Source organism: Schistocerca gregaria, unplaced genomic scaffold, assembly GCF_023897955.1.
Source record: "Schistocerca gregaria isolate iqSchGreg1 unplaced genomic scaffold, iqSchGreg1.2 ptg000285l, whole genome shotgun sequence".
In the NCBI taxonomy this organism is placed as follows: domain Eukaryota; kingdom Metazoa; phylum Arthropoda; class Insecta; order Orthoptera; family Acrididae; genus Schistocerca; species Schistocerca gregaria.
In genome coordinates this window covers 61,610-638,325 of record NW_026061775.1, presented here as the reverse complement: position 1 = coordinate 638,325, position 576,716 = coordinate 61,610, and positions in this window count along the sequence as shown.

Here is a 576,716-nt window from a genome sequence, read left to right as displayed (position 1 = left end):
ATTACATCGGGATTGAATACAACAGTCACCATGAGCACTTTCCTCCATGGGAGTAATGTCTCAAACAGTCTTTTTTTTATCCTTCCATGGAAGACCAGTAGTAGTTTCGGATGCACATCTTGAGGCATTCTGTAATCTGTGGACTATCAGAGTGTTGATGAAACTCATAAATAGCATCGGGATTGAATACAACAGTCACCATGCGCACTTTCCTCCATGGGAGTAATGTCTCGGACAGTCTACGCTTTGATCGTTCCCAGGAAGACCAGTAGTAGTTACCGATGCACATCTAAATGCATTCTGTAATCTGTGGACTATCAGAGTGTGGATGAAACACAGAAAATTCATCGCGATTGAATACAGCAGTCACCATGCACACTTTCCTCCATGGGAGTAATGTCTTAAAGAGTTCACGCATTGATCGTTCCCTGGAAGACCAGTAGTAGCTTCCGATGCACATCTGGCGGCATTCTGTAATCTGTGGACAATCAGACTGTTGATGAAACACAGAAATTGCATCGGGATTGATTACAACAGTCACCATGCGCACTTTTCTCCATGGGAGTAATGTCTCAGACAGTCTACGATTTGATCGTTCCCAGGAAGACCAGTAGTAGTTTCCGATGCACATCTGGAGGCATTCTGTAATCTGTGGACTATCAGAGTGTTGATGAAACATAGAAATTGCATCGGGATTGAATACAACAGTCACCATGCGCACTTTCCTCCATGGGAGTAATGACTCAAACAGTCTACGATTTGATCGTTCCCTGGAAGACCAGTAGTAGTTTCCGATGCACATCTGGAGGCATTCTGTAATCTGTGGACTATCAGACAGTTGATGAAACACAGAAATTGCATCGGGATTGAACATAACAGTCACCATGCGCACTTTCCTCCATGGGAGTAATGTCTCAGACAGTCTAAGCTTTGATCGTTCCCAGGAAGACCATTAGTAGTTACCGATGCACATCTGGAGGGATTCTGTAATCTGTGGACTATCAGAGTGTTGATGAAACACAGAAAATGCATCGGGATTGAATACAGCAGTCACCATGCACACTTTCCTCCATGGGAGTAATGTCTTGAAGAGTTTACGCATTGATCGTTCCCTGGAAGACCAGTAGTAGTTTCCGATGCACATCTGGAGGCATTCTTTGATCTGTGGACTATCAGAGTGTTGATGAAACACAGAAAATGCATCGGGATTGAGTACAGCAGTCACCATGCGCACTTTCCTCCATGGGAGTAATGTCTTAAAGAGTTTACGCTTTGATCGTTCCCTGGAAGAACAGTAGTAGTTTCCGATGCACATCTGGAGTCATTTAGTAATCTGAGAACCTACAAAGTGTTGATGAAACACAGAAATTTCATCTGGACCTAATAAAACAGTCACCATCCGCTCTTTCCTCCATGGGAGTAATTCTCAAACAGTCTACTCTTTGATCGTTCCCTGGAAGACCAGTAGTAGTTTCCAATGGATATCTGGGGTCATTCTGTATTCTGTGGACTATCAGAGTGTTGTTGAAACACAGAAATTGCATCGGGATTGAATACAACAGTCACCATGCGCACTTACCTCCATGGGAGTAATGTCTGAAACAGTCTACGCTTTAATCGTTCCCTGGAAGACCAGTAGTAGTTTCCGATGCACATCTGGATGCATTCTGTAATCTGTGGACCTTCAAAATGTTGATTAAACACTGAAATTGCATCGGGTGTGAATACAACAGTCACCATCCGCACTTTCCTCCATAGGAGTAATTCTCAAACAGGCTACGCTTTGATCGTTTCCTGGAAGACCAGTAGTAGTTTCCGATGCACATCTGGTGGCATTCTGAAATCTGTGGTCCTTCAAAGTGTTGATGAATCACAGAAATTGCATCGGGATTGAATTTAACAGTCACCATGACCAAATTTCTCCATGGGAATAACGTCTGAAACAGTCTACGCTTTGATCGTTCCCAGGAAGACCAGTAGAAGTTTCCGATGCACATCTGGAGGCATTCTGTAATCTGAGGACTATCAGAGTGTTGATGAAACATAGAAATTGCATCGGGATTGAATACAACAGTCACCATGAGCACTTTCCTCCATGGGAGTAATGACTCAAACAGTCTACGATTTGATCGTTCCCTGGAAGACCAGTAGTAGTTTCCGATGCACATCTGGAGGCATTCTGTAATCTGTGGACTATCCGACAGTTGATGAAACACAGAAATTGCATCGGGATTGAATATAACAGTCACCATGCGCACTTTCTTCCATGGGAGTAATGTCTCAGACAGTCTACGCTTTGATAGTTCCCAGGAAGACCACTAGTAGTTACCGATGCACATCTGGAGGGATTCTGTAATCTGAGGACTATCAGAGTGTTGATGAAAAACAGAAAATGCATCGGGATTGAATACAGCAGTCACCATGCACACTTTCCTCCATGGGAGTAAAGTCTTAAAGAGTTTACGCATTGATCGTTCCCTGGAAGACCAGTAGTAGTTTCCGATGCACATCTGGAGGCATTCTTTGATCTGTGGATTATCAGAGTGTTGATGAAACACAGAAAATGCATCGGGATTGAGTACAGCAGTCACAATGCGCACTTTCCTCCTTGGGAGAAATGTCTTAAAGATTTTACGCTTTGATCGTTCCCTGGAAGAACAGTAGTAGTTTCCGATGCACATATGGAGTCATTTAGTAATCTGAGAACCTACAAAGTGTTGATGAAACACAGAAATTTCGTCTCGACCTAATACAACAGTCACCATCCGCTCTTTCCTCCATGGGAGTAATTCTCAAACAGTCTACTCTTTGATCGTTCCCTGGAAGACCAGTAGTAGTTTCCAATGGATATCTGGGGTCATTCTGTATTCTGTGGACTATCAGAGTGTTGTTGAAACACAGAAATTGCATCGGGATTGAATACAACAGTCACCATGCGCACTTACCTCCATGGGAGTAATGTCTCAAACAGTGTACGCTTTGATCGTTCCCTGTTAAACCAGTAGTAGTTTCAGATGCACATCTGGAGGCATTCTGTATTTTGTGGACTATCAGAGTGTTGATGAAACACAGAAATAGCATCGGGATTGAATACAACAGTCACCATGCGCACTTTCCTCCATGGGAGTAATGTCTCAAACAGTCTACGCTTTGATCGTTCCCTGGAAGACCAGTAGTAGTTTCCGATGCACATCTGGAGTCAGTCTGTAATCTGTGGACAATCAGAGTGTTGATGAAATACAGAAATTACATCGGGATTGAATACAGCAGTCACCATGAGCACTTTCCTCCATGGGAGTAATGTCTCAGACAGTCTACGCTTTGATCGTTCCCTGGAAGACCAGTGGTAGTTTCCGATGCACATCTGGAGTCATTCTGTACTCTGTGGACTATCAGAGTGTCGATGAAATACAGAAATTACATCGGGATTGAATACAACAGTCACCATGAGCACTTTCCTCCATGGGAGTAATGTCTCAAACAGTCTTTTTTTTATCCTTCCATGGAAGACCAGTAGTAGTTTCGGATGCACATCTTGAGGCATTCTGTAATCTGTGGACTATCAGAGTGTTGATGAAACTCATAAATAGCATCGGGATTGAATACAACAGTCACCATGCGCACTTTCCTCCATGGGAGTAATGTCTCGGACAGTCTACGCTTTGATCGTTCCCAGGAAGACCAGTAGTAGTTACCGATGCACATCTAAATGCATTCTGTAATCTGTGGACTATCAGAGTGTGGATGAAACACAGAAAATTCATCGCGATTGAATACAGCAGTCACCATGCACACTTTCCTCCATGGGAGTAATGTCTTAAAGAGTTCACGCATTGATCGTTCCCTGGAAGACCAGTAGTAGCTTCCGATGCACATCTGGCGGCATTCTGTAATCTGTGGACAATCAGACTGTTGATGAAACACAGAAATTGCATCGGGATTGATTACAACAGTCACCATGCGCACTTTTCTCCATGGGAGTAATGTCTCAGACAGTCTACGATTTGATCGTTCCCAGGAAGACCAGTAGTAGTTTCCGATGCACATCTGGAGGCATTCTGTAATCTGTGGACTATCAGAGTGTTGATGAAACATAGAAATTGCATCGGGATTGAATACAACAGTCACCATGCGCACTTTCCTCCATGGGAGTAATGACTCAAACAGTCTACGATTTGATCGTTCCCTGGAAGACCAGTAGTAGTTTCCGATGCACATCTGGAGGCATTCTGTAATCTGTGGACTATCAGACAGTTGATGAAACACAGAAATTGCATCGGGATTGAATATAACAGTCACCATGCGCACTTTCCTCCATGGGAGTAATGTCTCAGACAGTCTAAGCTTTGATCGTTCCCAGGAAGACCATTAGTAGTTACCGATGCACATCTGGAGGGATTCTGTAATCTGTGGACTATCAGAGTGTTGATGAAACACAGAAAATGCATCGGGATTGAATACAGCAGTCACCATGCACACTTTCCTCCATGGGAGTAACGTCTTGAAGAGTTTACGCATTGATCGTTCCCTGGAAGACCAGTAGTAGTTTCCGATGCACATCTGGAGGCATTCTTTGATCTGTGGACTATCAGAGTGTTGATGAAACACAGAAAATGCATCGGGATTGAGTACAGCAGTCACCATGCGCACTTTCCTCCATGGGAGTAATGTCTTAAAGAGTTTACGCTTTGATCGTTCCCTGGAAGAATAGTAGTAGTTTCCGATGCACATCTGGAGTCATTTAGTAATCTGAGAACCTACAAAGTGTTGATGAAACACAGAAATTTCATCTGGACCTAATACAACAGTCACCATCCGCTCTTTCCTCCATGGGAGTAATTCTCAAACAGTCTACTCTTTGATCGTTCCCTGGAAGACCAGTAGTAGTTTCCAATGGATATCTGGGGTCATTCTGTATTCTGTGGACTATCAGAGTGTTGTTGAAACACAGAAATTGCATTGGGATTGAATACAACAGTCACCATGCGCACTTACCTCCATGGGAGTAATGTCTGAAACAGTCTACGCTTTAATCGTTCCCTGGAAGACCAGTAGTAGTTTCCGATGCACATCTGGATGCATTCTGTAATCTGTGGACCTTCAAAATGTTGATTAAACACTGAAATTGCATCGGGTGTGAATACAACAGTCACCATCCGCACTTTCCTCCATAGGAGTAATTCTCAAACAGGCTACGCTTTGATCGTTTCCTGGAAGACCAGTAGTAGTTTCCGATGCACATCTGGTGGCATTCTGAAATCTGTGGTCCTTCAAAGTGTTGATGAATCACAGAAATTGCATCGGGATTGAATTTAACAGTCACCATGACCAAATTTCTCCATGGGAATAACGTCTGAAACAGTCTACGCTTTGATCGTTCCCAGGAAGACCAGTAGAAGTTTCCGATGCACATCTGGAGACAATCTGTAATCTGTGGACTATGAGAGTGTTGATGAAACACAGATATTGCATCGGGATTTAATACAACAGTCACCACGGGCACTTTCCTCCATGGGAGTAATGTCTCAAACAGTCTACGCTTTGATCGTTAACTGAAAGACCAGTAGTAGTTTCCGATGCATATCTGGAGGCATTCTGTAATCTGTGGAGAATCAGACTTTTGATGAAACACAGAAATTGCATCTGGATTGAGTAACAACAGTCACCATGCGCACTTTTCTCCATGGGAGTAATGTCTCAGACAGTCTACGCTTTGATCGTTCCCAGGAAGACCAGTAGTAGTTTCCGATGCACATCTGGAGGCATTCTGTATTCTGTGGACTATCAGAGTGTTGATGAAACACAGAAATAGCATCGGGATTGAATACAACAGTCACCATGCGCACTTTCCTCCATGGGAGTAATGTCTCAAACAGTCTACGCTTTGATCGTTCCCTGGAAGACCAGTGGAAGTTTCCGATGCACATCTGGAGTCATTCTGTACTCTGTGGACTATCTGAGTGTTGATGAAATACAGAAATTACATCGGGATTGAATACAACAGTCACCATGAGCACTTTCCTCCATGGGAGTAATGTCTCAAACAGTCTTTTTTTTATCCTTCCATGGAAGACCAGTAGTAGTTTCGGATGCACATCTGGAGGCATTCTGTAATCTGTGGACTATCAGACAGTTGATGAAACACAGAAATTGCATCGGGATTGAATACAACAGTCACCATGCGCACTTTCCTCCATGGGAGTAATGTCTTAAAGAGTTAACGCATTGTTCGTTCCCTGGAAGACCAGTAGTAGCTTCCGATGCACATCTGGAGGCATTCTGTAATCTGGGACAATCAGACTGTTGATGAAACACAGATATTGCATCGGGATTGATTACAACAGTCACCATGCGCACTTTTCTCCATGGGAGTAATGTCTCAGACAGTCTACGATTTGATCGTTCCCAGGAAGACCAGTAGTAGTTTCCGATGCACATCTGGAGGCATTCTGTAATCTGTGGACTATCAGAGTGTTGATGAAACATAGAAATTGCATCGGGATTGAATACAGCAGTCACCATGCGCACTTTCCTCCATGGGAGTAATGACTCAAACATTCTATGCTTTGATCGTTCCCTGGAAACCAGTAGTAGTTTCCGATGCACATCTGGAGGCATTCTGTAATCTGTGGACTATCAGACAGTTGATGAAACACAGAAATTGCATCGGGATTGAATACAACAGTCACCATGCGCACTTTCCTCCATGGGAGTAATGTCTTAAAGAGTTTACGCTTTGATCGTTCCCTGGAAGACCAGTAGTAGTTTCCGATGCACATCTGGATGCATTCTGTAATCTGTGGACCTTCAAAGTGTTGATTAAACACTGAAATTGCATCGGGTGTGAATACAACAGTCACCATCCGCACTTTCCTCCATAGGAGTAATTCTCAAACAGGCTACGCTTTGATCGTTCCCTGGAAGACCAGTAGTAGTTTCCAATGGACATCTGGGGTCATTCTGTATTCTGTGGTCCTTCAAAGTGTTGATGAATCACAGAAATTGCATCGGGACTGAATTTAACAGTCACCATGCCCAATTTCCTCCATGGGAATAACGTCTGAAACAGTCTACGCTTTGATCGTTCCCAGGAAGACCAGTAGAAGTTTCCGATGCACATCTGGAGACAATCTCTAATCTGTGGACTATGAGAGTGTTGATGAAACACAGAAATTGCATCGGGATTTAATACAACAGTCACCACGGGCACTTTCATCCATGGGAGTAATGTCTCAAACAGTCTACGGTTTGATCGTTAACTGAAAGACCAGTAGTAGTTTCCGATACACATCTGGAGGCATTCTGTAATCTGTGGACTATCAGAGTGTTGATGAAACACAGAAATTACATCGGGATTGTATACAATTGTCACCATGAGCACTTTCCTCCATGGGAGTAATGTCTCAAATAGTCTTTATTTTATCGTTCCCTGGAAGACCAGTAGTAGTTTCAGATGCACATGTGGAGGCATTCTGTAATCTGTGGACTGTCAGAGTGTTGATGAAACACAGAAATAGCATCGGGATTGAATACAACAGTCACCATGCGCACATTCCTGCATGGGAGGAATGTCTCAAACAGTCTACGCTTTGATCGTTCCCTGGAAGACCAGTAGTAGTTTCGGATGCACATCTGGAGGCATTCTGTAATCTGTGGAATATCAGATTGTTGATGAAGCACAGAAATTGCATCGGGATTGATTACAAAAGTCACCATACGCACTTTCCACCATGGGAGTAATGTCTCTAACAGTCTGCGCTTTGATCGTTCCCTGGAAGAACAGTAGCAGTTTCCGATGCATATCTGGAGGCATTCTGTAATCTGTGGACAATCAGACTTTTGATGAAACACAGAAATTGCTTCGGGATTGAGTAACAACAGTCTCCATGCGCACTTTTCTCCATGGGAGTAATGTCTCAGACAGTCTACGCTTTGATCGTTCCCTGGAAGAACAGTAGTAGTTTCCGATGCACATCTGGGGTCATTTAGTAATCTGAGAACCTACAAAGTGTTGATGAAACACAGAAATTTCATCTGGACCTAATACAACAGTCACCATCCGCTCTTTCCTCCATGGGAGTAATTCTCAAACAGTCTACTCTTTGATCGTTCCCTGGAAGACCAGTAGTAGTTTCCAATGGACATCTGGGGTCATTCTGTATTCTGTGGACTATCAGAGTGTTGTTGAAACACAGAAATTGCATCGGGATTGAATACAACAGTCACCATGCGCACTTACCCCCATGGGAGTAATGTCTGAAACAGTCTACGCTTTAATCGTTCCCTGGAAGACCAGTAGTAGTTTCCGATGCACATCTGGATGCATTCTGTAATCTGTGGACCTTCAAAATGTTGATTAAACACTGAAATTGCATCGGGTGTGAATACAACAGTCACCATCCGCACTTTCCTCCATAGGAGTAATTCTCAAACAGGCTACGCTTTGATCGTTTCCTGGAAGACCAGTGGTAGTTTCCGATGCACATCTGGTGGCATTCTGAAATCTGTGGTCCTTCAAAGTGTTGATGAATCACAGAAATTGCATCGGGATTGAATTTAACAGTCACCATGCCCAATTTTCTCCATGGGAATAACGTCTGAAACAGTCTACGCTTTGATCGTTCCCAGGAAGACCAGTAGAAGTTTCCGATGCACATCTGGAGACAATCTGTAATCTGTGGACTATGAGAGTGTTGATGAAACACAGATATGGCATCGGGATTTAATACAACAGTCACCACGGGCACTTTCCTCCATGGGAGTAATGTCTCGAACAGTCTACGCTTTGATCGTTAACTGAAAGACCAGTAGTAGTTTCCGATGCATATCTGGAGGCTTTCTGTAATCTGTGGAGAATCAGACTTTTGATGAAACACAGAAATTGAATCGGGATTGAGTAACAACAGTCACCATGCGCACTTTTCTCCATGGGAGTAATGTCTCAGACAGTCTACGCTTTGATCGTTCCCAGGAAGACCTGTAGTAGTTTCCGATGCACATCTGGAGGCATTCTGTATATTGTGGACTATCAGAGTGTTGATGAAACACAGATATAGCATCGGGATTGAATACAACAGTCACCATGCGCACTTTCCTCCATAGGAGTAATGTCTCAAACAGTCTACGCTTTGATCGTTCCCTGGAAGACCAGTGGAAGTTTCCGATGCACATCTGGAGTCATTCTGTACTCTGTGGACTATCAGAGTGTTGATGAAATACAGAAATTACATCGGGATTTAATACAACAGTCACTATGAGCACTTTCCTCCATTTGAGTAATGTCTCAAACAGTCTTTTTTTTATCCTTCCATGGAAGACCAGTAGTAGTTTCGGATGCACATCTGGAGGCATTCTGTAATCTGTGGACTATCAGACAGTTGATGAAACACAGAAATTGCATCGGGATTGAATACAACAGTAACCATGCGCACTTTCCTCCATGGGAGTAATGTCTTAAAGAGTTCACGCATTGTTCGTTCAGTGGAAGACCAGTAGTAGCTTCCGATGCACATCTGGAGGCATTCTGTAATCTGTGGACTATCAGAGTGTTGATGAAACATAGAAATTGCATCGGGATTGAATACAGCAGTCACCATGCGCACTTTCCTCCATGGGAGTAATGACTCAAACAGTCTATGCTTTGATCGTTCCCTGGAAACCAGTAGTATTTTTCGATGCACATCTGGAGGCATTCTGTAATCTGTGGACTATCAGACAGTTGATGAAACACAGAAATTGCATCGGGATTGAATACAACAGTCACCATGCGCACTTTCCTCCATGGGAGTAATGTCTCAGACAGTCTACGCTTTGATCGTTCCCAGGAAGACCATTAGTAGTTACCGATGCACTTCTGGAGGCATTCTGTAATCTGTGGACTATCAGAGTGTTGATGAAACACAGAAAATGCATCGGGATTGAATACAGCAGTCACCATGCACATTTTCCCCCATGGGAGTAATGTCTTAAAGAGTTTACGCATTGATCGATCCCTGGAAGACCAGTAGTAGTTTCCGATGCACATCTGGAGGCATTCTTTGATCTGTGGACTATCAGAGTGTTGATGAAACACAGAAAATGCATCGGGATTGAGTACAGCAGTCGCCATGCGCACTTTCCTCCATGGGAGTAATGTCTTAAAGAGTTTACGCTTTGATCGTTCCCTGGCAGACCAGTAGTAGTTTCCGATGCACATCTGGATGCATTCTGTAATATGTGGACCTTCAAAGTGTTGATTAAACACTGAAATTGCATCGGGGGTGAATACAACAGTCACCATCCGCACTTTCCTCCATAGGAGTAATTCTCAAACAGGCTACGCTTTGATCGTTCCCTGGAAGACCAGTAGTAGTTTCCAATGGACATCTGGGGTCATTCTGTATTCTGTGGTCCTTCAAAGTGTTGATGAATCACAGAAATTGCATCAGGATTGAATTTAACAGTCACCATGCCCAATTTCCTTCATGGGAATAACGTCTGAAACAGTCTACGCTTTGATCGTTCCCAGGAAGACCAGTAGAAGTTTCCGATGCACATCTGGAGACAATCTCTAATCTGTGGACTATGAGAGTGTTGATGAAACACAGAAATTGCATCGGGATTTAATGCAACAGTCACCACGGGCACTTTCATCCATGGGAGTAATGTCTCAAACAGTCTACGCTTTGATCGTAAACTGAAAGACCATTAGTAATTTCCGATACACATCTGGAGGCATTCTGTAAACTGTGGACTATCAGAGTGTTGATGAAACACAGAAATTACATCGGGATTGAATACAATTGTCACCATGAGCACTTTCCTCCATGGGAGTAATGTCTCAAATAGTCTTTATTTTATCGTTCCCTGGAAGACCAGTAGTAGTTTCGGATGCACATGTGGAGGCATTCTGTAATCTGTGGACTGTCAGAGTGTTGATGAAACACAGAAATAGCATCGGGATTGAATACAACAGTCACCATGCGCACATTCCTGCATGGGTGGAATGTCTCAAACAGTCTACGCTTTGATCGTTCCCTGGAAGACCATTAGTAGTTTCGGATGCACATCTGGAGGCATTCTGTAATCTGTGGAATATCAGATGGTTGATGAAACACAGAAATTGCATCGGGATTGAATACAAAAGTCACCATACGCACTTTCCTCCATGGGAGTAATGTCTCTAACAGTCTGCGCTTTGATCGTTCCCTGGAAGAACAGTAGCAGTTTCCGATGCATATCTGGAGGCATTCTGTAATCTGTGGACAATCAGACTTTTGATGAAACACAGAAATTGCATCGGGATTGAGTAACAACAGTCTCCATGCGCACTTTTCTCCATGGGAGTAATGTCTCAGACAGTCTACGCTTTGATCGTACCCAGGAACACCAGTAGTAGTTTCCGATGCACATCAGGAGGCATTCTGTAATCTGTGGACTATCAGAGTGTTGATGAAACATAGAAATTGCATCGGGGTTGAATACAGCAGTCACCATACGCACTTTCCTCCTTGGGAGTAATGTCTTAAAGAGTTTACGCTTTCATCGTTCCCTGGAAGACCAGTAGTAGTTTCCGATGCACATCTTTAGACAATCTGTAATCTGTGGACTATCAGACAGTTGATCAAACACAGAAATTGCATCGGGATTGAATACAACAGTCACCATGCGCACTTTCCTCCATGGGAGAAATGTCTCAGACAGTCTACGATTTGACCGTTCCCAGGAAGACCAGTAGTAGTTTCCGACGCACATCTGGAGGCATTCTGTATTCTGTGGACTATCAGAGTGTTGATGAAACACAGAAATAGCATCGGGATTGATTACAACAGTCACCATGCGCACTTTCCTCCATGGGAGTAATGTCTCAGACAGTCTACGCTTTGATCGATCCCAGGAAGACCAGTAGTTGTTTCCGATGCACATCTGGAGGCATTCTGTAATCTGTGGACTATCATAGTGTTGATGAAACACAGAAAGTGCATCGGGATTGAGTACAGCAGTCACCATTCGCACTTTACTCCATGGGAGTAATGTCTTAAAGAGTTCACGATTTGATCGTTCCCTGGAAGACCAGTAATAGTTTCCGATGCACATCTGGAGTCATTTAGTAATCTGTGGACCTACAAAGTGTTGATGAAACACGGAAATTGCATCTGGAGTGAATACAAGAGTCACCATCCGCTCTTTCCTCCATGGGAGTAATTCTCAAACAGTCTACTCTTTGATCGTTCCCTGGAAGACCAGTAGTAGTTTCCAATGCACAACTGGGGTCATTCTGAATTCTGTGGACTATCAGAGTGTTGATGAAACACAGAAATTGCATCGGGATTGAATACAGCAGTCACCATGGGCACTTTCCTCCACGGGAGTAATGTCTCAAACAGTGTACGTATTGATCGTTCCCTGGAAGACCAGTAGTAGTTTCCGATGCACATGTGGAGGCATTCTGTAATCTGTGGACCTTCAAAGTGTTGATGAAACACTGAAATTGCATCGGGTGTGAATACAAAAGTCACCATCCGCACTCTCCTCCATGGGAGTAATTCTCAAATATGATACGCTTTCATCGTTCCCTGGAAGACCAGTAGTAGTTTCCGATGCACATCTGGAGGCATTCTGTAATCTGTGGACTATCAGAGTGTTGATGAAACACAGAAATTACATCGGGATTGCATACAATTGTCACCATGAGCACTTTCCTCCATGGGAGTAATGCCTCTAACAGTCTTCGACTTGATCGTTCCCTGGAAGACCAGTAATAGTTTCCGATGCACATTTGGAGGCATTCTGTAATCTGTGGCCTATCAGAGTGTTGATGAAACACAGAAATTGCATCGGGATTTAATACAACAGTCACCATGCGCACTTACCTCCATGGGAGTAATGTCTCAGACACTCTTAGCTATGATCGTTCCGAGGAAGCCCAGTAGTAGTTTCCAATGCACATCTGGAATCGTATTGTAATCTGTGGACTATCAGAGTGTTGATGAACACAGAAATGGCATCGGGATTGGATACAACAGCCACCATGCGCACATTCCTCCATGGGAGTAATGTCTCAAACAGTCTACGCTTTGATCGTTCCCTGGAAGACTAGTAGTAGTTTCCGATGCACATCTGGAGGCATTCTGTAATCTGTGCACTATCCGAGTGTTGATGAAACACAGAAAATGCGTCGGGATTGAATACAGCAGTCAACATGCGCACTTTCCTCCATGGGAGTAATGTCTTAAAGAGTGTACGCTTTGAACGTTCCCTATAAGACCAGTAGTAGTTTCCGATGCACATCTGGGGGCATTCTGTAATCTGTGGACTTTCAGACAGTTGATCAAACACAGAAATTGCATCGGGATTGAATACAACAGTCGCTATTCGCACTTTCCTCCATAAAAGTAATGTCTCAAACAGACTACGCTTTGATCATTCCCTTGAAGACAAGTAATATTTTCCGATGCACATCTGGAGCCATTCTGTAATCAGGGGACTTTCAAAGTGTTGATGAAACACAGATATTGAATCGGGATTGAATACAACAGTCACCATCCGCACTTTCTTCCACGTTAGTAATGTCTCAAACAGTCTAAGCTTTGATCGTTCCCTGGAAGACCAGTGTCAGTTTCCGATGCAAATCAGGAGGCATTCTGTAATCTGTGGACTATCAGAGTGTTGATGAAACACAGAAATAGCATCGGGATTGATTACAACAGTCACCATGCGCACTTTCCTCCATGGGAGTAATGTCTCAGACAGTCTACGCTCTGATCGTTCCCTGGAAGACCAGTAGTAGTTTCTGATGCACATCTAGAGGCATTCTGTAATCTGTGGACTATCAGAGTGTTGATGAAACACTAAAATTTCATCGGGATTGAGTACAACAGTCACCATGCGTACTTTCCTCCATGGCAGTAATGTCTCAAACAGTCTACGCTTTGATCGTTCCCTGGAAGTCCAGTAGTAGTTTCCGATGCACACCTGGAAGAATTCTGTAATCTGTGGACTATCAGACTGTTGATGAAACACAGGAATTGCATCGGGATTGAATACAGCAGTCACCATGGGCACTTTCCTCCATGGGAGTAATGTCTCAAACAGTGTACGTATTGATCGTTCCCTGGAAGACCAGTAGTAGTTTCCGATGCACATGTGGAGGCATTCTGTAATCTGTGGACCTTCAAAGTGTTGATGAAACACTGAAATTACATCGGGATTGAATACAACAGTCACCATGAGCACTGTCCTAAATGGGAGTAATGTCGCAAACAGTCTACGTTTTGATCGTTCCCAGGACGACCAGTATTAGCTTCCGTTGCACATCTGGAGGCATTCTATAATTTGCGGAGTATCAGAGTGTTGATGCAACACAGAAATAGCATCGGGAATGAATACAACAGTCACCATGCGCACTTTCCTCCATGGGAGCTATATCTCAAAGCGTTTACGCTATGATCGCTCCCGTGAAGACCAGTAGTAGTTTCCGATGCACATCTGGAGGCATTCTGTAATCTGTGGACTATCAGGGTGTTGATGAAACACAGAAATTGCATCGGGATTGAATACATCAGTCACCATGCGCACTTTCCTCAATGGGAGTAGTGTCTCAAACAGTCTACGCTTTGACCGTTCCCTGGAAGACCAGTGGTAGTTTCCGATGCACATTTGGAGGCATTCTGTAATCTGTGGACTATCAGAGTGTTGATGAAACACAGAATCTGCATCGGGTTTGAATACAATAGTCACCATGCGCACTTTCCTCCATAGGAGTAATGCCTCTAACAGTCTTCGCTTTGATCGTTCCCTGGAAGACCAGTAGTAGTTTCCGATGCATATTTGGAGGCATTCTGTAATCTGTGGACTATCAGAGTGTTGATGAAACACAGAATCTGCATCGGGTTTGAATACAACAGTCACCATGCGCACTTTCCTCCATAGGAGTAATGCCTCTAACAGTCTTCGCTTTGATCGTTCCCAGGAAGACCAGTAGTAGTTTCCAATGCACAACTGAAGGCATTCTGTAATCTGTGGACTATCAGAGTGTTGATGAAACACAGAAATGGCATCGGGATTGAATACAACAGTCACCATGCGCACATTCCTCCATGGGAGTAATGTCTCAAACAATCTACGCTTTGATCGTTCCCTGGAAGACTAGTAGTAGTTTCCGATGCACATCTGGAAGCATTCTGTAATCTGTGCACTATCCGAGTGTTGATGAAACACAGAAAATGCATCGGGATTGAATACAGCAGTCAACATGCGCACTTTCCTCCATGGGACTAATGTCTTAAAGAGTGTACGGTTTGAACGTTCCCTATAAGACCAGTAGTAGTTTCCGATGCACATCTTGGGGCATTCTGTAATCTGTGGACTATCAGACAGTTGATCAAACACAGAAATTGCATCGGGATTGAATACAACAGTCACCATGCACACTTTCCTCCATAAAAGTAATGTCTCAAACAAACTACACTTTGATCATTCCCTTGAAGACAAGTAATATTTTCCGATGCACATCTGGAGGCATTCTGTAATCAGTGGACTATCAGAGTGTTGATGAAACACAAAAATTTCATCGGGATTGAATACAACAGTCACAATGCGCACTTTCCTCCATGGGAGTAATTTCTCTAAAAGTCTACGTTTTGACCATCCCTGGATGACTAGTAGTAGTTTCCGATGCACATCTGGAGGCATTCTGTAATCTGTGGACCTTCAAAGTGTTGATGAAACACAGAAAGTGCATCGGGATTGAATATAACAGTCACCATCCGCACTTTCTTCCACGTTAGTAATGTCTCAAACAGTCTACGTTTTGATCGTTCCCTGGAAGACCAGTAGTAGTTTCCGATGCATATCTGGAGGCAAACTGTTACATGTTGACTATCAGAGTGTGGATAAAACACAGAAACTGCATCGGGATTGAATACAACAGTCACCATTCGCACTTTCCTCCACGGGAGTAATGTCTAAAACAGTCTACGCTTTGATCGTTCCCTGGAAGTCCAGTAGTAGTTTCCGATGCACATCTGGAGGCATTCTGTAATCTGTGGACTATCAGAGTGTGAATGAAACACAGAAATTGCTTCGGGATTGAATACAACAATCACCATACGCTCTTTCCTCCATGGGAGTAATGTCTCAAACAGCCTACGCTTTGATCGTTCCCAGAAAGACCAGTAGTAGTTTCCGATGCACATCTGGAGGCAAACTGTTACATGTTGACTATCAGAGTGTGGATTAAACACAGAAACTGCATCGGGATTGAATACAACAGTCACCATTCGCACTTTCCTCCACGGGAGTAATGTCTCAAACAGTCTACGCTTTGATCGTTCCGTGGAAGACCAGTAGTAGTTACCGATGCAAATATGGAGGCATTCTGTAATCTGTGGACCTTCGAAGTGTTGATGAAACACAGAAATTGCATCGGGATTTAATACAACAGTCACCATGACCACTTTCCACCATGGCTGTAATTTTTAAACAGTCTACGCCTTGATCGTTCCCTGGAAGACCAGTAGTAGTTTCCGATGCACATTTGGAGGCATTCTGTAATCTGTGGACTATCAGAGTGTTGAAGAAACGCAGAAATTACATCGGGATTGAATACAACAGTAACCAAGCGCACTCTCCTCCTCGGGAGTAATGTCTCATACAGCCTATGCTTCGATCGTTCCCTGGAAGACCAGTAGTAGTTTCCGATGCACATCCGGAGGCATTCTGCAATCTGTGGACTATCAGAGTGTTGATGAAACACAGAAATTGCATCGGGATTGAAAACAACAGTCACCATGAGCACTTTCCTCCATGCGAGTAATGTCTCAAACAGTCTATGCTTTGATCGTTCCTAGGAAGAACAGTAGTAGTTTCCGATGCACATCTGGTGGCAATCTGTAATCTTTGGACAAACTGAGTGTTGATGAAACAGAGAAATTGCATCGGGATTGAATACAACAGTCACCATACGCACTTTCCCCCATGGGAGTAATGTCACAAACATTCTACGCTTTGATCGTTCCCTGTTAGACCAGTAGTAGTTCCCGATGCACATCTGGAGGCATTCTGTAATCTGTGGGCTATCAGGGTGTTGATGAAACACATAAATTGCTTCGGGATTGAATACAACAGTCACCATGCGCCTTTCCTCCACGGGAGTAATGCCTCAAACAGTCTACGCTTTGATAGTTCCCTGGAAACCCAGTAGTAGTTTCCGATGCACATCTGGAGGCATTCTGTAATCTGTGGACTATCAGAGTATTGATGAAACACAGAAATTCCATCGTGATTCAATACAACAGTCACCATGCGCAGTTTCCTCCATGTTAGTAATGTCTAAAACAGTCTACGGTTTGATCGTTCCCTGGAAGACCAGAGGAAGTTTCCGATGCAGATGTGGAGGCATTCTGTAATCTGCGGTCCTTCAAAGTGTTGTTAAAACACAGAAATTTCATCGGGATTTAGTACAACAGTCACCATGCGCACATTCCTCCATGGGAGTAATGTCTCAAACAGTCTAGGCTTTGATCGTTCCCTGGAATACCAGTGGTTGTTTCCGATGCACATCTGGTGGCGTTCTGTAATCTGATGTGTATCTGAGTGTTGATGAAACACAGAAATTGCATCGCGATTCAATACAACAGTCACCATGCGCACTTTCTTCCATGGGAGTAATGACTCAAACAGTCTACGCTTTGATCGTTCCCTGAAAGACCAATAGTAGTTTCCGATGCACATCTTGAGGCATTCTGTAATCTTTGGACTTGCAATGTGTTGATGAAACACAGAAACTGCATCGGCATTGAATACAACAGTCACCATGCGAACTTTCCTCCATGGGAGTAATGTCTTAAACAGTCTAAGACTTAATCGTTCCCTGGAGGACCAGTTGTAGTTTCCGATGCACATCTGGAGGCATTCTGTAATCTAGGGACTATCAGAGTGTTGTTGAAACACAGAAATTGCATCGCGATTTAATACAACAGTCACCATGCGCACTTTCCTCCATGGGAGTAATGACTCTAACAGTCTACGCTTTGATCGTTCCCTGGAAGACCAGTAGTAGTTTCCGATGCACATCTGGAAGCATTCTGTAATCTGATGTGTATCTGAGTGTTGATGAAACACAGAAATTGCATCGGGATTCAATACGACAGTCACCATGCGCACTTTCTTCCATGGGAGTAATGACTCAAACAGTCTACGCTTTGATCGTTCCCTGGAAGACCAGTAGTAGTTTAAGATGCACATCTGGAGGCATTCAGTAATCTTTTTACCTTCAAAGTGTTGATGAAACACAGAAATTGCATCGGGATTGAATACAACAGTCACCATGACCCCTTTCCTCCATGGGAGTAATTCTCAAACAGTCTACGCCTTGATCGTTCCCTGTTAGACCAGTAGTAGTTTTCGATGCACATCTGGAGGCATTCTGTAATCTTTGTACCTTCAAAGTGTTGATGAAACACAGAAATTGCATCGGGATTGAATACAACAGTCACCATGCGCACTTTCCCCCATGGGGGTAATGTCTCAAACAGTCTACGACTTGATCGTTCCCTGGAAGACCAGTAGTAGTTTAAGATGCACATCTGGAAGCATTCTGTAATCTGTGGCCTATCTGAGTGTTGATGAAACACATAAATTGCTTCGGGATTGAATACAACAGTCACCATGCGCTCTTTCCACCACGGGAGTAATGTCTCAAACAGTCTCCGATTTGATCGTTCCCTGGAAGACCAGTAGTAGTTTCCGATGCAAATCTGGAGGCTTTCTGTAATCTGTGGACCTTCGAAGTGTTGATGAAATACAGAAATTGCATCGGGATTTAATACAACAGTCACCATGACCACTTTCCTCCATGGCAGTAAATCTTAAACAGTCTACGCCTTGATCGTTCCCTGGAAGACCAGTAGTAGTTTCCGATGCACATCTGGAGGCATTCTGTAATCTGTGGACTAACTGAGTGTTGACGAAACACAGAAATGGCATCGGGATTGAATACAACAGTCACCAAGAGCACTTTCAACCATGGGAATAATGTCTCAAACATTCTACGCTTTGATCGTTCCCTGTTAGACCTGTAGTAGTTTCCGATGCACATCTGGAATCATTCTGTAATCTGTGGAGTAGCAGAGTGTTAATGAAACACAGAATTTGCTTCGGGATTGAATACAACAGTCACCATACGCTTTTTCCTCCATGGGAGTAATGTCTAAAACAGCCTACGCTTTGATCGTTCCCTGGAAGACCAGTAGTAGTTTCCGTTGCACATCTGGAGGCATTCTGTAATCTGTGGACTATCAGAGTGTTGATGAAACACAGAAATTACATCGGGATTGAATAAAACAGTCACCATGCGCACTCTCCTCCACAGGAGTAATGTCTCAAACAGTCTATGCTTTGATCGTTCCCCGGAAGACCAGTAGTAGTTTCCGATGCACATCTGGAGGCATTCTGTAATCTATGGACCTTCAAAGTGTTGATGAAACACAGAAATTGCATCGGCATTGAATACAACAGTCACCATGCGCACTTTCCTCCATGTGAGTAATGTCTCAAACAGTCTATGCATTGATCGTTTCCAGGAAGACTAGTAGTAGTTTCCGATGCACATCTGGATTCAATCTGTAATCTGTAGACTATCAGAGTGTTGACGAAACAGAAATTGCATCGGGATTGAATACAACATTCACCATTCACACTTTCCTCCTTGGGAGTAATGTCTCAAACAGTCTACGCTTTGATCGTTCCCTGGAAGCCCAGTAGTAGTTTCCGATGCACATCTGAAGGCATTCTGTGATCTGTGGACCTTCAAAGTGTTGATGAAACACAGAAATTGCATCGGAATTGAATACAACAGTAACCATGCGCCCTTTCCCCCATGGGAGTAATGTCTCAAACATTCTACGCTTTGACCGTTCCCTGTTAGACCAGTAGTAGTTTCCGATGCATATCTGGAGGCATTCTGTAATCTGTGGACTATCAGAGTGTTGATGAAACACAGAAATTGCTTCGGGATTGAATACAACAGTCACGATGCTCACTTTCCACCATGGGACTAATGTCTCAAGTAGTCTAAGCTTTGATCGTTCCCTGGAAGACCAGTAGTAGTTTCCGATGCACATCTGGAGGCATTCTGTAATCTGTGGACTATCAGAGTGTTAATGAAACACAGAAATTGCTTCAGGATTGAATACAACAGTCACCATACGCTCTTTCCTTTATGGGAGTAATGACTCAAACAGCCTACGCTTTGATCGTTCCCAGGAAGACCATTAGTAGTTTCCGATGCACATCTGGAGGCAATCTGTAATCTGTTGACTAAAAGAGTGTTGATAAAACACAGAAATTGCATCGGGATTGAATACAACAGTCACCATTCGGACATTCCTCCATGGGAGTAGTGTCTCAAACAGTCTACGCTTCGATCGTTCCCTGGAAGACCAGTAGTAGTTTCCGATACATATCTGGAGGCATTTTGTAATCTGTGGACCTTCGAAGTGTTGATGAAACACAGAAATTGCATCGGGATTTAATACAACAGTCACCATGACCACTTTACTCCATGGCAGTAATTTTTAAACAGTCTACGCCTTGATCGTTCCCTGGAAGACCAGTAGCAGTTTCGGATGCACATCTGGAGGCATTCTGTAATCTGTGGACTATCAGAGTGTTGATGAAACACAGAAATTACATCGGGATTGAATACAACAGTCACGATGCTCACTTTCCACCATGGGACTAATGTCTCAAGTAGTCTAAGCTTTGATCGTTCCCTGGAAGACCAGTAGTAGTTTCCGATGCACATCTGGAGGCATTCTGTAATCTGTGGACTATCAGAGTGTTAATGAAACACAGAAATTGCTTCAGGATTGAATACAACAGTCACCATACGCTCTTTCCTCTATGGGAGTAATGTCTCAAACTGCCTACGCTTTGACCGTTCCCAGGAAGACCATTAGTAGTTTCCGATGCACATCTGGAGGCAATCTGTTATCTGTTGACTAACAGAGTGTTGAAAAAACACAGAAATTGCATCGGGATTGAATACAACAGTCACCATTCGGACATTCCTCCATGGGAGTAGTGTCTCAAACAGTCTACGCTTCGATCGTTCCCTGGAAGACCAGTAGTAGTTTCCGATACAAATCTGGAGGCATTCTGTAATCTGTGGACCTTCGAAGTGTTGAAGAAACACAGAAATTGCATCGGGATTTAATACAACAGTCACCATGACCACTTTCCGCCATGGCAGTAATTTTTAAACAGTCTACGCCTTGATCGTTCCCTGGAAGACCACTAACAGTTTCGGATGCACATCTGGAGGCTTTCTGTAATCTGTGGACTATCTGAGTGTTGATGAAATACAGAAATTGCATCGGGATTGAATACAACAGACCCCATGCGCTCTTTCCTCCATGGGAGTAATGTCCCAAACAGTTTACGCATTGATCGTTCCCTGGAAGACCAGTAGTAGTTTCCGATGCACATCTGGTGGCATTCTGTAATCTGTGGACTATCAGAGTGTTGATGAAACACAGAAATTACATCGGGATTGGTTAAAACAGTCACCATGCGCACTTTCCTACATAGGAGTACTGTCTCAATGGGTCTACGCTTTGATCGTTCCCAGTTAGACCAGTAGTAGTTTCCGATGCACATCTGGTGGCATTCTGTAATCTGTGGAATATCAGAGTGTTGATGAAACCTACAAATAGCATCGGAATTGAACACAACAGTCACTATGCGCACTTTCCTCCATGAGATTAATGTCTCACAGAGTCTACGTTTTGATCGATCCCTGGAAGACCAGTAGTAGTTTCCGATGCACATCTGGAGGCTTTCTGTAATCTGTGGACTAACTGAGTGTTGATAAAACACAGAAATTGCATCGGCATTGAATACAACAGTCTCCATGCGCACTCTCCTCCACGGGAGTAATGTCTCAAGCAGACTATGCATTGATCGTTCCCCGGAAGACCAGTAGTAGTTTCCGATGCACATCTGGAGGCATTCTGTAATCTGTGGACCTTCAAAGTGTTGATGAAACAAAGAAATTGCATCGTGATTGAAACAACAGTAACCATGCGCACTTTCCACCATGGGAGTAATGTCTCAAATATTCTACGCTTTGATCGTTAACTGTTAGACCAGTAGTAGATTCCGATGCAGATCTGGAGGCATTCTGTAATCTGTGGACTATCAGAGTGTTGATGAAACACAGAAATTGCTTCGGGATTGAATACAACAGTCACCATGCGCACTTTCCACCATGGGACTAATGTCTCAAACAGTCTACGATTTGCTCGATCCCTGGAAGACCAGTAGTAGTTTCCCATGCACATCTGGAGGCATTCTGTAATCTGTGGACTATCAGAGTGTTGATGAAACACAGAAATTGCATCGGGATTGAATACAACAGTCACCATGCACTCTCCTCCACGGGAGTGATATCCCAAAGTGTCTATGGTTTGATCGTTCCCTGGAAGACCAGTAGTAGTTTCCGATGCACATCTGGAGGCATTCTGTAATCTGTGGACCTTCAAAGTCTTGATGAAACACAGAAATTGCATCTTGATTGAATACAACTATCACCATGCGCACTTTCCTCCATGGGAGTAATGTCTCAAACAGTCTATGCTTTGATCGTTCCCAGGAAGACCAGTAGTAGTTTCCGATGCCCAACTGGAGGCAATCTGTTATCTGTTGACTAACAGAGTATTGAGGAAACACAGAAATTGCATCGGGATTGAATACAACAGTCACCATTCGCACTTTCCTCCATGGGAGTAATGTCGCAAACAGTCTACGCTTTAATCGTTCCCTGGAAGACCAGTAGTAGTTTCCGTTGCACATCTGGAGGCATTCTGTAATCTGTGGACTATCAGAGTGTTGATGAAACACAGAAATTACATCGGGATTGAATAAAACAGTCACCATGCGCACTCTCCTCCACAGGAGTAATGTCTCAAACAGTCTATGCTTTGATCGTCCCCCGGAAGACCAGTAGTAGTTTCCGATGCACATCTGGAGGCATTCTGTAATCTATGGACCTTCAAAGTGTTGATGAAACACAGAAATTGCATCGTGATTGAATACAACAGTCACCATGCGCACTTTCCTCCATGTGAGTAATGTCTCAAACAGTCTATGCATTGATCGTTCCCAAGAAGACTAGTAGTAGTTTCCGATGCACATCTGGATTCAATCTGTAATCTGTAGACTATCAGAGTGTTGATGAAACAGAAATTGCATCGGGAGTGAATACAACATTCACCATTCACACTTTCCTCCTTGGGAGTAATGTCTCAAACAGTCTACGCTTTGATCGTTCCCTGGAAGCCCAGTAGTAGTTTCCGATGCACATCTGAAGGCATTCTGTGATCTGTGGACCTTCAAAGTGTTGATGAAACACAGAAATTGCATCAGGATTGAATACAACAGTAACCATGCGCCCTTTCCCCCATGGGAGTAATGTCTCAAACATTCTACGCTTTGACCGTTCCCTGTTAGACCAGTAGTAGTTTCCGATGCAGATCTGGAGGCATTCTGTAATCTGTGGACCATCGGAGTGTTGATGAAACACAGAAATTGCTTCGGGATTGAATACAACAATCACGATGCTCACTTTCCACCATGGGACTAATGTCTCAAGTAGTCTAAGCTTTGATCGTTCCCTGGAAGACCAGTAGTAGTTTCCGATGCACATCTGGAGGCATTCTGTAATCTGTGGACTATCAGAGCGTTAATGAAACACAGAAATTGCTTCAGGATTGAATACAACAGTCACCATACGCTCTTTCCTCTATAGGAGTAATGTCTCAAACAGCCTACGCTTTGATCGTTCCCAGGAAGACCATTAGTAGTTTCCGATGCCGATCTGGAGGCAATCTGTTATCTGTTGACTAACAGAGTGTTGATAAAACACAGAAATTGCATCGGGATTAAATACAACAGTCACCATTCGGACATTCCTCCATGGGAGTAGTGTCTCAAACAGTCTACGCTTCGATCGTTCCCTGGAAGACCAGTAGTAGTTTCCGATACTAATCTGGAGGCATTCTGTAATCTGTGGACCTTCGAAGTGTTTATGAAACACAGAGATTGCATCGGGATTTAATACAACAGTCACCATGACCACTTTCCTCCATGGCAGTAATTTTTAAATAGTCTACGCCTTGATCGTTCCCTGGAAGACCAGTAGCAGTTTCGGATGCACATCTGGAGGCATTCTGTAATCTGTGGACTATCTGAGTGTTGATGAAATACAGAAATTGCATTGGGATTGAATACAACAGTCCCCATGCGCTCTTTCCTCCATGGGAGTAATGTCCAAAACAGTTTACGCATTGATCGTTCCCTGGAAGACCAGTAGTAGTTTCCGATGCACATCTGGAGGCATTCTGTAATCTGTGGACTATCAGAGTGTTGATGAAACACAGAAATTACATCGGGATTGATTAAAACAGTCACCTTGCACCTTTTCCTACATAGGAGTACTGTCTCAAAGGGTCTACGCTTTGATCGTTCCCAGGAAGACCAGTAGTAGTTTCCGATTCACATCTGGTGGCATTCTGTAATCTGTGGACTATCAGAGTGTTGATGAAACCTAGAAATAGCATCGGAATTGAACACAACAGTCACTATGCGCACTTTCCTCCATGAGATTAATGTCTCAAAGAGTCTACGTTTTGATCGATCCCTGAAAGACCAGTAGTAGTTTCCGATGCACATCTAGAGGCTTTCTGTAATCTGTGGACTAACTGAGTGTTGATAAAACACAGGAATTGCATCGGCATTGAATACAACAGTCTCCATGCGCACTCTCCTCCACGGGAGTAATGTCTCAAGCAGTCTATGCTTTGATCGTTCCCCAGAAGACCAGTAGTAGTTTCCGATGCACATCTGGAGGCATTCTGTAATCTGTGGAACTTCAAAGTGTTGATGAAACAAAGAAATTGCATCGTAATTGAAACAGCAGTAACCATGCGCACTTTCCCCCATGGGAGTAATGTCTCAATTATTCTACGCTTTGATCGTTAACTGTTAGACCAGTAGTAGTTTCCGATGCAGATCTGGAGGCATTCGTAATCTGTGGACTATCAGAGTGTTGATGAAACACAGAAATTGCTTCGGGATTGAATACAACAGTCACCATGCGCATTTTCCACCATGGGACTAATGTCTCAAATAGTCTACGCTTTGATCGTTCCCAGGAAGACCAGTAGTAGTTTCCGATGCACATCTGGTGGCAATCTGTAATCTGTGGACACACTGAGTGTTGATGAAACACAGAAATTGCATCGGGATTGAATACAACAGTCACCATGCGCACTTTAGTCCATGGAAGTAATGTCGCAAACAGCCTACGCTTTGATCGTTCCCTGGAAGACCAGTAGTAGGTTCCGATGCACATCTGGAGGCATTCTGTAATCTGTGGACTATCAGAGTATTGATGAAACACAGAAATTTCATCGGGATTGTATACAACAGTCCCCATGCGCACTTTCCTCCAGGGGATTAATGTCTCAAACTGTTTACGCTTTGATCGTTCCCTGGAAGTAAAGTAGTAGTTCCCGATGCACATCTGAAGGCATTCGGTAATCTGTGGACTATCAGAGTGTTGATGAAACACAGAAATTACATAGGATTGAATAAAACAGTCACCATGCGCACTTCCCTACATAGTAGTAATGTCTCGAAGGGTCTACGCTTTGATCGTTCAAAGGAAGACCAGTAGTAGTTTCCGATGCACATCTGGTGGCATTCTGTAATCTGTGGAATATCAGAGTGTTGATGAAACCTACAAATAGCATCGGAATTGAACACAACAGTCACTATGCGCACTTTCCTCCATGAGATTAATGTCTCACAGAGTCTACGTTTTGATCGATCCCTGGAAGACCAGTAGTAGTTTCCGATGCACATCTGGAGGCTTTCTGTAATCTGTGGACTAACTGAGTGTTGATAAAACACAGAAATTGCATCGGCATTGAATACAACAGTCTCCATGCGCACTCTCCTCCACGGGAGTAATGTCTCAAGCAGACTATGCATTGATCGTTCCCCGGAAGACCAGTAGTAGTTTCCGATGCACATCTGGAGGCATTCTGTAATCTGTGGACCTTCAAAGTGTTGATGAAACAAAGAAATTGCATCGTGATTGAAACAACAGTAACCATGCGCACTTTCCACCATGGGAGTAATGTCTCAAATATTCTACGCTTTGATCGTTAACTGTTAGACCAGTAGTAGATTCCGATGCAGATCTGGAGGCATTCTGTAATCTGTGGACTATCAGAGTGTTGATGAAACACAGAAATTGCATCGGGATTGAATACAACAGTCACCATGCACTCTCCTCCACGGGAGTGATATCCCAAAGTGTCTATGGTTTGATCGTTCCCTGGAAGACCAGTAGTAGTTTCCGATGCACATCTGGAGGCATTCTGTAATCTGTGGACCTTCAAAGTCTTGATGAAACACAGAAATTGCATCTTGATTGAATACAACTATCACCATGCGCACTTTCCTCCATGGGAGTAATGTCTCAAACAGTCTATGCTTTGATCGTTCCCAGGAAGACCAGTAGTAGTTTCCGATGCCCAACTGGAGGCAATCTGTTATCTGTTGACTAACAGAGTATTGAGGAAACACAGAAATTGCATCGGGATTGAATACAACAGTCACCATTCGCACTTTCCTCCATGGGAGTAATGTCGCAAACAGTCTACGCTTTAATCGTTCCCTGGAAGACCAGTAGTAGTTTCCGTTGCACATCTGGAGGCATTCTGTAATCTGTGGACTATCAGAGTGTTGATGAAACACAGAAATTACATCGGGATTGAATAAAACAGTCACCATGCGCACTCTCCTCCACAGGAGTAATGTCTCAAACAGTCTATGCTTTGATCGTCCCCCGGAAGACCAGTAGTAGTTTCCGATGCACATCTGGAGGCATTCTGTAATCTATGGACCTTCAAAGTGTTGATGAAACACAGAAATTGCATCGTGATTGAATACAACAGTCACCATGCGCACTTTCCTCCATGTGAGTAATGTCTCAAACAGTCTATGCATTGATCGTTCCCAAGAAGACTAGTAGTAGTTTCCGATGCACATCTGGATTCAATCTGTAATCTGTAGACTATCAGAGTGTTGATGAAACAGAAATTGCATCGGGAGTGAATACAACATTCACCATTCACACTTTCCTCCTTGGGAGTAATGTCTCAAACAGTCTACGCTTTGATCGTTCCCTGGAAGCCCAGTAGTAGTTTCCGATGCACATCTGAAGGCATTCTGTGATCTGTGGACCTTCAAAGTGTTGATGAAACACAGAAATTGCATCAGGATTGAATACAACAGTAACCATGCGCCCTTTCCCCCATGGGAGTAATGTCTCAAACATTCTACGCTTTGACCGTTCCCTGTTAGACCAGTAGTAGTTTCCGATGCAGATCTGGAGGCATTCTGTAATCTGTGGACCATCGGAGTGTTGATGAAACACAGAAATTGCTTCGGGATTGAATACAACAATCACGATGCTCACTTTCCACCATGGGACTAATGTCTCAAGTAGTCTAAGCTTTGATCGTTCCCTGGAAGACCAGTAGTAGTTTCCGATGCACATCTGGAGGCATTCTGTAATCTGTGGACTATCAGAGCGTTAATGAAACACAGAAATTGCTTCAGGATTGAATACAACAGTCACCATACGCTCTTTCCTCTATAGGAGTAATGTCTCAAACAGCCTACGCTTTGATCGTTCCCAGGAAGACCATTAGTAGTTTCCGATGCAGATCTGGAGGCAATCTGTTATCTGTTGACTAACAGAGTGTTGATAAAACACAGAAATTGCATCGGGATTAAATACAACAGTCACCATTCGGACATTCCTCCATGGGAGTAGTGTCTCAAACAGTCTACGCTTCGATCGTTCCCTGGAAGACCAGTAGTAGTTTCCGATACTAATCTGGAGGCATTCTGTAATCTGTGGACCTTCGAAGTGTTGATGAAACACAGAGATTGCGTCGGGATTTAATACAACAGTCACCATGACCACTTTCCTCCATGGCAGTAATTTTTAAATAGTCTACGCCTTGATCGTTCCCTGGAAGACCAGTAGCAGTTTCGGATGCACATCTGGAGGCATTCTGTAATCTGTGGACTATCTGAGTGTTGATGAAATACAGAAATTGCATTGGGATTGAATACAACAGTCCCCATGCGCTCTTTCCTCCATGGGAGTAATGTCCAAAACAGTTTACGCATTGATCGTTCCCTGGAAGACCAGTAGTAGTTTCCGATGCACATCTGGAGGCATTCTGTAATCTGTGGACTATCAGAGTGTTGATGAAACACAGAAATTACATCGGGATTGATTAAAACAGTCACCTTGCACCTTTTCCTACATAGGAGTACTGTCTCAAAGGGTCTACGCTTTGATCGTTCCCAGGAAGACCAGTAGTAGTTTCCGATTCACATCTGGTGGCATTCTGTAATCTGTGGACTATCAGAGTGTTGATGAAACCTAGAAATAGCATCGGAATTGAACACAACAGTCACTATGCGCACTTTCCTCCATGAGATTAATGTCTCAAAGAGTCTACGTTTTGATCGATCCCTGGAAGACCAGTAGTAGTTTCCGATGCACATCTAGAGGCTTTCTGTAATCTGTGGACTAACTGAGTGTTGATAAAACACAGGAATTGCATCGGCATTGAATACAACAGTCTCCATGCGCACTCTCCTCCACGGGAGTAATGTCTCAAGCAGTCTATGCTTTGATCGTTCCCCAGAAGACCAGTAGTAGTTTCCGATGCACATCTGGAGGCATTCTGTAATCTGTGGAACTTCAAAGTGTTGATGAAACAAAGAAATTGCATCGTAATTGAAACAGCAGTAACCATGCGCACTTTCCCCCATGGGAGTAATGTCTCAATTATTCTACGCTTTGATCGTTAACTGTTAGACCAGTAGTAGTTTCCGATGCAGATCTGGAGGCATTCGTAATCTGTGGACTATCAGAGTGTTGATGAAACACAGAAATTGCTTCGGGATTGAATACAACAGTCACCATGCGCATTTTCCACCATGGGACTAATGTCTCAAATAGTCTACGCTTTGATCGTTCCCAGGAAGACCAGTAGTAGTTTCCGATGCACATCTGGTGGCAATCTGTAATCTGTGGACACACTGAGTGTTGATGAAACACAGAAATTGCATCGGGATTGAATACAACAGTCACCATGCGCACTTTAGTCCATGGAAGTAATGTCGCAAACAGCCTACGCTTTGATCGTTCCCTGGAAGACCAGTAGTAGGTTCCGATGCACATCTGGAGGCATTCTGTAATCTGTGGACTATCAGAGTATTGATGAAACACAGAAATTTCATCGGGATTGTATACAACAGTCCCCATGCGCACTTTCTTCCAGGGGATTAATGTCTCAAACTGTTTACGCTTTGATCGTTCCCTGGAAGTAAAGTAGTAGTTCCCGATGCACATCTGAAGGCATTCGGTAATCTGTGGACTATCAGAGTGTTGATGAAACACAGAAATTACATAGGATTGAATAAAACAGTCACCATGCGCACTTCCCTACATAGTAGTAATGTCTCGAAGGGTCTACGCTTTGATCGTTCAAAGGAAGACCAGTAGTAGTTTCCGATGCACATCTGGTGGCATTCTGTAATCTGGGGACTATCAGAGTGTTGATGAAACACAAAAATTGCATCGGAATTGAATACAACAGTCAAAATGCGTACTTTCCTCCATGAGAGTAATGTCTCAAAGAGTCTACGCTTTGATCGATCCCTGGAAGACCAGTAGTAGTTTCCGATGCACATCTGGAGGCATCCTGTAATCTGCGGACTAACTGAGTGTTAATGAAACACAGAAATTGCATCGGGATTGAATACAACAGTCACCATGACCACTTTCCCCCATGGGAGTAAGGTCTCAAACATTCTACGCTTTGATCGTTCCCTGTTAGACCAGTAGTAGTTTCCGATGCACATCTGGAGGCATTCTGTAATCTGTGGACTATCAGAGTGTTGATGAAACATATAAATTGCTTTGGGATTGAATACAACAGTCACCATGCGCTCTTTCCTCCATGGAAGTAATGCCTCAAACAGTCTACAGTTTGATAGATCCCTGGAAACCCAGTATTAGTTTCCGATGCACATCTTGAGGAATTCTGTAATCTGTGGACTTTCAATGTGTTGATGAAACACAGAAATTGCATCGGCATAAAATACAACAGTCACCATGCGAACTTTCCTCCATGGGAGTAATGTCTCAAACAGTCTACGCCTTAATCGTTCCCTGGAGCACCAGTTGTAGTTTCCGATGCACATCTGGAGGCATTCTGTAATCTGTGGACTATCAGAGTGTTGATGAAACACAAAAATTGCATCGGAATTGAATACAACAGTCACCATGCGCACTTTCCTCCATGAGAGTAATGTCTCAAAGAGTCTACGCTTTGATCGAACCCTGGAAGACCAGAAGTAGTTTCCGATGCACATCTGGAGGCATTCTGTAATCTGCGGACTAACTGAGTGTTGATGAAACACAGAAATTGCATCGGCATTGAATACAACAGTCTCCATGCGAACTCTCCTACACGGGAGTAATATCTCAAACAGACTATGCTTTGATCGTTCCCCGGAAGACCAGTAGTAGTTTTCGATGCACATCTGGAGGCATTCTGTAATCTGTGGACATTTAAAGTTTTGGTTAAACACAGAAATTGCATCGTGATTGAATACAACAGTCACCATGCGCACTTTCCTCCATGGGAGTAACGTCTCAAACAGTCTCGCGTTAATCGTTCCCTGGAAGACCAGTAGTAGTTTCCGATGCACATCTGGAGGCATTCTGTAATCTGTGGACTAACTGAGTGTTGATGAAACACAGAAATTGCATCGGGATTGAATACAACAGTCACCATGACCACTTTCCCCCATGGGAGTAATGTCTCAAACATTCTACGCTTTGATCGTTCCCTGTTAGACCAGTAGTAGTTTCCGATGCACATCTGGAGGCATTCTGTAAACTGTGGACTATCAGATTGTTGATGAAACATATAAATTGCTTTGGGATTGAATACAACAGTCACCATGCGCTCTTTCCTCCATTGAAGTAATGCCTCAAACAGTCTACAATTTGATAGATCCCTGGAAACCCAGTAGTAGTTTCCGATGCACATCTTGAGGAATTCTGTAATCTGTGGACTTTCAATGTGTTGATGAAACACAGAAATTGCATCGGCATAAAATACAACAGTCACCATGCGAACTTTCCTCCATGGGAGTAATGTCTCAAACAGTCTACGCCTTAATCGTTCCCTGGAGCACCAGTTGTAGTTTCCGATGCACATCTGGAGGCATTCTGTAATCTGCGGACTAACTGAGTGTTGATGAAACACAGAAATTGCATCGGCATTGAATACAACAGTCTCCATGCGAATTCTCCTACACGGGAGTAATATCTCAAACAGACTATGCTTTGATCGTTCCCCGGAAGACCAGTAGTAGTTTTCGATGCACATCTGGAGGCATTCTGTAATCTGTGGACATTTAAAGTTTTGATTAAACACAGAAATTGCATCGTGATTGAATACAACAGTCACCATGCGCACTTTCCTCCATGGGAGTAACGTCTCAAACAGTCTCGCGTTCATCGTTCCCTGGAAGACCAGTAGTAGTTTCCGATGCACATCTGGAGGCATTCTGTAATCTGTGGACTAACTGAGTGTTGATGAAACACAGAAATTGCATCGGGATTGAATACAACAGTCACCATGACCACTTTCCCCCATGGGAGTAATGTCTCAAACATTCTACGCTTTGATCGTTCCCTGTTAGACCAGTAGTAGTTTCCGATGCACATCTGGAGGCATTCTGTAATCTGTGGACTATCAGATTGTTGATGAAACATATAAATTGCTTTGGGATTGAATACAACAGTCACCATGCGCTCTTTCCTCCATTGAAGTAATGCCTCAAACAGTCTACAATTTGATAGATCCCTGGAAACCCAGTAGTAGTTTCCGATGCACATCTTGAGGAATTCTGTAATCTGTGGACTTTCAATGTGTTGATGAAACACAGAAATTGCATCGGCATAAAATACAACAGTCACCATGCGAACTTTCCTCCATGGGAGTAATGTCTCAAACAGTCTACGCCTTAATCGTTCCCTGGAGCACCAGTTGTAGTTTCCGATGCACATCTGGAGGCATTCTGTAATCTGCGGACTAACTGAGTGTTGATGAAACACAGAAATTGCATCGGCATTTAATACAACAGTCTCCATGCGCACTCTCCTCCACGGGAGTAATATCTCAAACAGTCTATGCTTTGATCGTTCCCCTAAGACGAGTAGTTGTTTTCGATGCACATGTGGAGGCATACTGTAATCTGTGGACCTTTAAAGAGTTGATTAAACACAGAAATTGCATCGTGATTGAATACAACAGTCACCATGCGCACTTTCCTCCATGGGAGTAACGTCTCAAACAGTCTCGCGTTCATCGTCCCCTGGAAGACCAGTAGTAGTTTCCGATGCACATCTGGAGGCATTCTGTAATCTGTGGACCTTCAAAGTGTTGATGAAACACAGAAATTGCATCGGGATTGAATACAACAGTCACCATGACCACTTGCCTCCATGGGAGTAATTCTCAAACAGTCTACGACTTGATCGTTCCCTGGAAGACCAGTAGTAGTTTAAGATGCACATCTGGAGGCATTCTGTAATCTGTGGACTATCTGAGTGTTGATGAAACACAGAAATTGCATCGGGATTGAATACAACAGTCACCATGACCACTTTCCCGCATGGGAGTAATGTCTCAAACATTCTACGCTTTGATCGTTCCCTGTTAGACCAGTAGTAGTTTCCGATGCACATCTGGAGGCATTCTGTAATCTGTGGACTATCAGAGTGTTGATGAAACAGATAAATTGCTTTGGGATTGAATACAACAGTCACCATGCGCTCTTTCCTCATCGGGAGTAATGCCTCAAACAGTCTACGATTTGATAGATCCCTGGAAACCCAGTAGTAGTTTCCGATGCACATCTTGAGGAATTCTGTAATCTGTGGACTTTCAATGTGTTGATGAAACACAGAAATTGCATCGGCATAGAATACAACAGTCACAATGCGAACTTTCCTCCATGGGAGTAATGTCTCAAACAGTCTACGCCTTAATCGTTCCCTGGAGCACCAGTTGTAGTTTCCGATGCACATCTGGAGGCATTCTGTAATCTATGGACAATCAGAGTGTTGTTGAAACACAGAAATTGCAGCGCGATTTAATACAACAGTCACCATTCGCACCTTCCTCCATGGGAGTAATGACTCAAACAGTCTACGCTTTGATCGTTCCCTGGAAGACCAGTAGTATTTTCAGATGCACATCTGGAAGCATTCTGTAATCTGATGTGTATCTGAGTGTTGATGAAACACAGAAATTGCATCGGGATTCAATACAACAGTCACCATGCGCACTTTCCTCCATGGGAGTAATGACTCAAACAGTCTACGCTTTGATCGTTCCCTGGAAGACCAGTAAGAGTTTCCGATGCACATCTGGGGGCATTCTGTAATCTGAGGACTATCAGAGTGTTGATGAAACACAGAAATTGCATCGGGATTGAATACAACAGTAACCATGATCACTTTCCTCCATGGGAGTAACGTCTCAAACAGTCTACGCTTTGATCGTTCACTGGAAGTCCAGTAGTACTTTCCGATGCACATCTGGAGGCATTCTGTAATCTGTGGACCTTCAAAGTGTTGATGAAACACAGAAATTGCATCGGGATTGAATACAACAGTCACCATGACCACTTGCCTCCATGGGAGTAATTCTCAAACAGTCTACGACTTGATCGTTCCCTGGAAGACCAGTAGTATTTTAAGATACACATCTGGAGGCATTCTGTAATCTGTGGACTATCTGAGTGTTGATGAAACATAGAAATTGCATCGGGATTGAATACAACAGTCACCATGCGCACTTTCCCCCATGGGAGTAATGTCTCAAATATTCTACGCTTTGATCGTTCCCTGTTAGAGCAGTAGTAGTTTCCGATGACATCTGGGGGCATTCTGTAATCTGTGGACTATCAGGGTGTTGATAAAACACATATATTGCTTCGGGATTGAATACAACAGTCACCATGCGCTCTTTCCTCCACGGGAGTAATGTCTCAAACAGTCTATGCTTTGATCTTCCCAGGAAGACCAGTAGTAGTTTCCGATGCACATCTGGAGGCAATCTGTTATCTGTTGACAATCAGAGTGTTGATAAAACACAGAAATTGTATCGGGATTGAATACAACAGTCTCCATTCGCACTTTCCTCCACGGGAGTAATGTCTCAAACAGTCTATGCTTTGATCTTTCCCTGGAAGACCAGTAGTAGTTTCCGATACACATCTGGAGGCATTCTGAAATCTGTGGACCTTCGAAGTGTTGATGAAACACAGAAATTGCATCGGGATTTAATACAACAGTCAATATGACCACTTTCCTCAATGGCAGTAATTCTTAAACAGTCTACGCCTTGATAGTTCCCTGGACGACCAGTAGTAGTTTCCGATGCTTATCTGGAGGCATTCTGTAATCTGTGGACTAACTGAGTGTTGACGAAACACAGAAATTGCATCGGGATTGAATACAACAGTCACCATGCGCACTTTCCTCCATGAGAGTAATGTCTCTAAGAGTCTACGCTTTGATCGATCCCTGAAAGACTAGTAGTAGTTTACGATGCACATCTGGAGGCATTCTGTAATATGCGGACTAACTGAGTGTAGATGAAACACAGAAATTTCATCGGGATTGAATACAACAGTCTCCATGCGCACTCTCCTCCACAGGAGTAATGTCTTAAACAGTCTGTGCTTTGATCGTTCCCCAGAAGACTAGTAGTAGTTTCCGATGCACATCTGGAGGCATTCTGTAATCTGTGGACCTTCAAAGTGTTGATGAAACACAGAAATTGCATCGTGATTGAATACAACAGTCACCATGCGCACCATCCTCCACGGGAGTAATGTCTCAAACAGTCTACGTTTTGATCGTTCCCTGGAAGACCAGTAGTAGTTTCCGATGCACATCTTGAGGCATTCTGTAATCTGTGGACCTTCAAAGTGTTGATGAAACACAGAAATTGTATCGGGATTGAATACAACAGTCACCATGCGCACTTTCCCCCATTGGAGTAATGTCACAAACATTCTACGCTTTGATCGTTCCCTGTTAGACCAGCAGTAGTTCCCGATGCACATCTGGAGGCATTCTGTAATCTGTGGACGATCAGAGTGTTGATGAAACACATAAATTGCTTCGGGATTGAATACAACAGTCACCATGCGCTCTTTCCTCCACGGGAGTAATGCCTCAAACAGTCTACGCTTTGATAGTTCCCTGGAAACCCAGTAGTAATTTCCGATGCACATCTGGAGGCATTCTGTAATCTGTGGACTATCAGAGTATTGATGAAACACAGAAATTCCATCGTGATTCAATGCAAAAGTCACCATGCGCAGTTTCCTCCATGGGAGTAATGTCTGAAACAGTCTACGCCTTGATCGTTCCCTGGAAGACCAGTAGAAGATTCCGATGCACATGTGGAGGCATTCTGTAATCTACGGACCTTCAAAGTGTTGATGAAATACAGATATTGCATCGGGATATAGTAAACAGTCACCATGCGCACATTCCTCCATGGGAGTAATGTCTCAAACAGTCTAGGCTTTGATCGTTCCCTGGAATACCAGTGGTTGTTTCCGATGCACATCTGGTGGCGTTCTGTAATCTGTGTACTATCAGAGTGTTGTTGAAACACAGAAGTTGCATCGGGATTGAATACAACAGTAACCATGCGCACTTTCCTCCATGGGAATAATATCTCAAACAGTCTACGATTTGATCGTTCCCTAGAAGACCAATAGTAGTTTCCGATGCACATCTTCAGGCATTCTGTAATCTTTGGACATTCAATGTGTTGATGAAACACAGAAATTGCATCGGCATTGAATACAACAGTCACAATGCGAACTTTCCTCCATGGGAGTAATGTCTCAAACAGTCTACGCCTTAATCGTTCATTGGAGGACCAGTTGTAGTTTCCGATGCACATCTGGAGGCATTCTTTAATCTATGGACTATCAGAGTGTTGTTGAAACACAGAAATTGCATCGCGATTTAATACAACAGTTACCATGCGCACTTTCCTCCATGTGAGAAATGACTCAAACAGTCTACGCTTTGATCGTTCCCTGGAAGACCAGTAGTAGTTTCCGATGCACATCTGGAAGCATTCTGTAATCTGATGTGTATCTGAGTGTTGATGAAACACAGAAAATGCATCGGGATTCAATGCAACAGTCACCATGCGCACTTTCCTCCATGGGAGTAATGACTCAAACAGTCTACGCTTTGATCGTTCCCTGGAAGACCAGTAGTAGTTTCCGACGCACATCTGGAGGCATTCTGTAATCTGTGGACCTTCAAAGTGTTGATGAAACACAGAAATTGCTTCGGGATTGAATACAACATTCACCATGTCCACCTGCTTCCATGGGAGTAATTCTCAAACAGTCTACGCCTTGATCGTTCCCTGGAAGACCAGTAGTAGTTTAAGAAGCACATCTGGAGGCATTCTGTAATCTGTGGACTATCTGAGTGTTGATGAAACACAGAAATTGCATCGGGATTGAATACAACAGTCACCATGCGCACTTTCCCCCATGGGAGTAATGTCTCAAACATTCTACGCTTTGATCGTTCCCTGTTAGACCAGTAGTAGTTTCCGATGCACATCTGGAGGCATTCTGTAATCTGTGGACTATGAGAGTGTTGATGAAACTCTTAAATTGCTTCTGGATTGAATACAACAGTCACCATGCGCTCTTTCCTCCAGGGGAGTAATGTCTCAAACAGTCTACGCTTTGATCGTTCCCTGGAAGACCAGTAGTAGTTTCCGATGCACATCTGGAATCATTCTGTAATCTGTGGACTATCAGAGTGTTGATGAAACACAGAAATTACATCGGGATTGAATAAAACAGTCACCATGCGCACTTTCCTACATAGGAGTAATGTCTTAAAGGGTCTACGCTTTGATCATTCCCAGGAAGACCAGTAGTAGTTTCCGATGCACATCTGGATTCATTCTGTAATCTGTGGACTATCAGAGTGTTGATGAAACACAGAAATTACATCGGAATTGAATACAACAGTCACCATTCACGCTATCCTCCATGGGAGTAATGTCTCAAACAGTCTACGCTTTGATCGTTCCCTGGAAGACCAGTAGTAGTTTCCGATGCATATCTGAAGGCATTCTGTGATCTGTGGACCTTCAAACTGTGGATGAAACACAGAAATTGCATCGGGATTGAATACATCAGTCACCATGCGCACTTTCCTCCATGGGAGTAATTCTCAAACAGTGTACGCCTTGATCGTTCACTGGAAGACCAATAGTAGTTTCCGATGCACCTGTGGAATCATTCTGTAATCTGTGGACTATCTGAGTGTTGATGAAACACAGAAATTGCATCGTGATTGAATACAACAGTAACCATGCGCACTTTCCCCCATGGGAGTAATGTCTCAAACATTCTACGCTTTGATCGTTCCCTGTTAGACCAGTAGTAGTTTCCGATGCAGATCTGGAGGCATTCTGTAATCTGTGGACTATCAGAGTGTTGATGAAACACAGAAATTGCTTCGGGATTGAATACAACAGCCACGATGCGCACTTTCCACCATGGGACTAATGTCTCAAATAGTCTACGCTTTGATCGTTCCCTGGAAGACCAGTAGTAGTTTCCGATGCACATCTGGAGGCATTCTGTAATCTGTGGACTACCAGAGTGTTAATGAAACACAGAAATTGCTTCAGGGTTGAATACAACAGTCACCATACGCTCTTTCCTCTATGGGAGTAATGTCTCAAACAGCATACGCTTTGATCGTTCCCAGGAAGACCATTACCAGTTTCCGATGCACATCTGGAAGTAATCTGTTACCTGTTGACTAACAGAGTGTTGATAAAGCACAGAAATTGCATCGGGATTGAATACAACAGTCACCATTCGGACATTCCTCCACGGGAGTAGTGTCTCAAACAGTCTACGCTTTGATAGTTCCCTGGAAGACCAGTAGTAGTTTCCGATGCAAATCTGGAGGCATTCTGTAATCTGTGGACCTTCGAAGTGATGATGACACACATAAATTGCATCGGGATTTAATACAACAGTCACCATGACCACTTTCTTCCATGGCAGTAGTTTTTAAACAGTCTACGCCTTGATCGTACCCTGGAAGACCAGTAGCAGTTTCGGATGCACATCTGGAGGCGTTCTGTAATCTGTGGACTATCTGAGTGTTGATGAAACACAGAAATTGCATCGGGATTGAATACAACAGTCCCCATGCGCACTTTCCTCATTGGGAGTAAAGTCTCAAACAGTTTACGCTTTGATCGTTCCCTGGAAGACCAGTAGTACTTTCCGATGCACATCTGGAGGCATTCTGTAATCTGTGGACTATCAGAGTGTTGATGAAACACAGAAATTACATCGGGATTGAATAAAACAGTCACCATGCCCACTTTCCTACATAGGAGTAATGTCTCAAAGGGTCGACGCTTTGATCGTTCCCAGGAAGACCAGTAGTAGTTTCCGATGCACATCTGGTGGCATACTGTAATCTGTGGACTATCAGAGTGTTGATGAAACACAGAAAATGCATCGGAATTGAATACAACAGTCACCATGCACACTTTCCCCCATGAGAGTAATGTCTCAAAGAGTCTACGCTTTGATCGATCCCTGGAAGACCAGTAGTAGTTTCCGATGCATATCTGGAGGCTTTCTGTAATCTGTGGACTAACTGAGTGTGGATGAAACATATAAATTGCATCGGCATTGAATACAACATTCACCATTCGCACTTTCCTCCATGTGAGTAATGTCTCAAACAGTCTATGCTTTGATTGTTCCCAGGAAGACCAATAGTAGTTTCCGATGCACATCTGGAGGTAATTTGTAATCTGTAGATATCAGAGTGTTGATGAAACACAGAAATTGCATCGGGATTGAATACAACAGTCACCATTCACACTTTCCTCCATGGGAGTAATGTCTCAAACACTCTACGACTTGATCGTTCACTGGAAGACCAATAGTAGTTTCCGATGCACATGTGGAGACATTCTGTAATCTGTGGACTATCTGAGTGTTGATGAAACACAGAAATTCCGTCGAGATTGAATTCAACAGTCACCATGCGCACTTTAATCCATGGGAGTAATGTCTCAAACAGTTTACAATTTGATCGATACCTGGAAGACCAGTAGTAGTTTCCCATGCACATCTGGAGGCATTCTGTAATCTGTGGACTATCTGAGTGTTGATGAAACACAGAAATTGCATCGGGATTGAATATAACAGTCACCATGCGCACTTTCCCCCATGGGACTAATGTCTCAAACATTCTACGTTTTGATCGTTCCCTGTTAGACCAGTAGTAGTTTCCGATGCACATCTAGAGGCATTCTGTAATCTGTGGACTATCAGAGTGTTAATGAAACTCAGAAATTGCTTCGGGATTCAATACAACAGTCACCATGCGCTCTTACCTCCATGGGAGTAATGTCTCAAACAGTCTACGATTTGATCGTTCCCTGGAAGACCAGTAGTAGTTTCCGATGCACATCTGGAGGCTTTCTGTAATCTGTGGACTAACTGAGTGTTGATAAAACACAGAAATTGCATCGGCATTGAATGCAACAGTCTCCATGCGCACTCTCCTCCACGGGAGTAATGTCTCAAACAGTCTATGCTTTGATCGTTCCCCGGAAGACCAGTAGTAGTTTCCGATGCACATCTGGAGGCATTCTGTAATCTGTGGACCTTCAAAGTGTTGATGAAACAAAGAAATTGCATCGTGATTGAATACAACAGTCTCCATGCGCACTTTACTCCATGTGAGTCATGTCTCAAACAGTCTATGCTTTGATCGTTCCCAGGAAGACCAGTAGTAGTTTCCGATGCACATCTGGAAAGAATCTGTAATCTGTAGACTATCAGAGTGTTGATGAAACACAGAAATTGCATCGGGATTGAATACAACAGTAACCATGCGCACTTTCCCCCATAGGAGTAATGTCTCAAACATTCTACGCTTTGATCATTAACTGTTAGACCAGTAGTAGTTTCCGATGCAGAACCGGAGGCATTCTGTAATCTGTGGACTATCAGAGTGTTGATTAAACACAGAAATTGCTTCGGGATTGAATACAACAGTCACCATGCGCACTTTCCACCGTTGGACTAATGACTCAAACAGTCTACATTTGATCGTTCCCTGGAAGACCAGTAGTAGTTTCCGATGCACATCTGGAGGCATTCTGTAATCTGTGGACTATCAGAGTGTTGATGAAACAGAAATTGCATCGGAATTGAATACAACAGTCACCATTCACACTATCCTCCATGGGAGTAATGTCTCAAACAGTCTACGCTTTGATCGTTCCCTGGAAGACCAGTAGTAGTTTCCGATGCACATCTGAAGGCATTCTGTGATCTGTGGACCTTCAAACTGTGGATGAAACACAGAAATTGCATCGGGATTGAATACAACAGTCACCATCCGCACTTTCCTCCATGGGAGTAATTCTCAAACAGTGTACGGCTTGATCGTTCACTGGAAGACCAATAGTAGTTTCCGATGCACCTGTGGAATCATTCTGTAATCTGTGGACTATCTGAGTGTTGATGAAACACAGAAATTGCATCGGGATTGAATACAACAGTAACCATGCGCACTTTCCCCCATGGGAGTAATGTCTCAAACATTCTACGCTTTGATCGTTCCCTGTTAGACCAGTAGTAGTTTCCGATGCAGATCTGGAGGCATTCTGTAATCTGTGGACTATCAGAGTGTTGATGAAAGACAGAAATTGCTTCGGGATTGAATACAACAGTCACGATGCGCACTTTCCACCATGGGACTAATGTCTCAAATAGTCTACGCTTTGATCGTTCCCTGGAAGACCAGTAGTAGTTTCCGATGCACATCTGGAGGCATTCTGTAATCTGTGGACTACCACAGTGTTAATGAAACACAGAAATTGCTTTAGGATTGAATACAACAGTCACCATACGCTCTTTCCTCAATGGGAGTAATGTCTCAAACAGCATACGCTTTGATCGTTCCCAGGAAGACCATTAGCAGTTTCCGATGCACATCTGGAAGTAATCTGTCATCTGTTGACTAACAGAGTGTTGATAAAGCACAGAAATTGCATCGGGATTGAATACAACAGTCACCATTCGGACATTCCTCCACGGGAGTAGTGTCTCAAACAGTCTACGCTTTGATAGTTCCCTGGAAGACCAGTAGTAGTTTCCGATGCAAATCTGGAGGCATTCTGTAATCTGTGGACATTCGAAGTGATGATGAAACACAGAAATTGCATCGGGATTTAATACAACAGTCACCATGACCACTTTCTTCCATGGCAGTAGTTTTTAAACAGTCTACGCCTTGATCGTTCCCTGGAAGACCAGTAGCAGTTTCGGATGCACATCTGGAGGCGTTCTGTAATCTGTGGACTATCTGAGTGTTGATGAAACACAGAAATTGCATCGGGATTGAATACAACAGTCCCCATGCGCACTTTCCTCATTGGGAGTAAAGTCTCAAACAGTTTACGCTTTGATCGTTCCCTGGAAGACCAGTAGTAGTTTCCGATGCACATCTGGAAGCATTCTGTAATCTGTGGACTATCAGAGTGTTGATGAAACACAGAAATTACATCGGGATTGATTAAAACAGTCACCATGCGCACTTTCCTACATAGTAGTAATGTCTCAAAGGGTCTACGCTTTGATCGTTCCCAGGAAGAACAGTAGTAGTTTCCGATGCACATCTGGTGGCATTCTGCAATCTGTGGACTATCAGAGTGTTGATGAAACACAGAAATAGCATCGGAATTGAACACAACAGTCACAATGTCCACTTTCCTCCATGAGAGTAATGTCTCAAAGAGTCTACGCTTTGATCGATCCCTGGAAGACCAGTAGTAGTTTCCGATGCACATCTGAAGGCATTCTGTGATCTGTGGACCTTCAAACTGTGGATGAAACACAGAAATTGCATCGGGATTGAATACAACAGTCACCATGCGCACTTTCCTCCATGGGAGTAATTCTCAAACAGTGTACGGCTTGATCGTTCACTGGAAGACCAATAGTAGTTTCCGATGCACCTGTGGAATCATTCTGTAATCTGTGGACTATCTGAGTGTTGATGAAACACAGAAATTGCATCGGGATTGAATACAACAGTAACCATGCGCACTTTCCCCCATGGGAGTAATGTCTCAAACATTCTACGCTTTGATCGTTCCCTGTTAGACCAGTAGTAGTTTCCGATGCAGATCTGGAGGCATTCTGTAATCTGTGGACTATCAGAGTGTTGATGAAAGACAGAAATTGCTTCGGGATTGAATACAACAGTCACGATGCGCACTTTCCACCATGGGACTAATGTCTCAAATAGTCTACGCTTTGATCGTTCCCTGGAAGACCAGTAGTAGTTTCCGATGCACATCTGGAGGCATTCTGTAATCTGTGGACTACCAGAGTGTTAATGAAACACAGTAATTGCTTCAGGATTGAATACAACAGTCACCATACGCTCTTTCCTCTATGGGAGTAATGTCTCAAACAGCATACGCTTTGATCGTTCCCAGGAAGACCATTAGCAGTTTCCGATGCACATCTGGAAGTAATCTGTCATCTGTTGACTAACAGAGTGTTGATAAAGCACAGAAATTGCATCGGGGTTGAATACAACAGTCACCATTCGGACATTCCTCCACGGGAGTAGTGCCTCAAACAGTCTACGCTTTGATAGTTCCCTGGAAGACCAGTAGTAGTTTCCGATGCAAATCTGGAGGCATTCTGTAATCTGTGGACATTCGAAGTGATGATGAAACACAGAAATTGCATCGGGATTTAATACAACAGTCACCATGACCACTTTCTTCCATGGCAGTAGTTTTTAAACAGTCTACGCCTTGATCGTTCCCTGGAAGACCAGTAGCAGTTTCGGATGCACATCTGGAGGCGTTCTGTAATCTGTGGACTATCTGAGTGTTGATGAAACACAGAAATTGCATCGGGATTGAATACAACAGTCCCCATGCGCACTTTCCTCATTGGGAGTAAAGCCTCAAACAGTTTACGCTTTGATCGTTCCCTGGAAGACCAGTAGTAGTTTCCGATGCACATCTGGAAGCATTCTGTAATCTGTGGACTATCAGAGTGTTGATGAAACACAGAAATTACATCGGGATTGATTAAAACAGTCACCATGCGCACTTTCCTACATAGCAGTAATGTCTCAAAGGGTCTACGCTTTGATCGTTCCCAGGAAGAACAGTAGTAGTTTCCGATGCACATCTGGTGGCATTCTGTAATCTGTGGACTATCAGAGTGTTGATGAAACACAGAAATAGCATCGGAATTGAACACAACAGTCACAATGCCCACTTTCCTCCATGAGAGTAATGTCTCAAAGAGTCTACGCTTTGATCGATCCCTGGAAGACCAGTAGTAGTTTCCGATGCACATCTGGAGGCTTTCTGTAATCTGTGGACTAACTGAGTGTTGATAAAACACAGAAATTGCTTCGGCATTGAATACAACAGTCTCCATGCGCACTCTCCTCCACGCGAGTAATGTCTCAAACAGTCTATGCTTTGATCGTTCCCCGGAAAACCAGTAGTAGTTTCCGATGCACATCTGGAGGCATTCTGTAATCTGTGGACCTTCAAAGTGTTGATGAAACAAAGAAATTGCATCGTGATTGAATACAACAGTCTCCATGCGCACTTTACTCCATGTGAGTCATGTCTCAAACAGTCTATGCTTTGATCGTTCCCAGGAAGACCAGTAGTAGTTTCCGATGCACATCTGGAAAGAATCTGTAATCTGTAGACTATCAGAGTGTTGATGAAACACAGAAATTGCATCGGGATTGAATACAACAGTAACCATGCGCACTTTCCCCCATGGGAGAAATGTCTCAAACATTCTACGCTTTGATCATTAACTGTTAGACCAGTAGTAGTTTCCGATGCAGAACCGGAGGCATTCTGTAATCTGTGGACTATCAGAGTGTTGATTAAACACAGATATTGCTTCGGGATTGAATACAACAGTCACCATGCGCACTTTCCACCGTGGGACTAATGACTCAAACAGTCTACATTTGATCGTTCCGTGGAAGACCAGTAGTAATTTCCGATGCACATCTGGAGGCATTCTGTAATCTGTGGACCTTCAAAGTGTTGATGAAACACAGAAACTGCATCGGGATTTAATACAACAGTCACCATGACCACTTTCCTAGATTGGAAGTAATTCTTAAACAGTCTACGCATTGATCGTTCCCTGGAAGACGAGTAGTAGTTTCCGATGGACATCTGGAGGCATTCTGCAATCCGTGGACTATCAGAGTGTTAACGAAACACAGAAATTGCTTCGGGATTGAATACAACAGTCACCATACGCTCTTTCCTCCATGGGAGTAATGTCTCAAACAGCCTACGCTTTGATCGTTCCCAGGAAGACCAGTAGTAGTTTCCGAGGCACATCTGGATTCAATCTGTTATCTGTTGACTATCAGAGTGTTGATAAAACACAGAAATTGCATCGTGATTGAATACAACAGTCACCATTCGCACTTTCCTCCATGGGAGTAATGTCTCAAACAGACTACGCTTTGATCGTTCAGTGGAAGACCAGTAGTAGTTACCGATGCACATCTGGAGGCATTCTGTAATCGGTGGACTATCAGAGTATTGATGAAACACAGAAATTTCATCGGGATTGGATACAACAGTACCCATGCGCACTTTCCTCCATGGGAGTAATGCCTCAAACAGTCTACGCTTTGATCGTACCCTGGAAGACCAGTAGTACTTTCCGATGTACATCTGGAGGCATTCTGTAATCTGTGGACCATCAGAGTGTTGATGAAACACAGAAATTACATCGGGATTGAATAAAACAGTCACCATGCCCCCTTTCCTACATAGGAGTAATGTCTCAAAGGGTCGACGCTTTGATCGTTCCCAGGAAGACCAGTAGTAGTTTCCGATGCACATCTGGTGGCATACTGTAATCTGTGGACTATCAGAGTGTTGATGAAACACAGAAAATGCATCGGAATTGAATACAACAGTCACCATGCACACTTTCCTCCATGAGAGTAATGTCTCAAAGAGTCTACGCTTTGATCGATCCCTGGAAGACCAGTAGTAGTTTCCGATGCATATCTGGAGGCTTTCTGTAATCTGTGGACTAACTGAGTGTGGATGAAACATATAAATTGCATCGGCATTGAATACAACATTCACCATTCGCACTTTCCTCCATGTGAGTAATGTCTCAAACAGTCTATGCTTTGATTGTTCCCAGGAAGACCAGTAGTAGTTTCCGATGCACATCTGGAGGTAATCTGTAATCTGTAGATATCAGAGTGTTGATGAAACACAGAAATTGCATCGGGATTGAATACAACAGTCACCATTCACACTTTCCTCCATGGGAGTAATGTCTCAAACAGTCTACGACTTGATCGTTCACTGGAAGACCAATAGTAGTTTCCGATGCACATGTGGAGGCATTCTGTAATCTGTGGACTATCTGAGTGTTGATGACACACAGAAATTGCATCGGGATTGAATACAACAATCACCATGCACTCTCCCCAACGGGAGTGATATCTCAAACTGTCTATGGTTTGAACATTCCCTGGAATACCAGTAGTAGTTTCCGATGCACATCTGGAGGCATTCTGTAATCTGTGGACTATCTGAGTGTTGATGAAAGACAGAAATTCCGTCGAGATTGAATTCAACAGTCACCATGCGCACTTTAATCCATGGGAGTAATGTCTCAAACAGTTTACAATTTGATCGATACCTGGAAGACCAGTAGTAGTTTCCCATGCACATCTGGAGGCATTCTGTAATCTGTGGACTATCTGAGTGTTGATGAAACACAGAAATGTCATCGGGATTGAATACAACAGTCACCATCCGATCTTTCCTCCATGGGAGTAATGTCTCAAACAGTCCATGCGTTAATCGTTCCCAGGAAGACCAGTAGTAGTTTCCGATGCCCATCTGGATTCAATCTGTTATCTGTTGACTATCAGAGTATTGATGAAACACAGAAATTGCATCGGGATTGAATACAACAGTCACCATGACCACTTTCCTCCATGGCAGTAATTCTTAAACAGTCTACGCCTTGATCGTTCCTTGGAAGACCAGTAGTAGTTTCCGATGCACATCTGGAGGCATTCTGTAATCTGTGGACTATCTGAGTGTTGATGACACACAGATATTGCATCGGGATTGAATACAACAGTCACCATGCGCACTTTCCCCCATGGGAGTAATGTCTCCAACATTCTACGCTTTGATCGTTCCCTGTTAGACCAGTAGTACTTTCGGATGCACATCTGGAGGCATTCTGTAAGCGGTGGACTATCAGAGTATTGATGAAACACAGAAAATGCATCGGGATTGGATACAACAGTACCCATGCGCACTTTCCTACATGGGAGTAATGTCTCAAACAGTTTACGCTTTGATCGTTCCCTGGAAGACCAGTAGTACTTTCCGATGCACATCTGGAGGCATTCTGTAATCTGTGGACTATCAGAGTGTTGATGAAACACAGAAATTACATCGGGATTGAATAAAACAGTCACCATGCCCACTTTCCTACATAGGAGTAATGTCTCAAAGGGTCGACGCTTTGATCGTTCCCAGGAAGACCAGTAGTAGTTTCCGATGCACATCTGGTGGCATACTGTAATCTGTGGACTATCAGAGTGTTGATGAAACACAGAAAATGCATCGGAATTGAATACAACAGTCACCATGCACACTTTCCCCCATGAGAGTAATGTCTCAAAGAGTCTACGCTTTGATCGATCCCTGGAAGACCAGTAGTAGTTTCCGATGCATATCTGGAGGCTTTCTGTAATCTGTGGACTAACTGAGTGTGGATGAAACATATAAATTGCATCGGCATTGAATACAACATTCACCATTCGCACTTTCCTCCATGTGAGTAATGTCTCAAACAGTCTATGCTTTGATTGTTCCCAGGAAGACCAATAGTAGTTTCCGATGCACATCTGGAGGTAATTTGTAATCTGTAGATATCAGAGTGTTGATGAAACACAGAAATTGCATCGGGATTGAATACAACAGTCACCATTCACACTTTCCTCCATGGGAGTAATGTCTCAAACAGTCTACGACTTGATCGTTCACTGGAAGACCAATAGTAGTTTCCGATGCACATGTGGAGACATTCTGTATTCTGTGGACTATCTGAGTGTTGATGAAACACAGAAATTCCGTCGAGATTGAATTCAACAGTCACCATGCGCACTTTAATCCATGGGAGTAATGTCTCAAACAGTTTACAATTTGATCGATACCTGGAAGACCAGTAGTAGTTTCCCATGCACATCTGGAGGCATTCTGTAATCTGTGGACTATCTGAGTGTTGATGAAACACAGAAATTGCATCGGGATTGAATATAACAGTCACCATGCGCACTTTCCCCCATGGGACTAATGTCTCAAACATTCTACGCTTTGATCGTTCCCTGTTAGACCAGTAGTAGTTTCCGATGCACATCTAGAGGCATTCTGTAATCTGTGGACTATCAGAGTGTTAATGAAACTCAGAAATTGCTTCGGGATTCAATACAACAGTCACCATGCGCTCTTACCTCCATGGGAGTAATGTCTCAAACAGTCTACGATTTGATCGTTCCCTGGAAGACCAGTAGTAGTTTCCGATGCACATCTGGAGGCATTCTGTAATCTGTGGACTATCAGAGTATTGATGAAACACAGAAATTTCATCGGGATTGAATACAACAGTCCCCATGCGCTCTTTCCTCCATGGGAGTTATGTCTCAAACAGTTTACGCTTTGATCGTTCCCTGGAATACCAGTAGTAGTTTCCCTTGCACATCTGGAGGCATTCTGTAATCTGTTGACTTTCAGAGTGTTGATGAAACACAGAAATTGCATCGGGATTGAATACAACAGTCACCATGCACACTCTCCTCCACGGGAGTGATATCTCAAACTGTCTATGGTTTGATCGTTCCCTAGAAGACCAGTAGTTGTTTCCGATGCACATCTGGAGGCATTCTGTAATATGTGGACCTTCAAAGTGATGATGAAACACAGAAATTGCATCGTGATTGAATACAACAGTCACCATGCGCACTTTCCTCCATGGGAGTAATGTCTCAAACAGTCTATGCGTTAATCGTTCCCAGGAAGACCAGTAGTAGTTTCCGATGCCCATCTGGATTCAATCTGTTATCTGTTGACTATCAGAGTATTGATGAAACACAGAAATTGCTTCGGGATTGAATACAACAGTCACGATTCGCACTTTCCTCCACGGGAGTAATGTCTCAAACAGTCTACGCTTTGATCGTTCCCTGGTAGACCAGTAGTAGTTTCCGATGCACATCTGGAGTTATTCTGTAATCTGTGGAACTTCAAAGTGTTGATGAAACACAGAAATTGCATCGGGATTGAATACAACAGTCACCATGACCACTTTCCTCCATGGCAGTAATTCTTAAACAGTCTACGCCTTGATCGTTCCTTGGAAGACCAGTAGTAGTTTCCGATGCACATCTGGAGGCATTCTGTAATCTGTGGACTATCTGAGTGTTGATGACACACAGATATTGCATCGGGATTGAATACAACAGTCACCATGCGCACTTTCCCCCATGGGAGTAATGTCTCCAACATTCTACGCTTTGATCGTTCCCTGTTAGACCAGTAGTAGTTTCGGATGCACATCTGGAGGCATTCTGTAATCTGTGGACTATCAGAGTGTTAATGAAACACAGAAATTGCTTCGGTATTGAATACAACAGCCACCATGCGCTCTTTCCTCCATGGGAGTAACGTCTCAAACAGTCTACGCTTTGATCGTTAACTGGAAGACCAATAGTAGTTTCCGATGCACATCTGGAGGCATTCTGTAATCTGTGGACTCTCAGAGTGTTGATGCAACACAGAAATTTCATCGGGATTGAATACAACAGTCCCCATGCGCACTTTCCTCCATGGGAGGAATGTCTCAAACAGTTTACGCTTTGATCGTTCCCTGGAAGACCAGTAGTAGTTTCCGATGCACATCTGGAGGCATTCTGTAATCTGTGGACTATCAGAGTGTTGATGAAACACAGAAATTACATCGGGATTGAATAAAACAGTCACCATGCGCTCTTTCCACCATGGGACTAATGTCTCAAACAGTCTACGCTTTGATCGTTCCCTGGAAGTCCAGTAGTAGTTTCCGATGCACATCTGGAGGCATTCTGTAATCTGTGGACTATCAGAGTGTTAATGAAACACAGAAATTGCTTCGGGATTGAATACAACAGTCACCATACGCTCTTTCCTCCATGGGAGTAATGTCTCAAACAGCCTACGCTTTGATCGTTAACAGGAAGACCAGTAGTAGTTTCCGATGCACATCTGGAGGCAAACTGTTACATGTTGACTATCATAGTGTTGATTAAACATAGAAACTGCATCGGGATTGAATACAACAGTCACCATTCGCACTTTCCTCCACGGGAGTAATGTCTCAAACAGTCTACGCTTTGATCGTTCCCTGGAAGACCAGTAGTAGTTACCGATGCAAATATGGAGGCATTCTGTAATCTGTGGACCTTCGAAGTGTTGATGAAACACAGATATTGCATCGGGATTTAATACAACAGTCACCATGACCACTTTCCTCCATGGCTGTAATTTTTAAACAGTCTACGCCTTGATCGTTCCCTGGAAGACCAGTAGTAGTTTCCGATGCATATTTGGAGGCATTCTGTAATCTGCGGACTATCAGAGTGTTGAAGAAACGCAGAAATTACATCGGGATTGAATACAACAGTAACCAAGCGCACTCTCCTCCACGGGAGTAATGTCTCAAACAGCCTATGCTTCGATCGTTCCCTGGAAGACCAGTAGTAGTTTCCGATGCACATCCGGAGGCATTCTGCAATCTGTGGACTATCAGAGTGTTGATGAAACACAGAAATTGCATCGGTATTGAAAACAACAGTCACCATGAGCACTTTCCTCCATGCGAGTAATGTCTCAAACAGTCTATGCTTTGATCGTTCCCAGGAAGAACAGTAGTAGTTTCCGATGCACATCTGGTTTCAATCTGTAATCTTTGGACAAACTGAGTGTTGATGAAACACAGAAATTGCATCGGGATTGAATACAACAGTCACCATGCGCACTTTCCCCCATGGGAGTAATGTCACAAACATTCTACGCTTTGATCGTTCCCTGTTAGACCAGTAGTAGTTCCCGATGCACATCTGGAGGCATTCTGTAATCTGTGGGCTATCAGAGTGTTGATGAAACACATAAATTGCTTCGGGATTGAATACAACAGTCACCATGCGACTTTCCTCCACGGGAGTAATGCCTCAATAAGTCTACGCTTTGATAGTTCCCTGGAAACCCAGTAGTAGTTTCCGATGCACATCTGGAGGCATTCTGTGATCTGTGGACTATCAGAGTATTGATGAAACACAGAAATTCCATCGTGATTCAATACAACAGTCACCATGCGCAGTTTCCTCCATGTTAGTAATGTCTAAAACAGTCTACGGTTTGATCGTTCCCTGGAAGACCAGTGGAAGATTCCGATGCACATGTTGAGGCATTCTCTAATCTGCGGACCTTCAAAGTGTTGATGAAACACAGAAATTGCATCGGGATTTAGTACAACAGTCACCATGCGCACATTCCTCCATGGGAGTAATGTCTCAAACAGACTAGGCTTTGATCATTCCCTGGAATACCAGTGGTTGTTTCCGATGCACATCTGGTGGCGTTCTGTAATCTGTGGACTATCTGAGTGTTGATGAAACACAGAAATTGCATCGGGATTGAATACAACAATCACCATGCACTCTCCTCCACGGGAGTGATATCTCAAACTGTCTATGGTTTGATCATTCCCTGGAAGACCAGTAGTAGTTTCCGATGCACATCTGGAGGCATTCTGTAATCTGTGGACTATCAGAGTGTTGATGAAACACAGAAATTCCGTCGAGATTGAATTCAACAGTCACCATGCGCACTTTAATCCATGGGAGTAATGTCTCAAACAGTTTACAATTTGATCGATCCCTGGAAGACCAGTAGTAGTTTCCCATGCACATCTGGAGGCATTCAGTAATCTGTGGACTATCTGAGTGTTGATGAAACACAGAAATTGCATCGGGATTGAATATAACAGTCACCATGCGCACTTTCCCCCATGGGACTAATGTCTCAAACATTCTACGCTTTGATCGTTCCCTGTTAGACCAGTAGTAGTTTCGGATGCACATGTGGAGGCATTCTGTAATCTGTGGACTATCAGAGTATTGATGAAACACAGAAATTGCATCGTGATTGAATACAACAGTCACCATGCGCACTTTCCTCCATGGGAGTAATGTCTCAAACAGTCTATGCGTTAATCGTACCCAGGAAGACCAGTAGTAGTTTCCGATGCCCATCTGGATTCAATCTGTTATCTGTTGACTCTCAGAGTATTGATGAAACACAGAAATTGCTTCGGGATTGAATACAACAGTCACGATTCGCACTTTCCTCCACGGGAGTAATGTCTCAAACAGTCTACGCTTTGAACGTTCCCTGGAAGACCAGTAGTAGTTTCCGATGCACATCTGGAGTTATTCTGTAATCTGTGGAACTTCAAAGTGTTGATGAAACACAGAAATTGCATCGGGATTGAATACAACAGTCAGCATGACCACTTTCCTCCATGGCAGTAATTCTTAAACAGTCTACGCCTTGATCGTTCCTTGGAAGACCAGTAGTAGTTTCCGATGCTCATCTGGAGGCATTCTGTAATCTGTGGACTATCTGAGTGTTGATGACACACAGATATTGCATCGGGATTGAATACAACAGTCACCATGCGCACTTTCCCCCATGGGAGTAATGTCTCCAACATTCTACGCTTTGATCGTTCCCTGTTAGACCAGTAGTAGTTTCGGATGCACATGTGGAGGCATTCTGTAATCTGTGGACTATCAGAGTGTTAATGAAACACAGAAATTGCTTCGGGATTGAATACAACAGTCACCATGCGCTCTTTCCTCCATGGGAGTAACGTCTCAAACTGTCTACGCTTTGATCGTTCCCTGGAAGACCAGTAGTAGTTTCCGATGCACATCTGGAGGCATTCTGTAATCTGTGGACTATCAGAGTGTTGGTGAAACACAGAAATTACATCGGGATTGAATAAAACAGTCACCATGCGCTCTTTCCACCATGGGACTAATGTCTCAAACAGTCTACGTTTTGATCGTTCCCTGGAAGTCCAGTAGTAGTTTCCGATGCACATCTGGAGGCATTCTGTAATCTGTGGACTATCAGAGTGTTAATGAAACACAGAAATTGCTTCGGGATTGAATACAACAGTCACCATACGCTCTTTCCTCCATGGGAGTAATGTCTCAAACAGCCTACGCTTTGATCGTTAACAGGAAGACCAGTAGTAGTTTCCGATGCACATCTGGAGGCAAACTGTTACATGTTGACTATCAGAGTGTTGATAAAACACAGAAACTGCATCGGGATTGAATACAACAGTCACCATTCGCACTTTCCTCCACGGGAGTAATGTCTCAAACAGTCTACGCTTTGATCGTTTCCTGGAAGACCAGTAGTAGTTACCGATGCAAATATGGAGGCATTCTGTAATCTGTGGACCTTCGAAGTGTTGATGAAACACAGAAATTGCATCGGGATTTAATACAACAGTCACCATGACCACTTTCCTCCATGGCTGTAATTTTTAAACAGTCTACGCCTTGATCGTTCCCTGGAAGACCAGTAGTAGTTTCCGATGCACATTTGGAGGCATTCTGTAATCTGTGGACTAACAGAGTGTTGAAGAAACGCAGAAATTACATCGGGATTGAATACAACAGTCACCATGCACACTCTCCTCCACGGGAGTGATATCTCAAACAGTCTATGGTTTGATCGTTCCCTAGAAGACCAGTAGTTGTTTCCGATGCACATCTGGAGGCATTCTGTAATCTGTGGACTTTCAGAGTGTTGATGAAACACAGAAATTGCATCGGGATTGAATACAACAGTACCATGCACACTCTCCTCCACGGGAGTGATATCTCAAATTGTCTATGGTTTGATCGTTCCCTAGAAGACCAGTAGTTGTTTCCGATGCACATCTGGAGGCATTCTGCAATATGTGGACCTTCAAAGTGTTGATGAAACACAGAAATTGCATCGTGATGAATACAACAGTCACCATGCGCACTTTCCTCCATGGGAGTAATGTCTCAAACAGTCTATGCGTTAATCGTAACCAGGAAGACCAGTAGTAGTTTCCGATGCCCATCTGGATTCAATCTGTTATCTGTTGACTCTCAGAGTATTGATGAAACACAGAAATTGCTTCGGGATTGAATACAACAGTCACGATTCGCACTTTCCTCCACGGGAGTAATGTCTCAAACAGTCTACGCTTTGATCGTTCCCTGGAAGACCAGTAGTAGTTTCCGATGCACATCTGGAGTTATTCTGTAATCTGTGGAACTTCAAAGTGTTGATGAAACACAGAAATTGCATCGGGATTGAATACAACAGTCACCATGACCACTTTCCTCCATGGCAGTAATTCTTAAACAGTCTACGCCTTGATCGTTCCTTGGAAGACCAGTAGTAGTTTCCGATGCACATCTGGAGGCATTCTGTAATCTGTGGACTATCTGAGTGTTGATGACACACAGATATTGCATCGGGATTGAATACAACAGTCACCATGCGCACTTTCCCCCATGGGAGTAATGTCTCCAACATTCTACGCTTTGATCGTTCCCTGTTAGACCAGTAGTAGTTTCGGATGCACATGTGGAGGCATTCTGTAATCTGTGGACTATCAGAGTGTTAATGAAACACAGAAATTGCTTCGGGATTGAATACAACAGTCACCATGCGCTCTTTCCTCCATGGGAGTAACGTCTCAAACAGTCTACGCTTTGATCGTTCCCTGGAAGACCAGTAGTAGTTTCCGATGCACATCTGGAGGCATTCTGTAATCTGTGGACTATCAGAGTGTTGGTGAAACACAGAAATTACATCGGGATTGAATAAAACAGTCACCATGCGCTCTTTCCACCATGGGACTAATGTCTCAAACAGTCTACGCTTTGATCGTTCCCTGGAAGTCCAGTTGTAGTTTCCGATGCACATCTGGAGGCATTCTGTAATCTGTGGACTATCAGAGTGTTAATGAAACACAGAAATTGCTTCGGGATTGAATACAACAGTCACCATACGCTCTTTCCTCCATGGGAGTAATGTCTCAAACAGCCTACGCTTTGATCGTTAACAGGAAGACCAGTAGTAGTTTCCGATGCACATCTGGAGGCAAACTGTTACATGTAGACTATCAGAGTGTTGATAAAACACAGAAACTGCATCGGGATTGAATACAACTGTCACCATTCGCACTTTCCTCCACGGGAGTAATGTCTCAAACAGTCTACGCTTTGATCGTTCCCTGGAAGACCAGTAGTAGTTACCGATGCAAATATGGAGGCATTCTGTAATCTGTGGACATTCGAAGTGTTGATGAAACACAGAAATTGCATCGGGATTTAATACAACAGTCACCATGACCACTTTCCTCCATGGCTGTAATTTTTAAACAGTCTACGCCTTGATCGTTCCCTGGAAGACCAGTAGTAGTTTCCGATGCACATTTGGAGGCATTCTGTAATCTGTGGACTATCAGAGTGTTGAAGAAACGCAGAAATTACATCGGGATTGAATACAACAGTAACCAAGCGCACTCTCCTCCACGGGAGTGATATCCCAAACTGTCTATGGTTTGATCGTTCCCTGGAAGACCAGTAGTAGTGTCCGATGCACATCTGGAGGCATTCTGTAATCTGTGGACTATCAGAGTGTTGATGAAACACAGAAATTACATCGGGATTGAATAAAACAGTCACCATGCGCACTCTCCTCCACAGGAGTAATGTCTCAAACAGTCTATGCTTTGATCGTCCCCCGGAAGACCAGTAGTAGTTTCCGAAGCACATCTGGAGGCATTCTGTAATCTATGGACCTTCAAAGTGTTGATGAAACACAGAAATTGCTTCGGGATTGAATACAACAGTCACGATGCTCACTTTCCACCATGGGACTAATGTCTCAAGTAGTCTAAGCTTTGATCGTTCCCTGGATGACCAGTAGTAGTTCCCGATGCACATCTGGAGGCATTCTGTAATCTGTGGACTATCAGAGTGTTAATGAAACACAGAAATTGCTTCAGGATTGAATACAACAGTCACGATACGCTCTTTCCTCTATGGGAGTAATGTCTCAAACAGCCTACGCTTTGATCGTTCCCAGGAAGACCATTAGTAGTTTCCGATGCACATCTACAGGCAATCTGTTATCTGTTGACTAACAGAGTGTTGATAAAACACAGGAATTGCATCGGGATTGAATACAACAGTCACCATTCGGACATTCCTCCATGGGAGTAGTGTCTCAAACAGTCTACGCTTCGATCGTTCCCTGGAAGACCAGTAGTAGTTTCCGATACAAATCTGGAGGCATTCTGTAATCTGTGGACCTTCGAAGTGTTGATGAAACACAGAAACTGCATCGGGATTTAATACAACAGTCACCATGGCCACTTTCCTCCATGGCAGTAATTTTTAAACAGTCTGCGCCTTGATCGTTCCCTGGAAGACCACTAGCAGTTTCGGATACACATCTGGAGGCATTCTGTAATCTGTGGACTATCTGAGTGTTGATGAAATACAGAAATTGCATCGGGATTGAATACAACAGTCCCCATGCGCTCTTTCCCCCATGGGAGTAATGTCCCCAACAGTTTACGCATTGATCGTTCCCTGGAAGACCAGTAGTAGTTTCCGATGCACATCTGGAGGCATTCTGTAATCTGTGGACTATCAGAGTGTTGATGAAACACAGAAATTACATCGGGATTGATTAAAACAGTCACCATGCGCACTTTCCTACATAGGAGTACTGTCTCAAAGAGTCTACGCTTTGATCGTTCCCAGGAAGACCAGTAGTAGTTTCCGATGCACATCTGGTGGCATTCCGTAATCTGTGGACTATCAGAGTGTTGATGAAACCTAGAAATAGTCTCGGAATTGAACACAACAGTCACCATGCGCACTTTCCTCCATGAGATTAATGTCTCAAAGAGTCTACGTTTTGATCGATCCCTGGAAGACCAGTAGTAGTTTCCGATGCACATCTGGAGGCTTTCTGTAATCTGTGGACTAACTGAGTGTTGATAAAACACAGAAATTGCATCGGCATTGAATACAACAGTCTCCATGCGCACTCTCCTCCACGGGAGTAATGTCTCAAGCAGTCCATGCTTTGATCGTTCCCAGGAAGACCAGTAGTAGTTTCCGATGCCCAACTGGAGGCAATCTGTTATCTGTTGACTAACAGAGTATTGAGGAAACACAGAAATTGCATCGGGATTGAATACAACAGTCACCATTCGCACTTTCCTCCACGGGAGTAATGTCTCAAACAGTCTACGCTTTGATCGTTCCCTGGAAGACCAGTAGTAGTTTCCGATGCACATCTGAAGTTATTCTGTAATCTTTGGACCTTCAAAGTGTTGATGAAACACAGAAATTGCATCGGGAGTTAATACAACAGTCACCATGACCGCTTTCCTCCACGGCAGTAATTCTTAAACAGTCTACGCCTTGATCGTTCCCTGGAAGGTCAGTTGTAGTTTACGATGGACATCTTGAGGCTTTCTGGAATTCGTGGACTATCAGAGTGTTAATGAAACACAGAAATTGCTTCGGGATTGAATACAACAGTCACCATACGCTCTTTCCTCTATGGGAGTAATGTCTCAAGCAGCCTACGCTTTGATCGTTCCCAGGAAGACCAGTAGTAGTTTCCGATGCACATTTGGATTCAATCTGTTATCTGTTGACTATCAGATTGTTGATAAAACACAGAAGTTGCATCGTGATTGAATACAACATTCACCATTCGCACTTTCCTCCATGGGAGTAATGTCTCAAACAGTCTACGCTTTGATCGTTCCCTGGAAGACCAGTAGTAGTTACCGATGCACATCTGGATTCATTCTGTAATCGGTGGACTATCAGAGTATTGATGAAACACAGAAATTTCATCGGGATTGGATACAACAGTACCTATGCGCACTTTCCTCCATGGGAGTAATGTCTCAAACAGTTTACACTTTGATCGTTCCCTGGAAGACCAGTAGTAGTTTCCGATGCACATCTGGAGGCTTTCTGTAATCCGTGGACCTTCAAAGTGTTGATGAAACAAAGAAATTGCATCGTGATTGAATACAACAGTCACCATTCGCACTTTCCTCCATGTGAGTAATGTCTCAAACAGTCTATGCTTTGAACGTTCCCAGGAAGACCAGTAGTAGTTTCCGATGCACATCTGGAGGCATTCTGTAATCTGTAGACTATCAGAGTGTTGATGAAACACAGAAATTGCATCGGGATTGAATACAACAGTCACCATTCAAACTTTCCTCCATGGGAGTAATGACTCAAACAGTCTACGACTTGATCCTTCACTGGAAGACCAATAGTAGTTTCCGATGCACATGTGGAGGCATTCTGTAATCTGTGGACTATATGAGTGTTGATGGAGCACAGAAATAGATTCGGGATTGAATACAACAATCACCATGCACTCTCCTCCACGGGAGTGATATCTCAAACTGTCTATGGTTTGATCGTTCCCTTTAAGACCAGTAGTAGTTTCCGATGCACATCTGGAGGCATTCTGTAATCTGTGGACTATCAGAGTATTGATGAAACACAGAAATTGCTTCGGGATTGAATACAACAGTCACGATGCGCACTTTCCACCATGGGACTAATGTATCAAACAGTCTACGCATTGATCGTTCCCTGGAAGACCAGTAGTAGTTTCCGATGCACATCTGGGGGCATTCTGTAATCTGTGGACTATCAGAGTATTGATGAAACACAGAAATTGCGTCGAGATTGAATTCAACAGTCACCATGCGCACTTTAATCCATGGGAGTAATGTCTCAAACAGTTTACGATTTGATCGATACCTGGAAGACCAGTAGCAGTTTCCCATGCACATCTGGAGGCATTCTGTAATCTGTGGACTATCTGAGTGTTGATGAAACACAGAAATTGCATCGGAATTGAATACAACTATCACCATGCGCACTTTCCTCCATGGGAGTAATGTCTCAAACAGTCTATGCTTTGATCGTTCCCAGGAAGACCAGTAGTAGTTTCCGATGCCCAACGTGAGGCAATCAGTTATCTGTTGACTATCAGAGTATTGACGAAACACAGAAATTGCATCGGGATTGAATACAACAGTCACCATTCGCACTTTCCTCCACGGGAGTAATGTCTCAAACAGTCTACGCTTTGATCGTTCCCTGGAAGACCAGTAGTAGTTTCCGATGCACATCTGAAGTTATTCTGTAATCTGTGGACCTTCAAAGTATTGATGAAACACAGAAATTGCATCGGGATTTAATACAACAGTCACCATGACCACTTTCCTCCATGGCAGTAATTCTTAAACAGTCTATGCCTTGATCGTTCCCTATAAGACCAGTAGTAGTTTCCGATGGACATCTTGAGGCATTCTGTAATCCGTGGACTATCAGAGTGTTAATGAAACACAGAAATTGCTTCGGGATTGAATACAACAGTCACCGTACGCTCTTTCCTCTAGGGAGTAATGTCTCAAACGGCCTACGCTTTGATCGTTCCCAGGAAGACCAGTAGTAGTTTCCGATGCACATCTGGATTCAATCTGTTATCTGTTGACTATCAGAGTGTTGATAAAACACAGAAATTGCATCGTGATTGAATACAACAGTCACCATTCGCACTTTCCTCCATGGGAGTAATGTCTCAAACAGTCTACGCTTTGATCGTTCCCTGGAAGACCAGTAGTAGTTACCGATGCACATCTGGATTCATTCTGTAATCGGTGGACTATCAGAGTATTGATGAAACACAGAAATTTCATCGGGATTGGATACAACAGTACCTATGCGCACTTTCCTCCATGGGAGTAATGTCTCAAACAGTTTACACTTTGATCGTTCCCTGGAAGACCAGTAGTAGTTTCCGATGCACATCTGGAGGCTTTCTGTAATCCGTGGACCTTCAAAGTGTTGATGAAACAAAGAAATTGCATCGTGATTGAATACAACAGTCACCATTCGCACTTTCCTCCATGTGAGTAATGTCTCAAACAGTCTATGCTTTGAACGTTCCCAGGAAGACCAGTAGTAGTTTCCGATGCACATCTGGAGGCATTCTGTAATCTGTAGACTATCAGAGTGTTGATGAAACACAGAAATTGCATCGGGATTGAATACAACAGTCACCATTCAAACTTTCCTCCATGGGAGTAATGACTCAAACAGTCTACGACTTGATCCTTCACTGGAAGACCAATAGTAGTTTCCGATGCACATGTGGAGGCATTCTGTAATCTGTGGACTATATGAGTGTTGATGGAGCACAGAAATAGATTCGGGATTGAATACAACAATCACCATGCACTCTCCTCCACGGGAGTGATATCTCAAACTGTCTATGGTTTGATCGTTCCCTTTAAGACCAGTAGTAGTTTCCGATGCACATCTGGAGGCATTCTGTAATCTGTGGACTATCAGAGTATTGATGAAACACAGAAATTGCTTCGGGATTGAATACAACAGTCACGATGCGCACTTTCCACCATGGGACTAATGTATCAAACAGTCTACGCATTGATCGTTCCCTGGAAGACCAGTAGTAGTTTCCGATGCACATCTGGGGGCATTCTGTAATCTGTGGACTATCAGAGTATTGATGAAACACAGAAATTGCGTCGAGATTGAATTCAACAGTCACCATGCGCACTTTAATCCATGGGAGTAATGTCTCAAACAGTTTACGATTTGATCGATACCTGGAAGACCAGTAGCAGTTTCCCATGCACATCTGGAGGCATTCTGTAATCTGTGGACTATCTGAGTGTTGATGAAACACAGAAATTGCATCGGAATTGAATACAACTATCACCATGCGCACTTTCCTCCATGGGAGTAATGTCTCAAACAGTCTATGCTTTGATCGTTCCCAGGAAGACCAGTAGTAGTTTCCGATGCCCAACGTGAGGCAATCAGTTATCTGTTGACTATCAGAGTATTGACGAAACACAGAAATTGCATCGGGATTGAATACAACAGTCACCATTCGCACTTTCCTCCACGGGAGTAATGTCTCAAACAGTCTACGCTTTGATCGTTCCCTGGAAGACCAGTAGTAGTTTCCGATGCACATCTGAAGTTATTCTGTAATCTGTGGACCTTCAAAGTATTGATGAAACACAGAAATTGCATCGGGATTTAATACAACAGTCACCATGACCACTTTCCTCCATGGCAGTAATTCTTAAACAGTCTATGCCTTGATCGTTCCCTATAAGACCAGTAGTAGTTTCCGATGGACATCTTGAGGCATTCTGTAATCCGTGGACTATCAGAGTGTTAATGAAACACAGAAATTGCTTCGGGATTGAATACAACAGTCACCGTACGCTCTTTCCTCTAGGGAGTAATGTCTCAAACGGCCTACGCTTTGATCGTTCCCAGGAAGACCAGTAGTAGTTTCCGATGCACATCTGGATTCAATCTGTTATCTGTTGACTATCAGAGTGTTGATAAAACACAGAAATTGCATCGTGATTGAATACAACAGTCACCATTCGCACTTTCCTCCATGGGAGTAATGTCTCAAACAGTCTACGCTTTGATCGTTCCCTGGAAGACCAGTAGTAGTTACCGATGCACATCTGGAGGCATTCTGTAATCGGTGGACTATCAGAGTATTGATGAAACACAGAAATGTCATCGGGATTGGATACAACAGTACCTATGCGCACTTTCCTCCATGGGAGTAATGTCTCAAACAGTTTACGCTTTGATCGTTCCCTGGAAGACCAGTAGTAGTTTCCGATGCACATCTGGAGGCTTTCTGTAATCCGTGGACTAACTGAGTGTTGATGAAACACAGAAATTGCATCGGCATTGAATACAACAGTCTCCATGCGCACTCTCCTCCACGGGAGTAATGTCTCAAACAGTCTATGCTTTGATCGTTCCCTGGAAGACCAGTAGTAGTTTCCGATGCACATCTGGAGGCATTCTGTAATCTGTGGACTTTCAAAGTGTTGATGAAACACAGAAATTGCATCGGGATTGAATACAACAGTCACCATTCACACTTTCCTCCATGGGAGTAATGTCTCAAACAGTCTACGACTTGATCGTTCACTGGAAGACCAATAGTAGTTTCCGATGCACATGTGGAGGCATTCTGTAATCTGTGGACTATATGAGTGTTGATGGAACACAGAAATTGAATCGGGATTGAATACAACAATCACCATGCACACTCCTCCACGGGAGTGATATCTCAAACTGTCTATGGTTTGATCGTTCCCTGGAAGACCAGTAGTAGTTTCCGATGCACATCTGGAGGCATTCTGTAATCTGTGGACTATCAGAGTATTGATGAAACACAGAAATTGCTTCGGGATTGAATACAACAGTCACGATGCGCACTTTCCACCATGGGACTAATGTATCAAACAGTCCACGCATTGATCGTTCCCTGGAAGACCAGTAGTAGTTTCCGATGCACATCTGGGGGCATTCTGTAATCTGTGGACTATCAGTGTATTGATGAAACACAGAAATTGCATCGAGATTGAATTCAACAGTCACCATGCGCACTTTAATCCATGGGAGTAATGTCTCAAACAGTTTACGATTTGATCGATCCCTGGAAGACCAGTAGTAGTTTCCCATGCACATCTGGAGGCATTCTGTAATCTGTGGACTATCTGAGTGTTGATGAAACACAGAAATTGCATCGGGATTGAATACAACTATCACCATGCGCACTTTCCTCCATGGGAGTAATGTCTCAAACAGTCTATGCTTTGATCGTTCCCAGGAAGACCAGTAGTAGTTTCCGATGCCCAACGTGAGGCAATCTGTTATCTGTTGACTATCACAGTATTGATGAAACACAGAAATTGCATCGGGATTGAATACAACAGTCACCATTCGCACTTTCCTCCACGGGAGTAATTTCTCGAACAGTCTACGCTTTGATCGTTCCCTGGAAGACCAGTAGTAGTTTCCGATGCACATCTGAAGTTATTCTGTAATCTGTGGACCTTCAAAGTATTTATGAAACACAGAAATTGCATCGGGATTTAATACATCAGTCACCATGACCACTTTCCTCCATGGCAGTAATTCTTAAACAGTCTATGCCTTGATCGTTCCCTATAAGACCAGTAGTAGTTTCCGATGGACATCTTGAGGCATTCTGTAATCCGTGGACTATCAGAGTGTTAATGAAACACAGAAATTGCTTCGGGATTGAATACAACAGTCAACGTACGCTCTTTCCTCTAGGGAGTAATGTCTCAAACAGCCTACGCTTTGATCGTTCCCAGGAAGACCAGTAGTAGTTTCCGATGCACATCTGGATTCAATCTGTTATCTGTTGACTATCAGAGTGTTGATAAAACACAGAAATTGCATCGTGATTGAATACAACAGTCACCATTCGCACTTTCCTCCATGGGAGTAATGTCTCAAACAGTCTACGCTTTGATCGTTCCCTGGAAGACCAGTAGTAGTTACCGATGCACATCTGGAGGCATTCTGTAATCGGTGGACTATCAGAGTATTGATGAAACACAGAAATTTCATCGGGATTGGATACAACAGTACCTATGCGCACTTTCCTCCATGGGAGTAATGTCTCAAACAGTTTACGCTTTGATCGTTCCCTGGAAGACCAGTAGTAGTTTCCGATGCACATCTGGAGGCATTCTGTAATCTGTGGACTATCAGAGTGTTGATGAAACACAGAAATTACATCGGGATTGAATAAAACAGTCACAATGCCCACTTTACTGCGTAGGAGTAATGTCTCAAAGGGTCGACGCTTTGATCGTTCCCAGGAAGACCAGTAGTAGTTTCCGATGCACATCTGGTGGCATAATGTAATCTGTGGACTATCAGAGTGTTGATGAAACACAGAAATTACATCGGAATTAAATACAACAGTCACCATGCACAGTTTCCCCCATGAGAGTAATGTCTCAAAGAGTCTACGCTTTGATCGATCCCTGGAAGGCCAGTAGTAGTTTCCGATGCACATCTGGAGGCTTTCTGTAATCCGTGGTCTAACTGAGTGTTGATGAAACATAGAAATTGCATCGGCATTGAATACAACAGTCTCCATGCGCACTCTCCTCCACGGGAGTAATGTCTCAAACAGTCTATGCTTTGATCGTTCCCCGGAAGACCAGTAGTAGTTTCCGATGCACATCTGGCGGCATTCTGTAATGTGTGGACCTTGAAAGTGTTGATGAAACAAAGAAATTGCATCGTTATTGAATACAACAGTCACCATTCGCACTTTCCTCAATGTGAGTAATGTCTCAAACAGTCTATGCTTTGATCGTTACCAGGAAGACCAGTATTAGTTTCCGATGCACATCTGGAGGCATTCTGTAATCTGTGGACTATCAGAGTGTTGATGAAACACAGAAATTGCATCGGGATTGAATACAACAGTCACCATTCACACTTTCCTCCATGGGAGTAATGTCTCAAACAGTCTACGACTTGATCGTTCACTGGAAGACCAATAGTAGTTTCCGATGCACATGTGGAGGCATTCTGTAATCTGTGGACTATCTGAGAGTTGATGAAACACAGAAATTGAATCGGGATTGAATACAACAAACACCATGCACTCTCCTCCACAGGAGTGATATCTCAAACTGTCTATGGTTTGATCGTTCCCTGGAAGACCAGTAGTAGTTTCCGATGCACATCTGGAGGCATTCTGTAATCTGTGGACTATCAGAGTATTGATGAAACACAGAAATTTCTTCGGGATTGAATACAACAGTCACGATGCCCACATTCCACCATGGGATTAATGTCTCAAACAGTCTACGCTTTGATCGTTCCCTGGAAGACCAGTAGTAGTTTCCGATGCACATCTGGGGGCACTTTGTAATCTGTGGACTATCAGAGTATTGATGAAACACAGAAATTCCGTCGAGATTGAATTCACCAGTCACCATGCGCACTTTAATCCATGGGAGTAATGTCTCAAACAGTTTACGATTTGATCGATCCCTGGAAGACAAGTAGCAGTTTCCCATGCACATCTGGAGGCATTCTGTAATCTGTGGACTTTCAGAGTGTTAATGAAACACAGAAATTGCAGTGGGATTGAATACAACAGTCACGATTCGCACTTTCCTCCACGGGAGTAATGTGTCAAACAGTCTACGCTTTGATCGTTCCCTGGAAGACAAGTAGTAGTTTCCGATGCACATCTGGAGTTATTCTGTAATCTGTGGAACTTCAAAGTGTTGATGAAACACAGAAATTGCATCGGGATGTAATACAACAGTCACCATGACCACTTTGCTCCATGGCAGTAATTCTTAAACAGTCTACGCCTTGATCGTTCCCTGGAAGACCAGTAGTAGTTTCCGATGTACATCTGGAGGCATTCTGTAATCTGTGGACTATCTGAGTGTTGATGAAACACAGATGTTGCATCGGGATTTAATACAACAGTCACCATGCGCACTTTCCCCCATGGGAGTAACGTCTCAAACAGTCTACGCTTTGATCGTTAACTGGAAGACCAGTAGTAGTTTCCGATGCACATCTGGAGGCATTCTGTAATCTGTGGACTATCAGAGTGTTGATGAAACACAGAAATTTCATCGGGATTGACTACAATAGTCCTCATGCGCACTTTCCTCCATGGGAGGAATGTCTTAAACAGTTTACGCTTTGATCGTTCCCTGGGAGACCAGTAGTAGTTTCCGATGCACATCTGGAGGCATTCTGTAATCTGTTGACTATCAGAGTGTTGATGAAACACAGAAATTACATCGGGATTGAATATCAGTCACCATGCGCCCTTTCCACCATGGGACTAATCTCTCAAACAGTCTACGCTTTGATCGTTCCCTGGAAGACCAGTAGTAGTTTCCGATGCACATCTGGAGGCATTCTGTAATCTGTGGACTTTCAGAGTGTTAATGAAACACAGAAATTGCTTCGGGATTGAATACAACAGTCACCATACGCTCTTTCCTCCATGGGAGTAATGTCTCAAAGAGCCTAAGCTTTGTTCGTTCCCTGGAAGACCAGTAGTAGTTTCCGATGCACATCTGGAGGCAATCTGTTATATGTTAACTATCAGAGTGTTGATAAAACGCAGAATCTGCATCGGGATTGAATACACCAGTCACCATTCGCACTTTCCTCCACGAGAGTAATGTCTCAAAAATTCTACGCTTTGATCGTTCCCTGGAAGACCAGTAGTAGTTTCCGATGCACATCTGGAGGCATTCTGTAATCTGTGGACTATCAGAGTGTTGATGAAACACAGAAATTACATCGGGATTGAATAAAACAGTCACCATGCGCACTTTCCTACATAGGAGTAATGCCTCAAAGGGTCTACGCTTTGATCGTTCCCAGGAAGACCAGTAGTAGTTTCCGATGCACATCTGGTTGCATTCTGTAATCTGTGGACTATCAGAGTGTGATGAAACACAGAAATTGCATCGGAATTGAATACAACAGTCACCATGCGCACTTTCCTCCATGAGAGTAATGTCTCAAAGAGTCTACGCTTTGATCGTTCCCTGGAAGACCAGTAGTAGTTTCCGACGCACATCTGGAGGCTTTCTGTAATCTGTGTACTAACTGAGTGTTGATGAAACATAGAAATTTCATCGGCATTGAGTACAACAGTCTCCATGCGCACTCTCCTCCACGGGAGTAATGTCTCAAACAATCTATGCTTTGTTCGTTCCCCAGAAGACCAGTAGTAGTTTCCGATGCACATCTGGAGGCATTCTGTAATCTGTGGACCTTCAAAGTGTTGATGAAATAAAGAAATTGCATTGTGATTGAATACAACAGTCACCATGCGCACTTTCCTCCATGTGAGTAATGTCTCAAACAGTCTATGCTTTGATCTTTCCCAGGAAGACCAGTAGTAGTTTCCGATGCACATCCGGAGGCAATCTGTAATCTGTAGACTATCAGAGTGTTGCTGAAACACAGATATTGCATCTGGATTGAATACAACAGTCATCATTTACACTTTCCTCCATGGGAGTAACGTCTCAAACAGTCTACGCCTTGATCGTTCACTGGAAGATCAATAGTAGTTTCCGATGCACATGTGGAGGCATTCTGTAATCTGTGCACTATCTGAGTGTTGATGAAACACAGAAATTGCATCGGGATTGAATACAACATTAACCATGCGCACTTTCCCCCATGGGATTAATGTCTCAAACTTTCTACGCTTTGATCGTTCCCAGTTAGACCAGTAGTAGATTCCGATGCAGATCTGGAGGCATTCCGTAATCTGTGGACTATCAGAGTGTTGATGAAACACAGAAATTGCTTCGGGATTGAATACAACAGTCACCATGCGCACTTTCCACCATGGGACTAATGTCTCAAACAGTCTACGCTTTGATCGTTCCCTGGAAGACCAGTAGTAGTTTCCGATGCACATCTGGAGGCATTCTGTAATCTGTGGACTATCAGAGTACTGATGAAACACAGAAATTCCGTCGAGATTGAATTCAACAGTCACCATGCGCACTTTCATCCATGGGAGTAATGTCTCAAACAGTTTACGATTTGATCGATCCCTGGAAGACCAGTAGTAGTTTCCCATGCACATCTGGAGGCATTCTGTAACCTGTGGACTATCACAGTGTCGATGAAACACAGAAATTCCATCGGGATTGAATACAACAGTCACCATGCACAGTCTCCTCCACGGGAGTGATATCTCAAACTGTCTAAGGTTTGATCGTTCCCTGGAAGACCAGTAGTAGTTTCCGATGCACATCTGGAGGCAATCTGTAATCTGTGGACCTTCAAAGTGTTGATGAAACACAGAAATTGCATCGTGATTGAATACAACAGTCACCATCCACACTTTTCTCCGCGGGAGTAATGTCTCAAACAGTCTACGATTTGATCGTTCCCTGGAAGACCAGTAGTAGTTTCCGATGCACATCTGGAGTTATTCTGTTGTCTGTGGACCTTCAAAGTATTGATGAAACACAGAAATTGCATCGGGATTTAATACAACAGTCACCATGACCACTTTCCTCCATGGCAGTAATTCTTAAACAGTCTACGACTTGATCGTTCCCTGGAGGACCAGTAGTAGTTTCCGATGCACATCTGGAGGCATTCTGTAATCTGTGGACAATCAGAGTATTGATGAAACACAGAAATTTCATCGGGATTGAATACAACACTCCCCATGCGCACTTTCCTCCATGGGAGTAATGTCTCAAACAGTTTACGCTTTGATCGTTCCCTGGAAGACCAGTAGTAGTTTCCGATGCACATCTGGAGGCATTCTGTAATCTGTGGACTATCAGAGTGATGATGAGACACAGAAATTGCTTCGGGATTAAATACAACTGTCACCATGCGGACTTTCCACCATGGGAGTAATGTCTCAAACAGTCTACGTTTTGATCATTCCCTTGAAGACCAGTAGTAGTTTCCGATGCACATCTAAAAGCATTCTGTGATCTGTGGACCTTCAAAGTGTTGATGAAACACAGAAGTTGCATCGGGATTGAATACAATAGTCATCATGACCACTTTCCTCCATGGGAGTAATTTTCAAACAGTCTACGCCTTGATCGTTCACTGGAAGCCCAGTAGTAGTTTCGGATACACATCTGGAGTCATTCTGTAATCTGTTTACTATCTGAGTGTTGATGAAACACAGAAATTGCATCGGGATTGAATACAACAGTAACCATTCGCACTTTCCCCCATGGGAGTACTGTTTCAAACATTCTACGATTTTATCGTTCCCTGTTAGACCAGTAGTAGTTTCCGATGCACATCTGGAGGCATTCTGTGATCTGTGGACTATCAGAGTGTTGATGAAACACTGAAATTGCTTCGGGATTGTATACAACAGTCACCATGCGCACTTTCCACCATGGGACTAATGTCTCAAACAGTCTACGCTTCGATCGTTCCCTGGAAGACCAGTAGTAGTTTCCGATGCACATCTGGACTCATTCAGTAATCTGTGGACTATCAGGATATTGATGAAACACAGAAACTCCATCGAGATTGAATACAACAGTCACCATGCGTACTTTCCTCCATGGGAGTAATGTCTCAAACAGTCTATGCTTTGATCGTTCACTGGAAGAGCAGTAGCAGTTTCCGATGCACATCTGGAGGTATTCTGTAATCTGTGGACTATCAGAGTATTGATGAAACACAGAAATACCGTCGAGATTGAATACAACATTAACCATGCGCACTTTCCCCCATGGGATTAATGTCTCAAACATTCTACGCTTTGATCGCTCCCTGGAAGACCATTATAGTTTCCCATGCACATCTGGAGGCATTCTGTAATCTGTGGACTATCAGAGTGTTGATGAAACACAGAAATCGCATCGGGATTGAATACAACAGTCCCCATGCGCACTTTCCTACATAGGAGTAATGTCACAAACAGTCTACGCTTTGATCGTTCACTGGAAGACCAGTAGCAGTTTCCGATGCACATATGGAAGCATTCTGTAATCTGTGGACTATCAGAGTGTTGATGAAACACAGAAATTACATCGGGATCGAATACAACAGTCACCATGCGCACTTCCCTACATAGGAGTAATGTCTTAAACAGTCTACGATTTGATAGTTCCCAGGAAGAACAGTAGTAGTTTCCGATGCACATCTGGTGGCATTCTGTAATCTGTGGACTATGAGAGTGTTGATGAAACACAGAAATTGCATCGGGAATGAATACAACAGTCACCATGCGCACTTTCCTCCATGGGAGTAATGTCTCAAACAGTTTACGCTCTGATCGTTCCCTGGAAGACCAGTAGTAGTTTCAAATGCACATCTGGAGGCATTCTGTAATCTGTGGACTATCCGAGTGTTGATGAAACACAGAAATAGCATCGGGATTGAATACGACAGTCTCCATGCGCACTCTCCTCCAAGGGAGTAATGTCTCAAACAGTCTATGCTTTGTTCGTTCCCTGGAAGACCAGTAGTTGTTTCCGTTGCACATCTGGAGGTATTCTGTAATCTGTTGACCTTCAAAGTGTTGATGAAACGATGAAATTGCATCGGGATTGAATACAACAGTCACCATTCGCACTTTCCTCCATGGGAGTAATGTCTCAAAGAGTCAACGATTTGATCGTTCCCTGGAATACCAGTAGTAGTTTCCGATGCACATCCGGAGTTATTCTGTAATCTGTGGACCTTCAAATTATTGATGAAACACAGAAATTGCATCGGGATTTAATTCAACAGTCACCATGACCACTTTCCTCCATGGCAGTAATTCTTAAACAGTCTACGACTTGATCGTTCCCTGGAAGACCAGTAGTAGTTTCCGATGCACATGTGGAGGCAATCTGTTATATGTTGACTATCAGAGTGTTGATAAAACACAGAAACTGCATCGGGATTGAATACAACAGTCTCCATGCGCACTCTCCTCCAAGGGAGTAATGTCTCAAACAGTCTATGCTTTGATCGTTCCCTGGAAGACCAGTTGTAGTTTCCGATGCACATCCGGAGGCAATCTGTAATCTGTAGACTATCAGAGTGTTGATGAAACAAAGATATTGCATCTGGATTGAAAACAACAGTCACCATTTACACTTTCCTCCATGGAAGTAATGTCTCAAACAGTCTACGCCTTGATCGTTCACTGGAAGACCAATAGTAGTGTCCGATGCACATGTGGAGGCATTCTGTAATCTGTGGACCTTCAAAGTGTTGATGAAACACAGAAATTGCATCGTGATTGAATACAACAGTCACCATGCGCACTTTCCTCCACGGGAGTAATGTATCAAACAGTCTACGATTTGATCGTTCCCTGGAAGACCAGTAGTAGTTTCCGATGCACATCTGGAGTTATGCTGTAATCTGTGGACCTTCAAAGTATTGATGAAACACAGAAATTGCATCGGGATTTAATACAACAGTCACCATGACCACTTTCCTCCATGGCAGTAATTCTTAAACTGTGTACGACTTGATCGTTCCCTGGAAGACCAGTAGTAGTTTCCGATGCACATCTGGAGGCATTCTGTAATCTGTGGACCTTCAAAGTGTTGATGAAACACAGAAATTGCATCGTGATTGAATACAACAGTCACCATGCGCACTTTCCTCCATGGGAGTAATGTCTCAAACAGTCTATGCTTTGATCGTTCCCAGGAAGACCAGTAGTAGTTTCCGATGCCCATCTGGAGGCAATCTGTTATCTGTTGACTATCAGAGTATTGATGAAACACAGAAATTGCATCGGGATTGAATACAACAGTCACCATTCACACTTTCCTCCACGGGAGTAATGTATCAAACAGTCTACGATTTGATCGTTCCCTGGAAGACCAGTAGTAGTTTCCGATGCACATCTGGAGTTATGCTGTAATCTGTGGACCTTCAAAGTATTGATGAAACACAGAAATTGCATCGGGATTTAATACAACAGTCACCATGACCACTTTCCTCCATGGCAGTAATTCTTAAACTGTGTACGACTTGATCGTTCCCTGGAAGACCAGTAGTAGTTTCCGATGCACATCTGGAGGCATTCTGTAATCTGTGTACTATCTGAGTGTTGATGAAACACAGAAATTGCATCGGGATTGAATACAACATTCACCTTCACACTTTCCCCCATGGGAGTAATGTCTCAAACATTCTACGTTTTGATCGTTCCCTGTTAGACCAGTAGTAGTTTCCGATCCACATCTGGAGGCATTCTGTAATCTGTGGACCTTCAAAGTGTTGATGAAACAAAGAAATTACATCGGGATAGAATAAAACAGTCACCATGCGAACTTTTTTACATAGGAGTAATGTCTCAAACAGTCTACGCTTTGATCGTTCCCAGGAAGACCAGTGGTAGTTTCCGATGCACATCTGGAGGCATTCTGTAATCTGTGGACTATCTGAGTGTTGATGAGACACAGAAATTGCATCGGGATTGAATACAACAGTAGCCATGCGCATTTTCCCCCATGGGAGTAATGTCTCAAACATTCTACGCTTTAATCGTTCCCTGTTTGACCAGTAGTGGTTTCCGATGCACATCTGGAGGCATTCTGTAATATGTGGACCAACTGAGTGTTGATGAAACACAGAAATTGCATCGGGATTGATACAACAGTCACTATGCGCACTTTCCTCCATGCGAGTAATGTCTCAAACAGTCAATTATTTGATCGTTCCCAGGAAGACCAGTAGTAGTTTCCGATGCACATCTGGTGTCAATCTGTAACCTGTGGACAAACTGAGTGTTGATGAAACACAGAAATTGCATCGGGATTCAATACAACAGTCACCATGCGCACTTTCCTCCACGGGAGTAATGTCTCAAACAGTCTACGCTTTGATCGTTCCCTGGAAGACCAGTAGTAGTTTCCGATGCACATCTGGAGGCAATCTGCATTCTGTGGACTAACTGAGTGATGACGAAACACAGAAATTGCATCGTAATTGAATACAACAGTAACCAAGCGCACTCTCCTCCACGGGAGTAATGTCTCAAACAGTCTATGCTTTGATAGTTCCCTGGAAGACCAGTAGTAGTTTTCGATGCACATCTGGAGGCATTCTGCAATCTGTGGACTATCAGAGTGTTGATGAAACACAGAAATTGCATTGGAATTGAATACAACAGTCACCATGCGCACTCTCCTCCACGGGAGTAATATCTCAAACAGTCTATGCTTTGATCGTTCCCAGGAAGACCAGTAGTAGTTTCCGATGCACATCTGGTGTCAATCTGTAATCTGTGAACAAACTGAGTGTTGATGAAACACAGAAATTGCATCGGGATTGAATACAACAGTCACCATGCGCACTTTCCTCCACGGGAGTAATGTCTCAAAGAGTCTACGCTTTGATCGTTCCCTGGAAGACCAGTAGTAGTTTCAGATGCACTTCTGCAGGCATTCTGTAATCTTTGGACCTTCAAAGTGTTGATGAAACACAGAAATTGCATCGGGATTGAATACAACGGTCACCATGACCACTTCCCTCCATGGGAGTAATTCTCAAACAGTCTACGCCTTCATCGTTCCCTGGAAGACCAGTAATAGTTTAAGATGCACATCTGGAGGCATTCTGTAATCTGTGGACTATCTGAGTGTTGATGAAACACAGAAATTTCATCGGGATTGAATACAACAGTCACCATGCGCACTTTCCCCCATGGGAGTAATGTCTCAAACATTCTACGCTTTAATCGTTCCCTGTTAGACCACTAGTGGTTCCCGATGCACATCTGAAGGCATTCTTTAATCTGATGTGTATCTGAGTGTTGACGAAACACAGAAATTGCATCGGGATTCAATACAACGGTCACCATGCGCACTTTTCTCCATGGGAGTAATGACTCAAACAGTCTACGCTTTGAATGTTCCCTGGAAGACCAGTAAGAGTTTCCGATGCACATCTGGAGGCATTCTGTAATCTGAGGACTATCAGAGTGTTGATGAAACACAGAAACTGCATAGGGATTGAATACAACAGTCACAATTCGCACTTTCCTCCATGGGAGTAACGTCTCAAACTGTCTACGCTTTGATCATTCCCTCGAAGACCAGTAGTAGTTTCCGATGCACATCTGGAGGCAATCTGCATTCTGTGGACTAACTGAGTGATGACGAAACACAGAACTTGCATCGTAATTGAATACAACAGTAACCAAGCGCACTCTCCTCCATGGGAGTAATTCTGAAACAGTCTACGCCTTGATCGTTTCCTGGAAGACCAGTAATAGTTTAAGATGCACATCTGGAGGCATTCTGTAATCTGTGGACTATCTGAGTGTTGATGAAAAACAGAAATTTCATCGGGATTGAATACAACAGTCACCATGCGCACTTTCCCCCATGGGAGTAATGTCTCAAACATTCTACGCTTTGATCGTTCCCTGTTAGACCAGTAGTAGTTTCCGATGCACATCTGGAGGCATTCTGTAATCTGTGGATTATCAGAGTGTTGATGAAACACATAAATTGCTTCGGGATTGAATACAACAGTCACCATGCGCACTTTCCTCCATGGGAGTAATGTCTCAAACAGTCTATGCTTTGATCGTTCCCAGGAAGACCAGTAGTAGTTTCCGATGCCCATCTGGAGGCAATCTGTTATCTGTTGACTATCAGAGTATTGATGAAACACAGAAATTGCATCGGGATTGAATACAACAGTCACCATTCACACTTTCCTCCACGGGAGTAATGTATCAAACAGTCTACGATTTGATCGTTCCCTGGAAGACCAGTAGTAGTTTCCGATGCACATCTGGAGTTATTCTGTAATCTGTGGACCTTCAAAGTATTGATGAAACACAGAAATTGCATCGGGATTTAATACAACAGTCACCATGACAACTTTCCTCCATGGCAGTAATTCTTAAACTGTGTACGACTTGATCGTTCCCTGGAAGACCAGTAGTAGTTTCCGATGCACATCTGGAGGCATTCTGTAATCTGTGTACTATCTGAGTGTTGATGAAACACAGAAATTGCATCGGGATTGAATACAACATTCACCATGCTCACTTTCCCCCATGGGAGTAATGTCTCAAACATTCTACGTTTTGATCGTTCCCTGTTAGACCAGTAGTAGTTCCCGATCCACATCTGGAGGCATTCTGTAATCTGTGGACTGTCAGAGTGTTAATGAAACACAGAAATTGCTTCGGGATTGAATACAACAGTCACCATGCGCTATTTCCTCCTTGGGAGTAATGTCTCAAACAGTCTACGCTTTGATCGTTCCCTGGAAGACCAGTAGTTGTTTCCGATCCACATCTGGAGGAATTCTGTAATCTGTGGACTATCAGAGTGTTGATGAAACAAAGAAATTACATCGGGATAGAATAAAACCTTCACCATGCGAACTTTTTTACATAGGAGTAATTTCTCAAACAGTCTACGCTTTGATCGTTCCCAGGAAGACCAGTGGTAGTTTCCGATGCACATCTGGAGGCATTCTGTAATCTGTGGACTATCTGAGTGTTGATGAGACACAGAAATTGCATCGGGATTGAATACAACAGTAGCCATGCGCACTTTCCCCCATGGGAGTAATGTCTCAAACATTCTACGCTTTAATCGTTCCCTGTTTGACCAGTAGTGGTTTCCGATGCACATCTGGAGGCATTCTGTAATATGTGGACCAACTGAGTGTTGATGAAACACAGAAATTGCATCGGGATTGATACAACAGTCACTATGCGCACTTTCCTCCATGCGAGTAATGTCTCAAACAGTCAATTATTTGATCGTTCCCAGGAAGACCAGTAGTAGTTTCCGATGCACATCTGGAGGCAATCTGCATTCTGTGGACTAACCGAGTGATGACGAAACACAGAAATTGCATCGTAATTGAATACAACAGTAACCAAGCGCACTCTCCTCCACGGGAGTAATGTCTCAAACAGTCTATGCTTTGATAGTTCCCTGGAAGACCAGTAGTAGTTTTCGATGCACATCTGGAGGCATTCTGCAATCTGTGGACTATCAGAGTGTTGATGAAACACAGAAATTGCATCTTAATTGAATACAACAGTCACCATGCGCACTTCCCTCCATGAGAGTAATGTCTCAAAGAGTCTAAGCTTTGATCGATCCCTGGAAGACCAGTAGTAGTTTCCGATGCACATCTGGAGGCATTCTGTAATCTGCGGACTAACTGTGTGTTGATGAAACACAGAAATTGCTTCGGCATTGAATACAACAGTCTCCATGCGCACTCTCCTCAACGGGAGTAGTGTCTCAAACAGTCTATGTTTTGATGGTTCCCCGGAAGACCAGTAGTAGTTTACGATGCACATCTGGAGGCAATCTGTAATCTGTGGACCTTCAAAGTGTTGATGAAACACAGAAATTGCATCGTGATTGAATACAACAGTAACTATGCGCACTTTCTTCCATGTGAGTAATTCCTCAAACAGTCTATGCTTTGACCGTTCCCAGGAAGACCAGTAGTAGTTTCCGATGCACATCTGGAGGCAATCTGTAATCTGTAGACTATCTGAGTGCTGATGAAACACAGAAATTGCATCGGAATTGAATACAACAGTAGCCATGCGCACTTTCCCCCATGGGAGTAATGTCTTAAACATTCTACGCTTTGTTCGTTCCCTGTTAGATGAGTAGTAGTTTCCGATGCACATCTGGAGGCATTCTGTAATCTGTGGACAATCAGAGTGTTGAAGAAACACAGAAATTGATTCGGGATTGAATACAACAGTCACCATGCGCACTTTCCACCATCGGACTAATGTCTCAAACAGTCTACGCTTTGATCGTTCCCTGTTAGACAAGTAGTAGTTTCCGATGCACATCTGGAGGCATTATGTAATCTGTGGACTATCAGAGTATTGATGAAACACGGAAATTCCATCGAGATTGAATACAACAGTCACCATGCGCACTTTCCTCCATGGTAGTAATGTCTCAAACGGTTTACGCTTTGATCGTTCCGTGGAAGACCAGTAGTAGTTTCCGATGGACATCTGGAGGCATTTTGTAATCTCATGTGTATCAGAGTGTTGTTGAGACACAGAAATTGCATCGGGATTGAATACAACAGTCACCATGCGCACTTTCCTCCATGGGAGTATTGTCTCAAACAGTCTACGCTTTGATCGTTCCCTGGAAGTCCAGTAGCAGTTTCCGATGCACATCTGGAGGCATTCTGCAATCTGTGGACTAACTGAGTGTTGATGAAACACAGAAATTGCATCGGGATTGAATATAACAGTAACCAAGCGCACTCTCCTCCACGGGAGTAATGTCTCAAACAGTCTATGCTTTGATCGTTCACTGGAAGAGCAGTAGTAGTTTCCGATGCACATCTCGAGGCATTCTGCAATCTGTGGACTATCAGAGTGTTGATGAAACACAGAAATCGCATCGGGATTGAATACAACAGCCACCATGCGCACTTTCCTCCATGCGACTAATGTCTCAAACAGTCTATGCTTTGATCGTTCCCAGGAAGACCAGTAGTAGATTCCGATGCACATCTGGAGGCATTCTGTAATCTGTGGACTAACTGAGTGTTGATGAAACACAGAAATTGCATCGGGATTGAATACAACAGTAACCAAGCGCACTCTCCTCCACGGGAGTAATGTCTCAAACAGTCTATGCTTTGATCGTTCCCTGGAAGAGCAGTAGTAGTTTCCGATGCACATCTCGAGGCATTCTGCAATCTGTGGACTATCAGAGTGTTGATGAAGCACAGAAATTGCATCGGGATGGAATACAACAGCCACCATGCGCACTTTCCTCCATGCGACTAATGTCTCAAACAGTCTATGCTTTGATCGTTCCCAGGAAGACCAGTAGTAGTTTCCGATGCACATCTGGTGGCAATCTGTAATCTGTGGACACACTGAGTGTTGATGAAACACAGAAATTGCATCGGGATTGAATACAACAGTCACCATGCGCACTTTAGTCCATGGGAGTAATGTCTCAAACAGCCTACGCTCTGATCGTTCCCTGGAAGACCAGTAGTAGGTTCCGATGCACATCTGGAGGCATTCTGTAATCTGTGGACTATCAGAGTATTGATGAAACACAGAAATTTCATCGGGATTGTATACAACAGTCCCCATGCGCACTTTCCTCCAGGGGATTAATGTCTCAAACTGTTTACGCTTTGATCGTTCCCTGGAAGAAAAGTAGTAGTTCCCGATGCACATCTGAAGGCATTCGGTAATCTGTGGACTATCAGAGTGTTGATGAAACACAGAAATTACATAGGATTGAATAAAACAGTCACCATGCGCACTTCCCTACATAGGAGTAATGTCTCAAAGGGTCTACGCTTTGATCGTTCCCAGGAAGACCAGTAGTAGTTTCCGATGCACATCTGGTGGCATTCTGTAATCTGTGGACTATCAGAGTGTTGATGAAACACAAAAATTGCATCGGAATTGAATACAACGGTCACCATGCGCACTTTCCTCCATGAGAGTAATGTCTCAAAGAGTCTACGCTTTGATCGATCCCTGGAAGACCAGTAGTAGTTTCCGATGCACATCTGGAGGCATTCTGTAATCTGTGGACTAACTGAGTGTTGATGAAACACAGAAATTGCATAGGGATTGAATACAACAGTCACCATGACCACTTTCCCCCATGGGAGTAATGTCTCAAACATTCTACGGATTGATCGTTCCCTGTTATACCAGTAGTAGTTTCCGATGCACATCTGGAGGCATTCTGTAATCTGTGGACTATCAGAGTGTTGATGAAAATTAAAAATTGCTTTGGGATTGAATACAACAGTCACCATGCGCCCTTTCCTCCATGGAAGTAATGCCTCAAACAGTCTACAATTTGATAGATCCCTGGAAACCCAGTAGTAGTTTCCGATGCACATCTTGAGGAATTCTGTAATCTGTGGACTTTCAATGTGTTGATGAAACACAGAAATTGCATCGGCATAAAATACAACAGTCACCATGCGAACTTTCCTCCATGGGAGTTATGTCTCAAACAGTCTACGCCTTAATCGTTCCCTGGAGCACCCGTTGTAGTTTCCGATGCACATCTGGAGGCATTCTGTAATCTATGGACTATCAGAGTGTTGTTGAAACACAGAAATTGCATCGCGATTTAATACAACAGTCACCATGCGCACTTTCCTCCATGGGAGTAATGACTCAAACAGTCTACGCTTTGATCGTTCCCTGGAAGACCAGTAGTAGTTCCCGATGCACATCTGGAAGCATTCTGTAATCTGATGTGTATCTGAGTGTTGATGAAACACAGAAATTGCATCGGGATTCAATACAACAGTCACCATGCGCACTTTCCTCCATGGGAGTAATGACTCAAACAGTCTACGCTTTCATCGTTCCGTGGAAGACCAGTAAGAGTTTCCGATGCACATCTGGTGGCATTCTGTAATCTGAGGCCTATCAGAGTGTTGATGAAACACAGAAATTGCATCGGGATTGAATACAACAGTCACCATGATCACTTTCCTCCATGGGAGTAACGTCTCAAACAGTCTACGCTTTGATCGTTCCCTGTAAGACCAGTAGTACTTTCCGATGCACATCTGGAGGCATTCTGTAATCTGTGGACCTTCAAAGTGTTGATGAAACACAGAAATTGCATCGGGATTGAATACAACAGTCACCATGACCACTTGCCTCCATGGGAGTAATTCTCAAACAGTCTACGACTTGATCGTTCCCTGGAAGACCAGTAGTAGTTTAAGATGCACATCTGGAGGCATTCTGTAATCTGTGGACTATCTGAGGGTTGATGAAACACAGAAATTGCATCGGGATTGAATACAACAGTCACCATGCGCACTTTCCTCTACGGGAGTAATGTCTCAAACAGTCTATGCTTTGATCGTTCCCCGGAAGACCAGTAGTAGTTTTCGATGCACATCTGGAGGCATTCTGTAATCTGTGGACCTTCAAAGTGTTGATTAAACACAGAAATTGCATCGTGATTGAATACAACAGTCACCATGCGCACTTTCCTCCATGGGAGTAACGTCTCAAACAGTCTCGCGTTCATCGTTCCCTGGAAGACCAGTAGTAGTTTCCGATGCACATCTGGAGGCATTCTGTAATCTGTGGACTAACTGAGTGTTGATGAAACACAGAAATTGCATCGGGATTGAATACAACAGTAACCAAGCGCACTCTCCTCCACGGGAGTAATGTCTCAAACAGCCTATGCTTTGATCGTTCCCTGGAAGACCAGTATGAGTTTCCGATGCACATCTGGAGGCATTCTGCAATCTGTGGACTATCAGAGTGTTGATGAAACACAGAAATTGCATCGCGATTTAATACAACAGTCACCATGCGCACTTTCCTCCATGGGAGTAATGACTCAAACAGTCTACGCTTTGATCGTTCCCTGGAAGACCAGTAGTAGTTCCCGATGCACTTCTGGAAGCATTCTGTAATCTGATGTGTATCTGAGTGTTGATGAAACACAGAAATTGCATCGGGATTCAATACAACAGTCACCATGCGCACTTTCCTCCATGGGAGTAATGACTCAAACAGTCTACGCTTTGATCGTTCCCTGGAAGACCAGTAAGAGTTTCCGATGCACATCTGGGGGCATTCTGTAATCTGAGGACTATCAGAGTGTTGATGAAACACAGAAATTGCATCGGGATTGAATACAACAGTCACCATGATCACTTTCGTCCATGGGAGTAACGTCTCAAACAGTCTACGCTTTGATCGTTCACTGGAAGTCCAGTAGTACTTTCCGATGCACATCTGGAGGCATTCTGTAATCTGTGGACCTTCAAAGTGTTGATGAAACACAGAAATTGCATCGGGATTGAATACAACAGTCACCATGACCACTTGCCTCCATGGGAGTAATTTTCAAACAGTCTACGACTTGATCGTTCCCTGGAAGACCAGTAGTAGTTTAAGATACACATCTGGAGGCATTCTGTAATCTGTGGACTATCTGAGTGTTGATGAAACACAGAAATTGCATCGGGATTGAATACAACAGTCACCATGCGCACTTTCCCCCATGGGAGTAATGTCTCAAATATTCTACGCTTTGATCGTTCCCTGTTAGAGCAGTAGTAGTTTCCGATGACATCTGGGGGCATTCTGTAATCTGTGGACTATCGGGGTGTTGATGAAACACATATATTGCTTCGGGATTGAATACAACAGTCACCATGCGCTCTTTCCTCCACGGGAGTAATGTCTCAAACAGTCTATGCTTTGATCTTCCCAGGAAGACCAGTAGTAGTTTCCGATGAACATCTGGAGGCAATCTGTTTTCTGTTGACAATCAGAGTGTTGATAAAACACAGAAATTGTTTCGGGATTGAATACAACAGTCTCCATTCGCACTTTCCTCCACGGGAGTAATGTCTCAAACAGTCTATGCTTTGATCGTTCCCTGGATGACCAGTAGTAGTTTCCGATGCACATCTGGAGGCATTCTGTAATCTGTGGACCTTCGAAGTGTTGATGAAACACAGAAATTGCATCGGGATTTAATACAACAGTCAATATGACCACTTTCCTCAATGGCAGTAATTCTTAAACAGTCTACGCCCTGATAGTTCCCTGGAAGACCAGTAGTAGTTTCCGATGCTTATCTGGAGGCAGTCTGTAATCTGTGGACTAACTGAGTGTTGACGAAACACAGAAATTGCATCGGGATTGAATACAACAGTCACCATGCGCACTTTCCTCCATGAGAGTAATGTCTCAAAGAGTCTACGCTTTGATCGATCCCTGAAAGACCAGTAGTAGTTTCCGATGCACATCTGGAGGCATTCTGTAATATGCGGACTAACTGAGTGTAGATGAAACACAGAAATTGCATCGGGATTGAATACAACAGTCTCCATGCGCACTCTCCTCCACAGGAATAATGTCTTAAACAGTCTATGCTTTGATCGTTCCCCAGAAGACTAGTAGTAGTTTCCAATGCACATCTGGAGGCATTCTGTAATCTGTGGACCTTCAAAGTGTTGATGAAACACAGAAATTGCATCGTGATTGAATACAACAGTCACCATGCGCACTTTCCCCCATTGGAGTAATGTCACAAACATTCTACGCTTTGATCGTTCCCTGTTAGACCAGCAGTAGTTCCCGATGCACATCTGCAGGCATTCTGTAATCTGTGGACGATCAGAGTGTTGATGAAACACATAAATTGCTTTGGGATTGAATACAACAGTCACCATGCGCTCTTTCCTCCACGGGAGTAATGCCTCAAACAGTCTACGCTTTGATAGTTCCCTGGAAACCCAGTAGTAATTTCTGATGCACATCTGGAGGCATTCTGTAATCTGTGGACTATCAGAGTATTGATGAAACACAGAAATTCCATCGTGATTCAATGCAAAAGTCACCATGCGCAGTTTCCTCCATGGGAGTAATGTCTGAAACAGTCTACGCCTTGATCGTTCCCTGGAAGACCAGTAGAAGATTCCGATGCACATGTGGAGGCATTCTGTAATCTACAGACCTTCAAAGTGTTGATGAAATACAGAAATTGCATCGGGATTTAGTAAACAGTCACCATGCGCACATTCCTCCATGGGAGTAATGTCTCAAACAGTCTAGGCTTTGATCGTTCCCTGGAATACCAGTGGTTGTTTCCGATGCACATCTGGTGGCGTTCTTAATCTGTGTACTATCAGAGTGTTGTTGAAACACAGAAGTTGCATCGGGATTGAATACAACAGTAACCATGCGCACTTTCCTCCATGGGAGTAATATCTCAAACAGTCTACTATTTGATCGTTCCCTGGAAGACCAATACTAGTTTCCGATGCACATCTTCAGGCATTCTATAATCTTTGGACATTCAATGTGTTGATGAAACACAGAAATTGCATCGGCATTGAATACAACAGTCACAATGCGAACTTAACTCCATAAGAGTAATGTCTCGAACAGTCTACGCCTTAATCGTTCATTGGAGGACCAGTTGTAGTTTCCGATGCACATCTGGAGGCATTCTGTAATCTATGGACTATCAGAGTGTTGTTGAAACACAGAAATTGCATCGCGATTTAATACAACAGTTACCATGCGCACTTTCCTCCATGTGAGTAATGACTCAAACAGTCTACGCTTTGATCGTTCCCTGAAAGACCAGTAGTAGTTTCCGATGCACTTCTGGAAGCATTCTGTAATCTGATGTGTATCTGAGTGTTGATGAAACACAGAAAATGCATCGGGATTCAATGCAACAGTCACCATGCGCACTTTCCTCCATGGGAGTAATGACTCAAACAGTCTACGCTTTGATCGTTCCCTGGAAGACCAGTAAGAGTTTCCGATGCACATCTGGAGGCATTCTGTAATCTGTGGACCTTCAAAGTGTTGATGAAACACAGAAATTGCATCGGGATTGAATACAACAGTCACCATGACCACTTGCCTCCATGGGAGTAATTCTCAAACAGTCTACGACTTGATCGTTCCCTGGAAGACCAGTAGTAGTTTAAGATGCACATCTGGAGGCATTCTGTAATCTGTGGACTATCTGAGGGTTGATGAAACACAGAAATTGCATCGGGATTGAATACAACAGTCACCATGCGCACTTTCCTCTACGGGAGTAATGTCTCAAACAGTCTATGCTTTGATCGTTCCCCGGAAGACCAGTAGTAGTTTTCGATGCACATCTGGAGGCATTCTGTAATCTGTGGACCTTCAAAGTGTTGATTAAACACAGAAATTGCATCGTGATTGAATACAACAGTCACCATGCGCACTTTCCTCCATGGGAGTAACGTCTCAAACAGTCTCGCGTTCATCGTTCCCTGGAAGACCAGTAGTAGTTTCCGATGCACATCTGGAGGCATTCTGTAATCTGTGGACTAACTGAGTGTTGATGAAACACAGAAATTGCATCGGGATTGAATACAACAGTAACCAAGCGCACTCTCCTCCACGGGAGTAATGTCTCAAACAGCCTATGCTTTGATCGTTCCCTGGAAGACCAGTATGAGTTTCCGATGCACATCTGGAGGCATTCTGCAATCTGTGGACTATCAGAGTGTTGATGAAACACAGAAATTGCATCGCGATTTAATACAACAGTCACCATGCGCACTTTCCTCCATGGGAGTAATGACTCAAACAGTCTACGCTTTGATCGTTCCCTGGAAGACCAGTAGTAGTTCCCGATGCACTTCTGGAAGCATTCTGTAATCTGATGTGTATCTGAGTGTTGATGAAACACAGAAATTGCATCGGGATTCAATACAACAGTCACCATGCGCACTTTCCTCCATGGGAGTAATGACTCAAACAGTCTACGCTTTGATCGTTCCCTGGAAGACCAGTAAGAGTTTCCGATGCACATCTGGGGGCATTCTGTAATCTGAGGACTATCAGAGTGTTGATGAAACACAGAAATTGCATCGGGATTGAATACAACAGTCACCATGATCACTTTCGTCCATGGGAGTAACGTCTCAAACAGTCTACGCTTTGATCGTTCACTGGAAGTCCAGTAGTACTTTCCGATGCACATCTGGAGGCATTCTGTAATCTGTGGACCTTCAAAGTGTTGATGAAACACAGAAATTGCATCGGGATTGAATACAACAGTCACCATGACCACTTGCCTCCATGGGAGTAATTTTCAAACAGTCTACGACTTGATCGTTCCCTGGAAGACCAGTAGTAGTTTAAGATACACATCTGGAGGCATTCTGTAATCTGTGGACTATCTGAGTGTTGATGAAACACAGAAATTGCATCGGGATTGAATACAACAGTCACCATGCGCACTTTCCCCCATGGGAGTAATGTCTCAAATATTCTACGCTTTGATCGTTCCCTGTTAGAGCAGTAGTAGTTTCCGATGACATCTGGGGGCATTCTGTAATCTGTGGACTATCGGGGTGTTGATGAAACACATATATTGCTTCGGGATTGAATACAACAGTCACCATGCGCTCTTTCCTCCACGGGAGTAATGTCTCAAACAGTCTATGCTTTGATCTTCCCAGGAAGACCAGTAGTAGTTTCCGATGAACATCTGGAGGCAATCTGTTTTCTGTTGACAATCAGAGTGTTGATAAAACACAGAAATTGTTTCGGGATTGAATACAACAGTCTCCATTCGCACTTTCCTCCACGGGAGTAATGTCTCAAACAGTCTATGCTTTGATCGTTCCCTGGATGACCAGTAGTAGTTTCCGATGCACATCTGGAGGCATTCTGTAATCTGTGGACCTTCGAAGTGTTGATGAAACACAGAAATTGCATCGGGATTTAATACAACAGTCAATATGACCACTTTCCTCAATGGCAGTAATTCTTAAACAGTCTACGCCCTGATAGTTCCCTGGAAGACCAGTAGTAGTTTCCGATGCTTATCTGGAGGCAGTCTGTAATCTGTGGACTAACTGAGTGTTGACGAAACACAGAAATTGCATCGGGATTGAATACAACAGTCACCATGCGCACTTTCCTCCATGAGAGTAATGTCTCAAAGAGTCTACGCTTTGATCGATCCCTGAAAGACCAGTAGTAGTTTCCGATGCACATCTGGAGGCATTCTGTAATATGCGGACTAACTGAGTGTAGATGAAACACAGAAATTGCATCGGGATTGAATACAACAGTCTCCATGCGCACTCTCCTCCACAGGAATAATGTCTTAAACAGTCTATGCTTTGATCGTTCCCCAGAAGACTAGTAGTAGTTTCCAATGCACATCTGGAGGCATTCTGTAATCTGTGGACCTTCAAAGTGTTGATGAAACACAGAAATTGCATCGTGATTGAATACAACAGTCACCATGCGCACTTTCCCCCATTGGAGTAATGTCACAAACATTCTACGCTTTGATCGTTCCCTGTTAGACCAGCAGTAGTTCCCGATGCACATCTGCAGGCATTCTGTAATCTGTGGACGATCAGAGTGTTGATGAAACACATAAATTGCTTTGGGATTGAATACAACAGTCACCATGCGCTCTTTCCTCCACGGGAGTAATGCCTCAAACAGTCTACGCTTTGATAGTTCCCTGGAAACCCAGTAGTAATTTCTGATGCACATCTGGAGGCATTCTGTAATCTGTGGACTATCAGAGTATTGATGAAACACAGAAATTCCATCGTGATTCAATGCAAAAGTCACCATGCGCAGTTTCCTCCATGGGAGTAATGTCTGAAACAGTCTACGCCTTGATCGTTCCCTGGAAGACCAGTAGAAGATTCCGATGCACATGTGGAGGCATTCTGTAATCTACAGACCTTCAAAGTGTTGATGAAATACAGAAATTGCATCGGGATTTAGTAAACAGTCACCATGCGCACATTCCTCCATGGGAGTAATGTCTCAAACAGTCTAGGCTTTGATCGTTCCCTGGAATACCAGTGGTTGTTTCCGATGCACATCTGGTGGCGTTCTTAATCTGTGTACTATCAGAGTGTTGTTGAAACACAGAAGTTGCATCGGGATTGAATACAACAGTAACCATGCGCACTTTCCTCCATGGGAGTAATATCTCAAACAGTCTACTATTTGATCGTTCCCTGGAAGACCAATACTAGTTTCCGATGCACATCTTCAGGCATTCTATAATCTTTGGACATTCAATGTGTTGATGAAACACAGAAATTGCATCGGCATTGAATACAACAGTCACAATGCGAACTTAACTCCATAAGAGTAATGTCTCGAACAGTCTACGCCTTAATCGTTCATTGGAGGACCAGTTGTAGTTTCCGATGCACATCTGGAGGCATTCTGTAATCTATGGACTATCAGAGTGTTGTTGAAACACAGAAATTGCATCGCGATTTAATACAACAGTTACCATGCGCACTTTCCTCCATGTGAGTAATGACTCAAACAGTCTACGCTTTGATCGTTCCCTGAAAGACCAGTAGTAGTTTCCGATGCACTTCTGGAAGCATTCTGTAATCTGATGTGTATCTGAGTGTTGATGAAACACAGAAAATGCATCGGGATTCAATGCAACAGTCACCATGCGCACTTTCCTCCATGGGAGTAATGACTCAAACAGTCTACGCTTTGATCGTTCCCTGGAAGACCAGTAAGAGTTTCCGATGCATATCTGGAGGCATTCTGTAATCTGAGGACCATCAGAGTGTTGATGAAACACAGAAATTGCATCGGGATTGAATACAACAGTCACCATGCGCACTTTCCTCCATGGGACAAACGTCTCAAACAGTATACGCTTTGATCGTTCCCTGGAAGACCAGTAGTAGTTTCCGATGCACATCTGGAGGCATTCTGTAATCTGTGGACCTTCAAAGTGTTGATGAAACACAGAAATTGCATCGGGATTGAATACAACATTCACCATGTCCACCTGCTTCCATGGGAGTAATTCTCAAACAGTCTACGCCTTGATCGTTCCCTGGAAGACCAGTAGTAGTTTAAGAAGCACATCTGGAGGCATTCTGTAATCTGTGGACTATCTGAGTGTTGATGAAGCACAGAAATTGCATCGGCATTGAATACAACAGTCACCATGCGCACTTTCCCCCATGGGAGTAATGTCTCAAACATTCTACGCTTTGATCGTTCCCTGTTAGACCAGTAGTAGTTTCCGATGCACATCTGGAGGCATTCTGTAATCTGTGGACTATGAGAGTGTTGATGAAACACATAAATTGCTTCTGGATTGAATACAACAGTCACCATGCGCTCTTTCCTCCAGGGGAGTAATGTCTCAAACAGTCTACGCTTTGATCGTTCCCTGGAAGACCAGTAGTAGTTTCCGATGCCACTCTGGAGGCATTCTGTAATCTGTGGACCCTCGAAGTGTTGATGAAACACAGAAATTGCATCGGGATTTAATACAACAGTCACCATGACCACTTTCCTCTATGGCAGTAATTCTTAAACAGTCTACTCCTTGATCGTTCCCTGGAAGACCAGTAGTAGTTTCCGATGCACATCTGGAGGCATTCTGTAATCTGTGGACTAACTGAGTGTTGACGAAACACAGAAATTGCATCGGGATTGAATACAACAGTCACCATGAGCACTTTCCCCCATGGGAATAATGTCTCAAACATTCTACGCTTTGATCATTCCCTGTTAGACCTGTAGTAGTTTCCGATGCACATCTGGAGGCATTCTGTAATCTGTGGAGTATCAGAGTGTTAATTAAACACAGAATTCGCTTCGGGATTGAATACAACAGTCACCATACGCTTTTTCCTCCATGGGAGTAGTGTCTCAAACAGCCTACGCTTTGATCGTTCCCTGGAAGACCAGTAGTAGTTTCCGATGCACATCTGGAATCATTCTGTAATCTGTGGACTATCAGAGTGTTGATGAAACACAGAAATTACATCGGGATTGAATAAAACAGTCACCATGCGCACTTTCCTACATAGGAGTAATGTCTCAAAGGGTCTACGCTTTGATCATTCACAGGAAGACCAGTAGTAGTTTCCGATGCACATCTGGATTCATTCTGTAATCTGTAGACTATCAGAGTGTTGATGAAACAGAAATTGCATCGGGATTGAATACAACAGTCACCATTCACACTATCCACCATGGGACTAATGTCTCAAATAGTCTACGCTTTGATCTTTCCCTGGAAGACCAGTAGTAGTTTCCGATGCACATCTTGAGGCATTCTGTAAACTGTGGACTATCTGAGTGTTGATGAAACACAGAAATTGCTTCGAGATTGAATACAACAGTCACCAGTCGCTCTTTCCTCCACGGGAGTAATGCCTCAAACAGTCTACGCTTTGATAGTTCCCTGGAAACCCAGTAGTAATTTCCGATGCACATCTGGAGGCATTCTGTAATCTGTGGACTATCAGAGTATTGATGAAACACAGAAATTCCATCGTGATTCAATACAAAAGTCACCATGCGCAGTTACCTCCATGGGAGTAATGTCTGAAACAGTCTACGGTTTGATCGTTCCCTGGAAGACCAGTAGAAGATTCCGATGCACATGTGGAGGCATTCTGTAATCTACGGACCTTCAAAGTGTTGATGCAATACAGAAATTGCATCGGGATTTAGTAAACAGTCACCATGCGCACATTCCTCCGTGGGAGTAATGTCTCAAACAGTCTAGGCTTTGATCGTTCCCTGGAATACCAGTGTTTGTTTCCGATGCACATCTGGTGGCGTTCTGTAATCTGTGGACTATCAGAGTGTTGTTGAAACACAGAAGTTGCATCGGGATTGAATACAACAGTAACCATGCGCACTTTCCTCCATGGGAGTAATATCTCAAACAGTCTACGATTTGATCGTTCCCTGGAAGACCAATAGTAGTTTCCGATGCACATCTTCAGGCATTCTGTAATCTTTGGACATTCAATGTGTTGATGAAACACAGAAATTGCATCGGCATTGAATACAACAGTCACAATGCGAACTTTCCTCCATGGGAGTAATGTCTCAAACAGTCTACGCCTTAATCGTTCATTGGAGGACCAGTTGTAGTTTCCGATGCACATCTGGAGGCATTCTGTAATCTATGGACTATCAGAATGTTGATGAAACACAGAAATTACATCGGGATTGAATAAAACAGTCACCATGCGCACTTTCCTACATAGGAGTAATGTCTTAAAGGGTCTACGCTTTGATCATTCCCAGGAAGACCAGTAGTAGTTTCCGATGCACATCTGGATTCTTTCTGTAATCTGTAGACTATCAGAGTGTTGATGAAACAGAAATTGCATCGGAATTGAATACAACAGTCACCATTCACACTATCCTCCATGGGAGTAATGTCTCAAACAGTCTACGCTTTGATCGTTCCCTGGAAGACCAGTAGTAGTTTCCGATGCACATCTGAAGGCATTCTGTGATCTGTGGACCTTCAAACTGTGGATGAAACACAGAAATTGCATCGGGATTGAATACAACAGTCACCATGCGCACTTTCCTCCATGGGAGTAATTCTCAAACAGTGTACGACTTGATCGTTCACTGGAAGACCAATGGTAGTTTCCGATGCACCTGTGGAATCATTCTGTAATCTGTGGACTATTAGAGTGTTGATGAAACACAGAAATTGCTTCGGGATTGAATACAACAGTCACAATGCGCACTTTCCACCATGGGACTAATGTCTCAAATAGTCTACGCTTTGATCGTTCCCTGGAAGACCAGTAGTAGTTTCCGATGCACATCTGGAGGAATTCTGTAATCTGTGGACTACCAGAGTGTTAATGAAACACAGAAATTGCTTCAGGATTGAATACAACAGTCACCATACGCTCTTTCCTCTATGGGAGTAATGTCTCAAACAGCATACGCTTTGATCGTTCCCAGGAAGACCATTAGCAGTTTCCGATGCACATCTGGAAGTAATCTGTTATCTGTTGACTAACAGAGTGTTGATAAAGCACAGAAATTGCATCGGGATTGAATACAACAGTCACCATTCGGACATTCCTCCACGGGAGTAGTGTCTCAAACAGTCTACGCTTTGATCGTTCCCTGGAAGACCAGTAGTAGTTTCCGATGCAAATCTGGAGGCATTCTGTAATCTGTGGACCTTCGAAGTGATGATGAAACACAGAAATTGCATCGGGATTTAATACAACAGTCACCATGACCACTTTCTTGCATGGCAGTAGTTTTTAAACAGTCTACGCCTTGATCGTTCCCTGGAAGACCAGTAGCAGTTTCGGATGCACATCTGGAGGCGTTCTGTAATCTGTGGACTATCAGAGTATTGATGAAACACAGAAATTCCATCGTGATTCAATAGAACAGTCAGCATGCGCAGTTTCCTCCATGTTAGTAATGTCTAAAACAGTCTACGGTTTGATCGTTCCCTGGAAGACCATTGGAAGATTCCGATGCACAAGTGCAGGCATTCTGTAATCTGCGGACCTTCAAAGTGTTGATGAAACACAGATATTGCATCGGGATTTAGTACAACAGTCACCATGCGCACATTCCTCCATGGGGGTAATGTCTCAAACAGTCTAGGCTTTGATCGTTCCCTGGAATACCAGTGGTTGTTTCCGATGCACATCTGGTGGCGTTCTGTAATCTGTGGACTATCAGAGTGTTGTTGAAACACAGAAGTTGCATCGGGATTGAATACAACAGTAACCATGCGCACATTCCTCCATGGGAGTAATATCTCAAACAGTCTACGATTTGATCGTTCCCCGAAAGACCAATAGTAGTTTCCGATGCACATCTTGAGGCATTCTGTAATCTTTGGACTTGCAATGTGTTGATGAAACACAGAAATTGCATCGGCATCGAATACAACAGTCACCATGCGAACTTTCCTTTATGGGAGTAATGTCTCAAACAGTCTAAGCCTTAATCGTTCCCTGGAGGACCAGTTGTAGTTTCCGATGCACATCTGGAGGCATTCTGTAATCTATGGACTATTAGAGTGTTGTTGAAACACAGAAATTGCATCGCGATTTAATACAACAGTCACCATGCGCACTTTCCTCCATGGGAGTAATGACTCAAACAGTCTACGCTTTGATCGTTCCCTGGAAGACTAGTAGTAGTTTCCGATGCACATCTGGAAGCATTCTGTAATCTGATGTGTATCTGAGTGTTGATGAAACACAGAAATTGCATCGGGATTCAATACGACAGTCACCATGCGCACTTTCCTCCATGGGAGTAATGACTCAAACAGTCTACGCTTTGATCGTTCCCTGGAAGACCAGTAGTAGATTAAGATGCACATCTGGAGGCATTCAGTAATCTTTGGACCTTCAAAGTGTTGATGAAACACAGAAATTGCATCGGGATTGAATACAACAGTCACCATGACCACTTTCCTCCATGGGAGTAATTCTCAAACAGTCTACGACTTGATCGTTCCCTGGAAGACCAGTAGTAGTTTAAGATGCACATCTGGTGGCATTCTGTAATCTGTGGACTATCTGAGTGTTGATGAAACACAGAAATTGCTTCGGGATTGAATACAACAGTCACCATGCGCACTTTCCTCCATGGGACTAATGTCTCAAATAGTCTACGCTTTGATCGTTCCCTGGAAGACCAGTAGTAGTTTCCGATGCACATCTGGAGGCTTTCTGTAATCTGTGGACTACCAGAGTGTTAATGAAACACAGATATTGCTTCAGGATTGAATACAACAGTCCCCATGCGCACTTTCCTCATTGGGAGTAATGTCTCAAACAGTTTACGCTTTGATCGTTCCCTGGAAGACCAGTGGTAGTTTCCGATGCACATCTGGAAGCATTCTGTAATCTGTGGACTATCAGAGTGTTGATGAAACACAGAAATTACATCGGGATTGATTAAAACAGTCACCATGCGCACTTTCCTACATAGGAGTAATGTCTCAAAGGGTCTACGCTTTGATCGTTCCCAGGAAGACCAGTAGTAGTTTCCGATGTACATCTGGTGGCATTCTGTAATCTGTGGACTATCAGAGTGTTGATGAAACACAGAAATAGCAGCGGAATTGAACACAACAGTCACAATGCCCACTTTCCTCCATGAGAGTAATGTCTCAAAGAGTCTACGCTTTGATTGATCCCTGGAAGACCAGTAGTAGTTTCCGATGCACATCTGGAGGCTTTCTGTAATCTGTGGACTAACTGAGAGTTGATAAAACACAGAAATTGCATCGGCATTGAATACAACAGTCTCCATGCGCACTCTCCTCCACGGTAGTAATGTCTCAAACAGTCTATGCTTTGATCGTTCCCCGGAAAACCAGTAGTAGTTTCCGATGCACATCTGGAGGCATTCTGTAATCTGTGGACCTTCAAAGTGTTGATGAAACAAAGAAATTGCATCGTGATTGAATACAACAGTCTCCATGCGCACTTTACTCCATATGAGTCATGTCTCAAACAGTCTATGCTTTGATCGTTCCCAGGAAGACCAGTAGTAGTTTCCGATGCACATCTGGAAAGAATCTGTAATCTGTAGACTATCAGAGTGTTGATGAAACACAGAAATAGCATCGGGATTGAATACAACAGTAACCATGCGCACTTTCCCCCATGGGAGTAATGTCTCAAACATTCTACGCTTTGATCATTAACTGTTAGACCAGTAGTAGTTTCCGATGCAGATCTGGAGGCATTCTGTAATCTGTGGACTATCAGAGTGTTGATTAAACACAGAAATAGCTTCGGGATTGAATACAACAGTCACCATGCGCACTTTCCGCCATGGGACTAAAGTCTCAAACAGTCTACATTTGATCGTTCCCTGGAAGACCAGTAGTAGTTTCCGATGCACATCTGGAGGAATTCTGTAATCTGTGGACTATCAGAGTATTCATGAAACACAGAAATTCCATCGAGATTGAATTCAACAGTCACCATACGCACTTACATCCATGGGAGTAATGTCTCAAACAGTTTACGATTTGATCGATACCTGGAAGACCAGTAGTAGTTTCGCATGCACATCAGGAGGCATTCTGTAATCTGTGGACTATCTGAGTGTTGATGAAACACAGAAATTGCATCGGGATTGAATATAACAGTCACCATGCGCACTTCCCCCATGGGACTAATGTCTCAAACATTCTACGCTTTGATCGTTCCCTGTTAGACCAGTAGTAGTTTCCGATGCACATCTAGAGGCATTCTGTAATCTGTGGACTATCAGAGTGTTAATGAAACACAGAAATTGCTTCGGGATTCAATACAACAGTTACCATGCGCTCTTTCCTCCATGGGAGTAATGTCTCAAACAGTCTACGCTTTGATCGTTCCCTGGAAGACCAGTAGTAGTTTCCGATGCACATCTGGAGGCATTCTGTAATCTGTGGACTATCAGAGTATTGATGAAACACAGAAATTGCATCGGGATTGAATACAACAGTCCCCATGCGCTCTTTCCTCCATGGGAGTAATGTCTCAAACAGGTTACGTTTTGATCGTTCCCTGGAATACCAGTAGTAGTTTCCCTTGCACATCTGGGGGCATTCTGTAATCTGTGGACTTTCAGAGTGTTGATGAAACACAGAAATTGCATCGGGATTGAATACAACAGTCACCATGCACACTCTCCTCCACGGGAGAGATATCTCAATCTGTCTTTCGTTTGATCGTTCCCTAGAAGACCAGTAGTAGTTTCCGATGCACATCTGGAGGCATTCTGTAATATGTGGACCTTCAAAGTGTTGATGAAGCACAGAAATTGCATCGTGATTGAATACAACAGTCACCATGCGCACTTTCCTCCATGGGAGTAATGTCTCAAACAGTCTATGCGTTAATCGTTCCCAGGAAGTCCAGTAATAGTTTCCGATGCCCATCTGGATTCAATCTGTTATCTGTTGACTATCAGAGTATTGATGAAACACAGAAATTGCTTCGGGATTGAATACAACAGTCACGATTCGCACTTTCCTCCACAGGAGTAATGTCTCAAACAGTCTACGCTTTGATCGATCCCTGGAAGACCAGTAGTAGTTTCCGATGCACATCTGGAGTTATTCTGTAATCTGTGGAACTTCAAAGTGTTGATGAAACACAGAAATTGCATCGGGATTGAATACAACAGTCACCATTACCACTTTCCTCCATGGCAGTAATTCTTAAACAGTCTACGCCTTGATCGTTCCTTGGAAGACCAGTAGTAGTTTCCGATGCACATCTGGAGGCATTCTGTAATCTGTTGACTATCTGAGTGTTGATGACACACAGAAATTGCATCGGGATTGAATACAACAGTCACCATGCCCACTTTCCCCCATGGGAGTAATGTCTCCAACATTCTACGCTTTGATCGTTCCCTGTTAGACCAGTAGTAGTTTCGGATGCACATCTGGAGGCATTCTGTAATCTGTGGACTATCAGAGTGTTAATGAAACACAGAAATTGCTTCGGGATTGAATACAACAGTCACCATGCGCTCTTTCCTCCATGGGAGTAACGTCTCAAACAGTCTACGCTTTGATCGTTAACTGAAAGACCAATAGTAGTTTCCGATGCACATCTGGAGGCATTCTGTAATCTGTGGACTATCAGAGTGTTGATGAAACACAGAAATTTCATCGGGATTGAATACAACAGTCCCCATGCGCACCTTCCACCATGGGACTAAAGTCTCAAACAGTCTACATTTGATCGTTCCCTGGAAGACCAGTAGTAGTTTCCGATGCACATCTGGAGGAATTCTGTAATCTGTGGACTATCAGAGTATTCATGAAACACAGAAATTCCATCGAGATTGAATTCAACAGTCACCATACGCACTTACATCCATGGGAGTAATGTCTCAAACAGTTTACGATTTGATCGATACCTGGAAGACCAGTAGTAGTTTCCCATGCACATCAGGAGGCATTCTGTAATCTGTGGACTATCTGAGTGTTGATGAAACACAGAAATTCGGTCGAGATTGAATTCAACAGTCACCATGCGCACTTTAATCCATGGGAGTAATGTCTCAAACAGTTTACAATTTGATCGATCCCTGGAAGACCAGTAGTAGTTTCCCATGCACATCTGGAGGCATTCTGTAATCTGTGGACTATCTGAGTGTTGATGAAACACAGAAATTGCATCGGGATTGAATATAACAGTCACCATGCGCACTTCCCCCATGGGACTAATGTCTCAAACATTCTACGCTTTGATCGTTCCCTGTTAGACCAGTAGTAGTTTCCGATGCACATCTAGAGGCATTCTGTAATCTGTGGACTTTCAGAGTGTTGATGAAACACAGAAATTGCATCGGGATTGAATACAACAGTCACCATGCACACTCTCCTCCACGGGAGAGATATCTCAATCTGTCTTTCGTTTGATCGTTCCCTAGAAGACCAGTAGTAGTTTCCGATGCACATCTGGAGGCATTCTGTAATATGTGGACCTTCAAAGTGTTGATGAAGCACAGAAATTGGATCGTGATTGAATACAACAGTCACCATGCGCACTTTCCTCCATGGGAGTAATGTCTCAAACAGTCTATGCGTTAATCGTTCCCAGGAAGTAAAGTAATAGTTTCCGATGCCCATCTGGATTCAATCTGTTATCTGTTGACTATCAGAGTATTGATGAAACACAGAAATTGCTTCGGGATTGAATACAACAGTCACGATTCGCACTTTCCTCCACGGGAGTAATGTCTCAAACAGTCTACGCTTTGATCGTTCCCTGGAAGACCAGTAGTAGTTTCCGATGCACATCTGGAGTTATTCTGTAATCTGTGGAACTTCAAAGTGTTGATGAAACACAGAAATTGCATCGGGATTGAATACAACAGTCACCATGACCACTTTCCTCCATGGCAGTAATTCTTAAACAGTCTACGCCTTGATCGTTCCTTGGAAGACCAGTAGTAGTTTCCGATGCACATCTGGAGGCATTCTGTAATCTGTTGACTATCTGAGTGTTGATGACACACAGAAATTGCATCGGGATTGAATACAACAGTCACCATGCCCACTTTCCCCCATGGGAGTAATGTCTCCAACATTCTACGCTTTGATCGTTCCCTGTTAGACCAGTAGTAGTTTCGGATGCACATCTGGAGGCATTCTGTAATCTGTGGACTATCAGAGTGTTAATGAAACACAGAAATTGCTTCGGGATTGAATACAACAGTCACCATGCGCTCTTTCCTCCATGGGAGTAACGTCTCAAACAGTCTACGCTTTGATCGTTAACTGAAAGACCAATAGTAGTTTCCGATGCACATCTGGAGGCATTCTGTAATCTGTGGACTATCAGAGTGTTGATGAAACACAGAAATTTCATCGGGATTGAATACAACAGTCCCCATGCGCACCTTCCTCCATGGGAGGAATGTCTCAAACAGTTTACGCTTTGATCGTTCCCTGGAAGACCAGTAGTAGTTTCCGATGCACATCTGGAGGCATTCTGTAATCTGTGGACTATCAGAGTGTTGAGGAAACACAGAAATTACATCGGGATTGAATAAAACAGTCACCATGCGCTCTTTCCACGATGGGACTAATGTCTCAAACAGTCTACGCTTTGATCGTTCCCTGGAAGTCCAGTAGTAGTTTCCGATGCACATCTGGAGGCATTCTGTAATCTGTGGACTAACAGAGTGTTAATGAAACACAGAAATTGCTTCGGGATTGAATACAACAGTCACCATACGCTCTTGCCTCCATGGGAGTAATGTCTCAAACAGCCTACGCTTTGATCGTTAACAGGAAGACCAGTAGAAGTTTCCGATGCACATCTGGAGGCAAACTGTTACATGTTGACTATCAGAGTGTTGATAAAACACAGAAACTGCATCGGGATTGAATACAACAGTCACCATTCGCACTTTCCTCCACGGGAGTAATGTCTCAAACAGTCTACGCTTTGATCGTTCCCTGGAAGACCAGTAGTAGTTACCGATGCAAATATGGAGGCATTCTGTAATCTGTGGACCTTCGAAGTGTTGATGAAACACAGAAATTGCATAGGGATTTAATACAACAGTCACCATGACCACTTTCCTCCATGGCTGTAATTTTTAAACAGTCTACGCCTTGATCGTTCCCTGGAAGTCCAGTAGTAGTTTCCGATGCACATCTGGTGGCTTTCTTTAATCTGTGGACTATCTGAGTGTTGATGAAACACAGAAATTGCATCGGGATTGAATACAACAGTCCCCATGCGCACTTTCCTCATTGGGAGTAATGTCTCAAACATTTTACGCTTTGATCGTTCCCTGGAAGACCAGTAGTAGTTTCCGATGCACATCTGGAAGCATTCTGTAATCTGTGGACTATCAGAGTGTTGACGAAACACAGAAATTACATCGGGATTGATTAAAACAGTCACCATGCGCAACTTTCCTACATAGGAGTAATGTCTCAAAGCGTCTACGCTTTGATCGTTCCCAGGAAGACCAGTAGTAGTTTCCGATGCACATCTGGTGGCATTCTGTAATCTGTGGACTATCAGAGTGTTGATGAAACACAGAAATAGCATCGGAATTGAACACAACAGTCACAATGCCCACTTTCCTCCATGAGAGTAATGTCTCAAAGAGTCTACGCTTTGATCGATCCCTGGAAGACCAGTAGTAGTTTCCGATGCACATCTGTAGGCTTTCTGTAATCTTTGGACTAACTGAGTGTTGATAAAACACAGAAATTGCATCGGCATTGAATACAACAGTCTCCATGCGCACTCTCCTCCACGGGAGTAATGTCTCAAACAGTCTATGCTTTGATCGTTTCCCGGAAGACCAGTAGTAGTTTCCGATGCACATCTGGAGGCATTCTGTAATCTGTGGACCTTCAAAGTGTTGATGAAAGAAAGAAATTGCATCGTGATTGTATAAAACAGTCTCCATGCGCACTTTACTCCATGTGAGTCATGTCTCAAACAGTCTATGCTTTGATCGTTCCCAGGAAGACCAGTAGTAGTTTCCGATGCACATCTGGAAAGAATCTGTAATCTGTAGACTATCAGAGTGTTGATGAAACACAGAAATAGCATCGGGATTGAATACAACAGTAACCATGCGCACTTTCCCCCATGGGAGTAATGTCTCAAACATTCTACGCTTTGATCATTAACTGTTAGACCAGTAGTAGTTTCCGATGCAGATCTGGAGGCATTCTGTAATCTGTGGACTATCAGAGTGTTGATTAAACACAGAAATTGCTTCGGGATTGAATACAACAGTCACCATGCGCACTTTCCACCATGGGACTAATGTCTCAAACAGTCTATATTTGATCGATACCTGGAAGACCAGTAGTAGTTTCCCATGCACATCTGGAGGCATTCTGTAATCTGTGGACTATCTGAGTGTTGATGAAACACAGAAATTGCATCGGGATTGAATGCAACAGTGACCATGTGCACTTTCCCCCATGGGAGTAATGTCTCAAACATTCTACGCTTTGATCGTTCCCTGTTAGACCAGTAGTAGTTTCCGATGCACATCTGGAGGCATTCTGTAATCTTTGGACCTTCAAAGTGTTGATGAAACACAGAAATTGCATAGGGATTTAATACAACAGTCACCATGACCACTTTCCTCCATGGCTGTAATTTTTAAACAGTCTACGCCTTGATCGTTCCCTGGAAGACCAGTAGTAGTTTCCGATGCACATTTGGAGGCATTCTGTAATCTGTGGACTATCAGATTGTGAAGAAACGCAGAAATTACATCGGGATTGAATACAACAGTAACCAAGCGCACTCTCCTCCACGGGAGTAATGTCTCAAACAGCCTATGCTTCGATCGTTCCCTGGAAGACCAGTAGTAGTTTCCGATGCACATCCGAAGGCATTCTGCAATCTGTGGACTATCAGAGTGTTGATGAAACACAGAAATTGCTTCGGGATTGAATACAACAGTCACCATGCGCACTTTCCTCCACGGGAATAATGCCTCAAACAGTCTACGCTTTGATAGTTCCCTGGAAATCCAGTAGTAGTTTCCGATGCAAATCTGGAGGCATTCTGTAATCTGTGGACTATCAGAGTATTGATGAAACACATAAATTCCATCGTGATTCAATACAACAGTCACCATGCGCAGTTTCCTCCATGTTAGTAATGTCTAAAACAGTCTAGGGTTTGATCGTTCCCTGGAAGACCAGTGGAAGGTTCGATGCACATGTGGAGGCATTCTGTAATCTGCGGACCTTCAAAGTGTTGATGAAACACAGAAATTGCATCGGGATTTAGTACAACAGTCACCATGCGCACATTCCTCCATGGGAGTAATGTCTCAAACAGTCTAGGCTTTGATCGTTCCCTGGAATACCAGTGGTTGTTTCCGATGCACATCTGGTGGCGTTCTGTAATCTGTGGACTATCAGAGTGTTGTTGAAACACAGAAGTTGCATCGGGATTGAATACAACAGTAACCATGCGCACTTTCCTCCATGGGAGTAATATCTCAAACAGTCTACGATTTGATCGTTCCCTGAAAGACCAATAGTAGTTTCCGATGCACATCTTGAGGCATTCTGTAATCTTTGGACTTGCAATGTGTTGATGAAACACAGAAATTGCATCGGCATTGAATACAACAGTCACCATGCGAACTTTCCTCCATGGGAGTAATGTCTCAAACAGTCTAAGCCTTAATCGTTCCCTGGAGGACCAGTTGTACTTTCCGATGCACATCTGGAGGCATTCTGTAATCTATGGACTATCAGAGTGTTGTTGAAACACAGAAATTGCATCGCGATTTAATACAACAGTCACCATGCGCACTTTCCTCCATGGGAGTAATGACTCAAACAGTCTACGCTTTGATCGTTCCCTGGAAGACCAGTAGTAGTTTCCGATGCACATCTGGAAGCATTCTGTAATCTGATGTGTATCTGAGTGTTGATGAAACACAGAAATTGCATCGGGATTCAATACGACAGTCACCATGCGCACTTTCCTCCATGGGAGTAATGACTCAAACAGTCTACGCTTTGATCGTTCCCTGGAAGACCAGTAGTAGTTTAAGATGCCAATCTGGAGGCATTCTGTAATCTTTGGACCTTCAAAGTGTTGATGAAACACAGAAATTGCATCGGGATTGAATACATCAGTCACCATGACCACTTTCCTCCATGGGAGTAATTCTCAAACAGTCTACGCCTTGATCGTTCCCTGGAAGACCAGTAGTAGTTTAAGATGAACATCTGGAGGCATTCTGTAATCTGTGGACTATCTGAGTGTTGATGAAACACAGAAATTGCATCGGGATTAAATGCAACAGTGACCATGTGCACTTTCCCCCATGGGAGTAATGTCTCAAACATTCTACGCTTTGATCGTTCCCTGTTAGACCAGTAGTAGTTCCCGATGCACATCTGGAGGCATTCTGTAATCTTTGGACCGTCAAAGTGTTGATGAAACACAGAAATTGCATCGGGATTGAATACAACAGTCACCATGACCACTTACCTCCATGGGAGTAATTCTCAAACAGTCTACGACTTGATCGTTCCCTGGAAGACCAGTAGTCGTTTAAGATGCACATCTGGAGGCATTCTGTAATCTGTGGACTATCTGAGTGTTGATGAAACACAGAAATTGCATCGGGATTGAATACAACAGTCACCATGCGCACTTTCCCCCATGGGAGTAATGTCTCAAACAGTCTACGCCTTGATCGTTCCCTGGAAGACCAGTAGTAGTTTAAGAAGCACATCTGGGGGCATTCTGTAATCTGTGGAATATCTGAGTGTTGATGAAACACATAAATTGCTTCGGGATTGAATACAACAGTCACCATGCGCTCTTTCCACCACGGGAGTAATGTCTCAAACAGTCTACGATTTGATCGTTCCCTGGAAGACCAGTAGTAGTTTCCGATGCAAATCCGGAGGCTTTCTGTAATCTGTGGACCTTCGAAATGTTGATGAAATACAGAAATTGCATCGGGATTTAATACAACAGTCACCATGACCACTTTCCTCCATGGCAGTAATTCTTAAACAGTCTACGCCTTGATCGTTCCCTGGAAGACCAGTAGTAGTTTCCGATGCACATCTGGAGGCATTCTGTAATCTGTGGACTAACTGAGTGTTGACGAAACACAGAAATTGCATCGGGATTGAATAAAACAGTCACCATGCGCACTCTCCTCCACGGGAGTAATGTCGAAGCAGTCTATGCTTTGATCGTTCCCCGGAAGACCAGTAGTAGTTTCCGATGCACATCTGGAGGCATTCTGTAATCTGTGGACCTTCAAAGTGTTGATGAAACAAAGAAATTGCATCGTGATGGAAACAACAGTAACCATGCGCACTTTCCCCCATGGGAGTAATGTCTCAAATATTCTACGCTTTGATCGTTAACTGTTAGACCAGTAGTAGTTTCCGATGCAGATCTGGAGGCATTCTGTAATCTGTGGACTATCAGAGTGTTGATGAAACACAGAAATTGCTTCGGGATTGAATACAACAGTCACCATGCGCACTTTCCACCATGGGACTAATGTCTCAAACAGTCTACATTTGATCGTTCCCTGGAAGACCAGTAGTAGTTTCCGATGCACATCTGGAGGCATTCTGTAATCTATGGACCTTCAAAGTGTTGATGAAACGCAGAAATTGCATCGTGATTGAATACAATAGTCACCATGCGCACTTTCCTCCATGTGAGTAATGTCTCAAACAGTCTATGCATTGATCGTTCCCAGGAAGACTAGTAGTAGTTTCCGATGCACATCTGGATTCAATCTGTAATCTGTAGACTATCAGAGTGTTGATGAAACAGAAATTGCATCGGTATTGAATACAACATTCACCATTCACACTTTCCTCCTTGGGAGTAATGTCTCAAACAGTCTACGCTTTGATCGTTCCCTGGAAGAACAGTAGTAGTTTCCGATGCACATCTGAAGGCATTCTGTGATCTGTGGACCTTAAAAGTGCTGATGAAATACAGAAATTGCATCGGGATTGAATACAACAGTAACCATGCGCACTTTCCCCCATGGGAGTAATGTCTCAAACATTCTACGCTTTGACCGTTCCCTGTTAGACCAGTAGTAGTTTCCGATGCAGATCTGGAGTCATTCTGCAATCTGTGGACTATCAGAGTGTTGATGAAACACAGAAATTGCTTCGGGATTGAATACAACTGTCACGATGCTCACTTTCCACCATGGGACTAATGCTTCAAGTAGTCTAAGCTCTGATCGTTCCCTGGAAGACCAGTAGTAGTTTCCGATACACATCTGGAGGCATTCTGTAATCTGTGGACTATAGAGTGTTAATGAAACACAGAAATTGCTTCAGGATTGAATACAACAGTCACCATACGCTCTTTCCTCTATGGGAGTAATGTCTCAAACAGCCTACGCTTTGATCGTTCCCAGGAAGACCATTAGTAGTTTCCGATGCACATCTGGAGGCAATCTGTTATCTGTTGACTAACAGAGTGTTGATAAAACACAGAAATTGCATCGGGATTGAATACAACAGACACCATTCGGACATTCCTCCATGGGAGTAGTGTCTCAAACAGTCTACGCTTCGATCGTTCCCTGGAAGACCAGTAGTAGTTTCCGATACAAATCTGGAGGCATTCTGTAATCTGTGGACCTTCGAAGTGTTGATGAAACACAGAAATTGCATCGGGATTTAATACAACAGTCACCATGATTACTTTTTTCCATGGCAGTAATTTTTAAACAGTCTACGCCCTGTTTGTTCCCTGGAAGACCACTAGCAGTTTCGGATGCACATCTGGAGGCATTCTGTAATCTGTGGACTATCTGAGTGTTGATGAAATACAGAAATTGCATCGGGATTGAATACAACAGTCCCCATGCGCTCTTTCCTCCATGGGAGTAATGTCCCAAACAGTTTACGCATTGATCGTTCCCTGGAAGACCAGTAGTAGTTTCCGATGCACATCTGGAGGCATTCTGTAATCTGTGGACTATCAGAGTGTTGAGGAAACACAGAAATTACATCGGGATTGATTAAAACAGTCACCATGCGCACTTTCCTACATAGGAGTACTGTCTCAAAGGGTCTACGCTTTGATCGTTCCCAGAAAGACCAGTAGTAGTTTCCGATGCACATCTGGTGGCATCCTGTAATCTGTGGACTATCAGAGTGTTGATGAAACCTAGAAATAGCATCGGAATTGAACACAACAGTCACCATTCACACTTTCCTCCATGGGAGTAATATCTCAAACAGTCTACGACTTGATCGTTCACTAGAAGACCAATAGTAGTTTCCGATGCACATGTGTAGGCATTCTGTAATCTGTGGACTATCTGAGTGTTGATGAAACACAGAAATTGCTTCGGGATTGAATACAACTGTCACGATGCTCACTTTCCACCATGGGACTAATGTCTCAAGTAGTCTAAGCTCTGATCGTTCCCTGGAAGACCAGTAGTAGTTTCCGATGCACATCTGGAGGCTTTCTGTAATCTGTGGACTAACTGAGTGTTGATAAAACACAGAAATTGCATCGGCATTGAAAACAACAGTCTCCATGCGCACTCTCCTCCACGGGAGTAATGTCTCAAGCAGTCTATGCTTTGATCGTTCCCCGGAAGACCAGTAGTAGTTTCCGATGCACATCTGGAGGCATTCTGTAATCTGTGGACCTTCAAAGTGTTGATGAAACAAAGAAATAGCATCGTGATTGAAACAACAGTAACCATGCGTACTTTCCCCCATGGGAGTAATGTCTCAAATATTCTACGCTTTGATCGTTAACTGTTAGACCAGTAGTAGATTCCGATGCAGATCTGGAGGCATTCTGTAATCTGTGGACTATTAGAGTGTTGATGAAACACAGATATTGCTTCGGGATTGAATACAAGAGTCACCATGCGCACTTTCCACCATGGGACTAATGTCTCAAACAGCCTACATTTGATCGTTCCCTGGAAGACCAGTAGTAGTTTCCGATGCACATCTGGAGGCATTCTGTAATCTGTGGACTATCAGAGTGTTGATGAAACACAGAAATTGCATCGGGATTGAATACAACAGTCACCATGCACTCTCCTCCACGGGAGTGATATCTCAAACTGTCTATGGTTTGATCGTTCCCTGGAAGACCAGTAGTAGTTTCCGATGCACATCTGGTGGCATTCTATAATCTGTGGACCTTCAAAGTGTTGATGAAACACAGAAATTGCATCTTGATTGAATACAACTATCACCATGCGCACTTTCCTCCACGGGAGTAATGTCTCAAAGAGTCTATGCTTTGATCGTTCCCAGGAAGACCAGTAGTAGTTTCCGATGCCCAACTGGAGGCAATCTGTTATCTGTTGACTAACAGAGTATTGAGGAAACACAGAAATTGCATCGGGATTGAATACAACAGTCACCATTCACACTTTCCTCCACGGAAGTAATGTCTCAAACAGTCTACGCTTTGATCGTTCCCTGGAAGACCAGTAGTAGTTTCCGATGCACATCTGAAGTTATTCTGTAATCTTTGGACCTTCAAAGTGTTGATGAAACACAGAAATTGCATCGGGAGTTAATACAACAGTCACCATGACCACTTTCCTCCATGGCAGTAATTCTTAAACAGTCCACGCCTTGATCGTTCCCTGGAAGATCAGTAGTAGTTTCCGATGGACATCTTGAGGCATTCTGTAATCCGTGGACTATGAGAGTGTTAATGAAACACAGAAATTAATTCGGGATTGAATACAACAGTCACCATACGCTCTTTCCTCTATGGGAGTAATGTCTCAAACAGCCTACGCTTTGATCGTTCCCAGGAAGACCAGTAGTAGTTTCCGATGCACATCTGGAGGCATTCTGTAATCTGTGGACTATCAGAGTGTTGAGGAAACACAGAAATTACATCGGGATTGAATAAAACAGTCACCATGCGCTCTTTCCACCATGGGACTAATGTCTCAAACAGTCTACGCTTTGATCGTTCCCTGGAAGTCCAGTAGTAGTTTCCGATGCACGTCTGGGGGCATTCTGTAATCTGTGGACTATCAGAGAATTGATGAAACACAGAAATTGCGTCGAGATTGAATTCAACAGTCACCATGCGCACTCTCCTCCACGGGAGTAATGTCTCAAACAGTCTATGCTTTGATCGTTTCCCGGAAGACCAGTAGTAGTTTCCGATGCACATCTGGAGGCATTCTGTAATCTGTGGACCTTCAAAGTGTTGATGAAAGAAAGAAATTGCATCGTGATTGTATAAAACAGTCTCCATGCGCACTTTACTCCATGTGAGTCATGTCTCAAACAGTCTATGCTTTGATCGTTCCCAGGAAGACCAGTAGTAGTTTCCGATGCACATCTGGAAAGAATCTGTAATCTGTAGACTATCAGAGTGTTGATGAAACACAGAAATAGCATCGGGATTGAATACAACAGTAACCATGCGCACTTTCCCCCATGGGAGTAATGTCTCAAACATTCTACGCTTTGATCATTAACTGTTAGACCAGTAGTAGTTTCCGATGCAGATCTGGAGGCATTCTGTAATCTGTGGACTATCAGAGTGTTGATTAAACACAGAAATTGCATCGGGATTGAATACAACAGTCACCATGCGCACTTTCCACCATGGGACTAATGTCTTAAACAGTCTATATTTGATCGATACCTGGAAGACCAGTAGTAGTTTCCCATGCACATCTGGAGGCATTCTGTAATCTGTGGACTATCTGAGTGTTGATGAAACACAGAAATTGCATCGGGATTGAATGCAACAGTGACCATGTGCACTTTCCCCCATGGGAGTAATGTCTCAAACATTCTACGCTTTGATCGTTCCCTGTTAGACCAGTAGTAGTTTCCGATGCACATCTGGAGGCATTCTGTAATCTTTGGACCTTCAAAGTGTTGATGAAACACAGAAATTGCATAGGGATTTAATACAACAGTCACCATGACCACTTTCCTCCATGGCTGTAATTTTTAAACAGTCTACGCCTTGATCGTTCCCTGGAAGACCAGTAGTAGTTTCCGATGCACATTTGGAGGCATTCTGTAATCTGTGGACTATCAGATTGTGAAGAAACGCAGAAATTACATCGGGATTGAATACAACAGTAACCAAGCGCACTCTCCTCCACGGGAGTAATGTCTCAAACAGCCTATGCTTCGATCGTTCCCTGGAAGACCAGTAGTAGTTTCCGATGCACATCCGAAGGCATTCTGCAATCTGTGGACTATCAGAGTGTTGATGAAACACAGAAATTGCTTCGGGATTGAATACAACAGTCACCATGCGCACTTTCCTCCACGGGAATAATGCCTCAAACAGTCTTCGCTTTGATAGTTCCCTGGAAATCCAGTAGTAGTTTCCGATGCAAATCTGGAGGCATTCTGTAATCTGTGGACTATCAGAGTATTGATGAAACACAGAAATTCCATCGTGATTCAATACAACAGTCACCATGCGCAGTTTCCTCCATGTTAGTAATGTCTAAAACAGTCTACGGTTTGATCGTTCCCTGGAAGACCAGTGGAAGGTTCGATGCACATGTGGAGGCATTCTGTAATCTGCGGACCTTCAAAGTGTTGATGAAACACAGAAATTGCATCGGGATTTAGTACAACAGTCACCATGCGCACATTCCTCCATGGGAGTAATGTCTCAAACAGTCTAGGCTTTGATCGTTCCCTGGAATACCAGTGGTTGTTTCCGATGCACATCTGGTGGCGTTCTGTAATCTGTGGACTATCAGAGTGTTGTTGAAACACAGAAGTTGCATCGGGATTGAATACAACAGTAACCATGCGCACTTTCCTCCATGGGAGTAATATCTCAAACAGTCTACGATTTGATCGTTCCCTGAAAGACCAATAGTAGTTTCCGATGCACATCTTGAGGCATTCTGTAATCTTTGGACTTGCAATGTGTTGATGAAACACGGAAATTGCATCGGCATTGAATACAACAGTCACCATGCGAACTTTCCTCCATGGGAGTAATGTCTCAAACAGTCTAAGCCTTAATCGTTCCCTGGAGGACCAGTTGTACTTTCCGATGCACATCTGGAGGCATTCTGTAATCTATGGACTATCAGAGTGTTGTTGAAACACAGAAATTGCATCGCAATTTAATACAACAGTCACCATGCGCACTTTCCTCCATGGGAGTAATGACTCAAACAGTCTACGCTTTGATCGTTCCCTGGAAGACCAGTAGTAGTTTCCGATGCACATCTGGAAGCATTCTGTAATCTGATGTGTATCTGAGTGTTGATGAAACACAGAAATTGCATCGGGATTCAATACGACAGTCACCATGCGCACTTTCCTCCATGGGAGTAATGACTCAAACAGTCTACGCTTTGATCGTTCCCTGGAAGACCAGTAGTAGTTTAAGATGCCAATCTGGAGGCATTCTGTAATCTTGGGACCTTCAAAGTGTTGATGAAACACAGAAATTGCATCGGGATTGAATACAACAGTCACCATGACCACTTACGTCCATGGGAGTAATTCTCAAACAGTCTACGCCTTGATCGTTCCCTGGAAGACCAGTAGTAGTTTAAGATGAACATCTGGAGGCATTCTGTAATCTGTGGACTAACTGAGTGTTGACGAAACACAGAAATTGCATCGGGATTGAATAAAACAGTCACCATGCGCACTCTCCTCCACGGGAGTAATGTCGAAGCAGTCTATGCTTTGATCGTTCCCCGGAAGACCAGTAGTAGTTTCCGATGCACATCTGGAAGCATTCTGTAATCTGATGTGTATCTGAGTGTTGATGAAACACAGAAATTGCATCGGGATTGAATGCAACAGTGACCATGTGCACTTTCCCCCATGGGAGTAATGTCTCAAACGTTCTACGCTTTGATCGTTCCCTGTTAGACCAGTAGTAGTTCCCGATGCACATCTGGAGGCATTCTGTAATCTTTGGACCGTCAAAGTGTTGATGAAACACAGAAATTGCATCGGGATTGAATACAACAGTCACCATGACCACTTACCTCCATGGGAGTAATTCTCAAACAGTCTACGACTTGATCGTTCCCTGGAAGACCAGTAGTCGTTTAAGATGCACATCTGGAGGCATTCTGTAATCTGTGGACTATCTGAGTGTTGATGAAACACATAAATTGCTTCGGGATTGAATACAACAGTCACCATGCGCTCTTTCCACCACGGGAGTAATGTCTCAAACAGTCTACGATTTGATCGTTCCCTTGAAGACCAGTAGTAGTTTCCGATGCAAATCCGGAGGCTTTCTGTAATCTGTGGACCTTCGAAATGTTGATGAAATACAGAAATTGCATCGGGATTTAATACAACAGTCACCATGACCACTTTCCTCCATGGCAGTAATTCTTAAACAGTCTACGCCTTGATCGTTCCCTGGAAGACCAGTAGTAGTTTCCGATGCACATCTGGAGGCATTCTGTAATCTGTGGACTAACTGAGTGTTGACGAAACACAGAAATTGCATCGGGATTGAATAAAACAGTCACCATGCGCACTCTCCTCCACGGGAGTAATGTCGAAGCAGTCTATGCTTTGATCGTTCCCCGGAAGACCAGTAGTAGTTTCCGATGCACATCTGGAGGCATTCTGTAATCTGTGGACCTTCAAAGTGTTGATGAAACAAAGAAATTGCATCGTGATGGAAACAACAGTAACCATGCGCACTTTCCCCCATGGGAGTAATGTCTCAAATATTCTACGCTTTGATCGTTAACTGTTAGACCAGTAGTAGTTTCCGATGCAGATCTGGAGGCATTCTGTAATCTGTGGACTATCAGAGTGTTGATGAAACACAGAAATTGCTTCGGGATTGAATACAACAGTCACCATGCGCACTTTCCACCATGGGACTAATGTCTCAAACAGTCTACATTTGATCGTTCCCTGGAAGACCAGTAGTAGTTTCCGATGCACATCTGGAGGCATTCTGTAATCTATGGACCTTCAAAGTGTTGATGAAACACAGAAATTGCATCGTGATTGAATACAATAGTCACCATGCGCACTTTCCTCCATGTGAGTAATGTCTCAAACAGTCTATGCATTGATCGTTCCCAGGAAGACTAGTAGTAGTTTCCGATGCACATCTGGATTCAATCTGTAATCTGTAGACTATCAGAGTGTTGATGAAACAGAAATTGCATCGGTATTGAATACAACATTCACCATTCACACTTTCCTCCTTGGGAGTAATGTCTCAAACAGTCTACGCTTTGATCGTTCCCTGGAAGAACAGTAGTAGTTTCCGATGCACATCTGAAGGCATTCTGTGATCTGTGGACCTTAAAAGTGCTGATGAAATACAGAAATTGCATCGGGATTGAATACAACAGTAACCATGCGCACTTTCCCCCATGGGAGTAATGTCTCAAACATTCTACGCTTTGACCGTTCCCTGTTAGACCAGTAGTAGTTTCCGATGCAGATCTGGAGTCATTCTGCAATCTGTGGACTATCAGAGTGTTGATGAAACACAGAAATTGCTTCGGGATTGAATACAACTGTCACGATGCTCACTTTCCACCATGGGACTAATGCTTCAAGTAGTCTAAGCTCTGATCGTTCCCTGGAAGACCAGTAGTAGTTTCCGATACACATCTGGAGGCATTCTGTAATCTGTGGACTATAGAGTGTTAATGAAACACAGAAATTGCTTCAGGATTGAATACAACAGTCACCATACGCTCTTTCCTCTATGGGAGTAATGTCTCAAACAGCCTACGCTTTGATCGTTCCCAGGAAGACCATTAGTAGTTTCCGATGCACATCTGGAGGCAATCTGTTATCTGTTGACTAACAGAGTGTTGATAAAACACAGAAATTGCATCGGGATTGAATACAACAGACACCATTCGGACATTCCTCCATGGGAGTAGTGTCTCAAACAGTCTACGCTTCGATCGTTCCCTGGAAGACCAGTAGTAGTTTCCGATACAAATCTGGAGGCATTCTGTAATCTGTGGACCTTCGAAGTGTTGATGAAACACAGAAATTGCATCGGGATTTAATACAACAGTCACCATGATTACTTTTTTCCATGGCAGTAATTTTTAAACAGTCTACGCCCTGTTTGTTCCCTGGAAGACAACTAGCAGTTTCGGATGCACATCTGGAGGCATTCTGTAATCTGTGGACTATCTGAGTGTTGATGAAATACAGAAATTGCATCGGGATTGAATACAACAGTCCCCATGCGCTCTTTCCTCCATGGGAGGAATGTCCCAAACAGTTTACGCATTGATCGTTCCCTGGAAGACCAGTAGTAGTTTCCGATGCACATCTGGAGGCATTCTGTAATCTGTGGACTATCAGAGTGTTGAGGAAACACAGAAATTACATCGGGATTGATTAAAACAGTCACCATGCGCACTTTCCTACATAGGAGTACTGTCTCAAAGGGTCTACGCTTTGATCGTTCCCAGGAAGACCAGTAGTAGTTTCCGATGCACATCTGGTGGCATCCTGTAATCTGTGGACTATCAGAGTGTTGATGAAACCTAGAAATAGCATCGGAATTGAACACAACAGTCACCATTCACACTTTCCTCCATGGGAGTAATATCTCAAACAGTCTACGACTTGATCGTTCACTAGAAGACCAATAGTAGTTTCCGATGCACATGTGTAGGCATTCTGTAATCTGTGGACTATCTGAGTGTTGATGAAACACAGAAATTGCTTCGGGATTGAATACAACTGTCACGATGCTCACTTTCCACCATGGGACTAATGTCTCAAGTAGTCTAAGCTCTGATCGTTCCCTGGAAGACCAGTAGTAGTTTCCGATGCACATCTGGAGGCTTTCTGTAATCTGTGGACTAACTGAGTGTTGATAAAACACAGAAATTGCATCGGCATTGAATACAACAGTCTCCATGCGCACTCTCCTCCACGGGAGTAATGTCTCAAGCAGTCTATGCTTTGATCGTTCCCCGGAAGACCAGTAGTAGTTTCCGATGCACATCTGGAGGCATTCTGTAATCTGTGGACCTTCAAAGTGTTGATGAAACAAAGAAATAGCATCGTGATTGAAACAACAGTAACCATGCGTACTTTCCCCCATGGGAGTAATGTCTCAAATATTCTACGCTTTGATCGTTAACTGTTAGACCAGTAGTAGATTCCGATGCAGATCTGGAGGCATTCTGTAATCTGTGGACTATTAGAGTGTTGATGAAACACAGATATTGCTTCGGGATTGAATACAACAGTCACCATGCGCACTTTCCACCATGGGACTAATGTCTCAAACAGCCTACATTTGATCGTTCCCTGGAAGACCAGTAGTAGTTTCCGATGCACATCTGGAGGCATTCTGTAATCTGTGGACTATCAGAGTGTTGATGAAACACAGAAATTGCATCGGGATTGAATACAACAGTCACCATGCACTCTCCTCCACGGGAGTGATATCTCAAACTGTCTATGGTTTGATCGTTCCCTGGAAGACCAGTAGTAGTTTCCGATGCACATCTGGTGGCATTCTATAATCTGTGGACCTTCAAAGTGTTGATGAAACACAGAAATTGCATCTTGATTGAATACAACTATCACCATGCGCACTTTCCTCCACGGGAGTAATGTCTCAAAGAGTCTATGCTTTGATCGTTCCCAGGAAGACCAGTAGTAGTTTCCGATGCCCAACTGGAGGCAATCTGTTATCTGTTGACTAACAGAGTATTGAGGAAACACAGAAATTGCATCGGGATTGAATACAACAGTCACCATTCACACTTTCCTCCACGGAAGTAATGTCTCAAACAGTCTACGCTTTGATCGTTCCCTGGAAGACCAGTAGTAGTTTCCGATGCACATCTGAAGTTATTCTGTAATCTTTGGACCTTCAAAGTGTTGATGAAACACAGAAATTGCATCGGGAGTTAATACAACAGTCACCATGACCACTTTCCTCCATGGCAGTAATTCTTAAACAGTCCACGCCTTGATCGTTCCCTGGAAGATCAGTAGTAGTTTCCGATGGACATCTTGAGGCATTCTGTAATCCGTGGACTATGAGAGTGTTAATGAAACACAGAAATTAATTCGGGATTGAATACAACAGTCACCATACGCTCTTTCCTCTATGGGAGTAATGTCTCAAACAGCCTACGCTTTGATCGTTCCCAGGAAGACCAGTAGTAGTTTCCGATGCACATTTGGATTCAATCTGTTATCTGTTGACTATCAGAGTGTTGATAAAACACAGAAATTGCATCGTAATTGAATACAACAGTCACCATTCGCACTTTCCTCCATGGGAGTAATGTCTCAAACAGTTTACGCTTTGATCGTTCCCTGGAAGACCAGTAGTAGTTTCCGATGCACATCTGGAGGCATTCTGTAATCTGTGGACTATCAGAGTGTTGAGGAAACACAGAAATTACATCGGGATTGAATAAAACAGTCACCATGCGCTCTTTCCACCATGGGACTAATGTCTCAAACAGTCTACGCTTTGATCGTTCCCTGGAAGTCCAGTAGTAGTTTCCGATGCACGTCTGGGGGCATTCTGTAATCTGTGGACTATCAGAGAATTGATGAAACACAGAAATTGCGTCGAGATTGAATTCAACAGTCACCATGCGCACTTTAATCCATGGGAGTAATGTCTCAAACAGTTTACGATTTGATCGATCCCTGGAAGACCAGTAGTAGTTTCCCATGCACATCTGGGGGCATTCTGTAATCTGTGGACTATCTGAGTGTTGATGAAACACATAAATTGCATCGGGATTGAATACAACTATCACCATGCGCACTTTCCTCCATAGGAGTAATGTCTCAAACAGTCTATGCTTTGATCGTTCCCAGGAAGACCAGTAGTAGTTTCCGATGCCCAACGTGAGGCAACCTGTTATCTGTTGACTATCAGAGTATTGATGAAACACTGAAATTGCATCGGGATTGAATACAACAGTCACCATTCGCACTTTCCTCCACGGGAGTAATGTCTCAAACAGTCTACGCTTTGATCGTTCCCTGGAAGACCAGTAGTAGTTTCCGATGCACATCTGAAGTTATTCTGTAATCTGTGGACCTTCAAAGTATTGATGAAACACAGAAATTGCATCGGGATTTAATACAACAGTCACCATCACCACTTTCCTCCATGGCAGTAATTCTTAAACAGTCTATGCCTTGATCGTTCCCTATAAGACCAGTAGTAGTTTCCGATGGACATCTTGAGGCATTCTGTAATCCGTGGACTATCAGAGTGTTAATGAAACACAGAAATTGCTTCGGGATTGAATACAACAGTCACCGTACGCTCTTTCCTCTATGGGAGTAATGTCTCTAACAGCCTACGCTTTGATCGTTCCCAGGAAGGCCAGTAGTAGTTTCCGATGCACATCTGGATTCAATCTGTTATCTGTTGACTATCAGAGTGTTGATAAAACACAGAAATTGCATCGTGATTGAATACAACAGTCACCATTCGCACTTTCCTCCATGGGAGTAATGTCTCAAATAGTCTACGCTTTGATCGTTCCCTGGAAGACCAGTAGTAGTTACCGATGCACATCTGGAGGCATTCTGTAATCGGTGGACAATCAGAGTATTGATGAAACACAGAAATTTCATCGGGATTGGATACAACAGTACCTATGCGCACTTTCCTCCATGGGAGTAATGTCTCAAACAGTTTACGCTTTGATCGTTCCCAGGAAGATCAGTAGTAGTTTCCGATGCACATCTGGAGGCATTCTGTAATCTGTGGACCTTCAAAGTGTTGATGAAACACAGAAATTGCATCGGGATTGAATACAACAGTCACCATTCACACTTTCCTCAATGGGAGTAATGTCTCAAACAGTCTACGACTTGATCGTTCACTGGAAGACCAATAGTAGTTTCCGATGCACATGTGGAGGCATTCTGTAATCTGTGGACTATATGAGTGTTGATGGAACACTGAAATTGAATCGGGATTGAATACAACAATCACCATGCACTCTCCTCCACGGGAGTTATATCTCAAACTGTCTATGGTTTGATCGTTCCCTGGAAGACCAGTAGTAGTTTCCGATGCACATCTGGAGGCATTCTGTAATCTGTGGACTATCAGAGTATTGATGAAACACAGAAATTGCTTCGGGATTGAATACAACAGTCACGATGCGCACTTTCCACCATGGGACTAATGTCTCAAACAGTCTATGCTTTGATCGTTCCCCGGAAGACCAGTAGTAGTTTCCGATGCACATCTGGAGGCATTCTGTAATCCGTGGACCTTCAAAGTGTTGATGAAACAAAGAAATTGCATCGTGATTGAATACAACAGTCACCATTCGCACTTTCCTCCATGTGAGTAATGTCTCAAACAGTCTATGCTTTGATCGTTCCCAGGAAGACCAGTAGTAGTTTCCGATGCACATCTGGAGGCATTCTGTAATCTGTGGACTATCAGAGTGTTGATGAAACACAGAAATTGCATCGGGATTGAATACAACAGTCACCATTCACACATTCCTCCATGGGAGTAATATCTCAAACAGTCTACGACTTGATCGTTCACTAGAAGACCAATAGTAGTTTCCGATGCACATGTGGAGGCATTCTGTAATCGTGGACTATCTGAGTGTTGATGAAACACAGAAGTTGAATCGGGATTGAATACAACAATCACCATGCACTCTCCTCCACGGGAGTGATATCTCAAACTGTCTATGGTTTGATCGTTCCCTGGAAGACCAGTAGTAGTTTCCGATGCACATCTGGAGGCATTCTGTAATCTGTGGACTATCAGAGTATTGATGAAACACAGAAATTGCTTCGGGATTGAATACAACAGTCACGATGCGCACTTTCCACCATGGGATTAATGTCTCAAACAGTCTACGCTTTGATCGTTCCCTGGAAGACCAGTAGTAGTTTCTGATGCACATCTGGGTGCACTCTGTAGTCTGTGGACTATCAGAGTATTGATGAAACACAGAAATTCCGTCGAGATTGAATTCAACAGTCACCATGCGCACTTTAATCCATGGGAGTAATGTCTCAAACAGTTTACGATTTGATCGATCCCTGGAAGACCAGTAGTAGTTTCCCATGCATATCTGGAGGCAATCTGTAATCTGTGGACTATCTGAGTGTTGATGAAACACAGAAATTGCATCGGGATTGAATACAACAGTCACCATGCGCACTTTCCTCCATGGCAGTAATTCTTAAACAGTCTACGACTTTATCGTTCCCTGGAAGACCAGTAGTAGTTTCTGATGCACATCTGGAGGCATTCTGTAATCTGTGGACTATCTGAGTGTTGATGAAACACAGATATTGCATCGGGATTGAATACAACAGTCACCATGCGCACATTCCCCCATGGGAGTAACGTCTCTAACAGTCTACGCTTTGATCGTTCCCCGGAAGACCAGTAGTAGTTTCCGATGCACATCTGGAGGCATTCCGTAATCTGTGGACTATCAGAGTGTTGATGAAACACAGAAATTTCATCGGGATTTACTACAACAGTCCTCATGCGCACTTTCCCCCATGGGAGGAATGTCTGAAACAGTTTACGCTTTGATCGTTCCCTGGAAGACCAGTAGTAGTTTCCGATGCACATCTGGAGGCATTCTGTAATCTGTGGACTATCAGAGTATTGATGAAACACAGAAATTCCGTCGAGATTGAATTCAACAGTCACCATGCGCACTTTAATCCATGGGAGTAATGTCTCAAACAGTTTACGATTTGATCGATCCCTGGAAGACCAGTAGTAGTTTCCCATGCACATCTGGAGGCATTCTGTAATCTGTGGACTATCTGAGTGTTGATGAAACACAGAAATTGCATCGGGATTGAATACAACAGTCACCATGCGCACTTTCCTCCATGGCAGTAACTCTTAAACAGTCTACGCTTTGATCGTTCCCTGGAAGATCAGTAGTAGTTTCCAATGCACATCTGAAGTTATTCTGTAATCTTTGGACCTTCAAAGTGTTGATGAAACACAGAAATTGCATCGGGAGTTAATACAACAGTCACCATGACCACTTTCCTCCATGGCAGTAATTCTTAAACAGTCTACGCCTTGATCGTTCCCTGGAAGATCAGTAGTAGTTTCCGATGCACATTTGGATTCAATCTGTTATCTGTTGACTATCAGAGTGTTGATAAAACACAGAAATTGCATCGTGATTGAATACAACAGTCACCATTCGCACTTTCCTCCATGGGAGTAATGTCTCAAACAGTCTACGCTTTGATCGTTCCCTGGAAGACCAGTAGTAGTTTCCGATGCACATCTGGAGGCTTTCTGTAATCCGTGGACTAACTGAGTGTTGATGAAACATAGAAATTGCATCGGCATTGAATAAAACACTGTCTCCATGCGCACTCTCCTCCACGGGAGTAATGTCTCAAACAGTCTACGCTTTGATCGTTCCCAGGAAGACCAGTAGTAGTTTCCGATGCACATCTGGTGGCATACTGTAATCTGTGCACTATCAGAGTGTTGATGAAACACAGAAATTGCATCGGAATTAAATACAACAGTCACCATGCACAGTTTCCCCCATGAGAGTAATGTCTCAAAGAGTCTACGCTTTGATCGATCCCTGGAAGGCCAGTAGTAGTTTCCGATGCACATCTGGAGGCTTTCTGTAAGCCGTGGACTAACTGAGTGTTGATGAAACATAGAAATTGCATCGGCATTGAATACAACAGTCTCCATGCGCACTCTCCTCCACGGGAGTAATGTCTCAAACAGTCTATGCTTTGATCGTTCCCCGGAAGACCAGTAGTAGTTTCCGATGCACATCTGGAGGCATTCTGTAATCTGTGGACCTTCAAAGTGTTGATGAAACAAAGAAATTGCATCGTGATTGAATACAACAGTCACCATTCGCACTTTCCTCCATGTGAGTAATGTCTCAAACAGTCTATGCTTTGATCGTTCCCAGGAAGACCAATAGTAGTTTCCGATGCACATGTGGAGGCATTCTGTAATCTGTGGACTATCTGAGTGTTGATGAAACACAGAAATTGAATCGGGATTGAATACAACAATCACCATGCACTCTCCTCCACGGGAGTGATATCTCAAACTGTCTATGGTTTGATCGTTCCCTGGAAGACCAGTAGTAGTTTCCGATGCACATCTGGAGGCATTCTGTAATCTGTGGACTATCAGAGTATTGATGAAACACAGAAATTGCTTCGGGATTGAATACAACAGGCATGATGCGCACTTTCCACCATGGGATTAATGTCTCAAACAGTCTACGCTTTGATCGTTCCCTGGAAGACCAGTAGTAGTTTCCGATGCACATCTGGGGGCACTCTGTAATCTGTGGACTATCAGAGTATTGATGAAACACAGAAATTCCGTCGAGATTGAATTCAACAGTCAACATGCGCACTTTAATCCATGGGAGTAATGTCTCAAACAGTTTACGATTAGATCGATCCCTGGAAGACCAGTAGTAGTTTCCCATGCACATCTGGAGGCATTCTTTAATCTGTGGACTATCTGAGTGTTGATGAAACACAGAAATTGCATCGGGATTGAATACAACAGTCACCATGCGCACTTTCCTCCATGGCAGTAATTCTTAAACAGTCTACGCCTTGATCGTTCCCTGGAAGACCAGTAGTAGTTTCCCATGCACATCTGGAGGCATTCTGTAATCTGTGGACTATCAGAGTGTTGATGAAACACAGAAATTTCATCGGGATTTACTACAACAGTCCTCATGCGCACTTTCCTCCATGGGAGGAATGTCTGAAACAGTTTACGCTTTGATCGTTCCCTGGAAGACCAGTAGTAGTTTCCGATGCACATCTGGAGGCATTCTGTAATCTGTGGACTATCAGAGTGTTGATGAAACACAGAAATTACATCGGGATTGAATAAAACAGTCACCATGCGCTCTTTCCACCATGGGAGTAATCTCTCAAACAGTCTACGCTTTGATCGTTCCCTGGAAGACCAGTAGTAGTTACCGATGCACATCTGGAGGCATTCTGTGATCGGTGGACTATCTGAGTATTGATGAAACACAGAAATTTCATCGGGATTGGATACAACAGTACCTATGCGCACTTTCCTCCATGGGAGTAATGTGTCAAACAGTTTACGCTTTGATCGTTCCCTGGAAGACCAGTAGTAGTTTCCGATGCACATCTGGTGGCTTTCTGTAATCCGTGGACTAACTGAGTGTTGATGAAACATACAAATTGCATCGGCATTGAATACAACAGTCTCCATGCGCACTCTCCTCCACGGGAGTAATGTCTAAAACAGTCTATGCTTTGATCGTTCCCTGGAAGACCAGTAGTAGTTTCCGATGCACATCTGGAGGCATTCTGTAATCTGTGGACCTTCAAAGTGTTGATGAAACACAGAAATTGCATCGGGATTGAATACAACAGTCACCATTCACACTTTCCTTAATGGGAGTAATGTCTCAAACAGTCTACGACTTGATCGTTCACTGGAAGACCAATAGTAGTTTCCGATGCACATGTGGAGGCATTCTGTAATCTGTGGACTATATGAGTGTTGATGGAACACAGAAATTGAATCGGGATTGAATACAACAATCACCATGCACTCTCCTCAACGGGAGTTATATCTCAAACTGTCTATGGTTTGATCGTTCCCTGGAAGACCAGTAGTAGTTTCCGATGCACATCTGGAGGCATTCTGTAATCTGTGGACTATCAGAGTATTGATGAAACACATAAATTGCTTCGGGATTGAATACAACAGTCACGATGCGCACGTTCCACCATGGGACTAATGTCTCAAACAGTCTACGCATTGATCGTTCCCTGGAATACCAGTAGTAGTTTCCGATGCACGTCTGGGGGCATTCTGTAATCTGTGGACTATCAGAGAATTGATGAAACACAGAAATTGCGTCGAGATTGAATTCAACAATCACCATGCGCACTTTAATCCATGGGAGTAATGTCTCAAACAGTTTACGATTTGATCGATCCCTGGAAGACCAGTAGTAGTTTCCCATGCACATCTGGGGAAATTCTGTAATCTGTGGACTATCTGAGTGTTGATGAATCACATAAATTGCATCGGGATTGAATACAACTATGACCATGCGCACTTTCCTCCATGGGAGTAATGTCTCAAACAGTCTATGCTTTGATCGTTCCCAGGAAGACCAGTAGTAGTTTCCGATGCCCAACGTGAGGCAATCTGTTATCTGTTGACTATCAGAGTATTGATGAAACACAGAAATTGTATCGGGATTGAATACAACAGTCACCATTCGCACTTTCCTCCACGGGAGTAATGTCTCAAACAGTCTACGCTTTGATCGTTCCCTGGAAGACCAGTAGTAGTTTCCGATGCACATCTGAAGTTATTCTGTAATCTGTGGACCTTCAAAGTATTGATGAAACACAGAAATTGCATCGGGATTTAATACAACAGTCACCATGACCACTTTCCTCCATGGCAGTAATTCTTAAACAGTCTATGCCTTGATCGTTCCCTATAAGACCAGTAGTAGTTTCCGATGGACATCTTGAGGCATTCTGTAATCCGTGGACTATCAGAGTGTTAATGAAACACAGAAATTGCTTCGGGATTGAATACAACAGTCACCGTCCGCTCTTTCCTCTATGGGAGTAATGTCTCAAACAGCCTACGCTTTGATCGTTCCCAGGAAGGCCAGTAGTAGTTTCCGATGCACATCTTGATTCAATCTGTTATCTGTTGACTATCAGAGTGTTGATAAAACACAGAAATTGCATCGTGATTGAATACAACAGTCCTCATGCGCACTTTCCTCCATGGGAGGAATGTCTGAAACAGTTTACGCTTTGATCGTTCCCTGGAAGACCAGTAGTAGTTTCCGATGCACATCTGGTGGCATACAGTAATCTGTGGACTATCAGAGTGTTGATGAAGCACAGAAATTGCATCGGAATTAAATACAACAGTCACCATGCACAGGTTCCCCCATGAGAGTAATGTCTCAAAGAGTCTACGCTTTGATCGAACCCTGGAAGGCCAGTAGTAGTTTCCGATGCACATCTGGAGGCTTTCTGTAAACCGTGGACTAACTGAGTGTTGATGAAACATAGAAATTGCATCGGCATTGAATACAACAGTCTCCATGCGCACTCCCCTCCACGGGAGTAATGTCTCAAACAGTCTATGCTTTAATCGTTCCCCGGAAGACCAGTAGTAGTTTCTGATGCACATCTGGAGGCATTCTGTAATCTGTGGACTATCAGAGTGTTGATGAAACACAGAAATTGCATCGGGATTGAATACAACAGTCACCATTCACACTTTCCTCCATGGGAGTAATGTCTCAAACAGTCTACGACTTGATCGTTCACTGGAAGACCAATAGTAGTTTCCGATGCACATGTGGAGGCATTCTGTAATCTGTGGACTATATGAGTGTTGATGGAACACAGAAATTGAATCGGGATTGAATACAACAATCACCATGCACTCTCCTCAACGGGAGTTATATCTCAAACTGTCTATGGTTTGATCGTTCCCTGGAAGACCAGTAGTAGTTTCCGATGCACATCTGGAGGCATTCTGTAATCTGTGGACTATCAGAGTATTGACGAAACACATAAATTGCTTCGGGATTGAATACAACAGTCACGATGCGCACGTTCCACCATGGGACTAATGTCTCAAACAGTCTACGCATTGATCGTTCCCTGGAATACCAGTAGTAGTTTCCGATGCACGTCTGGGGGCATTCTGTAATCTGTGGACTATCAGAGAATTGATGAAACACAGAAATTGCGTCGAGATTGAATTCAACAATCACCATGCGCACTTTAATCCATGGGAGTAATGTCTCAAACAGTTTACGATTTGATCGATCCCTGGAAGACCAGTAGTAGTTTCCCATGCACATCTGGGGAAATTCTGTAATCTGTGGACTATCTGAGTGTTGATGAATCACATAAATTGCATCGGGATTGAATACAACTATGACCATGCGCACTTTCCTCCATGGGAGTAATGTCTCAAACAGTCTATGCTTTGATCGTTCCCAGGAAGACCAGTAGTAGTTTCCGATGCCCAACGTGAGGCAATCTGTTATCTGTTGACTATCAGAGTATTGATGAAACACAGAAATTGTATCGGGATTGAATACAACAGTCACCATTCGCACTTTCCTCCACGGGAGTAATGTCTCAAACAGTCTACGCTTTGATCGTTCCCTGGAAGACCAGTAGTAGTTTCCGATGCACATCTGAAGTTATTCTGTAATCTGTGGACCTTCAAAGTATTGATGAAACACAGAAATTGCATCGGGATTTAATACAACAGTCACCATGACCACTTTCCTCCATGGCAGTAATTCTTAAACAGTCTATGCCTTGATCGTTCCCTATAAGACCAGTAGTAGTTTCCGATTTACATCTTGAGGCATTCTGTAATCCGTGGACTATCAGAGTGTTAATGAAACACAGAAATTGCTTCGGGATTGAATACAACAGTCACCGTCCGCTCTTTCCTCTATGGGAGTAATGTCTCAAACAGCCTACGCTTTGATCGTTCCCAGGAAGGCCAGTAGTAGTTTCCGATGCACATCTTGATTCAATCTGTTATCTGTTGACTATCAGAGTGTTGATAAAACACAGAAATTGCATCGTGATTGTATACAACAGTCCTCATGCGCACTTTCCTCCATGGGAGGAATGTCTGAAACAGTTTACGCTTTGATCGTTCCCTGGAAGACCAGTAGTAGTTTCCGATGCACATCTGGTGGCATACAGTAATCTGTGGACTATCAGAGTGTTGATGAAGCACAGAAATTGCATCGGAATTAAATACAACAGTCACCATGCACAGGTTCCCCCATGAGAGTAATGTCTCAAAGAGTCTACGCTTTGATCGAACCCTGGAAGGCCAGTAGTAGTTTCCGATGCACATCTGGAGGCTTTCTGTAAACCGTGGACTAACTGAGTGTTGATGAAACATAGAAATTGCATCGGCATTGAATACAACAGCCTCCATGCGCACTCCCCTCCACGGGAGTAATGTCTCAAACAGTCTATGCTTTGATCGTTTCCCGGAAGACCAGTAGTAGTTTCTGATGCACATCTGGAGGCATTCTGTAATCTGTGGACCTTCAAAAAGTTGATGAAACAAAGAAATTGCATCGTGATTGAATACAACAGTCACCATTCGTACTTTCCTCCATGTGAGTAATGTCTCAAACAGTCTATGCTTTGATCGTTCCCTGGAAGACCAGTAGTAGTTCCCGATGCACATCTGGAGGCATTCTGTAATCTGTGGACTATCAGAGTGTTGATGAAACACAGAAATTGCATCGGGATTGAATACAACAGTCACCATTCACACTTTCCTCCATGGGAGTAATGCCTCAAACAGTCTACGACTTGATCGTTCACTGGAAGACCAATAGTAGTTTCCGATGCACATGTGGAGGCATTCTGTAATCTGTGGACTATCTGAGTGTTGATGAAACACAGAAATTGAATCGGGATTGAATACAACAATCACCATGCACTCTCCTCCACGGGAGTGATATCTCAAACTGTCTATGGTTTGATCGTTCCCTGGAAGACCAGTAGTAGTTTCCGATGCACATCTGGAGGCATTCTGTAATCTGTGGACTATCAGAGTATTGATGAAACACAGAAATTGCTTCGGGATTGAATACAACAGTCACGATGCGCACTTTCCACCATGGGATTAATGTCTCAAACAGTCTACGCTTTGATCGTACCCTGGAACACCAGTAGTAGTTTCCGATGCACATCTGGGGGCACTCTGTAATCTGTGGACTATCAGAGTATTGATAAAACACAGAAATTCCGTCGAGATTGAATTCAACAGTCACCATGCGCACTTTAATCCATGGGAGTAATGTCTCAAACAGTTTACGATTTGATCGATCCCTGGAAGACCAGTAGTAGTTTCCCATGCACATCTGGAGGCATTCTGTAATCTGTGGACTATCTGAGTGTTGATGAAACACAGAAATTGCATCGGGATTGAGTTCAACAGTCACCATGCGCACTTTCCTCCATGGCAGTAATTCTTAAACAGTCTACGCCTTGATCGTTCCCTGGAAGACCAGTAGTAGTTTCCGATGCACATCTGGAGGCATTCTGTAATCTGTGGACTATCTGAGTGTTGATGAAACACAGATATTGCATCGGTATTGAGTACAACAGTCACCATGCGCACTTTCCCCCATGGGAGTAACGTCTCAAACAGTCTACGCTTTGATCGTTAACTGGAAGACCAGTAGTAGTTTCCGATGCATATCTGGAGGCATTCTGTAGTCTGTGGACTATCAGAGTGTTGATGAAACACAGAAATTTCATCGGGATTTACTACAACAGTCCTCATGCGCACTCTCCTCCATGGGAGGAATGTCTGAAACAGTTTACGCTTTGATCGTTCCCTGGAAGACCAGTAGTAGTTTCCGGTGCACATCTGGAGGCATTCTGTATTCTGTGGACTATCAGAGTGTTGATGAAACACAGAAATTACATCGGGATTGAATAAAACAGTCACCATGCGCTTTTTCCACCATGGGACTAATCTCTCAAACAGTCTACGCTTTGATCGTTCCCTGGAAGACCAGTAGTAGTTTCCGATGCACATCTGGAGGCATTCTGTAATCTGTGGACTTTCAGAGTGTTAATGAAACACAGAAATTGCTTCGATATTGAATACAACAGTCACCATACGCTCTTTCCTCCATGGGAGTAATGTCTCAAACAGCCTACGCTTTGATCGTTCCATGAAAGACCAGTAGTAGTTTCCGATGCACATCTGGAGGCATTCTGTAATCTGTGGACTATCAGAGTGTTGATGAAACACAGAAATTGCATCGGAATTAAATACAACAGTCACCATGCACAGTTTCCCCCATGAGAGTAATGTCTCAAAGAGTCTACGCTTTGATCGATCCCTGGAAGGCCAGTAGTAGTTTCCGATGCACATCTGGGGGCACTCTGTAATCTGTGGACTATCAGAGTATTGATAAAACACAGAAATTCCGTCGAGATTGAATTCAACAGTCACCATGCGCACTTTAATCCATGGGAGTAATGTCTCAAACAGTTTACGATTTGATCGATCCCTGGAAGACCAGTAGTAGTTTCCCATGCACATCTGGAGGCATTCTGTAATCTGTGGACTATCTGAGTGTTGATGAAACATAGAAATTGCATCGGCATTGAGTACAACAGTCTCCATGAGCACTCTCCTCCACGGGAGTAATGTCTCAAACAGTCTATGCTTTCATCGTTCCCCGGAAGACCAGTAGTAGTTTCCGATGCACATCTGGAGGCATTCTGTAATCTGTGGACCTTCAAAGTGTTGATGAAACCAAGAAATTGCATCGTGATTGAATACAACAGTCACCATTCGCACTTTCCCCCATGTGAGTAATGTCTCAAACAGTCTATGCTTTGATCGTTCCCAGGAAGACCAGTAGTAGTTTCCGATGCACATCTGGAGGCATTCTGTAATCTGTGGACTATCAGAGTGTTGATGAAACACAGAAATTGCATCGGGATTGAATACAACAGTCACCATTCACACTTTCCTCCGTGGGAGTAATGTCTCAAACAGTCTACGACTTGATCGTTCACTGGAAGACCAATAGTAGTTTCCGATGCACATGTGGAGGCATTCTGTAATCTGTGGACTATCTGAGTGTTGATGAAACACAGAAATTGAATCGGGATTGAATACAACAGTCACCATGCACTCTCCTCCACGGGAGTGATATCTCAAACTGTCTATGGTTTGATCGTTCCCTGGAAGACCAGTAGTAGTTTCCGATGCACATCTGGAGGCATTCTGTAATCTGTGGACTATCAGAGTATTGATGAAACACAGAAATTGCTTCGGGATTGAATACAACAGTCACGATGCGCACTTTCCACCATGGCAGTAATTCTTAAACAGTCTACGCCTTGATCGTTCCCTGGAAGACCAGTAGTAGTTTCTGATGCACATCTGGAGGCATTCTGTAATCTGTGAACTATCTGAGTGTTGATGAAACACAGATATTGCATCGGGATTGAATACAACAGTCACCATGCGCACTTTCCCCCATGGGAGTAACGTCTCTAACAGTCTACGCTTTGATCGTTCCCCAGAAGACCAGTAGTAGTTTCCGATGCACATCTGGAGGCATTCCGTAATCTGTGGACTATGAGAGTGTTGATGAAACACAGAAATTTCATCGGGATTTACTACAACAGTCCTCATGCGCACTTTCCTCCATGGGAGGAATGTCTGAAACAGTTTACGCTTTGATCGTTCCCTGGAAGACCAGTAGTAGCTTCCGATGCACATCTGGAGGCATTCTGTAATCTGTGGACTATCAGAGTATTGATGAAACACAGAAATTCCGTCGAGATTCAATTCAACAGTCACCATGCGCACTTTAATCCATGGGAGTAATGTCTCAAACAGTTTACGATTTGATCGATCCCTGGAAGACCAGTAGTAGTTTCCCATGCACATCTGGAGGCATTCTGTAATCTGTGGACTATCTGAGTGTTGATGAAACACAGAAATTGCATCGGGATTGAATACAACAGTCACCATGCGCACTTTCCTCCATGGCAGTAATTCTTAAACAGTCTACGCTTTGATCGTTCCCTGGAAGACCAGTAGTAGTTTCCGATGCACATCTGAAGTTATTCTGTAATCTTTGGACCTTCAAAGTGTTGATGAAACACAGAAATTGCATCGGGAGTTAATACAACAGTCACCATGACCACTTTCCTCCATGGCAGTAATTCTTAAACAGTCTACGCCTTGATCGTTCTCTGGAAGATCAGTAGTAGTTTCCGATGCACATTTGGATTCAATCTGTTATCTGTTGACTATCAGAGTGTTGATAAAACACAGAATTTGCATCGTGATTGAATACAACAGTCACCATTCGCACTTTCCTCCATGGGAGTAATGTCTCAAACAGTCTACGCTTTGATCGTTCCCTGGAAGACCAGTAGTAGTTACCGATGCACATCTGGAGGCATTCTGTAATCGGTGGACTGTCAGAGTATTGATGAAACACAGAAATTTCATCGGGATTGGATACAACAGTACCTATGCGCACTTTCCTCCATGGGAGTAATGTCTCAAACAGTTTACGCTTTGATCGTTCCCTGGAAGATCAGTAGTAGTTTCCGATGCACATCTGGGGGCTTTCTGTAATCCGTGGACTAACTGAGTGTTGATGAAACATAGAAATTGCATCGGCATTGGATACAACAGTCTCCATGCGCACTCTCCTCCACGGGAGTAATGTCTGAAACAGTCTATGCTTTGATCGTTCCCTGGAAGACCAGTAGTAGTTTCCGATGCACATCTGGAGGCATTCTGTAATCTGTGGACCTTCAAAGTGTTGATGAAACACAGAAATTGCATCGGGATTGAATACAACAGTCACCATTCACACTTTCCTCAATGGGAGTAATGTCTCAAACAGTCTACGACTTGATCGTTCCCTGGAAGACCAGTAGAAGTTTCCGATGCACATCTGGAGGCATTCTGTAACCTGTGGACTATCAGAGTGTTGATGAAACACAGAAATTGCTTCGGGATTGAATACAACAGTCACCATGCGCACTTTCCACCATGGGATTAATGTCTCAAACAGTCTACGCTTTGATCGTTCCCTGGAAGACCAGTAGTAGTTTCCGATGCACATCTGGGGGCACTCTGTAATCTGTGGACTATCAGAGTTTTGGTGAAACACAGATATTCCGTCGAGATTGAATTCAACAGTCAACATGCGCACTTTAATCCATGGGAGTAATGTCTCAAACAGTTTACGATTTGATCGATCCCTGGAAGACCAGTAGTAGTTTCCCATGCACATCTGGAGGCATTCTTTAATCTGTGGACTATCTGAGTGTTGATGAAACACAGAAATTGCATCGGGATTGAATACAACAGTCACCATGCGCACTTTCCTCCATGGCAGTAATTCTTAAACAGTCTACGCCTTGATCGTTCCCTGGAAGACCAGTAGTAGTTTCTGATGCACATCTGGAGGCATTCTGTAATCTGTGGACTATCTGAGTGTTGATGAAACACAGATATTGCATCGGGATTGAATACAACAGTCACCATGCGCACTTTCCCCCATGGGAGTAACGTCTCTAACAGTCTACGCTTTGATCGTTCCCCGGAAGACCAGTAGTACTTTCCGATGCACATCTGGAGGCATTCCGTAATCTGTGGACTATCAGAGTGTTGATGAAACACAGAAATTTCATCGGGATTTACTACAACAGTCCTCATGCGCACTTTCCTCCATGGGAGGAATGTCTGAAACAGTTTACGCTTTGATCGTTCCCTGGAAGACCAGTAGTAGTTTCCGATGCACATCTGGAGGCATTCTGTAATCTGTGGAATATCAGAGTATTGATGAAACACAGAAATTCCGTCGAGATTGAATTCAACAGTCACCATGCGCACTTTAATCCATGGGAGTAATGTCTCAAACAGTTTACGATTTGATCGATCCCTGGAAGACCAGTAGTAGTTTCCCATGCACATCTGGAGGCATTCTGTAATCTGTGGACTATCTGAGTGTTGATGAAACACAGAAATTGCATCGGGATTGAATACAACAGTCACCATGCGCACTTTCCTCCATGGCAGTAATTCTTAAACAGTCTACGATTTGATAGTTCCCTGGAAGACCAGTAGTAGTTTCCGATGCACATCTGAAGTTATTCTGTAATCTTTGGATTTTCAAAGTGTTGATGAAACACAGAAATTGCATCGGGAGTTAATACAACAGTCACCATGACCACTTTCCTCCATGGCAGTAATTCTTAAACAGTCTACGCCTTGATCGTTCCCTGGAAGATCAGTAGTAGTTTCCGATGCACATTTGGATTCAATCTGTTATCTGTTGACTATCAGAGTGTTGATAAAACACAGAAATTACATCGTGATTGAATACAACAGTCACCATTCGCACTTTCCTCCATGGGAGTAATGTCTCAAACAGTCTACGCTTTGATCGTTCCCTGGAAGACCAGTAGTAGTTACCGATGCACATCTGGAGGCATTCTGTAATCGGTGGACTATCAGAGTATTGAGGAAACACAGAAATTTCATCGGGATTGGATACAACAGTACCTATGCGCACTTTCCTCCATGGGAGTAATGTGTCAAACAGTTTACGCTTTGATCGTTCCCTGGAAGACCAGTAGTAGTTTTCGATGAACATCTGGAGGCTTTCTGTAATCCGTGGACTAACTGAGTGTTGATGAAACATAGAAATTGCATCGGCATTGGATACAACAGTCTCCATGCGCACTCTCCTCCACGGGAGTAATGTCTGAAACAGTCTATGCTTTGATCGTTCCCTGGAAGACCAGTAGTAGTTTCCGATGCACATCTGGAGGCATTCTGTAATCTGTGGACCTTCAAAGTGTTGATGAAACACAGAAATTGCATCGGGATTGAATACAACAGTCACCATTCACACTTTCCTCAATGGGAGTAATGTCTCAAACAGTCTACGACTTGATCGTTCCCTGGAAGACCAGTAGAAGTTTCCGATGCACATCTGGAGGCATTCTGTAACCTGTGGACTATCAGAGTGTTGATGAAACACAGAAATTGCTTCGGGATTGAATACAACAGTCACCATGCGCACTTTCCACCATGGGATTAATGTCTCAAACAGTCTACGCTTTGATCGTTCCCTGGAAGACCAGTAGTAGTTTCCGATGCACATCTGGGGGCACTCTGTAATCTGTGGACTATCAGAGTTTTGATGAAACACAGATATTCCGTCGAGATTGAATTCAACAGTCAACATGCGCACTTTAATCCATGGGAGTAATGTCTCAAACAGTTTACGATTTGATCGATCCCTGGAAGACCAGTAGTAGTTTCCCATGCACATCTGGAGGCATTCTTTAATCTGTGGACTATCTGAGTGTTGATGAAACACAGAAATTGCATCGGGATTGAATACAACAGTCACCTTGCGCACTTTCCTCCATGGCAGTAATTCTTAAACAGTCTACGCCTTGATCGTTCCCTGGAAGACCAGTAGTAGTTTCTGATGCACATCTGGAGGCATTCTGTAATCTGTGGACTATCAGAGTGTTGATGAAACACAGAAATTTCATCGGGATTTACTACAACAGTCCTCATGCGCACTTTCCTCCATGGGAGGAATGTCTGAAACAGTTTACGCTTTGATCGTTCCCTGGAAGACCAGTAGTAGTTTCCGATGCACATCTGGAGGCATTCTGTAATCTGTGGACTTTCAGAGTGTTAATGAAACACAGAAATTGCTTCGGGATTGAATACAACAGTCACCATACGCTCTTTCCTCCATGGGAGTAATGTCTCAAACAGCCTACGGTTTGATCGTTCCCTGGAAGACCAGTAGTAGTTTCCGATGCACATCTGGAGGCTTTCTGTGATCCGTGGACTAACTGAGTGTTGATGAAACATAGAAATTGCATCGGCATTGAATACAACAGTCTCCATGCGCACTCTCCTCCACGGGAGTAATGTCTCAAACAGTTTACGCTTTGATCGTTCCCTGGAAGACCAGTAGTAGTTTCCGATGCACATCTGGAGGCTCTCTGTAATCCGTGGACTAACTGAGTGTTGATGAAACATAGAAATTGCATCGGCATTGAATAAAACACTGTCTCCATGCGCACTCTCCTCCATGGGAGTAATGTCTTAAACAGTCTACGCTTTGATCGTTCCCTGGAAGATCAGTAGTAGTTACCGATACACATCTGGAGGCATTCTGTAATCGGTGGACTATCAGAGTATTGATGAAACACAGAAATTTCATCGGGATTGGATACAACAGTACCTATGCGCACTTTCCTCCATGGGAGTAATGTCTCAAACAGTTTACGCTTTGATCGTTCCCTGGAAGACCAGTAGTAGTTTCCGATGCACATCTGGAGGCATTCTGTAATCTGTGGACTATCAGAGTCTTGATGAAACACAGAAATTACATCGGGATTGAATAAAACAGTCACAATGCCCACTTTCCTGCATAGGAGTAATGTCTCAAAGGGTCGACGCTTTGATCGTTCCCAGGAAGACCAGTAGTAGTTTCCGATGCACATCTGGTGGCATACTGTAATCTGTGGACTATCAGAGTGTTGATGAAACACAGAAATTGCATCGGAATTAAATACAACAGCACCATGCACAGTTTCCCCCATGAGAGTAATGTCTCAAAGAGTCTACGCTTTGATCGATCCCTGGAAGGCCAGTAGTAGTTTCCGATGCACATCTGGAAGCTTTCTGTAAACCGTGGACTAACTGAGTGTTGATGAAACATAGAAATTGCATCGGCATTGAATACAACAGTCTCCATGCGCACTCTCCTCCACGGGAGTAATGTCTCAAACAGTCTATGCTTTGATCGTTCCCCGGAAGACCAGTAGTAGTTTCCGATGCACATCTGGAGGCATTCTGTAATCTGTGGACTATCAGAGTGTTGATGAAACACAGAAATTGCATCGGGATTGAATACAACAGTCACCATTCACACTTTCCTCCATGGGAGTAATGTCTCAAACAGTCTACGACTTGATCGTTCACTAGAAGACCAATAGTAGTTTACGATGCACATGTGGAGGCATTCTGTAATCTGTGGACTATCTGAGTGTTGATGAAACACAGAAATTGAATCGGGATTGAATACAACAATCACCATGCACTCTCCTCCACGGGAGTGATATCTCAAACTGTCTATGGTTTGATCGTTCACTGGAAGACCAGCAGTAGTTTCCGATGCACATCTGGAGGCATTCTGTAATCTGTGGACTATCAGAGTATTGATGAAACACAGAAATTGCTTCGGGATTGAATACAACAGTCACGATGCGCACTTTCCACCATGGGATTAATGTCTCAAACAGTCTACGCTTTGATCGTTCCCTGGAAGACCAGTAGTAGTTTCCGATGCACATCTGGGGGCACTCTGTAATCTGTGGACTATCAGAGTATTGATGAAACACAGAAATTCCGTCGAGATTGAATTCAACAGTCACCATGCGCACTTTAATCCATGGGAGTAATGTCTCAAACAGTTTACGACTTGATCGATCCCTGGAAGACCAGTAGTAGTTTCCCATGCACATCTGGAGGCATTCTGTAATCTGTGGACTATCTGAGTGTTGATGAAACACAGAAATTGCATCGGGATTGAATACAACAGTCACCATGCGCACTTTCCTCCATGATAGTAATTCTTAAACAGTCTACGCCTTGATCGTTCCCTGGAAGACCAGTAGTAGTTTCTGATGCACATCTGGAGGCATTCTGTAATCTGTGGACTAACTGAGTGTTGATGAAACACAGATATTGCATCGGGATTGAATACAACAGTCACCATGCGCACTTTCCCCCATGGGAGTAACGTCTCTAACAGTCTACGCTTTGATCGTTCCCCGGAAGACCAGTAGTACTTTCCGATGCACATCTGGAGGCATTCCGTAATCTGTGGACTATCAGAGTGTTGATGAAACACAGAAATTTCATCGGGATTTACTACAACAGTCCTCATGCGCACTTTCCTCCATGGGAGGAATGTCTGAAACAGTTTACCCTTTGATCGTTCCCTGGAAGACCAGTAGTAGTTTCCGATGCACATCTGGAGGCATTCTGTAATCTGTGGAATATCAGGGTATTGATGAAACACAGAAATTCCGTCGAGATTGAATTCAACAGTCACCATGCGCACTTTCATCCATGGGAGTAATGTCTCAAACAGTTTACGATTTGATCGATCCCTGGAAGACCAGTAGTAGTTTCCCATGCACATCTGGAGGCATTCTGTAATCTGTGGACTATCTGAGTGTTGATGAAACACAGAAATTGCATCGGGATTGAATACAACAGTCACCATGCGCACTTTCCTCCATGGCAGTAATTCTTAAACAGTCTACGCTTTGATAGTTCCCTGGAAGACCAGTAGTAGTTTCCGATGCACATCTGAAGTTATTCTGTAATCTTTGGACCTTCAAAGTGTTGATGAAACACAGAAATTGCATCGGGAGTTAATACAACAGTCACCATGACCACTTTCCTCCATGGCAGTAATTCTTAAACAGTCTACGCCTTGATCGTTCCCTGGAAGATCAGTAGTAGTTTCCGATGCACATTTGGATTCAATCTGTTATCTGTTGACTATCAGAGTGTTGATAAAACACAGAAATTACATCGTGATTGAATACAACAGTCACCATTCGCACTTTCCTCAATGGGAGTAATGTCTCAAACAGTCTACGACTTGATCGTTCCCTGGAAGACCAGTAGTAGTTTCCGATGCACATCTGGAGGCATTCTGTAATCTGTGGACTATCAGAGTGTTGATGAAACACAGAAATTACATCGGGATTGAATTAAACAGTCACAATGCCCAGTTTCCTGCATAGGAGTAATGTCTCAAAGGGTCGACGCTTTGATCGTTCCCAGGAAGACCAGTAGTAGTTTCCGATGCACATCTGGTGGCATACTGTAATCTGTGGACTATCAGAGTGTTGATGAAACACAGAAATTGCATCGGAATTAAATACAACAGTCACCATGCACAGTTTCCCCCATGAGAGTAATGTCTCAAAGAGTCTACGCTTTGATCGATCCCTGGAAGGCCAGTAGTAGTTTCCGATGCACATCTGGAGGCTTTCTGTAAACCGTGGACTAACTGAGTGTTGATGAAACATAGAAATTGCATCGGCATTGAATACAACAGTCTCCATGCGCACTCTCCTCCACGGGAGTAATGTCTCAAACAGTCTATGCTTTGATCGTTCCCCGGAAGACCAGTTGTAGTTTCCGATGCACATCAGGAGGCATTCTGTAATCTGTGGACCTTCAAAGTGTTGATGAAACAAAGAAATTGCATCGTGATTGAATACAACAGTCACCATTCGCACTTTCCTCCATGTGAGTAATGTCTCAAACAGTCTATGCTTTGATCGTTCCCAGGAAGACCAGTAGTAGTTTCCGATGCACATCTGGAGGCATTCTGTAATCTGTGGACTATCAGAGTGTTGATGAAACACAGAAATTGCATCGGGATTGAATACAACAGTCACCATTCACACTTTCCTCCATGGGAGTAATGTCTCAAACAGTCTACGACTTGATCGTTCACTAGAAGACCAATAGTAGTTTCCGATGCACATGTGGAGGCATTCTGTAATCTGTGGACTATCTGAGTGTTGATGAAACACAGAAATTGAATCGGGATTGAATACAACAATCACCATGCACTCTCCTCCACAGGAGTGATATCTCAAACTGTCTATGGTTTGATCGTTCCCTGGAAGACCAGTAGTAGTTTCCGATGCACATCTGGAGGCATTCTGTAATCTGTGGACTATCAGAGTATTGATGAAACACAGAAATTGCTTCGGGATTGAATACAACAGTCACCATGTGCACTTTCCACCATGGGATTAATGTCTCAAACAGTCTACGCTTTGATCGTTCCCTGGAAGACCAGTAGTAGTTTCCGATGCACATCTGGGGGCACTCTTTAATCTGTGGACGATCTGAGTGTTGATGAAACACAGAAATTGCATCGGGATTGAATACAACAGTCACCATGCGCACTTTCCTCCATGGCAGTAATTCTTAAACAGTCTACGCCTTGATCGTTCCCTGGAAGACCAGTAGTAGTTTCTGATTCACATCTGGAGGCATTCTGTAATCTGTGGACTATCAGAGTGTTGATGAAACACAGAATTTCATCGGGATTTACTACAACAGTCCTCATGCGCACTTTCCTCCATGGGAGGAATGTCTGAAACAGTTTACGCTTTGATCGTTCCCTGGAAGACCAGTAGTAGTTTCCGATGCACATCTGGAGGCATTCTGTAATCTGTGGACTATCAGAGTGTTGATGAAACACAGAAATTACATCGGGATTGAATAAAACAGTCACCATGCGCTCTTTCCACCATGGGACTAATCTCTCAAACAGTCTACGCTTTGATCGTTCCCTGGAAGACCAGTAGTAGTTTCCGATGCACATCTGGAGGCATTCTGTAATCTGTGGACTTTCAGAGTGTTAATGAAACACAGAAATTGCTTCGGGATTGAATACAACAGTCACCATACGCCCTTTCCTCCATGGGAGTAATGTCTCAAACAGCCTACGCTTTGATCGTTCCCTGGAAGACCAGTAGTAGTTTCCGATGCACATCTGGAGGCAATCTGTTATATGTTGACTATCAGAGTGTTGATAAAACACAGAATCTGCATCGGGATTGAATACAACAGTCACCATTCGCACTTTCCTCCACGGGAGTAATGTCTCAAAAATTCTACGCTTTGATCGTTCCCTGGAAGACCAGTAGTAGTTTCCGATGCACATCTAAAGGCATTCTGTAATCTGTGGACTATCAGAGTGTTGATGAAACACAGAAATTGCATCGGAATTAAATACAACAGTCACCATGCACAGTTTCCCCCATGAGAGTAATGTCTCAAAGAGTCTACGCTTTGATCGATCCCTGGAAGGCCAGTAGTAGTTTCCGATGCACATCTGGAGGCTTTCTGTAAACCGTGGACTAACTGAGTGTTGATGAAACATAGAAATTGCATCTGCATTGAATACAACAGTCTCCATGCGCACTCTCCTCCACAGGAGTAATGTCTCAAACAGTCTATGCTTTGATCGTTCCCCGGAAGACCAGTTGTAGTTTCCGATGCACATCAGGAGGCATTCTGTAATCTGTGGACCTTCAAAGTGTTGATGAAACAAAGAAATTGCATCGTGATTGAATACAACAGTCACCATTCGCACTTTCCTCCATGTGAGTAATGTCTCAAACAGTCTATGCTTTGATCGTTCCGATGCACATCTGGAGGCATTCTGTAATCTGTGGACTATCAGAGTGTTGATGAAACACCGAAATTGCATCGGGATTGAATACAACAGTCACCATTCACACTTTCCTCCATGGGAGTAATGTCTCAAACAGTCTACGACTTGATCGTTCACTAGAAGACCAATAGTAGTTTCCGATGCACATGTGGAGGCATTCTGTAATCTGTGGACTATCTGAGTGTTGATGAAACACAGAAATTGAATCGGGATTGAATACAACAATCACCATGCACTCTCCTCCACAGGAGTGATATCTCAAACTGTCTATGGTTTGATCGTTCCCTGGAAGACCAGTAGTAGTTTCCGATGCACATCTGGAGGCATTCTGTAATCTGTGGACTATCAGAGTATTGATGAAACACAGAAATTGCTTCGGGATTGAATACAACAGTCACCATGTGCACTTTCCACCATGGGATTAATGTCTCAAACAGTCTACGCTTTGATCGTTCCCTGGAAGACCAGTAGTAGTTTCCGATGCACATCTGGGGGCACTCTTTAATCTGTGGACGATCTGAGTGTTGATGAAACACAGAAATTGCATCGGGATTGAATACAACAGTCACCATGCGCACTTTCCTCCATGGCAGTAATTCTTAAACAGTCTACGCCTTGAACGTTCCCTGGAAGACCAGTAGTAGTTTCTGATTCACATCTGGAGGCATTCTGTAATCTGTGGACTATCAGAGTGTTGATGAAACACAGAATTTCATCGGGATTTACTACAACAGTCCTCATGCGCACTTTCCTCCATGGGAGGAATGTCTGAAACAGTTTACGCTTTGATCGTTCCCTGGAAGACCAGTAGTAGTTTCCGATGCACATCTGGAGGCATTCTGTAATCTGTGGACTATCAGAGTGTTGATGAAACACAGAAATTACATCGGGATTGAATAAAACAGTCACCATGCGCTCTTTCCACCATGGGACTAATCTCTCAAACAGTCTACGCTTTGATCGTTCCCTGGAAGACCAGTAGTAGTTTCCGATGCACATCTGGAGGCATTCTGTAATCTGTGGACTCTCAGAGTGTTAATGAAACACAGAAATTGCTTCGGGATTGGATACAACAGTCACCATACGCTCTTTCCTCCATGGGAGTAATGTCTCAAACAGCCTACGCTTTGATCGTTCCCTGGAAGACCAGTAGTAGTTTCCGATGCACATGCAATCTGTTATATGTTGACTATCAGAGTGTTGATAAAACACAGAATCTGCATCGGGATTGAATACAACAGTCACCATTCGCACTTTCCTCCACGGGAGTAATGTCTCAAAAATTCTACGCTTTGATCGTTCCCTGGAAGACCAGTAGTAGTTTCCGATGCACATCTAAAGGCATTCTGTAATCTGTGGACTATCAGAGTGTTGATGAAACACAGAAATTGCATCGGAATTAAATACAACAGTCACCATGCACAGTTTCCCCCATGAGAGTAATGTCTCAAAGAGTCTACGCTTTGATCGATCCCTGGAAGGCCAGTAGTAGTTTCCGATTGCACATCTGGAGGCTTTCTGTAATCCGTGGACTAACTGAGTGTTGATGAAACATAGAAAATGCATCGGCATTGAATACAACAGTCTCCATGCGCACTCTCCTCCACGGGAGTAATGTCTCAAACAGTCTATGCTTTGATCGTTCCCCGGAAGACCAGTAGTAGTTTCCGATGCACATCTGGAGGCATTCTGTAATCTGTGGACCTTCAAAGTGTTGATGAAACAAAGAAATTGCATCGTGATTGAATACAACAGTCACCATTCGCACTTTCCTCCATGTGAGTAATGTCTCAAACAGTCTATGCTTTGATCGTTCCCAGGAAGACCAGTAGTAGTTTCCGATGCACATCTGGAGGCATTCTGTAATCTGTGGACTATTAGAGTGTTGATGAAACACAGAAATTGCATCGGGATTGAATACAACAGTCACCATTCACACTTTCCTCCATGGGAGTAATGTCTCAAACAGTCTACGACTTGATCGTTCACTGGAAGACCAATAGTAGTTTCCGATGCAAATGTGGAGGCATTCTGTAATCTGTGGACTATCTGAGTGTTGATGAAACACAGAAATTGAATCGGGATTGAATACAACAATTACCATGCACTCTCCTCCCCGGGAGTGATATCTCAAACTGTCTATGGCTTGATCGTTCCCTGGAAGACCAGTAGTAGTTTCCGATGCACATCTGGAGGCATTCTGTAATCTGTGGACTATCAGAGTATTGATGAAACACAGAAATTGTTTCGGGATTGAATACAACAGTCACGATGCGCACTTTCCACCATGGGATTAATGTCTCAAACAGTCTACGCTTTGATCGTTCCCTGGAAGACCAGTAGTAGTTTCCGATGAACATCTGGGGGCACTCTGTAATCTGTGGACTATCAGAGTATTGATGAAACACAGAAATTGCGTCGAGATTGAATTCAACAGTCACCATGCGCACTTTAATCCATGGGAGTAATGTCTCAAACAGTTTACGATTTGATCGATCCCTGGAAGACCAGTAGTAGTTTCCCATGCACATCTGGAGGCATTCTGTAATCTGTGGACTATCTGAGTGTTGATGAAACACAGAAATTGCATCGGGATTGAATACAACAGTCACCATGCGCACTTTCCTCCATGGCAGTAATTCTTAAACAGTCTACGCCTTTATCGTTCCCTGGAAGACCAGTAGTAGTTTCCGATGCACATCTGGAAGCATTCTGTAATCTGTGGACTATCTGAGTGTTGATGAAATACAGATATTGCATCGGGATTGAATACAACAGTCACCATGCGCACTTTCCCCCATGGGAGTAACGTCTCAAACAGTCTACGCTTTGATCGTTAACTGGAAGACCAGTAGTTGTTTCCGATGCACATCTGGAGGCATTCTGTAATCTGTGGACTATCAGAGTGTTGATGAAACACAGAAATTTCATCGGGATTTACTACAACAGTCCTCATGCGCACTTTCCTCCATGGGAGGAATGTCTGAAACAGTTTACGCTTTGATCGTTCCCTGGAATACCAGTAGTAGTTTCCGATGCACATCTGGAGGCATTCTGTAATCTGTGGACTATCAGAGTGTTGATGAAACACAGAAAATGCTTCGGGATTGAATACAACAGTCACCATACGCTCTTTCCTCCATGGGAGTAATGTCTCAAACAGCCTACGCTTTGATCGTTCCCTGGAAGACCAGTAGTAGTTTCCGATGCACATCTGGAGGCAATCTGTTATATGTTGACTATCAGAGTGTTGATAAAACACAGAATCTGCATCGGGATTGAATACAACAGTCACCATTCGCACTTTCCTCCATGGGAGTAATGTCTCAAAAATTCTACGCTTTGATCGTTCCCTGGAAGACCAGTAGTAGTTTCCGATGCACATCTGGAGGCATTCTGTAATCTGTGGACTATCAGAGTGTTGATGAAACACAGAAATTGCATCGGAATTAAATACAACAGTCACCATGCACAGTTTCCCCCATGAGAGTAATGTCTCAAAGAGTCTACGCTTTGATCGATCCCTGGAAGGCCAGTAGTAGTTTCCGATGCACATCTGGAGGCTTTCTGTAATCCGTGGACTAACTGAGTGTTGATGAAACATAGAAATTGCATCGGCATTGAATACAACAGTCTCCATGCGCACTCTCCTCCACGGGAGTAATGTCTCAAACAGTCTATGCTTTGATCGTTCCCCGGAAGACCAGTAGTAGTTTCCGATGCACATCTGGAGGCATTCTGTAATCTGTGGACCTTCAAAGTGTTGATGAAACAAAGAAATTGCATCGTGATTGAATACAACAGTCACCATTCGCACTTTCCTCCATGTGAGTAATGTCTCAAACAGTCTATGCTTTGATCGTTCCCAGGAAGACCAGTAGTAGTTTCCGATGCACATCTGGAGGCATTCTGTAATCTGTGGACTATCAGAGTGTTGATGAAACACAGAAATTGCATCGGGATTGAATACAACAGTCACCATTCACACTTTCCTCCATGGGAGTAATGTCTCAAACAGTCTACGACTTGATCGTTCACTGGAAGACCAATAGTAGTTTCCGATGCACATGTGGAGGCATTCTGTAATCTGTGGACTATCTGAGTGTTGATGAAACACAGAAATTGAATCGGGATTGAATACAACAATCACCATGCACTCTCCCCCAAGGGAGTGATATCTCAAACTGTCTATGGTTTGATCGTTCCCTGGAAGACCAGTAGTAGTTTCCGATGCACATCTGGAGGCATTCTGTAATCTGTGGACTATCAGAGTATTGATGAAACACAGAAATTGCTTCGGGATTGAATACAACAGTCACGATGCGCACTTTCCACCATGGGATTAATGTCTCAAACAGTCTACGCTTTGATCGTTCCCTGGAAGACCAGTAGTAGTTACCGATGCACATCTGGGGGCACTCTGTAATCTGTGGACTATCAGAGTATTGATGAAACACAGAAATTCGGTCGAGATTGAATTCAACAGTCACCATGCGCACTTTAATCCTTGGGAGTAATGTCTCAAACAGTTTACGATTTGATCGATACTTGGAAGACCAGTAGTAGATTCCGATGCACATCTGGAGGCATTCTGTAATCTTTGGACTGTCTGAGTGTTGATGAAACACAGAAATTGCATCGGGATTGAATACAACAGTCACCATGCGCACTTTCCTCCATGGCAGTAATTCTTAAACAGTCTACGCCTTTATCGTTCCATGGAAGACCAGTAGTAGTTTCCGATGCACATCTGGAGGCATTCTGTAATCTGTGGACCATCTGCGTGTTGATGAAACACAGATATTGCATCGGGATTGAATACAACAGTCACCATGCGCACTTTCCCCCATGGGAAGAACGTCTCAAACAGTCTACGCTTTGATCGTTAACTGGAAGACCAGTAGTAGTTTCCGATGCACATCTGGAGGCATTCTGTAATCTGTGGACTATCAGAGTGTTGATGAAACACAGAAATTTCATCGGGATTTACTACAACAGTCCTCATGCGCACTTTCCTCCATGGGAGGAATGTCTGAAACAGTTTACGCTTTGATCGTTCCCTGGAAGACCAGTAGTAGTTTCCGATGCACATCTGGAGGCAATCTGTAATCTGTGGACTATCAGAGTGTTGATGAAACACAGAAATTACATCGGGATTGATTAAAACAGTCACCATGCGCTCTTTCCACCATGGGACTAATCTCTCAAACAGTCTACGCTCTGATCGTTCCCTGGAAGACCAGTAGTAGTTTCCGAAGCACATCTGGAGGCATTCTGTAATCTGTGGACTTTCAGAGTGTTAATGAAACACAGAAATTGCTTCGGGATTGAATACAACAGTCACCATACGCTCTTTCCTCCATGGGAGTAATGTTTAAAACAGCCTACGCTTTGATCGTTCCCTGGAAGACCAGTAGTAGTTTCCGATGCACATCTGGAGGCAATCTGTTATATGTTGACTATCAGAGTGTTGATAAAACACAGAATCTGCATCGGGATTGAATACAACAGTCACCATTCGCACTTTCCTCCACGGGAGTAATGTCTCAAAAATTCTACGCTTTGATCGTTCCCTGCAAGACCAGTAGTAGTTTCCGATGCACATCTGGAGGCATTCTGTAATCTGTGAATTATCAGAGTGTTGATGAAACACAGAAATTACATCGGGATTGAATAAAACAGTCACCATGCGCACTTTCCTACATAGGAGTAATGCCTCAAAGGGTCTACGCTTTGATCGTTCGCAGGAAGACCAGTAGTAGTTTCCGATGCACATCTGGTGGCATTCTGTAATCTGTGGACTATCAGAGTGTTGATGAAACACGGAAATTGCATCGGAATTGAATACAACAGTCACCATGCGCACTTTCCTCCATGAGAGTAATGTCTCAAAGAGTCTACGCTTTGATCGTTCCCTGGAAGACCAGTAGTAGTTTCCGACGCACATCTGGAGGCTTTCTGTAATCTGTGTACTAACTGAGTGTTGATGAAACATAGAAATTGCATCGGCATTGAGTACAACAGTCTCCATGAACATTCTCCTCCACGGGAGTAATGTCTCAAACAATCTATGCTTTGTTCGTTCCCCAGAAGACCAGTAGTAGTTTCCGATGCACATCTGGAGGCATTCTGTAATCTGTGGACCTTCAAAGTGTTGATGAAACAAAGAAATTGCATTGTGATTGAATACAACAGTCACCATGCGCACTTTCCTCCATGTGAGTAATGTCTCAAACAGTCTATGCTTTGATCTTTCCCAGGAAGACCAGTAGTAGTTTCCGATGCACATCCGGAGGCAATCTGTAATCTGTAGACTATCAGAGTGTTGATGATACACAGATATTGCATCTGGATTGAATACAACAGTTACCATTTACACTTTCCTCCATGGGAGTAATGTCTCAAACAGTCTACGCCTTGATCGTTCACTGGAAGACCAATAGTAGTTTCCGATGCACATGTGGAGGCATTCTGTAATCTGTGGACTATCTGAGTGTTGATAAAACACAGAAATTGCATCGGGATTGAATACAACATTAACCATGCGCACTTTCCCCCATGGGATTAATGTCTAAAACATTCTACGCTTTGATCGTTCCCAGTTAGACCAGTAGTAGTTTCCGAAGCAGATCTGGAGGCATTCCGTAATCTGTGGACTATCAGAGTGTTGATGAAACACAGAAATTGCTTCGGGATTGAATACAACAGTCACCATGCGCACTTTCCTCCATGTGAGTAATGTCTCAAACAGTCTACGCTTTGATCGTTCCCTGGAAGACCAGTAGTAGTTTCCGATGCACATCTGGAGGCATTCTGTAATCTGTGGACTATCAGAGTATTGATGAAACACAGAAATTCCGTCGAGATTGAATTCAACAGTCACCATGCGCACTTTCATCCATGGGAGTAATGTCTCAAACAGTTTACGATTTGATCGATCCCTGGAAGACCAGTAGTAGTTTCCCATGCACATCTGGAGATATTCTGTAATCTGTGGACTATCTGAGTGTTGATGAAACACAGAAATTGCATCGGGATTGAATACAACTATCACCATGCGCACTTTCCTCCATGGGAGTACTGTCTCAAACAGTCTATGCTTTGATCGTTCCCAGGAAGACCAGTAGCAGTTTCCGATGCCCAACGTGAGGCAATCTGTTATCTGTTGACTATCAGAGTATTGATGAAACACAGAAATTGCATTGGGATTGAATACAACAGTCACCATTCGCACTTTCCTCCACGGGAGTAATGTCTCAAACAGTCTACGCTTTGACCGTTCCCTGGAAGACCAGTAGTAGTTTCCGATGCACATCTGAAATTATTCTGTAATCTGTGGACCTTCAAAGTATTGATGAAACACAGAAATTGCATCGGGATTTAATACAACAGTCACCATGACCACTTTCCTCCATGGCAGTAATTCTTAAACAGTCTATGCCTTGATCGTTCCCTATAAGACCAGTAGTAGTTTCCGATGGACATCTGGATTCAATCTGTTATCTGTTGACTATCAGAGTGTTGATAAAACACAGAAATTGCATCGGCATTGAATACAACAGTCTCCATGCGCACATCTCCTCCACGGGAGTAATGTCTCAAACAGTCTATGCTTTGATCGTTCCCCGGAAGACCAGTAGTAGTTTCCGATGCACATCTGGAGGCATTCTGTAATCTGTGGACCTTCAAAGTGTTGATGAAACAAAGAAATTGCATCGTGATTGAATACAACAGTCACCATTCGCACTTTCCTCCATGTGAGTAATGTCTCAAACATTCTATGCTTTGATCGTTCCCAGGAAGACCAGTAGTAGTTTCCGATGCACATCTGGAGGCATTCTGTAATCTGTGGACTATCAGAGTGTTGATGAAACACAGAAATTGCATCGGGATTGAATACAACAGTCACCATTCACACTTTCCTCCTTGGGAGTAATGTCTCAATCAGTCTACGACTTGATCGTTCACTGGAAGACCAATAGTAGTTTCCGATGCACATGTGGAGGCATTCTGTAATCTGTGGACTATCTGAGTGTTGGTGAAACAGAAATTGAATCGGGATTGAATACAACAATCACCAAGCACTCTCCTCCACGGGAGTGATATCTCAAACTGTCTATGGTTTGATCGTTCCCTGGAAGACCAGTAGTAGTTTCCGATGCACATCTGGAGGCATTCTGTAATCTGTGGACTATCAGAGTATTGATGAAACACAGAAATTGCTTCGGGATTGAATACAACAGTCACGATGCGCAGTTTCCACCATGGGATTATTGTCTCAAACAGTCTACGCTTTGATCGTTCCCTGGAAGACCAGTAGTAGTTTCCGATGCACATCTGGGGGCACTCTGTAATCTGTGGCCTATCTGAGTATTGATGAAACACAGAAATTCAGTCGAGATTGAATTCAACAGTCACCATGCGCACTTTAATCCATGGGAGTAATGTCTCAAACAGTTTACGATTTGATCGATCCCTGGAAGACCAGTAGTAGTTTCCCATGCACATCTGGAGGCATTCTTTAATCTGTGGATTATCTGAGTGTTGATGAAACACAGAAATTGCATCGGGATTGAATACAACAGTCACCATGCGCACTTTCCTCCATGGCAGTAATTCTTAAACAGTCTACGACTTGATCGTTCCCTGGAAGACCAGTAGTAGTTTCCGATGCACATCTGGAGGCATTCTGTAATCTGTGGACTATCTGAGTGTTGATGAAACACAGATATTGCATCGGGATTGAATACAACAGTCACCATGCGCACTTTCCCCCATGGGAGTAACGTCTCAAACAGTCTACGCTTTGATCGTTAACTGGAAGACTTGTAGTAGTTTCCGATGCACATCTGGAGGCATTCTGTAATCTGTGGACTATCAGAGTGTTGATGAAACACAGAAATTACATCGGGATTGAATAAAAAAGTCACCATGCGCACTTTCCTACATAGGAGTAATGCCTCAAAGGGTCTACGCTTTGATCGTTCCCAGGAAGACCAGTAGTAGTTTCCGATGCACATCTGGTGGCATTCTGTAATCTGTGGACTATCAGAGTGTTGATGAAACACAGAAATTGCATCGGAATTGAATACAACAGTCACCATGCGCACTTTCCTCCATGAGAGTAATGTCTCAAAGAGTCTACGCTTTGAGCATTCCCTGGAAGACCAGTAGTAGTTTCCGACGCACATCTGGAGGCTTTCTGTAATCTGTGTACTGACTGAGTGTTGATGAAACATAGAAATTGCATCGGCATTGAGTACAACAGTCTCCATGAACACTCTCCTCCACGGGAGTAATGTCTCAAACAATCTATGATTTGTTCGTTCCCCAGAAGACCAGTAGTAGTTTCCGATGCACATCTAGAGGCATTATGTAATCTGTGGACCTTCAAAGTGTTGATGAAACAAAGAAATTGCATTGTGATTGAATACAACAGTCACCATGCGCACTTTCCTCCATGTGAGTAATGTCTCAAACAGTCTATGCTTTGATCTTTCCCAGGAAGACCAGTAGTAGTTTCCGATGCACATCCGGAGGCAATCTGTAATCTGTAGACTATCAGAGTGTTGATGAAACACAGATATTGCATCTGGATTGAATACAACAGTTACCATTTACACTTTCCTCCATGGGAGTAATGTCTCTAACAGTCTACGCCTTGATCGTTCACTGGAAGACCAATAGTAGTTTCCGATGCACATGTGGAGGCATTCTGTAATCTGTGGACTATCTGAGTGTTGATGAAACACAGAAATTGCATCGGGATTGAATACAACATTAACCATGCGCACTTTCCCCCATGGGATTAATGTCTCAAACATTCTACGCTTTGATCGTTCCCAGTTAGACCAGTAGTAGTTTCCGAAGCAGATCTGGAGGCATTCCGTAATCTGTGGACTATCAGAGTGTTGATGAAACACAGAAATTGCTTCGGGATTGGATACAACAGTCCCCATGCGCTCTTTCCTCCATGGGAGTAATGTCTCAAAGAGGTTACGCTTTGATCGTTCCCTGGAATACCAGTAGTAGTTTCCGAAGCAGATCTGGAGGCATTCCGTAATCTGTGGACTATCAGAGTGTTGATGAAACACAGAAATTGCTTCGGGATTGGATACAACAGTCACCATGCGCACTTTCCACCATGGGACTAATGTCTCAAACAGTCTACGCTTTGATCGTTCCCTGGAAGACCAGTAGTAGTTTCCGATGCACATCTGGAGGCATTCTGTAATCTGTGGACTATCAGAGTATTGATGAAACACAGAAATTCCGTCGAGATTGAATTCAACAGTCACCATGCCCACTTTCATCCATGGGAGTAATGTCTCAAACAGTTTACGATTTGATCGATCCCTGGAAGACCAGTAGTAGTTTCCCATGCACATCTGGAGGTATTCTGTAATCTGTGGACTATCTGAGTGTTGATGAAACACAGAAATTGCATCGGGATTGAATACAACTATCACCATGCGCACTTTCCTCCATGGGAGTAATGTCTCAAACAGTCTATGCTTTGATCGTTCCCAGGAAGACCAGTAGCAGTTTCCGATGCCCAACGTGAGGCAATCTGTTATCTGTTGACTATCAGAGTATTGATGAAACACAGAAATTGCATCGGGATTGAATACAACAGTCACCATTCGCACTTTCCTCCACGGGGGTAATGTCTCAAACAGTCTACGCTTTGACCGTTCACTGAAAGACCAGTAGTAGTTTCCGATGCACATCTGAAGTTATTCCGTAATCTGTGGACCTTTAAAGTATTGATGAAACACAGAAATTGCATCGGGATTTAATACAACAGTCACCATGACCACTTTCCTCCATGGCAGTAATTCTTAAACAGTCTATGCCTTGATCGTTCCCTATAAGACCAGTAGTAGTTTCCGATTCACATCTGGATTCAATCTGTTATCTGTTGACTATCAGAGTGTTGATAAAACACAGAAATTGCATCGTGATTGAATACAACAGTCACCCTTCGCACTTTCCTCCATGGGAGTAATGTCTCAAACAGTCTACGCTTTGATCGTTCCCTGGAAGACCAGTAGTAGTTACCGATGCACATCTGGAGGCATTCTGTAATCGGTGGACTATCAGAGTATTGATGAAACACAGAAATTTGATCGGGATTGGATACAACAGTACCTATGCGCACTTTCCTCCATGGGAGTAATGTCTCAAACAGTTTACGCTTTGATCGTTCCCTGGAATACCAGTAGTAGTTTCCGATGCACATCTGGAGGCATTCTGTAATCTGTGGACTATCAGAGTGTTGATGAAACACAGAAATTGCATCGGAATTAAATACAACAGTCACCATGCACAGTTTCCCCCATGAGAGTAATGTCTCAAAGAGTCTACGCTTTGATCGATCCCTGGAAGGCCAGTAGTAGTTTCCGATGCACATCTAGAGGCTTTCTGTAAACCGTGGACTAACTGAGTGTTGATGAAACATAGAAATTGCATCGGCATTGAATACAACAGTCTCCATGCGCACTCTCCTCCACGGGAGTAATGTCTCAAACAGTCTATGCTTTGATCGTTCCCCGGAAGACAAGTAGTAGTTTCCGATGCACATCTGGAGGCATTCTGTAATCTGTGGACCTTCAAAGTGTTGATGAAACAAAGGAATTGCATCGTGATTGAATACAACAGTCGCCATTCGCACTTTCCTCCATGTGAGTAATGTCTTAAACAGTCTATGCTTTGATCGTTCCCAGGAAGACCAGTAGTAGTTTCCGATGCACATCTGGAGGCATTCTGTAATCTGTGGACTATCAGAGTGTTGATGAAACACAGAAATTGCATCGGGATTGAATACAACAGTCACCATTCACACTTTCCTCCATGGGAGTAATGTCTCAAACAGTCTACGACTTGATCGTTCACTGGAAGACCAATAGTAGTTTCCGATGCACATGTGGAAGCATTCTGTAATCTGTGGACTATCAGAGTGTTGATGAAACACAGAAATTGAATCGGGATTGAATACAACAATCACCATGCACTCTCCTCCACGGGAGTGATATCTCAAACTGTCTATGGTTTGATCGTTCCCTGGAAGACCAGTAGTAGTTTCCGATGCACATCTGGGGGCACTCTGTAATCTGTGGACTATCAGGGTATTGATGAAACACAGAAATTGCTTCGGGATTGAATACTACAGTCACGATGCGCACTTTCCACCATGGGATTAATGTCTCTAACAGTTTACGATTTGATCGATCCCTGGAAGACCAGTAGTAGTTTCCCATGCACATCTGGAGGCATTCTTTAATCTGTGGATTATCTGAGTGTTGATGAAACACAGAAATTGCATCGGGATTGAATACAACAGTCACCATGCGCACTTTCCTCCATGGCAGTAATTCTTAAACAGTCTACGCCTTGATCGTTCCCTGGAAGACCAGTAGTAGTTTCCGATGCACATCTGGAGGCATTCTGTAATCTGTGGACTATCTGAGTGTTGATGAAACACAGATATTGCATCGGGATTGAATACAACAGTCACCATGCGCACTTTCCCCCATGGAAGTAACGTCTCAAACAGTCTACGCTTTGATCGTTAACTGGAAGACCAGTAGTAGTTTCCGATGCACATCTGGAGGCATTCTGTAATCTGTGGACTATCAGAGTGTTGATGAAACACAGAAATTTCATCGGGATTTACTACAACAGTCCTCATGCGCACTTTCCTCCATGGGAGGAATGTCTGAAACAGTTTACGCTTTGATCGTTCCCTGGAAGACCAGTAGTAGTTTCCGATGCACATCTGGAGGCATTCTGTAATCTGTGGACTATCAGAGTGTTGATGAAACACAGAAATTACATCGGGATTGAATAAAACAGTCACCATGCGCTCTTTCCACCATGGGACTAATCTCTCAAACAGTCTACGCTTCGATCGTTCCCTGGAAGACCAGTAGTAGTTTCCGATGCACATCTGGAGGCATTCTGTAATCTGTGGACTTTCAGAGTGTTAATGAAACACAGAAATTGTTTCGGGATTGAATACAACAGTCACCATACGCTCTTTCCTCCATGGGAGTAATGTCTCAAACAGCCTACGCTTTGATCGTTCCCTGGAAGACCAGTAGTAGTTTCCGATGCACATCTGGAGGCAATCTGTTATATGTTGACTATCAGAGTGTTGATAAAACACAGAATCTGCATCGGGATTGAATACAACAGTCACCATTCGCACTTTCCTCCACGGGAGTAATGTCTCAAAAATTCTACGCTTTGATCGTTCCCTGGAAGACCAGTAGTAGTTTCCGATGCACATCTGGAGGCATTCTGTAATCTGTGGACTGTCAGAGTGTTGATGAAACACAGAAATTGCATCGGAATTAAATACAACAGTCACTATGCACAGTTTCCCCCATGAGAATAATGTCTCAAAGAGTCTACGCTTTGATCGATCCCTGAAAGGCCAGTAGTAGTTTCCGATGCACATCTGGAGGCTTTCTGTAATCCGTGGACTAACTGAGTGTTGATGAAACATAGAAATTGCATCGGCATTGAATACAACAGTCTCCATGCGCACTCTCCTCCACGGGAGTAATGTCTCAAACAGTCTATGCTTTGATCGTTCCCCGGAAGACCAGTAGTAGTTTCCGATGCACATCTGGAGGCATTCTGTAATCTGTGGACCTTCAAAGTGTTAATGAAACAAAGAAATTGCATCGTTATTGAATACAACAGTCACCATTCGCACATTCCTCCATGTGAGTAATGTCTCAAACAGTCTATGCTTTGATCGTTCCCAGGAAGACCAGTAGTAGATTCCGATGCACATCTGGAGGCATTCTGTAATCTGTGGACTATCAGAGTGTTGATGAAACACAGAAATTGCATCGTGATTGAATACAACAGTCACCATTCACACTTTCCTCCATGGGAGTAATGTCTCAAACAGTCTACGACTTGATCGTTCACTGGATGACCAATAGTAGTTTCCGATGCACATGTGGAGGCATTCTGTAATCTGTGGACTATCTCAGTGTTGATGAAACACAGAAATTGAATCGGGATTGAATACAACAATCACCATGCACTCTCCTCCACGGGAGTGATATCTCAAACTGTCTATGGTTTGATCGTTCCCTGGAAGACCAGTAGTAGTTTCCGATGCACATCTGGAGGCATTCTGGAATCTGTGGACTATCAGAGTATTGATGAAACACAGAAATTGCTTCGGGATTGAATACAACAGTCACGATGCGCACTTTCCACCATGGGATTAATGTCTCAAACAGTCTACGCTTTGATCGTTCCCTGGAAGACCAGTAGTAGTTTCCGATGCACATCTGGGGGCACTCTGTAATCTGTGGACTATCAGAGTATTGATGAAACACAGAAATTCCGTCGAGATTGAATTCAACAGTCACCATGCGCACTTTAATCCATGGGAGTAATGTCTCAAACAGTTTACGATTTGATCGATCCCTGGAAGACCAGTAGTAGTTTCCCATGCACATCTGGAGGCATTCTGTAATCTGTGGACTATCTGAGTGTTGATGAAACACAGAAATTGCATCGGGATTGAATACACCAGTCACGATGCGCACTTTCCTCCATGGCAGTAATTCTTAAACAGTCTACGCCTTTATCGTTCCCTGGAAGACCAGTAGTAGTTTCCGATGCACATGTGGAGGCATTCTGTAATCTGTGGACTATCTGAGTGTTGATGAAACACAGATATTGCATCGGGATTGAATACAACAGTCACCATGCGCACTTTCCCCCATGGGAGTAACGTCTCAAACAGTCTACGCTTTGATCGTTAACTGGAAGACCAGTAGTAGTTTCCGATGCACATCTGGAGGCATTCTGTAATCTGTGGACTATCAGAGTGTTGATGAAACACAGAAATTTCATCGGGATTTACTACAACAGTCCTCATGCGCACTTTCCTCCATGGGAGGAATGTCTGAAACAGTTTACGCTTTGATCGTTCCCTGGAAGACCAGTAGTAGTTTCCGATGCACATCTGGAGGCATTCTGTAATCTGTGGACTATCAGAGTGTTGAAGAAACACAGAAATTACATCGGGATTGAATTAAACAGTCACCTTGCGCTCTTTCCACCATGGGACTAATCTCTCAAACAGTCTTCGCTTTGATCGTTCCCTGGAAGACCAGTAGTAGTTTCCGATGCACATCTGGAAGCAATCTGTTATATGTTGACTATCAGAGTGTTGATAAAACACAGAATCTGCATCGGGATTGAATACAACAGTCACCATTCGCACTTTCCTCCACGGGAGTAATGTCTCAAAAATTCTACGCTTTGATCGTTCCCTGGAAGACCAGTAGTAGATTCCGATGCACATCTGGAGGCATTCTGTAATCTGTGGACTATCAGAGTGTTGATGAAACACAGAAATTGCATCGTGATTGAATACAACAGTCACCATTCACACTTTCCTCCATGGGAGTAATGTCTCAAACAGTCTACGACTTGATCGTTCACTGGATGACCAATAGTAGTTTCCGATGCACATGTGGAGGCATTCTGTAATCTGTGGACTATCTCAGTGTTGATGAAACACAGAAATTGAATCGGGATTGAATACAACAATCACCATGCACTCTCCTCCACGGGAGTGATATCTCAAACTGTCTATGGTTTGATCGTTCCCTGGAAGACCAGTAGTAGTTTCCGATGCACATCTGGAGGCATTCTGGAATCTGTGGACTATCAGAGTATTGATGAAACACAGAAATTGCTTCGGGATTGAATACAACAGTCACGATGCGCACTTTCCACCATGGGATTAATATCTCAAACAGTCTACGCTTTGATCGTTCCCTGGAAGACCAGTAGTAGTTTCCGATGCACATCTGGGGGCACTCTGTAATCTGTGGACTATCAGAGTATTGATGAAACACAGAAATTCCGTCGAGATTGAATTCAACAGTCACCATGCGCACTTTCCTCCATGGCAGTAATTCTTAAACAGTCTACGCCTTGATCGTTCCCTGGAAGACCAGTAGTAGTTTCCGATGCACATCTGGAGGCATTCTGTAATCTGTGGACTATCTGAGTGTTGATGAAACACAGATATTGCATCGGGATTGAATACAACAGTCACCATGCGCACTTTCCCCCATGGAAGTAACGTCTCAAACAGTCTACGCTTTGATCGTTAACTGGAAGACCAGTAGTAGTTTCCGATGCACATCTGGAGGCATTCTGTAATCTGTGGACTATCAGAGTGTTGATGAAACACAGAAATTTCATCGGGATTTACTACAACAGTCCTCATGCGCACTTTCCTCCATGGGAGGAATGTCTGAAACAGTTTACGCTTTGATCGTTCCCTGGAAGACCAGTAGTAGTTTCCGATGCACATCTGGAGGCATTCTGTAATCTGTGGACCTTCAAAGTGTTGATGAAACAAAGGAATTGCATCGTGATTGAATACAACAGTCGCCATTCGCACTTTCCTCCATGTGAGTAATGTCTTAAACAGTCTATGCTTTGATCGTTCCCAGGAAGACCAGTAGTAGTTTCCGATGCACATCTGGAGGCATTCTGTAATCTGTGGACTATCAGAGTGTTGATGAAACACAGAAATTGCATCGGGATTGAATACAACAGTCACCATTCACACTTTCCTCCATGGGAGTAATGTCTCAAACAGTCTACGACTTGATCGTACACTGGAAGACCAATAGTAGTTTCCGATGCACATGTGGAAGCATTCTGTAATCTGTGGACTATCAGAGTGTTGATGAAACACAGAAATTGAATCGGGATTGAATACAACAATCACCATGCACTCTCCTCCACGGGAGTGATATCTCAAACTGTCTATGGTTTGATCGTTCCCTGGAAGACCAGTAGTAGTTTCCGATGCACATCTGGGGGCACTCTGTAATCTGTGGACTATCAGGGTATTGATGAAACACAGAAATTGCTTCGGGATTGAATACTACAGTCACGATGCGCACTTTCCACCATGGGATTAATGTCTCTAACAGTTTACGATTTGATCGATCCCTGGAAGACCAGTAGTAGTTTCCCATGCACATCTGGAGGCATTCTTTAATCTGTGGATTATCTGAGTGTTGATGAAACACAGAAATTGCATCGGGATTGAATACAACAGTCACCATGCGCACTTTCCTCCATGGCAGTAATTCTTAAACAGTCTACGCCTTGATCGTTCCCTGGAAGACCAGTAGTAGTTTCCGATGCACATCTGGAGGCATTCTGTAATCTGTGGACTATCTGAGTGTTGATGAAACACAGATATTGCATCGGGATTGAATACAACAGTCACCATGCGCACTTTCCCCCATGGAAGTAACGTCTCAAACAGTCTACGCTTTGATCGTTAACTGGAAGACCAGTAGTAGTTTCCGATGCACATCTGGAGGCATTCTGTAATCTGTGGACTATCAGAGTGTTGATGAAACACAGAAATTTCATCGGGATTTACTACAACAGTCCTCATGCGCACTTTCCTCCATGGGAGGAATGTCTGAAACAGTTTACGCTTTGATCGTTCCCTGGAAGACCAGTAGTAGTTTCCGATGCACATCTGGAGGCATTCTGTAATCTGTGGACTATCAGAGTGTTGATGAAACACAGAAATTACATCGGGATTGAATAAAACAGTCACCATGCGCTCTTTCCACCATGGGACTAATCTCTCAAACAGTCTACGCTTCGATCGTTCCCTGGAAGACCAGTAGTAGTTTCCGATGCACATCTGGAGGCATTCTGTAATCTGTGGACTTTCAGAGTGTTAATGAAACACAGAAATTGTTTCGGGGTTGAATACAACAGTCACCATACGCTCTTTCCTCCATGGGAGTAATGTCTCAAACAGCCTACGCTTTGATCGTTCCCTGGAAGACCAGTAGTAGTTTCCGATGCACATCTGGAGGCAATCTGTTATATGTTGACTATCAGAGTGTTGATAAAACACAGAATCTGCATCGGGATTGAATACAACAGTCACCATTCGCACTTTCCTCCACGGGAGTAATGTCTCAAAAATTCTACGCTTTGATCGTTCCCTGGAAGACCAGTAGTAGTTTCCGATGCACATCTGGAGGCATTCTGTAATCTGTGGACTGTCAGAGTGTTGATGAAACACAGAAATTGCATCGGAATTAAATACAACAGTCACTATGCACAGTTTCCCCCATGAGAATAATGTCTCAAAGAGTCTACGCTTTGATCGATCCCTGAAAGGCCAGTAGTAGTTTCCGATGCACATCTGGAGGCTTTCTGTAATCCGTGGACTAACTGAGTGTTGATGAAACATAGAAATTGCATCGGCATTGAATACAACAGTCTCCATGCGCACTCTCCTCCACGGGAGTAATGTCTCAAACAGTCTATGCTTTGATCGTTCCCCGGAAGACCAGTAGTAGTTTCCGATGCACATCTGGAGGCATTCTGTAATCTGTGGACCTTCAAAGTGTTAATGAAACAAAGAAATTGCATCGTTATTGAATACAACAGTCACCATTCGCACATTCCTCCATGTGAGTAATGTCTCAAACAGTCTATGCTTTGATCGTTCCCAGGAAGACCAGTAGTAGATTCCGATGCACATCTGGAGGCATTCTGTAATCTGTGGACTATCAGAGTGTTGATGAAACACAGAAATTGCATCGTGATTGAATACAACAGTCACCATTCACACTTTCCTCCATGGGAGTAATGTCTCAAACAGTCTACGACTTGATCGTTCACTGGATGACCAATAGTAGTTTCCGATGCACATGTGGAGGCATTCTGTAATCTGTGGACTATCTCAGTGTTGATGAAACACAAAAATTGAATCGGGATTGAATACAACAATCACCATGCACTCTCCTCCACGGGAGTGGTATCTCAAACTGTCTATGGTTTGATCGTTCCCTGGAAGACCAGTAGTAGTTTCCGATGCACATCTGGAGGCATTCTGGAATCTGTGGACTATCAGAGTATTGATGAAACACAGAAATTGCTTCGGGATAGAATACAACAGTCACGATGCGCACTTTCCACCATGGGATTAATGTCTCAAACAGTCTACGCTTTGATCGTTCCCTGGAAGACCAGTAGTAGTTTCCGATGCACATCTGGGGGCACTCTGTAATCTGTGGACTATCAGAGTATTGATGAAACACAGAAATTCCGTCGAGATTGAATTCAACAGTCACCATGCGCACTTTAATCCATGGGAGTAATGTCTCAAACAGTTTACGATTTGATCGATCCCTGGAAGACCAGTAGTAGTTTCCCATGCACATCTGGAGGCATTCTGTAATCTGTGGACTATCTGAGTGTTGATGAAACACAGAAATTGCATCGGGATTGAATACAACAGTCACGATGCGCACTTTCCTCCATGGCAGTAATTCTTAAACAGTCTGCGCCTTTATCGTTCCCTGGAAGACCAGTAGTAGTTTCCGATGCACATGTGGAGGCATTCTGTAAACTGTGGACTATCTGAGTGTTGATGAAACACAGATATTGCATCGGGATTGAATACAACAGTCACCATGCGCACTTTCCCCCATGGGAGTTACGTCTCAAACAGTCTACGCTTTGATCGTTAACTGGAAGACCAGTAGTAGTTTCCGATGCACATCTGGAGGCATTCTGTAATCTGTGGACTATCAGAGTGTTGATGAAACACAGAAATTTCATCGGGATTTACTACAACAGTCCTCATGCGCACTTTCCTCCATGGGAGGAATGTCTGAAACAGTTTACGCTTTGATCGTTCCCTGGAAGACCAGTAGTAGTTTCCGATGCACATCTGGAGGCATTCTGTAATCTGTGGACTATCAGAGTGTTGAAGAAACACAGAAATTACATCGGGATTGAATTAAACAGTCACCTTGCGCTCTTTCCACCATGGGACTAATCTCTCAAACAGTCTTCGCTTTGATCGTTCCCTGGAAGACCAGTAGTAGTTTCCGATGCACATCTGGAAGCAATCTGTTATATGTTGACTATCAGAGTGTTGATAAAACACAGAATCTGCATCGGGATTGAATACAACAGTCACCATTCGCACTTTCCTCCACGGGAGTAATGTCTCAAAAATTCTACGCTTTGATCGTTCCCTGGAAGACCAGTAGTAGATTCCGATGCACATCTGGAGGCATTCTGTAATCTGTGGACTATCAGAGTGTTGATGAAACACAGAAATTGCATCGTGATTGAATACAACAGTCACCATTCACACTTTCCTCCATGGGAGTAATGTCTCAAACAGTCTACGACTTGATCGTTCACTGGATGACCAATAGTAGTTTCCGATGCACATGTGGAGGCATTCTGTAATCTGTGGACTATCTCAGTGTTGATGAAACACAGAAATTGAATCGGGATTGAATACAACAATCACCATGCACTCTCCTCCACGGGAGTGATATCTCAAACTGTCTATGGTTTGATCGTTCCCTGGAAGACCAGTAGTAGTTTCCGATGCACATCTGGAGGCATTCTGGAATCTGTGGACTATCAGAGTATTGATGAAACACAGAAATTGCTTCGGGATTGAATACAACAGTCACGATGCGCACTTTCCACCATGGGATTAATATCTCAAACAGTCTACGCTTTGATCGTTCCCTGGAAGACCAGTAGTAGTTTCCGATGCACATCTGGGGGCACTCTGTAATCTGTGGACTATCAGAGTATTGATGAAACACAGAAATTCCGTCGAGATTGAATTCAACAGTCACCATGCGCACTTTAATCCATGGGAGTAATGTCTCAAACAGTTTACGATTTGATCGATCCCTGGAAGACCAGTAGTAGTTTCCCATGCACATCTGGAGGCATTCTGTAATCTGTGGACTATCTGAGTGTTGATGAAACACAGAAATTGCATCGGGATTGAATACAACAGTCACGATGCGCACTTTCCTCCATGGCAGTAATTCTTAAACAGTCTACGCCTTTATCGTTCCCTGGAAGACCAGTAGTAGTTTCCGATGCACATGTGGAGGCATTCTGTAATCTGTGGACTATCTGAGTGTTGATGAAACACAGATATTGCATCGGGATTGAATACAACAGTCACCATGCGCACTTTCCCCCATGGGAGTAACGTCTCAAACAGTCTACGCTTTGATCGTTAACTGGAAGACCAGTAGTAGTTTCCGATGCACATCTGGAGGCATTCTGTAATCTGTGGACTGTCAGAGTGTTGATGAAACACAGAAATTGCATCGGAATCAAATACAACAGTCACTATGCACAGTTTCCCCCATGAGAATAATGTCTCAAAGAGTCTACGCTTTGATCGATCCCTGGAAGGCCAGTAGTAGTTTCTGATGCACATCTAGAGGCTTTCTGTAATCCGTGGACTAACTGAGTGTTGATGAAACATAGAAATTGCATCGGCATTGAATACAACAGTCTCCATGCGCACTCTCCTCCACGGGAGTAATGTCTCAAACAGTCTATGCTTTGATCGTTCCCCGGAAGACCAGTAGTAGTTTCCGATGCACATCTGGAGGCAATCTGTTATATGTTGACTATCAGAGTGTTGATCAAACACAGAATCTGCATCGGGATTGAATACAACAGCCACCATTCGCACTTTCCTCCACGGGAGTAATGTCTCAAAAATTCTACGCTTTGATCGTTCCCTGGAAGACCAGTAGTAGTTTCCGATGCACATCTGGAGGCATTCTGTAATCTGTGGACTATCAGAGTGTTGATGAAACACAGAAATTACATCGGGATTGAATAAAACAGTCACCATGCGCACTTTCCTACATAGGAGTAATGCCTCAAAGGGTCTACGCTTTGATCGTTCCCAGGAAGACCAGTAGTAGTTTCCGATGCACATCTGGTGGCATTCTGTAATCTGTGGACTATCAGAGTGTTGATGAAACACAGAAATTGCATCGGAATTGAATACAACAGTCACCATGCGCACTTTCCTCCATGAGAGTAATGTCTCAAAGAGTGTAAGCTTTGATCGTTCCCTGGAAGACCAGTAGTAGTTTCCGACGCACATATGGAGGCTTTCTGTAATCTGTGTACTAACTGAGTGTTGATGAAACAAAGAAATTGCATCGGCATTGAGTACAACAGTCTCCATGCGCACTCTCCTCCACGGGAGTAATGTCTCAAACAATCTGTGCTTTGTTCGTTCCCCAGAAGACCAGTAGTAGTTTCCGATGCACATCTGGAGGCATTCTGTAATCTGTGGACCTTCAAAGTGTTGATGAAACAAAGAAATTGCATTGTGATTGAATACAACAGTCACCATGCGCACTTTCCTCCATGTGAGTGATGTCTCAAACTGTCTATGCTTTGATCTTTCCCAGGAAGACCAGTAGTAGTTTCCGATGCACATCCAGAGGCAATCTGTAATCTGTAGACTATCAGAGTGTTGATGAAACACAGATATTGCATCTGGATTGAATACAACGGTCACCATTTACACTTTCCTCCATGGGAGTAATGTCTCAAACAGTCTACGCCTTGATCGTTCACTGGAAGACCAATAGTAGTTTCCGATGCACATGTGGAGGCATTCTGTAATCTGTGGACTATCTGAGTGTTGATGAAACACAGAAATTGCATCGGGATTGAATACAACATTAACCATGCTCACTTTCCCCCATGGGATTAATGTCTCAAACATTCTACGCTTTGATCGTTCCCAGTTAGACCAGTAGTAGTTTCCGATGCAGATCTGGAGGCATTCTGTAATCTGTGGACTATCAGAGTGTTGATGAAACACAGAAATTGCTTCGGGATTGAATACAACAGTCACCATGCGCACTTTCCACCATGGGAGTAATGTCTCAAACAGTCTACGCTTTGAACGTTCCCTGGAAGACCAGTAGTAGTTTCCGATGCACATCTGGAGGCATTCTGTAATCTGTGGACTATCAGAGTATTGATGAAACACAGAAATTCCGTCGAGATTGAATTCAACAGTCACCATGCGCACTTTCATCCATGGGAGTAATGTCTCAAACAGTTTACGATTTGATCGATCCCTGGAAGACCAGTAGTAGTTTCCCATGCACATCTGGAGGCATTCCGTAATCTGTGGACTATCACGGTGTTGATTAAACACAGAAATTGCATCGGGATTGAATACAACAGTTACCATGCGCACTTTCCTCCATGGGAGTAATGTCTCAAACAATCTATGCTTTGATCGTTCCCAGGAAGACCAGTAGTAGTTTCCGATGCCCATCTGGAGGCAATCTGTTATCTGTTGACTATCAGAGTATTGATGAAACACAGAAATTGCATCGGGATTGAATACAACAGTCACCATTCACACTTTCCTCCACGGGAGTAATGTCTCAAACAGTCTACGATTTGATCGTTCCCTGGAAGACCAGTAGTAGTTTACGATGCACATCTGGAGTTATTCTGTAATCTGTGGACCTTCAAAGTATTGATGAAACACAGATATCGCATCGGGATTTGATACAACAGTCACCATGACCACTTTCCTCCATGGCAGTAATTCTTAAACAGTCTACGACCTGATCGTTCCCAGGAAGACCAGTAGTAGTTTCCGAAGCCCATCTGGAGGCAATCTGTTATCTGTTGACTATCAGAGTATTGATGAAACACAGAAATTGCATCGGGATTGAATACAACAGTCACCATTCACACTTTCCACCACGGGAGTAATGTCTCAAACAGTCTACGATTTGATCGTTCCCTGGAAGACCAGTAGTAGTTTCCGATGCACATCTGGAGGCATTCTGTAATCTGTGGACTATCAGAGTATTGATGAAACACAGAAATTTCATCGGGATTGAATACAACACTCCCCATGCGCACTTTCCTCCATGGGGGTAATGTCTCAAACAGTTTACGCTTTGATCGTTCCCTGGAAGACCAGTAGTAGTTTCCGATGCACATCTGGAGGCATTCTGTAATCTGTGGACTATCAGAGTGTTGATGAAACACAGAAATTACATCGGGATTGAATAAAACAGTCACCATGCGCACTCTCCTACATAGGAGTAATGTCTCAAACAGTCTACGCTTTGATCGTTCCCAGGAAGACCAGTAGTAGTTTCCGATGCACATCTGGAGGCATTCTGTAATCTGTGGACTAACTGAGTGTTGATGAAACACAGAAATTGCATCGGCATTGAATACAACAATCTCCATGCGCACTCTCCTCCACGGGAGTAATGTCTCAAACAGTCTATGCTTTGATCGTTCCCCGGAAGACCAGTAGTAGTTTCCGATGCACATCTGGAGGCATTCTGTAATCTGTGGACCTTCAAAGTGTTGATGAAACACAGAAATTGCATCGTGATATAATACAACAGTCACCATGCGCACTTTCCTCCTTGTGAGTAATGTCTCAAACAGTCTATGATTGATCGTTCCCAGGAAGACCAGTAGTAGTTTCCGATGCACATCTGGAGGCAATCCGTAATCTGTAGACTATCAGAGTGTTGATGAAACACAGAAATGGCATCGGGATTGAATAAAACAGTCACCATTCACACTTTGCACCATGGGAGTAATGTCTCAAACAGTCTACGATTTGTAAGTTCCCTGGAAGACCAGTAGTAGTTTCCGATGCACATCTGAAGGCATTCTGCGATATGTGGAACTTCAAAGTGTTGATGAAACATAGAAATTGCATCGGGATTGAATACAACAGTCAGCATGACCACTTTCTTCCATGGGAGTAATTCTCAAACAGTATACGCCTTGATCGTTCACTGGAAGACCAGTAGTAATTTCGGATGCACATCTGGAGGCATTCAGTAATCTGTTTACTATCTGAGTGTTGATGAAACACAGAAATTGCATCGATATTGAATGCAACAGTAACCATTCGCACTTTCCCCCATGGGAGTACTGTGTCAAACATTCTACGCTTTTATCGTTCCCTGTTAGACCAGTAGTAGTTTCCGATGCACATCTGGAGGCATTCTGTGATCTGTGGCACTATCAGAGTGTTGATGAAACACTGAAATTGCTTCGGGATTGAATACAACAGTCACCATGCGCACTTTCCACAAGGTGACTAATGTCTCAAACAGTCTACGCTTCGATCGTTCCCTGGAAGACCAGTAGTAGTTTCCGATGCACATCTGGACTCATCCAGTAATCTGTGGACTATCAGGATATTGATGAAACACAGAAACTCCATCGAGATTGAATACAACAGTCACCATGCGTACTTTCCTCCATGGGAGTAATGTCTCAAACAGTCTTCGCTTTGATCGCTCCCTGGAAGACCAGTATAGTCTCCCATGCACATCTGGAGGCATTCTGTATTCTGTGGACTATCAGTGTTGATGAAACACAGAAATCGCATCGGGATTGAATACAACAGTCCCCATGCGCACTTTCCTCAATGGGAGCAATGTCTCAAAGAGTCTACGCTTTGATCGTTCCCTGGAAGACCAGTAGTAGTTTCCCTTGCACATCTGGAGGCATTCTGTAATCTGTGGACAATCAGAGTGTTGATGAAACACAGAAATTACTTCGGGATTGAATACCACAGTCACCATGCGCACTTTCCTACATTGGAGTAATGTCACAAACAGTCTACGCTTTGATCGTTCACTGGAAGACCAGTAGCAGTTTCCGATGCACATATGGAAGCATTCTGTAATCTGTGGACTTTCAGAGTGTTGATGAAACACAGAAATTAGATCGGCATCGAATAATACAGTCTCCATGCGTACTCTCCTCCAAGGGAGTAATGTCTCAAACAGTCTATGCTTTGATCGTTCCCTCGAAGACCAGTAGTAGTTTCCGTTGCACATCTGGAGGTATTCTGTAATCTGTTGACCTTCAAAGTGTTGATGAAACAATGAAATTGCATCGGGATTGAATACAACAGTCACCATTCGCACTTTCCTCCATGGGAGTAATGTCTCTAACAGACTACGTTTTGATCGTTCAATTGAAGATCAGTAGTAGTTTCCAATGCACATCTGAAAGCATTCTGTGATCTGTGGACCTTCAAAGTGTTGATGAAACACAGAAAATGCATCGGGATTTGATACAACAGTCACCATGCGCACTTTTCACAAGGGGACTAATGTCTCAAACAGTCTACGCTTCGATCGTTCCCTGGAAGACCAGTAGTAGTTTCCGATGCACATCTGGACTCATCCAGTAATCTGTGGACTATCAGGATATTGATGAAACACAGAAACTCCATCGAGATTGAATACAAAAGTCACCATGCGTACTTTCCTCCATGGGAGTAATGTCTCAAACAGTCTTCGCTTTGATCGTTCCCTGGAAGACCAGTAGTAGTTTCCGATGCACATCTGGAGGCAATCTGTTATATGTTGACTATCAGAGTGTTGATAAAACACAGAAACTGCATCGGGATTGAACACAACAGTCTCCATGCGCACTCTCCTCCACGGGAGTAATGTCTCAAAAATTCTACGCTTTGATCGTTCCCTGGAAGGCAAGTAGTACTTTCCGATGCACATCTGGAGGCATTCTGTAATCTGTGGACTATCAGAGTGTTGATGAAACACAGAAATTACATCGGGATTGAATAAATCAGTCACCATGCGCACTTTCCTACATAGGAGTAATGCCTCAAAGGGTCTACGCTTTGATCGTTCCCAGGAAGACCAGTAGTAGTTTCCGATGCACATCTGGAGGCATTTTGTAATCTGTGGACCTTCAAAGTGTTGATGAAACAAAGAAATTGCATTGTGATTGAATACAACAGTCGCCATGCGCACTTTCCTCCATGTGAGTAATGTCTCAAACAGTCTATGCTTTGATCTATCCCAGGAAGACCAGTAGCAGTTTCCGATGCCCATCCGGAGGCAATCTGTAATCTGTAGACTATCAGAGTGTTGATGAAACACAGATATTGCATCTGGATTGAATACAACAGTCACCATTTACACTTTCCTCCATGGGAGTAATGTCTCAAACAGTCTACGCCTTGATCGTTCACTGGAAGAGCAATAGTAGTTTCCGACGCACATGTGGAGGCATTCTGTAATCTGTGGACTATCTGAGTGTTGATGAAACACAGAAATTGCTTCGGGATTGAATACAACAGTCACCATGCGCACTTTCCACCATGGGACTAATGTCTCAAACAGTTTACGATTTGATCGATCCCTGGAAGACCAGTAGTAGTTTCCCATGCACATCAGGAGGCATTCTGTAATGTGTGGACTATCACAGTGTTGATGAAACACAGAAATTGCATCGGGATTGAATACAACAGTTACCATGCGCCCTTTCCTCCATGGGAGTAATTTCTCAAACAGTCTATGCTTTGATCGTTCCCTGCAAAACCGGTAGTAGTTTCCCTTGCACATCTGGAGGCATTCTGTAATCTGTGGACTTTCAGAGTGTTGATGAAACACAGAAATTGCATCGGGATTGAATACAACTGTCACCATGCACACTCTCCTCCACGGGAGTGATATCTCAAACTGTCTATGGTTTGATCGTTCCCTGGAAGACCAGTAGTAGTTTCCGATGCACATCTGGAGGCATTCTGTAATCTGTGGACTATCAGAGTACTGATGAAACACAGAAATTTCATCGCGATTGAATACAACACACCCCATGCGCACTTTCCTCCATGGGAGTAATGTCTCAAACAGTTTACGCTTTGATCGTTCCCTGGAAGACCAGTAGTAGTTTCCGATGCACATCTGGAGGCATTCTGTAATCTGTGGACTATCAGAGTGTTGATGAAACACAGAAATTACATCGGGATTGAATAAAACAGTCACCATGAACACTTTTCTACATAGGAGTAATGTCTCAAACAGTCTACGGTTTGATCTTTCCCAGGAAGACCAGTAGTAGTTTCCGATGCACATCTGGAGGCATTCTGTAATCTGTGGACTAACTGAGTGTTGATGAAACACAGAAATTGCATCGGCATTGAATACAACAATCTCCATGCTCACTCTCCTCCACGGGAGTAATGTCTCAAACAGTCTATGCTTTGATCGTTCCCCGGAAGACCAGTAGTAGTTTCCGATGCACATCTGGAGGCATTCTGTAATCTGTGGACCTTCAAAGTGTTGATGAAACACAGAAATTGCATCGTGATATAATACAACAGTCACCATCCGCACTTTCCTCCATGTGAGTAATGTCTCAAACAGTCTATGATTGATCGTTCCCAGGAAGAGCAGTAGTAGTTTCCGATGCACATCTGAAGGCATTCTGTTATCTGTGGAACTTCAAAGTGTTGATGAAACATAGAAATTGCATCGGGATTGAATACAACAGTCAGCATGACCACTTTCTTCCATGGGAGTAATTCTCAAACAGTCTACGCCTTGATCATTCACTGGAAGACCAGTAGTAGTTTCGGATGCACATCTGGAGGCATTCTGTAATCTGTGGACTATCTGAGTGTTGATGAAATACAGAAATTGCATCGGAATTGAATACAACAGTAACCATTCGCACTTTCCCCCATGGGAGTAATGTCTCAAACACTCTACGCTTTGATCGTTCCCTGTTAGACCTGTAGTAGATTCCGATGCACATCTGGAGGCATTCTGTAATCTGTGGACTATCAGAGTGATGATGTAACACAGAAATTGCTTCTGGATTGAATACAACTGTCACCATGCGCACTTTCCACCATGGGAGTAATGTCTCAAACAGTCTACGTTATGGTCGTTCCCTTGAAGACCAGTAGTAGTTTCCGATGCACATCTAAAAGCATTCTGTGATCTGTGGACCTTCAAAGTGTTGATGAAACACAGAAATTGCATCGGGATTGAATACAACAGTCACCATGACCACTTTCCTCCGTGTTAGTAATTCTCAAACAGTCTACGCCTTGATCGTTCACTGGTAGCCCAGTAGTTGTTTCGGATGCACATCTGGAGGCATTCTGTAATCTGTTTACTATCTGAGTGTTGATGAAACACAGAAATTGCATCGGGATTGAATACAACAGTAACCATTCGCACTTTCCCCCATGGGAGTACTGTCTCAAACATTCTACGCTTTTATCATTCCCTGTTAGACCAGTAGTAGTTTCCGATGCACATCTGGAGGCATTCTGTGATCTGTGGACTATCAGAGTGTTGATGAAACACTGAAATTGCTTTGGGATTGAATACAACAGTCACCATGCGCACTTTCCACCATGGGACTAATGTCTCAAACAGTCTACGCTTCGATCGTTCCCTGGAAGACCAGTAGTAGTTTCCGATGCACATCTGGACTCATTCAGTAATCTGTGGACTATCAGGATATTGATGAAACACAGAAACTCCATCGAGATTGAATACAACAGTCACCATGCGTACTTTCCTCCATGGGAGTAATGTCTCAAACAGTCTACGCTTTGATCGCTCCCTGGAAGACCAGTATAGTTTCCCATGCACATCTGGAGGCATTCTGTAATCTGTGGACTATCAGAGTGTTGATGAAACACAGAAATCGCATCGGGATTGAATACAACAGTCCCCATGCGCACTTTCCTCCATGGGAGTAATGTCTCAAAGAGTCTACGCTTTGATCGTTACCTAGAAGACCAGTAGTAGTTTCCCTTGCACATCTGGAGGCATTCTGTAATCTGTGGACTATCAGAGTGTTGATGAAACACAGAAATTACTTCGGGATTGAATACCAAAGTCACCATGCGCACTTTCCTACATAGGAGTAATGTCACAAACAGTCTACCCTTTGATCGTTCACTGGAAGACCAGTAGTAGTTTCCGATGCACATATGGAAGCATTCTGTAATCTGTGGAACTTCAAAGTGTTGATGAAACACAGAAATTACATCGGGATCGAATACAACAGTCACCATGCGCACTTGCCTACATAGGAGTAATGTCTCAAACAGTCTACGATTTGATCGTTCCCAGGAAGACCAGTAGTAGTTTCCGATGCACATCTGGTGGAATTCTGTAATGTGTGGACTATGAGAGTGTTGATGAAACAAAGAAATTGCATCGGGAATGAATACAACAGTCACCATACGCACTTTCCTCCATGGGAGTAATGTCTCAAACAGTTTACGATTTGATCGATCCCTGGAAGACCAGTAGTAGTTTTCGAAGCACATGTGGAGGCATTCTGTTATCTCTGGACTAACTGAGTGTTGATGAAACACAGAAAATGCATTGGCATTAAATACAACAGTCTCCATGCGCACTCTCCTCCAAGGGAGTAATGTCTCAAACAGTCTATGCTTTGATCGTTCCCTGGAAGACCAGTAGTAGTTTCCGTTGCACATCTGGAGGTATTCTGTAATCTGTTGACCTTCAAAGTGTTGTTGAAACAAAGAAATTGCATCGGGATTGAATACAACAGTCACCATTCGCACTTTCCTCCATGGGAGTAATGTCTCTAACAGTCTACGTTTTGATCGTTCAATTAAAGATCAGTAGTAGTTTCCAATGCACATCTGAAAGCATTCTGTGATCCATGGACCTTCAAAGTGTTGATGAAACACAGAAATTGCATCGGGATTGAATACTACAGTCACCATGACCACTTTCCTCCACGGGCGTAATTCTCAAACAGTCTACGACTTGATCGTTCCCTGGAAGAGCAGTAGTAGTTTCCGATGCACATCAGGAGGCATTCTGTGATCTGTGGACTATCAGAGTGTTGATGAAACACTGAAATTGCTTCGGGATTGAATACAACAGTCACCATGCGCACTTTCCACAATGGGACTAATGTCTGAAACAGTCTACGCTTCGATCGTTCCCTGGAAGACCAGTAGTAGTTTCCGATGCACATCTGGACTCATTCAGTAATCTGTGGACTATCAGGATATTGATGAAAGACAGAAACTCCATCGAGATTGAATACAACAGTCACCATGCGTACTTTCCTCCATGGGAGTAATGTCTCAAACAGTCTACGCTTTGATCGCTCCCTGGAAGACCAGTATAGTTTCCCATGCACATCTGGAGGCATTCTGTAATCTGTGGACTATCAGAGTGTTGATGAAACACAGAAATCGCATCGGGATTGAATACAACAGTCCCCATGCGCACTTTCCTCCATGGGAGTAATGTCTCAAAGAGTCTACGCTTTGATCGTTACCTAGAAGACCAGTAGTAGTTTCCCTTGCACATCTGGAGGCATTCTGTAATCTGTGGACTAACAGAGTGTTGATGAAACACAGAAATTACTTCGGGATTGAATACCAAAGTCACCATGCGCACTTTCCTACATAGGAGTAATGTCACAAACAGTCTACCCTTTGATCGTTCACTGGAAGACCAGTAGTAGTTTCCGATGCACATATGGAAGCATTCTGTAATCTGTGGAACTTCAAAGTGTTGATGAAACACAGAAATTACATCGGGATCGAATACAACAGTCACCATGCGCACTTGCCTACATAGGAGTAATGTCTCAAACAGTCTACGATTTGATCGTTCCCAGGAAGACCAGTAGTAGTTTCCGATGCACATCTGGTGGAATTCTGTAATGTGTGGACTATGAGAGTGTTGATGAAACAAAGAAATTGCATCGGAAATGAATACAACAGTCACCATGCGCACTTCCTCCATGGGAGTAATGTCTCAAACAGTTTACGATTTGATCGATCCCTGGAAGACCAGTAGTAGTTTTCGAAGCACATGTGGAGGCATTCTGTTATCTCTGGACTAACTGAGTGTTGATGAAACACAGAAAATGCATTGGCATTAAATACAACAGTCTCCATGCGCACTCTCCTCCAAGGGAGTAATGTCTCAAACAGTCTATGCTTTGATCGTTCCCTGGAAAACCAGTAGTAGTTTCCGTTGCACATCTGGAGGTATTCTGTAATCTGTTGACCTTCAAAGTGTTGTTGAAACAAAGAAATTGCATCGGGATTGAATACAACAGTCACCATTCGCACTTTCCTCCATGGGAGTAATGTCTCTAACAGTCTACGTTTTGATCGTTCAATTGAAGATCAGTAGTAGTTTCCAATGCACATCTGAAAGCATTCTGTGATCCATGGACCTTCAAAGTGTTGATGAAACACAGAAATTGCATCGGGATTCAATACAACGGTCACCATGACCACTTTCCTCCACGGGCGTAATTCTCAAACAGTCTACGCCTTGATCGTTCCCTGGAAGACCAGTAGTAGTTTCCGATGCACATCAGGAGGCATTCTGTGATCTGTGGACTATCAGAGTGATGATGAAACACTGAAATTGCTTCGGGATTGAATACAACAGTCACCATGCGCACTTTCCACAATGGGACAAATGTCTGAAACAGTCTACGCTTCGATCGTTCCCTGGAAGACCAGTAGTAGTTTCAGATGCACATCTGGACTCATTCAGTAATCTGTGGACTATCAGGATATTGATGAAACACAGAAACTCCATCGAGATTGAATACAACAGTCACCATGCGCACTTTCCCCCATGGGAGTAACGTCTCAAACAGTCTACGCTTTGATCGTTAACTGGAAGACCAGTAGTAGTTTCCGATGCACATCTGGAGGCATTCTGTAATCTGTGGACTATCAGAGTGTTGATGAAACACAGAAATTTCATCGGGATTGACTACAACAGTCCCCATGCACACTTTTCTCCATGGGAGGAATGTCTCAAACAGTTTACGCTTTGATCGTTCCCTGGAAGACCAGTAGTAGTTTGCGATGCACATCTGGAGGCATTCTGTAATCTGTGGACTATCAGAGTATGGATGAAACACAGAAATTACTTCGGGATTGAATACAACAGTCACCATGCGCACTTTCCTACATAAGAGTAATGTCACAAACAGTCTACGCTTTGATCGTTCACTGGAAGACCAGTAGTAGTTTCCGATGCACATATGGAAGCATTCTGTAATCTGTGGACTATCAGAGTGTTGATGAAACACAGAAAATGCATCGGCATTGAATACAACAGTCTCCATGCGCACTCTCCTCCACAGGAGTAATGTCTTAAACAGTCTAAGCTTTGATCGTTCCCTGGAAGACCAGTAGTAGCTTCCGATGCACATCTGGAGGCATTCTGTAATCTGTGGACCTTCAAAGTGTTGATGAAACACAGAAATTGCATCGTGATTGAATACAACATTCACCATGCGGGCTTTCCTCCATGGGAGTAATGTCTCAAACATTCTACGCTTTGATCGTTTCCAGTTAGACCAGTAGTAGTTCCCGATGCACATCTGGTTTCATTCTGTAATCTGTGGACTATCAGAGTATTGATGAAACACAGAAATTCCATCGGGATTGAATACAACAGTCACCATGCGCTCTTTCCTTCATGGGAGTACTTTCTCAAACAGTTCACGCTTTGATTGTTCCATGGAAGACCAGTAGTAGTTTCCGATGCACATCTGGAGGCATTCTGTAACCTGTGGACCTTCAAAGTGTTGATGAAACACAGAAATTGCATCGTGATTGAATACAACATTCACCATGCGGACTTTCCTCAATGGGAGTAATGTCTCAAACATTCTACGCTTTGATCGTTCCCTGGAAGACCAGTAGTAGTTTCCGATGCACATCTGAAGGCATTCTGTATTCTGTGGACCTTCAAAGTGTTGATGAAACACAGAAATTGCATCGGGATTGAATACAACAGTCACCATGACCACGTTCCTGCATGGGAGTAATTCTCAAACAGTCTACGCCTTGATCGTTTCATGGAAGACCAGTAGTAGTTTCGATGCACATCTGGAGGCATTCTGTAATCTGTGGACTATCATGGTGTTGATGAAACACAGAAATTGCAACGGGATTGAATACAACAGGCACCATGCGCACTTTCCTCCATGGGAGTAATGTCTCAAACATTCTACGCTTTGATCGTTCCCAGTTAGACCAGTAGTAGTTTCAGATGCATATCTGGTTTGATTCTGTAATCTGTGGACTATCAGAGTGTTGATGAAACACAGAAATTGCATCGTGATTGAATACAACAATCACCATGCGCACTTTCCTCCATGTGAGTAATGTCTCAAAGAGTTTACGATTTGATCGATCCCTGGAAGACCAGTAGTAGTTTCCGATGCACATCTGGAGGCAATCTGTAATCTGTGGACTATCAGAGTGTTGATGAAACACAGAAATTGCATCCAGAATGAATACAACTGTCACCATTCGCACTTTCCTCTATGGGAGTGATGTCTCAAACAGTCTACGCCTTGATCGTTCCCTGGAAGACCAGTAGTAGTTTCCGATGCACATCTGGAGGCATTCTGTAATATGTGGACTATCTGAGTGTTGATGAAAAACAGAAATTGCTTCGGGATTGAATACAACAGTCACCATTCGCACTTTTCCCCATGGGAGTACTGTCTCAAACATTCTACGCTTTTATCATTCCCTGTTAGACCAGTAGTAGTTTCCGATGCACATCTGGAGGCATTCTGTGATCTGTGGACTATCAGAGTGTTGATGAAACTCTGAAATTGCTTCGGGATTGAATACAACAGTCACCATGCGCACTTTCCACCATGGGACTAATGTCTCAAACAGTCTACGCTTCGATCGTTCCCTGGAAGACCAGTAGTAGTTTCCGATGCACATCTGGACTCATTCAGTAATCTGTGGACTATCAGGATATTGATGAAACACAGAAACTCCATCGAGATTGAATACAACAGTCACCATGTGTACTTTCCTCCATGGGTGTAATGTCTCAAACAGTCTACGCTTTGATCGCTCCCTGGAAGACCAGTATAGTTTCCCATGCACATCTGGAGGCATTCTGTAATCTGTGGACTATCAGAGTGTTGATGAAACACAGAAATCGCATCGGGATTGAATACAACAGTCCCCATGCGCACTTTCCTCCATGGGAGTAATGTCTCAAAGAGTCTACGCTTTGATCGTTCCCTGGAAGACCAGTAGTAGTTTCCCTTGCACATCTGGAGGCATTCTGTAATCTGTGGACTATCAGAGTGTTGATGAAACACAGAAATTACTTCGGGATTGAATACCAAAGTCACCATGCGCACTTTCCTACATAGGAGTAATGTCACAAACAGTCTACCCCTTGATCGTTCACTGGAAGACCAGTAGTAGTTTCCGATGCACATATGGAAGCATTCTGTAATCTGTGGAACTTCAAAGTGTTGATGAAACACAGAAATTACATCGGGATCGAATACAACAGTCACCATGCGCACTTGCCTACATAGGAGTAATGTCTCAAACAGTCTACGATTTGATCGTTCCCAGGAAGACCAGTAGTAGTTTCCGATGCACATCTGGTGGAATTCTGTAATGTGTGGACTATGAGAGTGTTGATGAAACAAAGAAATTGCATCGGAATGAATACAACAATCACCATGCGCACTTTCCTCCATGGGAGTAATGTCTCAAACAGTTTACGATTTGATCGATCCCTGGAAGACCAGTAGTAGTTTCCGAAGCACATGTGGAGGCATTCTGTTATCTGTGGACTAACTGAGTGTTGATGAAACACAGAAAATGCATTGGCATTAAATACAACAGTCTCCATGCGCAATCTTCTCCAAGGGAGTAATGTCTCCAACAGTCTATGCTTTGATCGTTCCCTATAAGACCAGTAGTAGTTTCCGTTGCACATCTGGAGGTATTCTGTAATCTGTTGACCTTCAAAGTGTTGATGAAACAAAGAAATTGCATCGGGATTGAATACAACAGTCACCATTCGCACTTTCCTCCATGGGAGTAATGTCTCTAACACTCTACGTTTTGATCGTTCAATTGAAGATCAGTAGTAGTTTCCAATGCACATCTGAAAGCATTCTGTGATCCATGGACCTTCAAAGTGTTGATGAAACACAGAAATTGCATCGGGATTGAATACAACAGTCACCATGCGCTCTTTCCTTCATGGGAGTACTTTCTCAAACAGTTCACGCTTTGATCGTTCCATGGAAGACCAGTAGTAGTTTCCGATGCACATCTGGAGGCATTCTGTAATCTGTAGACCTTCAAAGTGTTGATGAAACACAGAAATTGCATCGTGATTGAATACTACAGTCACCATGCGCACTTTCCTACATAGGAGTAATGTCACAAACAGTCTACGCTTTGATCGTTCACTGGAAGACCAGTAGTAGTTTCCGATGCACATATGGAAGCATTCTGTAATCTGTGGACTATCAGAGTGTTGATGAAACACAGAAAATGCATCGGCATTGAATACAACAGTCTCCATGCGGACTTTCCTCCATGGGAGTAATGTCTCAAACATTCTACGCTTTGATCGTTTCCAGTTACACCAGTAGTAGTTCCCGATGCACATCTGGTTTCATTCTGTAATCTGTGGACTATCAGAGTGTTGATGAAACACAGAAATTGCTTCGGGATTGAATACAACAGTCACCATGCGCACTTTCCTCCATGGGAGTAATGTCTCAAACATTCTACGCTTCGATCGTTCCCTTTAATACCAGTAGTAGTTTCCGATGCACATCTGGAGGCATTCTGTAATCTGTGGACTATCAGAGTATTGATGAAACACAGAAATTCCATCGTGATTGAATACAACAGTCACCATGCGCTCTTTCCTTCATGGGAGTACTTTCTCAAACAGTTCACGATTTGATCGTTCCATGGAAGACCAGTAGTAGTTTCCGATGCACATCTGGAGGTATTCTGTAACCTGTGGACCTTCAAAGTGTTGATGAAACACAGAAATTGCATCGTGATTGAATACAACATTCACCATGCGGACTTTCCTCAATGGGAGTAATGTCTCAAACATTCTACGCTTTGATCGTTCCCTGGAAGACCAGTAGTAGTTTCCGATGCACATCTGAAGGCATTCTGTATTCTGTGGACCTTCAAAGTGTTGATGAAACACAGAAATTGCGTCGGGATTGAATACAACAGTCACCATGACCACGTTCCTGCATGGGAGTAATTCTCAAACAGTCTACGCCTTGATCGTTTCATGGAAGACCAGTAGTAGTTTCGATGCACATCTGGAGGCATTCTGTAATCTGTGGACTATCATGGTGTTGATGAAACACAGAAATTGCAACGGGATTGAATACAACAGGCACCATGCGCACTTTCCTCCATGGGAGTAATGTCTCAAACATTCTACGCTTTGATCGTTCCCAGTTAGACCAGTAGTAGTTTCCGATGCATATCTGGTTTGATTCTGTAATCTGTGGACTATCAGAGTGTTGATGAAACACAGAAATTGCATCGTGATAGAATACAACAATCTCCATGCGCACTTTCCTCCATGTGAGTAATGTCTCAAAAGAGTCTATGCTTTTATCGTTCCCAGGAAGACCAGTAGTAGTTTCCGATGCACATCTGGAGGCAATCTGTAATCTGTGGACTATCAGAGTGTTGATGAAACACGGAAATTGCATCCGGAATGAATACAATAGTCACCATGCGCACTTTCCTCCATGGAAGTAATGTCTCAAACAGTTTACGCTTTGATCGTTCCCTGGAAAACCAGTAGTAGTTTCCCATGCTCACCTGGAGGCATTCTGTAATCTGTGGACTTTCAGAGTGTTGATGATACACAGAAATTGCATCGGGATTGAATACAACAGTCACCATGCGCACTTTCCTCCATGGGAGTTATGTCTCAAACAGTCTACGCTTTGATCGTTCCTTGGAAGATCAGTGGTAGTTTCCCTTGCACACTGGAGGCATTCTGCAATCTGTGGTCTATCAGAGTGTTGATGATACACAGAAATTGCATCGGGATTGAATACAATAGTCACCATGCGCACTTTCCTACATAGGAGTAATGTCTCAAACAGTCTACGCTTTGATCGTTCACTGGAGGACCAGTAGTAGTTTCTGATGCACATCTGGAAGCATTCTGTAATCTGTGGACTATCTGAGTGTTGATGAAACACAGAAATTGCATCGGCATTGAATACAAGAGTCTCCATGCGCACTCTACTCCATAGGAGTAATGTCTCAAACAGTCTATGCTTTGATCGTTCCCTGGAAGACCAGTAGTAATTTCCGATGCACATCTGGAGGCATTCTGTAATCTGTGGACCTTCAAAGTGTTGATGAAACACAGAAATTGCATCGTGATTTAATTCAACACTCACCATGCGCCCTTTCCTCCATGTGAGTAATGTCTCAAACAGTCTATGCTTTGATCGTTCCCAGGAAGACTAGTAGTAGTTTCCGTTGCACATCTAGAGGCATTCTGTAATCTGTTGACTATCTGAGTGTTGATGAAATGCAGAAATTGAATAGGGATTGAATACAACAGTCGCCATGCGCACTTTCTTGCATGGGAGTCATGTCTAAAACAATCTACGCTTTGATCGCTCCCTTGAAGACCAGTAGTAGTTTCCGATGCACATCTGGAGGTATTCTGTAATCTGTGGACATTTAGAGTGTTGATGAAACACAGAAATTGCATCCGGATTGAATACAACAGTAACCATGCGCACTTTCCCCCATGGGAGTAATGTCTCAAACATTCTACGTTTTGATCGTTCCCTGTTAGACCAGCAGTAGTTTCCGATGCACATCTGGTGGCATTCTGTAATCTGTGGACTTTTAGCGTGTTGATGAAACACAGAAATAGGCTTCGGGATTGAATACAACAGTCACCATGAGCACTTTCCTCCATGGGAGTAATGTCTCAAACAGTCTACGCTTTGATCGTTCCCTGGAAGACCAGTAGTAGTTTCCCATCCACATCTGGAGGCATTCTGTAATCTGTGGACTATCGGAGTGTTGTGATACACAGAAATCCCTTCGGGATTGAATACAACAGTCACCATGCGCACATTCCTCCATGGGAGTAATGTCTCCAACAGTCTACGCTTTGATCGTCCCTGGGAGACCAGTAGTAGTTTCCCTTGCACATCTGGATGCATTCTGTAATCTGTGGAGCTTCAAAGTGTTGATGAAACACAGAAATTGCATCGCGATTTAATTCAACACTCACCATGCGCCCTTTTCTCCATGTGAGTAATGTCTCAAACAGTCTATGCTTTGATCGTTCCCAGGAAGACTAGTAGTAGTTTCCGTTGCACATCTGGAGGTATTCTGTAATCTGTGGACTATCTGAGTGTTGATGAAATGCAGAAATTGCATCGGGATTGAATACAACAGTCGCCATGCGCACTTTCTTGCATGGGAATAATGTCTCAAACAATCTACGCTTTGATCGCTCCCTGGAAGACCAGTAGTAGTTTCCGATGCACATCTGGAGGTATTCTGTAATCTGTGGACTTTTAGAGTGTTGATGAAACACAGAAATTGCATCCGGATTGAATACAACAGTAAACATGCGCACTTTCCCCCATGGGAGTAATGTCTCAAACATTCTACGTTTTGATCGTTCCCTGTTAGACCAGCAGTAGTTTCCGATGCACATCTGGTGGCATTCTGTAATCTGTGGACTTTTAGAGTGTTGATGAAACACAGAAATTGCTTCGGGATTGAATACAACAGTCACCATGAGCACTTTCCTCCATGGGAGTAATGTCTCAACAGTCTACGCCTTGATCGTTCCCTGGAAGACCAGTAGTAGTTTCCCATCCACATCTGGAGGCATTCTGTAATCTGTGGACTATCAGAGTGTTGATGATACACAGAAATTCCTTCGGGATTGAATACAACAGTCACCATGCGCACATTCCTCCATGGGAGTAATGTCTCCAACAGTCTACGCTTTGATCATTCCCTGGGAGACCAGTAGTAGTTTCCCTTGCACATCTTAATGCATTCTGTAACCTGTGGACTATCAGAGTGTTGATGAAACACAGAAATTGCATCGGGATTGAATACAACAGTCACCATGCGCACTTTCCTCAATGGGAGTAATGTCTCAAACAGTCTACGCTTTGATCGATCCCCGGAAGTCCAGTAGTAGTTTCCCTTACATATCTGGAGGCATTCTGTAATCTGTGGACTATCAGAGTGTTGATGAATTACAGAAATTACATCGGGATTGAATACAACAATCAAAATGCGCACTTTCCTACATAGGAGTAATGTCTCAAACATTCTACGATTTGATCGTTCCCTGGAAGACCAGTAGTAGTTTCCGTTGCACATTTGGAGGCATTCTGTAATCTGTTGACCTTCAAAGTGTTGGTGAAACAAAGAAATTGCATCGCGATTGAATACAACAATCACCATTTGCACTTTCCTCCATGGGAGTAATGTCTCAAACAGTCTACGTTTTGATCGTTCCCTTGAAGACCACTAGTAGTTTCCGATGCACATCTGAAGGCATTCTGTAATCTGTGGACTATCAGAGTGTTGATGAAACACAGAAATTGCATTGGGATTGAATACAACAGTCACCATGACCACTTTCCTCCATGGGAGTAATTCTCAAAGAGTCTACGCCTTGATCGTTCCCTGGAAGACCAGTAGTAGTTTCGGATGCACATCTGGAGGCATTCTGTAATCTGTGGACTATCTGAGTGTTGATGAAACACAGAAATTGCATCGGGATTGAATACAACAGTAACCATTCGCACTTTCCCCCATGGGAGTAATGTCTCAAACACTCTACGCTTTGATCGTTCCCTGTTAGACCAGTAGTAGTTTCTGATGCATATCTGGAGGCATTCTGTAATCTGTGGACTATCAGAGTGTTGATGAAACACAGATATTGCTTCGGGATTGAATACAACAGTCACCATGCGCACTTTCCACCATGGGACAATGTCTCAAACAGTCTACGCTTTGATCGTTCCCTGGAAGACCAGTAGTAGTTTCCGATGCACATCTGGAGGCATTCTGTAATCTGTGGACTATCAGAGTATTGATGAAACACAGAAATTCCATCGAGAATGAATACAACAGTCACCATGCGCACTTTCCTCCATGGGAGAAATGTCTCAATCAGTATACGCTTTGATCGTTCCCTGGAAGACTAGTATAGTTTCCGATGCACATCTGGCAGCATTCTGTAATCTGTGGACTATCAGAGTGTTGATGAAACACAGAAATTGCATCGGGATTATATACAACAGTCACCATGCGCACTTTCCTCCATGGGAGTAATGTCTCAAACAGTTTTTTGCTCTGATCGTACCCTGGAGACCAGTAGTAGTTTCCAATGCACATCTGGAGGCATTCTGTAATCTGTGGACTATCCGAGTGTTGATAGTACACAGAAGTAGCATCGGGATTGAATACAACAGTCACCATGCGAACTTTCCTCCATGGGAGTAATGTCTCAAACAGTCTACGCTTTGATCGATCCCTGGAAGACCAGTAGTAGTTTCCGATGCACATCTGGAGGCATTCTGTAATCTGTGGACCAACTGAGTGTTGATGAAACACAGAAATTGCATCGGCATTGAATACCACAGTCTCCATGCGCACTCTCCTCCACGGGAGTAATAACTTAAACAGTCTATGATTTGATCGTTCCCTGGAATACCAGTAGTAGTTTCCGATGCACATCTGGAGGCATTCTGTAATCTGTGGACCTTCAAAGTGTTGATGAAACACTGAAATTGCATCGTGATTGAATACAACATTCACCATGCGGACTTTCCTCCATGTGAGTAACGTCTCAAACAGTCTATGCTTTGATCGTTCCCAGGAAGACCAGTAGTAGTTTCCGATGCACATCTGGAGGCAATCTGTAATCTGTGGACTATCTGAGTGTTGATGAAACACAGAAATTTCATCGGGATTGAATACAACAGTCACCATTCGCACTTTGCTCCATGGGAGTAATGTCTCAAACAGTCTACGCTTTGATCGCTCCCTGGAAGACCAGTAGTAGTTTCTGATGCACATCTGGAGGTATTCTGTAATCTGTGGACTTTTAGAATGTTGATGAAACACAGAAATTGCAACGTGATTGAATACAACATTCACCATGCGGACTTTCCTCCATGGGAGTAATGTCTCAAACATTCTACGCTTTGATCGTTCCCAGTTAGACCAGTAGTAGTTTCCGATGCATATCTGGTTTGATTCTGTAATCTGTGGACTATCAGAGTGTTGATGAAACACAGAAATTGCATCGTGATTGAATACAACAATCACCATGCGCACTTTCCTCCATGTGAGTAATGTCTCAAAAGAGTCTATGCTTTGATCGTTCCCAGGAAGACCAGTAGTAGTTTCCGATGCACATCTGGAGGCAATCTGTAATCTGTGGACTATCAGAGTGTTTATGAAACACAGAAAATGCATCCAGAATGAATACAACTGTCACCATTCGCACTTTCCTCCATGGGAGTGATGTCTCAAACAGTCTACGCTTTGATCGTTCCCTGGAAGACCTGTAGTAGTTTCCGATGCACATCTGAGGGCATCCTGTGATCTGTGGATCTTCAAAGTGTTGATGAAACCCAGAAATTGCATCGGGATTGAATACAACAGTCACCATGACCACTTCCCTCCATGGGAGTAATTCTCAAACAGTCTACGCCTTGATCGTTCCCTGGAAGACCAGTAGTAGTTTCCGATGCACATCTGGAGGCATTCTGTAATATGTGGACTATCTGAGTGTTGATGAAAAACAGAAATTGCTTCGGGATTGAATACAGCAGTCACCATTCGCACTTTCCTCCATGTTAGAATTATCTCAAACAGTCTACGTTTTGATCGTTCCCCTGAAGACTAGTAGTAATTTCCGATGCACATCTGGAGGCATTCTGTAATCTGTGGACTATCAGAGTATTGATGAAACACAAAAATTCCTTCAGGATTGAATACAACAGTCACCATGCGCACTTTCCTCCATGGAAGTAATGTCTCAAACAGTTTACGCTTTGATCGTTCCCTGGAAAACCAGTAGTAGTTTCCCATGCACACCTGGAGGCATTCTGTAATCTGTGGACTATCAGAGTGTTGATGATACACAGAAATTGCATCGGGATTGAATACAACACTCACCATGCGCACTTTCCTCCATGGGAGTTATGTCTCAAACAGTCTACGCTTTGATCGTTCCTTGGAAGACCAGTAGTAGTTTCCCTTGCACACTGGAGGCATTCTGCAATCTGTGGACTATCAGAGTGTTGATGCAACACAGAAATTACATCGGTATTGAAAACAGTCACTATGCGCACTTTCCTACATAGGAGTAATGTCTCAAACAGTCTACGCTTTGATCGTTCCCTGGAAGACCAGTAGTAGTTTCTGATGCACATCTGGAAGCATTCTGTAATCTGTGGACTATCTGAGTGTTGATGAAACACAGAAATTGCATCGGCACTGAATACAACAGTCTCCATGCGCACTATACTCCATGGGAGTAATGTTTCAAACAGTCTATGCTTTGATCGTTCCCTGGAAGACCAGTAGTAGTTTCCGATGCACATCTGGAGGCATTCTGTAATCTGTGGACCTTCAAAGTATTGATGAAACACAGAAATTGCATCGCGATTTAATTCGACACTCACCATGCGCACTTTCCTCCATGTGAGTAATGTCTCAAACAGTCTATGCTTTGATCGTTCCCGGGAAGACCAGTAGTAGTTTCGGATGCACATCGGGAGGCAATCTGTAATCTGTGGACTATCAGAGTGTTGATGAAATGCAGAAATTGCATCGGGATTGAATACAACAGTTACCATGCGCACTTTCTTGCATGGGAGTAATGTCTAAAACAATCTACGCTTTGATCGCTCCCTGGAAGACCAGTAGTAGTTTCCGATGCACATCTGGAGGTATTCTGTAATCTGTGGACTATCCGAGTGTTGATAGTACACAGAAGTAGCATCGGGATTGAGTACAACAGTCACCATGCGCACATTCCTCCATGGGAGTAATGTCTCCAACAGTCTACGCTTTGATCGTTCCCTGGGAGACCAGTAGTAGTTTCCCTTGCTCATCTGGATGCATTCTGTAATCTGTGGACTATCAGAGTGTTGATGAAACACAGAAATTGCATCGGGATTGAATACAACATTCACCATGCGGACTTTCCTCCATGGGAGTAATGTCTCCAACATTCTACGCTTTGATCGTTCCCAGTTAGACCAGTAGTAGTTTCCGATGCATATCTGGTTTGATTCTGTAATCTGTGGACTATCAGAGTGTTGATGAAACACAGAAATTGCATCGGGATTGAATACAACAGTCACCATGACCACTTTCCTCCATGGGAGTAATTCTCAAAGAGTCTACGCCTTGATCGTTCCCTGGAAGACCAGTAGTAGTTTCGGATGCACATCTGGAGGCATTCTGTAATCTGTGGACTATCTGAGTGTTGATGAAACACAGAAATTGCATCGGGACTGAATACAACAGTAACCATTCGCACTTTCCCCCATGGGAGTAATGTCTCAAACACTCTACACTTTGATCGTTCCCTGTTAGACCAGTAGTAGTTTCTGATGCATATCTGGAGGCATTCTGTAATCTGTGGACTATCAGAGTGTTGATGAAACACAGATATTGCTTCGGGATTGAATACAACAGTCACCATGCGCACTTTCCACCATGGGACAATGTCTCAAACAGTCTACGCTTTGATCGTTCCCTGGAAGACCAGTAGTAGTTTCCGATGCACATCTGGAGGCATTCTGTAATCTGTGGACTATCAGAGTATTGATGAAACACAGAAATTCCATCGAGAATGAATACAACAGTCACCATGCGCACTTTCCTCCATGGGAGAAATGTCTCAATCAGTATACGCTTTGATCGTTCCCTGGAAGACTAGTATAGTTTCCGATGCACATCTGGCAGCATTCTGTAATCTGTGGACTATCAGAGAGTTGATGAAACACAGAAATTGCATCGGGATTATATACAACAGTCACCATGCGCACTTTCCTCCATGGGAGTAATGTCTCAAACAGTTTTTTGCTCTGATCGTACCCTGGAGACCAGTAGTAGTTTCCAATGCACATCTGGAGGCATTCTGTAATCTGTAGACTATCCGAGTGTTGATAGTACACAGAAGTAGCATCGGGATTGAATACAACAGTCACCATGCGAACTTTCCTCCATGGGAGTAATGTCTCAAACAGTCTACGCTTTGATCGATCCCTGGAAGACCAGTAGTAGTTTCCGATGCACATCTGGAGGCATTCTGTAATCTGTGGACCAACTGAGTGTTGATGAAACACAGAAATTGCATCGGCATTGAATACAACAGTCTCCATGCGCACTCTCCTCCACGGGAGTAATAACTTAAACAGTCTATGATTTGATCGTTCCCTGGAATGCCAGTAGTAGTTTCCGATGCACATCTGGAGGCATTCTGTAATCTGTGGACCTTCAAAGTGTTGATGAAACACTGAAATTGCATCGTGATTGAATACAACATTCACCATGCGGACTTTCCTCCATGTGAGTAACGTCTCAAACAGTCTATGCTTTGATCGTTCCCAGGAAGACCAGTAGTAGTTTCCGATGCACATCTGGAGGCAATCTGTAATCTGTGGACTATCTGAGTGTTGATGAAACACAGAAATTTCATCGGGATTGAATACAACAGTCACCATTCGCACTTTGCTCCATGGGAGTAATGTCTCAAACAGTCTACGCTTTGATCGCTCCCTGGAAGACTAGTAGTAGTTTCTGATGCACATCTGGAGGTATTCTGTAATCTGTGGACTTTTAGAATGTTGATGAAACACAGAAATTGCAACGTGATTGAATACAACATTCACCATGCGGACTTTCCTCCATGGGAGTAATGTCTCAAACATTCTACGCTTTGATCGTTCCCAGTTAGACCAGTAGTAGTTTCCGATGCATATCTGGTTTGATTCTGTAATCTGTGGACTATCAGAGTGTTGATGAAACACAGAAATTGCATCGTGATTGAATACAACAATCACCATGCGCACTTTCCTCCATGTGAGTAATGTCTCAAAAGAGTCTATGCTTTGATCGTTCCCAGGAAGACCAGTAGTAGTTTCCGATGCACATCTGGAGGCAATCTGTAATCTGTGGACTATCAGAGTGTTTATGAAACACAGAAAATGCATCCGGAATGAATACAACTGTCACCATTCGCACTTTCCTCCATGGGAGTGATGTCTCAAACAGTCTACGCTTTGATCGTTCCCTGGAAGACCTGTAGTAGTTTCCGATGCACATCTGAGGGCATCCTGTGATCTGTGGATCTTCAAAGTGTTGATGAAACCCAGAAATTGCATCGGGATTGAATACAACAGTCACCATGACCACTTCCCTCCATGGGAGTAATTCTCAAACAGTCTACGCCTTGATCGTTCCCTGGAAGACCAGTAGTAGTTTCCGATGCACATCTGGAGGCATTCTGTAATATGTGGACTATCTGAGTGTTGATGAAAAACAGAAATTGCTTCGGGATTGAATACAGCAGTCACCATTCGCACTTTCCTCCATGTTAGAATTATCTCAAACAGTCTACGTTTTGATCGTTCCCCTGAAGACTAGTAGTAATTTCCGATGCACATCTGGAGGCATTCTGTAATCTGTGGACTATCAGAGTATTGATGAAACACAAAAATTCCTTCAGGATTGAATACAACAGTCACCATGCGCACTTTCCTCCATGGAAGTAATGTCTCAAACAGTTTACGCTTTGATCGTTCCCTGGAAAACCAGTAGTAGTTTCCCATGCACACCTGGAGGCATTCTGTAATCTGTGGACTATCAGAGTGTTGATGATACACAGAAATTGCATCGGGATTGAATACAACACTCACCATGCGCACTTTCCTCCATGGGAGTTATGTCTCAAACAGTCTACGCTTTGATCGTTCCTTGGAAGACCAGTAGTAGTTTCCCTTGCACACTGGAGGCATTCTGCAATCTGTGGACTATCAGAGTGTTGATGCAACACAGAAATTACATCGGTATTGAAAACAGTCACTATGCGCACTTTCCTACATAGGAGTAATGTCTCAAACAGTCTACGCTTTGATCGTTCCCTGGAAGACCAGTAGTAGTTTCTGATGCACATCTGGAAGCATTCTGTAATCTGTGGACTATCTGAGTGTTGATGAAACACAGAAATTGCATCGGCACTGAATACAACAGTCTCCATGCGCACTATACTCCATGGGAGTAATGTTTCAAACAGTCTATGCTTTGATCGTTCCCTGGAAGACCAGTAGTAGTTTCCGATGCACATCTGGAGGCATTCTGTAATCTGTGGACCTTCAAAGTATTGATGAAACACAGAAATTGCATCGCGATTTAATTCGACACTCACCATGCGCACTTTCCTCCATGTGAGTAATGTCTCAAACAGTCTATGCTTTGATCGTTCCCGGGAAGACCAGTAGTAGTTTCGGATGCACATCGGGAGGCAATCTGTAATCTGTGGACTATCAGAGTGTTGATGAAATGCAGAAATTGCATCGGGATTGAATACAACAGTCACCATGCGCACTTTCCTGCATGGGAGTAATGTCTCAAACAATCTACGCTTTGATCGCTCCCTGGAAGACCAGTAGTAGTTTCCGATGCACATCTGGAGGCATTCTGTAATCTGTAGACTATCTGAGTGTTGATGAAACACAGAAATTGCATTGGGATTGAATACAACAGTCACCATGCGCATTTTCCTCCATGGGAGTAATATCTCAAACAGTCTACGATTTGGTCGTTCACAGGAAGACCAGTAGTAGTTTCCGTTGCACCTCTGGAGGCATTCTGTAATCTGTGGACTATCTGAGTGTTGATGAAACACAGAAATTGCATCGGCATTGAATACAACAGTCTCCATGCGCACTCTCCTCCACGTTTGTAATGTCTCAAACAGTCTATGCTTTGATCGTTCCCTGGAAGACCAGTAGTAGTTTCCGATGCATATCTGGAGGCATTCTGTAATCTGTGGACCTTCAAAGTGTTGATGAAACACAGAATTTGCATCGCGATTTAATTCAACACTCACCATGCGCCCTTTCCTCCATGTGAGTAATGTCTCAAACAGTCTATGCTTTGATCGTTCCCAGGAAGACTAGTAGTAGTTTCCGTTGCACATCTGGAGGCATTCTGTAATCTGTGGACTATCTGAGTGTTGATGAAATGCAGAAATTGAATCGGGATTGAATACAACAGTCGCCATGCGCACTTTCTTGCATGGGAGTAATGTCTAAAACAATCTACGCTTTGATCGCTCCCTGGAAGACCACTAGTAGTTTCCGATGCACATCTGAAGGCATTCTGTGATCTGTGGACCATCAAAGTGTTGATGAAACACAGAAATTGCATCGGGATTGAATACAACAGTCACCATGACCACTTTCCTCCATGGGAGTAATTCTCAAAGAGTCTACGCCTTGATCGTTCACAGGAAGACCAGTAGTAGTTTCGGATGCACATCTGGAGGCATTCTGTAATCTGTGGACTATCTGAGTGTTGATGAAACACAGAAATTGCATCGGGATTGAATACAACAGTAACCATTCGCACTTTCCCCCATGGGAGTAATGTCTCAAACACTCTACGCTTTGATCGTTCCCTGTTAGACCAGTAGTAGTTTCCGATGCATATCTGGAGGCATTCTGTAATCTGTGGACTATCAGAGTGTTGATGAAACACAGAAATTGCTTCGGGATTGAATACAACAGTCACCATGCGCACTTTCCACCATGGGATTAATGTCTCAAACAGTCTACGCTTTGATCGTTCCCTGGAAGACCAGTAGTAGTTTCCGATGCACATCTGGAGGCATTCTGTAATCTGTGGACTATCAGAGTATTGATGAAACACAGAAATTCCATCGAGAATGAATACAACTGTCACCATGCGCACTTTCCTCCATGGGAGAAATATCTCAATCAGTATACGCTTTGATCGTTCCCTGGAAGTCTAGTATAGTTTCCGATGCACATCTGGTGGCATTCTGTAATCTGTGGACTATCAGAGTGTTGATGAAACACAGAAAATGCATCGGCATTGAATACAACAGTCTCCATGCGCACTCTCCTCCACGGGAGTAATAACTTAAACAGTCTATGATTTGATCGTTCCCTGGAAGACCAGTAGTAGTTTCCGATGCACATCTGGAGGCATTCTGTAATCTGTGGACCTTCAAAGTGTTGATGAAACACAGAAATTGCATCGTGATTGAATACAACATTCACCATGCGGACTTTCCTCCATGTGAGTAATGTCTCAAACAGTCTATGCTTTGATCGTTCCCAGGAAGACCAGTAGTAGTTTCCGATGCACATCTGGAGGCAATCTGTAATCTGTGGACTATCTGAGTGTTGATGAAACACAGAAATTGCATCGGGATTGAATACAACAGTCACCATTCGCACTTTGCACCATGGGAGTAATGTCTCAAACAGTCTACGCTTTGATCGTTCCCTGGAATACCAGTAGTAGTTTCTGATGCACATCTGAAGGCATTCTGTAATCTGTGGACCTTCAAAGTGTTGATGAAACACAGAAATTGTACCGGGATTGAATACAACAGACACCATGACCACTTTCCTCCATGGGAGTAATTCTCAAACAGTCTACGACTTCATCGTTCCCTGGAAGACCACTAGTAGTTTCCGATGCAAATCTGGAAGCTTTCTGTAATCTGTGGACTAACTGAGTGTTGATGAAACACAGAATTTGCATCGGGACTGAATACAACAGAAAACACGTGCACTTTCCCCATGGGAGTAATGTCTCAAACATTCTACGCTTTGATCGTTCCCTGGGAGACCAGTAGTAGTTTCCCTTGCACATCTGGATGCATTCTGTAATCTGTGGACTATCAGAGTGTTGATGAAACACAGAGATTGCATCGGGATTGAATACAACAGTTACCATGCGCACTTTCTTGCATGGGAGTAATGTCTAAAACAATCTACGCTTTGATCGCTCCCTGGAAGACCAGTAGTAGTTTCCGATGCACATCTGGAGGTATTCTGTAATCTGTGGACTATCCGAGTGTTGATAGTACACAGAAGTAGCATCGGGATTGAGTACAACAGTCACCATGCGCACATTCCTCCATGGGAGTAATGTCTCCAACAGTCTACGCTTTGATCGTTCCCTGGGAGACCAGTAGTAGTTTCCCTTGCTCATCTGGATGCATTCTGTAATCTGTGGAATATCAGAGTGTTGATGAAACACAGAAATTGCATCGGGATTGAATACAACATTCACCATGCGGACTTTCCTCCATGTGAGTAATGTCTCAAAATAGTCTATGCTTTGATCGTTCCCAGGAAGACCAGTAGTAGTTTCCGATGCACATCTGGAGGCAATCTGTAATCTGTGGACTATCAGAGTGTTGATGAAACACAGAAATTGCATCCGGAATGAATACAACTGTCACCATTCGCACTTTCCTGAATGGGACTGATGTCTCAAACAGTCTACGCTTTGATCGTTCCCTGGAAGACCAGTAGTAGTTTCCGATGCACATCTGAGGGCATCCTGTGATCTGTGGATCTTCAAAGTCTGGATGAAACCCAGAAAGTGCATCGGGATTGAATACAACAGTCACCATGACCACTTCCCTCCATGGGAGTAATTCTCAAACAGTCTACGCCTTGATCGTTCCCTGGAAGACCAGTAGTAGTTTCCGATGCACATCTGGAGGCATTCTGTAATATGTGGACTATCTGAGTGTTGATGAAAAACAGAAATTGCTTCGGGATTGAATACAACAGTCACCATTCGCACTTTCCTCCATGTTAGAATTATCTCAAACAGTCTACGTTTTGATCGTTCCCCTGAAGACTAGTAGTAATTTCCGATGCACATCTGGAGGCATTCTGTAATCTGTGGACTATCAGAGTATTGATGAAACACAAAAATTCCATCAGGATTGAATACAACAGTCACCATGCGCACTTTCCTCCATGGAAGTAATGTCTCAAACAGTTTACGCTTTGATCGTTCCCTGGAAAACCAGTAGTAGTTTCCCATGCAAACCTGGAGGCATTCTGTAATCTGTGGACTATCAGAGTGTTGATGATACACAGAAATTGCATCGGGATTGAATACAACAGTCACCATGCGCACTTCCCTCCATGGGAGTTATGTCTCAAACAGTCTACGCTTTGATCGTTCCTTGGAAGACCAGTAGTAGTTTCCCTTGCACACTGGAGCCATTCTGCAATCTGTGGACTATCAGAGTGTTGATGCAACACAGAAATTACATCGGGATTGAAAACAGTCACTATGCGCACTTTTCTACATAGGAGTAATGTCTCAAACAGTCTACGCTTTGATCGTTCCCTGGAAGACCAGTAGTAGTTTCTGATGCACATCTGGAAGCATTCTGTAATCTGTGGACTATCTGAGTGTTGATGAAACACAGAAATTGCATCGGCATTGAATACAACAGTCTCCATGCGCACTGTACTCCATGGGAGTAATGTCTCAAACAGTCTAAGCTTTGATCGTTCCCAGGAAGACCAGTAGTAGTTTCCGATGCACATCTGGAGGCATTCTGTAATCTGTGGACCTTCAAAGTATTGATGAAACACAGAAATTGCATCGCGATTTAATTCAACACTCACCATGCGCACTTTCCTCCATGTGAGTAATGTCTCAAACAGTCTATGCTTTGATCGTTCCCAGAAAGACCAGTAGTAGTTTCCGATGCACATCGGGAGGCAATCTGTAATCTGTGGACTATCAGAGTGTTGATGAAATGCAGAAATTGCATCGGGATTGAATACAACAGTCACCATGCGCACTTTCCTGCATGGGAGTAATGTCTCAAACAATCTACGCTTTGATCGCTCCCTGGAAGACCAGTAGTAGTTTCCGATGCACATCTGGAGGCATTCTGTAATCTGTGGACTATCCGAGTGTTGATAGTACACAGAAGTAGCATCGGGATTGAATACAACAGTCACCATGCGAACTTTCCTCCATGGGAGTAATGTCTCAAACCGTCTAGTCTTTGATCGATCCCTGGAAGACCAGTAGTAGTTTCCGATGCACATCTGGAGGCATTCTGTAATCCGTGGACCAACTGAGTGTTGATGAAACACAGAAAATGCATCGGCATTGAATACAACAGTCTCCATGCGCACTCTCCTCCACGGGAGTAATAACTTAAACAGTCTATGATTTGATCGTTCCCTGGAAGACCAGTAGTAGTTTCCGATGCACATCTGGAGGCATTCTGTAATCTGTGGACCTTCAAAGTGTTGATGAAACACAGAAATTGCATCGTGATTGAATACAACATTCACCATGCGGACTTTCCTCCATGTGAGTAATGTCTCAAACAGTCTATGCTTTGATCGTTCCCAGGAAGACCAGTGGTAGTTTCCGATGCACATCTGGAGGCAATCTGTAATCTGTGGACTATCTGAGTGTTCATGAAACACAGAAATTGCATCGGGATTGAATACAACAGTCACCATTCGCACTTTGCACCATGGGAGTAATGTCTCAAACAGTCTACGCTTTGATCGTTCCCTGGAAGACCAGTAGTAGTTTCTGATGCACATCTGAAGGCATTCTGTAATCTGTGGACCTTCAAAGTGTTGATGAAACACAGAAATTGTATCGGGATTGAATACAACAGACACCATGACCACTTTCCTCCATGGGAGTAATTCTTAAACAGTCTACGACTTCATCGTTCCCTGGAAGACCAGTTGTAGTTTCCGATGCAAATCTGGAAGCTTTCTGTAATCTGTGGACTAACTGAGTGTTGATGAAACACAGAATTTGCATCAGGACTGAATACAACAGAAAACACGCGCACTTTCCCCATGGGAGTAATGTCTCAAACATTCTACGCTTTGATCGTTCCCTGGGAGACCAATAGTAGTTTCCCTTGCACATCTGGATGCATTCTGTAATCTGTGGACTATCAGAGTGTTGATGAAACACAGAAATTGCATCGGGATTGAATACAACAGTCACCATGCGCACTTTCTTGCATGGGAGTAATGTCTAAAACAATCTACGCTTTGATCGCTCCCTGGAAGACCAGTAGTAGTTTCCGATGCACATCTGGAGGTATTCTGTAATCTGTGGACTATCCGAGTGTTGATAGTACACAGAAGTAGCATCGGGATTGAATACAACAGTCACCATGCGCACATTCCTCCATGGGAGTAATGTCTCCAACAGTCTACGCTTTGATCGTTCCCTGGGAGACCAGTAGTAGTTTCCCTTGCTCATCTGGATGCATTCTGTAATCTGTGGACTATCAGAGTGTTGATGAAACACAGAAATTCATCGGGATTGAATACAACAGTCACCATGCGCACTTTCTTGCATGGGAGTAATGTCTAAAACAATCTACGCTTTGATCGCTCCCTGGAAGACCAGTAGTAGTTTCCGATGCACATCTGGAGGTATTCTGTAATCTGTGGACTTTTAGAGTGTTGATGAAACACAGAAATTGCAACGTGATTGAATACAACATTCACCATGCGGACTTTCCTCCATGGGTGTAATGTCTCAAACATTCTACGCTTTGATCGTTCCCAGTTAGACCAGTAGTAGTTTCCGATGCATATCTGGTTTGATTCTGTAATCTGTGGACTATCAGAGTGTTGATGAAACACTGAAATTGCATCGTGATTGAATACAACAATCACCATGCGCACTTTCCTCCATGTGAGTAATGTCTCAAAATAGTCTATGCTTTGATCGTTCCCAGGAAGACCAGTAGTAGTTTCCGATGCACATCTGGAGGCAATCTGTAATCTGTGGACTATCAGAGTGTTGATGAAACACAGAAATTGCATCCGGAATGAATACAACTGTCACCATTCGCACTTTCCTCTATGGGAGTGATGTCTCAAACAGTCTACGCTTTGATCGTTCCCTGGAAGACCAGTAGTAGTTTCCGATGCACATCTGAGGGCATCCTGTGATCTGTGGATCTTCAAAGTCTGGATGAAACCCAGAAAGTGCATCGGGATTGAATACAACAGTCACCATGACCACTTCCCTCCATGGGAGTAATTCTCAAACAGTCTACGCCTTGATCGTTCCCTGGAAGACCAGTAGTAGTTTCCGATGCACATCTGGAGGCATTCTGTAATATGTGGACTATCTGAGTGTTGATGAAAAAAAGAAATTGCTTCGGGATTGAATACAACAGTCACCATTCGCACTTTCCTCCATGTTAGAATTATCTCAAACAGTCTACGTTTTGATCGTTCCCCTGAAGACTAGTAGTAATTTCCGATGCACATCTGGAGGCATTCTGTAATCTGTGGACTATCAGAGTATTGATGAAACACAAAAATTCCATCAGGATTGAATACAACAGTCACCATGCGCACTTTCCTCCATGGAAGTAATGTCTCAAACAGTTTACGCTTTGATCGTTCCCTGGAAAACCAGTAGTAGTTTCCCATGCACACCTGGAGGCATTCTGTAATCTGTGGGCTATCAGAGTGTTGATGATACACAGAAATTGCATCGGGATTGAATACAACAGTCACCATGCGCACTTCCCTCCATGGGAGTTATGTCTCAAACAGTCTACGCTTTGATCGTTCCTTGGAAGACCAGTAGTAGTTTCCCTTGCACACTGGAGCCATTCTGCAATCTGTGGACTATCAGAGTGTTGATGCAACACAGAAATTACATCGGGATTGAAAACAGTCACTATGCGCACTTTCCTACATAGGAGTAATGTCTCAAACAGTCTACGCTTTGATCGTTCCCTGGAAGACCAGTAGTAGTTTCTGATGCACGTCTGGAAGCATTCTGTAATCTGTGGACTATCTGAGTGTTGATGAAACACAGAAATTGCATCGGCATTGAATACAACAGTCTCCATGCGCACTGAACTCCATGGGAGTAATGTCTCAAACAGTCTAAGCTTTGATCGTTCCCAGGAAGACCAGTAGTAGTTTCCGATGCACATCTGGAGGCATTCTGTAATCTGTGGACCTTCAAAGTATTGATGAAACACAGAAATTGCATCGCGATTTAATTCAACACTCACCATGCGCACTTTCCTCCATGTGAGTAATGTCTCAAAGAGTCTATGCTTTGATCGTTCCCAGAAAGACCAGTAGTAGTTTCCGATGCACATCGGGAGGCAATCTGTAATCTGTGGACTATCAGAGTGTTGATGAAATGCAGAAATTGCATCGGGATTGAATACAACAGTCACCATGCGCACTTTCCTGCATGGGAGTAATGTCTCAAACAATCTACGCTTTGATCGCTCCCTGGAAGACCAGTAGTAGTTTCCGATGCACATCTGGAGGCATTCTGTAATCTGTGGACTATCTGAGTGTTGATGAAACACAGAAATTGCATTGGGATTGAATACAACAGTCACCATGCGCATTTTCCTCCATGGGAGTAATGTCTCAAACAGTCTACGATTTGGTCGTTCACAGGAAGACCAGTAGTAGTTTCCGTTGCACATCTGGAGGCATTCTGTAATCTGTGGACTATCTGAGTGTTGATGAAACACAGAAATTGCATCGGCAGTGAATACAACAGTCTCCATGCGCACTCTCCTCCACGTTAGTAATGTCTCAAACAGTCTATGCTTTGATCGTTACCTAGAAGACCAGTAGTAGTTTCCGATGCATATCTGGAGGCATTCTGTAAACTGTGGACCTTCAAAGTGTTGATGAAACACAGAAATTGCATTGGGATTGAATACAACAGTCACCATGCGCACATTCCTCCATGGGAGTAATGTCTCCAACAGTCTACGCTTTGATCGTTCCCTGGGAGACCAGTAGTAGTTTCCCTTGCACATCTGGATGCATTCTGTAACCTGTGGACTATCAGAGTGTTGATGAAACACAGAAATTGCATCGGGATTGAATACAACAGTCACCATGCGCACTTTCTTGCATGGGAGTAATGTCTAAAACAATCTACGCTTTGATCGCTCCCTGGAAGACCAGTAGTAGTTTCCGATGCACATCTGGAGGTATTCTGTAATCTGTGGACTTTTAGAGTGTTGATGAAACACAGAAATTGCAACGTGATTGAATACAACATTCACCATGCGGACTTTCCTCCATGGGAGTAATGTCTCAAACATTCTACGCTTTGATCGTTCCCAGTTAGACCAGTAGTAGTTTCCGATGCATATCTGGTTTGATTCTGCAATCTGTGGACTATCAGAGTGTTGATGAAACACAGAAATTGCATCGTGATTGAATACAACAATCACCATGCGCACTTTCCTCCATGTGAGTAATGTCTCAAAATAGTCTACGCCTTGATCATTCCCTGGAAGACCAGTAGTAGTTTCCGATGAACATCTGGAGGCATTCTGTAATATGTGGACTATCTGAGTGTTGATGAAACACAGAAATTGCATCCGGAATGAATACAACTGTCACCATTCGCACTTTCCTGAATGGGACTGATGTCTCAAAGAGTCTATGCTTTGATCGTTCCCTGGAAGACCAGTAGTAGTTTCCGATGCACATCTGAGGGCATCCTGTGATCTGTGGATCTTCAAAGTGTTGATGAAACCCAGAAATTGCATCGGGATTGAATACAACAGTCACCATGACCACATCCCTCCATGGGAGTAATTCTCAAACAGTCTACGCCTTGATCGTTCCCTGGAAGACCAGTAGTAGTTTCCGATGCACATCTGGAGGCATTCTGTAATATGTGGACTATCTGAGTGTTGATGACAAACAGAAATTGCTTCGGGATTGAATACAACAGTCACCATTCGCACTTTCCTCCATGTTAGAATTATCTCAAACAGTCTACGTTTTGATCGTTCCCCTGAAGACTAGTAGTAATTTCCGATGCACATCTGGAGGCATTCTGTAATCTGTGGACTATCAGAGTATTGATGAAACACAAAAATTCCATCAGGATTGAATACAACAGTCACCATGCGCACTTTCCTCCATGGAAGTAATGTCTCAAACAGTTTACGCTTTGATCGTTCCCTGGAAAACCAGTAGTAGTTTCCCATGCACACCTGGAGGCATTCTGTAATCTGTGGACTATCAGAGTGTTGATGATACACAGAAATTGCATCGGGATTGAATACAACAGTCACCATGAGCACTTCCCTCCATGGGAGTTATGTCTCAAACAGTCTACGCTTTGATCGTTCCTTGGAAGACCAGTAGTAGTTTCCCTTGCACACTGGAGCCATTCTGCAATCTGTGGACTATCAGAGTGTTGATGCAACACAGAAATTACATCGGGATTGAAAACAGTCACTATGCGCACTTTCCTACATAGGAGTAATGTCTCAAACAGTCTACGCTTTGATCGTTCCCTGGAAGACCAGTAGTAGTTTCTGATGCACATCTGGAAGCATTCTGTAATCTGTGAACTATCTGAGTGTTGATGAAACACAGAAATTGCATCGGCATTGAATACAACAGTCTCCATGCACACTGTACTCCATGGGAGTAATGTCTCAAACAGCCTAAGCTTTGATCGTTCCCAGGAAGACCAGTAGTAGTTTCCGATGCACATCTGGAGGCATTCTGTAATCTGTGGACCTTCAAAGTATTGATGAAACACAGAAATTGCATCGCGATTTAAATCAACACTCACCATGCGCACTTTCCTCCATGTGAGTAATGTCTCAAACAGTCTATGCTTTGATCGTTCCCAGAAAGACCAGTAGTAGTTTCCGATGCACATCGGGAGGCAATCTGTAATCTGTGGACTATCAGAGTGTTGATGAAATGCAGAAATTGCATCGGGATTGAATACAACAGTCACCATGCGCACTTTCCTGCATGGGAGTAATGTCTCAAACAATCTACGCTTTGATCGCTCCCTGGAAGACCAGTAGTAGTTTCCGATGCACATCTGGAGGCATTCTGTAATCTGTGGACTATCTGAGTGTTGATGAAACACAGAAATTGCATTGGGATTGAATACAACAGTCACCATGCGCATTTTCCTCCATGGGAGTAATGTCTCAAACAGTCTACGATTTGGTCGTTCACAGGAAGACCAGTAGTAGTTTCCGTTGCACATCTGGAGGCATTCTGTAATCTGTGGACTATCTGAGTGTTGATGAAACACAGAAATTGCATCGGCATTGAATACAACAGTCTCCATGCGCACTCTCCTCCACGTTAGTAATGTCTCAAACAGTCTATGCTTTGATCGTTACCTAGAAGACCAGTAGTAGTTTCCGATGCATATCTGGAGGCATTCTGTAAACTGTGGACCTTCAAAGTGTTGATGAAACACAGAAATTGCATTGGGATTGAATACAACAGTCACCATGCGCACATTCCTCCATGGGAGTAATGTCTCCAACAGTCTACGCTTTGATCGTTCCCTGGGAGACCAGTAGTAGTTTCCCTTGCACATCTGGATGCATTCTGTAACCTGTGGACTATCAGAGTGTTGATGAAACACAGAAATTGCATCGGGATTGAATACAACAGTCGCCATGCGCACTTTCTTGCATGGGAGTAATGTCTAAAACAATCTACGCTTTGATCGCTCTCTGGAAGACCAGTAGTAGTTTCCGATGCACATCTGGAGGTATTCTGTAATCTGTGGACTTTTAGAGTGTTGATGAAACACAGAAATTGCAACGTGATTGAATACAACATTCACCATGCGGACTTTCCTCCATGGGAGTAATGTCTCAAACATTCTACGCTTTGATCGTTCCCAGTTAGACCAGTAGTAGTTTCCGATGCATATCTGGTTTGATTCTGCAATCTGTGGACTATCAGAGTGTTGATGAAACACAGAAATTGCATCGTGATTGAATACAACAATCACCATGCGCACTTTCCTCCATGTGAGTAATGTCTCAAAATAGTCTACGCCTTGATCATTCCCTGGAAGACCAGTAGTAGTTTCCGATGAACATCTGGAGGCATTCTGTAATATGTGGACTATCTGAGTGTTGATGAAACACAGAAATTGCATCCGGAATGAATACAACTGTCACCATTCGCACTTTCCTGAATGGGACTGATGTCTCAAAGAGTCTACGCTTTGATCGTTCCCTGGAAGACCAGTAGTAGTTTCCGATGCACATCTGAGGGCATCCTGTGATCTGTGGATCGTCAAAGTGTTGATGAAACCCAGAAATTGCATCGGGATTGAATACAACAGTCACCATGACCACTTCCCTCCATGGGAGTAATTCCCAAACAGTCTACGCCTTGATCATTCCCTGGAAGACCAGTAGTAGTTTCCGATGAACATCTGGAGGCATTCTGTAATATGTGGACTATCTGAGTGTTGATGAAAAACAGAAATTGCTTCGGGATTGAATACAACAGTCACCATTCGCACTTTCCTCCATGTTAGAATTATCCCAAACAGTCTACGTTTTGATCGTTCCCCTGAAGACTAGTAGTAATTTCCGATGCACATCTGGAGGCATTCTGTAATCTGTGGACTATCAGAGTATTGATGAAACACAAAAATTCCATCAGGATTGAATACAACAGTCACCATGCGCACTTTCCTCCATGGAAGTAGTGTCTCAAACAGTTTACGCTTTGATCGTTCCCTGGAAAACCAGTAGTAGTTTCCCATGCACACCTGGAGGCATTCTGTAATCTGTGGACTATCAGAGTGTTGATGATACACAGAAATTGCATCGGGATTGAATACAACAGTCAACATGCGCACTTTCCTCCATGTGAGTTATGTCTCAAACAGTCTACGCTTATCGTTCCTTGGAAGACCAGTAGTAGTTTCCCTTGCACACTGGAGGCATTCTGCAATCTGTGGACTATCAGAGTGTTGATGCAACACAGAAATTACATCGGGATTGAAAACAGTCACTATGCGCACTTTCCTACATAGGAGTAATGTCTCAAACAGTCTACGCTTTGATCGTTCCCTGGAAGACCAGTAGTAGTTTCTGATGCACATCTGGAAGCATTCTGTAATCTGTGGACTATCTGAGTGTTGATGAAACACAGAAATTGCATCGGCATTGAATACAACAGTCTCCATGCGCACTCTACTCCATGGGAGTAATGTCTCAAACAGTCTATGATATGATCGTTCCCTGGAAGACCAGTAGTAGTTTCCTATGCACATCTGGAGGCATTCTGTAATCTGTGGACTATCTGAGTTTTGATGAAACACAGAAATTGCATTGGGGTTGAATACAACAGTCACCATGCGCATTTTCCTCCATGGGAGTAATGTCTCAAACAGTCTACGATTTGGTCGTTCACAGGAAGACCAGTAGTAGTTTCCGTTGCACATCTGGAGGCATTCTGTAATCTGTGGACTATCTGAGTGTTGATGAAACACAGAAATTGCATCGGCATTGAATACAACAGTCTCCATGCGCACTCTCCTCCACGTTAGTAATGTCTCAAACAGTCTATGTTTTGATCGTTACCTAGAAGACCAGTAGTAGTTTCCGATGCATATCTGGAGGCATTCTGTAAACTGTGGACCTTCAAAGTGTTGATGAAACACAGAAATTGCATCGCGATTTAATTCAACACTCACCACGCGCCCTTACCTCCATGTGAGTAATGTCTCAAACAGTCTATGCTTTGATTTTTCCCAGGAAGACTAGTAGTAGTTTCCGTTGCACATCTGGAGGCATTCTGTAATCTGTGGACTATCTGAGTGTTGATGAAATGCAGAAATTGAATCGGGATTGAATACAACAGTCGCCATGCGCACTTTCTTGCATGGGAGTAATGTCTAAAACAATCTACGCTTTGATCGCTCCCTGGAAGACCAGTAGTAGTTTCCGATGCACATCTGGAGGTATTCTGTAATCTGTGGACTTTTAGAGTGTTGATGAAACACAGAAATTGCATCCTGATTGAATACAACAGTAACCATGCGCACTTTCCCCCATGGGAGTAATGTCTCAAACATTCTACGTTTTGATCGTTCCCTGTTAGACCAGCAGTAGTTTCCGATGCACATCTGGTGGCATTCTGTAATCTGTGGACTTTTAGAGTGTTGATGAAACACAGAAATTGCTTCGGGATTGAATACAACAGTCACCATGAGCACTTTCCTCCATGGGAGTAATGTCTCAAACAGTCTACGCTTTGATCGTTCCCTGGAAGACCAGTGGTAGTTTCCCATCCACATCTGGAGGCATTCTGTAATCTGTGGACTATCATAGTGTTGATGAAACACAGAAATTGCTTCGGGATTGAATAAAACTGTCACCATGCGCACATTTTCTCCATGGGAGTAATGTCTGAAACATTCTACGCTTTGATCGTTTCCTGGAAGACCAGTAGTAGTTTCCGATGCACATCTGGAGGCAATCTGTAATCTGTGGACTATCAGAGTGTTGATGAAACACAGAAATTGCATCCGGAATGAATACAACTGTCACCATTCGCACTTTCCTGAATGGGACTGATGTCTCAAACAGTCTATGCTTTGATCGTTCCCAGGAAGACCAGTAGTAGTTTCCGATGCACATCGGGAGGCAATCTGAAATCTGTGGACTATCAGAGTGTTGATGAAATGCTGAAATTGCATCGGGATTGAATACAACAGTCACCATGCGCACTTTCCTGCATGGGAGTAATGTCTCAAACAATCTACGCTTTGATCGCTCCCTGGAAGACCAGTAGTAGTTTCCGATGCACATCTGGAGGCATTCTGTAATCTGTGGACTATCTGAGTGTTGATGAAACACAGAAATTGCATTGGGATTGAATACAACAGTCACCATGCGCATTTTCCTCCATGGGAGTAATGTCTCAAACAGTCTACGATTTGGTCGTTCACAGGAAGACCAGTAGTAGTTTCCGTTGCACATCTGGAGGCATTCTGTAATCTGTGGACTATCTGAGTGTTGATGAAACACAGAAATTGCATCGGCATTGAATACAACAGTCTCCATGCGCACTCTCCTCCACGTTAGTAATGTCTCAAACAGTCTATGCTTTGATCGTTACCTAGAAGACCAGTAGTAGTTTCCGATGCATATCTGGAGGCATTGTGTAAACTGTGGACCTTCAAAGTGTTGATGAAACACAGAAATTGCATCGCGATTTAATTCAACACTCACAATGCGCCCTTCCCTCCATGTGAGTAATGTCTCAAACAGTCTATGCTTTGATTGTTCCCAGGAAGACTAGTAGTAGTTTCCGTTGCACATCTGGAGGCATTCTGTAATCTGTGGACTATCTGAGTGTTGATGAAATGCAGAAATTGAATCGGGATTGAATACAACAGTCGCCATGCGCACTTTCTTGCATGGGAGTAATGTCTAAAACAATCTACGCTTTGATCGCTCCCTGGAAGACCAGTAGTAGTTTCCGATGCACATCTGGAGGTATTCTGTAATCTGTGGACTTTTAGAGTGTTGATGAAACACAGAAATTGCATCCTGATTGAATACAACAGTAACCATGCGCACTTTCCCCCATGGGAGTAATGTCTCAAACATTCTACGTTTTGATCGTTCCCTGTTAGACCAGCAGTAATTTCCGATGCACATCTGGTGGCATTCTGTAATCTGTGGACTTTTAGAGTGTTGATGAAACACAGAAATTGCTTCGGGATTGAATACAACAGTCACCATGAGCACTTTCCTCCATGGGAGTAATGTGTCAAACAGTCTACGCTTTGATCGTTCCCTGGAAGACCAGTAGTAGTTTCCCATCCACATCTGGAGGCATTCTGTAATCTGTGGACTATCAGAGTGTTGATGAAACACAGAAATTGCTTCGGGATTGAATAAAACTGTCACCATGCGCACTTTCCTCCATGGGAGTAATGTCTCAAACATTCTACGCTTTGATCGTTCCCTGGAAGACCAGTAGTAGTTTCCGATGCACATCTGGAGGCATTCTGTAATCTGTGGACTATCAGAGTGTTGATGATACACAGAAATTGCTTCGGGATTGAATACAACAGTCACCATGCGCACATTCCTCCATGGAAGTATGTCTCCAACAGTCTACGCTTTGATCGTTCCCTGGGAGACCAGTAGTAGTTTCCCTTGCACATCTGGATGCATTCTGTAATCTGTGGACTATCAGAGAGTTGATGAAACACAGAAATTGCTTCGGGATTGAATAAAACTGTCACCATGCGCACTTTCCTCCATGGGAGTAATGTCTCAAACATTCTACGCTTTGATCGTTCCCTGGAAGACCAGTAGTAGTTTCCGATGCACATCTGGAGGCATTCTGTAATCTGTGGACTATCTGAGTGTTGATGAAACACAGAAATTGCATTGGGATTGAATACAACAGTCACAATGCGCATTTTCCTCCATGGGAGTAATGTCTCAAACAGTCTACGATTTGGTCGTTCACAGGAAGACCAGTAGTAGTTTCCGTTGCACATCTGGAGGCATTCTGTAATCTGTGGACTATCTGAGTGTTGATGAAACACAGAAATTGCATCGGCATTGAATACAACAGTCTCCATGCGCACTCTCCTCCACGTTAGTAATGTCTCAAACAGTCTATGCTTTGATCGTTACCTAGAAGACCAGTAGTAGTTTCCGATGCATATCTGGAGGCATTGTGTAAACTGTGGACCTTCAAAGTGTTGATGAAACACAGAAATTGCATCGCGATTTAATTCAACACTCACAATGCGCCCTTCCCTCCATGTGAGTAATGTCTCAAACAGTGTATGCTTTGATTGTTCCCAGGAAGACTAGTAGTAGTTTCCGTTGCACATCTGGAGGCATTCTGTAATCTGTGGACTATCTGAGTGTTGATGAAATGCAGAAATTGAATCGGGATTGAATACAACAGTCGCCATGCGCACTTTCTTGCATGGGAGTAATGTCTAAAACAATCTACGCTTTGATCGCTCCCTGGAAGACCAGTAGTAGTTTCCGATGCACATCTGGAGGTATTCTGTAATATGTGGACTTTTAGAGTGTTGATGAAACACAGAAATTGCATCCTGATTGATTACAACAGTAACCATGCGCACTTTCCCCCATGGGAGTAATGTCTCAAACATTCTACGTTTTGATCGTTCCCTGTTAGACCAGCAGTAATTTCCGATGCACATCTGGTGGCATTCTGTAATCTGTGGACTTTTAGAGTGTTGATGAAACACAGAAATTGCTTCGGGATTGAATACAACAGTCACCATGAGCACTTTCCTCCATGGGAGTAATGTGTCAAACAGTCTACGCTTTGATCGTTCCCTGGAAGACCAGTAGTAGTTTCCCATCCACATCTGGAGGCATTCTGTAATCTGTGGACTATCAGAGTGTTGATGAAACACAGAAATTGCTTCGGGATTGAATAAAACTGTCACCATGCGCACTTTCCTCCATGGGAGTAATGTCTCAAACATTCTACGCTTTGATCGTTCCCTGGAAGACCAGTAGTAGTTTCCGATGCACATCTGGAGGCATTCTGTAATCTGTGGACTATCAGAGTGTTGATGATACACAGAAATTGCTTCGGGATTGAATACAACAGTCACCATGCGCACATTCCTCCATGGGAGTAATGTCTCCAACAGTCTACGCTTTGATCGTTCCCTGGGAGACCAGTAGTAGTTTCCCTTGCACACTGGAGGCATTCTGCAATCTGTGGACTATCAGAGTGTTGATGCAACACAGAAATTACATCGGGATTGAAAACAGTCACTAAGCGCACTTTCCTACCTAGGAGTAATGTCTCAAACAGTCTACGCTTTGATCGTGCCCTGGAAGACCAGTAGTAGTTTCTGATGCACATCTGGAAGCATTCTGTAATCTGTGGACTATCTGAGTGTTGATGAAACACAGAAATTGCATCGGCATTGAATACAACAGTCTCCATGCGCACTCTACTCCATGGGAGTAATGTCTCAAACAGTCTATGCTTTGATCGTTCCCTGGAAGACCAGTAGTAGTTTCCGATGCACATCTGGAGGCATTCTGTAATCTGTGGACTATCTGAGTGTTGATGAAACACAGAAATTGCATTGGGATTGAATACAACAGTCACCATGCGCATTTTCCTCCATGGGAGTAATGTCTCAAACAGTCTACGATTTGGTCGTTCACAGGAAGACCAGTAGTAGTTTCCGTTGCACATCTGGAGGCATTCTGTAATCTGTGGACTATCTGAGTGTTGATGAAACACAGAAATTGCATCGGCATTGAATACAACAGTCTCCATGCGCACTCTCCTCCACGTTAGTAATGTCTCAAACAGTCTATGCTTTGATCGTTACCTAGAAGACCAATAGTAGTTTCCGATGCATATCTGGAGGCATTGTGTAAACTGTGGACCTTCAAAGCGTTGATGAAACACAGAAATTGCATCGCGATTTAATTCAACACTCACCATGCGCCCTTCCCTCCATGTGAGTAATGTCTCAAACAGTCTATGCTTTGATTGTTCCCAGGAAGACTAGTAGTAGTTTCCGTTGCACATCTGGAGGCATTCTGTAATCTGTGGACTATCTGAGTGTTGATGAAATGCAGAAATTGAATCGGGATTGAATACAACAGTCGCCATGCGCACTTTCTTGCATGGGAGTAATGTCTAAAACAATCTACGCTTTGATCGCTCCCTGGAAGACCAGTAGTAGTTTCCGATGCACATCTGGAGGTATTCTGTAATCTGTGGACTTTTAGAGTGTTGATGAAACACAGAAATTGCATCCTGATTGAATACAACAGTAACCATGCGCACTTTCCCCCATGGGAGTAATGTCTCAAACATTCTACGTTTTGAGCGTTCCCTGTTAGACCAGCAGTAGTTTCCGATGCACATCTGGTGGCATTCTGTAATCTGTGGACTTTTAGAGTGTTGATGAAACACAGAAATTGCTTCGGGATTGAATACAACAGTCACCATGAGCACTTTCCTCCATGGGAGTAATGTGTCAAACAGTCTACGCTTTGATCGTTCCCTGGAAGACCAGTAGTAGTTTCCCATCCACATCTGGAGGCATTCTGTAATCTGTGGACTATCAGAGTGTTGATGAAACACAGAAATTGCTTCGGGATTGAATAAAACTGTCACCATGCGCACTTTCCTCCATGGGAGTAATGTCTCAAACATTCTACGCTTTGATCGTTCCCTGGAAGACCAGTAGTAGTTTCCGATGCACATCTGGAGGCATTCTGTAATCTGTGGACTATCAGAGTGTTGATGATACACAGAAATTGCTTCGGGATTGAATACAACAGTCACCATGCGCACATTCCTCCATTTGAGTAATGTCTCCAACAGTCTACGCTTTGATCGTTCCCTGGGAGACCAGTAGTAGTTTCCCTTGCACATCTGGATGCATTCTGTAATCTGTGGACTATCAGAGAGTTGATGAAACACAGAAATTGCATCGGGATTGAATACAACAGTCACCATGCGCACTTTCTTGCATGGGAGTAATGTCTAAAACAATCTACGCTTTGATCGCTCCCTGGAAGACCAGTAGTAGTTTCCGATGCACATCTGGAGGTATTCTGTAATCTGTGGACTTTTAGAGTGTTGATGAAACACAGAAATTGCAACGTGATTGAATACAACATTCACCATGCGGACTTTCCTCCATGGGAGTAATGTCTCAAACATTCTACGCTTTGATCGTTCCCAGTTAGACCAGTAGTAGTTTCCGATGCATATCTGGTTTGATTCTGTAATCTGTGGACTATCAGAGTGTTGATGAATCACAGAAATTGCATCGTGATTGAATACAACAATCACAATGCGCACTTTCCTCCATGTGAGTAATGTCTCAAAATAGTCTATGCTTTGATCGTTCCCAGGAAGACCAGTAGTAGTTTCCGATGCACATCTGGAGGCAATCTGTAATCTGTGGACTATCAGAGTGTTGATGAAACACAGAAATTGCATCCGGAATGAATACAACTGTCACCATTCGCACTTTCCTGAATGGGACTGATGTCTCAAACAGTCTACGCTTTGATCGTTCCCTGGAAGACCAGTAGTAGTTTCCGATGCACATCTGAGGGCATCCTGTGATCTGTGGATCTTCAAAGTGTTGATGAAACCCAGAAATTGCATCGGGATTGAATACAACAGTCACCATGACCACTTCCCTCCATGGGAGTAATTCTCAAACAGTCTACGCATTGATCGTTCCCTGGAAGACCAGTAGTAGTTTCCGATGCACATCTGGAGGCATTCTGTAATATGTGGACTATCTGAGTGTTGATGAAAAACAGAAATTTCTTCGGGATTGAATACAACAGTCACCATTCGCACTTTCCTCCATGTTAGAATTATCTCAAACAGTCTACGTTTTGATCGTTCCCCTGAAGACTAGTAGTAATTTCCGATGCACATCTGGAGGCATTCTGTAATCTGTGGACTATCAGAGTATTGATGAAACACAAAAATTCCATCAGGATCGAATACAACAGTCACCATGCGCACTTTCCTCCATGGAAGTAATGTCTCAAACAGTTTACGCTTTGATCGTTCCCTGGAAAACCAGTAGTAGTTTCCCATGCACACCTGGAGGCATTCTGTAATCTGTGGACTATCAGAGTGTTGATGATACACAGAAATTGCATCGGGATTGAATACAACAGTCACCATGCGCACTTTCCTCCATGGGAGTTATGTCTCAAACAGTCTACGCTTTGATCGTTCCTTGGAAGACCAGTAGTAGTTTCCCTTGCACACTGGAGGCATTCTGCAATCTGTGGACTATCAGAGTGTTGATGCAACACAGAAATTACATCGGGATTGAAAACAGTCACTATGCGCACTTTCCTACCTAGGAGTAATGTCTCAAACAGTCTACGATTTGATCGTTCCCTGGAAGACCAGTAGTAGTTTCTGATGCACATCTGGAAGCGTTCTGTAATCTGTGGACTATCTGAGTGTTGATGAAACACAGAAATTGCATCGGCATTGAATACAACAGTCTCCATGCGCACTCTACTCCATGGGAGTAATGTCTCAAACTGTCTATGCTTTGATCGTTCCCTGGAAGACCAGTAGTAGTTTCCGATGCACATCTGGAGGCATTCTGTAATCTGTGGACTATCTGAGTGTTGATGAAACACAGAAATTGCATCGGCATTGAATACAACAGTCTCCATGCGCACTCTCCTCCACGTTAGTAATGTCTCAAACAGTCTATGCTTTGATCGTTACCTAGAAGACCAGTAGTAGTTTCCGATGCATATCTGGAGGCATTCTGTAAACTGTGGACCTTCAAAGTGTTGATGAAACACAGAAATTGCATCGCGATTTAATTCAACACTCACCATGCGCCCTTCCCTCCATGTGAGTAATGTCTCAAACAGTCTATGCTTTGATTGTTCCCAGGAAGACCAGTAGTAGTTTCCGTTGCACATCTGGAGGCATTCTGTAATCTGTGGACTATCTGAGTGTTGATGAAATGCAGAAATTTCATCGGGATTTAATACAACAGTCGCCATGCGCACTTTCTTGCAGGGGAGTAATGTCTAAAACAATCTACGCTTTGATCGCTCCCTGGAAGACCAGTAGTAGTTTCCGATGCACATCTGGAGGTATTCTGTAATCTGTGGACTTTTAGAGTGTTGATGAAACACCGAAATTGCTTCGGGATTGAATACAACAGTCACCATGAGCACTTTCCTCCATGGGAGTAAAGTCTCAAACAGTCTACGATTTGATCGTTCCCTGGAAGACCAGTAGTAGTTTCCCATCCACATCTGGAGGCATTCTGTAATCTGTGGACTATCAGAGTGTTGATGATACACAGAAATTCCTTCGGGATTGAATACAACAGTCACCATGCGCACATTCCTCCATGGGAGTAATGTCTCCAACAGTCTACGCTTTGATCGTTCCCTGGGAGACCAGTAGTAGTTACCCTTGCACATCTGGATGCATTCTGTAATCTGTGGACCTTCAAAGTGTTGATGAAACACAGAAATTGCATCGCGATTTAATTCAACACTCACCATGCGCCCTTTCCTCCATGTGAGTAATGCCTCAAACAGTCTATGCTTTGATCGTTCCCAGGAAGACTAGTAGTAGTTTCCGTTGCACATCTGGAGGCATTCTGTAATCTGTGGACTATCTGAGTGTTGATGAAATGCAGAAATTGCATCGGGATTGAATACAACGGTCGCCATGCGCACTTTCTTGCAGGGGAATAATGTCTCAAACAATCTACGGTTTGATCGCTCCCTGGAAGACCAGTAGTAGTTTCCGATGCACATCTGGAGGTATTCTGTAATCTGTGGACTTTTAGAGTGTTGATGAAACACAGAAAATGCATCCGGATTGAATACAACAGTAACCATGCGCACTTTCCCCCATGGGAGTAATGTCTCAAACATTCTACGTTTTGATCGTTCCCTGTTAGACCAGCAGTAGTTTCCGATGCACATCTGGTGGCATTCTGTAATCTGTGGTCTTTTAGAGTGTTGATGAAACACAGAAATTGCTTCGGGATTGAATACAACAGTCACAATGAGCACTTTCCTCCATGGGAGTAATGTCTCAAACAGTCTACGGTTTGATCGTTCCCTGGAAGACCAGTAGTAGTTTCCCATCCACATCTGGAGGCATTCTGTAATCTGTGGACTATCAGAGTGTTGATGATACACAGAAATTCCTTCGGGATTGAATACAACAGTCACCATGCGCACATTCCTCCATGGGAGTAATGTCTCCAACAGTCTACGCTTTGATCGTTCCCTGGGAGACGAGTAGTAGTTTCCCTTGCACATCTGGATGCATTCTGTAATCTGTGGACTATAAGAGTGTTGATGAAGCACAGAAATTGCATCGGGATTGAATACAACAGTCACCATGCGCACTTTCCTCCATGGGAGTAATGTCTCAAACAGTCTACGCTTTGATCGATCCCCGGAAGACCAGTAGTAGTTTCCCTTACACATCTGGAGGCATTCTGTAATCTGTGGACTATCAGAGTGTTGATGAATTACAGAAATTACATCGGGATTGAATACAACAGTAACCATTCGCACTTTCCTACATAGGAGTAATGTCTCAAACAGTCTACGCTTTGATCGTTCCCTGGAAGACCAGTAGTAGTTTCCGTTGCACATTTGGAGGCATTCTGTAATCTGTTGACCTTCAAAGTGTTGGTGAAACAAAGAAATTGCATCGGGATTGAATACAACAGTCACCATTCGCACTTTCCTCCATGGGAGTAATGTCTCAAACAGTGTACGTTTTGATCGTTCCCTTGAAGACCACTAGTAGTTTGCGATGCACATCTGAAGGCATTCTGTGATCTGTGGACCTTCAAAGTGTTGATAAAACACAGAAATTGCATCGGGATTGAATACAACAGTCACCATGACCACTTTCCTCCATGGCAGTAATTCTCAAACAGTCTACGCCTTGATCGTTATCTGGAAGACCAGTAGTAGTTTCCGATGCACATCTGGAGGCATTCTGTAATCTGTGGACTATCTGAGTGTTGATGAAATGCAGAAATTGCATCGGGATTGAATACAACAGTCGCCATGCGCACTTTCCTGCATGGGAGTAATGTCTCAAACAATCTACGCTTTGATCGCTCCCTGGAAGACCAGTAGTAGTTTCCGATGCACATCTGGAGGTATTCTGTAACCTGTGGACTTTTCGAGTGTTGATGAAACACAGAAATTGCATCCGGATTGAATTCAACAGTAACCATGCGCACTTTCCCCCATGGAAGTAATGTCTCAAACATTCTACGTTTTGATCGTTCCCTGTTAGACCAGCAGTAGTTTCCAATGCACATCTGGAGGCATTCTGTAATCTGTGGACTTTTAGAGTGTTGTTGAAACACAGAAATTGCTTCGGGATTGAATACAACAGTCACCATGCGCACTTTCCACCATGGGACTAATGTCTCAAACAGGCTACGCCTTGATCGTTCCCTGGAAGACCAGTAGTAGTTTCCGATGCACATCTGGAGGCATTCTGTAATCTGTGGACTATCAGAGTATTGATGAAACACAGAAATTCCATCGAGAATGAATACAACAGTCACCATGCGCACTTTCCTCCATGGGAGTAATGTCTCAAACAGTTTACGCTCTGATCGTACCCTGGAAGACCAGTAGTAGTTTCCAATGCACATCTGGAGGCATTCTGTAATCTGTGGACTATCCGAGTGTTGATAGTACACAGAAGTAGCATCGGGATTGAATACAACAGTCACCATGCGAACTTTCCTCCATGGGAGTAATGTCTCAAACAGTCTACGCTTTGATAGATCCCTGGAAGACCAGTAGTAGTTTCCGATGCACATCTGGAGGCATTCTGTAATCTGTGGACCAACTGAGTGTTGATGAAACACAAAAAATGCATCGGCATTGAATACAACAGTCTGCATGCGCACTCTCCTCCACGGGAGTAATAACTTAAACAGTCTATGATTTGATCGTTCCCTGGAAGACCAGTAGTAGTTTCCGATGCACATCTGGAGGCATTCTGTAATCTGTGGACCTTCAAAGTGTTGATGAAACACAGAAATTGCATCGTGATTGAATACAACATTCACCATGCGGACTTCCCTCCATGTGAGTAATGTCTCAAACAGTCTACGTTTTGATCGTTCCCTGTTACACTAGTAGTAGTTTCCGATGCACATCTGGTTTCATTCTGCAATCTGTGGACTATCAGAGTATTGATGAAACACAGAAATTCCATCGGGATTGAATACAACAGTCACCATGCGCTCTTTCCTCCATGGGAGTATTTTCTCAAACAGTTTACGCTTTGATCGTTCCCTGGAAGACCAGTAGTAGTTTCCGATGCACATCTGAAGGCATTCTGTAATCTGTGGACCTTCAAAGTGTTGATGAAACACAGAAATTGCATCGGGATTCAATACAACAGTCACCATGACCACTTTCCTCCATGGGAGTAATTCTCAAACAGTCTACGCCTTGATCGTTATCTGGAAGACCAGTAGTAGTTTCCGATGCACATCTGGAGGCATTCTGTAATCTGTGGACTATCTGAGTGTTGATGAAATGCAGAAATTGCATCGGGATTGAATACAACAGTCGCCATGCGCACTTTCCTGCATGGGAGTAATGTCTCAAACAATCTACGCTTTGATCGCTCCCTGGAAGACCAGTAGTAGTTTCCGATGCACATCTGGAGCTATTCTGTAATCTGTGGACTTTTCGAGTGTTGATGAAACACAGAAATTGCATCCGGATTGAATTCAACAGTAACCATGCGCACTTTCCCCCATGGAAGTAATGTCTCAAACATTCTACGTTTTGATCGTTCCCTGTTAGACCAGCAGTAGTTTCCGATGCACATCTGGAGGCATTCTGTAATCTGTGGACTTTTAGAGTGTTGTTGAAACACAGAAATTGCTTCGGGATTGAATACAACAGTCACCATGAGCACTTTCCTCCATGGGAGTAATGTCTCAAACAGTCTACGCTTTGATCGTTCCCTGGAAGACCAGTAGTAGTTTCCCATCCACATCTGGAGGCATTCTGTAATCTGTGGACTATCAGAGTGTTGATGATACACAGAGATTTCTTCGGGATTGAATACAACAGTCACCATGCGCACATTCCTCCATGGGAGTAATGTCTCCAACAGTCTACGCTTTGATCGTTCCCTGGGAGACCAGTAGTAGTTTCCCTTGCTCAATTGGATGCATTCTGTAATCTGTGGACTATCAGAGTGTTGATGAAACACAGAAATTGCATCGGGATTGAATACAACAGTCACCATGCGCACTTTCCTCCATGGGAGTAATGTCTCAAACAGTCTACGCTTTGATCGTTCCCCGGAAGACCAGTAGTAGTTTCCCTTACACATCTGGAGGAATTCTGTAATCTGTGGACTATCAGAGTTTTGATGAATTACAGAAATTACATCGGGAATGAATACAACAGTCACCATGCGCACTTTCCTACATAGGAGTAATGTCTCAAACAGTCTACGCTTTGATCGTTCCCTGGAAGACCAGTAGTAGTTTCCGTTGCACATTTGGAGGCATTCTGTAATCTGTTGACCTTCAAAGTGTTGGTGAAACAAAGAAATTGCATCGGGATTGAATACAACAGTCACCATTCGCACTTTCCTCCATGGGAGTAATGTCTCAAACAGTGTACGTTTTGATCGTTCCCTTGAAGACCACTAGTAGTTTCCGATGCACATCTGAAGGCATTCTGTGATCTGTGGACCTTCAAAGTGTTGATGAAACACAGAAATTGAATACAACAGTCACCATGACCACTTTCCTCCATGGGAGTAATTCTTAAAGAGTCTACGTTTTGATCGTTCACAGGAAGACCAGTAGTAGTTTCGGATGCACATCTGGAAGCATTCTGTAATCTGTGGATTATCTGAGTGTTGATGAAACACAGAAATTGCATCGGGATTGAATACAACAGTAACCATTCGCACTTTCCCCCATGGGAGTAATGTCTCAAACACTCTACGCTTTGATCGTTCCCTGTTAGACCAGTAGTGGTTTCCGATGCATATCTGTAGGCATTCTGTAATCTGTGGACTATCAGAGTGTTGATGAAACACAGAAATTGTATCGGGATTGAATACAACAGTCACCATGCGCACTTTCCATCATGGGACTAATGTCTCAAACAGTCTACGCTTTGATCGTTCCCTGGAAGACCAGTAGTAGTTTCCGATGCACATCCTGAAGCATTCTGTAATCTGTGGACTATCAGAGTATTGATGAAACACAGAAATTCCATCGAGAATGAATACCACAGTCACCATGCGCACTTTCCTCCATGGGAGAAATGTCTCAATCAGTATACGCTTTGATCGTTCTCTGGGAGACTAGTATAGTTTCCGATGCACATCTGGTGGCATTCTGTAATCTGTGGACTATCAGAGTGTTGATGAAACACAGAAATTGCATCTGGATTATATACAACAGTCACCATGCGCACTTTCCTCCATGGGAGTAATGTCTCAAACAGTTTACGCTCTGATCGTTCCCTGGAAGACCAGTAGTAGTTTCCAATGCACATCTGGAGGCATTCTGTAATCTGTGGACTATCCGAGTGTTGATAGTACACAGAAGTAGCATCGGGATTGAATACAACAGTCACCATGCGAACTTTCCTCCACGGGAGTAATAACTTAAACAGTCTATGATGTGATCGGTCCCTGGAAGACCAGTAGTAGTTTCCGATGCACATCTGGAGGCATTCTGCAATCTGTGGACCTTCAAAGTGTTGATGAAACACAGAAATTGCATCGTGATTGAATACAACATTCATCATGCGGACTTTCCTCCATGTGAGTAATGTCTCAAACAGTCTATGCTTTTATCGTTCCCAGGAATACCAGTAGTAGTTTCCGATGCACATCTGGAGGCAATCAGTAATCTGTGGACTATCTGAGTGTTGATGAAACACAGAAATTGCATCGGGATTGAATACAACAGTCGCCATTAGCACTTTGCTCCATGGGAGTAATGTCTCAAACAGTCTACGCTTTGATCGTTCCCTGGAAGACCAGTAGTAGTTTCCGATGCACATCTGAAGGCATTCTGTAATCTGTGGACCTTCAAAGTGTTGATGAAACACAGAAATTGTATCGGGATTGAATACAACAGTCACCATGACCACTTTCCTCCATGGGAGTAATTCTCAAACAGTATACGACTTCATCGTTCCCTGGAAGACCAGTAGTAGTTTCCGATGCACATCTGGAAGCATTCTGTAATCTGTGGACTATCTGAGTGTTGATGAAACACAGAAATTGCATCGGGACTGAATACAACAGAAAACACGCGCACTTTCTCCCATGGGAGTAATGTCTCAAACATTCTACGCTTTGATCGTTCCCTGTTAGACCAGTAGTAGTTTCCGATGCACATCTGGTTTCATTCTGCAATCTGTGGACTATTAGAGTGTTGATGAATCACAGAAATTGCTTCGGGATTGAATAAAAATATCACCATGCGCACTTTCCTCCATTGGAGTAATGTCTCAAACACTCTACGTTTTGATCGTTCCCTGGAAGACCAGTAGTAGTTTCCGATGAACATCTGGAGGCATTCTGTAATCTGTGGACTATCAGAGTATTGATGAAACACAGACATTCCTTCGGGATTGAATACAACAGTCCACATGCGCTCTTTCCTCCATGGGAGTAATTTCTCAAATAGTTTACGCTTTGAGCGTTCCCTGGAAGACCAGTAGTAGTTTCCGATGCACATCTGAAGGCATTCTGTAATCTGTGGACCTTCAAAGTGTTGATGAAACACAGAGATTGCATCGGGATTGAATACAACAGTCACCATGACCACTTTCCTCGATGGGAGTAACTCTCAAACAGTCTACGACTTGATCGTTCCCTGGAAGACCAGTAGTAGTTTCCGATGCACATCTGGAGGCATTCTGTATTCTGTGAACTATCATGGTGTTGATGAAACACAGAAATTGCATCGGGATTGAATACAACAGTCACCATGCGCACTTTCCTCCATGGGAGTAATGTCTCAAACAGTGTACGCTTTGATCGTTCCCTGGAAGAGCAGTAGTAGTTTCCCTTGCACATCTGGAGGCATTCTGTAATCTGTGGACTATCAGAGTGTTGATGAAACACAGAAATTACTCGGGATTGAATACAACAGTCACCATGCACACTTTCCTCCATGGGAGTAATGTCTCAAAAAGTCTACGCTTTGATCGTTCCCTGGAAGACCAGTAGTAGTTTCCGATGCACATCTGGAGGCCTTCTGTAAGCTGTGGACTATCAGATTGTTATGAAACACAGAAATTGCATCGGGATTGAATACAACAGTCACTATGCGCACTTTCCTCCATGGGAGTAATGTCTCAAAATGTCTACGCTTTGATCGATTCCTGGAAGACCAGTCGTAGTTTCCGATGCACATCGGGAGTCAATCTGTAATCTGTGGACTATCAGAGTGTTGATGAAACACAGATATTGCATCGGGATTGAATACAACAGTCACTATTCGCACTTTCCTCCACGGGAGTAATGTCTCAAACAGTCTACGATTTGATCGTTCCCTGAAAGACCAGTAGTAGTTTTCGATGCACATCTGAAGGCATTCTGTGATCTGTGGACCTTCAAAGTGTTGATGAAACACAGAAATTGCTTCGCGATTTAATACAAAAGTCACCATGACAACTTTCCTCCATGGGAATAATTCTCAAACAGCCTACGCCTTGATCGTTCCCTGCAAGACCAGTAGTAGTTTCCGATGCACATCTAGAGGCAAAGTGTAATCTGTGGATTATCTGAGTGTTGATGAAACACAGAAATTGTATCCGGATTGAATACAACAGTAACCATGCGCACTTTCCCCCATGGGAGTAGTGTCTCACACATTCTACGCTTTGATCGTTCCCTGTTAGACCAGTAGTAGTTTCCGATGCACATCTGGAGGCATTCTGTAATCTGTGGACTATCAGAGTGTTGATGAAACACAGAAATTGCTTTGGGATTGAATACAACAGTCACCATGAGCACTTTCCTCCATGGGAGTAATGTCTCAAACAGTCTACGCTTTGATCGTTCCCTGGAAGACCAGTAGTAGTTTCCCATGCACATCTGGAGGCATTCTCTAATCTGTGGACTATCAGAGTGTTGATGAAACACAGAAATTGCATCGGGATTGAATACAACAGTCACCATGCGAGCTATCCTCCATGGGAGTAATGTCTCAAACAGTCTACGCTTTGATCGTTCCTGGAAGACCAGTAGTAGTTTCCGTTGCACATTTGGAGGCATTCTGTAATCTGTTGACCTTCAAAGTGTTGGTGAAACAAAGAAATTGCATCGGGATTGAATACAACAGTCACCATTCGCACTTTCCTCCATGGGAGTAATGTCTCAAACAGTGTACGTTTTGATCGTTCCCTTGAAGACCACTAGTAGTTTCCGATGCACATCTGAAGGCATTCTGTGATCTGTGGACCTTCAAAGTGTTGATGAAACACAGAAATTGAATACAACAGTCACCATGACCACTTTCCTCCATGGGAGTAATTCTTAAAGAGTCTACGTTTTGATCGTTCACAGGAAGACCAGTAGTAGTTTCGGATGCACATCTGGAGGCATTCTGTAATCTGTGGATTATCTGAGTGTTGATGAAACACAGAAATTGCATCTGGATTGAATACAACAGTAACCATTCGCACTTTCCCCCATGGGAGTAATGTCTCAAACACTCTACGCTTTGATCGTTCCCTGTTAGACCAGTAGTAGTTTCCGATGCATATCTGGAGGCATTCTGTAATCTGTGGACTATCAGAGTGTTGATGAAACACAGAAATTGTATCGGGATTGAATACAACAGTCACCATGCGCACTTTCCATCATGGGACTAATGTCTCAAACAGTCTACGCTTTGATCGTTCCCTGGAAGACCAGTAGTAGTTTCCTATGCACATCCTGAGGCATTCTGTAATCTGTGGACTATCAGAGTATTGATGAAACACAGAAATTCCATCGAGAATGAATACCACAGTCACCATGCGCACTTTCCTCCATGGGAGAAATATCTCAATCAGTATACGCTTTGATCGTTCCCTGGAAGACTAGTATAGTTTCTGATGCACATCTGGTGGCATTCTGTAATCTGTGGACTATCAGAGTGTTGATGAAACTCAGAAATTGCATCTGGATTATATACAACAGTCACCATGCGCACTTTCCTCCATGGGAGTAATGTCTCAAACAGTTTACGCTCTGATCGTTCCCTGGAAGACCAGTAGTAGTTTCCAATGCACATCTGGAGGCACTCAGTAATCTGTGGACTATCCGAGTGTTGATAGTACACAGAAGTAGCATCGGGATTGAATACAACAGTCACCATGCGAACTTTCCTCCATGGGAGTAATGTCTCAAACAGTCTACGCTTTGATCGATCCCTGGAAGACCAGTAGTAGTTTCCGATGCACATCTGGAGGCATTCTGTAATCTGTGGACCAACTGAGTGTTGATGAAACACTGAAAATGCATCGGCAATGAATACAACAGTCACCATGCGCACTCTCCTCCACGGCAGTAATAACTTAAAAAGTCTATGATGTGATCGTTCCCTGGAAGACCAGTAGTAGTTTCCGATGCACATCTGGAGGCATTCTGTAATCTGTGGATCTTCAAAGTGTTGATGAAACACAGAAATTGCATCGTGATTGAATACAACATTCACCATGCGGACTTTCCTCCATGTGAGTAATGTCTCAAACAGTCTATGCTTTGATCGTTCCCAGGAAGACCAGTAGTAGTTTCCGATGCACATCTGGTTTCATTCTGCAATCTGTGGACTATCAGAGTGTTGATGAAACACAGAAATTGCTTCGGGATTGAATAAAACTGTCACCATGCGCCCTTTCCTCCATGGGAGTAATGTCTCAAACATTCTACGCTTTGATCGTTCCCTGGAAGAGCAGTAGTAGTTTCCGATGCACATCTGGAGGCATTCTGTAATCTGTGGACTATCAGAGTATTGATGAAACACAGAAATTCCATCGGGATTGAATACAACAGTCACCATGCGCTCTTTCCTCCATGGGAGTAATTTCTCAAACAGTTTACGCTTTGATCGTTCCCTGGAAGACCAGTAGTAGTTTCCGATGCACATCTGAAGGCATTCTGTAATCTGTGGACCTTCTAAGTGTTGATGAAACACAGAACTTGCATCGGGATTGAATACAACAGTCACCATGACCACTTTCCTCCATGGGAGTAATTCTCAAACAGTCTACGCCTTGATCGTTCCCTGGAAGACCAGTAGTAGTTTCCGATGCACATCTGGAGGCATTCTGTATTCTGTGAACTATCATGGTGTTGATGAAACACAGAAATTGCATCGGGATTGAATACAACAGTCACCATGCGCACTTTCCTCCATGGGAGTAATGTCTCAAACAGTGTACGCTTTGATCGTTCCCTGGAAGAGCAGTAGTAGTTTCCCTTGCACATCTGGAGGCATTCTGTAATCTGTGGACTATCAGAGTATTGATGAAACACAGAAATTCCATCGAGAATGAATACAACAGTCACCATGCGCACTTTCCTCCATGGGAGAAATGTCTCAATCAGTATACGCTTTGATCGTTCCCTGGAAGACTAGTATAGTTTCCGATGCACATCTGGTGGCATTCTGTAATCTGTGGACTATCAGAGTGTTGATGAAACAGAAATTGCATCGGGATTATATACAACAGTCACCATGCGCACTTTCCTCCATGGGAGTAATGTCTCAAACAGTTTAGCTCTGATCGTTCCCTGGAAGACCAGTAGTAGTTTCCGATGCACATCTGGAGGCCTTCTGTAAGCTGTGGACTATCAGATTGTTATGAAACACAGAAATTGCATCGGGATTGAATACAACAGTCACTATGCGCACTTTCCTCCATGGGAGTAATGTCTCAAAATGTCTACGCTTTGATCGATTCCTGGAAGACCAGTCGTAGTTTCCGATGCACATCGGGAGTCAATCTGTAATCTGTGGACTATCAGAGTGTTGATGAAACACAGAAATAGCATCGGGATTGAATACAACAGTCACCATGACAACTTTCCTCCATGGGAATAATTCTCAAACAGTCTACGCCTTGATCGTTCCCTGCAAGACCAGTAGTAGTTTCCGATGCACATCTAGAGGCATTGTGTAATCTGTGGATTATCTGAGTGTTGATGAAACACAGAAATTGTATCCGGATTGAATACAACAGTAACCATGCGCACTTTCACCCATGGGAGTAGTGTCTCAAACATTCTACGCTTTGATCGTTCCCTGTTAGACCAGTAGTAGTTTCCGATGCACATCTGGAGGCATTCTGTAATCTGTGGACTATCAGAGTGTTGATGAAACACAGAAATTGATTCGGGATTGAATACAACAGTCACCATGAGCACTTTCCTCCATGGGAGTAATGTCTCAAACAGTCTACGCTTTGATCGTTCCCTGGAAGACCAGTAGTAGTTTCCCATGCACATCTGGAGGCATTCTCTAATCTGTGGACTATCAGAGTGTTGATGATACACAGAAATTGCATCGGGATTGAAAACAACAGTCACCATGCGCACTTTCCTCCATGGGAGTAATGTCTCCAACAGTCTACGCTTTGATCGTTCCCTGGAAGACCAGAGGTAGTTTCCCTTGCACATCTGGAGGCATTCTGTAATCTGTGGATTATCAGAATGTTGATGAAACACAGAAATTACATCGGGATTGAATACAACAGTCTCCATGCGCACTCTCCTAAAAGGGTGTTATAACTGAAACACTCTATGCTTTGATCCTTCCCTGGAAGACCAGTAGTAGTTTCCGATGCACATCTGGAGGCATTCTGTAATCTGTGGACCTTCAAAGTGTTGATGAAACACAGAAATTGCATCATGATTGAATACAACATTCACCATGCGGACTATCCTCAATGTGAGTAATGTCTCAAACAGTCTATGCTTTGATCGTTCCCAGGAATACCAGTAGCAGTTTCCGATGCACATCTGAAGGCAATCTGTAATCTGTGGACTATCTGAGTGTAGATGAAACACAGAAATTGCTTCGGGATTGAATACAACAGTCACCATTCGCACTTTGCTCCATGGGAGTAATGTCTCAAACAGTCAACGTTTTGATCGTTCCCTGGAAGACCAATAGTAGTTTCCGATGCACATCTGAAGGCATTCTGTAATCTCTGGACCTTCAAAGTGTTGATGAAACACCGAAATTGCATCGGGATTGAATACAACAGTCACCATGCGCACTTTCCTCCATGGGAGGAATATCTCAAACAGTCTACGCTTTGATCGTTCAAGGGAAGACCAGTAGTATTTTCCGATGCACATCTGGAGGCATTCTGTAATCTGTGGACTATCAGAGTGTTGATGAAACACAGAAATTACATCGGGATTGAATACAACAATCACCATGCGCACTTTCCTACATAGGAGTAATGTCTCAAACAGTCTACGCTTTGATGGTTCCCTGGAAGACCAGTATTAGTTTTCGATGCACATCTGGAAGCATTCTGTAATCTGTGGACTATCAGAGTGTTGATGAAACACAGAAATTGCATCGGGATTGAATACAACAGTCACCATTCGCACTTTCCTCCATGGGAGCAATGTCTCAAACAGTCTACGCTTTTATTGTTTATGGGAAGACCAGTAGTAGTTTCCGATGCACATCTGAGGCATTCTGTAATCTGATGAGGATCTGAGTGTTGATGAAACACAGAAATTGCATCGGGAGTGAATACAACAGTCACCATGCGCACTTTCCTCCATGGGAGTAATGTCTCAAACAGTCTACGCTTTGATCGTTCCCTGGAAGACCAGTAGTCGTTTCCCTTGCACATCTGGAGGCATTCTGTATTCTGTGGACTATCAGAGTATTGATGAAACACAGAAATTAAATCGGGATTGAATACAACAGTCACCATGCGCACTTTCCTCCGAGGGAGTAATGTCACAAACAGTCTACGCTTTGATCGTTCCCAGGAAGACCAGTAGTAGTTTCCGATGCACATCTGAAGGCATTCTGTAATCTGTGGACTTTCAAAGTGTTGATGAAACACAGAAATTGCAACGGGATTGAATACAACAGTCACCATGACCACTTTCCTCCATGGGAGTAATTCTCAAACAGTCTACGCCTTGATCGTTCCCTGGAAGACCAGTAGTAGTTTCCGATGCACATCTCGAGGCATTCTGTAATCTGTGGACTATCTGAGTGTTGATGAAACACAGAAATTGCATTGGGACTGAATACAACAGTAAACATGCGCACTTTCCCCCATGGGAGTAATGTCTCAAACAGTCTACGCTTTGATCGTTCCCTGGAAGACCAGTAGTAGTTTCCGATGCACATCTGGAGGCAATCTGTAATCTGTGGACTATCTGAGTGTTGATGAAACACAGATATTGCATCGGGATTGAATACAACAGGCACCATGACCACTTTCCTCCATGGGAGTAATTCTCAAACAGTTTACGCCTTGATCGTTCCCTGGAAGACCAGTAGTAGTTTCCGATGCACATCTGGAGGCATTCTGTAGTCTGTGGACTATCTGAGTGTTGATGAAACTCAGAAATTGCATCGGGACTGAATACAACAGTAAACATGCGCACTTTCCCCCATGGGAGTAATGTCTCAAACATTCTACGATTAGATCGTTCCCTGTTAGACCAGTAGTCGTTTCCGATGCACATCTGGTTTCATTCTTTAATCTGTGGACTATTAGAGTGTTGATGAAACACAGAAATTGCTTCGGGATTGAATACAACCGTCACCATACGCACTTTCCTCCATGGGAGTAATGTCTCAAACATTCTACGCTTTAATCGTTCCCTGGAAGACCAGTAGTAGTATCCGATGCACATCTGGTGGCATTCTGTAATCTGTGGACTATCAGAGTATTGATGAAACACAGAAATTTCATCGGGATCGAATACAACAGTCACCATGCGCTCTTTCCTCCATGGGAGTAATTTCTCAAACAGTTTACGCTTTGATCGTTCCCTGGAAGACCAGTAGTAGTATCCGATGCACATCTGGAGGCATTCTGTAATCTGTGGACTATCAGTGTTGATGAAACACAGAAATTACATCGGGATTGGATACAACAGTCACCATGCTCACTTTCCTCCATGGGAGCAATGTCTCAAACAGTCTACGCTTTGATCGTTCCCTGGAAGACCAGTAGTAGATTCCGATGCACATCTGAGGCATTCTGTAATCTGATGAGTATCTGAGTGTTGATGAAACACAGAAATTGCATCGGGATTGAATACAACAGTCAACATGCGGACTTTCCTCCATGGGTGTAATGTCTCAAACAGTCTATTCTTTGATCGTTTCCAGGAAGACCAGTAGTAGTTTCCGATGCACATCTGGAGGCATTCTGTAATCTGTTGACCTTCAAAGTGTTAATGAAACAAAGTAATTGCATCGGGATTGAATACAACAGTCACCATTCGCACTTTCCTCCATGGCAGTAATGTCTCAAACAGTCTACGTTTTGATCGTTCCCTTGAAGACCAGTAGTAGTTTCCGATGCACATCTGAAGCCATTCTGCGATTTGTGGACCTTCAAAGTGTTGATGGAACACAGAAATTGCATCGGGATTGAATAAAACAGTCGCCATGACCACTTTCCTCCATGGGAGTAATTCTCAAACAGTCTACGCCTTGATCGTTCACTGGAAGACCAGTAGTAGTTTCGGATGCACATCTAGAGGCATTCTGTAATCTGTGGACTATCTGAGTGTTGATGAAACACAGAAATTGCATCGGGATTGAATACAACAGTAACCATTCGCACTTTCCCCCATGGGAGTAATGTCTCAAACACTCTACGCTTTTATCGTTCCCTGTTAGACCAGTAGTAGTTTCTGATGCACATCTGGAGGCATTCTGTAATCTGTGGACTATCAGAGTGTTGATGAAACACAGAAATTGCTTCTGGATTGAATACAGCAGTCACCATGCGCACATTCCACCATGGGACTAATGTCTCAAACAGTCTACGTTTTGATCGTTCTTTGGAAGACCAGTAGTAGTTTCCGATGCACATCTGGAGGCATTCTGTAATCTGTGGACTAACTGAGTGTTGATGAAACACAGAAAATGCATCGGCATTGAATACAACAGTCTCCATGCGCACTCTCCTCCATGGGAGTAATAACTTAAACAGTCTATGCTTTGATCGTTCCCTGGAAGACCAGTAGTAGTTTCCGATGCACATCTGGAGGCATTCTGCAATCTGTGGACCTTCAAACTGTTGATGAAACACAGAAATTGCATCGTGATTGAATACAACATTCACCATGCGGACTTTCCTCCATGTAAGTAATGTCTCAAACAGTCTATGCTTTGATCGTTCCCAGGAAGACCAGTAGTAGTTTCCGATGCACATCTGGAGGCAATCTGTAATCTGTGGACTATCTGAGTATTGATGAAACACAGAAATTGCATCGGGATTGAATACAACAGTCACATTTCTCACTTTGCTCTATGGGAGTAATGTCTCAAACAGTCTACGCTTTGATCGTTCCCTCGAAGACCAGTAGTAATTTCCGATGCACATCTGAAGGCATTCTGCAATCTGTGGACCTTCAAAGTGTTGATGAAACACAGAAATTGCATCGGGATTGAATACAACAGTCACCATGACCACTTTCCTCCATGGGAGTAATTCTCAAACAGTCTACGCCTTGATCGTTCCCTGGAAGACCAGTAGTAGTTTCCGATGCACATCTGGAGGCATTCTGTAATCTGCGGACTATCTGAGTGTTGATGAAACACAGAAATTGCATCGGGATTGAATACAACAGTCACTATTCTCACTTTGCTCCATGGGAGTAATGTCTCAAACAGTCTACGCTTTGATCGTTCCCTGCAAGACCAGTAGTAGTTTCCGATGCACATCTGAGGCATTCTGTAATCTGATGAGTATCAGAGTGTTGATGAAACACAGAAATTGCATCGGGATTGAATACAACAGTCACCATGCGCACTTTCCTCCATGGGTGTAATGTCTCAAACAGTCTATTCTTTGATCGTTTCCAGGAACACCAGTAGTAGTTTCCGATGCACATCTGGAGGCAATCCGTAATCAGTGGACTATCAGAGGTTTGATGAAACACAGAAATTGCATCGGGATTGAATGCAACTGTCACCATGCGTACTTTCCTCCGAGGGAGTAATGTCACAAACAGTCTACGCTTTGATCGTTCCCAGGAAGACCAGTTGTAGTTTCCGATGCACATCTGGAGGCATTCTGTAATTTGTGGACTATCAGAGTGTTGATGAAACACAGAAATTGCATCGGGATTGAATACAACAGTCACCATGCGCACTTTCCTCCATGGGAGTAATGTCTCAAACAGTGTACGCTTTGATCGTTCCCTGGAAGACCACTAGTAGTTTCCGTTACACATCTGGAGGCATTCTCTAATCTGTTGACCTTCAAAGTGTTGATGAAACAAAGAAATTGCATCGGGATTGAATACAACAGTCACCATTCGCACTTTCCTCCATGGGAGTAATGTCTCAAACAGTCTACGTTTTGATCGTTCCCTTGAAGACCAGTAGTAGTTTCTGATGCACATCTGGAGGCATTCTGTAATCTGTGGACTATCAGAGTGTTGATGAAACACAGAAATTGCATCGGGATTGAATGCAACAGTCAGCATGCGCACATTAATCCATGAGAGTAATGTCTCAAACAGTCTACGCTTTGATCGTTCCCTGGAAGACCAGTTAGTTTCCCATGCACATCTGGAGGCATTCTGTAATCTGTGGACTATATGAGTGTTGATGAAACACAGAAATTGCATCGGGATTGAATACAACAGTCACCATGCGCACTCTCCTCCACAGGAGTAATGTCTTAAACAGTCTATGCTTTGATCGTTCCCCAGAAGACCAGTAGTTGTTTCCAATGCACATCTGGAGGCATTCTGTAATCTGTGGACTATCTGAGTGTTGATGAAACACAGAAATAGCTTCGTGATTGAATACAACAGTCACCATGCGAACTTTCCTCCATGGGAGTAATGTCTCAAACAGTCCACGCTTTGATCGATCCCTGGAAGACCAGTAGTAGTTCCCGTTGCACATCTGGAGGCATTCTGTAATCTGCGGACTAACTGAGTGTTGATGAAACACAGAAAATGCATCGGCATTGAATACAACAGTCTCCATGCGCACTCTCCTCCATGGGAGTAATAACTTAAACAGTCTATGCTTTGATCGTTCCCTGGAAGACCAGTAGTAGTTTCCGATGCACATCTGGAGGCATTCTGTAATCTGTGGACCTTCAAACTGTTGATGAAACACAGAAATTGCATCGTGATTGAATACAACATTCATTATGCGGACTTTCCTCCATGTGAGTAATGTCTCAAACAGTCTATGCTTTGATCGTTCCCAGGAAGACCAGTAGTAGTTTCCAATGCACATCTGGAGGCAATCTGTAATTTGTGGACTATCTGAGTGTTGATCAAACACAGAAATTGCATCGGGATTGAATACAACAGTCACCATTCTCACTTTGCTCCATGGGAGTAATGTCTCAGACAGTCTACGCTTTGATCGTTCCCTGGAAGACCAGTAGTAGTTTCCGATGCACATCTGAAGGCATTCTGTAATCTGTGGACCTTCAAGGTGTTGATGAAACACAGAAATTGCATCGGATTGAATACAACAGTCACCACGACCACTTTCCTCCATGGGAGAAATTCTCAAAGAGTCTACGCCTTAATAGTTCATTGGAAGACCAGAAGTAGTTTACGATGCACATCTGGAGGCATTCTGTAATCTGTGGACTATCTGAGTGTTGATGAAACACAGAAAGTGCATCGGGATTAAATACAACAGTCACCATGCGCACTTTCCTCCATGGGAGTAATGTCTCAAACAGTTTACGCTCTGATCGTTCCCTGGAAGAGCAGTAGTACTCTCCGATGCACATCTGGAGGCATTCTGTAATCTGTGGACTATCAGAGTGTTGATGAAACACAGAAATTACTCGGGATTGAATACAACAGACACCATGCGCACTTTCCTTCATGGGAGTAATGTCTCAAACAGTCTACGATTTGATCGTTCCCTGGAAGACCAGTATAGTTTCCCATGCACATCTGGAGGCATTCTGTAACCTGTGGACTATCAGAGTGTTGATGAAACACAGAAATTGCATCGAGATTAAATACAACAGTCACCATGCGCACTTTCCTCCATGGGAGTAATGTCTCAAACAGTTTACGCTCTGATCGTTCCCTGGAAGACCAGTAGTAGTTTCCAATGCACATTTGGAGGCATTCTGTAATCTGTGGACTATTCGAGAGTTGATGAAACACAGAAATAGATTCGGGATTGAATACAACAGTCACCATGACCACTTTCCTCCATGGGAGAAATTCTCAAACAGTCTACGCCTTAATAGTTGCCTGGGAGACCAGTAGTAGTTTCCGACGCACATCTGGAGGCATTCTGTAATCTGTGGACTAACTGAGTGTTGATGAAACACAGAAAATGTATCGGCATTGAATACAACAGTCACCATGCGCACTCTCCTCCACGGGAGTAATAACTTTATCAGTCTATGCTTTGATCGTTCCCTGGAAGAGCAGTAGTAGTTTCCGATGCACATCTGGAGGCATTCTGTAATCTGTGGACCTTCAAAGTGTTGATGAAACACAGAAATTGCATCGTGATTGAATACAACATTCACCATGCGGACTTTCCTCCATGTGATTAATGTCTCAAACAGTCTATGCTTTGATCGTTCCCAGGAAGACCAGTAGTAGTTTCCGATGCACATCTGAATTCATTCTGTGATCTGTGGACCTTCAAAGTGTTGATGAAACACAGAAATTGCTTCGGGGTTGAATACAACAGTCACCATGACCACCTTCCTCCATGGGAATAATTCTCAAGCATTCTACGCCTTGATCGTTCCCTGGAAGACCAGTAGTAGTTTTCGATGCACATCTGGAGGCATTCTGTATGCTGTGGACTATCTGAGAGTTGATGAAACACAGAAATTGCATCCGGATTGAATACAAAAGTAACCATGCGCACTTTCCCCCATGGGAGTAATGTCTCAAACATTCTACGGTTTGATCGTTCCCTGTTAGACCAGCAGTAGTTTCCGATGCGCATCTGGAGGCATTCTGTAATCTGTGGACTATCATGGTGTTGATGAAACACAGAAATTGCATCGGGATTGCATACAACAGTCACCATGCGCACTTTCCTCCATGGGAGTAATGTCTCAAACAGTGTACGCTTTGATCGTTCCCTGGAAGAGCAGTAATAGTTTCCGATTCACATCTTGAGGCATTCTGTAATCTGTGGATTATCAGAGTGTTGATGAAACACAGAAATTACTCGGGATTGAATACAACAGTCACCATGCGCACTTTCCTCCATGGGCGTAATGTCTCCAACAGTCTACGCTTTGATCGTTCCCTAGAAGACCAGTAGTAGTTTCCCTTGCAAAACTGGAGGCATTCTGTAATCTGTGGACTATCAGATTGTTGATGAAACACAGAAACTACATCGGGATTGAATACAACAGTAACCATGCGCACTTTCCTACATAGGATTAATGTCTCAAACAGTCTACGCTTTGATCGTACCCTGGAAGACCAGTAGTAGTTTCCGATGCACATCTGGAAGCATTCTGTAATCTGTGGACTATCAGAGTGATGATGAAACACAGAAATTGCTACGGGATTGAATACAACAGTCACCATGCGAACTTTCCACCATGGGACTAATGTCTCAAACAGTCTACGTTTTGATCGTTCCCTGGAAGACCAGTAGTAGTTTCCGATGCATATCTGAGACATTCTGTAATCTGATGAGTATCTGAGTGTTGATGAAACACAGAAATTGCATCGGGATTGAATACAACAGTAACCATGCGCACTTTCCTCCATGGGTGTAATGTCTCAAACAGTCTATTCTTTGATCGTTTCCAGGAAGACCAGTAGTAGTTTCCGACGCACATCTGGAGGCAATCCGTAATCTGTGGACAATCAGAGGTTTGATGTAACACAGAAATTGCATCGGGATTGAATGCAACTGTCACCATGCGCACTTTCCTCCGAGGGAGTAATGTCACAAACCGTCTACGCTTTGATCGTTAACTGGAAGACCAGTATAGTTTCCCATGCACATCTGGAGGCATTCTGTAATCTGTGGACTATCAGAGTGTTGATGAAACACTGAAATTGCATCGGGATTAAGTACAACATTCACCATGCGCACTTTCCTCCATGGGAGTAATGTTTCAAACAGTTTACGCTCTGATCGTTCCCTGGAAGACCAGTAGTAGTTTACAATGCACATCTGGAGGCTTTCTGTGATCTGTGGACTTTCAAAGTGTTGATGGAACACAGAAATTGCATCGCGATTGAATACAACATTGACCATTCGCACTTTCCCCCGTGGGAGTAATGTCTCAAACACTCTACGCTTAGATCGTTCCCTGTTAGACCAGTAGTAGTTTCCGATGCACATCTGGAGGCATTCTGTAATCTGTGGACTATCAGAGTGTTGATGAAACACAGAAATTGCTTCGGGATTGAATACAACAGTCACCATGCGCACTTTCCTCCATGGAAGTAATGTCTCAAACAGTCTACGCTTTGATCGTTCCCTGGAAGACCAGTATAGTTTCCCATGCACATCTGGAGGCATTCTGTTATCTGTGGACTATCAGAGTGTTGATGAAACACTGAAATTGCATCGGGATTAAATACAACATTCACCATGCGCACTTTCCTCCATGGGAGTAATGTCTCAAACAGTTTACGCTCTGATCGTTCCCTGGAAGACCAGTAGTAGTTTACAATGCACATCTGGAGGCATTCTGTAATCTGTGGACTATCCGAGTGTTGATGAAACACAGAAATTACATCGGGATTGGATACAACAGTCACCATGCGCACTTTCCTACATAGAAGTAATGTCTCAAACAGTCTATGGTTTGATGGTTCCCTGGAAGAGCAGTATTAGATTTCGATGCACATCTGGAAGCATTCTGTAATCTGTGGACTATCAGAGTGTTGATGAAACATCGAAATTGCATCGGGATTGAATACAACAGTCACCATGCGCACTTTCCTCCATGGGAGCAATGTCTCAAACTGTCTACGCTTTGATCGTTCCCTGGAAGACCAGTAGTAGTTTCCGATGCACATCTGAGGCATTCTGTAATCTGATGAGTATCTGAGTGTTGATGAAGCAAAGAAATTGCATCGGGATTGAATACAACAGTCACCATGCGCACTTTCCTCCACGGGTGTAATGTCTCAAACAATCTATTCTTTGATCGTTTCCAGGAAGACCAGTAGTAGTTTCCGATGCACATCTGGAGGCAATCCGTAATCTGTGGACTATCAGAGGTTTGATGAAACACAGAAATTGCATCGGGATTGAATGCAACTGTCACCATGCGCACTTTCCTCCGAGGGAGAAATGTCACAAACAGTCTACGCTTTGATCGTTCCCAGGAAGACCAGTAGTAGTTTCCGACGCACATCTTTAGGCATTCTGTAATCTGTCGACTATCAGAGTGTTGATGAAACACAGAAATTGCATCGGGATTGAATACAACAGTCACCATGCGCACTTTCCTCCATGGGAGTAATGTCTCAAACAGTCTACGTTTTGATCGTTCCCTTGAAGACCAGTAGTAGTTTCCCATGCACATCTGAAGGCATTCTGTGATCTGTGGACCTTCAAAGTGTTGATGGAACACAGAAATTGCATCAGGATTGAATACAACAGTAACCATTCGCACTATCCCCCGTGGGAGTAATGTCTCAAACACTCTACGCTTTGATCTTTCCCTGTTAGACCAGTGGTAGTTTCCGATGCACATCTGGAGGCATTCTGTAATCTGTGGACTATCAGAGTATTGATGAAACAAAGAAATTGCTTCGGGATTGAATACAACAGTCACCATGCGCACTTTCCACCATGGGACTAATGTCTCAAACAGTCTACGTTTTGATCGTTTCCTGGAAGACCAGTAGTAGTTTAATTTGCACATCTGGAGGCATTCTGTAATCTGTGGACCTTCAAAGTGTTGATGAAACACAGAAATTGCATCGGGATTGAATACAACAGTCACCATGACCACTTTCCTCCATGGGAGTAATTCTCAAACAGTCTACGCCTTGATCGTTCCCTGGAAGACCAGTAGTAGTTTCCGATGCACATCTGGAGCCATGCTGTAATCTGTGGACTATCTGAGTGTTGATGAAACACAGAAATTGCATCGGGATTGAATACAACAGTCACCATTCTCACTTTGCTCCATGGGAGTAATGTCTCAAAAAGTCTACGCTTTGATCGTTCCCTGGAAGACCAGTAGTAGTTTCCAAAGCACATCAGGAGGCATTCTGTAATCTGTGGACTATCAGAGTGTTGATGAAACACAGAAATTGCTTCGGGATTGAATACAACAGTCACCATGCGCACTTTCCACCATGGGAGTAATGTCTCAAACAGTTTACCCTCTGATCGTTCCCTGGAAGACCAGTAGTAGTTTCCGATGCATATCTGGAGGTATTCTGTAATCTGTGGACTATCGGAGTATTGATGAAACACAGAAATTCCATCGAGATTGAATCCAACAGTCACCATGCGCACTTTCCTCCATGGGAGTAATGTCTCAAACTGTCTACGCTTTGATCGTTCCCTGGAAGACCAGTATAGTTTCCCATGCACATCTGGAGGCATTCTGTAATCTGTGGACTATCAGAGTGTTGATGAAACACAGAAATTACATCGGGATTGGATACAACAGTCACCATGCGCACTATCCTACATAGAAGTAATGTCTCAAACAGTCTATGCTTTGATGGTTCCCTGGAAGACCAGTATTTGATTTCGATGCACATCTGGAAGCATTTTGTAATCTGTGGACTACCAGAGTGTTGATGAAACATCGAAATTGCATCGGGATTGAATACAACAGTCACCATGCGCACTTTCCTCCATGGGAGCAATGTCTCAAACTGTCTACGCTTTGATCGTTCCCTGGAAGACCAGTAGTAGTTTCCGATGCACATCTGAGGCATTCTGTAATCTGATGAGTATCTGAGTGTTGATGAAACAAAGAAATTGCATCGGGGTGAATACAACAGTCACCATGCGCACTTTCCTCCATGGGTGTAATGTCTCAAACAGTTTATCCTTTGATCGTTTCCAGGAAGACCAGTAGTAGTTTCCGATGCACATCTGGAGGCAATCCGTAATCTGTGGACTATCAGAGTTTTGATGAAACACAGAAATTGAATCGGGATTGAATGCAACTGTCACCATCCGCACTTTCCTCCGAGGGAGTAATGTCACAAACAGTCTACGCTTTGATCGTTCACAGGAACACCAGTAGTAGTTTCCGATGCACATCTGAAGGCATTCTGTGATCTGTGGACCTTCAAAGTGTTGATGGAACACAAAAATTGCATCGGGATTGAATACAACAGTAACCATTCGCACTTTCCCCCATGGGAGTATTGTCTCAAACACTCTACGCTTTGATCGTTCCCTGTTAGACCAGTAGTAGTTTCCGATGCACATCTGGAGCCATTCTGTAATCTGTGGACTATCTGAGTGTTGATGAAACACAGAAATTGCATCGGGATTGAATACAACAGTCACCATTCTCACTTTGGTCCATGTGAGTAATGTCTCAAATAGTCTATGCTTTGATCGTTCCCAGGAAGACCAGTAGTAGTTTCCGATGCACATCTGGAGGCAATCTATAATCTGTGGACTAACTTAGTGTTGATGAAACACAGAAATTGCATCGGGATTGAATACAACAGTCACCATTCGCACTTTGCTCATTGGGATAAATGTCTCAAACAGTCTACGCTTTGATCGTTCACTGGAAAACCAGTAGTAGTTTCCGATGCACATCTGAAGGCATTCTGTAATCTGTGGACCTTCAAAGTGTTGATGAAACACAGAAATTGCATCGGGATTGAATACAACAGTCACCATGACCACTTTCCTCCATGGGAGTAATTCTCAAAGAGTCTACGCCTTGATCGTTCCCTGGAAGACCAGTAGTAGTTTCCGATGCACATCTGAAGGCATTCTGTAATCTGTGGACCTTCAAAGTGTTGTGAAACGCAGAAATTGCATCGGGATTGAATACAACAGTCACCATGACCACTTTCCTCCATGGGAGTAATTCTCAAACAGTCTACGCCTTGATCGTTCCCTGGAAGACCAGTAGTAGTTTCCGATGCACATCTGGAGGCATTCTGTAATCTGTGGACTATCTGAGTGTTGATGAAACACAGAAATTGCATCGGGATTGAATACAACAGTCACCATTCTCACTTTGCTCCTTGGGAGTAATGTCTCAAACAGTCTACGCTTTGATCGTTCCCTGGAAGACCAGTAGTAGTTTCCGATGCACATCAGAAGGCATTCTGTAATCTGTGGGCTATCAGAGTGTTGATGAAACACAGAAATTGCTTCGGGATTGAATACAACAGTCACCATGCGCACTTTCCACCGTAGGACTAATGTCTCAAACAGTCTACGTTTTGATCGTTCCCTGGAAGACCAGTAGTAGTTTCCGATGCACATCTGGAGGTATTCTGTAATCTGTGGACTTTCAAAGTGTTGAGGAAACACAGAAATTGCCTCGAGATTGAATACAACAGTCATCATGCGCATTTTCCTACATGGGAGTAATGTCTCAAACAGTCTACGCTTTGATCATTCCCTGGAAGACCATTAGTAGTTTACGATGCACATGTGGAGGCATTCTGTAATCTGTGGACTATCAGAGTATTGATGAAACACAGAAATTTCATCGGGATTGAATACAACAGTCCCCATGCGCTCTTTCCCCCATGGGAGTAACGTCTCAAACAGTCTACGCTTTGATCGTTAACTGGAAGACCAATAGTAGTTTCCGATGCACATCTGGAGGCATTCTGTAATCTGTGGACTATCAGAGTGTTGATGAAACACAGAAATTTCATCGGGATTGAATACAACAGTCCCCATGCGCACTTTCCTCCATGGGAGGAATGTCTCAAACAGTTTACGCTTTGATCGTTCCCTGGAAGACCAGTAGTAGTTTCTGATGCACATCTGGAGGCATTCTGTAATCTGTGGACTATCAGAGTGTTGATGAAACACAGAAATTGCATCGGGATTGAATAAAACAGTCACCATGCGCTCTTTCCACCATGGGACTAATGTCTCAAACAGTTTACGCTCTGATCGTTCCCTAGAAGACCAGTAGTAGTTTCCGATGCACATCTGGATTCAATCTGTAATCTGTGGACAATCCGAGTGTTGATGAAACACAGAAATAGCATCGGGATTGAATACAACAGTCACCATGCGAACGTTCCTCCATGGGAGTAATGTCTCAAACAGTCTACGCTTTGATCGTTCCCCGCAAGACCAGTAGTAGGTTCCGATGCACATCTGGAGGCATTCTGTAACCTGTGGACTTTCAAAGTGTTGATGAAACACAGAAATTGCCTCGAGATTGAAAACAACAGTCATCATGCGCATTTTCCTACATGGGAGTAATGTCTCAAACAGTCTACGCTTTGATCGTTCCCTGGAAGACCATTAGTAGTTTACGATGCACATGTGGAGGCATTCTGTAATCTGGGGACTATCAGAGCGTTATGAAACACAGACATTGCATCGGGATTGAATACAACAGTCACCATGATCACGTTCCTACATGGGAGTAATTCTCAAACAGTCTACGCCTTGATCGTTCCCTGGAAGACCAGTAGTAGTTTCCGATGCACATCTGGAGGCATTCTGTAATCTGTGGACTATCTGAGTGTTGATGAAACACAGAAATTGCACCGGGATTGAATACAACAGTCACCATTCTCACTTTGCTCCATGGGAGTAATGTCTCAAAGAGTCTACGCTTTGATCGTTCCCCGGAAGACCAGTAGTAGTTTCCGATGCACATCTGGAGGCATTCTGTAATCTGTGGACTATCAGAGTGTTGATGAAACACAGAAAATGCATCGGAATTAAATGCAACAGTCTCCATGCGCACTCTCCTCCATGGGAGTAATAACTTGAACAGTCTATGCTTTGATCGTTCCCTGGAAGACCAGTAGTAGTTTCCGATGCACATCTGGAGGCATTCTGTAATCTGTGGACCTTCAAAGTGTTGATGAAACACAGAAATTGCATCGTGATTGAATATAACATTCACCATGCGGACTTTCCTCCATGTGAGTAATGTCTCAAACAGTCTATGCTTTGATCGTTCCCAGGAAGACCAGTAGTAGTTTCCGATGCACATCTGGAGGCAATCTGTAATCTGTGGACTATCTGAGTGTTGATGAAACACAGAAATGGCATCGGGATTGAATACAACAGTAACCATTCGCACTTTGCTCCACGGGAGTAATGTCTCAAACAGTCTACGATTTGATCGTTCCCTGGAAGACCAGTAGTAGTTTCCGATGCACATCTAAAGGCATTCTGTAATCTGTGGACCTTCAAAGTGTTGGTGAAACACAGAAATAGCATCGGGATTGAATACAACAGTCACCATGACCACTTTCCTCCATGGGAGTAATTTTCAAACACTCTACGCCTTGATCGTTCCCTGGAAGACCAGTAGTAGTTTCCGTTGCACATCTGGAGGCATTCTGTAATCTGTGGACTATCTGAGTGTTGATGAAACACAAAAATTGCATCGGGATTGAATACAACAGTCACCATTCGCACTTTGCTCCATAGGAGTAATGTCTCAAACAGTCTACGCTTTGATCGTTCCCTGGACGACCAGTAGTGGTTTCCGATGCACATCTGGAGGCATTCTGTAATCTGTGGACTATCATGGTGTTGATGAAACACAGAAATTGCATCGGGATTGAATACAACAGTCACCATGCGCACTTTCCTCCATGGGAGTAATGTCTCAAACAGTGTACGCTTTGATCGCTCCCTGGAAGAGCAGTAGTAGTTTCCGATGCACATCTGGAGGCATTCTGTAATCTGTGGACTATCACAGTGTTGATGAAACACAGAAATTGCATCCGGATTGAATACAACAGTAACCATGCGCACTATCCCCCATGGGAGTAATGTCTCAAACATTCTACGCTTTGATCGTTCCCTGGAAGACAAGTAGTAGTTTTCCATGCACATTTGGAGGCATTCTGAAATCTGTGGACTATCAGAGTGTTGATGATACACAGAAATAGCATTGAGATTGAATACAACAGTCACCATGTGCACTTTCCTCCATGGGAGTAATGTCTCCAACAGTCTTCGCTTTGTTCGTTCCCTGGAAGACCAGTAGTAGTTTCCCTTGCACATCTGGAGGCATTCCGTAATCTGTGGACTATCAGAGTGTTGATGAAACACAGAATTTGCATCGGGATTAAATACAACAGTCACCATGCGCACTTTCCTCCATGGGAGTAATGTCTCAAACAGTTTACGCTCTGATCGTTCCCTAGAAGACCAGTAGTAGTTTTGGATGCACATCTGGATTCAATCTGTAATCTGTGGACAATCCGAGTGTTGATGAAACACAGAAATAGCATCGGGATTGAGTACAACAGTCACCATGCGCACTTTCCACCATGGGACTAATGTCTCAAACAGTCTACGTTTTGATCGTTATCTGGAAGACCAGTAGTAGTTTCCGATGCACATCTGGAGGTATTCTGTAATCTGTGGACTATCAGAGTATTGATGAAACACAGAAATTGCCTCGAGATTGAATACAACAGTCATCATGCGCATTTTCCTACATGGGAGTAATGTCTCAAACAGTCTACGCTTTGATCGTTCCCTGGAAGACCATTAGTAGTTTACGATGCACATGTGGAGGCATTCTGTAATCTGTGGACTATCAGAGTGTTGATGAAACACAGAAATTTCATCGGGATTGAATACAACAGTCCACATGCGCACTTTCCTCCATGGGAGGAATGTCTCAAACAGTTTACGCTTTGATCGTTCCCTGGAAGACCAGTAGTAGTTTCCGATGCACATCTGGAGGCATTCTGTAATCTGTGGACTATCAGAGTGTTGATGAAACACAGAAATTACATCGGGATTGAATAAAACAGTCACCATGCGCTCTTTCCACCATGGGACTAATGTCTCAAACAGTTTACGCTCTGATCGTTCCCTAGAAGACCAGTAGTAGTTTCCGATGCACATCTGGATTCAATCTGTAATCTGTGGACAATCCGAGTGTTGATGAAACACAGAAATAGCATCGGGATTGAATACAACAGTCACCATGCGAACGTTCCTCCATGGGAGTAATGTCTCAAACAGTCTACGCTTTGATCGTTCCCCGCGAGACCAGTAGTAGGTTCCGATGCACATCTGGAGGCATTCTGTAACCTGTGGACTTTCAAAGTGTTGATGAAACACAGAAATTGCCTCGAGATTGAAAACAACAGTCACCATGCATATTTTCCTACATGGGAGTAATGTCTCAAACAGTCTACGCTTTGATCGTTCCCTGGAAGACCATTAGTAGTTTACGATGCACATGTGGAGGCATTCTGTAATCTGTGGACTATCAGAGCGTTATGAAACACAGAAATTGCATCGGGATTGAATACAACAGTCACCATGATCACGTTCCTACATGGGAGTAATTCTCAAACAGTCTACGCCTTGATCGTTCCCTGGAAGACCAGTAGTAGTTTCCGATGCACATCTGGAGGCATTCTGTAATCTGTGGACTATCTGAGTGTTGATGAAACACAGAAATTGCACCGGGATTGAATACAACAGTCACCATTCTCACTTTGCTCCATGGGAGTAATGTCTCAAAGAGTCTACGCTTTGATCGTTCCCTGGAAGACCAGTAGTAGTTTCCGATGCACATCTGGAGGCATTCTGTAATCTGTGGACTATCAGAGTGTTGATGAAACACAGAAAACGCATCGGAATTAAATGCAACAGTCTCCATGCGCACTCTCCTCCATGGGAGTAATAACTTGAACAGTCTATGCTTTGATCGTTCCCTGGAAGACCAGTAGTAGTTTCCGATGCACATCTGGAGGCATTCTGTAATCTGTGGACCTGCAAAGTGTTGATGAAACACAGAAATTGCATCGTGATTGAATATAACATTCACCATGCGGACTTTCCTCCATGTGAGTAATGTCTCAAACAGTCTATGCTTTGATCGTTCCCAGGAAGACCAGTAGTAGTTTCCGATGCACATCTGGAGGCAATCTGTAATCTGTGGACAATCTGAGTGTTGATGAAACACAGAAATTGCATCGGGATTGAATACAACAGTAACCATTCGCACTTTGCTCCACGGGAGTAATGTCTCAAACAGTCTACGATTTGATCGTTCCCTGGAAGACCAGTAGTAGTTTCCGATGCACATCTAAAGGCATTCTGTAATCTGTGGACCTTCAAAGTGTTGGTGAAACACAGAAATAGCATCGGGATTGAATACAACAGTCACCATGACCACTTTCCTCCATGGGAGTAATTTTCAAACACTCTACGCCTTGATCGATCCCTGGAAGACCAGTAGTAGTTTCCGATGCACATCTGGAGGCATTCTGTAATCTGTGGACTATCTGAGTGTTGATGAAACACAAAAATTGCATCGGGATTGAATACAACAGTCACCATTCGCACTTTGCTCCATAGGAGTAATGTCTCAAACAGTCTACGCTTTGATCGTTCCCTGGACGACCAGTAGTGGTTTCCGATGCACATCTGGAGGCATTCTGTAATCTGTGGACTATCATGGTGTTGATGAAACACAGAAATTGCATCGGGATTGAATACAACAGTCACCATGCGCACTTTCCTCCATGGGAGTAATGTCTCAAACAGTGTACGCTTTGATCGCTCCCTGGAAGAGCAGTAGTAGTTTCCGATGCACATCTGGAGGCATTCTGTAATCTGTGGACTATCAGAGTGTTGATGAAACACAGAAATTGCATCCGGATTGAATACAACAGTAACCATGCGCACTATCCCCCATGGGAGTAATGTCTCAAACATTCTACGCTTTGATCGTTCCCTGGAAGACAAGTAGTAGTTTTCCATGCACATTTGGAGGCATTCTGTAATCTGTGGACTATCAGAGTGTTGATGATACACAGAAATAGCATCGAGATTGAATACAACAGTCACCATGTGCACTTTCCTCCATGGGAGTAATGTCTCCAACAGTCTTCGCTTTGTTCGTTTCCTGGAAGACCAGTAGTAGTTTCCCTTGCACATCTGGAGGCATTCCGTAATCTGTGGACTATCAGAGTGTTGATGAAACACAGAATTTGCATCGGGATTAAATACAACAGTCACCATGCGCACTTTCCTCCATGGGAGTAATGTCTCAAACAGTTTACGCTCTGATCGTTCCCTAGAAGACCAGTAGTAGTTTTCGATGCACATCTGGATTCAATCTGTAATCTGTGGACAATCCGAGTGTTGATGAAACACAGAAATAGCATCGGGATTGAGTACAACAGTCACCATGCGCACTTTCCACCATGGGACTAATGTCTCAAACAGTCTACGTTTTGATCGTTATCTGGAAGACCAGTAGTAGTTTCCGATGCACATCTGGAGGTATTCTGTAATCTGTGGACTATCAGAGTATTGATGAAACACAGAAATTGCCTCGAGATTGAATACAACAGTCATCATGCGCATTTTCCTACATGGGAGTAATGTCTCAAACAGTCTACGCTTTGATCGTTCCCTGGAAGACCATTAGTAGTTTACGATGCACATGTGGAGGCATTCTGTAATCTGTGGACTATCAGAGTGTTGATGAAACACAGAAATTTCATCGGGATTGAATACAACAGTCCACATGCGCACTTTCCTCCATGGGAGGAATGTCTCAAACAGTTTACGCTTTGATCGTTCCCTGGAAGACCAGTAGTAGTTTCCGATGCACATCTGGAGGCATTCTGTAATCTGTGGACTATCAGAGTGTTGATGAAACACAGAAATTACATCGGGATTGAATAAAACAGTCACCATGCGCACTTTCCACCATGGGACTAATGTCTCAAACAGTTTACGCTCTGATCGTTCCCTAGAAGACCAGTAGTAGTTTCCGATGCACATCTGGATTCAATCTGTAATCTGTGGACAATCCGAGTGTTGATGAAACACAGAAATAGCATCGGGATTGAATACAACAGTCACCATGCGAACGTTCCTCCATGGGAGTAATGTCTCAAACAGTCTACGCTTTGATCGTTCCCTGCAAGACCAGTAGTAGGTTCCGATGCACATCTGGAGGCATTCTGTAACCTGTGGACTTTCAAAGTGTTGATGAAACACAGAAATTGCCTCGAGATTTAATACAACAGTCATCATGCGCATTTTCCTACATGCGAGTAATGTCTCAAACAGTCTACGCTTTGATGGTTCCCTGGAAGACCATTAGTAGTTTACGATGCACATGTGGAGGCATTCTGTAATCTGTGGACTATCAGAGCGTTATGAAACACAGAAATTGCATGGGGATTGAATGCAACAGTCACCATGATCACGTTCCTCCATGGGAGTAATTCTCAAACAGTCTACGCCTTGATCGTCGCCTGGCAGACCAGTAGTAGTTTCCGATGCACATCTGGAGGCATTCTGTAATCTGTGGACTATCTGAGTGTTGATGAAACACAGAAATTGCACCGGGATTGAATACAACAGTCACCATTCTCACTTTGCTCCATGGGAGTAATGTCTCAAACAGTCTACGCTTTTATCGTTCCCTGGAAGACCAGTAGTAGTTTCCGATGCACATCTGGAGGCATTCTGTAATCTGTGGACTATCAGAGTGTTGATGAAACACAGAAATTGTTTCGGGATTGAATACAACAGTCACCAAGCGCACTTTCCATCATGGAACTAATGTCTCAAACAGTCTACGTTTTGATCGTTCCCTGGAAGACCAGTAGTAGTTTCCGATGCACATCTGGAGGCATTCTGTAATCTGTGGACTATCAGAGTATTGATGAAACACAGAAATTCCATCGAGATTGAATACAACAGTCACCATGCGCACTTTCCTAAATGGGAGTAATGTCTCAAACAGTCTACGCTTTGATCGTTCCCTGGAAGACCAGTATAGTTTCCCATGCACATCTGGAGGCATTCTGTAATCTGTGGACTATCAGAGTGTTGATGAAACACAGAAATTGCATCGGGATTAAATACAACAGTCACCATGCGCACTTTCCTCCATGGGAGTAATGTCTCAAACAGTTTACGCTCTGATCGTTCCCTGGAAGACCAGTAGTAGTTTCCAATGCACATCTGGAGGCATTCTGTAATCTGTGGACTATCCGAGTGTTGATGAAACACAGAAATAGCATCGGGATTGAATACAACAGTCACAATGCGAACTTTCCTCCATGGAAGTAATGTCGCAAACAGTCTACGCTTTGATCGATCCCTGGAATACCAGTTGTAGTTTCCGATGCACGTCTGGAGGCATTCTGTAATCTGTGGACTAACTGAGTGTTGATGAAACACAGAAAATGCATCGGAATTAAATGCAACAGTCTCCATGCGCACTCTCTTCCATGGGAGTAATAACTTGAACAGTCTATGCTTTGATCGTTCCCTGGAAGACCAGTAGTAGTTTCCGATGCACATCTGGAGGCATTCTGTAATCTGTGGACCTTCAAAGTGTTGATGAAACACAGAAATTGCATCGTGATTGAATATAACATTCACCATGCGGACTTTCCTCCATGTGAGTAATGTCTCAAACAGTCTATGCTTTGATCGTTCCCAGGAAGACCAGTAGTAGTTTCCGATGCACATCTGGAGGCAATCTGTAATCTGTGGACTATCTGAGTGTTGATGAAACACAGAAATTGCATCGGGATTGAATACAACAGTAACCATTCGCACTTTGCTCCATGGGAGTAATGTCTCAAACAGTATACGCTTTGATCGTTCCCTGGAAGACCAGTAGTAGTTTCCGATGCACATCTGAAGGCATTCTGTAATCTGTGGACCTTCAAAGTGTTGATGAAACACAGAAATTGCTTCGGGATTGAATACAACAGTCACCATGACCACTTTCCTCCATGGGAGTAATTTTCAAACAGTCTACGCCTTGATCGTTCCCTGGAAGACCAGTAGTAGTTTCCGATGCACATCTGGAGGCATTCTGTAATCTGTGGACTATCTGAGTGTTGATGAAACACAAAAATTGCATCGGGATTGAATACAACAGTCACCATTCGCACTTTGCTCCATAGGAGTAATGTCTCAAACAGTCTACGCTTTGATCGTTCACTGGACGACCAGTAGTGGTTTCCGATGCACATCTGGAGGCATTCTGTAATCTGTGGACTATCATGCTGTTGATGAAACACAGAATTTGATCGGGATTGAATACAACAGTCACCATGCGCACTTTCCTCCATGGGAGTAATGTCTCAAACAGTGTACGCTTTGATCGTTCCCTGGAAGAGCAGTTGTAGTTTCCGATGCACATCTGGAGGCATTCTGTAATCTGTGGACTATCAGAGTGTTGATGAAACACAGAAATTGCATCCGGATTGAATACAACAGTAACCATGCGCACTATCCCCCATGGGAGTAATGTCTCAAACATTCTACGCTTTGATCGTTCCCTGGATGACCATTAGTAGTTTACGATGCACATGTGGAGGCATTCTGTAATCTGTGGACTATCAGAGTGTTGATGATACACAGAAATAGCATCGAGATTGAATACAACAGTCACCATGCGCACTTTCCTCCGTGGGAGTAATGTCTCCAACAGTCTTCGCTTTGATCGTTCCCTGGAAGACCAGTAGTAGTTTCCCTTGCACATCTGGAGGCATTCCGTAATCTGTGGACTATCAGAGTGTTGATGAAACACAGAATTTGCATCGGGATTAAATACAACAGTCACCATGCGCACTTTCCTCCAGGGGAGTAAAGTCTCAAACAGTTTACGCTCTGATCGTTCCCTAGAAGACCAGTAGTAGTTTCCGATGCACATCTGGATTCAATCTGTAATCTGTGGACAATCCGTGTGTTGATGAAACACAGAAAGAGCATCGGGATTGAATACAACAGTCACCATGAGCACTCTCCTCCATGGGAGTAATGTCTCAAACAGTCTACGCTTTGATCGTTCCCTGGAAGACAAGTGGTAGTTTTCCATGCACATTTGGAGGCATTCTGTAATCTGTGGACTATCAGAGTGTCGATGATACACAGAAATAGCATCGAGATTGAATACAACAGTCACCATGCGCACTTTCCTCCATGGGAGTAATGTCTCCAACAGTCTTCGCTTTGATCGTTCCCTGGAAGACCAGTAGTAGTTTCCCTTGCACATCTGGAGGCATTCCGTAATCTGTGGACTATCAGAGTGTTGATGAAACACAGAAATTACATCGGGATTGAATACAACAGTCACCATGCGCACTTTCCTACAAAGGAGTCATGTCTCAAGCAGTCTACGCTTTGATCGTTCCCTGGAAGACCAGTAGTAGTTTCCGATGCACATCTGTAAGCATTCTGTAATCTGTGAACTATCAGAGTGTTAATGAAACACAGAAATTCCATCGAGATTGAATACAACAGTCCCCACGCGCACTTTCCTCCATGGGAGGAATGTCTCAAACACTTTACGCTCTGATCGTTCCCTGGAAGACCAGTAGTAGTTTCCAATGCACATCTGGAGGCATTCTGTAATCTGTGGACTATCCGAGTGTTGATGAAACACAGAAATAGCATCGGGATTGAATACATCAGTCACCATGCGAACTTTCCTCCATGGAAGTAATGTCTCAAACAGTCTACGCTTTGATCGATCCCTGGAATACCAGTAGTAGTTTCCGATGCACATCTGGAGGCATTCTGTAATCTGTGGACTAACTGAGTGTTGATGAAACACAGAAAATGCATCGGAATTAAATGCAACATTCTCCATGCGCACTCTCCTCCATGGGAGTAATAACTTGAACAGTCTATGCTTTGATCGTTCTCTGGAAGACCAGTAGTAGTTTCCGATGCACATCTGGAGGCATTCTGTAATCCGTGGACCTTCAAAGTGTTGATGAAACACAGAAATTGCATCGTGATTGAATATAACATTCACCATGCGGACTTTCCTCCATGTGAGTAATGTCTCAAAGAGTCTATGCTTTGATCGTTCCCAGGAAGACCTGCAGTAGTATCCGATGCACATTTGGAGACAATCTGTAATCTGTGGAATATCAGAGTGTTGATGAAACACTAAAATTGAATCGGGATTGAATTCAACAGTTACCGTGCGCACTTTCCTCCATAGGAGTAATGTCTCAAACAGTTTACGCTTTGATCGTTCCCTGGACGACCAGTAGTGGTTTCCGATGCACATCTGGAGGCATTCTGTAATCTGTGGACTATCATGGTGTTGATGAAACACAGAAATTGATCGGGATTGAATACAACAGTCACCATGCGCACTTTCCTCCATGGGAGTAATGTCTCAAACAGTGTACGCTATGATCGTTAACTGAAAGAGCAGTAGTAGTTTCCGATGCACATCTGGAGGCATTCTGTAATCTGTCGACTATCAGAGTGTTGATGAAACACAGAAATTGCATCCGGATGGAATACAACAGTAACCATGCGCACTATCCCCCATGGGAGTAATGTCTCAAACATTCTACGCTTTGATCGTTCCCTGGAAGATCATTAGTAGTTTACGATGCACATGTGGAGGCATTCTGTAATCTGTGGACTATCAGAGTGTTGATGATACACAGAAACAGCATCGAGATTGAATACAACAGTCACCATGCGCACTTTCCTCCATGGGAGTAATGTCTCCAACAGTCTTCGCTTTGATCGTTCCCTGGAAGACCAGTAGTAGTTTCCCTTGCACATCTGGAGGCATTCCGTAATCTGTGGACTATCAGAGTGTTGATGAAACACAGAATTTGCATCGGGATTAAATACAACAGTCACCATGCGCACTTTCCTCCATGGGAGTAAAGTCTCAAACAGTTTACGCTCTGATCGTTCCCTAGAAGACCAGTAGTAGTTTCCGATGCACATCTGGAATCAATCTGTAATCTGTGGACAATCCGAGTGTTGATGAAACACAGAAATAGCATCGGGATTGAATACAACAGTCACCATGAGCACTTTCCTCCATGGGAGTAATATCTCAAACAGTCTACGCTTTGATCGTTCCCTTGAAGACAAGTAGTAGTTTCCCTTGCACATCTGGAGGCATTCCGTAATCTGTGGACTATCAGAGTGTTGATGAAACACAGAAATTACATCGGGATTGAATACAACAGTCACCATGCGCACTTTCCTGCATAGGAGTCATGTCTCATGCAGTCTACGCTTTGATCGTTCCCTGGAAGACCAGTAGTAGTTTCCGATGCACATCTGTAAGCATTCTGTAATCTGTGAACTATCACAGTGTTAATGAAACACAGAAATTTCATCGAGATTGAATACAACAATCACCATGACCACTTTCCTCCATGGGAGTAATTCTCAAACAGTCTACGCCTTGATCGTTCCCTGGAAGACCAGTAGTAGTTTCCGATGCACATCTGGAGGCATTCTGTAATCGGTGGACCTTAAAAGTGTTGATGAAACACAGAAATTGCATCGGGATTGAATACAACAGTCACCATGACCACTTTCCTTCATGGGAGTAATTCTCAAACAGTCTACGCCTTGATCGTTCCCTGGAAGACCAGTAGTAGTTTCCGATGCACATCTGGAGGCACTCTGTAATCTGTGGACTATCATGGTGTTGATAAAACACAGAAATTGCATCGGGATTGAATACAACAGTCACCATGCGCTCTTTCCTCCATGGGAGTAATGTCTCAAACTGTGTACGCTTTGATCGTTCCCTGGAAGAGCAGTAGTAGTTTCCGTTGCACATCTGGCGGCACTCTGTAATCTGTGGACTATCAGAGTGTTGATGAAACACAGAAATTACTCGGGATTGAATACAACAGTCACCATACGCACTTTCCTCCATGGGAGTAATGTCTCAAAATGTCTACGCTTTGATCGTTCCCTGGAAGACCAGTAGTAGTTTCCGATGTACATCTGGAGGCATTCTGTAATCTGTGGACTATCAGAGTGTTGATGAAACACAGAAATTACTCGGGATTGAATACAACAGTCACCATACGCACTTTCCTGCATGGGAGCAATGTCTCAAAAAGTCTACGCTTTGATCGTTCCCTGGAAGACCAGTAGTAGTTTCCGATGCACATCTGGAAGCATTCTGTTATCTGTGGACTATCAGTGTGTTAATGAAACACAGAAATTCCATCGAGATTGAATACAACAGTCCCCACGCGCACTTTCCTCCATGGGAGGAATGTCTCAAACAGTTTACGCTTTGATCGTTCCCTGGAAGACCATTAGTAGTTTCCAATGCACATCTGGAGGCATTCTGTAATCTGTGGACTATCAGAGTGTTGATGAAACACAGAAATTGCATCGGGATGGAATACAACAATCACCAATCGCACTTTCCTCCACAGGAGTAACGTCTCAAACAGTCTACGTTTTGATCGTTCCCTGAAAAACCAGTAGTAGTTTCCGAAGCACATCTGATGGCATTCTGTGATCTGTGGACCTTCAAAGTGTTGATGAAACACAGAAATTGCTTCGGGATTGAATACAACAGTCACCATGACCACTTTCCTCCATGGGAATAATTCTCAAACAGTCTACGCTTTGATCGTTCCCTGGAAGACCAGTAGTAGTTTCCGATGCACATCTGGAAGCATTCTGTTATCTGTGGACTATCAGTGTGTTAATGAAACACAGAAATTCCATCGAGATTGAATACAACAGTCCCCACGCGCACTTTCCTCCATGGGAGGAATGTCTCAAACAGTTTACGCTTTGATCGTTCCCTGGAAGACCATTAGTAGTTTCCAATGCACATCTGGAGGCATTCTGTAATCTGTGGACTATCAGAGTGTTGATGAAACACAGAAATTGCATCGGGATTAAATACAACAGTCACCATGCGCACTTTCCTCCATGGGAGTAATGTCTCAAACAGTTTACGCTCTGATCGTTCACTGGAAGACCAGAAGTAGTTTCCAATGCACATCTGGAGGCATTCTGTAATCTGTGGACCTTTAAAGTGTTGATGAATCACAGAAATGGCATCGGGTTTGAATACAACAGTCAACATGGCCACTTACGTCCATGGGAGTAATTCACAAACAGTCTACGCCTTGATCGTTCCCTGGAAGACCAGTAGTAGTTTCCGATGCACATCTGGAGGCATTCTGTAATCTGTGGACTATCAGAGTGTTGATGAACCACAGAAATAGCATCGGGATTAAATACAACAGTCACCATGCGCACTTTCCTCCATGGGAGTAATGTCTCATACAGTTTACGCTCTGATCGTTCCCTGGAAGACCAGTAGTAGTATCCAATGCACAGCTGGAGGCATTCTGTAATCTGTGGACTATCCGAGTGTTGATGAAACACAGAAATAGCATCGGGATTGAATACAACAGTCACCATGCGAACTTTCCTCCATGAGAGTAATGTCTCAAAATGTCTACGCTTTGATCGTTCCCTGGAAGACCAGTAGTAGTTTCCGATGCACATCTGGAGGCATTCTGTAATCTGTGGACTATCAGATTGTTGATAAAACACAAAAATTGCATCGGGATTGAATACAACAGTCACCATGCGCACTTTCCTCCATGGGAGTAATGTCTCAAACTGTCTACGCTTTGATTGATTCCTGGAAGACCAGTAGTAGTTTCCGATGCACATCGGGAGGCAATCTGTAATCTGTGGACTATCAGAGTGTTGATGAAACACAGAAATTGCTTCGGGATTGAATACAACAGTCACCATTCGCACTTTCCTCCACGGGAGTAATGTCTCAAACAGTCTACGTTGTGATCGTTCCCTGAAAGACCAGTAGTAGTTTCCGATGCACATCTCAAGGCATTCTGTGATCTGTGGACCTTCAAAGTGTTGATGAAACACAGAAATTGCTTGGGGATTGAATACAACAGTCACCATGAGCACTTTCCTCCATGGGAGTAATGTCTCAAACAGTCTACGCTGTGATCGTTCCCTGGAAGACCAGTAGTAGTTTCCCATGCACATCTGGAGGCATTCTGTAATCTGTGGACTATCAGAGTGTTGATGATACACAGAAATTGCGTCGGGATTGAAGACAACAGTCACCATGCGCACTTTCCTCCATGGGAGTAATGTCTCCAACAGTCTACGCTTTGATCGTTCCCTGGAAGACCAATAGTAGTTTCCCTTGCACATCTGGAGGCATTCTGTAGTCTGTGGACTCTCAGAGTGTTGATGAAACACAGAAATTACATCGGGATTGAATACAACAGTCACCATGCGCACTTCCCTCCATGGGAGGAATGTCTCAAACAGTTAACGCTTTGATCGTTCCCTGGAAGACCAGTAGTAGTTTCCGGTGCACATCTGGAGGCATTCTGTAATCTGTGGACTATCAGAGTGTTAATGAAACACAGAAATTGCATCGGGATTGAATATAACAGTCACCATGCGCACTTTCCTCTATGGGAGTAATGTCTCAAACAGTCTACGCTTTGATCGTTCCTTGGAAGACGAGTAGTAGTTTCCGTTGCACATCTTGAGGCATTCTGTAATCTGTTGACCTTCAAAGTGTTGATGAAACAAAGAAATTGCATCGGGATTGAATACAACAGTCACCATGCGCACTTTCCCCCATGTTAGTAATGTCTCAAACATTCTACGCTTTGATCGTTCCCTGTTAGACCAGTAGTATTTTTCGATGGACATCTGGTTTCATTCTGTAATCTGTGGACTATTAGAGTGTTGATGAAACACCGAAATTGCTTCGGGATTGAATACAACAGTCACCATGAGCACTTTTCTCCATGGGAGTAATGTCTCAAACAGTCTACACTTTGATCGTTCCCTGGAAGACCAAGAGTAGTTTCCGATGCACAACTGGAGGCAATCTGTAATCTGTGGACTATCAGAGTGTTGATGAAACACAGAAATTGCATCGGGATTGAATACAACAATTACCATTCGCACTTTCCTCCACGGGAGTAATGTCTCAAACAATCTACGTTTTGATCGTTCCCTGAAGGACCAGTAGTAGTTTCCGATGTACATCTGAATGCATTCTGTGATCTGTGGAACTTCAAAGTGTTGATGAAACTCAGAAATTGCTTCGGGATTGAATACAACAGTCACCATGTGCACTTTCCTCCATGGGAGTAATTTCTCCAACAGTCTACCCTTTGATCGTTCCCTGGAAGACCAGTAGTAGTTTCCGATGCACATCTGGAAACATTCTGTAATCTGTGGACTAACTGAGTGTTGATGAAACACAGAAAATGCATCGGCATTGAATACAACAGTCTCCATGCGCACTCTCCTCCACAGGAGTAATAACTTAAACAGTCTATGCTTTGATCGTTCCCTGGAAGACCAGTAGTAGTTTCCGATGCATATCTGAGGCATTCTGTAACCTGATGAGTATCTGAGTGTTGATGAAACACAGAAATTGCATCGGGATTGGATACAACAGTCAAAATGCGCACTTTCCTCGATGGGAGTAATTCTCAAACAGTCTACGGTTTGATCGTCACCTGGAAGACCAGTAGTAGTTTGCGATGCACATCTGAAGGCATTCTGTAATCTGTGGACTATCAGAGAGTTGATGAAACACAGAAATTACTCGGGATTGAATACAACAGTCACCATGCGCACTTTCCACCATGGGAGTAATGTCTCAAACAGTCTATTCTTTGATCGTTGCCAGGAAGACCAGTAGTTGCTTCCGATGCACATCTGGAGGCAATCTCTAATCTGTGGACTATCAGAGTGTTGATGAAACACAGAAATTGCATCGGGATTGAATGCAACTGCCACCATGCGCACTTTCCTCCGAGAGAGTAATGTCTCAAACAGTCTACGCTTTGATCGTTCCCTGGAAGACCAGTAGTAGTTTCCCATGCACATCTGAAGGCATTCTGTAATCTGTAGACTATCAGAGTGTTGATGATACACAGAAATTGCGTCGGGATTGAATACAACAGTCACCATGCGCACTTTCCCCCATGTTAGTAATGTCTCAAACATTCTACGCTTTGATCGTTCCCTGTTAGACCAGTAGTATTTTCCGATGGACATCTGGTTTCATTCTGTAATCTGTGGACTATTAGAGTGTCGATGAAACACCGAAATTGCTTCGGGATTGAATACAACAGTCACCATGAGCACTTTTCTCCATGGGAGTAATGTCTCAAACTGTCTACACTTTGATCGTTCCCTGGAAGACCAGTAGTAGTTTCCGATGCACAACTGGAGGCAATCTGTAATCTGTGGACTATCAGAGTGTTGATGAGACACAGAAATTGCATCGGGATTGAATACAACAATCACCATTCGCACTTTCCTCCACGGGAGTAATGTCTCAAACAGTCTACGTTTTGATCGTTCCCTGAAGGACCAGTAGTAGTTTCCGATGTACATCTGAATGCATTCTGTGATCTGTGGACCTTCAAAGTGTTGATGAAACTCAGAAATTGCTTCGGGATTGAATACAACAGTCACCATGTGCACTTTCCTCCATGGGAGTAATTTCTCCAACAGTCTACGCTTTGATCGTTCCCTGGAAGACCAGTAGTAGTTTCCGATGCACATCTGGAAACATTCTGTAATCTGTGGACTAACTGAGTGTTGATGAAACACAGAAAATGCATCGGCATTGAATACAACAGTCTCCATGCGCACTCTCCTCCACAGGAGTAATAACTTAAACAGTCTATGCTTTGATCGTTCCCTGGAAGACCAGTAGTAGTTTCCGATGCATATCTGAGGCATTCTGTAACCTGATGAGTATCTGAGTGTTGATGAAACACAGAAATTGCATCGGGATTGGATACAACAGTCAAAATGCGCACTTTCCTCGATGGGAGTAATTCTCAAACAGTCTACGGTTTGATCGTTACCTGGAAGACCAGTAGTAGTTTGAGATGCACATCTGAAGGCATTCTGTAATCTGTGGACTATCAGAGAGTTGATGAAACACAGAAATTACTCGGGATTGAATACAACAGTCACCATGCGCACTTTCCACCATGGGAGTAATGTCTCAAACAGTCTATTCTTTGATCGTTGCCAGGAAGACCAGTAGTTGCTTCCGATGCACATCTGGAGGCAATCTCTAATCTGTGGACTATCAGAGTGTTGATGAAACACAGAAATTGCATCGGGATTGAATGCAACTGCCACCATGCGCACTTTCCTCCGAGAGAGTAATGTCTCAAACAGTCTACGCTTTGATCGTTCCCTGGAAGACCAGTAGTAGTTTCCCATGCACATCTGAAGGCATTCTGTAATCTGTAGACTATCAGAGTGTTGATGATACACAGAAATTGCGTCGGGATTGAATACAACAGTCACTATGCGCACTTTCCTCCATGGGAGTAATGTCTCCAACAGTCTACGCTTTGATCATTCCCTGGAAGACCAATAGTAGTTTCCCTTGCACATCTGGAGGCATTCTGTAATATGTGGACTCTCAGAGTGTTGATGAAACACAGAAATTACATCGGGATTGAATACAACAGTCACCATGCGCACTTCCCTCCATGGGAGTAATGTCTCCAACAGTCTACGCTTTGATCATTCCCTGGAAGACCAATAGTAGTTTCCCTTGCACATCTGGAGGCATTCTGTAATATGTGGACTCTCAGAGTGTTGATGAAACACAGAAATTACATCGGGATTGAATACAACAGTCACCATGCGCACTTCCCTCCATGGGAGGAATGTCTCAAACAGTCTACGCTTTGATCGTTCCCTGGAAGACCAGAAGTAGTTTCCCTTGCACATCTGGAGGCATTCTGTAATCTGTGGACTATCAGAGTGTTGATGAAACACAGATATTACATCGGGATTGAATACAACAGTCACGATGCGCAATTTCCTATATAAGAGTAATGTGTCAAACAGTCTACGCTTTGATCGTTCCCTGGAAGATCAGAAGTAATTTCCGTTGCACATCTGGAGGCATTCTGTAATCTGTTGACCATCAAAGTGTTGATGAAACAAAGAAATTGCATCGGGATTGAATACAACAGTCACCATTCGCACTTTCCTCCATAGGAGTAATGTCTCAAACAGTCTACGTTTTGATCGTTCCCTTGAAGACCAGTAGTAGTTTCCGATGCACATCTGAAGGCATTCTGTGATCTGTGGACTATCCGAGTGTTGATGAAACACAGAAATATCATAGGGATTGAATACAACAGTCACCACGCGAACTTTCCTCCATGGGACTAATGTCTAAAACAGTCTACGCTTTGATCGATCCCTGGAAGACCAGTAGTAGTTTCCGATGCACATCTGGAGGCATTCTGTAATCTGTGAACTAACTGAGTGTTGATGAAACGCAGAAAATGCATCGGCATTGAATACAACAGTAACCATTCGCACTTTCCCCCATGGGAGTAATGTCTCAAGCTGTCTACGCTTTGATCGATTCCTGGAAGACCAGTAGTAGTTTCCGATACAGATCGGGAGGCAATCTGTAATCTGTAGACTCTCAGTGTGTTGATGAAACACAGAAATTACATTGGGATTGAATACAACACTCACCATGCGCACTTTCCTAAATGGGAGGAATGTCTCAAACAGTTAACCCTTTGATCGTTCCCTGGAAGACCAGTAGTAGTTTCCGATGCACATCTGGAGGCATTCTGTAATCTGTGGACTATCAGAGTGTTAATGAAACACAGAAATTGCATCGGGATTGAATACAACAGTCACCATGCGCACTTTCCTCCATGGGAGTAATGTCTCAAACAGTCTACGCTTTGATCGTTCCCTGGAAGACCAGTAGTAGTTTCCCTTGCACATCTGGAGGCATTCTGTAATCTGTGGACTATCAGAGTGTTGATGAAAAACAGTAATTACATCGGGATTGAATACAACAGTCACCATGCGCACTTTCCTCCATGGGAGTAATGTCTCAAACAGTCTACGCTTTGATCGTTCCCTGGAAGACCAGTAGTAGTTTCCGATGCACAACTGGAGGCAATCTGTAATCTGTGGACTATCAGAGTGTTGATGAAACAAAGAAATTGCATCGGGATTGAATACAACAGTCACCATTCGCACTTTCCTCCATGGGAGTAATGTCTCAAACAGTCTACGCTTTGATCGTTCCCTTGAAGACCAGTAGTAGTTCCCGATGTACATCTGAAGGCATTCTGTGATCTGTGGACTATCCGAGTTTTGATGAAACACGGAAATAGCATCGGGATTGAATACAACAGTCACCATGCGAACTTTCCTCCATGGGAGTAATGTCTCAAACAGTCTACGCTTTGATCGATCCCTGGAAGACCAGTAGTAGTTTTCGATGCACATCTCGAGGCATTCTGTAATCTGTGGACTAACTGAGTGTTGATGAAACACAGAAAATGCATCGGCATTAAATACAACAGTAACCATTCGCACTTTCAGCCATGGGAGTAATGTCTCAAACATTCTACACTTTGATCGTTCCCTGTTAGACCAGTAATAGTTTCCGATGCACATCTGTGGGCATTCTGTAATCTGTGGACTATCAGAGTGTTGATGAAACAAAGAAATTGCTTCGGGATTGAATACAACAGTGACCATGCGCACTTTCCACCATGGGACTAATGTCTCAAACAGTCTACGCTTTGATCGTTCCCTGGAAGACCAGTAGTAGTTTCCGATGCACATCTGAAGGCATTCTGTAATCTGTGGACTATCAGAGAGTTGATGAAACTCAGAAATTACTCGGGATTGAATACAACAGTCACCATGCGCACTTTCCCCCATGGGAGTAATGTCTCAAACAGTCTATTCTTTGATCGTTGCCAGGAAGACCAGTAGTAGCTTCCGATGCACATCTGGAGGCAATCTCTAATCTGTGGACTGTCAGAGTGTTGATGAAACACAGAAATTGCATCGGGATTGAATGCAACTGCCACCATGCGCACTTTCCTCCGAGAGAGTAAAGTCTCAAACAGTCTACGCTTTAATCGTTCCCTGGAAGACCAGTAGTAGTTTCCCATGCACATCTGAAGGCATTCTGTAATCTGTGGACTATCAGAGTGTTGATGATACACAGAAATTGCGTCGGGATTGAATACAACAGTCACCATGCGCACTTTCCTCCATGGGAGTAATGTCTCCAACAGTCTACGCTTTGATCATTCCCTGGAAGACCAATAGTAGTTTCCCTTGCACATCTGGAGGCATTCTGTAATATGTGGACTCTCAGAGTGTTGATGAAACACAGAAATTACATCGGGATTGAATACAACAGTCACCATGCGCACTTCCCTCCATGGGAGGAATGTCTCAAACAGTTAACGCTTTGATCGTTCCCTGGAAGACCAGTAGTAGTTTCCGATGCATATCTGGAGGCATTCTGTAATCTGTGGACTATCAGAGTGTTAATGAAACACAGAAATTGCATCGGGATTGAATACAACAGTCACCATGCGCACTTTCCTCTATGGGAGTAATGTCTCAAACAGTCTACGCTTTGATCGTTCCCTGGAAGACCAGAAGTAGTTTCCCTTGCACATCTGGAGGCATTCTGTAATCTGTGGACTATCAGAGTGTTGATGAAACACAGATATTACATCGGGATTGAATACAACAGTCACGATGCGCAATTTCCTATATAAGAGTAATGTCTCAAACAGTCTACGCTTTGATCGTTCCCTGGAAGATCAGAAGTAATTTCCGTTGCACATCTGGAGGCATTCTGTAATCTGTTGACCATCAAAGTGTTGATGAAACAAAGAAATTGCATCGGGATTGAATACAACAGTCACCATTCGCACTTTCCTCCATGGGAGTAATGTCTCAAACAGTCTACGTTTTGATCGTTCCCTTGAAGACCAGTAGTAGTTTCCGATGCACATCTGAAGGCATTCTGTGATCTGTGGACTATCCGAGTGTTGATGAAACACAGAAATAGCATCGGGATTGAATACAACAGTCACCATGCGAACTTTCCTCAATGGGAGTAATGTCTCAAACACTCTACGCTTTGATCGATCCCTGGGAGACCAGTAGTAGTTTCCGATGCACATCTGGAGGCATTCTGTAATCTGTGGACTAACTGAGTGTTGATGAAACGCAGAAAATGCATCGGCATTGAATACAACAGTAACCATTCGCACTTTCCCCCATGGGAGTAATGTCTCAAACTGTCTACGCTTTGATCGATTCCTGGAAGACCAGTTGTAGTTTCCGATACAGATCGGGAGGCAATCTGTAATATGTGGACTATCAGAGTGTTGATGAAACACAGAAATTGCATCGGGATTGAATACAACAGTCACCATGCGCACTTTCCTCCATGAGAGTAATGTCTCCAACAGTCTACGCTTTGATCGTTCCCTGGAAGACCAATAGTAGTTTCCCTTGCACATCTGGAGGCATTCTGTAATCTGTGGACTCTCAGAGTGTTGATGAAACACAGAAATTACATCGGGATTGAATACAACAGTCACCATGCGCACTTTCCTAAATGGGAGGAATGTCTCAAACAATTAACGCTTTGATCGTTCCCTGGAAGACCAGTAGTAGTTTCCGATGCACATCTGGAGGTATTCTGTAATCTGTGGACTATCAGAGTGTTAATGAAACACAGAAATTGCATCGGGATTGAATACAACAGTCACCATGCGCACTTTCCTCCATGGGAGTAATGTCTCAAACAGTCTACGCTTTGATCGTTCCCTGGAAGACCAGTAGTAGTTTCCCTTGCGCATCTGGAGGCATTCTGTAATCTGTGGACTATCAGAGTGTTGATGAAAAACAGTAATTACATCGGGATTGAATACAACAGTCACCATGCGCAATTTTCTACATAGGAGTAATGTCTGAAACAGTCTACGCTTTGATCGTTCCCTGGAAGATCAGTAGTAGTTTCCATTGCACATCTGGAGGCATTCTGTAATCTGTTGACCTTCAAAGTGTTGATGAAACAAAGAAATTGCATCGGGATTGAATACAACAGTCACCATTCGCACTTTCCTCCATGGGAGTAATGTCTCAAGCAGTCTACGTTTTGATCGTTCCCTTGAAGACCAGTAGTAGTTTCCGATGTACATCTGAAGGCATTCTGTGATCTGTGGACTATCCGAGGGTTGATGAAACACGGAAATAGCATCGGGATTGAATACAACAGTCACCATGCGAACTTTCCTCCATGGGAGTAATGTCTCAAACAGTCTACGCTTTGATCGATCCCTGGAAGACCAGTAGTAGTTTCCGATGCACATCTCGAGGCATTCTGTAATCTGTGGACTAACTGAGTGTTGATGAAACACAGAAAATGCATCGGCATTAAATACAACAGTAACCATTCGCACTTTCAGCCATGGGAGTAATGTCTCAAACATTCTACGCTTTGATCGTTCCCTGGAAGACCAGTAGTAGTTTCCGATGCACATCTGGAGGCATTCTGTAATCTGTGGACTATCAGAGTATTGATGAAACACAGAAATTAAATCGAGAATGAATACAACAGTCACCATGCGCACTTTCCTCCATGGGAGTAATGTCTCAAACAGTCTACGCTTTGATCGTTCCCTGGAAGACCAGTAGCAGTTTCCCTTGCACATCTATAGGCATTCTGTAATCTGTGGACTATCAGAGTGTTGATCAAACACAGAAATTGCATCGGGATTAAATACAACAGTCTCCATGCGCACTCTCCTCCTCTGGAGTAATAACTTAAACAGTCTATGCTTTGATCGTTCCCTGGAAGACCAGTAGTAGTTTCCGATGCACATCTGGAGGCATTCTGTAATCTGTGGACTATCAGAGTGTTAATGAAACACAGAAATTGCATCGGGATTGAATATAACAGTCACCATGCGCACTTTCCTCCATGGGAGTAATGTCTCAAACAGTATACGATTTGATCGTTCTCTGGAAGACCAGTAGTAGTTTCCGTTGCACATCTGGAATCATTCTGTAATCTGTTGACATTCAAAGTGTTGATGAAACAAAGAAATTGCATCGGGATTAAATACAACAGTCTAAATTCGCACTTTCCTCCATAGGAGTAATGTCTCAAACAGTCTACGTTTTGATCGTTCCCTTGAAGACCAGTAGTAGTTTCCGATGCACATGTGAAGGCATTCTGTGATTTGTGGACTATCCGATTGTTGATGAAACACAGAAATAGCATCGGGATTGAATACAACAGTCACCATGCGAACTTTCTTCCATGGGAGTAATGTCTCAAACAGTCTACGCTTTGATCGATCCCTGGAAGACCAGTAGTAGTTTATGATGCACATCTGGAGGCATTCTGTAATCTGTGGACTAACTGAGTGTTGATGAAACACAGAAAATGCATCGGCATTGAATACAACATTAACCATTCGCACTTTCCCCCATGGGAGTAATGTGTCAAACATTCTACGCTTTGATCGTTCCCTGTTAGACCAGTAGTAGTTTCCGATGCACATCTGGAGGCATTCTGTAATCTGTGGACTATCAGAGTGTTGATGTAACACAGAAATTGCTTCGGGATTGAATACAACAGTCACCATGCGCACTTTCCACCATGGGACTAATGTCTCAAACAGTCTACGCTTTGATCGTTCCCTGGAAGACCAGTAGTAGATTCCGATGCACATCTGGAGTCACTCTGTAATCTGTGGACTATCAGAGTATTGATGAAACACAGAAATTAAATCGAGATTGAATACAACAGTCACCATGCGCACTTTCCTCCATGGGAGTAATGTCTCAAACAGTCTACGCTTTGATCGTTCCCTGGAAAACCAGTATAGTTTCCCATGCACATCTGGAGGCATTCTGTAATCTGTGGACTTTCAGAGTGTTGATGAAACACAGAAATTGCATTGGGGTTAAATACAACAGTCACCATGCGCACTTTCCTGCATGGGAGTAATGTCTCAAACATTCTACGCTTTGATCGATCCCTGGAAGACCAGTAGTAGTTTCCGCTGCACATCTGGAGGCATTCTGTAATCTGTGGAGTATCAGAGTGTTGATGAAACACAGAAAATGCATCGGCATTGAATACAACAATCTCCATGCGCACTCTCTTCCACAGGAGTAATAACTTAAACAGTCTATGCTTTGATCGTTCCCTAGAAGACCAGTAGTAGTTTCCGATGCACATCCAGAGGCATTCAGTAATCTGTGGACTATCAGAGTATTGATGAAACACAGAAATTAAATCGAGATTGAATACAACAGTCACCTTGCGCACTTTCCTCCATGGGAGTAATGTCTCAAACAGTCTACGCTTTGATCGTTCCCTGGAAGACCAGTATAGTTTCCCAAGCACATCTGGAGGCATTCTGTAATCTGTGGACTATCAGAGTGTTGATGAAACACAGAAATTGCATCGGAATTATATACAACAGTCACCATGCGCACTTTCCTCCATGGGAGTAACGTCTCAAACAGTTTACGCACTGATCGTTCCCTGGAACACCAGTAGTAGTTTCCAATGCACATCTGGAGGCATTCTGTAATCTGTGGACTATCCGAGTGTTGATGAAACACGGAAATAGCATCGGGATTGAATACAACAGTCACCATGCGAACTTTCCTCCATGGGAGTAATGTCTCAAACAGTCTACGCTTTGATCGATCCCTGGAAGACCAGTAGTAGTTTCCGATGCACATCTGGAGTCATTCTGTAATCTGTGGACTAACAGAGTGTTGATGAAACACAGAAAATGCATCGGCATTGAATACAACAGTCTCCATGCGCACTCTCCTCCACAGGAGTAATAACTTAAACAGTCCATGCTTTGATCGTTCCCTGGAAGACCAGTAGTAGTTTCCTATGCATATCTGAGGCATTCTGTAATCTGATGAGTATCTGAGTGTTGATGAAACACAGAAATTGCCTCGGGATTGAATACAACAGTCACCATGCGCACTTTCCACCATGGGAGTAATGTCTCAAAAAGTCTACGCTTTGATCGTTCCCTGGAACACCAGTAGTAGTTTCCGATGCACATCTGGAGGCATTCTGTAATCTGTGGACTATCAGTTGGTGATGAAACACAGAAAATGCATCGGGATTGAATACAACGGTCACCATGCGCACTTTCCTCCATGGTAGTAATGTCTCAAACTTTCTAAGCTTTGATCGATTCCTGGAAGTCCAGTAGTAGATTCCGATGCACATCTGGAGGCATTCTGTAATCTGTGGACTAACTGAGTGTTGATGAAACACCGAAATTGTATCGGCATTGAATACAACAGTCTCCATGCGCACTCTCCTCCGCGCGAGTAATGTCTCAAACATTCTATGCTTTGATCGTACCCTCGAAGACCAGTAGTAGTTTCCGATGCACATCTGGAGGCATTCTGTAATCTGTGGACCTTCAAAGTGTTGATGAAACACAGAAATTGCATCGTGATTGAATACGACAATCACCATGCACACTTTCCTCCATGTGAGTAATGTCTCAAAAGAGTCTATGCTTTGATCGTTCTCAGGAAGACCAGTAGTAGTTTCCGATGCACATCTGGAGGCAATCTGTAGTCTGTGGACTATCAGAGTGTTGATGAAACACAGAAATTGCATCCGGAATTAATACAACAGTCACGATTCGCACTTTCCTCCATGGGAGTAATGTCTCAAACAGTCTACGCTTTGATCGTTCCCTGGAAGACCAGTAGTAGTTTCCGTTGCACATCTGAAGGCATTCTGTGATCTGTGGACCTTCAAAGTGTTGATGAATCACAGAAATTGCATCGGGATTGAATACAACAATCACCATGACCACTTTCCTCCATGGGAGTAATTCTCAAACAGTCTACGCCTTGATCATTCCCTGGAAGACCAGTAGTAGTTTCCGATGCACATCTGGAGGCATTCTGTAATCTGTGGACTATCAGAGTGTTGATGAAACACAGAAATTGCTTCGGGATTGAATACAACAGTCACAATGCGCACTTTCCTCCATGGGACTAATGTCTCAAACAGTCTACGCTTTGATCGTTCCCTGGAAGACCAGTAGTAGTTTCCGATGCACATCTGGAGGCATTCTGTAATCTGTGGACTATCAGAGTATTGATGAAACACAGATATTAAATCGAGAATGAATACAACAGTCACCATGCGCACTTTCCTCCATGGGAGTAATGTCTCAAACAGTCTACGCTTTGATCGTTCCCTGGAAGACCAGTATAGATCCCCACGCACATCTGGAGGCATTTTGTAATCTGTGGACTATCAGAGTGTTGATGAAACACAGAAATTGCATCGGGATTGAATACAACAGTCACCTTGCGCACTTTCCTCCATGGGAGTAATGTCTCAAACAGTTTGCGCTCTGATCGTTCCCTGGAAGACCAGTAGTAGTTTCCAATGCACATCTGGAGGCATTCTGTAATCTGTGGACTATCCGAGTGTTGATGAAACACAGAAATAGCAACGGTACTGAATACAACAGTCACCATGCGAACTTTCCTCCATGGGAGTAATGTCTCAAACAGTCTACGCTTTGATCGATCCCTGGAAGACCAGTAGTAGTTTCCGATGCACATCTGGAGGCATTCTGTAATCAGTGGACTAACTGAGTGTTTATGAAACACAGAAAATGCATCGGCATTGAATACAACAGTCTCCATGCGCACTCTCCTCCTCTGGAGTAATAACTTAAACAGTCTATGCTTTGATCGTTCCCTGGAAGACCGGTAGTAGTTTCCGATGCACATCTGGAGGCATTCTGTAATCTGTGGACTATCAGAGTGTTGATGAAACACAGAAATTGCATCGGGATTGAATGCAACTGCCACCATGCGCACTTTCCTCCGAGAGAGTAAAGTCTCAAACAGTCTACGCTTTAATCGTTCCCTGGAAGACCAGTAGTAGTTTCCCATGCACATCTGAAGGCATTCTGTAATCTGTGGACTATCAGAGTGTTGATGATACACAGAAATTGCGTCGGGATTGAATACAACAGTCACCATGCGCACTTTCCTCCATGGGAGTAATGTCTCCAACAGTCTACGCTTTGATCATTCCCTGGAAGACCAATAGTAGTTTCCCTTGCACATCTGGAGGCATTCTGTAATATGTGGACTCTCAGAGTGTTGATGAAACACAGAAATTACATCGGGATTGAATACAACAGTCACCATGCGCACTTCCCTCCATGGGAGGAATGTCTCAAACAGTTAACGCTTTGATCGTTCCCTGGAAGACCAGTAGTAGTTTCCGATGCATATCTGGAGGCATTCTGTAATCTGTGGACTATCAGAGTGTTAATGAAACACAGAAATTGCATCGGGATTGAATACAACAGTCACCATGCGCACTTTCCTCTATGGGAGTAATGTCTCAAACAGTCTACGCTTTGATCGTTCCCTGGAAGACCAGAAGTAGTTTCCCTTGCACATCTGGAGGCATTCTGTAATCTGTGGACTATCAGAGTGTTGATGAAACACAGATATTACATCGGGATTGAATACAACAGTCACGATGCGCAATTTCCTATATAAGAGTAATGTCTCAAACAGTCTACGCTTTGATCGTTCCCTGGAAGATCAGAAGTAATTTCCGTTGCACATCTGGAGGCATTCTGTAATCTGTTGACCATCAAAGTGTTGATGAAACAAAGAAATTGCATCGGGATTGAATACAACAGTCACCATTCGCACTTTCCTCCATGGGAGTAATGTCTCAAACAGTCTACGTTTTGATCGTTCCCTTGAAGACCAGTAGTAGTTTCCGATGCACATCTGAAGGCATTCTGTGATCTGTGGACTATCCGAGTGTTGATGAAACACAGAAATAGCATCGGGATTGAATACAACAGTCACCATGCGAACTTTCCTCAATGGGAGTAATGTCTCAAACACTCTACGCTTTGATCGATCCCTGGGAGACCAGTAGTAGTTTCCGATGCACATCTGGAGGCATTCTGTAATCTGTGGACTAACTGAGTGTTGATGAAACGCAGAAAATGCATCGGCATTGAATACAACAGTAACCATTCGCACTTTCCCCCATGGGAGTAATGTCTCAAACTGTCTACGCTTTGATCGATTCCTGGAAGACCAGTTGTAGTTTCCGATACAGATCGGGAGGCAATCTGTAATATGTGGACTATCAGAGTGTTGATGAAACACAGAAATTGCATCGGGATTGAATACAACAGTCACCATGCGCACTTTCCTCCATGAGAGTAATGTCTCCAACAGTCTACGCTTTGATCGTTCCCTGGAAGACCAATAGTAGTTTCCCTTGCACATCTGGAGGCATTCTGTAATCTGTGGACTCTCAGAGTGTTGATGAAACACAGAAATTACATCGGGATTGAATACAACAGTCACCATGCGCACTTTCCTAAATGGGAGGAATGTCTCAAACAATTAACGCTTTGATCGTTCCCTGGAAGACCAGTAGTAGTTTCCGATGCACATCTGGAGGTATTCTGTAATCTGTGGACTATCAGAGTGTTAATGAAACACAGAAATTGCATCGGGATTGAATACAACAGTCACCATGCGCACTTTCCTCCATGGGAGTAATGTCTCAAACAGTCTACGCTTTGATCGTTCCCTGGAAGACCAGTAGTAGTTTCCCTTGCGCATCTGGAGGCATTCTGTAATCTGTGGACTATCAGAGTGTTGATGAAAAACAGTAATTACATCGGGATTGAATACAACAGTCACCATGCGCAATTTTCTACATAGGAGTAATGTCTGAAACAGTCTACGCTTTGATCGTTCCCTGGAAGATCAGTAGTAGTTTCCATTGCACATCTGGAGGCATTCTGTAATCTGTTGACCTTCAAAGTGTTGATGAAACAAAGAAATTGCATCGGGATTGAATACAACAGTCACCATTCGCACTTTCCTCCATGGGAGTAATGTCTCAAGCAGTCTACGTTTTGATCGTTCCCTTGAAGACCAGTAGTAGTTTCCGATGTACATCTGAAGGCATTCTGTGATCTGTGGACTATCCGAGGGTTGATGAAACACGGAAATAGCATCGGGATTGAATACAACAGTCACCATGCGAACTTTCCTCCATGGGAGTAATGTCTCAAACAGTCTACGCTTTGATCGATCCCTGGAAGACCAGTAGTAGTTTCCGATGCACATCTCGAGGCATTCTGTAATCTGTGGACTAACTGAGTGTTGATGAAACACAGAAAATGCATCGGCATTAAATACAACAGTAACCATTCGCACTTTCAGCCATGGGAGTAATGTCTCAAACATTCTACGCTTTGATCGTTCCCTGGAAGACCAGTAGTAGTTTCCGATGCACATCTGGAGGCATTCTGTAATCTGTGGACTATCAGAGTATTGATGAAACACAGAAATTAAATCGAGAATGAATACAACAGTCACCATGCGCACTTTCCTCCATGGGAGTAATGTCTCAAACAGTCTACGCTTTGATCGTTCCCTGGAAGACCAGTAGCAGTTTCCCTTGCACATCTATAGGCATTCTGTAATCTGTGGACTATCAGAGTGTTGATCAAACACAGAAATTGCATCGGGATTAAATACAACAGTCTCCATGCGCACTCTCCTCCTCTGGAGTAATAACTTAAACAGTCTATGCTTTGATCGTTCCCTGGAAGACCAGTAGTAGTTTCCGATGCACATCTGGAGGCATTCTGTAATCTGTGGACTATCAGAGTGTTAATGAAACACAGAAATTGCATCGGGATTGAATATAACAGTCACCATGCGCACTTTCCTCCATGGGAGTAATGTCTCAAACAGTATACGATTTGATCGTTCTCTGGAAGACCAGTAGTAGTTTCCGTTGCACATCTGGAATCATTCTGTAATCTGTTGACATTCAAAGTGTTGATGAAACAAAGAAATTGCATCGGGATTAAATACAACAGTCTAAATTCGCACTTTCCTCCATAGGAGTAATGTCTCAAACAGTCTACGTTTTGATCGTTCCCTTGAAGACCAGTAGTAGTTTCCGATGCACATGTGAAGGCATTCTGTGATTTGTGGACTATCCGATTGTTGATGAAACACAGAAATAGCATCGGGATTGAATACAACAGTCACCATGCGAACTTTCTTCCATGGGAGTAATGTCTCAAACAGTCTACGCTTTGATCGATCCCTGGAAGACCAGTAGTAGTTTATGATGCACATCTGGAGGCATTCTGTAATCTGTGGACTAACTGAGTGTTGATGAAACACAGAAAATGCATCGGCATTGAATACAACATTAACCATTCGCACTTTCCCCCATGGGAGTAATGTGTCAAACATTCTACGCTTTGATCGTTCCCTGTTAGACCAGTAGTAGTTTCCGATGCACATCTGGAGGCATTCTGTAATCTGTGGACTATCAGAGTGTTGATGTAACACAGAAATTGCTTCGGGATTGAATACAACAGTCACCATGCGCACTTTCCACCATGGGACTAATGTCTCAAACAGTCTACGCTTTGATCGTTCCCTGGAAGACCAGTAGTAGATTCCGATGCACATCTGGAGTCACTCTGTAATCTGTGGACTATCAGAGTATTGATGAAACACAGAAATTAAATCGAGATTGAATACAACAGTCACCATGCGCACTTTCCTCCATGGGAGTAATGTCTCAAACAGTCTACGCTTTGATCGTTCCCTGGAAAACCAGTATAGTTTCCCATGCACATCTGGAGGCATTCTGTAATCTGTGGACTTTCAGAGTGTTGATGAAACACAGAAATTGCATTGGGGTTAAATACAACAGTCACCATGCGCACTTTCCTGCATGGGAGTAATGTCTCAAACATTCTACGCTTTGATCGATCCCTGGAAGACCAGTAGTAGTTTCCGCTGCACATCTGGAGGCATTCTGTAATCTGTGGAGTATCAGAGTGTTGATGAAACACAGAAAATGCATCGGCATTGAATACAACAATCTCCATGCGCACTCTCTTCCACAGGAGTAATAACTTAAACAGTCTATGCTTTGATCGTTCCCTAGAAGACCAGTAGTAGTTTCCGATGCACATCCAGAGGCATTCAGTAATCTGTGGACTATCAGAGTATTGATGAAACACAGAAATTAAATCGAGATTGAATACAACAGTCACCTTGCGCACTTTCCTCCATGGGAGTAATGTCTCAAACAGTCTACGCTTTGATCGTTCCCTGGAAGACCAGTATAGTTTCCCAAGCACATCTGGAGGCATTCTGTAATCTGTGGACTATCAGAGTGTTGATGAAACACAGAAATTGCATCGGAATTATATACAACAGTCACCATGCGCACTTTCCTCCATGGGAGTAACGTCTCAAACAGTTTACGCACTGATCGTTCCCTGGAACACCAGTAGTAGTTTCCAATGCACATCTGGAGGCATTCTGTAATCTGTGGACTATCCGAGTGTTGATGAAACACGGAAATAGCATCGGGATTGAATACAACAGTCACCATGCGAACTTTCCTCCATGGGAGTAATGTCTCAAACAGTCTACGCTTTGATCGATCCCTGGAAGACCAGTAGTAGTTTCCGATGCACATCTGGAGTCATTCTGTAATCTGTGGACTAACAGAGTGTTGATGAAACACAGAAAATGCATCGGCATTGAATACAACAGTCTCCATGCGCACTCTCCTCCACAGGAGTAATAACTTAAACAGTCCATGCTTTGATCGTTCCCTGGAAGACCAGTAGTAGTTTCCTATGCATATCTGAGGCATTCTGTAATCTGATGAGTATCTGAGTGTTGATGAAACACAGAAATTGCCTCGGGATTGAATACAACAGTCACCATGCGCACTTTCCACCATGGGAGTAATGTCTCAAAAAGTCTACGCTTTGATCGTTCCCTGGAACACCAGTAGTAGTTTCCGATGCACATCTGGAGGCATTCTGTAATCTGTGGACTATCAGTTGGTGATGAAACACAGAAAATGCATCGGGATTGAATACAACGGTCACCATGCGCACTTTCCTCCATGGTAGTAATGTCTCAAACTTTCTAAGCTTTGATCGATTCCTGGAAGTCCAGTAGTAGATTCCGATGCACATCTGGAGGCATTCTGTAATCTGTGGACTAACTGAGTGTTGATGAAACACCGAAATTGTATCGGCATTGAATACAACAGTCTCCATGCGCACTCTCCTCCGCGCGAGTAATGTCTCAAACATTCTATGCTTTGATCGTACCCTCGAAGACCAGTAGTAGTTTCCGATGCACATCTGGAGGCATTCTGTAATCTGTGGACCTTCAAAGTGTTGATGAAACACAGAAATTGCATCGTGATTGAATACGACAATCACCATGCACACTTTCCTCCATGTGAGTAATGTCTCAAAAGAGTCTATGCTTTGATCGTTCTCAGGAAGACCAGTAGTAGTTTCCGATGCACATCTGGAGGCAATCTGTAGTCTGTGGACTATCAGAGTGTTGATGAAACACAGAAATTGCATCCGGAATTAATACAACAGTCACGATTCGCACTTTCCTCCATGGGAGTAATGTCTCAAACAGTCTACGCTTTGATCGTTCCCTGGAAGACCAGTAGTAGTTTCCGTTGCACATCTGAAGGCATTCTGTGATCTGTGGACCTTCAAAGTGTTGATGAATCACAGAAATTGCATCGGGATTGAATACAACAATCACCATGACCACTTTCCTCCATGGGAGTAATTCTCAAACAGTCTACGCCTTGATCATTCCCTGGAAGACCAGTAGTAGTTTCCGATGCACATCTGGAGGCATTCTGTAATCTGTGGACTATCAGAGTGTTGATGAAACACAGAAATTGCTTCGGGATTGAATACAACAGTCACAATGCGCACTTTCCTCCATGGGACTAATGTCTCAAACAGTCTACGCTTTGATCGTTCCCTGGAAGACCAGTAGTAGTTTCCGATGCACATCTGGAGGCATTCTGTAATCTGTGGACTATCAGAGTATTGATGAAACACAGATATTAAATCGAGAATGAATACAACAGTCACCATGCGCACTTTCCTCCATGGGAGTAATGTCTCAAACAGTCTACGCTTTGATCGTTCCCTGGAAGACCAGTATAGATCCCCACGCACATCTGGAGGCATTTTGTAATCTGTGGACTATCAGAGTGTTGATGAAACACAGAAATTGCATCGGGATTGAATACAACAGTCACCTTGCGCACTTTCCTCCATGGGAGTAATGTCTCAAACAGTTTGCGCTCTGATCGTTCCCTGGAAGACCAGTAGTAGTTTCCAATGCACATCTGGAGGCATTCTGTAATCTGTGGACTATCCGAGTGTTGATGAAACACAGAAATAGCAACGGTACTGAATACAACAGTCACCATGCGAACTTTCCTCCATGGGAGTAATGTCTCAAACAGTCTACGCTTTGATCGATCCCTGGAAGACCAGTAGTAGTTTCCGATGCACATCTGGAGGCATTCTGTAATCAGTGGACTAACTGAGTGTTTATGAAACACAGAAAATGCATCGGCATTGAATACAACAGTCTCCATGCGCACTCTCCTCCTCTGGAGTAATAACTTAAACAGTCTATGCTTTGATCGTTCCCTGGAAGACCGGTAGTAGTTTCCGATGCACATCTGGAGGCATTCTGTAATCTGTGGACTATCAGAGTGTTAATGACACACTGAAATTGCATCGGGATTGAATACAACAGTCACCATGCGCACTTTCCTCCATGGGAGTAATGTCTCAAACAGTCTACGCTTTGATCGTTCCCTGAAAGACCAGTATCAGTTTCCCTTGCACATCTATAGGCATTCTGTAATCTGTGGACTATCAGAGTGTTGATGAAACACAGAAATTACATCGGGATTGAATACAACAGTCACCATGCGCACTTTCCTACATAGGAGTATTGTCTCAAACAGTCTACGATTTGATCGTTCTCTGGAAGACCAGTAGTAGTTTCCGATGCACATCTGGAGGCATTCTGTAATCTGTGGACCTTCAAAGTGTTGATAAAACACAGAAATTGCATCGGGATTGAATACAACAGTCACCATGACCACTTTCCTAAATGGGAGTAATTCTCAAACAGTCTACGCCTTGATCGTTCCCTGTAAGACCAGTAATAGTTTCCGTTGCACATCTCTTTTCATTCTGTAATCTGTGGACTATCAGAGTGTTCATGAAACACAGAAATTGATTCGGGATTGAATACAACAGTCACCATACGCACTCTCCTCCATGGGAGTAATGTCTAAAACAGTCTACGCTTTGATCGATTCCTGCAAGACCAAAAGTAGTTTCCGATGCACATCTGGAGGCATTCTTTAATCTGTGGACTAACTGAGGGTTGATGAAACACCGAAATTGTATCGGCATTGAATACAACAGTCTCCATGCGCACTCTCCTCCGCGGGAGTAATGTCTCAAACAGTCTATGATTTGATCGTTCCCTCGAAGACCAGTAGTAGTTTCCGATGCACATTTGGAGGCATTCTGTAAGCTGTGGACCTTCAAAGTGTTGATGAAACACAGAAATTGCATCGGGATTGAATACAACAATCACCATGACCACTTTCCTCCATGGGAGTAATTCTCAAACAGTCGACGCCTTGATCATTCCCTGGAAGACCAGTAGTAGTTTCCGATGCACATCTGGAGACATTCTGTAATCTGTGGACTAACAGAGTGTTGATGGAAACAGAAATTGCTTCGGGATTGAATACAAAAGTCACCATTCGAACATTCCTCCATGGGAGAATTGTCTCAAACAGTATACGCTTTGATCGTTCCCTGGAAGACTAGTAGTAGTTTCCGATGCACATCTGGAGGCATTCTGTGATCTGTGGACTATCAGAGTGTTGATGATACACAGAAATTGCATCGGGATTGAATACAACAGTCACCATGCGCACTTTCCTCCATGGGAGTAATGTCTCAAACAGTCTACGCATTGATCGTTCCCTGGAAGACCAGTAGTAGCTTCCCTTGCACACTGGAGGCATTCTGTAATCTGTGGACTATCAGAGTGTTGATGAAACACAGAAAATGCATCGGCATTGAATACAACAGTCTCCATGCGCACTCTCCTCCTCTGGAGTAATAACTTAAACAGTCTATGCTTTGATCGTTCCCTGGAAGACCAGTAGTAGTTTCCGATGCACATCTTGAGGCATTCTGTAATCTGTGGACTATCAGAGTGTTAATGAAACACAGAAATTGCATCGGGATTGAATACAACAGTCACCATGCGCACTTTCCTCCATGGGAGTAATGTCTCAAACAGTCTACGCTTTGATCGTTCCCTGGAAGACCAGTAGCAGTTTCCCTTGCACATCTATAGGCATTCTGTAATCTGTGGACTATCAGAGTGTTGATGAAACACAGAAATTACATCGGGATTAAATACAACAGTCACCATGCGCACTTTCCTACATAGGAGTAATGTCTCAAACAGTCTACGATTTGATCGTTCTCTGGAAGACCAGTAGTAGTTTCCGTTGCACATCTGGAGGCATTCTGTAATCTGTTGACATTCAAAGTGTTGATGAAACAAAGAAATTGCATCGGGATTAAATACAACAGTCTAAATTCGCACTTTCCTCCATGGGAGTAATGTCTCAAACAGTCTACGTTTTGATCGTTCCCTTGAAGACCAGTAGTAGTTTCCGATGCACATGTGAAGGCATTCTGTGATTTGTGGACTATCCGAGTGTTGATGAAACACAGAAATAGGATCGGGATTGAATACAACAGTCACCATGCGAACTTTCTGCCATGGGAGTAATGTCTCAAACAGTCTACGCTTTGATCGTTCCCTGTTAGACCAGTAGTAGTTTCCGATGCACATCTGGAGGCATTCTGTAATCTGTGGACTATCAGAGTGTTGATGAAACACAGAAATTGCTTCGGGATTGAATACAACAGTCACCATGCGCACTTTCCTCCATGGGAGTAATGTCTCAAACAGTTTACGCACTCATCGTTCCCTGGAACACCAGTAGTAGTTTCCAATGCACATCTGGAGGCATTCTGTAATCTGTGGACTATCCTAATGTTGATGAAACACGGAAATAGCATCGGGATTGAATACAACAGTCACCATGCGAACTTTCCTCCATGGGAGTAATGTCTCAAACAGTCTACGCTTTGATCGATCCCTGGAAGACCAGTAGTAGTTTCCGATGCACATCTGGAGGCATTCTGTAATCTGTGGACTAACAGAGTGTTGATGAAACACAGAAAATGCATCGGCGTTGAATACAACAGTCTCCATGCGCACTCTCCTCCACAGGAGTAATAACTTAAACAGTCTATGCTTTGATCGTTCCCTGGAAGACCAGTAGTAGTTTCCGATGCATATCTGAGGCATTCTGTAATCTGATGAGTATCTGAGTGTTGATGAAACACAGAAATTGCCTCGGGATTGAATACAACAGTCACCATGCGCACTTTCCACCATGGGAGTAATGTCTCAAAAAGTCTACGCTTTGATCGTTCCCTGGAAGACCAGTAGTAGTTTCCGATGCACATCTGGAGGCATTCTGTAATCTGTGGACTATCAGTTGGTGATGAAACACAGAAAATGCATCGGGATTGAATACAACAGTCACCATGCGCACTTTCCTCCATGGTAGTAATGTCTCAAACTTTCTAAGCTTTGATCGATTCCTGGAAGTCCAGTAGTAGATTCCGATGCACATCTGGAGGCATTCTGTAATCTGTGGACTAACTGAGTGTTGATGAAACACCGAAATTGTATCGGCATTGAATACAACAGTCTCCATGCGCACTCTCCTCCGCGCGAGTAATGTCTCAAACATTCTATGCTTTGATCGTACCCTCGAAGACCAGTAGTAGTTTCCGATGCACATCTGGAGGCATTCTGTAATCTGTGGACCTTCAAAGTGTTGATGAAACACAGAAATTGCATCGTGATTGAATACGACAATCACCATGCACACTTTCCTCCATGTGAGTAATGTCTCAAAAGAGTCTATGCTTTGATCGTTCTCAGGAAGACCAGTAGTAGTTTCCGATGCACATCTGGAGGCAATCTGTAGTCTGTGGACTATCAGAGTGTTGATGAAACACAGAAATTGCATCCGGAATTAATACAACAGTCACGATTCGCACTTTCCTCCATGGGAGTAATGTCTCAAACAGTCTACGCTTTGATCGTTCCCTGGAAGACCAGTAGTAGTTTCCGTTGCACATCTGAAGGCATTCTGTGATCTGTGGACCTTCAAAGTGTTGATGAATCACAGAAATTGCATCGGGATTGAATACAACAATCACCATGACCACTTTCCTCCATGGGAGTAATTCTCAAACAGTCTACGCCTTGATCATTCTCTGGAAGACCAGTAGTACTTTCCGATGCACATCTGGAGGCATTCTGTAATCTGTGGACTATCAGAGTGTTGATGAAACACAGAAATTGCTTCGGGATTGAATACAACAGTCACAATGCGCACTTTCCACCATGGGACTAATGTCTCAAACAGTCTACGCTTTGATCGTTCCCTGGAAGACCAGTAGTAGTTTCCGATGCACATCTGGAGGCATTCTGTAATCTGTGGACTATCAGAGTATTGATGAAACACAGAAATTAAATCGACAATGAATACAACAGTCACCATGCGCACTTTCCTCCATGGGAGTAATGTCTCAAACAGTCTACGCTTTGATCGTTCCCTGGAAGACCAGTATAGATCCCCACGCACATCTGGAGGCATTTTGTAATCTGTGGACTATCAGAGTGTTGATGAAACACAGAAATTGCATCGGGATTGAATACAACAGTCACCATGCGCACTTTCCTCCATGGGAGTAATGTCTCAAACAGTTTGCGCTCTGATCGTTCCCTGGAAGACCAGTAGTAGTTTCCAATGCACATCTGGAGGCATTCTGTAATCTGTGGACTATCCGAGTGTTGATGAAACACAGATATATCAACGGTAATGAATACAACAGTCACCATGCGAACTTTCCTCCATGGGAGTAATGTCTCAAACAGTCTACGCTTTGATCGATCCCTGGAAGACCAGTAGTAGTTTCCGATGCACATCTGGAGGCATTCTGTAATCAGTGGACTAACTGAGTGTTTATGAAACACAGAAAATGCATCGGCATTGAATACAACAGTCTCCATGCGCACTCTCCTCCTCTGGAGTAATAACTTAAACAGTCTATGCTTTGATCGTTCCCTGGAAGACCAGTAGTAGTTTCCGATGCACATCTGGAGGCATTCTGTAATCTGTGGACTATCAGAGTGTTAATGAAACACTGAAATTGCATCGGGATTGAATACAACAGTCACCATGCGCACTTTCCTCCATGGGAGTAATGTCTCAAACAGTCTACGCTTTGATCGTTCCCTGAAAGACCAGTATCAGTTTCCCTTGCACATCTATAGGCATTCTGTAATCTGTGGACTATCAGAGTGTTGATGAAACACAGAAATTACATCGGGATTGAATACAACAGTCACCATGCGCACTTTCCTACATAGGAGTATTGTCTCAAACAGTCTACGATTTGATCGTTCTCTGGAAGACCAGTAGTAGTTTCCGATGCACATCTGGAGGCATTCTGTAATCTGTGGACCTTCAAAGTGTTGATAAAACACAGAAATTGCATCGGGATTGAATACAACAGTCACCATGACCACTTTCCTAAATGGGAGTAATTCTCAAACAGTCTACGCCTTGATCGTTCCCTGTAAGACCAGTAATAGTTTCCGTTGCACATCTCTTTTCATTCTGTAATCTGTGGACTATCAGAGTGTTCATGAAACACAGAAATTGATTCGGGATTGAATACAACAGTCACCATACGCACTTTCCTCCATGGGAGTAATGTCTCAAACAGTCTACGCTTTGATCGATTCCTGCAAGACCAGTAGTAGTTTCCGATGCACATCTGGAGGCATTCTTTAATCTGTGGACTAACTGAGGGTTCATGAAACACCGAAATTGTATCGGCATTGAATACAACAGTCTCCATGCGCACTCTCCTCCGCGGGAGTAATGTCTCAAACAGTCTATGCTTTGATCGTTCCCTCGAGGAACAGTAGTAGTTTCCGATGCACATTTGGAGGCATTCTGTAAGCTGTGGACCTTCAAAGTGTTGATGAAACACAGAAATTGCATCGGGATTGAATACAACAATCACCATGACCACTTTCCTCCATGGGAGTAATTCTCGAACAGTCGACGCCTTGATCATTCCCTGGAAGACCAGTAGTAGTTTCCGATGCACATCTGGAGGCATTCTGTAATCTGTGGACTAACAGAGTGTTGATGGAAACAGAAATTGCTTCGGGATTGAATACAATAGTCACCATTCGCACATTCCTGCATGGGAGAATTGTCTCAAACAGTATACGCTTTGATCGTTCCCTGGAAGACTAGTAGTAGTTTCCGATGCACATCTGGAGGCATTCTGTGATCTGTGGACTATCAGAGTGTTGATGATACACAGAAATTGCATCGGGATTGAATACAACAGTCACCATGCGCACTTTCCTCCATGGGAGTAATGTCTCAAACAGTCTACGCATTGATCGTTCCCTGGAAGACCAGTAGTAGCTTCCCTTGCACACTGGAGGCATTCTGTAATCTGTGGACTATCAGAGTGTTGATGAAACACAGAAAATGCATCGGCATTGAATACAACAGTCTCCATGCGCACTCTCCTCCTCTGGAGTAATAACTTAAACAGTCTATGCTTTGATCGTTCTCTGGAAGACCAGTAGTAGTTTCCGTTGCACATCTGGAGGCATTCTGTAATCTGTTGACATTCAAAGTGTTGATGAAACAAAGAAATTGCATCGGGATTAAATACAACAGTCTAAATTCGCACTTTCCTCCATGGGAGTAATGTCTCAAACAGTCTACGTTTTGATCGTTCCCTTGAAGACCAGTAGTAGTTTCCGATGCACATGTGAAGGCATTCTGTGATTTGTGGACTATCCGAGTGTTGATGAAACACAGAAATAGGATCGGGATTGAATACAACAGTCACCATGCGAACTTTCTGCCATGGGAGTAATGTCTCAAACAGTCTACGCTTTGATCGTTCCCTGTTAGACCAGTAGTAGTTTCCGATGCACATCTGGAGGCATTCTGTAATCTGTGGACTATCAGAGTGTTGATGAAACACAGAAATTGCTTCGGGATTGAATACAACAGTCACCATGCGCACTTTCCACCATGGGACTAATGTCTCAAACAGTCTACGCTTTGATCGTTCCCTGGAAGACCATTAGTAGTTTCCGATGCACATCTGGAGGCACTCTGTAATCTGTGGACTATCAGAGTATTGATGAAACACAGAAATTAAATCGAGATTGAATACAACAGTCACCATGCGCACTTTCCTCCATGGGAGTAATGTCTCAAACAGTCTACGCTTTGATCGTTCCCTGGAAAACCAGTATAGTTTCCCATGCACATCTGGAGGCATTCTGTAATCTGTGGACTATCAGAGTGTTGATATATCACAGAAAATGCATCGGCATTGAATACAACAATCTCCTTGCGCACTCTCCTCCACAGGAGTAATAACTTAAACAGTCTATTCTTTGATCGTTCCCTGGAAGACCAGTAGTAGTTTCCGATTCACATCTGGAGGCATTCTGTAATCTGTGGACCATCAAAGTGTTGATGAAACACAGAAATTGCATCGGGATTGAATACAACAGTCACCATGACCACTTTCCTAAATGGGAGTAATTCTCAAACAGTCTACGGATTGATCGTTCCCTGTAAGACCAGTAATAGTTTCCGATGCACATCTGGTTTCATTCTGTAATCTGTGGACTATCAGAGTGTTCATGAAACACAGAAATTGATTCGGGATTGAATACAACGGTCACCATACGCACTTTCCTCCATGGGAGTAATGTCTCAAACATTCTACGCTTTGATCGTTCCCTGGAAGACCAGTAGTAGTTTCCGATGCACATCAGGAGGCATTCTGTAATCTGTGGACTATCAGAGTAATGATGAAACACAGAAATTCCATCGGGATTGAATACTACAGTCACCATTCGCACTTTCCTCCATGGGAGAATTGTCTCAAACAGTATACGCTTTGATCGATCCCTGGAAGACTAGTAGTAGTTTCAGATGCACATCTGGAGGCATTCTGTAAGCTTTGGACCTTCAAAGTGTTGATGAAACACAGAAATTACATCGGGATTGAATACAACAGTCACTATGCACACTTTTATACATATTAGTAATGTCTCAAACAGTCTACGGTTTGATCGTTCCCTTGAAGTCCAGTAGTGGTTTCCGATGCACATCTGAGGCATTCTGTAATCTGATGAGTGTCTGAGTGTTGATGAAACACAGAAATTGCATCGGGAATGAATACAACAGTCACCATGCGCACTTTCCTCCATGGGAGTAATGTCTCAAACAATTTGCGCTCTGATCGTTCCCTGGAAGACCAGTAGTAGTTTCCAATGCACATCTGGAGGCATTCTGTAATCTGTGGACTATCCGAGTGTTGATGAAACACAGAAATAGCAACGGTATTGAATACAACAGTCACCATGCGAACTTTCGTCCATGGGAGTAATGTCTCAAACAGTCTACGCTTTGATCGATCCCTGGAAGACCAGTAGTAGTTTCCGATGCACATCTGGAGGCATTCTGTAATCAGTGGACTAACTGAGTGTTTATGAAACACAGAAAATGCATCGGCATTGAATACAACAGTCTCCATGCGCACTCTCCTCCTCTGGAGTAATAACTTAAACAGTCTATGCTTTGATCGTTCCCTGGAAGACCAGTAGTAGTTTCTGATGCACATCTGGAGGCATTCTGTAATCTGTGGACTATCAGAGTGTTAATGAAACACTGAAATTGCATCGGGATTGAATACAACAGTCACCATGCGCACTTTCCTCCATGGGAGTAATGTCTCAAACAGTCTACGCTTTGATCGTTCCCTGAAAGACCAGTATCAGTTTCCCTTGCACATCTATAGGCATTCTGTAATCTGTGGACTATCAGAGTGTTGATGAAACACAGAAATTACATCGGGATTGAATACAACAGTCACCATGCGCACTTTCTTACATAGGAGTATTGTCTCAAACAGTCTACGATTTGATCGTTCTCTGGAAGACCAGTAGTAGTTTCCGATGCACATCTGGAGGCATTCTGTAATCTGTGGACCTTCAAAGTGTTGATAAAACACAGAAATTGCATCGGGATTGAATACAACAGTCACCATGACCACTTTCCTAAATGGGAGTAATTCTCAAACAGTCTACGCCTTGATCGTTTTCTGTAAGACCAGTAATAGTTTCCGTTGCACATCTCTTTTCATTCTGTAATCTGTGGACTATCAGAGTGTTCATGAAACACAGAAATTGATTCGGGATTGAATACAACAGTCACCATACGCACTTTCCTCCATGGGAGTAATGTCTCAAACAGTCTACGCTTTGATCGATTCCTGCAAGACCAGTAGTAGTTTCCGATGCACATCTGGAGGCATTCTTTAATCTGTGGACTAACTGAGGGTTGATGAAACACCGAAATTGTATCGGCATTGAATACAACAGTCTCCATGCGCACTCTCCTCCGCGGGAGTAATGTCTCAACAGTCTATGCTTTGATCGTTCCCTCGAAGACCAGTAGTAGTTTCCGATGCACATTTGGAGGCATTCTGTAAGCTGTGGACCTTCAAAGTGTTGATGAAACACAGAAATTGCATCGGGATTGAATACAACAATCACCATGACCACTTTCCTCCATGGGAGTAATTCTCAAACAGTCGACGCCTTGATCATTCCCTGGAAGACCAGTAGTAGTTTCCGATGCACATCTGGAGGCATTCTGTAATCTGTGGACTAACAGAGTGTTGATGGAAACAGAAATTGCTTCGGGATTGAATACAATAGTCACCATTCGCACATTCCTCCATGGGAGAATTGTCTCAAACAGTATACGCTTTGATCGTTCCCTGGAAGACTAGTAGTAGTTTCCGATGCACATCTGGAGGCATTCTGTGATCTGTGGACTATCAGAGTGTTGATGATACACAGAAATTGCATCGGGATTGAATACAACAGTCACCATGCGCACTTTCCTCCATGGGAGTAATGTCTCAAACAGTTTACGCATTGATCGTTCCCTGGAAGACCAGTAGTAGTTTCCCTTGCACACTGGAGGCATTCTGTAATCTGTGGACTATCAGAGTGTTGATGAAACACAGATAATGCATCGGCATTGAATACAACAGTCTCCATGCGCACTCTCCTCCTCTGGAGTAATAACTTAAACAGTCCATGTTTTGATCGTTCCCTGGAAGACCAGTAGTAGTTTCCGATGCACATCTTGAGGCATTCTGTAATCTGTGGCCTATCAGAGTGTTAATGAAACACAGAAATTGCATCGGGATTGAATACAACAGTCACCATGCGCACTTTCCTCCATGGGAGTAATGTCTCAAACAGTCTACGCTTTGATCGTTCCCTGGAAGACCAGTAGTAGTTTCCGTTGCACATCTGGAGCATTCTGTAATCTGTTGACATTCAAAGTGTTGATGAAACAAAGAAATTGCATCGGGATTAAATACAACAGTCTAAATTCGCACTTTCCTCCATGGGAGTAATGTCTCAAACAGTCTACGTTTTGATCGTTCCCTTGAAGACCAGTAGTAGTTTCCGATGCACATGTGAAGGCATTCTGTGATTTGTGGACTATCCGAGTGTTGATGAAACACAGAAATAGGATCGGGATTGAATACAACAGTCACCATGCGAACTTTCTGCCATGGGAGTAATGTCTCAAACAGTCTACGCTTTGATCGTTCCCTGTTAGACCAGTAGTAGTTTCCGATGCACATCTGGAGGCATTCTGTAATCTGTGGACTATCAGAGTGTTTGATGAAACACAGAAATTGCTTCAGGATTGAATACAACAGTCACCATGAGCACATTCCTCCATGGGAGTAATGTCTCAAACAGTCTACGCTTTGATCGTTCTCTGGAAGACCAGTAGTAGTTTCCCATGCACATCTGGAGGCATTCTGTAATCTGTGGACTATCAGAGTGTTTATGATACACAGAAATCGCATCGGGATTGAATACAACAGTCACCATCCGCACTTTCCTCAAAGTGAGTAATGTCTCAAACAGTTTACGCTTTGATCGCTCCCTGAAAGACCAGTACTAGTTTCCGATGCACATCTGGTGGCATTCTGTAATCTGTGGACTATCAGAGTGTTGATGAAACACAGAAATTGCTTCGGGATTGAATACAATGGGCACCATGCGGACATTACTCCATGGGAGTAATGTCCAAAGAGTTTACGTTTTGATCGTTCCCTGGAATACCAGTAGTAGTTTCCGCTGCACATCTGGTGGCATTCTGTAATCTGTGGACTATGAGAGTGTTGATGAAACACAGAAATTGCATCGTTAAGGAATACAAGAGTCACCATACGCATTTTCCTCCATGGGAGTAATTTCTCAAACAGTTTACGCCTGGATCGTTCCCTTGAAGACCAGTAATAGTTTCCGATGCACATCTGGAGGAATTCTGTAACCTCTGGACTATCAGAGTGTTGAAGATACACAGAAATCGCATCGGCATTGAATACAACAGTCTCCGTGCGAACTCTCCTCCACGGGAGTAATGTCTCAAACAGTCTATGCTTTGATCGTTCCCTGGAAGACCAGTAGTAGTTTCCGATGCACTTCTGGAGGCATTCTGTAATCTGTGGACCTTCAAAGTGTTGATGAAACACAGAAATTGCATCGTGATTGAATACAACATTCACCATGCGCACTTTCCTCCATGTGAGTAATGTCTCAAACAGTCTACGCTTTGATCGTTCCCTGGAAGACCAGTAGTAGTTTCCGATGCACATCTGAAGGCATTCTGTAATCTGTTTACCTTCAAAGTGTTGATGAAGCACAGAAATTGTATCGGGATTGAATACAACAGTCACCATGATCACTTTCCTCCATGGGAGTAATGTCTCAAACTGTCTACGCCTTGATCGTTCCCTGGAATACCAGTACTAGTTTCCGACGCACATCTGGAGGCATTCTGTAATCTGTGGACTATCTGAGTGTTGATGAAACACAGAAATTGCATCGGGATTGAATACAACAGTAACGATGCCCACTTTGCCCATGGGAGTAATGTCTCATACATTCTACGCTTTGATCGTTCCCTGTTAGACCAGTAGTTGTTTCCGATGCACATCTGGAGGCATTCTGTAATCTGTGAACCTTCAAAGTGTTGATGAAACACAGAAATTGCATCGTGATTGAATACAACATTCACCATTACAACTTTCCTCCATGGGAGTAATGTCTCAAACAGTCTACGCCTTGATCGTTCCCTGGAAGACTTGTAGTAGTTTCCGATGCACATCTGGAGGCATTTTGTAATCTGTGGACTATCTGAGTGTTGATGAAACACAGAAATTGCATTTGGATTGAATACAACAGTAACCAGGCGCACTTTCCCCCATGGGAGTAATGTCTCAAACATTCTACGCTTTGATCGTTCCCTGTTAGACCAGTAGTAGTTTCCGATGCACATCTGGAGGCATCTGTAATCTGTGGACTATCAGAGTGTTGATGAAACACAGAAATTGCTTCGGGATTGAATACAATAGGCACCATGCGGACATTACTCCATGGGAGTAATGTCCAAAGAGTTTATGTTTTGATCGTTCCCTGGAAGACCAGTAGTAGTTTCCGCTGCACATCTGGTGGCATTCTGTAATCTGTGGACTATGAGAGTGTTGATGAAACACAGAATTTGCATCGGGAATGAATACAACAGTCACCATACGCATTTTCTTCCATGGGAGTAATGTCTCAAACAGTTTACGCTTGGATCGTTCCCTTGAAGACCAGTAATAGTTTCCGATGCACATCTGGAGGCATTCTGTAATCTGTGGACTATCAGAGTGTTGATGAAACACAGAAATTGCATCGGGATTGAATACAACAGTCACCATGCTCACTTTCAACCATGGGTGTAATGTCTCAAACAGTCTACGCTTTGATCGATCTCTGGAAGACCAGTAGTAGTTTCCGATGCACATCTGGAGGCATTCTGTAATCTGTGGACTAACTGAGTGTTGATGAAACACAGAAATTTCATCGGCATTGAATACAACAGACTCCATGCGCACTCTCCTCCACGGGAGTAATGTCTCAGACAGTCTATGCTTTGATCGTTCCCTGGAAGACCAGTAGTAGTTTCCGATGCACATCTGGAGGCATTCTGTAATCTGTGGACCTTCAAAGTGTTGATGAAACACAGAAATTGCATCGTGATTGAATACAACATTCACCATGACCACTTTCCTCCATGGGAGTAATGTCTCAAACAGTGTACGCTTTGATCGTTCCCTGGAAGACCAGTAGTAGTTTCCCTTGTAAATCTTCAGGCATTCTGTAATCTGTGGACTATCAGAGTGTTGATGAAACACAGAAATTGCTTCGGGATTGAATACAATAGGCACCATGCGGACATTACTCCATGGGAGTAATGTCTCAAACAGTCCACTCTTTGATCGATCCCTGGAAGAACAGTAGTAGTTTCCGATGCACATCTGGAAGCATTCTGTAATCTGTGGACTGTCAGAGTGTTGATGAAACACAGATATTGCATGGGGATTGAATAAAACAGTCACCATGCGCATTTTCCTCCATGGGAGTAATATCTCAAACAGTCTACGATTTGATCGTTCGCAGGAGGACTAGTAGTAGTTTCCGTTGCACATCTGGAGGTATTCTGTAATCTGTGGACTAACTGAGTGTTGATGGAACACAGAAATTGCATCGGCATTGAATACAACAGTCTCCATGCGCACTCTCCTCCACGGAAGTAATGTCTCAAACAGTCTATGACTTGATCGTTCCCTGGAAGACCAGTAGTAGTTTCCGATGCACATCTGGAGGCATTCTGTAATCTGTGGACCTTCAAAGTGTTGATGAAACACAGAAATTGCATCGCGATTTAATTCAACAGTCACCATGCGCACTTTCCTCCATGTGCGTAATGTCTCAAACAGTCTATGCTTTGATCGTTCCCAGGAAGACCAGTAGTAGTTTCCGATGCACATCGGGAGGCAATCTGTAATCTGTGGACTATCAGAGTGTTGATGATACACAGAAATTGCATCGGGATTGAATACAACAGTCACCATGACCACTTTCCTCCATGGGAATAATTCTCAAAGAGTCTACGCCTTGATCGTTCCCTGGAAGACCAGTAGTAGTTTCCGATGCACATCTGGAGGCATTTTGTAATCTGTGGACTATCTGAGTGTTGATGAAACACAGAAATTGCATTGGGAATGAATACAACAGTAACCATGCGCACTTTCCTCCATGGGAGTAATGTCTCAAACAGTCTACGCTTTGATCGTTCTCTGGAAGACCAGAAGTAGTTTCCCATGCACATCTGGAGGCATTCTGTAATCTGTGGACTATCAGAGTGTTTATGATACACAGAAATCGCATCGGGATTGAATACAACAGTCACCATCCGCACTTTCCTCAAAGTGAGTAATGTCTCAAACAGTTTACGCTTTGATCGCTCCCTGAAAGACCAGTACTAGTTTCCGATGCACATCTGGTGGCATTCTGTAATCTGTGGACTATCAGAGTGTTGATGAAACACAGAAATTGCTTCGGGATTGAATACAATGGGCACCATGCGGACATTACTCCATGGGAGTAATGTCCAAAGAGTTTACGTTTTGATCGTTCCCTGGAAGACCAGTAGTAGTTTCCGCTGCACATCTGGTGGCATTCTGTAATCTGTGGACTATGAGAGTGTTGATGAAACACAGAAATTGCATTGTTAAGGAATACAAGAGTCACCATACGCATTTTCCTCCATGGGAGTAATTTCTCAAACAGTTTACGCCTGGATCGTTCCCTTGAAGACCAGTAATAGTTTCCGATGCACATCTGGAGGAATTCTGTAATCTCTGGACTATCAGAGTGTTGATGATACACAGAAATCGCATCGGCATTGAATACAACAGTCTCCGTGCGAACTCTCCTCCACGGGAGTAATGTCTCAAACAGTCTATGCTTTGATCGTTCCCTGAAAGACCAGTAGTAGTTTCCGATGCACTTCTGGAGGCATTCTGTAATCTGTGGACCTTCAAAGTGTTGATGAAACACAGAAATTGCATCGTGATTGAATACAACATTCACCATGCGCACTTTCCTCCATGTGAATAATGTCTCAAACAGTCTACGCTTTGATCGTTCCCTGGAAGACCAGTAGTAGTTTCCGATGCACATCTGAAGGCATTCTGTAATCTGCTTACCTTCAAAGTGTTGATGAAGCACAGAAATTGTATCGGGATTGAATATAACAGTCACCATGATCACTTTCCTCCATGGGAGTAATGTCTCAAACTGTCTACGCCTTGATCGTTCCCTGGAAGACCAGTACTAGTTTCCGACGCACATCTGGAGGCATTCTGTAATCTGTGGACTATCTGAGTGTTGATGAAACACAGAAATTGCATCGGGATTGAATACAACAGTAACGATGCACACTTTGCCCATTGGAGTAATGTCTCATACATTCTACGCTTTGATCGTTCCCTGTTAGACCAGTAGTTGTTTCCGATGCACATCTGGAGGCATTCTGTAATCTGTGGACTATCAGAGTGTTGATGAAACACAGAAATTGCTTCGGGATTGAATACAACAGTCACCATGCGCACATTGCTCCTTGGGAGTAATGTATCAAACAGTCTACGCTTTGATCGTTCCCTGGAAGACCAGTAGTAGTTAACGATGCACATCTGGAGGCATTCTGTAATTTGTGGACTATCAGAGTGTTGATGAAACACAGAATTTACATTGAGATTGAATACAACAGTCTCCATGCGCACTCTCCTCCACGGGAGTAATGTCTCAAACAGTCTATGCTTTGATCGTTCCCTGGAAGACAAGTAGTAGTTTCCGATGCACATCTGGAGGCATTCTGTAATCTGTGAACCTTCAAAGTGTTGATGAAACACAGAAATTGCATCGTGATTGAATACAACATTCACCATTACAACTTTCCTCCATGGGAGTAATGTCTCAAACAGTCTACGCCTTGATCGTTCCCTGGAAGACCAGTACTAGTTTCCGACGCACATCTGGAGGCATTCTGTAATCTGTGGACTAACTGAGTGTTGATGAAACACAGAAATTACATCGGCATTGAATACAACAGTCTCCATGCGCACTCTCCTCCACGGGAGTAATGTCTCAAACAGTCTACGCTTTGATCGCTCCCTGGAAGAACAGTAGTAGTTTCTGATGCACATCTGAAGGCAATCTGTGATCTGTGGACCTTCAAAGTGTTGATGAAACACAGAAATTGCTTCGGGATTGAATACAACAGTCACTATGCGCACTTTCCTCCATGGGAATAATTCTCAAACAGTCTTCGCCCTGATCGTTTCCTGGAAGACTTGTAGTAGTTTCCGATGCACATCTGGAGGCATTTTGTAATCTGTGGACTATCTGAGTGTTGATGAAACACAGAAATTGCATTTGGATTGAATACAACAGTAACCAGGCGCACTTTCCCCCATGGGAGTAATGTCTCAAACATTCTACGCTTTGATCGTTCCCTGTTAGACCAGTAGTAGTTTCCGATGCACATCTGGAGGCATCTGTAATCTGTGGACTATCAGAGTGTTGATGAAACACAGAATTTGCATCGGGAATGAATACAACAGTCACCATACGCATTTTCTTCAATGGGAGTAATGTCTCAAACAGTTTACGCTTGGATCGTTCCCTTGAAGACCAGTAATAGTTTCCGATGCACATCTGGAGGCAGTCTGTAATCTGTGGACTAACTGAGTGTTGATGAAACAGAGAAATTTCATCGGCATTGAATACAACAGACTCCATGCGCACTCTCCTCCACGGGAGTAATGTCTCAGACAGTCTATGCTTTGATCGTTCCCTGGAAGACCAGTAGTAGTTTCCGATGCACATCTGGAGGCATTCTGTAATCTGTGGACCTTCAAAGTGTTGATGAAACACAGAAATTGCATCGTGATTGAATACAACATTCACCATGACCACTTTCCTCCATGGGAGTAATGTCTCAAACAGTGTACGCTTTGATCGTTCCCTGGAAGACCAGTAGTAGTTTCCCTTGTAAATCTTCAGGCATTCTGTAATCGGTGGACTATCTGAGTGTTGATGAAACACAGAAATTACATCGGGATTGAATACATCTGTCACCATGCGCACTTTCCTACATAGGAGTAATGTCTCAAACAGTCTACGATTTGATCGTTCCCTGGAAGACAAGTAGTAGTTTCCCATGCACATCTGGAGGCATTCTGTAATCTGTGGACTATCAGAGTGTTGATGATACACAGAAATTGCATCGGGATTGAATACAACAGTCACCATCCGCACTTTCCTCCAAGTGAGTAATGTCTCAAACAGTTTACGCTTTGATCGCTCCCTGAAAGACCAGTACTAGTTTCCGATGCACATCTGGAGGCATTCTGTAATCTGTGGACTATCAGAGTGTTGATGAAACACAGAAATTGCTTCGGGATTGTATACAATAGTCACCATGCGGACATTACTCCATGGGAGTAATGTCCAAAGAGTTTACGTATTGATCGTTCCCTGGAAGACCAGTAGTAGTTTCCGCTGCACATCTGGTGGCATTCTGTAATCTCTGGACTATGAGAGGGTTGATGAAACACAGAAATTGCATCGGGAATGAATACAACAGTCACCATACGCATTTTCTTCCATGGGAGTAATGTCTCAAACAGTTTACGCTTGGATCGTTCCCTTGAAGACCAGTAATAGTTTCCGATGCACATCTGGAGGCATTCTGTAATCTGTGGACTATCAGAGTGTTGATGAACACAGAAATTGCATCGGGATTGAATACAACAGTCACCATGCTCACTTTCATCCATTGGTGTAATGTCTCAAACAGTCTACGCTTTGATCGATCCCTGGAAGACCAGTAGTAGTTTCCGATGCACATCTGGAGGCATTCTGTAATCTGTGGACTAACTGAGTGTTGATGAAACCCAGAAATTTCATCGGCATTGAATACAACAGTCTCCATGCGCACTCTCCTCCACGGGAGTAATGTCTCAAACAGTCTATGCTTTGATCGTTCCCTGGAAGACCAGTAGTAGTTTCCGATGCACATCTGGAGGCATTCTGTAATCTGTGGACCTTCAAAGTGTTGATGAAACACAGAAATTGCATCGTGATTGAATACAACATTCACCATGACCACTTTCCTCCATGGGAGTAATGTCTCAAACAGTCTACGCCTTGATCGTTCCCTGGAAGACCAGTACTAGTTCCCGATGCACATCTGGAGGCATTCTGTAATCTGTGGACTATCAGAGTATTGATGAAACACAAAAATTCCATCGGGTTTGAATAAATCAGTCACCATTCGCACATTCCTCCATGGGAGTAATGTCTCAAACAGTTTATGCTTTGATCGTTCCCTGGAAGACCAGTAGTAGTTTCAAATATACATCTGGAGGCATTCTGTAATCTGTGGACTATCACAGTGTTGATGAAACACTGAAATTGCATCGGAATTGAATACAACAGTCACCATGCGCACTTTCCTCCATAGGAGTAATGTCTCAAACAGTCTACGCTTTGATTGTTCCCTGGAAGACAAGTAGTAGTTTCCGTTGCACATCTGGAGGCATTCTGTAATCTGTGGACTATAAGAGTGTTGATGAAACACAGAAATTAAATCGGGATTGAATACAGCAGTCACTATGCGCACTTTCCTTCATGGGAGTAATGTCTCAAACAGTCTACACTTTGATCGTTCCCTGAAAGACCAGTAGTAGTTTCCCTCGCAAATCTGGAGGCATTCTGTAATCTGTGGACTATCAGACTGTTGATGAAACACAGAAATTACATCGGGATTGAATACAACTCTCACCATACTCACTTTCCTACATAGGAGTAATGTCTCAAACAGTCTACGATTTGATCGTTCCCTGGAAGACAAGTAGTAGTTTCCCATGCACATCTGGAGGCATTCTGTAATCTGTGGACTATCAGAGTGTTGATGTTACACAGAAATTGCATCGGGATTGAATACAACAGTCACCATCCGCACTTTCCTCCAAGTGAGTAATGTCTCAAACAGTTTACGCTTTGATCGCTCCCTGAAAGACCAGTACTAGTTTCCGATGCACATCTGGAGGCATTCTGTAATCTGTGGACTATCAGAGTGTTGATGAAACACAGAAATTGCTTCGGGATTGAATACAATAGGCACCATGCGGACATTACTCCATGGGAGTAATGTCCAAAGACTTTACGTTTTGATCGTTCCCTGGAAGACCAGTAGTAGTTTCCGCTGCACATCTGGTGGCATTCTGTAATCTGTGGACTATGAGAGTGTTGATGAAACACAGAAATTGCATCGGGATTGAATACAACAGTCACCATGCTCACTTTCGTCCATGGGTGTAATGTCTCAAACAGTCTACGCTTTGATCGATCCCTGGAAAACCAGTAGTAGTTTCCGATGCACATCTGGAGGCATTCTGTAATCTGTGGGCTAACTGAGTGTTGATGAAACACAGAAATTTCATCGGCATTGAATACTACAGTCTCCATGCCCACTCTACTCCACGGGAGTAATGTCTCAAACAGTCTATGCTTTGATCGTTCCCTGGAAGACCAGTAGTAGTTTTCGATGCACATCTGGAGGCATTCTATAATCTGTGGACCTTCAAAGTGTTGATGAAACACAGAAATTGCTTCGTGATGGAATACAACATTCACCATGACCACTTTCCTCCATGGGAGTTATGTCTCATACATTCTACGCTTTGATCGTTCCCTGTTAGACCAGTAGTTGTTCCGATGCACATCTGGAGGCATTCTGTAATCTATGGACTATCAGAGTGTTGATGAAACACAGAAATTGCTTCGGGATTGAATACAACAGTCACCATGCGCACATTACTCCTTGGGAGTAATGTCTCAAACAGTCTACGCTTTGATCGTTCCCTGGAAGACCAGTAGTAGTTTCCGATGCACATCTGGAGGCATTCTGTAATCTGTGGACTATCAGAGTATTGATGAAACACAAAAATTCCATCGGGTTTGAATAAATCAGTCACCACTCGCACATTCCTCCATGGGAGTAATGTCTCAAACAGTTTATGCTTTGATCGTTCCCTGGAAGACCAGTAGTAGTTTCAAATGCACATCTGGAGGCATTCTGTAATCTGTGGACTATCAGAGTGTTGATGAAACACAGAAATTGAATCGGAATTGAATACAACAGTCACCATGCGCACTTTCCTCCATAGGAGTAATGTCTCAAACAGTCTACGCTTTGATCGTTCCCTGGAAGACCAGTAGTAGTTTCCGTTGCACATCTGGTGGCATTCTGTAATCTGTTTACTATAAGAGTGTTGATGAAACACAGAAATTAAATCGGCATTGAATACAACAGTCACTATGCGCACTTTCCTTCATGGGAGTAATGTCTCAAACAGTCTACACTTTGATCGTTCCCTGGAAGACCAGTAGTAGTTTCCCTCGCAAATCTGGAGGCATTCTCTAATTTGAGGACTATCAGACTGTTGATGAAACACAGAAATTAAATCGGGATCGAATACAACAGTCACCATGCGCACTTTCGTATATAGGAAAAATGTCTCAAACAGTCTACGCTTTGATCGCTCCCTGGAAGGCCAGTAGTGGTTTCCGATGCACATCTGGAAGCATTCTGTAATCTGTCGACTATCAGAGTGTTGATGAAATACAGAAATTGTATCGGGATTAAATACAACAGTCACCATGCGCACTTTCCTCCATGGGAGTAATGTCTCAAACAGTCTACGCTTTGATCGCTCCCTGGAAGACCAGTAGTAGTTTCTGATGCACATCCAGAGGCATTCTGTAATCTGTGGACTATCAGAGTGTTGATGAAACACAGAAATTGCATCGGGATAGAATACAACAGTCACCATGCGGACTTCCCTCCATGGGAGTAATGTCCCAAATAGTCTACGCTTTGATCGTTCCCTGGATGACCAGTAGTAGTTTCGGATGCACATCTGGAGGCATTCTGTAGTCTTGGACTGTCAGAGTGTTGTTGAAACACTGAAATTGCATCATGATTGAATACAACAGTCACCATGCGCACTTTCATCCATAAGAGTAATGTCTCAAACAGTTTACGCTTTGATCCCTCCCTGGACGACCAGTAGTAGTTTCCGTTGCACATCTGGAGGCATTCTGTAATCTGTGGTCTATCAGAGTGTTGATGAAACACAGAAATTACATCGGGATTGAATACATCAGTCACCATGCGCAGTTTCCTCAATGGGAGTAATGTCTCAAACAGTGTACGCTTTGATCGTTCCCTGGAAGACCAGTAGTAGTTTCCCTTGTAAATCTGGAGGCATTCTGTAATCGGTGGACTATCTGAGTGTTGATGAAACACGGAAATTACATCGGGATTGAATACATCAGTCACCATGATCACTTTCCTCCATGGGAGTAATGTCTCAAACAGTGTACGCTTTGATCGTTCCCTGGAAGACCAGTAGTAGTTTCCGATGCACATCTGGAGGCATTCTGTAATCTGTGGACTATCAGAGTGTTGATGAAACAAAGAATTTGCTTCGGGAGTGAATACAATAGTCACCATGAGCACTTTCCTCCATGGGAGTAATGTCTCAAAGAGTCTACGCTTTGGTCGTTCCCTGGAAGACCAGTAGTAGTTTCCCATGCACATCTGGAGGCATTCTGTAATCTGTGGACTATCAGAGTGATGATGATACACAGAAATTGCATCGGGATTGAATACAACAGTCAATATTCGCACTTTCCTCCATGGGAGTAATTTCTCAAAGAGTATACGCTTTGATCGTTCCCTGGAAGACCAGTACTAGTTTCCCTTGCACATCTGGAGGCATTCTGTAATCTGTGGACTATCAGAGTGTTGATGAAACACAGAAATTGCTTCGGGAATGAATACAACAGTCACCATGCGGACTTCCCTCCATGGGAGTAATGTCTCAAATAGTCTACGCTTTGATCATTCCCTGGACGACCAGTAGTAGTTTCCGATGCACATCTGGAGGCATTCTGTAATCCTGGACTGTCAGAGTGTTGTTGAAACACTGAAATTGCATCATAATTGAATACAACAGTCACCATGCGCACTTTCATCCATAAGAGTAATGTCTCAAACAGTTTACGCTGATGATCCCTCCCTGGACGACCAGTAGTAGTTTCCGATGCACGTCTGGAGGCATTGTGTAATCTGTGGACTATCAGAGTGTTGATGTACACCGAAATTGCATCGGGATTGTATACACCAGTCACCATGCGCACTTTCCTCCATGGGAGTAATGTATCAAACAGTTTACGCTTTGATCGCTCCCTGGAAGACCAGTACCAGTTTCCGATGCACATCTGGAAGCATTCTGTAATCTGTGGACTATCAGAGTGTTGATGAAACACAGAAATTGCATCGGGATTGAATACAATAGGCACCATGCGGACATTACTCCATGGGAGTAATGTCCAATGAGTTTACGATTTGATCGTTCCCTGGAAGACATGTAGTAGTTTCCGTTGCACATCTGGAGGCATTCTGTAATCTGTTTACTATAAGAGTGTTGATGAAACACAGAAATTAAATCGGCATTGATTACAACAGTCACTATGCGCACTTTCCTTCATGGGAGTAATGTCTCAAACAGTCTACACTTTGATCGTTCCCTGGAAGACCAGTAGTAGTTTCCCTCGCAAATCTGGAGGCATTCTCTAATCTGTGGACTATCAGACTGTTGATGAAACACAGAAATTACATCGGGATTGAATACAAAAGTCACCATGCGCACTTTCGTATACAGGAGTAATGTCTCAAACAGTCTACGCTTTGATCGCTCCCTGGAAGGCCAGTAGTGGTTTCCGATGCACATCTGGAAGCATTCTGTAATCTGTCGACTATCAGAGTGTTGATGAAATACAGAAATTACATCGGGATTAAATACAACAGTCACCATGCGCACTTTCCTCCATGGGAGTAATGTCTCAAACAGTCTACGCTTTGATCGCTCCCTGAAAGACCAGTAGTAGTTTCTGATGCACATCTGGAGGCATTCTGTAACCTGTGGACTATCAGAGTGTTGATGAAACACAGAAATTTCTTCGGGATAGAATACAACTGTCACCATGCGGACTTCCCTCCATGGGAGTAATGTCTCAAATAGTCTACGCTTTGATCGCTCCCTGGAAGGCCAGTAGTAGTTTCCGATGCACGTCTGGAGGCATTGTGTAATCTGTGGACTATCAGAGTGTTGATGTACACCGAAATTGCATCGGGATTGTATACAGCAGTCACCATGCGCACTTTCCTCCATGGGAGTAATGTCTCAAACAGTTTACGCTTTGATCGCTCCCTGGAAGACCAGTACTAGTTTCCGATGCACATCTGGAAGCATTCTGTAATCTGTGGACTATCAGAGTGTTGATGAAACACAGAAATTGCATCGGGATTGAATACAATAGGCACCATGCGGACATTACTCCATGGGAGTAATGTGCAAAGAGTTTACGTTTTGATCGTTCCCTGGAAGACCAGTAGTACTTTCCGATGCATATTTGGTGGTGGCATCCTTTAATCTGTGGACTATGAGAGTGGTGATGAAACACAGAAATTGCATCGGGAATGAATACAACAGTCACCATGCGCATTTTCCTCCATGGGAGTAATGTCTCAAACAGTTTACGCTTGGATCGTTCCCTTGAGGACCAGTAGTAGTTTCCGATGCACATCTGGAAGCATTCTGTAATCTGTGGACTATCAGAGTGTTGATGAAACACAGAAATCGCATTGAGATTGAATACAATAGGCACCATGCGGACATTACACCATGGGAGTAATGTCCAAAGAGTTTACGTTTTGATCGGTCCCTGGAAGACCAGTAGTACTTTCCGATGCACATCTGGTGGCATTCTGTAATCTGTGGACTATCAGAGTGTTGATGAAACACAGAAATCGCATCGAGATTGAATACAACAGTCACCATGCGCACTTTCCTCCATGGGTGTAATGTCTCAAACAGTTTGCGCTTTGATCGATCCGTGGAAGACCAATAGTAGTTTCCGATGCACATCCGGAGGCATTCTGTAATCTGTGGACTAACTGAGTGTTGATGAAACACAGAAATTGCATCGGCATTGAATACAACAGTCTCCATGCGCACTCTCCTCCACGGGAGTAATGTGTCAAACAGTCTTTGCTTTGATCGTTCCCTGGAAGACCAGTAGTGGTTTCCGATGCACATCTGGAGGCATTCTGTAATCTGTGGAACTTCAAAGTGTTGATGAAACACAGAAATTGCATCGTGATTGAATACAACATTCACCATGCGCACTTTCCTCCATGTGAGTAATGTCTCAAACAGTCTACGCTTTGATCGTTCCCTGGAAGACCAGTAGTAGTTTCCGATGCACATCTGAAGGCATTCTGTAATGTGTTTACTTTCAAAGTGTTGATGAAACACGGAAATTGTATCGGGATTGAATACATCAGTCACCATGACCACTTTCCTCCATGGGAGTAATTCTCAAACAGTCTACGCCTTGATCGTTCCCTGGAAGACCAGTAGTAGTTTTCGATGCACATCTGGAGGCATTCTGTAAACTGTGGACTATTGAGTGTTGATGAAACACAGAAATTAAATCGGATTGAATACAATAGGCACCATGCGGACATTACACCATGGGAGTAATGTCCGAAGAGTTTACGTTTTGAACGTTCCCTGGAAGACCAGTAGTACTTTCCGATGCACATCTGGTGGCATTCTGTAATCTGTGGACTATGAGAGTTTTGATGAAACACAGAAATTGCATCGGGAATGAATACAACAGCCACCATGCGCATTTTCCTCCATGGGAGTAATGTCTCAAACAGTTTACGTTTGGATCGTTCCCTTGAAGAACAGTAGTAGTTTCCGATGCACATCTGGAGGCATTCTGAAATCTGTGGACAATCAGAGTGTTGATGAAACACAGAAATTGCATCGGGATTGAATACATCAGTCACCATGCGCACTTTCCTCCATGGGAGTAATGTCTCAAACAGTCTACGCTTTGATCACTCCCTGGAAGACCAGTAGTAGTTTCCGATGCACATCTGGAGGCATTCTGTAATCTGTGGACTATCAGAGTGTTGATGAAACACAGAAATTGCATCGGGATTGAATACAATAGGCACTCCATGGGAGTAATGTCCAAAGAGTATACGTTTTAGTCGTTCCCTGGAAGACCAGTAGTACTTTCCGATGCATATCTTGTGGCATTCTGTAATCTGTGGACTATGAGAGTGTTGATGAAACACAGAAATTGCATCGGGAATGAATACAACAGTCACCATGCGCATTTTCCTCCATGGGAGTAATTTCTCAAACAGTTTACGCTTGGATCGTTCCCTTGAGGACCAGTAGTAGTTTCCGATGCACATCTGGAGGCATTCTATAATCTGTGGACTATCAGAGTGTTGATGAAACACAGAAATTGCATTGGAATTGAATACAACAGTCACCATGCGCACTTTCCTCCATGGGTGTAATGTCTCAAAAAGTCTATGCTTTGATCGATCCCTGGAAGACCAGTAGTAGTTTCCGATGCACATCTGGAGGCATTCTGTAATCTGTATACTTTCAAAGTGTTGATTAAACACAGATATTGTATCGGGATTGAATACAACAGTCACCATGACCACTTTCCTCCATGGGAGAAATTCTCAAAAAGTCTACGCCTTGATCGTTCCTTGGAAGACCAGTAGTAGATTCCGATGCACATCTGGAGGCATTCTGTAATCTGTGGACTATCTGAGTGTTGATGAAACACAGAAATTGCATCGGGTTTGAATACAACACTAACCATGCCCACTTTGCCCCATGGGAGTAATGTCTCATACATTCTACGCTTTGATCGTTCCCTGTTAGACCAGTAGTAGTTTCCGATGCACATCTGGAGGCTTTCTGTAATCTGTGGACTCTCAGAGTGTTGATGAAACACAGAAATTACATCGGGATTGAATACAACAGTCACCATGCGCACATTCCTCCATGGGAGTAAGGTCCCAAAGAGTCTACGTTTTGATCGTTCCCTGGAAGACCAGTAGTAGTTTCCGATGCACATCTGGAGGCATTCTGTAATCTGTGGACTATCAGAGTTTTGATGAAACAAAGAAATTGCATCGGGATTGAATACAACAGTCACCATTCGCACTTTCCTCCATGGGTGTAATGTCTCAAACAGACTACGCTTTGATCGATACCTGGAAGACCAGTAGTAGTTTCCGATGCACATCTGGAGGCGTTCTGTAATCTGTTTACTTTCAAAGTGTTGATTAAACACAGAAATTGTTTCGGGATTGATTACAACAGTCACCATGACCACTTTCCTCCATAGGAGTAACTCTCAAACAGTCTACGAGTTGATCGTTCCCTGGAAGACCAGTAGTAGATTCCGATGCACATCTGGAGGCATTCTGTAATCTGTGGACAATCTGAGTGTTGATGAAACACAGAAATTGCATCGGGATTGAATACAACAGTAACCATGCCCACTTTGCCCCATGGGAGTAATGTCTCATACGTTCTACGATTTGATCGCTCCCTGGAAGACCAGTTCTAGTTTCCGATGCACATCTGGAGGCATTCTGTAATCTGTGGACTATCAGAGTGTTGATGAAACACAGAAATTGCAGCATGATTGAATACAATAGGCACCATGCGGACATTACACCATGGGAGTAATGTCCAAAGAGTTTACGTTTTGATCGGTCCCTGGAAGACCAGTAGTACTTTCCGATGCACATCTGGTGGCATTCTGTAATCTGTGGACTATCTGAGTGTTGATGAAACACAGAAATTGCATCGGGAATGAATACGACAGTAACCATGCCCAACTTTGCCCCATAGGAGTAATGTCTCATACATTCTAAGCTTTGATCGTTCCCTGTTAGACCCGTAGGTGTTTCCGCAGCACATCCGGAGGCATTCTGTAATCTGTGGACTATCAGAGTGTTGATGAAACACAGAAATTGCTTCGGGATTGAATACAACAGTCACCATGCGCACATTCCTCCATGGGAGTAATGTCCCAAACAGTCTACGCTTTGATCGTTCCCTGGAAGACCAGTAGTAGTTTCCGATGCACATCTGGAGGAATTCTGTAATCTGTGGACTATCAGAGAGTTGATGAAACACAGAAATTGCATCGGGATTGATACAACAGTCACCATGCGCATTTTCCTCCATGGGTGTAATGTCTCAAACAGTCTACGCTTTGATCGATCCCTGGAAGACCAGTAGTAGTTTCCGATGCACATCTGGAGGCATTCTGTAATCTGTGGACTAACTGAGTGTAGATGAAACACAGAAATTGCATCGGCATTGAATACAACAGTCTCCATGCGCACTCTCCTCCATGGGAGTAATGTGTCAAACAGTCTTTGCTTTGATCGTTCCCTGGAAGACCAGTAGTGGTTTCCGATGCACATCTGGAGGCATTCTGTAATCTGAGGAACTTCAAAGTGTTGATGAAACACAGAAATTGCATCGTGATTGAATACAACATTCACCATGCGCACTTTCCTCCATGGGAGTAATGTCTCAAACAGTCTACGCTTTGATCACTCCCTGGAAGACCAGTAGTAGTTTCCGATGCACATCTGGAGGCATTCTGTAATCTGTGGACTATCAGAGTGTTGATGAAACACAGAAATTGCATCGGGATTGAATACAATAGGCACTCCATGGGAGTAATGTCCAAAGAGTATACGTTTTAGTCGTTCCCTGGAAGACCAGTAGTACTTTCCGATGCATATCTTGTGGCATTCTGTAATCTGTGGACTATGAGAGTGTTGATGAAACACAGAAATTGCATCGGGAATGAATACAACAGTCACCATGCGCATTTTCCTCCATGGGAGTAATTTCTCAAACAGTTTACGCTTGGATCGTTCCCTTGAGGACCAGTAGTAGTTTCCGATGCACATCTGGAGGCATTCTATAATCTGTGGACTATCAGAGTGTTGATGAAACACAGAAATTGCATTGGAATTGAATACAACAGTCACCATGCGCACTTTCCTCCATGGGTGTAATGTCTCAAAAAGTCTATGCTTTGATCGATCCCTGGAAGACCAGTAGTAGTTTCCGATGCACATCTGGAGGCATTCTGTAATCTGTATACTTTCAAAGTGTTGATTAAACACAGATATTGTATCGGGATTGAATACAACAGTCACCATGACCACTTTCCTCCATGGGAGAAATTCTCAAAAAGTCTACGCCTTGATCGTTCCTTGGAAGACCAGTAGTAGATTCCGATGCACATCTGGAGGCATTCTGTAATCTGTGGACTATCTGAGTGTTGATGAAACACAGAAATTGCATCGGGTTTGAATACAACACTAACCATGCCCACTTTGCCCCATGGGAGTAATGTCTCATACATTCTACGCTTTGATCGTTCCCTGTTAGACCAGTAGTAGTTTCCGATGCACATCTGGAGGCTTTCTGTAATCTGTGGACTCTCAGAGTGTTGATGAAACACAGAAATTACATCGGGATTGAATACAACAGTCACCATGCGCACATTCCTCCATGGGAGTAAGGTCCCAAAGAGTCTACGTTTTGATCGTTCCCTGGAAGACCAGTAGTAGTTTCCGATGCACATCTGGAGGCATTCTGTAATCTGTGGACTATCAGAGTTTTGATGAAACAAAGAAATTGCATCGGGATTGAATACAACAGTCACCATTCGCACTTTCCTCCATGGGTGTAATGTCTCAAACAGACTACGCTTTGATCGATACCTGGAAGACCAGTAGTAGTTTCCGATGCACATCTGGAGGCGTTCTGTAATCTGTTTACTTTCAAAGTGTTGATTAAACACAGAAATTGTTTCGGGATTGATTACAACAGTCACCATGACCACTTTCCTCCATAGGAGTAACTCTCAAACAGTCTACGAGTTGATCGTTCCCTGGAAGACCAGTAGTAGATTCCGATGCACATCTGGAGGCATTCTGTAATCTGTGGACAATCTGAGTGTTGATGAAACACAGAAATTGCATCGGGATTGAATACAACAGTAACCATGCCCACTTTGCCCCATGGGAGTAATGTCTCATACGTTCTACGATTTGATCGCTCCCTGGAAGACCAGTTCTAGTTTCCGATGCACATCTGGAGGCATTCTGTAATCTGTGGACAATCTGAGTGTTGATGAAACACAGAAATTGCAGCATGATTGAATACAATAGGCACCATGCGCACTTTCCTCCATGGGAGTAATGTCTCAAAAAGCCTACGCTTTGATCGCTTCCTAGAAGACCAGTAGTAGTTTCCGATGCACATCTGGAGGCATTCTGTAATCTGTGGACTATCAGAGTGTTGATGAAACACAGAAATTGCATCGGGATTGAATACAATAGGCACGATGCGGACATTACTCCATGGGAGTAATGTCCAAAGAGTATACGTTTTAGTCGTTCCCTGGAAGACCAGTAGTACTTTCCGATGCATATCTTGTGGCATTCTGTAATCTGTGGACTATGAGAGTGTTGATGAAACACAGAAATTGCATCGGGAATGAATACAACAGTCACCATGCGCATTTTCCTCCATGGGAGTAATTTCTCAAACAGTTTACGCTTGGATCGTTCCCTTGAGGACCAGTAGTAGTTTCCGATGCACATCTGGAGGCATTCTATAATCTGTGGACTATCAGAGTGTTGATGAAACACAGAAATTGCATTGGAATTGAATACAACAGTCACCATGCGCACTTTCCTCCATGGGAGTAATGTCTCAAAAAGTCTACGCTTTGATCGCTTCCTAGAAGACCAGTAGTAGTTTCCGATGCACATCTGGAGGCGTTCTGTAATCTGTTTACTTTCAAAGTGTTGATTATACACAGAAATTGTTTCGGGATTGATTACAACAGTCACCATGACCACTTTCCTCCATAGGAGTAACTCTCAAACAGTTTACGACTTGATCGTTCCCTGGAAGACCAGTAGTAGATTCCGATGCACATCTGGAGGCATTCTGTAATCTGTGGACAATCTGAGTGTTGATGAAACACAGAAATTGCATCGGGATTGAATACAACAGTAACCATGCCCACTTTGCCCCATGGGAGTAATGTCTCATACGTTCTACGATTTGATCGCTCCCTGGAAGACCAGTTCTAGTTTCCGATGCACATCTGGAGGCATTCTGTAATCTGTGGACTATCAGAGTGTTGATGAAACACAGAAATTGCAGCATGATTGAATACAATAGGCACCATGCGGACATTACACCATGGGAGTAATGTCCAAAGAGTTTACGTTTTGATCGGTCCCTGGAAGACCAGTAGTACTTTCCGATGCACATCTGGTGGCATTCTGTAATCTGTGGACTATCAGAGTGTTGATGAAACACAGAAATCGTATCGAGATTGAATACAACAGTCACCATGCGCACTTTCCTCCATGGGTGTAATGTCTCAAACAGTTTACGCTTTGATCGATCCGTGGAAGACCAATAGTAGTTTCCGATGCACATCCGGAGGCATTCTGTAATCTGTGGACTAACTGAGTGTTGATGAAACACAGAAATTGCATCGGCATTGAATACAACAGTCTCCATGCGCACTCTCCTCCACGGGAGTAATGTCTCAAACAATCTATGCTTTGATCGTTCCCTGGAAGACCAGTAGTAGTTTCCGATGCACATCTGGAGGCATTCTGTAATCTGTGGACCTTCAAAGTGTTGATGAAACACAGAAATTGCATCGTGATTGAATACAACATTCATCATGCGCACTTTCCTACATGTGAGTAATGTCTCAAACAGTCTACGCTTTGATAGTTCCCTGGAAGACCAGTAGTAGTTTCCGATGCACATCTGAAGGCATTCTGTAATCTGTTTACTTTCAAAGTGTTGATGAAACACAGAAATTGTATCGGGATTGAATATTACAGTCACCATGACCACTTTCCTCCATGGGAGTAAGTCACAAACAGTCAACGCCTTGATCGTTCCCTGGAAGACCAGTAGTAGTGTCCGATGCACATCTGGAGGCATTCTGTAATCTGTGGACTATCTGAGTGTTGATGAAACACAGAAATTGCATCGGGAATGAATACGACAGTAACCATGCCCAACTTTGCCCCATAGGAGTAATGTCTCATACATTCTAAGCTTTGATCGTTCCCTGTTAGACCCGTAGGTGTTTCCGCAGCACATCTGGAGGCATTCTGTAATCTGTGGACTATCAGAGTGTTGATGAAACACAGAAATTGCATCGGGGTTGAATACAACAGTCACCATTCGCACTTTCTTCCATGGGTGCAATGTCTCAAACAGTCTACGCTTTGATCGCTCCCTGGAAGACCAGTACTAGTTTCCGATGCACATCTGGAGGCATTCTGTAATCTGTGGACTATCAGAGTGTTGATGAAACATAGAAATTGCATCATGATTGAATACAACATTCATCATGCGCACTTTCCTACATGTGCGTAATGTCTCAAACAGTCTACGCTTTGATAGTTCCCTGGAAGACCAGTAGTAGTTTCCGATGCACATCTGAAGGCATTCTGTAATCTGTGGACTATCAGAGTGTTGATGAAACACAGAAATCGCATCGGGATTGAATACAACAGTCACCATGCGCATTTTCCTCCATGGGTGTAATGTCTCAAACAGTCTACGCTTTGATCGATCCCTGGAAGACCAGTAGTAGTTTCCGATGCACATCTGGAGGCATTCTGTAATCTGTGGACTAACTGGGTGTTGATGAAACACAGAAATTGCATCGGCATTGAATACAACAGTCTCCATGCGCACTCTCCTCCACGGGAGTAATGTCCCAGTCTATGCTTTGATCGTTCCCTGGAAGACCAGTAGTAGTTTCCGATGCACATCTGGAGGCATTCTGTAATCTGTGGACCTTTAAAGTTTTGATGAAACAAAGAAATTGCATCGTGATTGAATACAACATTCACCATGCGCACTTTCCACCATGTGAGTAATGTCTCAAACAGTTTACGTTTTGATCGCTCCCTGGAAGACCAGTACTAGTTTCTGATGCACAAATGGAGGCATTCTGTAATCTGTGGACTATCAGAGTGTTGATGAAACAAAGAAATTGCATCGGGATTGAATACAACAGTCACCATTCGCACTTTCCTCCATGGGTGTAATGTCTCAAACAGACTACGCTTTGATCGATACCTGGAAGACCAGTAGTAGTTTCCGATGCACATCTGGAGGCGTTCTGTAATCTGTTTACTTTCAAAGTGTTGATTAAACACAGAAATTGTTTCGGGATTGAATACAACAGTCACCATGACCACTTTCCTCCATAGGAGTAACTCTCAAACAGTCTACGACTTGATCGTTCCCTGGAGGACCAGTAGTAGATTCCGATGCACATCTGGAGGTATTCTGTAATCTGTGGACAATCTGAGTGTTGATGAAACACAGAAATTGCATCGGGATTGAATACAACAGTAACCATGCCCACTTTGCCCCATGGGAGTAATGTCTCATACATTCTACGATTTGATCGCTCCCTGGAAGACCAGTTCTAGTTTCCGATGCACATCTGGAGGCATTCTGTAATCTGTGGACTATCAGAGTGTTGATGAAACACAGAAATTGTAGCATGATTCAATACAATAGGCACCATGCTTACATGACACCATGGGAGTAATGTCCAAAGAGTTTACGTTTTGATCGGTCCCTGGAAGGCCAGTAGTACTTTCCGATGCACATCTGGAGGCATTCTGTAATCTGTGGACTATCAGAGTGTTGATGAAACACAGAAATTGCTTCGGGATTGAATACAACAGTCACCATGCGCACATTCCTCCATGGGAGTAATGTCCCAAACAGTCTACGCTTTGATCGTTCCCTGGAAGACCAGTAGTAGTTTCCGATGCACATCTGGAGGCATTCTGTAATCTGTGGACTAACTGAGTGTTGATGATACACAGAAATTGCATCGGCATTGAATACAACAGTCTACATGCGCACTCTCCTCCACGGGAGTAATGTGTCAAACAGTCTTTGCTTTGATCGTTCCCTGGAAGGCCAGTAGTGGTTTCCGATGCACATCTGGAGGCATTCTGTAATCTGTGGAACTTCAAAGTGTTGATGAAACACAGAAATTGCATCGTGATTGAATACAACATTCACATTGCGCACTTTCCTCCATGTGAGTAATGTCTCAAACAGTTTACGCTTTGATCGGTCCCTGGAAGACCAGTACTAGTTTCTGATGCACATCTGGAGGCATTCTGTAATCTGTTTACTATCAGAGTGTTGATGAAACACAGAAATTGCATCGGGATTGAATACAACAGTCACCATTCGCACTTTCTTCCATGGGTGCAATGTCTCAAACAGTCTACGCTTTGATCGCTCCCTGGAAGACCAGTACTAGTTTCCGATGCACATCTGGAGGCATTCTGTAATCTGTGGACTATCAGAGTGTTGATGAAACACAGAAATTGCATTATGATTGAATACAATAGGCACCATGCGGACATTACACCATGGGAGTAATGTCCAAAAGTTTACGTTTTGATCGGTCCCTGGAAGACCAGTAGTACTTTCCGATGCACATCTGGTGGCATTCTGTAATCTGTGGACTATCAGAGTGTTGATGAAACACAGAAATTGCATCGGGATTGAATACAACAGTCACCATTCGCACTTTCTTCCATGGGTGCAATGTCTCAAACAGTCTACGCTTTGATCGCTCCCTGGAAGACCAGTACTAGTTTCCGATGCACATCTGGAGGCATTCTGTAATCTGTGGACTATCAGAGTGTTGAAGAAACATAGAAATTGCATCATGATTCAATACAATAGGCACCATGCGGACATTACACCATGGGAGTAATGTCCAAAGAGTTTACGTTTTGATCGGTCCCTGGAAGACCAGTAGTACTTTCCGATGCACATCTGGTGGCATTCTGTAATCTGTGGACTATCAGAGTGTTGATGAAACACAGAAATTGCTTCGGGATTGAATACAACAGTCACCATGCGCACATTCCTCCATGGGAGTAATGTCCCAAACAGTCTACGCTTTGATCGTTCCCTGGAAGACCAGTAGTAGTTTCCGATGCACATCTGGAGGCATTCTGTAATCTGTGGACTATCAGAGAGTTGATGAAACACAGAAATTGCATCGGGATTGAATACAACAGTCACCATGCGCATTTTCCTCCATGGGTGTAATGTCTCAAACAGTCTACGCTTTGATCGATCCCTGGAAGATCAGTAGTAGTTTCCGATGCACATCTGGAGGCATTCTGTAATCTGCGGAACTTCAAAGTGTTGATGAAACACAGAAATTGCATCGTGATTGAATACAACATTCACCATGCGCACTTTCCTCCATGGGAGTAATGTCCCAAACAGTCTACGCTTTGATCGTTCCCTGGAAGACCAGTACTAGTTTCTGATGCACAAATGGAGGCATTCTGTAATCTGTGGACTATCAGAGTGTTGATGAAACAAAGAAATTGCATCGGGATTGAATACAACAGTCACCATTCGCACTCTCCTCCATGTTTGTAATGTCTCAAACAGTCTACGCTTTGATCGATACCTGGAAGACCAGTAGTAGTTTCCGATGCACATCTGGAGGCGTTCTGTAATCTGTTTACTTTCAAAGTGTTGATTAAACACAGAAATTGTTTCGGGATTGAATACAACAGTCACCATGACCACTTTCCTCCATAGGAGTAACTCTCAAACAGTCAACGTCTTGATCGTTCCCTGGAAGACCAGTAGTAGTTTCCGATGCACATCTGGAGTCACTCTGTAATCTGTGGACCTTCAAATTGTTGATGAAACACAGAAATTGTATAGGGATTGTATACAACATTCACCTTGCGCACTTTCCTACATAGGAGTAATGTCTCAAACAGTCTACGCTTCGATCGCTCCCTGGAAGACCAGTAGTAGTTTCCGATGCACATCTGGAAGCATTCTGTAATCTGTGGACTATCAGAGTGTTGATGAAACACAGAAATTGCACCGGGATTGAATACAACATTCACCATTCGCACTTTCTTATATGGGTGCAATGTCTCAAACAGTCTACGCTTTGATCGCTCCCTGGAAGACCAGTACTAGTTTCCGATGCACATCTGGAGGCATTCTGTAATCTGTGGACCATCAGAGTGTTGATGAAACACAGAAATTGCATCGGGATTGAATACAAAAGTCTCCATTCGCACTTTCTTCCATGAGTGCAATGTCTCAAACAGTCTACGCTTTGATCGCTCCCTGGAAGACCAGTACTAGTTTCCGATGCACATCTGGAGGCATTCTGTAATCTGTGGACTATCAGAGTGTTGATGAAACACAGAAATTGCATCATGATTGAATACAATAGGCACCATGCGGACATTACACCATGGGAGTAATGTCCAAAGGGTTTACGTTTTGATCGGTCCCTGGAAGACCAGTAGTACTTTCCGATGCACATCTGGAGGCATCCTGTAATCTGTGGACTATCAGAGTGTTGATGAAACACAGAAATTGCATCGGGATTGAATACAACAGTCACCATGCGCACTTTCCTCCATGGGTGTAACGTCTCAAACAGTTTACGCTTTGATTGATCCGTGGAAGACCAATAGTAGTTTCCGATGCACATCTTGAGGCATTCTGAAATCTGAGGACTAACTGAGTGTTGATGAAACACAGAAATTGCATCGGCATTGAATACAACAGTCTCCATGCGCACTCTCCTCCACGGGAGTAATGTGTCAAACAGTCTATGCTTTTGTCGTTCCCTGGAAGACCAGTAGTGGTTTCCGATGCACATCTGAAGGCATTCTGTAATCTGTTTACTTTCAAAGTGTTGATGAAACACAGAAATTGTATGGGGATTGAATACAACAGTCACCATGACCACTTTCCTCCATGGGAGTAATTCACATACAGTCTACGCCTTGATCGTTCCCTGGAAGACCAGTAGTAGTGTCCGACGCACATCTGGAGGCATTCTGTAATCTGTGGACTATCTGAGTGTTGATGAAACACAGAAATTGCATCGGGAATGAATACAACAGTAACCATGCCCACTTTGCCCCATGGGAGTAATGTCTCATACATTCTACGCTTTGATCGTTCCCTGTTACAACCGTAGGTGTTTCCGCAGCACATCTGGAGGCATTCTGTAATCTGTGGACTATCAGAGTGTTGATGAAACACAGAAATTTCTTCGGGATTGAATACAACAGTCACCATGCGCACATTCCTCCATGGGAGTAATGTCCCAAACAGTCTACGCTTTGATCGTTCCCTGGAAGACCAGTAGTAGTTTCCGATGCACATCTGGAGGCATTCTGTAATCTGTGGACTATCAGAGTGTTGATGAAATACAGAAATTGCATCGGGATTGAATACAACAGTCACCATGCGCACTTTCCTCCATGGGAGTAATGTCTCAAACAGTCTACGCTTTGATCGATCCCTGGAAGACCCATAGTAGTTTCCGATGCACATCTGGAGGCATTCTGTAATCTGTGGACTAACTGAGTGTTGATGAAACGCAGAATTTGCATCGGCATTGAATACAACAGTCTCCATGCGCACTCTCCTCCACGGGAGTAATGTGTCAAACAGTCTATGCTTTGATCGTTCCCTGAAAGACCAGTAGTGGTTTCTGATGCACATCTGGAGGCATTCTGTAATCTGTTTACTTTCAAAGTGTTGATTAAACACAGAAATTGTTTCGGGATTGAATACAACAGTCACCATGACCACTTTCCTCCATAGGAGTAATGTCTCAAACAGTTTACGCTTGGATCGTTCCCTTGAAGACCAGTAGTAGTTTCCGATGCACATCTGGAGGCATTCTGTAATCTGTGGACCATCAGAGTGTTCAAGAAACACAGAAATTGCATCGGGATTGAATACAACAGTCACAATGCACACTTTCCTCCATGGGTGTAATGTCTCAATCAGTCTAAGCTTTGATCGATCCCTGGAAGACCAGTAGTAGCTTCCGATGCACATCTGGAGGCGTTCTGTAATCTGTGGACCTTCAAAGTGTTGATGAAACACAGAAATTGCATCGTGAATGAATACAACATTCACCATGCGCACTTTCCTACATGTGAGTAATGTCTCAAACAGTCTACGCTTTGATCGTTAACTGGAAGACCAGTAGTAGTTTCCGATGCACATCTGAAGGGATTCTGAAATCTGTTTACCTTCAAAGTGTTGATGAAACACAGAAATTGTATCGGGATTGAATACAACAGTCACCATGACCACTTTCCTCCATGGGAGTAATTCTCAAACAGTCTACGCATTGATCGTTCCCTGGAAGACCAGTAGTAGTTTCCGATGCACATCTGGAGGCATTCTGTAATCTGTGGACTACCTGAGTGTTGATGAAACACAGAAATTGCATCGGGATTGAATACAACAGTAACCATGCCCACTTTGCCCCATGGGAGTAATGTCTCATACATTCTACTCTTTGATCGTTCCCTGTTAGACCAGTAGTTGTTTCCGGTGCACATCTGGAGGCATTCTGTAATCTGTGGACTATGAGAATGTTGATGAAACACAGAAATTGCATCGGGAATGAATACAACAGTCACTATGGGCATTTTCCTCCATGGGAGTAATGTCTCAAACAGTTTACGCTTGGATCGTTCCCTTGAATACCAGTAGTAGTTTCCGATGCACATCTGGAGGCATTTTGTAATCTGTGGACTATCAGAGTGTTGATGAAACACAGAAATTTCATAGGGATTGAATACAACAGTTCACCATGCACACTTTCCTCCATGGGTGTAATTTCTCAAACAGTCTACGCATTGATCGATCCCTGGGAGACCAGTAGTACTTTCCGATGCACACCTGGAGGCATTCTGTAATCTGTGGACTAACTGAGTGTTGATGAAACACAGAAATTGCATCGGCATTGAATACAACAGTGTCCATGCGCACTCTCCTCCACGGGAGTAATGTCTCAAACAGTCTATGCTATGATCGTTCCCTGGAAGACCAGTAGTAGTTTCCAATGCACATCTGGAGGCATTCTGTAATCTGTGGACCTTCAAAGTGTTGATGAAACACAGAAATTGCATCGTGATTGAATACAACATTCACCATGCGCACTTTCATCCATGTGACTAATTTATCAAACAGTCTACGCTTCGATCGTTCCCTGGAAGACCAGTAGTAGTTTCCGATGCACATCTGAAGGCATTCTGTAATCTGTTTACCTGCAAAGTGATGATGAAACACAGAAATTGTTTCGGGATTGAATACAACAGTCACCATGACCACTTTCCACCATGGGAGTAATTCTCAAACAGTCTACGCATTGATCGTTCCCTGGAAGACCAGTAGTAGTTTCCCTTGCAAATATGGAGGCATTCTGTAATCTGTGGACTATCAGAGTGTTGATGAAACACAGAAATTACATTGGGATTGAATACAACAGTCACCATGCGCACTTTCCTACATAGGAGTAATGTCTCAAACAGTCTACGCTTTGATCGCTCCCTGGAATACCAGTAGTAGTTTCCGATGCACATCTGGAGGCATTCTGTAATCTGTGGACTATCAGAGTGTTGATGAAACACAGAATTTGCATCGGGATTGAATACAATAGGCACCATGCGGACATTACTCCATGGGAGTAATGTCCAAAGAGTTTACGATTTGATCGTTCCCTGGAAGACCAGTAGTAGTTTCCGATGCACATCTGGTGGTATTCTGTAATCTGTGGAATATGAGAGTGTTGATGAAACACAGAAATATCATCGGGAATGAATACAACAGTCACCATGCGCATTTTCCTCCATGGGAGTAATGTCTCAAACAGTTAACTCTTGGATCGTTCCCTTGAAGACCAGTAGTAGTTTCTGATGCACATCTGGAGGCATTCTGTAATCTGTGGACTATCAGAGTGTTGATGAAACACAGAAATTGCATCGTGATTGTATACAACATTCACCATGCGCACATTCCTCCATGTGAGTAATGTCTCAAACAGTCTACGCTTTGATCGTTCCCTGGAAGACCAGTAGTAGTTTCCGATGCACATCTGAAGGCATTCTGTAATCTGTTTACCTTCAAAGTGTTGATGAAACACATTAATTGTATCGGGATTGAATACAACACTCACCATGACCACTTTCCTCCATGGGAGTAATTCTGAAACAGTCTACGCATTGATCGTTCCCTGGAAGACCAGTAGTAGTTTCCGACGCACATCTTGAGGCGTTCTGCAATCTGTGGACTATCTGAGTGTTGATGAAACACAGAAATTGCATCGGGATTGAATACAACAGTAACCATGCCCACTTTGCCCATGGGAGTAATGTCTCACACATTCTACGCTTTGATCGTTCCCTGTTAGACCAGTAGTTCTTTCCGATGCACATCTGGAGGCATTCTGTAATCTGTTGTCTATGAGAGTGTTGATGAAACACAGAAATTGCATCGGGAATGAATACAACAGTCACCATGCGCATTTTCCTCCATGGGAGTAAGGTCTGAAACAGTTTACGCTTGGATCGTTCCCTGGAAGACCAGTAGTAGTTTCCGATGCACATCTTTAGGCATTCTGTAATCTGTGTACTAACTGAGTGTTGATGAAACAAAGAAATTGCATCTTCATTGATACAACAGTCTCCATGCGCACTCTCCTCCACGGGAGTAATGTCTCAAACAGCCTATGCTTTGATCGTTTCCTGGAAGACCAGTAGTAGTTTCCGATGCACATCTGGAGGCATTCTGTAATCTGCGGAACTTCAAAGTGTTGATGAAACACAGAAATTGCATCGTGATTGAATACAACATTCACCATGCGCACTTTCCTCCATGGGAGTAATGTCCCAAACAGTCTACGCTTTGATCGTTCCCTGGAAGACCAGTACTAGTTTCTGATGCACAAATGGAGGCATTCTGTAATCTGTGGACTATCAGAGTGTTGATGAAACAAAGAAATTGCATCGGGATTGAATACAACAGTCACCATTCGCACTCTCCTCCATGTTTGTAATGTCTCAAACAGTCTACGCTTTGATCGATACCTGGAAGACCAGTAGTAGTTTCCGATGCACATCTGGAGGCGTTCTGTAATCTGTTTACTTTCAAAGTGTTGATTAAACACAGAAATTGTTTCGGGATTGAATACAACAGTCACCATGACCACTTTCCTCCATAGGAGTAACTCTCAAACAGTCAACGTCTTGATCGTTCCCTGGAAGACCAGTAGTAGTTTCCGATGCACATCTGGAGTCACTCTGTAATCTGTGGACCTTCAAATTGTTGATGAAACACAGAAATTGTATAGGGATTGTATACAACATTCACCTTGCGCACTTTCCTACATAGGAGTAATGTCTCAAACAGTCTACGCTTCGATCGCTCCCTGGAAGACCAGTAGTAGTTTCCGATGCACATCTGGAAGCATTCTGTAATCTGTGGACTATCAGAGTGTTGATGAAACACAGAAATTGCACCGGGATTGAATACAACATTCACCATTCGCACTTTCTTATATGGGTGCAATGTCTCAAACAGTCTACGCTTTGATCGCTCCCTGGAAGACCAGTACTAGTTTCCGATGCACATCTGGAGGCATTCTGTAATCTGTGGACCATCAGAGTGTTGATGAAACACAGAAATTGCATCGGGATTGAATACAAAAGTCTCCATTCGCACTTTCTTCCATGAGTGCAATGTCTCAAACAGTCTACGCTTTGATCGCTCCCTGGAAGACCAGTACTAGTTTCCGATGCACATCTGGAGGCATTCTGTAATCTGTGGACTATCAGAGTGTTGATGAAACACAGAAATTGCATCATGATTGAATACAATAGGCACCATGCGGACATTACACCATGGGAGTAATGTCCAAAGGGTTTACGTTTTGATCGGTCCCTGGAAGACCAGTAGTACTTTCCGATGCACATCTGGAGGCATCCTGTAATCTGTGGACTATCAGAGTGTTGATGAAACACAGAAATTGCATCGGGATTGAATACAACAGTCACCATGCGCACTTTCCTCCATGGGTGTAACGTCTCCAACAGTTTACGCTTTGATTGATCCGTGGAAGACCAATAGTAGTTTCCGATGCACATCTTGAGGCATTCTGAAATCTGAGGACTAACTGAGTGTTGATGAAACACAGAAATTGCATCGGCATTGAATACAACAGTCTCCATGCGCACTCTCCTCCACGGGAGTAATGTGTCAAACAGTCTATGCTTTTGTCGTTCCCTGGAAGACCAGTAGTGGTTTCCGATGCACATCTGAAGGCATTCTGTAATCTGTTTACTTTCAAAGTGTTGATGAAACACAGAAATTGTATGGGGATTGAATACAACAGTCACCATGACCACTTTCCTCCATGGGAGTAATTCACATACAGTCTACGCCTTGATCGTTCCCTGGAAGACCAGTAGTAGTGTCCGACGCACATCTGGAGGCATTCTGTAATCTGTGGACTATCTGAGTGTTGATGAAACACAGAAATTGCATCGGGAATGAATACAACAGTAACCATGCCCACTTTGCCCCATGGGAGTAATGTCTCATACATTCTACGCTTTGATCGTTCCCTGTTACAACCGTAGGTGTTTCCGCAGCACATCTGGAGGCATTCTGTAATCTGTGGACTATCAGAGTGTTGATGAAACACAGAAATTTCTTCGGGATTGAATACAACAGTCACCATGCGCACATTCCTCCATGGGAGTAATGTCCCAAACAGTCTACGCTTTGATCGTTCCCTGGAAGACCAGTAGTAGTTTCCGATGCACATCTGGAGGCATTCTGTAATCTGTGGACTATCAGAGTGTTGATGAAATACAGAAATTGCATCGGGATTGAATACAACAGTCACCATGCGCACTTTCCTCCATGGGAGTAATGTCTCAAACAGTCTACGCTTTGATCGATCCCTGGAAGACCCATAGTAGTTTCCGATGCACATCTGGAGGCATTCTGTAATCTGTGGACTAACTGAGTGTTGATGAAACGCAGAATTTGCATCGGCATTGAATACAACAGTCTCCATGCGCACTCTCCTCCACGGGAGTAATGTGTCAAACAGTCTATGCTTTGATCGTTCCCTGAAAGACCAGTAGTGGTTTCTGATGCACATCTGGAGGCATTCTGTAATCTGTTTACTTTCAAAGTGTTGATTAAACACAGAAATTGTTTCGGGATTGAATACAACAGTCACCATGACCACTTTCCTCCATAGGAGTAATGTCTCAAACAGTTTACGCTTGGATCGTTCCCTTGAAGACCAGTAGTAGTTTCCGATGCACATCTGGAGGCATTCTGTAATCTGTGGACCATCAGAGTGTTCAAGAAACACAGAAATTGCATCGGGATTGAATACAACAGTCACAATGCACACTTTCCTCCATGGGTGTAATGTCTCAATCAGTCTAAGCTTTGATCGATCCCTGGAAGACCAGTAGTAGCTTCCGATGCACATCTGGAGGCGTTCTGTAATCTGTGGACCTTCAAAGTGTTGATGAAACACAGAAATTGCATCGTGAATGAATACAACATTCACCATGCGCACTTTCCTACATGTGAGTAATGTCTCAAACAGTCTACGCTTTGATCGTTAACTGGAAGACCAGTAGTAGTTTCCGATGCACATCTGAAGGGATTCTGAAATCTGTTTACCTTCAAAGTGTTGATGAAACACAGAAATTGTATCGGGATTGAATACAACAGTCACCATGACCACTTTCCTCCATGGGAGTAATTCTCAAACAGTCTACGCATTGATCGTTCCCTGGAAGACCAGTAGTAGTTTCCGATGCACATCTGGAGGCATTCTGTAATCTGTGGACTACCTGAGTGTTGATGAAACACAGAAATTGCATCGGGATTGAATACAACAGTAACCATGCCCACTTTGCCCCATGGGAGTAATGTCTCATACATTCTACTCTTTGATCGTTCCCTGTTAGACCAGTAGTTGTTTCCGGTGCACATCTGGAGGCATTCTGTAATCTGTGGACTATGAGAATGTTGATGAAACACAGAAATTGCATCGGGAATGAATACAACAGTCACTATGGGCATTTTCCTCCATGGGAGTAATGTCTCAAACAGTTTACGCTTGGATCGTTCCCTTGAATACCAGTAGTAGTTTCCGATGCACATCTGGAGGCATTTTGTAATCTGTGGACTATCAGAGTGTTGATGAAACACAGAAATTTCATAGGGATTGAATACAACAGTTCACCATGCACACTTTCCTCCATGGGTGTAATTTCTCAAACAGTCTACGCATTGATCGATCCCTGGGAGACCAGTAGTACTTTCCGATGCACACCTGGAGGCATTCTGTAATCTGTGGACTAACTGAGTGTTGATGAAACACAGAAATTGCATCGGCATTGAATACAACAGTGTCCATGCGCACTCTCCTCCACGGGAGTAATGTCTCAAACAGTCTATGCTATGATCGTTCCCTGGAAGACCAGTAGTAGTTTCCAATGCACATCTGGAGGCATTCTGTAATCTGTGGACCTTCAAAGTGTTGATGAAACACAGAAATTGCATCGTGATTGAATACAACATTCACCATGCGCACTTTCATCCATGTGACTAATTTATCAAACAGTCTACGCTTCGATCGTTCCCTGGAAGACCAGTAGTAGTTTCCGATGCACATCTGAAGGCATTCTGTAATCTGTTTACCTGCAAAGTGATGATGAAACACAGAAATTGTTTCGGGATTGAATACAACAGTCACCATGACCACTTTCCACCATGGGAGTAATTCTCAAACAGTCTACGCATTGATCGTTCCCTGGAAGACCAGTAGTAGTTTCCCTTGCAAATATGGAGGCATTCTGTAATCTGTGGACTATCAGAGTGTTGATGAAACACAGAAATTACATTGGGATTGAATACAACAGTCACCATGCGCACTTTCCTACATAGGAGTAATGTCTCAAACAGTCTACGCTTTGATCGCTCCCTGGAATACCAGTAGTAGTTTCCGATGCACATCTGGAGGCATTCTGTAATCTGTGGACTATCAGAGTGTTGATGAAACACAGAATTTGCATCGGGATTGAATACAATAGGCACCATGCGGACATTACTCCATGGGAGTAATGTCCAAAGAGTTTACGATTTGATCGTTCCCTGGAAGACCAGTAGTAGTTTCCGATGCACATCTGGTGGTATTCTGTAATCTGTGGAATATGAGAGTGTTGATGAAACACAGAAATATCATCGGGAATGAATACAACAGTCACCATGCGCATTTTCCTCCATGGGAGTAATGTCTCAAACAGTTAACTCTTGGATCGTTCCCTTGAAGACCAGTAGTAGTTTCTGATGCACATCTGGAGGCATTCTGTAATCTGTGGACTATCAGAGTGTTGATGAAACACAGAAATTGCATCGTGATTGTATACAACATTCACCATGCGCACATTCCTCCATGTGAGTAATGTCTCAAACAGTCTACGCTTTGATCGTTCCCTGGAAGACCAGTAGTAGTTTCCGATGCACATCTGAAGGCATTCTGTAATCTGTTTACCTTCAAAGTGTTGATGAAACACATTAATTGTATCGGGATTGAATACAACACTCACCATGACCACTTTCCTCCATGGGAGTAATTCTGAAACAGTCTACGCATTGATCGTTCCCTGGAAGACCAGTAGTAGTTTCCGACGCACATCTTGAGGCGTTCTGCAATCTGTGGACTATCTGAGTGTTGATGAAACACAGAAATTGCATCGGGATTGAATACAACAGTAACCATGCCCACTTTGCCCATGGGAGTAATGTCTCACACATTCTACGCTTTGATCGTTCCCTGTTAGACCAGTAGTTCTTTCCGATGCACATCTGGAGGCATTCTGTAATCTGTTGTCTATGAGAGTGTTGATGAAACACAGAAATTGCATCGGGAATGAATACAACAGTCACCATGCGCATTTTCCTCCATGGGAGTAATGTCTGAAACAGTTTACGCTTGGATCGTTCCCTGGAAGACCAGTAGTAGTTTCCGATGCACATCTTTAGGCATTCTGTAATCTGTGTACTAACTGAGTGTTGATGAAACAAAGAAATTGCATCTTCATTGATACAACAGTCTCCATGCGCACTCTCCTCCACGGGAGTAATGTCTCAAACAGCCTATGCTTTGATCGTTTCCTGGAAGACCAGTAGTAGTTTCCGATGCACATCTGGAGGCATTCTGTAATCTGCGGAACTTCAAAGTGTTGATGAAACACAGAAATTGCATCGTGATTGAATACAACATTCACCATGCGCACTTTCCTCCATGGGAGTAATGTCCCAAACAGTCTACGCTTTGATCGTTCCCTGGAAGACCAGTACTAGTTTCTGATGCACAAATGGAGGCATTCTGTAATCTGTGGACTATCAGAGTGTTGATGAAACAAAGAAATTGCATCGGGATTGAATACAACAGTCACCATTCGCACTCTCCTCCATGTTTGTAATGTCTCAAACAGTCTACGCTTTGATCGATACCTGGAAGACCAGTAGTAGTTTCCGATGCACATCTGGAGGCGTTCTGTAATCTGTTTACTTTCAAAGTGTTGATTAAACACAGAAATTGTTTCGGGATTGAATACAACAGTCACCATGACCACTTTCCTCCATAGGAGTAACTCTCAAACAGTCAACGTCTTGATCGTTCCCTGGAAGACCAGTAGTAGTTTCCGATGCACATCTGGAGTCACTCTGTAATCTGTGGACCTTCAAATTGTTGATGAAACACAGAAATTGTATAGGGATTGTATACAACATTCACCTTGCGCACTTTCCTACATAGGAGTAATGTCTCAAACAGTCTACGCTTCGATCGCTCCCTGGAAGACCAGTAGTAGTTTCCGATGCACATCTGGAAGCATTCTGTAATCTGTGGACTATCAGAGTGTTGATGAAACACAGAAATTGCACCGGGATTGAATACAACATTCACCATACGCACTTTCTTCCATGGGTGCAATGTCTCAAACAGTCTACGCTTTGATCGCTCCCTGGAAGACCAGTACTAGTTTCCGATGCACATCTGGAGGCATTCTGTAATCTGTGGACCATCAGAGTGTTGATGAAACACAGAAATTGCATCGGGATTGAATACAAAAGTCTCCATTCGCACTTTCTTCCATGAGTGCAATGTCTCAAACAGTCTACGCTTTGATCGCTCCCTGGAAGACCAGTACTAGTTTCCGATGCACATCTGGAGGCATTCTGTAATCTGTGGACTATCAGAGTGTTGATGAAACACAGAAATTGCATCATGATTGAATACAATAGGCACCATGCGGACATTACACCATGGGAGTAATGTCCAAAGGGTTTACGTTTTGATCGGTCCCTGGAAGACCAGTAGTACTTTCCGATGCACATCTGGAGGCATCCTGTAATCTGTGGACTATCAGAGTGTTGATGAAACACAGAAATTGCATCGGGATTGAATACAACAGTCACCATGCGCACTTTCCTCCATGGGTGTAACGTCTCCAACAGTTTACGCTTTGATTGATCCGTGGAAGACCAATAGTAGTTTCCGATGCACATCTTGAGGCATTCTGAAATCTGAGGACTAACTGAGTGTTGATGAAACACAGAAATTGCATCGGCATTGAATACAACAGTCTCCATGCGCACTCTCCTCCACGGGAGTAATGTGTCAAACAGTCTATGCTTTTGTCGTTCCCTGGAAGACCAGTAGTGGTTTCCGATGCACATCTGAAGGCATTCTGTAATCTGTTTACTTTCAAAGTGTTGATGAAACACAGAAATTGTATGGGGATTGAATACAACAGTCACCATGACCACTTTCCTCCATGGGAGTAATTCACAAACAGTCTACGCCTTGATCGTTCCCTGGAAGACCAGTAGTAGTGTCCGACGCACATCTGGAGGCATTCTGTAATCTGTGGACTATCTGAGTGTTGATGAAACACAGAAATTGCATCGGGAATGAATACAACAGTAACCATGCCCACTTTGCCCCATGGGAGTAATGTCTCATACATTCTACGCTTTGATCGTTCCCTGTTACAACCGTAGGTGTTTCCGCAGCACATCTGGAGGCATTCTGTAATCTGTGGACTATCAGAGTGTTGATGAAACACAGAAATTTCTTCGGGATTGAATACAACAGTCACCATGCGCACATTCCTCCATGGGAGTAATGTCCCAAACAGTCTACGCTTTGATCGTTCCCTGGAAGACCAGTAGTAGTTTCCGATGCACATCTGGAGGCATTCTGTAATCTGTGGACTATCAGAGTGTTGATGAAATACAGAAATTGCATCGGGATTGAATACAACAGTCACCATGCGCACTTTCCTCCATGGGAGTAATGTCTCAAACAGTCTACGCTTTGATCGATCCCTGGAAGACCCATAGTAGTTTCCGATGCACATCTGGAGGCATTCTGTAATCTGTGGACTAACTGAGTGTTGATGAAACGCAGAATTTGCATCGGCATTGAATACAACAGTCTCCATGCGCACTCTCCTCCACGGGAGTAATGTGTCAAACAGTCTATGCTTTGATCGTTCCCTGAAAGACCAGTAGTGGTTTCTGATGCACATCTGGAGGCATTCTGTAATCTGTTTACTTTCAAAGTGTTGATTAAACACAGAAATTGTTTCGGGATTGAATACAACAGTCACCATGACCACTTTCCTCCATAGGAGTAATGTCTCAAACAGTTTACGCTTGGATCGTTCCCTTGAAGACCAGTAGTAGTTTCCGATGCACATCTGGAGGCATTCTGTAATCTGTGGACCATCAGAGTGTTCAAGAAACACAGAAATTGCATCGGGATTGAATACAACAGTCACAATGCACACTTTCCTCCATGGGTGTAATGTCTCAATCAGTCTAAGCTTTGATCGATCCCTGGAAGACCAGTAGTAGCTTCCGATGCACATCTGGAGGCGTTCTGTAATCTGTGGACCTTCAAAGTGTTGATGAAACACAGAAATTGCATCGTGAATGAATACAACATTCACCATGCGCACTTTCCTACATGTGAGTAATGTCTCAAACAGTCTACGCTTTGATCGTTAACTGGAAGACCAGTAGTAGTTTCCGATGCACATCTGAAGGGATTCTGAAATCTGTTTACCTTCAAAGTGTTGATGAAACACAGAAATTGTATCGGGATTGAATACAACAGTCACCATGACCACTTTCCTCCATGGGAGTAATTCTCAAACAGTCTACGCATTGATCGTTCCCTGGAAGACCAGTAGTAGTTTCCGATGCACATCTGGAGGCATTCTGTAATCTGTGGACTACCTGAGTGTTGATGAAACACAGAAATTGCATCGGGATTGAATACAACAGTAACCATGCCCACTTTGCCCCATGGGAGTAATGTCTCATACATTCTACTCTTTGATCGTTCCCTGTTAGACCAGTAGTTGTTTCCGGTGCACATCTGGAGGCATTCTGTAATCTGTGGACTATGAGAATGTTGATGAAACACAGAAATTGCATCGGGAATGAATACAACAGTCACTATGGGCATTTTCCTCCATGGGAGTAATGTCTCAAACAGTTTACGCTTGGATCGTTCCCTTGAATACCAGTAGTAGTTTCCGATGCACATCTGGAGGCATTTTGTAATCTGTGGACTATCAGAGTGTTGATGAAACACAGAAATTTCATAGGGATTGAATACAACAGTTCACCATGCACACTTTCCTCCATGGGTGTAGTTTCTCAAACAGTCTACGCATTGATCGATCCCTGGGAGACCAGTAGTACTTTCCGATGCACACCTGGAGGCATTCTGTAATCTGTGGACTAACTGAGTGTTGATGAAACACAGAAATTGCATCGGCATTGAATACAACAGTGTCCATGCGCACTCTCCTCCACGGGAGTAATGTCTCAAACAGTCTATGCTATGATCGTTCCCTGGAAGACCAGTAGTAGTTTCCAATGCACATCTGGAGGCATTCTGTAATCTGTGGACCTTCAAAGTGTTGATGAAACACAGAAATTGCATCGTGATTGAATACAACATTCACCATGCGCACTTTCATCCATGTGACTAATTTATCAAACAGTCTACGCTTCGATCGTTCCCTGGAAGACCAGTAGTAGTTTCCGATGCACATCTGAAGGCATTCTGTAATCTGTTTACCTGCAAAGTGATGATGAAACACAGAAATTGTTTCGGGATTGAATACAACAGTCACCATGACCACTTTCCACCATGGGAGTAATTCTCAAACAGTCTACGCATTGATCGTTCCCTGGAAGACCAGTAGTAGTTTCCCTTGCAAATATGGAGGCATTCTGTAATCTGTGGACTATCAGAGTGTTGATGAAACACAGAAATTACATTGGGATTGAATACAACAGTCACCATGCGCACTTTCCTACATAGGAGTAATGTCTCAAACAGTCTACGCTTTGATCGCTCCCTGGAATACCAGTAGTAGTTTCCGATGCACATCTGGAGGCATTCTGTAATCTGTGGACTATCAGAGTGTTGATGAAACACAGAATTTGCATCGGGATTGAATACAATAGGCACCATGCGGACATTACTCCATGGGAGTAATGTCCAAAGAGTTTACGATTTGATCGTTCCCTGGAAGACCAGTAGTAGTTTCCGATGCACATCTGGTGGTATTCTGTAATCTGTGGAATATGAGAGTGTTGATGAAACACAGAAATATCATCGGGAATGAATACAACAGTCACCATGCGCATTTTCCTCCATGGGAGTAATGTCTCAAACAGTTAACTCTTGGATCGTTCCCTTGAAGACCAGTAGTAGTTTCCGATGCACATCCGAAGGCATTCTGTAATCTGTTTACCTTCAAAGTGTTGATGAAACACAGAAATTGTATCGGGATTGAATACAACAGTCACCATGACCACTTTCCTCCATGGGAGTAATTTTCAAACAGTCTACGCAATGATCGTTCCCTGGAAGACCAGTATTAGTTTCCGATGCACATCTGGAGGCATTCTGTAATCTGTGGACTATCAGTGTGTTGATGAAACACAGAAATTGCATCGGGATTGAATACAACAGTCACCATGCGCACATTCCTACATAGGAGTAATGTCTGAAACATTCTATGCTTTGATCGTTCCCTGGAAGACCAGTAGTAGTTTCCGATGCACATCTGAAGGCATTCTGTAGTCTGTGGACTATCAGAGTGTTGATGAAACACAGAAATTACATCGGGATTGAATACAACAGTCACCATGCGCACTTTCCTCCATGTGAGTAATGTCTCAAACAGTCTACGCTTTGATCGTTCCCTGGAAAGCCAGTAGTAGTTTTTCTTGCAAATCTGGAGGCATTCTGTAATCTGTGGACTATCAAAGTGTTGATGAAACACAGAAATTACATCGGGATTGAATACAACAGTCACCATGCGCACTTTCCTACATAGGAGCAATGTCTCAAACAGTCTACGCTTTGATCGCTCCCTGGAAGACCAGTAGTAGTTTCCGATGCACACCTGGAAGCATTCTGTAATCTGTGGACTATTAGAGCGTTGATGAAATACAGAAATTGCATCGGGATTGAATAAAACAGTCACCATGCGCACTTTCCTCCATGGGAGTAATGTCTCAAACAGTCTACGCTTTGATCGATCCCTGGAAGACGAGTAGTAGTTTCTGATGCACATCTGGAGGCATTCTGTAATCTGTGGACTATCAGAGTGTTGATGAAATACAGAAATTGCATCGGGATTGAATACAACAGTCACCATGCGCACTTTCCTCCATGGGAGTAATGTCTCAAACAGTGTACGCTTTGATCGATCCCTGGAAGACGAGTAGTCGTTTCTGATGCACATCTGGAGGCATTCTGTAATCTGTGGACTATCAGAGTGTTGATGAAACACAGAAATTGCATCGGGTTTGAATACAACAGTCACCATGCGGACTTCCCTCCATGGGAGTAATGTCTTAATTTGTCTACGCTTTGATCGATCCCTGGAAGACCAGTAGTAGTTTCCGATGCACATCTGGAGGCATTCTGTAATCTGTGGACCTTCAAAGTGTTGATGAAACACAGAAATTGCATCGGCATTGAATACAACAGTAACCATGCCCACTTTGCCCCATGGGAGTAATGTCTCATACATTCTACGCTTTGATCGTTCCCTGTTAGACCAGTTGTTGTTTCCGATGCACATCTGGAGGCATTCTGTAATCTGTTGACTATGAGAGTGTTGATGAAACACAGAAATTGCATCGGGAATGAATACAACAGTCACCATGCGCATTTTCCTCCATGGGAGTAGTGTCCCAAACAGTTTACGCTTTGATCGTTCCCTGGAAGACCAGTAGTAGTTTCCGATGCACATCTGGAGGCATTCTGTAATCTGTGGACTATCAGATTGTTGATGAAACGCAGAAATTGCATCGGGATTGAATACAACAGTCACCATGCACACTTTCCTCCATGTGTGTAATGTCTCAAACAGTCAACGCATTGATCGTTCCCTGGAAGACAAGTAGTAGTTTCCGTTGCACATCTGGAGGCATTCTGTAATCTGTGGACTATCAGAGTGTTGATGAAACACAGAAATTGCAATGGGATTGAATACAACAGTCACCATGCGGACTTTCCTCCATGGGAGTAATGTCTCAAATAGTCTACCTTTTGATCGTTCCCTGGAAGGCCAGTAGTAGCTTCCGATGCACATCCGGAGGCGTTCTGTAATCTGTGGACTGTCAGAGTGTTGTTGAAACACTGAAATTGCATCATGATTGAATACAACAGTCACCATGCGCACTCTCATCCATAAGAGTAATGTCTCAAACAGTTTACGCTTTGATCCCTCCCTGGACGACCAGTAGTAGTTTCCGATGTACATCTGGAGGCATTCTGTAATCTGTGGACTATCAGAGTGTTGATGAAACACAGAAATTGCATCGGGATTGAATACAACAGTAACTATGCGCACTTTCCTCCATGGGAGTAATGTCTCAAACAGTCTACGCTTTGATCGTTCCCTGGGAGACCAGTAGTAGTTTCCGATGCACATATGGAGGCATTCTGTAATCTGTGGACTATGAGAGTGTTGATGAAACACAGAAATTGCATCTGTAATGAATACAACAGTCACCATGCGCATTTTCCTCCATTGGAGTAATGTCTCAAACAGATTACGCTTGGATCGTTCCCTGGAAGACCAGTAGTTGTTTCCGATGCACATCTGGAGGCATTCTGTAATCTGTGGACTACCAGATTGTTGATGAAACACAGAAATTGCATCGGGATTGAATACAACAGTCACCATGCACACATTCCTCCATGTGTGTAATGTCTCAAACAGTCTAAGCTTTGATCGATCCCTGGAAGACCAGTAGTAGTTTCCGATGCACATCTGGAGGCATTCTGTAATCTGTGGACTAACTGAGTGTTGATGAAACAAAGAAATTGCATCGGCATTGAATACAACAGTCTCCATGCGCACTCTCCTCCATGGGAGTAATGTCTCAAACAGCCTATGTTTTGATCGTTCCCTGGAAGACCAGTAGTTGTTTCCGATGCACATCTGGAGGCATTCTGTAATCTGTGGACCTTCAAAGTGTTGATGAAACACAGAAATTGCATCGTGATTGAATACAACATTCACCATGCGCACTTTCCTCCATGTGAGTAATGTCTCAAACAGTCTACGCTTTGATCGTTCCCTGGAAGACCAGTAGTATTTTCCGATGCACATCCGAAGGCATTCTGTAATCTGTTTACCTTCAAAGTGTTGATGAAACACAGAAATTGTATCGGGATTGAATACAACAGTCACCATGACCACTTTCCTCCATGGGAGTAATTCTCAAACTGTCTAAGCATTGATCATTCCCTGGAAGACCAGTAGTATTTTCCGATGCACATCTGGAGGCATTTTGTAATCTGTGGACTATCAGAGTGTTGATGAAACACGTAAATTACATCGGGATTGAATACAACAGTCACCATGCGCACTATCCTACATAGAGTAATGTCTCAAACAGTCTACGCTTTGATCGCTCCCTGGAAGACCAGTAGTAGTCTCCGATGCACATCTGGAAGCATTCTGTAATCTGTGGACTATCAGAGTGTTGATGAAATACAGAAATTGCATCGGGAATCAATACAACAGTCACCATGCACACTTTCCTCCATGGGAGTAATGTCTCAAACAGTCTCCGCTTTGATCGCTCCATGGAAGACGAGTAGTAGTTTCTGATGCACATCTGGAGGCATTCTGTAATCTGTGGACTATGAGTGTTGATGAAACACAGAAATTGCATCGGGATTGAATACAGCAGTCACCATGCGAACTTTCCTCCATGGGAGTAATGACTCAAATAGTCTACCCTTTGATCGTTCCCTGGAAGGCCAGTAGTAGCTTCCGATGCACATCCGGAGGCGTTCTGTAATCTGTGGACTGTCAGAGTGTTGTTGAAACACTGAAATTGCATCATGATTGAATACAACAGTCACCATGCGCACTTTCATCCATAAGAGTAATGTCTCAAACAGTTTACGTTTTGATCCCTCCCTGGACGACCAGTAGTAGTTTCCGATGCATATCTGGAGGCATTCTGTAATCTGTGGACTATCAGAGTGTTGATGAAACACAGAAATTGCATCGGGATTGAATACAATAGACACCATGCGGACATTACTCCATGGGAGTAATGTCCAAAGAGTTTACGTTTTGATCGTTTCCTGGAAGACCAGTAGTAGTTTCCGATGCACATCTGGTGGCATTCTGTAATCTGTGGACTATGAGAGTGTTGATGAAACACAGAAGTTGCATCGGGAATGAATATAACAGTCACCATGCGCACTTTCATCCATAAGAGTAATGTCTCAAACAGTTTATTCTTTGATCCCTCCCTGGATGACCAGTAGTAGTTTCCGATGCACATCTGCAGGCATTGTGTAATCTCTGGACTATCAGAGTGTTGATGAACACAGAAATTGCATCGGGATTGAATACACCAGTCACCATGCGCACTTTCCTCCATGGGAGTAATGTCTCAATCAGTCTACGGCATGATCGCTCCCTAAGACCAGTACTAGTTTCCGATGCACATCTGGAGGCATTCTGTAGTCTGTGGACTATCAGAGTGTTGATGAAACACAGAAATTGCATCGGGATTGAATACAATAGGCACCATGCGGACATTATTCCATGGGAGTAATGTTCAAAGAGTTTACGTTTTGATCATTCAATGGAAGACCAGTAGTAGTTTCCGATGCACACCTGGTGGCATTCTGTAATCTTTCGACTATGAGAGTGTTGATGAAACACAGAAATTGCATCGGGAATGAATACAACAGTGACCATGCGCATTTTCCTCCATGAGAGTAATGTCTCAAACAGTTTACTCTTGGATCGTTCCCTGGAAGACCAGTAGTAGTTTCCGATGCACATCTGGTGGCATTCTGTAATCTGTGGAGTATCAGAGTGTTGATGAAACACAGAAATTGCATCGGGATTGAATACAACAGTCACCATGCGCACTTTCCTCCATGGGTGTAATGTCTCAAAAAATTCTACGCTTTGATCGATCCCTGGAAGTCCAGTAGTAGTTTCCGATGCACATCTGGAGGCATTCTGTAATCTGTGGAATAACTGAGTGTTGATGAAACTCAGAAATCGCATCGGCATTGAATACAACAGTCTCCATGCGCACTCTCCTCCATGGGAGTAATGTCTCATACAGTCTATGCTTTGATCGTTCCCTCGAAGACCGGTAGTAGTTTCCGATGCACATCTGGAGGCACTCTGTAATCTGTTTACCTTCAAAGTGTTGATGAAACACAGAAATTGTATCGGGATTGAATACAACAGTCACCATGCGCACTTTCCTCCATGGGTGTAATGTCTCAAAAAATATTACGCTTTGATCGATCCCTGGAAGACCAGTAGTAGTTTCCGATGCACATCTGAAGGCATTCTGTAATCTGTTTACCTTCAAAGTGTTGATGAAACACAGAAATTGTATCGAGATTGAATACAACAGTCACCATGACCACTTTGCCCCATGGGAGTAATGTCTCATACATTCTACTCTTTGATCGTTCCCTGTCAGACCAGTAGTTGTTTCCGATGCACATCTGGAGGCATTCTGTAATCTGTTGACTATGAGAGTGTTGATGAAACACAGATATTGCATTGGGAATGAATACAACAGTCACCATGCGCATTTTCCTCCATGTGAGTAGTGTCTCAAACAGGTTACGCTTTGATCGTTCCCTGGAAGACCAGTAGTAGTTTCCGACGCACATCTGGAAGCATTCTGTAATCTGTGGACTATCAGATTGTTGATGAAACGCAGAAATTGCATCGGGATTGAATACAACAGTCACCATGCACACTTTCCTCCATGTGTGTAATGTCTCAAACCGTCTACGCATTGATCGTTCCCTGGAAGACAAGTAGTAGTTTCCGTTGCACATCTGGAGGCATTCTGTAATCTGTGGACTATCAGAGTGTTGAAGATACACAGAAATTACATCGGGATTGAATACAACAGTCACCATGCGCACTTTCTTCCATGGGAGTAATGTCTCAAACAGTCTACGCTTTGGTCGTTCCCTGGAAGACCAGTAGTAGTTTTCCTTGCAAATCTGGAGGCATTCTGTAATCTGTGGACTATCAGAGTGTTGATGAAACACGGAAATTACATCGGGATTGAATACAACAGTCTCCATGCGCACTTTCCTACATAGGAGTAATGTTTCAAACAGTCTACGTTTTGATCGATCCCTGGAAGACCAGTAGTAGTTTCCGATGCACATCTGGAAGCATTCTGTAATCTGTGGACTATCAGAGTGTTGATGAAATACAGAAATTGCGTCGGGATTGAATACAACAGTCACCATGCGCACTTTCCTCCATGGGAGTAATGTCTCAAACAGTCTACGCTTTGATCGCTTCCTGGAAGACGAGTAGTAGTTTCTGATGCACATCTGGAGGCATTCTGTAATCTGATGACTATCAGAGTGTTGATGAAACACAGAAATTGCATCGGGATCGAATACAACAGTCACCATGCGGACTTCCCTCCATGGGAGTAATGTCTCAAATAGTCTACCCACTGATCGTTCCCTGGAAGGCCAGTAGTAGTTTCCGATGCACATCTGGAGGTATTCTGTAATCTGTGGACTATCAGAGTGTTGATGAAACACAGAAATTGCATCGGGATTGAATACAACAGTCACCATGCGCACTTTCCTCCATGGGAGTAATGTCTCAAACAGCCTACGTTTTGATCGTTCCCTGGAAGACCAGTAGCAGTTTCCGATGCACATCTGGAGGCATTCTGTAATCTGTGGACTAACTGAGTGTTGATGAAACACAGAAATTGCTTCGGGATTGAATACAACAGTCACCATGCGGACTTCCCTCCATGGGAGTAATGTCTCAAATAGTCTACCCATTGATCATTCCCTGAAAGGCCAGGAGTAGCTTCCGATGCACATCCGGAGGCATTCTGTAATCTGTGGACTGTCAGAGTGTTGTTGAAACACAGAAATTGCATCATGATTGAATACAACAGTCACCATGCGCACTTTCATCCATAAGAGTAATGTCTCAAACAGTTTACGCTTTGATCCCTCCCTGGACGACCAGTAGTAGTTTCCGATGCACATCTGGTGGCATTCTGTAATCTGTGGACTATGAGAGTGTTGATGAAACACAGAAATTGCATCGGGATTGAATACAATAGGCACCATGCGGACATTACTCCATGGGAGTAATCCCCAAAGAGTTTACGTTTTGATCGTTCCCTGGAAGACCGGTAGTAGTTTCCTATGCACATCTGGTGGCATTCTGTAATCTGTGGACTATGAGAGTGTTGATGAAACACAGAAATTGCATCGGGAATGAATACAACAGTCACCATCCGCCTTTTCCTCCATGTGAGTAATGTCTCAAACAGTTTACGCTTTGATCCCTCCCTTGACGACCAGTAGTAGTTTCCGATGCACATCTGGTGGCATTGTGTAATCTGTGGACTATCAGAGTGTTGATGATCACAGAAATTGCATCGGGATTGAATACACCAGTCACCATGCACACTTTCCTCCATGTGAGTTATGTCTCAAACAGTCTACGTTTTGATCGTTCCCTGGAAGACCAGTAGTAGTTTCCGATGCATATCTGAAGGCATTCTGTAATCTGTTTACCTTCAAAGTGTTGATGAAACACAGAAATTGTATCGGGATTGAATACAACAGTCACCATGACCACTTTCCATCATGGGAGTAATTTTCAAACAGTCTACGCATTGATCGTTATCTGGAAGACCAGTAGTACTTTCCGATGCACATCTGGAGGCATTCTGTAATCTGTGGACCTTCAAAGTGTTGATGAAACACAGAAATTGCATCGGGATTGAATACAACAGTAACCATGCCCACTTTGCCCCATGGGAGTAATGTCTCATACATTCTACTCTTTGATCGTTCCCTGTTAGACCAGTAGTTGTTTCCGATGCACATCTGGAGGCATTCTATAATCTGTTGACTATGAGAGTGTTGATGAAACACAGAAATTGCATCGGGAATGAATAAAACAGTCACCATGCGCACTTTCCTCCATGGGAGTAATGTCTCAAACAGCCTAGGCTTTGGTCGTTCCCTGGAAGACCAGTAGTAGTTTCCGATACACATCTGGAGGCATTCTGTAATCTGTGGACTAACTGAGTGTTGATGAGACACAGAAATTGCATCGGCATTGAATACAACAGTCTCCATGCGCACTCTCCTCCACGGGAGTAGTGTCTCAAACAGCCTACGCTTTGGTCGTTCCCTGGAAGACCAGTAGTAGTTTCCGATGCACATCTGGAGGCATTCTGTAATCTGTGGACTAACTGAGTGTTGATGAAACACAGAAATTGCATCGGCATTGAATACAACAGTCTCCATGCGCACTCTCCTCCACGGGAGTAGTGTCTCAAACAGCCTACGCTTTGATCGTTCCCTGGAAGACCAGTAGTAGTTTTCCTTGCAAATCTGGAGGCATTCTGTAATCTGTGAACTATCAGAGTGTTGATGAAACAGAGAAATTACATCGGGATTGAATGCAACAGTCACCATGCGCACTTTCCTACATACAAGTAATGTCTCAAACAGTCTACGCTTTGATCGCTCCCTGGAAGACCAGTAGTAGTTTCCGATGCACATCTGGAAGCATTCTGTAATCTGTGGACTATCAGAGTGTTGATGAAATACAGAAATTGTATCCGGATTGAATACAACAGTCACCATGCGCACTTTCCTCCATGAGAGTAATGTCTCAAACAGTCTACGCTTTGATCGCTCCCTTTAAGACGAGTAGTAGTTTCTGATGCACATCTGGAGGCATTCTGTAATCTGTGGACTATCAGAGTGTTGATGAAACACAGAAATTGCTTCGGGATTGAATACAAATGTCACCATGCGGACTTCCCTCCATGGGAGTAATGTCTCAAATAGTCTACCCATTGATCGTTCCCTGAAAGGCCAGTAGTAGCTTCCGATGCACATCCGGAGGCATTCTGTAATCTGTGGACTGTCAGAGTGTTGTTGAAACACTGAAATTGCATCATGATTGAATACAACAGTCACCATGCGCACTTTCATCCATAGGAGTAATGTCTCAAACTGTTTACGCTTTGATCCCTCCCTGGACGACCAGTAGTAGTTTCCGATGCACATTTGGAGGCATTCTGTAATCTGAGAACTAACAGAGTTTTGATGAAACACAGAAATTGCATCGGGATTGAATACAATAGGCACCATGCGGACATTACTCCATGGGAGTAATGTCCAAAGAGTTTACGTTTTGATCGTTCCCTGGAAGACCAGTAGTAGTTTCCGATGCACATCTGGTGGCATTCTGTAATCAGTGGACTATGAGAGTGTTGATGAAACACAGAAATTGCATCGGGATTGAATACTATAGGCACCATGCGGACATTACTCCATGGGAGTAATCTCCAAAGAGTTTACGTTTTGATCGTTCCCTGGAAGACCGGTAGTAGTTTCCTATGCACATCTGGTGGCATTCTGTAATCTGTGGACTGTGAGAGTGTTGATGAAACACAGAAATTGCATCGGGAATGAATACAACAGTCACCATGCGCCTTTACCTCCATGTGAGTAATGTCTCAAACAGTTTACGCTTTGATCCCTCCCTGGACGACCAGTAGTAGTTTCCGATGCACATCTGGTGGCATTGTGTAATCTGTGGACTATCAGAGTGTTGATGAACACAGAAATTGCATCGGGATTGAATACACCAGTCACCATGCGCACTTTCCTCCATGTGAGTTATGTCTCAAACAGTCTACGTTTTGATCGTTCCCTGGAAGACCAGTAGTAGTTTCCGATGCATATCTGAAGGCATTCTGTAATCTGTTTACCTTCAAATTGTTGATGAAACACAGAAATTGTATCGGGATTGAATACAACAGTCACCATGACCACTTTCCTCCATGGGAGTAATTCTCAAACAGTCTACGCATTGATCGTTCCCTGGAAGACCAGTAGTAGTTTCCGATGCACATCTGGAGGCATTCTGTAATCTGTGGACCTTAAAAGAGTTGATGAAACACAGAAATTGCATCGGGAATGAATACAACAGTCACCATGCGCATTTTCCTCCATGTGAGTAATGTCTCAAACAGTCTACGCTTTGATCGTTGCCTGGAAGACCAGTAGTGGTTTCCGATGCACATCAGAAGGCATTCTGTAATCGGTTTACCTTCAAAGTGTTGATGAAACACAGATATTGTATCGGGATTGAATACAACAGTCACCATGACCACATTCCTCCATGGGAGTAATTCTCAAACAGTCTACGCATTGATCGTTCCCTGGAAGACGAGTAGTAGTTTCCGATGCACATCTGGAGGCATTCTGTAATCTGTGGACTATCAGAGTGTTGATGAAACACAGAAATTGCATCGGGATTGAATACAACAGTCACCATGCGCACATTCCTCCATAGGACTAATGTCTCAAACAGTCTACGCTTTGATCGTTCCCTGGAAGACAAGTAGTAGTTTCCGTTGCACATCTGGAGGCATTCTGTAATCTGTGGACTATCAGAGTGTTGATGAAACACAGAAATTGCATCGGGAATGAATACAACACTCACCATGCGCATTTTCCTCCATGTGATTAGTGTCTCAAACAGGTTACGCTTTGATCGTTCCCTGGAAGACTAGTAGTAGTTTCCGATGCACTTCTGGAGGCATTCTGTAATCTGTGGACTATCAGATTGTTGATGAAACGCAGAAATTGCATCGGGATTGAATACAACAGTTACCATGCACACTTTCCTGTATGTGTGTAATGTCTCAAACAGTCTACGCATTGATCGTTCCCTGAGAGACAAGTAGTAGTTTCCGTTGCACATCTGGAGGCATCCTGCAATCTGTGGACTATCAGAGTGTTGATGAAACACAGAAATTGCATCGGGATTGAATACAATAGGCACCATGCTGACATTACTCCATGGGAGTAATGTCCAAAGAGTTTACGTTTTGATCGTTTCCTGGAAGACCAGTAGTAGTTTCCGATGCACATCTGGTGGCATTCTGTAATCTGTGGACTAAGAGAGTGTTGATCAAACACAGAAATTGCATCGGGATTGAATACAACAGTCACCATGCGCACTTTCCTCCATGGGAGTAATGTCTCAAACAGCCTAGGCTTTGATCGTTCCCTGGAAGACCAAAAGTAGTTTCCGATGCACATCTGGAGGCATTCTGTAATCTGTGGACTAACTGAGTGTTGATGAAACACAGAAATTGCATCGGCATTGAATACAACAGTCTCCATGCGCACTCTCCTCCACGGGAGTAGTGTCTCAAACAGCCTACGCTTTGATCGTTCCCTGGAAGACCAGTAGTAGATTTCCTTGCAAATCTGGAGGCATTCTGTAATCTGTGGACTATCAGAGTGTTGATGAAACACAGAAATTACATCGGGATTGAATGCAACAGTCACCATGCGCACTTTCCTACATACAAGTAATGTCTCAAACAGTCTACGCTTGGATCGCTCCCTGGAAGACCAGTAGTAGTTTCCGATGCACATCTGGAAGCATTCTGTAATCTGTGGACTATCAGAGTGTTGATGAAATACAGAAATTGCATCCGGATTGAATACAACAGTCACCATGCGCACTTTCATCCATAGGAGTAATGTCTCAAACTGTTTACGCTTTGATCCCTCCCTGGACGACCAGTAGTAGTTTCCGATGCACATTTGGAGGCATTCTGTAATCTGAGAACTATCAGAGTGTTGATGAAACACAGAAATTGCATCGGGATTGAATACAATAGGCACCATGCGGACATTACTCCGTGGGAGTAATGTCCAAAGAGTTTACGTTTTGATCGTTCCCTGGAAGACCAGTAGTAGTTTCCGATGCACATCTGGTGGCATTCTGTAATCAGTGGACTATGAGAGTGTTGATGAAACACAGAAATTGCATCGGGATTGAATACTATAGGCACCATGCGGACATTACTCCATGGGAGTAATCTCCAAAGAGTTTACGTTTTGATCGTTCCCTGGAAGACCGGTAGTAGTTTCCTATGCACATCTGGTGGCATTCTGTAATCTGTGGACTGTGAGAGTGTTGATGAAACACAGAAATTGCATCGGGAATGAATACAACAGTCACCATGCGCCTTTACCTCCATGTGAGTAATGTCTCAAACAGTTTACGCTTTGATCCCTCCCTGGACGACCAGTAGTAGTTTCCGATGCACATCTGGTGGCATTGTGTAATCTGTGGACTATCAGAGTGTTGATGAACACAGAAATTGCATCGGGATTGAATACACCAGTCACCATGCGCACTTTCCTCCATGTGAGTTATGTCTCAAACAGTCTACGTTTTGATCGTTCCCTGGAAGACCAGTACTAGTTTCCGATGCATATCTGAAGGCATTCTGTAATCTGTTTACCTTCAAATTGTTGATGAAACACAGAAATTGTATCGGGATTGAATACAACAGTCACCATGACCACTTTCCTCCATGGGAGTAATTCTCAAACAGTCTACGCATTGATCGTTCCCTGGAAGACCAGTAGTAGTTTCCGATGCACATCTGGAGGCATTCTGTAATCTGTGGACCTTAAAAGAGTTGATGAAACACAGAAATTGCATCGGGAATGAATACAACAGTCACCATGCGCATTTTCCTCCATGTGAGTAATGTCTCAAACAGTCAACGCTTTGATCGTTGCCTGGAAGACCAGTAGTGGTTTCCGATGCACATCAGAAGGCATTCTGTAATCGGTTTACCTTCAAAGTGTTGATGAAACACAGAAATTGTATCGGGATTGAATACAACAGTCACCATGACCACATTCCTCCATGGGAGTAATTCTCAAACAGTCTACGCATTGATCGTTCCCTGGAAGACGAGTAGTAGTTTACGATGCACATCTGGAGGCATTCTGTAATCTGTGGACTATCAGAGTGTTGATGAAACACAGAAATTGCATCGGGATTGAATACAACAGTCACCATGCGCACATTCCTCCATAGGACTAATGTCTCAAACAGTCTACGCTTTGATCGTTCCCTGGAAGACAAGTAGTAGTTTCCGTTGCACATCTGGAGGCATTCTGTAATCTGTGGACTATCAGAGTGTTGATGAAACACAGAAATTGCATCGGGAATGAATACAACACTCACCATGCGCATTTTCCTCCATGTGATTAGTGTCTCAAACAGGTTACGCTTTGATCGTTCCCTGGAAGACTAGTAGTAGTTTCCGATGCACTTCTGGAGGCATTCTGTAATCTGTGGACTATCAGATTGTTGATGAAACGCAGAAATTGCATCGGGATTGAATACAACAGTTACCATGCACACTTTCCTGTATGTGTGTAATGTCTCAAACAGTCTACGCATTGATCGTTCCCTGAGAGACAGTAGTAGTTTCCGTTGCACATCTGGAGGCATCCTGCAATCTGTGGACTATCAGAGTGTTGATGAAACACAGAAATTGCATCGGGATTGAATACAATAGGCACCATGCGGACAATACTCCATGGGAGTAATGTCCAAAGAGTTTACGTTTTGATCGTTTCCTGGAAGACCAGTAGTAGTTTCCGATGCACATCTGGTGGCATTCTGTAATCTGTGGACTATGAGAGTGTTGATGAAACACAGAAATTGCATCGGGATTGAATACAACAGTCACCATGCGCACTTTCCTCCATGGGAGTAATGTCTCAAACAGCCTAGGCTTTGATCGTTCCCTGGAAGACCAAAAGTAGTTTCCGATGCACATCTGGAGGCATTCTGTAATCTGTGGACTAACTGAGTGTTGATGAAACACAGAAATTGCATCGGCATTGAATACAACAGTCTCCATGCGCACTCTCCTCCACGGGAGTAGTGTCTCAAACAGCCTACGCTTTGATCGTTCCCTGGAAGACCAGTAGTAGATTTCCTTGCAAATCTGGAGGCATTCTGTAATCTGTGGACTATCAGAGTGTTGATGAAACACAGAAATTACATCGGGATTGAATGCAACAGTCACCATGCGCACTTTCCTACATACAAGTAATGTCTCAAACAGTCTACGCTTTGATCGCTCCCTGGAAGACCAGTAGTAGTTTCCGATGCACATCTGGAAGCATTCTGTAATCTGTGGACTATCAGAGTGTTGATGAAATACAGAAATTGCATCCGGATTGAATACAACAGTCACCATGCGCACTTTCCTCCATGAGAGTAATGTCTCAACAGTCTACGCTTTGATCGCTCCCTTTAAGACGAGTAGTAGTTTCTGATGCACATCTGGAGGCATTCTGTAATCTGTGGACTATCAGAGTGTTGATGAAACACAGAAATTGCTTCGGGATTGAATACAACTGTCACCATGCGGACTTCCCTCCATGGGAGTAATGTCTCAAATAGTCTACCCATTGATCGTTCCCTGAAAGGCCAGTAGTAGCTTCCGATGCACATCCGGAGGCATTCTGTAATCTGTGGACTGTCAGAGTGTTGTTGAAACACTGAAATTGCATCATGATTGAATACAACAGTCACCATGCGCACTTTCATCCATAAGAGTAATGTCTCAAACAGTTTACGCTTTGATCCCTCCCTGGACGACCAGTAGTAGTTTCCGATGCACATTTGGAGGCATTCTGTAATCTGAGAACTATCAGAGTGTAGATGAAACACAGAAATTGCATCGGGATTGAATACAATAGGCACCATGCGGACATTACTCCATGGGAGTAATGTCCAAAGAGTTTACGTTTTGATCGTTCCCTGGAAGACCAATAGTAGTTTCAGATGCACATCTGGTGGCATTCTGTAATCCGTGGACTATGAGAGTGTTGATGAAACACAGAAATTGCATCGGGAATGAATACAACAGTCACCATGCGCATTTTCCTCCATGTGAGTAATGTCTCAAACAGTCTACGCTTTGATCGTTCCCTGGAAGACCAGTAGTGGTTTCCGATGCACATCAGAAGGCATTCTGTAATCGGTTTACCTTCAAAGTGTTGATGAAACACAGGAATTGTATCGGGATTGAATACAACAGTCACCATGACCACATTCCTCCATGGGAGTAATTCTCAAACAGTCTACGCATTGATCGTTCCCTGGAAGACGAGTAGTAGTTTCTGATGCACATCTGGAGGCATTCTGTAATCTGTGGACTATCAGAGTGTTGATGAAACACAGAAATTGCATCGGGATTGAATACAACTGTCACCATGCGCACATTCCTCCATAGGACTAATGTCTCAAACAGTCTACGCTTTGATCGTTTCCTGGAAGACCAGTAGTGGTTTCCGATGCACATCAGAAGGCATTCTGTAATCGGTTTACCTTCAAAGTGTTGATGAAACACAGGAATTGTATCGGGATTGAATACAACAGGCACCATGACCACATTCCTCCATGGGAGTAATTCTCAAACAGTCTACGCATTGATCGTTCCCTGGAAGACCAGTAGTGGTTTCCGATGCACATCAGAAGGCATTCTGTAATCGGTTTACCTTCAAAGTGTTGATGAAACACAGGAATTGTATCGGGATTGAATACAACAGTCACCATGACCACATTCCTCCATGGGAGTAATTCTCAAACAGTCTACGCATTGATCGTTCCCTGGAAGACGAGTAGTAGTTTCCGATGCACATCTGGAGGCATTCTGTAATCTGTGGACTATCAGAGTGTTGATGAAACACAGAAATTGCATCGGGATTGAATACAACTGTCACCATGCGCACATTCCTCCATAGGACTAATGTCTCAAACAGTCTACGCCTTGATCGTTACCTGGAAGACAAGTAGTAGTTTCCGTTGCACATCTGGAGGCATTCTGTAATCTGTGGACTATCAGAGTGTTGATGAAACACAGAAATTACATCGGGATTGAATACAACAGTCACCATGCGCACTTTTCTCCATGGGAGTAATGTCTCAAACAGTCTACGGTTTGATCGTTCCCTGGAAGACCAGTAGTAGTTTTCCTTGCAAATCTGGAGGCATTCTGTAATCTGTGGACTATCAGAGTGTTGATGAAACACAGAAATTACATCGGGATTGAATACAACAGTCACCATGCGAACTTTCCTACATAGGAGTGATGTCTCAAACAGTCTACGCTTTGATCGTTACCTGGAAGACAAGTAGTGGTTTCCGTTGCACATCTGGAGGCATTCTGTAATCTGTGGACTATCAGAGTGTTGATGAAATACAGAAATTGCATCGGGATTGAATACAACAGTCACCATGCGCACTTTCCTCCATGGGAGTAATGTCTCAAACAGTCTACGCTTTGATCGCTCCCTGGAAGACGAGTAGTAGTTTCTAATGCACTTCTGGAGGCATTCTGTAATCTGTGGACTATCAGAGTGTTGATGAAACACAGAAATTGCATCGGGATTGAATACAACATTCACCATGCGGACTTCCCTCCATGGGAGTAATGTCTCAAATAGTCTACCCATTGATCGTTCCCTGGAAGGCCAGTAGTAACTTCCGATGCACATCCGGAGGCATTCTGTAATCTGTGGACTATGAGAGTGTTGATGAAACACAGAAATAGCATCGGGAATGAATACAACAGTCACCATGCGCATTTTCCTCCAAGGGAGTAATGTCTCAAACAGTTTACGCTTGGATCGTTCCCTTGAAGAACGGTAGTAGTTTCCGATGCACATCTGGAGGCATTCTGTAATCTGTGGACTATCAGAGTGTTGATGGAACACAGAAATTGCATCGGGATTGAATACAACAGTTACCATGCGCCCTTTCCTCCATGGGTGTAATGTCTCAAAAAGTCTACGCTTTGATCGATCCCTGGAAAACCAGTATAGTTTCCGATGCACATCTGGAGGCATTCTGTAATCTGTGGACTAACTGAGTGTTGATGAAAGACAGAAATTGCATCGGGATTGAATAAGATAGTCAACATGCACACTCTCCTCCATGGGAGTAATGTCTCAAACAGTCTATGTTTTGAACGTTTCCTGGAAGACCAGTAGTAGTTTCCGATGCACATCTGGAGGCATTCTGTAATCTGTGGAACTTCAAAGTGTTGATGAAACACAGAAATTGCATCGTGAATGAATACAACATTCTCCATGCGCACTTTCCTCCATGTGAGTAATGTCTCAAACAGTCTACGCTTTGATCGCTCCCTGGAAGACCAGTAGTAGTTTCCCTTGCAAATCTGGAGGCATTCTGTAATCTGTGGACTATCAGAGTGTTGATGAAACACAGAAATTACATCGGAATTGAATACAACAGTCACCATGCGCACTTTCCTACATAGGAGTGATGTCTCAAACAGTCTACGCTTTGATCGTTACCTGGAAGACAAGTAGTGGTTTCCGTTGCACATCTGGAGGCATTCTGTAATCTGTGGACTATCAGAGTGTTGATGAAATACAGAAATTGCATCGGGATTGAATACAACAGTCACCATGCGCACTTTCCTCCATGGGAGTAATGTCTCAAACAGTCTACGCTTTGATCGCTCCCTGGAAGACGAGTAGTAGTTTCTAATGCACTTCTGGAGGCATTCTGTAATCTGTGGACTATCAGAGTGTTGATGAAACACAGAAATTGCATCGGGATTGAATACAACATTCACCATGCGGACTTCCCTCCATGGGAGTAATGTCTCAAATAGTCTACCCATTGATCGTTCCCTGGAAGGCCAGTAGTAACTTCCGATGCACATCCGGAGGCATTCTGTAATCTGTGGACTATGAGAGTGTTGATGAAACACAGAAATAGCATCGGGAATGAATACAACAGTCACCATGCGCATTTTCCTCCAAGGGAGTAATGTCTCAAACAGTTTACGCTTGGATCGTTCCCTTGAAGAACGGTAGTAGTTTCCGATGCACATCTGGAGGCATTCTGTAATCTGTGGACTATCAGAGTGTTGATGGAACACAGAAATTGCATCGGGATTGAATACAACAGTTACCATGCGCCCTTTCCTCCATGGGTGTAATGTCTCAAAAAGTCTACGCTTTGATCGATCCCTGGAAAACCAGTATAGTTTCCGATGCACATCTGGAGGCATTCTGTAATCTGTGGACTAACTGAGTGTTGATGAAAGACAGAAATTGCATCGGGATTGAATAAGATAGTCACCATGCACACTCTCCTCCATGGGAGTAATGTCTCAAACAGTCTATGTTTTGATCGTTTCCTGGAAGACCAGTAGTAGTTTCCGATGCACATCTGGAGGCATTCTGTAATCTGTGGAACTTCAAAGTGTTGATGAAACACAGAAATTGCATCGTGAATGAATACAACATTCTCCATGCGCACTTTCCTCCATGTGAGTAATGTCTCAAACAGTCTACGCTTTGATCGCTCCCTGGAAGACCAGTAGTAGTTTCCCTTGCAAATCTTGAGGCATTCTGTAATCTGTGGACTATCTGAGTGTTGATGATACACAGAAATTACATCGGGATTGAAGACAACAGTCACCATGCGCACTTTCCTACATAGGAGTAATGTCACAAACAGTCTACGCTTTGATCGTTCCCTGGAAGACCAGTAGTAGTTTCCGATGCACATCTGGAAGCATTCTGTAATTTGTATACTTACAGAGTGTTGATGAATCACAGAAATTGCATCGGGTTTGAATACAACAGTCACCATGCGCACTTTCCTCCATGGGAGTAATGTCTCAAACAGTCTACGCTTTGATTGCTCCCTGGAAGACCAGTAGTAGTTTCCGATGCACATCTGGAGGCATTCTGCAATCTGTGGACTAACAGAGTGTTGATGAAACAAAGAAATTGTATCGGGATTGAATACAACAGTCACCATGCGCATTTTCCTCCATGGGAGTAATGTCTCAAACAGTCTACGATTTGATCGTTCGCAGGAAGACCAGTAGTAGTTTCCGATGTACATCTGGAGGCATTCTGTAATCTTTTTACTATCAGAGTGTTGATGAAACACAGAAATTGCATCGGGATTGAATACAATAGGCACCATGCGGACATTACTCCATGGGAGTAATGTCCAAACAGTTTAGGTTTTGATCGTTCCCTGGAAGACCAGTAGTAGTTTCCGATGCACATCTGGTGGCATTCTGTAATCTGTGGACTATGAGAGTGTTGATGAAACACAGAAATTGACCGGGAATGAATGTAACAGTCACCATGAGCATTTTCCTCCATGGGAGTAATGTCTCAAACAGTCTACGCTTTGATCGTTCCCTTGAAGACCAGTAGTAGTTTCCGATGCACATCTGGAGGCATTCTGTAATCTGTCGACAATCAGAGTGTTGATGAAACACAGAAAATGCATCGGGATTGAATACAACAGTCACCATGCGCACTTTCCTCCATGGGAGTAATGTCTCAAACAGTCTATGCGTTGATCGTTCCGAGGAAGACCAGTAATAGTTTTCGATGCCCATCTGGAGGCAATGTGTTATCTGTTGACTATCAGAGTATTGATGAAACACAGAAATTGCATCGGGATTGAATACAACAGTCACGATTCGCACTTTCCTCCATAGGAGTAATGTCTCAAACAGTCTACGCTTTGATCGTTCCCTGGAAGACCAGTAGTAGTTTCCCTTGCAAATCTGGAGGCATTCTGTAATCTGTGGACTATCAGAGTGTTGATGAAACACAGAAATTACATCGGGATTGAATACAACAGTCACCATGCGCACTTTCCTACATAGGAGTAATGTCTGAAACAGTCCACGCTTTGATCGCTCCCTGGAAGACCAGTAGTAGTTTCCGATGCACATCTGGAGGCATTCTGTAATCTGTGGACTACCTGAAAGTTGAGGAAACACAGATATTGCATCGGGATTGAATACTACAGTCTCCATGCACACTCTCCTCCACGGGAGTAATGTCACAAACAGTCTATGCTTTGATCGTTTCCTGGAAGACCAGTAGTAGTTTCCGACAAACATCTGGAGGCATTCTGTAATCTGTGGACCTTCAAAGTGTTGATGAAACACAGACATTGTATCGGGACTGATTACAACAGTCACCATGAAAACTTCCCTCCTTGTGAGTAATTCTCAAACAGTCTACGCCTTGATCGTTCCGTGGAAGACCAGTAGTAGTTACCGATGCACATCTGGAGGCATTCTTTATTCTGTGGACTATCAGAGTGTTGATGAAACACAGAAATTGCATCGGGATTGAATACAACAGTTACCATGCGCACTTTCCTCCATGGGTGTAATGTCTCAAACAGTCTAAGCTTTGATCGATCCCTGGAAGACCAGTAGTAGTTTCCGATGCACATCTGGAGGCATTCTGTAATCTGTGGACTAACTGAGTGTTGATGAAACACAGAAATTGCATCGGGATTGAATACAACAGTCTCCATGCACACTCGCCTCCACGGGAGTAATGTCTCAATCAGTCTATGTTTTGATCGTTTCCTGGAAGACCAGTATTAGTTTCCGACAAAGATCTGGAGGCATTCTGTATTCTGTGGACCTTCAAAGTGTTGATGAAACACAGAAATTGCATCGTGATTGAATACAACATTCACCATGCGCACTTTCCTCCATGTGAGTAATGTCTCAAACAGTCTACGCTTTGATCGTTCCCTGGAAGACCAGTAGTAGTTTCCGATGCACATCTGGGGGCATTCTGTAATCTGTGGACTATCTGAGTGTTGATGAAACACAGAAATTGCATCGGGATTGAATACAACAGTAACCATGCCACTTTGCCCCATGGGAGTAATGTCTCATACATTCTACGCTTTGATCGTTCCATGTTAGACCAGTAGTTGTTTCCGATGAACATCTGGAGGCATTCTGTAATCTGTGGACTATCAGAGTGTTGATGAAACACAGAAATTGCTTCGGGATTGAATACAACAGTCACCATGCGCACATTCCTCCATGGGAGTAATCTCTTAAACAGTCTACGCTTTGATCGTTCCTTGGAAGACCAGTAGTAGTTTCCGATGCACATCTGGAGGCATTCTGTAATCAGTGGCCTATCAGAGTATTGATGAAACACAAAAATTCCATTGGGTTTGAATAAAACAGTCACCATTCGCACTTTCCTCCATGGGAGTAATGTCTCAAACAGTTTATGCTTCGATCGTTCCCTGGAAGACCAGTAGTAGTTTCCGATGCACATCTGGAGGCATTCTGTAATCTGTGGACTATCGGAGTGTTGATGAAACACAGAAATTGCATCGGGATTGAATACAACAGTCACCATGCGCATTTTCCTACATAGGTGTAATGTCACAAACACTCTACGCTTTGATCGCTCCCTGGAAGACCAGTAGTAGTTTCCGATGCACATCTGGAAGCATTCTGTAATTTGTGGACTATCAGAGTGTTGATGAATCACAAAAATTTCATCGGGATTGAATACAACAGTCAGCATGCGCACTTTCCTCCATGGGAATAATGTCTGAAACAGTCTAGGCTTTGATTGCTCATTGGAAGACCAGTAGTAGTTTCCGATGCACATCTGGAGGCATTCTGTAATCTGTGGACTATCAGAGTGTTGATGAAACACAGAAATTGCATCGGGATTGAATACAACAGTCACCATGCGCATTTCCCTCCATGGGAGTAGTGTCTCAAACAGTCTACGATTTGATCGTTCGCAGGAAGACCAGTAGTAGTTTCCGATGCACATCTGGAGGCATTCTGTAATCTGTTTACTATCAGAGTGTTGTTGAAACACAGATATTGCATCGGGATTGAATACAACAGTCTCCATGCGGATTTCCCTCCATGGGAGTAATGTCTCAAATCGTCTACGCTTTGATCGTTCCCTGGAAGACCAGTAGTAGCTTCCGATGCACATCTGGAGGCATTCTGTAATCTGTGGACTGTCAGAGTGTTGTTGAGACACTGAAATTGCATCGGGATTGAATACAACCGTCACCATGCTCAATTTCATCCATAAGAGTAATGTCTCAAAGAGTTTACGCTTTGATCGCTCCCTGGAAGACCAGTAGTAGTTTCCGATGCACATCTGGAGGCATTCCGTAATCTGTGGACTATCAGAGTGTTGATGAAACACAGAAATTGCATCGGGATTGAGTACAACCGTCACCATGCGCAATTTCATCCATAAGAGTAATGTCTCAATCAGTTTACGATTTGATCGCTGCCTGGAAGACCAGTAGTAGTTTCCGATGCACATATGTAGGCATTCTGTAATCTGTGGACCTTCAGAGTGTTGATGAAACACAGAAATTGCATCGAAATTGAATACAACAGTCACCATGCACACTTTGATCCATGTGAGTAATGTCGCAAACAGTCTACGCTTTGATCGTTCCCTGGAAGACCAGTAGTAGTTTCCGATGCACATCTGAGGGCATTCTGTAATCTGTTTACCTTCAAAGTGTTGATGAAACACAGAAATTGTATCGGGACTGATTACAACAGTCACCATGAAAACTTCCCTCCATGGGAGTAATTCTCAAACAGTCTACGCCTTGATCGTTCCCTGAATGACCAGTAGTAGTTTCCGATGCACATCTGGAGGCATTCTGTAATCTGTGGACTATCAGAGTGTTGATGAAACACAGAAATTGCATCGGGATTGAATACAACAGTTACCATGCGCACTTTCCTCCATGGGTGTAATGTCTCAAACAGTCTAAGCTTTGATCGATCCCTGGAAGACCAGTAGTAGTTTCCGATGCACATCTGGAGGCATTCTGTAATCTGTGGACTAACTGAGTGTTGATGAAACACAGAAATTGCATCGGGATTGAATACAACAGTCTCCATGCACACTCTCGTCCACGGGAGTAATGTCTCAAACAGTCAATGTTTTGATCGTTCCTGGAAGACCAGTAGTAGTTTCCGACAAAGATCTGGAGGCATTCTGTATTCTGTGGACCTTCAAAGTGTTGATGAAACACAGAAATTGCATCGTGATTGAATACAACAGTCACCATGCGCACTTTCCTCCGTAGGAGTAATGTCTCCAACAGTCTACGCTTTGATCGTTCCCTGGAAGACCAGTAGTAGTTTCCGTTGCATATCTGGAGGCATTCTGTAATCTGTGGACTATCAGAGTGTTGATGAAACACAGAAATTACATCGGGATTGAATACAACAGTCACCATGCGCACTTTCATCCATGATAGTAATGTCTCAAACAGTCTACGCTTTGATCTTTCCCTGGAAGACCAGTAGTAGTTTCCCTGCAAATCTGGAGGCATTCTGTCGTCTGTGGACTTTCAGAGTGTTGATGAAACACAGAAATTACATCGGGATTGAATACAAAAGTCACCATGCGCACTTTCCTACATAGGTGTAATGTCACAAACAGAGTACGCTTTGATCGCTCCCTGGAAGACCAGTAATAGTTTCCGATGCACATCTGGAAGCATTCTGTAATTTTTGGACTATCAGAGTGTTGATGAATCACAGAAATTGCATCGGGATTGAATACAACAGTCACCATGCGCACTTTCCTCCATGGGAATAATGTCTCAAACAGTCTAGGCTTTGATTGCTCCCTGGAAGACCAGTAGTAGTTTCCGATGCACATCTGGAGGCATTCTGTAATCTGTTTACTATCAGAGTGTTGTTGAAACACAGAAATTGCATCGGGATTGAATACAACGGTCACCATGCGGACTTCCCTCCATGGGAGTAATGTCTCAAATAGTCTACGCTTTGATCGTTCCCTGGAAGACCAGTAGTAGTTTCCGATGCACATCTGGAGGCATTCTGTAATCTGTGGACTGTCAGAGTGTTGTTGAAACACTGAAATTGCATCGGGATTGAATACAACAGTTACCATGCGCACTTTCCTCCATGGGTGTAATGTCTCAAACAGTCTAAGCTTTGATCGATCCCTGGAAGACCAGTAGTAGTTTCCGATGCACATCTGGAGGCATTCTGTAATCTGTGGACTAACTGAGTGTTGATGAAACACAGAAATTGCATCGGGATTGAATACAACAGTTACCATGCGCACTTTCCTCCATGTGAGTAATGTCTCAAACAGTCTACGCTTTGATCGTTCCTTGGAAGACCAGTAGTAGTTTCCGATGCACATCTGGATGCATTCTGTAATCTGTAGCCTATCAGAGTATTGATGAAACACAAAAATTCCATCGGGTTTGAATAAAACAGTCACCATTCGCACTTTCCTCCATGGGAGTAATGTCTCAAACAGTTTATGCTTTGATCGTTCCCTGGAAGACCAGTAGTAGTTTCCGATGCACATCTGGAGGCATTCTGTAATCTGTGGACTATCGGTGTGTTGATGAAACACAGAAATTGCATCGGGATTGAATACAACAGTCACCATGCGCACATTCCTCCATGGGAGTAATGTTTCCAACAGTCTACGCTTTGATCGTTCCCTGGAAGACCAGTAGTAGTTTCCGTTGCACATCTGGAGGCATTCTGTAATCTGTGGACTATCAGAGTGTTGATGAAACACAGAAATTACATCGGGATTGAATACAACAGTCACCATGCGCATTTTCCTCAATGATAGTAATGTCTCAAACAGTCTACGCTTTGATCGTTCCCTGAAAGACCAGTAGTAGTTTCCCTTGCAAATCTGGAGGCATTCTGTCGTCTGTGGACTATCAGCGTGTTGATGAAACACAGAAATTACATCGGGATTGAATACAACAGTCACCATGCGCACTTTCCTTTATAGGTGTAATGTCTCAAACAGTCTACGCTTTGATCGCTCCGTGGAAGACCAGTAGTAGTTTCCGATGCACATCTGGAAGCATTCTGTAATTTGTGGACTATCAGAGTATTGATGAATCACAGAAATTGCATCGGGATTGAATACAACAGTCACCATGCGCACTTTCCTCCATGGGAATCATGTCACAAACAGTCTAGGCTTTGATTGCTCCCTGGAAGACCAGTAGTAGTTTCCGATGCACATCTGGAGGCATTCTGTAATCTGTGAACTATCAGAGTGTTGATGAAACACAGAAATTGCATCGGGATTGAATACAACAGTCACCATGCGCATTTCCCTCCATGGGAGTATTGTCTCAAACAGTCTACGATTTGATCGTTCGCAATAAGACCAGTAGTAGTTTCCGATGCACATCTGGAGGCATTCTGTAATCTGTGGACCATCTGAGTGTTGATGAAACACAGAAATTGCATCGGGATTGAGTACAACCGTCACCATGCGCAGTTTCATCCATAAGAGTAACGTCTCAATCAGTTTACGCTTTGATTTGCTGCCTGGCAGACCAGTAGTAGTTTCCGATGCACATCTGGAGGCATTCTGTAATCTGTGGACCTTCAGAGTGTTGATGAAACACAGAAATTTTATCGGGATTGAATACAACAGTCACCATGCGCATTTCCCTCCATGGGTGTAATGTCTCAAACAGTCTAAGCTTTGATCGATCCCTGGAAGACCAGTAGTAGTTTCCGATGCACATCTGGAGGCATTCTGTAATCTGTGGACTAACTGAGTGTTGATGAAACACAGAAATTGCATCGGGATTGAATACAACAGTCTCCATGCACACTCTCGTCCACGGGAGTAATGTCTCAAACAGTCAATGTTTTGATCGTTCCTGGAAGACCAGTAGTAGTTTCCGACAAAGATCTGGAGGCATTCTGTATTCTGTGGACCTTCAAAGTGTTGATGAAACACAGAAATTGCATCGTGATTGAATACAACAGTCACCATGCGCACTTTCCTCCGTAGGAGTAATGTCTCCAACAGTCTACGCTTTGATCGTTCCCTGGAAGACCAGTAGTAGTTTCCGTTGCATATCTGGAGGCATTCTGTAATCTGTGGACTATCAGAGTGTTGATGAAACACAGAAATTACATCGGGATTGAATACAACAGTCACCATGCGCACTTTCATCCATGATAGTACTGTCTCAAACAGTCTACGCTTTGATCTTTCCCTGGAAGACCAGTAGTAGTTTCCCTTGCAAATCTGGAGGCATTCTGTCGTCTGTGGACTATCAGAGTGTTGATGAAACACAGAAATTACATCGGGATTGAATACAACAGTCACCATGCGCACTTTCCTACATGGGTGTAATGTCACAAACAGAGTACGCTTTGATCACTCCCTGGAAGACCAGTAATAGTTTCCGATGCACATCTGGAAGCATTCTGTAATTTGTGGACTATCAGAGTGTTGATGAATAACAGAAATTGCATCGGGATTGAATACAACAGTCACCATGCGCACTTTCCTCCATGGGAATAATGTCTCAAACAGTCTAGGCTTTGATTGCTCCCTGGAAGACCAGTAGTAGTTTCCGATGCACATCTGGAGGCATTCTGTAATCTGTTTACTATCAGAGTGTTGTTGAAACACAGAAATTGCATCGGGATTGAATACAACAGTCACCATGCGGACTTCCCTCCATGGGAGTAATGTCTCAAATAGTCTACGCTTTTATCGTTCCCTGGAAGACCAGTAGTAGTTTCCGATGCACATCTGGAGGCATTCTGTAATCTGTGGACTGTCAGAGTGTTGTTGAAACACTGAAATTGCATCGGGATTGAATACAACCGTCACCACGCGCAATTTCATCCATAAGAGTAATGTCTCAAACTGTTTACGCTTTGATCGCTCCCTGGAAGACCAGTAGTAGTTTCCGATGCACATCTGGAGGCATTCTGTAATCTGTGGACTATCAGAGTGTTGATGAAACACAGAAATTGCATCGGGATTGAATACAACCGTCACCATGCGCACTTTCATCCATAAGAGTAATGTCTCAATCAGTCTACGCTTTGATCGCTCCCTGGAAGACCAGTAGTAGTTTCCGATGCACATGAGGAGGCATTCTGTAATCTGTGGACTATCAGAGTGTTGATGAAACACAGAAATTGCATCGGGGTTGAATACAACAATCACCATGCGCACTTCCCTCCATGGGAGTAATGTCTCAAACAGTCTACGCTTTGATCGTTCCCTGGAAGACCAGTAGTAGTTTCCCTTGCAAATCTAGAGGCATTCTGTAATCTGTGGACTATCAGAGTGTTGATGAAACACAGAAATTGCATTGGGATTGAACACAACAGTCACCATGCGCACTTTCCTCCATGGGAGTAATGTCTCAAACAGTCTACGCTTTGATCGCTTCCTGGAAGGCCAGTAGTAGTTTCCGATGCACATCTGGAGGCATTCTGTAATCTGTGGACTAACAGAGTGTTGATGATACACAGAAATTGCATCGGGGTTGAATACAACAGTCACCATGCGCACTTTCCTCCATGGGAGTAATGTCTCAAACAGTCTACGCTTTGATCGTTATCTGGAAGACCAGTAGTAGTTTCCGATGCACATCTGGAGGCATTCTGTAATCTGTGGACTAACTGAGTGTTGATGAAACACAGAAATTGCATCGGGATTGAATACAACAGTCTCCATTCACACTCTCCTCCACGGGAGTAATGTCTCAAACAGTCTATGTTTTGATCGTTTCCTGGAAGACCAGTAGTAGTTTCCGACAAAGATCTGTAGGCATTCTGTATTCTGTGGACCTTCAAAGTGTTGATGAAACACAGAAATTGCATCGTGATTGAATACAACATTCACCATGCGCACTTTCCTCCATGTGAGTAATGTCTCAAACAGTCTACGCCTTGATCGTTCCCTGGAAGACCAGTAGTAGTTTCCGATGCACATCTGAAGGCATTCTGTAATCTGTTTACCTTCAAAGTGTTGATTAAACACAGAAATTGTATCGGGATTGATTACAACAGTCACCATGACCACTTTCCTCCATGGGAGTAATTCTCAAACAGTCTACGCCTTGATCGTTCCCTGGAAGACCAGTAGTAGTTTCCGATGCACATCTCTAGGCATTCTGTAATCTGTGGACTATCTGAGTGTTGATGAAACACAGAAAATGCATCGGGATTGAATACAACAGTAACCATGCCCACTTTGCCCCATGGGAGTAATGTCTCATACATTCTACGCTTTGATCGTTCCCTGTTAGACCAGTAGTTGTTTCCGATGAACATCTGGAGGCATTCTGTAATCTGTGGACTAACAGAGTGTTGATGAAACACAGAAATTGCTTCGGGATTGAATACAACAGTCACCATGCGCACATTCCTCCATGGGAGTAATGTCTCAAACAGTCTACGCTTTGATCGTTCCTTGGAAGACCAGTAGTAGTTTCCGATGCACATCTGGATGCATTCTGTAATCTGTAGCGTATCAGAGTATTGATGAAACACAAAAATTCCATCGGGTTTGAATAAAACAGTCACCATTCGCACTTTCCTCCATGGGAGTAATGTCTCAAACAGTTTATGCTTTGATCGTTCCCTGGAAGACCAGTAGTAGTTTCCGATGCACATCTGGAGGCATTCTGTAATCTGTGGACTATCGGTGTGTTGATGAAACACAGAAATTGCATCGGGATTGAATACAACAGTCACCATGCGCACATTCCTCCATGGGAGTAATGTCTCCAACAGTCTACGCTTTGATCGTTACCTGGAAGACCAGTAGTAGTTTCCGTTGCACATCTGGAGGCATTCTGTAATCTGTGGACTATCAGTGTGTTGATGAAACACAGAAATTACATCGGGATTGAATACAACAGTCACCATGCGCATTTTCCTCCATGATAGTAATGTCTCAAACAGTCTACGCTTTGATCGTTCCCTGAAAGACCAGTAGTAGTTTCCCTTGCAAATCTGGAGGCATTCTGTCGTCTGTGGACTATCAGCGTGTTGATGAAACACAGAAATTACATCGGGATTGAATACAACAGTCACCATGCGCACTTTCCTACATAGGTGTAATGTCTCAAACAGTCTACGCTTTGATCGCTCCGTGGAAGACCAGTAGTAGTTTCCGATGCACATCTGGAAGCATTCTGTAATTTGTGGACTATCAGAGTATTGATGAATCACAGAAATTGCATCGGGATTGAATACAACAGTCACCATGCGCACTTTCCTCCATGGGAATAATGTCACAAACAGTCTAGGCTTTGATTGCTCCCTGGAAGACCAGTAGTAGTTTCCGATGCACATCTGGAGGCATTCTGTAATCTGTGAACTATCAGAGTGTTGATGAAACACAGAAATTGCATCGGGATTGAATACAACAGTCACCATGCACATTTCCCTCCATGGGAGTAATGTCTCAAACAGTCTACGATTTGATCGTTCGCAGCAAGACCAGTAGTAGTTTCCGATGCACATCTGGAGGCATTCCGTAATCTGTGGACCATCTGAGTGTTGATGAAACACAGAAATTGCATCGGGATTGAGTACAACCGTCACCATGCGCAGTTTCATCCATAAGAGTAACGTCTCAATCAGTTTACGCTTTGATTTGCTGCCTGGCAGACCAGTAGTAGTTTCCGATGCACATCTGGAGGCATTCTGTAATCTGTGGACCTTCAGAGTGTTGATGAAACACAGAAATTTTATCGGGGTTGAATACAACAGTCACCATGCGCACTTCCCTCCATGGGAGTAATGTCTCAAACAGTCTACGATTTGATCGTTCCCTGGAAGACCAGTAGTAGCGTCCGATGCACATCGGGAAGCATTCTGTAATCTATGGACTATCAGAGTGTTGATGAAATACAGAAATTGCATCAGGATTGAATACAACAGTCACCATGCGCACTTTCCTCCATGGGAGTAACGTCCCAAACAGTCTACGCTTTGATCGCTCCCTGGAAGACCAGTAGTAGTTTGCGATGCAAATCTGGAGGCATTCTGTAATCTGTGGACCTTCGAAGTGTTGTTGAAACACAAAAATTGCATCGGGAATTAATACGACAGTCACCATGACCACTTTCCTCTATGGCAGTAATTCTTAAACAGTCTACGCCTTAATCGCTCCCTGGAAGACCAGTAGTAGTTTCCGATGCACATCTGGAGGCATTCTGTAATCTGTGGACTATCAGAGTGTTGATGAAACACAGCAATTACATCGGGATTGAATACAACAGTCACCATGCGCACTTTCCTCCATGATAGTAATGTCTCAAACAGTCTACGCTTTGATCGCTCCCTGGAAGACCAGTAATAGTTTCCGATGCACATCTGGAAGCATTCTGTAATTTGTGGACTATCAGAGTGTTGATGAATCACAGAAATTGCATCGGGTTTGAATACAACAGTCACCATGCGCACTTTCCTCCATGGGAATAATGTCTCAAACAGTCTAGGCTTTGATTGCTGAATGGAAGACCAGTAGTAGTTTCCGATGCACATCTGGAGGCATTCTGTAATCTGTGGACTACCAGAGTGTTGATGAAACACAGTTATTGCATCGGGATTCAATACAATAGTCACAATGCGCACTTTCCTCCATGGGAGCAGTGTCTCAAACTGTATACGCTTTGATCGTTCCATGGAAGACCAGTAGTAGTTGCGATGCACATCTGAAAGCATTCTGTAATCTGTGGACTATCGGAGTGTTGATGAAACACAGAAATTGCATCGGGATTGAATACAACAGTCACCATGCGCACTTTCCTCCATGGGAGTAATGTCTCAAACAGTCTACGCTTTGATCGTTCCCTGGAAGACCAGTAGCAGCTTCCGATGCACATCTGGAGACATTCTGTAATCTGTGGACTGTCAGAGTGTTGTTGATACACTGAAATTGCATCGGGATTGAATACAACCGTCACCATGCGCACTTTCATCCATAAGAGTAATGTCTCAATCATTTTACGCTTTGATCGCTCCCTGGAAGACCAGTAGTAGTTTCCGATGCACATCTGGAGGCATTCTGTAATTTGTGGATTATCAGAGTGTTGATGAAACACAGAAATTGCATCGGGATTGAATACAACCGTCACCATGCGCACTTTCATCCATAAGAGTAATGTCTCAATCAGTTTACGCTTTGATCGCTCCCTGGAAGACCAGTAGTAGTTTCCGATGCACATCTGGAGGCATTCTGTAATCTGTGGACTATCAGAGTGTTGATGAAACACAGAAATTGCATCGGGGTTGAATACAACAGTCACCATGCACACTTCCCTCCATGGGAGTAATGTCTCAAACAGTCTATGCTTTGATCGTTCCCTGGAAGACCAGTAGTAGTTTCCCTTGCAAATCTAGAGGCATTCTGTAATCTGTGGACTATCAGAGTGTTGATGAAACACAGAAATTGCATTGGGATTGAACACAACAGTCACCATGCGCACCTTCCTCCATGGGAGTAATGTCTCAAAAAGTCTACGCTTTGATCGCTTCCTAGAAGGCCAGTAGTAGTTTCCGATGCACATCTGGAGGCATTCTGTAATCTGTGGACTATCAGAGTGTTGATGATACAAAGAAATTGCATCGGGGTTGAATACATCAGTCACCATGCGCACTTTCCTCCATGGGAGTAATGTCTCAAACAGTCTACGCTTTGATCGTTCCCTGGAAGACCAGTAGCAGTTTCCGATGCACATCTGGAGGCATTCTGTAATCTGTGGACTAACTGAGTGTTGATGAAACACAGAAATTGCATCGGGATTGAATACAACAGTCTCCATGCACACTCTCCTCCACGGGAGTAATGTCTCAAACAGTCTACGCTTTGATCGTTCCCTGGAAGACCAGTAGTAGTTTCCGATGCACATCTGAAGTCATTCTGTAATCCGTTTACCTTCAAAGTGTTGATGAAACACAGAAATTGTATCGGGATTGATTACAACAGTCACCATGACCACTTTCCTCCATGGGAGTAATTCTCAAACAGTCTACGCCTTGATCGTTCCCTGGAAGACCAGTAGTAGTTTCCGATGCACATCTCTAGGCATTCTGTAATCTGTGGACTATCTGAGTGTTGATGAAACACAGAAAATGCATCGGGATTGAATACAACAGTAACCATGCCCACTTTGCCCCATGGGCGTAATGTCTCATACATTCTACGCTTTGATCGTTCCCTGTTAGACCAGTAGTTGTTTGCGATGAACATCTGGAGGCATTCTGTAATCTGTGGACTATCGGAGTGTTGATGAAACACAGAAATTGCATCGGGATTGAATACAACAGTCACCATGCGCACATTCCTCCATGGGAGAAATGTCTCCAAGAGTCTACGCTTTTGATCGTTCCCTGGAAGACCAGTAGTAGTTTCCGTTGCACATCTGGAGGCATTCTCTAATCTGTGGACTATCAGAGTGTTGATGAAACATAGAAATTACATCGGGATTGAATACAACAATCACCATGCGCACTTTCCTCCATGATAGTAATGTCTCAAACAGTCTACGCTTTGATCGTTCCCTGAAAGACCAGTAGTAGTTTCCCTTGCAAATCTGGAGGCATTCTGTCGTCTGTGGACTATCAGAGTGTTGATGAAACACAGAAATTACATCGGGATTGAATACAACAGTCACCATGCGCACTTTCCAACATAGGTGTAATGTCTCAAACAGTCTACGCTTTGATCGCTCCCTGGAAGACCAGTAGTAGTTTCCGATGCACATCTGGAAGCATTCTGTAATTTGTGGACTATCAGAGTATTGATGAATCACAGATATTGCATCGGGATTGAATACAACAGTCACCATGCGCACTTTCCTCCATGGGAATAATGTCTCAAACAGTCTAGGCTTTGATTGCTCCCTGGAAGACCAGTAGTAGGTTCCGATGCACATCTGGTGGCATTCTGTAATCTGTGGACTATCAGAGTGTTGATGAAACACAGAAATTGCATCGGGATTGAATACAACAGTCACCATGCGCATTTCCCTCAATGGGAGTAATGTCTCAAACAGTCTACGATTTGATCGTTCACAGGAAGACCAGTAGTAGTTTCCCTTGCAAATCTGGAGGCATTCTGTCGTCTGTGGACTATCAGCGTGTTGATGAAACACAGAAATTACATCGGGATTGAATACAACAGTCACCATGCGCACTTTCCTACATAGGTGTAATGTCTCAAACAGTCTACGCTTTGATCGCTCTGTGGAAGACCAGTAGTAGTTTCCGATGCACATCTGGAAGCATTCTGTAATTTGTGGACTATCAGAGTATTGATGAATCACAGAAATTGCATCGGGATTGAATACAACAGTCACCATGCGCACTTTCCTCCATGGGAATAATGTCACAAACAGTCTAGGCTTTGATTGCTCCCTGGAAGACCAGTAGTAGTTTCCGATGCACATCTGGAGGCATTCTGTAATCTGTGAACTATCAGAGTGTTGATGAAACACAGAAATTGCATCGGGATTTAATACAACAGTCACCATGCCCATTTCCCTCCATGGGAGTAATGTCTCAAACAGTCTACGATTTGATCGTTCGCAGCAAGACCAGTAGTAGTTTCCGATGCACATCTGGAGGCATTCTGTAATCTGTGGACCATCTGAGTGTTGATGAAACACAGAAATTGCATCGGGATTGAGTACAACCGTCACCATGCGCAGTTTCATCCATAAGAGTAACGTCTCAATCAGTTTACGCTTTGATTTGCTGCCTGGCAGACCAGTAGTAGTTTCCGATGCACATCTGGAGGCATTCTGTAATCTGTGGACCTTCAGAGTGTTGATGAAACACAGAAATTTTATCGGGGTTGAATACAACAGTCACCATGCGCACTTCCCTCCATGGGAGTAATGTCTCAAACAGTCTACGCTTTGATCGTTCCCTGGAAGACCAGTAGTAGTGTCCGATGCACATCGGGAAGCATTCTGTAATCTATGGACTATCAGAGTGTTGATGAAATACAGAAATTGCATCAGGATTGAATACAACAGTCACCATGCGCACTTTCCTCCATGGGAGTAACGTCCCAAACAGTCTACGCTTTGATCGCTCCCTGGAAGACCAGTAGTAGTTTCCGATGCAAATCTGGAGGCATTCTGTAATCTGTGGACCTTCGAAGTGTTGTTGAAACACAAAAATTGCATCGGGATTTAATACGACAGTCACCATGACCACTTTCCTCTATGGCAGTAATTCTTAAACAGTCTACGCCTTAATCGTTCCCTGGAAGACCAGTAGTAGTTTCCGATGCACATCTGGAGGCATTCTGTAATCTGTGGACTATCAGAGTGTTGATGAAACACAGCAATTACATCGGGATTGAATACAACAGTCACCATGCGCACTTTCCTCCATGATAGTAATGTCTCAAACAGTCTACGCTTTGATCGCTCCCTGGAAGACCAGTAATAGTTTCCGATGCACATCTGGAAGCATTCTGTAATTTGTGGACTATCAGAGTGTTGATGAATCACAGAAATTGCATCGGGTTTGAATACAACAGTCACCATGCGCACTTTCCTCCATGGGAATAATGTCTCAAACAGTCTAGGCTTTGATTGCTGAATGGAAGACCAGTAGTAGTTTCCGATGCACACATGGAGGCATTCTGTAATCTGTTTACTATCAGAGTGTTGTTGAAACACAGAAATTGCATCGGGATTGAATACAACAGTCACCATGCGGACTTCCCTCCATGGGAGTAATGTCTCAAATAGTCTACGCTTTGATCGTTCCCTGGAAGACCAGTAGCAGCTTCCGATGCACATCTGGAGACATTCTGTAATCTGTGGACTGTCAGAGTGTTGTTGATACACTGAAATTGCATCGGGATTGAATACAACCGTCACCACGCACAATTTTATACATAAGAGTAATGTCTCAAACTGTTTACGCTTTGATCGCTCCCTGGAAGACCAGTAGTAGTTTCCGATGCACATCTGGAGGCATTCTGTAATCTGTGGACTATCAGAGTGTTGATGAAACACAGAAATTGCATCGGGATTGAATACAACCGTCACCATGCGCACTTTCATCCATAAGAGTAATGTCTCAATCAGTTTACGCTTTGATCGCTCCCTGGAAGACCAGTAGTAGTTTCCGATGCACATCTGGAGGCATTCTGTAATCTGTGGACTATCAGAGTGTTGATGAAACACAGAAATTGCATCGGGGTTGAATACAACAGTCACCATGCGCACTTCCCTCCATGGGAGTAATGTCTCAAACAGTCTATGCTTTGATCGTTCCCTGGAAGACCAGTAGTAGTTTCCCTTGCAAATCTAGAGGCATTCTGTAATCTGTGGACTATCAGAGTGTTGATGAAACACAGAAATTGCATTGGGATTGAACACAGCAGTCTCCATGCGCACCTTCCTCCATGGGAGTAATGTCTCAAAAAGTCTACGCTTTGATCGCTTCCTAGAAGGCCAGTAGTAGTTTCCGATGCACATCTGGAGGCATTCTGTAATCTGTGGACTATCAGAGTGTTGATGATACAAAGAAATTGCATCGGGGTTGAATACATCAGTCACCATGCGCACTTTCCTCCATGGGAGTAATGTCTCAAACAGTCTACGCTTTGATCGTTCCCTGGAAGACCAGTAGCAGTTTCCGATGCACATCTGGAGGCATTCTGTAATCTGTGGACTAACTGAGTGTTGATGAAACACAGAAATTGCATCGGGATTGAATACAACAGTCTCCATGCACACTCTCCTCCACGGGAGTAATGTCTCAAACAGTCTACGCTTTGATCGTTCCCTGGAAGACCAGTAGTAGTTTCCGATGCACATCTGAAGGCATTCTGTAATCTGTTTACCTTCAAAGTGTTGATGAAACACAGAAATTGTATCGGGATTGATTACAACAGTCACCATGACCACTTTCCTCCATGGGAGTAATTCTCAAACAGTCTACGCCTTGATCGTTCCCTGGAAGACCAGTAGTAGTTTCCGATGCACATCTCTAGGCATTCTGTAATCTGTGGACTATCTGAGTGTTGATGAAACACAGAAAATGCATCGGGATTGAATACAACAGTAACCATGCCCACTTTGCCCCATGGGCGTAATGTCTCATACATTCTACGCTTTGATCGTTCCCTGTTAGACCAGTAGTTGTTTGCGATGAACATCTGGAGGCATTCTGTAATCTGTGGACTATCGGAGTGTTGATGAAACACAGAAATTGCATCGGGATTGAATACAACAGTCACCATGCGCACATTCCTCCATGGGAGAAATGTCTCCAAGAGTCTACGCTTTTGATCGTTCCCTGGAAGACCAGTAGTAGTTTCCGTTGCACATCTGGAGGCATTCTCTAATCTGTGGACTATCAGAGTGTTGATGAAACATAGAAATTACATCGGGATTGAATACAACAATCACCATGCGCACTTTCCTCCATGATAGTAATGTCTCAAACAGTCTACGCTTTGATCGTTCCCTGAAAGACCAGTAGTAGTTTCCCTTGCAAATCTGGAGGCATTCTGTCGTCTGTGGACTATCAGAGTGTTGATGAAACACAGAAATTACATCGGGATTGAATACAACAGTCACCATGCGCACTTTCCTACATAGGTGTAATGTCTCAAACAGTCTACGCTTTGATCGCTCCCTGGAAGACCAGTAGTAGTTTCCGATGCACATCTGGAAGCATTCTGTAATTTGTGGACTATCAGAGTATTGATGAATCACAGATATTGCATCGGGATTGAATACAACAGTCACCATGCGCACTTTCCTCCATGGGAATAATGTCTCAAACAGTCTAGGCTTTGATTGCTCCCTGGAAGACCAGTAGTAGGTTCCGATGCACATCTGGTGGCATTCTGTAATCAGTGGACTATCAGAGTGTTGATGAAACACAGAAATTGCTTCGGGATTGAATACAACAGTCACCATGCGCATTTCCCTCAATGGGAGTAATGTCTCAAACAGTCTACGATTTGATCGTTCACAGGAAGACCAGTAGTAGTTTGCGATGCACATCTGGAGGCATTCTGTAATCTGTGGACTATCTGAGTGTTGATGAAACACAGAAATTGCATCGGGATTGAGTACAACCGTCACCATGCGCAGTTTCATCCATAAGAGTAATGTCTCAATCAGTTTACGCTTTGATCGCTGCCTGGAAGACCAGTAGTAGTTTCCGATGCACATCTGGAGGCATTCTGTAATCTGTGGACCTTCAGAGTGTTGATGAAACACAGAATTTTCTTCGGGGTTGAATACAACAGTTACCATGCGCACTTCCCTCCATGGGAGTAATGTCTCAAACAGTCTACGCTTTGATCGTTCCCTGGAAGACCAGTAGTAGTTTCCGATGCACATCCGGAAGCATTCTGTAATCTATGGACTATCAGAGTGTTGATGAAATACAGAAATTGCATCGGGATTGAATACAACAGTCACCATGCGCACTTTCCTCCATGGGAGTAATGTCCCAAACAGTCTACGCTTTGATCGCTCCCTGGAAGACCAGTAGTAGTTTCCGATGCACATCTGGAGGCATTCTGTAATCTGTGGACTATCAGAGTGTTGATGAAACACAGATATTGCATAGGGATTGAATACAACAGTCACCATGCGCACTTTCCTACATAGGAGTAATGTCACAAACAGTCTACGCTTTGATCGCTCCCTGGAAGACCACTAGTAGTTTCCGATGCACATCTGGAAGCATTCTGGAATTTGTGGACTCTCAGAGTGTTGTTGAAACACTGAAATTGCATCGGGATTGAATACAACCGTCACCATGCGCAATTTCATCCATAAGAGTAATGTCTCAAACAGTTTACGATTTGATCGCTCTCTGGAAGACCAGTAGTAGTTTCCGATGCACATCTGGAGGCATTCTGTAATCTGTGGACTATCAGAGTGTTGATGAAACACAGAAATTGCATCGGGATTGAATACAACCGTCACCATGCGCACTTTCATCCATAAGAGTAATGTATCAAACAGTTTACGCTTTGATCGCTCCCTGGAAGACCAGTAGTAGTTTCCGATGCACATCTGGAGGCATTCTGTAATCTGTGGACTATCAGAGTGTTTATGAAACACAGAAATTGCATCGGGGTTGAGTACAACAGTCACCATGCGAACTTCCCTCCATGGCAGTAATGTCTCAAACAGTCTACGCTTTGATCGTTCCCTGGAAGACCAGTAGCAGTTTCCGATGCACATCTGGAGGCATTCTGTAATCTGTGGACTAACTGAGTGTTGATGAAACACAGAAATTGCATCGGGATTGAATAGAACAGTTACCATGCGAACTTCCCTCCATGGGAGTAATTTCCCAAACAGTCTACGCTTTGATCGCTCCCTGGAAGACCAGTAGTAGTTTCCGATGCAAATCTGGAGGCATTCTGTAATCTGTGGACCTTCGAAGTGTTGTTGAAACACAGAAATTGCATCGGGATTTAATACAACAGTCACCATGACCACTTTCCTCTATGGCAGTAATTCTTAAACAGTCTACGACTTGATCGTTCCCTGGAAGGCCAGTAGTAGTTTCCGATGCACATCTGGAGGCATTCTGTAATCTGTGGACTATCAGAGTGTTGATGAAGCACAGAAATTACTTCGGGATTGAATACAACAGTCACCATGCGCACTTTCCTCCATGATAGTAATGTCTCAAACAGTCTACGCTTTAATCGCTCCCTGGAAGACCAGTAATAGTTTCCGATGCACATCTGGACTCATTCTGTAATTTGTGGACTATCAGAGTGTTGATGAATCACAGAAATTGCATCGGGTTTGAATACAACAGTCACCATGCGCACTTTCCTCCATGGGAATAATGTCTCAAACAGTCTAGGCTTTGATTGCTGCCTTGAAGACCAGTAGTAGTTTCCGATGCACATCTGGAGGCATTCGGTAATCTGTTTACTATCAGAGTGTTGTTGAAACACAGAAATTGCATCGGAATTGAATACAACAGTCACCATGCGGACTTCCCTCCATGGGAGTAATGTCTCAAATAGTCTACGCTTTGATCGTTCCCTGGAAGACCAGTAGCAGCTTCCGATGCACATCTGGAGACATTCTGTAATCTGTGGACTGTCAGAGTGTTGTTGAAACACTGAAATTGCATCGGGATTGAATACAACCGTCACCACGCACAATTTCATCCATAAGAGTAATGTCTCAAACTGTTTACGCTTTGATCGCTCTCTGGAAGACCAGTAGTGGTTTCCGATGCACATCTGGAGGCATTCTGTAATCTGTGGACTATCAGAGTGTTGATGAAACACAGAAATTGAATCGGGATTGAATACAACCGTCACCATGCGCACTTTCATCCATAAGAGTAATGTCTCATTTAGTTTACGCTTTGATCGCTCCCTGGAAGACCAGTAGTAGTTTCCGATGCACATCTGGAGGCATTCTGTAATCTGTGGACTATCAGAGTGTTGATGAAACACAGAAATTGCATCGGGGTTGAATACAACAGTCACCATGCGCACTTCCCTCCATGGGAGTAATGTCTCAAACAGTCTATGCTTTGATCGTTCCCTGGAAGACCAGTAGTAGTTTCCCTTGCAAATCTAGAGGCATTCTGTAATCTGTGGACTATCAGAGTGTTGATGAAACACAGAAATTGCATTGGGATTGAACACAACAGTCACCATGCGCACCTTCCTCCATGGGAGTAATGTCTCAAAAAGTCTACGCTTTGGTCGCTTCCTGGAAGGCCAGTAGTAGTTTCCGATGCACATCTGGAGGCATTCTGTAATCTGTGGACTATCAGAGTGTTGATGATACAAAGAAATTGCATCGGGGTTGAATACATCAGTCACCATGCGCACTTTCCTCCATGGGAGTAATGTCTCAAACAGTCTACGCTTTGATCGTTCCCTGGAAGACCAGTAGCAGTTTCCGATGCACATCTGGAGGCATTCTGTAATCTGTGGACTAACTGAGGGTTGATGAAACACAGAAATTGCATCGGGATTGAATACAACAGTCTCCATGCACACTCTCCTCCACGGGAGTAATGTCTCAAACAGTCTATGGTTTGATCGTTTCCTGGAAGACCAGTAGTAGTTTCCGACAAAGATCTGGAGGCATTCGGTATTCTGTGGACCTTCAAAGTGTTGATGAAACACAGAAATTGCATCGTGACTGAATACAACATTCACCATGCGCACTTTCCTTTATGTGAGTAATGTCTCAAACAGTCTACGCTTTGATCGTTCCCTGGAAGACCAGTAGTAGTTTCCGATGCACATCTGAAGGCATTCTGTAATCTGTTTACCTTCAAAGTGTTGATGAAACACAGAAATTGTATCGGGATTGATTACAACAGTCACCATGACCACTTTCCTCCATGGGAGTAATTCTCAAACAGTCTACGCCTTGATCGTTCCCTGGAAGACCAGTAGTAGTTTCCGATGCACATCTCTAGGCATTCTGTAATCTGTGGACTATCTGAGTGTTGATGAAACACAGAAAATGCATCGGGATTGAATACAACAGTAACCATGCCCACTTTGCCCCATGGGCGTAATGTCTCATACATTCTACGCTTTGATCGTTCCCTGTTAGACCAGTAGTTGTTTGCGATGAACATCTGGAGGCATTCTGTAATCTGTGGACTATCGGAGTGTTGATGAAACACAGAAATTGCATCGGGATTGAATACAACAGTCACCATGCGCACATTCCTCCATGGGAGAAATGTCTCCAAGAGTCTACGCTTTTGATCGTTCCCTGGAAGACCAGTAGTAGTTTCCGTTGCACATCTGGAGGCATTCTCTAATCTGTGGACTATCAGAGTGTTGATGAAACATAGAAATTACATCGGGATTGAATACAACAGTCACCATGCGCACTTTCCTCCATGATAGTAATGTCTCAAACAGTCTACGCTTTGATCGTTCCCTGAAAGACCAGTAGTAGTTTCCCTTGCAAATCTGGAGGCATTCTGTCGTCTGTGGACTATCAGAGTGTTGATGAAACACAGAAATTACATCGGGATTGAATACAACAGTCACCATGCGCACTTTCCTACATAGGTGTAATGTCTCAAACAGTCTACGCTTTGATCGCTCCCTGGAAGACCAGTAGTAGTTTCCGATGCACATCTGGAAGCATTCTGTAATTTGTGGACTATCAGAGTATTGATGAATCATAGATATTGCATCGGGATTGAATACAACAGTCACCATGCGCACTTTCCTCCATGGGAATAATGTCTCAAACAGTCTAGGCTTTGATTGCTCCCTGGAAGACCAGTAGTAGGTTCCGATGCACATCTGGTGGCATTCTGTAATCTGTGGACTATCAGAGTGTTGATGAAACACAGAAATTGCTTCGGGATTGAATACAACAGTCACCATGCGCATTTCCCTCAATGAGAGTAATGTCTCAAACAGTCTACGATTTGATCGTTCACAGGAAGACCAGTAGTGGTTTGCGATGCACATCTGGAGGCATTCTGTAATCTGTGGACTATCTGAGTGTTGATGAAACACAGAAATTGCATCGGGATTGAGTACAACCGTCACCATGCGCAGTTTCATCCATAAGAGTAATGTCTCAATCAGTTTACGCTTTGATCGCTGCCGGGAAGACCAGTAGTAGTTTCCGATGCACATCTGGAGGCATTCTGTAATCTGTGGACCTTCAGAGTGTTGATGAAACACAGAATTTTCTTCGGGGTTGAATACAACAGTTACCATGCGCACTTCCCTCCATGGGAGTAATGTCTCAAACAGTCTACGCTTTGATCGTTCCCTGGAAGACCAGTAGTAGTTTCCGATGCACATCCGGAAGCATTCTGTAATCTATGGACTATCAGAGTGTTGATGAAATACAGAAATTGCATCGGGATTGAATACAACAGTCACCATGCGCACTTTCCTCCATGGGAGTAATGTCCCAAACAGTCTACGCTTTGATCGCTCCCTGGAAGACCAGTAGTAGTTTCCGATGCACATCTGGAGGCATTCTGTAATCTGTGGACTATCAGAGTGTTGATGAAACACAGATATTGCATAGGGATTGAATACAACAGTCACCATGCGCACTTTCCTACATAGGAGTAATGTCACAAACAGTCTACGCTTTGATCGCTCCCTGGAAGACCACTAGTAGTTTCCGATGCACATCTGGAAGCATTCTGAAATTTGTGGACTCTCAGAGTGTTGTTGAAACACTGAAATTGCATCGGGATTGAATACAACCGTCACCATGCGCAATTTCATCCATAAGAGTAATGTCTCAAACAGTTTACGATTTGATCGCTCTCTGGAAGACCAGTAGTAGTTTCCGATGCACATCTGGAGGCATTCTGTAATCTGTGGACTATCAGAGTGTTGATGAAACACAGAAATTGCATCGGGATTGAATACAACCGTCACCATGCGCACTTTCATCCATAAGAGTAATGTATCAAACAGTTTACGCTTTGATCGCTCCCTGGAAGACCAGTAGTAGTTTCCGATGCACATCTGGAGGCATTCTGTAATCTGTGGACTATCAGAGTGTTTATGAAACACAGAAATTGCATCGGGATTGAATAGAACAGTTACCATGCGAACTTCCCTCCATGGGAGTAATTTCCCAAACAGTCTACGCTTTGATCGCTCCCTGGAAGACCAGTAGTAGTTTCCGATGCAAATCTGGAGGCATTCTGTAATCTGTGGACCTTCGAAGTGTTGTTGAAACACAGAAATTGCATCGGGATTTAATACAACAGTCACCATGACCACTTTCCTCTATGGCAGTAATTCTTAAACAGTCTACGCCTTGATCGTTCCCTGGAAGACCAGTAGTAGTTTCCGATGCACATCTGGAGGCATTCTGTAATCTGTGGACTATCAGAGTGTTGATGAAACACAGAAATTACTTCGGGATTGAATACAACAGTCACCATGCGCACTTTCCTCCATGATAGTAATGTCTCAAACAGTCTACGCTTTAATCGCTCCCTGGAAGACCAGTAATAGTTTCCGATGCACATCTGGACTCATTCTGTAATTTGTGGACTATCAGAGTGTTGATGAATCACAGAAATTGCATCGGGTTTAAATACAAAAGTCACCATGCGCACTTTCCTCCATGGGAATAATGTCTCAAACAGTCTAGGCTTTGATTGCTGCCTTGAAGACCAGTAGTAGTTTCCGATGCACATCTGGAGGCATTCGGTAATCTGTTTACTATCAGAGTGTTGTTGAAACACAGAAATTGCATCGGAATTGAATACAACAGTCACCATGCGGACTTCCCTCCATGGGAGTAATGTCTCAAATAGTCTACGCTTTGATCGTTCCCTGGAAGACCAGTAGCAGCTTCCGATGCACATCTGGAGACATTCTGTAATCTGTGGACTGTCAGAGTGTTGTTGAAACACTGAAATTGCATCGGGATTGAATACAACCGTCACCACGCACAATTTCATCCATAAGAGTAATGTCTCAAACTGTTTACGCTTTGATCGCTCCCTGGAAGACCAGTAGTAGTTTCCGATGCACATCTGGAGGCATTCTGTAATCTGTGGACTATCAGAGTGTTGATGAAACACAGAAATTGAATCGGGATTGAATACAACCGTCACCATGCGCACTTTCATCCATAAGAGTAATGTCTCAATCAGTTTACGCTTTGATCGCTCCCTGGAAGACCAGTAGTAGTTTCCGATGCACATCTGGAGGCATTCTGTAATCTGTGGACTATCAGAGTGTTGATGAAACACAGAAATTGCATCGGGGTTGAATACAACAGTCACCATGCGCACTTCCCTCCATGGGAGTAATGTCTCAAACTGTCTACGCTTTGATCGTTCCCTGGAAGACCAGTAGTAGTTTCCCTTGCAAATCTAGAGGCATTCTGTAATCTGTGGACTATCAGAGTGTTGATGAAACACAGATATTGCATTGGGATTCAACACAACAGTCACCATGCGCACCTTCCTCCATGGGAGTAATGTCTCAAAAAGTCTACGCTTTGATCGCTTCCTAGAAGGCCAGTAGTAGTTTCCGATGCACATCTGGAGGCATTCTGTAATCTGTGGACTATCAGAGTGTTGATGATACAAAGAAATTGCATCGGGGTTGAATACATCAGTCACCATGCGCACTTTCCTCCATGGGAGTAATGTCTCAAACAGTCTACGCTTTGATCGTTCCCTGGAAGACCAGTAGTAGTTTCCGATGCACATCTGAAGGCATTCTGTAATCTGTTTACCTTCAAAGTGTTGATGAAACACAGAAATTGAATCGGGATTGATTACAACAGTCACCATGACCACTTTCCTCCATGGGAGTAATTCTCAAACAGTCTACGCCTTGATCGTTCCCTGGAAGACCAGTAGTAGTTTCCGATGCACATCTCTAGGCATTCTGTATTCTGTGGACTATCTGAGTGTTGATGAAACACAGAAAATGCATCGGGATTGAATACAACAGTAACCATGCCCACTTTTCCCCATGGGCGTAATGTCTCATACATTCTACGCTTTGATCGTTCCCTGTTAGACCAGTAGTTGTTTGCGATGAACATCTGGAGGCATTCTGTAATCTGTGGACTATCGGAGTGTTGATGAAACACAGAAATTGCATCGGGATTGAATACAACAGTCACCATGCGCACATTCCTCCATGGGAGAAATGTCTCCAAGAGTCTACGCTTTTGATCGTTCCCTGGAAGACCAGTAGTAGTTTCCGTTGCACATCTGGAGGCATTCTCTAATCTGTGGACTATCAGAGTGTTGATGAAACACAGAAATTACATCGGGATTGAATACAACAGTCACCATGCGCACTTTCCTCCATGATAGTAATGTCTCAAACAGTCTACGCTTTGATCGTTCCCTGAAAGACCAGTAGTAGTTTCCCTTGCAAATCTGGAGGCATTCTGTCGTCTGTGGACTATCAGAGTGTTGATTAAACACAGAAATTACATCGGGATTGAATACAACAGTCACCATCCGCACTTTCCTACATAGGTGTAATGTCTCAAACAGTCTACGCTTTGATCGCTCCCTGGAAGACCAGTAGTAGTTTCCGATGCACATCTGGAAGCATTCTGTAATTTGTGGACTATCAGAGTATTGATGAATCACAGAAATTGCATCGGGATTGAATACAACAGTCACTATGCGCACTTTCCTCCATGGGAATAATGTCTCAAACAGTCTAGGCTTTGATTGCTCCCTGGAAGACCAGTAGTAGGTTCCGATGCACATCTGGTGGCATTCTGTAATCTGTGGACTATCAGAGTGTTGATGAAACACAGAAATTGCTTCGGGATTGAATACAACAGTCACCATGCGCATTTCCCTCCATGGGAGTAATGTCTCAAACAGTCTACGCTTTGATCGTTCCCTGGAAGACCAGTAGTAGTTTCCGATGCACATCCGGAAGCATTCTGTAATCTATGGACTATCAGAGTGTTGATGAAATACAGAAATTGCATCGGGATTGAATACAACAGTCACCATGCGCACTTTCCTCCATGGGAGTAATGTCCCAAACAGTCTACGCTTTGATCGCTCCCTGGAAGACCAGTAGTAGTTTCCGATGCACATCTGGAGGCATTCTGTAATCTGTGGACTATCAGAGTGTTGATGAAACACAGATATTGCATAGGGATTGAATACAACAGTCACCATGCGCACTTTCCTACATAGGAGTAATGTCACAAACAGTCTACGCTTTGATCGCTCCCTGGAAGACCAGTAGTAGTTTCCGATGCACATCTGGAAGCATTCTGGAATTTGTGGACTCTCAGAGTGTTGTTGAAACACTGAAATTGCATCGGGATTGAATACAACCGTCACCATGCGCAATTTCATCCATAAGAGTAATGTCTCAAACAGTTTACGATTTGATCGCTCTCTGGAAGACCAGTTGTAGTTTCCGATGCACATCTGGAGGCATTCTGTAATCTGTGGACTATCAGAGTGTTGATGAAACACAGAAAATTGCACCGGGATTGAATACAACCGTCACCATGCGCACTTTCATCCATAAGAGTAATGTATCAAACAGTTTACGCTTTGATCGCTCCCTGGAAGACCAGTAGTAGTTTCCGATGCACATCTGGAGGCATTCTGTAATCTGTGGACTATCAGAGTGTTGATGAAACACAGAAATTGCATCGGGGTTGATTACAACAGTCACCATGCGAACTTCCCTCCATGGCAGTAATGTCTCAAACAGTCTACGCTTTGATCGTTCCCTGGAAGACCAGTAGCAGTTTCCGATGCACATCTGGAGGCATTCTGTAATCTGTGGACTAACTGAGTGTTGATGAAACACAGAAATTGCATCGGGATTGAATAGAACAGTTACCATGCGAACTTCCCTCCATGGGAGTAATTTCCTAAACAGTCTACGCTTTGATCGCTCCCTGGAAGACCAGTAGTAGTTTCCGATGCAAATCTGGAGGCATTCTGTAAACTGTGGACCTTCGAAGTGTTGTTGAAACACAGAAATTGCATCGGGATTTAATACAACAGTCACCATGACCACTTTCCTCTATGGCAGTAATTCTTAAACAGTCTACGCCTTGATCGTTCCCTGGAAGACCAGTAGTAGTTTCCGATGCACATCTGGAGGCATTCTGTAATCTGTGGACTATCAGAGTGTTGATGAAACACAGAAATTACATCGGGATTGAATACAACAGTCACCATGCGCACTTTCCTCCATGATAGTAATGTCTCAAACAGTCTACGCTTTGATCGCTCCCTGAAAGACCAGTAATAGTTTCCGATGCACATCTGGACTCATTCTGTAATTTGTGGACTATCAGAGTGTTGATGAATTACAGAAATTGCATCGGGTTTGAATACAACAGTCACCATGCGCACTTTCCTCCATGGCAATAATGTCTCAAACAGTCTAGGCTTTGATTGCTGCCTTGAAGACCAGTAGTAGTTTCCGATGCACATCTGGAGGCATTCGGTAATCTGTTTACTATCAGAGTGTTGTTGAAACACAGAAATTGCATCGGAATTGAATACAACAGTCACCATGCGCACGTCCCTCCATGGGAGTAATGTCTCAAACAGTCTACGCTTTGATCGTTCCCTGGAAGACCAGTAGTAGTTTCCCTTGCAAATCTAGAGGCATTCTGTAATCTGTGGACTATCAGAGTGTTGATGAAACACAGATATTGCATTGGGATTGAACACAACAGTCACCATGCGCACCTTCCTCCATGGGAGTAATGTCTCAAAAAGTCTACGCTTTGATCGCTTCCTAGAAGGCCAGTAGTAGTTTCCGATGCACATCTGGAGGCATTCTGTAATCTGTGGACTATCAGAGTGTTGATGATACACAGAAATTGCATCGGGGTTGAATACATCAGTCACCATGCGCACTTTCCTCCATGGGAGTAATGTCTCAAAGAGTCTACGCTTTGATCGTTCCCTGGAAGACCAGTAGCAGTTTCCGATGCACATCTGGAGGCATTCTGTAATCTGTGGACTAACTGAGTGTTGATGAAACACAGAAATTGCATCGGGATTGAATACAACAGTCTCCATGCACACTCTCCTCCACGGGAGTAATGTCTCAAACAGTCTATGTTTTGATCGTTTCCTGGAAGACCAGTAGTAGTTTCCGACAAAGATCTGGAGGCATTCGGTATTCTGTGGACCTTCAAAGTGTTGATGAAACACAGAAATTGCATCGTGATTGAATACAACATTCACCATGCGCACTTTCCTTTATGTGAGTAATGTCTCAAACAGTCTACGCTTTGATCGTTCCCTGGAAGACCAGTAGTAGTTTCCGATGCACATCTGAAGGCATTCTGTAATCTGTTTACCTTCAAAGTGTTGATGAAACACAGAAATTGTATCGGGATTGATTACAACAGTCACCATGACCACTTTCCTCCATGGGAGTAATTCTCAAACAGTCTACGCCTTGATCGTTCCCTGGAAGACCAGTAGTAGTTTCCGATGCACATCTCTAGGCGTTCTGCAATCTGTGGACTATCTGAGTGTTGATGAAACACAGAAAATGCATCGGGATTGAATACAACAGTAACCATGCCCACTTTGCCCCATGGGCGTAATGTCTCATACATTCTACGCTTTGATCGTTCCCTGTTAGACCAGTAGTTGTTTGCGATGAACATCTGGAGGCATTCTGTAATCTGTGGACTATCAGAGTGTTGATGAAACACAGAAATAGCTTCGGGATTGAATACAACAGTCACCATGCGCACATTCCTCCATGGGAGTAATGTCTCAAACAGTCTACGCTTTGATCATTCCTTGGAAGACCAGTAGTAGTTTCCGATGCACATCTGGAGGCATTCTGTAATCTGTGGCCTATCAGAGTATTGATGAAACACAAAAATTCCATCGGGTTTGAATAAAACAGTCACCATTCGCACTTTCCTCCATGGGAGTAATGTCTCAAACAGTTTATGCTTTGATCGTTCCCTGGAGGACCAGTAGTAGTTTCCGATGCACATCTGGAGGCATTCTGTAATCTGTGGACTATCGGAGTGTTGATGAAACACAGAAATTGCATCGGGATTGAATACAACAGTCACCATGCGCACATTCCTCCATGGGAGTAATGTCTCCTAGAGTCTACGCTTTGATCGTTCCCTGGAAGACCAGTAGTAGTTTCCGTTGCACATCTGGAGGCATTCTCTAATCTGTGGACTATCAGAGTGTTGATGAAACACAGAAATTACATCGGGATTGAATACAACAGTCACCATGCGCACTTTCCTCCATGATAGTAATGTCTCAAACAGTCTACGCTTTGATCGTTCCCTGAAAGACCAGTAGTAGTTTCCCTTGCAAATCTGGAGGCATTCTGTCGTCTGTGGACTATCAGAGTGTTGATGAAACACAGAAATTACATCGGGATTGAATACAACAGTCACCATGCGCACTTTCCTACATAGGTGTAATGTCTCAAACAGTCTACGCTTTGATCGCTCCCTGGAAGACCAGTAGTAGTTTCCGATACACATCTGGAAGCATTCTGTAATTTGTGGACTATCAGAGTATTGATGAATCACAGAAATTGCATGGGGATTGAATACAACAGTCACCATGCGCACTTTTCTCCATGGGAATAATGTCTCAAACAGTCTAGGCTTTGATTGCTCACTGGAAGACCAGTAGTAGGTTCCGATGCACATCTGGTGGCATTCTGTAATCTGTGGACTATCGGAGTGTTGATGAAACACAGAAATTGCTTCGGGATTGAATACAACAGTCACCATGCACATTTCCCTCCATGGGAGTAATGTCTCAAACAGTCTACGCTTTGATCGTTCTCTGGAAGACCAGTAGTAGTTTCCGATGCACATCCGGAAGCATTCTGTAATCTATGGACTATCAGAGTGTTGATGAAATACAGAAATTGCATCGGGATTGAATACAACAGTCACCATGCGCACTTTCCTCCATGGGAGTAATGTCCCAAACAGTCTACGCTTTGATCGCTCCCTGGAAGACCAGTAGTAGTTTCCGATGCACATCTGGAGGCATTCTGTAATCTGTGGACTATCAGAGTGTTGATGAAACACAGATATTGCATCGGGATTGAATACAACAGTCACCATTCGCACTTTCCTACATAGGAGTAATGTCACAAACAGTCTACGCTTTGATCGTTCCCTGGAAGACCAGTAGTAGTTTCCCTTGCAAATCTGGAGGCATTCTGTAATCTGTGGACTATCAGATTGATGATGAAACACAGAAATTGCTTCGGGATTGAATACAACAGTCACCATGCGCACTTTCCTCCATGATAGTAATGTCTCAAACAGTCTACGCTTTGATCGCTCCCTGAAAGACCAGTAATAGTTTCCGATGCACATCTGGACTCATTCTGTAATTTGTGGACTATCAGAGTGTTGATGAATCACAGAAATTGCATCGGGTTTGAATACAACAGTCACCATGCGCACTTTCCTCCATGGCAATAATGTCTCAAACAGTCTAGGCTTTGATTGCTGCCTTGAAGACCAGTAGTAGTTTCCGATGCACATCTGGAGGCATTCGGTAATCTGTTTACTATCAGAGTGTTGTTGAAACACAGAAATTGCATCGGAATTGAATACAACAGTCACCATGCGCACTTCCCTCCATGGGAGTAATGTCTCAAACAGTCTACGCTTTGATCGTTCCCTGGAAGACCAGTAGTAGTTTCCCTTGCAAATCTAGAGGCATTCTGTAATCTGTGGACTATCAGAGTGTTGATGAAACACAGATATTGCATTGGGATTGAACACAACAGTCACCATGCGCACCTTCCTCCATGGGAGTAATGTCTCAAAAAGTCTACGCTTTGATCGCTTCCTAGAAGGCCAGTAGTAGTTTCCGATGCACATCTGGAGGCATTCTGTAATCTGTGGACTATCAGAGTGTTGATGATACACAGAAATTGCATCGGGGTTGAATACATCAGTCACCATGCGCACTTTCCTCCATGGGAGTAATGTCTCAAAGAGTCTACGCTTTGATCGTTCCCTGGAAGACCAGTAGCAGTTTCCGATGCACATCTGGAGGCATTCTGTAATCTGTGGACTAACTGAGTGTTGATGAAACACAGAAATTGCATCGGGATTGAATACAACAGTCTCCATGCACACTCTCCTCCACGGGAGTAATGTCTCAAACAGTCTATGTTTTGATCGTTTCCTGGAAGACCAGTAGTAGTTTCCGACAAAGATCTGGAGGCATTCGGTATTCTGTGGACCTTCAAAGTGTTGATGAAACACAGAAATTGCATCGTGATTGAATACAACATTCACCATGCGCACTTTCCTTTATGTGAGTAATGTCTCAAACAGTCTACGCTTTGATCGTTCCCTGGAAGACCAGTAGTAGTTTCCGATGCACATCTGAAGGCATTCTGTAATCTGTTTACCTTCAAAGTGTTGATGAAACACAGAAATTGTATCGGGATTGATTACAACAGTCACCATGACCACTTTCCTCCATGGGAGTAATTCTCAAACAGTCTACGCCTTGATCGTTCCCTGGAAGACCAGTAGTAGTTTCCGATGCACATCTCTAGGCGTTCTGCAATCTGTGGACTATCTGAGTGTTGATGAAACACAGAAAATGCATCGGGATTGAATACAACAGTAACCATGCCCACTTTGCCCCATGGGCGTAATGTCTCATACATTCTACGCTTTGATCGTTCCCTGTTAGACCAGTAGTTGTTTGCGATGAACATCTGGAGGCATTCTGTAATCTGTGGACTATCAGAGTGTTGATGAAACACAGAAATAGCTTCGGGATTGAATACAACAGTCACCATGCGCACATTCCTCCATGGGAGTAATGTCTCAAACAGTCTACGCTTTGATCATTCCTTGGAAGACCAGTAGTAGTTTCCGATGCACATCTGGAGGCATTCTGTAATCTGTGGCCTATCAGAGTATTGATGAAACACAAAAATTCCATCGGGTTTGAATAAAACAGTCACCATTCGCACTTTCCTCCATGGGAGTAATGTCTCAAACAGTTTATGCTTTGATCGTTCCCTGGAGGACCAGTAGTAGTTTCCGATGCACATCTGGAGGCATTCTGTAATCTGTGGACTATCGGAGTGTTGATGAAACACAGAAATTGCATCGGGATTGAATACAACAGTCACCATGCGCACATTCCTCCATGGGAGTAATGTCTCCTAGAGTCTACGCTTTGATCGTTCCCTGGAAGACCAGTAGTAGTTTCCGTTGCACATCTGGAGGCATTCTCTAATCTGTGGACTATCAGAGTGTTGATGAAACACAGAAATTACATCGGGATTGAATACAACAGTCACCATGCGCACTTTCCTCCATGATAGTAATGTCTCAAACAGTCTACGCTTTGATCGTTCCCTGAAAGACCAGTAGTAGTTTCCCTTGCAAATCTGGAGGCATTCTGTCGTCTGTGGACTATCAGAGTGTTGATGAAACACAGAAATTACATCGGGATTGAATACAACAGTCACCATGCGCACTTTCCTACATAGGTGTAATGTCTCAAACAGTCTACGCTTTGATCGCTCCCTGGAAGACCAGTAGTAGTTTCCGATACACATCTGGAAGCATTCTGTAATTTGTGGACTATCAGAGTATTGATGAATCACAGAAATTGCATGGGGATTGAATACAACAGTCACCATGCGCACTTTTCTCCATGGGAATAATGTCTCAAACAGTCTAGGCTTTGATTGCTCACTGGAAGACCAGTAGTAGGTTCCGATGCACATCTGGTGGCATTCTGTAATCTGTGGACTATCGGAGTGTTGATGAAACACAGAAATTGCTTCGGGATTGAATACAACAGTCACCATGCACATTTCCCTCCATGGGAGTAATGTCTCAAACAGTCTACGCTTTGATCGTTCTCTGGAAGACCAGTAGTAGTTTCCGATGCACATCCGGAAGCATTCTGTAATCTATGGACTATCAGAGTGTTGATGAAATACAGAAATTGCATCGGGATTGAATACAACAGTCACCATGCGCACTTTCCTCCATGGGAGTAATGTCTCAGCAAGTCTACGCTTTGATCGCTCCCAGGAAGACCAGTAGTAGTTTCCGATGCACATCTGGAGGCATTCTGTACTCTGTGGACTATCAGAGTGTTGTTGAAACACTGAAATTGCATCGGGATTGAATACAACAGTCACCATGCGCACTTTCCTCCATGGGAGTAATGACTCAAACCATTTACGTTTTGATCGTTCCCTGGAAGACCAGTAGTAGCTTCCGATGCGCATCTGGAGACATTCTGTAATCTGTGGACTATCTGAGTGTTGATGAAACACAGAAATTGCATCGGGATTGAATACAACAGTCACCATGCTCACTTTCCTCCATGGGTGTTATGTCTCAAACAGACTACGCTTTGATCGTTCCCTGGAAGACTAGTAGTAGTTTCCCTTGCAATTCTGGAGGCATTCTGTAATCTGTGGACAATCAGAGTGTTGATGAAACACAGAAATTGCATCGGGATTGAATACAACAGTCACCATGCGCACTTTCATCCATAAAAATAATGTCTCAATCAATTTACGCTTTGATCACTCCCTAGAAGACCAGTAGTAGTTTCCGATGCACATCTGGAGGCATTCTGTTGTCTGCGGACTATCAGAGTGTTGATGAACACAGAAATTGCATTGGGATTGAATACACCTGTCACCATGCGCACTTTCCTGCATGGGAGTAATGTCTCAAACAGTCTACGTTTTGACCGCTCCCTGGAAGACCAGTAATAATTTCCGATGCACATCTGGAGGCATTCTGTAATCTGTGGACCATCAGAGTGTAAATGAGACTCAGAAATTGCATCGGGATTGAATACAATAGGCACCATGACCACTTTCCTCCATGGGAGTAATGTCTCAAACATTCTACGATTTGATTCTTCCCTGTTAGACCAGTAGTAGCTTCCGATGCACATCTGGTGGCATTCTGTAATCGGTGGACTATCAGAGTATTGATGAAACACAGAAATTCCATCGGGTTTGAATACAACAGTCCCGATGCGCACTTTCCTCCACGGGAGTAATGTCTCAAACAATTTACGCTTTGATCGTTGCCAGGAAGACCAGTAGTAGTTTCCGATGCACATCTGGAGGCATTCTGTAATCTGTGGACTATCAGAGTGTTGATCAGACACAGAAATTGCATCGTGATTGCATACAACATTCACCATGCGCACTTTCCTTTATGTGAGTAATGTCTCAAACAGTCTACGCTTTGATCGTTCCCTGGAAGACCAGTAGTAGTTTCCGATGCATATCTGAAGGCATTCTGTATTCTCTTTACCTTCAAAGTGTTGATGAAACACAGAAATTGTATCGGGATTGATTACAACAGTCACCATGACCACTTTCCTCCATGGGAGTAATTGTCAAACAGTCTACGCCTTGATCGTTCCCTGGAAGACCAGTAGTAGTTTCCGATGCACATCTCTAGGCATTCTGTAATCTGTGGACTATCTGAGTGTTGATGAAACACAGAAAATGCATCGGGATTGAATACAACAGTAACCATGCCCACTTTGCCCCATGGGCGTAATGTCTCAAACAGTCTACGCTTTGATCGTTCCTTGGAAGACCAGTAGTAGTTTCCGATGCACATCTGGAGGCATTCTGTAATCTGTGGCCTATCAGAGTATTGATGAAACACAAAAATTCCATCGGGTTTGAATAAAACAGTCACCATTCGCACTTTCCTACATAGGTGTAATGTCTCAAACAGTCTACGCTTTGATCGCTCCCTGCAAGACCAGTAGTAGTTTCCGATGCACATCTGGAAGCATTCTGTAATTTGTGGACTATCAGAGTATTGATGGATCACAGAAATGGCATCGGGATTGAATACAACAGTCACCATGCGCACTTTCCGCCATGGGAATAATGTCTCAAACAGTCTAGGCTTTGATTGCTCAATGGAAGACCAGTAGTAGTTTCCGATGCACATCTGGATGCATTCTGTAATCTGTGGACCTTCAGAGTGTTGATGAAACACAGAAATTTCATCGGGGTTGAATACAACAGTCACCATGCGCACTTCCCTCCATGGGAGTAATGTCTCAAACAGTCTACGCTTTGATCGTTCCCTGGAAGACCAGTAGTAGTGTCCGATGCACATCCGGAAGCATTCTGTAATCTATGGACTATCAGAGTGTTGATGAAATACAGAAATTGCATCGGGATTGAATACAACAGTCACCATGCGCACTTTCCTCCATGATAGTAATGTCTCAAACAGTCTACGCTTTGATCGTTCCCTGGAAGACCAGTAGTAGTTTCCCTTGCTAATCTGGAGGCATTCTGTCGTCTGTGGACTATCAGAGTGTTGATGAAACACAGATATTACATCGGGATTGAATACAACAGTCACCATGCGCACTTTCCTACATAGGTGTAATGTCACTAACAGTCTACGCTTTGATCGCTCCCTGGAAGACCAGTAATAGTTTCCGATGCACATCTGGAAGCATTCTGTAATTTGTGGACTATCAGAGTGTTGATGAATCACAGAAATTGCATCACGATTGAATACAAGTCACCATGCGCACTTTCCTCCATGGGAACAAGGTCTCAAACAGTCTAGGCTTTGATTGCTGCCTGGAAGACCAGTAGTAGTTTCCGATGCACATCTGGAGGCATTCTGTAATCTGTTTACTATCAGAGTGTTGTTGAAACACAGAAATTGCATCGGGATTGAATACAACAGTCACCATTCGGACTTCCCTCCATGGGAGTAATGTCTCAAATAGTCTACGCTTTGATCGTTCCCAGGAAGACCAGTAGCAGCTTCCGATGCACATCTGGAGGCATTCTGTAATCTGTGGACTGTCAGAGTGTTGTTGAAACACTGAAATTGCATCGGGATTGAATACAACCGTCACCACGCGCAATTTCATCCGTAAGAGTAATGTCTCAAACTGTTTACGCTTTGATCGCTGCCTGGAAGACCAGTAGTAGTTTCCGATGCACATCTGGAGGCATTCTGTAATCGGTGGACTATCAGAGTTTTGATGAAACACAGAAATTGCATCGGGATTGAATACAACCGTCACCAAGCGCACTTTCATCCATAAGAGTAATGTCTCAAACAGTTTACGCTTTGATCGCTCCCTGGAAGACCAGTAGTAGTTTCCGATGCACATCTGGAGGCATTCTGTAATCTGTGGACTATCAGAGTGTTGATGAAACACAGAAATTGCATCGGGGTTGAATACAACAGTCACCATGCGCACTTTCCTCCATGGGAGTAATGTCTCAAACAGTCTACGCTTTGATCGTTCCCTGGAAGACCAGTAGTAGTTTCCCTTGCAAATCTAGAGGCATTCTGTAATCTGTGGACTATCAGAGTGTTGATGAAACACAGAAATTGCATTGGGATTGAACACAACAGTCACCATGCGCACTTTCCTCCATGGGAGTAATGTCTCAAACAGTCTACGCTTTGTTCTCCTTCCTGGAAGGCCAGTAGTAGTTTCCGATGCACATCTGGAGGCATTCTGTAATCTGTGGACTATCAGAGTGTTGATGATACACAGAAATTGCATCGGGGTTGAATACAACAGTCACCATGCGCACTTTCCTCCATGGGAGTAATGTCTCCAACAGTCTACGCTTTGATCGTTCCCTGGAAGACCAGTAGTAGTTTCCGATGCGCATCTGGAGGCATTCTGTAATCTGTGGACTAACTGAGTGTTGATGAAACACAGAAATTGCATCGGGATTGAATACAACAGTCTCCAATCACACTCTCCTCCACGGGAGTAATGTCTCAAACAGTCTAAGCTTTGATCGATCCCTGGAAGACCAGTAGTAGTTTCCGATGCACATCTGAAGGCATTCTGTAATCTGTTTACCTTCAAAGTGTTGATGAAACACAGAAATTGTATCGGGATTGATTACAACAGTCACCATGACCACTTTCCTCCATGGGAGTAATTCGCAAACAGTCTACGCCTTGATCGTTCCCTAGAAGACCAGTAGTAGTTTCCGATGCACATCTCTAGGCATTCTGTAATCTGTGGACTATCTGCGTGTTGATGAAACACAGAAAATGCATCGGGATTGAATACAACAGTAACCATGCCCACTTTGCCCCATGGGCGTAATGTCTCATACATTCTACGCTTTGATCGTTCCCTGTTAGACCAGTAGTAGTTTCCGATGCACATCTGGAAGCATTCTGTAATTTGTGGACTATCATAGTGTTGATGAATCACAGAAATTGCATCGGGATTGAATACAACAGTCACCATGCGCGCTTTCCTCCATGGGAATAATGTCTCAAACAGTCTAGGCTTTGATTGCTCCCTGGAAGACTAGTAGTAGTTTCCGATGCACATCTGGAGGCATTCTGTAATCTGTGGACTATCAGAGTGTTGATGAAACCCAGAAATTGCATCGGGATTGAATACAACAGTCACCAGTCATACAACAGACTACGATTTGATCGTTCGCAGGAGGACCAGTAGTAGTTTCCGATGCACAACTGGAGGCATTCTGTAATCTGTGGACTATCTGAGTGTTGATGAAACACAGAAATTGCATCGGGATTGAGTACAACCGTCACCATGCGCAGTTTCATCCATAAGAGAAATGTCTCAATCAGATTACGCTTTGATCGCTGCCTGGAAGACCAGTAGTAGTTTCCGATCCACATCTGGAGGCATTCTGTAATCTGTGGACCTTCAGAGTGTTGATGAAACACAGAAATTTCATCGGGGTTGAATACAACAGTCACCATGCGCACTTCCCTCCATAAAAGTAATGTCTCAAACAGTCTACGCTTTTATCGTTCCCTGGAAGACCAGTAGTAGTTTCCGATGCACATCCGGAAGCATTCGGTAATCTATGGACTATGAGAGTGTTGATGAAATACAGAAATTGCATCGGGATTGAATACAACAGTCACCATGCGCAGTTTCCTCCATGGGAGTAATGTCCCAAACAGTCTACGCTTTGATCGCTCCCTGGAAGACCAGTAGTAGTTTTCGATGCACATCTGGAGGCATTCTGTAATCTGTGGACTATCAGAGTGTTGATGAAACACAGATATTGCATCGGGATTGAATACAACAGTCACCATGCGCACTTTCCTACATAGGAGTAATGTCACAAACAGTCTACGCTTTGATCGCTCCCTGGAAGACCAGTAGTAGTTTCCGATGCACATCTGGAAGCATTCTAGAATTTGTGGACTCTCAGACTGTTGTTGAAACACTGAAATTGCATCGGGATTGAATACAACCGTCACCATGCGCAATTTTATCCATAAGAGTAATGTCTCAAACAGTTTACGCTTTGATCGCTCTCTGGAAGACCAGTAGTGGTTTCCGATGCACATCTGGAGGCATTCTGTAATCTGTGGGCTATCAGAGTGTTGATGAAACACAGAAATTGCATCGGGATTGAATACAACCGTCACCATGCGCACTTTCATCCATAAGAGTAATGTATCAAACAGTTTACGCTTTGATCGCTCCCTGGAAGACCAGTAGTAGTTTCCGATGCACATCCGGAGGCATTCTGTAATCTGTGGACTATCAGAGTGTTGATGAAACACAGAAATTGCATCGGGGTTGAGTACAACAGTCACCATGCGCACTTCCCTCCATGGGAGTAATGTCTCAAACAGTCTACGCTTTGATCGTCCCCTGGAAGACCAGTAGTAGTTTCCCTTGCAAATCTGGAGGCATTCTGTAATCTGTGGACTATCAGAGTTATGATGAAACACAGAAATTGCATCGGGATTGAATACAACAGTCACCATGCGCACTTTCCTCCATGGGAGTAATGTCTCAAACAGTCTACGCTTTGATCGCTCCCTGGAAGACCAGTAGTAGGTTCCGATGCACATCTGGAGGCATTCTGTACTCTGTGGACTATCAGAGTGTTGTTGAATCACTCAAATTGCATCGGGATTGAATACAACCGTCACCATGCGCACTTTCATCCATAAGAGTAATGTCTCAAACTGTTTACGCTTTGATCGCTCCCTAAAAGACCAGTAGTTGTTTCCCTTGCAAATCTGGAGGCATTCTGTAATCTGTGGACTATCAGAGTGTTGATGAAATACAGAAATTGCATCGGGATTGAATACAACAGTCACCATGGGCACTTTCCTCCATGGGAGTAATGTCTCAAACAGTCTACGCTTTGATCGCTCCCAGGAAGACCAGTAGTAGTTTCCGATGCACATCTGGAGGCATTCTGTACTCTGTGGACTATCAGAGTGTTGTTGAAACACTGAAATTGCATCGGGATTGAATACAACAGTCACCATGCGCACTTTCCTCCTTGGGAGTAATGACTCAAACCATTTACGCTTTGATCGTTCCCTGGAAGACCAGTAGTAGTTTCCGATGCACATCTGGAGGCATTCTGTAATCTGTGGACTATCAGAGTGTTGATGAAACACAGAAATTGCATCGGGGTTGAATACAAACAGTCACCATGCGCACTTCCCTCCATGGGAGTAATGTCTAAAACAGTCTACACTTTGATCGTTCCCTGGAAGACCAGTAGTAGTTACCCTTGCAAATCTGGAGGCATTCTGTAATCTGTTTACTATCAGAGTGTTGTTGAAACACAGAAATTGCATCGGGATTGAATACAACAGTCACCATGCGAACTTCCCTCCATGGGTGAAATGTCTCAAATACTCTACGCTTTGATCGTTCCTGGGAAGACCAGTAGTAGCTTCCGATGCACATCTGGAGGCATTCTGTAATCTGTGGACTGTCAGAGTGTTGTTGAAACAGTGAAATTGCATCGGGATTGAATACAACCGTCAACATGCGCACTTTCATCCATAAGAGTAATGTCTCAAACAGTTTTCGCTTTCATCGCTCCCTGGAAGACCAGTAGTAGTTTCCGATGCACATCTGGATGCATTCTGTAATCTGTGGACTATCAGAGTGTTGATGAACACAGAAATTGCATCGGGATTGAATGCACCAGTCACCATGCGCACTTTCCTCCATGGGAGTAATGTCTCAAACAGTCTACGCTTTGATCGCTCCCTGGAAGACCAGTACTAATTTCCGACGCACATCTGGAGCCATTCTGTAACCTGTGGACTATCAGAGTGCTGATGCAACACAGAAATTGCATCGGGATTGAATACAACAGTCACCACGCTCACTTTCCTCCATGGGAGTAATGTCAAAAACAGTTTACGCTTTGATCGTTCCCTGGAAGACCAGTAGTAGTTTCCGATGCACATCTGGGGGCATTCTGTTATGTGTGGAATGTCAGAGTGTTAATGAATCACAGAAATTGCATCGGGATTGAATACAACAGTCTTCATGCGCACTTTCCTCCATGGGAGTAATGACTCAAACCGTTTACGCTTTGATCGTTCCCTGGAAGACCAGTAGTAGTTTATGATGCACATCTGGGGGCCTTCTGTAATGTGCGGTCTATAAGAGTGTTGATGAAACACAGATATTGCATCGGTATTGAATACAACAGTCACTATGCGCACTTTCCTACATAGGAGTAATGTCTCAAACAGTGTACGATTTGATCGTTCCCTGGAAGTCCTGTAGTAGTTTCCGATGCACATCTGGAAGCATTCGGTAATCTGTGGACTATCAGAGTGTTGCTGAAACACAGAAATTGCATCGGGATTGAATACAACAGTCACCATGCGCACTTTCCTCCATGGGAGTAATGTCTCAAACAGTCTACGTTTTGATCGCTCTCTGGAAGACCAGTAGTAGTTTCCGATGCACATCTGGAGGCATTCTGTAATCTGAGGACTATCAGAGTGTTGATGAAACACAGACATTGCATCCGGATTGAAAACAACAGCCACTATGCGCATTTCCCTCCATGGGAGTAATGTCTCAAACAGTCTGCGATTTGGTCGTTTGCAGGAAGACCAGTAGTAGTTTCCGATGCACATCTGGAGGCATTCTGTAATCTGTTTACTATCACAGTGTTGTTGAAACACAGAATTTGCATCGGGATTGAATACAACAGTCACCATGCGGACTTCCCTATATGGGAGTAATGTCTAAAAATAGTCTACGCTTTGATCGTTCCCTGGAAGACCAGTAGTAGCTTCCGATGCACATCTGGAGGCATTCTGTAATCTGTGGACTGTCAGAGTGTTGTTGAAACACTGAAATTGCATCGGGATTGAATACAATAGTCACCATGCACACTTTCGTCCATAAGAGTAATGTCTCAAACAATTTACGCTTTGATCACTCCCTAGAAGACCAGTAGTAGTTTGCGATGCACATCTGGAGGCATTCTGTAATCTGTGGACTATCAGAGTGCTGATGAAACACAGAAATTGCATCGGGATTGAATACAACAGTCTCCATGCGCACTTTCCTCCATGGGAGTAGTGTCTCAAACAGTCGACGCTTTGATCGCTCCCTGGAAGACCAGTAGTAGTTTCCGATGCACATCTGGAAGCATTCTGTACTCTGTGGACTATCAGAGTGTTGATGAAACACAGAAATTGCATCCGGATTGAATACAACAGTCACCATGCGCACTTTCCTCCATGGGAGTAATATCTCAAACAGTCTACGATTTGATCGTTCGCAGGAAGACCAGTAGTAGTTTCCGATGCACATCTGGAGGCATTCTGTAATCTGTTCACTATCAGAGTGTTGTTGAAACACAGAAATTGCATCGGGATTGAATACAACAGTCACCATGCGGACTTCCCTCCATGGGAGTAATGTCTCAAATAGTCTACGCTTTGATCGTCCCGGGAAGACCAGTAGTATCTTCCGATGCACATCTGGGGGCATACTGTAATCTGTGGACTGTCAGAGTGTTGTTGAAACACTGAAATTGCATCGGGATTGAATACAACCGTCACCATGCGCACTTTCATCCATAAGAGTAATGTCTCAAACAGTTTACGCTTTGATCGCTCCCTGGAAGACCAGTAATAGTTTCCGATGCACATCTGGAGGCATTCTGCAATCTTTGGACTATCAGAGTGTTGTTGAAATACTGAAATTGCATCGGGATTGAATACAACAGTCACCACGCGCACTTTCATCCATGGAAGTAATGTCTCAAACAGTTTACGCTGTGATCGCTCCCTGGAAGACCAGTAGTAGTTTCCGATGCACATCTGGAGGCATTCTGTAATCTTTGGACTATCAGAGTGATGATGAACACAGAAATTGCATCGGGATTGAATACAACAGTCACCATGCGCACTTTCCTCCATGGGAGTAATGTCACAATCAGTCTACGCTTTGATCGCTCCCTGGAAGACCAGTACTAGATTCCGATGCACATCTGGAGGCATTCTGTAATCTGAGGACCTTCAAAGTGTTGATGAAACACAGAAATTGCCTCGGGATTGAATACAACAGGCACCAAGCATACACATCTCCATTGGAGAATTGTCTCAAACTGTCATCGCTTTGATCGTTCCCTCAAGACCAGTAGTAGTTTCCGATGCACATCTGGAGGCATTCTGTTATCTGTTTACTATCAGTGTGTTGTTGAAGCACAGAAATTGCATCGGGATTGAATACAACAGTCGCCATGCGGACTTTCCTCCATGGGAGTAATGTCTCAAACAGACTACGCTTTGATCGTTCCCTGGAAGACCAGTAGTAGTTTCCGATGCACATCTGGAGGCAATCTGTAATCTGTGGACTATCAGAGTGTTGATGAAACACAGAAATTGCATCGGGATTGAATACAACAGTAACCATTCGCACTTTCCTCCATGGGAGTAATGTCTCAAACAGTGTACGATTTGATCGTTCCCTGGAAGACCTGTAGTAGTTTCCGATGCACATCTGGAAGCATTTTGTAATCTGTGGACTATCAGAGTGTTGCTGAAACACAGAAATTGCATCGGGATTGAATACAACAGTCACCATGCGCACTTTCCTCCATGGGAGTAATGTCTCAAAGAGTCTACGCTTTGATCGTTGCCAGGAAGACCAGTAGTAGTTTCCGATGCACATCTGGAGGCATTCTGTAATCTGAGGACTATCAGAGTGTTGATGAAACACAGAAATTGCATCGGGATTGAATACTACAGCCACCATGCGCACTTTCCTACACGGAAGTAATGTCTCAAACAGTCTAGGATTTGATCGTCCCCTGGAAGACCACTATTAGTTCCCGATTTACATCTGGTGGCTTTATGTAATTTGTTGACTATCACAGTGTTGATGAAACACAGAAATTGCAACGGGATTGAATACAACAGTCACCATCCGCACTTTCCTCCATGGGAGTAATGTCTGACTCAAGCAGTCTACGTTTGATCGTTCCCTGGAAGACCAGTAGTAGTTTCCGATGCACATCGGGAGGCATTCTGTAATCTGTGGACCATCAAATTGTTGATGAAACACAGAAATTGCATCGGGTTTGAATACAACAGTCACCATGCGCACTTTCCTCCACGGGAGTAATGTCTCAAACAGCCTACGTTTTGATCGTTCCCTGGAAGACCAGTAGTAGTTTCCGATGCACATCTGATGGCATTCTGTAATCTGTGGACTATCAGAGTGTTGATGAAACACAGAAATTGCATTGGGATTGAATACAACAGTCACCATGCGCACTTTCCTCCATGGGAGTAATGTCTGAAACAGTCCACGCTTTGATCGTTCCCTCGAAGACGAGTATTAGTTTCCGATGCACATCTGGAGGCACTCTGTAATCTGGAGGCTACCAGAGTGTTGATCAAACACAGAAATATCATCGGGATTGAATACAACAGTCACCATGCCCACTTTCATCCACAGAAGTTATGTCACAAACAGTCAATTTTTTGATCGTTCCCTGGAAGACCAGTAGTAGTTTCCGATGTACATCTGGTGGAATTCTGTAATTTGTGGACTATCAGAGTGTTGATGAAACACAGAAGTTGCATCGGGATTGAATACAACAGTCACCATCCGCACTTTCCTCCACAGGAGTAATGTCTCAAACAGTGTACGCTTTGATCGTTCCCTGGAAGACCAGTAGTGGTTTCCGATGCACAACTGATGGCATTCTGTAATCTGTGAACTATCAGAGTGTTGATGAAACACAGTAAATGCATCGGGATTGAATACAACAATTACCATGCGCACTTTCCTCCATGGGAGTAATGTCTCAAACAGTCTACGCTTTGATCGTTCCCTGGATTACCAGTAGTAGTTTCCGATGCACATCTGATGGCATTCTGTAATCTGTGGACTATCAGAGTTTTGATGAAACAAATAAATAGCATCGGGATTGAATACAACAGTCACCATGCGCACTTTCCTCAATGGGAGTAACGACTGAAACAGTCTACGCTTTGACCGTTCCCTGGAAGACCGGTAGTAGTTCCCGATGTACATCTGGTGGCATTCTGTAATTTGTGGACTATCAGAGTGTTGATGAAACACAGAAATTGCATCGGGATTGAATTCAACAGTCACAATTCGCACTTTCCTCCACGGGAGTAATGTCTCAAACAGTCAGGTTTTGATCGTTCCATGGAAGACCACTAGTAGTTCCCGATGTAGATCTGGTGGCATTCTGTAATTTGTGGACTATCAGAGTAATGATGAAACACAGAAATTGCATCGGGATTGAATATAACAGTCACCATCCGCACTTTTCCCCATGGGAGTAATGTCTCACTCAAGCAGTCTACGTTTGATCGTTCCCTGGAAGACCAGTAGTAGTTTCCGATGCACACCTCGTATCATTCTGTAATTTGTGGACTATCAGAGTGTTGATGAAACACAGAAGTTGCATCGGGATTGAATACAACACTCACAATGAGCACTTTCCTCCACGGGAGTAGTGTCTCAAACAGTCTACGTTTTGATCGTTCCCTGCAAGACCAGTAGTAGTTTCCGATGCACATTGGAGGCATTCTGTAATCTGTGGACCTTCAAAGTGTTGATGAAACACAGATATTGCATCGGGTTTGATTACAAAAGTCACCATGCGCACTTTCCTCCACACTTGTATTGTCTCAAACAGTCTACGCTTTGATCGTTCCCTGGAAGACCAGTGGTAGTTTCCAAAAAACATCTGGAGGCATTCTGCAATCTGTGGACTATCAGAGTGCTGATGAAACACAGAAATTGCATCATGATTAAATACAACAGTCACCATGCGCACTCTCCTCCATGGGAGTAATGTCTCAAAGTCTCTACGCTTTGATCGTTCCCTGGAAGACCAGTAGTATTTTCCGATGCACATCTGGGGGCATTCTGAAATCTGTGGACAATCAGAGTGTTGACGAAACACAGAAATTGCATCGGGATTGAATAAAACAGCCACTATGCGCACTTTCCTCATCGGGATGTATGTCTGAAACAGTCTAAACTTTGATCATTACCTGGAAGACCAGTAGTAGTTTCCGATGCACATCTGGTGGCATTCTGTAATCTGTGGACTATCAGAGTGTTGGTGAAACACAGAAATTGCTTCGGGATTGAATACAACAGTCACCACGCTCACCTTCCTCCATGGGAGTAATGTCTCAAACAGTCTACGTTTTGATCGTTCCCTGGATGACAAGTAGTAGTTTCCGATGCACATCTGGAGGCATTCTGTAGTCTGTGGACTATCAGAGTGCTGATGAAACACAGAAATTGCATCGGGAATGAATACAACAGTCACCACGCGCACTTTCCTCCATGTTAGTAATGTCTCAAACCGTCTACGCATTGATCGCTCCCTGGAAGACCAGTGGTAGTTTCCGATGCACATCTGGAGGCATTTTGTAATCTGTGGACTATCAGAGTGCTGATGAAACACAGAAATTGCATTGGGAATGAATACAACTGTCACCATGCGCACTTTCCTCCATGGGAGTAATATCTGTAACAGACCACACTTTGATCGTTCCCTGGAAGACCAGTAGTAGTTTCCGATGCACATCTGGTGGCATTCTGTAATCGGTGGACTATCAGAGTGTTGATGAAACACAGAAATTGCATCGGGATTGAATACAACAGTCACCATCCGAACTTTCCTCCATGGGAGTAATGTCTCACTCAAGCAGTCTACGTTTGATCGTTCCCTGTAAGACCAGTAGTAGTTTCCGATGCACACCTCGTATCATTCTGTAGTCTGTGGACTATCAGAGTGTTGATGAAACACAGAAGTTGCATCGGGATTAAATACAACAGTCACCATGCACACTCTCCTACATGGCAGTAATGTCTCAAACTCTCTACGCTTTAATCGTTCCCTGGAAGACCAGTAGTAGTTTATGATGCACATCTGGAGGCATTCTGAAATCTGTGGACTAACTGAGTGTTGATGAAACACAGAAATTGCATCGGGGTTGAATACAACAGCCACCATGCGCACTTTCCTCCACGGGAGGTATGTCTGAAACAGTCTACGCTTTGATCGTTACCTGGAAGACCAGTAGTAGTTTCCGATGCATATCTGGTGGCAATCTGTAATCTGTGGACTATCAGAATGTTGATGAAACACAGAAATTGCATCGGGATTGAGTACAACAGTCACCACGCTCACTTTCCTCCATGGGAGTAATGTCTCAAAAAGTCTCGTTTTGATCTTTCCCTGGATGACCAGTAGTAGTTTCCGATACACATCTGGTGGCATTCTGTAATCTGCGGACTATCAGAGTGTTGATGAAGCACAAAAATTGCGTAGGGATTGAATACAACAGTCATCATGCGCACTTTCCTCCACAGGAGTAATGTCTCAAACAGTCTACGATTTGATCGTTCCCTGGAGGACCAGTAGTAGTTTCCGATGCACTTCTCGTGGCATTCTGTAATCAGTGGACTATCAGAGTGTTGATGAAACACAGAAGTTGCATCGGGATTGAATACAACACTCACCATGCGCACTGTCCTCCACACTAGTAATGTCTCAAACAGTCTACGCTTTGATCGTTCCCTGGAAGACCAGTAGTAGTTTCCGATGCATATCTGGTGGCAATCTGTAATCTGTGGACTATCAGAGTGTTGATGAAACACAGAAATTGCATCGGGATTGAGTACAACAGTCACCACGCTCACTTTCCTCCATGGGAGTAATGTCTCAAAAAGTCTACGTTTTGATCGTTCCCTGGATGACCGGTAGTAGTTTCCGATACACATCTGGTGGCATTCTGTAATCTGCGGACTATCAGAGTGTTGATGAAACACAAAAATTGCATAGGGATTGAATACAACAGTCATCATGCGCACTTTCCTCCACAGGAGTAATGTCTCAAACAGTCTACGATTTGATCGTTCCCTGGAGGACCAGTAGTAGTTTCCGATGCACTTCTCGTGGCATTCTGTAATCAGTGGACTATCAGAGTGTTGATGAAACACAGAAATTGCATCGGGAATGAATACAACAGTCACCATGCGCACTTTCCTCCATGTAAGTAATGTCACAAACAGTCTACGCATTGATCTTTCCCTGGAAGACCAGTCGTAGTTTCCAATGCACATCTGGAGGCATTCTGTAATCTGTGGACTATCAGAGTGCTGATGAAACACAGAAATTGCATCGGGAATGAATACAACAGTAACCATGCGCACTTTCCTCCATGGGAGTAATGTCTGAAACAGTCCACACTTTGATCGTTCCCTGGAAGACCAGTAGTAGATTCCGATGCACATCTGGTAGCATTCTGTAATCGGTGGACTATCAGAGTGATGATGAAACACAGAAATTGGATCGGGATTGAATATAACACTCACCATGCGCACTTTCCTCCATGGGAGTAATGTCTCAAACACTCTACGCTTTGATCGTTCCCTGGAAGACCAGTAGTAGTTTCCAATGCACATCTGGAGGCATTCTGTAATCTGAGGACCTTCAAAGTGTTGATGAAACACAGATATTGCATCGGGTTTGAATACAACGGTCACCATGCGCACTTTCCTCCATGTTAGTAATGTCTTAAACAGTCTACGCTTTGATCGTTCCCTGGAAGACCAGTGGTAGTTTCCAAAGCACATCTGGAGGCATTCTGTAATCTGTGGACTATCAGAGTGTTGATGAAACACAGAAATTGCATCGGGATTAAATACAACAGTCACCATGCGCACTCTCCTCCATGGGAGTAATGTCTCAAACTCTCTACGCTTTGATCGTTCCCTGGAAGACCAGTAGTAGTTTCCGATGCACATCTAGGGCATTTTGAAATCTGTGGACTAACTTGGTGTTGATGAAACACAGAAATTGCATCGGGATTGAATAAAACAGCCAACATGCGCACTTTCCTCCACGGGAGGTATGTCTGAAACAGTCTGCTCTTTGATCGTTACCTGGAAGAACAGTAGTAGTTTCCGATTCACATCTGGTGGCATTCTGTAAACTGTGGACTATCAGAGTGTTGATGAAACACAGATATTGCATCGGGATTAATTACAACAGTCACCACGCTCACTTTCCTCCATGGGAGTAATGTCTCAAACAGTCTACGGTTTGATCGTTCCCTGGATGACCAGTAGTAGTTTCTGATGCACATCTGGTGGCATTCTGTAATCTGCGGACTATCAGAGTGGTGATGAAACACAGAAATTGCATAGGGATTGAATACAACAGTCATCATGCGCACTTTCCTCCACAGGAGTAATGTCTCTAACAGTCTACGCTCTGATCGTTCCCTGGAAGACCAGTAGTAGTTTCCGATGCACATCTCGTGGCATTCTGTAATGTGTTGACTATCAGAGTGTTGATGAAACACAGAAGTTGCATCGGGATTGAATATAACACACACCATGCGCACTTTCCTCCACACTAGTAATGTCTCAAACAGTCTACGCTTTGATCGTCCCCTGGAAGACCAGTGGTAGTTTCCAAAGCACATCTGGAGGCATTCTGTAAACTGTGGACTATCAGAGTGTTGATGAAACACCGAAATTGCATCGGGATTAAATACAACAGTCACCATGCGCACTCTCCTCCATGGGAGTAATGTCTCAAACTCTCTACGCTTTGATCGTTCCCTGGAAGACCAGTAGTAGTTTCCAATGCACATCTGGAGGCATTCTGAAATCTTTGGACTAACTGAGTGTTGATGAAACACAGAAATTGCATCGAGATTGAATATAACAGCCACTATGCGCACTTTCTTCCACGGGAGGTATGTCTGAAACAGTCTACTCTTTGATCGTTACCTGGAAGACCTGTAGTAGTTTCCGATGCACATCTGGTAGCATTCTGTAATCTGTAGACTATCAGACTGTTTATGAAACACTGAAATTTCTTCGGGATTGAATACAACAGTCACCACGTTCACTTTCCTCCATGGGAGTAATGTCTCAAACAGTCTACTTTTTGATCGTTCCCTGGGTGACAAGTAGTAGGTTTCGATGCACATCTGGTGGCATTCTGTAATCTGCGGACTATCAGAGTGTTGATGAAACACAGAAATTGCATAGGGATTAAATACAACAGTCATCATGCGCACTTTCCTCCACAGGAGTAATGTCTCAAACAGTCTACGCTTTGATCGTTCCCTGGAAGACCAGTAGTAGTTTCCGATGCACATCTCGTGGCATTCTGTAACCTGTGGACTATCAGAGTGTTGATGAAACACAGAAGTTGCATCGGGATTGAATACAACACTCACCATGCGCACTTTCCTCCACTCGAGTAATGTCTCAAACAGTCTACGCTTTGATCGCTCCCTGGAAGACCAGTAGTAGTTTCCGATGCACATGTGGAGGGATTCTGTAATCTATGGACCTTCAAAGTGTTGATGAAACACAGATATTGCATCGGTTTTGAATACATCAGTCACCATGCGCACTTTCCTCCATGTTAGTAATGTCTCAAACAGTCTACGCTTTGAGCGTTCCCTGGAAGACCAGTGGTAGTTTCCAATGCACATCTTGGGGCATTCTGTAATCTGTGGACTATCAGAGTGCTGATGAAACACAGAAATTGCATCGGGAATGAATACAACAGTCACCATGCGCACTTTCCTCCATGTAAGTAATGTCACAAACAGTCTACGCATTGATCGTTCCCTGGAAGACCAGTCGTAGTTTCCAATGCACATCTGGAGGCATTCTGTAATCTGTGGACTATCAGAGTGCTGATGAAACACAGAAATTGCATCGGGAATGAATAGAACAGTAACCATGCGCACTTTCCTCCATGGGAGTAATGTCTGAAACAGTCCACACTTTGATCGTTCCCTGGAAGACCAGTAGTAGATTCCGATGCACATCTGGTAGCATTCTGTAATCGGTGGACTATCAGAGTGTTGATGAAACACAGAAATTGGATCGGGATTGAATATAACACTCACCATGCGCACTTTCCTCCATGGGAGTAATGTCTCAAACACTCTACGCCTTGATCGTTCCCTGGAAGACCAGTAGTAGTTTCCAATGCACATCTGGAGGCATTCTGTAATCTGTGGACCTTCAAAGTGTTGATGAAACACAGATATTGCATCGGGTTTGAATACAACAGTCACCATGCGCACTTTCCTCCATGTTAGTAATGTCTTAAACAGTCTACGCTTTGATCGTTCCCTGGAAGAATAGTGGTAGTTTCCAAAGCACATCTGGAGGCATTCTGTAATCTGTGTACTATCAGAGTGTTGATGAAACACAGAAATTGCATCGGGATTAAATACAACAGTCACCTTGCGCACTCTCCTCCATGATAGTAATGTCTCAAACTCTCTACGCTTTGATCGTTCCCTGATAGACCAGTAGTAGTTTCCGATGCACATCTAGAGGCATTTTGAAATCTGTGGACTAACTTAGTGTTGATGAAACACAGAAATTGCATCGGGATTGAATAAAACAGCCAACATGCGCACTTTCCTCCACGGGAGGTATGTCTGAAACAGTCTGCTGTTTGATCGTTACCTGGAAGAACAGTAGTAGTTTACGATGCACATCTGGTGGCATTCTGTAATCTGTGGACTATCAGAGTGTTGATGAAACACAGAAATTACATCGGGATTAATTACAACAGTCACCACGCTCACTTTCCTCCATGGGAGTAATGTCTCAAACAGTCTACGCTTTGATCGTTCCCTGGAAGACCAGTGGTAGTTTCCAAAGCACATCTGGAGGCATTCTGTAATCTGTGGACTATCAGAGTGTTGATGAAACACAGAAATTACATCGGGATTAAATACAACAGTCACCATGCGCACTCTCCTCCATGGGTGTAATGTCTCAAACTCTCTACGCTTTGATCGTTCCCTGGAAGACCAGTAGTAGTTTCCGATGCACATCTAGAGGCATTTTGAAATCTGTGGACTAAGTTAGTGTTGATGAAACACAGAAATTGCATCGGGATTGAATAAAACAGCCAACATGCGCACTTTCCTCCACGGGAGGTATGTCTGAAACAGTCTGCTCTTTGATCGTTACCTGGAAGAACAGTAGTAGTTTCCGATGCACATCTGGTGGCATTCTGTAATCTGTGGACTATCAGAGTGTTGATGAAACACAGATATTGCATCGGGATTAATTACAACAGTCACCACGCTCACTTTCCTCCATGGGAGTAATGTCTCAAACAGTCTACGGTTTGATCGTTCCCTGGATGACCAGTAGTAGTTTCCGATGCACATCTGGTGGCATTCTGTAATCTGCGGACTATCAGAGTGTTGATGAAACACAGAAATTGCATAGGGATTGAATACAACAGTCATCATGCGCACTTTCCCCCACAGGAGTAATGTCTCTAACAGTCTACGCTTTGATCGTTCCCTGGAGGACCAGTAGTAGTTTCCGATGCACATCTCGTGGCATTCTGTAATCTGTGGACTATCAGAGTGTTGATGAAACGCAGAAGTTGCATCGGGATTGAATACAACATTCACCATGCGCACTTTCCTCCACACTAGTAATGTCTCAAACAGTCTACGCTTTGTTCGTTCCCTGGAAGACCAGTAGTAGTTTCCGATGCACATCTCGTGGCATTCTGTAATGTGTTGACTATCAGAGTGTTGATGAAACACAGAAGTTGCATCGGGATTGAATATAACACACACCATGCGCACTTTCCTCCACACTAGTAATGTCTCAAACAGTCTACGCTTTGATCGTCCCCTGGAAGACCAGTGGTAGTTTCCAAAGCACATCTGGAGGCATTCTGTAAACTGTGGACTATCAGAGTGTTGATGAAACACAGAAATTGCATCGGGATTAAATACAACAGTCACCATGCGCACTCTCCTCCATGGGAGTAATGTCTCAAACTCTCTACGCTTTGATCGTTCACTGGAAGACCAGTAGTAGTTTCCAATGCACATCTGGAGGCATTCTGAAATCTTTGGACTAACTGAGTGTTGATGAAACACAGAAATTGCATCGAGATTGAATAAAACAGCCACTATGCGCACTTTCTTCCACGGGAGGTATGTCTGAAACAGTCTACTCTTTGATCGTTACCTGGAAGACCAGTAGTAGTTTCCGATGCACATCTGGTGGCATTCTGTAATCTGTAGACTATCAGACTGTTTATGAAACACTGAAATTGCTTCGGGATTGAATACAACAGTCACCACGTTCACTTTCCTCCATGGGAGTAATGTCTCAAACAGTCTACTTTTTGATCGTTCCCTGGGTGACAAGTAGTAGGTTTCGATGCACATCTGGTGGCATTCTGTAATCTGCGGACTATCAGAGTGTTGATGAAACACAGAAATTGCATAGGGATTAAATACAACAGTCATCATGCGCACTTTCCTCCACAGGAGTAATGTCTCAAACAGTCTACGCTTTGATCGTTCCCTGGAAGACCAGTAGTAGTTTCCGATGCACATCTCGTGGCATTCTGTAACCTGTGGACTATCAGAGTGTTGATGAAACACAGAAGTTGCATCGGGATTGAATAAACACTCACCATGCGCACTTTCCTCCACACTAGTAATGTCTCAAACAGTCTACGCTTTGATCGCTCCCTGGAAGACCAGTAGTAGTTTCCGATGCACATGTGGAGGGATTCTGTAATCTATGGACCTTCAAAGTGTTGATGAAACACAGATATTGCATCGGTTTTGAATACAACAGTCACCATGCGCACTTTCCTCCATGTTAGTAATGTCTCAAACAGTCTACGCTTTGATCGTTCCCTGGAAGACCAGTGGTAGTTTCCAATGCACATCTTGGGGCATTCTGTAATCTGTGGACTATCAGAGTGCTGATGAAACACAGAAATTGCATCGGGAATGAATACAACAGTCACCATGCGCACTTTCCTCCATGTAAGTAATGTCACAAACAGTCTACGCATTGATCGTTCCCTGGAAGACCAGTCGTAGTTTCCAGTGCACATCTGGAGGCATTCTGTAATCTGTGGACTATCAGAGTGCTGATGAAACACAGAAATTGCATCGGGAATGAATAGAACAGTAACCATGCGCACTTTCCTCCATGGGAGTAATGTCTGAAACAGTCCACACTTTGATCGTTCCCTGGAAGACCAGTAGTAGATTCCGATGCACATCTGGTAGCATTCTGTAATCAGTGGACTATCAGAGTGTTGATGAAACACAGAAATTGGATCGGGATTGAATATAACACTCACCATGCGCACTTTCCTCCATGGGAGTAATGTCTCAAACACTCTACGCCTTGATCGTTCCCTGGAAGACCAGTAGTAGTTTCCAATGCACATCTGGAGGCATTCTGTAATCTGTGGACCTTCAAAGTGTTGATGAAACACAGATATTGCATCGGGTTTGAATACAACAGTCACCATGCGCACTTTCCTCCATGTTAGTAATGTCTTAAACAGTCTACGCTTTGATCGTTCCCTGGAAGAATAGTGGTAGTTTCCAAAGCACATCTGGAGGCATTCTGTAATCTGTGTACTATCAGAGTGTTGATGAAACACAGAAATTGCATCAGGATTAAATACAACAGTCACCTTGCGCACTCTCCTCCATGATAGTAATGTCTCAAACTCTCTACGCTTTGATCGTTCCCTGGAAGACCAGTAGTAGTTTCCGAATCACATCTAGAGGCATTTTGAAATCTGTGGACAAACTTAGTGTTGATGAAACACAGAAATTGCATCGGGATTGAATAAAACAGCCAACATGCGTACTTTCCTCCACGGGAGGTATGTCTGAAACAGTCTGCTGTTTGATCGTTACCTGGAAGAACAGTAGTATTTTACGATGCACATCTGGTGGCATTCTGTAATCTGTGGACTATCAGAGTGTTGATGAAACACAGAAATTACATCGGGATTAATTACAACAGTCACCACGCTCACTTTCCTCCATGGGAGTAATGTCTCAAACAGTCTACGCTTTGATCGTTCCCTGGAAGACCAGTGGTAGTTTCCAAAGCACATCTGGAGGCATTCTGTAATCTGTGGACTATCAGAGTGTTGATGAAACACAGAAATTACATCGGGATTAAATACAACAGTCACCATGCGCACTCTCCTCCATGGGAGTAATGTCTCAAACTCTCTACGCTTTGATCGTTCCCTGGAAGACCAGTAGTAGTTTCCGATGCACATCTAGAGGCATTTTTAAATCTGTGGACTAAGTTAGTGTTGATGAAACACAGAAGTTGCATCGGGATTGAATAAAACAGCCAACATGCGCACTTTCCTCCACGGGAGGTATGTCTGAAACAGTCTGCTCTTTGATCGTTACCTGGAAGAACAGTAGTAGTTTCCGTTGCACATCTGGTGGCATTCTGTAATCTGTGGACTATCAGAGTGTTGATGAAACACAGATATTGCATCGGGATTAATTACAACAGTCACCACGCTCACTTTCCTCCATGGGAGTAATGTCTCAAACAGTCTACGGTTTGATCGTTCCCTGGATGACCAGTAGTAGTTTCCGATGCACATCTGGTGGCATTCTGTAATCTGCGGACTATCAGAGTGTTGATGAAACACAGAAATTGCATAGGGATTGAATACAACAGTCATCATGCGCACTTTCCTCCACAGGAGTAATGTCTCTAACAGTCTACGCTTTGATCGTTCCCTGGAGGACCAGTAGTAGTTTCCGATGCACATCTCGTGGCATTCTGTAATCTGTGGACTATCAGAGTGTTGATGAAACGCAGAAGTTGCATCGGGATTGAATACAACATTCACCATGCGCACTTTCCTCCACACTAGTAATGTCTCAAACAGTCTACGCTTTGATCGTTCCCTGGAAGACCAGTAGTAGTTTCCGATGCACATCTCGTGGCATTCTGTAATGTGTTGACTATCAGAGTGTTGATGAAACACAGAAGTTGCATCGGGATTGAATATAACACACACCATGCACACTTTCCTCCACACTAGTAATGTCTCAAACAGTCTACGCTTTGATCGTCCCCTGGAAGACCAGTGGTAGTATCCAAAGCACATCTGGAGGCATTCTGTAAACTGTGGACTATCAGAGTGTTGATGAAACACAGAAATTGCATCGGGATTAAATACAACAGTCACCATGCGCACTCTCCTCCATGGGAGTAATGTCTCAATCTCTCTACGCTTTGATCGTTCCCTGGAAGACCAGTAGTAGTTTCCAAATCACATATGGAGGCATTCTGTAAACTGTGGACTATCAGAGTGTTGAAAAACACAGAAATTGCATAGGGATTAAATACAACAGTCATCATGCGCACTTTCCTCCACAGGAGTAATGTGTCAAACAGTCTACGCTTTGATCGTTCCCTGGAAGACCAGTAGTAGTTTCCGATGCACAACTCGTGGCATTGTGTAACCTGTGGACTATCAGAGTGTTGATGAAACACAGAAGTTGCATCGGGATTGAATACAACACTCACCATGCGCACTTTCCTCCACACTAGTAATGTCTCAAACAGTCTACGCTTTGATCGCTCCCTGGAAGACCAGTAGTAGTTTCCGATGCACATGTGGAGGGATTCTGTAATCTGTGGACCTTCAAAGTGTTGATGAAACACAGATATTGCATCGGTTTTGAATACAACAGTCACCATGCGCACTTTCCTCCATGTTAGTAATGTCTCAAACAGTCTACGCTTTGATCGTTCCCTGGAAGACCAGTGGTAGTTTCCAATGCACAGCTTGGGGCATTCTGTAATCTGTGGACTATCAGAGTGCTGATGAAACACAGAAATTGCATCGGGAATGAATACAACAGTCACCATGCGCACTTTCCTCCATGTAAGTAATGTCACAAACAGTCTACGCTTTGATCGTTCCCTGGAAGACCAGTAGTAGTTTCCAATGCACATCTGGAGGCATTCTGTAATCTGTGGACCTTCAAAGTGTTGATGAAACACAGATATTGCATCGGGTTTGAATACAACAGTCACCATGCGCACTTTCCTCAATGTTAGTAATGTCTTAAACAGTCTACGCTTTGATCGTTCCCTGGAAGACCAGTGGTAGTTTCCAAAGCACATCTGGAGGCATTCTGTAATCTAAGGACTATCAGAGTGTTGATGAAACACAGAAATTGCATCGGGATTAAATACAACAGTCACCATGCGCACTCTCCTCCATGATAGTAATGTCTCAAACACTCTACGCTTTGATCGTTCCCTGGAAGACCAGTAGTAGTTTCCGATGCACATCTAGAGGCATTTTGAAATCTGTGGACAAACTTAGTGTTGATGAAACACAGAAATTGCATCGGGATTGAATAAAACAGCCAACATGCGTACTTTCCTCCACGGGAGGTATGTCTGAAACAGTCTGCTGTTTGATCGTTACCTGGAAGAACAGTAGTAGTTTACGATGCACATCTGGTGGCATTCTGTAATCTGTGGACTATCAGAGTGTTGATGAAACACAGAAATTACATCGGGATTAATTACAACAGTCACCACACTCACTTTCCTCCATGGGAGTAATGTCTCAAACAGTCTACGCTTTGATCGTTCCCTGGAAGACCAGTGGTAGTTTCCAAAGCACATCTGGAGGCATTCTGTAATCTGTGGACTATCAGAGTGTTGATGAAACACAGAAATTACATCGGGATTAAATACAACAGTCACCATGCGCACTCTCCTCCATGGGAGTAATGTCTCAAACTCTCTACGCTTTGATCGTTCCCTGGAAGACCAGTAGTAGTTTCCGATGCACATCTAGAGGCATTTTTAAATCTGTGGACTAAGTTAGTGTTGATGAAACACAGAAGTTGCATCGGGATTGAATAAAACAGCCAACATGCGCACTTTCCTCCACGGGAGGTATGTCTGAAACAGTCTGCTCTTTGATCGTTACCTGGAAGAACAGTAGTAGTTTCCGTTGCACATCAGGTGGCATTCTGTTATCTGTGGACTATCAGAGTGTTGATGAAACACAGATATTGCATCGGGATTAATTACAACAGTCACCACGCTCACTTTCCTCCATGGGAGTAATGTCTCAAACAGTCTACGGTTTGATCGTTCCCTGGATGACCAGTAGTAGTTTCCGATGCACATCTGGTGGCATTCTGTAATCTGCGGACTATCAGAGTGTTGATGAAACACAGAAATTGCATAGGGATTGAATACAACAGTCATCATGCGCACTTTCCTCCACAGGAGTAATGTCTCTAACAGTCTACGCTTTGATCGTTCCCTGGAGGACCAGTAGTAGTTTCCGATGCACATCTCGTGGCATTCTGTAATCTGTGGACTATCAGAGTGTTGATGAAACGCAGAAGTTGCATCGGGATTGAATACAACATTCACCATGCGCACTTTCCTCCACACTAGTAATGTCTCAAACAGTCTACGCTTTGATCGTTCCCTGGAAGACCAGTAATAGTTTCCGATGCACATCTCGTGGCATTCTGTAATGTGTTGACTATCAGAGTGTTGATGAAACACAGAAGTTGCATCGGGATTGAATATAACACACACCATGCACACTTTCCTCCACACTAGTAATGTCTCAAACAGTCTACGCTTTGATCGTCCCCTGGAAGACCAGTGGTAGTATCCAAAGCACATCTGGAGGCATTCTGTAAACTGTGGACTATCAGAGTGTTGATGAAACACAGAAATTGCATCGGGATTAAATACAACAGTCTCCATGCGCACTCTCCTCCATGGGAGTAATGTCTCAATCTCTCTACGCTTTGATCGTTCCCTGGAAGACCAGTAGTAGTTTCCAAATCACATATGGAGGCATTCTGTAAACTGTGGACTATCAGAGTGTTGAAAAACACAGAAATTGCATAGGGATTAAATACAACAGTCATCATGCGCACTTTCCTCCACAGGAGTAATGTGTCAAACAGTCTACGCTTTGATCGTTCCCTGGAAGACCAGTAGTAGTTTCCGATGCACAACTCGTGGCATTGTGTAACCTGTGGACTATCAGAGTGTTGATGAAACACAGAAGTTGCATCGGGATTGAATACAACACTCACCATGCGCACTTTCCTCCACACTAGTAATGTCTCAAACAGTCTACGCTTTGATCGCTCCCTGGAAGACCAGTAGTAGTTTCCGATGCACATGTGGAGGGATTCTGTAATCTGTGGACCTTCAAAGTGTTGATGAAACACAGATATTGCATCGGTTTTGAATACAACAGTCACCATGCGCACTTTCCTCCATGTTAGTAATGTCTCAAACAGTCTACGCTTTGATCGTTCCCTGGAAGACCAGTGGTAGTTTCCAATGCACAGCTTGGGGCATTCTGTAATCTGTGGACTATCAGAGTGCTGATGAAACACAGAAATTGCATCGGGAATGAATACAACAGTCACCATGCGCACTTTCCTCCATGTAAGTAATGTCACAAACAGTCTACGCTTTGATCGTTCCCTGGAAGACCAGTAGTAGTTTCCAATGCACATCTGGAGGCATTCTGTAATCTGTGGACTATCAGAGTACTGATGAAACACAGAGATTGCTTTGGGAATGAATACAACAGTAACCATGCGCACTTTCCTCCATGGGAGTAATGTCTGAAACAGTCCACACTTTGATCGTTCCCTGGAAGACCAGTAGTAGATTCCGATGCACATCTGGTAGCATTCTGTAATCGGTGGACTATCAGAGTGTTGATGAAACACAGAAATTGGATCGGGATTGAATATAACACTCACCATGCGCACTTTCCTCCATGGGAGTAATGTCTCAAACACTCTACGCTTTGATCGTTCCCTGGAAGACCAGTAGTAGTTTCCAATGCACATCTGGAGGCATTCTTTAATCTGTGGACCTTCAAAGTGTTGATGAAACACAGATATTGCATCGGGTTTGAATACAACAGTCACCATGCGCACTTTCCTCAATGTTAGTAATGTCTTAAACAGTCTACGCTTTGATCGTTCCCTGGAAGACCAGTGGTAGTTTCCAAAGCACATCTGGAGGCATTCTGTAATCTAAGGACTATCAGAGTGTTGATGAAACACAGAAATTGCATCGGGATTAAATACAACAGTCACCATGCGCACTCTCCTCCATGATAGTAATGTCTCAAACTCTCTACGCTTTGATCGTTCCCTGGAAGAACAGTAGTAGTTTCCGATGAACATCTAGAGGCATTTTGAAATCTGTGGACTAACTTAGTGTTGATGAAACACAGAAATTGCATCGGGATTGAATAAAACAGCCAACATGCGCACTTTCCTCCACGGGAGGTATGTCTGAAACAGTCTGCTCTTTGATCGTTACCTGGAAGAACAGTAGTAGTTTACGATGCACATCTGGTGGCATTCTGTAATCTGCGGACTATCAGAGTGTTGATGAAACACAGAAATTGCATAGGAATTGAATACAACAGTCATCATGCGCACTTTCCTCCACAGGAGTAATGTCCCTAATAGTCTACGCTTTGATCGTTCCCTGGAGGACCAGTAGTAGTTTCCGATGCACATCTCGTGGCATTCTGTAATCTGTGGCCTATCAGAGTGTTGATGAAACGCAGAAGTTGCATCGGGATTGAATACAACATTCACCATGCGCACTTTCCTCCACACTAGTAATGTTTCAAACAGTCTACGCTTTGATCGTTCCCTGGAAGACCAGTAGTAGTTTCCGATGCACATCTCGTGGCATTCTGTAATGTGTTGACTATCAGAGTGTTGATGAAACACACTAATTGCATCGAGATTGAATAAAACAGCCACCATGCGCACTTTCTTCCACGGGAGGTTTGTCTGAAACAGTCTACGCTTTGATCATTACCTGGAAGACCAGTAGTAGTTTCCGATGCACATCTGGTGGCATTCTGTAGTCTGTAGACTATAAGACTGTTGATGAAACACTGAAATTGCTTCGGGATTGAATACAACAGTCACCACGTTCACTTTCCTCCATGGGAGTAATGTCTCAAACAGTCTACTTTTGATCGTTCGCTTGGTGACAAGTAGTAGGTTCCGATGCACATCTGGTGGCATTCTGTAATCTGCGGAATATCAGAGTGTTGATGAAACACAGAAATTGCATAGGGATTAAATACAACAGTCATCATGCGCACTTTCCTCCACAGGAGTAATGTCTCAAACAGTCTACGCTTTGATCGTTCCCTGGAAGACCAGTAGTAGTTTCCGATGCACATCTCGTGGCAATCTGTAACCTGTGGACTATCAGAGTGTTGATGAAACACAGAAGTTGCATCGGGATTGAATACAACACTCACCATGCGCACTTTCCTCCACACTAGTAATGTCTCAAACAGTCTACGCTTTGATCGATCCCTGGAAGACCAGTAGTAGTTTCCGATGCACATGTTGAGGGATTCTGTAATCTGTGGACCTTCAAAGTGTTGATGAAACACAGATATTGCATCGGTTTTGAATACAACAGTCACCATGCGCACTTTCCTCCATGTTAGTAATGTCTCAAACAGTCTACGCTTTGATCGTTCCCTGGAAGACCAGTGGTAGTTTCCAATGCACATCTGGAGGCATTCTGTAATCTGTGGACTATCAGAGTGCTGATGAAACACAGAAATTGCATCGGGAATGAATACAACAGTCACCATGCGCACTTTCCCCCATGTTAGTAATGTCTCAAACAGTCTACGCCTTGATCGTTCCCTGGAAGACCAGTGGTAGTCTCCAATGCACATCTGGAGGCATTCTGTAATCTGTGGACTATCAGAGTGCTGATGAAACACAGAAATTGCATCGGGAATGAATACAACAGTCACCATGCACACTTTGCTCCATGGGAGTAATGTCTGAAACAGTCCACACTTTGATCGTTCCCTGCAAGACCAGTAGTAGATTCCGATGCACATCTGGTGGCATTCTGTAATCGGTGGACTATCAGAGTGTTGATGAAACACAGAAATTGCATCGGGATTGAATACAACAGACACCATGCGCACTTTCCTCCATGGGAGTAATGTCTCAAACTCGCTACGCTTTGATCGTTCCCTGGAAGACCAGTAGTAGTTTCCGATGCACATCTGGAGGCATTCTGAAATCTGTGGACTAACTGAGTGTTGATGAAACACAGAAATTGCATAGGGATTGAATACAACAGTCACCACGCACACTTTCCTCCATGGGAGTAATGTCTCAAACAGTCTACGTTTTGATCGTTCCCTGGATGACCAGTAGTAGTTTCCGATGCACATCTGGTGGCATTCTGTAATCTGCAGACTATCAGAGTGTTGATGAAACACAGAAATTGCATAGGGATTTAATACAACAGTCATCATGCGCACTTTCCTCCACAGGAGTAATGTCTCAAACAGTCTACGTTTTGATCGTTCCCTGGATGACAAGTAGTAGTTTCCGATGCACATCTGGTGTCATTCTGTAATCTGTGGACTATCAGAGTGTTGATGAAACACAGAAAATGCATAGGGATTGAATACAACACTCATCATGCGCACTTTCCTCAACCGGAGTAATGTCTCAAACAGTCTACGCTCTGATCGTTCCCTGGAGGACCAGTAGTAGTTTCCGATGCACATCTCGTGGCATTCTGTAATCTGTGGCCAATCATAATGTTGATGAAACACGGAAGTTGCATCGGAATTGAATACAACACTCACCATGCGCACTTTCCTCCACACTAGTAATGTCTCAAACAGTCTACGCTTTGATCGTTCCCTGGAAGACCAGTAGTAGTTTCCGATGCACATCTGGAGGCATTCTGTAATCTGTGGACCTTCAAAGTGTTGATGAAACACAGATATTGCATCGGGTTTGAATACAACAGTCACCATGCGCACTTTCCTCCATGTTAGTAATGTCTCAAACAGTCTACGCATTGAACGTTCCCTGGAAGACCAGTGGTAGTTTCCAATGCACATCTGCAGGCATTCTGTAATCTGTGGACTATCAGAGTGCTGATGAAACACAGAAATTGCATCGGGAATGAATACAACAGTCACCATGCGCACTTTCCTCCATGGGAGTAATGTCTGAAACAGTCCACAATTTGATCATTCCCTGGAAGACCAGTAGTAGTTTCCGATGCACATCTGGTGGCATTCTGTAATCGGTGGACTATCAGAGTGTTGATGAAACACAGATATTGCATCGGGATTGAATACAACAGTCACCATCCGCGCTTTCCTCCATGGGAGTAATGCCTCACTCAGTCAGTCTACGTTTGATCGTTCCCTGGAAGACCAATAGTAATTTCCGATGCACACCTCGTATCATTTTGTAATCTGGGGACCATCATAGAGTTGATGATACACAGAAGTTGCATCGGGATTGAGTACAACACTCACCATGCGCACTTTCCTGCACGGGAGTAATGTCTCAAACAGTCTACGTTTTGATCGTTCCCTGGAAGACCAGTAGTAGTTTCCGATGCACATCTGGAGGCATTGTGTAATCTGTGGACCTTCAAAGTGTTGATGAAACACAGATATTGCATCGGGTTTGAATACAACAGTCACCATGCGCACTTTTCTCCATGTTAATAATGTCTCAAACAGTCTACGCTTTGATCGTTCCCTGGAAGACCAGTGGTAGTTTCCAAAGCACATCTGGAAACATTCTCTAATCTGTGGACTATCAGAGTGTTGATGAGACACAGAAATTGCATAGGGATTAAATACAACAGTCATCATGCGCACTTTCCTCCACAGGAGTAATGTCTCAAACAGTCTACGCTTTGATCGTTCCCTGGAGGACCAGTAGTGGTTTCCGATGCACATCTCGTGGCATTCTGTAATCTGTGGACTATGAGAGTGTTGATGAAACACAGAAGTTGCATCGGGATTGAATACAACACTCACCATGCGCACTTTCCTCCACACTAGTAATGTCTCAAACAGTCTACGCTTTGATCGTTCCCTGGAAGGCCAGTAGTAGTTTCTGATGCACATATGGATGCATTCTGTAATCTGTGGACCTTCAAAGTGTTGATGAAACACAGATATTGCATCGGTTTTAAATACAACAGTCACCATGCGCACTTTCCTCCATGTTAGTAATGTCTCAAACAGTCTACGCTTTGATCGTTCCCTGGAAGACCAGTGGTAGGTTCCAATGCACATCTGGAGGCATTCTGTAATCTGTGGACTATCAGAGTGCTGATGAAACACAGAAATTGCATCGGGAATGAATACAACAGTCACCATGCGCACTTTCCTCCATGTTAGTAATGTCTCAAACAGTCTACGCTTTGATCGTTCCCTGGAAGACCAGTGGTAGTTTCCAATGCACATCTGGAGGCATTCTGTAATCTGTGGACTATCAGAGTGCTGATGAAACACAGAAATTACATCGGGAATGAATACAACAGTCACCATGCGCACTTTCCTCCATGTTAGTAATGTCTCAAACAGTCTACGCATTGATCGTTACCTGGAAGACCAGTGGTAGTCTCCAATGCACATCTGGAGGCATTCTGTAATCTGTGGACTATCAGAGTGCTGATGAAACACAGAAATTGCATCGGGAATGAATACAACAGTCACCATGCGCACTTTCCTCCATGTTAGTAATGTCTCAAACAGTCTACGCATTGAACGTTCCCTGGAAGACCAGTGGTAGTTTCCAATGCACATCTGCAGGCATTCTGTAATCTGTGGACTATCAGAGTGCTGATGAAACACAGAAATTGCATCGGGAATGAATACAACAGTCACCATGCGCACTTTCCTCCATGGGAGTAATGTCTGAAACAGTCCACAATTTGATCATTCCCTGGAAGACCAGTAGTAGTTTCCGATGCACATCTGGTGGCATTCTGTAATCGGTGGACTATCAGAGTGTTGATGAAACACAGATATTGCATCGGGATTGAATACAACAGTCACCATCCGCGCTTTCCTCCATGGGAGTAATGTCTCACTCAGTCAGTCTACTTTTGATCGTTCCCTGGAAGTCCAATAGTAGTTTCCGATGCACACCTCGTATCATTTTGTAATCTGGGGACCATCATAGAGTTGATGATACACAGAAGTTGCATCGGGATTGAATACAACACTCACCATGCCCACTTTCCTCCACGGGAGTAATGTCTCAAACAGTCTACGTTTTGATCGTTCCCTGGAAGACCAGTAGTAGTTTCCGATGCACATCTGGAGGCATTGTGTAATCTGTGGACCTTCAAAGTGTTGATGAAACACAGATATTGCATCGGGTTTGAATAAAACAGTCACCATGCGCACTTTTCTCCATGTTAATAATGTCTCAAACAGTCTACGCTTTGATCGTTCCCTGGAAGACCAGTGGTAGTTTCCAAAGCACATCTGGAACAATTCTCTAATCTGTGGACTATCAGCGTGTTGATGAGACACAGAAATTGCATAGGGATTAAATACAACAGTCATCATGCGCACTTTCCTCCACAGGAGTAATGTCTCAAACAGTCTACGCTTTGATCGTTCCCTGGAGGACCAGAAGTGGTTTCCGATGCACATCTCGTGGCATTCTGTAATCTGTGGACTATGAGAGTGTTGATGAAACACAGAAGTTGCATCGGGATTGAATACAACACTCACCATGCGCACTTTCCTCCACACTAGTAATGTCTCAAACAGTCTACGCTTTGATCGTTCCCTGGAAGGCCAGTAGTAGTTTCTGATGCACATCTGGATGCATTCTGTAATCTGTGGACCTTTAAAGTGTTGATGAAACACAGATATTGCATCGGTTTTAAATACAACAGTCACCATGCGCACTTTCCTCCATGTTAGTAATGTCTCAAACAGTCTACGCTTTGATCGTTCCCTGGAAGACCAGTGGTAGATTCCAATGCACATCTGGAGGCATTCTGTAATCTGTGGACTATCAGAGTGCTGATGAAACACAGAAATTGCATCGGGAATGAATACAACAGTCACCATGCGCACTTTCCTCCTTGTTAGTAATGTGTCAAACAGTCTACGCTTTGATCGTTCCCTGGAAGTCCAGTGGTAGTTTCCAATGCACATCTGGAGGCATTCTGTAATCTGTGGACTATCAGAGTGCTGATGAAACACAGAAATTGCATCGGGAATGAATACAACAGTCACCATGCGCACTTTCCTCCATGTTAGTAATGTCTCAAACAGTCTACGCATTGATCGTTCCCTGGAAGACCAGTGGTAGTCTCCAATGCACATCTGGAGGCATTCTGTAATCTGTGGACTATCAGAGTGCTGATGAAACACAGAAATTGCATCGGGAATGAATACAACAGTCACCATGCGCACTTTCCTCCATGTTAGTAATGTCTCAAACAGTCTACGCATTGAACGTTCCCTGGAGGACCAGTGGTAGTTTCCAATGCACATCTGCAGGCATTCTGTAATCTGTGGACTATCAGAGTGCTGATGAAACACAGAAATTGCATCGGGAATGAATACAACAGTCACCATGCGCACTTTCCTCCATGGGAGTAATGTCTGAAACAGTCCACAATTTGATCATTCCCTGGAAGACCAGTAGTAGTTTCCGATGCACATCTGGTGGCATTCTGTAATCGGTGGACTATCAGAGTGTTGATGAAACACAGATATTGCATCGGGATTTAATACAACAGTCACCATCCGCGCATTCCTCCATGGGAGTAATGTCTCAAACAGTCTACGTTTTGATCGTTCCCTGGAAGACCAGTAGTAGTTTCCGATGCACATCTGGAGGCATTGTGTAATCTGTGGACCTTCAAAGTGTTGATGAAACACAGATATTACATCGGTTTTAAATACAACAGTCACCATGCGCACTTTCCTCCATGTTAGTAATGTCTCAAACAGTCTACGCTTTGATCGTTCCCTGGAAGACCAGTGGTAGATTCCAATGCACATCTGGAGGCATTCTGTAATCTGTGGACTATCAGAGTGCTGATGAAACACAGAAATTGCATCGGGAATGAATACAACAGTCACCATGCGCACTTTCCTCCATGTTAGTAATGTCTCAAACAGTCTACGCTTTGATCGTTCCCTGGAAGACCAGTGGTAGTTTCCAATGCACATCTGGAGGCATTCTGTAATCTGTGGACTATCAGAGTGCTGATGAAACACAGAAATTGCATCGGGAATGAATACAACAGTCACCATGCGCACTTTCCTCCATGTTAGTAATGTCTCAAACAGTCTACGCATTGATCGTTCCCTGGAAGACCAGTGGTAGTCTCCAATGCACATCTGGAGGCATTCTGTAATCTGTGGACAATCAGAGTGCTGATGAAACACAGAAATTGCATCGGGAATGAATACAACAGTCACCATGCACACTTTCCTCCATGGGAGTAATGTCTGAAACAGTCCACACTTTGATCGTTCCCTGCAAGACCAGTAGTAGATTCCGATGCACATCTGGTGGCATTCTGTAATCGGTGGACTATCAGAGTGTTGATGAAACACAGAAATTGCATCGGGATTGAATACAACAGACACCATGCGCACTTTCCTCCATGGGAGTAATGTCTCAAACTCGCTACGCTTTGATCGTTCCCTGGAAGAACAGTAGTAGTTTCCGATGCACATCTGGAGGCATTCTGAAATCTGTGGACTAACTGAGTGTTGACGAAACACAGAAATTGCATCGGGATTGAATAAAACAGCCACCATGAGCACTTTCCTCCACGGGAGGTATGTCTGAAACAATCTACGCTTTGACCGTTACCTGGAAGACCAGTAGTAGTTTCCGATGCACATCTGGTGGCATTCTGTAATCTGTGGACTATCAGAGTGTTGATGAAACACAGAAATTGCATAGGGATTGAATACAACAGTCACCACGCACACTTTCCTCCATGGGAGTAATGTCTCAAACAGTCTACGTTTTGATCGTTCCCTGGATGACCAGTAGTAGTTTTCGATGCACATCTGGTGGCATTCTGTAATCTGCAGACTATCAGTGTGTTGATGAAACACAGAAATTGCATAGGGATTGAATACAACAGTCATCATGCGCACTTTCCTCCACAGGAGTAATGTCTCAAACAGTCTACGTTTTGATCGTTCCCTGGATGACAAGTAGTAGTTTCCGATGCACATCTGGTGTCATTCTGTAATCTGCGGACTATCAGAGTGTTGATGAAACACAGAAAATGCATAGGGATTGACTACAACAGTCATCATGCGCCCTTTCCTCAACCGGAGTAATGTCTCAAACAGTCTACGCTTTGATCGTTCCCTGGAAGACCAGTAGTAGTTTCCGATGCACATCTCGTGGCATTCTGTAATCTGTGGCCAATCATAGTGTTGATGAAACACGGAAGTTGCATCGGAATTGAATACAACACTCACCATGCGCACTTTCCTCCACACTAGTAATGTCTCAAACAGTCTACGCTTCGATCGTTCCCTGGAAGACCAGTAGTAGTTTCCGATGCACATCTGGAGGCATTCTGTAATCTGTGGACCTTCAAAGTGTTGATGAAACACAGATATTGCATCGGGTTTGAATACAACAGTCACCATGCGCACTTTCCTCCATGTAAGTAATGTATCAAACAATCTACGCATTGATCGTTCCCTGGAAGACCAGTGGTAGTTTCCAATGAACATCTGGAGGCATTCTGTAATATGTGGACCTTCAAAGTGATGATGAAACACAGAAATTGCATCGTGATTGAATACAACAGTCACCATGCGCACTTTCCTCCATGGGAGTAATGTCTCAAACAGTCTATGCGTTAATCGTTCCCAGGAAGACCAGTAGTAGTTTCCGATGCCCATCTGGATTCAATCTGTTATCTGTTGACTATCAGAGTATTGATGAAACACAGAAATTGCTTCGGGATTGAATACAACAGTCACGATTCGCACTTTCCTCCACGGGAGTAATGTCTCAAACAGTCTACGCTTTGATCGTTCCCTGGTAGAACAGTAGTAGTTTCCGATGCACATCTGGAGTTATTCTGTAATCTGTGGAACTTCAAAGTGTTGATGAAACACAGAAATTGCATCGGGATTGAATACAACAGTCACCATGCGCACTTTCCTCCATGGGAGTAATGTCTGAAACAGTCCACAATTTGATCATTCCCTGGAAGACCAAAGTAGTTTCCGATGCACACCTCGTATCATTTTGTAATCTGGGGACCATCATAGAGTTGATGATACACAGAAGTTGCATCGGGATTGAATACAACACTCACCATGCGCACTTTCCTCCACGGGAGTAATGTCTCAAACAGTCTACGTTTTGATCGTTCCCTGGAAGACCAGTAGTAGTTTCCGATGCACATCTGGAGGCATTGTGTAATCTGTGGACCTTCAAAGTGTTGATGAAACACAGATATTGCATCGGGTTTGAATACAACAGTCACCATGCGCACTTTTCTCCATGTTAATAATGTCTCAAACAGTCTACGCTTTGATCGTTCCCTGGAAGACCAGTGGTAGTTTCCAAAGCACATCTGGAAACATTCTCTAATCTGTGGACTATCAGAGTGTTGATGAGACACAGAAATTGCATAGGGATTAAATACAACAGTCATCATGCGCACTTTCCTCCACAGGAGTAATGTCTCAAACAGTCTACGCTTTGATCGTTCCCTGGAGGACCAGTAGTGGTTTCCGATGCACATCTCGTGGCATTCTGTAATCTGTGGACTATGAGAGTGTTGATGAAACACAGAAGTTGCATCGGGATTGAATACAACACTCACCATGCGCACTTTCCTCCACGGGAGTAATGTCTCAAACAGTCTACGTTTTGATCGTTCCCTGGAAGACCAGTAGTAGTTTCCGATGCACATCTGGAGGCATTGTGTAATCTGTGGACCTTCAAAGTGTTGATGAAACACAGATATTGCAACGGGTTTGAATACAACAGTCACCATGCGCACTTTTCTCCATGTTAATAATGTCTCAAACAGTCTACGCTTTGATCGTTCCCTGGAAGACCAGTGGTAGTTTCCAAAGCACATCTATAAACATTCTCTAATCTGTGGACTATCAGAGTGTTGATGAGACACAGAAATTGCATAGGGATTAAATACAACAGTCATCATGCGCACTTTCCTCCACAGGAGTAATGTCTCAAACAGTCTACGCTTTGATCGTTCCCTGGAGGACCAGTAGTGGTTTCCGATGCACATCTCGTGGCATTCTGTAATCTGTGGACTATGAGAGTGTTGATGAAACACAGAAGTTGCATCGGGATTGAATACAACACTCACCATGCGCACTTTCCTCCACACTAGTAATGTCTCAAACAGTCTACGCTTTGATCGTTCCCTGGAAGGCCAGTAGTAGTTTCTGATGCACATCTGGATGCATTCTGTAATCTGTGGACCTTCAAAGTGTTGATGAAACACAGATATTGCATCGGTTTTAAATACAACAGTCACCATGCGCACTTTCCTCCATGTTAGTAATGTCTCAAACAGTCTACGCATTGATCGTTTCCTGGAAGACCAGTGGTAGTTTCCAATGCACATCTGCAGGCATTCTGTAATCTGTGAACTATCAGAGTGCTGATGAAACACAGAAATTGCATCGGGATTGAATACAACAGTCTCCATGCGCACTTTCCTCCATGGGAGTAAAGTCTGAAACAGTCCACAATTTGATCGTTCCCTGGAAGACCAGTAGTAGTTTCCGATGCACATCTGGTGGCATTCTGTAATCGGTGTACTATCAGAGTGTTGATGAAACACAGAAATTGCATCGGGATTGAATACAACAGTCACCATCCGCGCTTTTCTCCATGGGAGTAATGTCTCACTCAGTCAGTCTACGTTTGATCGTTCCCTGGAAGACCAGTAGTAGTTTCCGATGCACACCTCGTATCATTCTGTAATCTGTGGACCAGCAGAGTGTTGATGATACACAGAAGTTGCATCGCGATTGAATACAACACTCACCATGCGCACTTTCCTCCACGGGAGTAATGTCTCAAACTCTCTACGCTTTGATCGTTCCCTGGAAGACCAGTAGTAGTTTCCGATGCACATCTGGAGGCATTCAGTAATCTGTGGACCTTCAAAGTGTTGATGAAACACAGATATTGCATCGGGATTGAACACAACAGTCACCATGCGCACTTTCCTCCATGGGAGTAATGTCTCAAACAGTCTACGCTTTGATCGTTCCCTTGAAGACCAGTGGTAGTTTCCAAAGCACATCAGGAGGCGTTCTGTTATCTGTGGACTATCAGAGTGTTGATGAAACACAGAAATTGCATCGGGATTAAATACAACAGTCACCATGCGCATTCTCCTCCATGGGAGTAATGTCTCAAACTCTCTACGCTTTGATCGTTCCCTGGAAGACCAGTAGTAGTTTCCGATGCACATCTGGAGGCATTCTGAAATCTGTGGACTAACAGAGTGTTGATGAAACACAGAAATTGCATCGGGATTGAATAAAACAGCCACCATGCGCACTTTCCTCCACGGGAGGTATGTCTGAAACAGTCTACGCTTTGATCGTTACCTGGAAGACCAGTAGTAGTTTCCGATGCACATCTGGTGGCATTCTGTAATCTTTGGACTATCAGAGTGTTGATGAAACACGGAAATTGCATCGGGATTGAATACAACAGTCACCACGCACACTTTCCTCCATAGGAGTAATGTCTCAAACAGTCTACGTTTTGATCGTTCCCTGGATGACAAGTAGTAGTTTCCGATGCACATCTGGTGTCATTCTGTAATCTGCGGACTATCAGAGTGTTGATGAAACACAGAAAATGCATAGGGATTGAATACAACAGTCACCATGCGCACTTTCCTCCATGTAAGTAATGTCTCAAACAATCTACGCATTGATCGTTCCCTGGAAGACCAGTGGTAGTTTCCAATGAACATCTGGAGGCATTCTTTAATCTGTGGACTATCAGAGTGCTGATGAAACACAGAAATTGCATCGGGAATGAATACAACAGTCACCATGCGCACTTTCCTCCATGTTAGTAATGTCTCAAACAGTCTACGCATTGAACGTTCCCTGGAAGACCAGTGGTAGTTTCCAATGCACATCTGCAAGCATTCTGTAATCTGTGGACTATCAGAGTGCTGATGAAACACAGAAACTGCATCGGGAATGAATACAACAGTCACCATGCGCACTTTCCTCCATGGGAGTAATGTCTGAAACAGTCCACAATTTGATAATTCCCTGGAAGACCAGTAGTAGTTTCCGATGCACATCTGGTGGCATTCTGTAATCGGTGGACTATCAGAGTGTTGATGAAACACAGATATTGCATCGGGATTGAATACAACAGTCACCATCCGCGCTTTCCTCCATGGGAGTAATGTCACACTCAGTCAGTCTACGTTTGATCGTTCCCTGGAAGACCAATAGTAGTTTCCGATGCACACCTCGTATCATTTTGTAATCTGGGGACCATCATAGAGTTGATGATACACAGAAGTTGCATCGGGATTGAATACAACATTCGCCATGCGCACTTTCCTCCACGGGAGTAATGTCTCAAACAGTCTACGTTTTGATCGTTCTCTGGAAGACCAGTAGTAGTTTCCGATGCACATCTGGAGGCATTGTGTAATCTGTGGACCTTCAAAGTGTTGATGAAACACAGGTATTGCATCGGGTTTGAATACAACAGTCACCATGCGCACTTTTCTCCATGTTAATAATGTCTCAAACAGTCTACGCTTTGATCGTTCCCTGGAAGACCAGTGGTAGTTTCCAAAGCACATCTGGAAACATTCTCTAATCTGTGGACTATCAGAGTGTTGATGAGACACAGTAATTGCATAGGGATTAAATCCAACAGTCATCATGCGCACTTTCCTCCACAGGAGTAATGTCTCAAACAGTCTACGCTTTGATCGTTCCCTGGAGGACCAGTAGTGGTTTCCGATGCACATCTCGTGGCATTCTGTAATCTGTGGACTATGAGAGTGTTGATGAAACACAGAAGTTGCATCGGGATTGAATACAACACTCACCATGCGCACTTTCCTCCACACTAGTAATGTCTCAAACAGTCTACGCTTTGATCGTTCCCTGGAAGGCCAGTAGTAGTTTCTGATGCACATCTGGATGCATTCTGTAATCTGTGGACCTTCAAAGTGTTGATGAAACACAGATATTGCATCGGTTTTAAATACAACAGTCACCATGCGCACTTTCCTCCATGTTAGTAATGTCTCAAACAGTCTACGCTTTGATCGTTCCCTGGAAGACCACTGGTAGATTCCAATGCACATCTGGAGGCATTCTGTAATCTGTGGACTATCCGAGTGCTGATGAAACACAGAAATTGCATCGGGAATGAATACAACAGTCACCATGCTCACTTTCCTCCACGTTAGTAATGTCTCAAACAGTCTACGCATTGATCGTTCCCTGGAAGACCAGTAGTAGTTTCCGATGCACATCTGGAGGCATTCTGAAATCTGTGGACTAACTGAGTGTTGATGAAACACAGAAATTGCATCGGGATTGAATAAAACAGCCACCATGCGCACTTTCCTCCACGGGAGGTATGTCTGAAACAGTCTACGCTTTGATCGTTACCTGGAAGACCAGTAGTAGTTTCCGATGCACATCTGGTGGCATTCTGTAATCTTTGGACTATCAGAGTGTTGATGAAACACAGAAATTGCATCGGGATTGAATACAACGGTCACCACGCACACTTTCCTCCATGGGAGTAATGTCTCAAACAGTCTACGTTTTGATCGTTCCCTGGATGACCAGTAGTAGTTTTCGATGCACATCTGGTGGCATTCTGTAATCTGCAGACTATCAGAGTGTTGATGAAACACAGAAATTGCATAGGGATTGAACACAACAGTCATCATGCGCACTTTCCTCCACAGCAGTAATGTCTCAAACAGTCTACGTTTTGATCGTTCCCTGGATGACAAGTAGTAGTTTCCGATGCACATCTGGTGGCATTCTGTAATCTGCGGATTATCAGAGTGTTGATGAAACACAGAAATCGCATAGGGATTGAATACAACAGTCACCACGCACACTTTCCACCATGGGAGTAATGTCTCAAACAATATACGCATTGATCGTTCCCTAGAAGACCAGTGGTAGTTTCCAATGCACATCTGGAGGCATTCTGTAATCTGTGGACTATCAGAGTGCTGATGAAACACAGAAATTGCATCGGTAATGAATACGACAGTCACCATGCGCACTTTCCTCCATGTTAGTAATGTCTCAAACAGTCTACGCATTGATCGTTTCCTGGAAGACCAGTGGTAGTTTCCAATGCACATCTGCAGGCATTCTGTAATCTGTGAACTATCAGAGTGCTGATGAAACACAGAAATTGCATCGGGATTGAATACAACAGTCACCATCCGCGCTTTTCTCCATGGGAGTAATGTCTCACTCAGTCAGTCTACGTTTGATCGTTCCCTGGAAGACCAGTAGTAGTTTCCGATGCACACCTCGTATCATTCTGTAATCTGTGGACCAGCAGAGTGTTGATGATACACAGAAGTTGCATCGCGATTGAATACAACACTCACCATGCGCACTTTCCTCCACGGGAGTAATGTCTCAAACAGTCTACGTTTTGATCGTTCCCTGGAAGACCAGTAGTAGTTTCCGATGCACATCTGGAGGCATTGTGTATTCTGTGGACCTTCAAAGTGTTGATGAAACACAGATATTGCATCGGGTTTGAATACAACAGTCACCATGCGCACTTTCCTCCATGTTAGTAATGTCTCTAACAGTCTACGCTTCGATCGTTCCCTGGAAGACCAGTGGTAGTTTAGAAAGCATCTGGAAACATTCTCTAATCTGTGGACTATCAGAGTGTTGATGAAACACAGAAATTGCATCGGGATTAAATACAACAGTCACCATTCGCACTCTCCTCCATGGGAGTAATGTCTCAAACTCTCTACGCTTTGATCGTTCCCTGGAAGACCAGTAGTAGTTTCCGATGCACATCTGGAGGCATTCTGTAATCTGTGGACCTTCAAAGTGTTGATGAAACACAGATATTGCATCGGGATTGAACACAACAGTCACCATGCGCACTTTCCTCCATGGGAGTAATGTCTCAAACAGTCTACGCTTTGATCGTTCCCTTGAAGACCAGTGGTAGTTTCCAAAGCACATCTGGAGGCGTTCTGTTATCTGTGGACTATCAGAGTGTTGATGAAACACAGAAATTGCATCGGGATTAAATACAACAGTCACCATGCGCATTCTCCTCCATGGGAGTAATGTCTCAAACTCTCTACGCTTTGATCGTTCCCTGGAAGACCAGTAGTAGTTTCCGATGCACATCTGGAGGCATTCTGAAATCTGTGGACTAACAGAGTGTTGATGAAACACAGAAATTGCATCGGGATTGAATAAAACAGCCACCATGCGCACATTCCTCCACGGGAGGTATGTCTGAAACAGTCTACGCTTTGATCGTTACCTGGAAGACCAGTAGTAGTTTCCGATGCACATCTGGTGGCATTCTGTAATCTTTGGACTATCAGAGTGTTGATGAAACACGGAAATTGCATCGGGATTGAATACAACAGTCACCACGCACACTTTCCTCCATAGGAGTAATGTCTCAAACAGTCTACGTTTTGATCGTTCCCTGGATGACAAGTAGTAGTTTCCGATGCACATCTGGTGTCATTCTGTAATCTGCGGACTATCGGAGTGTTGATGAAACACAGAAAATGCATAGGGATTGAATACAACAGTCACCATGCGCACTTTCCTCCATGTAAGTAATGTCTCAAACAAACTACGCATTGATCGTTCCCTGGAAGACCAGTGGTAGTTTCCAATGAACATCTGGAGGCATTCCTTAATCTGTGGACTACCAGAGTGCTGATGAAACACAGAAATTGCATCGGGAATGAATACAACAGTCACCATGCGCACTTTCCTCCATGTTAGTAATGTCTCAAACAGTCTACGCATTGAACGTTCCCTGGAAGACCAGTGGTAGTTTCCAATGCACATCTGCAAGCATTCTGTAATCTGTGGACTATCAGAGTGCTGATGAAACACAGAAATTGCATCGGGAATGAATACAACAGTCACCATGCGCACTTTCCTCCATGGGAGTAATGTCTGAAACAGTCCACAATTTGATAATTCCCTGGAAGACCAGTAGTAGTTTCCGATGCACATCTGGTGGCATTCTGTAATCGGTGGACTATCAGAGTGTTGATGAAACACAGATATTGCATCGGGATTGAATACAACAGTCACCATCCGCGCTTTCCTCCATGGGAGTAATGTCACACTCAGTCAGTCTACGTTTGATCGTTCCCTGGAAGACCAATAGTAGTTTCCGATGCACACCTCGTATCATTTTGTAATCTGGGGACCATCATAGAGTTGATGATACACAGAAGTTGCATCGGGATTGAATACAACATTCGCCATGCGCACTTTCCTCCACGGGAGTAATGTCTCAAACAGTCTACGTTTTGATCGTTCCCTGGAAGACCAGTAGTAGTTTCCGATGCACATCTGGAGGCATTGTGTAATCTGTGGACCTTCAAAGTGTTGATGAAACACAGATATTGCATCGGGAATGAATACAACAGTCACCATGCTCACCTTCCTCCATGTTAGTAATGTCTCAAACAGTCTACGCATTGATCGTTCCCTGGAAGACCAGTAGTAGTTTCCGATGCACATCTTGAGGCATTCTGAAATCTGTGGACTAACTGAGTGTTGATGAAACACAGAAATTGCATCGGGATTGAATAAAACAGCCACCATGCGCACTTTCCTCCATGTTAGTAATGTCTCAAACAGTCTACGCATTGATCGTTTCCTGGAAGACCAGTGGTAGTTTCCAATGCACATCTGCAGGCATTCTGTAATCTGTGAACTATCAGAGTGCTGATGAAACACAGAAATTGCATCGGGATTGAATACAACAGTCTCCATGCGCACTTTCCTCCATGGGAGTAATGTCTCAAACAGTCTACGCTTTGATCGTTCCCTTGAAGACCAGTGGTAGTTTCCAAAGCACATCTGGAGGCGTTCTGTTATCTGTGGACTAACAGAGTGTTGATGAAACACAGAAATTGCATCGGGATTGAATAAAACAGCCACCATGCGCACTTTTCTCCACGGGAGGTATGTCTGAAACAGTCTACGCTTTGATCGTTACCTGGAAGACCAGTAGTAGTTTCCGATGCACATCTGGTGGCATTCTGTAATCTTTGGACTATCAGAGTGTTGATGAAACATGGAAATTGCATCGGGATTGAATACAACAGTCACCACGCACACTTTCCTCCATGGGAGTAATGTCTCAAACAGTCTACGTTTTTATCGTTCCCTGGGTGACCAGTAGTAGTTTTCGATGCACATCTGGTGGCATTCTGTAATCTGCAGACTATCAGAGTGTTGATGAAACACAGAAATTGCATAAAGATTGAATACAACAGTCATCATGCGCACTTTCCTCCACAGGAGTAATGTCTCAAACAGTCTACGTTTTGATCGTTCCCTGGATGACAAGTAGTAGTTTCCGATGCACATCTGGTGGCATTCTGTAATCTGCGGACTATTAGAGAGTTGATGAAACACAGAAATTGCATAGGGATTGAATACAACAGTCATCATGCGCACTTTCCTCAACCGGAGTAATGTCTCAAACAGTCTTCGCTTTGATCGTTCCCTGGAAGACCAGTAGTAGTTTCCGATGCACATCTCGTGGCATTCTGTAATCTGTGGCCTATCAGAGTGTTGATGAAACACAGAAGTTGCATCGGAATTGAATACAACACTCACCATGCGCACTTTCCTCCACACTAGTAATGTCTCAAACAGTCTACGCTTTGATCGTTTCCTGGAAGACCAGTAGTAGTTTCCGATGCACATCTGGAGGCATTCTGTAATCTGTGGACCTTCAAAGTGTTGATGAAACACAAATATTGCATCGGGTTTGAATACAACAGTCACCATGCGCACTTTCCTCCATGTAAGTAATGTCTCAAACAATCTACGCATTGATCGTTCCCTGGAAGACCAGTGGTAGTTTCCAAAGCATCTGGAAACATTCTCTAATCTGTGGACTATCAGAGTGTTGATGAAACACAGAAATTGCATCGGGATTAAATACAACAGTCACCATGCGGACTCTCCTCCATGGGAGTAATGTCTCAAACTCTCTACGCTTTGATCGTTCCCTGGAAGACCAGTAGTAGTTTCCGATGCACATCTGGAGGCATTCTGTAATCTGCGGACTATCAGGGTGTTGATGAAACACAAAAATTGCATAGGGATTGAATACAACAGTCATCATGCGCACTTTCCTCCACAGGGGTAATGTCTCAAACAGTCTACGCATTGATCGTTCTCTGGAGGACCAGTAGTAGTTTCCGATGCACGTCTGGTGGCATTCTGTAATCTGTGGACTATCAGAGTGTTGATGAAACACAGAAGTTGCATCGGGATTGAATACAACACTCACCATGCGCACTTTCCTCCACACTAGTAATTTCTGAAACAGTCCACGTTTTGATCGTTCCCTGGAAGACCAGTAGTAGTTTCCGTTGCACATCTGGTGGCTTTCTGTAATCTGTGCACTTTCAGAGTGTTGATGAAACACAGAAATTGCATCGGGTTTGAATGCAAAAGTCACCATGCGCACTTTCCACCACGGGAGGTATGTCTCAAACAGTCCACGCTTTGATCGTTCCCTGGAAGGAAAGTAGTAGTTTCCGATGCACATCTGGAGGCATTCTGTAATTTGCGGACTATCAGAGCGTTGATGAAACACAGAAATTGCATCGGGATTGAATACAGCAGTCACAATGCGCACTTTCTCCACGGGAGTAATGTCTCAAACAGTCTACGCTTTGATCGTTCCCTAGAAGACCAGTAGTAGATTCCGATGCACATCTGGTGGCATTCTGTAATCTGTGGAGTATCAGAGTGTTGATGAAACACAGAAACTGCATCGGGATTGAATAAACAATCACCATGCGCACCTTCCTCCATGAGAGTAATGTCTCTAAGAGTTTACGCTTTGATCGTTCCCTGGAAGACCAGTAGTAGTTTCCGATGCACATCTGGTGGTATTCTGTAATTTGTGGACTATCAGAGCGTTGATGAAACACAGAAGTTGCATCGGGAATGAATACAGCAGTCACCATGCGCACTTTCCTCCACAGGAGCAATGTCTCAAACAGTCTACGCATTGATCGTTCCCTGGAGGACCAGTAGTAGCTTCCGATGCACGTCTGGTGGCATTCTGTAATCTGTGGACTATCAGAGTGTTGATGAAACACAGAAGTTGCATCGGGATTGAATACAACACTCACCATGCGCACTTTCCTCCACACTAGTAATGTCTCAAACAGTCTACGCTTTGATCGTTCCCTGGAAGATCAGTAGAAGTTTCCAATGCACATCTGGAGGCACTCTGTAATCTGTGGACCTTCAAAGTGTTGATGAAACACAGATATTGCATCGGGTTTGAATACAACAGTCACCATGCGCACTTTCCTCCATGTTATTAATGTCTCAAACAGTCTACGCATTGATCGTTTAATGGAAGACCAGTGGTAGTTTCATATGCACATCTGGAGGCATTCTGTAACCTGTGGACTATCCGAGTGTTGATGATACACAGAAATTGCATCGGGATTGAATACAACAGTCACCATGCGCACATTCCTCCATTGGAGGTATGTCTCCAACAGTTTACGCTTTAATCGTTCCCTGGAAGACCAGTAGTAGTTTCCGATTCACATCTGGAGGCATTCTGTAATCTGTGGAGTATCAGAGTGTTGATGAAACACAGAAACTGCATCGGGATTGAATACAACAGTCACCATGCGCACCTTCCTCCATGGGAGAAATGTCTCAAAGATATTACGCTTTGATCGTTCCCTGGAAGACCAGTAGTAGTTTCCGATGCACATCTGGAGGTATTCTGTAATCTGTGGAATATCAGAGTGTTGATGAAACACAGAAATTGCATCGGGATTGAATACAACAGTCACAATGTGCACCTTCCTCCATGGGAGTAATGTCTCAAAGACTTTACGCTTTGATCGTTCTCTTGAAGGGCAGTAGTAGTTTCCGATGCACATCGGGAGGCAATCTGTAATCTGTGGACTATCAGAGTGTTGATGAAACACAGATATTGCATCGAGATTGAATACAACAGTCACCATGCGCACTTTCCTCCATGTTAGTAATGTGTCAAACAGTCTACGCTTTGATCGTTCCCTGGAAGACCAGTGGAAGTTTCCAATGCACATCTGGAAGCATTCCTTAACCTGTGGACTATCAGAGTGTTGATGAAACACAGAAATTGCATCGAGATTGAATACAACAGTCACTATGCGCACTTTCCTCCACACTAGTAATTTCTGAAACAGTCCACGCTTTGATCGTTCCCTGGAAGACCAGTAGTAGTTTCCGTTTCACATCTGGTGGCTTTCTGTAATCTGTGGACTTTCAGAGTGTTGATGAAACACAGAAATTGCATCGGGTTTGAATGCAAAAGTCACCATGCGCACTTTCCATCACGGGAGGTATGTCTCAAACAGTCCACGCTTTGATCGTTCCCTGGAAGGAAAGTAGTAGTTTCCGATGCACATCTGGAGGCATTCTGTAATCTGTGGACTATCAGAGTGTTGATGAAACACAGAAATTGCACCGGAATTGAATACAACAGTCACCATGCGCACTTTCCTCCATGGGAGTAATGTCTGAAACAGTCCACGATTTGATCGTTCCCTGGAAGACCAGTAGTAGTTTCCGATGCACATCTGGTGGCATTCTGTAATCTGTGGACTATCAGAGTGTTGATGAAACACAGAAATTGCATCGCGATTGAATACGAAAGTCTCCATGCGCACTTTCCTCCACTGGAGGTATGTCTCAAACAGTCTACTCTTTGATCGTTCCCTGGAAGACCAGTAGTAGTTTCCGATGCACATCTGGTGGCATTCTGTAATTTGTGGATTATCAGAGCGTTGATGAAACACAGAGATTGCATCGGGATTGAATACAGCAGTCACCATGCGCACTTTCTCCACGGGAGTAATGTCTCAAACAGTCTACGCTTTGATCGTTCCCTAGAAGACCAGTAGTAGTTTCCGATGCACGTCAGGTGGCATTCTGTAATCTGTGGAGTATCAGAGTGTTGATGAAACACAGAAACGGCATCGGGATTGAATAATCAATCACCATGCGCACCTTAATCCATGAGAGTAATGTCTCTAAGAGTTTACGCTTTGATCGTTCCTTGGAAGACCAGTAGTAGTTTCCGATGTACATCTGGAGGCATTCTGTAATCTGTGGACTATCATAGTGTTGATGAAACACAGAAATTGCATCGGGATTGAATACAACAGTCACCATGGGCACCTTCCTCCATGGGAGTAACGTCTCAAAGAGTTTACGCTTTGATCGTTCCCTGGAAGGCCAGTAGTAATTTCCGATGCACATCTGGAGGCATTCTGTAATCTGTGGACTATCAGAGTGTTGATGAAACACAGAAATTGCATCGGGATTGAATACAAAAGTCACCATGCGCACTTTCCTCCACTGGAGGTATGTCTCAAACAGTCTACGTTTTGATCGTTCCCTGGAAGACCAGTAGTAGTTTCCGATGCACATCTGGTGGCATTCTGTAATTTGTGGACTATCAGAGCGTTGATGAAACACAGAAATTGCATCGGGATTGAATACAGCAGTCACCATGCGCACTTTCCTCCACAGGAGCAATGTCTCAAACAGTCTACGCTTTGATCGTTCCCTTTAAGACCAGTAGTTGTTTCCGATGCACATCTGGTGGCATTCTGTAATCGGTGGACTATCATAGTGTTGATGAAACACAGAAATTGCATCGGGATTGAATACAACAGTCACCATGCGCACTTTCCTCCACTCGAGTAATGTCTCAAACAGTCTACGCTTTGATCGTTCCCTGGAATGCCAGTTGTAGTTTCCGATGCAGATCTGGAGGCATTCTGTAATCTGTGGACCTTCAAAGTGTTGATGAAACACAGAAACTGCATCGGGATTGAATACAACAGTCACCATGCGCACCTTCCTCCATTATAGTAATGTCTCAAAGAGATTACGCTTTGATCGTTCCCTGGAAGATCAGTAGTAGTTTCTTATGCACATCTGGAGGTATTCTGTAATCTGTGGAATATCAGAGTGTTGATAAAACACCGAAATTGCATCGGGATTGAATACAACAGTCACAATGCGCACCTTCCTCCATGGGAGTAATGTGTCAAACAGTCTACGCTTTGATCGTTCCCTGGAAGACCAGTGGAAGTTTCCAATGCACATCTGGAAGCATTCCTTAATCTGTGGACTATCAGAGTGTTGATGAAACACAGAAATTGCATCGGGATTGAATACAACAGTCACCATGCGCACTTTCCTCCATGGGAGTAATTTCTGAATTAGTCCACGCTTTGATCGTTCCCTGGACGACCAGTAGTAGTTTCCGTTGCACATCTGGTGGCATTCTGTAATCTGTGGACTATCAGAGTGTTGATGAAACACAGAAATTGCATCGGGATTGAATACAAAAGTCACCATGCGCACTTTCCTCCACTGGAGGTATGTCTCAAACAGTCTACTCTTTGATCGTTCCCTGGAAGACCAGTAGTAGTTTCCGATGCACATCTAGTCTCATTCTGTAATTTGTGGACTATCAGAGCGTTGATGAAACACAGAAATTGCATCGGGATTGAATACAGCAGTCACCATGCGCACTTTCTCCACGGGAGTAGTGTCTCAAACAGTCTATGCTTTGATCGTTCCCTGGAAGACCAGTGGTAGTTTAGAAAGCATCTGGAAACATTCTCTAATCTGTGGACTATCAGAGTGTTGATGAAACACAGAAATTGCATCGGGATTAAATACAACAGTCACCATTCGCACTTCCCACCATGGGAGTATTGTCTCAAACGGTCTACGCTTTGATCGTTCCCTGGAAGACCAGTAATAGCTTCCGATGCACATCTGGTGGCATTCTGTAATCTGTGGACTATCAGAGTGTTGATGAAACACAGAAATTGCATCGGGATTGAATACAACAGTCACCATGTACACTTTCCTCCACGGGAGGTATGTCTCAAACAGTCTACGCTTTGATCGTTCCCTGGAAGACCAGTAGTAGTTTCCGAAGCACATCTGGAGGCATTGTGTATTCTGTGGACCTTCAAAGTGTTGATGAAACACAGATATTGCATCGGGTTTGAATATAACAGTCACCATGCGCACTTTCCTCCATGTTAGTAATGTCTCAAACAGTCTACGCTTCGATCGTTCCCTGGAAGACCAGTGGTAGTTTAGAAAGCATCTGGAAACATTCTCTAATCTGTGGACTATCAGAGTGTTGATGAAACACAGAAATTGCATCGGGATTAAATACAACAGTCACCATTCGCACTCTCCTCCATGAGAGTAATGTCTCAAACTCTCTACGCTTTGATCGTTCCCTGGAAGACCAGTAGTAGTTTCCGATGCACATCTGGAGGCATTCTGTAATCTGTGGACCTTCAAAGTGTTGTTGGAACACAGATATTGCATCGGGATTGAACACAACAGTCACCATGCGCACTTTCCTCCATGGGAGTAATGTCTCAAACAGTCTACGCTTTGATCGTTCCCTTGAAGACCAGTGGTAGTTTCCAAAGCACATCTGGAGGCGTTCTGTTATCTGTGGACTATCAGAGTGTTGATGAAACACAGAAATTGCATCGGGATTAAATACAACAGTCACCATGCGCATTCTCCTCCATGGGAGTAATGTCTCAAACTCTCTACGCTTTGATCGTTCCCTGGAAGACCAGTAGTAGTTTCCGATGCACATCTGGAGGCATTCTGAAATCTGTGGACTAACAGAGTGTTGATGAAACACAGAAATTGCATCGGGATTGAATAAAACAGCCACGATGCGCACTTTCCTCCACGGGAGGTATGTCTGAAACAGTCTACGCTTTGATCGTTACCTGGAAGACCAGTAGTAGTTTCCGATGCACATCTGGTGGCATTCTGTAATCTTTGGACTATCAGAGTGTTGATGAAACACGGAAATTGCATCGGGATTGAATACAACAGTCACCACGCACACTTTCCTCCATGGGAGTAATGTCTCAAACAGTCTACGTTTTGATCGTTCCCTGGGTGACCAGTAGTAGTTTTCGATGCACATCTGGTGGCATTCTGTAATCTGCGGACTATTAGAGAGTTGATGAAACACAGAAATTGCATAGGGATTGAATACAACAGTCATCATGCGCACTTTCCTCCACAGGAGTAATGTCTCAAACAGTCTACGTTTTGATCGTTCCCTGGATGACAAGTAGTAGTTTCCGATGCACATCTGGTGGCATTCTGTAATCTGCGGACTATTAGAGAGTTGATGAAACACAGAAATTGCATAGGGATTGAATACAACAGTCATCACGCGCACTTTCCTCAACCGGAGTAATGTCTCAAACAGTCTTCGCTTTGATCGTTCCCTGGAAGACCAGTAGTAGTTTCCGATGCACATCTGGAGGCATTCTGTAATCTGCGGACTATCAGGGTGTTGATGAAACACAAAAATTGCATAGGGATTGAATACAACAGTCATCATGCGCACTTTCCTCCACAGGAGTAATGTCTCAAACAGTCTACGCATTGATCGTTCCCTGGAGGACCAGTAGTAGTTTCCGATGCACGTCTGGTGGCATTCTGTAATCTGTGGACTATCAGAGTGTTGATGAAACACAGAAGTTGCATCGGGATTGAATACAACACTCACCATGCGCACTTTCCTCCACACTAGTAATGTCTCAAACAGTCTACGCTTTGATCGTTCCTTGGAAGATCAGTAGAAGTTTCCAATGCACATCTGGAGGCACTCTGTGAACTGTGGACCTTCAAAGTGTTGATGAAACACAGATATTGCATCGGGTTTGAATACAACAGTCACCATGCGCACTTTCCTCCATGTTATTAATGTCTCAAACAGTCTACGCATTGATCGTTTAATGGAAGACCAGTGGTAGTTTCATATGCACATCTGGAGGCATTCTGTAACCTGTGGACTATCAGAGTGTTGATGATACACAGAAATTGCATCGGGATTGAATACAACAGTCACCATGCGCACATTCCTCCATTGGAGGTATGTCTCCAACAGTTTACGCTTTAATCGTTCCCTGGAAGACCAGTAGTAGTTTCTGATTCACATCTGGAGGCATTCTGTAATCTGTGGAGTATCAGAGTGTTGATGAAACACAGAAACTGCATCGGGATTGAATACAACAGTCTCCATGCGCACCTTCCTCCATGGGAGAAATGTCTCAAAGATATTACGCTTTGATCGTTCCCTGGAAGACCAGTAGTAGTTTCCGATGCACATCTGGAGGTATTCTGTAATCTGTGGAATATCAGAGTGTTGATGAAACACAGAAATTGCATCGGGATTGAATACAACAGTCACAATGTGCACCTTCCTCCATGTTAGTAATGTCTCAAACAGTCTACGCTTTGATCGTTCCCTGGAAGACCAGTGGAAGTTTCCAATGCACATCTGGATGCATTCCTTAATCTGTGGACTATCAGAGTGTTGATGAAACACAGAAAATGCATCGGGATTGAATACAACAGTCACCATGCGCACTTTCCTCCATGGGAGTAATTTCTGAATTAGTCCACGCTTTGATCGTTCCCTGGACGACGAGTAGTAGTTTCCGTTGCACATCTGGTGGCATTCTGTAATCTGTGGACTATCAGAGTGTTGATGAAACACAGAAATTGCATCGGGATTGAATACAAAAGTCACCATGCGCACTTTCCTCCACTGGAGGTATGTCTCAAACAGTCTACTCTTTGATCGTTCCCTGGAAGACCAGTAGTAGTTTCCGATGCACATCTAGTGGCATTCTGTAATTTGTGGACTATCAGAGCGTTGATGAAACACAGTAATTGCATCGGGATTGAATACAGCAGTCACCATGCGCACTTTCTCCACGGGAGTAATGTCTCAAACAGTCTATGCTTTTATCGTTCCCTGGAAGACCAGTAGTAGTTTCCTATGCACATCTGGTGGCATTCTGTAATCTGTGGAGTATCAGAGTGTTGATGAAACACAGAAACTGCATCGGGATTGAATAAACAAACACCATGCGCACCTCCTCCATGAGAGTAATGTCTCAAAGAGTTTACGCTTTGATCGTTCCCTGGAAGACCAGTAGTAGTTTCCGATGCACATCTGGAGGCATTCTGTAATCTGTGGACTATCAGAGTGTTAATGAAACACAGAAATTGCATCGGGATTGAATACAACAGTCACCATGGGCACCTTCCTGCATGGGAGTAATGTCTCAAAGAGTCTACGCTTTGATCGTTCCCTGGAAGACCAGTAGTAGTTTCCGATGCATATCTGGAGGCATTCTGTAATCTGTGGACTATCAGAGTGTTGATGAAACACAGATATTGCATCGGGATTGAATACAACAGTCACCATGTACACTTTCCTCCACGGGAGGTATGTCTCAAACAGTCTACGCTTTGATCGTTCCCTGAAAGACCAGTTGTAGTTTCCGATGCACATCTGGAGGCATTCTGTAATCTGTGGACCTTCAAAGTGTTGATGAAACACAGATATTGCTCGGGATTGAATACAACAGTCACAATGCGCACTTTCCTCCACATGAGTAATGTCTCTAGGAGTCTACGCTTTGATCGTTCCCTGGAAGACCAGTAGTGGTTTCCGATACCGAACTGGTGGCATTCTGTAATCTGTCTACTATCAGAGTGTTGATGAAACACAGAAATTGCAACGGGATTGAATACAACAGTCACCATCCGCACTTTCCTCCATGGTAGAAATGTCTCAAACAGTCTACGCTTTGATCGTTCCCTGGAAGACCAGTGGAAGTTTCCAATGCACATCTGGAAGCATTCCTTAATCTGTGGACTATCAGAGTGTTGATGAAACACAGAAAATGCATCGGGATTGAATACAACAGTCACCATGCGCACTTTCCTCCATGGGAGTAATTTCTGAATTAGTCCACGCTTTGATCGTTCCATGGACGACCAGTAGTAGTTTCCGTTGCACATCTGGTGGCATTCTGTAATCTGTGGACTATCAGAGTGTTGATGAAACACAGAAATTGCATCGGGATTGAATACAAAAGTCACCATGCGCACTTTCCTCCACTGGAGGTATGTCTCAAACAGTCTACTCTTTGATCGTTCCCTGGAAGACCAGTAGTAGTTTCCGATGCACATCTAGTGGCATTCTGTAATTTGTGGACTATCAGAGCGTTGATGAAACACAGAAATTGCATCGGGATTGAATACAGCAGTCACCATGCGCACTTTCTCCACGGGAGTTATGTCTCAAACAGTCTATGCTTTGATCGTTCCCTGGAAGACCAGTAGTGGTTTCCGATGCACATCTGGTGGCATTCTGTAATCTGTGGAGTATCAGAGTGTTGATGAAACACAGAAACTGCATCGGGATTGAATAAACAATCACCATGCGCACCTCCTCCATGAGAGTAATGTCTCAAAGAGTTTACGCTTTGATCGTTCCCTAAAAGACCAGTAGTAGTTTCCGATGCACATCTGGTGGCATTCTGTATTTTGTGGACTATCAGAGCGTTGATGAAACACAGAAATTGCATCGGGATTGAATACAGCAGTCACCATGCGCACTTCCCATCATGGGAGTATTGTCTCAAACGGTCTACGCTTTGATCGTTCCCTGGAAGACCAGTAGTAGCTTCCGATGCACATCTGGTGGCATTCTGTAATCTGTGGACTATCAGAGTGTTGATGAAACACAGAAATTGCATCGGGATTGAATACAACAGTCACCATGTACACTTTCCTCCACGGGAGGTATGTCTCAAACAGTCTACGCTTTGATCGTTCCCTGAAAGACCAGTTGTAGTTTCCGATGCACATCTGGAGGCATTCTGTAATCTGTGGACCTTCAAAGTGTTGATGAAACACAGATATTGCATCGGGATTGAATACAACAGTCACAATGCGCACTTTCCTCCACATGAGTAATGTCTCTAGGAGTCTACGCTTTGATCGTTCCCTGGAAGACCAGCAGTGGTTTCCGATACCGAACTGGTGGCATTCTGTAATCTGTCTACTATCAGAGTGTTGATGAAACACAGAAATTGCAACGGGATTGAATACAACAGTCACCATCCGCACTTTCCTCAATGGTAGTAATGTCTCACTCAAGCAGTCTATGTTTTATCGTTCCCTGGAAGACCAGTAGTAGTTTCCGATGCAAATCTGGAGGCATTCTGTAATCTGTGGACCTTCAAAGTGTTGATGAAACAGAGAAATTGCATCGGGTTTGAATACAACAGTCACCATGCGCACTTTCCTCCATGGGAGTAATGTCTCAAACAGTCTACAATTTGATCGTTCCCTATAAGACCAGTAGTAGTTTAAGATGCACATCTGGTGGCATGCTCTAATCTGTGGACTATCAGAGTGTTGATGAAATACAGAAATTGCATCGGGATTGAATACAACAGTCACCATGCGGACTTTCCTCCATGGGAGTAATGTCTCAAACAGTCTACGCTTTGAGCGTTCCCTGGAAGACCAGCATTAGTTTCCGATGCACATCTGGTTTCATTCTGTAATCTGTGGACTATCAGAGTGTTGATGAAACACAGAATTTGAATCGGGATTGAATACAACAGATACCATCCGCACTTTCCTATATGGGAGTAATGTCTGAAGCAGTCCACGCTTTGATCGTTCCGTGGAAGACCAGTAGTAGTTTCCGATGCACATCTGGTGGCATTCTGTAATCTGTGGGCTATCAGAGTGTTGATGAAACACAGAAATTGCATCGGGATTGAATATAACAGTCACCATCAGCACTTTCCTCCACGGGAGTAATGTCTCAAACAGTCTACGCTTTGATCGTTCCCAGGAAGACCAGTAGTAGTTTCCAATGCAACACTGGTGGCATTCTGTAATCTGTGGACTATCAGAGTGTTGATGAAACACAGAAATTGCATCGGGATTGAATACATCAGTCACCATCCGCACTTTCCTCCAAGGGAGTAATGTCTCACTCAAACAGTCTACGGTTGATCGTTCCCTGGAAGACCATTAGTAGTTTCCGATGCACATCTGGAGGCATTCTGAAATCTGTGGACCGTCAAAGAGTTGATGAAAAACAGAAATTGCATCGGGTTTGAATACAATAGTCACCATGCGCACTTTCCTCCATGGGAGTAATGTCTCAAACAGTCTACGCTTTGATTGTTCCCTCGAAGACCAGTAGTAGTTTCCGATGCACATCTGGAGGCATTCTGTAATCTGTGGACCTTCAAAGTGTTGATGAAACACAGAAATTGCATCGGGAGTGAATACAACATTCACAATCCGCACTTTCCTCCATGGGAGTAATGTCTGAAACAGCCTACGTTTTATCGTTCCCTGGAAGACCAGTAGTAGTTTCCGATGCACATCTGGAGGCATTATGAAATCTGTGGACTATCAGAGTGTTGATGAAACACAGAAATTGCATGGGAATTGAATACAACAGTCTGCGCACTTTCCTCAACGGGAGTAATGTCTGAAACAGTCCACGCTTTGATCGTTCCCTGGAAGACCAGTAGTAGTTTCCGATGAACATCTGAAGGCATTCTGTAATCTGTGGGCTACCAGAGTATTGATCAAACGCAGAAACATCATCGGGATTGAATACTACAGTCACCATGCGCACTTCCTCCATGGTAGTAATGTCTCAAACTGTCTACGCTTTGATCGTTCCCTGGAAGACCAGTAGTAGTTTCCGATGCACATCCGGAGGCATTCTGAAATCTGTGGACTAACTGAGTGTTGATGAAACATAGAAATTGCATCGGAATTGAATAGAACAGCAACCATGCGCACTTTCCTCCACAGGAGGTATGTCTGAAACAGTCTACGCTTTGATCGTTACCTGGAAGACCAATAGTGGTTTCCGATGCACATCTGGGGGCAATCTGTAATCTGTGGACTATCAGAGTGTTGATGAAACACAGATATTGCATCGGGTTTGAATACAACAATCACCATGCGCACTTTTCTCCATGTTAATAATGTCTCAAACAGTCTACGCTTTGATCGTTCCCTGGAAGACCAGTGGTAGTTTCCAAAGCACATCTGGAAACATTCTCTAATCTGTGGACTATCAGAGTGTTGATGAAACACAGAAGTTGCATCGGGATTGAATACAACACTCACCATGCGCACTTTCCTAAACACTAGTAATGTCTCAAACAGTCTACGCTTTGAACGTTCCCTGGAAGGCCAGTAGTAGTTTCTGATGCACATCTGGATGCATTCTGTAATCTGTGGACCTTCAAAGTGTTGATGAAACACAGATATTGCATCGGTTTTAAATACAACAGTCACCATGCTCACTTTCCTCCATGTTAGTAATGTCTCAAACAGTCTACGCATTGATCGTTCCCTGGAAGACCAGTAGTAGTTTCCGATGCACATCTGGAGGCATTCTGAAATCTGTGGACTAACCGAGTGTTGATGAAACACAGAAATTGCATCGGGATTGAATAAAACAGCCACCATGCGCACTTTCCTCCACGGGAGGTATGTCTGAAACAGTCTACTCTTTGATCGTTACCTGGAAGACCAGTAGTAGTTTCCAATGCACATCTGGTGGCATTCCGTAATCTGCGGACTATCAGAGTGTTGATGAAACACAGAAATTGCATAGGGATTGAATACAACAGTCATCATGCGCACTTTCCTCCACAGGAGTAATGTCTCAAACAGTCTACGCTTTGATCGTTCCCTGGAGGACCAGTAGTAGTTTCCGATGCACATCTCGTGGCACTCTGTAATCTGTGGACTATCAGAGTGTTGATGAAACGCAGAAGTTGCATCGGGAATGAATACAACACTCACCATGCGCAATTTCCTCCACACTAGTAATGTCTCAAACAGTCTACGCTTTGATCGTTCCCTGGAAGACCAGTAGTAGTTTTTGATTCACATCTCGTGTCATTCTGTAATCTGTGGACTATCAGAGTGTTGATGAAACACAGAAGTTGCATCGGGATTGAATATAACACTCACCATGCGCACTTTCCTCCACACTAGTAATATCTCAAACAGTCTACGCTTTGATCGTTCCCTGGAAGACCAGTGGTACATTCCAAAGCACATCTGGAGGCATTCTGCAATCTGTGGACTATCAAAGTTTTGATGAAACACAGATATTGCATCGGGATTAAATACAACATTCACCATGCGCACTCTCCTCCATGGGAGTAATGTCTCAAACTCTCTACGCATTTGATCGTTCCCTGGAGGGCCAGTAGTAGTTTCCGATGCACATCTGGAGGCATTCTGAAATCTGTGGACTAACTGAGTGTTGATGAAACACAGAAATTGCATAGGGATTAAATACAACAGTCATCATGCGCACTTTCCTCCACGGGAGGTATGTCTGAAACAGTCTACGCTTTGATCGTTACCTGGAAGACCAGTAGTAGTTTCCGATGCACATCTGGTGGCATTCTGTAATCTGTGGACAATCAGACTGTTGATGAAACACTGAAATTGCATCGGGATTGAATACAACAGTTACCACGCACACTTTCCTCCATGTGAGTAATGTCTCAAACAGTCTACGTTTTGATCGTTCAATGGATGACCAGTAGTAGTTTTCGATGCACATCTGGTGGCATTCTGTAATCTGCGGACTATCAGAGTGTTGATGAAACACAGAAATTGCAAAGGGATTGAATACAACAGTCATCATGCGCACTTTCCTCCACAGGAGTAATGTCTCAAACAGTCTACGTTTTGATCGTTCCCTGGATGACAAGTAGTAGTTTCCGATGCACAGCTCGTCCCATTCTGTAATCTGTGGCCTATCAGAGTGTTGATGAAACACAGAAGTTGCATCGGAATTGAATACAACACTCACCATGCGCACTTTCCTCCACACTAGTAATGTCTCAAACAGTCTACGCTTTGATCGTTCCCTGCAAGACCAGTAGTAGTTTCCAATGCACATCTGGAGGCATTCTGTAATCTGTGGAGTATCAGAGTGCTGATGAAACACAGAAATTGCATCGGGAATGAATACAACAGTCACCATGAGCACTTTCCCCCATGTTAGTAATGTCTCAAACAGTCTACGCATTGATCGTTCCCTGGAAGAACAGTGGTAGTTTCCAATACACATCTGTAGGTATTCTGTAATCTGTGGACTATCAGAGTGCTGATGAAACACAGAAATTGCATCGGGAATAAATACAACAGTCACCATGCGCCCTTTCCTCCATGGGAGTAATGTCTGAAACAGTCCACAATTTGATCGTTCCCTGGAAGACCAGTAGTAGTTTCCGATGCACATAGGGTGGCATTCTGTAATCGGTGGACTATCAGTGTGTTGATGAAACACAGAAATTGCATCGGGATTTAATACAACAGTCACCATCCGCAGTTTCCTGCATGGGAGTAATGTCTCACTCAGTCAGTCTACGTTTGATCGTTCCCTGTAAGACCAGTAGTAGTTTCCGATGCAAACCTCGTCTCATTCTGTAATCTGTGGACTATCAGAGTGTTCATGAAACACAGAAGTTGCATCGGGATTGAACACAACACTCACCATGCGCACTTTCCTCCACGGGAGTAATGTCTCAAACAGTCTACGTTTTGATCGTTCATTGGAAGACCAGTAGTAGTTTCCGATGCACATCTGGAGGCATTGTGTAATCTGTGGACCTTCAAAGTGTTGATGAAACACAGATAGTGCATCGGGTTAGAATACAACAGTCACCATGCGCACTTTCCTCCATGTTAGTAATGTCTCAAACAGTCTACGCCTTGATCGTTCCCTGGAAGACCAGTGGTAATTTCCGAAGCACATCTGGAAACATTCTGTAATCTGTGGACTATCAGAGTGTAGATGAAAGACAGAAATTGCATCGGGATTATATACAACAGTCACCATGCGCACTCTCCTCCATGGGAGTAATGTCTCAAACTCTCTACGCTTTGATCGTTCCCTGGAAGACCAGTAGTAGTTTCCGATGCACATCTGGAGGCATTCTGTAATCTGCGGACAATCAGAGTGTTGATGAAACACAAAAATTACATAGGGATTGAATACAACAGTCATCATGCGCACTTTCCTCCACAGGAGTAATGTCTCAAACAGTCTACGCATTGATCGTTCCCTGGAGGACCAGTAGTGGTTTCCGATGCACATCTAGTGGCATTCTGTAATCTGTGGACTATAAGAGTGTTGATGAAACACAGAAGTTGCATCGGGACTGAATACGACACTCACCATGCGCACTTTCCTCCCACTAGTAATGTCTCAAACAGTCTACGTTTTGATCGTTCCCTGGAAGACCACTAGTAGTTTCCGATGCACATCTGGTGGCATTCTGTAATCGGTGGACAATCAGAGTGTTGATGAAACACAGAAATTACATCGGGATTGAATACAACAGTCACCATCCGCACTTTCCTCCATGGGAGTAATGTCTCACTCAGTCAGTCTACGTTTGATCGTTCCCTGGAAGACCAGTAGTAGTTTCCGATGCACACCTCGTATCATTCTGTAATCTGTGGACTATCAGAGTGCTGATGAAACACAGAAGTAGCATCGGGATTAAATACAACACTCACCATGCGCACTTTCCTCCACACTAGTAATGTCTCAAACAGTCTACGCTTTGATCCTTCCCTGGAAGACCAGTAGTAGTTTCCGATGCACATCTGGAGGCATTCTGTAATCTGTGGACCTTCAAAGTGTTGATGAAACGCAGATATTGCATCGGGATTGAATACAACAGTCACCATGCGCACTTTCCTCCACTCGAGTAATGTCTCAAACAGTCTACGCTTTGATCGTTCCCTTGAAGACCAGTAGTTGTTTCCGATGCCGATCTGGAGGCATTCTGTAATCTGTGGCCCTTCAAAGTGTTGATGAAACACAGATATTGCATCGGGATTGAATACAACAGTCACCATGCGCACTTTCCTCCATGGGAGTAAAGTCTCCAACAGTTTACGCTTTGATCGTTCCCTGGAAGACCAGTAGTATTTTCCGATTCACATCTGGAGGCATTCTGTAATCTGTGGAGTATCAGAGTGTTGATGAAACACAGAAATTGCATCGGGATTGAATACAACAGTCACAATGCGCACTTTCCTCCATGGGAGTAATGTCTCAAAGACTTTACGCTTTGATCGTTCTCTTGAAGGCCAGTAGTAGTTTCCGATGCACATCTGGAGGCAATCTGTAATCTGGGGACAATCAGAGTGTTGATGAAACACAGAAATTGCATCGAGATTGAATACAACAGTCACCATGCGCACTTTCCTCCATGTTAGTAATGTCTCAAACTGTCTACGCTTTGATCGTTCCCTGGAAGACCAGTGGTAGTTTCCAATGCACATCTGGAGGCATTCCTTAATCTGTGGACTATCAGAGTGTTGATGAAACACAGAAATTGCATCGGGATTGAATACAACAGTCACCATGCGCACTTTCCTCCATGGGAGTAATTTCTGAAACAGTCCACGCTTTGATGGTTCCCTGGAAGACCAGTAGTAGTTTCCGCTGCACATCTCGTGTCATTCTGTAATTTGTGGACTATCAGAGTGTTGATGAAACACAGAAATTGCATCGGGATTGAATGCAAAAGTCACCATGCGCACTTTCCACCACGGGAGGTATGTCTCAAACAGTCTACGCTTTGATCGTTCCTAGAAGTCTAGTAGTAGTTTCCAAATGCACATCTGGTGGCATCCTGTAATCTGTGGACTATCAGAGTGTTGATGAAACACAGAAATTGCGTAGGGATTGAGAACAAAAGTCACCATGCGCTCTTTCCTCCACTGGAGGTATGTCTCAAACAGTCCACGCTTTGATCGTTCCCTGGAAGGCCAGTAGTAGTTTCCGATGCACATCTGGAGGCATTCTGTAATCTGTGGACTATCAGAGTGTTGATGAAACACAGAAATTGCACCTGAATTGAATACAACAGTCACCATGCGCACTTTCCCCCATGGGAGTAATGTCTAAAACAGTCCACGCTTTGATCGTTCCCTGGAAGACCAGTAGTAGTTTCCGATGCACATCTGGTGGCATTCTGTAATCTGTGGACTATCAGAGTATTGATGAAACACAGAAATTGCATCGGGATTGAATACAAAAGTCACCATGCGCACTTTCCTCCACTGGAGGTATGTCTCCAACAGTCTACGATTTGATCGTTCCCTGGAAGACCAGTAGTACTTTCCGATGCTCATCTGGTGGCATTCTGTAATTTGTGGACTATCAGAGCGTTGATGAAACACAGAAATTGCATCGGGATTGAATACAGCAGTCACCATGCGCACTTTCTCCACGGGAGTAACTTCTCAAACAGTCTACGCTTTGATCGTTCCCTGGAAGACCAGTAGTAGTTTCCGATGCACATCTGGTGGCATTCTGTAATCTGTGGAGTATCAGAGTGTTGATGAAACACAGAAACTGCATCGGGATTGAATAAACAATCACCATGCGCACCTTCCTCCATGAGGGTAATATCTCAAAGAGTTTACGCTTTGATCGTTCCCTGGAAGACCAGTAGTAGTTTCCGATGCACATCTGGAGGCATTCTGTAATCTGTGGACTTTCAGAGTGTTGATGAAACACAGAAATTGCATCGGGATTGAATACAACAGTCACCATGAGCACCTTCCTCCATGGGAGTAATGTCTCAAAGAGTTTACGCTTTGATCGTTCCCTGGAAGGCCAGTAGTAGTTTCCGATGCACAACTGGAGGCATTCTGTAATCTGTGGACTATCAGAGTGTTGATGAAACACAGAAATTGCATCGGAATTGAATACAACAGTCACCATGCGCACTTTCCTCCATGGGAGTAATGTCTGAAACAGTCCACGCTTTGATCGTTCCCTGGGAGACCAGTAGTAGTTTCCGATGCACATCTGGAGGCATTCTGTAATCTGCGGACTATCAGAGTGTTGATGAAACACAAAAATTGCATAGGGATTGAATACAACAGTCATCATGCGCACTTTCCTCCATGGGAGTAATGTCTCAAACAGTCTACGCATTGATCGTTCCCTGGAAGACCAGTGGTAGTTTCTAATGCACATCTGGAGGCATTCTGTAATCTGTGGACTATCAGAGTGTTGATGATACTCAGAAATTGCATCGGGATTGAATACAACACTCACCATGCGCACTTTTCTCAACACTAATAATGTCTAAAACAGTCAACGCTTTGATCGTTCCCTGGAAGATCAGTAGTAGTTTCCGATGCACAACTGGAGGCATTCTGTAATCTGTGGACCTTCAAAGTGTTGATGAAACACAGATATTGCATCGGGTATGAATACAACAGTCACCATGCGCACTTTCCTCCATGTTAGTAATGTCTCAAACAGTCTACGCATTGATCGTTCGCTGGAAGACCAGTGGTAGTTTCCGATGCACATCTGGAGGCATTCTGTAATCTGTGGACCTTCAAAGTGTTGATGAAACGCAGATATTGCATCGGAATTGAATACAACAGTCACCATGCGCACTTTCCTCCACTCGAGTAATGTCTCAAACAGTCTACGCTTTAATCGTTCCCTTGAAGGCCAGTAGTTGTTTCCGATGCCGATCTGGAGGCATTCTGTAATCTGTGGCCCTTCAAAGTGTTGATGAAACACAGATATTGCATCGGGATTGAATACAACAGTCACCATGCGCACTTTCCTCCATGGGAGTAAAGTCTCCAACAGTTTACGATTTGATCGTTCCCTGGAAGACCAGTAGTATTTTCCGATTCACATCTGGAGGCATTCTGTAATCTGTGGAGTATCAGAGTGTTGATGAAACACAGAAATTGCATCGGGATTGAATACAACAGTCACAATGCGCACCTTCCTCCATGGGAGTAATGTCTCAAAGACTTTACGCTTTGATCGTTCTCTTGAAGGCCAGTAGTAGTTTCCGATGCACATCTGGAGGCAATCTGTAATCTGGGGACAATCAGAGTGTTGATGAAACACAGAAATTGCATCGAGATTGAATACAACAGTCACCATGCGCACTTTCCTCCATGTTAGTAATGTCTCAAACTGTCTACGCTTTGATCGTTCCCTGGAAGACCAGTGGTAGTTTCCAATGCACATCTGGAGGCATTCCTTAATCTGTGGACTATCAGAGTGTTGATGAAACACAGAAATTGCATCGGGATTGAATACAACAGTCACCATGCCCACTTTCCTCCATGGGAGTAATTTCTGAAACAGTCCACGCTTTGATGGTTCCCTGGAAGACCAGTTGTAGTTTCCGCTGCACATCTCGTGTCATTCTGTAATCTGTGGACTATCAGAGTGTTGATGAAACACAGAAATTGCATCGGGATTGAATGCAAAAGTCACCATGCGCACTTTCCACCATGGGAGGTATGTCTCAAACAGTCTACGCTTTGATCGTTCCTAGAAGTCTAGTAGTTGTTTCCAAATGCACATCTGGTGGCATCCTGTAATCTGTGGGCTATCACAGTGTTGATGAAACACAGAAATTGCGTCGGGATTGAGAACAAAAGTCACCAAGCGCTCTTTCCTCCACTGGAGGTATGTCTCAAACAGTCCACGCTTTGATCGTTCCCTGGAAGGCCAGTAGTAGTTTCCGATGCACATCTGGAGGCATTCTGTAATCTGTGGTCTATCAGAGTGTTGATGAAACACAGAAATTGCACCTGAATTGAATACAACAGTCACCGTGCGCACTTTCCCCCATGGGAGTAATGTCTAAAACAGTCCACGCTTTGATCGTTCCCTGGAAGACCAGTAGTAGTTTCCGATGCACATCTGGTGGCATTCTGTAATCTGTGGACTATCAGAGTATTGATGAAACACAGAAATTGCATCGGGATTGAATACAAAAGTCACCATGCGCACTTTCCTCCACTGGAGGTATGTGTCCAACAGTCTACGCTTTGATCGTTCCCTGGAAGACCAGTAGTACTTTCCGATGCACATCTGGTGGCACTCTGTAATTTGTGGACTATCAGAGCGTTGATGAAACACAGAAATTGCATCGGGATTGAATACAGCAGTCACCATGCGCACTTTCTCCACGGGATTAACGTCTCAAACAGTCTACGCTTTGATCGTTCCCTGGAAGACCAATAGTAGTTTCCGATGCACATCTGGTGGCATTCTGTAATCTGTGGAGTATAAGAGTGTTGATGAAACACAGAAATTGCATCGGATATGAATACAACAGTCACCATGCTTACTTTCCTCCATGTTAGTAATGTCTCAAACAGTCTGCGCATTGATCGTTCGCTGGAAGACCAGTGGTAGTTTCTAATGCACATCTGGAGGCATTCTGTAATCTGTGGACTATCAGAGTGTTGATGATACTCAGAAATTGCATCGGGATTGAATACAACAGTCACCATGCGCACTTTCCTCCATGGGAGTAATGTCTCAAACAGTCTACGCTTTGATCGTTCCCTGGATGACCAGTAGTAGTTTCCGATACACATCTGGTGGCATTTTGTAATCTGTGGACTATCAGAGTGTTGATGAAACACAGAAATTGCATCGGGATTGAATACAACAGTCACCATGCGCACTTTGCTCCACAGGAGTAATGTCTCAAACAGTCTACGCTTTGATCGTTCCCTGGAAGACCAGTACTAGTTTCCGATGCACATCTGGAGGCATTCTGTAATCTGTGGACTATCAGAGTGTTGATGAAGCACAGAAATTGCACCGGAATTGTATACAACAGTCACCATGCGCACTTACCTCCATGGTAGTAATGTCTGAAACAGTTCACGCTTTGATCGTTCCCTGGAAGACCAGTAGTAGTTTCCGATGCACATGTGGTGGCAATCTGCAATCTGTCGACTATCAGAGTGTTGATGAAACACAGAAATTGCTTAGGGATTGAATACAAAAGTCACCATGCGCACTTTCCTCCACTGGAGGTATGTCTCAAACAGTCTACGCTTTGATCGTTCCCTGGAAGACCAGTAGTAGTTTCTGATGCACATCTGGTGGCATTCTGTAATTTGTGGACTATCAGAGCGTTGATGAAACACAGAAATTGAATCGGGATTGAATACAGCTGTCACCATGTGCACTTTCTCCACGGGAGTAATGTCTCAAACAGTCTACGCTTTGATCGTTCCCTGGAAGACCAGTAGTAGTTTACGATGCACATCTGGCGGCATTCTGTAATCTGAGGAGTATCATAGTGTTGATGAAACACAGAAACTGCATCGGGATTGAATAAACAATCACCATGCGCACCTTCCTCCATGAGAGTAATGTCTCAAAGAGTTTACGCTTTGATCGTTCCCTGGAAGGCCAGTAGTAGTTTCCGATGAACATCTGGAGGCATTCTGTAATCTGTGGACTATCAGAGTGTTGATGAAACACAGAAATTGCATCGGAATTGAATACAACAGTCACCATGCGCACTTTCTTCCATGTTAGTAATGTCTCAAACAGTCTACGCATTGATCGTTCGCTGGAAGACCAGTGGTAGTTTCCGATGCACATCTGGAGGCATTCTGTAATCTGTGGACCTTCAAAGTGTTGATGAAACGCAGATATTGCATCGGGATTGAATACAACAGTCACCATGCGCACTTTCCTCCACTCGAGTAATGTCTCAAACTGTCTACGCTTTGATCGTTCCCTGGAAGACCAGTAGTATTTTCCGATTCACATCTGGAGGCATTCTGTAATCTGTGGAGTATCAGAGTGTTGATGAAACACAGAAATTGCATCGGGATTGAATACAACAGTCACAATGCGCACCTTCCTCCATGGGAGTAATGTCTCAAAGACTTTACGCTTTGATCGTTCTCTTGGAGGCCAGTAGTAGTTTCCGATGCACATCTGGAGGCAATCTGTAATCTGGGGACAATCAGAGTGTTGATGAAACACAGAAATTGCATCGAGATTGAATACAACAGTCACCATGCGCACTTTCCTCCATGTTAGTAATGTCTCAAACTGTCTACGCTTTGATCGTTCCCTGGAAGACCAGTGGTAGTTTCCAATGCACATCTGGAGGCATTCCTTAATCTGTGGACTATCAGAGTGTTGATGAAACACAGAAATTGCATCGGGATTGAATACAACAGTCACCATGCGCACTTTCCTCCATGGGAGTAATTTCTGAAACAGTCCACGCTTTGATGGTTCCCTGGAAGACCAGTAGTAGTTTCCGCTGCACATCTCGTGTCATTCTGTAATCTGTGGACTATCAGAGTGTTGATGAAACACAGAAATTGCATCGGGATTGAATGCAAAAGTCACCATGCGCACTTTCCACCACGGGAGGTATGTCTCAAACAGTCTACGCTTTGTTCGTTCCTAGAAGTCTAGTAGTTGTTTCCAAATGCACATCTGGTGGCATCCTGTAATCTGTGGACTATCTGAGTGTTGATGAAACACAGAAATTGCGTCGGGATTGAGAACAAAAGTCACCATGCGCTCTTTCCTCCACTGGAGGTATGTCTCAAACAGTCACAGCTTTGATCGTTCCCTGGAAGGCCAGTAGTAGTTTCCGATGCACATCTGGAGGCATTCTGTAATCTGTGGTCTATCAGAGTGTTGATGAAACACAGAAATTGCACCTGAATTGAATACAACAGTCACCATGCGCACTTTCCCCCATGGGAGTAATGTCTAAAACAGTCCACGCTTTGATCGTTCCCTGGAAGACCAGTAGTAGTTTCCGATGCACATCTGGTGGCATTCTGTAATCTGTGGACTATCAGAGTATTGATGAAACATAGAAATTGCATCGGGATTGAATACAAAAGTCACCATGCGCACTTTCCTCCACTGGTGGTATGTCTCCAACAGTCTACGCTTTGATCGTTCCCTGGAAGACCAGTAGTACTTTCCGATGCACATCTGGTGGCATTCTGTAATTTGTGGACTATCAGAGCGTTGATGAAACACAGAAATTGCATCGGGATTGAATACAGCAGTCACCATGCGCACTTTCTCCACGGGAGAAACGTCTCAAACAGTCTACGCTTTGATCGTTCCCTGGAAGACCAGTAGTAGTTTCCGATGCACATATGGTGGCATTCTGTAATCTGTGGAGTATCAGAGTGTTGATGAAACACAGAAACTGCATCGGGATTGAATAAACAATCACCATGCGCGCCTTCCTCCATGAGAGTAATATCTCAAAGAGTTTACGCTTTGATCGTTCCCTGGAAGACCAGTAGTAGTTTCCGATGCACATCTGGAGGCATTCTGTATTCTGTGGACTATCAGAGTGTTGATGAAACACAGAAATTGCATCGGGATTGAATACAACAGTTACCATGAGCACCTTCCTCCATGGGAGTAATGTCTCAAAGAGTTTACGCTTTGATCGTTCCCTGGAAGGCCAGTAGTAGTTTCCGATGCACATCTGGAGGCATTCTGTAATCTGTGGACTATCAGAGTGTTGATGAAACACAGAAATTGCATCGGAATTGAATACAACAGTCACCATGCGCACTTTCCTCCATGGGAGTAATGTCTGAAACAGTCCACGCTTTGATCGTTCCCTGGAAGACCAGTAATAGTTTCCGATGCACATCTGGAGGCATTCTGTAATCTGCGGACTATCAGAGTGTTGATGAAACACAAAAATTGCATAGGGATTGAATACAACAGTCATCATGCGCACTTTCCTCCATGGGAGTAATGTCTCAAACAGTCTACGCATTGATCGTTCGCTGGAAGACCAGTGGTAGTTTCTAATGCACATCTGGAGGCATTCTGTAATCTGTGGACTATCAGAGTGTTGATGATACTCAGAAATTGCATCGGGATTGAATACAACACTCACCATGCGCACTTTCCTCAACACTAATAATGTCTAAAACAGTCTACGCTTTGATCGTTCCCTGGAAGATCAGTAGTAGTTTCCGATGCACAACTGGAGGCATTCTGTAATCTGTGGACCTTCAAAGTGTTGATGAAACACAGATATTGCATCGGATATGAATACAACAGTCACCATGCTTACTTTCCTCCATGTTAGTAATGTCTCAAACAGTCTGCGCATTGATCGTTCGCTGGAAGACCAGTGGTAGTTTCTAATGCACATCTGGAGGCATTCTGTAATCTGTGGACTATCAGAGTGTTGATGATACTCAGAAATTGCATCGGGATTGAATACAACAGTCACCATGCGCACTTTCTTCCATGGGAGTAATGTCTCAAACAGTCTACGCTTTGATCGTTCCCTGGATGACCAGTAGTAGTTTCCGATACAGATCTGGTGGCATTTTGTAATCTGTGGACTATCAGAGTGTTGATGAAACACAGAAATTGCATCGGGATTGAATACAACAGTCACCATGCGCACTTTGCTCCACAGGAGTAATGTTTCAAACAGTCTACGCTTTGATCGTTCCCTGGAAGACCAGTACTAGTTTCCGATGCACATCTGGAGGCATTCTGTAATCTGTGGACTATCAGAGTGTTGATGAAGCACAGAAATTGCACCGGAATTGTATACAACAGTCACCATGCGCACTTACCTCCATGGGAGTAATGTCTGAAACAGTTCACGCTTTGATCGTTCCCTGGAAGACCAGTAGTAGTTTCCGATGCACATGTGGTGGCAATCTGCAATCTGTCGACTATCAGAGTGTTGATGAAACACAGAAATTGCATAGGGATTGAATACAAAAGTCACCATGCGCACTTTCCTCCACTGGAGGTATGTCTCAAACAGTCTACGCTTTGATCGTTCCCTGGAAGACCAGTAGTAGTTTCTGATGCACATCTGGTGGCATTCTGTAATTTGTGGACTATCAGAGCGTTGATGAAACACAGAAATTGAATCGGGATTGAATACAGCAGTCACCATGTGCACTTTCTCCACGGGAGTAATGTCTCAAACAGTCTACGCTTTGATCGTTCCCTGGAAGACCAGTAGTAGTTTACGATGCACATCTGGCGGCATTCTGTAATCTGAGGAGTATCATAGTGTTGATGAAACACAGAAACTGCATCGGGATTGAATAAACAATCACCATGCGCACCTTCCTCCATGAGAGTAATGTCTCAAAGAGTTTACGCTTTGATCGTTCCCTGGAAGGCCAGTAGTAGTTTCCGATGAACATCTGGAGGCATTCTGTAATCTGTGGACTATCAGAGTGTTGATGAAACACAGAAATTGCATCGGAATTGAATACAACAGTCACCATGCGCACTTTCCTCCATGTTAGTAATGTCTCAAACAGTCTACGCATTGATCGTTCGCTGGAAGACCAGTGGTAGTTTCCGATGCACATCTGGAGGCATTCTGTAATCTGTGGACCTTCAAAGTGTTGATGAAACGCAGATATTGCATCGGGACTGAATACAACAGTCACCATGCGCACTTTCCTCCACTCGAGTAATGTCTCAAACAGTCTACGCTTTGATCGTTCCCTTGAAGACCAGTAGTTGTTTCCGATGCCGATCTGGAGGCATTCTGTAATCTGTGGCCCTTCAAAGTGTTGATGAAACACAGATATTGCATCGGGATTGAATACAACAGTCACAATGCGCACCTTCCTCCATGGGAGTAATGTCTCAAAGACTTTACGCTTTGATCGTTCTCTTGGAGGCCAGTAGTAGTTTCCGATGCACATCTGGAGGCAATCTGTAATCTGGGGACAATCAGAGTGTTGATGAAACACAGAAATTGCATCGAGATTGAATACAACAGTCACCATGCGCACTTTCCTCCATGTTAGTAATGTCTCAAACTGTCTACGCTTTGATCGTTCCCTGGAAGACCAGTGGTAGTTTCCAATGCACATCTGGAGGCATTCCTTAATCTGTGGACTATCAGAGTGTTGATGAAACACAGAAATTGCATCGGGATTGAATACAACAGTCACAATGCGCACTTTCCTCCATGGGAGTAATTTCTGAAACAGTCCACGCTTTGATGGTTCCCTGGAAGACCAGTAGTAGTTTCCGCTGCACATCTCGTGTCATTCTGTAATCTGTGGACTATCAGAGTGTTGATGAAACACAGAAATTGCATCGGGATTGAATGCAAAAGTCACCATGCGCACTTTCCACCACGGGAGGTATGTCTCAAACAGTCTACGCTTTGTTCGTTCCTAGAAGTCTAGTAGTTGTTTCCAAATGCACATCTGGTGGCATCCTGTAATCTGTGGACTATCTGAGTGTTGATGAAACACAGAAATTGCGTCGGGATTGAGAACAAAAGTCACCATGCGCTCTTTCCTCCACTGGAGGTATGTCTCAAACAGTCACAGCTTTGATCGTTCCCTGGAAGGCCAGTAGTAGTTTCCGATGCACATCTGGAGGCATTCTGTAATCTGTGGTCTATCAGAGTGTTGATGAAACACAGAAATTGCACCTGAATTGAATACAACAGTCACCATGCGCACTTTCCCCCATGGGAGTAATGTCTAAAACAGTCCACGCTTTGATCGTTCCCTGGAAGACCAGTAGTAGTTTCCGATGCACATCTGGTGGCATTCTGTAATCTGTGGACTATCAGAGTATTGATGAAACATAGAAATTGCATCGGGATTGAATACAAAAGTCACCATGCGCACTTTCCTCCACTGGAGGTATGTCTCCAACAGTCTACGCTTTGATCGTTCCCTGGAAGACCAGTAGTACTTTCCGATGCACATCTGGTGGCATTCTGTAATTTGTGGACTATCAGAGCGTTGATGAAACACAGAAATTGCATCGGGATTGAATACAGCAGTCACCATGCGCACTTTCACCACGGGAGAAACGTCTCAAACAGTCTACGCTTTGATCGTTCCCTGGAAGACCAGTAGTAGTTTCCGATGCACATATGGTGGCATTCTGTAATCTGTGGAGTATCAGAGTGTTGATGAAACACAGAAACTGCATCGGGATTGAATAAACAATCACCATGCGCGCCTTCCTCCATGAGAGTAATATCTCAAAGAGTTTACGCTTTGATCGTTCCCTGGAAGACCAGTAGTAGTTTCCGATGCACATCTGGAGGCATTCTGTATTCTGTGGACTATCAGAGTGTTGATGAAACACAGAAATTGCATCGGGATTGAATACAACAGTTACCATGAGCACCTTCCTCCATGGGAGTAATGTCTCAAAGAGTTTACGCTTTGATTGTTCCCTGGAAGGCCAGTAGTAGTTTCCGATGCACATCTGGAGGCATTCTGTAATCTGTGGACTATCAGAGTGTTGATGAAACACAGAAATTGCATCGGAATTGAATACAACAGTCACCATGCGCACTTTCCTCCATGGGAGTAATGTCTGAAACAGTCCACGCTTTGATCGTTCCCTGGAAGACCAGTAATAGTTTCCGATGCACATCTGGAGGCATTCTGTAATCTGCGGACTATCAGAGTGTTGATGAAACACAAAAATTGCATAGGGATTGAATACAACAGTCATCATGCGCACTTTCCTCCATGGGAGTAATGTCTCAAACAGTCTACGCATTGATCGTTCGCTGGAAGACCAGTGGTAGTTTCTAATGCACATCTGGAGGCATTCTGTAATCTGTGGACTATCAGAGTGTTGATGATACTCAGAAATTGCATCGGGATTGAATACAACACTCACCATGCGCACTTTCCTCAACACTAATAATGTCTAAAACAGTCTACGCTTTGATCGTTCCCTGGAAGATCAGTAGTAGTTTCCGATGCACAACTGGAGGCATTCTGTAATCTGTGGACTTTCAAAGTGTTGATGAAACACAGATATTGCATCGGATATGAATACAACAGTCACCATGCTTACATTCCTCCATGTTAGTAATGTCTCAAACAGTCTGCGCATTGATCGTTCGCTGGAAGACCAGTGGTAGTTTCTAATGCACATCTGGAGGCATTCTGTAATCTGTGGACTATCAGAGTGTTGATGATACTCAGAAATTGCATCGGGATTGAATACAACAGTCACCATGCGCACTTTCTTCCATGGGAGTAATGTCTCAAACAGTCTACGCTTTGATTGTTCCCTGGAAGACCAGTACTAGTTTCCGATGCACATCTGGAGGCATTCTGTAATCTGTGGACTATCAGAGTGTTGATGAAGCACAGACATTGCACCGGAATTGTATACAACAGTCACCATGCGCACTTACCTCCATGGGAGTAATGTCTGAAACAGTTCACGCTTTGATCGTTCCCTGGAAGACCAGTAGTAGTTTCCGATGCACATGTGGTGGCAATCTGCAATCTGTCGACTATCAGAGTGTTGATGAAACACAGAAATTGCATACGGATTGAATACAAAGGTCACCATGCGCACTTTCCTCCACTGGAGGTATGTCTCAAACAGTCTACGCTTTGATCGTTCCCTGGAAGACCAGTAGTAGTTTCTGATGCACATCTGGTGGCATTCCGTAATTTGTGGACTATCAGAGCGTTGATGAAACACAGAAATTGCATCGGGATTGAATACAGCAGTCACCATGTGCACTTTCTCCACGGGAGTAATGTCTCAAACAGTCTACGCTTTGATCGTTCCCTGGAAGACCAGTAGTAGTTTACGATGCACATCTGGCGGCATTCTGTAATCTGTGGAGTATTATAGTGTTGATGAAACACAGAAACTGCATCGGGATTGAATAAACAATCACCATGCGCACCTTCCTCCATGAGAGTAATGTCTCAAAGAGTTTACGCTGTGATCGTTCCCTGGAAGGCCAGTAGTAGTTTCCGATGAACATCTGGAGGCATTCTGTAATCTGTGGACTATCAGAGTGTTGATGAAACACAGAAATTGCATCGGAATTGAATACAACAGTCACCATGCGCACTTTCCTCCATGGGAGTAATGTCGGAAACAGTCCACGCTTTGATCGTTCCCTGGAAGACCAGTAGTAGTTTCCGATGCACATCTGGTGGCATTCTGTAATCTGTGGACTATCAGGGTGTTGATGAAACACAGAAATTGCATCGGGATTGAATACAAAAGTCACCATGCGCACTTTCCTCCACTGGAGGTATGTCTCAAACAGTCTACGCTTTGATCGTTCCCTGGAAGACCAGTAGTAGTTTCCGATGCACATCTGGTGGCATTCTGTAATTTGTGCACTATCAGAGCGTTGATGAAACACAGAAATTGCATCGGGATTGAATACAGCAGTCACCATGCGCACTTTCTCCACGGGAGTAATGTCTCAAACAGTCTACCCTTTGATCGTTCCCTGGAAGACCAGTAGTAGTTTCCGATGCACATCTGGAAGCATTCTGTAATCTGTGGACCTTCAAAGTGTTGATGAAACACTGATATTGCATCGGGATTGAATACAACAGTCACCATGCGCACTTTCCTCCATATGAGTAATGTCTCTAGGAGTCTACGCTTTGATCGTTCCATGGAAGACCAGTAGTAGTTTCCGATGCACATCTGGAGGCATTCTGTAATCTGTGGACTATCAGAGTGTTGATGAAACACAGACATTGCATCGGGATTGAATACACAATTCACCATGCGCACTCTCCTCCATGTGAGTAATGTCTCAAACAGTCTACGCTTTGATCGTTCATTGGAAGACCAGTAGTAGTTGCCGATGCACATCTGGAGGAATTCTGAAAACTGTGGACTAACTGAGTGTTGATGAAACACAGAAATTGCATCGGGATTGATTACAACAGTCACCATGCGCACTTTCCACCATGGGAGTATTGTCTCCAACAGTCTACGCTTTGATCGTTCCCTGGAAGACCAGTAGTAGTTTCCGATGCACATCTGGTGGCATTCTGTAATCTGTGGAGTATCAGAGTGTTGATGAAACACAGAAACTGCATCGGGATTGAATAAACAATCACCATGCGCACCTTCCTCCATGAGAGTAATATCTCAAAGAGTTTACGCTTTGATCGTTCCCTGGAAGACCAGTAGTAGTTTCCGATGTACATCTGGAGGCATTCTGTATTCTGTGGACTATCAGAGTGTTGATGAAACACAGAAATTGCACCTGAATTGAATACAACAGTCACCATGCGCACTTTCCCCCATGGAAGTAATGTCTAAAACAGTCCACGCTTTGATCGTTCCCTGGAAGACCAGTAGTAGTTTCCGATGCACATCTGGTGGCATTCTGTAATCTGTGGACTATCAGAGTATTGATGAAACACAGAAATTGCATCGGGATTGAATACCAAAGTCTCCATGCGCACTTTCCTCCACTGGAGGTATGTCTCCAACAGTCTACGCTTTGATCGTTCCCTGGAAGACCAGTAGTACTTTCCGATGCACATGTGGTGGCATTCTGTAATTTGTGGACTATCAGAGCGTTGATGAAACACAGAAATTGCATCGGGATTGAATACAGCAGTCACCATGCGCACTTTCTCCACGGGAGTAACGTCTCAAACAGTCTACGCTTTGATCGTTCCCTGGAAGACCAGTAGTAGTTTCCGATGCACATCTGGTGGCATTCTGTAATCTGTGGAGTATCAGAGTGTTGATGAAACACAGAAACTGCATCGGGATTGAATAAACAATCACCATGCGCACCTTCCTCCATGAGAGTAATATCTCAAAGAGTTTACGCTTTGATCGTTCCCTGGAAGACCAGTAGTAGTTTCCGATGCACATCTGGAGGCATTCTGTATTCTGTGGACTATCAGAGTGTTGATGAAACACAGAAATTGCATCGGGATTGAATACAACAGTTACCATGAGCACCTTCCTCCATGGGAGTAATGTCTCAAAGAGTTTACGCTTTGATCGTTCCCTGGAAGGCCAGTAGTAGTTTCCGATGCACATCTGGAGGCATTCTGTAATCTGTGGACTATCAGAGTGTTGATGAAACACAGAAATTGCATCGGAATTGAATACAACAGTCACCATGCGCACTTTCCTCCATGGGAGTAATGTCTGAAACAGTCCACGCTTTGATCGTTCCCTGGAAGACCAGTAATAGTTTCCGATGCACATCTGGAGGCATTCTGTAATCTGCGGACTATCAGAGTGTTGATGAAACACAAAAATTGCATAGGGATTGAATACAACAGTCATCATGCGCACTTTCCTCCATGGGAGTAATGTCTCAAACACTCTACGCATTGATCGTTCGCTGGAAGACCAGTGGTAGTTTCTAATGCACATCTGGAGGCATTCTGTAATCTGTGGACTATCAGAGTGTTGATGATACTCAGAAATTGCATCGGGATTGAATACAACACTCACCATGCGCACTTTCCTCAACACTAATAATGTCTAAAACAGTCTACGCTTTGATCGTTCCCTGGAAGATCAGTAGTAGTTTCCGATGCACAACTGGAGGCATTCTGTAATCTGTGGACCTTCAAAGTGTTGATGAAACACAGATATTGCATCGGATATGAATACAACAGTCACCATGCTTACTTTCCTCCATGTTAGTAATGTCTCAAACAGTCTGCGCATTGATCGTTCGCTGGAAGACCAGTGGTAGTTTCTAATGCACATCTGGAGGCATTCTGTAATCTGTGGACTATCAGAGTGTTGATGATACTCAGAAATTGCATCGGGATTGAATACAACAGTCACCATGCGCACTTTCTTCCATGGGAGTAATGTCTCAAACAGTCTACGCTTTGATCGTTCCCTGGATGACCAGTAGTAGTTTCCGATACACATCTGGTGGCATTTTGTAATCTGTGGACTATCAGAGTGTTGATGAAACACAGAAATTGCATCGGGATTGAATACAACAGTCACCATGCGCACTTTGCTCCACAGGAGTAATGTCTCAAACAGTCTACGCTTTGATCGTTCCCTGGAAGACCAGTACTAGTTTCCGATGCACATCTGGAGGCATTCTGTAATCTGTGGACTATCAGAGTGTTGATGAAGCACAGAAATTGCATCGGAATTGTATACAACAGTCACCATGCGCACTTACCTCCATGGGAGTAATGTCTGAAACAGTTCACGCTTTGATCGTTCCCTGGAAGACCAGTAGTAGTTTCCGATGCACATGTGGTGGCAATCTGCAATCTGTCGACTATCAGAGAGTTGATGAAACACAGAAATTGCATAGGGATTGAATACAAAAGTCACCATGCGCACTTTCCTCCACTGGAGGTATGTCTCAAACAGTCTACGCTTTGATCGTTCCCTGGAAGACCAGTAGTAGTTTCTGATGCACATCTGGTGGCATTCTGTAATTTGTGGACTATCAGAGCGTTGATGAAACACAGAAATTGCATCGGGATTGAATACAGCAGTCACCATATGCACTTTCTCCACGGGAGTAATGTCTCAAACAGTCTACGCTTTGATCGTTCCCTGGAACACCAGTAGTAGTTTACGTCAAAGAGTTTACGCTTTGATCGTTCCCTGGAAGGCCAGTAGTAGTTTCCGATGAACATCTGGAGGCATTCTGTAATCTGTGGACTATCAGAGTGTTGATGAAACACAGAAATTGCATCGGAATTGAATACAACAGTAACCATGCGCACTTTCCTCCATGGGAGTAATGTCTGAAACAGTCCACGCTTTGATCGTTCCCTGGAAGACCAGTAGTAGTTTCCGATGCACATCTGGTGGCATTCTGTAATCTGTGGACTATCAGAGTGTTGATGAAGCACAGACATTGCACCGGAATTGTATACAACAGTCACCATGCGCACTTACCTCCATGGGAGTAATGTCTGAAACAGTTCACGCTTTGATCGTTCCCTGGAAGACCAGTAGTAGTTTCCGATGCACATGTGGTGGCAATCTGCAATCTGTCGACTATCAGAGTGTTGATGAAACACAGAAATTGCATAGGGATTGAATACAAAGGTCACCATGCGCACTTTCCTCCACTGGAGGTATGTCTCAAACAGTCTACGCTTTGATCGTTCCCTGGAAGACCAGTAGTAGTTTCTGATGCACATCTGGTGGCATTCTGTAATTTGTGGACTATCAGAGCGTTGATGAAACACAGAAATTGCATCGGGATTGAATACAGCAGTCACCATGTGCACTTTCTCCACGGGAGTAATGTCTCAAACAGTCTACGCTTTGATCGTTCCCTGGAAGACCAGTAGTAGTTTACGATGCACATCTGGCGGCATTCTGTAATCTGTGGAGTATTATAGTGTTGATGAAACACAGAAACTGCATCGGGATTGAATAAACAATCACCATGCGCACCTTCCTCCATGAGAGTAATGTCTCAAAGAGTTTACGCTTTGATCGTTCCCTGGAAGGCCAGTAGTAGTTTCCGATGAACATCTGGAGGCATTCTGTAATCTGTGGACTATCAGAGTGTTGATGAAACACAGAAATTGCATCGGAATTGAATACAACAGTCACCATGCGCACTTTCCTCCATGGGAGTAATGTCGGAAACAGTCCACGCTTTGATCGTTCCCTGGAAGACCAGTAGTAGTTTCCGATGCACATCTGGTGGCATTCTGTAATCTGTGGACTATCAGGGTGTTGATGAAACACAGAAATTGCATCGGGATTGAATACAAAAGTCACCATGCGCACTTTCCTCCACTTGAGGTATGTCTCAAACAGTCTACGCTTTGATCGTTCCCTGGAAGACCAGTAGTAGTTTCCGATGCACATCTGGTGGCATTCTGTAATTTGTGCACTATCAGAGCGTTGATGAAACACAGAAATTGCATCGGGATTGAATACAGCAGTCACCATGCGCACTTTCTCCACGGGAGTAATGTCTCAAACAGTCTACACTTTGATCGTTCCCTGGAAGACCAGTAGTAGTTTCCGATGCACATCTGGAAGCATTCTGTAATCTGTGGACCTTCAAAGTGTTGATGAAACACTGATATTGCATCGGGATTGAATACAACAGTCACCATGCGCACTTTCCTCCATATGAGTAATGTCTCTAGGAGTCTACGCTTTGATCGTTCCATGGAAGACCAGTAGTAGTTTCCGATGCACATCTGGAGGCATTCTGTAATCTGTGGACTATCAGAGTGTTGATGAAACACAGACATTGCATCGGGATTGAATACACAATTCACCATGCGCACTCTCCTCCATGTGAGTAATGTCTCAAACAGTCTACGCTTTGATCGTTCATTGGAAGACCAGTAGTAGTTGCCGATGCACATCTGGAGGAATTCTGAAAACTGTGGACTAACTGAGTGTTGATGAAACACAGAAATTGCATCGGGATTGATTACAACAGTCACCATGCGCACTTTCCACCATGGGAGTATTGTCTCCAACAGTCTACGCTTTGATCGTTCCCTGGAAGACCAGTAGTAGTTTCCGATGCACATCTGGTGGCATTCTGTAATCTGTGGAGTATCAGAGTGTTGATGAAACACAGAAACTGCATCGGGATTGAATAAACAATCACCATGCGCACCTTCCTCCATGAGAGTAATATCTCAAAGAGTTTACGCTTTGATCGTTCCCTGGAAGACCAGTAGTAGTTTCCGATGCACATCTGGAGGCATTCTGTATTCTGTGGACTATCAGAGTGTTGATGAAACACAGAAATTGCACCTGAATTGAATACAACAGTCACCATGCGCTTTTTCCCCCATGGAAGTAATGTCTAAAACAGTCCACGCTTTGATCGTTCCCTGGAAGACCAGTAGTAGTTTCCGATGCACATCTGGTGGCATTCTGTAATCTGTGGACTATCAGAGTATTGATGAAACACAGAAATTGCATCGGGATTGAATACCAAAGTCTCCATGCGCACTTTCCTCCACTGGAGGTATGTCTCCAACAGTCTACGCTTTGATCGTTCCCTGGAAGACCAGTAGTACTTTCCGATGCACATGTGGTGGCATTCTGTAATTTGTGGACTATCAGAGCGTTGATGAAACACAGAAATTGCATCGGGATTGAATACAGCAGTCACCATGCGCACTTTCTCCACGGGAGTAACGTCTCAAACAGTCTACGCTTTGATCGTTCCCTGGAAGACCAGTAGTAGTTTCCGATGCACATCTGGTGGCATTCTGTAATCTGTGGAGTATCAGAGTGTTGATGAAACACAGAAACTGCATCGGGATTGAATAAACAATCACCATGCGCACCTTCCTCCATGAGAGTAATATCTCAAAGAGTTTACGCTTTGATCGTTCCCTGGAAGACCAGTAGTAGTTTCCGATGCACATCTGGAGGCATTCTGTATTCTGTGGACTATCAGAGTGTTGATGAAACACAGAAATTGCATCGGGATTGAATACAACAGTTACCATGAGCACCTTCCTCCATGGGAGTAATGTCTCAAAGAGTTTACGCTTTGATCGTACCCTGGAAGGCCAGTAGTAGTTTCCGATGCACATCTGGAGGCATTCTGTAATCTGTGGACTATCAGAGTGTTGATGAAACACAGAAATTGCATCGGAATTGAATACAACAGTCACCATGCGCACTTTCCTCCATGGGAGTAATGTCTGAAACAGTCCACGCTTTGATCGTTCCCTGGAAGACCAGTAATAGTTTCCGATGCACATCTGGAGGCATTCTGTAATCTGCGGACTATCAGAGTGTTGATGAAACACAAAAATTGCATAGGGATTGAATACAACAGTCATCATGCGCACTTTCCTCCATGGGAGTAATGTCTCAAACACTCTACGCATTGATCGTTCGCTGGAAGACCAGTGGTAGTTTCTAATGCACATCTGGAGGCATTCTGTAATCTGTGGACTATCAGAGTGTTGATGATACTCAGAAATTGCATCGGGATTGAATACAACAGTCACCATGCGCACTTTCTTCCATGGGAGTAATGTCTCAAACAGTCTACGCTTTGATCGTTCCCTGGATGACCAGTAGTAGTTTCCGATACACATCTGGTGGCATTTTGTAATCTGTGGACTATCAGAGTGTTGATGAAACACAGAAATTGCATCGGGATTGAATACAACAGTCACCATGCGCACTTTGCTCCACAGGAGTAATGTCTCAAACAGTCTACGCTTTGATCGTTCCCTGGAAGACCAGTACTAGTTTCCGATGCACATCTGGAGGCATTCTGTAATCTCTGGACTATCAGAGTGTTGATGAAGCACAGAAATTGCATCGGAATTGTATACAACAGTCACCATGCACACTTACCTCCATGGGAGTAATGTCTGAAACAGTTCACGCTTTGATCGTTCCCTGGAAGACCAGTAGTAGTTTCCGATGCACATGTGGTGGCAATCTGCAATCTGTCGACTATCAGAGAGTTGATGAAACACAGAAATTGCATAGGGATTGAATACAAAAGTCACCATGCGCACTTTCCTCCACTGGAGGTATGTCTCAAACAGTCTACGCTTTGATCGTTCCCTGGAAGACCAGTAGTAGTTTCTGATGCACATCTGGTGGCATTCTGTAATTTGTGGACTATCAGAGCGTTGATGAAACACAGAAATTGCATCGGGATTGAATACAGCAGTCACCATATGCACTTTCTCCACGGGAGTAATGTCTCAAACAGTCTACGCTTTGATCGTTCCGTGGAAGACCAGTAGAAGTTTACGTCAAAGAGTTTACGCTTTGATCGTTCCCTGGAAGGCCAGTAGTAGTTTCCGATGAACATCTGGAGGCATTCTGTAATCTGTGGACTATCAGAGTGTTGATGAAACACAGAAATTGCATCGGAATTGAATACAACAGTCACCGTGCGCACTTTCCTCCATGGGAGTAATGTCTGAAACAGTCCACGCTTTGATCGTTCCCTGGAAGACCAGTAGTAGTTTCCGATGCACATCTGGTGGCATTCTGTAATCTGTGGACTATCAGAGTGTTGATGAAACACAGAAATTGCATCGGGATTGAATACAAAAGTCACCATGCGCACTTTCCTCCACTGGAGGTATGTCTCAAACAGTCTACGCTTTGATCGTTCCCTGGAAGACCAGTAGTAGTTTCCGATGCACATCTGGTGGCATTCTGTAATTTGTGCACTATCAGAGCGTTGATGAAACACAGAAATTGCATCGGGATTGAATACAGCAGTCACCATGCGCACTTTCTCCACGGGAGTAATGTCTCAAACAGTCTACCCTTTGATCGTTCCCTGGAAGACCAGTAGTAGTTTCCGATGCACATCTGGAAGCATTCTGTAATCTGTGGACCTTCAAAGTGTTGATGAAACACTGATATTGCATCGGGATTGAATACAACAGTCACCATGCGCACTTTCCTCCATATGAGTAATGTCTCTAGGAGTCTACGCTTTGATCGTTCCATGGAAGACCAGTAGTAGTTTCCGATGCACATCTGGAGGCATTCTGTAATCTGTGGACTATCAGAGTGTTGATGAAACACAGACATTGCATCGGGATTGAATACACAATTCACCATGCGCACTCTCCTCCATGTGAGTAATGTCTCGAACAGTCTACGCTTTGATCGTTCATTGGAAGACCAGTAGTAGTTGCCGATGCACATCTGGAGGAATTCTGAAAACTGTGGACTAACTGAGTGTTGATGAAACACAGAAATTGCATCGGGATTGATTACAACAGTCACCATGCGCACTTTCCACCATGGGAGTATTGTCTCCAACAGTCTACGCTTTGATCGTTCCCTGGAAGACCAGTAGTAGTTTCCGATGCACATCTGGAGGCATTCTGTAATCTAAGGACTATCAGAGTGTTGATGAAACACAGAAATTGCATCGGGATTGAATACAACAGTCACCATGTGCACTTTCCTCCTCTGGAGTAATGTCTCAAACGGTCTACGATTTGATCGTTCCCTGGAAGACCAGTAGTAGTTTCCGACGCACATCTGGTGGCATTCTGTAATCTGTGGTCTATCAGAGTGTTGATTAAACACAGAATTTGAATCGGGATTGAATACAACAGGCACCATCCGCACTTTCCTATATGGGAGTAATGTCTGAAACAGTCCACGTTTTGATCGTTCCCTGGAAGACCAGTAGTAGTTTCCGATGCACATCCGGTGGCATTCTGTAATCTGTGGGCTATCAGAGTGTTGATGAAACACAGAAATTGCATCGGGATTGAATATAACAGTCACCATCAGCACTTCCCTCCACGGGAGTAATGTCTCAAACAGTCTACGCTTTGATCGTTCCCAGGAAGACCAGTAGTAGTTTCCGTTGCAACACTGGTGGCATTCTGTAATCTGTGGACTATCAAAGTGTTGATGAAACACAGAAATTGCATCGGGATTGAATACAACAGTCACCATGCGCACTTTCCTACACGGGAGTAATGTCTCAAACAGTCTAGGATTTGATCGTTCCCTGGAAGACCACTATTAGTTCCCGATTTACATCTGGTGGCATTATGTAATTTGTTGACTATCAGAGTGTTGATGAAAGACAGAAATTGCATCGGGATTGAATACAACAAATACCATCCGCACTTTCCTCCATGGGAGTAATGTCTCAAACAGTCTACGCTTTGATCGTTCCCTGGAAGACCAGTAGTGGTTTCCGATACAGAACTGGTGGCATTCTGTAATCTGTCTACTATCAGAGTGTTGATGAAACACAGAAATTGCAACGGGATTGAATACATCAGTCACCATCCGCACTTTCCTCCAAGGGAGTAATGTCTCACTCAAACAGTCTACGGTTGATCGTTCCCTGGAAGACCAGTAGTAGTTTCCGATGCACAACTGGAGGCATTCTGAAATTTGTGGACCTTCAAAGAGTTGATGAAACACTGAAATTGCATCGGGTTTGAATACAATAGTCACCATGCGCACTTTCCTCCGTGGGAGTAATGTCTCAAACAGTCTACGCTTTGATCGTTCCCTGGAAGACCAGTAGTAGTTTCCGATGCACATCTGGAGGCATTCTGTAATCTGTGGACCTTCAAAGTGTTGATGAAACACAGAAATTGCATAGGGATTGAATACAACAGTCTTCATGCGCACTTTCCTCCACAGGAGTAATGTCTCAAACAGTCTACGTTTTGATCGTTCCCAGGAAGACCAGTAGTAGTTTCCGGTGCAACACTGGTGGCATTCTGTAATCTGTGGACTATCAGAGTGTTGATGAAACACAGAAATTGCATCGGGATTGAATACAACAGTCACCATGCGCACTTTCCTACACGGGATTAATGTCTCAAACAGTCTAGGATTTGATCGTTCCCTGGAAGACCACTATTAGTTCCCGATTTACATCTGGTGCCATTATGTAATTTGTTGACTATCAGAGTGTTGATGAAACACAGAAATTGCATCGGGATTGAATACAACAGTTACCATCCGCACTTCCTCCATGGGAGTAATGTCTCAAATAGTATACGCTTTGATCGTTCCCTGGATGACCAGTAGTAGTTTCCGATGCACATCTGGTGGCATTCTGTAATCTGTGGACTATCAGTGTGTTGATGAAACACAGAAATTGCATCGGGATTGAATACAACTGTCACCATCCGCACTTTCCTCCAAGGGAGTAATGTCTCACTCAAACAGTCTACGTTTGATCGTTCCCTGGGAGACCAGTAGTAGTTTCCGATGCACATCTGGAGGCATTCTGTAATCTGTGGACCTTCAAAGTGTTGATGAAACACAGAAATTCCATCCGGTTTGAATACAACAGTCACCATGCGCACTTTCCTCCATGGGAGTAATGTCTCAAAGAGTCTACGGTTTGATCGTTCCCTGGAAGACCAGTAGTAGTTTCCGATGCACATCTGGTGGCATTCCGTAATCTGTCGACTATCAGAGTGTTGATGAAACACAGAAATTGCAACGGGATTGAATACAACAGTCACAATCCGCACTTTCCTCCAGGGGAGTAATGTCTCACTCAAGCAGTCTACGTTTGATCGTTCCCTGGAAGACCAGTAGTAGTTTCCGATGCACATCTGGTATCATTCTGTAATCTGTGGACTATCAGAGTGTTGATGAAACACAGAAATTGCATCGGGATTGAATACAACAGTCATCATGCGCACTTTCCTCCATGGGAGTAATGTCTCAAACAGTCTACGCTTTGAACGTTCCCTTGAAGACCAGTAGTAGTTTCCGATGCACATCTGGAGGCATTCTGTAACCTATGGACTGTCAGAGTGTTGATGAGACACAGAAATAACACCGGGATTGAATACAACAGTCACCATGCGCACTTTCCTCCATGGGAGTAGTGTCCCAAACAGTCTAGGATTTGATCGTTCCCTGGAAGATCAGAAGTAGTTTCCGATGCACATCTGAAGGCATTCTGTAATCTGTGGACTATCAGAGTGTTGATGAAACACAGAAATTGCATCGGGATTGAATACAACAGTCACCATGCACGCTTTTCTCCATGGGAGTAATGTCTCAAACAGTCTATGCTTTGATCGTTCCCTGGAAGACCACTGGTAGTTTCCGATGCAAATCTGGAGGCATTCTGTAATCTGTGGAGTATCAGAGTGTTGATGACACACAGAAATTGCATCGGGATTGAATACAACAGTCACCATGCGCACCTTCCTAAATGGGAATAATTTCTGAAACAGTCTACGCATTGATCGTTCCCTGGAAGATCAGTAGTAGTTTCCGATGCACATCTCGTGGCATTCTGTAATCTGTGTACTATCAGAGTGTTGATGAAACACAGAAATTGCGTCGGGATTGAATACAACTGTCACCATGCGCACTTTCCTACATGGGAGCAGTGTCTCAAACAGTCTACGCTTAGATCGTTCCCTGGAAGACCAGTAATAGTTTCCGAAGCACATCTGGAGGCATTCTGTAATCTGTGGACTGTCAGAGTGTTGATGAAACACAGAAATTGCACCGGGATTGAGTACAACAGTCACCATGCATACTTTAATCCATGGGAGTAATGTCTCAAGCAGTCTACGATTTTAACGTTTCCTTGAAGACCAGTAGTAGTTTCCGATGCACATCTGGAGGCATTCTGTAACCTGTGGAGTATCAGAGTGTTGATGAAACACAGAAATTGCATCAGGATTGAATACAACGGTCACCATGCGCACTTTCCTCCATAAAAGTTAACTCTCAAAGAGTCTACGCTTTGATCGTTCCGTGGAAGACCAGTAATAGTTTCCGAAGCACATCTGAAGGCATTCTGTAATCTGTGGACTATCAGAGTGTTGATGAAACACAGAAATTTCATCGGGATTGAATACAACAGTCACCATGCGCACTTTCCTCCATGGGAGTAATGTCTCAAAGAGTCTAAGCTGTAATCGTTCCCTGGAAGACGAGTAGTAGTTTCCGAAGCACATCTGGAGGCATACTGTAATCTGTGGACTATCGGAGTGTTGATGAAACACAGAAATTGCATCGGGATTGAGTATATCAGTCACCATGCGCACATTCCTCCATGGGGGTAATTCTCAAACAGTCTACGCTTTGATCGTTCTCTGGAAGTTCAGTAGTAGTTTCCGATGCACATCTAGAGGCACTCTGTAATCTGTGGACCTTCAAAGTGTGGATTGAAACACAGAAATTGCCTCGGGATAGAATACAACAGTCACCATGCGCACTTTCCTCCATGGGAGTAATGTCTCAAACAGTCCGCGCTTTGATCGTTCCCTGGAAGATCAGAAGTAGTTTCCGATGCACATCTGAAGGCATTCTGTAATCTGTGGACTATCAGAGTGTTGATGAAACACAGAAATTGCATCGGGTTTGAATACAACAGTCACCATGCGCACTTTCCTCCATGAAAGTAATGTCTCAAACAGTCCACGCTTTGATCGTTCCCTGGAAGATCAGAAGTAGTTTCCGATGCACATCTGAAGGCATTCTGTAATCTGTGGACTATCAGAGTGTTGATGAAACACAGAAATTGCATCGGGTTTGAATACAACAGTCACCATGCGCACTTTCCTCCATGGGAGGAATGTCTAAAACAGTCTATGATTTGATCATTCCCTGGAAGACTAGTAGTAGTTTCCGAATCACATCTGGAGGCATTCTGTAACCTGTGGACTATCTGAGTGTTGATGAAGCACAGAAATTGCATCGGGATTAAATACAACAGTCACCATGCGCACTTTCCTCCATGGGAGTAATGTCTCAAACAGTCCACGATTTGAACGTTCCCTTGGAGACCAGTAGTAGTTTCCGATGCACATCTGGAGGCATTCTGTAATCTGAGGAGTATCACAGTGTTGATGAAACACAGAAATTGCATCGGGATTGAATACAACAGTCACCATGCGCACTTTCCTCCATAAAAGTAAAGTCTCAAACAGTCTACGCTTTGATCGTTCCCTGGAAGACCTGTAGTTGTTTCTGAAGCACATCTGGAGGCATTCTGTAACCTGTGGACTATCAGAGTGTTGATGAAACACAGAAATTGCATCGGGATTGAATACAACAGTCACCATGCGTACTTTCCCCCATGGGAGTAATGTCTCAAACAGTCTAAGCTTTGATCGTTCCCTGGAAGACCACTAGTAGTTTCCGATGCACATCTGGAGGCATTCTGTAATCTGAGGAGTATCAGAGTGTTGATGAAACACAGAAATAGCATCGGGATTGAATACAACAGTCACCATGCGCACCTTCCTAAATGGGAGTAATGTCTGAAACAGTCTACGCTTTGATCGTTCCCTGGAAGACCAGTAGTATTTTCCGAAGCACATTTGGAGGCATACTGTAATCTGTGGACTACCAGAGTGTTGATGAAACACAGTTATTGCATCGGGATTCAATACAATAGTCACAATGCGCACTTTCCTCCATGGGAGCAGTGTCTCAAACTGTCTACGCTTTGATCGTTCCATGGAAGACCAGTAGTAGTTGCGATGCACATCTGAAAGCATTCTGTAATCTGTGGATTATCGGAGTGTTGATGAAACACAGAAATTGCATCGGGATTGAATACAACAGTCACCATGCGCACTTTCCTCCATGGGAGTAATGTCTCAACAGTCTACGCTTTGATCGTTCCCTGGAAGACCAGTAGTAGTTTCCGATGCACATCTCGTGTCATTCTGTAATCTGTGGACTATCAGTGTGTTGATGAAACACAGAAATTGCATCGGGATTGAATACAACTGTCACCATGCGCACTTTCCTCCATGGGAGTAATGTCTCTAACAGTCTACGATTTGATCACTCCCTGGAAGACCAGTAGTAGTTTCCGATGCACATCTGGTGGCATTCTGTAATCTGTGGACTATCTGAGTGTTGATGAAACACAGAAATTGCATCGGTTTTGAATACGACAGTCACCATGCGCTCTTTCCTCCATGGGAGTAATTTCTCAAACTGTCTACGATTTGATCGTTCCCTTGAAGACCAGTAGTAGTTTCCAATGCACATCTGGAGGCATTCTGTAATCTGTGGACTATCAGAGTGTTGATGAAACACAGTTATTGCATCGGGATTGAATACAACAGTCACCATGCGCACTTTCCTACATGGGTGCAGTGTCTCAAATAGTCTACGCTTTGATCGTTCCCTGGAAGACCAGTAGTAATTTCCGATGCACATCTAGAGGCATTCTGTAATCTGTGGACAATCAGAGTGTTCATGAAACACAAAAATTGCATCGGGATTGAATACAACAGTCACCATGCGCACTTTCCTCCATGGGAACAATGTCTCAAACAGTCTACACTTTCATCGTTCCCTGGAAGACCAGTAGTTGTTTCCGATGCACATCTGGAGGCATTCTGTAATCTGTGGACTACCAGAGTGTTGATGAAACACAGAAATTGCATCGCGATTGAATACAACAGTCACCATGCGCACTTTCCTCCATAAAAGTAAAGTCTCAGACAGTCTTCGCTTTGATCGTTCCCTGGAAGACCAGTAGTAGTTTCCGATGCACATCTGGAGGCATTCTGTACTCTGTGGACTATCAGAGTGTTGATGAAACACAGAAATTGCATCGGGATTGAATACAACAGTCACCATGCGCACTTTCCAACATGGGAGTAATGTCTCAAACAGTCTACGCTTTGATCGTTCCCTGGAAGACCAGTAGTTGTTTCCGATGCACATCTCGTGTCATTCTGTAATCTGTGGACTATCAGAGTGTTGATGAAACACAGAAATTGCTTCGGGATTGAATACAACAGTCACCATGCGCAGTTTCCTCCATGGGAGTAATATCTCAAACAGTCTACACTTTGATCATTCCCTGGAAGACCAGTAGTAGTTTTTGATTCACATCTGGAGGCATTCTGTAAGCTGTGGACTATCTGAGTGTTGATGAAACACAGAAATTGCATCGGGATTGAATACAACAGTCACCACGCGCACTTTCCTCCATGGGAGTAATGTCTCAAACAGTCTACGCTTTGAACGTTCCCTTGAAGACCAGTAGTAGTTTCCGATGCACTTCTGGAGGCATTCTGTAACCTGTGGAGTATCAGAGTGTTGATGAAACACAGAAATTGGATCGGGATTGAATACAACAGTCACCATGCGCACTTTCCTCCATGGGAGTAATGTCTCAAACAGTCTAAGCTTTGATCGTTTCCTGGAAGACCAGTAGTATTTTCCGAAGCACATTTGGAGGCATACTGTAATCTGTGGACTATCAGAGTGTTGATGAAACACAGAAATTGTTTCGGGATTGAATACAACAGTCACTATGCGCACTTTCCTTAATGGGGGTAATTCTCAAACAGTCTACGCTTTGATCGTTCGCTGGAAGACCAGTAGTAGTTTCCGATGCACAATTAGACGCATTCTGTAATCTGTGGACCTTCAAAGTGTGGATTGAAACACAGAAATTGTCGCGGGATTGAATACAACAGTCATGATGCGCACTTTCCTCCATGGGAGTAATGTCTCAAACAGTCTACGATTTGATCGTTCCCTGGAAGACGAGTAGTAGTTACCGATTCACATCTGGAGGCATTCTGTAATCTGTGGAGTATCAGAGTGTTGATGAAACACAGAAATTGCATCGGGATTGAATACAACAGTCACCATGCGCACTTTCCTCCATAAAAGTAAAGTGTCAAACAGTCTACGCTTTGATTGTTCCCAGGAAGACCAGTAGTAGTTTCTGAAGCACATCTGGAGGCATTCTGTAACCTGTGGACTATCAGAGTGTTGATGAAACACAAAAATTGCATCGGGATTGAATACAACAGTCACCATGCGTACTTTCCCCCATGGGAGTAATGTCTCAAACAGTCTAATATTTGTTCGTTCCCTGGAAGACCACTAGTAGTTTCCGATGCACATCTGGAGGCATTCTGTAATCTGAGGAGTATCAGAGTGTTGATGAAACACAGAAATTGCATCGGGATTGAATACAACAGTCAACATGCGCACCTTCCTAAATGGGAGTATTGTCTGAAACAGTCTACGATTTTATCGTTCCCTGGAAGACCAGTAGTATTTTCCGAAGCACATTTGGAGGCATACTGTAATCTGTGGACTATCAGCGTGTTGATGGAACACAGAAATTGCATCGGGATTAAATACAACACTCACCATGCTCACTTTCCTCCATGGGGGTTGTTCTCAAACAGTCTACGCTTTGTTCGTTCCCTGGAAGACCAGTAGTAGTTTCCGATGCACATCTGGAGGCATTCTGTAATCTGTGGACCTTCAAAGTGTGGCTTGAAACACAGAAATTGCATGGGGATTTAATACAACAGTCACCATGCGCACTTTCCTCCATGGGAGTAATGTCTCTAACAGTCTACGATTTGATCATTCCCTGGAAGACCAGTAGTATTTTCCGAAGCACATTTGGAGGCATACTGTAATCTGTGGACTATCAGCGTGTTGATGGAACACAGAAATTGCATCGGGATTAAATACAACACTCACCATGCTCACTTTCCTATATGGGGGTTGTTCTCAAACAGTCTACGCTTTGTTCGTTCCCTGGAAGACCAGTAGTAGTTTCCGATGCACATCTGGAGGCATTCTGTAATCTGTGAACTACCAGAGTGTTGATGAAACACAGTTATTGCATCGGGATTCAATACAATAGTCACAATGCGCACTTTCCTCCATGGGGGTTGTTCTCAAACTGTCTACGCTTTGATCGTTCCATGGAAGACCAGTAGTAGTTGCGATGCACATGTGAAAGCATTATGTAATCTGTGGACTATCGGAGTGTTGATGAATCACATAAATTGCATCGGGATTGAATACAACAGTCACCATGGGCACTTTCCTCCATGGGAGTAATGTCTCAAACAGTCTACGCTTTGATCGTTCCATGGAAGACCAGTAGTAGTTTCCGATGCACATTTGGAGGCATTCTGTAATCTGTGGACTACCAGAGTGTTCATGAAACACAGTTATTGCATCGGGATTCAATACAATAGTCACAATGCGCACTTTCCTCCATGGGAGCAGTGTCTCAAACTGTCTACGCTTTGATCGTTCCATGGAAGACCAGTAGTAGTTGCGATGCACATCTGAAAGCATTCTGTAATCTGTGGACTATCGGAGTGTTGATGAAACACAGAAATTGCATCGGGATTGAATACAACAGTCACCATGCGCACTTTCCTCCATGGGAGTAATGTCTCAAACAGTCTACGCTTTGATCGTTCCCTGGAAGACCAGTAGTAGTTTCCGATGCACATCACGTGGCATTCTGTAATCTGTGGACTATCAGTGTGTTGATGAAACACAGAAATTGCATCGGGATTGAATACAACTGTCACCATGCGCACTTTCCTCCATGGGAGTAATGTCTCTAACAGTCTACGATTTGATCACTCCCTGGAAGACCAGTAGTAGTTTCCGATGCACATCTGGTGGCATTCTGTAATCTGTGGACTATCTGAGTGTTGATGAAACACAGAAATTGCATCGGTTTTGAATACGACAGTCACCATGCGCAATTTCCTCCATGGGAGTAATTTCTCAAACTGTCTACGATTTGATCGTTCCCTTGAAGACCAGTAGTAGTTTCCAATGCACATCTGGAGGCATTCTGTAATCTGTGGACTATCAGAGTGTTGATGAAACACAGTTATTGCATCGGGATTCAATACAATAGTCGCAATGCGCACTTTCCTCCATGGGAGCAGTGTCTCAAATTGTCTACGCTTTGATCGTTCCCTGGAAGACCAGTAGTGGTTTCCGATGCACATCTGGAGGCATTCTGTAATCTGTGGAGTATCAGAGTGTTGATGAAACACAGAAATTGCATCGGGATTGAATACAACAGTCACCATGCGCACCATCCTCAATGGGAGTAATGTCTCAAACATTCTCTGCTTTGATCGTTCCCTGGAAGAACAGTAGTAGTTTCCGGAGCACATCTGGAGGCATTCTGTAATCTGTGGACTATCAGAGTTTTGTTGAAACACAGTTATTGCATCGGGATTGAATACAACAATCACCATGCGCACTTTCCTACATGGGTGCAGTGTCTCAAATAGTCTACGCTTTCATCGTTCCCTGGAAGACCAGTAGTAATTTCCGATGCACATCTAGAGGCATTCTGTAATCTGTGGACTATCAGAGTGTTGATGAAACACAGAAATTGCATCGGGATTGAATACAACAGTCACCATGCGCACTTTCCTCCATGGGAGAAGTGTCTCAAACAGTCTACGTTTTGATCGTTCCCTGGAAGATCAGAAGTAGTTTCCGATGCACATCTGGTGGCATTCTGTAATCTGTGGACTATCAGAGTGTTCATGAAACACAAAAATTGCATCGGGATTGAATACAACAGTCACCATGCGCACTTTCCTCCATGGGAACAATGTCTCAAACAGTCTACGCTTTCATCGTTCCCTGGAAGACCAGTAGTTGTTTCCGATGCACATCTGGAGGCATTCTGTAATCTGTGGACTACCAGAGTGTTGATGTAACACAGAAATTGCATCGGGATTGAATACAACAGTCACCATGCGCACTTTCCTCCATAAAAGTAAAGTCTCAGACAGTCTTCGCTTTGATCGTTCCCTGGAAGACCAGTAGTAGTTTCCGATGCACATCTGGAGGCATTCTGTACTCTGTGGACTATCAGAGTGTTGATGAAACACAGAAATTGCATCGGGATTGAATACAACAGTCACCATGCGCACTTTCCAACATGGGAGTAATGTCTCAAACAGTCTACGCTTTGATCGTTCCCTGGAAGACCAGTAGTTGTTTCCGATGCACATCTCGTGTCATTCTGTAATCTGTGGACTATCAGAGTGTTGATGAAACACAGAAATTGCTTCGGTATTGAATACAACAGTCACCATGCGCAGTTTCCTCCATGGGAGTAATATCTCAAACAGTCTACACTTTGATCATTACCTGGAAGACCAGTAGTAGTTTTTGATTCACATCTGGAGGCATTCTGTAAGCTGTGGACTATCTGAGTGTTGATGAAACACAGAAATTGCATCGGGATTGAATACAACAGTCACCACGCGCACTTTCCTCCATGGGAGTAATGTCTCAAACAGTCTACGCTTTGAACGTTCCCTTGAAGACCAGTAGTAGTTTCCGATGCACTTCTGGAGGCATTCTGTAACCTGTGGAGTATCAGAGTGTTGATGAAACACAGAAATTGCATCGGGATTGAATACAACAGACACCATGCGCACTTTCCTCCATGGGAGTAATATCTCAAACAGTCTAAGCTTTGATCGTTTCCTGGAAGACCAGTAGTATTTTCCGAAGCACATTTGGAGGCATACTGTAATCTGTGGACTATCAGAGTGTTGATGAAACACAGAAATTGTTTCGGGATTGAATACAACAGTCACTATGCGCACTTTCCTTAATGGGGGTAATTCTCAAACAGTCTACGCTTTGATCGTTCGCTGGAAGACCAGTAGTAGTTTCCGATGCACAATTAGACGCTTTCTGTAATCTGTGGACCTTCAAAGTGTGGATTGAAACACAGAAATTGTCGCGGGATTGAATACAACAGTCATGATGCGCACTTTCCTCCATGGGAGTAATGTCTCAAACAGTCTACGACTTGATCGTTCCCTGGAAGACGAGTAGTAGTTACCGATTCACATCTGGAGGCATTCTGTAATCTGTGGAGTATCAGAGTGTTGATGAAACACAGAAATTGCATCGGGATTGAATACAACAGTCACCATGCGCACTTTCCTCCATAAAAGTAAAGTGTCAAACAGTCTACGCTTTGATTGTTCCCAGGAAGACCAGTAGTAGTTTCTGAAGCACATCTGGAGGCATTCTGTAACCTGTGGACTATCAGAGTGTTGATGAAACACAAAAATTGCATCGGGATTGAATACAACAGTCACCATGCGTACTTTCCCCCATGGGAGTAATGTCTCAAACAGTCTAATATTTGTTCGTTCCCTGGAAGTCCACTAGTTGTTTCCGATGCACATCTGGAGGCATTCTGTAATCTGAGGAGTATCAGAGTGTTGATGAAACACAGAAATTGCATCGGGATTGAATACAACAGTCAACATGCGCACCTTCCTAAATAGGAGTATTGTCTGAAACAGTCTACGATTTTATCGTTCCCTGGAAGACCAGTAGTAGTTACCGATGCACATCTGGAGGCATTCTGTAATCTGTGGACCTTCAAAGTGTGGATTGAAACACAGAAATTGCATAGGGATTTAATACAACAGTCACCATGCGCACTTTCCTCCATGGGACTAATGTCTCTAACAGTCTACGATTTGATCATTCCCTAAAAGACCAGTAGTATTTTCCGAAGCACATTTGGAGGCATACTGTAATCTGTGGACTATCAGCGTGTTGATGGAACACAGAAATTGCATCGGGATTAAATACAACACTCACCATGCTCACTTTCCTCCATGGGGGTTGTTCTCAAACAGTCTACGCTTTGTTCGTTCCCTGGAAGACCAGTAGTAGTTTCCGATGCACATCTGGAGGCATTCTGTAATCTGTGGACTACCAGAGTGTTGATGAAACACAGTTATTGCATCGGGATTCAATACAATAGTCATAATGCGCACTTTCCTCCATGGGAGCAGTGTCTCAAACTGTCTACGCTTTGATCGTTCCATGGAAGACCAGTAGTAGTTGCGATGCACATCTGAAAGCATTCTGTAATCTGTGGACTATCGGAGTGTTGATGAAACACATAAATTGCATCGGGATTGAATACAACAGTCACCATGCACACTTTCCTCCATGGGAGTAATGTCTCAAACAGTCTACGATTTGATCGTTCCCTGGAAGACCAGTAGTAGTTTCCGATGCACATCTCGTGGCATTCTGTAATCTGTGGACTATCAGTGTGTTGATGAAACACAGAAATTGCATCGGGATTGAATACAACAGTCACCATGCGCTCTTTCCTCCATGGGAGTAATTTCTCAAACTGTCTACGATTTGATCGTTCCCTTGAAGACCAGTAGTACTTTCCAATGCACATCTGGAGGCATTCTGTAATCTGTGGACTATCAGAGTGTTGATGAAACACAGTTATTGCATCGGGATTCAATACAATAGTCACAATGCGCACTTTCCTCCATGGGAGCAGTGTCTCAAACTGTCTACGCTTTGATCGTTCCCTGGAAGACCAGTAGTAGTTTCCGATGCACATCTGAAAGCATTCTGTAATCTGTGGACTATCGGAGTGTTGATGAAACACAGAAATTGCATCGGGATTGAATACAACAGTCACCATGCGCACTTTCCTCCATGGGAGTAATGTCTCAAACAGTGTACGCTTTGATCGTTCCATGGAAGACCAGTAGTAGTTTCCGATGCACATCTGGAGGCATTCTGTAATCTGTGGACTACCAGAGTGTTGATGAAACACAGTTATTGCATCGGGATTCAATACAATAGTCACAATGCGCACTTTCCTCCATGGGAGCAGTGTCTCAAACTGTATACGCTTTGATCGTTCCATGGAAGACCAGTAGTAGTTGCGATGCACATCTGAAAGCATTCTGTAATCTGTGGACTATCGGAGTGTTGATGAAACACAGAAATTGCATCGGGATTGAATACAACAGTCACCATGCGCACTTTCCTCCATGGGAGTAATGTCTCAAACAGTCTACGCTTTGATCGTTCCCTGGAAGACCAGTAGTAGTTTCCGATGCACATCTCGTGGCATTCTGTAATCTGTGGACTATCAGTGTGTTGATGAAACACAGAAATTGCATCGGGATTGAATACAACTGTCACCATTCGCACTTTCCTCCATGGGAGTAATGTCTCTAACAGTCTACGATTTGATCATTCCCTGGAAGACCAGTAGTAGTTTCCGATGCACATCTGGTGGCATTCTGTAATCTGTGGACTATCTGAGTGTTGATGAAACACAGAAATTGCATCGGTTTTGAATACAACAGTCACCATGCGCTCTTTCCTCCATGGGAGTAATTTCTCAAACTGTCTACGATTTGATCGTTCCCTTGAAGACCAGTAGTAGTTTCCAATGCACATCTGGAGGCATTCTGTAATCTGTGGACTATCAGAGTGTTGATGAAACACAGTTATTGCATCGGGATTCAATACAATAGACGCAATGCACACATTCCTCCATGGGAGCAGTGTCTCAAACTGTCTACGCTTTGATCGTTCCCTGGAAGACCAGTAGTAGTTTCCGATGGACATCTGAAAGCATTCTGTAATCTATGGACTATCGGAGTGTTGATGAAACACAGAAATTGCATCGGGATTGAATACAACAGTCACCATGCGCACTTTCCTCCATGGGAGTAATGTCTCAAACAGTGTACGCTTTGATCGTTCCATGGAAGACCAGTAGTGGTTTCCGATGCACATCTGGAGGCATTCTGTAATCTGTGGAGTATCAGAGTGTTGATGAAACACAGAGATTGCATCGGGATTGAATACAACAGTCACCATGCGCACTTTCCTACATGGGTGCAGTGTCTCAAATAGTCTACGCTTTGATCGTTTCCTGGAAGACCAGTAGTAATTTCCGATGCACATCTAGAGGCATTCTGTAATCTGTGGACTATCAGAGTGTTGATGAAACACAGAAATTGCAACGGGATTGAATACAACAGTCACCATGCGCACTTTCCTAAATGGGAGTAGTGTCTCAAACAGTCTACGTTTTGATCGTTCCCTGGAAGATCAGAAGTAGTTTCCGATGCACATCTGGTGGCATTCTGTAATCTGTGGACTATCAGAGTGTTGATGAAACACAAAAATTGCATCGGGATTGAATACAACAGTCACCATGCGCACTTTCCTCCATGGGAACAATGTCTCAAACAGTCTACGCTTTGATCGTTCCCTTGAAGACCAGTAGTTGTTTCCGATGCACATCTCGTGTCAATCTGTAATCTGTGGACTATCAGAGTGTTGATGAAACACAGAAATTGCTTCGGGATTGAATACAACAGTCACCATGCGCAGTTTCCACCATGGGAGTAATATCTCAAACAGTCTACACTTTGATCATTCCCTGGAAGACCAGTAGTAGTTTTCGATTCACATCTGGAGGCATTCTGTAAGCTGTGGACTATCTGAGTGTTGATGAGACACAGAAATTAGATCGGGATTGAATACAACAGTCACCATGCGCACATTCCTCCATGGGAGTAATGTCTCAAACAGTCTAAGCTTTCTATCGTTTCCTGGAAGACCAGTAGTATTTTCCGAAGCACATTTGGAGGCATACTGTAATCTGTGGACTATCAGAGTGTTGATGAAACACAGAAATTGTTTCGGGATTGAATACAACAGTCACTATGCGCACTTTCCTTAATGGGGGTAATTCTCATACAGTCTACGCTTTGATCGTTCTCTGGAAGACCAGTAGTAGTTTCCGATGCACATTTAGACGCATTCTGTAATCTGTGGACCTTCAAAGTGTGGACTGAAACACAGAAATTGTCGCGGGATTGAATACAACAGTCATGATGCGCACTTTCCTCCATGGGAGTAATGTCTCAAACAGTCTACGCTTTGATCGTTCCCTGGAAGACGAGTAGTAGTTACCGATTCACATCTGGAGGCATTCTGTAATCTGTGGAGTATCAGAGTTTTGATGAAACACAGAAATTGCATCGGGATTGAATACAACAGTCACCATGCGCACTTTCCTCCATAAAAGTAAAGTGTCAAACAGTCTACGCTTTGATCGTTCCCAGGAAGACCAGTTGTAGTTTCTGAAGCACATCAGGAGGCATTCTGTAACCTGTGGACTATCAGAGTGTTGATGAAACACAAAAATTGCATCGGGATTGAATACAACAGTCACCATGCGTACTTTCCCCCATGGGAGTAATGTCTCAAACAGTCTAATATTTGATCGTTCCCTGGAAGACCACTAGTAGTTTCCGATGCACATCTGGAGGCATTCTGTAATCTGAGGAGTATCAGAGAATTGATGAAACACAGAAATTGCATCGGGATTGAATACAACAGTCACCATGCGCACTTTCCTCCATGGGAGTAATGTCTCAAACAGTGTACGCTTTGATCGTTCCATGGAAGACCAGTAGTAGTTTCCGATGCACATCTGGAGGCATTCTGTAATCTGTGGACTACCAGAGTGTTGATGAAACACAGTTATTGCATCGGGATTCAATACAATAGTCACAATGCGCACTTTCCTCCATGGGAGCAGTGTCTCAAACTGTATACGCTTTGATCGTTCCATGGAAGACCAGTAGTAGTTGCGATGCACATCTGAAAGCATTCTGTAATCTGTGGACTATCGGAGTGTTGATGAAACACAGAAATTGCATCGGGATTGAATACAACAGTCACCATGCGCACTTTCCTCCATGGGAGTAATGTCTCAAACAGTCTACGCTTTGATCGTTCCCTGGAAGACCAGTAGTAGTTTCCGATGCACATCTCGTGGCATTCTGTAATCTGTGGACTATCAGTGTGTTGATGAAACACAGAAATTGCATCGGGATTGAATACAACTGTCACCATTCGCACTTTCCTCCATGGGAGTAATGTCTCTAACAGTCTACGATTTGATCATTCCCTGGAAGACCAGTAGTAGTTTCCGATGCACATCTGGTGGCATTCTGTAATCTGTGGACTATCTGAGTGTTGATGAAACACAGAAATTGCATCGGTTTTGAATACAACAGTCACCATGCGCTCTTTCCTCCATGGGAGTAATTTCTCAAACTGTCTACGATTTGATCGTTCCCTTGAAGACCAGTAGTAGTTTCCAATGCACATCTGGAGGCATTCTGTAATCTGTGGACTATCAGAGTGTTGATGAAACACAGTTATTGCATCGGGATTCAATACAATAGACGCAATGCACACATTCCTCCATGGGAGCAGTGTCTCAAACTGTCTACGCTTTGATCGTTCCCTGGAAGACCAGTAGTAGTTTCCGATGGACATCTGAAAGCATTCTGTAATCTATGGACTATCGGAGTGTTGATGAAACACAGAAATTGCATCGGGATTGAATACAACAGTCACCATGCGCACTTTCCTCCATGGGAGTAATGTCTCAAACAGTGTACGCTTTGATCGTTCCATGGAAGACCAGTAGTGGTTTCCGATGCACATCTGGAGGCATTCTGTAATCTGTGGAGTATCAGAGTGTTGATGAAACACAGAGATTGCATCGGGATTGAATACAACAGTCACCATGCGCACTTTCCTACATGGGTGCAGTGTCTCAAATAGTCTACGCTTTGATCGTTTCCTGGAAGACCAGTAGTAATTTCCGATGCACATCTAGAGGCATTCTGTAATCTGTGGACTATCAGAGTGTTGATGAAACACAGAAATTGCAACGGGATTGAATACAACAGTCACCATGCGCACTTTCCTAAATGGGAGTAGTGTCTCAAACAGTCTACGTTTTGATCGTTCCCTGGAAGATCAGAAGTAGTTTCCGATGCACATCTGGTGGCATTCTGTAATCTGTGGACTATCAGAGTGTTGATGAAACACAAAAATTGCATCGGGATTGAATACAACAGTCACCATGCGCACTTTCCTCCATGGGAACAATGTCTCAAACAGTCTACGCTTTGATCGTTCCCTTGAAGACCAGTAGTTGTTTCCGATGCACATCTCGTGTCAATCTGTAATCTGTGGACTATCAGAGTGTTGATGAAACACAGAAATTGCTTCGGGATTGAATACAACAGTCACCATGCGCAGTTTCCACCATGGGAGTAATATCTCAAACAGTCTACACTTTGATCATTCCCTGGAAGACCAGTAGTAGTTTTCGATTCACATCTGGAGGCATTCTGTAAGCTGTGGACTATCTGAGTGTTGATGAAACACAGAAATTGCATCGGGATTGAATACAACAGTCACCATGCGCACATTCCTCCATGGGAGTAATGTCTCAAACAGTCTAAGCTTTCTATCGTTTCCTGGAAGACCAGTAGTATTTTCCGAAGCACATTTGGAGGCATACTGTAATCTGTGGACTATCAGAGTGTTGATGAAACACAGAAATTGTTTCGGGATTGAATACAACAGTCACTATGCGCACTTTCCTTAATGGGGGTAATTCTCATACAGTCTACGCTTTGATCGTTCTCTGGAAGACCAGTAGTAGTTTCCGATGCACATTTAGACGCATTCTGTAATCTGTGGACCTTCAAAGTGTGGACTGAAACACAGAAATTGTCGCGGGATTGAATACAACAGTCATGATGCGCACTTTCCTCCATGGGAGTAATGTCTCAAACAGTCTACGCTTTGATCGTTCCCTGGAAGACGAGTAGTAGTTACCGATTCACATCTGGAGGCATTCTGTAATCTGTGGAGTATCAGAGTTTTGATGAAACACAGAAATTGCATCGGGATTGAATACAACAGTCACCATGCGCACTTTCCTCCATAAAAGTAAAGTGTCAAACAGTCTACGCTTTGATCGTTCCCAGGAAGACCAGTTGTAGTTTCTTAAGCACATCAGGAGGCATTCTGTAACCTGTGGACTATCAGAGTGTTGATGAAACACAAAAATTGCATCGGGATTGAATACAACAGTCACCATGCGTACTTTCCCCCATGGGAGTAATGTCTCAAACAGTCTAATATTTGATCGTTCCCTGGAAGACCACTAGTAGTTTCCGATGCACATCTGGAGGCATTCTGTAATCTGAGGAGTATCAGAGAATTGATGAAACACAGAAATTGCATCGGGATTGAATACAACAGTCAACATGCGCACCTTCCTAAATAGGAGTATTGTCTGAAACAGTCTACGATTTTATCGTTCCCTGGAAGACCAGTAGTATTTTCCGAAGCACATTTGGAGGCATACTGTAATCTGTGGACTATCAGCGTGTTGATGGAACACAGAAATTGCATCGGGATTAAATACAACACTCACCATGCTCACTTTCCTCCATGGGGGTTGTTCTCAAACTGTCTACGCTTTGTTCGTTCCCTGGAAGACCAGTAGTAGTTTCCGATGCACATCTGGAGGCATTCTGTAATCTGCTGACCTTCAAAGTGTTGATGAAACACAGAGATTGCATGGGGATTTAATACAACAGTCACCATGCGCACTTTCCTCCATGGGAGTAATGTCTCTAACAGTCTACGATTTGATCATTCCCTGGAAGACCAGTAGTAGATCCGATGCACATCTGGTGGCATTCTGTAATCTGTGGACTATCTGAGTGTTGATGAAACACAGAAATTGCATCGGTTTTGAATACAACAGTCACCATGCGCTCTTTCCTCCATGGGAGTAATTTCTCAAACTGTCTACGATTTGATCGTTCCCTTGAAGACCAGTAGTAGTTTCCAATGCACATCTGGAGGCATTCTGTAATCTGTGGACTACCAGAGTGTTGATGAAACACAGTTATTGCATCGGGATTCAATACAATAGTCACAATGCGCACGTTCCTGCATGGGAGCAGTGTCTAAAACTGTCTACGCTTTGATCGTTCCATGGAAGACCAGTAGTAGTTGCGATGCACATCTGAAAGCATTCTGTAATCTGTGGACTATCGGAGTGTTGATGAAACACAGAAATTGCATCGGGATTGAATACAACAGTCACCATGCGCACTTTCCTCCATGGGAGTAATGTCTCAAACGGTCTACGCTTTGATAGTTCCCTGGAAGACCACTAGTAGTTTCCGATGCACATCTGGAGGCATTCTGTAATCTGAGGAGTATCAGAGTGTTGATGAAACACAGAAATAGCATCGGGATAGAATACAACAGTCACCATGCGTACCTTCCTAAATGGGAGTAATGTCTGAAACAGTATACGCTTTGATCGTTCCCTGGAAGACCAGTAGTATTTTCCGAAGCACATTTGGAGGCATACTGTAATCTGTGGACTATCAGCGTGTTGATGGAACACAGAAATTGCATCGGGATTAAATACAACACTCACCATGCTCACTTTCCTCCATGGGGGTTGTTCTCAAACAGTCTACGCTTTGTTCGTTCCCTGGAAGACCAGTAGTAGTTTCCGATGCACATCTGGAGGCATTCTGTAATCTGTGGACTATCAGAGTGTTGATGAAACACAGTTATTGCATCGGGATTCAATACAATAGTCACAATGCGCACTTTCCTCCATGGGAGCAGTGTCTCAAACTGTCTACGCTTTGATCGTTCCATGGAAGACCAGTAGTAGTTGCGATGCACATCTGAAAGCATTCTGTAATCTGTGGACTATCGGAGTGTTGATGAAACACATAAATTGCATCGGGATTGAATACAACAGTCACCATGCGCACATTCCTCCATGGGAGTAATGTCTCAAACAGTGTACGCTTTGATCGTTCCATGGAAGACCAGTAGTGGTTTCCGATGCACATCTGGAGGCATTCTGTAATCTGTGGAGTATCAGAGTGTTGATGAAACACAGATATTGCATCGGGATTGAATACAACAGTCACCATGCGCACCATCCTCAATGGGAGTAATGTCTCAAACATTCTCCGCTTTAATCGTTATCTGGAAGACCAGTAGTAGTTTCCGGAGCACATCTGGAGGCATTCTGTAATCTGTGGACTATCAGAGTTTTGTTGAAACACAGTTATTGCATCGGGATTGAATACAACAGTCACCATGCGCTCATTCCTACATGGGTGCAGTGTCTCAAATAGTCTACGCTTTGATCGTTCCCTGGAAGACCAGTAGTAATTTCCGATGCACATCTAGAGGCATTCTGTAATCTGTGGACTATCAGAGTGTTGATGAAACACAGAAATTGCATCGGGATTGAATACAACGGTCACCATGCGCACTTACCTCCATGGGAGTAGTGTCTCAAACAGTCTACGTTTTGATCGTTCCCTCGAAGATCAGAAGTAGTTTCCGATGCACATCTGGTGGCATTCTGTAATCTGTGGACTATAAGAGTGTTGATGAAACACAGAAATTGCATCGGGATTGAATACAACAGTCACCATGCGTACTTTCCTCCATGGGAACAATGTCTCAAACAGTCTACGCTTTGATCGTTCCCTGGAAGACCAGTAGTTGTTTCCGATGCACATCTGGAGGCATTCTGTAATCTGTGGAGTACCAGAGTGTTGATGAAACACAGAAATTGCATCGGGATTGAATACAACAGTCACCATGCGCACTTTCCTCCATGTGAGTAATGTCTCAAACAGTCTAAGCTTTGATCGTTTCCTGGAAGACCAGTAGTATTTTCCGAAGCACATTTGGAGGCATACTGTAATCTGTGGACTATCAGAGTGTTGATGAAACACAGAAATTGTTTCGGGATTGAATACAACAGTCACTATGCGCACTTCCCTCCATGGGGGTAATTCTCAAACAGTCTACGCTTTGATCGTTCTCTGGAAGACCAGTAGTAGTTTCCGATGCTCATCTAGACGCATTCTGTAATCTGTGGACCTTCAAAGTGTGGATTGAAACACAGAAATTGTCTCGGGATTGAATACAACAGTCATGATGCGCACTTTCCTCCATGGGAGTAATGTCTCAAACAGTCTACGTTTTTATCGTTCCCTGGAAGACGAGTAGTAGTTACCGATTCACATCTGGAGGCATTCTGTAATCTGTGGAGTATCAGAGTGTTGATGAAACACAGAAATTGCATCGGGATTGAATACAACAGTCACCATGCGCACTTTCCTCCATAAAAGTAAAGTCTCAAGCAGTCTACGCTTTGATCGTTCCCAGGAAGACCAGTAGTAGTTTCTGAAGCACATCTGGAGGCATTCTGTAACCTGTGGACTATCGGAGTGTTGATGAAACACAGAAATTGCATCGGGATTGAATTCAACAGTCACCATGCGCACTTTCCTCCATGGGAGTAATGTCTCAAACAGTGTACGCTTTGATCGTTCCATGGAAGACCAGTAGTAGTTTCCGATGCACATCTGGAGGCATTCTGTAATCTGTGGACTACCAGAGTGTTGATGAAACACAGTTATTGCATCGGGATTCAATACAATAGTCAAAATGCGCACTTTCCTCCATGGGAGCAGTGTCTCAAAATGTCTACGCTTTGATCGTTCCATGGAAGACCAGTAGTAGTTGCGATGCACATCTGAAAGCATTATGTAATCTGTGGACTATCGGAGTGTTGATGAAACACAGAAATTGCATCGGGATTGAATACAACAGTCACCATGCGCACTTTCCTCCATGGGAGTAATGTCTCAAACAGTCTACGCTTTGATCGTTCCCTGGAAGACCAGTAGTAGTTTCCGATGCACATCTCGTGGCATTCTGTAATCTGTGGATTGAAACACAGAAATTGCATGGGGATTTAATACAACAGTCACCATGCGCACTTTCCTCCATGGGAGTAATGTCTCTAACAGTCTACGATTTGATCATTCCCTGGAAGACCAGTAGTAGTTTCCGATGCACATCTGGTGGCATTCTGTAATCTGTGGAGTATCTGAGTGTTGATGAAACACAGAAAACTCATCGGTTTTGAATACAACAGTCACCATGCGCTCTTTCCTCCATGGGAGTAATTTCTCAAACTGTCTACGATTTGATCGTTCCCTTGAAGACCAGTAGTAGTTTCCAATGCACATCTGGAGGCATTCTATAATCTGTGGACTACCAGAGTGTTGATGAAACACAGTTATTGCATCGGGATTCAATACAATAGTCACAATGCGCACGTTCCTGCATGGGAGCAGTGTCTCAAACTGTCTACGCTTTGATCGTTCCATGGAAGACCAGTAGTAGTTGCGATGCACATCTGAAAGCATTCTGTAATCCGTGGACTATCGGAGTGTTGATGACACACAGAAATTGCATCGGGATTGAATACAACAGTCACCATGCGCACTTTCCTCCATGGGAGTAATGTCTCAAACAGTCTACGCTTTGATCGTTCCCTGGAAGACCAGTAGTAGTTTCCGATGCACATCTCGTGGCATTCTGTAATCTGTGGACTATCAGAGTGTTGATGAAACACAGAAATTGCATCGGGATTGAATACAACAGTCACCATGCGCTCTTTCCTCCATGGGAGTAATATCTCAAACTGTCTACGATTTGATCGTTCCCCTGAAGACCAGTAGTAGTTTCCAATGCACATCTGGAGGCATTCTGTAATCTGTGGAATATCAGAGTGTTGATGAAACACAGTTATTGCATCGGGATTCAATACAATAGTCATAATGCGCACTTTCCTCCATGGGAGCAGTGTCTCAAACTGTCTACGATTTGATCGTTCCCTGGAAGACCAGTAGTAGTTTCCGATGCACATCTGAAAGCATTCTGTAATCTGTGGAGTATCAGAGTGTTGATGAAACACCGAAATTGCATCGGGATTGAATACAACAGTCACCATGCGCACCATCCTCAATGGGAGTAATGTCTCAAACATTCTCCGCTTTGATCGTTCCCTGGAAGAACAGTAGTAGTTTCCGGAGCACATCTGGAGGCATTCTGTAATCTGTGGACTATCAGAGTGTTGTTGAAACACAGTTATTGCATCGGGATTGAATACAACAGTCACCATGAGCACTTTCCTACATGGGTGCAGTGTCTCAAATAGTCTACGCTTTGATCGTTCCCTGGAAGACCAGTAGTAATTTCCGATGCACATCTAGAGGCATTCTGTAATCTGTGGACTATCAGAGTGTTGAAGAAACACAGAAATTGCATCGGGATTGAATACAACGGTCACCATGCGCACTTACCTCCATGGGAGTAGTGTCTCAAACAGTCTACGTTTTGATCGTTCCCTCGAAGATCAGAAGTAGTTTCCGATGCACATCTGGTGGCATTCTGTAATCTGTGGACTATAAGAGTGTTGATGAAACACAGAAATTGCATCGGGATTGAATACAACAGTCACCATGCGTACTTTCCTCCATGGGAACAATGTCTCAAACAGTCTACGCTTTGATCGTTCCCTGGAAGACCAGTAGTTGTTTCCGATGCACATCTGGAGGCATTCTGTAATCTGTGGACTACCAGAGTGTTGATGAAACACAGAAATTGCATCGGGATTGAATACAACAGTCACCATGCGCACTTTCCTCCATGTGAGTAATGTCTCAAACAGTCTAAGCTTTGATCGTTTCCTGGAAGACCAGTAGTATTTTCCGAAGCACATTTGGAGGCATACTGTAATCTGTGGACTATCAGAGTGTTGATGAAACACAGAAATTGTTTCGGGATTGAATACAACAGTCACTATGCGCACTTTCCTCCATGGGGGTAATTCTCAAACAGTCTACGCTTTGATCGTTCTCTGGAAGACCAGTAGTAGTTTCCGATGCTCATCTAGACGCATTCTGTAATCTGTGGACCTTCAAAGTGTGGATTGAAACACAGAAATTGTCTCGGGATTGAATACAACAGTCATGATGCGCACTTTCCTCCATGGGAGTAATGTCTCAAACAGTCTACGTTTTTATCGTTCCCTGGAAGACGAGTAGTAGTTACCGATTCACATCTGGAGGCATTCTGTAATCTGTGGAGTATCAGAGTGTTGATGAAACACAGAAATTGCATCGGGATTGAATACAACAGTCACCATGCGCACTTTCCTCCATAAAAGTAAAGTCTCAAACAGTCTACGCTTTGATCGTTCCCAGGAAGACCAGTAGTAGTTTATGAAGCACATCTGGAGGCATTCTGTAACCTGTGGAATATCGGAGTGTTGATGAAACACAGAAATTGCATCGGGATTGAATACAACAGTCACCATGCGCACTTTCCTCCATGGGAGTAATGTCTCAAACAGTGTACGCTTTGATCGTTCCATGGAAGACCAGTAGTAGTTTCCGATGCACATCTGGAGACATTCTGTAATCTGTGGACTACCAGAGTGTTGATGAAACACAGTTATTGCATCGGGATTCAATACAATAGTCAAAATGCGCACTTTCCTCCATGGGAGCAGTGTCTCAAAATGTCTACGCTTTGATCGTTCCATGGAAGACCAGTAGTAGTTGCGATGCACATCTGAAAGCATTATGTAATCTGTGGACTATCGGAGTGTTGATGAAACACAGAAATTGCTTCGGGATTGAATACAACAGTCACCATGCGCACTTTCCTCCATGGGAGTAATGTCTCAAACAGTCTACGCTTTGATCGTTCCCTGGAAGACCAGTAGTAGTTTCCGATGCACATCTCGTGGCATTCTGTAATCTGTGGATTGAAACACAGAAATTGCATGGGGATTTAATACAACAGTCACCATGCGCACTTTCCTCCATGGGAGTAATGTCTCTAACAGTCTACGATTTGATCATTCCCTGGAAGACCAGTAGTAGTTTACGATGCACATCTGGTGGCATTCTGTAATCTGTGGAGTATCTGAGTGTTGATGAAACACAGAAAACTCATCGGTTTTGAATACAACAGTCACCATGCGCTCTTTCCTCCATGGGAGTAATTTCTCAAACTGTCTACGATTTGATCGTTCCCTTGAAGACCAGTAGTAGTTACCAATGCACATCTGGAGGCATTCAATAATCTGTGGACTACCAGAGTGTTGATGAAACACAGTTATTGCATCGGGATTCAATACAATAGTCACAATGCGCACGTTCCTGCATGGGAGCAGTGTCTCAAACTGTCTACGCTTTGATCGTTCCATGGAAGACCAATAGTAGTTGCGATGCACATCTGAAAGCATATTGTAATCTGTGGACTATCGGAGTGTTGATGACACACAGAAATTGCATCGGGATTGAATACAACAGTCACCATGCGCACTTTCCTCCATGGGAGTAATGTCTCAAACCGTCTACGCTTTGATCGTTCCCTGGAAGACCAGTAGTAGTTTCCGATGCACATCTCGTGGCATTCTGTAATCTGTGGACTATCAGAGTGTTGATGAAACACAGAAATTGCATCGGGATTGAATACAACAGTCACCATGCGCTCTTTCCTCCATGGGAGTAATATCTCAAACTGTCTACGATTTGATCGTTCCCTTGAAGACCAGTAGTAGTTTCCAATGCACATCTGGAGGCATTCTGTAATCTGTGGAATATCAGAGTGTTGATGAAACACAGTTATTGCATCGGGATTCAATACAATAGTCATAATGCGCACTTTCCTCCATGGGAGCAGTGTCTCAAACTGTCTACGATTTGATCGTTCCCTGGAAGACCAGTAGTAGTTTCCGATGCACATCTGAAAGCATTCTGTAATCTGTGGAGTATCAGAGTGTTGATGAAACACCGAAATTGCATCGGGATTGAATATAACAGTCACCATGCGCACCATCCTCAATGGGAGTAATGTCTCAAACATTCTCCGCTTTGATCGTTCCCTGGAAGAACAGTAGTAGTTTCCGGAGCACATCTGGAGGCATTCTGTAATCTGTGGACTATCAGAGTGTTGTTGAAACACAGTTATTGCATCGGGATTGAATACAACAGTCACCATGAGCACTTTCCTACATGGGTGCAGTGTCTCAAATAGTCTACGCTTTGATCGTTCCCTGGAAGACCAGTAGTAATTTCCGATGCACATCTAGAGGCATTCTGTAATCTGTGGACTATCAGAGTGTTGATGAAACACAGAAATTGCATCGGGATTGAATACAACAGTCACCATGCGCACTTTCCTCCATGGGAGTATTATCTCAAACAGTCTACCCTTTGATCATTCCCTGGAAGACCAGTAGTAGTTTTCGATTCACATCTGGTGTCATTCTGTAATCTATGGACCTTCAGAGTGTTGCTGTAACACCGAAATTGCATCGGGATTGAATACAACAGGCACCATGCAAACTTTCCTCCATGGGAGTAATGTCTCAAACAGTCTACGCTTTGATCTTTCCCTGGAAGACCAGTAGTAGTTTCAGATGCACATCTCGTGGCATTCTGTAATCTGTGGACTATCAGAGTGTTGATGAAACACAGAAATTGCATCGGGATTGAATACAACTGTCACCATGCGCACTTTCCTCCATGGGAGTAATGTCTCTAACAATCTACGATTTGATCATTCCCTGGAAGACCAGTAGTAGTTTCCGATGCACATCTGCTTGCATTCTGTAATCTGTGGACTATCTGAGTGTTGATGATACACAGAAATTGCATCAGTTTTGAATACAACAGTCACCATGCGCTCTTTCCTCCATGGTAGTAATTTCTCAAACTGTCTACGATTTGATCGTTCCCTTGAAGACCAGTAGTAGTTTCCAATGCACATCTGGAGGCATTCTGTAATCTGTGGACTATCAGAGTGTTGATAAAACACAGAAACTGCATCGGGATTGAAAACAGCAGTCACCATGAGCACTTTCCTACATGGGTGCAGTGTCTCAAACAGTCTACGCTTTGATCGTTCGCTGGAAGACCAGTAGTAGTTTCCGATGCACATCTGGATTCATTCTGTAATCTGTGGACTATCAGAGTGTTGATGAAACACAGAAATTGTATCGGGATTGAATACAACAGTCTCCATGCGCACTTTCCTCTATTGGAGTAGTGTCTCAAACAGTCAACGTTTTGATCGTTCCCTGGAATATCAGAAGTAGTTTCCGATGCACATCTGGTGGCATTCTGTAATCTGTGGACTATCAGAGTGTTGATGAAACACAGATATTGCATCGGGATTGAATACAACAGTCACCATGCGCACTTTCCTCCATGGGAGCAATGTCTGAAACAGTCAACGCTTTGATCGTTCACTGGAAGACCAGTTGTTGTTTCCGATGCACATCTGGAGGCATTCTGTAATCTGTGGACTATCAGAGTGTTGATGAAACACAGAAATTGCATCGGGATTTAATACAACAGTCACCATGCGCACTTTCCTCCATAAAGGTAAAGTCTCAAACAGTCTACGCTTTGATCGTTCCCTGAAAGACCAGTAGTAGTTTCCGGTGCACATCTGGAGGCATTCTGTACTCTGTGGACTATCAGAGTGTTGATGAAACACAGAAATTGCATAGGGATTGAATACAACAGTCACCATGCGCACTTTCCTCCATGGGAGTAATGTCTCAAACAGTCTATGGTTAGATCGTTCCCTGGAAGACCACTAGTAGTTTCCGATGCATATCTGGAGGCATTCTCTAATCTGTGGACCTTCAAAGTGTGGATTGAAACCGAGAAATTGCCTCGGGATTGAATACAACAGTCACCATGCGCAATTTCCTCCATGGGAGTAATGTCTCAAACAGTCTATGCTTTGATCGTTCCCTGGAAGACTAGTAGTAGTTTCCGATGCACATCTCGTGCCATTCTGTAATCTGTGAACTATCACAGTGTTGATGAAACACAGAAATTGCATCGGGATTGAATACAACAGTCACCATGCGCACTTTCCTCCATGGGAGTAATGTCTCTACCAGTCTACGCTTTGATCGTTCCCTGGAAGACCAGCAGTAGTTACCGATGCACATCTGGAGGCATTCTGTAATCTGTGGACTATCAGAGTGTTGATGAAACACAGAAATTGCTTCGGGATTGAATACAACAGTCACCATGCGCACTTTCCTCCATGGGAGTAATGTCTCAAACAGTCTATGGTTAGATCGTTCCCTGGAAGACCACTAGTAGTTTCCGATGCACATCTGGAGGCATTCTGTAATCTGTGGACCTTCAAAGTGTGGATTGAAACCGAGAAATTGCCTCGGGATTGAATACAACAGTCACCATGCGCAATTTCCTCCATGGGAGTAATGTCTCAAACAGTCTACGCTTTGATCGTTCCCTGGATGACCAGTAGTAGTTACCGATGCACATCTGGAGGCATTCTGTAATCTGTGGAATATCAGAGTGTTGATGAAACACAGAAATTGAATCGGGATTGAATACAACAGTCACCATGCGCACTTTCCTCCATGGGAGTAATGTCTCAAACAGTCTATGATTAGATCGTTCCCTGGAAGACCACTAGTAGTTTCCGATGCACATCTGGAGGCATTCTGTAATCTGTGGACCTTCAAAGTGTGGATTGAAACCGAGAAATTGCCTCGGGATTGAATACAACAGTCACCATGCGCAATTTCCTCCATGGGAGTAATGTCTCAAACAGTCTACGCTTTGATCGTTCCCTGGAAGACCAGTAGTAGTTTCCGACGCACATCTGGAGGCACTCTGTAATCTGTGGACTAACAGAGTGTTGATGAAAGACAGAAATTGCATCGGGATTGAATACAACAGTCACCATGCGCACTTTCCTCCATGGGAGTAATGTCACAAACAGTCTACGCTTTGATCGTTCCCTGGATGACCAGTAGTAGTTACCGATGCACATCTGGAGGCATTCTGTAATCTGTGGAATATCAGAGTGTTGATGAAACACAGAAATTGAATCGGGATTGAATACAACAGTCACCATGCGCACTTTCCTCCATGGGAGTAATGTCTCAAACAGTCTATGATTAGATCGTTCCCTGGAAGACCACTAGTAGTTTCCGATGCACATCTGGAGGCATTCTGTAATCTGTGGACCTTCAAAGTGTGGATTGAAACCGAGAAATTGCCTCGGGATTGAATACAACAGTCACCATGCGCAATTTCCTCCATGGGAGTAATGTCTCAAACAGTCTACGCTTTGATCATTCCCTGGAAGACCAGTAGTAGTTACCGATACCCATTTGGAGGCATTTTGTAATCTGTGGACTGTCAGAGTGTTGATGAAACACAGAAATTGCATCGGGATTGAATACATCAGACACCATGCTCACTTTCCTTCATCGGAGTAATGTCTCTAACAGTCTACGCTTTGATCATTCAATGGAAGACCAGTAGTAGTTTCCGATGCACATCTGGAGGCATTCTGTACTCTGTGGATTATCAGAGTGGTGATGAAACACAGAAATTGCATCGGGATTGAATACAACAGTCACCATGCGCACCTTCATAAATGGGAGTAATGTCTGAAACAGTGTACGCTTTGATCGTTCCCTGGAAGACCAGTAGTATTTTCCGAAGCACATTTGGAGGCATACTGTAATCTGTGGACTATCAGCGTGTTGATGGAACACAGAAATTGCATCGGGATTAATTACAACACTCACCATGCTCACTTTCCTCCATGGGGGTTGTTCTCACTCAGTCTACGCATTGTTCGTTCCCTGGATGACCAGTAGTAGTTTCCGATGCACATCTGGAGGCATTCTGTAATCTGTGGACTACCAGAGTGTTGATGAAACACAGTTATTGCATCGGGATTCAATACAATAGTCACAATGCGCACTTTCCTACATGGGAGCAGTGTCTCAAACTGTCTACGCTTTGATCGTTCCATGGAAGACCAGTAGTAGTTGCGATGCACATCTGAAAGAATTCTGTAATCTGTGGACTATCGGAGTGTTGATGAAACACAGAAATTGCATCGGGATTGAATACAACAGTCACCATGCGCACTTTCCTCCATTTGAGTAATGTCTCAAACAGTCTACGCTTTCATCGTTCCCTGGAAGACCAGTAGTAGTTTCCGATGCACATCTCGTGGCATTCTATAATCTGTGGACTATCAGTGTGTTGATGAAACACAGAAATTACATCGGGATTGAATACAACTGTCACCATGCGCACTTTCCTCCATGGGAGTAATGTCTCTAACAGTCTACGATTTGATCATTCCCTGGAAGACCAGTAGTGGTTTCCGATGCACATCTGGTGGCATTCTGTAATCTGTGGACTATCTGAGTGTTGATGAAACAAAGAAATTGCATCGGTTTTGAATACAACAGTCACCATGCGCTCTTTCCTCCATGGGAGTAATTTCTCAAACTGTCTACGATTTGATCGTTCCCTTGAAGACCAGTAGTAGTTTCCAATGCACATCTGGAGGCATTCTGTAATCTGTGGACTATCAGAGTGTTGATGAAACACAGTTATTGCATCGGGATTCAATACAATAGTCACAATGCGCACTTTCCTCCATGGCAGCAGTGTCTCAAACAGTATACGCTTTGATCGTTCCCTGGAAGACCAGTAGTAGTTTCCGATGCACATCTGGAGGCATTCTGTACTCTGTGGACTACCAGAGTGTTGATGAAACACAGAAATTGCATCGGGATTGAATACAACAGTCACCATGCGCACTTTCCTCCATGGGAGTAATGTCTCAAACAGTCTAAGGTTTGATCGTTCCCTGGAAGACCAGTAGTTGTTTCCGATGCACATCTCGAGCCATTCTGTAATCTGTGGACTATCAGAGTGTTGATGAAACACAGAAATTGCATCGGGATTGAATACAACAGTCACCATGCGCAGTTTCCTCCATGGGAGTAATATCTCAAACAGTCTACACTTTGATCATTCCCTGGAAGACCAGTAGTAGTTTTCGATTCACATCTGGAGGCATTCTGTAAGCTGTGGACTATCTGAGTGTTGATGAAACACAGAAATTGCATCGGGATTGAATACAACAGTCACCACGCGCACTTTCCTCCATGGGAGTAATGTCTCAAACAGTCTACGCTTTGAACGTTCCCTTGAAGACCAGTAGTAGTTTCCGATGCACTTCTGGAGGCATTCTGTAACCTGTGGAGTATCAGAGTGTTGATGAAACACAGAAATTGCAACGGGATTGAATACAACAGTCACCATGCGCACTTTCCTCCATGGGAGAAATGTCTCAAACAGTCTAAGCTTTGATCGTTTCCTGGAAGACCAGTAGTATTTTCCGATGCACATTTGGAGGCATACTGTAATCTGTGGACTATCAGAGTGTTGATGAAACACAGAAATTGTTTTGGGATTGAATACAACAGTCACTATGCGCACTTTCCTCCATGGGGGTAATTCTCAAACAGTCTACGCTTTGATCGTTCTCTGGAAGACCAGTAGTAGTTTCCGATGCACATCTAGACGCATTCTGTAATCTGTGAACCTTCAAAGTGTGGATTGAAACACAGAAATTGTCTCGGGATTGAATACAACAGTCATGATGCGCACTTTCCTCCATGGGAGTAATGTCTCAAACAGTCTACGCTTTGATCGTTCCCTGGAAGACGAGTAGTAGTTACCGATTCACATCTGGAGGCATTCTGTAATCTGTGGAGTATCAGAGTGTTGATGAAACACAGAATTTGCATCGGGATTGAATACAACAGTCACCATGCGCACTTTCCTCCATAAAAGTAAAGTCTCAAACAGTCTACGCTTTGATCGTTCCCAGGAAGGCCAGTAGTAGTTTCTGAAGCACATCTGGAGGCATTCTGTAACCTGTGGACTATCAGAGTGTTGATGAAACACAAAAATTGCATCGGGATTGAATACAACAGTCACCATGCGTACTTTCCCCCATGGGAGTAATGTCTCAAACAGTCTAAGCTTTGATCGTTCCCTGGAAGACCACTAGTAGTTTCCGATGCACATCTGGAGGCATTCTGTAATCTGAGGAGTATCAGAGTGTTGATGAAACACAGAAATTGCATCGGGATTGAATACAACAGTCAACATGCGCACCTTCCTAAATAGGGGTATTGTCTGAAACAGTCTACGATTTTATCGTTCCCTGGAAGACAAGTAGTATTTTCCGAAGCACATTTGGAAGCATACTGTAATCTGTGGACTAACAGCGTGTTGATGGAACACAGAAATTGCATCGGGATTAAATACAACACTCACCATGCTCACTTTCCTCCATGGGGGTTGTTGTCAAACAGTCTACGCTTTGTTCGTTCCCTGGAAGACCAGTAGTAGTTTCCGATGCACATCTGGAGGCATTCTGTAATCTGTGGACTATCAGAGTGTTGATGAAACACAGAAATTGCATGGGGATTGAATACAACAGTCACCATGCGCACTTTCCTCCATGGGAGTAATGTCTCTAACAGTCTACGCTTTGATCGTTCCCTGGAAGACCAGTAGTAGTTACCGATGCCCATATGGAGGCATTTTGTAATCTGTGGACTGTCAGAGTGTTGATGAAACACAGAAATTGCATAGGGATTGAATACATCAGTCACCATGCTCACTTTCCTTCATCGGAGTAATGTCTCTAACAGTCTACACTTTGATCATTCCCTGGAAGACCAGTAGTAGTTTCCGATGCACATCTGGAGGCATTCTGTACTCTGTGGACTATCAGAGTGATGATGAAACACAGAAATTGCATCGGGATTGAATACAACAGTCACCATGCGCACTTTCCTCCATGGGAGTAGTGTCTCAAACAGTCTACGTTTTGATCGTTCCCTGGAAGATCAGAAGTAGTTTCCGATGCACATCTGAAGGCATTCTGTAATCTGTGGACTATCAGAGTGTTGCTGAAACACAGAAATTGCATCGGGATTGAATACAACAGTCAGCATGAGCACTTTCCTCCATGGGAGCAATGTCTCAAACAGTCTACGCTTTGATCGTTCCCTGGAAGACCAGTAGTAGTTTCCGATGCACATCTGGAGGCATTCTGTAATCTGTGGACTAACAGAGTGTTGATGAAAGACAGAAATTGCATCGGGATTGAATACAACAGTCACCATGCGCACTTTCCTCCATGGGAGGAATGTCTAAAACAGTCTACGATTTGATCATTCCCTGGAAGTCCAGTAGTAGTTTCCGATTCACATCTGGAGGCATTCTGTAATCTGTGGACTATCTGAGTGTCGATGAGACACAGAAATTGCATGGGGATTGAATACAACAGTCACCATGCGCACCTTCCTCCATGGGAGTAATGTCTCAAACGGTCCATGATTTGAACGTTCCCTTGAAGACCAGTAGTAGTTTCCGATGCCCATCTGGAAGCATTCTGTAATCTGTGGACTATCAGAGTGTTGATGAAACACAAAAATTGCATCGGGATTGAATACAACAGTCACCATGCTCACCTTCCTGAATGGGAGTAATGTCTGAAACAGTCTACGCTTTGATCGTTCCCTGGAAGACCAGTAGTATTTTCCGAAGCACATTTGGAGGCATACTGTAATCTGTGGACTATCAGATTGTTGATGAAACACAGAAATTGCATCGGGATTGAATACAACAGTCACCATGCGCACTTTCCTCCATGGGGGTTATTCTCAAACAGTCTACGCTTTGTTCGTTCCCTTGAAGACCAGTAGTAGTTTCCGATACACATCTGGAGGCATTCTGTAATCTGTGGACCTTCAAAGTGTGGATTGAAACACAGAAATTGCATCGGGATTTAATACAACAGTACCATGCGCACTTTCCGCCATTTGAGTAATGTCTCTAACAGTCTACGATTTGATCATTCCCTGGAAGACCAGTAGTAGTTTCCGATGCACATCTGGAGGCATTCTGTAATCTGTGGAGTATCAGAGTGTTGATGAAACACCGAAATTGCATCGGGATTGAATACAACAGTCACCATGCGCACCATCCTCAATGGGAGTAATGTCTCAAACATTCTCCGCTTTGATCGTTCCCTGGAAGAACAGTAGTAGTTTCCGGAGCACATCTGGAGGCATTCTGTAATCTGTGGACTATCAGAGTGTTGTTGAAACACAGTTATTGCATCGGGATTGAATACAACAGTCACCATGAGCACTTTCCTACATGGGTGCAGTGTCTCAAATAGTCTACGCTTTGTTCGTTCCCTGGAAGACTTGTAGTAGTTTTCGATGCACATCTGGAAGCATTCTGTAGTCTGTGGACTATCGGAGTTTTGATGAAACACAGAAATTGCATTGGGATTGAATACAACAGTCAGCATGCGCACTTTCCTCCATGGGAGTAATGTCTCAAACATTCTACGCTTTGATCGTTCCCTGGAAGACCAGTAGTAGTTTACGATGCACATCTCGTGGCATTCTGTAATCTGTGGACTATCAGAGTGTTGATGAAACACAGAAATTGCATCGGGATTGAATACAACAGTCACCATGCGCACTTTCCTCCATGGGAGTAATGTATCAAACAGTCTAAGGTTTAATCGTTCCCTGGAAGACCACTAGTAGTTTCCGATGCACATCTGGAGGCATTCTGTAATCTGTGGACCTTCAAAGTGTGGATTGAAACACAGAAATTGCATCGGGATTGAATACAACAGTCACCATGCGCTCTTTATTCCATGGGAGTTATTTCTCAAACTGTCTACGATTTGATCGTTCCCTTGAAGACCAGTAGTAATTTCCAATGCACATCTGGAGGCATTCTGTAATCTGTGGACTATCAGAGTGTTGATGAAACACAGTTATTGCATCGGGATTCAATCCAATAGTCACAATGCGCACTTTCCTCCATGGGAGCAGTGTCTCAAACTGTCTACGCTTTGATCGTTCCCTGGAAGACCAGTAGTACTTTCCGATGCACATCTGAAAGCATTCTGTAATCTGTCGACTATCGGAGTGTTGATGAAACACAGAAATTGCATCGGGATTGAATACAACGGTCACCACGCGCACTTTCCTTCATGGGAGTAATGTCTCAAACAGTCTACGCTTTGATCGTTCCATGGAAGACCAGTAGTGGTTTCCGATGCACATCTGGAGGCATTGTGTAGTCTGTGTAGTATCAGAGTGTTAATGAAACACAGAAATTGCATCGGGATTGAATACAACAGTCACCATGCGCACCATCCTCAATGGGAGTAATGTCTCAAACATTCTCCGCTTTGATCGTTCCCTGGAAGAACAGTAGTAGTTTCCGGAGCACATCTGGAGGCATTCTGTAATCTGTGGACTATCAGAGTGTTGTTGAAACACAGTTATTGCATCAGGGTTGAATACAACAGTCACCATGCGCACTTTCCTACATGGGTGCAGTGTCTCAAATAGTCTACGCTTTGATCGTTCCCTGGAAGACCAGTAGTAATTTCCGATGCACATCTAGAGGCATTCTGTAATCTGTGGACTATCAGAGTGTTTATGAAACACAGAAATTGCATCGCGATTGAATACAACAGTCACCATGTGCACTTTCCTCCATGGGAGTAGTGTCTCAAACAGTCTACGTTTTGATCGTTCCCTGGAAGATCAGAAGATGTTTCCGATGCACATCTGGTGGCATTCTGTAATCTGTGGACTATCAGAGTGTTGATGAAACACAGAAATTGCATCGGGATTGAATACAACAGTCACCATGCGCACTTTCCTCCATGGGAACAATGTCTCAAACAGTCTACGCTTTGATCGTTCCCTGGAAGACCAGTAGTTGTTTCCGATTCACATCTGGAGGCATTCTGTAATCTGTGGACTATCAGAGTGTTGATGAAACACAGAAATTGCATCGGGATTGAATACAACAGTCACTATGCGCACTTTCCTCCATGGGGGTAATTCTCAAACAGTCTACGCTTTGATCGTTCTCTGGAAGACCAGTAGTAGTTTCCGATGCACATCTAGACGCATTCTGTAATCTGTGGACCTTCAAAGTGTGGATTGAAACACAGAAATTGTCTCGGGATTGAATACAACAGTCATGATGCGCACTTTCCTCCATGGGAGTAATGTCTCAAACAGTCTACGCTTTGATCGTTCCCTGGAAGACGAGTTGTAATTACCGATTCACATCTGGAGGCATTCTGTAATCTGTGGACTATCAGAGTGTTGATGAAACACAGTAATTGCATCGGGATTGAATACAACAGTCACCATGCGCACTTTCCTCCATGGAAGTAATGTCTCAAACAGCCTACGCTTTGATTGTTCCCTGGGAGACCAATAGTAGTTTCCGAAGCACATATGGAGGCATTCTGTAAATTGTGATCCATCAGAGTGTTGATGAAACATAGAAATTGCATCGGGATTGAATACAACAGTCACCATGCGAACTTTCCTCCATGGGGGTTATTCTTAAACAGTCTACGCTTTGTTCGTTCCCTGGAAGACCAGTAGTAGTTTCCGATGCACATCTGGAGGCATTCTGTAATCTGTGGACTATCAGAGTGTTGATGAAACACAGAAATTGTATCGGGATTGAATACAACAGTCACCATGCGCACTTGCCTCCATGGGAGTAGTGTCTCAAACAGTCAACGTTTTGATCGTTCCCTGGAATATCAGAAGTAGTTTCCGATGCACATCTGGAGGCATTCTGTAATCTGTGGACCTTCAAAGTGTGGATTGAAACCGAGAAATTGCCTCGGGATTGAATAAAACAGTCACCATGCGCACTTTCCTCCATGGGAGTAATGTCACAAACAGTCTACGATTTGATCGTTCCCTGGAAGACCAGTAGTAGTTACCGATGCACATCTGGAGGCATTCTGTAATCTGTGGACTATCAGAGTAATGATGGAACACAGTTATTGCATCGGGATTGAATACAACAGTCACCATGCGCACTTTCCTCCATGGGAGTAATGTCTCTAAAAGTCTACGCTTTGATCGTTCCCTGGAAGACCAGTAGTAGTTACCGATGCCCATCTGGAGGCATTTTGTAATCTGTGGACTGTCAGAGTGTTGATGAAACACAGAAATTGCATCGGGATTGAATACAACAGTCAACATGCGCACCTTCCTAAATAGGGGTATTGTCTGAAACAGTCTACGATTTTATCGTTCCCTGGAAGACAAGTAGTATTTTCCGAAGCACATTTGGAAGCATACTGTAATCTGTGGACTAACAGCGTGTTGATGGAACACAGAAATTGCATCGGGATTAAATACAACACTCACCATGCTCACTTTCCTCCATGGGGGTTGTTGTCAAACAGTCTACGCTTTGTTCGTTCCCTGGAAGACCAGTAGTAGTTTCCGATGCACATCTGGAGGCATTCTGTAATCTGTGGACTATCAGAGTGTTGATGAAACACAGAAATTGCATGGGGATTGAATACAACAGTCACCATGCGCACTTTCCTCCATGGGAGTAATGTCTCTAACAGTCTACGCTTTGATCGTTCCCTGGAAGACCAGTAGTAGTTACCGATGCCCATATGGAGGCATTTTGTAATCTGTGGACTGTCAGAGTGTTGATGAAACACAGAAATTGCATAGGGATTGAATACATCAGTCACCATGCTCACTTTCCTTCATCGGAGTAATGTCTCTAACAGTCTACACTTTGATCATTCCCTGGAAGACCAGTAGTAGTTTCCGATGCACATCTGGAGGCATTCTGTACTCTGTGGACTATCAGAGTGATGATGAAACACAGAAATTGCATCGGGATTGAATACAACAGTCACCATGCGCACTTTCCTCCATGGGAGTAGTGTCTCAAACAGTCTACGTTTTGATCGTTCCCTGGAAGATCAGAAGTAGTTTCCGATGCACATCTGAAGGCATTCTGTAATCTGTGGACTATCAGAGTGTTGCTGAAACACAGAAATTGCATCGGGATTGAATACAACAGTCAGCATGAGCACTTTCCTCCATGGGAGCAATGTCTCAAACAGTCTACGCTTTGATCGTTCCCTGGAAGACCAGTAGTAGTTTCCGATGCACATCTGGAGGCATTCTGTAATCTGTGGACTAACAGAGTGTTGATGAAAGACAGAAATTGCATCGGGATTGAATACAACAGTCACCATGCGCACTTTCCTCCATGGGAGGAATGTCTAAAACAGTCTACGATTTGATCATTCCCTGGAAGTCCAGTAGTAGTTTCCGATTCACATCTGGAGGCATTCTGTAATCTGTGGACTATCTGAGTGTCGATGAGACACAGAAATTGCATGGGGATTGAATACAACAGTCACCATGCGCACCTTCCTCCATGGGAGTAATGTCTCAAACGGTCCATGATTTGAACGTTCCCTTGAAGACCAGTAGTAGTTTCCGATGCCCATCTGGAAGCATTCTGTAATCTGTGGACTATCAGAGTGTTGATGAAACACAAAAATTGCATCGGGATTGAATACAACAGTCACCATGCTCACCTTCCTGAATGGGAGTAATGTCTGAAACAGTCTACGCTTTGATCGTTCCCTGGAAGACCAGTAGTATTTTCCGAAGCACATTTGGAGGCATACTGTAATCTGTGGACTATCAGATTGTTGATGAAACACAGAAATTGCATCGGGATTGAATACAACAGTCACCATGCGCACTTTCCTCCATGGGGGTTATTCTCAAACAGTCTACGCTTTGTTCGTTCCCTTGAAGACCAGTAGTAGTTTCCGATACACATCTGGAGGCATTCTGTAATCTGTGGACCTTCAAAGTGTGGATTGAAACACAGAAATTGCATCGGGATTTAATACAACAGTACCATGCGCACTTTCCGCCATTTGAGTAATGTCTCTAACAGTCTACGATTTGATCATTCCCTGGAAGACCAGTAGTAGTTTCCGATGCACATCTGGAGGCATTCTGTAATCTGTGGAGTATCAGAGTGTTGATGAAACACCGAAATTGCATCGGGATTGAATACAACAGTCACCATGCGCACCATCCTCAATGGGAGTAATGTCTCAAACATTCTCCGCTTTGATCGTTCCCTGGAAGAACAGTAGTAGTTTCCGGAGCACATCTGGAGGCATTCTGTAATCTGTGGACTATCAGAGTGTTGTTGAAACACAGTTATTGCATCGGGATTGAATACAACAGTCACCATGAGCACTTTCCTACATGGGTGCAGTGTCTCAAATAGTCTACGCTTTGTTCGTTCCCTGGAAGACTTGTAGTAGTTTTCGATGCACATCTGGAAGCATTCTGTAGTCTGTGGACTATCGGAGTTTTGATGAAACACAGAAATTGCATTGGGATTGAATACAACAGTCAGCATGCGCACTTTCCTCCATGGGAGTAATGTCTCAAACATTCTACGCTTTGATCGTTCCCTGGAAGACCAGTAGTAGTTTACGATGCACATCTCGTGGCATTCTGTAATCTGTGGACTATCAGAGTGTTGATGAAACACAGAAATTGCATCGGGATTGAATACAACAGTCACCATGCGCACTTTCCTCCATGGGAGTAATGTATCAAACAGTCTAAGGTTTAATCGTTCCCTGGAAGACCACTAGTAGTTTCCGATGCACATCTGGAGGCATTCTGTAATCTGTGGACCTTCAAAGTGTGGATTGAAACACAGAAATTGCATCGGGATTGAATACAACAGTCACCATGCGCTCTTTATTCCATGGGAGTTATTTCTCAAACTGTCTACGATTTGATCGTTCCCTTGAAGACCAGTAGTAATTTCCAATGCACATCTGGAGGCATTCTGTAATCTGTGGACTATCAGAGTGTTGATGAAACACAGTTATTGCATCGGGATTCAATCCAATAGTCACAATGCGCACTTTCCTCCATGGGAGCAGTGTCTCAAACTGTCTACGCTTTGATCGTTCCCTGGAAGACCAGTAGTACTTTCCGATGCACATCTGAAAGCATTCTGTAATCTGTCGACTATCGGAGTGTTGATGAAACACAGAAATTGCATCGGGATTGAATACAACGGTCACCACGCGCACTTTCCTTCATGGGAGTAATGTCTCAAACAGTCTACGCTTTGATCGTTCCATGGAAGACCAGTAGTGGTTTCCGATGCACATCTGGAGGCATTGTGTAGTCTGTGTAGTATCAGAGTGTTAATGAAACACAGAAATTGCATCGGGATTGAATACAACAGTCACCATGCGCACCATCCTCAATGGGAGTAATGTCTCAAACATTCTCCGCTTTGATCGTTCCCTGGAAGAACAGTAGTAGTTTCCGGAGCACATCTGGAGGCATTCTGTAATCTGTGGACTATCAGAGTGTTGTTGAAACACAGTTATTGCATCAGGGTTGAATACAACAGTCACCATGCGCACTTTCCTACATGGGTGCAGTGTCTCAAATAGTCTACGCTTTGATCGTTCCCTGGAAGACCAGTAGTAATTTCCGATGCACATCTAGAGGCATTCTGTAATCTGTGGACTATCAGAGTGTTTATGAAACACAGAAATTGCATCGCGATTGAATACAACAGTCACCATGTGCACTTTCCTCCATGGGAGTAGTGTCTCAAACAGTCTACGTTTTGATCGTTCCCTGGAAGATCAGAAGATGTTTCCGATGCACATCTGGTGGCATTCTGTAATCTGTGGACTATCAGAGTGTTGATGAAACACAGAAATTGCATCGGGATTGAATACAACAGTCACCATGCGCACTTTCCTCCATGGGAACAATGTCTCAAACAGTCTACGCTTTGATCGTTCCCTGGAAGACCAGTAGTTGTTTCCGATTCACATCTGGAGGCATTCTGTAATCTGTGGACTATCAGAGTGTTGATGAAACACAGAAATTGCATCGGGATTGAATACAACAGTCACTATGCGCACTTTCCTCCATGGGGGTAATTCTCAAACAGTCTACGCTTTGATCGTTCTCTGGAAGACCAGTAGTAGTTTCCGATGCACATCTAGACGCATTCTGTAATCTGTGGACCTTCAAAGTGTGGATTGAAACACAGAAATTGTCTCGGGATTGAATACAACAGTCATGATGCGCACTTTCCTCCATGGGAGTAATGTCTCAAACAGTCTACGCTTTGATCGTTCCCTGGAAGACGAGTTGTAATTACCGATTCACATCTGGAGGCATTCTGTAATCTGTGGACTATCAGAGTGTTGATGAAACACAGTAATTGCATCGGGATTGAATACAACAGTCACCATGCGCACTTTCCTCCATGGAAGTAATGTCTCAAACAGCCTACGCTTTGATTGTTCCCTGGGAGACCAATAGTAGTTTCCGAAGCACATATGGAGGCATTCTGTAAATTGTGATCCATCAGAGTGTTGATGAAACATAGAAATTGCATCGGGATTGAATACAACAGTCACCATGCGAACTTTCCTCCATGGGGGTTATTCTTAAACAGTCTACGCTTTGTTCGTTCCCTGGAAGACCAGTAGTAGTTTCCGATGCACATCTGGAGGCATTCTGTAATCTGTGGACTATCAGAGTGTTGATGAAACACAGAAATTGTATCGGGATTGAATACAACAGTCACCATGCGCACTTGCCTCCATGGGAGTAGTGTCTCAAACAGTCAACGTTTTGATCGTTCCCTGGAATATCAGAAGTAGTTTCCGATGCACATCTGGAGGCATTCTGTAATCTGTGGACCTTCAAAGTGTGGATTGAAACCGAGAAATTGCCTCGGGATTGAATAAAACAGTCACCATGCGCACTTTCCTCCATGGGAGTAATGTCACAAACAGTCTACGATTTGATCGTTCCCTGGAAGACCAGTAGTAGTTACCGATGCACATCTGGAGGCATTCTGTAATCAGTGGACTATCAGAGTAATGATGGAACACAGTTATTGCATCGGGATTGAATACAACAGTCACCATGCGCACTTTCCTCCATGGGAGTAATGTCTCTAAAAGTCTACGCTTTGATCGTTCCCTGGAAGACCAGTAGTAGTTACCGATGCCCATCTGGAGGCATTTTGTAATCTGTGGACTGTCAGAGTGTTGATGAAACACAGAAATTGCATCGGGATTGAATACATCAGTCACCATGCTCACTTTCCTTCATCGGAGTAATGTCTCTAACAGTCTACGCTTTGATCATTCCCTGGAAGACCAGTAGTAGTTTCCGATGCACATCTGGAGGCATTCTTTACTCTGTGGACTATCAGAGTGATGATGAAACACAGAAATTGCATCGGGATTGAATACAACAGTCACCATGCGCACTTTCCTCCATGGGAGTAGTGTCTCAAACAGTCTACGTTTTGATCGTTCCCTGGAAGATCAGAAGTAGTTTCCGATGCACATCTGAAGGCATTCTGTAATCTGTGGACTATCAGAGTGTTGCTGAAACACAGAAATTGCATCGGGATTGAATACAACAGTCAGCATGAGCACTTTCCTCCATGGGAGCAATGTCTCAAACAGTCTACGCTTTGATCGTTCCCTGGAAGACCAGTAGTAGTTTCCGATGCACATCTGGAGGCATTCTGTAATCTGTGGACTAACAGAGTGTTGATGAAAGACAGAAATTGCATCGGGATTGAATACAACAGTCACCATGCGCACTTTCCTCCATGGGAGGAATGTCTAAAACAGTCTACGATTTGATCATTCCCTGGAAGTCCAGTAGTAGTTTCCGATTCACATCTGGAGGCATTCTGTAATCTGTGGACTATCTGAGTGTCGATGAGACACAGAAATTGCATGGGGATTGAATACAACAGTCACCATGCGCACCTTCCTCCATGGGAGTAATGTCTCAAACGGTCCATGATTTGAACGTTCCCTTGAAGACCAGTAGTAGTTTCCGATGCCCATCTGGAAGCATTCTGTAATCTGTGGACTATCAGAGTGTTGATGAAACACAAAAATTGCATCGGGATTGAATACAACAGTCACCATGCTCACCTTCCTGAATGGGAGTAATGTCTGAAACAGTCTACGCTTTGATCGTTCCCTGGAAGACCAGTAGTATTTTCCGAAGCACATTTGGAGGCATACTGTAATCTGTGGACTATCAGATTGTTGATGAAACACAGAAATTGCATCGGGATTGAATACAACAGTCACCATGCGCACTTTCCTCCATGGGGGTTATTCTCAAACAGTCTACGCTTTGTTCGTTCCCTTGAAGACCAGTAGTAGTTTCCGATACACATCTGGAGGCATTCTGTAATCTGTGGACCTTCAAAGTGTGGATTGAAACACAGAAATTGCATCGGGATTTAATACAACAGTACCATGCGCACTTTCCGCCATTTGAGTAATGTCTCTAACAGTCTACGATTTGATCATTCCCTGGAAGACCAGTAGTAGTTTCCGATGCACATCTGGAGGCATTCTGTAATCTGTGGAGTATCAGAGTGTTGATGAAACACCGAAATTGCATCGGGATTGAATACAACAGTCACCATGCGCACCATCCTCAATGGGAGTAATGTCTCAAACATTCTCCGCTTTGATCGTTCCCTGGAAGAACAGTAGTAGTTTCCGGAGCACATCTGGAGGCATTCTGTAATCTGTGGACTATCAGAGTGTTGTTGAAACACAGTTATTGCATCGGGATTGAATACAACAGTCACCATGAGCACTTTCCTACATGGGTGCAGTGTCTCAAATAGTCTACGCTTTGTTCGTTCCCTGGAAGACTTGTAGTAGTTTTCGATGCACATCTGGAAGCATTCTGTAGTCTGTGGACTATCGGAGTTTTGATGAAACACAGAAATTGCATTGGGATTGAATACAACAGTCAGCATGCGCACTTTCCTCCATGGGAGTAATGTCTCAAACATTCTACGCTTTGATCGTTCCCTGGAAGACCAGTAGTAGTTTACGATGCACATCTCGTGGCATTCTGTAATCTGTGGACTATCAGAGTGTTGATGAAACACAGAAATTGCATCGGGATTGAATACAACAGTCACCATGCGCACTTTCCTCCATGGGAGTAATGTATCAAACAGTCTAAGGTTTAATCGTTCCCTGGAAGACCACTAGTAGTTTCCGATGCACATCTGGAGGCATTCTGTAATCTGTGGACCTTCAAAGTGTGGATTGAAACACAGAAATTGCATCGGGATTGAATACAACAGTCACCATGCGCTCTTTATTCCATGGGAGTTATTTCTCAAACTGTCTACGATTTGATCGTTCCCTTGAAGACCAGTAGTAATTTCCAATGCACATCTGGAGGCATTCTGTAATCTGTGGACTATCAGAGTGTTGATGAAACACAGTTATTGCATCGGGATTCAATCCAATAGTCACAATGCGCACTTTCCTCCATGGGAGCAGTGTCTCAAACTGTCTACGCTTTGATCGTTCCCTGGAAGACCAGTAGTACTTTCCGATGCACATCTGAAAGCATTCTGTAATCTGTCGACTATCGGAGTGTTGATGAAACACAGAAATTGCATCGGGATTGAATACAACGGTCACCACGCGCACTTTCCTTCATGGGAGTAATGTCTCAAACAGTCTACGCTTTGATCGTTCCATGGAAGACCAGTAGTGGTTTCCGATGCACATCTGGAGGCATTGTGTAGTCTGTGTAGTATCAGAGTGTTAATGAAACACAGAAATTGCATCGGGATTGAATACAACAGTCACCATGCGCACCATCCTCAATGGGAGTAATGTCTCAAACATTCTCCGCTTTGATCGTTCCCTGGAAGAACAGTAGTAGTTTCCGGAGCACATCTGGAGGCATTCTGTAATCTGTGGACTATCAGAGTGTTGTTGAAACACAGTTATTGCATCAGGGTTGAATACAACAGTCACCATGCGCACTTTCCTACATGGGTGCAGTGTCTCAAATAGTCTACGCTTTGATCGTTCCCTGGAAGACCAGTAGTAATTTCCGATGCACATCTAGAGGCATTCTGTAATCTGTGGACTATCAGAGTGTTTATGAAACACAGAAATTGCATCGCGATTGAATACAACAGTCACCATGTGCACTTTCCTCCATGGGAGTAGTGTCTCAAACAGTCTACGTTTTGATCGTTCCCTGGAAGATCAGAAGATGTTTCCGATGCACATCTGGTGGCATTCTGTAATCTGTGGACTATCAGAGTGTTGATGAAACACAGAAATTGCATCGGGATTGAATACAACAGTCACCATGCGCACTTTCCTCCATGGGAACAATGTCTCAAACAGTCTACGCTTTGATCGTTCCCTGGAAGACCAGTAGTTGTTTCCGATTCACATCTGGAGGCATTCTGTAATCTGTGGACTATCAGAGTGTTGATGAAACACAGAAATTGCATCGGGATTGAATACAACAGTCACTATGCGCACTTTCCTCCATGGGGGTAATTCTCAAACAGTCTACGCTTTGATCGTTCTCTGGAAGACCAGTAGTAGTTTCCGATGCACATCTAGACGCATTCTGTAATCTGTGGACCTTCAAAGTGTGGATTGAAACACAGAAATTGTCTCGGGATTGAATACAACAGTCATGATGCGCACTTTCCTCCATGGGAGTAATGTCTCAAACAGTCTACGCTTTGATCGTTCCCTGGAAGACGAGTTGTAATTACCGATTCACATCTGGAGGCATTCTGTAATCTGTGGACTATCAGAGTGTTGATGAAACACAGTAATTGCATCGGGATTGAATACAACAGTCACCATGCGCACTTTCCTCCATGGAAGTAATGTCTCAAACAGCCTACGCTTTGATTGTTCCCTGGGAGACCAATAGTAGTTTCCGAAGCACATATGGAGGCATTCTGTAAACTGTGATCCATCAGAGTGTTGATGAAACATAGAAATTGCATCGGGATTGAATACAACAGTCACCATGCGAACTTTCCTCCATGGGGGTTATTCTTAAACAGTCTACGCTTTGTTCGTTCCCTGGAAGACCAGTAGTAGTTTCCGATGCACATCTGGAGGCATTCTGTAATCTGTGGACTATCAGAGTGTTGATGAAACACAGAAATTGTATCGGGATTGAATACAACAGTCACCATGCGCACTTGCCTCCATGGGAGTAGTGTCTCAAACAGTCAACGTTTTGATCGTTCCCTGGAATATCAGAAGTAGTTTCCGATGCACATCTGGAGGCATTCTGTAATCTGTGGACCTTCAAAGTGTGGATTGAAACCGAGAAATTGCCTCGGGATTGAATAAAACAGTCACCATGCGCACTTTCCTCCATGGGAGTAATGTCACAAACAGTCTACGATTTGATCGTTCCCTGGAAGACCAGTAGTAGTTACCGATGCACATCTGGAGGCATTCTGTAATCTGTGGACTATCAGAGTAATGATGGAACACAGTTATTGCATCGGGATTGAATACAACAGTCACCATGCGCACTTTCCTCCATGGGAGTAATGTCTCTAAAAGTCTACGCTTTGATCGTTCCCTGGAAGACCAGTAGTAGTTACCGATGCCCATCTGGAGGCATTTTGTAATCTGTGGACTGTCAGAGTGTTGATGAAACACAGAAATTGCATCGGGATTGAATACATCAGTCACCATGCTCACTTTCCTTCATCGGAGTAATGTCTCTAACAGTCTACGCTTTGATCATTCCCTGGAAGACCAGTAGTAGTTTCCGATGCACATCTGGAGGCATTCTTTACTCTGTGGACTATCAGAGTGATGATGAAACACAGAAATTGCATCGGGATTGAATACAACAGTCACCATGCGCACTTCCCTCCATGGGAGTAGTGTCTCAAACAGTCTACGTTTTGATCGTTCCCTGGAAGATCGGAAGTAGTTTCCGATGCACATCTGAAGGCATTCTGCAATCTGTGGACTATCAGAGTGTTGCTGAAACACAGAAATTGCATCGGGATTGAATACAACAGTCAGCATGAGCACTTTCCTCCAAGGGAGCAATGTCTCAAACAGTCTACGCTTTGATCGTTCCCTGGAAGACCAGTAGTAGTTTCCGATGCACATCTGGAGGCATTCTGTAATCTGTGGACTAACAGAGTGTTGATGAAACACAGAAATTGTATCGGGATTGAATACAACAGTCACCATGCGCACTTTCCTCCATGGGAGGAATGTCTAAAACAGTCTACGCTTTGATCATTCCCTGGAAGACCAGTAGTAGTTTCCGATTCACATCTGGAGGCATTCTGTAATCTGTGGACTATCTGAGTGTTGATGAAACACAGAAATTGCATGGGGATTGAATACAACAGTCACCATGCGCACCTTCCTCCATGGGAGTAATGTCTCAAACAGTCCACGATTTGAAAGTTCCCTTGAAGACCAGTAGTAGTTTGCGATGCACATCTGGAGGCACTCTGTAATCTGTGGACTATCAGAGTGTTGATGAAACACAGAAATTGCATCGGGATTGAATACAACAGTCACCATGCGCACTTTCCTCCATAAAAGTAAAGTCTCAAACAGTCTACGTTTTGATCGTTCCCTGGAAGACCAGTAGTAGTTTCCGAAGCACATCTGGAGGCGTTCTGTAACCTGTGGACTGTCAGAGTGTTGATGAAACACAGAAATTGCATCGGGATTGAATACAACAGTCACCATGCGTACTTTCCCCCATGGGAATAATGTCTCAAACAGTCTAACCTTTGATCGTTCCCTGGAAGACCACTACTAGTTTCCGATGCACATCTGGGGGCATTCTGTAATCTGTGGAGTATCAGAGTGTTGATGAAACACAGAAATTGCTTCGTGATTGAATACAAAAGTCATCATGCTCACCTTCCTAAATGGGAGTAATGTCTGAAACAGTCTACGCTTTGATCGTTCCCTGGAAGACCAGTAGTATTTTCCGAAGCACATTTGGAGGCATACTGTAATCTGTGGACTATCAGATTGTTGATGAAACACAGAAATTGCATCGGGATTGAATACAACAGTCACCATGCGCACTTTCCCCATGGGGGTCATTCTCAAACAGTCTACGCTTTGTTCGTTCCCTGGAAGACCAGTAGTAGTTTCCGATACACATCTGGAAGCATTCTGTAATCTGTGGAGCTTCAAAGTGTGAATTGAAACACAGAAATTGCATCGGGATTTAATACAACAGTCACCATGCGCACTTTCCTCCATGGGAGTAATGTCTCTAACAGTCTACGATTTGATCGTTCCCTGGAAGACCAGTAGTAGTTTCCGAAGCACATCTGGAGGCATTCTGTAACCTGTGGACTGTCAGAGTGTTGATGAAACACAGAAATTGCATCGGGATTGAATACAACAGTCACCATGCGTACTTTCCCCCATGGGAATAATGTCTCAAACAGTCTAATCTTTGATCGTTCCCTGGAAGACCACTACTAGTTTCCGATGCACATCTGGAGGCATTCTGTAATCTGTGGAGTATCAGAGTGTTGATGAAACACAGAAATTGCATCGGGATTGAATACAACAGTCACCATGCGCACTTTCCTCCATGGGAGGAATGTCTAAAACAGTCTACGCTTTGATCATTCCCTGGAAGACCGGTAGTAGTTTCCGATTCACATCTGGAGGCATTCTGTAATCTGTGGACTATCTGAGTGTTGATGAAACTCAGAAATTGCATGGGGATTGAATACAACAGTCACCATGCGCACCTACCTCCATGGGAGTAATGTCTCAAACAGTCCACGATTTGAAAGTTCCCTTGAAGACCAGTAGTAGTTTCCGATGCACATCTGCAGGCATTCTGAAATCTGTGGACTATCAGAGTGTTGATGAAACACAGAAATTGCATCGGGATTGAATACAACAGTCACCATGCGCACTTTCCTCCATAAAAGTAAAGTCTCAAACAGTCTACGTTTTGATCGTTCCCTGGAAGACCAGTAGTAGTTTCCGAAGCACATCTGGAGGCATTCTGTAACCTGTGGACTGTCAGAGTGTTGATGAAACACAGAAATTGCATCGGGATTGAATACAACAGTCACCATGCGTACTTTCTCCCATGGGAGTAATGTCTCAAACAGTCTAATCTTTGATCGTTCCCTGGAAGACCATTAGTAGTTTCCGATGCACATCTGGAGGCATTCTGTAATCTGTGGAGTATCAGAGTGTTGATGAAACACAGAAATTGCATCGGGATTGAATACAACAGTCACCATGCTCACCTTCCTAAATGGGAGTAATGTCTGAAACAGTCTACGCTTTGATCGTTCCCTGGAAGACCAGTAGTATTTTCCGAAGCACATTTGGAGGCATACTGTAATCTGTGGACTATCAGATTGTTGATGAAACACAAAAATTGCATCGGGATTGAATACAACAGTCACCATGCGCTCTTTCCTCCATGGGAGTAATTTCTCAAACAGTCTACGATTTGATCGTTCCCTTGAAGACCAGTAGTAGTTTCCGATGCACATCTGGAGGCATTCTGTAATCTGTGGACTATCAGAGTGTTGATGAAACACAGTTATTGCATCGGGATTCAATACAACAGTCACAATGCTTACTTTCCTCATGGGAGCAGTGTCTCAAACAGTCTACGCTTTGATCGTTCCCTGGAAGACCAGTAGTAGTTACCGATGCCCATCTGGAGGCATTTTGTAATCTGTGGACTGTCAGAGTGTTGATGAAACACAGAAATTGCATCGGGATTGAATACATCAGTCACCATGCTCACTTTCCTTCATCGGAGTAATGTCTCTAACAGTCTACGCTTTGATCATTCCCTGGAAGACCAGTAGTCGTTTCCGATGCACATCTGGAGGCATTCTGTACTCTGTGGACTATCAGAGTGATGATGAAACACAGAAATTGCATCGGGATTGAATACAACAGTCACCATGCGCACTTTCCTCCATGGGAGTAGTGTCACAAACAGTCTACGTTTTGATCGTTCCCTGGAAGATCAGAAGTAGTTTCCGATGCACATCTGAAGGCATTCTGTAATCTGTGGACTATCAGAGTGTTGCTGATACACAGAAATTGCATCGGGATTGAATACAACAGTCACCATGTTCACTTTCCTCCATGGGAGGAATGTCTAAGACAGTCTACGCTTTGATCATTCCCTGGAAGACCAGTAGTAGTTTCCGATTCACATCTGGAGGCATTCTGTAATCTGTGGACTATCTGAGTGTTAATGAAACACAGAAATTGCATGGGGATTGAATACAACAGTCACCATGCGCACCTTCCTCCATGGGAGTAATGTCTGAAACAGTCTACGCTTTGATCGTTCCCTGGAAGACCAGTAGTATTTTCCGAAGCACATTTGGAGGCATACTGTAATCTGTGGACTATCAGATTGTTGATGAAACACAGAAATTGCATCGGGATTGAATACAACAGTCACCATGCGCTCTTTCCTCCATGGGAGTAATTTCTCAAACAGTCTACGATTTGATCGTTCCCTTGAAGACCAGTAGTAGTTTCCGATGCACATCTGGAGGCATTCTGTAATCTGTGGACTATCAGAGTGTTGATGAAACACAGTTATTGCATCGGGATTCAATACAACAGTCACAATGCGCACTTTCCTCATGGGAGCAGTGTCTCAAACAGTCTACGCTTTGATCGTTCCCTGGAAGACCAGTAGTAGTTTCCGATGCACATCTGGAAGCATTCTGTAGTCTGTGGCCTATCTGAGTGTTGATGAAACACAGAAATTGCATCGGGATTGAATACAACAGTCACCACGCGCACTTTCCTCCATGGGAGTAATGTCTCAAACAGTCTACGCTTTGAACGTTCCCTTCAAGACCAGTAGTAGTTTCCGATGCACATCTGGAGGCATTCTGTAACCTGTGGACTATCAGAGAGTTGATGAAACACAGAAATTGCATCGGGATTGAATACAACAGTCACCATGCGCACTCTCCTCCATGGGAGTAATGTCTCTAACAGTCTACGCTTTGATCGTTCCCTGGAAGACCAGTAGTAGTTACCGATGCCCATCTGGAGGCATTTTGTAATCTGTGGACTGTCAGAGTGTTGATGAAACACAGAAATTGCATCGGGATTGAATACATCAGTCACCATGCTCACTTTCCTTCATCGGAGTAATGTCTCTAACAGTCTACGCTTTGATCATTCCCTGGAAGACCAGTAGTAGTTTCCGATGCACATCTGGAGGCATTCTGTACTCTGTGGACTATCAGAGTGATGATGAAACACAGAAATTACATCGGGATTGAATACAACAGTCACCATGCGCACTTTCCTCCATGGGAGTAGTGTCACAAACAGTCTACGTTTTGATCGTTCCCTGGAAGATCAGAAGTATTTTCCGATGCACATCTGAAGGCATTCTGTAATCTGTGGACTATCAGAGTGTTGCTGAAACACAGAAATTGCATCGGGATTGAATACAACAGTCACCATGCGCAATTTCCTCCATGGGAGGAATGTCTAAGACAGTCTACGCTTTGATCATTCCCTGGAAGACCAGTAGTAGTTTCCGATTCACATCTGGAGGCATTCTGTAATCTGTGGACTATCTGAGTGTTAATGAAACACAGAAATTGCATGGGGATTGAATACAACAGTCACCATGCGCACCTTCCTCCATGGGAGTAATGTCTCAAACAGTCCACGATTTGAACGTTCCCTTGAAGACCAGTAGTAGTTTCCGATGCACACCTGGTGGCATTCTGTAATCTGTGGACTATCAGAGTGTTGATGAAACACAGAAATTGCATCGGGATTGAATACAACAGTCACCATGCGCACTTTCCTCCATAAAAGTAAAGTCTCAAACAGTCTACGTTTTGATCGTTCCCTGGAAGACCAGTAGTAGTTTCCGAAGCACATCTGGAGGCATTCTGTAACCTGTGGACTGTCAGAGTGTTGATGAAACACAGAAACTGCATCGGGATTGAATACAACAGTCACCTAGCGTACTTTCCCCCATGGGAGTAATGTCTCAAACAGTCTAATCTTTGATCGTTCCCTGGAAGACCACTAGTAGTTTCCGATGCACATCTGGAGGCATTCTGTAATCTGTGGAGTATCAGAGTGTTGATGAAACACAGAAATTGCATCGGGATTGAATACAACAGTCACCATGCTCACCTTCCTAAATGGGAGTAATGTCTGAAACAGTCTACGATTTGATCGTTCCCTGAAAGACCAGTAGTAGTTTCCGAGGCACATCTGGAAGCATTCTGTAGTCTGTGGACTATCGGAGTTTTGATGAAACACAGAAATTGCATCCGGATTGAATACAACAGTCAGCATGCGCACTTTCCTCCATGGGAGTAAGGTCTCAAACACTCTACGCTTTGATCGTTCGATGGAAGACCAGTAGTAGTTTACGATGCACATCTCGTGGCATTCTGTAATCTGTGGACTATCAGAGTGTTGATGAAACACAGAAATTGCATCGGGATTGAATACAACAATCACCATGCGCACTTTCCTCCATGGGAGTAATATCTCAAACAGTCTACGCTTTGAACGTTCCCTTCAAGACCAGTAGTAGTTTCCGATGCACATCTGGAGGCATTCTGTAACCTGTGGACTATCAGAGAGTTGATGAAACACAGAAATTGCATCGGGATTGAATACAACAGTCACCATGCGCACTCTCCTCCATGGGAGTAATGTCTCTAACAGTCTACGCTTTGATCGTTCCCTGGAAGACCAGTAGTAGTTACCGATGCCCATCTGGAGGCATTTTGTAATCTGTGGACTGTCAGAGTGTTGATGAAACACAGAAATTGCATCGGGATTGAATACATCAGTCACCATGCTCACTTTCCTTCATCGGAGTAATGTCTCTAACAGTCTACGCTTTGATCATTCCCTGGAAGACCAGTAGTAGTTTCCGATGCACATCTGGAGGCATTCTGTACTCTGTGGACTATCAGAGTGATGATGAAACACAGAAATTACATCGGGATTGAATACAACAGTCACCATGCGCACTTTCCTCCATGGGAGTAGTGTCACAAACAGTCTACGTTTTGATCGTTCCCTGGAAGATCAGAAGTATTTTCCGATGCACATCTGAAGGCATTCTGTAATCTGTGGACTATCAGAGTGTTGCTGAAACACAGAAATTGCATCGGGATTGAATACAACAGTCACCATGCGCAATTTCCTCCATGGGAGGAATGTCTAAGACAGTCTACGCTTTGATCATTCCCTGGAAGACCAGTAGTAGTTTCCGATTCACATCTGGAGGCATTCTGTAATCTGTGGACTATCTGAGTGTTAATGAAACACAGAAATTGCATGGGGATTGAATACAACAGTCACCATGCGCACCTTCCTCCATGGGAGTAATGTCTCAAACAGTCCACGATTTGAACGTTCCCTTGAAGACCAGTAGTAGTTTCCGATGCACACCTGGTGGCATTCTGTAATCTGTGGACTATCAGACTGTTGATGAAACACAGAAATTGCATCGGGATTGAATACAACAGTCACCATGCGCACTTTCCTCCATAAAAGTAAAGTCTCAAACAGTCTACGTTTTGATCGTTCCCTGGAAGACCAGTAGTAGTTTCCGAAGCACATCTGGAGGCATTCTGTAACCTGTGGACTGTCAGAGTGTTGATGAAACACAGAAATTGCATCGGGATTGAATACAACAGTCACCTAGCGTAATTTCCCCCATGGGAGTAATGTCTCAAACAGTCTAATCTTTGATCGTTCCCTGGAAGACCACTAGTAGTTTCCGATGCACATCTGGAGGCATTCTGTAATCTGTGGAGTATCAGAGTGTTGATGAAACACAGAAATTGCATCGGGATTGAATACAACAGTCACCATGCTCACCTTCCTAAATGGGAGTAATGTCTGAAACAGTCTACGATTTGATCGTTCCCTGGAAGACCAGTAGTAGTTTCCGAGGCACATCTGGAAGCATTCTGTAGTCTGTGGACTATCGGAGTTTTGATGAAACACAGAAATTGCATCCGGATTGAATACAACAGTCAGCATGCGCACTTTCCTCCATGGGAGTAAGGTCTCAAACACTCTACGCTTTGATCGTTCGATGGAAGACCAGTAGTAGTTTACGATGCACATCTCGTGGCATTCTGTAATCTGTGGACTATCAGAGTGTTGATGAAACACAGAAATTGCATCGGGATTGAATACAACAATCACCATGCGCACTTTCCTCCATGGGAGTAATATCTCAAACAGTCTACCCTTTGATCATTCCCTGGAAGACCAGTAGTAGTTTTCGATTCACATCTGGAGGCATTCTGTAATATGTGGACTATCTGAGTGTTGATGAAACACAGAAATTGCATCGGGATTGAATACAACAGTCTCCACGCGCACTTTCCTCCATGGGAGTAATGTCTCAAACAGTCTACGCTTTGAACGTTCCCTTGAAGACCGGTAGTAGTTTCCGATGCACATCTGGAGGCATTCTGTAACCTGTGGAGTATCAGAGTGTTGATGAAACACATAAATTGCATCGGGATTGAATACAACAGTCACCATGCGCACTTCAATCCACGGTAGTAATGTCTAAAACTGTCTACGCTTTGATCATTCCCTGGAAGACCAGTAGTACTTTCCGATTCACATGTGGAGGCATTCTGTAACCTGTGGACTGTCAGAGTGTTGATGAAACACAGAAATTGCATCGGGATTGAATACAATAGTCACCATGCGCACTTTCCTCCATGGGAGTAGTGTCTCAAACAGTCTACGTTTTGATCGTTCCCTGGAAGATCGGAAGTAGTTTCCGATGCACATCTGAAAGCATTCTGTAATCTGTGGACTATCAGAGTGTTGCTGAAACACAGAAATTGCATCGGGATTGAATACAACAGTCAGCATGAGCACTTTCCTCCATGGGAGCAATGTCTCAAACAGTCTACGCTTTGATCGTTCCCTGGAAGACCAGTAGTAGTTTCCGATGCACATCTGGAGGCATTCTGTAATCTGTGGACTATCAGAGTGTTGATGAAACACAGAAATTGCATCGGGATTGAATACAACAGTCACCATGCGCACTTTCCTCCATAAAAGTAAAGTCTCAAACAGTCTACGTTTTGATCGTTCCCTGGAAGACCAGTAGTAGTTTCCGAAGCACATCTGGAGGCATTCTGAAACCTGTGGACTGTCAGAGTGTTGATGAAACACAGAAATTGCATCGGGATTGAATACAACAGTCACCATGCGTACTTTCCCCCATGGGAGTAATGTCTCAAACAGTCTAATCTTTGATCGTTCCCTGGAAGACCACTAGTAGTTTCCTATGCACATCTGGAGGTATTCTGTAATCTGTGGAGTATCAGAGTGTTGATGAAGCACAGAAATTGCATCGGGATTGAATACAACAGTCACCATGCGCACTTTCCTCCATAAAAGTAAAGTCTCAAACAGTCTACGTTTTGATCGTTCCCTGGAAGACCAGTAGTAGTTTCCGAAGCACATCTGGAGTCATTCTGTAACCTGTGGACTGTCAGAGTGTTGATGAAACACAGAAATTGCATCGGGATTGAATACAACAGTCACCATGCGTACTTTCCCCCATGGGAGTAATGTCTCAAACAGTCTAATCTTTGATCGTTCCCTGGAAGACCACTAGTAGTTTACGATGCACATCTGGAGGCATTCTGTAATCTGTGGAGTATCAGAGTGTTGATGAAACACAGAAATTGCATCGGGATTGAATACAACAGTCACCATGCTCACCTTCCTAAATGGGAGTAATGTCTGAAACAGTCTACGCTTTGATCGTTCCCTTGAAGACCGGTAGTAGTTTCCGATTCACATCTAGAGGCATTCTGTAACCTGTGGAGTATCAGAGTGTTGATGAAACACATAAATTGCATCGGGATTGAATACAACAGTCACCATGCGCACTTCAATCCATGGTAGTAATGTCTAAAACTGTCTACGCTTTGATCATTCCCTGGAAGACCAGTAGTAGTTTCCGATTCACATCTGGAGGCATTCTGTAACCTGTGGACTGTCAGAGTGTTGATGAAACACAGAAATTGCATCGGGATTGAATACAACAGTCACCATGCGCACTTTCCTCCATGGGAGTAGTGTCTCAAACAGTCTACGTTTTGATCGTTCCCTGGAAGATCGGAAGTAGTTTCCGATGCACATCTGAAGGCATTCTGTAATCTGTGGACTATCAGAGTGTTGCTGAAACACAGAAATTGCATCGGGATTGAATACAACAGTCAGCATGAGCACTTTCCTCCATGGGAGCAATCTCTCAAACAGTCTACGCTTTGATCGTTCCCTGGAAGACCAGTAGTAGTTTCCGATGCACATCTGGAGGCATTCTGTAATCTGTGGACTATCAGAGTGTTGATGAAACACAGAAATTGCATCGGGATTGAATACAACAGTCACCATGCGCACTTTCCTCCATAAAAGTAAAGTCTCAAACAGTCTACGTTTTGATCGTTCCCTGGAAGACCAGTAGTAGTTTCCGAAGCACATCTGGAGGCATTCTGTAACCTGTGGACTGTCAGAGTGTTGATGAAACACAGAAATTGCATCGGGATTGAATACAACAGTCACCATGCGTACTTTCCCCCATGGGAGTAATGTCTCAAACAGTCTAATCTTTGATCGTTCCCTGGAAGACCAGTAGTAGTTTCCGATGCACATCTGGAGGCATTCTGTAATCTGTGGAGTATCAGAGTGTTGATGAAACACAGAAATTGCATCGGGATTGAATACAACAGTCACCATGCTCACCTTCCTAAATGGGAGTAATGTCTGAAACAGTCTACGCTTTGATCGTTCCCTGGAAGACCAGTAGTATTTTCCGAAGCACATTTGGAGGCATATTGTAATCTGTGGACTATCAGATTGTTGATGAAACACGGAAATTGCATCAGGATTGAATACAACAGTCACAATGCGCACTTTCCTCCATGGGGGTTATTCTCAAACAGTCTACGCTTTGTTCGTTCGCTGGAAGACCAGTAGTAGTTTCCGATGCACATCTGGAGGCATTCTGTAATCTGTGGACCTCCAAAGTGTGGGTTGAAACTCAGATCTTGCATCGGGATTTAATACAACAGTCACCATGCGCACTTTCCTCCATGGGAGTAATGTCTCTAACAGTCTAAGATTTGATCATTCCCTGGAAGACCAGTAGTAGTTTCCGATGCACATCTGGAGGCATTCTGTAATCTGTGGACTATCTCAGTGTTGATGAAACACGGAAATTGCATCGGGATTGAAAACAACAGTCACCATGCGCTCTTTCCTCCATGGGAGTAATTTCTCAAACAGTCTACGATTTGATCGTTCCCTGGAAGACCAGTAGTAGTTTCCGAGGCACATCTGGAAGCATTCTGTAGTCTGTGGACTATCGGAGTTTTGATGAAACACAGAAATTGCATCGGGATTGAATACAACAGTCAGCATGCGCACTTTCCTCCATGGGAGTAAGGTCTCAAACAGTCTACGCTTTGATCGTTCGATGGAAGGCCAGTAGTAGTTTACGATGCACATCTCGTGGCATTCTGTAATCTGTGGACTATCAGAGTGTTGATGAAACACAGAAATTGCATCGGGATTGAATACAACAATCACCATGCGCACTTTCCTCCATGGGAGTAATATCTCAAACAGTCTACCCTTTGATCATTCCCTGGAAGACCAGTAGTAGTTTTCGATTCACATCTGGAGGCATTCTGTAATATGTGGACTATCTGAGTGTTGATGAAACACAGAAATTGCATCGGGATTGAATACAACAGTCTCCACGCGCACTTTCCTCCATGGGAGTAATGTCTCAAACAGTCTACGCTTTGAACGTTCCCTTGAAGACCGGTAGTAGTTTCCGATGCACATCTGAACGCATTCTGTAACCTGTGGAGTATCAGAGTGTTGATGAAACACATAAATTGCATCGGGATTGAATACAACAGTCACCATGCGCACTTCAATCCACGGTAGTAATGTCTAAAACTGTCTACGCTTTGATCATTCCCTGGAAGACCAGTAGTAGTTTCCGATTCACATCTGGAGGCATTCTGTAACCTGTGGACTGTCAGAGTGTTGATGAAACACAGAAATTGCATCGGGATTGAATACAACAGTCACCATGCGTACTTTCCTCCATGGGAGTAATGTCTCAAACAGTCTAATCTTTGATCGTTCCCTGGAAGACCACTAGTAGTTTCCGAAGCACATTTGGAGGCATTCTGTAATCTGTGGAGTATCAGAGTGTTGATGAAACACAGAAATTGCATCGGGATTGAATACAACAGTCACCATGCTCACCTTCCTAAATGGGAGTAATGTCTGAAACAGTCTACGCTTTGATCGTTCCCTGGAAGACCAGTAGTATTTTCCGAAGCACATTTGGAGGCATACTGTAATCTGTGGACTATCAGATTGTTGATGAAACACAGAAATTGCATCGGGATTGAATACAACAGTCACCATGCGCACTTTCCTCCATGGGGGTTATTCTAAAACAGTCTACGCTTTGTTCGTTCCCTGGAAGACCAGTAGTAGTTTCCGATACACATCTGGAGGCATTCTGTAATCTGTGGACCTTCAAAGTGTGGATTGAAACACAGAAATTGCATCGGGATTGAATAAAACAGTCACCATGCGCACTTTCCTCCATGGGAGTAATGTCTCAAACAGTCTACGCTTTGATCGTTCCCTGGAAGACCAGTAGTAGTTTACGATGCACATCTCGTGGCATTCCGTAATCTGTGGACTATCAGAGTGTTGATGAAACACAGAAATTGCATCGGGATTGAATACAACAATCACCATGCGCACTTTCCTCCATGGGAGTAATATCTCAAACAGTCTACCCTTTGATCATTCCCTGGAAGACCAGTAGTAGTTTTCGATTCACATCTGGAGGCATTCTGTAATATGTGGACTATCTGAGTGTTGATGAAACACAGAAATTGCATCGGGATTGAATACAACAGTCTCCACGCGCACTTTCCTCCATGGGAGTAATGTCTCAAAGAGTCTACGCTTTGAACATTCCCTTGAAGACCGGTAGTAGTTTCCGATGCACATCTGGAGGCATTCTGTAACCTGTGGAGTATGAGAGTGTTGATGAAACACATAAATTGCATCGGGATTGAATACAACAGTCACCATGCGCACTTCAATCCACGGTAGTAATGTCTAAAACTGTCTACGCTTTGATCATTCCCTGGAAGACCAGTAGTAGTTTCCGATTCACATCTGGAGGCATTCTGTAACCTGTGGACTGTCAGAGTGTTGATGAAACACAGAAATTGCATCGGGATTGAATACAACAGTCACCATGCGTACTTTCCTCCATGGGAGTAATGTCTCAAACAGTCTAATCTTTGATCGTTCCCTGGAAGACCACTAGTAGTTTCCGAAGCACATTTGGAGGCATTCTGTAATCGGTGGAGTATCAGAGTGTTGATGAAACACAGAAATTGCATCGGGATTGAATACAACAGTCACCATGCTCACCTTCCTAAATGGGAGTAATGTCTGAAACAGTCTACGCTTTGATCGTTCCCTGGAAGACCAGTAGTATTTTCCGAAGCACATTTGGAGGCATACTGTAATCTGTGGACTATCAGATTGTTGATGAAACACAGAAATTGCATCGGGATTGAATACAACAGTCACCATGCGCACTTTCCTCCATGGGGGTTATTCTCAAACAGTCTACGCTTTGTTCGTTCCTTGGAAGACCAGTAGTAGTTTCTGATACACATCTGGAGGCATTCTGTAATCTGTGGACCTTCAAAGTGTGGATTGAAACACAGAAATTGCATCGGGATTTAGTACAACAGTCACCATGCGCACTTTCCTCCATGGGAGTAATGTCTCTAACAGTCTACGAATTGATCATTCCCTGGAAACCAGTAGTAGTTTCCGATGCACATCTGGAGGCATTCTGTAATCTGTGGACTATCTCAGTGTTGATGAAACACGGAAATTGCATCGGGATTGAATACAACAGTCACCATGCGCACTTTCCTCCATGGGAGTAATGTCTCAAACAGTCTACGCTTTGATCGTTCCCTGGAAGACCAGTAGTAGTTTACGATGCACATCTCGTGGCATTCTGTAATCTGTGGACTATCAGAGTGTTGATGAAACACAGACATTGCATCGGGATTGAATACAACAATTACCATGCGCACTTTCCTCCATGGGAGTAATGTCTCAAACAGTCTACGCTTTGAACGTTCCCTTGAAGACCAGTAGTAGTTTCCGATGCTCATCTGGAGGCATTCTGTAACCTGTGGAGTATCAGAGTGTTGATGAAACACATAAATTGCATCGGGATTGAATACAACAGTCACCATGCGCACTTCCATCCACGGTAGTAAGGTCTAAAACTGTCTACGCTTTGATCATTCCCTGGAAGACCAGTAGTAGTTTCCGATTCACATCTGGAGGCATTCTGTAACCTGTGGACTGTCAGAGTGTTGATGAAACACAGAAATTGCATCGCGATTGAATACAACAGTCACCATGCGCACTTTCCTCCTTGGGAGTAATGTCTCAAACAGTCTAATCTTTGATCGTTCCCTGGAAGACCACTAGTAGTTTCCGAAGCACATTTGGAGGCATTCTGTAATCTGTGGAGTATCAGAGTGTTGATGAAACACAGAAATTGCATAAGGATTGAATACAACAGTCACCATGCTCACCTTCCTAAATGGGAGTAATGTCTGAAACAGTCTACGATTTGATCGTTCCCTGGAAGACCAGTAGTATTTTCCGAAGCACATTTGGAGGCATACTGTAATCTGTGGGCTATCAGATTGTTGATGAAACACAGAAATTGCATCGGGATTGAATACAACAGTCACCATGCGCACTTTCCTCCATGGGGGTTATTCTCAAACAGTCTACGCTTTGTTCGTTCCTTGGAAGACCAGTAGTAGTTTCTGATACACATCTGGAGGCATTCTGTAATCTGTGGACCTTCAAAGTGTGGATTGAAACACAGAAATTGCATCGGGATTTAGTACAACAGTCACCATGCGCACTTTCCTCCATGGGAGTAATGTCTCTAACAGTCTACGAATTGATCATTCCCTGGAAGACCAGTAGTAGTTTCCGATGCACATCTGGAGGCATTCTGTAATCTGTGGACTATCTCAGTGTTGATGAAACACGGAAATTGCATCGGGATTGAATACAACAGTCACCATGCGCTCTTTCCTCCATGGGAGTAATTTCTCAAACAGTCTACGATTTGATCGTTCCCTTGAAGACCAGTAGTAGTTTCCGATGCACATCTGGAGGCATTCTGTAATCTGTGGACTATCAAAGTGTTGATGAAACACAGTTATTGCATCGGGATTCAATACAACAGTCACAATGCGCACTGTCCTCATGGGAGCAGTGTCTCAAACAGTCTACGCTTTGATCGCTCCCTGGAAGACCAGTAGTAGTTTCCGATGCACATCTGGAAACATTCTGTAGTCTGTGGACTATCGGAGTTTTGGTGAAACACTGAAATTGCATCGGGATTGAATACAACAGTCACCATGCGCACTTTCCTCCATGGGAGTAATGTCTCAAACAGTCTACGCTTTGATCGTTCCCTGGAAGACCAGTAGTAGTTTACGATGCACATCTCGTGGCATTCTGTAATCTGTGGACTATCAGAGTGTTGATGAAACACAGACATTGCATCGGGATTGAATACAACAATTACCATGCGCACTTTCCTCCATGGGAGTAATATCTCAAACAGTCTACCCTTTGATCATTCCCTGGAAGACCAGTAGTAGTTTTTGATTCACATCTGGAGGCATTCTGTAATCTGTGGACTATCTGAGTGTTGATGAAACACAGAAATTGCATCGGGATTGAATACAACAGTCACCACGCGCACTTTCCTCCATGGGAGTAATGTCTCAAACAGTCTACGCTTTGAACGTTCCCTTGAAGACCAGTAGTAATTTCCGATGCACATCTGGAGGCATTCTGTAAGCTGTGGACTATCAGAGTGTTGATGAAACACAGAAATTGCATCGGGATCAAATACAACAGTCACCATGCGCACTCTCCTCCATGGGGGTAATGTCTCTAACAGTCTACGCTTTGATCGTTCCCTGGAAGACCACTAGTAGTTTCCGATGTACATTTGGAGGCATTCTGTAATCTGTGGAGTATCAGAGTGTTGATGAAACACAGAAATTGCATCGGGATTGAATACAACAGTCACCATGCTCACCTTCCTAAATGGGAGTAATGTCTGAAACAGTCTACGCTTTGATCGTTCCCTGGAAGACCAGTAGTATTTTCCGAAGCACATTTGGAGGCATACTGTAATCTGTGGACTATCAGATTGTTGATGAAACACAGAAATTGCATCGGGATTGAATACAACAGTCACCATGCGCACTTTCCTCCATGGGGGTTATTCTCAAACAGTCTACGCTTTGTTCGTTCCCGGGAAGACCAGTAGTAGTTTCCGATCTACATCTGGAGGCATTCTGTAATCTGTGGACCTTCAAAGTGTGGATTGAAACACAGAAATTGCATCGGGATTTAGTACAACAGTCACCATTCGCACTTTCCTCCATGGGAGTAATGTCTCTAACAGTCTACGATTTGATCATTCCCTGGAAGACCAGTAGTAGTTTCCGATGCACATCTGGAGGCATTCTGTAATCTGTGGACTATCTCAGTGTTGATGAAACACGGAAATTGCATCGGGATTGAATACAACAGTCACCATGCGCTCTTTCCTCCATGGGAGTAATTTCTCAAACAGTCTACGATTTGATCGTTCCCTTGAAGACCAGTAGTAGTTTCCGATGCACATCTGGAGGCATTCTGTAATCTGTGGACTATCAAAGTGTTGATGAAACACAGTTATTGCATCGGGATTCAATACAACAGTCAAAATGCGCACTTTCCTCATTGGAGCAGTGTCTCAAACAGTCTACGCTTTGATCGTTCCCTGGAAGACCAGTAGTAGTTTCCGATGCACATCTGGAAGCATTCTGTAGTCTGTGGACTATCGGAGTTTTGATGAAACACTGAAATTGCATCGGGAGTGAATACAACAGTCACCATGCGCACTTTACTCCATGGGAGTAATGTCTCAAACAGTCTACGCTTTGATCGTTCCCTGGAAGACCATTAGTAGTTTACGATGCACATCTCGTGGCAGTCTGTAATCTGTGGACTATCAGAGTGTTGATGAAACACAGACATTGCATCGGGATTAAATACAACAATTACCATGCGCACCATCCTCCATGGGAGTAATATCTCAAACAGTCTACCCTTTGATCATTCCCTGGAAGACCAGTAGTAGTTTTCGATTTACATCTGGAGGCATTCTGTAATCTGTGGACTATCTGAGTGTTGATGAAACACAGAAATTGCATCGGGATTGAATACAGCAGTCACCACGCGCACTTTCCTCCATGTGAGTAATGTCTCAAACAGTCTACGCTTTGAACGTTCCCTTGAAGACCAGTAGTAATTTCCGATGCACATCTGGAGGCATTCTGTAACCTGTGGACTATCAGAGTGTTGATGAAACACAGAAATTGCATCGGGATCGAATACAACAGTCACCATGCGCACTCTCCTCCATGGGAGTAATGTCTCTAACAGTCTACGCTTTGATCGTTCCCTGGAAGACCACTAGTAGTTTCCGATGCACATTTGGAGGCATTCTGTAATCTGTGGAGTATCAGAGTGTTGATGAAACACAGAAATTGCATTGGGATTGAATACAACAGTCACCATGCTCACCTTCCTAAATGGGAGTAATGTCTGAAACAGTCTACGCTTTGATCGTACCCTGGAAGACCAGTAGTATTTTCCGAAGCACATTTGGAGGCATACTGTATTCTGTGGACTATCAGATAGTTGATGAAACACAGAAATTGCATCGGGATTGAATACAACAGTCACCATGCGCACTTTCCTCCATGGGGGTTATTCTCAAACAGTCTACACTGTGTTCGTTCCATGGAAGACCAGTAGTAGTTTCCGAAACACATCTGTAGGCATTCTGTAATCTGTGGACCTTCAAAGTGTGGATTGAAACACAGAAATTGCATCGGGATTTAATACAACAGTCACCATGCGCACTTTCCTCCATGGGAGTAATGACTCTAACAGTCTACGATTTGATCATTCCCTGGAAGACCAGTAGTAGTTTCCGATGCACATCTGGAGGCATTCTGTAATCTGTGGACTATCTCAGTGTTGATGAAACACGGAAATTGCATGGGGATTGAATACAACAGTCACCATGCGCTCTTTCCTCCATGGGAGTAATTTCTCAAACAGTCTACGATTTGATCGTTCCCTTGAAGACCAGTAGTAGTTTCCGATGCACATCTGGGGGCATTCTGTAATCTGTGGACTATCAGAGTGTTGATGAAACACAGTTATTGCATCGGGATTCAATACAACAGTCACAATGCGCACTTTCCTCATGGGAGCAGTGTCTCAAACAGTCTACGCTTTGATCGTTCCCTGGAAGACCAGTAGTAGTTTCCGATGCACATCTGGAAGCATTCTGTAGTCTGTGGACTATCGGAGTTTTGATGAAACACAGAAATTGCATCGGGATTGAATACAACAGTCACCATGCGCACTTTCCTCCATGGGAGTAATGTCTCAAACAGTCTACGCTTTGATCGTTCCCTGGAAGACCAGTAGTAGTTTACGATGCACATCTCGTGGCAGTCTGTAATCTGTGGACTATCAGAGTGTTGATGAAACACAGACATTGCATCGGGATTGAATACAACATTTACCATGCGCACTTTCCTCCATGGGAGTAATATCTCAAACAGTCTACCATTTGATCATTCCCTGGAAGACCAGTAGTAGTTTTCGATTTACATCTGGAGGCATTCTGTAATCTGTGGACTATCTGAGTGTTGATGAAACACAGAAATTGCATCGGGATTGAATACAACAGTCACCACGCGCACTTTCCTCCATGTGAGTAATGTCTCAAACAGTCTACGCTTTGAACGTTCCCTTGAAGACCAGTAGTAATTTCCGATGCACATCTGGAGGCATTCTGTAACCTGTGGACTATCAGAGTGTTGATGAAACACAGAAATTGCATCGGGATCGAATACAACAGTCACCATGCGCACTCTCCTCCATGGGAGTAATGTCTCTAACAGTCTACGCTTTGATCGTTCCCTGGAAGACCACTAGTAGTTTCCGATGCACATTTGGAGGCATTCTGTAATCTGTGGAGTATCAGAGTGTTGATGAAACACAGAAATTGCATTGGGATTGAATACAACAGTCACCATGCTCACCTTCCTATATGGGAGTAATGTCTGAAACAGTCTACGCTTTGATCGTTCCCTGGAAGACCAGAAGTATTTTCCGAAGCACATTTGGAGGCATACTGTAATCTGTGGACTATCAGATTGTTGATGAAACACAGAAATTGCATCGGGATTGAATACAACAGTCACCATGCGCACTTTCCTCCATGGGGGTTATTCTCAAACAGTCTACGCTGTGTTCGTTCCATGGAAGACCAGTAGTAGTTTCCGAAACACATCTGTAGGCATTCTGTAATCTGTGGACCTTCAAAGTGTGGATTGAAACACAGAAATTGCATCGGGATTTAATACAACAGTCACCATGCGCACTTTCCTCCATGGGAGTAATGACTCTAACAGTCTACGATTTGATCATTCCCTGGAAGACCAGTAGTAGTTTCCGATGCACATCTGGAGGCATTCTGTAATCTGTGGACTATCTCAGTGTTGATGAAACACGGAAATTGCATCGGGATTGAATACAACAGTCACCATGCGCTCTTTCCTCCATGGGAGTAATTTCTCAAACAGTCTACGATTTGATCGTTCCCTTGAAGACCAGTAGTAGTTTCCGATGCACATCTGGAGGCATTCTGTAATCTGTGGACTATCAGAGTGTTGATGAAACACAGTTATTGCATCGGGATTCAATACAACAGTCACAATGCGCACTTTCCTCATGGGAGCAGTGTCTCAAACAGTCTACGCTTTGATCGTTCCCTGGAACACCAGTAGTAGTTTCCGATGCACATCTGGAAGCATTCTGTAGTCTGTGGACTATCGGAGTTTTGATGAAACACAGAAATTGCATCGGGATTGAATACAACAGTCACCATGCGCACTTTCCTCCATGGGAGTAATGTCTCAAACAGTCTACGCTTTGATCGTTCCCTGGAAGACCAGTAGTAGTTTACGATGCACATCTCGTGGCATTCTGTAATCTGTGGACTATCAGAGTGTTGAAGAAACACAGAAATTGCATCGGGATTGAATACAACAATCACCATGCGCACTTTCCTCCATGGGAGTAATATCTCAAACAGTCTACCCTTTGATCATTCCCTGGAAGACCAGTAGTAGTTTTCGATTCACATCTGGAGGCATTCTGTAATCTGTGGACTATCTGAGTGTTGATGAAACACAGAAATTGCATTGGGATTGAATACAACAGTCACCACGCGCACTTTCCTCCATGGGAGTAATGTCTCAAACAGTCTACGCTTTGAACGTTCCCTTGAAGACCAGTAGTAGTTTCCGATGCACATCTGGAGGCATTCTGTAACCTGTGGACTATCAGAGTGTTGAAGAAACACAGAAATTGCATCGGGATTGAATACAACAGTAACCATGCGCACTCTCCTCCATGGGAGTAATGTCTCTAACAGTCTACGCTTTGATCGTTCCCTGGAAGACCAGTAGTAGTTACCGATGCCCATCAGGAGGCCTTTTGTAATCTGTGGACTGTCAGGGTGTTGATGAAACACAGAAATAGCATCGGGATTGAATACATCAGTCACCATGCTCACTTTCCTTCATGGGAGTAATGTCTCTAACAGTCTACGCTTTGATCATTCCCTGGAAGACCAGTAGTAGTTTCCGATGCACATCTGGAGGCATTCTGTACTCTGTGGACTATCTGAGTGATGATGAAACACAGATATTGCATCGGGATTGAATACAACAGTCACCATGCGCACTTTCCTCCATGGGAGGAATGTCTAAAACAGTCTACGCTTTGATCATTCCCTGGAAGACCAGTAGTAGTTTCCGATTCACATCTGGAGGCATTCTGTAATCTGTGGACTATCTGAGTGTTGATGAAACACAGAAATTGCATGGGGATTGAATACAACAGTCACCATGCGCACCTTCCTCCATGGGAGTAATGTCTCAAACAGTCCACGATTTGAACGTTCCCTTGAAGACCAGTAGTAGTTTCCGATGCACATCTGGAGGCATTCTGTAATCTGTGGACTATCAGAGTGTTAATGAAACACAGAAATTGCATCGGGATTGAATACAACAGTCACCATGCGCACTTCCCTCCATAAAAGTAAAGTCTCAAACAGTCTACGTTTTGATCGTTCCCTGGAAGACCAGTAGTAGTTTCCGAAGCACATCTGGAGTCATTCTGTAACCTGTGGACTGTCAGAGTGTTTATGAAACACAGAAATTGCATCTGGATTGAATACAACAGTCACCATGCGTACTTTCCCCCATGGGATTAATGTCTCAAACAGTCTAATCTTTGATCGTTCCCTGGAAGACCACTAGTAGTTTCCGATGCACATCTGGAGGTATTCTGTAATCTGTGGAGTATCAGAGTGTTGATGAAACACAGAAATTGCATCGGGATTGAATACAACAGTCACCATGCACACTTTGCTCCATAAAAGTAAAGTCTCAAACAGTCTACGTTTTGATCGTTCCCTGGAAGACCAGTAGTAGTTTCCGAAGCACATCTGGAGTCATTCTGTAACCTGTGGACTGTCAGAGTGTTGATGAAACACAGAAATTGCATCGGGATTGAATACAAAAGTCACCATGCGTACTTTCCGCCATGGGAGTAATGTCTCAAACAGTCTAATCTTTGATCGTTCCCTGGAAGACCACTAGTAGTTTACGATGCACATCTGGAGGCATTCTGTAATCTGTGGAGTATCAGAGTGTTGATGAAACACAGAAATTGCATCGGGATTGAATACAACTGTCACCATGCTCACCTTCCTAAATGGGAGTAATGTCTGAAACAGTCTACGCTTTGATCGTCCCCTGGAAACCAGTAGTATTTTCCGAAGCACAATTGGAAGCATACTGTAATCTGTCTACTATCAGATTGTTGATGAAACACAGAAATTGCATCGGGATTGAATACAACAGTCACAATGCGCACTTTCCTCCATGGGGGTTATTCTCAAACAGTCTACGCATTGTTCGTTCCCTGGAAGACCAGTAGTAGCTTCCGATGCACATCTGGAGGCATTCTGTAATCTGTGGACCTTCTAAGTGTGGATTGAAACACAGAACTTGCATCGAGATTTAATACAACAGTCACCATGCGCACTTTCCTCCATGGGAGTAATGTCTCTAACAGTCTACGATTTGATCATTCCCGCGAAGACCAGTAGTAGTTTCCGATGCACATCTGGAGGCATTCTGTAATCTGTGGACTATCTCAGCGTTGATGAAACACGGAAATTGCATCGGGATTGAATACAACAGTCACCATGCGCTCTTTCCTCCATGGGAGTAATTTCTCAAACAGTCTACGATTTGATCGTTCCCTGGAAGACCAGTAGTAGTTTCCGATGCACATCTGGAGGCATTCTGTAATCTGTGGACTATCAGAGTGTTGATGAAACACAGTTATTGCATCGGGATTGAATACAACAGTCACCATGCGCACTTTCCTCCATGGGAGGAATGTCTAAAACAGTCTACGCTTTGATCATTCCCTGGAAGACCAGTAGTAGTTTCCGATTCACATCTGGAGGCATTCTGTAATCTGTGGACTATCTGAGTGTTGATGAAACACAGAAATTGCATGAGGATTGAATACAACAGTCACCATGCGCACCTTCCTCCATGGGAGTAATGTCTCAAACAGTCCACGATTTGAACGTTCCCTTGAAGACTAGTAGTAGTTTCCGATGCACATCAGGAGGCATTCTGTAATCTGTGGACTATCAGAGTGTTAATGAAACACAGAAATTGCATCGGGATTGAATACAACAGTCACCATGCGCACTTTCCTCCATAAAAGTAATGTCTCAAACAGTCTACGTTTTGATCGTTCCCTGGAAGACCAGTAGTAGTTTCCGAAGCACATCTGGAGTCAGTCTGTAACCTGTGGACTGTCAGAGTGTTTATGAAACACAGAAATTGCATCGGGATTGAATACAACAGTCACCATGCGTACTTTCCCCCATGGGAGTAATGTCTCAAACAGTCTAATCTTTGATCGTTCCCTGGAAGACCACTAGTAGTTTCCTATGCACATCTGGAGGTATTCTGTAATCTGTGGAGTATCAGAGTGTTGATGAAGCACAGAAATTGCATCGGGATTGAATACAACAGTCACCATGCGCACTTTCCTCCATAAAAGTAAAGTCTCAAACAGTCTACGTTTTGATCGTTCCCTGGAAGACCAGTAGTAGTTTCCGAAGCACATCTGGAGTCATTCTGTAACCTGTGGACTGTCAGAGTGTTGATGAAACACAGAAATTGCATCGGGATTGAATACAACAGTCACCATGCGTACTTTCCCCCATGGGAGTAATGTCTCAAACAGTCTAATCTTTGATCGTTCCCTGGAAGACCACTAGTAGTTTACGATGCACATCTGGAGGCATTCTGTAATCTGTGGAGTATCAGAGTGATGATGAAACACAGAAATTGCATCTGGATTGAATACAACAGTCACCATGCTCACCTTCCTAAATGGGAGTAATGTCTGAAACAGTCTACGCTTTGATCGTTCCCTGGAAGACCAGTAGTATTTTCCGAAGCACAATTGGAAGCATACTGTAATCTGTGGACTATCAGATTGTTGATGAAACACAGAAATTGCATCGGGATTGAATACAACAATCACAATGCGCACTTTCCTCCATGGGGGTTATTCTCAAACAGTCTACGCTTTGTTCGTTCCCTGGAAGACCAGTAGTGGCTTCCGATGCACATCTGGAGGCATTCTGTAATCTGTGGACCTTCAAAGTGTGGATTGAAACACAGAACTTGCATCGGGATTTAATACAACAGTCACCATGCGCACTTTCCTCCATGGGAGTAATGTCTCTAACAGTCTACGATTTGATCATTCCCTGGAAGACCAGTAGTAGTTTCCGATGCACATCTGGAGGCATTCTGTAATCTGTGGACTATCTCAGTGTTGATGAAACACGGAAATTGCATCGGGATTGAATATAACAGTCACCATGCGCTCTTTCCTCCATGGGAGTAATTTCTCAAACAGTCTACGATTTGATCGTTCCCTGGAAGACCAGTAGTAGTTTCCGATGCACATCTGGAGGCAATCTGTAATCTGTGGACTATCTGAGTGTTGATGAAACACAGTTATTGCATCGGGATTGAATACAACAGTCACCATGCGCACTTTCCTCACCGGAGCAGTGTCTCAAACAGTCTACGCTTTGATCGTTCCCTGGAAGACCAGTAGTAGTTTCCGATGCACATCTGGAAGCATTCTGTAGTCTGTAGACTATCGGAGTTTTGATGAAACACAGAAATTGCATCGGGATTGAATACAACAGTCAGCATGCGCACATTCCTCCATGGGAGTAATGTCTCAAACGGTCTAAGCTTTGATTGTTCCCTGGAAGACCAGTAGAAGTTTACGATGCACACCTCGTGGCATTCTGTAATCTGTGGACTATCAGAGTGTTGATGAAACACAGAAATTGCATCGGGATTGAATACAACAATCACTATGCGCACTTTCCTCCATGGGAGTAATATCTCTAACAGTCAACGCTTTGATCATTCCCTGGAAGACCAGTAGTAGTTTTCGATTCACATCTGGAGGCATTCTGTAATCTGTGGACTATCAGAGTGTTGATGAAACACAGAAATTGCATCGCGATTGAATACAACAGTCACCATGCGCACTTTCCTCCATGGGAGTAATGTCTCAAACAGTCTAAGCTTTGATCGCTTCCTGGAAGACCAGTAGTATTTTCCGAAGCACATTTGGAGGCATACTGTAATCTATGGACTATCAGAGTGTTGATGAACCACAGAAATTGCTTCGGGATTGAATACAACAGTCACCATGCGCACATTCCTCCATGAAAGTAATGTCTCTAACAGTCTACGCTTTGATCGTTAACTGGGAGACCAGTAGTAGTTTCCGAAGTACATCTGAAGGCATTCTGTAATCTGTGGACTATCAGAGTGTTGATAAAACACAGAAATTGCATCGGGATTGAATACAGCAGTCACCATAAGCACTTTCCTACGTGGGTGCAGTGTCTCAAACAGTCTACGCTTTGATAGTTCCCTAGAAGACCAGCAGTAGTTTCCGATGCACATCTGGAGGCATTCTGTAATCTGTGGACTATCAGAGTGTTGATGAAACACAGAAATTGCATCGGGATTGAATACAACAGTCAACATGCGCACTTTCCTCCATGGGAGTAGTGTCTCAAACAGTCAACGTTTTGATCGTTCCCTGGAATATTAGAAGTAGTTTCCGATGCACATCAGGTGGCATTCTGTAATCTGTGGACTATCAGATTGTTGATGAAACACAGAAATTGCATCGGGATTGAATACAACAGTCACCATGCGCACTTTCCTCTATGGGAGCAATGTCTCAAAGAGTCTACGCTTTGATCGTTCACTGGAAGACCAGTAGTTGTTTCCGATGCACATCTGGAGGCATTCTGTAATCTGTGGACTATCAGAGTGTTGATGAAACACAGAAATTGCATCGGGATTGAATACAACAGTCACCATGCGCACTTTCCTCCATGGGAGTAATGTCTCAAACAGTCTACGCTTTGAACGTTCCCTTGAAGACCAGTAGTAGTTTCCGATGCACATCTGGAGGCATTCTGTAATCTGTGGAGTATCAGAGTGTTGATGAAACACAGAAATTGCATCGGGATTGAATACAACAGTCACCATGCGCACTTTCCTCCATAAAAGTGAAGACTCAAACAGTCTACACTTTGATCGTTCCCTGGAAGACCAGTAGTAGTTTCCGATGCACATCTGGAGGCATTCTGTACGCTGTGGACTATCAGACTGTTGATGAAACACAGAAATTACATCGGGATTGAATACAACAGTCACCATGCGCACTTTCCTCCATGGGAGTAATGTCTCAAACAGTCTAAGGTTTGATCGTTCCCTGGAAGACCACTAGTAGTTTCCGATGCACATCTGGAGGCATTCTGTAATCTGTGGAGTATCAGAGTGTTGTTGAAACACAGAAATTGCATCGGGATTGAATACAACAGTCACCATGCGCACCTTCATAAATGGGAGTAATGTCTGAAACAGTCTACGCTTTGATCGATCCCTGGAAGACCAGTAGTAGTGTCCGATGCACATCTCGTGGCATTCTGTAATCTGTGGACTATCAGAGTGTTAATGAAACACAGAAATTGCATTGGGATTGATTACAACAGTCAAGATGCCCAGTTTCCTCCATGGGAGTAATGTCTCAGACAGTCTACCCTTTGATCATTTCCTGGAAGACCAGTAGTAGTTTCCGATTCACATCTGGAGGCATTCTGTAATCTGTGGACTATCTGAGTGTTGATGAAACACAGAAATTGCATCGGGATTGAATACAACAGTCACCATGCGCACTTTCCTCCATGGGAGTAGTGTCTCAAACAGTCTACGTTTTGATCGTTCCCTGGAAGATCAGAAGTAGTTTCCGATGCACATCTGAAGCCAATCTGTAATCTGTGGACTATCAGAGTGTTGATGAAACACAGAAATTGCATCGGGATTGAATACAACAGTCAGCATGCGCACTTTCCTCCATGGGAGCAATGTCTCAAACAGTCTACGATTTGATCGTTCCCTGGAAGACCAGTAGTAGTTTCTGAAACACATCTGGACTAATTCTGCAACCTGTGGACTATCAGAGTGTTGATGAAACACAGAAATTGCATCGGGATTGAATACAACAGTCACCATGCGTACTTTCCCCCATGGGAGTAATGTCTCAAACAGTCGAAGCTTTGATCGTTCCCTGGAAGACCACTAGTAGTTTCCGATGCACATCTGGAGGCATTCTGTAATCTGTGGAGTATCAGAGTGTTGATGAAACACAGAAATTGCATCGGGATTGAATACAACAGTCACCATGCTCACCTTCCTAAATGGGAGTAATGTCTGAAACAGTCTACGCTTTGATCGTTCCCTGGAAGACCAGTAGTATTTTCCGAAGCACATTTGAAGGCATACTGTAATCTGTGGACTATCAGATAGTTGATGAAACACAGATATTGCATCGGGATTGAATACAACAGTTACCATGCGCACTTGCCTCCATGGGGGTTATTCTCAAACAGTCTACGCTTTGTTCGTTCCCTTTAAGACCAGTAGTAGTTTCCGATGCACATCTGGAGGCATTCTGTAATCTGTGGACTATCTCAGTGTTGATGAAACACGGAAATTGCATCGGGATTGAATATAACAGTCACCATGCGCTCTTTCCTCCATGGGAGTAATTTCTCAAACAGTCTACGATTTGATCGTTCCCTGGAAGACCAGTAGTAGTTTCCGATGCACATCTGGAGGCATTCTGTAATCTGTGGACTATCAGAGTGTTGATGAAACACAGTTATTGCATCGGGATTGAATACAACAGTCACCATGCGCACTTTCCTCACCGGAGCAGTGTCTCAAACATTCTACGCTTTGGTCGTTCCCTGGAAGACCAGTAGTAGTTTCCGATGCACATCTGGAAGCATTCTGTAGTCTGTAGACTATCAGAGTTTTGATGAAACACAGAAATTGCATCGGGATTGAATACAACAGTCAGCATGCGCACATTCCTCCATGGGAGTAATGTCTCAAACAGTCTAAGCTTTGATCGTTCCCTGGAAGACCAGTAGTAGTTTACGATGCACATCTCGTGGCATTCTGTAATCTGTGGACTATCAGAGTGTTGATGAAACACAGAAATTGCATCGGGATTGAATACAACAATCACCATGCGCACTTTCCTCCACGGGAGTAATATCTCTAACAGTCAACGCTTTGATCATTCCCTGGAAGACCAGTAGTAGTTTCCGATTCACATCTTGAGGCAATCTGTAATCTGTGGAGTATCAGAGTGTTGATGAAACACATAAATTGCATCGGGATTGAATACAACAGTCACCATGCGCACTTCCCTCCAAGGTAGTAATGTCTAAATCTGTCTACGCTTTGATCATTCCCTGGAAGACCAGTAGTAGTTTCCGATTCACATCCGGAGGCATTCTGTAATCTGTGGACTATCAGAGTGTTGATGAAACACAGAAATTGCATCGCGATTGAATACAACAGTCACCATGCGCACTTTCCTCCATGGGAGTAATGTCTCAAACAGTCTAAGCTTTGATCGCTTCCTGGAAGACCAGTAGTATTTTCCGAAGCACATTTGGAGGCATACTGTAATCTGTGGACTATCAGAGTGTTGATGAAACACAGAAATTGCTTCGGGATTGAATACAACAGTCACCATGCGCACATTCCTCCATGAAAGTAATGTCTCTAACAGTCTACGCTTTGATCGTTCCCTGGGAGACCAGTAGTAGTTTCCGAAGTACATCTGGAGGCATTCTGTAATCTGTGGACTATCAGAGTGTTGATAAAACACAAAAATTGCATCGGGATTGAATACAGCAGTCACCATGAGCACTTTCCTACGTGGGTGCAGTGTCTCAAACAGTCTACGCTTTGATCGTTCCCTAGAAGACCAGTAGTAGTTTCCGATGCACATCTGGAGGCATTCTGTAATCTGTGGACTATCAGAGTGTTGATGAAACACAGAAATTGCATCGGGATTGAATACAACAGTCAACATGCGCACTTTCCTCCGTGGGAGTAGTGTCTCAAACAGTCAACGTTTTGATCGTTCCCTGGAATATTAGAAGTAGTTTCCGATGCACATCTGGTGGCATTCTGTAATCTGTAGACTATCAGATTGTTGATGAAACACAGAAATTGCATCGGGATTGAATACAACAGTCACCATGCGCACTTTCCTCTATGGGAGCAATGTCTCAAAGAGTCTACGGTTTGATCGTTCACTGGAAGACCAGTAGTTGTTTCCGATGCACATCTGGAGGCATTCTGTAATCTGTGGACTATCAGAGTGTTGATGAAACACTGAAATTGCATCGGGATTGAATACAACAGTCAACATGCGCACTTTCCTCCATGGGAGTAATGTCTAAAACAGTCAACGCTTTGATCATTCCCTGGGTGACCAGTAGTAGTTTCCGATTCACATCTTGAGGCAATCTGTAATCTGTGGACTATCTGAATGTTGATAAAACACAGAAATTGAATCGGGATTGAATTCAACAGTCACCATGCGCACTTTCCTCCATGGGAGTAATGTCTCAAACAGTCTACGCTTTGAACGTTCCCTTGAAGACCAGTAGTAGTTTCCGATGCACATCTGGAGGCATTCTGTAATCTGTGGAGTATCAGAGTGTTGATGAAACACAGAAATTGCATCGGGATTGAATACAACAGTCACCATGCCACTTTCCTCCATAAAAGTGAAGACTCAAACAGTCTACGCCTTGATCGTTCCCTGGAAGACCAGTAGTAGTTTCCGATGCACATCTGGAGGCATTCTGTACGCTGTGGACTATCAGACTGTTGATGAAACACAGAAATTACATCGGGATTGAATACAACAGTCACCATGCGCACCTTCATAAATGGGAGTAATGTCTGAAACAGTCTACGCTTTGATCGATCCCTGGAAGACCAGTAGTAGTGTCCGATGCACATCTCGAGGCATTCTGTAATCTGTGGACTATCAGAGTGTTAATGAAACACAGAAATTGCATTGGGATTGATTACAACAGTCAAGATGCCCACTTTCCTCCATGGGAGTAATGTCTCAGACAGTCTACCCTTTGATCATTTCCTGGAAGACCAGTAGGAGTTTCCGATTCACATCTGGAGGCATTCTGTAATCTGTGGACTATCTGAGTGTTGATGAAACACAGAAATTGCATCGGGATTGAATACAACAGTCACCATGCGCACTTTCCTCCATGGGAGCAATGTCTCAAACAGTCTACGCTTTGATCGTTCCCTGGAAGACCAGTAGTAGTTTCCGATGCACATCTGGAGGCATTCTGTAATCTGTGGAGTATCAGAGTGCTGATGAAACACAGAAATTGCATCGGGATTGAATACAACAGTCACCATGCGCCCTTTCCTCCATAAAAGGAAAGTCTCAAACAGTCTACTCTTTGATCGTTCCCTGGAAGACCAGTAGTATTTTCCGAAGCACATTTGGAGGCATACTGTAATCTGTGGACTATCAGAGTGTTGATGAAACACAGAAATTGCATCGGGATTGAATACAACAGTCACCATGCGCACTTTCCTCCATAAAAGTAAAGTCTCAAACAGTCTACGTTTTGATCGTTCCCTGGAAGACCAGTAGTAGTTTCCGAAGCACATCTGGAGGCATTCTGTAACCTGTGGACTGTCAGAGTGTTGATGACTATCAGAGTGTTGATGAAACACAGAAATTGCATCGGGATTGAATACAACAGTCACCATGCGCACTTTCCTCCATTGGAGTAATGTCTTATACAGTCTACGCTTTCATAGTTCCCTGGAAGACCAGTAGTAGTTTTCGATGCACATCTGGAGGCATTCTGTAAAATGTGGACTATCAGAGTGTTCATGAAACACAGAAATTGCATCGGGTTTGAATACAACAGTCAACATGCGCACTTTCCTCCATAAAAGTAATGTCTCAAACAGTCTACGCTTTGATCGTTCCCTGGAAGACCAGTAGTAGTTTCCTATGCACATCTAGAGGCTTTCTGTACACTGTGGACTATCAGAGTGTTGATGAAAGACAGAAATTGCATCGGGGTTGAATTCAAGAGTCACCATGCGCAGTGTCCTCCATGGGAGTAATGTCTCAAACAGTCTACGCTTGAATCGTTCCCTGGAAGACCAGTAGTAGTTTACGATGAACATCTGGAGGCATTCTGTAATCTGTGGACTATCAGAATGTTGATGAAACACAGAAATTGCATCGGGATTGAACACAACAGTCACCATGCGCACTTTTCTCCATTTTAGTAATGTCTCTAACAGTCCACGCTTTGATCGTTTCCTGGAAGACCAGTAGTAGTTTCCGAAGCACATCTGGATGCTTTCTGTAATCTGTGGACTATCAGAGTGTTGATGAAACACAGAAATTGCGTCGGGATTGAAAACAACAGTCACCATGCGCACTTTCCTCCAAGGGAGTAGTGTCTCAAACAGTCTATTCTTTGATCGTTCCCTGGAAGACCAGTAGTAGTTTCCGATGCACATCTGGAGGCATTCTGTAAATGTGGGCTATCAGAGTGTTGATGAAACACAGAAATTGCATCCGGATTGAATACAACAGTCACCATGCGCACTTTCCTCCATGGGAGTAATGTCTCTAACAGTCTACGCTATGGTCGTTCCCCAGAAGACCAGTAGTAGTTTCCTATGCACATCTAGAGGCTTTCTGTACACTGTGGACTATCAGAGTGTTGATGAAAGACAGAAATTGCATCGGGGTTGAATACAAGAGTCACCATGCGCAGTGTCCTCCATGGGAGTAATGTCTCAAACAGTCTACGCTTTGATCGTTCCCTGGAAGACCAGTAGTAGTTTCCGATGCACATCTGGAGGCATTCTGTAATCTGTGGAGTATCAGAGTGTTGATGAAACACAGAAATTGCGTCGGGATTGAATACAACAGTCACCATGCGCACTTTCCTCCAAGGGAGTAGTGTCTCAAAAAGTCTATTCTTTGATCGTTCCCTGGAAGACCAGTAGTAGCTTCCGATGCACATCTGGTGGCAATCTGTAATCTGTGGACTATCAGAGTGTTAAAGAAACACAGAAATTGCATCGGGAATGAATACAACAGTCACCATGCGCACTTTCCTCCACGGGAGGTATGTCTCGTACAGTCTACGCTTTGATCGTTCCCTGGAAGACCAGTAGTAGTTTCCGATGCACATCTGGTAGCATTCTGTAATCTGTGGTCTATCAGAGTGTTGATGAATACAACAGTCACCATGCGCACTTTCCTCCATGGGAGTAATTCTTAAACAGTCTACGCTTTGATCGTTCCCTGTAAGACCAGTAGTAGTTTCCCATGCACATATAGAGGCATTCTGTAATCTGTGGACTATTAGAGTGTTGATGAAACACAGAAATTGCATCGGGATTGATTACAACAGTCGCCATGCGCACAATCCCCCATAAAAGTAATGTCTCAAACAGTCTACGATTTCATCGTTCCCTGGAAGACCAGTAGTAGTTTCCGATGAACATCTGGAGGCATTCTGTAATCTATGGACTATCAGAGTGTTGATGAAACACAGAAATTGCATCGGGATTGAATACAACAGACACCATGCGCACTTTCCTCCATTGGAGTAATGTCTCATACAGTCTACGCTTTCATAGTTCCCTGGAAGACCAGTAGTAGTTTTCGATGCACATCTGGAGGCATTCTGTAAAATGTGGACTATCAGAGTGTTCATGAAACACAGAAATTGCATCGGGTTTGAATACAACAGTCAACATGCGCACTTTCCTCCATAAAAGTAATGTCTCAAACAGTCTACGCTTTGATCGTTACCTGGAAGACCAGTAGTAGTTTCCTATGCACATCTAGAGGCTTTCTGTACACTGTGGACTATCAGAGTGTTGATGAAAGACAGAAATTGCATCGGGGTTGAATTCAAGAGTCACCATGCGCAGTGTCCTCCATGGGAGTAATGTCTCAAACAGTCTACGCTTGAATCGTTCCCTGGAAGACCAGTAGTAGTTTACGATGAACATCTGGAGGCATTCTGTAATCTGTGGACTATCAGAATGTTGATGAAACACAGAAATTGCATCGGGATTGAACACAACAGTCACCATGCGCACTTTCCTCCATTTTAGTAATGTCTCTAACAGTCCACGCTTTGATCGTTTCCTGGAAGACCAGTAGTAGTTTCCGAAGCACATCTGGATGCTTTCTGTAATCTGTGGACTATCAGAGTGTTGATGAAACACAGAAATTGCGTCGGGATTGAAAACAACAGTCACCATGCGCACTTTCCTCCAAGGGAGTAGTGTCTCAAACAGTCTATTCTTTGATCGTTCCCTGGAAGACCAGTAGTAGTTTCCGATGCTCATCTGGTGGCATTCTGTAATGTGTAGACTATCGGGGTGTTGATGGAACACAGTAATTGCATCGGGATTGAGTACAACAGTCGCCATGCGCATATTCCTCCTTAAAAGTAATGTCTCAAACAGTCGACGCTTTGATCGTTCCCTGGAAGACCAGTAGTAGTTTCCGATGCACATCTGGACGCATTCTGAAAACTGTGGACTATCAGAGTGTTGATGAAACACAGAAATTTAATCGGGATTGAATATAACAGTCACCATGCGCACTATCCTCCATGGGTGTAATGTCTAATCAGTCTACGCTTTGATCGTTCCCTGGAAGACCAGTAGTAGTTTCCGATGCACATCTGGAGGCATTCTGTAAATGTGGGCTATCAGAGTGTTGATGAAACACAGAAATTGCATCCGGATTGAATACAACAGTCACCATGCGCACTTTCCTCCATGGGAGTAATGTCTCTAACAGTCTACGCTATGATCGTTTCCCAGAAGACCAGTAGTAGTTTCCTATGCACATCTAGAGGCTTTCTGTACACTGTGGACTATCAGAGTGTTGATGAAAGACAGAAATTGCATCGGGGTTGAATACAAGAGTCACCATGCGCAGTGTCCTCCATGGGAGTAATGTCTCAAACAGTCTACGCTTTGATCGTTCCCTGGAAGACCAGTAGTAGTTTACGATGAACATCTGGAGGCATTCTGTAATATGTGGACTATCAGAATGTTGATGAAACACAGAAATAGCATCGGGATTGAACAAAACAGTCACCATGCGCACTTTCCTCCATTCTAGTAATGTCTCTAACAGTCCACGCTTTGATCGTTCCCTGGAAGACCAGTAGTAGTTTCCGAAGCACATCTGGAGGCTTTCTGTACTCTGTGGACTATCAGAGTGTTGATGAAGCACAGAAATTGCATCGCGATTGAATACAACAGTCACCATGCGCACTTTCCTAGATGGGAGTAATGTCTCAAATAGTCTACAATTTGATCGTTCCCTGGAAGACCAGTAGTAGTTTCCGATGCACATCTGGAGGCATTCTGTAATCTGTGGAGTATCAGAGTGTTGATGAAACACAGAAATTGCGTCGGGATTGAATACAACAGTCACCATGCGCACTTTCCTCCATGGGAGGTATGTCTCGTACAGTCTACGCTTTGATCGTTCCCTGGAAGACCAGTAGTAGTTTCCGATGCACATCTGGTGGCATTCTGTAATCTGTGGACTATTAGAGTGTTAAAGAAACACAGAAATTGCATCGGGAATGAATACAACAGTCACCATGCGCACTTTCCTCCACGGGAGGTATGTCTCGTACAGTCTACGCTTTGATCGTTCCCTGGAAGACCAGTAGTAGTTTCCGATGCACATCTGGTAGCATTCTGTAATCTGTGGTCTATCAGAGTGTTGATGAATACAACAGTCACCATGCGCACTTTCCTCCATGGGAGTAATTCTCAAACAGTCTACGATTTGATCGTTCCCTGGAAGACCAGTAGTAGTTTCCGATGAACATCTGGAGGCATTCTGTAATCTATGGACTATCAGAGTGTTGATGAAACACAGACATTGCATCGGGATTGAATACAACAGTCTCCATGCGCACTTTCCTCCATTGGAGTAATGTCTCATACAGTCTACGCTTTCATAGTTCCCTGGAAGACCAGTAGTAGTTTTCGATGCACATCTGGAGGCATTCTGTAAAATGTGGACTATCAGAGTGTTGATGAAACACAGAAATTGCATCGGGATTGAATACAACAGTCAACATGCGCACTTTCCTCCATGGGAGTAATGTCTCAAATAGTCTACACTTTAATCGTTCCCTGGAAGACCAGTAGTAGTTTCCGATGAACATCTGGAAGCATTCTGTAATGTGTAGACTATCGGGGTGTTGATGAAACACAGTAATTGCATCGGGATTGAATACAACAGTCACCATGCGCACTTTCCTCCATTTTAGTAATGTCTCTAACAGTCCACGCTTTGATCGTTCCCTGGAAGACCAGTAGTAGTTTCCGAAGCACATCTGGAGGCTTTCTTTACTCTGTGGACTATCAGAGTGTTGATGAAACACAGAAATTGCATCGCGATTGAATACAACAGTCACCATGCGCACTTTCCTCCATGGGAGTAATGTCTCAAATAGTCTACACTTTGATCGTTCCCTGGAAGACCAGTAGTAGTTTCCGATGCACATCAGGAGGCATTCTGTAATCTGTGGAGTATCAGAGTGTTGATGAAACACAGAAATTGCGTCGGGATTGAAAACAACAGTCACCATGCGCACTTTCCTCCAAGGGAGTAGTGTCTCAAACAGTCTGTTCTTTGATCGTTCCCTTGAAGACCAGTAGTAGTTTCCGATGCTCATCTGGTGGCATTCTGTAATGTGTAGACTATCGGGGTGTTGATGAAACACAGTAATTGCATCGGGATTGAATACAACAGTCACCATGCGCATATTCCTCCTTAAAAGTAATGTCTCAAACAGTCTACGCTTTGATCGTTCCCTGGAAGACCAGTAGTAGTTTCCGATGCACATCTCGAGGCATTCTGAAATCTGTGGACTATCAGAGTGTTGATGAAACACAGAAATTGCATCCGGATTGAATACAACAGTCACCATGCGCACTTTCCTCCATGGGAGTAAAGTCTCTAACAGTCAACGCTATGATCGTTCCCCAGAAGACCAGTAGTAGTTTCCTATGCACATCTAGAGGCTTTCTGTACACTGTGGACTATCAGAGTGTTGATGAAAGACAGAAACTGCATCGGGGTTGAATACAAGAGTCACCATGCGCAGTGTCCTCCATGGGAGTAAGTCTCAAACAGTCTACGCTTTGATCGTTCCCTGGAAGACCAGTAGTAGTTTTCGATGCACATCTGGAGGCATTCTGTAAAATGTGGACTATCAGAGTGTTGATGAAACACAGAAATTGCATCGGGATTGAACAAAACAGTCACCATGCGCACTTTCCTCCATTCTAGTAATGTCTCTAACAGTCCACGCTTTGATCGTTCCCTGGAAGACCAGTAGTAGTTTCCGAAGCACATCTGGAGGCTTTCTGTACTCTGTGGACTATCAGAGTGTTGATGAAACACAGAAATTGCATCGCGATTGAATACAACAGTCACCATGCGCACTTTCCTAGATGGGAGTTATGTTTCAAATAGTCTACACTTTGATCGTTCCCTGGAAGACCAGTAGTAGTTTCCGATGCACATCTGGAGGCATTCTGTAATCTGTGGAGTATCAGAGTGTTGATGAAACACAGAAATTGCGTCGGGATTGAATACAACAGTCACCATGCGCACTTTCCTCCACGGGAGGTATGTCTCGTACAGTCTACGCTTTGATCGTTCCCTGGAAGACCAGTAGTAGTTTCCGATGCACATCTGGTAGCATTCTGTAATCTGTGGTCTATCAGAGTGTTGATGAATACAACAGTCACCATGCGCACTTTCCTCCATGGGAGTAATTCTCAAACAGTCTACGCTTTGATCGTTCCCTGTAAGACCAGTAGTAGTTTCCCATGCACATATAGAGGCATTCTGTAATCTGTGGACTATTAGAGTGTTGATGAAACACAGAAATTGCATCGGGATTGATTACAACAGTCGCCATGCGCACAATCCCCCATAAAAGTAATGTCTCAAACAGTCTACGATTTCATCGTTCCCTGGAAGACCAGTAGTAGTTTCCGATGAACATCTGGAGGCATTCTGTAATCTATGGACTATCAGAGTGTTGATGAAACACAGAAATTGCATCGGGATTGAATACAACAGTCACCATGCGCACTTTCCTCCATTGGAGTAATGTCTCATACAGTCTACGCTTTCATAGTTCCCTGGAAGACCAGTAGTAGTTTTCGATGCACATCTGGAGGCATTCTGTAAAATGTGGACTATCAGAGTGTTCATGAAACACAGAAATTGCATCGGGTTTGAATACAACAGTCAACATGCGCACTTTCCTCCATAAAAGTAATGTCTCAAACAGTCTACGCTTTGATCGTTACCTGGAAGACCAGTAGTAGTTTCCTATGCACATCTAGAGGCTTTCTGTACACTGTGGACTATCAGAGTGTTGATGAAAGACAGAAATTGCATCGGGGTTGAATTCAAGAGTCACCATGCGCAGTGTCCTCCATGGGAGTAATGTCTCAAACAGTCTACGCTTGAATCGTTCCCTGGAAGACCAGTAGTAGTTTACGATGAACATCTGGAGGCATTCTGTAATCTGTGGACTATCAGAATGTTGATGAAACACAGAAATTGCATCGGGATTGAACACAACAGTCACCATGCGCACTTTCCTCCATTTTAGTAATGTCTCTAACAGTCCACGCTTTGATCGTTTCCTGGAAGACCAGTAGTAGTTTCCGAAGCACATCTGGATGCTTTCTGTAATCTGTGGACTATCAGAGTGTTGATGAAACACAGAAATTGCGTCGGGATTGAAAACAACAGTCACCATGCGCACTTTCCTCCAAGGGAGTAGTGTCTCAAACAGTCTATTCTTTGATCGTTCCCTGGAAGACCAGTAGTAGTTTCCGATGCTCATCTGGTGGCATTCTGTAATGTGTAGACTATCGGGGTGTTGATGGAACACAGTAATTGCATCGGGATTGAGTACAACAGTCGCCATGCGCATATTCCTCCTTAAAAGTAATGTCTCAAACAGTCGACGCTTTGATCGTTCCCTGGAAGACCAGTAGTAGTTTCCGATGCACATCTGGACGCATTCTGAAAACTGTGGACTATCAGAGTGTTGATGAAACACAGAAATTTAATCGGGATTGAATATAACAGTCACCATGCGCACTATCCTCCATGGGTGTAATGTCTAATCAGTCTACGCTTTGATCGTTCCCTGGAAGACCAGTAGTAGTTTCCGATGCACATCTGGAGGCATTCTGTAAATGTGGGCTATCAGAGTGTTGATGAAACACAGAAATTGCATCCGGATTGAATACAACAGTCACCATGCGCACTTTCCTCCATGGGAGTAATGTCTCTAACAGTCTACGCTATGATCGTTTCCCAGAAGACCAGTAGTAGTTTCCTATGCACATCTAGAGGCTTTCTGTACACTGTGGACTATCAGAGTGTTGATGAAAGACAGAAATTGCATCGGGGTTGAATACAAGAGTCACCATGCGCAGTGTCCTCCATGGGAGTAATGTCTCAAACAGTCTACGCTTTGATCGTTCCCTGGAAGACCAGTAGTAGTTTACGATGAACATCTGGAGGCATTCTGTAATATGTGGACTATCAGAATGTTGATGAAACACAGAAATAGCATCGGGATTGAACAAAACAGTCACCATGCGCACTTTCCTCCATTCTAGTAATGTCTCTAACAGTCCACGCTTTGATCGTTCCCTGGAAGACCAGTAGTAGTTTCCGAAGCACATCTGGAGGCTTTCTGTACTCTGTGGACTATCAGAGTGTTGATGAAGCACAGAAATTGCATCGCGATTGAATACAACAGTCACCATGCGCACTTTCCTAGATGGGAGTAATGTCTCAAATAGTCTACAATTTGATCGTTCCCTGGAAGACCAGTAGTAGTTTCCGATGCACATCTGGAGGCATTCTGTAATCTGTGGAGTATCAGAGTGTTGATGAAACACAGAAATTGCGTCGGGATTGAATACAACAGTCACCATGCGCACTTTCCTCCATGGGAGGTATGTCTCGTACAGTCTACGCTTTGATCGTTCCCTGGAAGACCAGTAGTAGTTTCCGATGCACATCTGGTGGCATTCTGTAATCTGTGGACTATTAGAGTGTTAAAGAAACACAGAAATTGCATCGGGAATGAATACAACAGTCACCATGCGCACTTTCCTCCACGGGAGGTATGTCTCGTACAGTCTACGCTTTGATCGTTCCCTGGAAGACCAGTAGTAGTTTCCGATGCACATCTGGTAGCATTCTGTAATCTGTGGTCTATCAGAGTGTTGATGAATACAACAGTCACCATGCGCACTTTCCTCCATGGGAGTAATTCTCAAACAGTCTACGATTTGATCGTTCCCTGGAAGACCAGTAGTAGTTTCCGATGAACATCTGGAGGCATTCTGTAATCTATGGACTATCAGAGTGTTGATGAAACACAGACATTGCATCGGGATTGAATACAACAGTCTCCATGCGCACTTTCCTCCATTGGAGTAATGTCTCATACAGTCTACGCTTTCATAGTTCCCTGGAAGACCAGTAGTAGTTTTCGATGCACATCTGGAGGCATTCTGTAAAATGTGGACTATCAGAGTGTTGATGAAACACAGAAATTGCATCGGGATTGAATACAACAGTCAACATGCGCACTTTCCTCCATGGGAGTAATGTCTCAAATAGTCTACACTTTAATCGTTCCCTGGAAGACCAGTAGTAGTTTCCGATGAACATCTGGAAGCATTCTGTAATGTGTAGACTATCGGGGTGTTGATGAAACACAGTAATTGCATCGGGATTGAATACAACAGTCACCATGCGCACTTTCCTCCATTTTAGTAATGTCTCTAACAGTCCACGCTTTGATCGTTCCCTGGAAGACCAGTAGTAGTTTCCGAAGCACATCTGGAGGCTTTCTTTACTCTGTGGACTATCAGAGTGTTGATGAAACACAGAAATTGCATCGAGATTGAATACAACAGTCACCATGCGCACTTTCCTCCATGGGAGTAATGTCTCAAATAGTCTACACTTTGATCGTTCCCTGGAAGACCAGTAGTAGTTTCCGATGCACATCAGGAGGCATTCTGTAATCTGTGGAGTATCAGAGTGTTGATGAAACACAGAAATTGCGTCGGGATTGAAAACAACAGTCACCATGCGCACTTTCCTCCAAGGGAGTAGTGTCTCAAACAGTCTGTTCTTTGATCGTTCCCTTGAAGACCAGTAGTAGTTTCCGATGCTCATCTGGTGGCATTCTGTAATGTGTAGACTATCGGGGTGTTGATGAAACACAGTAATTGCATCGGGATTGAATACAACAGTCACCATGCGCATATTCCTCCTTAAAAGTAATGTCTCAAACAGTCTACGCTTTGATCGTTCCCTGGAAGACCAGTAGTAGTTTCCGATGCACATCTCGAGGCATTCTGAAATCTGTGGACTATCAGAGTGTTGATGAAACACAGAAATTGCATCCGGATTGAATACAACAGTCACCATGCGCACTTTCCTCCATGGGAGTAAAGTCTCTAACAGTCAACGCTATGATCGTTCCCCAGAAGACCAGTAGTAGTTTCCTATGCACATCTAGAGGCTTTCTGTACACTGTGGACTATCAGTGTTGATGAAAGACAGAAACTGCATCGGGGTTGAATACAAGAGTCACCATGCGCAGTGTCCTCCATGGGAGTAAGTCTCAAACAGTCTACGCTTTGATCGTTCCCTGGAAGACCAGTAGTAGTTTTCGATGCACATCTGGAGGCATTCTGTAAAATGTGGACTATCAGAGTGTTGATGAAACACAGAAATTGCATCGGGATTGAACAAAACAGTCACCATGCGCACTTTCCTCCATTCTAGTAATGTCTCTAACAGTCCACGCTTTGATCGTTCCCTGGAAGACCAGTAGTAGTTTCCGAAGCACATCTGGAGGCTTTCTGTACTCTGTGGACTATCAGAGTGTTGATGAAACACAGAAATTGCATCGCGATTGAATACAACAGTCACCATGCGCACTTTCCTAGATGGGAGTTATGTTTCAAATAGTCTACACTTTGATCGTTCCCTGGAAGACCAGTAGTAGTTTCCGATGCACATCTGGAGGCATTCTGTAATCTGTGGAGTATCAGAGTGTTGATGAAACACAGAAATTGCGTCGGGATTGAATACAACAGTCACCATGCGCACTTTCCTCCAAGGGAATAGTGTCTCAAACAGTCTATTCTTTGATCGTTCCCTGGAAGACCAGTAGTAGTTTCCGATGCACATCTGGTGGCATTATGTAATCTGTGGACTATCAGAGTGTTAGAGAAACACAGAAATTGAATCGGGAATGAATACAACAGTCACCATGCGCACTTTCCGCCACGGGAGGTATGTCTCGTACAGTCTACGCTTTGATCGTTCCCTGGAAGACCAGTAGTAGTTTCCGATGCACATCTGGTAGCATTCTGTAATCTGTGGCCTATCAGAGTGTTGATGAAACACAGAAATTGCATCGGGATTGAATATAACAGTCACCATGCGCACTTTCCTCCATGGGAGTAATTCTCAAACAGTCTACGATTTGATCGTTCCCTGTAAGACCAGTAGTAGTTTCCCATGCACATATGGAGGCATTCTGTAATCTGTGGACTATTAGAGTGTTGATGAAACACAGAAATTGCATCGGGATTGAATGCAACAGTCGCCATGCGCACAATCCCCCATAAAAGTAATGTCTCAAACAGTCTACGATTTGATCGTTCCCTTTAAGACCAGTAGTAGTTTCCGATGAACATCTGGAGGCATTCTGTAATCTATGGACTATCAGAGTGTTGATGAAACACAGAAATTGCATCGGGATTGAATACAACAGTCACCATGCGCACTTTCCTCCGTTGGAGTAATGTCTCATACAGTCTACGCTTTCATAGTTCCCTGGAAGACCAGTAGTAGTTATCGATGCACATCTGGAGGCATTCTGTAAAATGTGGACTATCAGAGTGTTGATGAAACACAGAAATTGCATCGGGATTGAATACAACAGTCAACATGCGCACTTTCCCCCATAAAAGTAATGTCTCAAACAGTCTACGCTTTGATCGTTCCCTGGAAGACCAGTAGTAGTTTCCTATGCACATCTGGAGGCATTCTGTAATCTGTGGACTATCAGAGTGTTGATGAAACACAGAAATTGCATCTCGATTGAATACAACACACACCATGCGCACTTTCCTCCATGGGAGTAATGTCCCAAACAGTCAACGCTTTGATCGTTCCCTGGAAGACCAGTAGTAGTTTCCGATGCACATCTGGTGGCATTCTGTAATCTGTGGACTATCAGAGAGTTGATGAAACACAGAAATTGCGTCGGGAATGAATACAACAGTCACCATGCCCAGTTTCCTCCATGGGAGTAATGTCTCAAACAGTCTACGCTTTGATCGTTCCCTGGAAGACCAGTAGTAGTTTACGATGTACATCTGGAGGCATTCTGTAATTCGTGGACTATCAGAGCGTTGATGAAACACAGAAATTGCAACGGGATTGAATACAACACTCACCATGCGCACTTTATTCCATGGTAGTGATGTCTCAAGCAGGCTACGCTTTGATCGTTCCCTGGAAGACCAGTAGTAGTTTCCGATGAACATCTGGCGGCATTCTGTAACCTGTGGACTATCAGAGTGTTGATAAAACACAGAAATTGCATCGGAATTGAATACAACAGTCTCCATGCGCAGTTACCTCGATTGGAGCAATGTCTCAAACATTCTACGCTTTGATCCTTCCCTAGAAGAACAGTAGTAGTTTCCGATGAACATCTGGAGGCATTCTTTAATCTGTGGACTATTAGAGTGTTGATGAAACACAGAAATGGCGTCGGGATTGAATACAACACTCACCATGCGCACTTTCCTCCATTTTAGTAATGTCTCTAACAGTCCACGCTTTGATCGTTCCCTGGAAGACTAGTAGTAGTTTCCAGTACACATCTGGAGGCTTTCTGTACTCTGTGGACTATCAGAGTGTTGATGAAACACAGAAATTGCATGTGATTGAATACAACAGTCACCATGCGCACTTTCCTCCATGGGAGTAATGTCTCAAATAGTCTACGCTTTGATCGTTCCCTGGAAGACCAGTAGTAGTTTCCGATGCACATCTGGAGGCATTCTGTAATCTGTGGAGTATCAGAGTGTTGACGAAACACAGAAATTGCATCGGGATTGAATACAACAGTCGCCATGCGCAGGTTCCTCCACGGGAGTAGTGTCTCAAACAGTCTATATTTTGATCGTTCCCTGGAAGACCAGTAGTAGTTTCCGATGCACATCTGGTTGCATTCTGTAATCTGTGGACTATCAGAGTGTTAAAGAAACACAGAAATTGCATCGGGAATGAATACAAAAGTCACCATGCACACTATCCTCCACGGGAGGTATGTCTCGAACAGTCTACGCTTTGATCGTTCCCTGGAAGACCAGTAGTAGTTTCCGATGCACATCTGGTAGCATTCTGTAATCTGTGGCCTATCAGAGTGTTGATGTAACACAGAAATTGCATCGGGATTGAATACAACAGTCACCATTCGCACTTTCCTCCATGGGAGTAATTCTCAAATAGTCTATGCTTTGATTGTTCCCTGTAAGACCAGTAGTAATTTCCGATGCACATCTGGAGGCATTCTGTAATCTGTGGACTATTATAGTGTTGATGAAACACAGAAATTGCATCGGGATTGAATACAACAGTCGCCATGCGCACATTCCCCATAAAAGTAATGTCTCAAACAGTCCACGGTTTGATCTTTCCCTGGAAGACCAGTAGTAGTTTCCGATGAACATCTGGAGGCATACTGTTATCTATGGTCTATCAGAGTGTTGATGAAACACAGAAATTGCATCGGGATTGAATACAACAGTCACCATGCGCACTTTCCTCCATTGGAGTAATGTCTCAAACAGTCTACGTTTCATTGTTCCCTGGAAGACCAGTAGTAGTTTTCGATGCACATCTGGAGGCATTCTGTAAAATGTGGACTATCAGAGTGTTGATGAAACACAGAAATTGCATCCGGATTGAATACAACATTCACCATGCGCACTTTCCTCCACGGGAGTAATGTCTCAAACAAACTACGATTTGATCGTTCCCTGGAACACCAGTAGTAGTTTCCGATGCACATCTGGTGGCATTCTGTAATGTGTAGACTATCAGGGTGTTGATGAAACACAGTAATTGCATCGGGATTGAATACAACGGTCACCATGCGCACTTTCCTCCATGGGAGTAATGTCTCTAACAGTCTACGCTTTGATCGTTCGCCAGAAGACCAGTTGTAGTTTCCTATGCACATCTGGAGGCTTTCTGTACACTGTGGACTATCAGAGCGTTGATGAAACACAGAAATTGCAACGGGATTGAATACAACACTCACCATGCGCACTTTCCTCCATGGTAGTAATGTCTCAAACAGTCTACGCTTTGATCGTTCCCTGGAAGACCAGTAGTAGTTTCCGATGAACATCGGGCGGCATTCTGTAACCTGTGGGCTGTCAGAGTGTTGATGAATCACAGAAATTGCATCGGGATTGAATACAACAGTCTCCCTGAGCAGTTACCTCCATTGGAGTAATGTCTCAAACATTCTACGCTTTGATCGTTCCCTGGAAGACCAGTAGTAGTTTGCGATGAAATTCTGGGGCTTTCTGTAATCTGTGGACTATCAGAGTGTTGATGAAACACAGAAATTGCATCGGGATTGAATACAACAGTCAACATGCGCACTTTCCTCCATGGGAGTAATTCTCAAACAGTCTATGCTTTGATCGTTCCCTGTAAGACCAGTAGTAGTTTCCGATGCACATCTGGTGGCATTCTGTAATCTGTGGACTATCAGAGTGTTGAAGAAACACAGAAATTGCATCGGGATTGAATACAACAGACACCATGCGCACTTTCTTCCACGGGAGGTATGTCTCAAACAATCTACGCTTTGATCGTTCCTGGAAGACCAGTAGTAGTTTCCGATGCACATCTGGTGGCATTCTGTAATCTGTGGACTATCAGAGTGTTGATGAAACACAGAAAATGCATCGGGGTTGAATACAACAGTCTCCGTGCGCAGTTTCCTCCATTGGAGTAATGTTTCAAAGCGTTTACGCTTTGATCGTTCCCTGGAATACCAGTAGCAGTTTCCGATGCACATATGGAGGCATTCTGTAATCTGTGGAGTATCAGAGTGTTGATGAAACACAGAAATTGCATCGGGATTGAATACAACAGTATCCATGCGCACATTCCTCCATAAAAGTAATGTCTCAAGAGTCTACGCTTTGATCGTTCCCTGGAAGACCAGTTGTAATTTCCGATGCACATCTGGAGGCATTCTGTAATCTGTGGAATATCAGAGTGTTGATGAAACACAGAAATTGCATCGGGATTGAATACAACAGTCACCATGCGCACTTTCCTCCATGGGAGTAATGTCTCAAACAGAATAGGCTTTGATCGTTCCCTGGAACACCAGTAGTAGTTTCTGATGCACATCTGGAGGCTTTCTGTTCTCTGTGGACTATCAGAGTGTTGATGTAACACAGAAATTGCATCGGGATTGAATACAAGGGTCACCATGCGCACTTTCCTCCATGGGATCAATTCTCAAACAGTCTATGCTTTGATCGTTCCCTGTAAGACCAGTAGTAGTTTCCGATGCAAATCTCGAGGCATTCTGTACTCTGTGGACTATCAGAGTGTTGATGAAACACAGAAATTACATCGGGATTGAATACAACAGTCACATCTACATCTACATCTACATGACTACTCTGCAATTGACATTTAAGTGCTTGGCAGAGGGTTCATCGAACCACAATCATACTATCTCTCTACTATTCCACTCCCGAACAGCGAGCGGGAAAAACGAACACCTAAACCTTTCTGTTCGAGCTCTGATTTCTCTTATTTTATTTTGATGATCATTCCTACCTATGTAGGTTGGGCTCAACAAAATATTTTCGCATTCGGAAAAGAAAGTTGGTGACTGAAATTTCGTAAAAAGCTCTCGCCGCGACGAAAAACGTCTATGCTGTAATGACTTCCATCCCAACTCGTGTATCACATCTGCCACACTCTCTCCTCTATAACGCGATAATACAAAACGAGCTGCCCTTCTGTGCACCCTCTCGATGTCCTCCGTCAATCCCACCTGGTAAGGATCCCACACCGCGCAGCAATATTCTAACAGAGGACGAACGAGTGTAGTGTAAGCTGTCTCTTTAGTGGACTTGTTGCATCTTCTAAGTGTCCTGCCAATGAAACGCAACCTTTGGCTCGCCATCCTGACAGTATTATCTATGTGGTCCTTCCAACTGAAGTTGTTCGTAATTTTAACACCCAGGTACTTAGTTGAATTGACAGCCTTGAGAATTGTACTATTTATCGAGTAATCGAATTCCAACGGAGTTCTTTTGGAACTCATGTGGATCATCTCACACTTTTCGTTATTTAGCGTCAACTGCCACCTGACACACCATACAGCAATCTTTTCTAAATCGCTTTGCAGCTGATACTGGTCTTCGGATGACCTTACTAGACGGTAAATTACAGCATCATCTGCGAACAGTCTAAGAGAACTGCTCAGATTGTCACCCAGGTCATTTATATAGATCAGGAACAGTAGAGGTCCCAGGACGCTTCCCTGGGGAACACCTGATATCACTTCAGTTTTACTCGATGATTTGCCGTCTATTACTACGAACTGCGACCTTCCTGACAGGAAATCACGAATCCAGTCGCACAACTGAGACGATACCCCATAGCTCCGCAGCTAGATTAGAAGTCGCTTGTGAGGAACGGTGTCAAAAGCTTTCCGGAAATCTAGAAATACGGAATCAACTTGAGATCCCCTGTCGATAGCGGCCATTACTTCGTGCGAATAAAGAGCTAGCTGCGTTGCACAAGAGCGATGTTTTCTGAAGCCATGCTGATTACGTGTCAATAGATCGTTCTCTTCGAGGTGATTCATAATGTTTGAATACAGTATATGCTCCAAAACCCTACTGCTAACCGACGTCAATGATATAGGTCTGTAGTTAAATGGATTACTCCTACTACCCTTCTTGAACACTGGTGCGACCTGCGCAATTTTTCAATCTGTAGGTACAGATCTATCGGTGAGCGAGCGGTTGTATATGAGTGCTAAGTAGGGAGCTATAGTATCAGCGTAATCTGAAAGGAACCTAATCGGTATACAATCTGGACCTGAAGACTTGCCCGTATCAAGCGATTTGAGTTGCTTCGCAACCCCTAAGGTATCTACTTCTAAGAAACTCATGCTAGCAGATGTTCGTGTTTCAAATTCTGGAATATTCCATTCGTCTTCCCTGGTGAAGGAATTTCGGAAAACTGCGTTCAATAACTCCGCTTTAGCGGCACAGTCGTCGATAACAGTACCATCGGCACTGCGCAGCGAAGGTATTGACTGCGTCTTGCCGCTTGTGTACTTTACATACGACCGGAATTTCTTCGGATTTTCTACCAAATTTCGAGACAATGTTTCGTTGTGGAACCTATTAAAGGCATCTCGCATTGAAGTACGTGCCAAATTTCGCGCGTCTGTAAATTTTAGCCCATCTTCAGGATTTCGCGTTCTTATGAACTTCGCATGCTTTTTCCGTTGCCTCTGCAACAGCGTTCGGACCTTTTTTGTGTACCACGGGGGATCCGTTCTATCTCTTACCAATTTATGAGGTATGAATATCTCAATTGCTGTTGCTACTATATCTTTGAATTTGAGCCACATCTCGTCTACATTCGCATAGTCAGTTCGGAAGGAATGGAAATTGTCTTTTAGGAAGGCTTCTAGTGGCGCTTTATCCGCTTTTTTAAATAAAATTATTTTGTGTTTGTTTCTGATGGATTTGGAAGAAATGGTATTGAGCCTAGCTACAATGACCTTGTGATCACTAATCCCTGTATCAGTCATGATGCTCTCTATCAGCTCTGGATTGTTTGTGGCCAAGAGGTCAAGTGTGTTTTCGCAAACATTTCCAATTCTCGTGGGTTCGTGGACTAACTGCTCGAAATAATTTTCGGAGAATGCATTTAGGACAATCTCGGAAGACGTTTTCTGCCTACCACCGGTTTTGAACAAGTATTTTTGCCAACATACCGAGGGTAGGTTGAAGTCCCCACCAACTATAACCGTATGAGTGGGGTATTTATTTGTTACGAGACTCAAACTTTCTCTGAACTGTTCCGCAACTGTATCATCGGAGTCTGGTGGTCGGTAGAAGGAGCCAATTATTAACTTAATTCGGCTGTTAAGTATAACCTCCACCCACACCAATTCGCACGGAGTATCTACTTCGACTTCACTACAAGATAAACAACTACTGACAGACACCAACACTCCACCACCAATTCTGCCTAATCTATCTTTCCTGAACACCGTCTGAGACTTCGTAAAAATTTCTACAGAACTTATTTCAGGCTTTAGCCAGCTTTCTGTATCTATAACGATATCAGCTTCTGTGCTTTCTATTAGCGCTTGAAGCTCAGGGACTTTTCCAGCGCAACTACAACAGTTTACAACTATAATTCCGACTGTTCCTTGATCCAAGCACGTCCTGTAATTGCCAAGCACCCTTTGACATTGCAGCCCATCCCGCACTTTCCCGAGGCCTTCTAACCTAAAAAACTGCCCAGTCCATGCCACACAGCCTCCGCTACCCGTGTAGCCGCCAACTGAGTGTAGTGAACTCCTGACCTATTCAGCGGAACCCGAAACCCCACCACCCTATGGCGCAAGTCAAGGAATCTGCAGCCAATACGGTCGCAAAACCGTCTGAGCCTCTGATTCAGACCCTCCACCCGGCTCTGCACCAAAGGTCCGCAGTCGGTTCTGTCAACGATGCTGCAGATGGTCTGCTCTGCCTTCATCTCGTAAGCAAGACCGGCAGCATTCACCAAAACAGATAGCCGCTGGAATCCAGAGAGAATTTCCTCAGATCCAAAGCGACACACGTCATTAGTGCCGACATGTGCCACCACCTGCAGCTGGCGGCACCCTGTGCTCTTCATGGCATCCGTAAGGACCCTTTCCACATCAGGAATGACTCCTCCCGGAATGCACACGGAGTGCACACTGGATTTCTTCCCCTCCTTAGCCGCCATATCCCTAAGGGGCCCCATTACGCGCCTAACATTGGAGCTCCCAACTACCAGTAAGCCCACCCTCTGCGATTGAGCGGACCTTGAAGGCTGAGAATGATCCTCTGAAACAGGGCAGGCGGCTGCATCTGGCTCAGCCAGAGACAGTGCCTGAAACCGGTTTGTCAGACGCACCGGGGAGGCTTTCTGATCAGCCTCCGGGGACGCCTTTCGCTGCCTGCCACGCCTTGGAACGACCTCCCAATCAACCACAGGCGAGGGCTCAGCCCCACTGCGGGCAGCAACCGGGGCAACCACAGCGGCATACCCGATCTGGGAACAGACGGGATGAGGTCGACATCCCCGTGATACCCGAGTCCGGCTCCCCACAGTGGTGCCCATTGGCAACAGCCTCAAGCTGCGCGACCGAAGTCAGCGCCGATTGCAGCTGTGAGCAAAGGGATGCCAAGTCAGCCCTCATCCGAACACAGAAATCGCAGTCGCTGTCCATTCTAAATGATGTTTAACAACAGTTACTGAAACACGAGTCCATGCCTAGATAACGCAAGCGGAACACACAAAGAATGTATCAACTAACCTGTACAAATGCCTAACGACTGCGCTACAATCTGCTGAATTTACGATTACAGTAACTAAAACTCGAAATTGCACCTCCTATACGAAACTCACACGCAATTTAAATAAGAATCTACGAAGTAAACACTAAAGCGCGATGCTACAACTGTCAAATACTATAATACGCCTGAAATATATGCGCACTTTCCTCCATGGGTGTAATGTCTCTAACAGTCTACGCTTTGATCGTTCCCTGGAAGACCAGTAGTAGCTTCCGATGCATATCTGGAGGCTTTCTGTACTCTGTAGCCTATCGGAGTGTTGATGAAACACAGAAATTGCATCGGGATTGAATACAACAGTCACCATGCGCACTTTCCTCCATGGGAGTAATTCTCAAACAGTCTATGATTTGATCGTTCCCTGTAAGACAAGTAGTAGTTTCCGATGCACATCTGGAGGCATTCTGTAATCTGTGGACTATTAGAGTGTTGATGAAACACAGAAATTGCATCGGGATTGAATACAACAGTCGCAATGCGCACATTCCCCCATAAAAGAAATGTCTCAAACAGTCTACGATTTCATCGTTCCCTGGAAGACCAGTAGTAGTTTCCGATGAACATCTGGAGGCATTCTGTAATCTATGGACTATAAGAGTGTTGATGAAACACAGAAATTGCATCGGGATTGAATACAACAGTCAAAATGCGCAGTTTCCTCCATTGGAGTAATGTCTCAAACAGTCTACGCTTTCATAGTTCCCTGGAAGACCAGTAGTAGTTTCCGATGCACATCTGGAGGCATTCTGTAATATGTGGACAATCAGAGTGTTGATGAAACACATAAATTGCATCCGGATTGAATATAACAGTCACCATGCGCACTTTCTTCCATGGGAGTAATGTCTCAAACAATCTACGCTTTGAACGTTTCCTGGAAGACCAGTAGTAGTTTCAGATGCACATCTGGTGGCATTCTGTAATGTGTAGACTATCAGGGTGTTAATGAAACACAGTAATTGCATCGGGATTGAATACAACAGTCACCATGCGCACTTTCCTCAATTGTAGTAATGTCTCTAACAGTCTACGCTTTGATCGTTCCCCAGTAGACCAGTAGTAGTTTCCAATGCACATCTGGAGGCATTCTGTAAGCTGTGGAGTATCAGAGTGTTGATGAAACACAGAAATTGCTTCTGGATTGAATACAACAGTCACCATGCTCACTTTCCTACATGGGAGTAATGTCTCAAACAGTCTACGCTTTGATCCTTCACTGGAAGACCAGTAGTAGTTTCCGATGCACATCTGGTGGCATTCTGTAATCTGTGGACTATCAGAGTGTTGATGAAACACAGAAATTGCATCGGGATTGAATACAACAGTCACCATCCGCACTCTCCTCCATGGGAGTAATGTCTGAAACAGTCTACGATTTCATCGTTCCCTGGAAGACCAGTAGTAGTTTCCGATGCACATCTGGTGGCATTCTGTAATTTGGGGACAATCAGAGTGTTCATGAAATTCAGAAACTGCATCGGGATTGAATACAACAGTCACCATGCTCACTTTCCTACATGGGAGTAATGTCTCAAACAGTCTACGCTTTGATCCTTCACTGGAAGACCAGTAGTAGTTTCCGATGCACATCTGGTGGCATTCTGTAATCTGTGGACTATCAGAGTGTTGATGAAACACAGAAATTACCTCGGGATTGAATACAACAGTCACCATGCGCACCTTCCTCCATGGGAGTTATTCTCAAACAGTCTATTCTTTGATCGTTCCCTGTAAGAACAGTAGTAGCTTCCGATGCACATCTGGTGGCCTTCTGAAATCTGTGGACTATCAGAGTGTTAACGAAACACAGAAATTGCATCGGGATGAATACAACACTCACCATGCGCCCTTTCCTCCACGGTAGGTATGTCTCGAACAGTCTACGCTTTGATCGTTCCCTGTAAGACCAGTAGTAGTTTCCGATGCACATCTGGAGGCATTCTGTAATCTGTGGACTATTAGAGTGTTGATGAAACACAGCAATTGCATCGGGATTGAATACAACAGTCACCATGCGAGAATTCCCCCATAAAAGTAATGTCTCAAACAGTATACGATTTGATCGTTCCCAGGAAGACCAGTAGTAGTTTCCGATGAACATCTCGAGGCATTCTGTAATCTGTGGACTATCAGAGTGTTGATGAAACACAGAAATTGCATCGGGATTGAATACAACAGTCACCATGCGCACTTTCCTCCATTGGAGTAATGTCTCAAACAGTCTACGATTTCATCGTTCCCTGGAAGAACAGTAGTAGTTTCCGATGCACATCTGGTGGCATTCTGTAATGTGTAGACTATCAGGGTGTTGATGAAAAATAGTAATTGCATCGGGATTGAATACAACAGTCACCATGCGCACTTTCCTCCATGGGAGTAATGTCTCTAACAGTCTACGCTTTGATTGTTCCCCAGATGACCAGTAGTAGTTTCCTATGCACAATTGGAGGCTTTCTGTACACTGTGGACTATCAGAGTGTTGATGAAACACAGAAATTGCGTCGGGATTGAATACAACAGTCACCATGCGCACTTTCCTCCATGGGAGCAATCTCTCTAACAGTCTACTTTTTGATCGTTCCCCAGAAGACCAGTAGTAGTTTCCTATGCACATCTGGAGGCTTTCTGTACACTGTGGACTATCAGAGTGTTGATGAAACACAGAAATTGCATCGGGGTTGAATACAACAGTCCCCATGCGCAGTTTCCTCCATGGGAGTAATGTCTCAAACAGTCTACGCATTGATCGTTCCCTGGAAGACCAGTAGTAGTTTACGATGTACATCTGGAGGCATTCAGTAATCTGTGGACTATCAGAGTGTTGATGAAACACAGAAATTGCAACGGGATTGAATACAACAGTCACCATGCGCACTTTCCTCAACGGTAGTAATGTCTCAAACAATCTACGCTTTGATCGTTCCCTGGAAGACCAGTAGTAGTTTCCGATGAACATCTGGCGGCATTCTGTAATCTGTGGACTATCAGAGTGTTGATGAAACACAGAAATTGCATCGGGGTTGAATACAACAGTCACCGTGCGCTCATTCCTCCATGGGAGTAAAGTCTCAAACAGTCTACGATTTGATCGTTCCCTGGAAGACCAGTAGTAGTGTCCGATGCACATCGGGGGCTTTCTGTAATCTGTGGACTATCAGAGTGTTGATGAGACACAGAAATTGTCTCGGGATTGAATACAACAGTCACCATGCGCACTTTCCTTCATGGGATTAATGTCTCTAAATGTCTACGCTTTGATCGTTCCCCAGAAGAACAGTTGTAGTTTCCTATGCACATCTAGAGGCTTTCTGTACACTGTGGACTATCAGAGTGTTGATGAAAGACAGAAATTGCAACGGGGTTGAATACAAGAGTCTCCATGCGCAATGTCCTCGATGGGAGTAATGTCTCAAACAGTCTACGCTTTGATCGTTCCCTGCAAGACCAGTAGTACTTTACGATGAACATCTGGAGGCATTCTGTAATCTGTGGACTATCAGAATGTTGATGAAAAACAGAAATTGCATCGGGATTGAATACAACAGTCACCATGCACACTTTCCTCCATAAAAGTAATGTCCCAAACTGTCTACGCTTTCACAGTTCCCTGGAAGACCAGTAGTAGTTTACGATGCACATCTGGAGGCATTCTGTAAAATGTGGACTATCAGAGTGTTGATGAAACACAGAAATTGCATCCGGATTGAATACAACATTCACCATGCGCATTTTCCTCCACGGGAGTAATGTCTCAAACAAACTACCATTTGATCGTTCCCTGGAAGACCAGTAGTAGTTTCCGATGCACATCTGGTGGCATTCTGTAATGTGTAGACTATCAGGGTGTTGATGAAACACAGTAATTGCATCGGGATTGAATACAACAGTCACCATGCGCACTTTCCTCCATGGGAGTAATATCTCTAACAGTCTACGCTTTGATCGTTCCCCAGAAGACCAGTAGTAGTTTCCTACGCACATCTGGAGGCTTTCTGTACACTGTGGACTAACAGAGTGATGATGAAACTCAGAAATTGCATCGGGGTTGAATACAACAGTCTCCATGCCTAGTTTCCTCCATGGGAGTAATGTCTCAAACAGTCTACGCTTTGATCGTTCCCTGGAAGACCAGTAGTAGTTTACGATGTACATCTGGAGGCATTCTGTAATCTGCGGACTATCAGAGTGTTGATGAAACACAGAAATTGCATCGTGATTCAATACAACAGTCACCATACGCACATCCCTCCATGGGAATAAAGTCTCAAACAGTCTACGCTTGGATCGTTCCCTGGAAGACCAGTAGTAGTTTCCGATGAACATCTGGAGGCATTCTGTAATCTGTGGACTATCAGAGTGTTGATGAAACACAGAAATTGCATCGGGATTGAATACAACAGTCACCATGCGTAGTTTCCTCCATGGGAGTAATGTCTCAAACAGTCTACGCTTTGATCGTTCCCTGGAAGACCAGTAGTAGTTTACGATGTACATCTGGAGGCATTCTGTAATCTGTGGACTATCAGAGTGTTGATGAAACACAGAAATTGCAACGGGAGTGAATACAACAGTCACCATACGCACTTTCCTCCACGGTAGTAATGTCTCAAACAGTCTACGCTTTGATCGTTCCCTGGAAGACCAGTAGTAGTTTCCGATGAACATCTGGCGGCATTCTGTAATCTGTGGACTATCAGAGTGTTGATGAAACACAGAAATTGCATCGGGATTGAATACAACAGTCACCATGCGCACATTCCTCCATAGGAGTAAAGTCTCAAACAGTATACGCTTGGATCGTTCCCTGGAAGACCAGTAGTAGTTTCCGATGAACATCTGGAGGCATTCTGTAATCTGTGGACTATCAGAGTGTTGATGAAACACAGAAATTGAATCTTGATTGAATACAACAGTCTCCATGCGCAATTACGTCCATTTGAGTAATGTCTCAAACATTCTACGCTCTGATCGTTCCCTGGAAGAACAGTAGTAGTTTCCGATGAACATCTGGGGCTTTCTGTAATCTGTGGACTATCAGAGTGTTGATGAAACACAGAAATTGCATCGGGATTGAATACAACAGTCAACATGCGCACTTTCCTCCATGGGAGTAATTCTCAAACAGTCTATGCTTTGATCGTTCCCTGTAAGACCAGTAGTAGTTCCCGATGTACATCTGGTGGCATTGTGTAATCTGTGGACTATCACAGTGTTGATGAAACACAGAAATTGCATCGGGAATGATTACAACAGTCAACATGCGCAGTTTCCTCCATGGGAGTAATGTCTCAAACAGTCTACGCTTTGATCGTTCCCTGGAACACCGGTAGTAGTTTCAGATGCACATCTGGTGGCATTCTGTAATGTGTAGACTATCAGGGTGTTGATGAAACACAGTAATTGCATCGGGATTCAATACAACAGTCACCATGCGCACTTTCCTCCTTGGGAGTAATGTCTCAAACAGAATACGCTTTAATCGTTCCCTGGAAGACCAGTAGTAGTTTCCGATGCACATCTGGAGGCTTTCTGTTCTCTGTGGACTATCAGAGTGTTGATGTAACACAGAAATTGCATCGGGATTGAATACAAGAGTCACCATGCGCACATTCCTCCATGGGATCAATTCTCAAACAGTCTATGCTTTGATCGTTCCCTGTAAGACCAGTAGTAGTTTCCGATGCAAATCTCGAGGCATTCTGTACTCTGTGGACTATCAGAGTGTTGATGAAACACAGAAATTGCATCGGGATTGAATACAACAGTCACCAAGCGCACTTTCCTCCATGGGAGTAATGTCTCTAACAGTCTACGCTTTGATCGATCCCTGGAAGACCAGTAGTAGTTTCCGATGCACATCTGGAGGCTTTCTGTACTCCGTGGACTATCAGAGTGTTGATGAAACACAGAAATTGCATCGGGAATGAATACAACAGTCACCATGCGCACTTTCCTCCATGGGAGTAATTCTCAAACATTCAATGCTTTGATCGTTCCCTGTAAGAAAAGTAGTAGTTTCCGATGCACATCTGGAGGCATTCTGTAATCTGTGGACTATTAGAGTGTTGATGAAACACAGAAATTGCATCGGGATTGAATACAACAGTCGCCATGCGCACATTCCCCCATAAAAGTAATGTCTCAAACAGTCTACGATTTGATCGTTCCCTGGAAGACCAGTAGTAGTTTCCGATGAACATCTGGAGGCATTCTGTAATCTATGGACTATAAGAGTGTTGACGAAACACAGAAATTGCATCGGGATTGAATACAACAGTCACCATGCGCACTTTCCTCCATTGGAGTAATGTGTCAAACAGTCTACGCTTTCATAGTTCCCTGGAAGACCAGTAGTGTTTTCGATGCACATCTGGAGGCTTTCTGTAAAATGTGGACTATCAGAGTGTTGATGAAACACAGAAATTGCATCCGCATTGAATACAACAGTCACCATGCGCACTTTCCTCCACGGGAGTAATGTCTCAAACAATCTACGATTTGATCGTTCCCAGGAAGACCAGTAGTAGTTTCCGATGCACATCTGGTGGCATTCTGTAATGTGTAGACTATCAGGGTGTTGATGAAACACAGTAATTGCATCGGGATTGAATACAACAGTCACCATGCGCACTTTCCTCCATGGGAGTAATGTCTCTAAGAGTCTACACTTTGATCGTTCCCCAGAAGACCAGTAGTAGTTTCCTGTGCACATCTGGAGGCTTTCTGTACACTGTTGACTATCAGAGTGTTGATGAAACACAGAAATTGCATAGGGATTGAATACAACAGTCACCATGCGCACATTCCTCCATAAAAGTAATGTCTCAAACAGTCTACGATTTGATCGTTCCCTGGAAGACCAGTAGTAGTTTCCGATGAACATCTGGAGGCATTCTGTAATCTGTGGACTATCAGAATGTTGATGAAACACAAGAAATTGCATCGGGATTGAATACAACAGTCACCACGCGCACTTTCCTCAATTGGAGTAATGTCTCAAACAGTCTACGCTTTGATCGTTCCCTGGAAGACCAGTAGTAGTTTCCGATGCACATCTGGTGGCATTCTGTAATGTGTAGACTATCAGGGTGTTGATGAAACACAGTAATTGCATCGGGATTAAATACAACAGTCACCATGCGCACTTTCCTCAATTGGGGTAATGTCTCATACAGTCTACGCTTTGATCGTTCCCTCGAAGACCAGTAGTAGTTTCCGATGCACATCTGAAGGCGTTCTGTAATCTGTGGACTATCAGAGTGTTGATGAAACACAGAAATTGCATCGGGATTGAATACAACAGTCACCATGCGCACATTCGTCCATGGGAGTAAAGTCTCAAACAGTCGACGCTTGGATCGTTCCCTGGAAGACCAGTAGTAGTTTCCGATGAACATCTGGAGGCATTCTGTAATCTGTGGACTATCAGAGTGTTGATGAAACACAGAAATTGCATCGGGATTGAATACAACAGTCTCCATGCGCAGTTACCTCCATTTGAGTAATGTCTCAAACATTCTACGCTCTGATCGTTCCCTGGAAGAACAGTAGTAGTTTCCGATGAACAACCGGGGCTTTCTGTAATCTGTGGACTATCAGAGAGTTGATAAAACACAGATATTGCATCGGGATTGAATACAACAGTCAACATGCGCACTTTCCTCCATGGGAGTAATTCTCAAACAGTCTATGCTTTGATAGTTCCCTGTAAGACCAGTAGTAGTTTCCGATGCACATCTGGTGGCATTGTGTAATCTGTGGACTATCAGAGTGTTGAAGAAACAAAGAAATTGCATCGGGAATGATTACAACAGTCAACATGCGCAGTTTCCTCCATGGGAGTAATGTCTCAAACAGTCTACGCTTTGATCGTTCCCTGGAAGACCGGTAGTAGTTTCAGATGCACATCTGGTGGCATTCTGTAATGTGTAGACTATCAGGTTGTTGATGAAACACAGTAATAGCATCGGGATTGAATACAACAGTCACCATGCGCACTTTCCTCCATGGGAGTAATGTCTCCAACAGAATACGCTTTGATCGTTCCCTGGAAGACCAGTAGTAGTTTCCGATGCACATCTGGAGGCTTTCTGTTATCTGTGGACTATCAGAGTTTTGATGTAACACAGAAATTGCATCGGGATTGAATACAAGTGTCACCATGCGCACTTTCCTCCATGGGATCAATTCTCAAACAGTCTATGCTTTGATCGTTCCCTGTAAGACCAGTAGTAGTTTCCGATGAAAATCTCGACTCATTCTGTACTCTGTGGACTATCAGAGTGTTGATGAAACACAGAAATTGCATCGGGATTGAATACAACAGTCACCATGCGCACTTCCCTCCATGGGAGTAATGTCTCTAACAGTCTACGCTTTGATCGTTCCCTGGAAGACCAGTAGTAGTTTCCGTTGCACATCTGGAGGCATTCTGTAATCTGTGGACTATTAGAGTGTTGATGAAACACAGAAATTGCATCGGGATTGAATACAACAGTCGCCATGCGCACATTCCCCCATAAAAGTAATGTCTCAAACAGTCTACGATTTGATCGTTCCCTGGAAGACCTGTAGTAGTTTCCGATGAACATCTGGAGGCATTCTGTAATCTATGGACTATAAGAGTTTTGACGAAACACAGAAATTGCATCGGGATTGAATACAACAGTCACCTTACGCACATGCCTCCATAAGAGTAATGTCTCAACAGTCTACGCTTTGATCATTCCCTGGAAGACCAGTAGTAGTTTCCGATGCACATCTGGAGGCATTCTGTAATCTGTGGAATATCTGAGTGTTGATGTATCTCAGAAATTGCATCGCGATTGAATACAACAGTCACCATGCGCACTTTCCTCCATGGGCGTAATTCTCAAACAATCTACGCTTTGATCGTTCCCTGGAAGACCAGTAGTTGTTTCCGATGCACATCTCGATGCTTTCTGTACTCTGTGGACTATCAGAGTGTTGATGAAACACAGAAATTGCATCGCGATTGAATACAACAGTCACCATGCGCACCTTCCTCCATGGGAGTAATGTCTCAAATAGTCTACACTTTGATCGTTCCCTGGAAGACCAGTAGTAGTTTCCGGTGCACATCTGGAGGCATTCTGTAGTCTGTGGACTATCAGAGTGTTGATGAAAAGCAGAAATTGCATCGGGATTGAATACAACAGTCACCATGCGCACTTTCCTCCATGGGAGTAAAGTCTCTAACAGTCTACGATTTGATCGTTACCTGGAAGACCAGTAGTAGTTTCCTATGCACATCTGGAGGCTTTCTGTACACTGTGGACTATCAGAGTGTTGATGAAACACAGAAATAGCATCGGGGTTGAATACAACAGTCTCCAAGCGCAGTTTCCTCCATCAGAGTAATGTCTCAAACAGTCTACGCTTTGATCGTTCCCTGGAAGACCAGTAGTAGTTTCCGATGAACATCTGGCGGCATTCTGTTGTCTGTGGACTATCAGAGTGTTGATGAAACACAGAAATTGCATCGGGATTGAATACAGCAGTCACCATGCGCACGTTCCTCCATGGGAGTAAAGTCTCAAACAGTCTACGCTTGCATCGTTCCCTGGAAGACCAGTAGTAGTTTCCGATGCACATCTGGGGGATTTCCGTAACCTGTGGACTATCAGAGTGTTGATAAAACACAGAAATTGCCTTGGGATTGAATACAACAGTGAACATGCACACTTTCCTCCATGGGAGTAATTCTCAAACAGTCTATTCTTTGATCGTTCCCTGTAAGACCAGTAGTAGTTTCCGATGCACATCTGGTGGCATTCTGTAATCTGTGGACTATCAGAGTGTTGATGAAACACAGAAATTGCATCGGGATTGAATACAGCAGTCACCATGCGCACGTTCCTCCATGGGAGTAAAGTCTCAAACAGTCTACGCTTGCATCGTTCCCTGGAAGACCAGTAGTAGTTTCCGATGAACATCTGGAGGCATTCTGTAATCTGTGGACTATCATAATGTTGATGAAACACAAGAAATTGCATCGGGATTGAATACAACAGTCACCATGCGCACTTTCCTCAATTGGAGTAATGTCTCAAACAGTCTACGCTTTGATCGTTCCCTGGAAGACCAGTAGTAGTTTCCGATGCACATCTGGAGGCATTCTGTAAAATGTGGACTATTAGAGTGTTGATGAAACACAGAAATAGCATCCGGATTGAATACAACAGTCACCATGCGCACTTTCCTCCACGGGAGAAATGTCTCAAACAATCTACGCTTTGATCGTTCCCTGGAAGACCAGTAGAAGTTTCCGATGCACATCTGGTGGCATTCTGTAATGTGTAGACTATCAGAGTGTTGAAGAAACACAGAAATTGCATCGGGAATGATTACAACAGTCAACATGCGCAGTTTCCTCCATGGGAGTAATGTCTCAAACAGTCTACGCTTTGATCGTTCCCTGGAAGACCGGTAGTAGTTTCAGATGCACATCTGGTGGCATTCTGTAATGTGTAGACTATCAGGTTGTTGATGAAACACAGTAATAGCATCGGGATTGAATACAACAGTCACCATGCGCACTTTCCTCCATGGGAGTAATGTCTCCAACAGAATACGCTTTGATCGTTCCCTGGAAGACCAGTAGTAGTTTCCGATGCACATCTGGAGGCTTTCTGTTATCTGTGGACTATCAGAGTTTTGATGTAACACAGAAATTGCATCGGGATTGAATACAAGAGTCACCATGCGCACTTTCCTCCATGGGATCAATTCTCAAACAGTCTATGCTTTGATCGTTCCCTGTAAGACCAGTAGTAGTTTCCGATGAAAATCTCGACTCATTCTGTACTCTGTGGACTATCAGAGTGTTGATGAAACACAGAAATTGCATCGGGATTGAATACAACAGTCACCATGCGCACTTTCCTCCATGGGAGTAATGTCTCTAACAGTCTACGCTTTGATCGTTCCCTGGAAGACCAGTAGTAGTTTCCGATGCACATCTGGAGGCTTTCTGTACTCTGTGGACTATCAGAGTGTTGATGAAACACAGAAATTGCATCGGGATTGAATACAACAGTCACCATGCGCACTTTCCTCCATGGGAGTAATTCTCAAACATTCTATGCTTTGATCGTTCCCTGTAAGAAATGTAGTAGTTTCCGATGCACATCTGGAGGCATTCTGTAATCTGTGGACTATTAGAGAGTTGATGAAACACAGAAATTGCATCGGGATTGAATACAACAGTCGCCATGCGCACATTCCCCCATAAAAGTAATGTCTCAAACAGTCTACGCTTTGATCGTTCCCTGGAAGACCAGTAGTAGTTTCCGATGCACTTCTGGAGGCTTTCTGTTCTCTGTGGACTATCAGAGTGTTGATGTATCTCAGAAATTGCATCGCGATTGAATACAACAGTCACCATGCGCACTTTCCTCCATGGGCGTAATTCTCAAACAATCTACGCTTTGATCGTTCCCTGGAAGACCAGTAGTTGTTTCCGATGCACATCTCGATGCTTTCTGTACTCTGTGGACTATCAGAGTGTTGATGAAACACAGAAATTGCATCGCGATTGAATACAACAGTCACCATGCGCACCTTCCTCCATGGGAGTAATGTCTCAAATAGTCTACACTTTGATCGTTCCCTGGAAGACCAGTAGTAGTTTCCGGTGCACATCTGGAGGCATTCTGTAGTCTGTGGACTATCAGAGTGTTGATGAAAAGCAGAAATTGCATCGGGATTGAATACAACAGTCACCATGCGCACTTTCCTCCATGGGAGTAAAGTCTCTAACAGTCTACGATTTGATCGTTACCTGGAAGACCAGTAGTAGTTTCCTATGCACATCTGGAGGCTTTCTGTACACTGTGGACTATCAGAGTGTTGATGAAACACAGAAATAGCATCGGGGTTGAATACAACAGTCTCCAAGCGCAGTTTCCTCCATCAGAGTAATGTCTCAAACAGTCTACGCTTTGATCGTTCCCTGGAAGACCAGTAGTAGTTTCCGATGAACATCTGGCGGCATTCTGTTGTCTGTGGACTATCAGAGTGTTGATGAAACACAGAAATTGCATCGGGATTGAATACAGCAGTCACCATGCGCACGTTCCTCCATGGGAGTAAAGTCTCAAACAGTCTACGCTTGCATCGTTCCCTGGAAGACCAGTAGTAGTTTCCGATGCACATCTGGGGGATTTCCGTAACCTGTGGACTATCAGAGTGTTGATAAAACACAGAAATTGCCTTGGGATTGAATACAACAGTGAACATGCACACTTTCCTCCATGGGAGTAATTCTCAAACAGTCTATTCTTTGATCGTTCCCTGTAAGACCAGTAGTAGTTTCCGATGCACATCTGGTGGCATTCTGTAATCTGTGGACTATCAGAGTGTTGATGAAACACAGAAATTGCATCGGGATTGAATACAGCAGTCACCATGCGCACGTTCCTAAATGGGAGTAAAGTCTCAAACAGTCTACGCTTGCATCGTTCCCTGGAAGACCAGTAGTAGTTTCCGATGAACATCTGGAGGCATTCTGTAATCTGTGGACTATCATAATGTTGATGAAACACAAGAAATTGCATCGGGATTGAATACAACAGTCACCATGCGCACTTTCCTCAATTGGAGTAATGTCTCAAACAGTCTACGCTTTGATCGTTCCCTGGAAGACCAGTAGTAGTTTCCGATGCACATCTGGAGGCATTCTGTAAAATGTGGACTATTAGAGTGTTGATGAAACACAGAAATAGCATCCGGATTGAATACAACAGTCACCATGCGCACTTTCCTCCACGGGAGAAATGTCTCAAACAATCTACGCTTTGATCGTTCCCTGGAAGACCAGTAGAAGTTTCCGATGCACATCTGGTGGCATTCTGTAATGTGTAGACTATCAGAGTGTTGAAGAAACACAGAAATTGCATCGGGAATGATTACAACAGTCAACATGCGCAGTTTCCTCCATGGGAGTAATGTCTCAAACAGTCTACGCTTTGATCGTTCCCTGGAAGACCGGTAGTAGTTTCAGATGCACATCTGGTGGCATTCTGTAATGTGTAGACTATCAGGTTGTTGATGAAACACAGTAATAGCATCGGGATTGAATACAACAGTCACCATGCGCACTTTCCTCCATGGGAGTAATGTCTCCAACAGAATACGCTTTGATCGTTCCCTGGAAGACCAGTAGTAGTTTCCGATGCACATCTGGAGGCTTTCTGTTATCTGTGGACTATCAGAGTTTTGATGTAACACAGAAATTGCATCGGGATTGAATACAAGAGTCACCATGCGCACTTTCCTCCATGGGATCAATTCTCAAACAGTCTATGCTTTGATCGTTCCCTGTAAGACCAGTAGTAGTTTCCGATGAAAATCTCGACTCATTCTGTACTCTGTGGACTATCAGAGTGTTGATGAAACACAGAAATTGCATCGGGATTGAATACAACAGTCACCATGCGCACTTTCCTCCATGGGAGTAATGTCTCTAACAGTCTACGCTTTGATCGTTCCCTGGAAGACCAGTAGTAGTTTCCGATGCACATCTGGAGGCTTTCTGTACTCTGTGGACTATCAGAGTGTTGATGAAACACAGAAATTGCATCGGGATTGAATACAACAGTCACCATGCGCACTTTCCTCCATGGGAGTAATTCTCAAACATTCTATGCTTTGATCGTTCCCTGTAAGAAATGTAGTAGTTTCCGATGCACATCTGGAGGCATTCTGTAATCTGTGGACTATTAGAGAGTTGATGAAACACAGAAATTGCATCGGGATTGAATACAACAGTCGCCATGCGCACATTCCCCCATAAAAGTAATGTCTCAAACAGTCTACGCTTTGATCGTTCCCTGGAAGACCAGTAGTAGTTTCCGATGCACTTCTGGAGGCTTTCTGTTCTCTGTGGACTATCAGAGTGTTGATGTATCTCAGAAATTGCATCGCGATTGAATACAACAGTCACCATGCGCACTTTCCTCCATGGGCGTAATTCTCAAACAATCTACGCTTTGATCGTTCCCTGGAAGACCAGTAGTTGTTTCCGATGCACATCTCGATGCTTTCTGTACTCTGTGGACTATCAGAGTGTTGATGAAACACAGAAATTGCATCGCGATTGAATACAACAGTCACCATGCGCACCTTCCTCCATGGGAGTAATGTCTCAAATAGTCTACACTTTGATCGTTCCCTGGAAGACCAGTAGTAGTTTCTGGTGCACATCTGGAGGCATTCTGTAGTCTGTGGACTATCAGAGTGTTGATGAAAAGCAGAAATTGCATCGGGATTGAATACAACAGTCACCATGCGCACTTTCCTCCATGGGAGTAAAGTCTCTAACAGTCTACGATTTGATCGTTACCTGGAAGACCAGTAGTAGTTTCCTATGCACATCTGGAGGCTTTCTGTACACTGTGGACTATCAGAGTGTTGATGAAACACAGAAATAGCATCGGGGTTGAATACAACAGTCTCCAAGCGCAGTTTCCTCCATCAGAGTAATGTCTCAAACAGTCTACGCTTTGATCGTTCCCTGGAAGACCAGTAGTAGTTTCCGATGAACATCTGGCGGCATTCTGTTGTCTGTGGACTATCAGAGTGTTGATGAAACACAGAAATTGCATCGGGATTGAATACAGCAGTCACCATGCGCACGTTCCTCCATGGGAGTAAAGTCTCAAACAGTCTACGCTTGCATCGTTCCCTGGAAGACCAGTAGTAGTTTCCGATGCACATCTGGGGGATTTCCGTAACCTGTGGACTATCAGAGTGTTGATAAAACACAGAAATTGCCTTGGGATTGAATACAACAGTCAACATGCACACTTTCCTCCATGGGAGTAATTCTCAAACAGTCTATGCTTTGATCGTTCCCTGTAAGACCAGTAGTAGTTTCCGATGCACATCTGGTGGCATTCTGTAATCTGTGGACTATCAGAGTGTTGATGAAACACAGAAATTGCATCGGGATTGAATACAGCAGTCACCATGCGCACGTTCCTCCATGGGAGTAAAGTCTCAAACAGTCTACGCTTGCATCGTTCCCTGGAAGACCAGTAGTAGTTTCCGATGAACATCTGGAGGCATTCTGTAATCTGTGGACTATCATAATGTTAATGAAACACAAGAAATTGCATCGGGATTGAATACAACAGTCACCATGCGCACTCTCCTCCATGGGAGTAGTTTCTCAAACAGTCTACTATTTGATCGTTCCCTGGAAGACCAGTAGTAGTTTCCGATGCACATCTGGTGGCATTCTCTAATCTGTGGACTATCAGAGTGTTGATGAAACACAGAAATTGCCTCGGGATTGAATACAACAGTCACCATGCGCACTTTCCTCCATGGGAGTAATTCTCAAACAGTCTATTCTCTGATCGTTCCCTGTAAGACCGGTAGTAGCTTCCGATGCACATCTGGTGGTTTTCTGTAATCTGTGGACTATCAGAGTGTTAAAGAAACACAGAAATTGCATCGGGAATGAATATAACAGTCACCATGCGCACTTTCCTCCACGGGTGGTGTGTCTCGAACAGTCTACGCTTTGATCGTTCCCTGGAAGAGTAGTAGTAGTTTCCGATGCACATCTGGTGGCATTCTGTAAACTGTGGCCTATCAGAGTGTTGATGAAACACAGAAATTTCATCGGGATTGAATACAACATTCACAATGCGCACTTCCCTCCATGGGAGTAATTCTCAAACAGTTTATGCTTTGATCGTTCCCTGTAAGACTAGTAGTAGTTTCCGATGCACATCTGGAGGCATTCTGTAATCAGTGGACTATTAGAGTGTTGATGAGACACAGAAATTGCATAGGGATTGAATACAACAGTCACCATGCGCACATTCCCCCATAAAAGTAATGTCTCAAACAGTCAACGATTTGATCGTTCCCTGGAAGACCAGTAGTAGTTTCCGATGAACATCTGGAGGCTTTCTGTACACTGTGGACTATCAGAGTGTTGGTGAAACACAGAAATTGCATCGGGGTTGAATACAACAGTCTCCATGCGCAGTTACCTCCATGGGAGTAATGTCTCAAACAGTCTACGCTTTGATCGTTGTCTTGAAGACCAGTAGTAGTGTCCGATGCACATCTGGAGGCATTCTGTAATCTGTGGACTATCAGAGTGTTGATGAAACACAGATATTGCATCGGGATTGAATACAACAGTCACCATGCTCACTTTCCTCCACGGGAGGTATGTCTCAAACAGTCTACGCTTTGATCGTTCCCTGGAAGACCAGCAGTAGTTTCAGATGCACATCTGGTGGCATTCTCTAATGTGTAGACTATCAGGGTGTTGATGAAACACAGTAAATGCATCGGGATTGAATACAACAGTCAGCATGCGCACTTTCCTCAATGGGAGTAATGTCTCTAACAGTGTACGCTTTGATCGTTACCTGGAAGACCAGTAGTAGTTTACGATTAACATCTGGAGGAATTCTGTAATCTGCGGACTATCAGAGTGTTGATGAAACACAGAAATTGCAACGGGATTTAATACAAAAGTCACCATGCGCACTATCCTCAACGGTAGTAATGTCTCAAACAGTCTACGCTTTGATCGCTCCCTGGAAGACCAGTAGTAGTTTCCGATGAACATCTGGCGGCATTCTGTAGTCTGTGGACTATCAGAGTGTTGATGAAACACAGAAATTGCATCGGGATTGAATGCAACAGTCACCATGCGCACATTCCTCCATGGGAGTAAAGTCTCAAACAGTCTACGCTTCCATCGTTCCCTGGAAGACCAGTAGTAGTTTCCGATGCACATCTGGTGGCATTCTGTAATCTGTGGACTATCAGAGTGTTGATGAAACACAGAAATTGCATCGGGAATGATTACAACAGTCACCATGCGCAGTTTCCTCCATGGGAGTAATGTCTCAAACAGTCTACGCTTTGATCGTTGCCTGTAAGACCAGTAGTAGTTTCCGATGCACATCTGGTGGCATTCAGTAATCTGTGGACTATTAGAGTGTTGATGAAACACAGAAATTGCATCGGGATTCAATACAACAGTCACCATGCGCACTTTCCTACAAGTGAGTAATGTCTCAAACAGTCTACGCTTTGATCCTTCACTGGAAGACCAGTAGTGGTTTTCGATGCACATCTGGAGGCATTCAGTAATCTGTGGACTATCAGACTGTTGATGAAACACAGAAATTGCATCGGGATTAAATACAACAGGCACCATCCGCACTCTCCTCCATGGGAGTAATCTCTGAAACAGTCTACGATTAGATCGTTCCCTGGAAGACCAGTAGTAGTTTCCGATGCACATCTGGTGGAATTCTGTAATCTGGGGACTATCAGAGTGTTGATGAAACTCAGAAATTGCATCGGGATTGAATACAACAGTCACCATGCGCACATTCCTCCACAAAAGTAATGTCTCAAACAGTCTACGCTTTGATCGTTCCATGGAAGACCAGTAGTAGTTTCCGATGCACATCTGAAGGCATTCTGTAATCTGTGGACTATCAGAGTGTTGATGAAACACAGAAATTGCATCCCGATTGAATACAACAGTCACCATGCGCACTTTCCTCCATGGGAGTAATGTCCCAAACAGTCAACGTTTTGTTCGTTCCCTGGAAGACCAGTAGTAGTTTCCGATGCACATCTGGTGGCATTCTGTAATCTGTGGACTATCAGAATGTTGATGAAACACAGAAATTGCATCGGGAATGAATACAACAGTCACCATGCGCAGTTTCCTCCATGGGAGTATTGTCTCAAACAGTCTACGCTTTGATCGTTCCCTGGAAGACCAGTAGTAGATTCCGATGCACATCTGGGGGCTTTCTGTAATCTGTGGACTATCAGAGTGTTGGAGAAACACAGAAATTGCATTGGGAATGATTAGAACAGTCACCATGCGCAGTTTCCTCCATGGGAGTAATTCTCAAACAGTCTATGCTTTGATCGTTCCCTGTAAGACCAGTAGTAGTTTCCGATGCACATCTGGTGGCATTCTGTAATCTGTGGACTATTAGAGTGTTGATGAAACACAGAAATTGCATAGGGATTGAATACAACAGTCACCATGCGCACATTCCTCCATAAAAGTAATGTCTCAAACAGTCTACGATTTGATCGTTCCCTGGAAGACCAGTAGTAGTTTCCGATGAAAATCTGGAGGCATTCTGTAATCTGTGGACTATCATAATGTTGATGAAACACAAGAAATTGCATCGGGATTGAATACAACAGTCATCATGCGCACTTTCCTCAATTGGAGTAATGTCTCAAACAGTCTACGCTTTGATCGTTCCCTGGAAGACCAGTAGTAGTTTCCGATGCACATCTGGAGGCATTCTGTAAAATGTGGACTATTAGAGTGTTGATGAAACACAGAAATAGCATCCGGATTGAATACAACAGTCACCATGCGCACTTTCCTCCACGGGAGAAATGTCTCAAACAATCTACGCTTTGATCGTTCCCTGGAAGACCAGTAGAAGTTTCCGATGCACATCTGGTGGCATTCTGTAATGTGTAGACTATCAGAGTGTTGATGAAACACAGAAATTGCATCGGGGTTGAATACAACAGTCTCCATGCGCAGTTTCCTCCATGGGAGTAATGTCTCAAACAGTTTACGATTTGATCGTTCCCTGGAAGACCAGCAGTAGTTTCCGATGCACATCTGGTGGCATTCTGTAGTCTGTGGACTATCAGAGTGTTGATGAAACACAGAAATTGCATCGGGAATGAATACAACAGTCTTCATGCGTACTTTCCTCCACGGGAGATATGTCTCAAACAGTCTACGCTTTAATCGTTCCCTGGAAGACCAGTAGTAGTTTCCGATGCACATCTGGTGGCATTCTGTAATCTGGGGACTATCAGAGTGTTGATGAAACTCAGAAATTGCATCGGGATTGAATACAACAGTCACCATGCGCACTTTCCTCCATGGGAGTAGTGTCTCAAACAGTCTACTATTTGATCGTTCCCTGGAAGACCAGTAGTAGTTTCCGATGCACATCTGGTGGCATTCTGTAATCTGTGGACTATTAGAGTGTTGATGAAACACAGAAATTGCATAGGGATTGAATACAACAGTCACCATGCGCACATTCCTCCATAAAAGTAATGTCTCAAACAGTCTACGATTTGATCGTTCCCTGGAAGACCAGTAGTAGTTTCCGATGAACATCTGGAGGCATTCTGTAATCTTTGGACTATCATAATGTTGATGAATCACAAGAAATTGCATCGGGATTGAATACAACAGTCATCATGCGCACTTTCCTCAATTGGAGTAATGTCTCAAACAGTCTACGCTTTGATCGTTCCCTTGAAGACCAGTAGTAGTTTCCGATGCACATCTGGAGGCATTCTGTAAAATGTGGACTATTAGAGTGTTGATGAAACACAGAAATAGCATCCGGATTGAATACAACAGTCACCATGCGCACTTTCCTCCACGGGAGAAATGTCTCAAACAATCTACGCTTTGATCGTTCCCTGGAAGACCAGTAGAAGTTTCCGATGCACATCTGGTGGCATTCTGTAATGTGTAGACTATCAGAGTGTTGATGAAACACAGAAATTGCATCGGGATTGAATACAACAGTCACCATGCGCACGTTCCTCCATGGGAGTAAAGGCTCAAACAGTCTACGCTTGCATCGTTCCCTGGAAGACCAGTAGTAGTTTCCGATGCACATCTGGGGGATTTCCGTAACCTGTGGACTATCAGAGTGTTGATAAAACACAGAAATTGCATCGGGATTGAATACAAGAGTCACCATGCGCACTTTCCTCCATGGGATCAATTCTCAAACAGTCTATGCTTTGATCGTTCCCTGTAAGACCAGTAGTAGTTTCCGATGAAAATCTCGACTCATTCTGTACTCTGTGGACTATCAGAGTGTTGATGAAACACAGAAATTGCATCGGGATTGAATACAACAGTCACCATGCGCACTTTCCTCCATGGGAGTAATGTCTCTAACAGTCTACGCTTTGATCGTTCCCTGGAAGACCAGTAGTAGTTTCCGATGCACATCTGGAGGCTTTCTGTACTCTGTGGACTATCAGAGTGTTGATGAAACACAGAAATTGCATCGGGATTGAATACAACAGTCACCATGCGCACTTTCCTCCATGGGAGTAATTCTCAAACATTCTATGCTTTGATCGTTCCCTGTAAGAAAAGTAGTAGTTTCCGATGCACATCTGGAGGCATTCTGTAATCTGTGGACTATTAGAGTGTTGATGAAACACAGAAATTGCATCGGGATTGAATACAACAGTCGCCATGCGCACTTTCCTCCATGGGAGGTATGTCTCGTACAGTCTACGCTTTGATCGTTCCCTGGAAGACCAGTAGTAGTTTCCGATGCACTTCTGGAGGCTTTCTGTTCTCTGTGGACTATCAGAGTGTTGATGTATCTCAGAAATTGCATCGCGATTGAATACAACAGTCACCATGCGCACTTTCCTCCATGGGCGTAATTCTCAAACAATCTACGCTTTGATCGTTCCCTGGAAGACCAGTAGTTGTTTCCGATGCACATCTCGATGCTTTCTGTACTCTGTGGACTATCAGAGTGTTGATGAAACACAGAAATTGCATCGCGATTGAATACAACAGTCACCATGCGCACCTTCCTCCATGGGAGTAATGTCTCAAATAGTCTACACTTTGATCGTTCCCTGGAAGACCAGTAGTAGTTTCCGGTGCACATCTGGAGGCATTCTGTAGTCTGTGGACTATCAGAGTGTTGATGAATAGCAGAAATTGCATCGGGATTGAATACAACAGTCACCATGCGCACTTTCCTCCATGGAAGTAAAGTCTCTAACAGTCTACGATTTGATCGTTACCTGGAAGACCAGTAGTAGTTTCCTATGCACATCTGGAGGCTTTCTGTACACTGTGGACTATCAGAGTGTTGATGAAACACAGAAATAGCATCGGGGTTGAATACAACAGTCTCCAAGCGCAGTTTCCTCCATCAGAGTAATGTCTCAAACAGTCTACGCTTTGATCGTTCCCTGGAAGACCAGTAGTAGTTTCCGATGAACATCTGGCGGCATTCTGTTGTCTGTGGACTATCAGAGTGTTGATGAAACACAGAAATTGCATCGGGATTGAATACAGCAGTCACCATGCGCACGTTCCTCCATGGGAGTAAAGTCTCAAACAGTCTACGCTTGCATCGTTCCCTGGAAGACCAGTAGTAGTTTCCGATGCACATCTGGGGGATTTCCGTAACCTGTGGACTATCAGAGTGTTGATAAAACACAGAAATTGCCTTGGGATTGAATAAAACAGTCAACATGCACACTTTCCTCCATGGGAGTAATTCTCAAACAGTCTATGCTTTGATCGTTCCCTGTAAGACCAGTAGTAGTTTCCGATGCACATCTGGTGGCATTCTGTAATCTGTGGACTATCAGAGTGTTGATGAAACACAGAAATTGCATCGGGATTGAATACAGCAGTCACCATGCGCACGTTCCTCCATGGGAGTAAAGTCTCAAACAGTCTACGCTTGCATCGTTCCCTGGAAGACCAGTAGTAGTTTCCGATGAACATCTGGAGGCATTCTGTAATCTGTGGACTATCATAATGTTGATGAAACACAAGAAATTGCATCGGGATTGAATACAACAGTCACCATGCGCACTTTCCTCAATTGGAGTAATGTCTCAAACAGTCTACGCTTTGATCGTTCCCTGGAAGACCAGTAGTAGTTTCCGATGCACATCTGGAGGCATTCTGTAAAATGTGGACTATTAGAGTGTTGATGAAACACAGAAATAGCATCCGGATTGAATACAACAGTCACCATGCGCACTTTCCTCCACGGGAGAAATGTCTCAAACAATCTACGCTTTGATCGTTCCCTGGAAGACCAGTATAAGTTTCCGATGCACATCTGGTGGCATTCTGTAATGTGTAGACTATCAGAGTGTTGATGAAACACAGAAATTGCATCGGGGTTGAATACAACAGTCTCCATGCGCAGTTTCCACCATGGGAGTAATGTCTCAAACAGTTTACGATTTGATCGTTCCCTGGAAGACCAGCAGTAGTTTCCGATGCACATCTGGTGGCATTCTGTAGTCTGTGGACTATCAGAGTGTTGATGAAACACAGAAATTGCATCGGGAATGAATACAACAGTCTTCATGCGTACTTTCCTCCACGGGAGATATGTCTCAAACAGTCTACGCTTTGATCGCTCCCTGGAAGACCAGTAGTAGTTTCCGATGAACATCTGGCGGCATTCTGTAAAATGTGGACTATTAGAGTGTTGATGAAACACAGAAATAGCATCCGGATTGAATACAACAGTCACCATGCGCACTTTCCTCCACGGGAGAAATGTCTCAAACAATCTACGCTTTGATCGTTCCCTGTAAGACCAGTAGTAGTTTCCGATGCACATCTGGTGGCATTCTGTAATCTGGGGACTATCAGAGTGTTGATGAAACTCAGAAATTGCATCGGGATAGAATACAACAGTCACCATGCGCACTCTCCTCCATGGGAGTAGTTTCTCAAACAGTCTACTATTTGATCGTTCCCTGGAAGACCAGTAGTAGTTTCCGATGCACATCTGGTGGCATTCTCTAATCTGTGGACTATCAGAGTGTTGATGAAACACAGAAATTGCCTCGGGATTGAATACAACAGTCACCATGCGCACTTTCCTCCATGGGAGTAATTCTCAAACAGTCTATTCTCTGATCGTTCCCTGTAAGACCGGTAGTAGCTTCCGATGCACATCTGGTGGTTTTCTGTAATCTGTGGACTATCAGAGTGTTAAAGAAACACAGAAATTGCATCGGGAATGTATATAACAGTCACCATGCGCACTTTCCTCCACGGGTGGTGTGTCTCGAACAGTCTACGCTTTGATCGTTCCCTGGAAGAGTAGTAGTAGTTTCCGATGCACATCTGGTGGCATTCTGTACACTGTGGACTATCAGAGTGTTGGTGAAACACAGAAATTGCATCGGGGTTGAATACAACAGTCTCCATGCGCAGTTACCTCCATGGGAGTAATGTCTCAAACAGTCTACGCTTTGATCGTTGTCTTGAAGACCAGTAGTAGTGTCCGATGCACATCTGGAGGCATTCTGTAATCTGTGGACTATCAGAGTGTTGATGAAACACAGATATTGCATCGGGATTGAATACAACAGTCACCATGCTCACTTTCCTCCACGGGTTGTATGTCTCAAACAGTCTACGCTTTGATCGTTCCCTGGAAGACCAGCAGTAGTTTCAGATGCACATCTGGTGGCATTCTCTAATGTGTAGACTATCAGGGTGTTGATGAAACACAGTAATTGCATCGGGATTGAATACAACAGTCAGCATGCGCACTTTCCTCAATGGGAGTAATGTCTCTAACAGTGTACGATTTGATCGTTACCTGGAAGACCAGTAGTAGTTTACGATTAACATCTGGAGGAATTCTGTAATCTGCGGACTATCAGAGTGTTGATGAAACACAGATATTGCAACGGGATTTAATACAACAGTCACCATGCGCACTATCCTCAACGGTAGTAATGTCTCAAACAGTCTACGCTTTGATCGCTCCCTGGAAGACCAGTAGTAGTTTCCGATGAACATCTGGCGGCATTCTGTAGTCTGTGGACTATCAGAGTGTTGATGAAACACAGAAATTGCATCGGGATTGAATGCAACAGTCACCATGCGCACATTCCTCCATGGGAGTAAAGTCTCAAACAGTCTACGCTTCCATCGTTCCCTGGAAGACCAGTAGTAGTTTCCGATGCACATCTGGTGGCATTCTGTAATCTGTGGACTATCAGAGTGTTGATGAAACACAGAAATTGCATCGGGAATGATTACAACAGTCACCATGCGCAGTTTCCTCCATGGGAGTAATGTCTCAAACAGTCTACGCTTTGATCGTTGCCTGTAAGACCAGTAGTAGTTTCCGATGCACATCTGGTGGCATTCAGTAATCTGTGGACTATTAGAGTGTTGATGAAACACAGAAATTGCATCGGGATTCAATACAACAGTCACCATGCGCACTTTCCTACAAGTGAGTAATGTCTCAAACAGTCTACGCTTTGATCCTTCACTGGAAGACCAGTAGTGGTTTTCGATGCACATCTGGAGGCATTCAGTAATCTGTGGACTATCAGACTGTTGATGAAACACAGAAATAGCATCGGGATTAAATACAACAGGCACCATCCGCACTCTCCTCCATGGGAGTAATCTCTGAAACAGTCTACGATTAGATCGTTCCCTGGAAGACCAGTAGTAGTTTCCGATGCACATCTGGTGGAATTCTGTAATCTGGCTACTATCAGAGTGTTGATGAAACTCAGAAATTGCATCGGGATTGAATACAACAGTCACCATGCGCACATTCCTCCACAAAAGTAATGTCTCAAACAGTCTACGCTTTGATCGTTCCATGGAAGACCAGTAGTAGTTTCCGATGCACATCTGAAGGCATTCTGTAATCTGTGGACTATCAGAGTGTTGATGAAACACAGAAATTGCATCCCGATTGAATACAACAGTCACCATGCGCACTTTCCTCCATGGGAGTAATGTCCCAAACAGTCAACGTTTTGTTCGTTCCCTGGAAGACCAGTAGTAGTTTCCGATGCACATCTGGTGGCATTCTGTAATCTGTGGACTATCAGAATGTTGATGAAACACAGAAATTGCATCGGGAATGAATACAACAGTCACCATGCGCAGTTTCCTCCATGGGAGTATTGTCTCAAACAGTCTACGCTTTGATCGTTCCCTGGAAGACCAGTAGTAGATTCCGATGCACATCTGGGGGCTTTCTGTAGTCTGTGGACTATCAGAGTGTTGGAGAAACACAGAAATTGCATTGGGAATGATTAGAACAGTCACCATGCGCAGTTTCCTCCATGGGAGTAATTCTCAAACAGTCTATGCTTTGATCGTTCCCTGTAAGACCAGTAGTAGTTTCCGATGCACATCTGGTGGCATTCTGTAATCTGTGGACTATTAGAGTGTTGATGAAACACAGAAATTGCATAGGGATTGAATACAACAGTCACCATGCGCACATTCCTCCATAAAAGTAATGTCTCAAACAGTCTACGATTTGATCGTTCCCTGGAAGACCAGTAGTAGTTTCCGATGAAAATCTGGAGGCATTCTGTAATCTGTGGACTATCATAATGTTGATGAAACACAAGAAATTGCATCGGGATTGAATACAACAGTCATCATGCGCACTTTCCTCAATTGGAGTAATGTCTCAAACAGTCTACGCTTTGATCGTTCCCTGGAAGACCAGTAGTAGTTTCCGATGCACATCTGGAGGCATTCTGTAAAATGTGGACTATTAGAGTGTTGATGAAACACAGAAATAGCATCCGGATTGAATACAACAGTCACCATGCGCACTTTCCTCCACGGGAGAAATGTCTCAAACAATCTACGCTTTGATCGTTCCCTGGAAGACCAGTAGAAGTTTCCGATGCACATCTGGTGGCATTCTGTAATGTGTAGACTATCAGAGTGTTGATGAAACACAGAAATTGCATCGGGGTTGAATACAACAGTCTCCATGCGCAGTTTCCTCCATGGGAGTAATGTCTCAAACAGTTTACGATTTGATCGTTCCCTGGAAGACCAGCAGTAGTTTCCGATGCACATCTGGTGGCATTCTGTAGTCTGAGGACTATCAGAGTGTTGATGAAACACAGAAATTGCATCGGGAATGAATACAACAGTCTTCATGCGTACTTTCCTCCACGGGAGATATGTCTCAAACAGTCTACGCTTTAATCGTTCCCTGGAAGACCAGTAGTAGTTTCCGATGCACATCTGGTGGCATTCTGTAATCTGGGGACTATCAGAGTGTTGATGAAACTCAGAAATTGCATCGGGATTGAATACAACAGTCACCATGCGCACTTTCCTCCATGGGAGTAGTGTCTCAAACAGTCTACTATTTGATCGTTCCCTGGAAGACCAGTAGTAGTTTCCGATGCACATCTGGTGGCATTCTGTAATCTGTGGACTATTAGAGTGTTGATGAAACACAGAAATTGCATAGGGATTGAATACAACAGTCACCATGCGCACATTCCTCCATAAAAGTAATGTCTCAAACAGTCTACGATTTGATCGTTCCCTGGAAGACCAGTAGTAGTTTCCGATGAACATCTGGAGGCATTCTGTAATCCGTGGACTATCATAATGTTGATGAATCACAAGAAATTGCATCGGGATTGAATACAACAGTCATCATGCGCACTTTCCTCAATTGGAGTAATGTCTCAAACAGTCTACGCTTTGATCGTTCCCTTGAAGACCAGTAGTAGTTTCCGATGCACATCTGGAGGCATTCTGTAAAATGTGGACTATTAGAGTGTTGATGAAACACAGAAATAGCATCCGGATTGAATACAACAGTCACCATGCGCACTTTCCTCCACGGGAGAAATGTCTCAAACAATCTACGCTTTGATCGTTCCCTGGAAGACCAGTAGAAGTTTCCGATGCACATCTGGTGGCATTCTGTAATGTGTAGACTATCAGAGTGTTGATGAAACACAGAAATTGCATCGGGGTTGAATACAACAGTCTCCATGCGCAGTTTCCTCCATGGGAGTAATGTCTCAAACAGTTTACGATTTGATCGTTCCCTGGAAGACCAGCAGTAGTTTCCGATGCACATCTGGTGGCATTCTGTAGTCTGAGGACTATCAGAGTGTTGATGAAACACAGAAATTGCATCGGGAATGAATACAACAGTCTTCATGCGTACTTTCCTCCACGGGAGATATGTCTCAAACAGTCTACGCTTTAATCGTTCCCTGGAAGACCAGTAGTAGTTTCCGATGCACATCTGGTGGCATTCTGTAATCTGGGGACTATCAGAGTGTTGATGAAACTCAGAAATTGCATCGGGATTGAATACAACAGTCACCATGCGCACTTTCCTCCATGGGAGTAGTGTCTCAAACAGTCTACTATTTGATCGTTCCCTGGAAGACCAGTAGTAGTTTCCGATGCACATCTGGTGGCATTCTCTAATCTGTGGACTATCAGAGTGTTGATGAAACACAGAAATTGCCTCGGGATTGAATACAACAGTCAACATGCGCACTTTCCTACATGGGAGTAATTCTCAAACAGTCTATTCTCTGATCGTTCCCTGTAAGACCAGTAGTAGCTTCCGATGCACATCTGGTGGTTTTCTGTAATCTGTGGACTATCAGAGTGTTAAAGAAACACAGAAATTGCATCGGGAATGAATATAACAGTCACCATGCGCACTTTCCTCCACGGGTGGTGTGTCTCGAACAGTCTACGCTTTGATCGTTCCCTGGAAGAGTAGTAGTAGTTTCCGATGCACATCTGGTGGCATTCTGTAAACTGTGGCCTTTCAGAGTGTTGATGAAACACAGAAATTTCATCGGGATTGAATACAACAGTCACCATGCGCACTTTCCTCCATGGGAGTAATTCTCAAACAGTTTATGCTTTGATCGTTCCCTGTAAGACTAGTAGTAGTTTCCGATGCACATCTGGAGGCATTCTGTAATCTGTGGACTATTAGAGTGTTGATGAGACACAGAAATTGCATAGGGATTGAATACAACAGTCACCATGCGCACATTCCCCCATCAAAGTAATGTCTCAAACAGTCAACGATTTGATCGTTCCCTGGAAGACCAGTAGTAGTTTCCGATGAACATCTGGAGGCTTTCTGTACTCTGTGGACTATCAGAGTGTTGGGGAAACACAGAAATTGCATCGGGGTTGAATACAACAGTCTCCATGCGCAGTTACCTCCATGGGAGTAATGTCTCAAACAGTCTACGCTTTGATCGTTGTCTTGAAGACCAGTAGTAGTGTCCGATGCACATCTGGAGGCATTCTGTAATCTGTGGACTATCAAAGTGTTGATGAAACACAGATATTGCATCGGGATTGAATACAACAGTCACCATGCTCACTTTCCTACACGGGAGGTATGTCTCAAACAGTCTACGCTTTGATCGTTCCCTGGAAGACCAGTAGTAGTTTCAGATGCACATCTGGTGGCATTCTCTAATGTGTAGACTGTCAGGGTGTTGATGAAACACAGTAATTGCATCGGGATTGAATACAACAGTCAGCATGCGCACTTTCCTCAATGGGAGTAATGTCTCTAACAGTCTACTCTTTGATCGTTACCTGGAAGACCAGTAGTAGTTTACGATTAACATCTGGAGGAATTCTGTAATCTGCGGACTATCAGAGTGTTGATGAAACACAGAAATTGCAACGGGATTTAATACAACAGTCACCATGCGCACTATCCTCAACGGTAGTAATGTCTCAAACAGTCTACGCTTTGATCGCTCCCTGGAAGACCAGGAGTAGTTTCCGATGAACATCTGGCGGCATTCTGCAGTCTGTGGACTATCAGAGTGTTGATGAAACACAGAAATTGCATCGGGATTGAATGCAACAGTCACCATGCGCACATTCCTCCATGGGAGTAAAGTCTCAAACATTCTACGCTTCCATCGTTCCCTGGAAGACCAGTAGTAGTTTCCGATGCACATCTGGTGGCGTTCTGTAATCTGTGGACTATCAGAGTGTTGATGAAACACAGAAATTGCATCGGGAATGATTACAACAGTCACCATGCGCAGTTTCCTCCATGGGAGTAATGTCTCAAACAGTCTACGCTTTGATCGTTGCCTGTAAGACCAGTAGTAGTTTCCGATGCACATCTGGTGGCATTCAGTAATCTGTGGACTATTAGAGTGTTGATGAAACACAGAAATTGCATCGGGATTCAATACAACAGTCACCATGCGCACTTTCCTACAAGTGAGTAATGTCTCAAACAGTCTACGCTTTGATCCTTCACTGGAAGACCAGTAGTTGTTTTCGATGCACATCTGGAGGCATTCAGTAATCTGTGGACTATCAGACTGTTGATGAAACACAGAAATTGCATCGGGATTAAATACAACAGGCACCATCCGCACTCTCCTCCATGGGAGTAATGTCTGAAACAGTCTACGATTTGATCGTTCCCTGGAAGACCAGTAGTAGTTTCCGATGCACATCTGGTGGCATTCTGTAATCTGGGGACTATCAGAGTGTTGATGAAACTCAGAAATTGCATCGGGATTGAATACAACAGTCACCATGCGCACATTCCTCCACAAAAGTAATGTCTCAAACAGTCTACGCTTTGATCGTTCCATGGAAGAAAAGTAGTAGTTTCCGATGCACATCTGAAGGCATTCTGTAATCTGTGGACTATCAGAGCGTCGATGAAACACAGAAATTGCATCCCGACTGAATACAACAGTCACCATGCGCACTTTCTTCCATGGGAGTAATGTCCCAAACAGTCAACGCTTTGTTCGTTCCCTGGAAGACCAGTAGTAGTTTCCGATGCACATCTGGTGGCATTCTGTAATCTGTGGACTATCAGAATGTTGATGAAACACAGAAATTGCATCGGGAATGAATACAACAGTCACCATGCGCAGTTTCCTCCATGGGAGTATTGTCTCAAACAGTCTACGCTTTGATCGTTCCCTGGAAGACCAGTAGTAGATTCCGATGCACATCTGGGGGCTTTCTGTAATCTGTGGACTATCAGAGTGTTGATGAAACACAGAAATTGCATTGGGAATGATTACAACAGTCACCATGCGCAGTTTCCTCCATGGGAGTAATGTCTCAAACAGTCTACGCTTTGATCGTTCCCTGGAAGACTAGTAGTAGTTTCCGATGCACATCTGGGGGCTTTCCGTAATCTGTGGACTATCAGAGTGTTGATGAAACACAGAAATTGCCTCGGGATTGAATACAACAGACAACATGCACACTTTCCTCCATGGGAGTAATTCTCAAACAGTCTATGCTTTGATCGTTCCCTGGAAGACCAGTAGTAGTTTCCGATGAACATCTGGAGGCATTCTGTAATCTGTGGAGTATCAGAGTGTTGATGAAACACAAGAAATTGCATCGGGATTGTATACAACAGTCACCATGCGCACTTTCCTCAATTGGAGTAATGTCTCAAACAGTCTACGCTTTGATCGTTCCCTGGAAGACCAGTAGTAGTTTCCGATGCACATCTGGAGGCGTTCTGTAATCTGTGGACTATCAGAGTGTTGATGAAACACAGAAATTGCATCGGTATTGAATACAACAGTCACCATGCGCACTTTCCTACACGTGAGTAATGTCTCAAACAGTCTACGCTTTGATCCTTCACTGTAAGACCAGTAGTTGTTTCCGATGCACATCTGGAGGCATTCTGTAATCTATGGACTATCATACTGTTGATGAAACACAGAAATTGCATCGGGATTGAATACAACAGTCACCACCCGCACTCTCCTCCATGGGAGTAATATCTGAAACAGTCTACGATTTGATCGTTCCCTGGAAGACCAGTAGTAGTTTCTGATGTACATCTGGAGGCATTCTGTAATCTGTGGACTATCAGAGTGTTGATGAAACACAGAAATTGCATCGGGATTGAATACAACAGTCACCATGCGCACTTTCATCCATTGGAGTAATATCTCAAACAGTCTACGATTTCGTCGTTCCCTGGAAGACCAGTAGTAGTTTCCGATGCACATCTGGAGGCATACTGTAAAATGTGGACTATCAGAGTGTTGATGAAACACGGAAATTGCATCCGGATTGAATACAACAGCCACCATGCGCACTTTCCTCCACGGGAGTAATGTCTCAAACGATCTACGATTTGATCGTTCCCTGGAAGACCAGTAGTAGTTTCCGATGCACATCTGGTGACATTCTGCAATGTGTGGACTATCAGGTTGTTGATGAAACACAGTAATTGCATCGGGATTGAATACAACAGTCACCATGCGCACTTTCCTCCATGCGAGTAATGTCTCTAACAGTCTACGCTTTGATCGTTCCCCAGAAGACCAGTAGTAGTTTCCTATGCACATCTGGAGGCTTTCTGTACACTGTGGACTATCAGAGTGTTGGTGAAACACAGAAATTGCATCGGGGTTGAATACAACAGTCTCCATGCACAGTTACCTCCATGGGAGTAATGTCTCAAACAGTCTACGCTTTGATCGTTGTCTTGAAGACCAGTAGTAGTTTACAATGAACATCTGGAGGCATTCTGTAATCTGTGGACTATCAGAGTGTTGATGAAACACAGAAATTGCATCGGGATTGAATACAACAGACACCATGCGCACTTTCATACACGGTAGTAATGTCTCAAACTGTCTACGCTTTGATCGTTCCCTGGAAGACCAGTAGTAGTTGCCAATGAACATCTGGCGGCATTCTGTAATCTGTGGACTAACAGAGTGTTGATGAAACACAGAAATTGCATCGGGATTTAATACAACAGTCACCATTCGCACATTCCTCCATGGGAGTAAAGTCTCAAACAGTCTACACTTTGATCGTTGCCTGGAAGACCAGTAGTAGTTTCCGATGAACATCTGGAGGCATTCTGTAATCTGTGGACTCTCAGAGTGTTGATGGAACACAGAAATTGCATCGGGATTGAATACAACAGTCACCATGAGCAGTTTCCTCCACGGTAGTAATGTCTCAAACTGTCTACGCTTTGATCGTTCCCTGGAAGACCAGTAGTAGTTTCCGATGAACATCTGGTTGCATTCTGTAATCTGTGGACTATCAGAGTGTTGATGAAACACAAAAATTGCATCGGGATTGAATACAACAGTCACCATGCGCACTTTCCTCCATGGGAGTAATTCTCAAACAGTCTAATCTCTGATCGTTAACTGTAAGACCAGTAGTAGCTTCCGATGCACATCTGGTGGCCTTCTGTAATCAGGGGACTATCAGAGTGTTAAAGAAACACAGAAATTGCATGGGGAATGAATATAACAGTCACCATGCGCACATTCCCCCATAAAAGTAATGTCTCAAACAGTCAACGATTTGATCGTTCCCTGGAAGACCAGTAGTAGTTTCCGATGAACATCTGGAGGCATTCTGTAATCTGTGGCCTATCAGAGTGTTAATGAAACACAGATATTTCATCGGGATTGAATACAAAAGTCACCATGCGCACTTTCCTCCATGGGAGTAATTCTCAAACATTCTATGCTTTGATCGTTCCCTGTAAGAATAGTAGTAGTTTCCGATGCACATCTGGAGGCATTCTGTAATCTGTGGACTATTAGAGTGTTGATGAAACACAGAAACTGCATCGGGATTGAATACAACAGTCACCATGCGCCCACTCCTCCATAAATGTAATGTCTCAACAGTCTACGCTTTGATCGTTCCCTGGAAGACCAGTAGTAGTTTCCGATGGACATCTGGTGGCATTCTGTAATGTGTAGACTATCAGGTTGTTGATGAAACACAGTAATTGCATCGGGATTGAATACAACAGTCACCATGCGCACTTTCCTCCATGGGAGTAATGTCTCTAACAGTCTACGCTTTGATCGTTCCCCAGAAGACCAGTAGTAGTTTGCTATGCACATCTGGAGGCTTTCTGTACACTGTGGACTACCAGAGTGTTGGTGAAACACAGAAATTGCATCGGGGTTGAATACAACAGTCTCCATGCGCAGTTACCTCAATGGGAGTAATGTCTCAAACAGTCTACGTTTGATCGTTGTCTTGAAGACCAGTAGTAGTTTACGATGAACATCTGGAGGCATTCTGTAATCTGTGGACTATCAGAGTGTTGATGAAACACAGAAATTGCATCGGGATTGAATACAACAGTCACCATGCGCACTTTCCTCCACGGTAGTAATGTCTCAAACTGTCTACGCTTTGATCGTTCCATGGAAGACCAGTAGTAGATTACGATGAACATCTGGAGGTATTCTGTAATCTGTGGACTATCAGAGTGTTGATGAAACACAGAAATTGCATCGGGATTGAATACAACAGTCACCATGCGCACTTTCCTCCACGGTAGTAATGTCTCAAACTGTCTACCCTTTGATCGTTCCCTGGAAGACCAGTAGTAGTTTCCGATGAACATCTGGAGGCATTCTGTAATCTGTGGACTATCAGAGTGTTGATGAAACACAAAAATTGCATCGGGATTGAATACAACAGTCTCCATGCGCAGTTTCCTAAATGGGAGTAATGTCTCTAACAGTGAACGCTTTGATCTTTCCCTGGAAGACCAGTAGTAGTTTCCGATGAACATCTGGAGGCATTCTGTAATCTGTGCACTATCAGAGAGTTGATGAAACAAGGAAATTGCACCTGGATTGCATACAACAGTCACCATGCGCACTTTCTTCCATAGGAGTAATATCTCAAACAATCTACGCTTTGATCGTTCCCTGGAAGACCACTAGTAGTTTCCGATGCACATCTGGTGGCATTCTGTAATGTGTAGAATATCAGGGTGTTGATGAAACACAGTAATTGCATCGGGATTGAATACAACAGTCACCATGCGCACAGTCGTCCATAAAAGTAGTGTCTCAAACAGTCTACGCTTTGATCGTTCCCTGGAAGACCAGTAGTAGTTTCCGATGCACATCTGTAGGCATTCTGTAATCTGTGGAGTATCAGAGTGTTGATGAAACACAGAAATTGCATCGGGATTGAATACAACAGTCACCATGCGCACTTTCCTCCATTTTAGTAATGTCTCAAACAGTCTACGCTTTGATCGTTCCCTGGAAGACCAGTAGTAGTTTCCGATGAACATCTGGAGGCATTCTGCAATCTGTGCACTATCAGAGTGTTGATAAGACACAGAAATTGCATCGGGATTGAATACAACAGTCACCATGCGCACTTTCCTCCATGGGTGTAATGTCTCAAACAGTGTACGCTTTGATCGTTCCCTGGAAGACCAGTAGTAGTTTCCGATTACCATCTGGAGGCATTCTGTATTTTGTGGAGTATCAGAGTGTTGATGAAACACAGAAATTGCATCAGGATTGAATACAACAGTCACCATGGTCACTTTCCTCCATGGCAGTAATGTCTAAACAGTCTACGATTTGATCGTTCCCTGGAAGACCAGTAGCAGTTTCCGATGCACATCTGGAGGCATTCTATAAAATGTGGGCTATCAGAGTGTTGATGAAAGACAGAAATTGCATCGGGGTTGAATACAACAGTCTCCATGCGCAGTTTCCTCCATGGGAGTATTGTCTTAAACAGTCTACGCTTTGATCGTTCCCTGGAAGACCAGTAGTAGTTTCCGATGCACATCTGGGGGCTTTCCGTAATCTGTGGACTATCAGGGTGTTGATGAAACACAGAAATTGCCTCGGGAATGAATACAACAGACAACATGCACACTTTCCTCCATGGGAGTAATTCTCAAACAGTCTATGCTTTGATCGTTCCCTGGAAGACCAGTAGTAGTTTCGGATGAATATCTGGAGGCATTCTGTAATCTGTGGAGTATCAGAGTGTTGATGAAACACAGAAATTGCATCTGGATTGAATACAACAGTCACCATGCGCACTTTCCTACACGTGAGTAATGTCTCAAACAGTCTACGCTTTGATCCTTCACTGGAAGACCAGTAGTTGTTTCCGATGCACATCTGGAGGCATTCTGTAATCTGTGGACTATCATGCTGTTGATGAAACACAGAAATTGCATCGGGATTGAATACAACAGTCACCACCCGCACTCTCCTAAATGGGAGTAATGTCTGAAACAGTCTACGATTTGATCGTTCCCTGGAAGACCAGTAGTAGTTTCCGATGCACATCTGGTGGCATTCTGTAATCTGGGGACTATCAGAGTGTTGATGAAACACAGAAATTGCATCGCGATTGAATACAACAGTCACCATGCGCACTTTCCTCAATTGGAGTAATGTCTCAAACAGTCTACGCTTTGATCGTTCCCTGGAAGACCAGTAGTAGTTTCCGATGCACATCTGGTGGCATTGTCTAATCTGTTGGCTATCAGAGTGTTGATGAAACACAGAAATTGCCTCGGGATTGTATACAACAGTCACCATGCGCACTTTCCTCCATGGGAGTAATTCTCAAACAGTCTATTCTCTGATCTTTCCCTGTAAGACCAGTAGTAGCTTCCGATGCACATCTGGTGGCCTTCTGTAATCTGTGGACTATCAGAGTCTTAAAGAAACACAGAAATTGCATCGGGAATGAATATAACAGTCACCATACGCACTTTCCTCCACGGGAGGTATGTCTCGAACAGTCTACGCTTTGATCGTTCCCTGGAAGACCAGTAGTAGTTTCCGATGCACATCTGGTGGCATTCTGTAATCTGTGGCCTATCAGAGTGTTGATGAAAAACAGAAATTTCATCGGGATTGAATACAACAGTCACCATGCGCACTTTCCTCCATGGGAGTAATTCTCAAACAGTCTGTGCTTTGATCGTTCCCTGTAAGACTAGTAGTAGTTTCCGATGCACATCTGGAGGCATTCTGTAATCTGTGGACTATTAGAGTGTTGATGAGACACACAAATTGCATAGGGATTGAATACAACAGTCACCATGCGCACATTCCCCCATAACAGTAATGTCTCAAACAGTCAACGATTTGATCGTTCCCTGGAAGACCAGTAGTAGTTTCCGATGAACATCTGGAGGCATTCTGTAATCTGTGGACTATCAGAGTGTTGATGAAACACAGAAATTGCATCGGGATTGAATACAACAGTCACCATGCGCACTTTCATCCATTGGAGTAATATCTCAAACAGTCTACGATTTCATCGTTCCCTGGAAGACCAGTTGTAGTTTCCGATGCACATCTGGAGGCATTCTGTAAAATGTAGACTATCAGACTGTTGATGAAACACGGAAATTGCATCCGGATTGAATACAACAGCCACCATGCGCACTTTCGTCCACGGGAGTAATGTCTCAAACGATCTACGATTTGATCGTTCCCTGGAAGACCAGTAGTAGTTTCCGATGAACATCTGGAGGCATTCTGTAATCTGTGGACTATCAGAGTGTTGATGAAACACAGAAATTGCATCGGGATTCAATACAACAGTCTCCATGCGCAGTTACCTCCATTTGAGTAATGTCTCAAACATTCTACGCTCTGATCGTTCCCTGGAAGAACAGTAGTAGTTTCCGATGAACATCCGGGGCTTTCTGTAATCTGTGGACTATCAGAGAGTTGATGAAACACAGAAATTGCATCGGGATTGAATACAACAGTCAACATGCGCACTTTCCTCCATGGGAGTAATTCTCAAACAGTCTATGCTTTGATAGTTCCCTGTAAGACCAGTAGTAGTTTCCGATGCACATCTGGTGGCATTGTGTAATATGTGGACTATCAGAGTGTTGAAGAAACACAGAAATTGCATCGGGAATGATTACAACAGTCAACATGCGCAGTTTCCTCCATGGGAGTAATGTCTCAAACAGTCTACGCTTTGATCGTTCCCTGGAAGACCGGTAGTAGTTTCAGATGCACATCTGGTGGCATTCTGTAATGTGTAGACTATCAGGGTGTTGATGAAACACAGTAATAGCATCGGGATTGAATACAACAGTCACCATGCGCACTTTCCTCCATGGGAGTAATGTCTCCAACAGAATACGCTTTGATCGTTCCCTGGAAGACCAGTAGTAGTTTCCGATGCACATCTGGAGGCTTTCTGTTCTCTGTGGACTATCAGAGTGTTGATGTAACACAGAAATAGCATCGGGATTGAATACAAGAGTCACCATGCGCACTTTCCTCCATGGGATCAATACTCAAACAGTCTATGCTTTGATCGTTCCCTGTAAGACCAGTAGTAGTTTCCGATGCAAATCACGACTCATTCTGTACTCTGTGTACTATCAGAGTGTTGATGAAACACAGAAATTGCATCGGGATTGAATACAACAGTCACCATGCGCACTTTCTTCCATGGGAGTAATATCTCAAACAATCTACGCTTTGATCGTTCCCTGGAAGACCAGTAGTAGTTTCCGATGCACATCTGGAGGCATTCTGTACTCTGTGGACTATCAGAGTGTTGATGAAACACAGAAATTGCATCGGGATTGAATACAACAGTCACCATGCGCACTTTCCTCCATAGGAGTAACTCTCAAACATTCTATGCTTTGATCGTTCCCTGTAAGAAAACTAGTAGTTTCCGATGCACATCTGGAGGCATTCTGTAATCTGTGGACTATTAGAGTGTTGATGAAACACAGAAATTGCATCGGGATTGAATACAACAGTCGCCATGCCCACATTCCCCCATAAAAGTAATGTCTCAAACAGTCTACGATTTGATCGTTCCCTGGAAGACCAGTAGTAGTTTCCGATGAACATCTGGAGGCATTCTGTAATCTATGGACTATAAGAGTTTTGACGAAACACAGAAATTGCATCGGGATTGAATACAACAGTCACCTTGCGCACATGCCACCATAAGAGTAATGTCTCAACAGTCTACGCTTTGATCATTCCCTGGAAGACCAGTAGTAGTTTCCGATGCACATCTGGAGGCATTCTGTAATCTGTGGAATATCTGAGTGTTGATGAAACACAGAAATTGCATCGTTATTGAATACAACAGTCACCATGCGCAATTTCCGCCATGGGAGTAATGTCTCAAACAGTCTACGCTTTGATCGTTCCCTGGAAGACCAGTAGTAGTTTCCGATGAACATCTGGAGGCTTTCTGTTCTCTGTGGACTATCAGA